Source organism: Colletotrichum abscissum (genome assembly GCF_030869225.1).
Source record: "Colletotrichum abscissum strain IMI 504890 chromosome Unknown Scaffold_11.1, whole genome shotgun sequence".
In the NCBI taxonomy this organism is placed as follows: domain Eukaryota; kingdom Fungi; phylum Ascomycota; class Sordariomycetes; order Glomerellales; family Glomerellaceae; genus Colletotrichum; species Colletotrichum abscissum.
Window position 1 is genome coordinate 1 of NW_026849999.1, and position 493,568 is coordinate 493,568.

At 47.6% G+C, this 493,568-nt stretch overlaps 136 protein-coding genes across 136 annotated transcripts, besides 1 other annotated feature; 68 read left to right on the plus strand and 68 right to left on the minus strand.

Annotated features, from left to right (window-relative positions):
• Nucleotides 1-1,581: 1,581 nt before the first annotated feature.
• On the plus strand, nt 1,582-2,710 carry CABS01_05357 (uncharacterized protein; the record flags this gene model as incomplete). The annotated part of the gene is made up of 3 exons (XM_060538727.1): nt 1,582-2,317; nt 2,369-2,466; nt 2,528-2,710. 3 exons carry the CDS (start codon nt 1,582-1,584, stop codon nt 2,708-2,710), a joined length of 1,017 nt encoding a protein of 338 aa, XP_060404989.1.
• Nucleotides 2,711-2,964: 254 nt separating this feature from the next.
• On the minus strand, nt 2,965-4,560 carry CABS01_05358 (uncharacterized protein; the record flags this gene model as incomplete). The annotated part of the gene is made up of 7 exons (XM_060538728.1): nt 2,965-3,436; nt 3,503-3,766; nt 3,829-3,925; nt 3,984-4,074; nt 4,140-4,207; nt 4,259-4,295; nt 4,372-4,560. 7 exons carry the CDS (start codon nt 4,558-4,560, stop codon nt 2,965-2,967), a joined length of 1,218 nt encoding a protein of 405 aa, XP_060404990.1.
• Nucleotides 4,561-7,299: 2,739 nt separating this feature from the next.
• On the plus strand, nt 7,300-8,815 carry CABS01_05359 (uncharacterized protein; the record flags this gene model as incomplete). The annotated part of the gene is made up of 7 exons (XM_060538729.1): nt 7,300-7,590; nt 7,667-7,680; nt 7,744-7,982; nt 8,039-8,089; nt 8,155-8,366; nt 8,441-8,531; nt 8,622-8,815. 7 exons carry the CDS (start codon nt 7,300-7,302, stop codon nt 8,813-8,815), a joined length of 1,092 nt encoding a protein of 363 aa, XP_060404991.1.
• Nucleotides 8,816-10,451: 1,636 nt separating this feature from the next.
• Nucleotides 10,452-12,271, plus strand: CABS01_05360 (cofactor FMO1 FAD enzyme; the record flags this gene model as incomplete). Its single annotated transcript, XM_060538730.1, has 2 exons — nt 10,452-11,386; nt 11,449-12,271. The coding sequence occupies 2 exons, from the start codon at nt 10,452-10,454 to the stop codon at nt 12,269-12,271; spliced, it is 1,758 nt and encodes a 585-aa protein (XP_060404992.1).
• A 1,027-nt stretch (nt 12,272-13,298) lies between these two features.
• Nucleotides 13,299-13,535, plus strand: CABS01_05361 (uncharacterized protein; the record flags this gene model as incomplete). Its single annotated transcript, XM_060538731.1, has 1 exon — nt 13,299-13,535. The coding sequence occupies one exon, from the start codon at nt 13,299-13,301 to the stop codon at nt 13,533-13,535; it is 237 nt and encodes a 78-aa protein (XP_060404993.1).
• Nucleotides 13,536-13,673: 138 nt separating this feature from the next.
• CABS01_05362 (uncharacterized protein) lies at nt 13,674-14,100 on the plus strand (the record flags this gene model as incomplete). The annotated part of the gene is made up of 2 exons (XM_060538732.1): nt 13,674-13,816; nt 13,872-14,100. Coding segments are annotated over 2 exons (372 nt in total), but the record flags the coding sequence as incomplete, so codon positions are not given.
• Nucleotides 14,101-14,297: 197 nt separating this feature from the next.
• CABS01_05363 (uncharacterized protein) lies at nt 14,298-15,980 on the minus strand (the record flags this gene model as incomplete). The annotated part of the gene is made up of 3 exons (XM_060538733.1): nt 14,298-14,461; nt 14,538-15,431; nt 15,497-15,980. 3 exons carry the CDS (start codon nt 15,978-15,980, stop codon nt 14,298-14,300), a joined length of 1,542 nt encoding a protein of 513 aa, XP_060404995.1.
• A 2,078-nt stretch (nt 15,981-18,058) lies between these two features.
• CABS01_05364 (uncharacterized protein) lies at nt 18,059-20,272 on the plus strand (the record flags this gene model as incomplete). The annotated part of the gene is made up of 1 exon (XM_060538734.1): nt 18,059-20,272. One exon carries the CDS (start codon nt 18,059-18,061, stop codon nt 20,270-20,272), a length of 2,214 nt encoding a protein of 737 aa, XP_060404996.1.
• Nucleotides 20,273-21,181: 909 nt separating this feature from the next.
• On the plus strand, nt 21,182-22,041 carry CABS01_05365 (uncharacterized protein; the record flags this gene model as incomplete). The annotated part of the gene is made up of 2 exons (XM_060538735.1): nt 21,182-21,633; nt 21,969-22,041. 2 exons carry the CDS (start codon nt 21,182-21,184, stop codon nt 22,039-22,041), a joined length of 525 nt encoding a protein of 174 aa, XP_060404997.1.
• A 79-nt stretch (nt 22,042-22,120) lies between these two features.
• Nucleotides 22,121-22,543, plus strand: CABS01_05366 (uncharacterized protein; the record flags this gene model as incomplete). Its single annotated transcript, XM_060538736.1, has 1 exon — nt 22,121-22,543. One exon carries the CDS (start codon nt 22,121-22,123, stop codon nt 22,541-22,543), a length of 423 nt encoding a protein of 140 aa, XP_060404998.1.
• Nucleotides 22,544-23,413: 870 nt separating this feature from the next.
• CABS01_05367 (uncharacterized protein) lies at nt 23,414-25,426 on the plus strand (the record flags this gene model as incomplete). Its single annotated transcript, XM_060538737.1, has 2 exons — nt 23,414-24,368; nt 24,753-25,426. The coding sequence occupies 2 exons, from the start codon at nt 23,414-23,416 to the stop codon at nt 25,424-25,426; spliced, it is 1,629 nt and encodes a 542-aa protein (XP_060404999.1).
• Nucleotides 25,427-25,663: 237 nt separating this feature from the next.
• Nucleotides 25,664-26,305, minus strand: CABS01_05368 (uncharacterized protein; the record flags this gene model as incomplete). The annotated part of the gene is made up of 1 exon (XM_060538738.1): nt 25,664-26,305. The coding sequence occupies one exon, from the start codon at nt 26,303-26,305 to the stop codon at nt 25,664-25,666; it is 642 nt and encodes a 213-aa protein (XP_060405000.1).
• A 441-nt stretch (nt 26,306-26,746) lies between these two features.
• On the minus strand, nt 26,747-27,955 carry CABS01_05369 (uncharacterized protein; the record flags this gene model as incomplete). The annotated part of the gene is made up of 2 exons (XM_060538739.1): nt 26,747-27,635; nt 27,705-27,955. The coding sequence occupies 2 exons, from the start codon at nt 27,953-27,955 to the stop codon at nt 26,747-26,749; spliced, it is 1,140 nt and encodes a 379-aa protein (XP_060405001.1).
• A 594-nt stretch (nt 27,956-28,549) lies between these two features.
• On the minus strand, nt 28,550-29,266 carry CABS01_05370 (uncharacterized protein; the record flags this gene model as incomplete). Its single annotated transcript, XM_060538740.1, has 1 exon — nt 28,550-29,266. One exon carries the CDS (start codon nt 29,264-29,266, stop codon nt 28,550-28,552), a length of 717 nt encoding a protein of 238 aa, XP_060405002.1.
• Nucleotides 29,267-29,389: 123 nt separating this feature from the next.
• On the plus strand, nt 29,390-30,492 carry CABS01_05371 (uncharacterized protein; the record flags this gene model as incomplete). Its single annotated transcript, XM_060538741.1, has 3 exons — nt 29,390-30,055; nt 30,111-30,186; nt 30,254-30,492. The coding sequence occupies 3 exons, from the start codon at nt 29,390-29,392 to the stop codon at nt 30,490-30,492; spliced, it is 981 nt and encodes a 326-aa protein (XP_060405003.1).
• Nucleotides 30,493-32,946: 2,454 nt separating this feature from the next.
• CABS01_05372 (uncharacterized protein) lies at nt 32,947-33,354 on the minus strand (the record flags this gene model as incomplete). Its single annotated transcript, XM_060538742.1, has 1 exon — nt 32,947-33,354. The coding sequence occupies one exon, from the start codon at nt 33,352-33,354 to the stop codon at nt 32,947-32,949; it is 408 nt and encodes a 135-aa protein (XP_060405004.1).
• Nucleotides 33,355-34,289: 935 nt separating this feature from the next.
• Nucleotides 34,290-36,134, plus strand: CABS01_05373 (isoamyl alcohol oxidase; the record flags this gene model as incomplete). The annotated part of the gene is made up of 3 exons (XM_060538743.1): nt 34,290-34,839; nt 34,892-35,757; nt 35,808-36,134. The coding sequence occupies 3 exons, from the start codon at nt 34,290-34,292 to the stop codon at nt 36,132-36,134; spliced, it is 1,743 nt and encodes a 580-aa protein (XP_060405005.1).
• Nucleotides 36,135-37,187: 1,053 nt separating this feature from the next.
• Nucleotides 37,188-39,383, minus strand: CABS01_05374 (endoglucanase B; the record flags this gene model as incomplete). Its single annotated transcript, XM_060538744.1, has 5 exons — nt 37,188-37,343; nt 37,429-38,603; nt 38,657-38,788; nt 38,844-39,185; nt 39,236-39,383. The coding sequence occupies 5 exons, from the start codon at nt 39,381-39,383 to the stop codon at nt 37,188-37,190; spliced, it is 1,953 nt and encodes a 650-aa protein (XP_060405006.1).
• Nucleotides 39,384-40,778: 1,395 nt separating this feature from the next.
• CABS01_05375 (uncharacterized protein) lies at nt 40,779-41,193 on the minus strand (the record flags this gene model as incomplete). Its single annotated transcript, XM_060538745.1, has 3 exons — nt 40,779-40,882; nt 40,952-41,063; nt 41,128-41,193. 3 exons carry the CDS (start codon nt 41,191-41,193, stop codon nt 40,779-40,781), a joined length of 282 nt encoding a protein of 93 aa, XP_060405007.1.
• Nucleotides 41,194-42,312: 1,119 nt separating this feature from the next.
• Nucleotides 42,313-44,485, minus strand: CABS01_05376 (fungal specific transcription factor; the record flags this gene model as incomplete). The annotated part of the gene is made up of 4 exons (XM_060538746.1): nt 42,313-43,019; nt 43,079-44,166; nt 44,230-44,312; nt 44,378-44,485. 4 exons carry the CDS (start codon nt 44,483-44,485, stop codon nt 42,313-42,315), a joined length of 1,986 nt encoding a protein of 661 aa, XP_060405008.1.
• Nucleotides 44,486-45,047: 562 nt separating this feature from the next.
• Nucleotides 45,048-46,092, minus strand: CABS01_05377 (uncharacterized protein; the record flags this gene model as incomplete). Its single annotated transcript, XM_060538747.1, has 3 exons — nt 45,048-45,581; nt 45,652-45,887; nt 45,942-46,092. The coding sequence occupies 3 exons, from the start codon at nt 46,090-46,092 to the stop codon at nt 45,048-45,050; spliced, it is 921 nt and encodes a 306-aa protein (XP_060405009.1).
• Nucleotides 46,093-46,613: 521 nt separating this feature from the next.
• CABS01_05378 (RecF/RecN/SMC N terminal domain-containing protein) lies at nt 46,614-51,355 on the plus strand (the record flags this gene model as incomplete). The annotated part of the gene is made up of 3 exons (XM_060538748.1): nt 46,614-47,642; nt 47,691-51,056; nt 51,119-51,355. 3 exons carry the CDS (start codon nt 46,614-46,616, stop codon nt 51,353-51,355), a joined length of 4,632 nt encoding a protein of 1,543 aa, XP_060405010.1.
• A 1,236-nt stretch (nt 51,356-52,591) lies between these two features.
• On the plus strand, nt 52,592-58,245 carry CABS01_05379 (uncharacterized protein; the record flags this gene model as incomplete). The annotated part of the gene is made up of 4 exons (XM_060538749.1): nt 52,592-52,785; nt 52,885-56,214; nt 57,135-57,519; nt 57,580-58,245. The coding sequence occupies 4 exons, from the start codon at nt 52,592-52,594 to the stop codon at nt 58,243-58,245; spliced, it is 4,575 nt and encodes a 1,524-aa protein (XP_060405011.1).
• A 268-nt stretch (nt 58,246-58,513) lies between these two features.
• Nucleotides 58,514-67,935, minus strand: CABS01_05380 (uncharacterized protein; the record flags this gene model as incomplete). Its single annotated transcript, XM_060538750.1, has 3 exons — nt 58,514-59,742; nt 59,796-67,595; nt 67,653-67,935. The coding sequence occupies 3 exons, from the start codon at nt 67,933-67,935 to the stop codon at nt 58,514-58,516; spliced, it is 9,312 nt and encodes a 3,103-aa protein (XP_060405012.1).
• A 1,733-nt stretch (nt 67,936-69,668) lies between these two features.
• On the plus strand, nt 69,669-70,145 carry CABS01_05381 (uncharacterized protein; the record flags this gene model as incomplete). Its single annotated transcript, XM_060538751.1, has 1 exon — nt 69,669-70,145. One exon carries the CDS (start codon nt 69,669-69,671, stop codon nt 70,143-70,145), a length of 477 nt encoding a protein of 158 aa, XP_060405013.1.
• Nucleotides 70,146-71,651: 1,506 nt separating this feature from the next.
• Nucleotides 71,652-72,789, plus strand: CABS01_05382 (uncharacterized protein; the record flags this gene model as incomplete). The annotated part of the gene is made up of 4 exons (XM_060538752.1): nt 71,652-71,717; nt 71,775-72,380; nt 72,436-72,504; nt 72,562-72,789. 4 exons carry the CDS (start codon nt 71,652-71,654, stop codon nt 72,787-72,789), a joined length of 969 nt encoding a protein of 322 aa, XP_060405014.1.
• An 8,714-nt stretch (nt 72,790-81,503) lies between these two features.
• Nucleotides 81,504-82,188, plus strand: CABS01_05383 (uncharacterized protein; the record flags this gene model as incomplete). The annotated part of the gene is made up of 3 exons (XM_060538753.1): nt 81,504-81,515; nt 81,580-81,756; nt 81,814-82,188. 3 exons carry the CDS (start codon nt 81,504-81,506, stop codon nt 82,186-82,188), a joined length of 564 nt encoding a protein of 187 aa, XP_060405015.1.
• Nucleotides 82,189-82,941: 753 nt separating this feature from the next.
• CABS01_05384 (polysaccharide deacetylase) lies at nt 82,942-83,760 on the minus strand (the record flags this gene model as incomplete). Its single annotated transcript, XM_060538754.1, has 2 exons — nt 82,942-83,015; nt 83,070-83,760. The coding sequence occupies 2 exons, from the start codon at nt 83,758-83,760 to the stop codon at nt 82,942-82,944; spliced, it is 765 nt and encodes a 254-aa protein (XP_060405016.1).
• Nucleotides 83,761-85,094: 1,334 nt separating this feature from the next.
• CABS01_05385 (glutathione-dependent formaldehyde-activating enzyme) lies at nt 85,095-85,562 on the plus strand (the record flags this gene model as incomplete). The annotated part of the gene is made up of 1 exon (XM_060538755.1): nt 85,095-85,562. One exon carries the CDS (start codon nt 85,095-85,097, stop codon nt 85,560-85,562), a length of 468 nt encoding a protein of 155 aa, XP_060405017.1.
• A 910-nt stretch (nt 85,563-86,472) lies between these two features.
• Nucleotides 86,473-88,802, minus strand: CABS01_05386 (uncharacterized protein; the record flags this gene model as incomplete). Its single annotated transcript, XM_060538756.1, has 2 exons — nt 86,473-87,755; nt 87,824-88,802. 2 exons carry the CDS (start codon nt 88,800-88,802, stop codon nt 86,473-86,475), a joined length of 2,262 nt encoding a protein of 753 aa, XP_060405018.1.
• Nucleotides 87,104-87,334, plus strand: CABS01_05387 (uncharacterized protein; the record flags this gene model as incomplete). Its single annotated transcript, XM_060538757.1, has 1 exon — nt 87,104-87,334. The coding sequence occupies one exon, from the start codon at nt 87,104-87,106 to the stop codon at nt 87,332-87,334; it is 231 nt and encodes a 76-aa protein (XP_060405019.1).
• Nucleotides 88,803-89,457: 655 nt separating the features above from the next.
• Nucleotides 89,458-90,361, plus strand: CABS01_05388 (uncharacterized protein; the record flags this gene model as incomplete). The annotated part of the gene is made up of 2 exons (XM_060538758.1): nt 89,458-90,193; nt 90,270-90,361. The coding sequence occupies 2 exons, from the start codon at nt 89,458-89,460 to the stop codon at nt 90,359-90,361; spliced, it is 828 nt and encodes a 275-aa protein (XP_060405020.1).
• A 776-nt stretch (nt 90,362-91,137) lies between these two features.
• On the minus strand, nt 91,138-92,252 carry CABS01_05389 (uncharacterized protein; the record flags this gene model as incomplete). The annotated part of the gene is made up of 3 exons (XM_060538759.1): nt 91,138-91,242; nt 91,299-91,927; nt 92,015-92,252. The coding sequence occupies 3 exons, from the start codon at nt 92,250-92,252 to the stop codon at nt 91,138-91,140; spliced, it is 972 nt and encodes a 323-aa protein (XP_060405021.1).
• A 1,876-nt stretch (nt 92,253-94,128) lies between these two features.
• CABS01_05390 (uncharacterized protein) lies at nt 94,129-99,200 on the minus strand (the record flags this gene model as incomplete). The annotated part of the gene is made up of 5 exons (XM_060538760.1): nt 94,129-94,925; nt 96,878-97,056; nt 97,123-97,899; nt 97,965-98,051; nt 98,107-99,200. 5 exons carry the CDS (start codon nt 99,198-99,200, stop codon nt 94,129-94,131), a joined length of 2,934 nt encoding a protein of 977 aa, XP_060405022.1.
• Nucleotides 99,201-99,794: 594 nt separating this feature from the next.
• CABS01_05391 (murein transglycosylase) lies at nt 99,795-101,610 on the minus strand (the record flags this gene model as incomplete). The annotated part of the gene is made up of 5 exons (XM_060538761.1): nt 99,795-100,387; nt 100,444-100,560; nt 100,613-101,117; nt 101,175-101,462; nt 101,536-101,610. The coding sequence occupies 5 exons, from the start codon at nt 101,608-101,610 to the stop codon at nt 99,795-99,797; spliced, it is 1,578 nt and encodes a 525-aa protein (XP_060405023.1).
• A 1,234-nt stretch (nt 101,611-102,844) lies between these two features.
• Nucleotides 102,845-104,715, plus strand: CABS01_05392 (lactose permease; the record flags this gene model as incomplete). Its single annotated transcript, XM_060538762.1, has 5 exons — nt 102,845-103,428; nt 103,501-103,781; nt 103,834-103,905; nt 103,968-104,015; nt 104,081-104,715. The coding sequence occupies 5 exons, from the start codon at nt 102,845-102,847 to the stop codon at nt 104,713-104,715; spliced, it is 1,620 nt and encodes a 539-aa protein (XP_060405024.1).
• Nucleotides 104,716-105,248: 533 nt separating this feature from the next.
• CABS01_05393 (uncharacterized protein) lies at nt 105,249-105,610 on the minus strand (the record flags this gene model as incomplete). The annotated part of the gene is made up of 2 exons (XM_060538763.1): nt 105,249-105,501; nt 105,579-105,610. The coding sequence occupies 2 exons, from the start codon at nt 105,608-105,610 to the stop codon at nt 105,249-105,251; spliced, it is 285 nt and encodes a 94-aa protein (XP_060405025.1).
• Nucleotides 105,611-105,694: 84 nt separating this feature from the next.
• Nucleotides 105,695-107,386, minus strand: CABS01_05394 (uncharacterized protein; the record flags this gene model as incomplete). Its single annotated transcript, XM_060538764.1, has 1 exon — nt 105,695-107,386. The coding sequence occupies one exon, from the start codon at nt 107,384-107,386 to the stop codon at nt 105,695-105,697; it is 1,692 nt and encodes a 563-aa protein (XP_060405026.1).
• Nucleotides 107,387-116,251: 8,865 nt separating this feature from the next.
• Nucleotides 116,252-116,549, minus strand: CABS01_05395 (uncharacterized protein; the record flags this gene model as incomplete). Its single annotated transcript, XM_060538765.1, has 2 exons — nt 116,252-116,393; nt 116,482-116,549. The coding sequence occupies 2 exons, from the start codon at nt 116,547-116,549 to the stop codon at nt 116,252-116,254; spliced, it is 210 nt and encodes a 69-aa protein (XP_060405027.1).
• A 272-nt stretch (nt 116,550-116,821) lies between these two features.
• Nucleotides 116,822-117,796, minus strand: CABS01_05396 (pectate lyase; the record flags this gene model as incomplete). The annotated part of the gene is made up of 3 exons (XM_060538766.1): nt 116,822-116,994; nt 117,078-117,212; nt 117,283-117,796. The coding sequence occupies 3 exons, from the start codon at nt 117,794-117,796 to the stop codon at nt 116,822-116,824; spliced, it is 822 nt and encodes a 273-aa protein (XP_060405028.1).
• Nucleotides 117,797-118,392: 596 nt separating this feature from the next.
• Nucleotides 118,393-121,165, minus strand: CABS01_05397 (uncharacterized protein; the record flags this gene model as incomplete). The annotated part of the gene is made up of 9 exons (XM_060538767.1): nt 118,393-118,852; nt 118,907-119,075; nt 119,133-119,382; nt 119,445-119,523; nt 119,576-119,596; nt 119,648-119,781; nt 119,849-120,791; nt 120,843-120,885; nt 120,940-121,165. The coding sequence occupies 9 exons, from the start codon at nt 121,163-121,165 to the stop codon at nt 118,393-118,395; spliced, it is 2,325 nt and encodes a 774-aa protein (XP_060405029.1).
• A 493-nt stretch (nt 121,166-121,658) lies between these two features.
• CABS01_05398 (FAD binding domain-containing protein) lies at nt 121,659-123,979 on the plus strand (the record flags this gene model as incomplete). Its single annotated transcript, XM_060538768.1, has 8 exons — nt 121,659-121,839; nt 121,915-122,156; nt 122,227-122,337; nt 122,405-122,549; nt 122,603-122,757; nt 122,823-122,980; nt 123,041-123,389; nt 123,452-123,979. The coding sequence occupies 8 exons, from the start codon at nt 121,659-121,661 to the stop codon at nt 123,977-123,979; spliced, it is 1,869 nt and encodes a 622-aa protein (XP_060405030.1).
• Nucleotides 123,980-124,317: 338 nt separating this feature from the next.
• On the minus strand, nt 124,318-124,587 carry CABS01_05399 (uncharacterized protein; the record flags this gene model as incomplete). Its single annotated transcript, XM_060538769.1, has 1 exon — nt 124,318-124,587. One exon carries the CDS (start codon nt 124,585-124,587, stop codon nt 124,318-124,320), a length of 270 nt encoding a protein of 89 aa, XP_060405031.1.
• A 1,240-nt stretch (nt 124,588-125,827) lies between these two features.
• CABS01_05400 (uncharacterized protein) lies at nt 125,828-126,355 on the plus strand (the record flags this gene model as incomplete). Its single annotated transcript, XM_060538770.1, has 1 exon — nt 125,828-126,355. One exon carries the CDS (start codon nt 125,828-125,830, stop codon nt 126,353-126,355), a length of 528 nt encoding a protein of 175 aa, XP_060405032.1.
• Nucleotides 126,356-128,993: 2,638 nt separating this feature from the next.
• CABS01_05401 (major facilitator superfamily transporter) lies at nt 128,994-130,572 on the plus strand (the record flags this gene model as incomplete). The annotated part of the gene is made up of 2 exons (XM_060538771.1): nt 128,994-129,189; nt 129,260-130,572. 2 exons carry the CDS (start codon nt 128,994-128,996, stop codon nt 130,570-130,572), a joined length of 1,509 nt encoding a protein of 502 aa, XP_060405033.1.
• Nucleotides 130,573-133,989: 3,417 nt separating this feature from the next.
• Nucleotides 133,990-134,387, plus strand: CABS01_05402 (uncharacterized protein; the record flags this gene model as incomplete). Its single annotated transcript, XM_060538772.1, has 2 exons — nt 133,990-134,130; nt 134,199-134,387. The coding sequence occupies 2 exons, from the start codon at nt 133,990-133,992 to the stop codon at nt 134,385-134,387; spliced, it is 330 nt and encodes a 109-aa protein (XP_060405034.1).
• A 516-nt stretch (nt 134,388-134,903) lies between these two features.
• CABS01_05403 (uncharacterized protein) lies at nt 134,904-135,372 on the minus strand (the record flags this gene model as incomplete). Its single annotated transcript, XM_060538773.1, has 4 exons — nt 134,904-135,020; nt 135,080-135,106; nt 135,183-135,197; nt 135,259-135,372. The coding sequence occupies 4 exons, from the start codon at nt 135,370-135,372 to the stop codon at nt 134,904-134,906; spliced, it is 273 nt and encodes a 90-aa protein (XP_060405035.1).
• A 2,693-nt stretch (nt 135,373-138,065) lies between these two features.
• On the minus strand, nt 138,066-139,964 carry CABS01_05404 (major facilitator superfamily transporter; the record flags this gene model as incomplete). Its single annotated transcript, XM_060538774.1, has 5 exons — nt 138,066-138,319; nt 138,384-138,625; nt 138,680-139,112; nt 139,174-139,654; nt 139,788-139,964. The coding sequence occupies 5 exons, from the start codon at nt 139,962-139,964 to the stop codon at nt 138,066-138,068; spliced, it is 1,587 nt and encodes a 528-aa protein (XP_060405036.1).
• Nucleotides 139,965-145,770: 5,806 nt separating this feature from the next.
• CABS01_05405 (uncharacterized protein) lies at nt 145,771-147,840 on the plus strand (the record flags this gene model as incomplete). Its single annotated transcript, XM_060538775.1, has 6 exons — nt 145,771-146,108; nt 146,240-146,398; nt 146,472-146,621; nt 146,683-146,794; nt 146,856-147,045; nt 147,293-147,840. 6 exons carry the CDS (start codon nt 145,771-145,773, stop codon nt 147,838-147,840), a joined length of 1,497 nt encoding a protein of 498 aa, XP_060405037.1.
• A 185-nt stretch (nt 147,841-148,025) lies between these two features.
• On the minus strand, nt 148,026-149,678 carry CABS01_05406 (FAD binding domain-containing protein; the record flags this gene model as incomplete). Its single annotated transcript, XM_060538776.1, has 1 exon — nt 148,026-149,678. One exon carries the CDS (start codon nt 149,676-149,678, stop codon nt 148,026-148,028), a length of 1,653 nt encoding a protein of 550 aa, XP_060405038.1.
• A 1,460-nt stretch (nt 149,679-151,138) lies between these two features.
• CABS01_05407 (ATPase) lies at nt 151,139-156,080 on the plus strand (the record flags this gene model as incomplete). Its single annotated transcript, XM_060538777.1, has 2 exons — nt 151,139-154,375; nt 154,434-156,080. 2 exons carry the CDS (start codon nt 151,139-151,141, stop codon nt 156,078-156,080), a joined length of 4,884 nt encoding a protein of 1,627 aa, XP_060405039.1.
• Nucleotides 156,081-156,498: 418 nt separating this feature from the next.
• Nucleotides 156,499-157,897, minus strand: CABS01_05408 (O-methyltransferase; the record flags this gene model as incomplete). The annotated part of the gene is made up of 2 exons (XM_060538778.1): nt 156,499-157,709; nt 157,783-157,897. The coding sequence occupies 2 exons, from the start codon at nt 157,895-157,897 to the stop codon at nt 156,499-156,501; spliced, it is 1,326 nt and encodes a 441-aa protein (XP_060405040.1).
• A 1,421-nt stretch (nt 157,898-159,318) lies between these two features.
• Nucleotides 159,319-160,701, plus strand: CABS01_05409 (aromatic prenyltransferase; the record flags this gene model as incomplete). Its single annotated transcript, XM_060538779.1, has 2 exons — nt 159,319-160,511; nt 160,599-160,701. 2 exons carry the CDS (start codon nt 159,319-159,321, stop codon nt 160,699-160,701), a joined length of 1,296 nt encoding a protein of 431 aa, XP_060405041.1.
• A 301-nt stretch (nt 160,702-161,002) lies between these two features.
• CABS01_05410 (cytochrome P450) lies at nt 161,003-162,676 on the minus strand (the record flags this gene model as incomplete). Its single annotated transcript, XM_060538780.1, has 2 exons — nt 161,003-161,171; nt 161,250-162,676. 2 exons carry the CDS (start codon nt 162,674-162,676, stop codon nt 161,003-161,005), a joined length of 1,596 nt encoding a protein of 531 aa, XP_060405042.1.
• A 1,446-nt stretch (nt 162,677-164,122) lies between these two features.
• CABS01_05411 (cytochrome b5-like Heme/Steroid binding domain-containing protein) lies at nt 164,123-167,747 on the plus strand (the record flags this gene model as incomplete). Its single annotated transcript, XM_060538781.1, has 2 exons — nt 164,123-164,944; nt 164,997-167,747. 2 exons carry the CDS (start codon nt 164,123-164,125, stop codon nt 167,745-167,747), a joined length of 3,573 nt encoding a protein of 1,190 aa, XP_060405043.1.
• A 485-nt stretch (nt 167,748-168,232) lies between these two features.
• On the minus strand, nt 168,233-169,396 carry CABS01_05412 (uncharacterized protein; the record flags this gene model as incomplete). The annotated part of the gene is made up of 1 exon (XM_060538782.1): nt 168,233-169,396. One exon carries the CDS (start codon nt 169,394-169,396, stop codon nt 168,233-168,235), a length of 1,164 nt encoding a protein of 387 aa, XP_060405044.1.
• A 766-nt stretch (nt 169,397-170,162) lies between these two features.
• CABS01_05413 (L-serine ammonia-lyase) lies at nt 170,163-172,352 on the plus strand (the record flags this gene model as incomplete). The annotated part of the gene is made up of 1 exon (XM_060538783.1): nt 170,163-172,352. The coding sequence occupies one exon, from the start codon at nt 170,163-170,165 to the stop codon at nt 172,350-172,352; it is 2,190 nt and encodes a 729-aa protein (XP_060405045.1).
• A 2,144-nt stretch (nt 172,353-174,496) lies between these two features.
• On the plus strand, nt 174,497-176,482 carry CABS01_05414 (D-lactonohydrolase; the record flags this gene model as incomplete). Its single annotated transcript, XM_060538784.1, has 7 exons — nt 174,497-174,778; nt 174,862-175,016; nt 175,214-175,407; nt 175,492-175,599; nt 175,682-175,891; nt 175,974-176,070; nt 176,194-176,482. 7 exons carry the CDS (start codon nt 174,497-174,499, stop codon nt 176,480-176,482), a joined length of 1,335 nt encoding a protein of 444 aa, XP_060405046.1.
• A 300-nt stretch (nt 176,483-176,782) lies between these two features.
• CABS01_05415 (fungal specific transcription factor domain-containing protein) lies at nt 176,783-179,533 on the minus strand (the record flags this gene model as incomplete). The annotated part of the gene is made up of 9 exons (XM_060538785.1): nt 176,783-176,872; nt 176,928-177,085; nt 177,146-177,964; nt 178,012-178,207; nt 178,266-178,544; nt 178,598-178,629; nt 178,688-178,916; nt 178,973-179,369; nt 179,436-179,533. 9 exons carry the CDS (start codon nt 179,531-179,533, stop codon nt 176,783-176,785), a joined length of 2,298 nt encoding a protein of 765 aa, XP_060405047.1.
• A 1,614-nt stretch (nt 179,534-181,147) lies between these two features.
• CABS01_05416 (uncharacterized protein) lies at nt 181,148-182,102 on the plus strand (the record flags this gene model as incomplete). The annotated part of the gene is made up of 2 exons (XM_060538786.1): nt 181,148-181,525; nt 181,599-182,102. 2 exons carry the CDS (start codon nt 181,148-181,150, stop codon nt 182,100-182,102), a joined length of 882 nt encoding a protein of 293 aa, XP_060405048.1.
• A 1,109-nt stretch (nt 182,103-183,211) lies between these two features.
• Nucleotides 183,212-186,649, plus strand: CABS01_05417 (uncharacterized protein; the record flags this gene model as incomplete). Its single annotated transcript, XM_060538787.1, has 3 exons — nt 183,212-183,246; nt 183,305-185,942; nt 186,005-186,649. 3 exons carry the CDS (start codon nt 183,212-183,214, stop codon nt 186,647-186,649), a joined length of 3,318 nt encoding a protein of 1,105 aa, XP_060405049.1.
• A 630-nt stretch (nt 186,650-187,279) lies between these two features.
• Nucleotides 187,280-193,415, minus strand: CABS01_05418 (uncharacterized protein; the record flags this gene model as incomplete). The annotated part of the gene is made up of 4 exons (XM_060538788.1): nt 187,280-188,709; nt 188,759-188,829; nt 189,302-193,238; nt 193,409-193,415. The coding sequence occupies 4 exons, from the start codon at nt 193,413-193,415 to the stop codon at nt 187,280-187,282; spliced, it is 5,445 nt and encodes a 1,814-aa protein (XP_060405050.1).
• A 1,298-nt stretch (nt 193,416-194,713) lies between these two features.
• Nucleotides 194,714-194,896, minus strand: CABS01_05419 (uncharacterized protein; the record flags this gene model as incomplete). The annotated part of the gene is made up of 1 exon (XM_060538789.1): nt 194,714-194,896. The coding sequence occupies one exon, from the start codon at nt 194,894-194,896 to the stop codon at nt 194,714-194,716; it is 183 nt and encodes a 60-aa protein (XP_060405051.1).
• A 2,333-nt stretch (nt 194,897-197,229) lies between these two features.
• Nucleotides 197,230-197,806, minus strand: CABS01_05420 (uncharacterized protein; the record flags this gene model as incomplete). The annotated part of the gene is made up of 3 exons (XM_060538790.1): nt 197,230-197,351; nt 197,405-197,553; nt 197,796-197,806. 3 exons carry the CDS (start codon nt 197,804-197,806, stop codon nt 197,230-197,232), a joined length of 282 nt encoding a protein of 93 aa, XP_060405052.1.
• A 178-nt stretch (nt 197,807-197,984) lies between these two features.
• On the plus strand, nt 197,985-198,281 carry CABS01_05421 (uncharacterized protein; the record flags this gene model as incomplete). Its single annotated transcript, XM_060538791.1, has 1 exon — nt 197,985-198,281. One exon carries the CDS (start codon nt 197,985-197,987, stop codon nt 198,279-198,281), a length of 297 nt encoding a protein of 98 aa, XP_060405053.1.
• A 757-nt stretch (nt 198,282-199,038) lies between these two features.
• Nucleotides 199,039-200,709, plus strand: CABS01_05422 (major facilitator superfamily transporter; the record flags this gene model as incomplete). The annotated part of the gene is made up of 4 exons (XM_060538792.1): nt 199,039-199,360; nt 199,413-199,446; nt 199,496-200,078; nt 200,152-200,709. 4 exons carry the CDS (start codon nt 199,039-199,041, stop codon nt 200,707-200,709), a joined length of 1,497 nt encoding a protein of 498 aa, XP_060405054.1.
• Nucleotides 200,710-201,947: 1,238 nt separating this feature from the next.
• Nucleotides 201,948-203,354, minus strand: CABS01_05423 (mannosyl-3-phosphoglycerate synthase; the record flags this gene model as incomplete). Its single annotated transcript, XM_060538793.1, has 1 exon — nt 201,948-203,354. One exon carries the CDS (start codon nt 203,352-203,354, stop codon nt 201,948-201,950), a length of 1,407 nt encoding a protein of 468 aa, XP_060405055.1.
• Nucleotides 203,355-205,352: 1,998 nt separating this feature from the next.
• On the minus strand, nt 205,353-207,683 carry CABS01_05424 (uncharacterized protein; the record flags this gene model as incomplete). Its single annotated transcript, XM_060538794.1, has 1 exon — nt 205,353-207,683. The coding sequence occupies one exon, from the start codon at nt 207,681-207,683 to the stop codon at nt 205,353-205,355; it is 2,331 nt and encodes a 776-aa protein (XP_060405056.1).
• Nucleotides 207,684-209,639: 1,956 nt separating this feature from the next.
• CABS01_05425 (aldehyde reductase II) lies at nt 209,640-211,151 on the plus strand (the record flags this gene model as incomplete). Its single annotated transcript, XM_060538795.1, has 4 exons — nt 209,640-209,895; nt 210,070-210,465; nt 210,603-210,731; nt 210,832-211,151. 4 exons carry the CDS (start codon nt 209,640-209,642, stop codon nt 211,149-211,151), a joined length of 1,101 nt encoding a protein of 366 aa, XP_060405057.1.
• Nucleotides 211,152-211,376: 225 nt separating this feature from the next.
• On the minus strand, nt 211,377-215,937 carry CABS01_05426 (uncharacterized protein; the record flags this gene model as incomplete). The annotated part of the gene is made up of 4 exons (XM_060538796.1): nt 211,377-214,050; nt 214,213-214,327; nt 214,716-214,794; nt 215,767-215,937. 4 exons carry the CDS (start codon nt 215,935-215,937, stop codon nt 211,377-211,379), a joined length of 3,039 nt encoding a protein of 1,012 aa, XP_060405058.1.
• Nucleotides 215,938-219,393: 3,456 nt separating this feature from the next.
• On the minus strand, nt 219,394-219,804 carry CABS01_05427 (uncharacterized protein; the record flags this gene model as incomplete). Its single annotated transcript, XM_060538797.1, has 1 exon — nt 219,394-219,804. One exon carries the CDS (start codon nt 219,802-219,804, stop codon nt 219,394-219,396), a length of 411 nt encoding a protein of 136 aa, XP_060405059.1.
• Nucleotides 219,805-222,265: 2,461 nt separating this feature from the next.
• On the plus strand, nt 222,266-223,684 carry CABS01_05428 (glutathionylspermidine synthase; the record flags this gene model as incomplete). Its single annotated transcript, XM_060538798.1, has 1 exon — nt 222,266-223,684. One exon carries the CDS (start codon nt 222,266-222,268, stop codon nt 223,682-223,684), a length of 1,419 nt encoding a protein of 472 aa, XP_060405060.1.
• A 353-nt stretch (nt 223,685-224,037) lies between these two features.
• Nucleotides 224,038-224,370, minus strand: CABS01_05429 (uncharacterized protein; the record flags this gene model as incomplete). The annotated part of the gene is made up of 1 exon (XM_060538799.1): nt 224,038-224,370. One exon carries the CDS (start codon nt 224,368-224,370, stop codon nt 224,038-224,040), a length of 333 nt encoding a protein of 110 aa, XP_060405061.1.
• Nucleotides 224,371-224,773: 403 nt separating this feature from the next.
• Nucleotides 224,774-225,709, plus strand: CABS01_05430 (GANP/Nin1/mts3/eIF-3 p25 family protein; the record flags this gene model as incomplete). The annotated part of the gene is made up of 2 exons (XM_060538800.1): nt 224,774-225,325; nt 225,428-225,709. The coding sequence occupies 2 exons, from the start codon at nt 224,774-224,776 to the stop codon at nt 225,707-225,709; spliced, it is 834 nt and encodes a 277-aa protein (XP_060405062.1).
• Nucleotides 225,710-226,163: 454 nt separating this feature from the next.
• CABS01_05431 (coatomer WD associated region) lies at nt 226,164-230,109 on the minus strand (the record flags this gene model as incomplete). Its single annotated transcript, XM_060538801.1, has 6 exons — nt 226,164-226,406; nt 226,458-227,560; nt 227,613-229,511; nt 229,571-229,890; nt 229,951-230,000; nt 230,080-230,109. The coding sequence occupies 6 exons, from the start codon at nt 230,107-230,109 to the stop codon at nt 226,164-226,166; spliced, it is 3,645 nt and encodes a 1,214-aa protein (XP_060405063.1).
• A 1,038-nt stretch (nt 230,110-231,147) lies between these two features.
• CABS01_05432 (UDP-glucose:Glycoprotein Glucosyltransferase) lies at nt 231,148-235,742 on the plus strand (the record flags this gene model as incomplete). The annotated part of the gene is made up of 3 exons (XM_060538802.1): nt 231,148-231,281; nt 231,352-232,525; nt 232,575-235,742. 3 exons carry the CDS (start codon nt 231,148-231,150, stop codon nt 235,740-235,742), a joined length of 4,476 nt encoding a protein of 1,491 aa, XP_060405064.1.
• A 353-nt stretch (nt 235,743-236,095) lies between these two features.
• CABS01_05433 (DNA repair protein rhp54) lies at nt 236,096-238,919 on the minus strand (the record flags this gene model as incomplete). Its single annotated transcript, XM_060538803.1, has 3 exons — nt 236,096-238,502; nt 238,563-238,593; nt 238,889-238,919. 3 exons carry the CDS (start codon nt 238,917-238,919, stop codon nt 236,096-236,098), a joined length of 2,469 nt encoding a protein of 822 aa, XP_060405065.1.
• A 370-nt stretch (nt 238,920-239,289) lies between these two features.
• CABS01_05434 (heterokaryon incompatibility protein) lies at nt 239,290-241,371 on the plus strand (the record flags this gene model as incomplete). Its single annotated transcript, XM_060538804.1, has 1 exon — nt 239,290-241,371. One exon carries the CDS (start codon nt 239,290-239,292, stop codon nt 241,369-241,371), a length of 2,082 nt encoding a protein of 693 aa, XP_060405066.1.
• Nucleotides 241,372-242,113: 742 nt separating this feature from the next.
• On the plus strand, nt 242,114-243,558 carry CABS01_05435 (uncharacterized protein; the record flags this gene model as incomplete). Its single annotated transcript, XM_060538805.1, has 2 exons — nt 242,114-242,386; nt 242,461-243,558. The coding sequence occupies 2 exons, from the start codon at nt 242,114-242,116 to the stop codon at nt 243,556-243,558; spliced, it is 1,371 nt and encodes a 456-aa protein (XP_060405067.1).
• A 334-nt stretch (nt 243,559-243,892) lies between these two features.
• CABS01_05436 (methyltransferase domain-containing protein) lies at nt 243,893-244,876 on the plus strand (the record flags this gene model as incomplete). Its single annotated transcript, XM_060538806.1, has 3 exons — nt 243,893-243,951; nt 244,028-244,202; nt 244,283-244,876. 3 exons carry the CDS (start codon nt 243,893-243,895, stop codon nt 244,874-244,876), a joined length of 828 nt encoding a protein of 275 aa, XP_060405068.1.
• Nucleotides 244,877-246,303: 1,427 nt separating this feature from the next.
• On the plus strand, nt 246,304-247,311 carry CABS01_05437 (uncharacterized protein; the record flags this gene model as incomplete). The annotated part of the gene is made up of 1 exon (XM_060538807.1): nt 246,304-247,311. One exon carries the CDS (start codon nt 246,304-246,306, stop codon nt 247,309-247,311), a length of 1,008 nt encoding a protein of 335 aa, XP_060405069.1.
• A 4,734-nt stretch (nt 247,312-252,045) lies between these two features.
• CABS01_05438 (uncharacterized protein) lies at nt 252,046-253,164 on the minus strand (the record flags this gene model as incomplete). The annotated part of the gene is made up of 1 exon (XM_060538808.1): nt 252,046-253,164. One exon carries the CDS (start codon nt 253,162-253,164, stop codon nt 252,046-252,048), a length of 1,119 nt encoding a protein of 372 aa, XP_060405070.1.
• Nucleotides 253,165-258,939: 5,775 nt separating this feature from the next.
• Nucleotides 258,940-259,773, minus strand: CABS01_05439 (uncharacterized protein; the record flags this gene model as incomplete). Its single annotated transcript, XM_060538809.1, has 1 exon — nt 258,940-259,773. One exon carries the CDS (start codon nt 259,771-259,773, stop codon nt 258,940-258,942), a length of 834 nt encoding a protein of 277 aa, XP_060405071.1.
• Nucleotides 259,774-261,881: 2,108 nt separating this feature from the next.
• On the minus strand, nt 261,882-263,417 carry CABS01_05440 (uncharacterized protein; the record flags this gene model as incomplete). Its single annotated transcript, XM_060538810.1, has 1 exon — nt 261,882-263,417. The coding sequence occupies one exon, from the start codon at nt 263,415-263,417 to the stop codon at nt 261,882-261,884; it is 1,536 nt and encodes a 511-aa protein (XP_060405072.1).
• Nucleotides 263,418-266,349: 2,932 nt separating this feature from the next.
• Nucleotides 266,350-270,329, minus strand: CABS01_05441 (uncharacterized protein; the record flags this gene model as incomplete). The annotated part of the gene is made up of 7 exons (XM_060538811.1): nt 266,350-267,003; nt 267,403-267,642; nt 267,923-268,093; nt 268,204-268,787; nt 268,853-269,699; nt 269,758-269,860; nt 269,920-270,329. The coding sequence occupies 7 exons, from the start codon at nt 270,327-270,329 to the stop codon at nt 266,350-266,352; spliced, it is 3,009 nt and encodes a 1,002-aa protein (XP_060405073.1).
• Nucleotides 270,330-272,027: 1,698 nt separating this feature from the next.
• CABS01_05442 (OTU-like cysteine protease) lies at nt 272,028-273,265 on the plus strand (the record flags this gene model as incomplete). Its single annotated transcript, XM_060538812.1, has 2 exons — nt 272,028-272,394; nt 272,463-273,265. The coding sequence occupies 2 exons, from the start codon at nt 272,028-272,030 to the stop codon at nt 273,263-273,265; spliced, it is 1,170 nt and encodes a 389-aa protein (XP_060405074.1).
• Nucleotides 273,266-273,668: 403 nt separating this feature from the next.
• On the minus strand, nt 273,669-275,676 carry CABS01_05443 (acetamidase/Formamidase; the record flags this gene model as incomplete). The annotated part of the gene is made up of 8 exons (XM_060538813.1): nt 273,669-273,964; nt 274,091-274,333; nt 274,447-274,535; nt 274,657-274,959; nt 275,105-275,335; nt 275,401-275,458; nt 275,521-275,539; nt 275,602-275,676. 8 exons carry the CDS (start codon nt 275,674-275,676, stop codon nt 273,669-273,671), a joined length of 1,314 nt encoding a protein of 437 aa, XP_060405075.1.
• A 694-nt stretch (nt 275,677-276,370) lies between these two features.
• Nucleotides 276,371-277,790, minus strand: CABS01_05444 (transmembrane protein UsgS; the record flags this gene model as incomplete). Its single annotated transcript, XM_060538814.1, has 4 exons — nt 276,371-277,112; nt 277,166-277,338; nt 277,431-277,537; nt 277,625-277,790. The coding sequence occupies 4 exons, from the start codon at nt 277,788-277,790 to the stop codon at nt 276,371-276,373; spliced, it is 1,188 nt and encodes a 395-aa protein (XP_060405076.1).
• A 2,707-nt stretch (nt 277,791-280,497) lies between these two features.
• CABS01_05445 (uncharacterized protein) lies at nt 280,498-283,190 on the plus strand (the record flags this gene model as incomplete). Its single annotated transcript, XM_060538815.1, has 2 exons — nt 280,498-280,750; nt 280,813-283,190. The coding sequence occupies 2 exons, from the start codon at nt 280,498-280,500 to the stop codon at nt 283,188-283,190; spliced, it is 2,631 nt and encodes an 876-aa protein (XP_060405077.1).
• Nucleotides 283,191-284,489: 1,299 nt separating this feature from the next.
• CABS01_05446 (RTA1 domain-containing protein) lies at nt 284,490-285,795 on the plus strand (the record flags this gene model as incomplete). Its single annotated transcript, XM_060538816.1, has 4 exons — nt 284,490-284,508; nt 284,566-284,665; nt 284,780-284,926; nt 285,024-285,795. The coding sequence occupies 4 exons, from the start codon at nt 284,490-284,492 to the stop codon at nt 285,793-285,795; spliced, it is 1,038 nt and encodes a 345-aa protein (XP_060405078.1).
• A 1,362-nt stretch (nt 285,796-287,157) lies between these two features.
• CABS01_05447 (GATA zinc finger) lies at nt 287,158-291,300 on the minus strand (the record flags this gene model as incomplete). Its single annotated transcript, XM_060538817.1, has 4 exons — nt 287,158-287,334; nt 287,473-290,583; nt 290,676-290,829; nt 291,239-291,300. 4 exons carry the CDS (start codon nt 291,298-291,300, stop codon nt 287,158-287,160), a joined length of 3,504 nt encoding a protein of 1,167 aa, XP_060405079.1.
• An 858-nt stretch (nt 291,301-292,158) lies between these two features.
• On the minus strand, nt 292,159-292,419 carry CABS01_05448 (uncharacterized protein; the record flags this gene model as incomplete). The annotated part of the gene is made up of 1 exon (XM_060538818.1): nt 292,159-292,419. One exon carries the CDS (start codon nt 292,417-292,419, stop codon nt 292,159-292,161), a length of 261 nt encoding a protein of 86 aa, XP_060405080.1.
• Nucleotides 292,420-295,156: 2,737 nt separating this feature from the next.
• Nucleotides 295,157-295,309, minus strand: CABS01_05449 (uncharacterized protein; the record flags this gene model as incomplete). The annotated part of the gene is made up of 1 exon (XM_060538819.1): nt 295,157-295,309. One exon carries the CDS (start codon nt 295,307-295,309, stop codon nt 295,157-295,159), a length of 153 nt encoding a protein of 50 aa, XP_060405081.1.
• Nucleotides 295,310-296,947: 1,638 nt separating this feature from the next.
• On the minus strand, nt 296,948-300,596 carry CABS01_05450 (uncharacterized protein; the record flags this gene model as incomplete). Its single annotated transcript, XM_060538820.1, has 6 exons — nt 296,948-297,155; nt 297,216-299,287; nt 299,348-299,779; nt 299,836-300,011; nt 300,077-300,296; nt 300,351-300,596. 6 exons carry the CDS (start codon nt 300,594-300,596, stop codon nt 296,948-296,950), a joined length of 3,354 nt encoding a protein of 1,117 aa, XP_060405082.1.
• Nucleotides 300,597-302,139: 1,543 nt separating this feature from the next.
• Nucleotides 302,140-302,504, minus strand: CABS01_05451 (uncharacterized protein; the record flags this gene model as incomplete). The annotated part of the gene is made up of 2 exons (XM_060538821.1): nt 302,140-302,210; nt 302,345-302,504. The coding sequence occupies 2 exons, from the start codon at nt 302,502-302,504 to the stop codon at nt 302,140-302,142; spliced, it is 231 nt and encodes a 76-aa protein (XP_060405083.1).
• A 1,154-nt stretch (nt 302,505-303,658) lies between these two features.
• Nucleotides 303,659-305,241, plus strand: CABS01_05452 (uncharacterized protein; the record flags this gene model as incomplete). Its single annotated transcript, XM_060538822.1, has 3 exons — nt 303,659-304,018; nt 304,078-304,544; nt 304,596-305,241. The coding sequence occupies 3 exons, from the start codon at nt 303,659-303,661 to the stop codon at nt 305,239-305,241; spliced, it is 1,473 nt and encodes a 490-aa protein (XP_060405084.1).
• A 1,271-nt stretch (nt 305,242-306,512) lies between these two features.
• CABS01_05453 (CFEM domain-containing protein) lies at nt 306,513-307,086 on the minus strand (the record flags this gene model as incomplete). The annotated part of the gene is made up of 4 exons (XM_060538823.1): nt 306,513-306,570; nt 306,673-306,735; nt 306,805-306,941; nt 307,006-307,086. 4 exons carry the CDS (start codon nt 307,084-307,086, stop codon nt 306,513-306,515), a joined length of 339 nt encoding a protein of 112 aa, XP_060405085.1.
• A 2,557-nt stretch (nt 307,087-309,643) lies between these two features.
• On the plus strand, nt 309,644-309,973 carry CABS01_05454 (uncharacterized protein; the record flags this gene model as incomplete). The annotated part of the gene is made up of 1 exon (XM_060538824.1): nt 309,644-309,973. One exon carries the CDS (start codon nt 309,644-309,646, stop codon nt 309,971-309,973), a length of 330 nt encoding a protein of 109 aa, XP_060405086.1.
• An 845-nt stretch (nt 309,974-310,818) lies between these two features.
• Nucleotides 310,819-312,903, minus strand: CABS01_05455 (uncharacterized protein; the record flags this gene model as incomplete). The annotated part of the gene is made up of 6 exons (XM_060538825.1): nt 310,819-310,989; nt 311,046-311,432; nt 311,490-311,681; nt 311,743-311,856; nt 311,909-312,594; nt 312,651-312,903. The coding sequence occupies 6 exons, from the start codon at nt 312,901-312,903 to the stop codon at nt 310,819-310,821; spliced, it is 1,803 nt and encodes a 600-aa protein (XP_060405087.1).
• A 2,993-nt stretch (nt 312,904-315,896) lies between these two features.
• CABS01_05456 (uncharacterized protein) lies at nt 315,897-316,250 on the minus strand (the record flags this gene model as incomplete). Its single annotated transcript, XM_060538826.1, has 1 exon — nt 315,897-316,250. The coding sequence occupies one exon, from the start codon at nt 316,248-316,250 to the stop codon at nt 315,897-315,899; it is 354 nt and encodes a 117-aa protein (XP_060405088.1).
• A 1,035-nt stretch (nt 316,251-317,285) lies between these two features.
• On the minus strand, nt 317,286-318,143 carry CABS01_05457 (metallo-beta-lactamase superfamily protein; the record flags this gene model as incomplete). The annotated part of the gene is made up of 1 exon (XM_060538827.1): nt 317,286-318,143. One exon carries the CDS (start codon nt 318,141-318,143, stop codon nt 317,286-317,288), a length of 858 nt encoding a protein of 285 aa, XP_060405089.1.
• A 672-nt stretch (nt 318,144-318,815) lies between these two features.
• On the plus strand, nt 318,816-319,373 carry CABS01_05458 (uncharacterized protein; the record flags this gene model as incomplete). The annotated part of the gene is made up of 2 exons (XM_060538828.1): nt 318,816-319,071; nt 319,165-319,373. 2 exons carry the CDS (start codon nt 318,816-318,818, stop codon nt 319,371-319,373), a joined length of 465 nt encoding a protein of 154 aa, XP_060405090.1.
• A 28-nt stretch (nt 319,374-319,401) lies between these two features.
• Nucleotides 319,402-321,306, plus strand: CABS01_05459 (ubiquitin carboxyl-terminal hydrolase; the record flags this gene model as incomplete). The annotated part of the gene is made up of 6 exons (XM_060538829.1): nt 319,402-319,486; nt 319,560-319,796; nt 319,847-319,957; nt 320,076-320,863; nt 320,920-321,115; nt 321,170-321,306. The coding sequence occupies 6 exons, from the start codon at nt 319,402-319,404 to the stop codon at nt 321,304-321,306; spliced, it is 1,554 nt and encodes a 517-aa protein (XP_060405091.1).
• Nucleotides 321,307-321,747: 441 nt separating this feature from the next.
• On the minus strand, nt 321,748-324,787 carry CABS01_05460 (NADH-ubiquinone oxidoreductase 40 kDa subunit; the record flags this gene model as incomplete). Its single annotated transcript, XM_060538830.1, has 13 exons — nt 321,748-321,977; nt 322,056-322,245; nt 322,310-322,426; nt 322,539-322,707; nt 322,806-322,842; nt 322,993-323,015; nt 323,277-323,368; nt 323,424-323,741; nt 323,810-324,110; nt 324,165-324,256; nt 324,318-324,412; nt 324,587-324,600; nt 324,660-324,787. 13 exons carry the CDS (start codon nt 324,785-324,787, stop codon nt 321,748-321,750), a joined length of 1,806 nt encoding a protein of 601 aa, XP_060405092.1.
• Nucleotides 324,788-325,334: 547 nt separating this feature from the next.
• CABS01_05461 (PCI domain-containing protein) lies at nt 325,335-326,604 on the plus strand (the record flags this gene model as incomplete). Its single annotated transcript, XM_060538831.1, has 3 exons — nt 325,335-325,602; nt 325,661-325,896; nt 325,963-326,604. The coding sequence occupies 3 exons, from the start codon at nt 325,335-325,337 to the stop codon at nt 326,602-326,604; spliced, it is 1,146 nt and encodes a 381-aa protein (XP_060405093.1).
• Nucleotides 326,605-327,015: 411 nt separating this feature from the next.
• CABS01_05462 (uncharacterized protein) lies at nt 327,016-329,086 on the minus strand (the record flags this gene model as incomplete). The annotated part of the gene is made up of 4 exons (XM_060538832.1): nt 327,016-327,495; nt 327,559-328,672; nt 328,741-328,990; nt 329,071-329,086. The coding sequence occupies 4 exons, from the start codon at nt 329,084-329,086 to the stop codon at nt 327,016-327,018; spliced, it is 1,860 nt and encodes a 619-aa protein (XP_060405094.1).
• Nucleotides 329,087-329,568: 482 nt separating this feature from the next.
• CABS01_05463 (zinc finger protein) lies at nt 329,569-330,097 on the plus strand (the record flags this gene model as incomplete). Its single annotated transcript, XM_060538833.1, has 3 exons — nt 329,569-329,618; nt 329,693-329,872; nt 329,962-330,097. 3 exons carry the CDS (start codon nt 329,569-329,571, stop codon nt 330,095-330,097), a joined length of 366 nt encoding a protein of 121 aa, XP_060405095.1.
• A 238-nt stretch (nt 330,098-330,335) lies between these two features.
• CABS01_05464 (DASH complex subunit Dam1) lies at nt 330,336-331,209 on the minus strand (the record flags this gene model as incomplete). The annotated part of the gene is made up of 4 exons (XM_060538834.1): nt 330,336-330,552; nt 330,618-330,675; nt 330,739-330,805; nt 330,877-331,209. The coding sequence occupies 4 exons, from the start codon at nt 331,207-331,209 to the stop codon at nt 330,336-330,338; spliced, it is 675 nt and encodes a 224-aa protein (XP_060405096.1).
• Nucleotides 331,210-333,051: 1,842 nt separating this feature from the next.
• Nucleotides 333,052-335,148, plus strand: CABS01_05465 (CRAL/TRIO domain-containing protein; the record flags this gene model as incomplete). The annotated part of the gene is made up of 4 exons (XM_060538835.1): nt 333,052-333,063; nt 333,352-334,293; nt 334,441-334,540; nt 334,592-335,148. The coding sequence occupies 4 exons, from the start codon at nt 333,052-333,054 to the stop codon at nt 335,146-335,148; spliced, it is 1,611 nt and encodes a 536-aa protein (XP_060405097.1).
• A 169-nt stretch (nt 335,149-335,317) lies between these two features.
• Nucleotides 335,318-336,061, minus strand: CABS01_05466 (HIT domain-containing protein; the record flags this gene model as incomplete). Its single annotated transcript, XM_060538836.1, has 6 exons — nt 335,318-335,431; nt 335,476-335,490; nt 335,548-335,640; nt 335,708-335,776; nt 335,837-335,919; nt 336,016-336,061. 6 exons carry the CDS (start codon nt 336,059-336,061, stop codon nt 335,318-335,320), a joined length of 420 nt encoding a protein of 139 aa, XP_060405098.1.
• Nucleotides 336,062-337,178: 1,117 nt separating this feature from the next.
• Nucleotides 337,179-337,921, plus strand: CABS01_05467 (ran-interacting Mog1 protein; the record flags this gene model as incomplete). The annotated part of the gene is made up of 2 exons (XM_060538837.1): nt 337,179-337,255; nt 337,399-337,921. The coding sequence occupies 2 exons, from the start codon at nt 337,179-337,181 to the stop codon at nt 337,919-337,921; spliced, it is 600 nt and encodes a 199-aa protein (XP_060405099.1).
• Nucleotides 337,922-339,703: 1,782 nt separating this feature from the next.
• CABS01_05468 (uncharacterized protein) lies at nt 339,704-341,666 on the minus strand (the record flags this gene model as incomplete). Its single annotated transcript, XM_060538838.1, has 2 exons — nt 339,704-340,787; nt 340,840-341,666. The coding sequence occupies 2 exons, from the start codon at nt 341,664-341,666 to the stop codon at nt 339,704-339,706; spliced, it is 1,911 nt and encodes a 636-aa protein (XP_060405100.1).
• Nucleotides 341,667-349,372: 7,706 nt separating this feature from the next.
• Nucleotides 349,373-355,337, plus strand: CABS01_05469 (1,3-beta-glucan synthase component FKS1; the record flags this gene model as incomplete). Its single annotated transcript, XM_060538839.1, has 3 exons — nt 349,373-349,584; nt 349,643-354,931; nt 354,995-355,337. The coding sequence occupies 3 exons, from the start codon at nt 349,373-349,375 to the stop codon at nt 355,335-355,337; spliced, it is 5,844 nt and encodes a 1,947-aa protein (XP_060405101.1).
• A 1,303-nt stretch (nt 355,338-356,640) lies between these two features.
• Nucleotides 356,641-358,470, plus strand: CABS01_05470 (aminotransferase class I and II; the record flags this gene model as incomplete). The annotated part of the gene is made up of 4 exons (XM_060538840.1): nt 356,641-356,871; nt 356,947-357,047; nt 357,116-357,626; nt 357,700-358,470. 4 exons carry the CDS (start codon nt 356,641-356,643, stop codon nt 358,468-358,470), a joined length of 1,614 nt encoding a protein of 537 aa, XP_060405102.1.
• Nucleotides 358,471-360,767: 2,297 nt separating this feature from the next.
• On the plus strand, nt 360,768-362,083 carry CABS01_05471 (cell wall glucanase; the record flags this gene model as incomplete). Its single annotated transcript, XM_060538841.1, has 2 exons — nt 360,768-360,840; nt 360,900-362,083. The coding sequence occupies 2 exons, from the start codon at nt 360,768-360,770 to the stop codon at nt 362,081-362,083; spliced, it is 1,257 nt and encodes a 418-aa protein (XP_060405103.1).
• Nucleotides 362,084-363,738: 1,655 nt separating this feature from the next.
• CABS01_05472 (fatty acid desaturase) lies at nt 363,739-365,608 on the plus strand (the record flags this gene model as incomplete). The annotated part of the gene is made up of 2 exons (XM_060538842.1): nt 363,739-363,962; nt 364,090-365,608. The coding sequence occupies 2 exons, from the start codon at nt 363,739-363,741 to the stop codon at nt 365,606-365,608; spliced, it is 1,743 nt and encodes a 580-aa protein (XP_060405104.1).
• A 2,459-nt stretch (nt 365,609-368,067) lies between these two features.
• On the plus strand, nt 368,068-368,354 carry CABS01_05473 (uncharacterized protein; the record flags this gene model as incomplete). The annotated part of the gene is made up of 2 exons (XM_060538843.1): nt 368,068-368,205; nt 368,262-368,354. 2 exons carry the CDS (start codon nt 368,068-368,070, stop codon nt 368,352-368,354), a joined length of 231 nt encoding a protein of 76 aa, XP_060405105.1.
• Nucleotides 368,355-370,294: 1,940 nt separating this feature from the next.
• Nucleotides 370,295-373,565, plus strand: CABS01_05474 (uncharacterized protein; the record flags this gene model as incomplete). Its single annotated transcript, XM_060538844.1, has 9 exons — nt 370,295-370,362; nt 370,475-370,637; nt 370,723-370,890; nt 370,974-371,631; nt 371,699-372,513; nt 372,648-372,766; nt 372,828-372,907; nt 372,955-373,114; nt 373,202-373,565. 9 exons carry the CDS (start codon nt 370,295-370,297, stop codon nt 373,563-373,565), a joined length of 2,595 nt encoding a protein of 864 aa, XP_060405106.1.
• Nucleotides 373,566-373,672: 107 nt separating this feature from the next.
• On the minus strand, nt 373,673-374,593 carry CABS01_05475 (uncharacterized protein; the record flags this gene model as incomplete). Its single annotated transcript, XM_060538845.1, has 1 exon — nt 373,673-374,593. One exon carries the CDS (start codon nt 374,591-374,593, stop codon nt 373,673-373,675), a length of 921 nt encoding a protein of 306 aa, XP_060405107.1.
• Nucleotides 374,594-375,518: 925 nt separating this feature from the next.
• Nucleotides 375,519-377,150, plus strand: CABS01_05476 (DnaJ domain-containing protein; the record flags this gene model as incomplete). Its single annotated transcript, XM_060538846.1, has 2 exons — nt 375,519-376,502; nt 376,560-377,150. The coding sequence occupies 2 exons, from the start codon at nt 375,519-375,521 to the stop codon at nt 377,148-377,150; spliced, it is 1,575 nt and encodes a 524-aa protein (XP_060405108.1).
• A 960-nt stretch (nt 377,151-378,110) lies between these two features.
• On the minus strand, nt 378,111-379,541 carry CABS01_05477 (uncharacterized protein; the record flags this gene model as incomplete). The annotated part of the gene is made up of 7 exons (XM_060538847.1): nt 378,111-378,150; nt 378,209-378,680; nt 378,751-378,900; nt 378,967-379,099; nt 379,169-379,204; nt 379,307-379,376; nt 379,504-379,541. 7 exons carry the CDS (start codon nt 379,539-379,541, stop codon nt 378,111-378,113), a joined length of 939 nt encoding a protein of 312 aa, XP_060405109.1.
• Nucleotides 379,542-383,197: 3,656 nt separating this feature from the next.
• Nucleotides 383,198-386,111, minus strand: CABS01_05478 (autophagy protein Apg9; the record flags this gene model as incomplete). The annotated part of the gene is made up of 3 exons (XM_060538848.1): nt 383,198-384,547; nt 384,612-385,332; nt 385,402-386,111. 3 exons carry the CDS (start codon nt 386,109-386,111, stop codon nt 383,198-383,200), a joined length of 2,781 nt encoding a protein of 926 aa, XP_060405110.1.
• Nucleotides 386,112-387,485: 1,374 nt separating this feature from the next.
• Nucleotides 387,486-389,663, plus strand: CABS01_05479 (uncharacterized protein; the record flags this gene model as incomplete). The annotated part of the gene is made up of 2 exons (XM_060538849.1): nt 387,486-387,797; nt 387,849-389,663. 2 exons carry the CDS (start codon nt 387,486-387,488, stop codon nt 389,661-389,663), a joined length of 2,127 nt encoding a protein of 708 aa, XP_060405111.1.
• An 888-nt stretch (nt 389,664-390,551) lies between these two features.
• Nucleotides 390,552-393,123, plus strand: CABS01_05480 (ATPase; the record flags this gene model as incomplete). The annotated part of the gene is made up of 3 exons (XM_060538850.1): nt 390,552-390,641; nt 390,729-392,838; nt 392,903-393,123. The coding sequence occupies 3 exons, from the start codon at nt 390,552-390,554 to the stop codon at nt 393,121-393,123; spliced, it is 2,421 nt and encodes an 806-aa protein (XP_060405112.1).
• Nucleotides 393,124-393,550: 427 nt separating this feature from the next.
• CABS01_05481 (ribosomal protein S17) lies at nt 393,551-394,057 on the minus strand (the record flags this gene model as incomplete). Its single annotated transcript, XM_060538851.1, has 2 exons — nt 393,551-393,838; nt 393,923-394,057. The coding sequence occupies 2 exons, from the start codon at nt 394,055-394,057 to the stop codon at nt 393,551-393,553; spliced, it is 423 nt and encodes a 140-aa protein (XP_060405113.1).
• A 2,313-nt stretch (nt 394,058-396,370) lies between these two features.
• Nucleotides 396,371-397,660, plus strand: CABS01_05482 (essential for mitotic growth 1; the record flags this gene model as incomplete). Its single annotated transcript, XM_060538852.1, has 3 exons — nt 396,371-396,410; nt 396,787-397,055; nt 397,184-397,660. 3 exons carry the CDS (start codon nt 396,371-396,373, stop codon nt 397,658-397,660), a joined length of 786 nt encoding a protein of 261 aa, XP_060405114.1.
• Nucleotides 397,661-403,749: 6,089 nt separating this feature from the next.
• On the plus strand, nt 403,750-406,059 carry CABS01_05483 (uncharacterized protein; the record flags this gene model as incomplete). Its single annotated transcript, XM_060538853.1, has 2 exons — nt 403,750-405,634; nt 405,989-406,059. The coding sequence occupies 2 exons, from the start codon at nt 403,750-403,752 to the stop codon at nt 406,057-406,059; spliced, it is 1,956 nt and encodes a 651-aa protein (XP_060405115.1).
• A 1,103-nt stretch (nt 406,060-407,162) lies between these two features.
• Nucleotides 407,163-409,097, plus strand: CABS01_05484 (cystathionine gamma-synthase; the record flags this gene model as incomplete). The annotated part of the gene is made up of 3 exons (XM_060538854.1): nt 407,163-407,210; nt 407,290-407,384; nt 407,459-409,097. The coding sequence occupies 3 exons, from the start codon at nt 407,163-407,165 to the stop codon at nt 409,095-409,097; spliced, it is 1,782 nt and encodes a 593-aa protein (XP_060405116.1).
• Nucleotides 409,098-409,335: 238 nt separating this feature from the next.
• CABS01_05485 (uncharacterized protein) lies at nt 409,336-411,108 on the minus strand (the record flags this gene model as incomplete). Its single annotated transcript, XM_060538855.1, has 5 exons — nt 409,336-409,478; nt 409,537-409,836; nt 409,909-410,652; nt 410,747-410,914; nt 411,066-411,108. 5 exons carry the CDS (start codon nt 411,106-411,108, stop codon nt 409,336-409,338), a joined length of 1,398 nt encoding a protein of 465 aa, XP_060405117.1.
• A 1,654-nt stretch (nt 411,109-412,762) lies between these two features.
• On the plus strand, nt 412,763-414,398 carry CABS01_05486 (DnaJ domain-containing protein; the record flags this gene model as incomplete). Its single annotated transcript, XM_060538856.1, has 2 exons — nt 412,763-412,872; nt 412,949-414,398. 2 exons carry the CDS (start codon nt 412,763-412,765, stop codon nt 414,396-414,398), a joined length of 1,560 nt encoding a protein of 519 aa, XP_060405118.1.
• A 451-nt stretch (nt 414,399-414,849) lies between these two features.
• CABS01_05487 (peptidase family C54) lies at nt 414,850-416,369 on the minus strand (the record flags this gene model as incomplete). The annotated part of the gene is made up of 4 exons (XM_060538857.1): nt 414,850-415,237; nt 415,291-415,518; nt 415,575-415,743; nt 415,811-416,369. 4 exons carry the CDS (start codon nt 416,367-416,369, stop codon nt 414,850-414,852), a joined length of 1,344 nt encoding a protein of 447 aa, XP_060405119.1.
• A 3,539-nt stretch (nt 416,370-419,908) lies between these two features.
• On the plus strand, nt 419,909-422,128 carry CABS01_05488 (G-patch domain-containing protein; the record flags this gene model as incomplete). Its single annotated transcript, XM_060538858.1, has 3 exons — nt 419,909-420,033; nt 420,192-421,552; nt 421,614-422,128. The coding sequence occupies 3 exons, from the start codon at nt 419,909-419,911 to the stop codon at nt 422,126-422,128; spliced, it is 2,001 nt and encodes a 666-aa protein (XP_060405120.1).
• Nucleotides 422,129-422,535: 407 nt separating this feature from the next.
• Nucleotides 422,536-423,143, minus strand: CABS01_05489 (histone H2B; the record flags this gene model as incomplete). Its single annotated transcript, XM_060538859.1, has 4 exons — nt 422,536-422,626; nt 422,677-422,764; nt 422,820-422,891; nt 422,981-423,143. The coding sequence occupies 4 exons, from the start codon at nt 423,141-423,143 to the stop codon at nt 422,536-422,538; spliced, it is 414 nt and encodes a 137-aa protein (XP_060405121.1).
• Nucleotides 423,144-424,968: 1,825 nt separating this feature from the next.
• On the minus strand, nt 424,969-425,601 carry CABS01_05490 (uncharacterized protein; the record flags this gene model as incomplete). Its single annotated transcript, XM_060538860.1, has 1 exon — nt 424,969-425,601. The coding sequence occupies one exon, from the start codon at nt 425,599-425,601 to the stop codon at nt 424,969-424,971; it is 633 nt and encodes a 210-aa protein (XP_060405122.1).
• A 417-nt stretch (nt 425,602-426,018) lies between these two features.
• CABS01_05491 (histone H2A) lies at nt 426,019-426,597 on the plus strand (the record flags this gene model as incomplete). Its single annotated transcript, XM_060538861.1, has 3 exons — nt 426,019-426,074; nt 426,186-426,478; nt 426,542-426,597. The coding sequence occupies 3 exons, from the start codon at nt 426,019-426,021 to the stop codon at nt 426,595-426,597; spliced, it is 405 nt and encodes a 134-aa protein (XP_060405123.1).
• A 751-nt stretch (nt 426,598-427,348) lies between these two features.
• On the minus strand, nt 427,349-427,921 carry CABS01_05492 (complex 1 protein; the record flags this gene model as incomplete). Its single annotated transcript, XM_060538862.1, has 5 exons — nt 427,349-427,371; nt 427,425-427,466; nt 427,541-427,619; nt 427,687-427,819; nt 427,899-427,921. 5 exons carry the CDS (start codon nt 427,919-427,921, stop codon nt 427,349-427,351), a joined length of 300 nt encoding a protein of 99 aa, XP_060405124.1.
• A 32,715-nt stretch (nt 427,922-460,636) lies between these two features.
• Nucleotides 460,637-460,714: a sequence feature (Short protein (CABS01_05493, KAK1520988.1) was converted to a misc_feature.).
• Nucleotides 460,715-493,568: the final 32,854 nt, after the last annotated feature.

The window sequence follows — 493,568 nt, forward strand, 5'->3', positions numbered from 1 at the left end:
GCTGCGGATTAACGTCCGGAGCGCGTCGGCTGTTGGCCAAACCCCGCTATCCGGGCATAGCTGCTGACTAAAGCGGCCAAAACCGAGTAGGAATCAATCAAATCAAATCAAATCCTGTGTGTGATATTGGCAGCAGATGATGATGTTTTGATCCAAAGGGCAACTCGCGACTGTGGTCTTCTCTGCGAGCGTTGGTGCGATATGCTTGATTTGTTCACCGTCAGTTTCGTGCAGTCTGTCACATACGACCATACCCATTGGAAAACTCGGGATCCCGTTCGCTCTCCCATAGATAAGCCAATGAGGGCCGGATTAGTAGTTGGGTCGGTGACGACCAGCGAATACCTGGTGTTGTATGTTTTTGACATTGTCTGAATTTTTTTGAAGTTTCACCGACATTACACGAGCAGGCGAACTTTGCTGTCTTCGACTAGGTTGACAAGTTAAGTAACTAACATATGACTAATGCAACCTAAGTCTTAGTGGGCATGCACGGACAGCACCGCCTCACCAGCAAGACAAGCCCTCCGCCACATATCCAATCTCGGCTCACCCGGGGCCTTCGTGGAAGACTTCCCGAACCTCATGACTGCGCATATATAACGGCATGGCCGGCCTAATGGTTAACTTCGGCTAGCAACTAATGTAGTTTTCGTCTAGGCAAGCTTTCTCGCTGGAGAATTCTGAAGCTAGTTGTGTTGATTCCACTCGAGAAGCAACTTGTATTGACCGTAGCCAGTTAGCACCATGTCCGCACGAACTCGGTGCAAAGTAAGGTAGTTGAGACAGAGGTTCTAAATTTCTTCAGGTCGCCGCAAGAAATCCCCCCATACTAGTCTGTACTCAAGCTTTGGTACGTGTGCCATTCAAAATGCCTTTTAAACGCGTTTAATTCCTAGGTACCTTAGCATGGTCATCGGCTTCCCAGGACAGAGATTTAACGTGGGGCCCCATGGGCTATTAATACGACATTAGTATGGAGTAGCTCCATCCGCCTCATCCTAGTCACAATCTTATCCCGTTTATGCTTCCACACCCTAGTGGGTTCTCAACAGGGAGAAGAACGGCGGAACACGAATCGACCAAGTTTTCGGGTCAAGAAACCGAAGCCAGTCCCATCGGTTAGTCTCCTTGCAGGCGAACACGAACATGCCAAGGCATCAGAAAGGGGTTGGCTGATTCTAGCGCGGGGAAATAGAGGAACATCCCGGACGTCTACTTTGGTTGACGAGCCGCATTTTGAACACGAACATGCCAAGAGCGTAGAACGGGCCGCCGTGTGACATCAGAGCCGGACCGCATGGGTCAACACCGAAGTTAGAGCAACGGCATCCATATTATCCACTACGTAGGGACCAAGACTAGGCGGAGGGACCCGCCTCAAAGCAGGGCATCTCGTAGGACAGCAGACATAAGAGGTGGTCATGGCCACGATGCGGGCTTCTCCTCCACCTTCTGACCAGTTGTCAAACGTATTCGCTTTATCGCCATCCTCACATCTCCTATCGGCTCGTGGCTTGGGCCGTCCTTCGTTACAAATCAACCCATCCGTCACTCGTTCAACCATCCCTTCACTCCACGATGCTGTCCAGCTCGCTCCTCGCCCTCTTCTCCCTCGCAGCAACGGCCGCCGCAACCGCAATCCCTCGCGCAGACACCACCTGCACAAACCCAGAGGTCCGCAAAGAATGGCGTGAACTCACCACAGCCGAGAAAGCAGAGTATATCCGCGCCGCCGTGTGCCTCCGCAACCTCCCCAAAGCCAAATACGCCGCCATCGACGCCGTCACAACGCGCATGGACGACCTTGTCTACACCCACTTCGCTCTCAACACCGACATCCACTTTGTCGCAAACTTCCTGCCCTGGCACCGCTGGTACGTCAAGCTACACGAGGATCTCCTCCGGTCCGAGTGCGGCTTCAAGGGAACGCAGCCCTACTGGGACTGGAGCATCGACGCCGACGCGCTCGATACGCAGCACTCCCCCGTCTTCGATCCCGTCACTGGCTTCGGTGGCGATGGCAAGCGCACAAGTAGCGACGTGCCGGGCTTTCAGCGGTGCGTCGTCGACGGTCCGTTTGCCAACACGAATTTGACATTGGCTATGGGGTGGCCTGATATGAACACGCCCGGAAACCGACTGCACTGCTTCACGCGCGAGTTCAACGGCGGCGAGGGTAATGACGCGAATGGCGATCCTATTATTGGTGATATGCAGGCGGGAGCATACAACTCGAGGACCATGAGCACCATCTACGGTTTCGACAGGTTCCCCGATATGGTCTCCATGCTCGAGGGACTGCCGCATGCGCAGAGTATGTCATCTCTTTTCTTACTTAACTTCGGTCATGCTGACAGACTTGCAGTTCACAGCATCATCTTTGGCGACATGGGTCCCGCCACCTCGCCCAACGAGCCTCTCTTTTTCCTCCACCACGGCAATGTTGACCGTGCCTGGGCCAAGGTAAGTCCCGCACACAGCTGAGCGGAATTACACAAGATGCAGTATCTAATTTCCTTCGCAGTGGCAAGGCCGTAACGCTACCCGCCTCGCCGATTACGCAGGCTTCAACAACGCGGACAAGACCATCTCCGCCTCCATCACAGATACCATGCCCGTTTTGGAACTCGTCGACGTCGAACCCGTTGTCAAGGATTACATGGACACCCTGAGTGGCCCTCTCTGTTACACCTATTCATCTATGTAAGAATTGTGTGAAACTCTGGCTTGGATCCATTTACTACGATTCAGAAGTCAGCAGAGGTATGTAAGTGGCTTCAGATTGACAGGCAGCCATGAGAGGTGCGCCGCGCCTGAGTTACACATGTGATCTTGGAAGTTTGGCCGGTTCAGAGAACATCCGCAGTTTAAATATACCCATTTGAATGCAATAGTTTTTACACGATTTGTTACTCCATGAATCGGCAGGCTTTGCGTGATAGCATTGACATGATCTCTCTCTTATGTCGCCGTTGAGATCCAACTCTTGGAACCCTGTCCAGATGTGTAAGTCGGCCGTTCGCTCCGAGCCAACGCCTTGTCCACTCTGACTTCAACCTCAACTTGTTTCTGGATCCTTGATACCTTACCATCCGTCGCATTTATGATGCCCATCTCTGTGCCGTCGTTCCCCTTGTAATGTGGTACAAGACCCCGTTCGCTGTGATTATCAGCGGCGTCGGAGCCACTACCATTGCGAATGTAACCGGCCTTGCTCCTGGGCACACTCAACCATGGCCCTGTCTTGGAACGCATACCACCACCGCCAGTCCCAGATGGCCCCTCTCCTCCGTAACTTTGTAGCTTGCTGCGGAAGCCCAGCTTGAAAGACATGATGCGGATGAGCGGCTGGAGTGCTGGGAAGGACGCGACCCATAGGCCGACATGCCCCTCAAGGTTGGTCCAGATACCAATCGTGGACATGTTAAACGTCCTAGCGACTGTTCTTAGCTGTGTATCTCGGTGTTCCTAGCAGAGTGGCCTGCAAGGCCAGACTTACGGGTCAGAGAGAAATTGACTCTTCTTCATCATTGCCAGACGAACGCAGCCAGTAGCCACGACAAAGATGCCGACGCTGAAGACACATATCACCTGGAATGCCCTCTTCGACCAGAGCATCTTGGTGTAGATCACCCAGATAGGTAAGCCCATGAGGCAGAAGTCCAGGACCAAGCCGACGATCTGGTGCACCACCATCATAGTGTTTTGGTATTCGGACGGGACACAGTTCTTTCCAGGAAAGAAGGGCGGCTTCCACAAATGCCTATCGAAGAACAACTGTCAGAGATTGGTGGCCTTATGACAGGTGACTCAGGAGAGACGTACGAGAGAGGGCTGCACTGGGTCAAGCGATAGATGACACATCCCAGTGTCTGCGCTATGACGAAGAATCCCGTCGTGTAGGATAGAATAATGAAGGTTCCTGTGCATGATATTAGGTTTTAAGTGATACTGGTAGTGAGATCGTATTGGATGCATACTGTCTTGGCTCAAGCGTGGCAGGAAGGCAACGATTGAGAGTCTCATTAGGCCAGTACCGATGAGGTAGAGCAGACCATTCGTGACAATTCCCTACAATCAAAAGACTTATGAGCATCTTTGGAGGGATGAAAGAAGACTTGTCAGTTCAGACTCACCTCGAACCATGTTGTGAAGTCAGCCTTCGGGATATACTTGAGATGCGCGCCACTTCCATATTGCACCACTGAGATGGCATTAGTTATGAATCGTCTTTTTTGATATTACATGAACTCACGCCAGATATCCATTGCAGACTCTGAAGTCAGTACTGCCTAGATGTGCGCAAATCTCAGTCAGAGACCCAAGTAACTCGTCTTCATCCAGTCAAACGGTGAGGTGGCGACTAACCCATGCGAGGAATGCCAGGACGTCGTCCAAACCCAAGGCTTTCGCGATGAAAGCGCGGACATATTGTCTCAATCCCACTATTATAGAAGTGCAAACTATGAGCGCAATATTCAGTTGCAAGATCTTGGGCCCAGCATATCCTGGAGATTCCGTGAAGTGAAGCGGTGAGGTTGCTGCTGTCGCTGCCATCTTGCTGATATTGCAGCCGCGGGCAAACTCGAAAAGCGAGAGAAGACAAACGCCAGAAGAAAGGCAAGGGACAGAAGAGAAGGAGAAATGGAATTCAAACAGCGAGTACCATGTCTGGACTCCAGAATAACAAAGGAAGAATTCGCAATCGAGCAGATGCGTAGACTGCAGGCCGCCCAAGTACCAGGGTATGGGATTTTTCTAATGCATAAGTACCAAGCTAAGGAGTCTCTTCATCACCGCCGTGCCGCACACATACATCGCGAAATGTGACTTGGTTGTGTCTACCATAGGATTTACCGAGGAATGCACTTCGGACATGGATCTCCGTGTACCCGACTCATCCGGTGTATGCGTACCTGCGTCGGTAAATTATGAAATGCGCTTCGAGTCACTACTGGCATGTATCTGAATGTGAAATTGCCTTTGCATCTAGCGCAATATATCATGACCTGAGCTGGTGCGAACGAGGCGCTCTGCTTCTTCTGCTAATCTTCTTCTCCACAGATCCTCTCGGAATCGCATCTACGTTACTTGCCTGTACCAGAGCTTTGAAAGCAATTAGTGGCATTACTAGAGGATTGCCGCAGTACATGTAGACGCTACCCTGCCCTCGAATTCCGCACTATTTAACCTTAACCCTTTTCTTACCTATCCTTTCCTCTATTCTACCCTCTCCCTCGTTAAGGGATCGCTAGAATCGTAGTTTTAATAGCTTATTAATAAGCTAGTATTATATACGGCCCTATCCGTCTTATTAATATTAATAATACCCTTTTTAGTATAGGATATATTAATAATACTCTATAGTTACGTTATAATACTTTATAAATTATACCTAACGTTAGTAAGGTTTTTAGTATTATTTATTAAGTTTTTTATTAATATTATTATTACGGGGTTAGTTTAATTATTAATATCTTAATAAGTATTTTAACTTAACTTAGAGGCTCTTATAGTTCTTAAAAAGAGGTTTTTAAAAAACTTATAATTAGACTTTTTATTTATTATAAATAAAGTTATTATAATTAAAACTATAATATTACTTACGGATTTTAATAATAAATAGTTAATAATATAATTATTTTTTTTTATAATAAGCTTAAAAAAGTATTTTAATTTAAGTACTAAATAGGTATTATATTATTTTATTAAAACTATATTCTTATATTTATAACTTAGAAAGAATTAACTTTCTTTAATAATAAGGTACTTAGAAAGTAATTAGTGAGGACGACCCAGGTCTGAATTGCAGTATCATCGAGATTATGATCAAAACCAACAGCTCATCAATACAGGCACTGATTCCGGGTTTGTGGGATTAGCCAAGAATTTTCAGTGGCACCAAATCAATATTAACATGTCCATGAACCATCGAACATTGGCATAAAGATCTCAATTCATAGGAGATTCTTCCCAGACCGTGCCTATTTCTCCCACATTCCGAAGGGCCAACTAGAACGCAGTCGGTTTCAACATGGAGGCGTATCTGCCAAGTGATGGTCAGAAATCATTCCAATCGGCCAGCTTATCCGGTTACCTTGCGTTCGGCTCCAAAGAAAACGAGCGGAGATGATGACCGAACTTGGAAGGCCAATCTAGAAACCCTTGCCAACGACAACCAACAGTCAACAACCAACAAACGGCAGACATTTTCTTGCTCTTTTGGTGTACATCTTACGATTACCTACATGTTGTGGTTGTGATAGGGTCGCTTATACTGTCCCTACGGGATGGCTCCACCAACGCCACGAACCAACACAGCTACTCCAGATTTGATGCCACGACTGCAAGTTTGCATTCTGAAAACCTAACTTCTGCCATGAAGCCTCTCTAATTCACTTGAGAAGCTTTATGGCATTGTGGAAGTCGCCATGTATTTGAGACTTTGGGGTCAACTCAGCATCAGGCACGAGAGCCCCGTCAAAGTGGCATTTCTAGCTATTAGCAACGCGGAGTTGGTTGGAGAGAGCTTCGTGACCCGGGGCTCGTACGATTGGACAGGGAACCAGCTACGAACGTTCACGGAGACCTTGGCAGGGATAGTGTACCAACCTTCTTTCGACGCCGCACACTAACGCAAGCATCCTGCAGGTTCCTTTCCTTTGCCTGCAGATTGCAAGGATGTTCGTCTTTTCCAGCATTCGGCGCTGTCCTCCCCCGAGGAGCGGCCGACATACCGACGAATCATCTTAGCCCCTTTAGCAAAACCATTTCATTCTTCTCTGTTGAAGATTTGCGATTCGAAACCTTTTCTTCAAATTCATGTGACGAGAAGCTGAGTCAAGTTTGCGATCCAGCACAGAGGAAGGGCCCATGGATTGCGGCACAGCCCGAGCGATCCTTCGAGTATCATATTTCTGATAAACATTGATGGTGGGTCGGCCGACTAAGTTGCAAGCTGCAACTCAACCGCTTCCCGAAAGCTCCGTCGCCACATCCACTACTTAGTTGATGGCAAGGTTACATCCCACAACCCGGTGTCCTGCAACCAGGGTCGCGATCCATGGCCCGACATGGACCGACAAGACCAGTATCTCTCGGGGTGAAAGTTGATATCCGGTTCCTCTCGACCTAGCGCTTTGCTACCAAAAGGCTGCGTATGCCCATCTCAGAAGCTCGCTCGAAGTCCATCCCCAATTGATCGGACGAGTCCTATGATTGGTCGCGCGTGAAGATAGCCTCACATTCAACGACTCTCTCGCAACGGCCTCTATCGCCTTCATCTAGACTTCCACCATGTGGTCTCTCTCGTCACTTATCTTGGCTGCCGCGTCTTTTGCGGGCTTCCAACTGCAGGGAATCGCTGCCGCTCCTACGAATGGAACTCACTCAGGATGTTGCCGCAACCCTCTCGTCAGACATGAGTGGCGGCAGCTGTCCCTGGACCAACGTCTGGATTACATTCGCTCCGTCAAGTGCCTAATGGCTCTGCCGTCAGAGGGAAACGATCTTTGGCCTGGGGCAAAGTCTCGCTTCGATGATTTCCAGGGTATGCATATCTACATGACGCAGAAGGTGCATTTTAACGTAAGTTCTACCCTCTATGCTTTAGCCAAAGTAAGGCTATATTAGAATTGGAAAGTCTAACGGTTGATCGTGACAGGGTCCATTTCTCCCGTGAGTAGAAGATGTGCAATGCTCGGATCAAGTTTGACGTCCGTTGCAACTGACAGTGCTCAGATGGCATCGTTGGATGCTTTACCTGTACGAGTCTGAGTTACGCAACAAATGCTCATATGACGGCGCACTTCCGTACTGGGATGTCAGCCTAGACAATACTGCGGAAACTTTCGTCAACTCGCCTGTATTTGACAACGTTTACGGCGTCGGAGGCAACGGACCATACATCGAAGACGTGAGCGATAAAGATGAGTTCCCGGTTCAGAAGCCGATTACAATCCCGGGCAGAAGCGGCGGCGGTAACTTCTTCACTCCAGAGCTTGGCACAGTGGCATCTGGCTAACAGAGTGGATAGGCTGTATTGTGGAAGGACCATTTGCAAACCACACCGTCCCCATGGGCCTTGGTAAGTTGCGTTGTCTAGCCTCAGACGACGATTGGGTTTAAAACTCGCCATGCTGACGGGCTAAGGATTATCTGTCACCTCAACACCCCACTGCCTGCGCCGCGATTTCAGTCTACCCATCATCACGAGTGCCCTTAGTGACGAGGTCATCGACAAGACTCTCGCAGCGGCCACATTTTCCGAATTCAACCTGGCCATTCAGGGGTATAGCATGCAGGTTAGCGGCATGACTTTGCATGCGGGCTTGCACATTGGCATTGGCGGTGCGGTTGGCGATGTAAGCAGCCGTGATTACCTGCTAGACTGATGGTTTCTGGTTGACAACTTGGCTGACCCGTGATCACCCGTTAGTGTGCTGACATGTACTCCTCTCCCGGAGACCCCGTCTTCTACTTCATCCATGGCGCTTTGGATAAGGTTTGGAATGACTGGCAGCGTAGAGGTACGTCTACTTCTTTTTCGGTCTGACTGGATAGTCGCATTTTTGTTTATGACTAATTGCAAGTACTAATAAACCCTTGCAATGTTGCAGACTGGCCTGCGCGCAAGACGGATATCGGCGGCCCGGATGTGATATTTGGCTATCCGTTCAATTACACCACGAATCCCGCCTACGAGAATATCACTCTGCAGTATCCCTTGTCTTACCCTAATTTCGGCAAGGATATGATTGTTGCTGATATGATGGATATTCACGGGGGTCCTTTCTGCTACGAGTACAAATGAGGGCGCCCGGGGACGGCCTGCAGGCGATGAAAATACTAATGCTGTAGCGAGGGCATCGATCAGACGCCTCGCTAACATCAAGTACTGAAAGTACCTGGAGTAATAACATAATGTAACATTTGACATTTGACTCTCGTTCTTGAGGAAGTGGAAACATCTTGTCGTCACGTTCACTGCTAGATGGGATTCACTGACACGTTGAGAACCTATTATCCCATCCCGATGGAGCAAGACTGCCACCAGCAGGCAGTTATGACCTTGGTAGCGTGCTTCGTTGACTCGTTCACACATCCATTAGGCTGACCAAGAATCTAGATCTAGATCTTTGTGATTTTCAGGCTAAACAGCGTTGACGGACCATAACCCTTGGCGATTTGCTCCCGGGGTTTAGGAAGCCCCCACCAGCGGCGGGATATCCGAAAGCTAACGTCGGAACTCCATACGACACGTGCAAGTGATCAGCCTCCTTTCTTCTCTCCTTTTCTAAAAGATGATTTCTTTTTTAGCTCAGGTTCGGCGAACGGCGTAACGTTTTGGCTTGCGTCTGTCCAGACCCGACTTCGGCTCGAGGAGAGCCAGGAATGAAAGGCCACGTACCTTAGGGCCAGTCTCGGCTACTCGTAGGATCCCAAAGGCAGTCACTTAAAGTCATGGTAGCTTCTAAGATCGAAACACTACAGGCTGAAGTTCACGATCCAACCGCCGCCAGCCATATCAAATGAGGAGGAACGTGTAAGTTTCACCGGCTGGGGACAAATGCCGTCCCACCACCTCAGCTCAACGTGCATGAACCCCCTCATCCCATCCGCCACACTGAGACAACACACCAAGCTTTTCCTTGTAGATGAGGTTGGCGTGCGCTAGGCGCCCCAAGCTCCAAGCTGGGAACGCCACGCTCATATCCTCTTCTACGGTCTCACCTCAGCCGCAGAGGCCCAGCCCCACGGCACCCTCACCTAGCGTGACCACTACCTGGAGCCTGGAACGCAGCGTGTAAGCACTGTCATGCCGCAGGAACATCTGCCGCTTCACCCTCTAGAATGCTCTTGCCTGTTAATGTCGTGTCCCCATTCCCCTTGCTGGGTCGCGTGGCTGATCCAGCATGGTGGTTCGCTTACCTAGTGTGGGAGCCCAGCGGCAGCTCTAGTGCCGAAGATGGCGCAGATTAAGGAAGCTTGAATCTCCGTATCCATACGAGATCCCCCTCTGGATTCGACCAACCGCTTGGAATTAGGCTTGTCAGCTTATAGCTTTGGTCCACAGACGTAGGTATCCCAACTGTGATGTTAGCTTCAGACAACCACTTTCAGCCCTCGCCGCGCCGTTGGTGCCGCTAAACCCCAAGTCCTCATTTTTGCCGGGCAGGGCTGACTGTCTAAACTCAGTTGGGCCTGTTTGGAAAACAATCTCCATGGTAGAGTTCAGGAGATCAGCGATGCCCAAACTCTGCCGACTGGTCGGGGGATACGCCGCTCCCGCCGTGTTCCCCTTTGGAGATTATCTGGTGGCGTGTGGCACGCTGCAATCACCCTAGTGGTCGTAACTTAAATGGCAATCATCTCCCTTCCCCTCAATTCTTTTGTCGATCTTCATGATTCCTATATTTTCCAAGTCGTGGATCGCATCGCCAGATATCATGGCGCCCACAATCGATACCCTCATCATCGGCGCAGGTCCCAGCGGACTCTGCGCTGCAAAGACACTCCTTCAGCATGACCCAGCCGCCGAGATACTCATCCTTGATGGCCGCGCCTCGGTCGGTGGTGTCTGGTCGAGAGAGCAGATCTACCCGAACCTGAAGACGAACAACCTTGTCTCGGCGATCGATTTCTCAGACTTCCCTATGGACCCCAAGCGCTTCGGGGTCAAGATCGGCGAACATGTTCCTGGCAAGGTCATGCATGAGTACCTCGTCGCATACGCAAAGCACTTTGGCGTCTGGGACAAGATCCAGTTGAACACAAAGGTCGTACGGGTGACTCGCCCAGAAGATGAGGGGCAATGGAATGTCGACGTTGAGGAGAACGGCGAAGCAAAGACCGTGACCTGCACACGGCTCATCGTCGCGACTGGCGTTCTCACCGTACCGCACATGCCCGACATCACCGGCTCCGAAGACTTCAACGCTCCCATCATCCACTCTTCCGATCTTGGTCCCAAAGCAGAACTGTTCTCTTCTCCCGAAATCACGACCGTTGCAGTCCTAGGCGGGAGCAAGTCTGCCTACGACGCCGTCCACTTGGCTGCATCTACAGGCCACAAGGTCCGGTGGCTTATTCGTCGTTCCGGCCGCGGACCTGTGTGGGTTGCACCGGCGTTCACGCAGCTCGGGCCGTTCAAGGTCTGGCGTGAAAGGCTTGTGACTAGGAGAATCTGCGCGTTCATGTCGCCGTGCGTGTTTCCTGACTTCTCAGGTCTCGCATGGGTGAGACGGTTTCTGCATGAAAGCGCCGTGGGCCGCGTGTTGAGCAAGACTTTTTGGAAGTTGATCCGTCACGACACGATCAATGATTGCGGCTACCAGACGGACGAGAAGACGAAGGTGCTGCAGCCGGAGCAGAACATGTTCTGGTAAGCTTAGCTTCTCATTATGGTTGTCAATAGCCTGGTAACTAATCCCATTCCTTCCACAGGTACGGCACTGCTTCTGGTATCCTCAGCTTCGACGACGATTTCTTCGAGTATGTCCGCAACGGCACGGTCCAAATCTACCGCGAAGACATCGATCACCTATCCGACCATAATATCCACTTCACCGACGGCTCAAGCATCTCCGCCGACCTCTTGGTCACATCAACCGGCTTCTCAGCAAAGCCAACCATCAACTTCGAACCTGCATCTCTCCATTCCGATCTCGGCATCCCCTCCACATCTCTAGGACTCAAACAAGAAGCATTCTGGAACGACGCAAACGCAAAGGCAGACGCCGCCATCGGCGCGCGCTTCCCACGCCTCCTAGACGGCCCTTTCCAAAGCCCCACATCCTCAAAGACAAAGTCCTTCAACCCCGGTGCGTCAGCAGAGGTTTCCTACACCCCCTGGCGCCTCTACCGCGGCATCGCTCCCCCAGGCCTCGCCGCTCGCGACGACCGCTCTCTCGTCTTCCTCGGCGCCTTCAGCAACCTCGCCAACATCATGCGCCTCGAGGTGCAGTGCCTCTGGATGCTGGCGTACTTCGAAAACGGGATCCCCAACTTTGACGTCGACCGCCGCGCGGGCCGCGTCTTTGAGGAGACGGCGTTGTTCCAGCGGTGGGCGCAGCACAGGGCGCCGTACGGGCACGGTCGGTGTTATCCGGATCTGGTTTTCGATCAATTGCCGTATTGGGATATGTTGCTCGGCGATGTCGGGGTGGAGACGGCGCGGAAGGACGGCATGTGGGCCGAGTTGTTTGAGAGCTACACGCCGATGGACTACCGGGGCATGGTGCAGGATTGGATTGACCAGAACCGATAGACGTCTACCTGACCCTGTGACGATGATGATACCCGTAGGGCAATGATCAATGAACATGCATTAGTAAGAGACATGATATGTGGTTTAGTCTTTGTGTCCTGAAGCCCGCTGGAGATGTCCGCCTTGTTTTCATCTACCAAATTGCTTGCATGTTATGATGTAAGCCAAGTCCGACTTCAATCTATAGATCATCAACATAACTGCTAAGAGGAAATATGGCAATGATTCTTGCGCCCGATTTGGGCTTGGCGTAAGCGAAATGCCATTTCCGACTCAGCCGCTCTGTTCTAGCAACATGCGTCAATATTCCAGAACAGGTCTCTGTCCTCAATGTTGGTGATATTCTTCGTTTCTGAAAGTCAGTACGGGGCTGCCGGAAATCGATCCGCTAGCATTTAGACTTTGACCATGTGATGAACCTTGGCCTGAACGTCGGCACTCCTTATCTCTGTCACATGTAATACACAGTAGCATTGCTCATACTAGTCCTAGCCTACCCAAAGTACTGTTGCAAATGAAACTCCCGTGAACGTCATGACTTCTGCTACTTTGAAGTACCGAAAGGTAGTTCAGCCAATTGGAGCAGGAAGTCTGCAGCCTACTGGGAGACTTCAATTAACACAATGCGTCTCGGAAGTATGGGATACGCCGGGAATCCTATTGGCACAATCCTACAATAGCAGCCTTTGCTGATTGCTCGTCAAATTTACGTTTAACATTATCCCCTCTTTACCTCAACAGAAGAAAGGCTCAATCTCATGTTTATAGGCAAGCTTTCTCATGTTAAATCCAGCTTCAGAGACGTGATATGGGCTGCAGCAGTCGGTATAAGAACGCCTTAGATGTATAGCGCAAATAGCCACCTCCAGCACTCGGCAAGGTGGAAGGAGTTGAAGTTGTGGAAAGTGATTGGAGAAGTTTGCGATGATGAATTACTTTGAAGACGGGAAAGACCAAGGTTACATGCACTACGCCCCAGAACTCGTCTACAAGAACGATTTACTGATATTTGCCAGTCCTTGATGAGATGGCCTTTGACGAAGGCCAGGAATTTGAGTTCCTCACTGCTCTCTCCGAAGACGACTATCCCAAGCAGGAGACCATATCTGGCTTTCAGCCCGAGCCCGCTCAGCACGTGAACTTCAATGCTGATGCGCTCTCTGCCGACCAAGTCTACTGTCAGATGTCCTCAGAATTGCCCGCGGGCGGTTCGGTCGGTCCACAGGCGGGCTGCGGTACTCCCAGTGCATCCAATGCTCTTTAGGGCGGAAGCTCGGGACACAGCCAGTACCCCCTGTTTGGAACTGAATCGGATCGTTCGAGAGTGATTGACGATCAAAACGTATCAACACATTCGTTCATTGGCTTGGTATGCCCAAAGGACGCGGTTGACTTTCCCATCGTCGAGGAAGGGAAAGAGACCACGCAGACGGAGTTTGAAGAGGAGGATATACCCCTAGGGAACGATGAAAACTCCTGGTACGGAGTCTACTTCTGTACTCGGCCTGGATGTGACACATTATTTTCCACACCTGGCGCTAGGAGGTGAGCTCTTCCAAAAATTACAAATACTACTCAGCTCGACTAATGATCTGGTCAGGAAGCATTTCAGGACCCATTGCACACCTGTGATCTGTCCGGTGTGCCCGAAGCGAATGGCCTGGCAGAGAGATATGAGGAAACACTACGATACTCATTTCAAGCGGCCGCGTTATAAGTGCCGGTGTGGAAAGGATTACTCCAAAATGGATAATCTGAACAAGCACATCAAGTCCAAGACGACACCACAGCAGATGGTACAGACGAAACCCATGCGACCGAAGCTTTAAGCATGCACTTTATTTTCTACAGGCTCCTTGTGCTGCAAGACGTTTTCTTTTTGATTTGAAGCTGGAAAAACAAAAAAGAACAAGAAAAAACTTGAAAATTCAAACATGTAAAAAAATCAACAGACAATAAGTGCGGAAGGGAGATAGCCGGAATATAAACACACTCGTTTGGCGTCAAATTCCTAGTCCCTGCTACATCAAAGCTGAGCACCGCCGCCATCATCATCTTCGCCTTCATTATCTTGGAGCGTATTGCCGTTGTCGAGATTTCCAATGTCCCCAGATCCATGTTCCATCTGAACCGCCCCTTGAGACTCGGTTGAAAGATCCAGTAGTTCGATAGCGCTGTCCAAGCTGAAAACTATTGAGGAAGCAACGTATCATGTCAGCCGATCGGACTCTTGCTTTGCGTCGCATAGAATACCCAAGGCGCTTACCTTCACTAGATGGACCGGCGTCACTATCATCTGCTCCCTCCGTCTCCGACCCATATTCACTCTCATCAACCAAAGACGCAGTAATCTCCGTAAACGAGTCTGGACGTTGCATCGTCGTCGCATGTAGCTCGCCCAGCCGATCAATCACCATAGCCTTCAAGTCCCCGATAACATCGTTGATAATCTTCCGCTGATTGATCCAGCCAGGGTCCTGCTTTCCGCCCACCAAATTCACGATTCCCCAATTTGGGTATACCTTCTGATGGGCGTCAAGCAGAGTGACCCTAGCGGGATGGTGACGAGCATAAGACTCACAGCCAACGCACGCCGGCTTGCTGCAGGCGACGTAGCGGTCATTCGAAAAGTACCTCCTTCCGCTGTCATAGAAATGATGGAGCATCTGGACCTCTGCGTGGACGCATGGCTGGAGTGCGCCCTCTTTGAACTTGTCCTGGATTTGGTCTTCAATTTTGACTTGGGTTTCCAGTCGCTGAAGGACGTCCAGGCACGATCCATGCTGGACATCTGTCTCGGGTAGAATGCGGTTCAGGATACGTGGCAACGTCGTGTGCGCATCCGATTCTGGCACTGGCGCGCTAATGGGACGTTGGACTGCCGCAACTTGGTAGGCTTTGAGAAGTACTTCCATACGGTTACAGTCATCGAGGAGCTGGTTGATACTGCGGATACGGGCAGCTAGACGGCCGATCATGTGTCTGACTGTACGAAACGCCTCGACAAGCTTTTCCGGACGCAGGTCGTTTTCGGTATCTTGGCCGAGCTGCTCGATGCGCCGCATCTCCTCGTCGTTTCGCGAGCGGTATGCTGTCCGACACAGAGTAGCATGGGAAGACATACTCTCAAATTGTCGGAGCCACTTGACAACCCGGGCATCTAGAATTCGTAAAACCTTAGTCTCCGTAGGTATTATTGCCTGCGAGGAATAATTGATGACTGACCGATCTCCTCGTCGCTATCTTCCAGAGAAAGACGGCACTTTCTAGCAGAATTACGAAGAATTCTGGCTTCCTGTCGGAGTCGATCAGAGGCAAACGCAGTACATCGAACCACCAATGCCACCTCCGCTGTGGCGCGATCCAGTTCGTTGATCGGTTCACGAAACATGCGCAAGGTCTTGAGTACATCTTCAAGGAAATCCACTACTTTATCTCCAGCGCCCTCGTTTGAAGCAACCCAGAAGACGTAGCAGTCATAACGGTTCTCGACGGCGATGGCAGTTGCAGTTCTTCCTCCCTTTCTGTAGTCGCAGAGAAATGCCAAGTTTTTGAAGAAACGTCTTTGAACATCCTGCGTGGTGTAAGTTCCGAGCTGGGAGACGACATGTGGGCCGACGATGGGACGGATGATGAAAAGAAGGAGGAGAGCTTCGTAGAGACGGTAACGGAGGCGGGCGTAGGGTTCCATTCGGGGTGTGAGAGCCATTTTTGCGATTTCTCTTCTTGACTTGACAATTGTGATCCGGAAAATGGAGTCGTGGAGTGTGGTACGATCAATATCATTGCAATGATGAAGCCTTTGGAGAATCAGCCGAGGATAGTTCAAATCTTTGCACACACATAATGGCGAAAGCCTGGGAGGACGAAAGGAAGCTGGCCCACGAATGAGGGTCCTCACCAATGAAGATCCCCAAGAATGAAGGCCTCCACGACTGAGCATTCCCGTCCGTGGGCCAACTTCCCTTCGTCCCCTGAGGTTTCCGGAGACTCAGATGTGGTGTGTAGTGATGAGAAATGCTTTGCTGATAATGCAGGAGGCCCTCCAGCGTCGATAGTTTAAATCAAATGCCGGATCTGAATTGCCTTTGAGTCTCCAGAAGAGGTGTGTCACAGAGTTTTGGTCGGGATCCTGCTACAGCAAACTTTCTTCTACTATTCGACGTCATTATTCGATAAGAAGCCGAGCCTGCAGTACCTGGCTGAATCACATGATGGTATGAGATAAGGCCTGGAGTTTAGAGTTGCAGACACCCGATTCGAGATTGGATAGTTGCTTAATGTTGCATTGACAGCGCCGCAGGGGCCACCTACGGTCGATAGATACATCAAATCGTTGGCACACACTCAACCCTTTCTCTATGCCTTCCGCGACATCAACACACCGCCGGTTCATTTGCACTTCGTCACCACCAAAATCGCTGGCCTTGACCCACCTATTTTGATATGAATACTAACACTAAGCATGAAATCCACCACTTTGCCCCAGATACCTCAAGAGTACCCCAGGGCTAGTAAGCCCGCCATATGTTCATAGGGAAAAAGTTATTGACACCTCCAGGACATTATCGAGCAAGAGACAAAAAAAATGGACGATCTGGGAATCGAACCCAGGACCTACCGCATGCTAAGCGGTCATTATACCACTAAACCAATCGCCCATGGCATGATCTAGCCCGGACTTGAACCGGAGACCTTCAGTGTGGCAGACGGGAGGATGAACCTCTCGAACTGTTAGACTGACGTGATAACCAACTACACCACCAGACCTTGTTGAAGCAGCGGCCATAATTTGCAAATATGCATGCAGCAGCAGAAAATTGTGTGCGTGGGAGGTGGGATGTGAGTGTGGTGGAGATTTGTGAAGCGAAAGTAGATGCAGAGGGCGGGCCGAGATGCAGGGTGGCATCCAATGGTCGACTGCCGTTGATTTGGCGTGGACATGGGTCCAAGAGTGGGAATGGGGACTGCAGGGGGATAAGGGAACCGAGAAAACAACATTCGCGTCTTGTTGCAAGATGCTTTTCTGGAGCTACCTTTGCTATCGCTGTGAGTATCAAGGAACACGATAGTTAGGATCGCGAAGCTCGCCATGGCAACAAGCTAGTGATCCAGTATTCTCAGGCAGATGCCATTCTCAAATCTTGAAGAACGTTGTCATGAGTGAGTGTATAACTGTCTAACAGCAATAATAACAGGCCCTAGCTGTAAGCTCTGACCAATGATCGCGTCCGAAAGAACCCAATCGCGACCTCACGAGCCCAGGGGCATTATCAACCGCGTCAGTCGCGACTCGAGAGTGGCAGAAAGGGATGCGAACAAATACAATAAGGAACGCCGCCAAACACGCGAGACGGTCGCAGACCTGGCCGAGAATTGTTTGGGACGACCGCGGCTGGGACGGGAACGATTGGCTGAACGCGCGGGTGCGGAGCGCGGGGCGGGCGGGGCCGGTAAAGGTGGGTCCAATGCCGGGGGTGAGCTTCAGCCGCTAGTCTTAAATAGGAAGTGTGTAAACAATAGCTCCATCCGGGCATCAACAACATGCTCATCGATTATCAGGTATGAAAGGAAGGGAGTGGATTGGCATACGAGACACACGATACAGAGTTCAACGATACCTTGATCTTATTGAAGGAAGTGTTCATTCGTAATTATCCCCAGGTCTTGTTCTGGCACAGGAACATCGCGACTTTGCCTGCTTCCATGCGCATTCACCCCCTCCTCTAAACCCGTATCATCAGAGTACTCTGTGCTCAACCACCGAGGACGTCTAGCTACTTTACCATGACCAACGACGACCTGCCCATCGCGTTACGGCGCACACGCCGGAGTATGATCGCACCCGCTCATGAGCCTTCACCAGCTCCAGCACAATCCCAAACACCACGCAAAGCATCAAAACGCCGAGTCCGCTTCTCAGACCCAGGGCCATCAGGATCAACAACACCACGAACAACCCGCACCCTCTCAACAGGTCTCACTCCAATGATCAACCGCACATCTCTATCCCGCGGAGGCGTACCCACTCCATCATCATCCTCCTCACGCCGCCGTCACTCCATGCCAAACCCACCCTCCGGCGCGGCAACAGACCTGCCCCCAAGCGGCGAAGTTCACTTCCTCCCCCTCCGCCAAGTACTCTCGGGCCGCGTCCAGCGCCGTATCCGCCGCAACGGCCTCAGCGAGGAGATGAACACCATCACAGCCGAGAAGCGCGCCAGCGCAAAGCAAGCAAAAGAACAGCTCCAGACTCTCCGCGACCAACTCCGTCAAAAGGACGCGGAGATCTACGAGCTGCAGAATGCTACCATCATTCTCGACACAGAACGTATCTGGGCTCTTGAAAAGGAGGTTGATGACCTCAGGAGCCAGCTAGCGGACAGATCTTCGGCGTCAGTGAGGCAGAAGAGCTGCTTTGACTGGACGCTCGCGGCGCGGGACCCGTTCGCCGACGACTTTATGGAGACGGATACCGTCGAGGCGGAGTCGGTGTGCGGGGAGAGGGTGCAGTATGCCGATGAGACGGTGTTTGGGGAGGCGACGATGGCGGAGATGGAGTGTAGTACGCCCACGCGGGTGAGATCTTCGTTCTTGACCCCGCCGCTGACGAGCCCTGTTGCGGCTGGGCCTGCTACGCCTTCTTCGCTTCGGGGGAAGCAGAGAGTGGTGGTTTCAGCGCCGTCGGACACTGGTGTGCAAGCGAACCTCCCTGATCCTGAAAAGCAGCGGCTCGAAGAGGAGTTGGCTTCTTTGAGACTAGAGATGTCGAAGCTCACCGGCACGTTGGAGTCGTACTCTGCTCTCACCGAGCGACTATCCCAGAAGCTTTCCGCCGTTCCGCCGGAAGACACAGCGTCGGATTACTCCATCGCTACAATCGAGACGCAAATCACAAGCCTCCTACGCACGATTTCTGACCGCACCGCCGCGCTGCAGGACCTCAACGGATCTCTCTGCGCCCTAGGCTTCCCTGGCTCCGACGGCGCCGAGATCGTGACTTCCCTCTCCGCCGCGTTGCGTACCGCCCGCCTGGAGCTTGAGTACCTCACCCCAGGCGAAATAACCCTCCCCCTCTCCTCCCGCGGCGCAGAGGTCCTTGACCTTCTCCTCACGCGCCTACGCGACCTCGCGAAACGCGCAAAGGAGGACGAGGCGTCGATAGACGAGTACCACGAGCTAGAGCTCTCTCTCCGCCAACAACTCGGTGCGCGGGTCGCCGTGATGGGTGAACTCGAAAGCGAGCTCAAACGAGCGAGGGAGGGACTTGAAGAAAAGGAGGGCCGCGTGAGCGAGCTTGAAGTCAGCGTCGAGAGGCTCAAGGGCGCGGTGGCTGGCTACGTGCGTGACATCAGCGAGTTGGAAGGCGTCGTAGGCAAGACGGAGAGCGAGAACCGCGACGCCATGGCGACCAAGGACGCGCAGGTTGAGGTCGGGAGACGGGTCCTGCGCGCCAAGGAAGACGTCATAGCGAAGCTGGAGACGAAGCTTGCGGACGCGGTGGCGCAGGGCCGGTCGTTGCGGAAGAGGCTTACTGAGGCGGAGGAAGCGAGGACGAAGGAGGTTGCGGAGGTGACGAGGCGAGGTGGTGCGGCGCTGGCGGTGCGGGATGCGAGGGTCAGGGAGTTGAGGGAAGAGTTGGAGAGGGTGAATGCTGGGTTGAGGGCTGCGCACGAGGGGATCAAAGATTTGAGGGTTGAGAAGAGGGGGTTGGAGGGTGAGATGGTGAGAGAGAGGGAGGCGGCGAAGGGGGTTATTGAGGGGATGAGGGGAGAGCTGGAGAGGGTTGTTGGGATGAGCCGGGAGTTTCTGGGACCCGGGGCGGAGGATGAGGCCGGAGCGGAGGGTGCGGGGCCGGATAATGGAACTATCGGCGGGTCCGAGTCCGGGGCGAAGAGGGGCCTGCTTGCGGGAGATTTGGCGCGGCGGTCATCGGGGAGAAAGAGGAGAAAGTATGACAGCGGGCTGGGATTCTTGGAAGAGGATGAGGTTGATGCATGAAGTTAGCTGTGCGAGCTATGGATTGAGGCATCGCATGCGTGTATGGCGCTTGAGAACCACTCACACAAGATTTAGAGGAGGGCGTTTTGGCGCATGTTCCAGTCGTTTGCCGGTAGTCGCGGCGGTATTTCTTTTGTCGGTTGTAGATTTATCTTTGCTTTCGCCAGGTTTGGGTAGACAAACGGGCGGGGCGTTGGAATGTAACGGGATTCAATTTCATCTCTTAGCTCGATGCATGCGCATACACGTGGGCCACTTTCGCTGAACACAGCTTTAAGCTTGCTTTAGCCTGGCAACAATTCAAGCTGACTCGAATGGAATAATTGTTACTGAATGTTAAGGGGTGCCGTTACGCTTCTTTATCGACTTTAGGTCATATCACGTTGCTCAATTGAGGGCATATAGTCATAGATGTCTTATCGTCTACTAAGGTACTAGGCATCTCTTCATTATCACCTTGATTACCTTACTTCAGAAGATCTATTACTCCGATGAACGCTTTAAATGCAGCTAAGAGTGACTGACGTGATTCAATATCTTTGCTATCCGCATTCATTCTCATGAACAGGCCGCATCCGCATCATTCCACAGTCAACACCAAAACCCCCCACCAACTGCCGCACCCACCCGCAACAACATCGCATTATCACATCTTCACGAGAGGTCACACAAAAACGGCCGCATGCGTGCAACACCAGCCCGCAACCCGCCAACATGTCCTACACGAATATCAAAAAACAGGCCCTCCCAGCCCCTTTTTCTTCTCGCAATCCGTACCAGTTTCCATTTCTATCAAAAGATCTAATTTCCCGACAAAATTCCTGAAATCTTTCCACGTCTTCCTCACCAGCGTACCAAAGCCATCCTCCTACCGATCGTCCAAACGCAAACCAACTCAATACCGCAGAAATGTTACCCCCCAAAGCAAAGTTCGTCCGCGAACTCGAGCGCGACAACAGCCTCACACGCAAATCCACATCCACATCCACAACCCCATCCTCCAAAATCTTCACCCACAACCTAAACTACACCTTCGCGGCCCCCTCAGTCCCGGACATGACCTACTTCGCCCGCATCCTGCACTACCAACGCTACGGCCACGACGGCCTCGCCTGCTCCGGCGTATGCTCGAGTAATTTCACGCTGCCCGTGTACGAGAAGCAGGGGTACATGTCGCCTTACCAAGTACGATACACGGAGCGCCCCGGCTCGCGGGGCTCGCTGAAGAGTGATCAGTCCTTTGATGTCGCGGGATACCGGCGGGAGCTGGCGGCTGCGGGGGTGAGGAAGAGAAAGTGGAACACGTTTTGGGCTGTTATTCTTGCGATATTGATTATTTTCTTTGGGGCGGGTGTTTTGGCGTTTGTTCTATTGTCGATTCATTTGGGATGACTGAAGCTGCGTATTAGTTTCGCGACGCAAAAATTTGGGTTTGAGGCGAGCATCTGTTATGTTTTTAGTTGAAGGTTCTCAAAAGTTTTACTCGGTGTATAGCAAGCGCTGCGTGTCTCTCTCAACAAACAGAAACTCCGATGAGTTCCCGGTCTATTAATTAGGGAGTTGGAGTTTCTGGCAGGCTTGCTTAATTGTATTAATCGATTGATTTTGCGTACGCTTGTTTTTGACATCTTTAGTGGCTCTTTGTTTGACATCTTTCAAGCCCCTACGCCCTTGCTGACTAAAAGTTTGTCGATAGTCCCTCCACCCCGCTTTTCCAAACCATCACGGCCAAGACTTCGACATCGCTCTGCGAAGGGTTCTCAGTCTAAGTGCCTATAAAGCCCAATCATTCGCTCACCTTACCTTGGATACATCAAAGCCAATCAAACCATAACATAAGACTTCAAAATGACGACCTCTGTCGGCGAAACCTCCCTTCAGACCCTCCTCTCAACCCTTACCACCGTCCTTCACCCGGAAACCTACGTCTTCGTCACCCTTCCTGCGGAAGCCCCACTACCGCCCCTCTCTGAGATTCAACTACTGTTTAGAGAGTCCGAAGGCGTCACCCTCATCACCACTCTCGATACCGCGACAGCCCATAAGTGGGATTATGCGTTCCCCTCAAAGATGATTACCCTCAACGTGCACTCGAGCCTCGAGGCTGTGGGGTTCATGGCTGTTATTGCGACGAGGTTGGCCACTAAGGGGATGGGCGTAAACCCTGTGAGCGGGTATTATCATGATCACTTATTTGTCCCTGTTGGCAGGGAGGAGGAAGCTGTGGCAGAGTTGAGGGAGCTCGCGTTAGAGTCTGGAAAGGAGATCTAGTAGCTACAAATCAAAATAATCGTTGTCGTGGTCGGCAAGAGGTCTTCGCTTCAACGCGAACACGGGCAAGCAGCGCACCCCAGCGATGTCTCTGAGTAGCTTATGTCTGAGAGAAACCTCAATGAACGCTGCAGTTAATTGTATCGGGAATACGCCTGCGACCCCTTCGTCGACAATTTAGACATCAAAGGTCTGCCACATTTTGGGGTACATACCTCAAGTCAAACGATGAACGAAGCTAAGGCTTCCAAGACAGGGGTCACAACAAGCTAATTGACAGGGTGCCAGCGCTTCAGTACGAAGTATCCTCGTTCAGCAGCTCCAGCTCTCGACACCATATTCCACTTTACCTGCGTGATCTCCTGCCGACAGTTGAAGAAACGTCTTGCAGTCTCTTGTGTCGCTCTAAGGTGACCTTTACACTGGCTGACCCCACGCTGCGGGACGACGCGCCAAGGAAACAGAGATAGGCAGCAAGGCAGTATCGGTATTGGTCCAGGCTAGGCTGTCCGAGAGAAGATTAGCTTGAACATGGGGTACTGCAGGTCTAACTCCAGAGGCGGACTATCAGCGTATCAATCCGCTCACTCTTGCCGCCGCCTTTCAGCTTGCCGCGATCATGCAGGATTCAGAAAACACGCGGGAAGATTAACCAAAGACATGCAACCTAGCAAGTCAACTAAATCATATGATAACATTGATCAAGTGCACTGGCTCCCCCACAGCTCCCGAGCAGCCAGACTTAGCTTCACTACCTAGCTCACCACCTTCTTCTCTTGATCCCGACTCTGGATCTCCTTCACTTCTGAGACCTTTCTCTTGGACATCTTATGACGATCAGCGAGATTTCGCTTTCCATACTGATCCCACATGGAGCGATCGGAGCCTAGGCTTCCAAAGTCTCGGACCAAGCAGTCTAACTCCAAACCTGCGCCATTTACAAACTTTTACACGCCTGAGAACTCAGACTTCTACGCCAAGTTCAAGTATCGACCTTTGGACAAGAAATATGAAGAAGTTCGACTTCTCGATGTTGATCTCACTGGGGGCAACAAGCACCGCATGATCCATTCGATTTCTTTAGCAAAAGCTGGGAAATATTGCGCCATCTCGTATTACTCGGGCAACCCCAAGGACACAGTGCCGGTCTGGATCGAGGGCATAAAGATGAACATATTCTCCAATCTCGCCAAAGGAATCGAGAACGCTGCCAGCTTCTGGAAGAAAGGATCACCGAACCAGCCCCTGCGACTCTGGGTCGACCAGATTTGCATCAATCAGAGCGATTTACCAGAAAAGTCGCACCAAGTCAACTTTATGCGCGAGATCTACCGGAACGCTACACATGTATACGTGTCAATGCCGGTGAAAAAGAACCTTCGTCCCGTTTTCGAATGGCTGACGGGTCTTGCGGCGGCGAGGACGACGAAGGGGTACGAGCCATCATCAAACATGCTTTACGAGAACCCGCCACCAGAGCTAAACCTCTCAGGAAGATGGAGAGATAGGGGAAATCCAGAATGGCCAGCAGATTCCTGGGAAGACATTTACCGTGTGATCAATCATTCTTGGTGGAGCCGCTCGTGGGTTTATCAGGAATTCATTGTCGCCTCGGATGTCTTCTTCCTATTCTCTGACGAGGTATCCATGTCATGGAACCAGCTCCATCCCATCCTGTCTCTTTTCATGGAACTGGACACCGTCAATGCATGCAAGGAGTCGCTGCAAAAACGGGATCAGGCTGATGACACCATGCATCGGTACAAAATCTTTGCCAGCATCAAGCCCATGAAAGACCATCTTCGCAAAGTCTTCAAGGCAGCCTGTGAGTGCTGTCCTATCTGCTTCTATGATGATCGATTCTCCCGTAAACCCTGGAACGTGTTCCGCTGTTACATCTCCTCATGCGTTTGCACAGCCCATGTACTAAAAGCTGCGGCGTACGCTGTACCTTGGACCCTCGGCTGTTGCTTTTTTCGCTACCCTTGCTGTCCCGGGTACGAGGCAAGGACGGCGCAAAAGTTGAGAAGTAGAACAAGTTTAGTAGGAATGGAACACCATGTCCAGCGACTAAGGACAACGAACGCTAGTCGAGTACTCGTCAACAGGGTAATCGAGGGTAGAGAGCTATGGGAAAGGCAAAAGCATCAGATCAACCTGTCTTATCTGCTTCAGCACGCACGAAACACCGAGACCTCACAGCCAAAAGACAAATTCTATGCCTTTGTCGGACTGGCCAACCTCGAGAACGAAGTGCCAATCCGGTACGAGCCAAGTTACAGCATCCAGGCAGTGCTCATTGACGTGGCTCGTGCGATTGTGGTGCACGAGGACGCGGGCCTCGATATCTTGGCACAAGCAGGCACGGCGGCACACCGTCGAGACCTTCCCGAAGGCAAAGATTCACTCCCGTCATGGGTTCCAGACTGGGATAAGCGGGAGGATATCGAGAGGCAAAAGTTCATCGACGCCTTGGAGCTACCGTCCGCATGCAGCGCAGGCACAAGTCAGAGCTCCAAAGCCACTCTCGACTTTTTGGAAGACAGACACGGGAATGAGATGAGAGTGCTCGTCGCTGCGGGAACCCAGGTTGATATTCTCGGAAGCGCCATCGACAGAGGCCATGACGGATTCCTACCTTGGAAGTCCTTTTCAAGCTCGGACGGCCAAAGAGTGATTACGACGACGAGTATTGCGCACTTTGGGGATGAGGTCTGGGTTCTTGACGGCATGAGCTGGCCGGTCGTTTTACGAAGAAGTTCGGCTGACAATTCCACTACGCTCCTTGCCATCGCTATGGTGCGTGAAAACGGCCAGCCTCATCAGATCATGTTCGGAGACAAGAATCTTTCAGGAGAGGCGGCTGAAGTGGTAATAGTCTAAGCACAGGGTTTCACCTCAGTCGAAAGTCGCGCAAACAAAGAAGAGGTGCATAGAGCTTAAACAACAAGGGAATTCCAACCTGACTTCATTTCCTACTATATATTTTGACATAACTCGTTGTTGTACAACTTGAGCCATGATCTCAACGACTAGCAACGAGTCTTTTTTCCCTATTGACTGCAACCCGCGTGTCAACCGCTACCCTGCTGCTAAGCTGCAAGCTTACCATCTCTCGCTTCAAGCGTGTTGAGACTCGGCCGAATTCGAGGTGTCCTCTCCGTGACTCGCCAATTCAATTCCGGTATGGCCCGCTTCTTCGGGTAACAGATATCCCAAATCTAAGAAGTACGGCGTGGGTAGCAACGAGAAATCATGTTCTTCTTGATAACCGAGACACGCCGATGGAGTTAGGGACTGCATTGACAAGCCTCCACTAGATGTTGGCAGCTCTGATGAGAGGTTGTTCGCGATGTTCGAGCCACTCATGGGCGCTTCATCAGGGTTGAAAAGACCAAGCCAGCCGGGGTCCAAGAAGTTGGTTCTTGAAGAAGAGATGTATTCGAATGTAGCCTCATAGCCTGAGCCCGTCGATGGTGGAGGACAGGGAATGATGCTTTCATTTGCCCTTGTCGTTGATGTATCTGGTTCATCGGGTTCCGTACGAGCATCAAAAGTCAAGTCCGAAGGCTTGGAACCCTCGACAGACGTATACTCGATCTTCTTCCACTCCCCGTTAACTTTGAACCAGTTTGAGGACATATACCGTTCGAAAAGAGAACGCTGGGCTTCCCTGACAATGTCCACAATTTGGCTCGTTGTTCTGTCTTTCACCAGTCCGGGATCGGAATCATCAAGTAGGCTTCGAAGACGTCGAGGCATTTCTCTATCCAAGTACTCCGTGTATCCCTCAACTGCAGAAGCCTTTACGCTCCCATAGAATTCTGGCTGTTCATGATCTGCGTCGTATGAGTTACCGTGGTGGACATTCTTGGTTGGGACGACTCACAAGGATTTGGTGTTTCCTCCGCGTCGGGGAAGAGTATCAAGTATATTTCTCTCCACTTGCCAACTTCGTCTGTCACTCTGGATCTTGTTCTAAGACGCCTCTCTTGATCTTCACTGATTAATAAATTTCGGAGAGGCGCTTCTGTAGGGTTGCACCTGTTGTCTGCTCTCAAATGTTCAATTTGATCCGTCCTGGAACCAAATGACTTGTAGCATCGAGGGCAGGTCAGCCGCGATTCTGTATGAGACCTGAAAATGTGTTGCCTTGATAAACCGTCAGCGAGATACAATACTTGTAATTTGGCCTATGCGGACTTACTTCAGGCGATGAACCGAGGTCCATCCACCTCCAGAGCATGTCCGCCATCTCGATGAGCTGATAATTTGAGGAAACGCCTTGTAATAGGGACATGCAAGTCTGAGTTCTTCGTTGTTGGAAGTCTTATGAGCATCAATCCCCAACGTTGTTGAGTCTTTGTTTGCGTTCCATGGGCTGAGCAGCATTCCATGCGCTTCATCGACTGTGAGTGCACTCGACCGCTCTGGGATTAGTTCGAAGTGGGGCTGTCCAAAGACCTGCTCGTCGATGTAAGGCGAAATAGGGTGGGGAACGTCAGGAAATGTTATATCCCATATTTCAAACCACTGGTCTTCTCTAGTTGAACCTCTTCTGGCTGACCAACAACGCAGTGCCATTTTCTGGTCTTCAGTGATTCCTGTAGGTCTATGTTCTGAAGAGAGACGGATCACGCATGTCCCCTGCCTCACGTGATGATCACGATCCCCGTAGTTGTCAAACAATTCCATGCAGCATGGACAGTAAAATGGCTGCACGTGACGTCGTAGTAAATGCTGCTTGACGTATCTGATCTCCGAGAGTTTGGCGCTATAACACGGTCGATGGTTGTTCGGATCAAGTCTCCAGAAGGGACAGGCAAAGTGGCACTGCGTGCTCTCTCCCTTCGTCCTCTTCCCCATTGAAGCTTTGGGGTCTTCATTGTCACGGCCAGAGTCATCGTCGCTGCTCTTTAACCTCTTTCTTGGCCTTGCACTGACGGATTGAAAGGGTCTGGAACCGCTCGAGGTGACGGCTGGAGAAGGTTTCTCGGAGTTTGTTGAGACATGGCCTATGACGTGTGACTTCTGGAGAAAAACGCCAAAGTCCTTAAGACATGACAGTCCGAAGCATTGTCTTGGAAGAAATCTGCCAAGCTGTCAACACCTTGCTCAAAGTCTGCAAAGAACCGATATTGCGGGCTCGGGTTGTAACTACCTGACAAGATTTCCGAGGCTAGCAAGTCGAGCCGAGAAGTCATGTGACAAGTCCCACGCGCTTTGCTGGACGTTTCTTCCTACGTCCCTAACAAGTGTATCCACAGCCATTTGGCTGTTGTACTGGGGGTCGCCGAGCTGATAAGGTTGAGGCCGTATGTGTTGGACTTTGAATCCGCAGCTTTTACTCTGCTGCAGTCCTTGGTGTGTAGCCCTTTCAGTGATCGTGTCGGTTAGATACGTACCAGCCATATAAGATCAGATGCAGCACACAGCTGTGATGAATCAGCCAGCCTGATAGCTATGTAGGGCAATGGCTATGCTAGCAGGTTGGTCAAGGTGGAAGACTGCAATGCCCACGAGAGAGCAGACTCAGCCTCGGGAAAAGCAGGACTTTTTTGTGATCTAGAGGGGAGAAATTACGTATAGCACTTTGACGATGGGTCATCGAACAATGATCTTCGACCAAACGAAGCGTTCAAATGTTTGGAATAGTCACAACCCGATGATGACGAAAAGAGGGGAAGGAGAAGTATTGCGGAAAAAGGGCAACCATGAGAAATCAGGGACAGCCTCGGTTGGGTGCCTAATAGCGGATGATGACTGGGTGAAAAAACCGCAAACCCCAGCCAATCACAAGATTATCATTGCCTCTGCCGCATGGCTTGGCTGTAGTTTTACACTCAGCAGATGTAGAGAGATACAAGTAAGCTAGGACTGAAACATGCTACTGCTGCATGTCGTATACCAGCGAATGACAGCTCAGGAAACCATCCTACCTTCTTTACTCATACGACCATCATGTCCGTCAAACCAATAGTACCGTACCACGTATAGTCGCCCGGCTCAGTTACTCCTCGCTCCGAAGTCCTGAAAAGGGGGCGCCAGAGCTGGTGGCCTCCCTGAGAACGAATCGTCGATGATGGCGCCGGAAGGGGCTTGATGTACTTCCGCCCCAGTCCTTGATTTGTGCAGCGATGTGGTCATCTCCAATGTTTGGTCAATCGCTAACCTGAGAGAGGGGTGAAGTTGTCGGTGAGTTGGTAGGCAGCCCGTCCACAATGGTGCTAAGAGGGCAATGACGAGAGAGAAGGGGGAAGTGCAACGGAACGCCCCAGCGGGGTGACCTCGACGGGACTCAAGTGCTGTGTGCTGGGTTCGAAGTCTGGGTGTCTTTGGCTGTCCCATCTCCAACAGCTTGGTGTATGTTCCCTCGTCGTTCTCTCTTCTTCGTGTCCAGTGTTCCACGCTCCCCATATTCCATTCATCACGAAAAACAGCCAGGACGACAAAACCTGAACACATCTCCAGACGTGAACGCAAAATCGTCAGATTGTCCAAAATCAAAGATTCTAGGTGAATATTGCGTTCTCTTCTCTTCCTTGATGAAAATTCAATGCAGTGGACCGAAGCAAGAGGCAACCGAGTGGTGCCGACAGAGCGGGCTAAAGGTGTGATCCCGTAAACGCACCAGGCCACCATGCAGGATGTGAGTTGGGCAAATCCCAGACACTTAAGGCCATCGCTAGATGATAGAGATGCATCAGTAGCGCATCTCGACATAGCTATGAGGATGACGGCACGATATAGCAATGACGAAGCTGATGGTGATACACTAGTACCGTACAGCTATCAGTTCCATCGACTCGATCGCCAATAACTTTATCAAGAGGATCACTTAACACAATGTTCATCGACATCCTCAGAGACGCCAGCGCCAACTTCGCCGCATACTTCAAAGAAGTAAGAAGATGCTTCCAGCGCATATACCGTCGTGCCTATGGGCAAGATGAATCTTCGCAACAAGACGAAGAAATCCAGCAGAGGGGTCGCGCCGCCAATTCACTCATCATTCTCATTGTGGGAATTTTCACGACCAACTTCTCGATGTCTGGATCCACGGTTGCTCAGCTCGTCTTTGGCATCGTATACGGCATCGCAGTCAGTGCCCTTTACCTGCCGATGAACCGTCGAACTCGCTTGAGAACGGGCCTCGCACTTGCGGGTGTCTTGCCTGGGGCAGTATACATCTTCTCTGATGGCCTGACACTTCATATTGTATCCATGATCATCATCTCCGCTGCGGCGGGAATTGAGACCCAACGCCATTTTCGTATTCGGAGTAACGGCGGGATCGACGACTCGGTCCTACGGCCTCAGAGCTCGGTAGAATGTCTCTTGGTGACTTGGCTGGTTGTCGTTTGTGGCAACGCCAAAGAAGTCAGCCACTTTATCCAAGCTGGTGTGGTGCTTTGCTTGGACGTCCTCTCTTCGACGACCGCCACCCAGGTCTTGATGAGATTCTTCCTCCGAGTGATCTTGGTGACGATGGCTATAGCCTGCTTGGTACAGGTGAGGTTACCCCGTACGTTGGAGGCGACAGGAGTCTGACTGACCGATCCCTAAGCAATTCCTGCCTTTGTCTAGATCCATGATTCTGGATCGCCGAAGTGAGGTCGCAGATGTATCTCAAAGACAGAACGGTATGTCTACTACCGTGGCTATGTTCCTACATGCCTCTTCATTCCATGATTCTGACCGTTGAGATAGTTTGGCCCCGGGCTGAAGTCCTGACGGTGGTTGGCTTCTTTGTGACGCCGGGTATGGCTCTTTTGTACAAGGAAGTTCGGGAAGAGTTGTGCCCTAGACTGTACCGCTGGCTACTGGGTAGAGGTAGACCTCGTGAGAACGAGGAAAGGGTGTTTCCTGAGAATGACGATCTTCCAACATGGAGTGATCTTGAAGAAGCACGAGAGCTTCGAGCCGGGGTCGAGCAGTGGATGAACTGACATCGGGATGGGCGAATGGGTCCTGATAGTGGGTATGAGCGGCCACAGCCAAGGTTCGATGAGGAGTTCGGGTATACTTTACGGAAATGGCATCGTCTCGGCATTGCTGGAAAGATATCTTTTGGGATGAGTGTTCAATGGAAAAGAGTTCATAAAAGCATACTAGAAAGAGGCCGTGGAATAAGAGCAAAAGCTGGAATGGACATTTGAGAAAACATGATATGGAGCGTGGCAGATTTGTGTAAGCCATAAGAGGGCCAGTTACGCTGAGGAATTTTGAGTGTGTACTGAGAAAGATGAAGTGGAAAAGAGGGATAATAAAATTGTCAGCGTTCTGAAAATGATTAGAAACAGTTCATTAGTTCCTTATCACGCAGTCAATCGACCCACGTACAGCCAGGCATGCCATCACTTACATGGAGTCTCCTTGGAGGCCAAATGCAAAAAGATCAGACGCGGCATCGTCGAGAAGTGCGCAAACGCACAGTTGTACGCAAAGTCGCCTTGTGATTGGTTGGTCGGGGGTTATGGAACTGATGGAAGACAATGGCGTCGCGCGCTATTGCGCAAGCGCACAGTTGTGCGCCTGTAGAAAAGCGCTTCACTATTGGCGTATCGAGAGGACCTTGAGAGTGATATTACCTTAGGTAAGGCGGTCTAATAAAATGGAAGGCTGGGATCAATAGGACGATCAGGGATTACCTAGTACACTGAGGAGTATGTCTTTATGCAATTCGCGACATGTGAAATACATTTTGCGTCCAACTCGTCCGCTATCGGGTACCAAACCCAGCAGGCCTTGTCCTTATCTCCCCGTATTCAGAGGTATTCCAAAGATGATACCCTCACCTGCTGAATCACGCCAACGCCAGACGCTGTGGATTATGTAATGGTGAGGTGTAAAGGCCACCGCACCGATGGAAATGCGTATGGTGCCCCCCGAGATAAGCTGCAATGGGGTCCGAGAGCTTCTAGGTTTGGCCGGATGCCTCGTTCGGGGACTCGCGAAGCCGAAGGAACGTTCAGCGGCGAGACGAGGCCTGACCCCGAGCCGAAAATGTGGGGCAATGCCGGTCAAGACCCGGCAACGACTATTTTTGTCACGGTATGAGCCTAACCTCAGAGCTGACTGTATCGTTAGTGACTTTCAATTTTCCCAAATGCGAGATCGTGCTACTAACGACTCTGAAAGACTGATTTGGCTGCGATGATTTGTGGCATCAATACCTAGCGCATTCTCGGTCATCTGCACTAATGTCGATTGTGCTATGCGTGTGAATTCCTCATTTTGAGCTCGGTTTTAAAAGATTATACTGCATCTGAGCAGCAGAGACCTCGTGAAGAAAATGCTCCTTCGAATCCAAGTGCGGCACAACAGAACCATAATACGTGTACGGGCCATCCGGTAGCCGTATTACCGACTTTCGCAGGTCATCCCTCGCATGCATCCTCGCCGTAGCCTCCCAAGCTTTTATAATATCGTCATGAACGACAACATCGTCCTAAGTACTCTTTCAAGTAATCTCAGCAAGCCCACTGTCGACCTTGCAGCGGAATACTGACCTGCCTGTCCCGACCATTCCAAATCTCCATGAGCTCAAGCTTCGGCATTCGGCAAGCCGCCAACGCAGCCAAAACAAAGCAGCGTCTTGATCTTTGTTCGCCTCTCAATGGCTTCATCGCTGTCGCCGCTCTCTCCAAGAAATATCTCGGCAGTTAGAGTGAGCGTCTTCAGTTTCGGGAAGTTAGGTGCGTTGTTCAGGAAATCATCGGCATCAACGATAAAGCAGAGCGCCAAGTGTTCCACAAGAAGACAACTTGCACCATGGGGCTTACTAATTCTTCTACTTCAACACCTCTATAGAAGACACGCGCAAAGTAGGGGGTGCTGGATCCTCCGTGTAAGATTGCAAACTTCTTTAGCGAAGGTGGAAGGCCGTGCCGGCACATGCCACTGAGGCCTAGATGTAATCATAAACCATTAATCATCCCATGAAAACAAAAGAAGAGAGTGGCGGAGATGGCATTCGTAGAGAAGACCTCCTACCTTAAGCCAGCGTCTCTCACCTCCTACACTGCAAAGCCGCCATCTCTCAAAATGAATCTCCATTAAGCGAGAAAGACTCTTGATGATTTGATCCAAAGAATCCGGTCACTGGTTGCGTGTATTTGCCCTCCGCAGAAGAAACTTGGTAACGACTTGCACGAACGGTAACCGTACGCGACTAAGCTTGACATCGTACGAATAAAGGGCCTTGATAGCTCTGGAATGCATCGAGATACTTTGACCTTGACCCATATGGGCAATCCAGAGTAGGCTCGTGTGACTAAAGGGTTTAGTCTCATCATGCGACGCAAGAGACCCGGTCTCAAGATACTCGAATAGTGATCGACGTCGTCCTTTAGCGTATAATTGTTATATCTGATGAGCCCCGCCAGTGTATGGGGGCTTATCTAGAGCGTTAATCCTTCTCCGGCCTGGTCAACTTCCCATGACGCCAGAGTATTCCATAGATACAGCGCAGCTGTAGCAAATGGGCTCCATGATTGATTCCACGGTGAAGCCGGGCCATCCTCTTCGAGCTGAGGCTCCTCAAGGCGAAGCCAGATGTGCCGGACATAGCCGCGCCTCCTGGGGCTTTGTATGTGCTCCCTGAATGGAATGAGGTCTTGCAGCCGCAGAATGAAGTTCTTGTATATTAGACTCTCGAAGTGATCTTGCCAATCATTGGATACGCTGGCGTAGCCTGCTATGCCGCGACTGGGCGTGATCGGTGAGCCGTGGGCATTTGCGACATGCTTTAAGATCTGAAAATGCAACTCTCGCGGTAAAGACGCCCGACATGGCTTCGCGCCGTTCATGTTTACCTTACATTGTGGGATAGGGCCCGGTGAGAGCGTGAGATGCTGTGTTTGGAACGGAATTGCTGGATAAGGAGAAGTTGGTAATGTTGCGAGTCCGCACTGTAGCCGCCGCAAGCCTGTGGGGCATCCCCGGCCTTGGCTATGCATGTTCGGTCGTAATATGCTGTTAGCATCCATCGACTCGTAGTAATTACTTTCCAGTTCTTACCTACTTTGGAGTTAAAGCGACAATCGCAGCGCCTAGACCGCTAATCATCGGCTGACGTTGATTTTAACCTGCCAGCCGACGCAAGGAATAATTGTCAGGGATCCATTTCGAACCGCCTGTATGGCGAAAGCGAATACGATACGGGATAACGAACACGAAATACGAGGTATAGTTTAGCGAAGTGGATTCAAGTGGCTGATGTCCTAAAAGATGAGGGACTTGCATGGGTATTATTCTTACGGTCTAGGGTTGGGAGTTAGACCATAGTATTGTCCGGAGTCGAGACACCGCGCGCGGCGTCTATAGCGCGCGGAAAACTATTCGGAAGCCTAACAATATACGCATAAATTTTGTACCAACGCTTTCATAGCCAAGCTACCCGTATGATACCCAGATATGTCTTTGCTAATGTGGATAAACTGGCGTTCTAGTCCTAGGGCTCGCTATTTTGTACATACAAGCCGAGTGTAGAGGTAGATCCCTGTTCAGCGATGCACGCTGCTAATGTGTCGAGAATCCCAATCGTTATAATTCATGGGAGACATAGCCATGGAATTCCTTGGCAAAGTTCAAAGTGTTGTAAATACTGCGTTAGATGTTTCGAGGCTTTGCCGGTAACTTCGGGATTGTCTCTACAGTTGAGTAGATAAGGAACGTTGATTTCCCGCTTTTAGCATTCATTATCACTTATCGACATTTGAGTCTCATTTGGATTTCCCTCATCATGAAGGCAAAACTTCTTCCTTGCTTCGTTACTTACCTATCGGTACTTGTTTTTGGTGCTGTCTCCTCGACTGTGGCCCCAATAGGATGCCGGAAGCTGAGTACAGATCACGACTGGCCTGCTCCCGAGGTTTGGGAAGCCGCCATTCCAGGCGTCATCCAGCAGAATGGGAGTGACGCCCATGGCAGGCTTCCTGACTACCGTGTGCGAGCTGAGAACGCATCTATTGTCCAGGCAGCAGTACGATTCGCTTCGAAGCATAACATTCGCCTTTCGGTCATCACCACCGGTCACGATCAGTTAGGCCGGAGCGATGCTGGATCTGGCCTTATTATTGACCTATCCCTCATGAACAAGGTCAACGTTCTCGACTCGTTTACTCCAACTATGGATGGTGCTGCCAGTCCTGAGTACTCTATCGACGCGCCGAATGTGATCAGTCCCCAGCAGGGCGTGCAAGCTGCTGTCACATTTCAGCCTGGTGTTACCGGACTGGCTCTCAACTACGCAGTGTATCCCTCAGGACTCTTCACAGTCAGTGGTGCAGCCGGTAAGAAAGTTTCCCGTGGACAATGTTTTCTTGAGAACTGAGGCAATTGCAGCTGGGGTGGCTGTCTCCGGGGGATGGGGACAGAACGGCGGCTACGGCCCATTAACTGCGCAGTATGGTCTCGGGGTTGACCAGTGGCTTGAAGCAAAGATTGTGACTCCAGATGGGGAGCTCAGGATCGCAAACAGAGTGTGTAATCAGGACCTTTTCTGGGCCATTCGTGGAGGTGGCGGAGGGACCTTTGGTGTAGTTGTCGAAGCCACCTGGAAGGCACACGCTGATATTCCCATGACTGGGTACAATTGGTACATCAACTCGACGATCACAGGTTTGGATGTGTTCGACTCGGAGACCGGAAGTACGCCAGTCAGCGACGCCATGCAATATCTATTCGGAGAGTTGCCCAGACTACAAGAAAAGGGCATCAGCGCTTTCATTTACGTCGATGTTAGCTCCGTCAGGTGCTACGCCGTCCATCCCGGGAATGCCTCCGGAATCGCCAACGCTAATGCCGTCTGGGGACCAATCCTTTCCAAAATGCAATCATATCCCGACATGACGCCATTCCAAACCAAGCCTTACAACTTCGACAACTATAGGGACTTCTTCGATACGACATACGGACCTCTCATCCTCGAAACGGGTCCGAAACCCCAGCCAAGAAATCACGGAATATACCCATACGACAGCCGCCTCCTAGCCCCTGAGCATCTTCGAGATTCAAGCATTATAAACGCGTTGAAGGGGGGCCTTGGGACTTATGGAGTACTCATGACTGCACCGGGTTCATCGCAAGGCTCTGGCGAAGATACCTCGGCGAATCCGGGGTGGAGGAGAGCGGTGGTTCACCTCGTTGATGGACCAAGCGCCAGCGGACTGCGAACCCTTGCTCCAGACATGGGTGCCTACATCAACGAGGTATGCCAATTTTGACAACAAAGTAACTATAACTGACTTTCCTTGTGCAGGCAAGCGTCGCGGAGAAGAATTGGACCCAATCCTTTTGGGGTGCCAACTACGCCAGGCTGTCAGTGATCAAGTCGAAATATGATCCGAACATGGTGTTCTGGCAAACTCCTGGGATAAATGCTCACTACATGCAGTCCATCGATGGACGAGCATGCTTAGTTCTCCCCCCACCTTTGACGCCATCTGAATTTCCCCCTCCGAGTGATCGAGTTGTTCCTGCAGATCCTGTAGCAGACGCGCAGTTCCTCTTTGGCTCGTTGGAGTTGATTGGTGTCAACTACCCGGCTCCAGGTACCCAAATTGGCTTGCAAACTGAGTCATCCTAATGTGGCGCCGAAGATAGGCAGGCTGTTTGGCCAATGATGGGTTCCTGAAAGAGGGACATGGGGTTGGCTTCTCGCCGCCAGAGGTCACTCGCTTCGTTTCGTAAAGTTCGGTGTTTGGATAGAGGCGGATTGGAGACATTAGTTGATGATCATTAAGGATTGAGTAAGTAGGATTTTAGAGCAGCAACTCGTTCTTCTTCACGTATCGACCAAGTTCAAAGTGGTGTGGAAATCCAAAACTCGCCGTTCGCCGTCGACATAATGCACTGATAAAAGCTTCACAGCGACTAGATGCCTATTCTATGCTACCTAAGCATCACGTTGCTTTCTAGTCGTCCCACCAGAGTGCTTCGAGGCACCCGTTGCCACATCCTTCCTCCCTAGCTGCTGGATGAACACTGTGCCAAGACTGAAACCTCTTGGGCATCGGATCATGATATTCCGCCGACACGGCTGTGTTCAGTCGCGAGGCACATCATCTCCCCCTTGGTTGAGTCATCTGTGCCCCAGAAGTTAGGGGAGGGAACGTGTTAGCTCAGCAAACGTACAGCAGCAACGAGAAGGAACACTTCAAGCACGGAGGTGAACCTCTCTAGTGCACAAATACGTAGACGACAATCTTACCGATCTCGCTTCGCACTGTTATGCATGTCATAGAACACTCACCTAGCTTTATATGTCCGAATTCTGGAGAAATAAGACAATGACCTGGCTGCATAGCCCGGGCTCTGGAGTTGACGAAACCTATGGCCTTAGATAACGGCAGACTGCCAATGCAGTAGAATATCGCTATATACAGAACCACCTACAGACGGGATGAGTAGTAGTGATATAATACTTACCCGTATTACAACTGATCAAATACACCCTTGCCCTTTACGTATGTACTCTTGAGCTTGAAAATATGTCAACTACCTATTTACAGAGAATGTATTAAGCTACAGAACATTTACGAAGAAGACGGAACCACACTTGACAAGCCCGAGCTTTTCATGAATACTGATTTGCTCGAAGCTCATAGCCTAGAAAGCCGCTTCGCTTCAGAACAGCTACTCATGGGTTCAAAGTATAAGTGATGTTGTTCCCAGGAACCCTCGGGTAAAACTCAAAAGTAAACGTTGTCGCCTTCCCAGCGGAAATAACGGCCTGAACCGTAGCAGAAGGTAGGATGATGTTGCCGCCGTCAAAGTTCCACTGCCCGTTGAAAGTCTATTATCAATGTCAGTACGTGCTCTTCTACAGCCGACCCAAAGGAACCATGGTTTCCAGGATCCGTTTGGAAAGGATGACTTACAATATGAGCCTGCTGCAACGGTCCAAGATACTGCGTCCAGTCATCAAACAAGTAAACCCCATCACTCCGCAAAGCCTTGACAGCAGCAACCGTCTTGAGTCCCTTGTAGGTGACGGGGATCTTCAAGTCGGCTCCCGCAACGGCCGTGGAGCTCGTCGCACTCGCCACCGGGACATCCCACTGCACAATTTCGACCTGCGACGTCGCTCCCGCGGAGAACGCCAAGGTCAGGTTCGCCTTGCTCCCTGGCGCAGCAGTGGCACTCAAATACTTTGACAAAAAGGCGGCCTTGAAGGTTATTGAGGATGCCGATGCGGTGTAATCCGTATTCGCGGCCAACGTGGTTCCAGTGTTGGTCTTCACCGATTGCAACGTGTTGCCGTTGAACAACCAGGGGAGAGTCGGATCCGCCGGCGCAGTGCCAACCTTGTTCCAGATGTATGCGGATGATGACTGCGTCGTGGCTGATGCATCTGTAGTGCTATCCGGCAAGGAATTCTTCACCCCCTTGACGGCGGTATTCAGAATGGCGAGCGAAGTCGGGTCTCGCCAGGCATGGGCACTGCGATCAAGGTGATCCAACCCATTATCCCAAATCACAACAGCAGTATTCAACTCCGCCGCCGTCCTCACAAACTGATCCGTCCACTTCCACCTTGCAGCAGGCTCAGTATTCAGCGGACTCGCGTCAAACTCCCCAATCACCAGCGGCACATCCGAGAAATTCCCCCTCACAATCGCCATCTCGTTTCTCATGGCAGCCTCATCCGCGTCCGAGCCCCAAATCGTCTTGCCCCACGCGGAGAAAATGAAGTCGTACGGGCTGTAGACGTGGTAATGCAGCACCCATGGGTTCTTGATGCTCGCGGGCGCCTTGAACCACTGCGTCGTCTTGGTGGCGTCCATGCCGCCGCCGACGAGGTTGACGACGCGGCGCGTGTTGAAGCCGCCGCTGTCGGCGAGGGCTTTGAGGAAGAGGTCGTTGAGGGTGTTTATGCGGGCGCCGTGGTCGGCTGTTGTGGCGGGGGGTTCGTTGATGGATTCGAAAGAGACGAGGTTGGGCTTGCAGGCGAGCTTGCGGCCGATTTGGAGCCAGAGATTGTAGAATTTGTCATTCAGGGCTTGAATGTCTGCATCTGAGGTCGCTTTTGTCACGTCGGCCCAGTTCCAGGAGTCTATTCATGGCGCGTCAGTTTGTTGATAGATGGATAGAAATGGGTGTTCTTACCGTGATGGACGTTTGTGAGAACGTAAAGGCCTCGGGCAGTGGCCATGTCAACTACATCCGAAACACGTTGCAACCATGCCGCGTCAACGGTGTAGTTGGGCGCTGCGCTGGTGAAGTGATCATTGTAGGTGACTGCCGTACCGTCAATATCGATGGTGACACATATTAGATATGGATATAGACTCACCCGGGATACGAACGCTCTTGAAACCGGCAGCCTTAACATCATCGAACGTCTGTTCGACAACAGGTGGGTTGTTCCAAGATCCCTCGTTAGGGATAGCATCAAGAGTGTTGCCCAGGTTCCACCCCGGGGTCATAGCCTTGACATAATCCGCCCCAGAGATGTCGCTAAAAGAACCAGAACAAGCCGTGGGCGCTGCGCTGGCAGACGAAGATCTAATAGAGCTTGTTAAATGAGATGAGCTTGTCGCGCGTGAAGTTGTCGTTGTTCCAGCAGGGGGCCTCGAAGTTGACGTAAGAAGAGTGGTTGGCGAGGAGCCAGATCCCTCGAGACACTGTGAGTACCCTGGCACTGGAATTAGATGTTGTTCATGAGGGACCTGTGCAGAGACTTACACTCGTTTGCCTTTTCACAGTGCCATCCGGCTGTACATGTCGTCGGTCCCGTCCAGCCGCTGCCACCGCATTGGCCGTACGGCGTTTGTTGGGCGGAGGTTATCTGGGCCAATGCCACTAGCACGGTGAGGCTGATGTCTGATCTCATCGCGAGAGATGAAGATATGGGGTTGTCACGCTCACAGAATTTCGAAAAATGCACCCTCAGGATTGTCTCGAGGGAGCCTGGCTAGTTTTACACGAAATGCTAGAGCACTTGCCTCGCGTTCGCATTTAAACATACAAGAAAACCACTCATCATCACGGACCGAAATTGACTTACAAGGCCAGGCCAGCTGCCAAAACACGCATCACTGCGCTTGGTGGAAAATCCCACGCGATCATGATCGCGATCTTAACGAATGCAATGAGCTGAAAGCTGCAATGGTGGCGGCGAAGAGAGCGGAAGTTGCTCCGAAACAAGAAGATGGAAGGTACGTGAGATGCAGAAAGGGCCCGTTTCCAGCATATGGGAGAAGACCATTCTCTTTTGAGGGCGGAGTGTCGCTCTCAGAGTGCCCGAAGAGGAAATATCACGACACCAAGGAGGGTTGTATCACGTAGACTACCGCTGGCCGAAAGAGGCAACTTTGCTTGCTTGCCTCCGTTCCCCGACTTACCCCTCAATCAGAGGCCAGGGGCAGGGCTACGCAGATGGCAGTCGCCGGTTGGAGTCAATTTACGCTTGTTTCGAAGCGGGCGGGTATTGAGATGCTTAATTGGTTTGACGTGTTCAACCCTTGACCGTTGTCGCCTACTTACTTGATTCACAATATGGGGTCGGAGAGATTGAAGGGGCCCCGGATCTGGAAAGCTTGTTTCCTTTCTTCGGATCATCATGCTATTCGCTACTACGTATCTCCAAAAGGTAACTATTCGCCTAGGAGGGGAGGGGATATCTGCGAGCTGCTCGGTTTCTTCCGAGTCATGGAGTGCAGTTCGTCAACATCAGACGAATGCGCTCTGCGGGTCATGTTTTGTACACGGCTCCCGGCACGCTGATCGACCCGACTTGCCGGCCCCGCACCGAAAGCGCCGAGCCGTTGTGATCTGAGCACACAGCGGGCAGCTGTTCTCCTACCCTTTCTTCGGCCCTCATGAGCTGGCGCGATGGATACCTTATAGTCTGCCAACCTCAAGCCATCATGTTGACCCACGTCTTTGGGTAGGATCTGACGGCGCCTCGCGGGCTCGGCGTGATGCTCTCCCAGTAATCCCAAAAGATGGGTGTCCCAATATCGCTGGCAATCCTAAGGCCAGTGTATCGTAATAGGTGGTTGCTGAGTAGAGTTCCGGGCCGCCTCTATGGCCCAACTAATGAAACGCATAGGCATCGCTGTATCCTTCGCTTCGGAGACTTCGTCTGGGAGCTTTTTGATAACGTGATGCCGGCACTAATTTGGCCTGAACGCGGACGCCAAACCAGACCAGACTACAGTATGCACTTCTGTCTCGGAAGATATTTCCAACTCGCGGCAGTGTATGCTCTCTGAAATGGATTCATTCATCGCTTCGGCGGCCCTGGCGGGGGCGGATTCGTCGTTCCCCGGAACTGATTTTTCAGCTCCTCGATAAAATATTGCAAGAAGCCTCGGTCTTCAGGATTCGCTATAACTCAGCACGTCAGCTACCCTCTCTTCAACCAAGTCCCAGCGTGACTCTCAAGTTCGAACGTACCAGTCGCCTGTCCTTGGCGCAGCGGCTCATGCGGCATAGGCCCATTCCGCTTCTCGTCGACGTATCGGTGGATTCGACCGACGCCGCGGTGGAAGCCAGGACTTCGAAGGATCTGTAGATTGACATTCGAGGTTAGCTTGCTGCGTAGGGCCGGGAGGATGCAGGGAGTCGCATACTTGGCGGATAATCACATCCTCGAAGGCCACGAGGGCGCGGATTAGCAAGTTCAAAGGCGGAGCCATATTCAACGCGAGATTCAATACGAGAGGCTCATGGACGAGGTTGCGAGAGGGACTCGCTCTTTGTGCGACAGATGGCCGATTGATAATCCTCGTGGAGCTTTGAAGCTTTCCCGGTGGTCAGGAAAGGGTGGCGACCGGACCATCGGCAAAATAAAGTGGAGATCTCAAAAGATTAGTCATCGACATGGAAGCATCATGCATTTGGCCGCTCATTGGTCGAAGCGCGTCTGCGTTTTCCTGCTGGAGTACGTACCTTCATGGAAATATTCATAACATTTTCGCAAACCTCCCGCCGCGAGCATACTCAGGCAGCACAATTGCGAGAAAAGGCATGAGCAGCGTTCGAAGTGTCCATGACCTAGTGGCGGAATGGTAAAGCGTGATTGGTCCCGAAAGGGTTGCGAGTTCGAGTACAAGTGTACCCACAAAGATTGGTGGTCCTACATAATGCCACAGACAGTTCATCTTTGTTTCTTTCGAATCACGATCTAGTTCTCTTGCTGTCATTAACTATGACGCAAAGAAAATTTGATTCGATGGAGCCTCACGATGCAAATCGTTTGGTGGATGTGGCTTTTACGATTTAACCACACTTAATATGCAAGGGCAGATATCGTATGGTATTGAATTCTACGGAGCAACATTGATATTCTATTTTGCCATCCGCATTGTCCTTGGTATATGAGACTGTTCCCACATTCAAAGGACTGAAGTTCTTGACGGTTGCATAGACTTCGTGTCTTGAACACATGTAAACCACATCGATGCTTCCGGGGCAACTCGAGTCTATTTGGCGGTATTAGTGCGCCAACCTCTTGAGGAGGATATCAGTAGCCATGCATATCCTGCAAAACCCCTAGACCTTTGGTTTGCTGTGATATAGCTACGCAGTGTTCAAGTCGGTAGAGTGAGCTTGTAACGCGGTCCACGGACGCGTGAGTTAATGGGTATAAGATGTCATTGGGTAGGTAATCACCACAACATGCCGTGACTGATGGTCTGGCGATAGCCTGGTTTTTTCAGCCAAACGTTGTGCCATCAATGCATCTGAGGCGTGGGGAATCCTGAATCTTGGTGTGGTAGAAGGAATCATTCGAATCGGTACGTGGAGAGGAATCTTCAACCAGCAAATTGATCCCACTCACCCCAGTTGAGGGGCAGCCCTATATCGAGGTTAGCCTCCAAAGCGTTATCGACTGCCGATAGGTTGAAGCTCGGATCGAAGTGGCCAAAGACATCTAGATGCGGCATCGCATCGACAATCGAAAAGTCAATCGCTTCCAGCGCCGGGAGCTCGGCGGTTGACGTAGGAGCTAAGGGAGCCGATGGCGGCTCGGCCGGTGCCCCGTCAACCACCAAAGGCTCGTCAATTTTACCATTCACAGGTACGTCGACAACAGCAGCAGCCGATGGCAAAGCCGCACCCCCTTCTTGAGCAATGGAGTTTGCGGCTCGCTCCATTTCTCGCAGGATACGCTCGCCCAGTCCCGCGACGACTCGTGCGCTCCAAAAGACGTCGCCGAACCGCTTCATGAGCTCCGAGTTGGACTTGAATGCGCTGCGGGCGCGGGCGCGGAACATGGGGAGGGCACTGTGTCGCATTTTGCGGTACTCGACGCTGAGGGCTAGAGAGAGGGCATATGGGACGAGAGGGACCGGGCTGAGGTGATCGCGGCGGATGGCGGAGGATATTCGCTCGGCTGCGAGAGAGCGTCGTGCGTTTGCTGAGGGCGGTGGTACTGATGATGCGTATTGTGCTGGGGGTCCTGGTCTGGATAAGCGGCATGAGAGGATGATTACGGCGTGGTAGAAGACCTCTATTGTGGCTTTTGAGGGTTAGTATCGCATACTGACATGGGGTGAGAGAAGAGCTTCTTGAACATACCAAGAAGCGGCGTGGGAACCTGCAACGCATTGGCTTCGAGGATCATAGGCTCGAGGACTGGTAAATCGATAAAGGGCTTTGCTTCCAGCGACTGAGCAATAACACCCGGACGATAGAGCTCAATCACCTTATCCAGCCACTGCACGACCGATAGGAAAAGTTGGAAGCAGGGCGCTTGTCTGCGGAAACAGTCGTCTAGCCCGGGACCGATGTCACCCTCGTGCAGGACGCAAGGTCTTCCGTAGGTCGCCGCGTTGATACGATCTAGTGCCCAAACAGCGCAGAAAAGGGTATCAAGAGAGTCGTTGCTGGAGTGAAAGAGGTGCAGCCCGAGGGTCTGCGAATGGTGCGCGGCCCTGGCGCCAAGTTGAGCAGGCAAATCTGCTTCATCAGCACCTGAAGGCTGGGCATACAGTGATAGCATGCACAAGGCACGTATGTGTATCGTCCGGTCCGAGATCAAGCTCGTATCCAGGATGGCCCGGATAGAGCTAGACAACGTCTGGGAGAAGTCTTGGTACGAGAGCCTCTTGTTTCCTTGCGTAGCGAGGCGCAGATGGCTTTTCATGTCAGGGTCAGTGGCAGCGGCGAGGCATACCACTTGTCGCATGACAATAGCTGCTGGGGAATCGCCATCATCCAAAGCCTCGTCTGGGATAAGGCCGAAAATAGGATGGATTTTGTCTCGGTACACCTTGTGGAGATGTTTGTAGTCCTTCTCCGGCGGGACACAGGTGAGACAATTCTGCTTCACATAAGGCAGCAAGACCTTGTCGATAATAGCCGACGGACGCGAGACAACGGAGGTGGTCGACTGTGCCGAAGCGGCGTTGAGTGACGGAAGCCAGACACCCACCTCGGCCTTCTGCGTAGGGTTAGCGGCCGGATCTGAGTCGGCGGCCTCGGCGAACATGCCCTCCGGGTTAAGATCGCCAACGAAGCGCGTCTGTGGAGTCTGCGCTGGCTCCGAATGGCCCGCCGTGGCAGATTCACGGCGAACAGGGGTCGTGGACAGCACGGCATCAGCGGTCACGGACGCCGAGTGACGATGTTTGCTTGGCGAACCAGTGCCGGCGATGACATGTTGTCTGGGAAGAAAGGGTTCAGTCAGCCAAAGGTGATCATCAAAGTTGCCTGATTAGGAAACCAACCCAGCGTTGTCCGGCGGCGAAGAACCCGCACACCCGTCATGGGCCGGCTCCAACGGCGGAGGTTCCCCGTGGATGCAGCGTTTCTATAATTGTCATGTAAGAAGAAATGCGTCTTAGTCGAGTGGAATCGTTTTTGGTTTGAGCGGACCTTCTTTCTGCGACATGATTCGCAGGCCTGCAGAACCTGCTTCCGCTTCAAGGGAAGCCCCGAAGAGTCGGAGCCGACAAATTTGACGCCTTTAGCGGGGTTGCTCATCGTCCCGACGCAATGGTGACTCCGAACGGAACAAGAGATGGAGAGGTGTTAAGCGAGCGAAGCATCATCACCGCAGATCGCCGTCACGAGGGGGGAATCAAAAGTGAGTTGTAACGCGCGAGATGAGAGACGGTGAAGGACGGGTGATTTGGTGTAAGGCGGCGGAAGCAGTTGACGCAGCTAAAGTGACTGGACTCCATGGTGTGGGCGGTGCGGGCGGCCGGGGGGTGACCTGCAAGGTGTGACTCGACGCGGAGCTTAGTCAGACGCGGGATTTCTCGGTGTAATCTCGGTGGAACCATCACACCTTGGCGTCACCGAGGTGAACAGTCACAATTCAACAAATGCATGGTAGGACGCCGACGCGGGAGTAACTCGCTTTGTCAAGTCATTAGGTTTTGAACTGTGAACTTTATGAAGACCAGTCCTTTGTTCAGTCTCACTCGATATTCCAGGTATAATTTGAGGGCATTGCCCGAACGCCATCGCTATGCTGAAATCAACCACTCGTCCCCGTCGTGGGATAGAACACCCGTCAATATCTCAGAAGTTAGAAAAGTAATCACTCTGCTCGGCCTCCTAGGCCGCTCTTAACACCTTCCAGTACCACCCCCCAGCCACCTCCATGATTCTTGTCCTGCACAGCTTCACTTAGCCTACCCGTCACCAGCTTTCTCACGAGGAGTGTGTCTCGCGCTCTCTTCAGCTTCTTTCCGTCTTCACGAGAAAGGAAGTCCTCGAACCAGGCCTCCTCTGCCGCATCAAAGGGCAACCCAATAAGCTCAGTTGACCTTGCGGCTGTCTCTTCGTTCGCAGGAGCGCCAATCACGTTGGAGACAAGCTGGCGGAACAGCTGTGCCCTGACAGCATCGGCGTGGGTTCTGGAAAAGTAGAGGGCTTCGGTGACGCTAGTTCTTGACATGGCGTCGAAGAGAAGCTCGAGAGCCTCGGATGTCTTGAGAATTGGCTGGACAGTGTGGAAGTATGAGAGAGGCAGGGTGTAGTCGCCGTCGGGAGCATTGCGCACAAGCGCTGTCATGATCTCATCGGCAAAGTCGGTAGTTAGGGAAGGGTGCGCAATATACTCGAGTGCTTTCTGTTGGTAGTTCGAGTAATTAGTAAGTGAAGTGTTGCCCAGTAACAATAGTTTGGTCAGAGGCGCGTACCTCGAATTGTTGATGATCCAGAAGCCAAAGACCCTTCATGAAGATCTGATAGTTCTTGGGAACACCGGACGTGACGGCGAACTTTGACGATGCCTGGGATCTAGTCTGGCTCGTGTCAAAGTCGAGCAGGATGTAGTAGAAGATCGAGAGTCGGTGGTGCGTTGACATGGTGGCTTCGCATAGTTGCTGGTGTAGTGTGCGCAGAGCATTCTCGGTTTTGGGAGGGTATGTCTTGGCTGATTTCCAACGTCAGTCATAGAGGATCTCGAGGCGACTGGGAGGAAGCATACACTTGGTGAGACCCAAGGCTTTCAGGACCCGGTCGATGAAGAGGGCGCCATCGAGGCTCTTGCGGTAGGTGTCGATTTCCTGAACGGACTTGCGATCGTAAGGGAACTGCTCCGCCCCAAAGACGTGATCGAAGTTGGTGTAGTCGAACATCTTGAGGTATGGTGGATCAGCGATGCCTCTGTAGGATACTGGAGACCACAAGCTTGCTGTCAATTTAGGCGGAGTGTTTTGGTCGTCTTTTTTTGGGTTGGCGGGATGAAATGCGACGGCTTTGCGCCGGGCAAAGATCGATGTAGAGCTTCAGCCACACTTCGGAAGATACCTAGGAAGCACCAGCCACAGTCGCGACTTGACGTGTCTCCGCAGCCTTGTGGCGGGTGTGGGCGGGCGGTGTGGGCTGTTTGTTTACAATCGACCTAATCGGTGAGCGATTCAAACAAATCAAAGTGGGGGAAAGTGTGGGAGCAAACAACACAATTGCGTTTTCCCTTTTCCCTTTTCGCATCCGACATCACCAGATTCTATTACCGCAGCACCACTTTGCGCCTGCTGCGTTTTCTTTTTCATTCTTGCTTGGCTTCTTGTCACCTTGATTGAGATACCCCACGCACTTTTGCCTTTGCGTTCATTCGCTTCACACACGACTAACCTACAACCTTACCACAAGCATAATGTCGGCCCGCCCACGCCGTGCGACGCGCCGCCAGGCCATCGTCGACTCATCCGACGACGATGAGATCGCAAACACCACCGTCAAGAGAGAGGAAGAGAGCGAGGAAGAGTTCGCCCCCGAGCCATCAAAAAGCCCAGTGCGCCGACCAACACGCGCCCGCAAGAGCGCTGCCCCCTCATCTACGCCTGCTCCAACAGCGCCTCGCCGCCGCGGCAGACCTAAGAAGAATGCCGACACTACCGTGGCCGAGGAGGCCACGAAGCTTGAGGAGGAGGCTTCGGTTGCAGATGTAACGTCCATCGCAGAGGCGCCTTCAGCAGTGGAGGAACCATCGATGGCGGACGAGACATCCATTGCCGAAGACCCCTCGGCGCATGACATTGCTCCCTCAATAGAGCCTAGCGAAATCTTCGACCCCGACCAAACTATTAGCAAGAAAGAGCCGCCATCCTCAGCAAGAAAGCCGTCTCCCAGAAAGCCCAGGATGAGCGCTGCGCCTAGAGCTTCCACCAAGTCTGCGACACCAGCATCCATACGCAAGCCATCCGCTACTCCCGAGCCCTCCCGGGTCCATGCAGAGCCTCTCGCCGACATCACAGCTTCTTCAGTCAACGAGCAGAGACCGGTTGCAGACGAGACGCAGGCCACCTTCAAGCCTGTACGCGCGATGGACACCGTCATGGAGAAGCCGATGGACATTGTCTTGAAGTCGCGCACCCTGACCGTGCCGGTGGTCGAGGACACAACTCCCAAGCCTCGCCTGGTCATCTCCTACCTGATTCTTACCAACTTCAAGAGTTATGCTGGTCGTCAGGAAGTCGGTCCTTTCCATGGATCATTCTCCTCCGTTGTTGGCCCTAACGGTTCTGGAAAGTCCAACGTTATTGACTCCCTCTTGTTCGTCTTTGGCTTCCGTGCAAGCAAGATGCGTCAGGGCAAGCTTTCTGCCTTGATTCACAACTCAGCCCAGCACCCGAATTTGGACCATTGCGAGGTCTCTGTGCACTTCAGAGAAGTCATGGATCAGGTTAGTTGCGTCGAATGTTTCGCGCGAATAGTCGCTAACCATACGTAGCCCGGTGGTGGACATGAAGTCATTCCCGATTCCGATCTCATCATTTCCCGCAAAGCCTTCAAGAACAACTCTAGCACATACTACATCAACGGCAAAGCCTCCAACTTCACCACAGTCACCACCCTCCTTCGCGACCGCGGCATCGACCTTGACCACAAACGTTTCCTGATTCTGCAGGGTGAGGTCGAGTCCATCGCCCAGATGAAGCCGAAGGCTGCCAACGAACATGACGACGGTCTTCTCGAATATCTGGAGGATATCATCGGCACTTCAAAGTACAAGACGCCTATTGAGGAATCCGCCACCGAGGTTGAGACTCTCAATGAAATCTGCATGGAGAAGAGTGGTCGCGTTCAACACGTTGAGAAGGAGAAGAACGGCCTCGAAGACAAGAAGAACAAGGCTATTGCATACATCCGCGACGAGAACGAGCTCACAACAAAGAAGTCTGCGCTGTACCAACTCTACATTGGCGAGTGCAACGACAACGTTGCTGTTACTGAGGAAGCAATCAGTCAGATGCAGGCGCAGCTCGATGATGAGTTGGAGAAGCATCATGGCGGCGAAAAGGTCATCAAGGAGCTCCAAAAGTCATACTCTCGTGGAAGCAAGGAGTTTGAGGCGCAAGCGAAAGAAACCGAGGCTCTTGTTAAGGAGATGGCCAAGTTCGAGCAAGAGCGCGTCAAGTTTGACGAGAAGAAGAAGTTCCTCAACGACAAGCAGAAGAAGCTGGACAAGACCATCGCCAACGCCGAAAAGTCCGCTACTGAAGCAGACGAGACCATCGCCCAATGCGCGGAGGAGATTGAGACCCGCGCACAAGAAATCGCATCACTCGAAATCAGAGTGCAAGAAGAGGAGGCGGAGCTCGCGACTATTCGTGAGGGCCTCAAGGGCAAGACTCAAAAGTTCTCCGACCAGATTGCAGTCAAGCAAAAGTCATTGGAGCCCTGGAAGGAGAAGATCAACCAGAAGCAATCAGCCATCGCTGTTGCAGAGAGCGAGATGAACATCCTCGAGGAGAAGGCCAACGCTGGTGCTGTGGCTATTTCTGAAACGGAGGCAAAGATTGCTGCCATTGAGGATGCTCGCGCTGCCAAGACTGAGGAGCTCAAAGAGTGCCAGGCCGAGAAGGCCAAGCTGGAGGAAGAGAGAAAGGAGGCTGAGCACGAGTTGACACGATTCAATGCCCACGAACCCAAGATTCGCGCAAAGGTGTCTAACGCCAGACAGAAGGCGGACGAGGCTCGCTCAAGTTTGTCTAAGACGCAGACTCAGGGCAACGTTCTCACCGCTCTGATGCGCATGCGCGAGTCCGGTCGTATCGACGGGTTCCACGGAAGACTCGGCAACCTCGGCGCAATTGACCAAAAGTACGATGTGGCCATTTCCACGGCCTGCGGTGCCCTCGACAACTTTGTCACCGACACCGTCGAAGCTGGTCAGCAATGCATTGAGTACCTTCGCAAGACCAACTTGGGTCGTGGTAACTTTATGTGTTTGGACAAACTGAGAGTTCGAGACATGAATGCCATCCAAACCCCCGAAAATGCGCCTCGCCTCTTTGACCTAGTCAACCCCAAGGAGGAGAGGTTCCGCCCAGCATTCTACCACGCCCTTCAAGATACCCTTGTGGCCAACGACCTGGCTCAGGCCAACAGAATCGCTTACGGTGCCAGGAGATGGCGCGTGGTTACCTTGGCCGGCGAGCTGATTGACAAGTCTGGTACCATGTCTGGTGGTGGTACAACTGTCAAGCGAGGTCTGATGTCTTCGAAGCTTGTTGCCGAGACTTCCAAGGAACAGGTCTCGAAGCTTGAGGAAGATCGCGATGTTCTCGAGGAGAAGTTTCAAGACTTCCAGGAGCAGCAGCGCGAGCTTGAGACAAGAGTCCGCGAACTCAATGATCAGATCCCTATGCTCGACACCAAGATGCAGAAGATCACTCTTGAGATCGACAGCGCGGCTAGGAACTTGGCCGATGCCCATCGTCGCATCAAGGAGTTGAGCAAGGAGCACCAACCCTCCGCCTCGGATAATAACCGCATTGCGGCTCTTCGCAAGGAAATTGCTAAGCTCAACAAGGAGGTTGAGAAGCTCCACGACGAGACATCTGGAGTTGAGGAAGAGATCAAGGCTTTGCAAGACAAGATCATGCAGGTTGGTGGTGAGAAGCTTCGCCTGCAAAAAGCCAACGTCGACTCTTTGAAAGAGGAGATTGTCTCTCAAAACGAGGAGACATCCAACGCCGAAGTTCGCAAGGTCAAGGCCGAGAAGCAAAAGACGAAGCTCGAGAGAGACCACGCCAAGGCCACCAAGGACATTGAGGTGGCTATTCGCGACCTTGAGAAGCTCGAGCATGAGATAGAAAACCAAGGCGAGAAGGCCGAGTCTCTTCGAGGCCAAGTCGACGAGGCCGAGGAGGGTTTGGCAGCTAAGAAACAAGAGCTGACATCCGTCAAGGCCGAGCTCGATGAGAAGACCGCCGAGTTGAATGCTACTCGGGCCAGCGAGATCGAGATGCGGAACAAGCTTGAGGAGAACCAAAAGGTCCTGACTGAAAACCAAAAGAGACTCATGTACTGGAACGACAAGCTGTCTAAGCTGGTGCTTCAGAACGTGGACGACCTGACCGGAACCTCTAACCCTGCACCCAAGGTCACCCCTGCCCCGACAGCTGCTGAAGGAGATGATGACGCAGAAGTGGATGGTGACAAGACAGTGACCCAGGACGCTGTCACTGGCGAGGACTCCCAGCCATCCGCCGAAGCCGAGGATGAGGACGATGAGGAAGAGTCTGACGAGTCTCAGCTGCCATCTCAACCAAGCAGTCAAGCACTCGAGCTGCCCGTTTACACTCCTGATGAGCTTGCGGACATGAGCAAGGAGAAACTGAAGGGAGAAATCGCCGCTCTCGAGGAGAAGACACAAAACGTCAACGTCGATCTCGGTGTTCTCGCCGAGTACCGTCGCCGTGTCGAGGAGCACGCCGCCCGCTCATCCGACCTTCAGACCGCCGTCGACCAACGCGACGCAGCCAAGAAGCGCTGCGACGAACTCCGTCGCCTGCGTTTGGAGGGCTTCATGGAAGGCTTCAGCACCATCTCTCTCCGCCTCAAGGAGATGTACCAAATGATTACAATGGGTGGTAACGCCGAGCTTGAGTTGGTCGACTCCCTGGACCCCTTCAGCGAAGGTATCCTCTTCAGTGTCATGCCCCCGAAGAAGTCGTGGAAGAACATCAGCAACTTGTCTGGTGGTGAGAAGACACTGAGCAGTTTGGCGCTTGTCTTTGCTCTGCACCACTACAAGCCAACGCCACTATACGTCATGGACGAGATTGACGCTGCCTTGGACTTCAGAAACGTAGGTTCTTACCCTTGCCATCAGTTGTTGCGATTCATCCTTGCTAACATGGTCACTTTCAGGTCTCAATCGTTGCCAACTACATCAAAGAGCGCACGAAGAACGCCCAGTTCATTGTCATTTCGCTCCGAAACAACATGTTCGAGCTGGCTGCCCGTCTCGTTGGTGTCTACAAGGTGAACCACATGACGAAGAGCGTGACGATCGAGAACCAGGACTATATCGTGCGGACACGGGTGCAGGGCCATGGTCAAGGCCAGATTCAGCAAGCCACGCAACAGACGACGATGGCGCGATGATGGAATATGGGAAGTGAGAGAAGGGGAGAGTCTTACGAATCATGGGTTCATTGCTATTTTGCGCGCGTTTTGAGTTGATCATGCCTGTTAATATTGTCGGCCCCTTGGGGTGGCCATGGGTCGGTTCTTTGTGTGTCATCGGTATAATGACTGTACGAGGGGAGGCGCATCATGGATGTAATGATTGAAAAGAAAATTGGAGGCTTTTCTGGCTTTGTTCTACACATCTTGTCTGACTTGAGTGAGTTCTCATCTTTCGCCTCGGCGCGTGATTGCTGTGAGTGAACCCCTCAACCTTTAATTTGTGTCGCCTTTCGCTTCTTGGTTTGGTCTTGTTGAACCTCAAGTGCGTGATCTTGTCCCCCTCATTTACTCTTCTCTGTCTCATTCTGGGAGATAACACAAGGTTTTGGTCGAATTTCCGCTTGATATAGAGATGTGAGTCAGCAATATTCGCTTGGCGAACGGCACTCATGCCGAGAGTGTTTCTTGAACTCTCACGAGATGAAATCGCGGCCTTGACGGTGAGAGTGGCTGAAACGATAGTAGTCTCTATCAGCCCAATCCAAGGAGCGATTGAATGGAGCATCGTGGGCACGAATCAAAATCTATGGAAGACAAAAACTTCATAGGATACGGTGATTGAACACGAGCCGTAGTGCAGCTCAGGGATGTCAGTTTGGTACCTGCATGATCTTGACGGCGTACCGCGTCGGTCTCGGACGCGCATGCAGCTGAACAGCACGAGGTCACCATGGTGCGCCGCGGAGGAGCTGGGCCCGGGGTGGGACGACACCTAGTCAGTGGTACCGTGATGCTTTGATCGTTGATGTCTGGAAGCGATTGCGTCACAGCGATAGTGCTTCGTGTTGTTGCTATTGCTGTTTCCTAGTCTCCCACCGAAGCACTGGGCCGGGGTCCAAATGGTGAGGAGTCCAATGCTAGCATTTGTCTCGGCATTGTGGTCTATTCTCGGAATCGCGGCATGATAGAACCAGTTTGCGATAAGTGAAGGTATCGTGAGCCGAGCTCATTACGCTCTGTATAAAGGTCTCGGGGGAGCTGAGATACTGAAGGTAAGGGCGACGAGAAAGCCCAACGGGACCAGAGGCCGACGAAGCTCGACAGCCTCCGCCCTCAACACTCGCTCAATTACTCTCTCTTTTCTTTTCTAATCTGACCGCTCTTGCCGCCTTCTCTACTTTCTTAGCCTGAAGCCCAAGATCATTCGTTATCATGTTTGTCTCATCTCTCATTCTTCTCGCAGGAGGCGCGGCAATGGCTGTGGCAGATGGATGCCACGGCGACAACCTCCTCCGGGCTATGGAGCGGCACAACGGGACGATGTACTGCTCCATGCTCCTGAACTCTGGCGACGCCACTGGGACGCTGAGTTTACCGGATCCTATGCCGACGAGCTATCCCGCCCTGTCCGTAACATCAGCGGCAAGTTGCACTCTACCCATGCCAAGCCTTGTTGATTGTGAAGAATTGAGGACTAATATGCCACAGTGCTCTTGTCTTCTCAGTCTCGACCCAACACCTCGGGCACCTTGCCACGCAAATGCGACGGCAACGCCGGCAGCTGATTACTCTACTGAAGTCGATGATCCCGGAGCAACTAACGCAGCATCAGCCACGGCAGCCTCGGATTCCCATACCATTCCAACAGCCCACGCAACTTTCGAAGGGGGTTACTCTTATTCCTTCCCCGGCCCACCTATCCCATCCGAGACAGCGTCGACGTGTGGTTGGGGCGAGGTGACCGCCACAGTTCAAGTCACAGAAACGCAAGTCAGCACGATCTATATCTACAGCTCCGAGATCCCAAACCCAAGCAGCGCGCAGAGTCTTTCATCCGTGAGTGACGGCGACAGCGGTGGTCGGCCTGTCCCGCTTTCCACGACGAAGACTATCACCGGCGACGCTAGTGGGACTGCATCTGGGTTCGTGTCGACTATAACGTTGATCGGAGACTCTACCGTTAGTTTGCCCACGCAACCTGGGACGACGGTTGAATCGACGGCAGCAGTGCCAAGAGTGATTACGATTACCAACGGGAACTACACGACAGTCAAGACAATTTTTGGGAGCGCCTCTGAGCCGAGTTCTACAAAGTCCATGGTGGGAATCACTTCGGTTATCAACGGGGTTACGACGACCATCACTGGAGCTCCTGGATCGTCTTCTTGGAGTCTGTCTTGGCTTTCTGGCACTACTGGTGCTCCGAGCCAACAAACAACAGTCGGTACGCCCAATGTTCCACCTGCAGTCACCACAATCACGAGTGATGTCGGCGGGGTGGCATCGACTTGGGTCGTTACGCTCGGCAGAAGCACCAGCAGCGGTCCTTTCGCCAACAGCAGCACACCGACTCAACTCCCGACCCCCTCAGAAACCACCCCGGGTGCCTTCACTGTCTTCACGAGCATCATCAATGGGGATGCTTCGACGTGGACCGTGATAGGTGGCTCAACTCTTGTCGGTTCTCCCAACTCGACCTCGCCCACGTCCACGCCAAGCCCCTCTCAAGCTGCTGAGGTTAGCATCATCACGAGCGTCAATGGAGGGGTTGCTTCTACCTGGACGGTGATTGGAGGCACAACTGTTGGGATTCCGTCAAATGGGAGCGCAGTTCCAACGCCTACTCTGACTCCATCTGCAAAAGAGACTGGCGCATTCAGCGTAATCACAAGCGTGGTTGGTGGTGTTGGCTCAACTTGGACGGTCATCGGAGGTTCAACCCTCGCTAGATCTCCAACTCTTAGTGCTACCCCCTCTATCATCACAAGCATCATTGACGGTGTTGCTTCATCGTGGACTGTCATCGGGGGCTCTACCATCTCCGTGAACCCCAGTGAGATATCACCGAGTCCGACGGTAACTGGGGCAGCCACGGTAATCACGAGTGTGATAGGAGGGGTCGGGTCAACCTGGATTGTTATTGGAGGCTCGACTATCGCGAACCCAACAAATGCCACGGGATCGATTCCTACACCGGCAACAACTGGCGATGTAGTTGTTGTCACGAGCATAATCGGAGGTGTCGCCTCTTCATGGACGGTCATTGGAGGCTCAACAGTCAGTCCAGTGCCAAGCGCTACGACTGCTCCATCTGATCTGCCACCTGGTGCGAGCGTTGTTACCAGCGTCATCGGGGGAGTTGCTTCTTCATGGACGGTGATCGGTGGCTCTACCATCAGTCCGATTGCAAGCCCACCTTCTGCTTCGGGCGAACTACCACCCGGCGCAACTGTCATCACGAGCGTTATTGGGGGCATCGCCTCGTCTTGGACAGTAATCGGAGGCTCAACCATCTTCGCTTCGTCCGACGCCACAGCAGGGTCTCCCACGGCAACCGCTACTCCGACAGTCATTACTAGTGTCATTGATGGTGTGGCTTCAACGTGGACAGTCGTCGACGGTTCCACCATTTTTGGTACCCTGACGCCAGGCTCTTTGAGTCTGATAACACCGACAGCTGTCAGCCTGACCGGAGGCGCCACGTTCGTGAGCACTGTCAATGATACAGCCCCGACAGCGGGTAGCTCATCATCCACGACTGGGTTTTCATCTGCGCCGGCGAGTACCTCGGCGACCTCAACCTCAATTTATGACTCCGCTTTCACGGGTATCTCGGTCATTGTAGCGCAGAATGCGACATCGTGCTACGCCCTTCCAACACCTACAGCATCGCTACACGAGTCTCTCCTGAACGTCACTAACCGTACTCCTCCGTACATCGACGCGTTCTACCTCAATGAGACTACGCACTCCGTTCAGTACCTCCGCCTGATAGACAATGCCACCAACCCAGTTCTCGTCGACGTCTCCGACCCATCAAGACTTGGAATCCTTGACAAAGCCGGCAATGTGCTCTCCATCGACAGCGAGGGCTTGCACTTTGCCTCGGCAAATTGCTCACCCAAGATTGACGTCTTCATCTCTGGTTTCTTCCAGCAACTGAACACTCTGACAAATTCGACCTGTACAAACACTACTGATATCCCAGTAAACGGCACAGATCCTCGCCGTCTTCCCGTTTTCAAAGGGACGTTGGCCGAGATGGCACAAGACGCATTCGACATCACTCTCCATCTCAAAGACCAGTGCGGTAATCCTGCCCGTGCTGATCTGCCAGTATCAGTCGCGCTAGGTGATACCCAATGCATTGTTCTCCCAGATGCCACGGGAGACTTTGTTGCGAATTGCGCATTCCCGGGAAGCGGGAGCGATTCCATGGAGTGTGAGACGTCTGTTCAACAGACTCTGGATCATTTGACGCAGGGATCTCTGGTGGGGAGTTGTCCACCTCTCACGTCGGTGTGGAGTCTGCTCTTTCAGCAACTCGGCAGTGTTATCAACGTCGACGAGCTTCTGCAGCCCTTCATCGATGCTGGATTACAACTTGGCTCTGATGCCGGCAAGGGAATCCTGGCTGTTATTGACAGCTTTATGAACCTTTACGATTTCTCGGCCGCAACGTTCAAGAACTCGACTTCGGGCTCTGGATCGGGTCTAGGTGATATTGTTGAGGGATACGGTGTCACAACTATCAAGACGGAAGTCTGCCGTTCTCTCATCTCGACTGAGACGTTGAACCTCACTTTCACGGCTGGAACCTCCACTACACCCATCTCACTCGCAAACATAACGGCCCTACCCTCAACAGGCTCAGAGTACGAGCGCAACATCACGGACCCGACAGCACTTGCATGCTGCCCGAATGCAAACGCTTGCATCGTGCAAGCTGGAGAACGGTTCTACCCACCCGAAGCCTCCATCCTTGACTCTGACTGCCTCTGCGGCAAGACTCTAGAGGGCGGGGGTATTGGATTCCGGACGGGTAGATGCGTTGGGTATGATCAGTGTAACGCGACATCGCCCTGTGCTGGAGGTGGTGTTTGTCTGGTTGACAATTGTTGTGGCTTCAATGTTTGTGTGAATGGGACGGAGTGTTCTGCTCCAAAGGCTGCTGGGATCCGAGTGAATCTGTTCGGGGCGGAGACTTCTGGAGGGCTTTTCTGATTGTTTAGTCATATTTCTACATTTCATGTCGTCTCATTGATTTTGCAAATGACATGCCCAGCTGCTAGATCCTTTCAAGCGAGGACAAGAAGAATTGTTCCTCACCCAGTCCTATCCCGCCTGTGTTAATTCATCGACTTTTCATGATGTCGTTGCACGTGAGAGCTGTCATGGCTAGCGCCAACCCGTTGTACTTATAATCCCAAAAGAAAGATACCTGCATGCACGTCGATTTAAGCTACCCTTTTGGCACTGAACCGATACCCTATTCGAGCGATCGGGTTAGCCCGCAGCTACATGGTCTGCATGCGGTAAGACTGATATAACCCATGCAGCTGACGAATCCAAACACCCTGGAATGGCACATTGGCGGGCAGCGTCATTCTCATGATGTTTCTAGCCAATAGAATAACAGCATTGGGTGCGGATTTCTAAGCTGATAGGAAGCCTGCAGAACCGCGCTTTTGTCCGTTTGCCCGGCACGCGAGACCTATCGTTTCACTACACTAGGCCAGGGGTAGCATCCTTTCGTTTGCAACCACCACGAGATAGAATTGATGAGCAATCATTTAGAAGTCCGGCGATTGAGCTGTCGCGAGAAGCGAAGAGGCGAAGTTGAATATGCATTTGGTTTATTTCGAGGATGAACACTGGCTCTCATGCCTGGTGGTTTTAAAGATATAAAGCAGCTGATATCTCCTTGCTCTTCCATTTCTTTTAAAGGATTATCAACAACTCTAACATCATCTAGTATCAAGTTCTACAGGTCTACCACTACTATCACATACCGAAAATACATGCAAGTATTCTTATCAAGTCTCGACAAGCAGAACCCATACATTATCTCTCCAATCATGTCTAGTGATTCGCAATTCACTAGGGCGATCCTCGTTACTGGTGCAACCGGCAAACAAGGTGGCGCCGTGATTGATGCACTTCTAGAGTCAGAAACCGGAAGCACCTACAAAATCATCGCCGTTACCCGCAATGTCGCTTCTTCTAAGGCCAAAAGCTTAGCATCTCGTGGGGTCATTGTCATTCAGGGCGATCTCAACGACGTTCCCGCCATCTTCTCTGACGCCAAAGCAGTATTGAGCTCTTCTAATACTGAGCTTTGGGGCTTATTCAGTGTACAAGTGAGTTTCTCGGGAAACCTCAGTTGTAGTAATCATTTTGTGTTGCTAATGAACAAATAGACGGCCATTGGCAAAGGAGCATCGGCAGAACTCGAAGAAGCCCAAGGCAAAGCGCTAGTTGATGCAGCTCTATCCAACAACGTCCAGTTCTTCACATACAGCTCCATAGACAGAGGCGGAGGAGGTTCATACGACAACTACGTCCCAAGTGTATCTCACTTCGTCAGCAAATATCGCATCGAGCATCACCTGGTTGAGAAAGCGCGCGGCAAGATGGATTGGACTATTCTTCGACCTGTTGCATTTATGGAAAATATGGAGCCGGGAATGGGTATCAAGATCATGGCTACATCGTGGCGCGTCGCGGTCAAGGATAAGCCTCTGCAGCTGGTTTCTGTCAAAGATGTAGGACGAGCCGCCGCGAAGGCATTCCTTCATCCCCAAGAATTCGCCGGCAGGCAGATTCCTTTGGCTGGTGACGAGCTTACGCTGGAAGCTGCTAGTGCTATCTTCAAGTCTAAGAAGGGGACGGAAATCCCAGAGACGTTCCAGTTTCTGGTTAGATTCCTGCATTGGATGATCCCCGAGTTCGGCGCCATGTACAGATGGTTCTACACTGATGGCTTTGGGGTCGATATCGCGGCTGTGAAGCGAGAGAACTCCGGGATGCTGGACTTTGGTTCTTGGGTGGAGAAAGAATACGATCAGGATGGAAAGCGAGTTTGATCTAGGGCTGGGGAGAGGTTCCCTCAAGTGAGATGGTCGAGCAAAGAAAGAAAGAGGAGATTCTCTTGTATAAAGCAAGAAGAATTATGATCATTCTGCATGGACATCAATGAGATTATGTATCGGGATACATATAGGTTGATTGATAGAGTGGAGGAAATGTAATGTTGAGGTAACTTGTACCTTCTACCTTAGTGAAAGACCAAGGTTCTGAATGCTTTCTTTGATAGGAAAGACTATCTATCATCCCAAATGAGCACTTTTGCATCTAGGTGCCATCCTCGAAATCCGAAGCATCCAAAGTCCTCTGCTCCAATACTCGGCCCACATGAGTCTTGTCAATTGACTCACAGTTTCTCCGTATCTTCATCAAAACGACTTTGATGAATTGCACGAGGTACCCCTGATCGATTAATTGTGGTAGTTCAATCTCATGATCGACCCTTGAGTCATCCGATTCCAACGTGAGGAAGCGCCGTAGGTCCCGGTACTGATCCATTGACTTGACATAAAGTTGACCCGAAAATAGGTTCAGCTCAGTGACAAGTCGAATAGGGAAGTTCTGAGGAAGTCTTTGGTGCGGGATGGTGAAGAGATTCAGATCATCCAAAGGACGGAACCCGAGGTTAGGTCGTGGGGCATAAAGATGCAGCGAAACAAAGCTGGAGTTCTGTATCTCTGCTAGGAGTTCTTGAGCCTCAAACGGGCTGATGATGATCACAGTGTCAGTCCCACGAGCCCTCGTGAGAACCCACTGCACAGGTCTCTGGAAAAGATCGGAGACATAACCTGAACTTTTTCCCATGGGAATGATTGTTCGAGCAAAGTCCGTTGTTACCAAGAGTCCCTGAGGAAACTTATTCACATCGTAGCGTTGAGCGGCGCTGGTTTCTGACAGAGACTGAAAGGCAGAGATGAATGCCCCCGAGTGCAAATTGAGCGTCCCGCCAGTAATGAATGCGCGGAGGTCTGAGTGTAGGTGATGTTTCGCAGGCGAAGCAGGAGGGGCTTTTTGCACTTCTCTCTCCTGCTCGACTTCTGGCGATAGCTCCCGCTCTTGTTCTTCTCGAAATGTCGCAGATTCTGCATTGTGACGGCCAAACTGCAGCAGCCTATCGGTGATGGCATCGCCAGTACCTTCATCGCCCATCAAACCGGCTGGTAATTGGTAACCTGGTCGATATCGAGTCTCGAGAGTCTGTGCCTCTTCTTCAAGGAACTGATCTGCGTGATCTTCAGTCAGGTTCGTGGATCCCTCTATCATGCAGTTGTCCCACAGGACTCGATGTTGCTGGTACCGACGACCTTGGTTTGCCCACAGCCAAATGCCTCGCTCCATATCCATGAGCGTCTCATAGATGGACCACTCCAGGACATGAGTCACCTCAATTGAGGCCTCGCTAATTTCTGACTGGGCAGCAATCTTATGCTTGATTTCGTCGGACATACAGAAAACAACCGACTGGCCTTTCCCAAGCTTTCTCATTCGCATGCAGGCTAGGACAAACTATTAGTGATAATCCTAGCTCATGCAAGCCATATGAACTCACCTTGAACCAATCTGTCTTTGGTCAAGTTTGCCCCCAAAGTTACTGCTGCACGATATTCTGCCGGAAGTTTCAAATCGGTCCCTCGAGTGTGAGCCTCGTCAAGGAAGACAAGACAGACGTCCGTCTGAGTGGCGAACGGTGAAGTCTGGAAGCTTTCGACACGGCCCCTGCGATCCACAGCACAAATAGTATCGTGCTCATCGCAAAAGATAACAGCCTGTGTCATCTCGTTGTCTTCCGTCATCTCGAGCCACTTTTTCGCAACCCCGAGATTATCTAGTTCTAAGATTTGAGCGCCGACGTCGAGAATCACTCGAGCGGGGGGTTTCAGCCCAACAACCATGTCCAAGAGAGTCTCGGCGTCTGACTTCAATCTGTTCTTGTCTGCTGCCGGAATCATTGCCACGGAGTTCTCATCCTGAAGTAGATACTCGAGTACCAAAGCGTTGGTGTGCTTCTGATCCAGTAAGTCCAGCTGCTTGACGCTCAACGGCAAAAAGGCTCTCGAGTCGTTTGTCCCGCTGAATCCAGTCGTCGCATTTGCTGTCCTCTCTCCTATATCCCACCCTGAGGCAGAGAGCTTGTGCGGGAATTCCTTCATTTCCTTGGGAAATACCAGATGATGAAGAAAATAGTCGATAACACCCTTGGAATGTCTTAGACATGGGAATACCTGTTCGATGCACTGTGGACGATCTTCTAAATTGATGCCAGGGAGTTGATGGAATGCGAGAGGTAGTTGATGGCTGTCCTCTACCCAGAAGCGGTATTCCATGTCGGCCATGTCCGAACGAACGAGATGCTCGAAACTCAAGAAAAGATCGGAGTCAGTCAAGCCGCCATAGTAATAACTCAGCGATGTTAGAATAATAACGACATCCGGATGACTGAATTCGGAGCGGGCGCTGGGATTGTCTTTTGCTCGATATGGCACTGCAAGTTGTGTAGGTGGCCGCCTATTATGATCGAGGCCGAAATCGACCCTCCATCGCTTTTGACAGAAGACGAAACTGAGAATCTGGCCGGCAATGAGCCCTCGTAGTAGTAGGATGCTGTTTTGCGTAGCTGGCAACCAGATATCTGACATTTCGACCGCATCGACTTCAGACTCTATGAGGCTCGTCTTGGAGATGTAGGTGTAAACCGCCTGTTGAATGGAGGCAGACTGGGTTCCCATCGGAAGTCCAGTCAATCCAGATTCGCTGAGATGACGAGCCATATGATTGAGCAAGGTAGCCTTCGCGTCGTCGCGCAAGATTCGCGTTCTAGGAAGGCAGCCACGATTTCTTCCAGCAACCTCCAAGGAGCCATGGTATCTCTTGTGGATGTCAGGCAGCAACCTCCTCATGACTTCAAGGACCTGATGTATGCATACCCATCGCTCCGGGCTATGTTCCACAGGCCGCTGAGTACCCATGGTGTACACCAGCTCGAACTTGACGCTAAAGTTTTCATCGCTTTCGTCCACAATGTCGCGAGCAACTCTGTCGAGAAAGTCCTTGGAACTGACGAGCATTCGACTAACGCTCACACTCCCAGAAATGGCTGTCTCAATCGCCATAAGCTGGAACGAGAGAATATGCTCTGGTTGAACTAACAGGATCCCTCCAGAATCCATGCACTCTTCAAAAATGTGTTGAATAGCCATCGCCTCTGAGGGCCCGACTTTGACGGCCCTAGAAAAGGGCATATGGAAAATGCGTCTTTGAAGTAGGCCCCCAAGCTTCGAGTCGAGCATTTCAAGCATCTGCTTTGACTGAGGCCTTGCCACAATAACCCGAACAAGTCGTGTTCCGTCCGCAAGAAAGGCTGCCACAATCGGCACAATGACCGACGACTTGCCTTCGCCCATGTTTAATTGCATGACAGCATTCTCATCGTCGGGTGGACTTCTCATGCTTTCCGCGATTTCTTCCTGCACCTCCCTGACTATCAAGCCGCTCTCAATCTCTAGCAGCAGAGTGTCTGGGTACTTCAAAGGGGACCAGTTCGTGTGGCCAGGATTGCGCAACTCATTCGCCAATGCAGCTGGGTCTTCTAAGCAACCCAGCATCCGCTTCGCTCGTTGAAACTGGGTGAGTGCGATGGCAAATTGCGTCAATGCCAGCTTCCAAAGAGTTGGTGTTGAGTCACGATGTAGATGATTTAGTCTGCGAAGAAGGGTGGATGTTGAGAGTCTCGGATACTGGTAGAAGTCAGGTAATAAGGTGGGTACTCTTGAATAACCTGTTTCTTCGCAGCTCAGAAGGCGGCGTACGATGAGTTCGTACGTCTCCTGAACAATCGCTTGCCAGCGATACAGGTAAGAAACCACCAGTTCCGCTATCTCTTCTGGCGATGTGCGGTAATGATCTTCCGACAACTGACGACGTTCTAAAGCCTCCATGCTTGAAGCCAGGGCCTCCACGTAATGTCTCTCGTACTGACCGAGCTTGCGGTGACGAACACGAAGCCGGGAAAGCAGCGCGGGTAATCTATACCCTCTCTTGGAACGCTTGCTAAATGAATCGTGATCCAAAGTCCAAACCTCCTCGCTCAGTGAAGGTGGCGGAGAATTCATGAACAAAGAGTTTTCGGTCAGAAACCGAGGCTGGTCATATGTGGGCCAGTCTGTTGTTGCCAGCAGAGGCACCGCCAATTCTAGTGGGCTGACTGCAGTCGGCAAGAAGCAAGCTACCTCTCGAAGGTATTTCTCAAATTGAAGGTTGTCGTACCAGGTTTGGAAAAGGGCCCTGATGCTTGCCATCGCACTACCCACGTCTATATATTGATTCCAACTGTTCGTCTTTTTGTAGCCGGCGGGCAGGTTCGGAACGCGACAAGACCACTGAGACTCTATCATGTTGAGAAAGGTTTCCAGAGCAATGTTTCTGTTGCTGAGGAATTCGCTCTCTCGCCTTTTCATGAATGAATGGTCGTCTTCGTAGGCCATTTGCTGCATACACATTTCGGGACAGGAATCGAAGGGCTTGAAATTTTTCATGACCTCATGCCTCACTGTTGAATCCATGAAGCTCTTGCCATTCGAGAGATCAAAGCCATCTGACACAGGTGCATAGAGTGCGTGGATAGTGCTGCTTGTCTTGAATGAAGCCAAGGTTTGGATCACCGCGAAGTCTGCATTCTCTGCAAAGGCTATCGTTGCCAGCCAGATCATCAGCTTATACTTGTTGATGCTCTTCAACTTGGACTGTAGCGCAATCCAATTTTCCGCGATGAATTGATAGGAATTCGACAGTAATTCGGCATTGTATGTGATGTCGTCCACCGACAAAGGTGAATGTGGGCCCAGTATAGTAATTCCTTTGGAAAGGAAGTTCCATAGATAGGTTTCCATGGACCTTGACACTGGCATTGACAGGATCGGCTCATCGAAAAAGACGAGTTTGGACGCCGAATATGCTCGAAATCCTCGAGGGGAGCAGGACCGATCCCGTGGTTCGTAGACAACGTCTTGATCAATAGTATAACACTCAGCGCCAAACCCCGATACCCGAAACATTGCCGTTCGGATATTGTCCCGTGCTAGAAGTCGGGAACTCATGGGTTTCAACTCGGGTGACCCGACATCCTGTAGTGGATAAAGGAACTTTGATTGGTTGTTTTGCGTGAAGATGGCCTCGACATATTCCCGGTATAGACCGTGTTGGGATAAGGAGCCAAGTTGCGAGTTCCAGTCAACTTGTTGCATGACACTTTCGTTGACTGGATAGTAACGCCGGCATGGAGTCAGACGAGAAATCTCAGTCAAAAGTCTGGCGTTCTCAGGTGTCAGCACATCAAAAGAGCTGACTGATGCAGAGCTGAGAATCGACAAAGCCTCTTCGGTACCCGTTCTGTGCGTAAGAGGATCCGGAATGACAAAAGATGTCAAGGAGTGTAGGTAACAGAGAAACAGCTTGCTCTGTCGACTGCCATTGCTCACGAGCCTATTCAGTGTATCGTCCACGTCGTAGGCATGAACCCTTGATGCAAAACCCTTGCTAACAGTGACTTCGACATGGCCATCCTTTTTCAAGAACGAAAGATTTCCTTCGAGCACTATGATCTTGCGCCCGACAGGGAGAGCGGGATGTGGGAGTTGGTCGACTTTGAGAACCAACTTGTCTTTCAGACCGATCAGAGTTCCGACTGCCTGATTTGGGTCCACCGACATGCCACGATATTGTCTCGACATTATGGAGGCCTCCCCTTCCTTGAGGCTGAACTCTAGCATAGCGCGAGGTAGCTCTATAGAAACCATCGAACTCTCTGTGTGATAGTTGATGTGGATCGAAAAGGGGTCTTCTAACGGCTTGAGAATCTTCGAGATAAGCCTTGCAGAGCGACTGTTGACGTTGACCAGACACGATTCATTACGCCTAAGCACCCAGGTCCCGGTTAATCTGTCTTTCAGAAGCTTCCAATTGGACGTTGAATGAGTCCATGGCTTTTCGAGGCCGCAAAACTCGATGCAACCATCCTCGTAATTGTACCAATGAACAAAGTCGCTGGCAAATTTCGTAGGGAACAGCCCTTCAAAACAACTCTTTGGGACAAGATCGAATTCCCATTGACCCTGCATTGCTTTTACGAAGAGATTACCCTCGTTGTCAAGGCCTAGGTTGACAGCATGGCCAGCGTAGTGTCGTTTCGAGGAAAACGTCATCCCAGGTTTTGCCGTGGGCAGAATCTCAAGGGAAAGCCGCCCAAAAAGATTCTGATATGTCAGGTGGCTGAGATAGTTCTGAGGCAAATGGTCGAGAGGAAGGCCATTGACGAGGAGCTCGCCAGTCACGAGGTTAAACTGTACAGCGAGATGACTGGTTGTAGACGCAGTAACACTGGTCAACCACGAGCTATGCGTCTCAGAGAGTGCCTTCCACTGGTAGCTAGGCTCGTAGCTAGACCAATTGGCACTGATGGCATCATCAAGTCCAGCACTACTGCCTGACAAGATTTGCTTCGCTAGATAGGTGTGGTGAATGTAGGAGGCTCGTTGCCATCGACTATGAAGATGGCGGACAAACGCATCCACAGATCCAAGTAGTATTTGGCCTTCTTGGATAGCGATGCAGCACTGGAAGAAAGTCGAGACGGCGAAGGGTTCGAAGAAAATGTCGTGCTGAAATTGGTCATCCACGTTAAAGGTATCTGCACAAATCAACACAACTTCGAGTGCCCGGCGTTGGAAATCCAGTTTGTCATCGTCGTCGTCAGAATCCTGAGCCTTTCCCCTCAGGCTCTGGCTCCAACAAAACGTTATACGCCTTGCTTGAGAGAGTATTTTGAAGCATCTTTTCTGAACACTCACCGATGAAGCAAGGCTCAGAATACGTCGAGTGATGGCTGTGAAAGTGGCAAAGGCAGATGAGGACTGCCAATTCTCCTCATAACGAGTGATAGCTTCGGCCAATCCGTCAAGTAGCGTATTCGCAAATCTTCCGTCTTGACAAATTGCATGCGCTCTTCTGTACTCCGAATCACCACCCGGTCCTGCTTGAGAGATGCATTGAAGAATGACCAGGGCAGTCTCCCGCTTCTTCAAATCAACCGAAGGAGCGAAAAGTTGCAACAGAATGTTTTCCCATTGCAAATTGTATCCCAAAGGAATTGAAGCTAGGGCCTTGTACTCCTCGAGTGACATGTCATGAGGACACTTGTGAAGTGTGGCGATGACGGTGTTGGGCATTGGGCCACTTGGGCATGTTGACGGCCGGAAAAGAAACTTTTGTAACGTCGTCGACGCCGCGGGTAATTGGTAAGTGCATTCCTTGGGGACGATATCAGATCCTCCAAATGATTCCATGAAGCAATGCCTGCGATGATCGAAGTAGGCGTAATGTAGTCCATTGCTCAGATAGACCTGATCTTCGGTGGCAGTTGCTACATGCACCTTCTTCCGGTGGGTTGCCATGTGCGGCTTGGCCTCTGAAAGCAAGCTGATGAAGTGTGGCGTGGATTGTCCTCGAAAGAACTGGCAGAGACCATTGTAGTCTTTCAAGGAGTAAGAAGACTCTCGTATCTGACTACCCATTCGCGGCGTAACTTTCAGAACCTCAAACAGGAAGAACACGGTAGCCTCCCGCCATTCTCCGAATGATTCTGGTACTAAAAGCTCGAATACGACTGATTCTGCATCGAGCTCTCGTGATGGCAGCGGCCATTCATGAATATCGATTTGCAAGCTGTTGGCCTGATTGTGGTACGAACAGCGGGCGCAGCCACCGCTGTGGCTTCTGTAGTACCTCCCCGTTTTCCGGTTGTACCCATCATGATACTCACAGTTGCTGGTACGATATTTGACCATGAGATCTGTGTACTTCTTTTTCTTTCTGTTTAGTTCTTCCACTTTCTTTTCCCTGTCTCGTTGCGCTCTTGCCTCGATCTCCTGTTTCAGGCGCTGGTGTTCCCTAGACTGCTGAAAATGACGAACAGGGAAACAATGTGGAGAGCCGTAGGTGTTGTAGATGCTAGGAGCGGATGCTGCAGTCTTGCAACTGCGGTTTCGATCGAGTAGATACTTTTCTGCGCTGTGAAGTCTCTTTATCTGGCTTTTGAGCGGAAGAAGCAAATTCTGTAGAACGCCGTTCGGAATTTCGGGGTTGTAGTCTCTCAGCATCGGGAACAGATGTACAGCAGCTTTGTCGCAAGCAACCCATAGTTCAAGAATTGTCAGCAGCATGACGGAAAGTGACTCGGGGTTTCCAGCGTAAAGGCCGCTGGCGGTAGCGTGATACCCCTCAATGACGTTTCGTATCTTGGTACATGATCCATTGTAGCCTTGGCTGGACTCGCCTATCAGCCAATCCTGTAGATGACATTCAACCCGTGTTTCAAACACAACTAGATGCAAATGCAAATGTTCCCTGTCTGGTTGCAGCACGGCCGAAGGGAAGATTTTCGGGTCATACTTGATCAAAGTCCACGACGGAATAAACTCGAAACCTTCCGAGTGACATCTCCGACTGTCGATAGAAGCTAGGAAACTGTCAAGAGCTGGCAGATGCAGGTGTGAGTCTTCATCGAAGTTCAAGGTTTTGAGTTCGGCCAGTTCTCTGCCGAAACCAGGCGAGGTCCGTTGTTGAATGCGATTCCAACGATCGGCGAGAACTTGGTTAGCTCGCAACATTGTTCGATGTACGAGGTCAACGATAGAGTGGATCCGGCCATTTGAGATTTTGCCCATGCGTCTGGATATTTTCGAGACCATGACGAGTATAAGATCTGATGGGAGTTCCATGTCCGTGTCGATGCTGTGACCAAGCACTTTGGCCATGAAAAAGGCCATAAATGTCTTGTAAAGACTGCAACTTGTATCGTCGATATTGCGATCAAATGCTAGCTGCAGACTGACTCTAATCAGCAGCCAAGTAGGGGAACGACGCCACGGAAGAAGGGCATCGCTCCAGTTGACTTCTTCCCGGGTATTCTTCCAGATTCTTGTGCCGTCAAGAGGTTTCCCTATAGCTTGGATAGTCGAGATGAAGAGCTCGGTGACCATTTTCGGACTTGTGGTATCGCGGTGCTCTTGATGGAGCTGCCCAGCTTTCTTGGCTAATGGTTGGGTTCCTGGGGCAGGCTGTGAGCTCATTGTCGACAAAGCGTCAGCGAGTGTCTCTTGACAGCCCGGCTGGCTGAACTCCTCTAGATGTATGGAGATTCCGGTCCCGGGGAAAGTCCGCCGAAGACGACCCAAGGTTGACATGACTGCCTGATTGATTGGAGACAGCTCGAACGCCTCCACGTGTATTGCGTCGTGGGCCTTGGTGATGAGTACACCTGCATTCTGAGCCCGGACGTTGAGCGAAATGATTTCTCCTTCGATAATGTTAGCTTTATGAGCTTATCGCAAGCAGGTACTACTAAAGGTCATACCATCTGCCAGATTCTGCAAACTTTCGAATAGGCCGTCCTGCTCAATTGCAAGCGTCTTCCCCAAAGGTTTATGAATGCGTATCATGGCATCCATCAGGCCAATGGCAATCCTTACGGAGGCCTTTTGACTATTGGAAACATGTTCGATAAACTCGGTGGCCGAATCTTTGACCACTCGAAGCAAGGCACTCTCGTTCTCCGGGCTGAAGTCATCGGCGTGAGGCAACTTGGGCGGCAGGAAAACATGCTGAATGATGAAATGAAGATCAGTTTGATTAGCCATTTTACGTTGGTCGAAGAGGAATGAGTAATTGGCAAGAACGTTTTGACGAAGTCGTACAGTATGAAATTGAAAGATGATAGTTGTGGGGAGCTTTAAAAAGCTCAAGTAAGTGATGTCCAGGGACGTCAAATATAAGAATTCCCTCGGAACCCATTCAAATCAACCATTCTCAGAAGTTCATCAGCCACCTCCGACATGACAGGGGTTCCTGGCATTGTCGTCAAATAGCCCTCTGCCTGGAAATTCTCTCTCAGGAGATGTACATCATAAGACGAGGCAGAGCTTGTGAAATAAGCTCGTAGCTAGGCCAAACATGTTTTGGCGTGCTGAGATAAGTAGGTCTCAGTCTTTCACAGACCGTAATGTAATATTAGGCGAAGAACGATTCCCGGCAGGCTCAAATGGCGGTCTTGAGCAAACCGGCCTTATCCAATCTGATAAGGTTGTTTGAAACATGCAGAACTCAACGCGGGAGGCCGTCTTGTGCAACCGTCAATCAGGTATTAACGTATGCGGAGGTTGATTGGTCGCACAGCGAAGTTAGTCCAAACCTAGTGCTCCTCATCCACATACCCAGCAGAGCCATCTAGGTATCTGCCGAAAGATGCGAAGTCCGAGACACGCCGAATATCATTGTAGGCCTCAACTATGTTACTCGGAAACACGCGGGATGTCCGCATCTCGCGTCATCATTTTCTTGAAGCCGGCGACATTGACCGTGGAATTACAGCTTCAGTCGGCCTCCTACTTCTCCTGAAAGACAATTTTTCTTTTCTCAAGATAAGGTACCCAACGCGTACATCTTGATGTTGGATCGTAGATCGTTCTCGCAGGCACCATCGAGCCTTGGTCCATGGCTCTGCGCGTCTAGCGGGGGATCCAGGGAGAGCCCGGTCGTCACACTTGCTTTCTCTCAGCATCCTGAGTAGATATCATCAGGTCACCTGACCTTAGTGGTATCGAATAACTTCGTGACAAAAATGGGATCAGAGCGTCTGGTGGTGGTTGATATGGCAGCGAAGATAACGGTGGAGTCACGAATGAAATGAGAGACTAGGGATAAGGCGAGGGCGGGCAGGTGATATTGCTGAAGTTGCAAATTTCAGAAAGGAAAAGGATAGGAGTTCGAGACTCGTGTTGATGCTGGCGGGGTCGACTGACATGTTGTCCATGCCAAACGCCTCATACCTTTTTCACGATGGTCGCAATTGTCTGCTATCTTGTTCACAAGGCCTATTATTAACCTCTTTCGGTTTCGTACAGCAGTTCGCCTATGGCACGATTGGTGTCGGCGTTGAGCTTGACTTACTGAAGGAAAGCAACTTGGATGCGCCTTCACTTTTCTTCATCTCACAAGTTCCCTTTCGCCTTCCGCTGCCTTTCTTTCACCTTCCGTGTTCTCTTACCTTTCATCCCCCCTTCCCTCACCTTCTCTCACCTTCCCTAGTTTCCTCTCACCTCTCTTCTCATTTTTTCTTCGCTTTATCCACGCCTGATCCTCAAGTCCTTTTCTTTCCATTCCATCAAAACTTTCAACTCCCACTACACCCAAATCGCCGCCGGTGTAATTTTCGGCTTTTGCATCGTTCGAAATATTTCAGCAGTAGTAGCTTGTCACCAGCCAGTCGATACTCGACACGATTACTCAACGCCCTCTTCACAATTTTAAGCACCTTATCCTCTTATCTTTGAGTCACGACGCTTTCCGCAGAACCCCACACGACAATCCCACCATGCCGCCAGATACTCCCTCATCCTCCACCCCTCCTGCAACTTCCGAGAACGCCATTCATCCACTATATCCGATCATCTCCCTGTCCGATGAACGATCCAAGGTCGGGTCGTCATTGCAATGCTATGATGATCTGACAGCGACGGAGAAAACTATCCCCGACATCTGGATGGAAAGACACCACGAGTGTTCTCGTTTGTGGAGGCTTAATACGGCGGAAGAGAAAGAGGCTGCAAGAGCCAAGATTTGGGAGTTGGCGTTCACAAACTGGGACACCAATACACGAGTTCCTCAACCCGCTCTTACTATTGCTAGGAAGACCAAGGATAGCATAGTCAAGATTGGAGTCTTGACAGAAGATGCCAAGCCTTCCGAGAAGCTTCATGTGGACGATACCAGTATTGCCGCGTCTGATCCACCTCCTCGTCGGCCGCACTATCGTGGAGATGACGTCTTCCTGAAGGTCGAAGTTGATTAGGAGCTCGAGTCTCAGAGATTCAGGGCTTGCGACGCAAGAGGTTCAGACTTCTCCTTCGGCACCAAATATGAGCAGACGCTTGGCTATCCGATATTCACTGCCAAGGAAGACTGCATTGCTAGCTGGGACCGTGACGAGCTCCGCCGGTTGGGTCGGGCCAATACTCGACTCATGATCTACTGGACAAGGAACGCGCTGCTCCTCTCCCTCAAAGACGGGTTGAGAAACCGTGGGAACACGTACCAAACAACATTGACGATCGACGAGACGCCACCCAACCTTGAGAAATTGACTCGCGTAAAGCTTGTCAGCGATGTTTGGGCAAAAGCCATCGATGCTTGGCTTCTATCGCCACTGTCTGGGACACTATGAACACCTGATCTCCGTAAGTTTACGATCTTGGCCTCCTATCTACCTAATCTAAACCACTGACTGACGTTGCCACAGATTCCTACCCTCTTGATCACCGGTGCCGCCTGTGCGCAGCAAGGATAAAGACCGTTGGTCCTTTTAGGCATTGCTGTTGCAAATGAAAGATCGTTCGCCTTTTGCTGTTGTCACACCAAGAGAATTCCGGTTCTCTTCCAATAAGTTGACATTCGGGTTGTAAATTACAGTTGTGGCGGAGGCTCGGTAGGGTCCGAAGCCCTCTCTTGAGACAGAACCGATCCTCATGTCGCTTTTCGTATGGATCCAATCCGTAATGACAATACCTTTCATCAACATAAAGACGCTGTTGATACCGAAGCTTAGTTCATTGTGGTGGCATCATCTACCCACTCTTGGCCTCGCCGCCTCGACCGTGATTAGGCCTATAAATGACACTCGCTGAGGCCTCCTTTTTCAAGATAGCCTCCTTGATTAGGAAGAAATCCGGCGGTTGATTTATCGCAATCACTTTGACAAACCACTAGCTGAGAAATTTCGCGGAATATTCTGCACGCCGGTAGTCGTGAGGAGCATTATCAATATCGAATCCTTCCGCATCCTTCGGGGACCTCCCATGTGGGGCGCCGGGCCGGATCCGGTGGTCTCGGATTTACAGGGCCATTTCTTTTGTCATAATCCCGAACCGGGTCGGCTTTGGCCTGCACCCGATTTCGAAACTTCGCTGGATTCTGCCCGCTGTCGGACCAAGCCAAGACGTTGGCCCGATCGCCCGCCCAGAGCATTTCTGTGGCTTCAGGCACCGTTGATTATTGCGCGGTCATGATGTTCCTGAAGGCGGGGGCTGTGTTTTCGTAGACACCAACATAGCTTACGAAAAAGCACTAAACAGAAAAACCACGACACGTGTGCCGTGCTGTGTAGAGATTGGGGGAACCTGATGATGATATAGATTCTATCTTCCGGAGTTCGTGAGGTAGGTTTGATATATTCTAACATCAGAGAACTGGGAGTTTTGAGTACTTCGGGGTTTTGTTTCTACCTCCCGCATTGTTTGAGTCACCACGTCTGACCCAGACCCTATCACTACATCCGCAATTCATGATGTTGAATCGCAATATGAACCAGCTTTTCCCACCCAAACCCTCTTTCACAGAACAGAATCTGCCAAACCAAGCAGGCAGAGTGCGTGTCGCTTTACCAATTACACTCACATTTAGTAACGAAATTAACAACACACAGGTATTCATCATCACTGGCGGAGCATCTGGCATTGGACTGGAACTCTGCAAGATTCTTTATGCAGCCAACGCGACGATATACATCGCGACCCGCTCAAGTGAGAAGATAGCCGAAGCAATCAAGACCATCAAAGCCCTTCATCCATTGAGCAATGGCAAGCTCGAGCCGCTCGTTCTCGATCTCGCAGATCTGACAACAGTCAAACCAGCCGTCGAATCCTTCCTGGCAAAAGAGTCGAGGTTAGATGTTCTGATACACAACGCCGGCGTCATGATGCCGCCTCAGGGTAGCACAAGCGCTCAAGGTCATGAGCTCCAGATTGGCACCAACGCCCTCGGCCCGTATCTTCTCACGCGATGTCTGGAGGAGAGATTACGGGCTACGGCTCGACTAGAAGGAATTCCAAATGGGAGCGTAAGAGTGGTCTGGATCGCGAGTATGATTTCGCTTGGGGCTCCTAAGGGTGGTCTGATCTGGGATGACACCAAGGGCTCGCCGAAGCTCTCTGGGGATTCTATGAGCGATTACATGCAAGGGAAAGTCGGCTGCGTCTTTCTTGCCGATGAGTTTGCGAAGCGAGTGAAGGACGATGGCATCGTCTCTGTGGTAAGCCTGGTTTCCCCGCTTCGTCACATACAACGGATGCTGACGTGAAGGACAGAGTGTGAACCCCGGACTAGTCAAAACAGAGTTGCAGAGGCACGCTCCAGCAGCAATGAGCGTAATAATGGTATGTCCAAAAGTCCTTGACATGGTGGCTCCCGCCATAAAGCTAATCGAGTCTCAGGGCGTCGTGTTCAAAGGACGCAGACACGGCGCATATAGTGAGCTATTCGCGGCTTGTTCCCCAGACGTTTCGGTGGAGAAGTCTGGTTCGTACATTATTCCGTGGGGAAGATTTGGATGCATTCCGGGAGACATCGCTGAGGGAATGAAGCCGCCATCAAGCGGGGAGAAGCCTCTAGGAGTCAAGTTCTGGAACTGGTGTGAGAGGGAGACCTTGTGTTATCAATGAACAAAGCAAACTAGTAGTCTAAAATTACACCAGGAATCGGGATTCAACTTCTTCATTCTTCATTAGAGATGATGAAGGTCCCAAGAAACAAATGACTAGCTTGGATATATAGATGTATATAGCGCAGAGCGTACGCAGCGAATAAAGGGCATATATCAGCATTTCATCTTTTTGACCCTTACAGCAGTCAGCATCTATGAGCCTCCACCCTATGATGAATGCCTAATCGACAGAAGTAGGAAAGTGGGCCTTTTACAATGACAATGTGACATGAGGTAGGAAAACAAAGGCAAGCAGGCCAGACGTGGCATGGTATAATTATGTAGAAGGGGTAGGAGGTACTCTGGTTTAAGACACATGCGCCTTCTACATTTGGTCTCTAAAATAGAATGTTCAGAGTAAAACATCCATTAACGAGCTCATATTTTACTCTATATATTCTATCAATGACCTCGAGGCTAAGGAAAAGTCCTCTTAAAGCGACGTAATTTCTTGTTTCCTTCCTTTCTCTTTTTCTTCTTTCCTCCTCCGTCCACAAGCCGAGATTCGCGATACTTCAACCATATTTAAGTATCCCCACAGAGAAGGATTCTGTCACGAGTTATGGCACATAGCAATGGGTATACGGAGTGTAGTAAAAGTAGCTTAATTATTAAAGTAGAAATAGATAAAAGGAAAAGGTCTATATATATAATATTTAAGATAAATACGTAATTTAGTACGTAACGGGTACTTCGTAAGGTATAATTACTATCCTTATTACGTAATATACCCCCTAATTACTATTACTAAGGAGTTATTATACTTAAAATAGAATTTCTAAATGCCCTTATAAAGGCCTAATTTAGTTAAATATAAATAAAGGAAAAATAAGTATAAGGGATATACGTTTTTTAAACTACGTTTATTATAAATATATCCCTTTATTTAAAGTAAATAAAATCTTAATTTAGAATAGTACGTATTATACTATTTTTAATATATAAATTATTAAGGGTAAGGTTATTTAGCCGCTTTACGTATATTTAAATTCTTATAGCGTTACTTAGTTATTATTTTTTTTTTTTAACCTCTCGTAATTATTATAAATACCCCCGTTTATTACGCGCGCGTACTTATATTATTAAATCCTTTATTAATTTTATTTTAAATATAAATATTTAATATATTTAAAAATAATAATAAGTTTTATATAATTTTTATAATACCTCTTATATATATATTATATAGTTTATTAAGAGTTTAAATAGGTAATAATATTAATAAGCCCCTTTAAGTTATTTCTTTTTTTTACGACTTTTTATTTACTTATTAGGGCCCGGCTATTAAGCTCTCCCTCCTTAGTTAAGAAAATATTAAGGCTATTAATAAAAATACTAAGGATTTTATTAAGTTCGAAGCTCTTTTTAATAACTATAATAAGGGTAATAATAAAGTAAATAATAATAATAAGAACTCTAACGGGCTTTTATTTATCCCCCCTTTAGAGTTTAAAAATAAAGATAAAACTAGTTTAGATAATAAGCTTTTTAAAAAAGGTATATTATATACTTATTATTTTAAAAATTTATATTTAATATTATTTTAGGGTTTAAAAAACGTAAAACTAGCTCTTTTTAAAAAAGTAATAAGAAATAAAAGAGAATACTAAGAAATAAAAATACCCTCTATAATAAGTATAGTTCTTTTTATTATTCTAAGTTTATTTAATATATATTTAGTCCTTAAGAAGTTTAAGAGAGAGGTTTTTAAAAAACGGGAGATTTAATACTTCCCCTATTTTAAAATAGCCCTTTAATATACCGATTTTAAAGATAATAGTCGTTATTTTATAAAAAGTAATAGCTAGTATATATACTATTTTAACGGCTATTTAGTTAAAAAGTATATTAATATACTAGTTATTTTATAGCTAATAGCCTAGGCGTTTACTAAGGTTATTATAAATAGCGCTCCCTTTTTTATAAGTATATTATCTTTTTTTATTATTAAGAAGCGTATTTTTAATTATAGTTTTAGTTAGATATTATTAAGCTTTGCGGTATTATTTATTAAATAGATAAAAATTAAAAGATATATAAAAACTATATTAGTTTTTATATAAAGGACTTTTTTAACTCGTACCCCCGGTCCTTTTTTATACTTATTATAGTTATTTATAACTAACTTCTTATTATACTACCCGCTTTTATATTTTAAGTTATTAACTTAATAGTTATTCTAGCTCTTATACCCCCCGCTATCCCCGTTATTCTTAGCTTTATAAATTTTAAAATACGTAAAATACGTTTTTTAGTACGCATATTAACCCTCTTTTTTAATAATACTATACTCCTAGTAATTACGTACTTTATAAACTAAGAGTTTAAATAATAAATATAAACCCGGGTCTTATTTTTATATACGTATACCCTACGGAATAAAGTTATTTTAGGAGTTTAGGCCTTTAAGCTATAAAAAGTTTTATTTTATTTATTTTAAACCTCTAGGCCGTACTCTTTATTCTATTTATTATCTACTTTTAGGTATTAAGTTTTTTTAAGCGTAGCCTAAATTAATTATTTTTAACTATTTTAGTTATTTATAATAGCTCTTTACGTATTATAAAAGTTAAAAAGTATATAGAAATGTTCGAACTTAGCTCGTAAAAGGTTTTTAATAAGTTTATTTATTAATATATTTTTTATTATTATATAAGTAACTTCGAAGTTATTTTTAGTATGTTTTTATTTTAGTTATATATTTTATATATCGATATAGCGAAGTTAAGTAGTTATTCTTTTTCTTTTCTTTATAATGAGTTAAATCGTTTACTAATTATCGTAGTTAACTAACTATACTTTTCTTAAGTTAAGGGTAATATTTTTAAAAAAGCGCTTTAGAACTATAATCTCTTTTATAGTTTTTTTAAAATAAAGAAGCTTAGCTTCGGTAGTTAACATTATAATCGTTACTTAGCGTACTAATTTTTATTAAATTAGGTTATTAAAAAGGAATATTATATATTCTTAAGATAATTATCGTATTACTTTATTATTTACGAAGCTAGTATTTTTAGCTAAAAATAATAATTACGTACTTAGTATACTATTATAATAGAGTATAAGATATTTTATTATATAGAGATATTAAATATAGTAATTAATTATTTTAATATAAGTTATACTTAGGTTAGTTAGGAATTATAATAATTATGAGTAAGTAAAAGTAACGTCTAGTTTAATTATAATAGCTATATAAAGTATATTCCTAACTTTGTTTTAGTAGCTCTTTATTTCCTTTTTTATTACTTACCCCTCGTTTAATTTAAACTCTTCTTAAAGAAGAGGGGTAGCTAAATATAGTAAATTTATAAGGTTAAAGCGCTTAATAACTCGCTCAATATATATATTGTAAATAAAATAAACCTTATAAGTAGTACGGTTTTATAAAATCTATACTCTAAAAAAGTAATTAATTAATCTATTTTTTTTAAAGTTAATATATTTTTTTATACCGTTAACGATCCCCTAAGCCGCTTTTTAGTCGTTTTAATAATATAGAATAATAAAATCATTAACGTAAAATATTAATATTATTTTCCTATTTATAATTTAGTAAATATAGATCTCTTCGTAACTATATATTATATTTATATTACAAAATATAAAAATAAAAGTTTAAAACTAAAGAATTAGTAAGTTTTAGAAGTTATATAGAGCGTATTAAAGCTTATTTATTTTATTAATAATTTTATATCTCTCTAAGAATTTAATAATTACTAACTTCTTATTTTTAAGAAGCGCGTTAAAAAATACGTTAATAATATTATATTAGTCTATCTTAAGGTCGAATTAAGTAGCTATTATTATTATAAGCCTAAAGGCCTTTATAATAAGTATTAAAGCGTACGTATTTTATAAGAGGTTAAGTAGTTATATATCCCCCCTTATATATATACGTACTTTTACTTCGCTAACCTCGTTATTAACGTCGTATTTATAAATATATACTTATTTTAATAAAAGTAGGATCCCTTATTTAAAATTACGGTTAACCTCTTTTTATATACTAATATTCTTTAGTTTTTTTATTTTTATATTTATAATATCCCTAAGTAATTTTTATAGTTATAGTAAGAAATATTTAATATTATTAAACTTCTTTAGTAAGTTCTAAAAGTTAATTTTAATAAGTCGTAGTTTTTAAACTCCTTTAGAGCGCTCTAAGTAGGTCCTATAAACTACTTTTTTTATTATTTAATAAAGTATTATATATCCTATACTACTTTTTTTTATAGCTTTTTACTAATTAAGTATAAAAATAAAAAAAAAGTAGTCTTAAAAACGGTTATAGTAATCGCCGTCCCTTATATTTAAATATAAGAGTATTATAAAGATATTATTATTAAAGCGTTATAGAGGTCTACGGGCTTAGTTTAAATATTTAAAACCTAACAGAGCTTTACTTAGTACTTAATAAGGCGGTTTTTATAAGCTCTATTTTTATATAATAATAGAGGTTTATTATAAGAGTTCTTTACTAACGTTAATTTTAATATTAAGAATTACTTTTTTATAATTAGTATTTCGTTTATTACGTACTTTAGCGTTTTATTAAGAGCTATTAAAAATTAAAAGCTTAAGAACTTTTATAATATATATAAGTACTTATAAAGAGGATTATAAATTATATAGAGCTATTTATAACCTAGTTATTATATCCCCTTTTTTACCCCTACCCCCGAGCTTATATAAGGGGGTTATTTTAGGAGTTAATAATAATAATAAGACTATATTAACTTTTTTAACCTTATTAACCGTACCTTAAAATACGTTTATTAATTACTTAGTATCTTAAATAATTAAAAATCTAATAATAATATTATCCTTAATTATAAAGTTATTTTAAGTATTAGTATTTCCGAAATTTAGATTTATTTTCCCGAGTACTCGAACTAGCTTATTATTAATATTAAAAAGTTTTTATATTTCTTAAATTACTAAATTTACTTACTTACTTACGATAGCTTACTCCTTATATACGGGATTATAAAAGACTTTTTTATTAAACTTAATATTTTTTATAATAAATACTTACTCGAGCGCGGGTACTTAGACTTTATATAGGTTATATATTTTTAATATATATTTAACTAGGTATCCTATATACCCGTAGGGAAGTATTTTAAACTCTTTTTAACATATACCTTTCTTACGATTTTTATAAAAAGGGTATACTTAGTAACTATATATATAAAAATTACTAAGATACGGGGTAACTAGTTTAGAATCCTATACTTAGTAACCCGTTTACTACTAGCGTTAATACTACTTTTACTAATTAATTTCTATTATAATAAGCAAATCTCCTTTATTAGCCTCTTATAAAGTAATATTATAAATAAAGATTACTATTAGTACTATTTTATCCTATAAATTTATAGAAAGGTTTATAAAAAAGCGCATTTTACGAGCTTTAGTAATTACGAGTTAACTTACTTTTTTAGTATTACTTACGGGTTTTTTTATATATAAAAGTAGAAGTTCTATTCTAATTCTTAGCTTATTATACTACGTTTTATATATACGTTTAACGTTTATAATTAAAAGGGCGGTTTTATTATTATTTTTAAAAAAGTAAATTAGGGTCCTTTTTTAATAATAAATTACTACCTCGAGGCTCTATAATACGAAAAGCACTTCCTCCTCTATTTTAATCCTTAAAAAGAACCCCCTAAGCTACTTATTATATTCGTTAAAAACTATAAATATATATTATTATTTACTAAAAAATAGTTCGAAATAAAAGAGATCTTAGTATATACGGTACTATAGCCGTAAAGCTCTTCTTAAGGGTAGCCCTTTTAAAATTATTATTTTAGCTTTGGATAATATATATATTTTATACTTAATTTATAATAGAGGTTTAATATATATACTTCGAGTTTTATATAGTAATTAATAAAGAGTATTAGGTCCTAAATAACTTATTTTAAAGTACTAAAGGAGCGCGCTATTAAACCTCTTATAAGTACGTTAATATAAGTAATAGAATTTTTTATAATTAACTAGTAATATAATACTAACTAGGCTCTATAAAATATACTTAAAGTTTATAAAAAAAGGATAGGATTAGAGGAGCTTATATTTAAAGAAGATTAGATTATTTTTTTAAATAAGCTACTTTTTAATAGTATTTTTATAAAGCGTTCCCTATTATAAAGTATAATCTAGACTATAATATTAAAATATACTTTTATTTAGTAAAGTCTCTAAGACTATATTAATATAAAATCCTTTAATATAAGTAACGTTCTAGAGCTTTAAATCGTAAGTTCTTTTTTTTTTAAATCCGTTTAAAACGCCCTTTATAATACGAGTACTACGTATAATAATAAGTAGTATAATAGTTCTTAATTTAACGTAGTTATTATTACTTAATAATATATAATTCTCGGGTTTAAATAGGCTCTTATTATTAATTAAATATATTATTTTATAACTATTTATTATTATACTCTAAAAAAGGGGGTAAGTACTATTTATAGGGGTACTAAAAATTACGTTTATTTTTAAGTCCTAATTCTTTATAAGTATAGTAATTACGTAACCCTCGTCCTAGTCTATTAATAAGCTTATTATAGGTTAGTTAGAAGATCCTTTCGGAAGTCTAAGTTTTTTAGGGGTTCTATTGTTCTTTAGTTAATTAGCTTTTTTAAGCTTATTATAAAGTAATTTCTATTTACTTAATTTAATAGTAATAAGGACTTTTTTTATATAGCTCCTTAATATTCGTATTAATAACTTATTAGCGTTTTAGTTTATAAATACTTATTTTAATTTTTAATATATTATAAAGCGCTATAAGTATGCGTAATTATAAGAGTATATAACGTTACTTTTATTATTTACGTTATTAATTAAGTTAGAGCGTTTAGTAAAAGTAGAATAAGCCCCTTTTTAACTTAAAAATTATTTAGTATATACGTCCTAGGTTATTAAGTTAAATATATACGTAATCTTTTCGAGGGTCCTTATATACGTTCTAAAGGCTATTAATTTACTAAAGGTCTTATATATACATTAGCCTTATATAAGGTTAAGTCTAGACTTAATTATAACTAGGAAATTAAGTATAGCGATCTTTTTACTAATTTCTAAAATATTATACGTTTTAGTTTAGAAATAAATAGACTATTACTCCTTATATTAGCATTAGAAGTTAATTCTAGTCCTCGCTTTATTAAGGACTTATTAATATTCCTCTCGAACTACATTTTTTATTACTAATTCGGGGGGCGTAAATTCTTATTTTAAATATTTAATAATTCGCTATATACTAAACTTAGCGCCGTTTTTAATAGCTTTTTAAAATATATATTCGTATAATATAACGTTAACTAATTTTACTAATTACTAAGTAAGGACTTTAATATATATATTAATAATATTATATTTATAAGTTATAAATTACTTATATTTAGTATTAAGCTCTTATTATTTTTAAATACTCTCGAGTATATAGATCTTTTTTATAAGTATAGTATAAGGATAGATTTATTTATATAAAGTAGGTAGTATAACTAGCTTTATAAAAAAAAACCTAGTTTAGTTTTATAAGTTACTTATATTTAAAAAAGTTAAAAAGTTCGTATTAGGAGTTATATTTAGAAACTATTAATAGAGGATTTTTTAATTTTTTTAGTCGTTTTTAAACGCTTTATAATAGGCTTAGTAAGTTCGTAGTTCTTTTTTATTATAAGTTATAACTAATTATCCGAATTTAGAAAGTAAAATAAGTATTATAAAAGGGTCGAGGAATGCGTCGGAGTTTAAAGCGTTTAAATTAATATATTTTTAAATCCTAACGCTCTTATTTATAGTATAAAGTACGTTAAACTATTTAATTTAACTATTATAATTAATTAATTTAACTTAAACTAAAGTAAGTATAAGTAAGTTAATTATTTTAAAAAAATCGTAAGAATTATATTAATAAGTATATTATTATAGTATAGGGTCTTAACTAAGAACTAAGTTTATAATTATTACGAGTTATAGTATATAATAATAAGTATACGGAGTATAATAAAAGTAGCTTAATTATTAAAATAGAAATAGATAAAAAGAAAAGGTCTATATATACGATATCTAAGATAGACACGTGATTTAGCACGTAACGGGTACTTCGTAAGGTGCGATTACTATCCCTATTACGTAACAGATTTAGATAAGTCTCATCGCATACACTTTCGACATTTCGTAAATAACCCCCGTCCGCAAGCTCTATATTTCCCAATTGAAGTGCATACTTTAGTCGTGCGAAAAGAAATTTTGCCCGCCGCAGATACCCGTTCATTCACCCAATTCCGGGCCAACGATGCCGCCTCCTCCCAACCCCCCCCCCCCCCCCCCCCCCCCCCCCCCCCCCCCCCCCCCCCCCCCCCCCCCCCCCCCCCCCCGCCACCCACACAGCCCACCGCCTCAGTACTTCCAACAGGCCCTCACACAACACTCCTCCACCCCGACGCCCCCCCCCCCCCCCCCCCCCCCGCCGTCCCAGATTCCGCAGCTGCGTTACCCGCATCGCAGAAGAGAAGCGTATATCTCGCTCGACGAGATGATTCGACAAGCACTGTCGATCATTGCATCTGGCAGGGCCAGATCCGGTTCCCTGCCCACTCTCTCGAAGTACGACGATTTGAGTGCCGCCCACAAAGCGATCCCTGAACCATGGATGGAGGTGTACTTGGATGTTACCAGATTCCGAGAGGTGGCTAGCTGACAGGCCCTCGATAACCGCATCAAGGAGCTCTGGGACCTCGTCTTCACAAGCTGGGATACCAGCATGGTGGTCATGCCCCCAGTGCCTGCGGCCAAGCGACATGCGGCCCAAACGGCCATGTACGTCGGCACCCTCACAGAGGACGCCAGCGTGTCCACGGCGAGTAACGCTCGCGCGAAGAAGAGCCACGCGGTGCCCAAGGTTCCTGCCTGGCGACAACGGGGAGCTGCGGTCTTTATAAAGATCAATATCAATTAGGCGGACAACGACCTCACATTCCCTTTTGTGGATGTCAAGGGATCGACATTCCAGTCGTCTATCAGATACGACATGGCCGAGAACATGACAATCGACCATGCCAAGGGGCACCTGACCACCCAGTGGGATATGGCAGAGCTCTGCCGTCTCGCAAAGGCCAACACATCTCTGATGGTCTATTGGTGCCGGAATGCCCTTCTAAAGGATCTCCGCAGTGCCGGCCACCCAGGAGTGGCAACCGACGAGTATTATCCTGATCTATCGGAATTGGTACACATTGAACTATGCAGAGACGTCTGGAGGGCGAAACTGCGATCAACCATGGTATCTATGGAGGTGTATGAGCGGAGCGCTTGCGAGGGGGAGGTTGCGTGATGGTCACGGATTGCTGCAAATTACTGTCCACGGCGGAGCACATCGGAGCATGAGAGAATACCCCGCTGCGTGATAAACCCAATCCTTTGTTTACCTTATACTGGTGTTACTTCTTAGAACTATCTTCCAACCAACTGTGTTTTTACTCTTATCGGTATTATTACTATTCCTATCCGGTTCTCTTCGTATACACTGCTGAGAGTACACGTAAAGCATCGCGGCGAAGCGCCAATAGCAATAGAAATTGTAGGCGTGACATAGGAAATAGGGTTCAGAGTATCATGACCGATGAGAGATTGTATCATTCACCAGATTGCTAGGTTTAGGAATTGCAGATGCATTTTTCTACTCCTACGTCATGACTTTGAGGGCAACGCTTGCCCACTGAGGGGCGTTTACCCACTGGAAGTTTCACGAAAGCAAGACCTTGCCTCCACTCAGTAAAGATGGTCTGAAACCTGGAAGAGTCTTGCACGGAGTGCCCTTTGATGTAAGGTGAGCTTGGAAACTCGTCAATATGGGGCATGTCCGGGCGACATTGAAGCACATACAGGCGTATCACTTTGGTGTCCAGAGTACCTGTCTTTGCCGAGTGTGGGTGGCCGTATATCTATAGCAAGAAATCGATGCTTTTCCAATTTTCAATATGCGCTAGGCATCAAAGATATGTACGGGATAATATGTTCACGAAATTTCCTGATAACTATTGCCACCCTAATAAAGGATGTCAAAGTTCCACCATAACTTTTCCCTCTAGCAAGTTGTCGCGCCGTTGCCAGTGAAAGAGCCAGACTGATACGCGCCGCTGGCATCATCGAGACATTCAGCTGATACACAAGTTAGTTACCGGCTACATGAGTCTATTCGCACACTTCACTTACCAACAGTAACCAGCTTGAGGTTGTTCTGCTTCGCCCAGTTGATCAACCACGGGGTCAAAGTCTGCACCGTGGTTGCGTAGGTCTCGTGCATGAGAGGGATATGTCCGTTGCCGCTCGCGCCAGCAGCAGTGAACTTGGCCTCGCTCTGCGCCGGCGTCTGCCCGTTCCAATCGCCAGAGTCTACATCATCAGTGATGACCTTGTATCCCAGCGTCTTCATCGTCGAGAGCACGGATCCGCCGGTAGCGAGGTACGGCGGGCGCATGTAGGCAGGCTTCTTGCCGATGATGTTGACCATCGCCTGTTCGAGCTTCTGCATCTCGGTCGTGAGCTGCGCCGTGGTCAAGCTACCAAAGGTGGACGGGTGGGTCCAGGTGTGCGAGGCAATCTGGTGGCCAGAGTCGAAGGCCTTCTTGACGGCGGTGCGCTGGTTGTAGATGCACCCGTAGAGGGTTCCCGTCATGAAGAAAGTGGCCTTGGCGCCGCCGTTGTTCAGGATGTCGACGAGCTGGGAAGTGTACTGGTACGGGCCATCGTCGTAGGCGAGGGCGAAGACGCCGGGCTTGGCGCACTTTTGGATCACGACGCCAGCGCTCGGGGCGCGCTTGATGAGCTCCATGGGGCTCTCGATAGGGATGGCGGCCGCGCTGGCGGCCATCAGGAGACCGGTGACAATGGTATCGAGAAGCATGATGGGCGAATCGATGTTTCTGTCGAAGAATTTTGAGTAGCAAGGGGACTAACGATGGTTGTGGACATCAAGCTTTCAAAAACAGGAATGACCTGGCTGGGCAGCCGTCTATATATGCTTATTCAACAGGTGCGCTCAACAGGCGATGATGAGCCCACACGAAGCACTTCAATCTCGTCACGACTAGAGAACGAAAAGGACGGGAACACCTCCTTTGTGGGGTTATTGGACATGGGGTGAACGGCCGGGTGCGACCTCTTCGGGAGTTCGCTTCGTGGCTCAAGACGAACCTTGCTTCTCCCAGGGGCAAGATTCAAGAGTACCACGGCGCGAGGCCGGCAGTGAGGGGCCTCTAGGGGGCTCGATTCGACTACATTGGGTCAATAGCAATCTAGATGAGTGTGCGGGAGGGAAGCGGGTGACAGCATTGATTGAGCAGTCTCATTTAGGCTCTTTTCCTGGTCGCGGGGTGCTTAATCTGGAACGGAGGGTCACGGTCAAAAGGGAGAATTTTTTGGCGGGGGTCTGATGGGCCACCCCGGCCGAGTTGACTAGGGTATATCAGGGCGGCTGCTATTCCGACGACGATGGTTTCTCCGCAAATTGAACAGAACCAGATTTTCCAGCTCTTTGGGTGCCGGGGAAAGTCGTCCACGTGCTTCTTAACAGCGGCTGAATCGGCATAGCGGCACCGGGCGTCGCCAAGGGTAAGATCTCCCGGAACCTGGGGAAGATATCATTCTTAACCAGATGAAGTTGGTGATGTTGCAATACGACTGTTAGTCCCGGCTAAATAAGAAAGCTTGAACGCCAGCGATCACTGACGCGCTGAAGTTGGCACTAGTTCAGACTACACATGGCCGGGGAAAGGGAGCGCTCAGGGGCATGAGATCATGTCTGGGCGCTGACTCATCTCATATTCACAACTAACTCACATCAGTCGCGTCTCACTGATTTCACAAAAGCTCAAACTAACTTCACGGACCCAATGGGTGAGTGAGGCGCATCCTCGCGAACATTCATACACCTTAGGCAATCTCAGTAATCAAGAAGTTGAGCTGAAGGTAGTGAGCGCTCACGCGCCTGCAAGAAGCCAGCCAATCAACGATGATGACTCAAGTGAAGCGAGACCAGCTGATCACTGGCGCCCTTCGCGTGTCAAACCTGAACAACCATCACAACATCCTTCAAAGTTGATGTTGAATCTGACTAGCTTTGATTTCCATGGGTTAAAAACTATCTTACTCACACCCGAGACCATATTATCAGGAAATCGGCAACGCAACAGTTCCAACATCATCCAGTCAGACATCATCAAGCATCTTCTGCTCAAAATGGACGTGGAATGTCAATGTGGCACAGTTACATTCAAGACTCCAGCACCTGAACCCCTTGATATCTACTGCTGCCACTGCTCGCAATGCCGCAAGCAATCTGCTTCAGCATTTGGTACATCGGCAATCTTCCCCGCTGATGGCCTCTTTCCGCTCACAGATGATCTCGAGTCGAAACTCCAGGTCTGGACTCGTCCCACAAAGAGCGGCGGGCACATGGACTGCTTTTTCTGCCGGCTATGCGGGACTCGGGTTTTTCATCGCACATACGATGAGAATGGAGTACCCAAATCAACAGTCAGCATCAAAGGGGGACTGATCTTGGGACTTAAGATGGATAGGGGAAAGCATATCTGGACGAGCAGCGCGGTCGTGAGAATTCCTGACGATGCAGAGAGGTACAACGAATCACCGCCTGCGACGCCCGACAGTGGCAAGGATTGGAAGGCTCTGAAGGCCTCAAAGTGAGCAAATACATCTGCAATCCTCGTTTGGCTGTTGAATAAACTCATCTCTTCGGGTAGGGTATGTTTGCATCCCGAATCTAGGTGCGCATGCTCCGACCTGCTACCTTAGTGTCATCGTCTTGTCGGCTGGAGTAAATTGGATGTAACACCGACTAGATGGTGTGTAATATTGACATTTCACGGTCCTACTAGGTAGTTTGATGCTTATCTAAATTTTCTTCGATGGACATCTGGGTCTTCCCTTCATTGCGACCTCCAGAGCACCTTAGCAATTCGATGGCAAGCCAAAAGGCAATGTGATACTTCTGACCATGGGTCATCGTCTTTTAACAAACTATCTTTTTAACTACAAATAGATGTCATTTCACAGATACACGGTTTGATCATAGACAACAACGGATTATATCAAACCGATATTGCTCTCCAACCAAATCTCGGGGCAAAACTTCGAAGGGGCGCAAAGATTGAGAGTAACGTACTGACGCAATCTAACAGTTGCGGAAACGACTTCCTTTGGCGACGGTTAAAGGCCTTTCTAGCCGCACACTAGGGCGATATCAGCGCAATAGACATACGAAATTGCTTGCAAAGCACCGTAGGCAGAAGTGAACGAAGTTTAAATCTTTATTTTTAGTACAATTAACAGCTTGACTAATAGGCAACCAAATGACTAACGCTACCACAAGCGGGAAGCGGACAACTGCCACTCCAGCCGCATCCGTGGCCAGAGACCGAAGCAACATCAATGAAGATAGCTATGCCATGTCGCCTATCGGGGTAAGAATGCAGACGAAGGCTTCCTGGCAGCGAGAGGGTAATGACAGAGTGCAGAAACCGGAGATTCTGAGAAAGATATACTCCCCTTGGCCACGCAGGATGAGGCGACGAGATGATGGATAGTATAGTGCTGATTACGGAGTCCACTTCTCCGTTTCCCACTGAGGGAAAGCGGGAGTAGCAGGCGTGTCGGAACAACCCGATACGAATTGTACGCCGGGCGGCAGTGGCATGTTGAGGCTACCGGGACCGCCAGAGTTGAGGAACAATGCGCGAAAAGGCACGTATATCTCAGAGTCACGTACAAGGACGTTTGCAGCAGTCACCCTGGCTCGACGGGAGTAGTCTGCCGTGATCTGACCGGCACTGGCACCGTAAGCTCCGGGCACAGTTGACGAGAATGTACCATAGAACCAAACAAACCCGAAATCATCAGGCACATCGATTGTCAGATACCAGATCTTTGCTTCGTTGAACTTTAGGTAGCCTCGGTGTTGAATCAAATCACACGAATTGCTCCACGTCGTGTTCGCCGGGCCACGTACTCCATAGATGTTTGTGGGACCTGTTTCGTCACTCGGGCTCGTCCTCCATGAGACGAGCGGAGTAAAGCCTGTGCCAAGAGGAGTTCTGCCTTGCATAACTGTAGTCAAGTTCAGATCTCTTGCGCTTTTGGTCGAATCTGAGTACACGCGCAGGAGCTCTTGACAAGGCTCGGAAGTTCGAGGAAAGACGTAGGCGGCGAACTCGACGCCAGGTGTACATATGGGCGTAGCAGATGTGCTTGAGCTGCTCAGCGAAGAACTTGAGCTGGAGGTAGCTGACGAGATTGGAGTTATGATGGATGAGCTGGAGGACAGACTGGTTGTGAGCGAGGACGAGATGCTTGAAGAAGCGTCGGAAATGCTCGCCGAGAATGTCGATGGCTCAACACTAGTCGAATTTGAGAAGCGTGCCGAGGTGGAAGATGTTGATTCTGTCCTTGTGGAAGTCTGAGTGGAGAAGGTTGTGGTTGATGGCGGTGGGGGCGATAACGAGGGCGATAATGAGGCCGCTGGAGACGGCGAAGACAACATGGATGACGAGAATGATGGAGATAACGAAGGCGATGACAATGTTAGAGGAATCGGTGATGGAAGGATAAGAGTTTCAGGATCGCGTGTCGGTAATGTTATAAATGATAAGATACTTGGACCAGAATTCGATGATATGAGCGACTCGGAGACGCCAGAAACTGTCGACATGGTGCGGGAAAATATAGAAGTATCTTGCAATAAGCCGCTTGTAACACTTGCGGTAGAACGACTTGTGGTGCTGGTCAAGACTTCCAACGAAGTTGCACTTGCTGTAGTCGATGTCGAGGTACTCTGACTAGGCAAGCCGGGAAGTTGTATTTGGCCGTTTTGACACAAGTCGACTATCCCATGTGAATATCAGCTTCGGCATCGTTAGGGTAGACAAGCTAAAGTTATTGATGAATCTTACCTCCATATGCTAAGAGAGAAACTGGATCGCAATCAGGCGGTCGGGACGTAAAGGTGACATGGACCTGTCCAGTAGCATCCTGACAGAAGCTTGCCTGGCTACCAGGGAGAGATGGATGGTAGAATCGAAGAACCCCATCAAAGACGTCGAATGTTGTTGTAATGGCGTTGTTCGGTCGCGTCCCCATAGCATTGAGAGGTTTATGGCTATCACCTGGAGAGTAATACACTGGTACGCCGCCATCTAGTAATTCGCCAGCGACCAAGGAAAACACTGTTGCGGTGTTGCATAGCTGACGATCTGCGTTGGTGTTGTGGTTCACGAAACCACCCATCACCCTCTTCTTCAGATTTCGTCTCACAGTCAAAGTTGAGCCTGGAGCAACGAAGAAGATCACAGTTTCAGCAGCTTGCGCGGATATCGACGTAGATGAGCCGGAGCTAGTAGCAGTGGGTGAGGCTAGTCTGCTGGAGGTCAGAGTGGCGGACGAAGTTGTGGTGAGCAAAGTTAACGAAGTATCAGATGCAGCAACCGAAAACGAAGACAGTTGTAGAGACGAAGTGGGTATTGTCAACGGGGTCGTTGCCGGCGCACCAATCTGTTCCGTAGCCGGGAGGGAGGTGCCGAGAGAAAAGCTCAGCGTTGCGGAAGCCCCAAGTGTAGGATTTGTGGAAAGCCCAATGGTTGTTTTCGTTGACAAAGGTGCGTTAGCGATGGAAGTTGAGTTCAGTGCCGTCTCCAGTCCTGTTGAGCCAGCAGCTATACTCGTAGGCTCCAGGTAAGTCGATAAGTAAGTGAAGCACCATGTTGCTGGCAAGCCATTCTCATGCTCAAAGGATGGTTCAGACGCTGAGATGGTTTGCGAAAGGAAAAGCAAGCTGAGTATAGACCGAGGCTTCATGATGGCGATTGAGATAATGTTAATGACTAACTCGCATGACAGTAAGAGCTCCTCGATATAGCAGAAAATAGACGACATGATTCCCAGATACATATATGTCAAGGTTCAGCGCCGGGGAGCAAAAGGTCGCTCGTAATTGAAGCAATCAACACCAAGAGAAAATACTCCACAATATTACAATGAGACATCAAATCTCATTTTCGCGGGACGGAAAACTCTTATTTCAACGAGACATCAAGCCTCAGTGTTAGACAATGAACTAATTGTAATTGGTAAAAGCATGAGTCGGAACGCTGTGAAACATGAGGTGCGATTTAGGTATGTAGCTAGACCGAGAATAGTCTCACACAACGCCGCAATACCAGGCCTGGGCGGCCGGCGTCCCGACATCACGGTTGAGTCTGATATGTCCATTGAAACAAAATTCCATACTTCAGCTAGCCACTGGGCGGCTCCCACATTGTTACAGCTCAAAAGCTGTCAGAACCTCCGCATGTGTACTCAGTGATATTAAATAGTAAGACACACACACTTGTTCCTAAGCTCGCTTCTAAATGCTTCTTCCAACCAAGTCTGGCAAGTCTGTTGGCCACATACCCTCCTACTACAGCCATAAACATAAAACGTTCTTATTTCTCGATATAAACTGTACTCGAATACATTCATTCACCAACCAAGGACGAATCGCTCCGTTACGTTCTTCACCGTTATTACTATCATCAACATCACGGTAATGGAAGTCTCTTCCCAATCGACTCTCCTTGCGTGTCGTACTGCGACCATTGTCCAGTGCTTCACCAAGCAGCCATTCGCTCCGTTATGCGGCAGCTGCATGGCGACTCCCATTGTCCGCTTGCCAGCCGTCACGGGACAGCCCATCACCGTTCAACTACAGGCCCCAAACTGCAACAAATGCGGATGCGATACTTGCGTGCACACAATCTCCTACACTACCGAATACGATACTTTCTGTTCCACGGGCCTCGCTAAGCAGGTGTATGCTGTCACAGAGACATATCGTGGGATGCCCTCGAAACCTACGGTGACGTCTGCGGATGTCCCCTTCGGTTTTACTGCAGAAGTTCAGACCTGCGCAACGTGTGGTCCAACCCCCGTCGTGGCAACAATCACACGCCCAGTGTCGGAGGTGGTGCAGGATGTCAGGGCGTCCGCGGTTATCACCATACCTGCTGGCATAGATCCTCAATACTCCCTGTTCAGCATGACCGACTTCCCGAGCGCAGCATCACCATCCGAACCTACACGAGTCACTGCTGCCCAAGACCCTCAAGGATTGGTTTTGCAATCCGGCTCGGCTCCCGGCGAGACTCTGCCTCTGAGAAAAGACACGTCACTAACGGCGAGCCTTCACGGCACAGTGACGGCGCACGAATCGAACCCAGAACAGATCCCGACTCTGGGATCGCTCAATTCGGGTGTAGTTCTTCCGCTGCCAACTACTGCTTCACGTGAGTATTCATTTTGCTGTCAATCTTTGGTCAAGAAACTAACAGGCAGCTTCACTAGTTCCCATTACCAATACAGTGAGCGGCTCTGCCAGGCAGTACGGCCCAGCCGCCAGTTATAAGTGTGTGGTAGCTGCTGGGCTGGTCCTCATGACGGCTTTAATGGGATGAGGCATATACATCTTCTGAACACAGTCTGAGTCTTTGACAAGTCTCTAGTTCTGGGTGAGCGATATTGTTCCAAAGAGGTGATCCAAGCAGAGAGACAGCCTGTATGTACGTGGAGGTCTAGATGTAGAATCAGTAAACTCTGCTATGATCATCACGCTGTCAGCCTATTGTGCATCGACAGCTCTGAACCATACTCTGTGATTGAATGCTCATATCCCTGGGAAAAATCAAAAGCTACCGCAAATTCCATCGCTTCCTGTTCAGCATACTCAAAGGCGCTGCGCCAACAAATTGGCTCTTGCCAGCTGATGACCTGGAACGCAAAGTTTTCCGACTAACCCCTTGCAGTGATCAGCTCACAGAGTTCGTTCCGTGCTGTAAGACAAGCTTTCATATGTGCAATGATGAGGCTGAGACCACGGGTACTTTTCCCGATCGTTCCACCGTAAATTGAACGTTGCACATCCCTTAGGTTTTGGCGAGGTATGGATGCTATCAACGAATGTCACCATCGCAGAAATGCTTTGCTGTTGTTCTTCCAGCGTTGTGGAGTATTACTTCCAAGTGTGTCGATACAGTGAAGACCTCTGGTTGTCATTCAATCTGCACCTGAAGTTTGTAACTTATAAATACATGAAAGCTTAACATTGTACAGGAGAATGACAATGACTTTGTACAGTTCATGACCCCCCAAATGATGGCCACTGGTATTCCCAGGGGATCTCACTTGGTGACTCATGTTAGTCTGCCTACGAGGAAGGTCTAGGTATACCTCTTTAGGCGCGACGAGACTGCGAGCGCTGACCAATGCTGCCCTTGGCGCTCATCATCTTGACACTCTCATCGTAATCGGATGTGCCATTGTTGGGATCGGCGTCCCTCTGTATTGGTATTAGCCCTGCTCTCTTTCCATCATTGGGTCAAGAGAATTACTTACCGCGTTCTCGGCGCCGCACTTGGAACCAGCATTGTACTTTCCATCAGGCCCATCGACACCCGCAAAGTCTCTCTTGCTGTTCGCCTTGAGCATATTGGTAGCAGCCTCGGGCAACCACCCGTTGATAAAGTCGCCGTGCGAGCAGAACGAGTTACCGCACGCAAGCTCGAAAGGCGGCGTGCCGTTCCATCCGTCTGGAAGCACCTTGCGCAGATCGTAGCGGATCGAGAACCGAAGCTGCGGCTGGCGCTTCATGCCTTCCGGGCACCGGTTGGCGGGCTTGAAGCCGTCCTTCCAGTTCTGGGTGCCCGAGTAGGCCGACTCGAGAGTCTGCTCGTTGACGCAGTCGTGGAAGAGGAGGAGAGTCTGTAGGTGCGTGGAGCACGTCTTTGTGGGCCACGCCGCGACCTCTTTGCCCTCTTCGGTGGGATCGCTCTCACAGAACCATTGGATGCCGGCGAGGTCCTCGACGTCGGCTTGTGTGGTTCCTTTGGAGTTTCCGGCAACGGTTTTGTAGTTTTGGGGGATGGCGACCTCAGCGCTTTCGATGGCGACGTAGTAGGCGCTGAAGCGAGAGAAGGGGACTGGGGTCATGCCGGTGTCATTCTTGACGTACAGAGTTGGGACCCCTTTAGAGTTTAAGTCAGCAAGAGACCTTCTTGAAATTGGGGAAATGGCTGTGGTTCAAGAGAACCTAGGATTGGGCTTCAGCTTACAGTAGGAAGAGTAGTCATTGGGGTTCTCGGCAGTTGAGCAACCTGCTTGGAGCTCGGCAGAGGTGTTCGTGTTTAGGGTGACGGCGTCGGAACCAAAGAAGGTGTGCATGTGGCTCTTGTACTGGCCCGGGATGACGACGGGATCGATGTTTTTGCGCATGAAGGGCTCGGCCACGGCAATGGTGTATGCATTGGCGATGCCAGCACCGGCAAGCAAAAGTGAAGTAGTAGGAAGCATCTTGAAGTGGTTTACAGGGAGTGCGAAGAGAAGTGGAATGAAACGAACGAATATCACCAAACCTGTCAAGGAGAGAGACTCGGGATTGGGACTGGATGAGGGAAGGACAAGCTCACACTGACAGACCTAATAAGCCTTCCCTCCAAGAAGGCCATCGGCGTTTCTTTAGTATCTACAACCTTTCCTCCCCTGAGCCGCCCGATCTCGACGTTTGTTCGTCCCATCACTGCCGCCCCCGCCGCCCCAGCAGGTCCGCCGTGCATCCCGTGAGCTGTCAATCTCCAGCAAGCTGTATCCTTGCAAGGATTAAGATGCACCTATTCTGCGGGCCTGGGCAGCTGAAACGCCGTGACCGGCTGGGCGGCGCACTTCCAAAGCCCTCAGCGAATTGAAGTGCCACCTGAATGCGGTAGCGCGCTTGGGATGGGAACGGTACAGGCGCCGCACGCCCATGACTTTAATTTCGATTCGAAACGTGCTTGACAAGGTGACAGGGACGCAGATTTTGTCCCAGGCCTTGTTACCTAGTACCCATTAGGGCCAACGATAGAGGCCTGCGGATTGCACGGAGCTATCCACCAGACTGGTTTGCATCAACGGACAAAGTAGAGCGGCCTGTCGGACATTCTACGCCTTATCAAGTCTGTTAAATGGTGAATGCGAAATGTGTGTACAGAGTACAGCTCAAGTATGGCAGGTAACCTTGCTTCTACTATCGACCACTTTGATTTCTAGACTCCAACCGATGCAATTTACTGCTGACACCGGCACCTGTCAAATTGGTCGGACCTCGTTCGTGCCCCTGACCTCGAAACCAGAGTGACTGGCTCTATAAGGCTCTATAGAGTTCATAAGGTAAGGTAGAGAAGGCTTAGGACGGAAGACAACGTTGAGTACTGGCATTTGTTTCCACGGCGCACAACTATCAACCTTTGTCTCTGAAGGAACTCATGATCCATGAAGCGAAATGCATGAAGTACTTCGCAGTTCGCTCTCGCTCTCTTAAAGGAGCCGGCAATCTTAAAATTGGCAGCCACAAGGCAAGGGAGTCCCCCCTGTACGCGGAGGGAAGCCGTGTTAACCCCTCCATCCATCCCCTGTAATCTCCACTGTATGGGTGCACGGAGAACTGCATCGCACATTCTAAAGCTGCGACGTTCTGCCCGCTAGTTTTTTTCGTGATCTTAACAGGAATTGATATACGCTAGGTCATATTCTAGCCTTCATTGGCACACGAAATATGTTACATTTTTACACAGTCTTCTCATGGTATAGCCGCCAAGCTGTCTGATGTAAGTGAGAAAGTCCTTAGTTCACGAAAAATACTCAGCACCCGTATTTCTTCCCAGAATTCCAAGTTGGGCCGTCCCAATCTGGCTGAGAAGACCACAGAACCCTACATGTAGTACGTTCGGGCAAGACTATGTGCGAAGCGAATGCCGCCCATAGTATCATCCAATCACTTACCGCTCAATGGCAACTACTAGGGTAGTCGATTGCATACTACGTAGATGCCAGATGGACAAGAATTCCTCTCTTGCCCTCTTTTGTGGGAGATCCAGGAATCGGCCAATCTGTCTGAAGTTTGACAGGTCTCCATCCACGTCAATCCAACGCAAGGTCAACCTAGTCGGTGTACTGCATGACGTAGATCTCGATTCAAAAGCGTGATTTCCGAACCTACTTCGACATCGTTAAGTCCTCCACGAGCAGAGTTCAATAAATCTGGTTCCCGGGGACCATCTCCAGCTACTACCAGAATGCTTGCCAAATCACTTCCGATCCTACAAAACTACCAAGAACACATGGCCACTTTCAAGTAAATAGATACACAAGACGATGCCGAAATTTATTAGGATTTAATACAGCGTCTTATCTATCCACACTGGTAAACAGGCGTTTCTGTGTTCCAGTACGCGTACAAGTTCTTGTTCCCCTTCCGATCAATCTTACCCTGCCGGCGCCGTTCCTCCTTCTGCACCTTTTCCTCATTCCTGTACTGCACCGCCAGCAGCGATCGCTGCTCCGATGCAGATAAGTGCATCAGTGCACTTCGATCATTCGCCCTCATGTTTGCTAGCTGATGCGCGATCACCGCCTTCTCTCGCTTTTCTCTTTTAGACAGTGCTTGTGTCCGACCAGGATGCAGCGGGTCCTCGCTGGACCCCTCTTCTTCAGATTCTACCTGGACATATTCTAGTCGTGAAGGTGGGGTCCGCATTCGGCGCCTTAGGTGATTGATAGACGGTCCCGCCTGGTCCGAGGACCGCTTGGATATGATCTTGCCTGATGGCAACCGAAGAGAGTCTTCATCGACCTGTAACGGCTGACTTGGGCTTGCCGGCTCGTTCTGCACATCACACTCGTCTTTGTCGCTCTCAAAGTCACCTCCTTCGTTGCCTTCGGTCTCGGAGAAAGTGAAGTCGTAAAAGTCGGCAAATTCGGAGTCTTGGTCTTCTGGGTCAAACCTGCAGTGACCTTTGCCGACCATGTGTTGCTGTACAGCTTGTACCGTTGTCCTCTTTGTCCCGCAATGTAGACATTCCCGATAATCGAATATGACTAGGTGCAGGTACTTGAAGAGAGTTTCTAGGTCGACGAGTAGATTTTGCTGATGTGAAATAAACAGGCCGTGTGACTTTTGCATGTGGGCAACACTGGCAGGGAAGTCTGCTGAGAGATTGGAGCAGAATAGGCATTGCCCAGGAATGAATGGTTGCATGCCCGCGCTGTGAGAGTCAATTGACTCTTCCGGGGAAAGTGGTATGTTGTTGTTGTTCTGATTCGAGAGCGAGTCCATCGAATTCCGAAGTAGCGCAGTTGTTGCTGTGTTCGTTGCTGTTGTTGTTGCACCCGGCATTGATAAGTGGTCGTTTGAGTGGAATTAGCTTCTGGCTGGTCTTAGTTGGAAGAGGGGGCGGAACTGGATCCCGATGTTGTATCTAAAATTGAAGTTGTCTTTTCGATTGAATTGATGGAATGGAATAAGCTCCATTCGGATGATTCCCATATCTATATAATTACTTGCATTCACATAAACAAACTAGGCGGCGTTCCGAACATCCACGGGTTTTCAACACCGTGGTCGATGGCCCAGAAGTCCGAGCCGCAGGACTAAGCCCCTTCAGACCAAGGATGTACGCCATGATTGAGACGGTCCACTATAACTGGAAGAGTCCGCCAATAAACTCTTAGTATCACGGTGACGAGGTATGATTCATAATGAACGATGCAGCCACTTTCGGTGTTCTACCAATGAGCTGCTAGGTGACTCACCACAATAATGAGACAGGCAAGAATGTCAAAGACCCTGAAACGGCTCTTTCTCTTTTCTATTATTCTGACTTAGATCTCGACTGAGCAATATCATCAGGAGATCGGCTCATTAAGAGCCGCGATTGGCCGAGAATAGCCGAGAGTCTTATCTAGCAAAAGCCACGCATAAACACCAGTACAGTCACAGGTTCAGAGGTGCGGCTCAAGGAATCAGTGTATGTGGCACTAAATACATGCATTTTCTCTATTTGTTTGTCTCTTTGATGTAATTGAAACAGCAGAGTGGTCTAATCATCGGCCACATTGGCCAGCGACAATCTGGCTGGACAACTCATTGGGCGGGATTTCCAACCCACATCGACCGTCTGCAGAGCAAGTTCCCTTGAATGTCCCGTCAGTGCAGGCCTGGCCTGCAACGCCACCACCCTTCTTCTGGGGAGCTGTCAATATCTATATTAGCACGCAAGTGCAGATGGACGTCTTGGCGCCGGAAGCTTTAAGAAGTACGCACTCGCATGGACAGACGCTGTAAGCCCCAAGATCAAGAGAGCGGCGTTTACGGAGAACTTCATATTCGATAGGAATTATTCAAGTCAATGACGAGAATTCTGCTTTGCTTCGAAATTGAATCGATGATTGAACAGTAGATTAGTGAAGTTGTGAGGAGTAGAACGAATGAGGAAAGAGATAGGAATTTTGAGCAAGAAGATGCGAAACCAACGCGAACGACTTGCGTGATAAGTCAGAATGGTTAAAGAGTTGTTGTTCTAGATAGCTTGAATCCTCAGGATGTTCGTCGCTATTTAAGCATGAGGTAAATTTACCAACAAGATCATCACTTGCTTTATTTGACTCTGTAGGGAAGATTTCCTTTTCGTCTTCGAGATCTTCATTTGCCCATTCGCTTTCGGTTCCCATGGATTTGGCTTCGCTTACAGCGACTTGCAACGTCACAAGTTTGGATGACATCCTCGTTGACACCGCTCTATCTTTCGGATGAAACTTTACTCACGTCTATTGAGTCAGCCATCTCAAATAATCGACTCTTGAATGGACCCGTCTAACCAGGGAATTGGAACCAACCGCGTCTGATCGACATTTGAGAAGCGAAACAGTACAGCGATAGAAGCTGAGTATTGAGGTTTCTAGAAGACTTCGAATGAGGTAATTTCCACCGCGATTCCTCATGAAGAATTCTATGGAGTTTTCACGCTTGATTCTCCTAGAACGACAGATTGTGAGACTTTTCTTGACAGTGGTATCCACCGAGCATGTCGTTTTGAGTTCCCGCGTTCGAAAATGCGGCAGCGATGTGTCTTCCGCAACCTAAGCACTCATTCTATTCTTACAAGACGCCGCAAGTCTTTCCAATACGCTCAAGTGCCACTCAAACTCCCTCACGCTAATGCTGAATCGCCGCAAGTTCCGCGTTCCTACAAACATCGCACCCTCAATATCTTCCGGCAGGATTTCTTTGAAGACGGGGCACATTGTCGCCACTCGGAGGATGGTAACCATGGTGAAGGTCCTAAGGAGATGTCAGAAACGAGCCTCTACAGTAGTGGTGCTCTGTAGCCTAAGGCTTCGCACTTACACCATTCCGGCAGCAAATAGGCCAGTAATGCTGTTGGCAGGATCAATGTCGAAAACATTGATGAAACCCTTGCAACCCTCAAGGCACATTCGGCACCGCTCCAATATCGCCTCCCGGCACGGATGCGTCTCGAAGTGCGCCATGTTCAACATCACGTATTCGATGAAAGGGCGATGAATGATGTACTGCCCCGCATAGTACCGCCCCTTGAGCCTCAGCACATTCCACGGATTGTTGCCCAACTCCTCAACTCGAATGATACCGGGTGTCATAGGAGAACTCGCAATTTCCGGCTGTTGCCCAGGTGTCCTTCTAGGCTGGCTCGTGAGCAGGAAATCGGGGAGATTGCGGTAAAGCGCACCGTGATAGGACCAAAGATCCTCGGTGATCCGCAGTAGCCAGTTGGCGTAGTTGGTGCGCGTCATGCGGAACTGGTCTTTGCTATCAAAGACGACGCTGTTAACCCGGTTGAGAAACCGCCTGATTGCCGCGTTGGTACTGATTTGGAAGGCGACAAGTTCCTCGGTCCTGTAGAAAGACGTCGATGACGGACTCGTCACCTCGGCTTCCGGGGTCGCCTGGTTGGTGGTGAAGTCTTTGTGCTGCTTGGGTGTTTCGGGGGCCGGGTAGGGTACGACTTCTTCGTATCTCGCTATACCTGAGGGTAATGTGATTGAGATCTCGGACACAAAGTCACCTTCGTAAATAAGTGCGACCCAAAAGAGTCTACGGAAGGCGTCCGAGAATCCATCATTGCCTTCTGCGCCTGTGGCATCTCTGTTTCTTGTTTTAGTAACCGAGTTGCTTGCAGGCGGGACTTGCGAGCTTCTCAAGATAAGTACCTTTTCGCGAGCGCTTCACACTTGACGGCGGTTGCATGCGCCCAGTGGAAAGAATCTGCTACTTTTCCGTTCGCATTCATGTATAAGCTGCAAGCCGTCAGTTCAGGTAGAACAATGCTAAGTATACAAGCATGAGTCTGACCTCGCCAACATCGTGCATTGTGCTGCTTCAAGGCTGATTTCAGATGAAATGAAGCCCAGCAAAAGTCGCGCTTTTCGCCACAGCTGCTCATCGATGCCCGGGAAGTCTCCAATGATGCTCGAACTTATGGGTCTTTGGCGTTGACCTCCATCTCGGCCTGCTCTTTCATCCAATGAGATGCGATAGTCCCCAGTGTAGACGAAGGATCCTATGCAGAGGACCAACAGCAATAAACAATACCGGGCCGGCGCAGTGAGGGGCGAGACCACACCTGCAGTCTTTTCAGACGCTATTACTTCATTTAAAGTGTTGATGATGTCCTCTGGGGAGAGGAGAGGAAAGAAGATGTTCACTTCGGCAAAGTACTCATGGATCACCTCCCGATACCGATCAGCGGCATGGATGGATACTGGCAGACTCCGGTCTTGGAATAATCTCCAAGACTCTGGAGGGCACTTCGAAGAATCTGTACCTGTATCTTTGCGGAAAAAGATGTCAGTTGCTTCCGCTGAGCGCAGCCCTCCCGGAAAAGCTGGCCGCGGCGGTTGTGACTCCGAGTCCGTTTCTGCTAGCAGCTGCTTTACTATCGGCCACTCAAAGACATGGTTCGCATTCGCTGTATGGGATAAAGGGATTGGAATTTGAGCATCTGCATCAGCATTCCTTGTCTGAACCGCGTCTGTTTGGTTCCTCGTTGACGTTGAGTCAGGACCTGCCTCGGGCTGTGTATGGTGTGCCGATCGCGGAGTTGTAGCATGCCGTGTAGCTTGTGGTGATGGCGTATCTAAAGACGGCTGGGAAGCTTGCTGGCTCTGCGATTGCTGTTGTCCAGAAAATACCGGTGAAGAAAGCAAGCGATCTTCCAACATCTGGATGCGCTCCAACAAGATCCTGGTATTCTGCTCGATGCGCGGCTGGTTCGAGTCGCGGTAGACGCACTCCACGTTCTGCGTCACGCAGAGACTGCACTTTGGCTTGGCAGCGTCGCATCGCGTCTTGCGGGCCCGGCAGTTGGTGCATGCCTGCCATACACGGCGTCGTGCCGGAAAGTAATGGGCCGCAGAGAAGGAGGAAGACGGCGCGGAGTCATCCATGATCGGCCGCCCATCGGCATCGGGAGCACAAGGGTACGGGAGTGAGTTGTGCGATTTGCGGAGATGGAACTGGAAAATCCACTGGAGAAAAGGGGAATTCTTTGGCGGATTTGACTGGCTGAGGCCCACGCTTCAAGTTACTTCAGGGGACATTACGTGGGGAACTTCCCCGCTACTCCCCGGCCGTCCTAGCGCCGCGCGGCGCCGGGATCTTGCCGGTCTGTCCGTGATGTTCGGCCTGAGGGCCGAGAGCTCGTGGCTTGTTCAGATTCATCCAGCCAATATAGACTGCGGGATTGCTCAGGAAACATAAGTTTGTGGAAAGCCCAGATGACGTATGGCGGACTACCTTAAATAAGGACTATTCCCATATAGCAAGGATCTCGCCTGAGAAGCTGTAGAATCCGATCAATGCCAAGCATAGCGAAGATTATGGCGGTCAATTCTTCCTTGACTCAAATCGGTGTAGTACATATTGCAAGTGAATCGAAAAGAGTTGAACCCGTAGTCATTGTTCTACGAAACCCAAATAACGCCAGTGTATGCAACCCAGTCAGCCTCATCATGATGTCGAGGCTAATGAAAGTTTCGAAGCTATGAAACAACAGCAACTGGGGTTAGACTGGCCTGAGCAAGATGCTTCTTCTTTTCATCAGGTGCCAGCTCAAATACGCCAACACCAGATACAGTTTCTTTAGGCTTTCCTTGTTCCTTCTCAACCTCTGAGGGAATCACCTTGCCCTCCAACCTCTTGTCCCCAGGCGTCATCGGCGCATAGAGGCTCAACAACTCATTCAGCCTCTCTCGCTGAATGCAATTTTCGTACTTCCAGCTGGCAGCAAGCTCATCCAGCTCTTCAAACGTCTTGTCCCTGAAGTAATCGGCCCATTCGGGGATCATGTACTCCGTCATGGTGATGCCGCGGATGCCGCGGAACACGTGCATGTGCATGCGCCACTGCCACGGGTACTTCTTGTTGTATTGTGCGGGAACGTTGTCTTCGAACCACTTGTGGAGGGGGCCAAAGAGATTGGGCTGGAGGTGTGCGTCGTCGTAGGCCCAGCTGTCGACGGCAAGGTCGCGCTTCTTGCGGATCATGGGGCCGAGGAGCTTTAGCCAGGCGGAGTCGGGGGAGAGGTAGGTCATGCCCATGACGTTTACGTCTTTGTAGGCCCAGATACTCCATGCTGCGGATGGAGCTGTTAGCGAATGTTCAAAGGTCTCGTGTCGCAAGTCGTCTCACCAATGCCCTCGTCGGTATAAATTGCCATTTGCTTGTCGAGCATCTTGTATCGTTCCTCGTTGTGCTCTTCGAAGTCTGGGTTGTACTCCTTTCGTTCGTAAATTGGACCGAATTCGCCTGCGCCTCGACGGTTAGCGATTTGTCTATTCATACCTAAAGGTGTTCATACCATTCCAGATTGGCACGTTGTGCTCTTTCATGAAAGCAACCTTGCGGTCGTACATCTGGCGGATATAGGCATCCTGATCTGCCAGACCTTGGTATCTACCAATGCGGTTGGGAAAGCCGAATCCACAGTAATCGTGCACCGCATAGACAGAGTTATCGAACACCCTTGTGAAGCCGGAAAAGTCCATGCTAAACGTGTTGCCCTCGAGCCAGAGAATGTGTTCGGGATCAATGTCGCGAATGGCGGGGACGATGCGATCGTAGAAGGCGAGAAGGCGAGTCCACTCGACGTCGGCGGGTTCGTTGAGAGGGTTGTATCCTGCGATCCACGGGTTTCCCTTGTATCGCTTCGCTATCACCTGCCAAAGGTTGATAACTCTGTCTTGGAAATGCTTGTGGTCCCAGAACGCGGCGTATCCGGTCGGGTTATCTGAGTGCCAATCTTGGTTCTGGCCACCAGGAGCGGAGTGGAGGTCGAGAATTGTGTAGATCTTGTACTTGGCGCACTACAAGAAGAAACATTAGTCGAGAAGAAGACTCTGAGAAACGTTGGAGGAACCTACGATTTCAATTGCGCGATCAAGATGCTTGAAGCCTTCCTCTTTGATCACAAAGGGGTTCATGTCATCTTCGAAGTGGTGGTAGTTGAAAGACAGGCGGATGCAGTTGAAGCCAATTGAGGCGAGGAATTCGGCGTCTTTTTCGGTGAAGAAGTATTCGAGGAACTTGTCGAAGAAGAAATCGCACTTCTCCTTGCCGAGCACCTTCAGCAGTGCTGCACGAATCTGGTGCTCACGACCGGGGAAGCCGTTCATGAAGTTCTCCATCAGCATCCAGCCACCGAGGGCCGTCTGTATCGCGATAGGCAGTCAGCAATGGGCCTTCGGACAGTTGCATTCTGGATATAAAGTGGTAGACACTTACGCCGCGGAGAAGGACAGGCTTGCCCTCAGCATCGACAATGCTGGAGCCGGACGTTCTGAGGATTCCGTTTGACATTGCTGCAATCAGATTGAATCAAAATGAGCGAGGATGGCAGAATCAAGGGACAGGGACCAACCGACCCCAACGGCAAGTCCAGCTCCTAAATAGGACCCTTCGCATACGCGCAACGGTTCCAAGCCAGAGCTTCGTACGATCCGTCACTCTCATTGCGGAGTCTTTGCATTAGGTCCACACAACAGGCCCCATGACGTCCCATTATCTCTGAGTAAAGCATAGGCTGACCGAACTCGTACATACGCGCCGCCGAAGGCCAACACGCGACTTAGAGTCCCCCGCGTTGGACCTTCGGGGCAGACTTCGACGCTTCCCCGACCCCACGTTCCCACGTTCCCCAACTCGGGGGAATCATTTGGATGCCCCGCATAGCTTAGACGACGGACGACATCAGCCGCAGGAGTCAAAGGACGCTAGGGGGAAGGTTTTGGATGCCCCGATGGCGCCCAGACCAGACCGGGGGAAGCATCTAGTTCCCCCGAAGGTTCATGATTCGCCAATCTTGTGGAAAAGAGGAGCCAGGGATCTCATACGTACTCCACACTATCGTCGGCCGACGCTACACAACTGGTGTTGTTCTCACTAGTTTACACGGGTTTGCTGCCCTTCGTTCTACGGAAACAATCGGACGAGTCAGGCGAGCTTGACTTCATCCGCAACTTCTAATGGTTCGTTTCCCCATGGAGACTCGTCCAGACAACTTCATCTCGTGATGCCCCGGATGTGGGGACCAAGTTTGCTTTTACCCCAGCCCCCGGATCTTCTCCGCATCCCATCATCCGACTTGCCAAACCCCTGTCTTTGTACCGATAGTTCCCAAGTCCTCTTCGGCAGGCAGAGCCTTTGCGTCCCAAGCGTACGGTTCTGCTAACATTGTCGTGTGTGAGTGTGAAGGGCTAGCTTTCCGCGCCAATGGTAATATCGCTCGATCGGAATACTTCTCCTCCTAAGCCCATCTGCCGACTTCGTAACGCCGTCACCTAGCAAGACTGCTTGAGACCAATCCAACCAGCAAAACCTGGCAAAGTCTCGAAGCGTTCCAGAAGAGTTGTTGACATCGTCCCACCTCGACAGGACAACTTGGTCACGGGCATATAAGGACACGAAGATCCCGGCTATCTGGTCTCGGTTCTCAACTCATAAGTTCATCTCCACTACTGAGCCAACCTTGCCTCCTTTCTCCCGGCTTAGTTCTTGTCAACTTCTCTGTTCTTCTACGATACTACTTGCCACAATGAACTTCCTCCGCCAACGCCTCCCTGCCCCGAGGCAAGACCAGCAAGCCCGACGAGCTCGCCAGCAAGGCGGACCGGCGGCCGCGAGCGAGAGCTACCAACCCTCTCGCATCGCCCAACTCGCCCAGGAGTCTCCCACATGGTACAAATCCGCCGCCCGCCGAAAGCTCTACTTCCTCCTCTTCCCCGCCGCCGTCGTCTCGTACGCCACGAGCGGATACGATGGCTCGATGATGAACTCCCTCCAGACCGTTTCCTACTTTGACGACTTCTTCGACAACCCGCGCGGGGCGGTCCTCGGCTTGATGAGTGCCATCATGGCTTTGGGGAGCATCTGCTCGACACCCATCGCTCCGTGGGTCGCTGATAAGTTTGGAAGACGATGGGGTATCACGACGGGAAGTTGTATCATGATTATTGGTGCAATCTTGCAGTGCGAGAGTACCGCGTTTGCCATGTTTGTCGTGAGCAGATTCATCCTCGGATTCGGTCTTTCTTTTGCGACGACTTCGGCGCCGAGCTTGGTCAGCGAGCTGTCGCACCCCAAGGATCGCGTCACCATCACGGCTATCTGCAATACCTGGTATGTACTATCATCTTAAGCAATCAATTGGAGAAAATTAAGAACCAAGGGCTGACGACGTGGACTTGGCAGTTGGTATGTCGGTAGTATCGCGGCGGCATGGATCACGTTTGGTACTCGAAATATCCCTAGCACCTGGTCTTGGCGAATTCCGTCTCTTCTTCAGATGGCACCTAGTGTGGTGCAGCTCGCAGCCATCTGGTTTGTTCCCGAGTCTCCACGTTGGCTCATCTCACACGATCGTGGGGACGAGGCCATGGAGGCCTTGAAGCAATACCACGGCGAAGGCGAAGAGACGGAGCTGGTCAGATTGGAGTTTGAAGAGATCAGAGCTGCTATCGACAATGAGAAGAGTAAGTTTGGAGATTCCATGAAGTCTTGACGCATTTGCTAATCGCATTGAAGGACTTGGAAGTACAACTTGGGCATCAATGGTTAAGACGAAAGGCAACCGATACCGCATGTTCCTTGTCGTCTGTAAGAATCTCGTCCAAGCATACAAGAATCTAGTTCCATTTCCATACTGACGCTAACAATAGGCATGGGATTCTTCTCCCAATGGTCTGGTAACGGCCTGATTGCTTATTGTAAGTAGAAGACGAAACTTCCCCATTACTTCAGTGAGATTTGGACGTTGACTGATGCGGACTAGACCTCTCGAGAATCATGGACACCGTCGGTATCACGAACAAGAACACACAAGCTCTAGTCAATGGCTTACTCAACATCTGGAACTTCGGCCTTGCCCTGACTACTGCATTCTTCGTGGAACGCATCGGCCGCCGTCCCCTCTTCCGCATCTCGACCTGCGGTATGCTCGTAGTCTTTATCGGTTGGACCATCGCCTCAGCTCGATTCGCCGAAACCAGTGCCAGCTCCGCCGGTATCGCCGTCATGGCGCTGATTTTCATCTACCAAGTCTTCTACTGCATCGCCTTCTCGCCCTTGCCGGTCGCTTATTCTGTGGAGGTCCTACCGTACTCCATCCGCGCCAAGGGCATGGCAACATACGTCTTCTCGACCAAAGCTGCCGTCTTTGTCAACCAATACGTAAACCCGATCGGCATCCAGAACATTGGGTGGCGCTTCTATATAGTCTATGTTGCTATCTTAGCTGTGGAGGCTTGCATCGCTTATGGGTGGTTCTTGGAGACTAAGGGCAAGGCTTTGGAAGAGATTGCCGTCATCTTTGATGGTGAAGAAGCGAACGTTCGGATTGCGGAAAATGGGAAGGGAGATGGTCCTATTGACGTGGTAGAAACGGAGCACGCCACTTCAAAGGTCTAGTTTGAGTGGATTTTGTCTACCTAATCAGGTACGTGATAAATCTCACATGAGGACGGACTTGAACATGAGGGCATGACAGCAAAGAGGCCAGAGTAAGCAGATCACAAGATTACACAAGAGACAAATTTCTTGAAAAACTGGGTTTTTGAAATTTGATTCATGAGATACCAACTTGAGCAATTTAAGTATGAGGTTGATGATTTACGTTGGTGCATTAAAGGTCTTAATCATGTCAGAGCAGACCCGATGAGGGCATGAACTTAGATTTTCCAGCCTAGAGCCAGTTGCTACTGAAGGGGAAACGAGCCAACTGGAACAATGGTCAATAAACCATTCAAGTACATCACTCATAGTGGGGTACTTACTAGCACTTTCCCTCCGAAATTGCCTTAGGGCTAGTAAGCTCGAGATCGAAGTATAGGGAGAGGGTTGGGGTAAGCTATATAGCCACCTCCTCAGCAATGGTCCCAGTCACGGACGTCTGGGGATCGGACTTTGGCCATCTTCATCTGACTGATATCTACGCTAATGAGTTAGCAGAACCTTTGAACTCGATGCTTGCGAGACCTACTTCGACCAAGGCACACTCGAGTTCGGGATCCAAAGGCAAAGAAGAAATGTTCTATGAAGAGTTTGGTCGAATATTGGAGACAGAACTCGTCAGGGAAACTTACGCATGTCGCCATTGTCCCCTTTGCGCCACCTCTAAGGCCGAAACGCGTAAACATCTCGGCCATACTCTTCCTTGCTACGATGAACAACCCAAGGGTTGAAGCCGACGACAGACTAAGAAAAACAAAAGCTATTAGCAGGTTTAAAAGTGCGTGATGGCCTCGGGCTGTGGTGATCAAGGGGATGCTTACCCCAGCTGGCATGTGGTAGCCACCAATGTCATAGCCACCCTGGGGCACTACACGAGGAAAAGTCATGCCGGAATAACTATAAAGAAATAAACCTCCAATTGAATGTACATTCTAGCTTAGTCTAACTCTATCTTAATGTGTCCACTTCCACGACTAACGCAGCTGAGCATGTTGCGTTTCTTCTCTTCAGGGTAGAGAGCCGTTCCTTTGTGATCAACCTTGCCGTCACAAACAGTGACTTTACAAGCACCGCAGCCGCCCATTTCGCAGAAGAAGGTCATATCAAAGCCTGCCTCCCGTAATACCGTTAGCAGCGTTTTGTCGGGGGGCACGTCCAATGTCTTCTTCCGGTGTGACTCGAGCTCATTCACTTCAACGGTGAAAGGCTTGCCCCTCGTTGATGCGGAATCCACTCCGAAGCTTTCGAAATGCAGCATGTGATCTGGATATCCCATCTCCCTAGCTCGTCTCTGAGCGGCTTTCATCAATCCTTCTGGGCCGCAACAGTAAATTCTCGTAGTGTGTTTTCCATCCTTATCAGAGCCCGGAATCAGGACATCCAAGTCTAGGCGTCTGCCTTCGTTCTTAGCATATAGCGTCATGTTCTCGCCAGGGAAGCGGTTCAGGAATGCAGCCTCTTCGCGGTTTCGCGCTGCGTAATGTACTTCGTAGTCGATGTCCTCCTTCTTCCACTGGGCAATCTTTGGGAGGAATGCTGTCACGCCGATACCTCCGATTATGACAAGTCGTCTGTCCACCAGTCCTTCCTCCACGCATTTCTGTTCGTCTTCTACAGCCTTTGGGACCCCGCCAGGGGCCATGGTGATTATATCGCCTATTTGGAGCTTCATGTGTAGATACCTCGATCCTCCCCTGGAATGATCGTCGTGGGCCACGCCAAGGGAAAACCGGTTCAGGTCGCCTGATACAATCGAGTATGACCGCGAATACCTCTCATCATCCGTTCCGAATTCAATCTGCGCAAACGCGAACTCTTTGAAGGTGGGTTCGTTGATCGTGAAAGGTTCTCGGAGTTGAAAGGTGAATTGTTTGACTCGCGAAGTAACGGGTGTGATATCCACGACTGCGTATCTTTTCGGCGTCGACTGCAAGCGGTTCAGCGCAAATTCCCGGACCATGCTCGTCACCACGCTCAGGTTGCACAGCTCCGCCACCAAAGGCAGCGCAACGTCCTTCCCCTGGATCACGCGCTTGATATTGAGAATCGACCATCGCGGATGAGGACGCTCCATGAGCTCCATCACGTCACCCGCGCATATATACCCCGCCGTTCTAACTCTCATATTCCACCCCGTTCGCGCCGTGCGATTGACGCGCTTTAGAGCTCTGCCCCATTCGAAGCGCAAATTTAGCTTGTAACACGGGCTGCGAGGTTCGCTCACTTCAACCACGACATCCCTGCCGATGCGGTAGACGTCGCCGACGCAAACATTTTCTTCGCTCATGTTGGTGCCAACTATGTTCTCCCCAAAGGCGCCGTAATCGAAGAGCTCCGGTTTGGGACAGCCGTCCTCGCACCGCCAGGACTCATAGTGCTCCGAGGCGTACTGGTGCAGAGCACGCTCGGTACTCCAGTGTATGGGGTAGACGTGCTTGTCATTGCCGATGCCGTGCTCGTTGATGAAGATACGCCCTTGCTGGACTTGTTTGAAGATGCCGGACGGTTCGGTGACGAGAGTTTTGACTTTTCCGGATCTGATTTGGAGGACTTTGCCTGGAAGCGGTGTTGGCGCATCGGAGAGACTGCTTATGGTCTCTTTTGAGATATTTCTCGTGCTTTTTGGCATTTTGGAAAAAAAAAAAAAACAATACGAGAGCTTTAGCTTTGGATTAGCTTTCGATGGTATGTTTGACGGTATTGCCCACAAATTATAGCTAAGTAGCTGCGCAATGCAAGTGCAGATATTGCCGAGAGTCTGAGAGTTGTAATAGTCTTTGCTGATGATGAGAGACGGCCATAATGGATCAAAGCGACGAAAGTATTCCTCAAGACAAAGAGCGATTTCCCCGATTTCTCAGATTAATTCGTGGATCAAAGCCCATGACGGAGCTCCGCGGTGCCGAGGGCGCGAAGGCGCGGCGACTTTCTGCTTTGATGACATCACAATTGCTCGGCCCTCTCGGTGCCTCACGGCGACAACAAAAGACGCGAACATACAGAATAATTAGTACGTATCCAATTTTGAGCTTCGTGGTCGGATCTGCAACACAAGCTTTCATCACGTGCAGGCTAACCAGTATCATCACTACGAGCAGATTATGTATGATCCTTCCTTAGGCTAGTGGTGAGTAAGCAAAACGTACTGACCGATATTCCCTACATAAATTCCAAACTAGGTTATAGTGCTGACCGGCCAGACCGGTAGTGGCACCATAGCAGAAACCTCAATGTTTCCGCAGGCTTGCAGTTATTAACGCTCTCTGTCCAGCAGCGCGCCAGACCTCGTCAAGATCCCCATTTCCGTTACCAGGTTACTGTCTCAATACCGAGGAATCACGCACAGTAGCGTGAGCTTTGGCTGGAACCTAGTATGCATAGCTTATTAGCTTATGGGGCGCGAGAACCTCTTATTAGAAGTGGCCATCGGTCTCTGTTGTCGCCCCTGGGGTTATTCCTGTTAGGAATTCGCCCTGAAATTCCTCATCCGGTCGGCAAACCTTCTGTCGTAATTCCGTCCTGGTGGTCGATGTCCCGGTGAAAGTCGGTATACCGGGTCGTAATAGTCCGTAGGTTCGCGCAAGTAGATGACCTTCCGGGCCAACTCATCAGAGATGGCATTCTCCAGCAGTGGGATTATACCGTCGTCCGCATACCCGATCCCTGCTGCGCAACGAGCAATATCGACATAGAAGTGATTCAAAGTCCTTCTTCCCATACGTAGGCTACCTTACGTAAGTAAATGATTGCTCGGTTCCTCTTATCCGTCGCTATACACTTGTTCAAGGGCCTCTAGAAATTCCTCGCTTGCTAAGAAGCTGCGAGGTTGTTCCGTTTGACATTGGTATCGTATTTTATATTAGGCCGGCCCGTCTATTAGGCTGCGGATAAATGCGATTCGGTGAGGCTCGATTAAATATAAAGAGGAGCTATTGTTAGTATCCCTATTATAGGGTAGTTAGTTCGAACCGTAGTTAACGAAGAGATTAATTAAATTATATAAATATTTACGTAGTAAGTATAAAAAAGAGGTTCTAATTATAAGTTAAGCTAGTTATAATAATTATAAATAAGGCCCTTAATTAGCCCCTATATAGTCGGTTATATACTATAATTAAATTAAATTTTTAATTTAATACTAACTTTTTTTTTTTTTATTAATTTAATTATTATAGTTAGAGACATAATTCGACCTTAGGCCCGTTTATTAAGTTATCTCTTTTTTCCCTTTTTTTTTATTTTTTTTATATAACTTATTTTTCTATTTATATAATAACTTTTTTATTACTTATAAATTACTCTAATCCCTTATTTAATATTATTTTTATAAAAGCGTTTATAAAATTATTTTTATTATTAATTTAATAAATCTCGAGTATTTTACGCTTTTTATATAATTACTTAAGGGCTATAATATTAATTATAAGCCTCTTTTCCTTTATTATCCCTAATTTAATAAAGTATTTATATAGCGAGTATAAATTAATATAAATAACTATTAAAATAGGTAAAAAACTAAGTTAATTAGTAATTTTCTTTAGTATTATTAAAATTACATAAGAGAAGTTAACCTCGTTAACTATATTATAAACTTTTAATACTAATATACTTCTTATTACTCGCTTATTTTTAATTAATAAGTAATAAATTATATTTCTATATATAGTAAATTCGCTCTTACTTATACTCTCGTTAATTAGGATAATAATATACTTTAATTATAAAATAAACTTATTATTATTTATAAATAACTTATTAATAAAAATATAAAGCTTATTAATTATAAAGTTAATTAGGTAATAAATAAAGCCTCGATTAAGATTTATTTATTATTACTTAAGCTATTTATTCAATACCTTAACGTTTTATTTAGTTAAATTTATAATTTATATTATTTTAATATAATTAAAAATTACCTCGGGCTAATAAATACTTATAATATATACCCCTTATATAAGCTTAGTTTTATATTATTTTTTAATATTAATTATATTTAAATTAATAAAGTTAATTTTCTCGCCCTACCCCTTTTATTAAAAAACGACGGTTTCCTTTTTAATTATAAAAATCCTATTATTAAAAACTAAGGGGGTATTTATTATAAAGACCTTTTTTAGCTTTATTATAAAGCCCGCTTTTTAAAGCTCCTTATCCTCTTTTTTTATAAAATTAATATTAAATAAGCTTAATATATTATTAATTTATATTTTAATAATCCTAAATTAATTACCTTCGTATTTAAAAATTAATAAGTACGGGTCGTACGTAAAGGTAATTATTAATAATTAATTAATATAAAAATCGTAATAAGTAGCTTATTAATAAGTACTCGATTTTACGAGCTTATATAGTAGCTTAAGTATTTTAATAATCGTACTTTCTAAGTACTTATTAACTATTTTTTTTAATAAATAAGCTAGGATTTTTTTTATAAGCCCTATAGCTAATTAGGTATAAGCTTAGGTAATATTATAATTCTAAATTTTATATCCCTTTTTTTATAATAATACTATTAATATTATTATTAATTATTAGCTATAGCGCTATATAGTAAGTAATTATATAAGTAGCGTTACTTTTTTAATATTATTATATCCTTAAATTACGTATTTAAACTTCTTATATAGCTAGGGTATTCTTTTTTTTTAATCTTATAAACTATTCGTAATTTAAATATATAGAGGTTTATATACTTCTTTAAGTTATAAAAAATAAATCGATAGACCCCTTAATTATAAAAAGTATTTATTTTAATAAGATCTAATCCTTTATACGGCTTTTTAATAATTATAATTACGCCTTTTTTACGTAATTTAATTATTAACTTAAAATCGGCTTTTTTCTTTATTATATAAAAAGTATTAATTACCTCGTTACTAATAATAAATTATTATATTAAAGCTTATTATTATAATTTTGTATAACGTCTTATTAATAATATTAATACTTTTTTAATAATTTCCTTTTTTTTATTGTTTATTAATACTATTATAACGATTTTATTAAAAAAAAAATTTTATACTTTTATTATAAGTTATATAGTTCTCTCTAGCTCTTTTTCTTTTATAAATTAAAAATTGCTTTATTAAGATTTATATAATACGGTTTAATTATTATAATTAATATTTTAAATAACTAGTTACGATCTTTTATAATTATATAAGAGCGCTTATTAATAAAAATTAATTTATATAGCTTAGCTTATTATTAAGTAATTTTATGCTATACTTATATATCCGAATTTAATAATATATTTAAATTACCCTTTATATTAGGCCTATTATATATAATAATTACTTTATTAACTTACTTTTTACGCTTATTTTATATAATATTTATATTACTTTTTTAATTACTTAGGCTTATTAGCTTATATTTAATAATAATAGCGAAACTAAGGTCGTTTTTAAATATACTTTAAATATTAATAGTATTAATATAAGGCCGTTAAGCCCTATAATATTATTATAGTATTTAAGTACTATTTAAAAGTATTTGTTATTAATAAAATCCGGATTTTTTTTTTAATAATTCTAAACGCCCTTTTTAATTACTAATATACCCTTTTTACTTTTTTAATATTATAATACGCCTTAATAAGTACGACTTTTAGTTATATATTATATACCGTTATATTTTTTTTAAATTTTACTAATTTAAAGCTAGTACTAACGTTAGTTCTAATACTATTTAGTAGTCTTTAATATATATCGATCTATTCCTTTCGTAAGGCTACTTATACTATTTTTATTTATAAATCCTAAAAAAATTACCCTATTTAAAAAGATATAGCTACGTTAATTATATATAGGACTAGCTAATTACTTAAGTAGAAAATATTAATAACGATTTTTTAATTAAAGTTAAGCTTATTATATAATTTAAATTTAAATTTACGTAGGCTCTACGTATTTATTTAGTATTAATAATATATTTTTATTAACTACTTTAGCGCCCCTATTTTAATATTATTATTACTTAATTATTTTAAGAGGTTATATAGCCTCGTAACTAACGAGTACTTAAATCTCTAGTATAGTTATCTAAGCTTATTTTCCGTTAAGTAATTAATTAACTTCGTATTATTAATAAGCTTTATAAATATATACCCCTATTATTATTTAACTATCTTAAAATACTTATTACTAAAAATTCTATTTTTTATATTATTAAATATAATACTTAGTTAATTTATATTTTTTAAATATAAGAGAAATAGAGTATTAATAAGTAAAATATAAAAAGTTATTATTCTAAAATACGTCTCTATTTTTACTATACTTAGGGTAATAATTTCTTTACTTAGGCTAAAGCTAATTTTCGTAATACTTATTATTAATATATTAAGTATTATTAATATAATCTTTTATAATACTTAAAATTACTTTTTTCCTCTTATTAACTATTACGATATTTTAGTATTTAAAATAATCCTTTAGAAATTATTTAGGCCGTACTTTTTACTTATATAAAATACTTATATGAGCTTAGTATTTAAATAATTTAAGTAATATAAAAAAGGCCCCTCTAATTACCTTTAGATTTACTTAGTATTTTATTTCTTTTTTTTAAATATTAAAAAAAATAGTATCTTCTCTTTAAGTATTAAAAAAATAAGCTTTAGCCCTATTAAATTCGCTTTTTTAACTACTTTTATATCCGTTATTTAAAGAACCTTTTTTTATTATTTATAAAAAAAAGCTTATTTATTAAAAGCTTTTATTATTTTTTATTTATTTAGCCTCGTATATCCTTTAAAAGCTAATAGAGTAAAAAAAGAGTAGTTAATATTATTAATTTTATTATAATTTAATTTGTTAGTATAGGGGGTAAAATCTTCCTTATTTTCTAAATCTTTTATAAGGGGCGGATACTTTAAGCCGCTACTTTAGCTACTATTACTAAGTTTTATATTCTTAAATCTACTTTTATATATAATAAAGAATTAGTTAAATTAATAAGGGCTAGTTTTACTATTTACTATTCTTAACTTTTTATATTATTTATACGATTTAATACGCTTTTTTTTAAAGTAATTACTTAACTAATATCTATCCTTTTTATAAATATAATATTACTTTTTTTATTACTCTATTTATAAGTTAAATCTTAGCCTATTTAATAAATCTAAGCCTCCCTATTAATAATTACTATATCTAGCCTCTTTTTTTTTTTATTATATATTTAATTAACTTAATATTATTAATAAGGGCCGTTATATACCTAAAAATAGGTTTAGTATAATATTTTTATTTTAATATTAAAACTAGATCTTAACTTTAAATAAAGCGTTTCGTAATTTAAAATACTTAATATAAGGTTATTTTTATTTTTAATATATACTAAATTATAATATAAAAATATTTAACTTTTTATTTATTAATTCCCTTATTTAGCTAAGTTTTTACTAGCTTATTAAGTTAATTAATAAGCTCTTTAAAGATCTCTATTTATAATTTACTTTTTATTATCCTAATTATAAATATAAAAAAAATTACTCGTAGTTTAAATAAGAACTCTAAGTTCTTATTATAAATCTCGAAGCGGCTTTAAATTATATTAATAATATTAAAAAAGTCGTTTTAATCGAAATTACGTACTACTTTATAATAATAATTAAAAGCTTTATTTATAAGTACGATATTAATTACTAAATAGTACTAATATTCCCTAATCTTAACTTTTTTATAATAATTATAAAATATTATAAAAGTTTTTTATAAAACCTTATACTTTTCTTTAAAATATAGTTTCTTTTTTAAAAAGATCTTTTTAAAGTCTATAAATTACTTCGTATTTATTATTATATTTTTAATATTTATATACGATCCCTACGTCGCTACGTATTATTAATAATTTTAGGTCGTTTACTTCTTTTTTTATTAACTAATTAGTACCAAATTTCGTATTAATAATAATAACGAGCTATAGATTAAAATAAGTAAAATTATTAATTATTATATTTTTAGTACTATATTTTATTTTCATATATCCTTTCGTAGTAATAAATTACTATTAATAATTATAAAAAAGAAATTTATATTATTAACCCTTTTTTTAAATTTATTAAAGTAATTATATACTTTATTAACTTATACTTAGTTTTATAATACGAATTCTTCTTTTATAATCGTTATTATTAGAATTTCGTACGGTTCTTATAACTATAATTATATTAATAATACCCCTCGCTTATAAAAGAATTTATTAATTATTTTTACGATTCTTAAGCTTATACTTACGAACTATTTATTTAGTTAGTAACTAAGATCGTTTATAATTTTATAAAATAGAGGTTATTCTTATAGCCCCTTTTTTTTATAAACTTTAATTAAATAGATTAATACTACGTTAATTTACTTATTATTAAGCTAATTTACGATTTTATATATCTACGTTTTTTAATAATCCGAGTTAATATTTATTTATTTATAAAAGATTAGGATTTTATTTAAAATTAAGTTTCGTCCTCTTTTTTTTTACCTTAACTTATTAAAAGTTATATTCTAGTTTATACTTATATTAATAATTACTAATATATTTAATTTTAATAAGGATATATTTAATTTATATACTAGTTATAATAAATCTATACTTTTACTACTTAACGAATTTATTAAAGTTTAAAAAATTCTTACTTCTTTTTATTATTTTACTATTATTTTTATTTTTATTATTTTTAGTAATTATTATTACTTTTTTTAATTATTAGCTATTATACTTATTAAGATCCTCTTTTTTATTTAATATAAAAGGGTAAGTTTTAATATTTCTTTTTTTTAATAATAATAATAAACGTTTATATTATTATAGGACGATATAATAATTAGTCTTAGGATTTTTATTAGTTACTAATTTTCGCTATTTTATATACTTTTAGCTTTTTAAGCCTCGTACTTTTTATAATTTTTAAATAACCTCTTTTTTTAACTTATTTCTTTTAAAATAGTATTTTATAAAAATAGTTAAAAATAAATACTAAGCGGCTTATAAAAGAGCTATATAAGTTATTAAGAACTATATAAGTTATTAAGTATAATTAACGAAGTTAAGCCCTCTTTTTTATAAAATTATAAACTTTAAAAACTTATTAAAAATACCTATTTATTATTTATATATAATAAAGTTAAATACTTTAGAAATATCGTTTTTTATAGCCTCTTAGTACCCTATTTTATATTTTTTAAATAGTCTTTTTCGTAACTTAATTATAATTAGGTAATTATTACTTATTAACGATTTTTTTTATTACTTAGTTAATTTTTTAAAATTAATAATCTTATACTAGGAGCTAATATAAAAAGAAGCCCTTTAATAACTTTTTAAAAAATTCCTTTTTTTTCCCCTTAAATCTTCGTTTTTTTAACTTTTTTTTAAGCTAATAATAACTTTATTAAAAAGTCGTAAAACTATTTTAAAGTAGCTACTTTCTTTTTAAGTTAATCTTCGAGATTTATAATATTTTTAACTTAATATTATTAAAATTTCTAAATCTCCTCTTTTTTTATTAAACCGTTTTTTATACTATATTCTTAAGTAATATTTAAAAAATAATTAAGGGAGTTATAAAAAAGTTATTTAAATTACGGGCTTAAAGTTGTACTTATAAAATCCTCGTAATAATAGACTTTTTTATATACTATAGATTTTTTAGTTTAATAACTCCTATACGCTTTTTATTACGCTAATTAAGAATATTTATATTTAAAAATCCCTTTTTTTAATTATATAATACTTTTTTATATTATATTATTAAGCTTATTTATTATACTAATAAATTAAATAAGTAGTTACTACGTAAGTATTTTTTTTTATTAATTTAACTAATTAATTTTTAATTATGGGCCGGTTATAAAAAAGTTATTTAATAAAAAAGCTATTTAAAATAATAATAAAAGTTTAATTACTTAAGTAGTTCCGTTAATTAATATAGTTTAATATAATAAACGTTAACTTCTTATAAATAATAAAGGGCTACGATTACTTAATTTTATATAATATTTAAAAATTACTTCTTTTTTTATTTACTTTTATAAAGTTAATTAATACGAATTTCCTATTTTATATAGTATTAAGACGTTGTTTTTTCTATATAATAAGATACCTTACTAATTTATAATAATAAAATTTAATTACTAATTAGTATTAGTATTCTTATTATAAAGTAGTTAGTTTAAACTATAATTAATAAAAAGATTAATTAAATTATATAAATATTTACGTAATAAGTATAAAAAAGAGGTTCTAATTATAAGTTAAGCTAGTTATAATAATTATAAATAGGGCCCCTAATTAGCCCCTGCGCAGTTGGCCGTATGCCGCGGTCGAATTAGACTTCTAATCCGATAGCTACTAATTAGCTTATCGCAGAGATTTTCCTTCTAGCTGTCGAAGGCATTGCCATTGCCGGAGAAAACAGGTGCGTCAGGGAACTCAGGGTTGTCATAGAACTCCACTACGGTCGATTCAAATCTAGACATTGTTCTATTCGAAATCACTCCGGATGCACCCATACCGCCTTGAAGAGCGCGAGAACCTTCTTGCTCAGGCGGTCGTACCACTGTAGTCCTCCGTTGGGACTTGAGATGGGCGATAATCTTTCGATCCCGTTCATGATCTTCTTGTAGTAGTTACAGCTCCTCAGATAGGTCCGTCACTCTAGCTTCTGCGAGATCTCGCTCTAGCAGTGCCTTTTCGTTCTCCTGATATAGTTTCCGGGCTTACTATACCAGCCGCATGACTTCGTCTTTGGCGGTTTCGTCGCCTGATAATAGCTGGTTCATCTTTGCCATCTTTGTTTCGGTGAAGAGGACCAAGCCAACGAGGGTTGACCGAGATCATCGCGGCACATTGCCCCGGTAAGCTGAGCACCGGCCCCACTCCGTCCGGTCCTGCTCCCTTTTCGGTCGTGCCGGGCTCAACTCCTCGGTTGAATCTTTTCAAGGGAGCGGCAGGATAAGTATAGTTTCAGTGTGTTCATGTTTCATTTCAGATGCATGGGACGCAGTATCCTGGTTGGACAGTTACGTCCATGACAACAACATACTTGAACATTGAAGTACTATCACGACCAATCCTGACCGTTGACGACACAGTATGGTGCCAGAGCTCCCTCGCCAATTTCCCCAGCTTCACACGGCTTGACGCAACCTTCGTAGCGTGTGCAGATGACTCCAATCTTTGCGAGACAGTAATTGGATAGAATAGCAGTATCGCCATAGTTTTGATTTACCCCCACTAATAGTGGTTAGCACGGAAGAACTTCCAAGGATTAAAACCGCGCAGCTCTTGGCTGGAGACTAATCCTTCCTGTAACTTACTGACTACTCCTTGTATTCCAACAAAATTGGTGATGTTGACATGCCGCTGGAACTGCTGGCTGCAATTGCCGCATGACCGGTAGAACTTCCCAAATTTGTTGGCATAGAAGCCGTCGATGTGTAGCCATCCCTCACCTGCGAGTCAACGATGTTAGAATTTTGTGCTCAGATCAAGTTCCACAGCGTCTCAGCTCTTAGTACTCACCGTTATGTTGAAAGACCTTATCACTGGCCTCTTTCGCCCCTCCGCCTCTGACGTATCTCGGTCCAGTACCTTTGAATGTGGCCGCGTCCTCACATACGTCTTCCCACCAAACGTTCTCAATGGTACAGGGACCGCGGCAATGTACGCCCTCAGCTTGAGCAGGGCCAATGATGGCATTCTTCAGCGTCGCCCCGCTGTCCAAGATGAAGACGGCAGCAGCCTCATCTTGCTCAGCTTGTCCTTTGCAGTCGCCGGAGCTACCTTTGCGATCAAACAGAGCCATCTTGCCATCAAATACTGCATTGGCTGGAATCAAGGAGGCAGTGGGGAAAGAGGTGCTTCCAGTGGCTGTTGGCCATTTCGTGTTGACCGATGGGTGTGGGCAAGATACGCCTCCGGAGGCTTGCCATTTTATGGTGCTTGTTGAGGTTGTTCGGGTCGAGGTGGTTTTGGTCGACTGAGCGGAAACAAGGCTAATGGCCACCACTAGCCCTGGAATAGTGATAGAACGCATTATAGGTGTAATTCTAGAACGAGGACTCAAGCATAGAGGGATGCGGAGAGACGCGAATTTAAATTTGGTTTTATACATGTGAGGTATCTGTTGACTGACTTGGTCGATCTAACAAAAGAGCTATTGCGTGCGACCATGTTGCATTGCTCTGAGTCGAAACTGGTGGCAATATCTGGCGTTATTCGATGAATACTAGTCGTGGTAAATTCATCATGAGTTTGTCCGCCAAGACCTGCGGACGCCCTCAAACTCCAAGAGTCCAACTCTGACATTCTGGTGAATCGAGGACTGCCAAGACTTGATGCAGCACCTAGCTGATCTCCCACCTTCTGACGGCCTTGCTTGTTCCACCAATCCCACCCAAATCAGGAAGCTGAGGGATGCTCCAACGTAACACTGAGACGATGTCATGCATACAATGCGTATGCAGCCAAAAGGCTTATCTAGGTTCACTGGGAAACAGACAAGGTTGTTTCGGTCTCTAGAAGACTGGTTGGGCTCCTTGCTCATCTAAGTATTTCCACAGAGCCTTGCTCTACACGCCATAATTGTATGCTATCTGCAACATACCTGATTTCATGCTGTTGGTACAATGTTCACCTGAAAGCTGCATCAGACCATGCATTCCAATGCTCAAAATTCAAAAAGTTCCAGACAACATTCGGATCCACCAAGTTCGCATCAAAGTCCCCGGGGATCATGGCGTCTCCAAGCTCGGTGTCCCCAGGATGGAGGCCGATTCCATCTGACATGAATGCAGGAGAAGTCTGGATCATCTGGCTAAGGTCATCATGCATCCTAAGCGCGGGTTCGTCTTCTGTAGCCACGCTCGTCTGACGTTGCTGTACTGAATGTGTTTTCGCGGCGACATTGAGCAGTTCTTTGACAATATCGGCGCATCGTCTGGCTACTGCGAGCATTTTCATTGCCTTGAAGATGTCGAGGCTCAGCTCGATGTTTTCCATAACCTCTTCGGCGGGGAAGGGACAGATGTTTGAAATTAGGACGTGGAGCAGGACCATGCAGGCGTCTAGAAGGTACATGCAGTTGTACCACCTACTCCGAGTTAGCTTCTTCGGGTGCAAGGCCTTATGGGTGTAAGGACGTTACCATGTCCTGAAGTAAGGTCGGTGAAGGTAGCTTGTGTGCATGAACTTGATGGTCTCGGTGGCAGCTTTGACGCACGAGGTGACATGTCGCGCGACGGTGTTACGGTCCGCTTCTTGCGTCTTTGAGATGATGAACTGTCGGTGAAGGAGTATCCTGGCGTTCAGGAATCCTGTTCGTGTACATCAGTAATGCTAGCGCATCGGCATGACATGCGAGTGAAGCATACGTAGCTTGAGGACAGTCTTTTGCTTCATGGCGAATTCGCTGTCTTCCAGTGATGATGTGTCAAATCGGAGCTGTCTTGGTAAACCAGACTTCCAGTCATCCAACTCCCTGTCCAGGTTGAGCGCAGTCTGTGACAGCCTTTGGAAGGATGTGTGACTACTGTGCAGACCCAGGTTGTCCGTCATCCACATGAGGATCTTGGCCAAGTCAACCATAGGATTGATCAAACAATACGCCGAGTTGGGAAAATGCTTTAGCATCGTCTTAGCAACATGCACTTGATCTTTTCGTTCGGGTTCGGGCTCAGACTCACCGAGGTTTTCGGGAACGGTATTGAGTAAGAGCTCGGAGCACGTAGTCCCGATTGACGCCCGGCAGAAAAGCACATTTCGCTGAATGGTTAGCGTTCCAAATTAACAAAACTGAGTACGGTGCGCAACTTACATCTCGTGTGAGTAAAGAGACCTGGATACATTAGCACTGCATACAACTACGAGCGTGTTCGCGATTGCCTACCACCAAAGCAAGCTTTCCGGGCTTGTCTCGGAACGGGTATTAGTTGGGATACCCATGGCCGACGCAGTCCTTATCGCCATGCCGCTATACATGTAGCAGCTATGTGGCTTCAACGCATTTTGACCGAATACCGACTGCAGCTTCCAAGTCAGCCAACTAGCTCTGAATACCTCCGCGTTGAACATTTTGCCTGGAACTGACCATGAGGAATAGTGTCTGCGCAGTTTCAAGCGAACTCGACTCGCAAATGTCTTCAAGGTGAATCCTTGACCTTTCGAAGAATCTTCTTGCCAAGCGGATAGGTGGGTAGAGTGCTTCTTCGTCGCTGGTTTGCCCAGTCCGGTCCAAGAACTCTTTGGTGTGGTCTTCCATGAGTAAGGACGTCTCTCCCGCGGTAATAGCGCCGATAGCAATGACAACATTGTACAGTGCCAGAAACCTCGCCTCCCGACGCATTTGTGCAGAGATTATCATATCTGGCCTCGAAAGCCTCGACCATATTTCTTCCTCACATCTTTTGAGAAAGGTCATCTGTTCGAGGATCGGGTGGATGTTGTGCAAGTTTTGGAAGTACAGGCGGACACATTCCCGCTCAAGCTCAGTCGCAAACGCGGCATCCACCGCGGTAAGAACGACATCGGCAACAACGCCTTGCTGATACGACTCCCTCCTGCCGCCATTGCTCTGCGGACTTGCCTTTGCAAACTGGTTCTGACCGAGAATCCGAGAGTCCGGAGGCGTCGAGTAATCCGAACTGTGCAGGAGATTTACAATGGAGCTTTGCTTACGGTGCGTGCCAGCTTCCGGTTGCTTCTGTGTGTTCGCCCGAGAGCGAAGCCGGGCGAGGAAGTAAAATGTCCCAGTGGGTCCGTAAAACTCGGCACCCTCAGTGTGCTCATTGACCTGACCGAGGCCGTCTACTTCTTGTTCCGAAGATGTTGATGAGCCCCTATCCATGCGGCTTGGCTCTTGTGGGTTCAGCTGGATCGGGTTCTCCTGCTTAATTGGTTCATCTAGGCTAACTGGTGATGGGTGAAGATGCTCAGGCAATGATGGCTGTGGCTGAGGTATCAGCTGAGGTTGAGGCTGCAAACGTTGTTGCAGGCGGCCGGTGGGATTATACGAGGATGACCTCTTACTCGGTCTGTGGGATGAGTTAGCCCCAACCAGAACTCATCGTGTTCCTCTCACATACGGGTCTTCCTGTCCTTCTTTGTACGAGCACGAGAATTCGTGTCCTTTGGGAGGTCATGTCAGTCATCAAAAGTAACTACCTGGGGAAGACAACACACTCACGAACACAATTGGAGCATGGCGAACTTCCATCACACTGAAGGGGATGTGGTCAACATGTCTGTTCGTTAAAGGCATCATCAGAGCTTGACCGACCTTGACTTTACGAGCCCGGCATGTACCACAAGCTATCGGCGCACGAGGCCTTCGCTTCCTCTTGAGATTGTTACCAGAGTTCGGGTTGTCCGATGATCCAAAGGCTGCAGTGGGGATCTCCGTCTCCATTTTGATAAGATCGCAAAAGCGCAGAGGTTTTGGAACTTTTGGTAAACGTTGAAAGAGGAAAGCACAAAAAAAGAAACGCGAACCATGAGCGGGGCTTCGGGGCTATGAGGCTACAGCTCACTAGTACGGCGGGCTGAGCGGAACGATCATCTGGGGCATGGCATGCAGGGGGTTCGCCCTTGAGGGGTGTTTGTGAGACAAGGAAGCTTCGGTCAAAGTTTCTGAGCAGTGAGAGGATCACAAAGCGTCATGAACGTCGATGTCGCTCAGACGTTTACCCCAGAAAATTGGACGAATCGGAATGACTCGTTCGGGACCAGCGCTTCCAGCGAATAGGAGGCCGTCCGTCGGAAAACGTTGCGCCTCGGGATGAAGCCTCCCAGCATATCCCATCGGCGGTCTTCCGCAATAAAGACGACCGTATTGTCGTCTTCCCCAGTTTCTTCAGCAGAGGTAGTTCTGTCTTTTATAATAAACAGTTTGGCCGGCGGGAATGATGCTTGAAATCGCCCAGCCATCACGCCCAGAGGGCGCTTACAAGGTTGACTTCTCATCTTGTAATTCGAAACCAGACAATGTTCAAGTGGGAGATGTTTCAGTGGAGGTACCTGTTCTCATCGCAGGCGGTGGTCCGACTGGTCTGTTCACAGCATACATGTTGTCTAAACATGGTGGTAAGTACTGGCACGTAGGCCTGTGCAATTGTGGGCTCTCCCAGTTCGATGGGGTAGAACGCTAACAGCTTACAGTGAAATCGCTTCTCATTGAGAAGTATCCTGAACGGCTGGCTGCACCTAAAGCGCATGCATTGAGCCCGAGAACCCTTGAAATATGTAGACAATATGGACTTGACACAAGAGCGATACGTCAATTAGGGTCACCTCGTAATGATGCCTACTGGGTCAATTTCTTGACGAACCTCACGGGCGAGAAGATTGGTGTCCTTCCGTATGAGCGGATGGACGCTGGTGTCCTAGAGAGTACACCTGAGGTATGGAAGTAATTGGATTTTCGTCACCCATCGACCTCAAAGTCAATTACTAACATGTGTATTACTGAAGATGATCCACAACATCCCGCAACCCGATTTTGAGAAATTTGTTGCAAAACATCTAGAAAACGACCCAAATGTTGAGATTCGAAAAGGGGTTGGTTTCATTTCGTGTGAGCAGGTAAGTAGAGAAAGCTTCGGGAACTTTTAGAAACCCCAAAGGCGAGATACTGACGACTGCCGTACAGCGAGGCGATAAAGTGCTGACCGTCGTTGAAGAGCGTTCCACGAAGCGTCGTTGGACAGTTACCTCCAGGCACGTTGTTGGCTGCGATGGAGCAAAAAGCCAAGTCCGACGTTTTTTAGGGATTGAGACTGAGGGGGAAGATGGATGTAAGTTTTCTTGTTGTTCGCGACATGCAGTTCAGCTTACAAAGAGGATATAGACGAGACAATGATGACCATTCACTTTAATGCGAATCTCCGGCCAATCGTAAAGAATGGTGTTGGCATGCTGCATTGGATCGCCGACCCTGCTTGCTCTGGTTTTATCATTGCATATGATATAGATGGAAACCAGGTTTTGATCAGCAATTTTGATGTATGTTGGAGAAATCTTTCATTCCGAAGGCTAGCCTCTTCGTTTACTGACGTTGGCTGGACTAGTCAAAAAGACATCCGGTGGAAACATGGACAGAAGGACTCGCGCATGCCACCGTGTCTGCTGCGATAGGACAAAAGATACCGATCCAGATCAAGAGTTTTAGACCATGGGTATTAAGCCGCAAGGTGGCAAAGGAATACCGTCGTGGAAACGTGTTCTTGTGCGTGTCATCTCTGAATTTTCCTGCACGATGACAATGCGCTGACACTTACCGTTACAGAGTTGGCGATGCCGCACATTCATTCCCTCCTACTGGTGGCCTGGGACTCAACTCTGGCCTGGCCGACGCGCACAACCTTGCCTACAAGGTCGCCGCCGTACACCAGGGTTGGGCGAATCCACGAATTCTCGACACTTATGAGACTGATAGACGACCAATTGCCGTCATCGCGGCAGCTCAGAGTGTCAAAAATGGGAAGTCTATCTTTTCTTTCCTCAAGGCCATCGGGACGGCAGATGTTGAAGACCTTGACGAAGCCCGGAAACGGATGTATGAAGCCATCCACGACCCGGCCAAGCAGGACTTGATTGCCGAGAAGGTCGAGGGACAACGTGAACATTTTGACAACGTAAGTGCATCTCCACCAGATTGGATTTTAAAAAAAATAGGCATTGACATGATCCCCTTCAGCTTGAAATTCACATTGGGTACGTGTACGGTGACACGAAGCCACCTGCGAATGCGTCGGACTTTACGCCAAAGTTCCAGGTTGGCGCCAGGTTGCCACATGCTTGGATCAAATTCACCGAGCCGAATGATGAAAGTGAAGTTTCGTATCAGCCCATCGACACGTCGTATGTGAAAGAGCTATCGAATGAGCAAATCGAAGCTCAACGCTATTCTACACTTGACCTGGCGAGTGCAGGTACAATCTCTCTCATTGTACCATGTCGAGGAGCTTGGAAACAACGGTTTGAGGACTGCGAAGAGGTCCTTGGGAACAAAATGAGTTCTCGCCTTATCCTTTGGGGTGCGGACGTCGATTTCCAGTTTACTTCTGACAGCCACCAAAAACTGTACGATACGAAAGGTGGTTTTTCTGAGGGAGGTGCAATTCTGGTCAGACCAGATCAGCATATCCTAGGTTGCATCAGCCCAGATGCTTCCGCGACCGACATCGTCGCCCTCATTGCTGACCATGTCGATATACAGCATTAGAAGTATATATAACTTACGTTGAAGAGTTTAGGTACATTCACTGAACGAACTAGAACTGAATGACACCAAGACTGTTGCAAGAGGGGTTAGAGACAATTGTTTCCAATACAGGATTACGTGGATGAGAATCTGGGGCAAGTGGTGATACGATACTTCAATGGAAGTAAATATTTAAATAACAACGTGGAGGCTTTGAATGTGGCAATTCCTACCTGGCAGTCCTTGGTACCCAACAAGATTGAGTTCTGCCATGGCCAAGCTAGCCACCGTATCTACTACCTGCAGCTCTCGCGACAATCCAACAGCTACTTTTACATATTGAATCATGACAATCCAAGTCAAATCCGATTTGCAGTTGACCATCGGACAGCCGGTGCTGTCAGGTAATTTTCGACCTCTACGACAGGCATATTGCCAAGCGTCGATGAGCTTGCCTGTGAGTCGAAAGAGCGTCGATTATTTGACCGCTGAGAAAGAACTCGCTTTGCTGCCTTGGAAGCAGGAGAAAGAGAGAAAGAAAAGCGTCTGCTCGAGCTGTGACTTTCTTTTATCAGTGCAAGTCTTATCAATGAAACTAGGTAATTAGGTGAAACGAACTTTGGGGCCATTGTTCTTAGTAGTAGGTTCTTCGATTCGACTAAGTCGTTTGATGATATTGGACTTGAGGGGTTGTTCCCGTCTGATATCAGAGGAATTTGATTCGGTGATGTGCGAGGTTTTCAACAGAAATCTAGAGGGTTTATATGCTCCTCGAAGACTGAGGATTCTGAGTCCGTGAAGGCCGCCACTGCTCGTGTGATGGAACAGACGAAAGCACAACGTTATCTACCTCATCTCAGGTTCCCGGAAGCAATGATCATGAACATCATTTCCCCTGCTAAATGTTTTGCCTGGTCCCGTATTGTCCCTGGCCGAGGATCAAGTCACCCAACGTCGTCACGCCTCATCACTTTCGCAACCAAAGATGACCACCTCAGGCCATGACTTGTCATGAGAGTCGCTCAAAGTAGCTTGCGCCACTTTGGATGACGCGGGGTGAGCGTTTGTCGGGCGGTAATGGTGGGAAGTTTCTAAAACTCATGTTCACACGGTACGGCACAGTCCAATCATACACTTCGCGATCGGCCTGATCGTCAAACCCCAGACTTTTCAGCACCCTTTTGGCATCATTCTGCCGATCACTACACACCCAACTTCTCAGTGAGATAGCATTCCCGCTATTCTCATATTCAAGAAAGGTTCATGGTGGATGGTGAGAAAACTTCGTCAAGCGGGCAACAAGGCTAAATTCTACGAGACCCTTGAAAGTGCTACGTGATGATTCTCACCTTGTTTCATTGCTGCTTCTCTTACGGCAAATCACCAAAGTCTTGAATCTTCCGTAGGGATTTATTGAAATTACCGTGTTAGTACGCAGAACTCAACAAGGGAAAGCAGCAGTAACCTCTGTTGAATGCTTCATGTTCCCCTTTAGGGTCGCCTAGACTCGGAAAGGCGGAGTCCGAAGAATGTTCCGACGAGAGCACTTTAAGACAATCACAGACTTAGCGACATCTGAAAACCTGATGTCTTATTTGATTCGTTTATTCGTAGGATGCATGTACGACCATGAACGATACAATTGCACCGCCGGCCTTCCTAGACCCGCATCGGACCGCCTCCGGTATTCTTCGGCACCGGTGAACCCCACATGTTCTCCGCACATCAAATTAGTCATCCCTGAAAACTTTGCAGGCGCTCCCAGTCGCTGCCTCGTTTCTTAGACCGGCCAACGGCTAACACACTACAACACAGTCAGTACCTTGCAGCACGGCACTTTTGCACAGGAATAGCTTCAAAACTGGCGCCATGGATCCAAAGGCATCTTCCTCGGCTCCTGCCGCACCTGCGCTGCCGCCCAACGTCACAATCTTCTCCCCATCCAAACCCAGCACAGCAAAAGCCCTCCTCAACGGCAGCATCTTTACACGGCTCACAGCCAATGCCCAGACCGAACCATCAAAGCTAGAGGCTGCTCTCAGAGACGTCACTCGACCCGAGGTCAACGACACCTTCTGCTTCAGCCACCGCAATGTGGTCTTGATTTTTGACGGCGAGAAGAACGGAGACGATGCTACGGATCAGCACCACGAGCACTTCCGACTCGTCTGCTTGGCGCTTAAGGACGCTGACATCAGCCTCGATGTTGCCGGTTGCATTTTTGATGCCCCGGAGGTCTTGCAGGCTGGCTTCCAGTTAGACACGCTTAGCTCGGGTTCTGTTCTGGTTATCGACTTGATGGGCGGGGATGACGATGATGATGATTCGGACGAGGATGATGAGGCAGCCGCTGAAAGGTTGCTTATGAGTGGCGATTCAGGCGCAACGATATCCTGAGCTGAAAGTCACTGAATTGCGGAAGACGAGCTTCATGATTCGGGAGCTGCCAGAATGACACTGAGAAGAGCATTGGGTCTAGCTCCTAGCGGAATCACGAAAGCAGGAACACGCGAAGTTCAAAAGGAAAGTGTTATTATTAAGCTTGGCTTCCGGGAGCAACGCCGAAAGTACGGCCCTTGTGCCGATAGCACCAAGAGGCACCAGAAGCAGGCATCATCAAATCAAGCATCCCGGGCACACAGCGAAACTGGCAAGCCCCAACGAAAATGGGAGGTCTTGGGAGGAGCTGGGAACGGCATAGACAGCCTTTCTGATGCAGCCTTGAGCTTTCGACCCATAGAGATGAATGGGCCCAAGTTGGAGTCTTTTCAGCGCGTCTATGAGCGGATGGACTTTGCTAGGTAACTTAAACCGAGACTATGTCGAATTCCAGCCCCAGTAATTACCTATTGGCCAGGGCTTTGGACATGCCCTTGATATTGAGCCAGTCTCTCCATCTTAGACAGACTATTTAGAGCTACAAAGACAGATCTGCACTCAATTCAGATGGCACATACTTGGTACTCTATCTGGGTGCAGCATTTCATCTTTGAGGGCTGAGTCTAATGCCTCATGGAAGCTAATGAACAACTCTCTTGCAGGTGACTATTAGTGAACGGATGCAACGGACATTTTTTATCGCATCAAGAGTACGACAGATGCTATTCGGAGTTCTGGTCGGACTAGAGGCATTGTGCCCGGCGCGTTGAATCAAGGTTCCTTGTCTAGGCTGATGCGGGTTTTCAAGCCACCAACCAGATACAGAGCGAGCAGCAGAAACATAAAGAAGGGGGCCGACACAACCAGTAGGCTTGCAGCCTCGAACAAGCCTACCCAAGCATCTACGGATACTTCTTGTTCGGAGAAGCGGAAAAGATTTATAATCGAGGAGACAAATTCGTGATGAGTTCGCGTTCGGGCCAAGGACGCCAAGCTCGGCGAACGGCTTTCAAGACATTCTTTACGGATATACTGGGGAAAGGAAGAAACTTCAATCTTGACAAAGCGCCACCCTCGTCCCAAGTCTCTGGGCGACATCTTCTTTTGACGTGCATGGGGAATACTTAGGCTACCCCAGGCGCCCAGGCCAGCCTTCAGCGTTGCGACGAGGATCTCGACCAAGTCCTCGGTCGGGAACCACGTTTTGTGGTGTCAGAGGAAATGGCACTGAAACGTCATCCTCAGGAATGCAGACCAGATTTGCGGCCACGTGAGCTGGTAATTGCTTGGTTTCCTACTCTTCTACCCTGGTGTCTTGCCTGGGTGTCGAAGTCTTAACAGCATCTGGGCAGCAAACCTCGGAAAAGGCAGGAGATTTCGAACATTTCGAAACGGGCTCGCTCACGTCACTATTGTTTAAACTCCGCAAGACTCCGCGCCCCATCGTTGGTCGAACGCAACCCTTGCCGGCCACATATCCCGGAATAGGAGTAGAGCGCCGACAATCTTGACCGTAATAAGACAGGTCGTGCTCAGTCGGTGAGGACTCCATTGGACGAGTTCATTCGGACCTTTCCCCACGCTGCCCACTTTGTATCTCTCATCCTCCCCCAATCCCCGTCCCACCACGCGCGGAGAAAGATGCTTGACACGCTTGAGTCTTTTCCAACGCCAGCCAGACGCAAGGCGATGGATCTCAACCGGCACTTGTCGCGAATTGGTGGCTAGCTAGCGGGACCATCCGGTGGAAACTTCGGTCCTACCTTGAATCAGAGACATTTGACCCCCAAACTCGCGCGACTTTTGGTCTTCTCCCACTTTCAACTAAAGCCAAGAGCCAAGAGAAGAAAACTGTGGGATTCCCCCTTGGGGTGAAGCTGGGGACTGGAGTACAGGCAAGAAAAAGTTGGGGGAGCGCTATTATCCCAAAGATTCCACTTCGGGGCCCTCCAGAACTCCAGCTGACCGTCAAATCCCGAGCCATTGGGGGCAACGGGGCAATTGGAAGCTGGTTCGACGGGTTCGTTGCCCCCGGGATGCAAGGTGACGTTCCCCGCGGATGGAGGCGAGAACGAGCTCCGTGTAACGCGCGCGCTCTCTCTATTCGGGGTTTTCGAGTTGTCAACCTCAACCACTCCAAGAGTCCAAGTCACTCACTTCGCCGTTAACCCCGACCTGAACTTCCCCACGGATGGTCTTATCCCTCCCCACGTCATCCTGGTGCGGCCGAAGAAGCTCCATGTCCAATGCAGCAGCTATCGCGTTCATTCCAAGCGGCCGCATGCCGCGACGCTGGGCCGAGAATCTGGACTGCAACCAGACCGAACTGGGGATTGGGGACTCGTACCAGATCCCGGCCCATTTTCCGAAATTCTTACCTCTTACGCGCGTGTACTTTTGCTGTGATGGGTGAAGCAGGTTTCACCCCACATAAAAACGTTGTTGAGGGGCAGTGGTTAAGTGTTTCCCCGCGACGATCGGGACTTGCCCGAAGCCTGCCGCCGCTTTATAACTAATAGCTTTCCCATCGTCCTCCTTCCCGAGTCAATCTCGAGTCAATCCAGACGACCTCTTGATTCCTTGTTCTGTCTCCCATCCTCTTTCCTCAACGCACTCTCCCCTAGTTGTGTAGAGATCCGACAGGACAGTCGCAAAGATGGACTCGACTCAGAACGACAAGATCACCCAAGGCGCCGACTTCAAGGGCGCCGATGTCGATAATGTCGAGAACAACTACACCGACCCCAACGCGCCCCGGGCTATGAGTCCCGAGCGTCGCGCGGCAGTCGAGAAGAGCATGAAGCGCAAGCTTGACATGCGATGCTCTCTGTTTGTGCTCATCTACATCATGAGTATGTTTCACTAACCGAGACCTCATCTCACTTGATCGCGGACTTGTAAACTAACGTGGCATACCCTCAGACTACCTCGACAGAAACAACATCGCCGCTGCCCGTCTCCGCGGTCTGCAAGATGACCTGCAGCTGGACAACAACGAATACGCCACCTGCCTGAGTATTCTGTACGTCGGCTACATTCTCATGCAGATCCCCTCCAACATGGTCATCAACAAGATCTCCCGCCCGTCCTGGTACATCGCCGCCGCCATGTTGATTTGGGGCATGATCTCAACCCTCTCCGGCGTCACCACAAACTTTGGAGGCATGGTCGCCACCCGTTTCTGCTTGGGCTTCATCGAGGCCGCCTTCCTGCCCGGTGCCCTCATGATCCTGTCAAAGTGGTACACCCGCCGCGAGCTCACCACCCGCAACGCCATCCTTTTCTGCGGCAACCTCATCTCCAACGCCTTCTCCGCCCTCATCGGCGCTGGTGTCCTTTCCAACATGCAGGGCGTCCTCGGCCACGCTGCCTGGCGCTGGCTCTTCTGGATCGAGGGTGCCGTCACCATGGGTGTCGCCATCTCCGCCGCCTTCATCCTTCCCGACTTGCCCACCAACTCCCGCGGCTTCACCGAGGAGGAGCTCTACGTCGCCCAGCTGCGTATGACTGAGGATGTCGGTGAGGCTGACGCCGACTCGGATGACATGGGCCCTCTTGACGGTCTCATCATGGCCGTCAAGGACGTCAAGATCTACATCATGATGCTGACCTTTACCGCCTACGTCGTCGGTCTCTCCTTCAACGCCTTCTTCCCTACCCTTACCCAGACCTTGGGCTTCGGCTACGTTCCCACCCTGCTTATGAGCTCCCCTCCCTGGGCCTTCTCCTGCCTTATCTCCCTCATCAACGCCTGGCACGCCGATCGCACTCAGGAGCGCTTCTGGCACATTGTCGGCCCTATCTGCGTCGGTCTCATCGGTTTCGTCATCTCCATGTCGACCCTCAACGTCGCCGCGCGCTACGTCGCTCTCTTCCTTCAGGCCAGCTCGTACGCCGGCTTCATCGTCTTCTACTCCTGGATTTCATCCTCATTCCCGCGTCCCCCTGCCAAGCGTGCCGTTGCCATCGCCATGATCAACGCCTTCTCCCAGCTTGGTAACGTCGCCGGATCGTACGTCTGGAACCTCAAGGAGAATGGCTTCCGCAAGAGCTACGGTATCGTTACTGCCATGTTCGGTGTCACCATTGTTGGTTGCTACATCTTCAAGGTCATTCTTGACAAGCTGAACAAGGAGCTTGAGCAGAGCGAGGCGGCTGATACCGCCAACAACACCAGCGCGGAGGAGGCTGAGGCTTCGCACAGGCTGGGCAAGGGTTTCAGATACCTTGTCTAAGCGCTGCGAGTTATTATGTGAAGTTGAAACCATACGGTTTGATACCCCAAAGAGCGTATTGTACATTAAAACCACAATCTTGCCATGCTTTTCGAGGCTCGTGTCAATCACGGTATATGGCAAGACTTATGTCGATAGAATGGATTAATGCCATAATGAATTGAAACGCATCGAGCGAATCAAGCAAATTTACCACTGAACACACAACCATCTTGTCCACTATTGTGAAGTCTGAGTGAAGTCCGCACTAAGAGATTGAGCATTCCAGCCACGGGGCACGCCGCAAGACTCAAGCTGCAAAAAGGGGGCAGAATTGGAGTAATTCCCCAAATCACAGGAAGAAGAATCTGCAAAAGTGAGTGGAGAAGAGAAAAGTTCAACTCTGCCAAGTATCGTATGGCCAACTTCCTCCGTGTCAGCATTAACGCCGACCACATTTTACTTCCGACAATATGAAAGCCAATCTCGCGATTCCCACTCCTCACCCGGCCAATCCCCGGGTTTTCCCAGATCCCGCACTTTTTCTTGACTAAGATACGGATACCTGGGGGAAGATTCCGGAGTCGGCCTTCACTCGGCCCTCCACGCCCTCCACACCGCCCCGCGTCTAGGATTCGGACTGTGACCGAGCACGAAAACCGGACGGTTGTCTCGAAGCAAGGATTTTACTCCATGAACTAAACTGATGGGTCTTTCGCGACCCCGCCATCTCCTCTTCTCCAAATTTCCACTCTCGTGGTCCCACTTGGGTTTACAGTTCGGGTGAGAATCCTTGGTTAACCGCGGGACTCGGGAGACTGGGGCCTTGTCGACCTTCCGCCCACACCACGACCCCAGACGGGAGTTCTCATAGCCGGACAGGCCCGTTTGAGCGAGAGGCTTCACGTCAGCAAAGCTCCCAGCAGGCACGGCACGTCGACTCAATTGGTTCTGAAATACTCGTTTGTAGTCATTTCGTGTTTCCTTTGAAATTGCCCAAAAACACTTGATGCCGCAACTGAATTCTCCTCACTAGAATTTCATCCCGGAATAGAGCCACAAACCCAAACTTGAGATAAGATGAGTCAGAATAGATCGCCAACTTGAACCAGGCACAGTTGCGAGAACAAGTTTCAACGGGGTGTTTGTTATAAATATCTACTCACCAGTGCGTATCTACTTAGGAAACTTCTAGAGCCGCTTCTTACATCCCACTACCTTAACGTTATATGTACTAGCGATGTCTAAGGCTAAGCTTTTTGACACTTCAAGGGGCAGTGACCCAACTCCAAGGCACCGGAATGACAGCCAAGCCACGCGAATGCACTTTGAGATGCTCCATTCGATCAACGCTATTTCAAACTCGGGGTGTCGTCGAGAGGTACAGGGCCATGACTTGCATGCTGCAAGACCATCCCGCCGGCATTGGCTGACGTAGATCACCGAGAAAGGCCCCTTAGATTGATAGCCGACGGAACCTAGGATGTTTTACCCCTCTTTGCTACATGACCGGGAGTATCCGTCGACAGCCTTGATAGATGATCGATCCTGCGGCTCACCTTCCTTCTTAAACCCGGAAGCCACATGGTACGGTTCACATGCAGACAAGCATGATGTGATTCTGAGTAACGCGCGCCTTGGCTGATTCAGCCTCATGTCTTGACTAACATTAGCTTATTGGCTAGCTTATATGGCCAAACATGGCATTGTTTCTGTCGATAGGGGTTGTTTCGATTGTCCGATGGCAACTCATCTCAACTGACTGACCATACACGACTGGAAGATGGAGTTGAACAGGGCTTGCTAGTGTTAAGCAGTTAATTCAAAAAAAGAAAAGAGAAGGGCAATGTCTCCTTCAATTTGAACGAGGAGTATCGTCTTCATGTTGCAAAGCATACTTATCGAGTGACTTTCGTAGGTTGTCCGAAATTATTAGCCTCCACGGGCTTTCATAATTGCGGAAACCTCTTTGATATGCCATTGATCTTACTGCTAGGCCAAGTGCAAGGTCCAGTCCTCAAGGAATTCGAAATCTTGGTCAATTATGCATTTAGGAAATTTGTGACTGATATGGGATCAGAACTTAGCCGGTCCTATGAATCAAAAGGCACATGTTCATCCTCGGTCAAGAATAACCCGAAGACTTATCCGCTCTCTTGCTTTTCAACTGGGGCTCTGTGTTTGTTAGATCAGGGGTTCACCCCACTTCACGATGGCATCTGGGTTCAGTTTCCTGCCAGGGATTCTGTGGCGGCATACCTGCCTGTAAGGGCGTAGCGGTCTTTTGCATCTTTCCTTGCAATATGCCCTGATGCATCGTAGCTGTGCGTCATGCCATAGAGTTCTGCAAATTACCTGCAACGGATGTTCTGCTCAATCATTCATTTCTCGAAGCGTTGTGGAACTAGGATGAGCAGGCTTTCGCTCTGAAACGGTGTGAGGCGTAATAGTGAAGAATCGTGGGATCACGATTGTACGTCTGTACTTATTTCTCTAACTCTCGTTTACAGGCTGATCATCAAAAGCCGTGACACCTCCTCGTTGCATACCCAGGCATTTCCAAAGCCCAAGGTCTGCCATTTCTTCCTTGTCTCGGTTGCCGACCACCTCATGACAGTGGCTTAGGGTCTCAGCGACAAGATTTCGGCTGATATGCGCGTCACCCGAACTTTTGATCGCCGACGGGGGATCACTAGCAGCAGCGAGCGTGCATGATGCTTCTGAGCCTACCAGCTTGCATGCAGCGACACTTTCGCCGTCGTCTTACCAAACTAGGTTTATCAATCGGCAATCATGTTTTCATAACAGATGCTTAGCTCGGTGTTGCCACTGGCTCGAAGTTGTTTAGTCATGGTTCATCACAAGATGCATACACCTCTTCCTTACACCTCTTCCTCATGGAGCTACGTCGGTGCATCAGTGAAGCCTTTGGTGGCAGACTTTTAGTAGTAGCAATTGTACGTCTGGAAATCATACGCCTTTAGTCATCTAGGGCAGGTTTCTCTAGCGTCGAGTACGTGCCTAGTCGTGCTGTTCCCACTCCATATGCCTAGATCGGGGAGACGTGTCTGATGGTCCCCGACAACCACAGCGTCAATGCTCATACAACGGCCAATCGGCCATAATTCTGAACTTCAATTCTAACGGCAATACATCACTGCACTGTTGATAAGTGATGGGCTGCAACAGAGTAGTTCGGATGACGCACGCTGTGACCAGAAGCAAGACTTCGTTGTACACGCTCGAGGCTTGAGCGCGTCGCCATATAACTTCAGGTCCCACTGGATCACTGAATGTCTTATGTACTCAGAGAGGACTTGCATTACTACAAATAATCAGTCTCACGGAATTGCTCTAGATATATGTACTGTTTATCATTGGAACAAGAACTTAACGACTTGCTGCTATCGGCTCATCTCGAATTCCCCACCTAGAGAAATGAAGGCGCTCTCAACTCTTCTTATTGTTGCGGCAACAATCACCCATGTATCTGCTGCACCAACAGCGGACCCGAAAAACCTCGTATCAAAATTGAGTCTCGAAGCGGAATATCACACATCCTGGTTAGAAGATCCGACTGTAGGGAACCCACCCCCTGACTCAAGATTACACGAAATTAAACGTCGCAGTTGGCTAACACATGATAGCAACCATGGCTTCGAAAAAGAGCGAGAGGACAAGGGGACCGTTGTGATCCTGGCAGAGGCGATTGTGTGACAGGCCTTGGGTGTTACGGATGCGGGGGACACTCGCCAGTGTGTCAACGTGGGCCAGGGTCAAATTTGTGTTGTCATCGAGATAGCCAGGCTTCCGTGGCTATATGCGATAGAACGTAAGAGTAAGGTGGTGACCGAGTGTTCCGATAGGTGTTGGTTGTGATCTGTTCATGTCGATAATTGCGTCTAATACATGCAGTGATGGTGACATAGGTAGCCCACGAGTGTAGAAACAAGAGATCCAGATATCCTACATATATGCACATAGTTTTGGTTATTATGAGAGTTTCTTCGTGAGGTGTGCTGGGCTTTCATTCTATCGAGGTACTTTACTTACCTGTCAAGAGGGGCCGCATCGATGCCGTTCTTAGCCATACCTACACCAACATTCTCAACTTTGATGAAGAACGCTCTCTTCAATTTCTTTCTCAAGCATATATACACAAAATCCACCTTGTATCAATCACTTCGTGGCGTCAAAGCTCCCCAATTCTCTCTCTCCACCCACCCCATGATAGCAGCATGTCCACCAAGACCATTGACTAGTGACGTTCATTGAGACCAGCCCGAATCATACTGCGTTAGCTACCAGTGAGGCCTACTCAGAAGCATGATACTTGTGCGTGCCCATCTCCTTTATTTTGGGGGACGTCTGGGCTTTCCATTGCGGCCGGGCCTCCGGTTATTATTGTTATTGTTATTGTTGGGGCGGCGAGGTGGCTTGCCACGGGCCTCGATGGTATCGCCGAGTCCCTGTGATGGTGAAGTCAGCCAGTGCTCTAACATAGTATGTGCTTTGCGTCAGAACATACAGCGACGGCGTCAAAGTCAGGTTGTTCCTGTGGTTAACCTAGTCAGTTGCGAGCACCAATAAAGGGCTTGAGCTGGGTACATTCCAGGTCAGGGAGAACTCACAAGAGCCTCGTTCCTCTAGTTGCCCAGACCCGTTAGCATCCGACTTTGTTACAACTCATAGATTCCATCAACTTACCTCGGATAATTCTTGAACATCAGCCCCCATCTGCACGTTGGGAGCCGCCAGCGCAGCGGTGGCATAGAATGCAACACTAAGGGTAACGATGGTTTTGAGGGAAGAGACGAGCATGTTGAATATTCCTAGCCAAGTCTTGTTCGATATCCTGAAAGTTGTGTTTGTATGATCTGTCAATCACGGCAGCACTCAGACCTAGGAGCGGCTCTGCATCCAATACTTATAGGCATCAGCCACGTTAATTTCATAGAAGACAGGAGTTAGAGTATGTTGCTTTCAGTACCGTTCAATGCATGTGAACGTTCGACGCTCGTGGCCCATCACTAAGACAGCCTCTTGCTTCGATCAGAACGGCATATACTTTCACTTTCAAGTTTCAACAAGAAGTCTCAAAGGCCAAGGCTGCACGGCGATGGAGACATCGAAGAGGGGTTCGGCGTGGGACCAATTTGCGATCCCCCGAGAACGAGTCACGGCATCCCTATCAACTGAGTATGCTAACAGCACAGCCAACCATACTTACATGTAGGAACTATACGCGAACTTGGAGATCTTAGTGTCAAGATTTCATATGCGACGAAGTCTGTTCTGGTGGTGCTGCTTGCGGCACAACTGAGAGGCTAAGAATAGTCCCGCGGACCTCCCACCCATCTCATCTTTGACGAAACATCTGCCTTGATCGAGACAGGGGGCAGGGGTTCCTTCTCAGAGGCTCGGCAAATGTCGACTTGTCTTGGTAGTTGGGGATCGTTGAGCCACATGTTCCGTTTCGTTCGGCGCGATGACACGGCCATGATCGCCGGTGTCAAGAACTGCTCTTATGTGGATCAATATGATTTCCGTTAATGATACTCTCTAGTACTACGTGGGTTAGACTTATTTCCATATTTCCATCAAAGTAGATCGCTGGCCACCATAGAATAAGTTTCCTCTTGATGGCTGACAGGTTTAACCCCGCATTTGTCTTGACTTCCCGCTTTATATACAGAACCAAAACTAGTTGGGACTCTATCCCGCCTCTCCCGCAAAGAGCCTCTTTTGACCCAAACTCAACAGTCTGCCCATCCTGTGACAGCTCATGTTCAAAATACAAAGCTTAAATTGTTTGACAAGAAGTGTTTTGTTTGTCAGATTTTATTCAGACGGACCTCGGCTCCAAAGTCCATTATCTTCGCCGATCCAAAAGTCTGAAAAGGGCTAGCCTTTCAATCGGCACGAGCAAGTTGACACGGCGTCGCAATGCAACAATCCGTGGAACGAATCACCTGGATGGGAAATACAGAATCCAATACCGCCAAGAGTGTCTGGACTGATGGTGAATAATGAGGCTGGCATTGGACCCTGATTAAAGTTGACGAGAACGATCACGTTGAGAGGGGGCATAGGAGGGGCCATAAACATTTCATCAATGCATTGTAAGGCTGGTGGGAGCGTGAACCGCGCGCGGAGAGCTGAGGCCAAGTCTGGCGCCGAGCTTCGATCTCCCGGCCCGCCAAACCGCCTAAAACTGCTTCCAACGGCTGGAGTTTCTGGTCTGGATTAGGAAGTTAGATGAGCCCCGGGGCGATCTGCCCAAGGTTTGGACGACTAGCTGGAGTGCCAAGAAGGACATGGGCGGTATGTGGTGGTCAGTAAAGTACGCTGCCCGCTGGCGGCCATCGCTCTCCCGCTAGCAGCCGATGAACACGTGCAAGTTGAGCAGGATGTTGCGCGACTGGTTTCGAGGCTTCAGTCCGATCTGAAAGTAAACTTAGCAAGGAGACACTTCGAGGCGAGCCCAGGTCTAACGGGATCGGCAGAATTATCCCCCTACGGAAAGTTATGGTCAGTTGCCCCGCAAATCCATTGACTTGCCATGTTTCCGATGTCTGAGTAATAAGCAAGTGGCACGAGTAAAGTTCCCTGACCACACTACAAGTGGTGACGATGGAATGGGGTTGGCGGCTACTATCGTGAGCAGTCGCTTATGCTGCCGTAATCTTGAGATCTTAGCTTTGGGTTCTGCGATCGGTATGTCTAACGAGGCATAAGGACGCATACTTCTTCCATGTTCCTGTAAATTCATCTGCTTTCATACAAGATTCAAGAGTAGCCGATGTTTGATCTTGCACGTATATTGCTCCACTTCCTGCGACACCGAGAGCCTCGAGCTCTGCGGAAGGCCGAGCCGAAGGTGTGGTATTCCAAGGTGAACGGTGGCGAGCATCAGTCACCTCTCGTAAGGCACTGAGATGATTCTTTGTCATCTGTTACTCATAGATGTTGAGGCTGAATATTTGATCATCTGTCGTTGGCGCAACTCCATCTGCAAGCATATCTATATAGGTAGTTGTCAACCGCCGAAGTACCTTACCAGCTAAGATACACGTAGGCAAAGTAGAGATAGGAAATAGATGGACTTGATCGGGGGTATCTTAATTTGTAATGGAGCAATCGAACTTTCTAATACCTCGACTATCAATAACACGTCCAGCCGCACAATAACGTTCTTCCGCAATACGAGTCGTGCCTCTTGTGTGTACTGTTCGAGATTCTCTCTAGAATCGCAATAATGAGTGTTGAAACCGAGGAATCCGTCGAGGCTAGGTGTCAAGTCCCTCAACCCCTCGATGCGGCGTTCTTTTGCAAGATGCGAATGGGGTACCAGAATTAGAGGAATACTTTCCCTCTTCACTCCTCCCCGTATCGCTGTTACGAGGACATACCCAATAGACAGGTAAAGTCGAGGTAATTCAAATGCCAGGAGGCTATGTTTTTCTCGACGCGACACTGCCAGCCAGACGTGAAAATCAAATCTTCTGGCCAGTCTAGGAGCTTCTCTTTCCATATGGCTCAAAGGGAAACAGGGCGGATACGCCGGCCATGACTCCGAATAGTGCCGCGCAGACATACAAAGGAACCGACGTGGCGGTGTTGCCGCTGCTCGCCACGAAAGCAGACACGATACCCATGAGACGGTTGAAGGCGACGGCGATACCGTTACCCGTGGCGCGATGGGCTGAGGGGAAAACCTCGACGGTGTAGGCGTAGAGTGTACCGTAGTAGATATTGATTGCACAGGCTAAATCCGGATGTTAGCTGGAAATGCTTTCAAGTTTGAGAAGGCTTGGAATCGAATTACTCACCAATCGCGCAACTGAGACCGATGTTCTGGTCAGCGGTCGACACTGCTGTGTAACCGAAGAAGAACGCCATTGAGAGCAAAGCGCCGATGGCCATTGTGTACTTGCGGCCGATGCGAGGAAGATTGGCAAGGTAACCAGCGATGATCGGACCGGGAATGCCAGAAATATTGGTCAACGTGTAGTTTCGCCACGTCTCGAATGGTGTCTCGGTGCTGTCCGGCACTCTCGAGGCAAGATATGATCTATCACTCTCGGTCAACCTCTATCGCACTCTTCAAAGTCTCTTGCGAACTTACGGCAGGAAGACGTAGAACAGGGGATAAGCCAGACCGATCAGCGTCCATGACAGCCAAACCAATACAGTGCTAAGCGTCATTCTTTTGGTGTAAAAGAGACCCTTGACGTGAGCGCCCAACTCGCGAAGCACAAACTTGAAGTTGTTTCTGCTCTGGCCGGCGTTCTTGATCTGGCCGCACGCCGTCAACTTCTCCAGCGTGAGCGAACAGGGTCGGTTGTACTTTTGCGCCATCTTTTGATAGTTGCGCACCAGGTCTTCATCGCGGCCGACGCTGAGGAGGTACTTTGGCGTCTCCTGCAGGCGCATGACGGTCACTCGCGCAACAGACGCGACGAAGACGAAGGCACCCGAAGTGAAGGAGACGTAGCGCCAGCCGGGGTTGTTGGACCAGTTACAGTCCATACCCTCGGTGCAATTCCATCGCTCCTGGGCTAGGAAGCAGTCAGCATCTTACTGATCAGTTGCAAAGCCGAGAGACCCATCGCATCTTACTCAAGAATCCCCACGCAATGAAGCCCACCAAAGCCTGTCCGAAACCCCACCACAATGCAAGCGCCGTGACTGTCCACTGCTTATTACTCGGCAGGAATTCAAGAAAGACCGTCGGATCGAGCACCAGGTTACCGCCAGCTCCGAACGCCGATAGCGCGGTGAAGAAGCCCCACGATTCGATATTGGGGCTCGCACCCGAGACGATTGTCGCGAGCGACGTGATGAGCAGCGTAACGTTGAACGCGATCCTCCGTCCAATGATATCCGCGCCGAAGCCCCAGAAAATCGCTCCGATGAGCAGGCCCACGTAGAGCGAGACGGTGCCGGCGTTCGAGTAGGTGGACGGCTTGCCGAGTTCGAGCATCGCACCGGCGTTGGTGACGGACTGGACCAAGGCGATGAGCGAGTCGACGGCGTAGCCGAAGCCATTGAGGACGAAGAGCTTCCAGTGGAAGTTTGTCCAGCCAATTTCATCGTTTGCCTGGTTTGGTTAGTTTCTATAGTTAAGCGGTTTGGCAGCATTGAGAGCTGTGTTGGCGGCGGACGTGTCTGGGTGAGAGACTCGTGAGCCCAGACTCTGGAAGCTTTTGGTTTTTTTTTTGGTTGGTTCATACGTCATTGACGAGGTGCATTTTCATTGCGAGCACGGGGTCCTCGCCCTCATTTTCCAGAATGTCTTTTGCCGAGCTGACGGAGGTGTCTTCGATGTCAGAGGCCGGAGCCCCGGAGTCGACCGTCTTCTTCTGCGTCGCCGGATCGAACATCTTTGCGTCCGGTTCGTGATGCATCATGAAGTTGGATGCTGGGTGGTTCGGAGGGAGAGGGATGAGGCGAGGACGAGGAGAAGCGGAGCGACAGAATGAGAGAGGGAACTAGGCGTAATGAAAGCAGGAAAATGAAAAAAAGGCAAAATTCAGACGAGTTAAAAAAGGTCCAAGTTGTCTTTACTGCGGGGTGATTTTGTGAGAGAGGAACGAGCCTCAACCAATGTTACACGACCAAGGGAAATTGGCATAGGGCGAAAGTGTTCCACTATTGTACTTTTGATTTTGAGATCATGTCGTTGAAGCTATCCTGTTCGTCGTCTGCCGGCCCGCTTCCTATCTTATTCGCTTGGCCCATCTCATAGCGCGATTAAGCTGCATGCTGGAAATGGCATGGTTCTCTTGCGGTTACCATGCTCAAACGCAGCAGGTATTTCCCCGAGTACAGCAGAAAGCAAGACACCACCACACAGAGAGCTTAGAAGACAGTGGAGACCTGAGCGAGCTATCTGATCCACCATAGGTTAGACGGCGTAAAGCCGGGGGCTTCTCCGCCTTCGAAGACGAACTTAACGAGGTTACGAGACTCTAGCAAACGATATGAACGATGTCTTATTGGACACAGCACTTGTCGAAGCATCGCTGACACCACTCTTGATGAAACGTTTCCGTTAGTGGTGCTTTGGCGGGAGAGCCATTCGCCAATGACGTGCACGAACATCACCCCACGTGCGAGGCGAAATTGGAGCTCCCGTCGAGGTTGGGAGCGGATCAGCGGGTAGGACACTTTGGCGAAGACACAGGCACACAGGAGAGCACCGCGTTGGCCGCCGCCATCCACGGCATCCTTGCGGGTCGGGATGAGCCTGTCTTCGATAAGAGAGAGGAGGTTCGCGGGCCGCCCAGGTACCGAGTGTAAACTGTCATCTTCGATGCTTAAAGGTAGGTGAAGTCATGTGACTTCTCCTGTTATTCCCGTACTTGAGGAGGGGAAATCAAGTATCGGGGAAGATTAGTGAGCTCGAGCTCAAGATAGGCCGTCTCTGTGCCCCCTCCCCGTTCCGTCCCCATAATTCCCTTGCTCCATCCTCGGCCGTTCCCCACCCGGTCCCTTCCGGGCTTCTCCGGGTTATTCCGGGGCCTATCACCCGGAGGAGCGGTCCGCTTCCGTCATTCCAGCATAAAAGTCGCTGGTGTAAGACGGATCAATCCGGTAGGTGGTTTTGCAAGTGATGCCCCCCTGCTGTTGATTTGCCTCTCATTGCTGTTCGGCAGTTGTTAACCTTTGCTGAGATAAAGAGATTGACGCAAGCCCGAGATAACAACCCATGTTCGAGATATCTGTCGACAACGAGCTGAAGATATGTGTTGATGGGATCGTGGTGTATGATGAAGTTCGTTATTTCGCATGGTATGGCGAATGCTAGGCTGAGATATCTTCCTCAACGTGGTCAGCTTCGCCCATTACACGAGTTCCCTGCCTTGGGTATAGCAAGCAGAAGCTACAGCGAGGATCCTGACAATAGATATCACGGGTGGATCGCCATCTGAGTCTGGTATTCCAACAGAGATCAGCCCAACGACAGGAATATTCAAATGACTTTCCGAGCCAGTGGGAGATGAAACTTAAAGGTCAAATAGTTCCTTGTTGGCATCCGAGTATATATCCCACCCCACGCATCGGCCGCCTAACGTGATGAAAAGAGCCATTTCCTGGAATCTAGAGTCCCTGTCGGAACCCATGTCATAGAGATAACGACTGCGTCATACGATCATGAGGGCGATGATGAATCAATTTATTCGTGCCACTTACTACACGTAAAAGGTAAAGTACGTGAAGGAGAATTATTTTGAGCCCTCACGCGACTCCCCATAGCATAGCTGACATATTGCCCTTGAGTGACTCTTACGGCTACTTCGCTTGGGGATCGAACTGGACTTCTAGCCCTACTGTTTTCGATGTTTCCATCGCTGATCAAGAACTACAACGCGTGGAGCATACGGGAACTCACGTGGAAATGCAGATGAGCTCCACAAACACAGGACCACGCTACCGCAATATTGACCAAATCGACTTACAAACCACTCTCGCAAAGCAGTGCTTGAAGAGCCTCAATGTGATGTTTTCGAGAACATAGAAGCAGACAAGTTTGGATATTCGTTGCCCGGCAACGCTCAGGATCCACCTTCTTCCTGGGTCGTATCGAACATGCATGTGGAAAAAGCAAGTTTGTACGGAGTAGTGTGAACAACAAGCTGCTGGAGCTGTCGCGACTGGCAAGTAACACTTATCGCGTCATCGGCCCGAGAATCTGGTTTGCCTTGCGATAGAACTGTTAAGGATTTTGATTACTTTCACGGATATGCTCAGAAGATCGCCGGACCGAGCATTTGGAACGCACTCCCATACGGATAGATGACGTATTTGACACATCGCCGAATACAATGCTTGCCCAGATTGCTGTCCAGTGGCAGTCGCGTGGGCGCTACCTTAGTGAACAATACCTAGGGACCAGCGCGACGGTACACAAACGCGGAATTGAACGTACACAACGGGAAGTTCCCAATTTCCGAGGCGGCGACTGGGCGATGCTGTACTCAAAGGGGCTCTTGGAACATGAGCAACATCAAAAACAGAAGCTATCCTCTGGCATCCCGTACAGCAAAGTTTGAGGTTTCAAAAGGCAAGTAGGGGTATGTTGTGAGTAGTGTAAAACCTTGCGCTTAAAGCTTCATTTTTCTTCCAAGAGACCTTTTTGCTAGTCGCTATCGGTAGTAAACTCCCGTTCGCAAGTAAGGTTTGTGATACATGCGACTAAGGGGTCCCGCTTTCTCACCGAGGTTTCTCCCCATCTCCAAAGTTTGGCCTATCCTTAAAGTGAAACCCTTGGGTCCTTCTTCGGAGCTAGATCCTATGGAAAGTATCGTGTTCTCGTCAACTCTTCAGGCTTCAATTCCTTCACTAATAGGATTCACGACTTCCTTTTGCGGGGCCTTTGCGGGTTCAACCAAACTGAACCAGACACAAACGGCAGACAATTCCCGGTGGGCGCGACACTTGACTGTCCACGGGTGTAGCCGGGGCTCGGAGGCGCAGGCACGAGATTGGGGGCACAAAGAACGACCTTCGGGCGCTGTGATTCCCGAAAATTGTGGCTGAGAACAATACCTATTACGCTTCGATCTGACATTAGGCCACCTCCAATGGAGATATGTGTATCCGTATTGCACGAAAAGCCTGATGCGATTTTATCGACGGTTGCAATGAAGACGCGATGCCGAGAAGAGCCGTATGGATGAGCAGGACCGAAAGGATAGACACCTCGAGTAAGAGTAAGCACCTGCGCCGCTGCACGGCAGGCAACGAGTGTCGATCATTGAACGAGCCTACGCGGGGGCCAGGGACTTTTTCAAAGGGGCCAAAAGGATGAATTCAGACATGATCAACCAATTTAGGCTCTATTCAACAGTCCCAAAAACGAGCACAGAGCCTGCAGGGAAGATCACGACCAGCATGGACAGCATTGGGCAGCCTGCTGTCAGGCTGACATTGCGCTCACTGGGCTCACTGCACGTAATTTTGCGAAACGCAGATCATCCCGTCTCGCCCGTCCGTCCGCCTAGTCACGAGGGCATGAGACATCACTCTAATAGTGTTCTGGCTGTCTGACAGACGCGCTGCAGGTTTACGGCAGCCCACAGGAGCTGGAAGCGATGCTACCACAGCCCTGATTACATCGACTTTCTGGCCCATTTGTGTTCCCAACGCGGTCTAGGTGGAAGACTCTTTTAAAGAACTTTGGTGACTGATCAGTGAACGAATGCTCGTGCGCACCCAGCTCTCCATCGCCCCATCGCCGGGGACTGGCGGCGTGCGGAGCTCTCAAGACGGACGGAGCTTCGACCCAAGTGCCCCGACAGAAATCCAATCTGTCAATAACCCTGCCATCGATGGGCTGGGCAGCAAGCTGACTGGGACCTCGTCGGCCAGCTTGGCAGCTTTGTTAGACTGTTGTGGATATACCTAGACGGTGGACATTATCTGCCAAGTTCTGGACCGATTCTGCCATCCGATGGTGCGGACTGCATCGAGAGCGAAACGCTAGGACTCGATGAAGACCTGAGCCCGATTTTTGGGTTCGAGACGGGTTCGACAAGCGGCCAAGCGCCCATGCCAACCTCCCGAAGTCGGGCTTTAGACTGAACTCAAAGAGACGCCGAGGGGAGGAATGGCGGTTAATTACGAGGTTAGTATCCTTGCCCTCACCGATCAGAAAGAGAGAGGCAGGGACGCCGTTGTGCGCCGTTGGGCAGACGTATTTTTATCACGGTTCGTGTGAAGGTTCACAAATCAAAGTCCCCTGAATCGGCAAATCGAAGAGTCTCTCACAGGACCCTAGAAAGTCTCACGCAGAGGACGAGACGTTTGCTTTCTTCGTGCCGTCCTGTCCGCCACCCGAGACTCGAGAGAGGGCGAGAAAAGTCTTCATTTCGACATCCGGTTCCCCGTTACGAAAGCGAATCACCAACGGCGCTTGGCTACATGGGTATCCCCATGCATCTCCATGCGGGGAAATTGGAACCATCGACCTGTTTAGTAGCTTAGGGCCCCGACAACCCGAGCAAAAGGGCAGCAGAAGCGGTGCAGAAAGTGTGCCAGTGTGCCAGTATCCCAGGAGCTGAGCAGCTCGTCGTCACAATGGCGCACACCAAGTTCTTCGTACTAGCCATGAGCAGTTACCGACAGACAGACAGACAAGCGTGACAGGGCCCCTTGGTCTTGACCGTCACGACGAGTGGTCTGTCTTGTCGTCCGTTCGTTCCATGTTTACCCTTGCAAAAGCAATGCTGGCGACCCTTTACCGTTCCCCCGGGCCATCGCGCGAATCACACCTCGTGGACCGCAGTCTCGGATCATCATCAATGACCTTTTTGCTAAAGTTTAGCTGCATGCAAACTCGGCAACCAGTGTGTCTTTCCTCAAAATACCCAACTCTCCCACCCCCTTCTCCTACGGCTTTCTTTCCTCCATTTTGTCCCTTTTGCGCTTCCTTCTCCTCCTTCGGCCTCTTCTGGGCCTCTCTAGTGCAGACATATCTAGCGCACCCCGTCTCCGGCCTCCTCCTGTGCCTCCCTTGCGTCCCTCCCGCGCCTTTCCCAGATCGAATGAACACGAACCCCGCGCGGTAATCCAACAGAAGCTAGAATAAAGACGGCTTGGCATTGGGCTGGGGTGGGTGGTAGTAGCTGACTCAGAATCCACGTCCTACCTACTTTCGCGAATCCCACTCCGTCCTCCCTTTTCCAATCCATTCCTCGGCGGCTCTTCTTTCAGCGACGGCCTTGCTGTGGTCGTTTCTTGCTCCGCCCCCGTCCTCCTCTTTAAACATCTGGCTGTGCTCTTTCAGGCCTTGTCAAGTTCGTCCCATCTGCGTTTCCCTTTTCCCCACACTTTGGACGTCAAAACGTTTCCTAAAAAAGAGCAACCACTATCAGAATCCATCCCTTATTCAGCACACTGGGGATCCCGAGACCTTGGTACCATCGGCCGCTTTCAGTCAAGGGGCAACTGCGCAGTTCGAATCTCATCAAAGAGAGAGAGCCCATCAAGATCACATCGAGTTACGGATATAGCAACCTGCAAAAGAGAAGAAAGGCCAGAACAACAGGAAACTCACTCGAGGAAGAAAAAGAGGCGTTGCGACAAGACGTACAAGAACACAACAATGTCAGCACCAGCATAACGGCCCTCGTTGCCGCCGCGCCCCAGCAGCCAGCCATCAACTTTACACTGGAACCCCGAACCCGACGACAAAACATCACCAACACAGAAATGTCGGCAGATGTGACCCTTGACATCGTCACGGCCAGCATCTGCGCCCTCCTCATCATCGTCCGCTGCGGCTACCGCATCCTCCTACGATGTAAAGTCCACGATACCTGCCACCGGATGTGGCACGTCGACGACGCCTACATGGCCTTTGCGCTCCTCCCGCTCATCGGCCGCACGACTTGCATCTCGCTCTCCTTCTACCTCAACCCGACGCACACATATGATGCCGCCACCGAAGAGGCGGCCGCGGCGCGGAATCTCAGCGTTGAGAAATTGGCAGAGTATTACGTCATCTCACACAAGCTGCTTATACCGGCTCGCATATTCTATGCATTATTGTATGTCGCTTACACCTACTTGCCTGAGTCTATTCCGCCTCGCCCTCACTGTTGCGACGGTGGTGGACTGCAATTCAAGGCGGTGTGTCTAATATTCGTCCACTGCTGACCTATGCCGTGTTCTTGTATAGCTTGTGGTCTTTGAAGCTCTGCCTGCTCAACTTTTACTCGCGCTTCGTGGACATTTTTGGATGGGGCAAAGCTGTCACGAATGCTCTTTGGTGGTTTATTGTTATTACGTTTTTTGTTATCTTGATACCCACTCTTGCGGAATGCCGGCCACTTTACTTGTAAGTTGTTGCCTACCTTTGTCAATCCGGCAAACGAAAGAGACGTCAAATGGTCTAACATTGTCATCAATAGCATGTGGTCCCCTGATCCTACTGGCGCAAATACCTGCCATCGCGCCCTCGGAAACCTCATCACAATGGCCGTCTTCAACATCGTTACCGATATTGCGCTTATCATCTTCCCGTTTCCTATCTTTCGTCATGTTAAACTCGACAGCAAAGTGTTCGTACCCACCCATTGAATCCCTCATTGCTTGATTTCCTGAGGACTAACACCCCTGTAGTAAGGTGCAGCTCGTGCTCTTATTCAGCATCGCTGGCGTTGTTGTCGTCATCACCATCATGCGACTACCCATGATACTGAACCAGGCAGTATCACAAAGATCTCGTTCCATGGTAGGTTTTCGGCCAGTGTATGTGATGCCGTAACGATCGCCCACTAACGAGTTCTGTCCAGTGGGCATCCATAGAGATACTTTGCGCCTGTATCGTCGCAAATACAGCATTCTTTTACGCCTTATTGAAAGACTACCAGCGAGGCCACGACTCTCGCGGGGGCAACTCAAGCTACGTGCAGCAGCCCGATTATTACATGCAAGCGATTCCTTCGCCAGAGTTGCGGAGGGGATCCTCGGCGCGCTCTGATGGTTTAGAAGTGCCGGACCATTGGTCAAGGGAGAGCAGATCAAGTAGATCTAGTAACATTCCTATTATAGCATGAATGACGAGATGATGGCGCCCGTATTGCACGTGTCTACCATCCGTGCGATGTCTCTAAGTAGGTTGCGACAAGGGACTCTAGTCTTTCTGCTAGCCTTGGAAGACATGTGAATGTTTGATGATCCCATGAGGACTAGTGCTGACTCTGATGTATTGACGTAAGGGGTAAATCAGCCAACTCGGAATGTCACTGCAACAAACTGCCATCTTCATTACCAGCTTCATCATCAAATCTCCAAATAACCAGGCTCTACCCCGCCAAGCAACTGCCCTCATCAATCCGCTCCTTTAATCAAGATCTATCGAGACCAGACAGGATGACTGACACCTCTACGCTCTCAAACCTCGCATCCTACACCTTCGGCGGGCTCTGCATCCTCTCCGCCCTCCCATTCGTCGGCATCCCGTTTCCCAACCGCCGCGCGGCAGACTACTACGCCGGTAAAAGCGAGTGGATGTCGCAAATCTTTCGCCGGCGTCTCACCCCCAGACAAGCCGGATACTTTGGTGCAGCGTTGCGCATCGCAGTCGGCGCCGCCGTCATAGTCCCCGAAATGAGGGAGCCCGCGCTGCTCTTCAACGGGGCTGTGGTCACGTATGGGACCATCAGGGCCTATGTAGATGGGCGACCTATGCTCCCGCAGTGGGGAATGTTAGCCGTGATTGCGGTTTGTCTTGGTCTTGGACGTTTATCGCAAGCTGCTTTGGTTGAAGAGCCGTAGCTCGCGAAAGAACGGGGGCTTTCGAGTTGTAATAAGCTTGGTGTGACTTCTAGAATGGTCAAGGTTGCACTGCTGTGTCATATGGTAAACGAGTTCCATGACGATCATGTCCATCAATATCGCATGACAAAACTGAACATCCTGATATTGAAGTTTTCGAGACACGGAGCATATTATCGGCTTTCTTACACTTTCCCATGATTCAGATACTCTTTCACCGCAACGTCCGCTTGCCCCGGACTATCTACATGCGCTAGCACTCGGTGATCCGGTCTCACAACGATCCCTTTACCGCCCTTGATTTCCCGGACCACACCATACCAACTCTCCGGTAAACCAAGGCCTGACACGTCAACAGCCCAGTCGCAAGACGCGAATGCAGGGTTTGCGCAGTGCAGCACGGTAAATCGATCGTAGGGCACGAGGTCCAACAGAGACAGCCCCTCTCTCGTGTTTCCGTGCGGCAGCCTTGCCCCGGGACACGCTTGCGGCACATAGACCGTCGGGTCATCAAGCAAGGCTTTCGTAGCGGACGGGTCATCGTAGATGAATCCGAGCTGGAGTGCAAGCGAGTCAAAGTGTCTACTCGCCTCCTTGACAGCTTCGCCCGCTGCAGCGGAAACGGCGCGGCGTTGGAGGAACGCATCCATGGCGAGGTCCAATCCCGGAGCTTCTTGTGCCTTGGCTTCTTGGAACTGAATAGAAAGGCCAACGAGAGAGGTACTGACGGAGTAGAACGCTGCCTCGCTAGCCTTCGAGTACTCGAGATTCGCTAGTGCGACGGGCCTACGCTCGCGCGTGAAGCTGGCGAGAAGGTCTTGGCTGCCTTTCCCGTATATGACGGAAGACAGCTTCCACACCAGGTTATGTGCGTCCGCGATGCCCGTGTTGAGGCCCAGGCCGCCCTGAGGCGGCAAGCTGTGCGCGGCATCACCCACAAGAAAGACGTGGTGCTTGGCGTCGCTGTACGATGATGCCACGCGCGGTGCCGTCTCCCAGGTGGTACGGAGGACCTCCGAGTACTGCAGACCCGGGAGACAGGCCTCGATTGGCGGTGCCTCCGACGACGGACCCATGACAGGGGTGACGTGGACAAAGGAGTCGTCGAGGTTGTGTGCGATGAACTCGCTGGGGTGCTCTGGGTGGAAGCAAAAGTAGAGCATGGCCTCGCGACCCGGCGGAAGCGCGGCGCGAAGACTGCCTTTGCAGACGATGGACTGATAGACGTGGCCTGGTCCCATGGATTGGAAGTCGATGCCGGCTGTCTTTGCTCGCACGGTCGAGTTGACGCCGTCGGCTCCGATAATGAAATCAGCCTGGATGCTGTGTCTCTCGGTGCTGATGTCGTTTCCTCGTCCAGTGGAAGTGCTGCATGAGACGATACAGCCAGCTTCCTCTGTATCGGTGATATCGACGGAGTCGACCTGCCACCCTCTTCTGATTTCAGCGAGGCCCGTCTCGAGTACGGCCTTCTCAAGCAGCCGCTCTAGCTGCGGCTGCGGCCAGTTGACCAAAGGCTCAGCCGTCAAGTTGCGCATCTCGTCGTCCTGGCGTTCGTAGGGGAAGCAGCCAATCTCAGTATCGGCCAGGCCGTAGACAAGCCGAACATGTCCGGCATCTTTTGGGTTGGCTGCCTGTCGTCGAATGTAGGCTACATCCAAGCCAGCCTGGCGAAAGATTTCGAGTGTCGACGGGTTGATGGTGTGGGCTTTCGGGTGCTCTGATATGCTGTGACGTCTCTCCAAGATGATGCACTTAATCTTTTGACGGGCGAGGAGATAGGCTGTGAACAAGCCTACCGGTCCTGCACCTGCGATGACGACGCGTGTCTGTTCCATTTCCTGATTGTTGTCTTAGTGCCAAAAAAATATATACATAAGGTCACTTTTGCTATCACAGTCGTTTGGTAACAATCACCTACTTACACGTATGGCTATAGATGAACATGAAGAGGATATGATTCTCATTCTTTTAGCATCACAATGATGTGGTGTGGGATAACCCAATTCCTCTTTAAGAGGTTGAGCGTCTGATCTCTTTTTGACTACCTTGGCTGCAGCTGACAGGTCTATGCTTTCTTGTCCCCTTGTCCTTCCACCAAAATCAAAGTGCGAACTTTACTGTACCGAAGGGTAAATACTGTTGCATAAATCATTCTTACTAGAGTTATATCCCGTGATATTGCCAGGATTCTTGCGAGAAATCTCCCAAGTGGCATTGGTCAGGGTTGCATGGGCCACAGGTTAGTTCAAGTTCTTGATTGCACGACACGGTTGACACCAAACAGCCTAGTTCTTCTGTGATAGTTAGTCTTATCGATTTCACTGGAGACTTTCACCCGGCAGACAACAGTTCAAGGGAGATATCGGTCAGTATTGCTGTTATGAGTCTGACGCATAACATAGTTTACGCTGTCATCATGAACCTTGGCGGCCGGTTTTGCGTTTCTCGGGAGTGTAAAGTAGGCCGATTGCCGTTAACTGCGTCAGTGCTCAAAGAGTTCAATCAGTTTCCGAGTCGACGGATTCCCATGACGCCAAGACAGCCTTTCGCTCCCGTATCCGTAAACCCCCTTCTTGATCGGCGTTTAAACTCAAGATCAAGGTCAAACAAGGTTTGTTGCGCGTTGACCGCGAGCGCCAAAGCTCCATGCAGCTCACACTGGGTTGCTTGCTTTCATGTGCCGGGCCATCCGTTCCAACGGACGGGCGGGAAATTCTATTTGAATACTCCGTACTCGCCAAGCTCGCATCCATTTCCTCCAAGCTGCTTACACATTCCCAACTTTATACTTAGATACCCAAACTATGGCCAGGTACTTTTCTTTCCGTTTTAGGTTCTTTAAACTTTCGTTCCAGTCGGAGTCACTCCCGACGCTACACAGCAGGGACCGGGCTTAGATGCGAAATCCCGTCCCTTCGTGCTGTCTGCAGCCGTTGTAGTTTGCTGCCACACCTCAGTCATCCATCCCATCTAAACAGTCCCGTCTGGGCAGTCAATCCGGCATGGTCCATAATAGCACTCGAGATACTTAATGATAGATATTAGTAGGCACTTAGCGCGTGGCACATGTGGCTTCAGAACCGTATGATCATGGTCACTGCATGTTCAGTAATATAATTCCTTCAAGACAATTCAACTGATCCAAGGTTGACATCGCAACTCACTTGAAGCTTCACTTTTGATTATCGTTGAAACATTCAGAGAGTTGAGGTTAAATCAAGTGAACTTCGATAACACCGCCTTGCCAGACCGGCTTTTGCAGCTTGACACGTCTACATCTCGGTCAACTACAGGCATGTCTACCGCACCCTCCACCGACGAAAAAGCAGACAACGAGCGGCCAATTTTGCGATCTTCGCGTCCATCTCGGCATCGCGCCTCTCTTCTAAGTTTTCCAGGCGCTCCGCCTCCCAGTGACAATCGGCCGAGATCTGTACACATATCTGCGGACGAATACAAGGCCATTACAGATCTCGTAGACCTAGCAAAGTCTTTCCTCGAAAAACAGCAACAAAATGGCGAAGTCTCGTTATCTTCGACCCAAAGCGACTCTGTGCTAGACGTCTCAAAGGCTCCTAAACAAGACGGACCCCTCGATCCCTTTGGCAACAACTTTGACGCCCGGGAATGGGCCAAAGCATTCTATCGCCTCCGCTCCGACAGCTGCGAAGTGCGTAAGGCCGGTGTCGCCTATCGCAAGCTCAATGTCTCAGGCTACGGGTCCGACACAGCCTTTCAAACAACGGTTGGCAACGCGTGGTGGCTCAAAGCCGCAGGGGCTATGCGTGGCTTATTGCGTATAAAGCGTCAACAGGTGCGCATCCTGCATGACCTCGAGGGAGTCGTCAACGATGGCGAGATGCTTTGCGTGCTGGGTCCGCCAGGTAGTGGCTGCTCGACGTTTTTGCGTACCATGGCGGGAGATACGCAAGGTACGCAGGTGGCAGAGGATTCTCACCTCAACTACCGCGGTGTGAGTGCCGATGAGATGAAGCGCTACTTCAAAGGCGACGCTATCTACACCGCCGAAGAGGACGTTCACTTCCCGGCGCTCTCGGTAGCGGACACACTCTTCTTCGCCGCGAGAGCGAGAGCGCCCAGAACCCGGCCCGCTGGGCTATCAGCGGACGAGTATGCGACATGGGTGCGTGACGTGACCATGGCCATGCTGGGAATTCAGCACACGATGCAGACACCAGTTGGTGGGACAGATGGCGACACAGTACGCGGCGTATCTGGCGGCGAGCGCAAGCGTGTGAGCATTGCTGAGGCGGCGCTGAGTTTCGCGCCGATCCAGTGCTGGGACAACAGCACGCGTGGGCTCGACAGCGCTGCGACTGTGGATCTCTGCAAAAACTTGCGCGTTCAGAGCGATATCATGGGCATGGTGAGCATGGTCGCCATTTATCAAGCACCCGAAGAGGCCTACGAATTGTTCGACAAAGTACTGGTTCTCTACGAAGGGCGACAGATCTACTTTGGGAAGACGACGGAAGCCAAACGCTACTTCCAGCGGCTGGGCTTCGTTTGTCCCAAGATACAGACGACACCGGACTTCCTGACATCCATGACCAGCCCAGCTGAGCGCGAGGGCATCGTCAAGCCTGGCTACGAGCAAAAGGTCCCGCGTACTCCGGACGAGTTCGCCGAGGCATGGCGGACGAGTAGTCTCCGCCGCAAGCTTGGCGATGAACTAGACTCCTACGACGCATCCTTTTCTCTGAGCAGTAGTGGCCCGCGCAACTCACGCACACACTTTGCCGAGTTCCTGGAGAGCAAGAAGAGTGATCAGTCTTGGATGCAACGATGGAAGTCTCCCTACACCCTTTCGTACCCACGCCAGGTTCTCCTATGTCTATGGCGCGCACTCGCGCTCCTCAAGGCCTCGCCGCAGATGACGGTGATGATGCTCGTCCTCAACCTCTTCCAGACTCTCATCGTTGCTAGTGTCTTCTTTCGTCTGCCCAATACGGCCGAGTCCATCAAGTCGCGCAGCACGTTTCTGTTCACGGCCGCTCTGGTTAACGCCTTTGGATGCGTGCTTGAGGTGCCAGCTTTGTACGCCAAGCGCTCCATCGTTGAGAAGCATGTCCGGTACGCCTTATATCATGCATCAGCTGAGGCCGTCGCCGACTTGGTCATGAGCTTGCCATATAAGCTGCTCAACGCGATCACGGTCAACACAATATTCTACTGGATGTGTAATATGCGCAATGAAGCTGGATCCTTTGTGTTCTTCGTGCTGGTACAGTTCGCCATGACTCTAGCCGTGAGCTTGCTCTTCCGGCTCGTTGCTTCCGTCACCAAGAGTCACACGGCGGCTCAAGCGCCTTCAACCATTGTGTTGCTCACGCTGGCGCTCTACACTGGGTTCGCTGTCCCGCCCATGTATATCAAGCCGTACGCCAAATGGATCGCCACACTCAGCCCCGTGTCTTACGGATTCGAGGCTCTCATGATCAACGAGCTCGGCGACAATCGCAAGTTCCCTTGCAAGACCTTTGTTCCGTTCGGTCCGAACTACGAGATGGACGCTGCGAGTATGACCATGATGGCGCGGACACGCGTGTGTGCCGCGCAAGGAGGCGTGCCGGGCGAGACATTCATCAACGGGACCAAGTACATCAACGGTGCCTTTCGTTATATGGATAGTCATCGATGGCGCAACGTCGGTGTTGTCTTTGCATTTGCGGTCGCCTACCTCGTTTTGCACCTCATCGCCACAGAGATTGTGAGTAGCGCGAAGAGCAAAGGGGAGATGCTTGTTTTCCCTAGGGGCAAAGTCCCAACAAGGCGGACTGGAGAGCCGACTCGAGACGTAGAGGACCAAATCACCAAGGGGAAGACAGAAGCCCCAAGCGGCCATGATGCTGACGACAATGGCGACTTGACCATTGACCGTCAAACGGCCATATTCCACTGGAGTAATGTCTGCTACGAAGTCAAGCTTAAGAAGAAGGAGACGAAACGCATCCTGGATGGCGTAGACGGATGGTGCAAGCCGGGAACGCTCACTGCCCTCATGGGCGTTTCTGGCGCCGGCAAGACTACCCTCCTCGACGCTCTAGCCTCGCGTCTATCTGTTGGTGTGGTAACAGGCGAGATGCTCGTCGACGGTGCCCCGCGCGACGACTCCTTTCAGCAGAAGACGGGCTACGTCAAGCAGCAGGACCAGCACCTTCTCACGTCCACAGTGCGTGAGGCCCTAACTTTCAGCGCCGTCCTCCGACAGCCGGCCCGGTTTTCACACAAGCAAAAGATTGCATACGTCGACAAGGTGATTGAGATCCTGGGCATGGAAGAGTATGCGGATGCGGTCGTTGGCGTCCCCGGAGAGGGTCTCAATGTTGAGCAGCGGAAGAAGCTTACCATCGGTGTTGAGTTGGCTGCTCGTCCTGCACTTCTGTTGTTCTTGGATGAGCCTACCTCGGGCTTAGATTCTCAGACAAGCTTATCGATCTGCACTTTGCTTGAGACGTTGAGACAGAACGGGCAGGCTATCTTGTGCACAATCCACCAGCCTTCAGCGACTGTAAGTCCTCTTCTGTTCCCCTTTTCCAGTGGCTAGTACACTACTAACATGATGACAGCTCTTTGAGAGGTTCGACAGACTTCTTCTTCTTGCTCGAGGCGGAAGGACTGTCTACTTTGGCCAAATCGGGCGCAACGCCAAGGTCCTCGTTGACTACTTCGTCCGCAATGGCGGACCGCGACCCAAGAAGGGGAAGAATCCGGCCGAGTACATCCTTGAACAAGTCAAAGCCAGCGGAAGCGGGAAAAGCGACATAAACTGGCCCGAAGTATGGCGAAAAAGCACTGAGTATGAAGAGGTCAAGGCTCATCTGGCAAAACTCAAAGAAACACAACACCAAGACGCAGCACATCAACAGCAGCTGCATAACGATCCCCCCTTCGCCGCTCCTGTAATCACGCAGTTCTTCGAGGTGACCAGGCGTTTGGCCAAGCACTATTGGCGCACCCCAAGTTACGTGTACGCAAAGTTACTCTTGACCTTTGGCTCGGCTCTTTTCATCGGTCTCTCTCTGCTCAACCTACCCAACACGCAGACGGGCGTCACCATCCAAACCATAGCCATCTTCATGTTCCTCACAACGCACCTCAACTTGACACAACAAATTGTTCCCATATTTGTGTCACAGCGTACACTCTATGAGGGCCGTGAGCAGCCTTCACGCACATACTCGTGGGTCGCCTTCATGGGCGCGCAAATGGTGGTTGAGATGGCCTACAACGCGCTCATGGCCCCACCAGCATTTGTGGCCTGGTACTATCTCGTCGGGCTACAGCGTAACGCGGCAGAGACAAACGATACCGCAGCTCGTGGCGGACTATCGGTCTTGTTCATGCTCGTCTTCTTCCTGCAGGCTAGCACATTCGCCTACATGATTGGGGCCGCCTTCGACCTCGCCGACCAGGCTGCAGGCGTTGGCAATCTCTTGTTTGTCATGATGTTCATCTTTAACGGCATCCTCGGGACGCCGCCCAAGTTTTGGGTGTGGGTGTACCGCGTCAATCCCTTCACCTACCTCGTTGAGGGATTGCTCGGCACAGGGCTTGCGAACGCCAAGATCCAATGCGCCGATAACGAGTTCTTGCTCGTGAATCCGCCTCTTGGACAGACGTGCGGCGAGTACTTGCAGCCTTTCATTGCCCAGGCGGGCGGATATCTCGCTGATACGACTGTCTTGGACAACTGCAAGTATTGCACAACGAACAATACAAATCAGGTCTTGGCAGGGGTGCATGTCGAGTTCAGCAACCGCTGGCGCGACTTGGGCATCTTGTTTGCGTACGTCTTCTTCAACGCTATTGCTGCTTTCGGGTTATACTACATCCGTGTGCCCAAGCCTAAGAAAGATAAAGGCAAGACATCGCCATCAACACTTCCGTCACCTCAAGACGGCAGCAATACAGACCCTCCGCCCAAATTTCCTATGGAGGAGTCTGAAAAGCAAGCAGAAAGGTCGTCGCAGGCCATGCGGGCCGGCAAGGTTCTTGGATCGCTTCGGTCGTCTATTCACGGCGGCTTGCAAGGGCTTGGAAATGGTGGAAAGAAATATTGGGATGATGATTTGGAGAATGCGGACGATGCTCAAATAATTGGCAAGGAGGCAGATTTGGGGTACTTGAGTGAAGGCGAAGAGGGGAACCGGGATGTTGATATTCGTGATTTCAGCATGCAAAGGTCGCCTGTGACTCCCCAATATTGGATTTAGTGGGATCAGGTTAGTCAACGTGCTTGATTGGAGTGATAATAAGTTATTAATTCTCAATCATCTTGAATGGCAAGTCCTGACATGGCGATTCACACTTGGGTTCGACTAGAATCGATGCAAATTGCGTACACCTACTTACACCTACTTGATACAATTTCACCACTTGTCCACTCATCGTCAGGATACATAGCTCAACATTGAATCTCATTAGGCAACGGTATTCGGACTTTGAGAGCAAAAGAGATGCCAGATAGAACATTACCGCACGCCGCATCCATGCTCAATGCAGGGAGATGTTCGCACGTTTGACGTCGAAGGTAACTACTTATGAAGAGCTCGTCGCTGAACATGTTTCCAAAACGAAAAAGTAATTAAATTCATTCAACAGACCTGGTACCAAAATGCCTAATATACCTTACTAGTGACTGCCATTGGTGCCAGTTGCACGATCCTCCTTCAACCGACATTCAATCACATTACCCAAACCACGGCAGATCCACACCTTGACAATCTTCAATCCAGCCGCCTTGACAACACGATCCAAGTCTTGGAAAGTCCTCTGTCGACCATTGGGGCTAGCAGTCAGAACGAACCCTCCGATGAGCCCCATGGACTGGAAAGCCCCGTAATTCTTCAACAACGGGGCAGGCGCATCAGGGAGCAGAGCGTCGCCGCACGTCGGGTGTGGTATGTACTCGCCAATAAGCAGACGCGACTTCCCAGGAGCCATAGCATTCCTGATGTGCGTGAACATGGTGGTCAAGTCCTTATCCTGCCAGTCGACAATGACGGACCGGAACCAGTACACGTCGGCTCCCTTAACCGGGTTCTCATTGAAGAAGTCATGGGGGGTGAGCTTGACCACGCCCGAGGTCAACGCCTGCGGATCTGTCTTATTCCAATGTGCTGTGGCGTGCGCGATCATGCCGGGCTGGTCCTGGACGATGCCGACAAAGTCGTTCTTGTGATGGGGGAAATTTGTACGCAAGGATTGGATCGAGCTACCGAGTCCGCCACCAACGTCGACGATGACGGCGCCGTTCCGGAGGGTGGTTTCCCAGGGGTACCCGCGCACATCGGTCAGGCCGTGGAGGTACTCGCCCAGCGAAGCGAGCCAAAAGTCGAAACAGTCGCGCCACTCGGGGTGCGCGTTGAGATACTCGAACTGTCCCATGCCCTTACCGATGCTCTTGGCAAAAGCTGAGTCTCGCGGCTCGTAGCTGGCGCAGAGGACGGGATCCTTGAGCAGTCCAGGAAGCACATCGGCTGTTGGAAAGAGAAAGGAGGCGAAGCGGACAGAGTTGGCGAGGCGTTCATCTGTAGCGAGGGCTGTCGATGCTTCGTCATTGGCAAAGACATCATGGGAGGTCTCGGCAAAGATGTGGTGGGCGCAGAGAGTCCGCATAACGAAGCCCAGCTTACTCGCATCGGCGATGCCCGTCTTGGAAGCGAGAGCGTCAAGCGTCATAGGGCCATTAGCGGCCAGGAGCTGGGGTATCTCCCACTCCACGACCATGTGAAGCGCGCGAGAAATGTAATAGCTGTGGGCCAGATGGCCGAGACGCCACTGGGGCGTCAAGATTGCCGCCTCGAGCGATGTCGTGGCAGCGATGACGCGTTTACGGGCCTCTTCAGCCTTGGGGGGTTTTCGGGATTCGAACATCAGGGTTTGTCTTTGCTCCGTTGCTGACTGTAGCCTTACCGGCCGAAGAGGAAGACAGCTCGGCGATGAGGTCATTGGTTGAGGTGGTTAAGATGGCTAGAACCGAGCGGAGGTATGTGATTTGTTCATTTTGCTCAGCGATGCCGATGGCCATGTTGACTAAGAGTGACGAACGTCTTTTACCCCTGGTACTTGTTGACGTATTGGTATTGCGTCTCACTTTTCTGTGGGCTTTTTCACCTGAATCCCTCTTAAAGCCGGGATACTACTTGCAATTGGCTTTGTAAGTTGAGGTGATATAGCTCAGGGATGGTAATGATAGGAAGTCCAACGGATTTCGGGCTCGGTATTGCTTGTGTTGTGATCAATGTAAATGACGTTTTTTTTATAGGAATATGAGTAATAGTCCCGGGCATCAGTGATTTCATTGCAGGGGGCTCTGGACTATGAGTATTATAGCGAGCGAAAATGGCTATCCTGAGAGTGAGGTACCACTTTGAGTCAGTCTGTAAAGCTTCGTATTCGTGCCCGGTCGGCTATCGTAAGAGCTCGGCTACCATGCGAGATTAGAGATGACGGCGGTGGTTGCCATATGGTCCGATTGTCCGAACGTAAAGTCTATTAGACTTACTGTTTCTACACGGTGTTCACACGAATAAGGCATTGCAGTGTTCTAGTCTTCATCATTACGCCTTGGCCTTGTCAAGATTATTGTTTCTACATTTCAAAGGTAGATGAAAACAGCATATTGCTTCAAAGCTTCTATGCTTCATGTCAAGTTGTTGATAGAGCCGCGCGGGGCAGATTTTCTCTTTCAGTCCGCGCCGGCGGCCAAGGCGTTCTAGAGAACGGACTCCGACGCCGTCGGGGCCGATTGTTCAAGGCATACTTGTAAGCGGCGTACTATACGGGGAGATCCCCGCCTTGCATGAGGAAGGCGTTCTCACATGCATCAAGGTTAGGGCCCGTGGACCCGTCACGCCCGTCAACCTCACAAACCAGATACATCCTAAACTATAATTAAGTGAACATCCCACCAGTTCGTCGAGATGGCCCGCCCGCCCGAACAAGAATCTTACCTTCCGCGTGTTCCGCATGAAACATGTAATTTAAACTTCAAGTCCAGCCCTGTCACAAATCACGTCATATCGAGATGCCCATCATCCAGTTCTGAATTCCATGTCTAGACCAGGCCCTTGCCCCTTAACCTCAGGGACCCAAACACACCTTGATCAGTAATGAGTTTGGCCGTACCCTTATACCGTACGCTTTCGCATTCGCTTTCCGAAATTGACTTAGCTTCAGTAGAGCGTTGGTTTATCTCAACTGTAACGACCGATTGAGATTCCTAAAAAGGCAACCTATTGTCAACTTAAGCATTCGACACATACAGGCCCAACAAACAGTGACTCAAGTAAACTCCAACGTAGGAGCTTTGGTGACTCGAGGCAGCCAAAAGACAGAAATAACCATCAAAGCGGAAAAAGTCAACGTGATTACGAATAAACGCCAAAACACAGTGAGGATATCAATTTTTGACCTCAATAGCCTCAAGAGGAAAAATATCACACAAAGATGGCCTATCAAGCTATTGGTACTGCCAAGCGAAACATCTACAACGAATTTGACGCTCCCTCCTCCAGTTATACTTCCATTTCGAAAGGAGGTCCTCTTGTCTCCTCATGGCTCCCCACCCTCTACAATACCCTTTCCTCGCTCCTAAGCTGGACGGGCTCCTACCCAGCCCACATCCAAGACGCCCATCTCGCCTTTGTGCGCGAAGCCGTGGACCCCCGCCTGAAGCAGCCGCCTGCTTCTCCTGACAAAGCGAACTACATTCTTACTCACAATCAGTCTCCTTATGAAGCAAGCGTCGCGTTCTCATCTCACAGAGAGGCCAAGGTACGGTTCACGGTGCAGCCGCTCGTGGATCCAAGCCCTGGGGCCGCGGGCGATGACCCCCTAGGGCAGAGAGGACTGCGTCAGAAGCTGGAGGGTCTGGCATCTGCTTGCAACGCCGATCGCACGTGGTTGGATGCCTTCCTTGATTCTGTCTTTCTTACTACGGAGGAGGAGGCGGGCTTGATCAGAATGAAGCCTGGTGGTGCGCTGCCCCGACAAATTTGTTATGCTGGATTCGACCTCGAGTCTGAGGAGAACACGACCATCAGCATGAAAGCGTACCTTTTCCCGCAACTCAAAGTCCTCGCAACGAACCGGTCGCTGGTGGACATCACCGAGTCCGTCGCGACACGCCTTGCCGCGGGTGATGAAGCGATGTTGGCTGCGTGGGAATTACTCAAAACGTTCCTCGTCTCGCAAGGCGAGGACAATATCAACATCTACTTTCTCGCCATCGACTGCGTGGCGCTCTTCAAGAAGCCTCGCTTTAAGGTCTACGTACACACATACGCCAACTCACTTGCCTCAGCCCGTGACGTCTTCACACTAGGCGGCCGCCTTCCTGCTTCCTCGGCCGACTTCCTCCCACAAGTTTGGCCTTTACTTATGGAAATGGAAGGCATTGCCCCAGCCGAGATGGAAAGTCTGGAAAAGCCGCTCAGTGATCCGAATAGCAAGTACTGCGGGCTCTGCTTCGCCTTTGAAATTGTGCCAGGCAAGGCGGTCCCGCAGGTCAAGATGTATGTGCCGATCTGGCAGTACTCCCGTGACGAGGCCGGAATCGTTGAGCGCTACGAGCGAATCCTTCAGACGCAGGGGATGATGTCGGGGAAGTACGACTTTGGAGCTGCTGTTCGAGACGCCTTGTAAGTGTCATCCCTTGTCCCTTCATCGACGCGCTTAATGAGCGTATGAGCTTAGTACTGACTCATGTTTCTCTTCAACCTAAATAGCGGCAAGAATAGAGAGACTGGCCTGCATACCATGGCTTCGATTTCCTCTTCTGGCAAGGGCGTGGGGTTCAGCGCCTATTTTGGGCCAAGGTTTTGGGATTGAGCTTCATTAGACGACTTTGTAGAGGAATCTAGTCAACCTTTATCGTACAATGATGGCATAGTTCCTTTCTAAAGCCATTTGATTTGACCCCAAGATCCGGAGAATGTTAAATAGAACAGCATTCAAACACGTGTGGTAGACTAAATAGTGGAGCATGCGAGTTAGTCACAACACAATATGTGTCCAGAATAGAAAGCAAATGAACAGTTTATTTCATATCACAGACTAGGTAGTTCAAGTACAGGGTTAAGATGATTTAGAGCATTCAATAATAATACCGTCTCATAGATGAAATTGAATCTTACAAGGCCTGTTCATGTTTGCGCGGCACCAACTTGACCCAGAGAGGGTGCTTATCCCAAATGCCATAGCTCTTTTGGTCTAACCAGTCAAAATTAGGGTCAGCCAGTTCAAGGTCAAATCTGTACAGTAGACTAGCAATAATAAGCCTCATCTCGGGGTACGCAAGGCTGTGCGCAAGATTAGTCAACGGCTTCAATCTGGAAACCGGGATGAGGAAAGAAATCAGAGAAGAGGATGGAACTCACTTCTTGCCAATACAGTCTCGCGGCCCCGCTGAAAATACCTTGACACAATCCCTCCGATCACCAGCATATTTCGCCGGCCGGTCGCTGCCCTCCAACCATCGCTCAGGCACGAACTCCTCAGGATCAACAAAGTTGTCCGGATGATGCGCAATCGCATATAGTGGGATGTCCACGCGCGTACCCGCTGGAACATGGCGGCCGAAGACGATACGGCCTCCGGGAGGGACCATCCGCGGCATCGGCGTCGGCGCCGGCGGGTACACCCGCATGGCCTCCTCGATACACGCGTTGAGGTAGGGCAGCTTCCGCAATCGAGTAAAAGTCAAGTCCTCCTGCGGATCATCAATGACGGCATCAAGCTCCGCGCGCAACGTGGCCATCTTAGACGGGTGTGTGAGAAGCAGATAAGTCAGGGCCGAGGTGGCGGCTGTGGTGGTCTCAGTGCCGCCAATCATGAAAGTCGCAGCGTTGGAGTACATCTCAGCGCGCGAGATGCCTGGCTTCTTGTCGCTGCCGCTGTTCTGCATAATCATGGACCAGATGTCGCTGCCAGAGTCGTCACCGCGGTCCAGGCGCTTGTCGACACGGTCCGTTGAGAAGCGGTTGTGTCGGGCGCGGCGCTCGCCGCTACCGCCCCAGATGAGCTTCAGGAGCAAGGGCCCTAGAGGTGAGTGCCAGCCCATCATAGTCATGCCGAGCGTGACTGTCTTGATGGTTGAGTACGTGTCGCGAACCCACTGGCGCGCCGACTGGTCACTCTCGAGCATGCCAAGCGGCTCGCCGTACATGAGGTCGCCCATAATGTCAAAGGCGAGGTAGCTCAACCATGTCATGAGGTCGACACGGCCATCAGCATGGGCAGAAGAAGCAGAAGCTAAAGCAGGCTCCGCGTTCTCATCGGCCAGCTTGCCCATCAAGTTGCGCACATGGTCCTGTACGAGACTCTCCTGCTTGAGCACGGCACGATCGGAAAAGGCGTGCGAGAATAGACGTCGCTGCCGCTGATGGTCGGCATCGTTCTCGGCCCGCACGATGCCCTTCTCGGGCGCCGCCATGTCCGGCCCCAGTCCGACATAGTCCTTTGGCATATCGCCACCTCCGCCCGCCTTGGCGTAGATGTCGTGCCAGGCATCAGGATGGCTGTAGCTCAGCTCATTCGGGCCGATGCGCACAACGTGGCCGTACTGTTTGTGGAGGAGCAGAGGCCAGCTGTGGTTGGTACCGTTGGCGCGGTGCCAGAGCCATGGGATGGTAGTGATGCGCGCGAGTAAGGGGCCCGGGTATCCCGCCAGGGGATGAAGAGTCAGGTAGTAGATGGTGCGTAGGACGAAAAGTCCGAGAATGGCCGGGCCGAAAGTCCAGAGGAGTCTCTGGAGGAATGGCAGGTTGATCAGGTGAGCGGTGAAGGGGATGATGTCGAGGAACATGATGAGCTCGAGTTGTTAGTGAGCGGGGAGTTCGAGACCGAAGTTCCGAGGGACGTGCTGGATCAACCTCTTTTTTTTTTTTTTTTTGCTTTTTGACTATCCTGCGTTCCGGATCGTACAAGTAGTAGTAGGGTTTCTCCGAATCTCCGGAATAGAGGTCCGATCTGAGGAGAAATGATCAAGACTCAAGAGAGGTTGTCGTCACTGTCCGAGTCCAGACTCTTCAACAATGAGGGGTGAGAATGACAACTGAAGCTGATATGGCTTGGGTTGTTACTAAGACCACAGCAAGGTGGAAAGCGAGTATCCCAAAAAGGATTTCCCCAACGGGCAACTCATATAATCGACAGATTCAACCCCGAAGCCGAAAGTGTACTGGGTGTCGTTATTTTCGCATTCGCAACGTCCGAGGGACCCGAAGCAAGGGGCAGGGCAGGGCAGAGGCGTTTTGACGTAGCCGTGTGCCTGAAGGGCCGACAGCTTGTATCTCAGAGCTGGACGGGGAGGTTCGGTATGAGTTCCGCTGGCAAGTAGCTAGGTTCTTCTGAACTTCTGAAGTCGATCAAGAGAGCAGGGAGAGCTTTGAACGGCTGGAAGGTTTCTCGCATAATTTCCCATATGACGGAATCGGACATTATCACAGGAGAATAACTTTCCTAGGTTCAAACTCTATCATCTTTAATGTTGGCGAAAAGGTTGCGCCAAAGCCCAAGATGCCCCGTCATCCTGCGCTTGGACGAGCGTGTATTCGTATTTCTAGAGAACCATATTTGACCTAATCAGGCACCGAATGCCCGGTCGTGCACGGTGTGTAATCGTCCTTGCTACCCAAAATGGCTAGTATAGCTGGCATGATCGGACGGTTGTCAACCACACCGTCGGGGCACTGCCGAACAACAAAATGTTCTGCTTTGCACTGCCGATCCATCATGCCGTATGTCTGCCTTGCTTGGGTCTGGGTCATTACTACGAAATGCCGTCTCTTGGATAAACGCCGGTTCGGTATGGGGAGGCGGAGGGAGATGTCATCTGAATACGAAATACTTTCGGAATTAGAGCCAGGTTGTGAAGATACCTTCGAGGTTATTTCCGAGTTGAGGCCATGGATTGTATGCTACAAGCTTCCAAGCGCTGTTGCCCGGAATAGGCAATACGTAACAAGATCGAGGGAGAATCTCTCTCTCTCTCTTTCTATCTATTGCGGTGCCGTCGGCATGTATTTACATATATTTACTCACTTGCCTATTCTGATCATTCAGGAGGATCGACAGAACCAACAACTTTGAATTATATGCTTAATGAATCACGAAGTCCACGTATTTTGCCTCACACTTGGTGATCACTGATCTGGAACCAGTGAATTCGCCTTTCTCTTCATCTTTGTTGTAATAACACTACTTACCTATTATTTTGTTCATTAATACTTCTTTCATCAAGTCATTTGACATGTCTGTCTATCAAAGACCTTCAACGCCACTCTCGGCTCCCACTTCACCTTTACAAATTTCTTTTCAGAACAAATCACAACAAGATGTTATCAAGTACAAAAATTCTTCAATCTCTCTCAACGTACCCCAAGCATTCTCAGCTGGAGGCATCATCACGCCGCCGGAAACTCCGGCCAAAAAACAACAACACGCCACAAGCGGCTCGTACGCAACATTAATCGACTGTCCCATCTCCAAGGCCAGCTTCCTCCTCGCCCAGGCCTCCCTGGCAACGGCGCTGGCCGGGCGTACGTCATCGTCGACAGAATTCAAGTTCCGGGACCCCGAGGCCTTCGGAGCGGAGGCGGGAACGGAGACACGAACACGAACACTCCGTTTCGGCACGGGCCTCGATGGATGCTTCACCAGCACCAGGGGCTTCCTTGGATGTCAAGCAATGCCCCCAACCAACGTCATCAACCCTAGTATTCGTAATTCTCCAAGGAGCTTGGGCCAGGTCCAACGCTTGCCTGCGTCCTTGAAGGCGTGGGAGGTGGTTCATGGAAACTTGCCGCGCTTACTTCGAGCACGACGAGTGCGTCATGCTGTTGACGCTCTACGCGAGCGCGCAACTGGAGATGGTAGAGACGCGTGGGATACCTTGGAACAGCGTCATTTGGCGCGAGCGGCACTAGTTTTGAGCGCGCTGGCCCACGCTTACATGTTTGGCGAGGAGCAGGGTAAGAGCAAGGAGTGTGAAGGACGATTACAAGTGCCGCGCCATGTTCTCGATCCATGGGGGAGAGTTTGCACGGCATTGGGGAGGAAGCTGACAGGACGGGTAAGTTCACGAAGTGATATCTTTAAGAACTAGAGGAGCTAACTTGCCACAGGTGCCCGCCGACGACGTCCTCAACAACGCCATGGGGAACGCTGCTTTCAACCTAAGCAGCGCCTACTTTGGTCTCCCAGAGGAGCGTTTGTCCTCAGGTCTCCAAGGCACAATGGAGGGCATCTTCGCACCCGCCCTCTCAGCCATGGCCTTCGCGCAGAGCGGTGTGCTAGCCGACCAGCCAAACCAAGTCACGCACTGCCTCGAAAGCCTGGCGGCTACCATTGTTCAATGCGCTAACGTCTTCGAGGCCATGACCCTCCGTGACGCGGCAACCTTTGACCCTGTCGTCTGGATCAAGACGTACCCAGCAATGGGCCGTGCCGTGACGCCCGGCGAACTGGGCAACAGCGGTGCTGACACGCCGCTCTTCCACGCGCTCGACGTCTTCATCGGCCGCCAGGACGTCAAGGGAGACTTGACCAAGATGCAGAGCGACCGCAAGGCCACACTACCGGCCAATATCCGCGCCTTTCTGGATGCGCTTGGCGACAGAGCCGCGAGCGTGAGAGACTACGTCGCTGCGTGTACTGCTCGTGCTCCGCAGGGTGTGTCTTCAGAAGAGCAGTCGCAATACCGCCATCTCGAGGCGGCGTGGGACGGACTTCTGCAGATGTACGTCTGGTTCCTCGAGCGGCACCGCGTCAAGGCCATTGGCGTCACGGGCGTGTCGCTGAATACGGGGCGTCACTCGACGAGCAGTGGCGTCAAGAGCACCGACCAGTGCAAGCACGCCGGCTCGTCGTCAGCAGAGAAAGGAAAAGGAAAGCCAAATATGCGGCCGGAGGCTATGCTCAGCATGCAGATGAAGGCTGGCATGGCATCGCGACTTGGCGGCCGGCCTCTGTGGCAGGATGCGCGCATTCAGTCGCAGACGGTGTACGAGGGCAGCACGGTGGTGGAAGTGAAGCTGGATGCCAAGTTGCCGCTCGAGGCAGGCGATCGAGTTCAGGTCTGGCCGCCGAGGAAGAGGAGAAAGCTCAATCGGACTTCTGCGTATCAGCGACGGTTGAGGGCTTCTACCCCTCCAGAAGATCATGACGTGCCATCAGATGAGAGCGTCGAAGATAGTGATGACGATGAAGCTGAGCCGAGGTTCTACTCTATCGCTCGTGTGGCGGAAGATTCTACTGGGAAGGGAGGCATGACCATCACTCTGACAGTTAGTCAACACTCACCCGAGGGCCTCGTCTCCTCATTCTTGAGCAACGCCGCAGAAGGCACACATTTGCGTCTTCGCCCGTGGCCCAGTCTGCGTTTTCGCCAGCCACAGGACCTTTCCGTGCCTTTGGTTCTGGTTGGTCAAGGCAGCGGTATCGGTCCCTTAGTAGGCTTCCTTCACGAACGGGCGGCATGGGCTCAGCAGCGTCGGGATAGCACCGGCGACGTTGGCGAGCTGCTCCTCGTAATCGCAGCTAAAACACGCCGCCATGTCCCCTGCTCACTCGACAGCCTGGAACATCTCACCAGGATCTTGCCGTTGACTATCACCCTGGCCCTCAGTCAAGAGACACACCACTTCAGAATCCGCGGTGGGATTCGGACTCAGCTTCCTGAAGGAGAACGACGCTTGACGCATCATTTGGTAGAGCACCGGGATTCCATTTACCATCTCGTCAAGGATGAGGGCGGCCACGTCTTCGTCTGTGGCAGCTCCGACTTTGGAGCCACGGTGACAAGCAGTCTCGAGCTAGGCCAACCGCAGCAAGAAGACCAAGGTGTAAACTGTTTCGACGCCAACAACTACACAGATATTCCATCACCTCCCGCGCACTGGGACAGAATCCACCAGGATCTCTTTACCGCCGTGAAGAAGCCATCCAAGCCACATGCACCATCTTCTTCCACTACCACCACCACCTCCTCCCTACCCATCATCACCCCCTCCCAGCTTGCAGCCCACAACTCAATCACCTCAAGCTGGGCCGCCATCGACGGCACAGTCTACGACCTGACGCACTTCCTCACCATTCATCCAGGCGGGCCAAAGACTCTCCTCGAGTCAGCGGGTACCATCGCAGATGTGCGCTTCGCCGAGACGCACGGCGGGCCACACGCTCAGGAAATCAGGGGCTATCTGCAGCAGTACGCCATTGGGCGTCTACCTCCGGCCAAATGTCCCAGAGACCTCAGCACGCTTCAGATCACGGCCGCGAAACTGACGGATGCGCTGGTGAGGATGCAAAACGCCCTCACCAACAACACGGCCTTTGACGCGAGCCGCGGATCTGTGCCCGTTTATGTGTACGAGGATGCCTTGCTCGTATTCGCCGATGGTCTGGACGGCGTGATGGCCATCCTATCAGATGTTGTTGCAAGTGACGCGACCGGAGACGCCTCAGAGTTGAAGGAAACCGTAGCCAAGACGCAAACGCTATTGAGAAGGGCCTTTTCCGACCTAAAAGACGGTTGCAAACGCTATATGCAAGCCGCTGGCGCCAATGGCTCTGATTCTTTGCTTGATGAGAGCGAGAGTCTGATCCAGAGGCTACACCAGGAGCCCATCAACAAGATCCATGAGGTTGTCAACGCTTGCAAGAAGGGTCTCGGCGAGATTGAGTCGTGTGGTAGTGTCGAAATTTGGGATGTCTTGGAGGAGTTCACCACTACTCTCACAAGTCTTGCCCAGAATCTGCTTCGTGTCATGGCTCTGGCCGAGGAAACTGGTACCGGGGACGTTGAGCAACGAACTACCTGTCGGGAGGAGAACATTTACGCAACGCACTCTGCGATGCCGAGCGTTGATCTTTGAGCATATAATAAGCCTTGTTGTTTTTAGCGGTTTTCTTTTGAGCGTTTCTTGTTACATGTAGATACTCAAAGTCATCATAGCCTGTTCTTATTCTATTAGATCTGCGTTCCGAATGCATGTTGACCATGCTTCTCTTGGACATTATAGTGAATGTTGCCACCATCCACGCATACGCATGGCTTACTGCTTTCTGCCATATTGGAGATCAAGCTTTAATACTGGACGGGTTAATTTCGCGATGCATCTTTCCACACAGGTTGACCGTCACGATGTCTGAATACGCTGAGTGACTTCGATCAAACAACCCTCTTTGAGTCCCTTTAAGCAAGCTCCAAGTCAGATCTGGAAGAACGCACGAAAGGTGTTACTTGCCCTGCTACCAGTGTGTTTCTCAAATGAAAAACATGAATATGACATCTCGAGAGCCATAATTTCAGAAAACTGGCTATGCTGCGTTAAAAACTCAAAGCATATCCCCAAGATTCCTACAAAGCCCTCCCGACATACCTCCTCTTCCTCTGCCTCCTCGTAACCGGCACCCGCGGCTCATCTGGGCCCAACTCAATCAACCTCCGCCAGTGAAAATGCAGTGGATTCTCCTGACACGGCGGCACCATCTCATACCCGAACGGCGCCGCCTCCAAAAAGTCCAACGGTCCCGTATCCATCTCCGGCAGACTATTCTGGAACCAGCGCAACGAGACATGGAACCGCGACGGCGGCATCTTGAGCCGCCCAAACAGGTGCAGCGGCTCGAACCACTCCTCAAAGGGGGTGGGGTAGCGCGCGTAGTACGGATACGCCCAGATCCGGAGCTCCTGGAGGCGCGGGAGTTTGTCGGCGGCGGCTGTCCACGTGTCGACCCATTTGATTCTCTCGGCGAGGACTTCGTCTGCTTCCCGGTCCATGTATGTCTCGATCGGGGCTCGCCATGTGAAATGGAGTCTTTTGATGCGGGCTAGGGAGGCGGTGGGTGTGGTGTCGAGGAAGCGTGTGAGGGCTTCTGTGTTGATGAAGGAGAAGGTTGTATCGTTGTAGATGGAGTCGATGGCTTCTTCGCGCATACGTTTGCAGGTGAGAAGAGTTGCAAGGAACGGGCTGAACTCCTTCACTAGAATCTGACGGCGTTTATCCTTGGAGGTCTCACCCGTCTTCTCCCCCTCATCACCGTCTCCGAGTGAGAGTTGCTGGAGTTCCCGGAGAATAGGCGGCTCCTCCTCACACTTCCAGTGATTACACCACGACGAAACAATACGGAAACGCCAATTTTGAATCGCCTCGCGTTCTTCCTCGGAGCCGGGTCCCACGCCATCTTGCAAAGTCGCTGGGTCCGCAGCCGGCGTGTTGAGTACGCGGGAGAGCTCGTCTTCACGGACATCTTCGGCGTCCAGGTCGGCGATGCACGGGCAGTGAGATAAGGGCGCTAGAGCGGATGCACTGGATTTATACACATGCTGGATTGATCCGGCGGCTTGCCATAAGTGGCTGTAAATGTTTTGGCGAATCTCGAGGGGGAGAGATGAGAAGAAGGCTGATTGTGGTTGTGGGTGAGGTGCGGATTTGGTGGCGGCCGTTTGAGACTCATGCACGTCTGTAGTCTCAATCTCGGGTAAGTGAGAATCCCCGCTATCATTTTCCGGTTCAGCCATTGTATGCGATTGCAGAATGAGACGATTTATGAGGCTGAAATACTCAGGAATAAGATGCAGTGAGTAATATCGCACCAAGGTGAAACTACCCGAATCTGAGGTGAGATGTTGCGTGGCATCAAGAGCGTTGACCACCACCACCACCAACACCCCTCCTCCGATCCTTTGGTGAGGGACCTCCCCGAACAGGCTTAACGTGGCTTACGACATTGCACTCATCCAATAACGATATGGCTGGTCCTGAATACGGGTGCTTATTGCATGAAGTTTCCTCTCATTCAACCAACAACTCCTTGAGAATACCTACCTACCGATGCAGCCATCTCACTTGTGCGCATCTTGCGATGAACGACAATGTCGGCAGTTTCAGCGAGAGAGACAACAAGGTTTTCCACGAGCAGACAAGAACATCACCAAACCATTACGTTACCCTGATGCCCCTCGGTGGAGTTTACAAATCTACGGCGAATGATTGGTCAATGCGACCATCTGTTTGTGTGTCTTACCCCAGACCATCGGGATCCGGCTGCCAGGGATGATGAGCGGCAGCACCGCCAGCACCGCCAGCATTCTTTTGTATCTGTGCTCTGGGCTCTTATCTCTTTCTCAGGGCAACCCCTAGACCGCCTTGTCAAACGCAAAGTTTACAAATTACCCATCATCAAAAGTTGAAAACTTCTTCTCCTACTACCCAGTCGACGTTCCGAAAGTTCAGCACTCACATAGTCATTCAACTGACCGGCGTTGCTCCGTTCCAGCAACAGCCATGAGCAGCCGTCCTATCCAGCGGCTCGCCCAGCTGCGTGGGGCATCGTCATCGGCTCGACGCGCTTCAACGCGGCTCGCCGGCCCCAACTACACCACTCTCTCGGCCAACAACCCGACAACTCGGCACCAGATCCGACACACTGGGAGAGGCCCAGCAGCAGCAACAGTATTCACAGGTCTTCAGTCAACGAGGCTATTCGGAACTACAGCCCAGCGCCGCAATGAATCCGCATCCGGATCTGCAGCGGAAGATGAGGAAGATGCGGGAAGCTACAGCGAGGCGGACCACGAGCACGCCGTGATCTCGACGTTTGATCTGTTCTCCATTGGCATCGGCCCTTCGTCGTCTCATACCGTAGGCCCCATGCGCGCCGGCAACATCTTCGTCGCCGACCTAGCAGAAGCGAACCTCCTGCACAAGGTCAACAAGATCCGCGTCTCCATCTACGGCAGTCTGGCGCTCACGGGCGAAGGCCACATGACGCCCTCGGCCCTGCTTCTCGGCCTTGAGAGCGCCGATGTGGAGACCGTCGACACGGCGTACGTGCCGGAGCGCTTCACCGAGATCAAGGCGAGCAAGAAGCTCTTCTTGGGCCAAGGTCTCTCGGATGGCAAGGGCAAGGAGGTCGCGTTTGACTATGAGCGGGATTTCGTCTGGGAATGGGGTCGTAAGTTGCCCATGCACAGCAACGGCATGCGGTTTACGGTATTTGATGAGGAGGGCTACGTCTTGGCGACCAACGACATGTTTAGCGTCGGCGGAGGGTTCGTCGTCAACGGTGCGCTGTCTATCAACCCGGACGCATCGCCGGCATCGTCCTCGTCCATGACGCAGGTAGAAAGTCCGGACGGCGAGACTGCCGGGAGACATCCGGCCGATTTGGCGGAAAACATGTTTTACAAGGAGATTCGCCGCTCCGATGCCGCGGGAGACCGTCGGACGGGTGCCGAGGTCAAGCCCCTGGACGAAGCAAAGGAAGACCCGATGCTGCTCGAGGGCGCTCAAGGAGACGTACTCTCCCCCGTCGCTTCGACGTCCGGAAACGGCGTCGATGAACATGAAGGATCCGAGAGCTCTACCGGCGAGCCGTCTGGCCCCCGGTACCCCTTCCGCGACGCAACCAGCTTGCTCGCGCTCTGCCGTAAGCACAACCTCACCATCGCCCAGCTCGTGTACGAGAACGAAAAGAGCCACGGGTACACGGACGAGGAGATCTACCACAAGCTCTTCAAGATCTGGCAGGTCATGGACACGAGCATCCTCGAGAGCGTCCAGGCACCGCTCGACACCAAGCTCCCCGGCTCCCTCAAACTCCATCGCCGCGCGCCCGCCCTCTACCGGAGGCTAACCCGAGGCCTCTACTCCACCGCCGGCCACACCTCCCCCAACCCCTTGGACAAGGCCACCGGCGAGAAGGCCTCCCTCCCCGGCTTCTCCTCCGCGTCCACCCCGGCAACAATCAACAAATCCAACGTCCCCGGCTTCAGCGTAGGCCGCCGCCAACCGCCGCGGATCCTGGGCTCCCTAGACCACCCCATCACCCCCTCTCCCTCCCGCCGCACAACCTTTCCCACCATGGACTACCTCACAGTCTACGCCATCGCCGTCAACGAAACAAACGCAGCCGGCGGCCGCATCGTCACGGCCCCCACAAACGGCGCAGCGGGCATCATCCCCGCCGTCCTCAAATACACCATCGAATTCATCTCCGACGACCCGGAGCGCGACATCCCAACCTTCCTCCTCACCGCCGCAGCCATCGGCATGCTCTACAAGCGCGGCGCCACGATCTCCGCCGCCGAGGGCGGGTGCATGGCCGAAGTGGGCGTCGCGTGCTCCATGGCGGCGGGAGCCTTTGCCGCGTGCATGGGCGCCAGCCCCGAGGCCATCGAGCAGGCGGCCGAGATCGGCATCGAGCATAACCTCGGTCTGACGTGCGACCCCATCGGCGGACTGGTGCAGGCGCCGTGTATCGAGCGGAATGCGCTGGGCGCGATCAAGGCGATTTCGAGCGCGAATTTGGCGTTGAGCAGTGAGACGGGGACGCAGAAGGTCAGGCTTGACGATGCGATTCGGGCGATGAGGTTGACGGCCAAGGGCATGCGGAATGAGTTCAAGGAGACGAGTTTGAGTGGTTTGGCGACGAGCGTGCCGTTTAATATCCCTGTTAGTGTGCCTGACTGCTAGACTTGGGGATTCGAGACCTGAAGGATTTGCTCTTATGAATCTCAAGATGGGCTGTCTTTGATTTGTTTGATATGATGATAGACTTGGGAATAGATTTACGGCCTTTCGGTGGAAGAGAAGCATCAAACGGGGTTCAGGCTTGAACCACTACCATGCCTTGATTTGCGGGCTTGTGTCTTCATTAGGGAAACAGGAGTCGTCCAGTTCAAGAAAACAGGAATAGAGGAGTCGCGGTCAATCAAAATGCGGTGGTACCTGACACCGGCATGCTGAGTCTGGGCATGAGCTGCGAATACCTTCTAGAATATTTGGGAGCTACTTTCCGAAGAAGCTATCCGAGTCACAGAGACCCACACATGGGTCAGACCAAAGACTTGCAAATGCTGCAGATTTCAACCAACCCCGGCAAGAAACATCCAGCCAAGAACCCAAGATCCTGAATAATGAACTACGATCAGAGAGATGAGAACTGACAAAAGACATTCCCATCATGCTGGTACCACGGCCAAGCTTTCATCACGACGGAAAAACGCTGACGATCCCCCCGCAGACGGGCCTTGAGGTCTCTGGCGTAGCCGACCGTCAGACGAATCACACGGCAACTTGGCCGAGCGGTCTAAGGCGCCAGACTCAAGTTGCCCAACAAATGGTAGCTTCCCTGTAAGCGGGGCGCATTCTGGTCTCGAAAGAGGCGTGAGTTCGAATCTCACAGTTGTCACTCGTTGCTTTTTGGTATTGGGCTTCATGGCTCTCGTCACGATAACTCCCTTTTGCCTCTTTCTTTTCTCACGTCTGTGGCGTATGTCATGCAACCGGAAGAGTTTTGGGTGTAGCCAGCGAACTTAACGTGGTATGGCACCGTGTTATTTCCTCTCATCAACTACCCGGCATTGCTTCTTGAGCATCGGGAGTTAGTTGACTCAAGTATCTTTCCAACCATCCACACCCATGGTTCGTGAAAAGAACTTCCTCCAGAGGATTCAACCTTCTTTCTGCATGCTTCATGGAATAATGATTGACAAGTATCCCTCCCGTTCTACCCGCTTTTCCGGTCTTCTCCCCGCGCGACGGACACACATCGCAACGACGTAAACTCTTTTCCGACTCATGGGTTCGTTCCATCATGCAAACAGGGGTCTCCGGCCACACCCACCCACCCCCCAGAGCCCCCCAAAACCAAACTCAATGGGGGACAAGGAAACAAACTTGGGGCTACCGCCAGGCTGCTCAAAGTGTAGTCTCCGATTGATTGCGCTCTAGGAAACATCGTGAGCTGTAGCCATTTTAAGCTTAAACAGTCGTCCTTAATCACCTACTTAGATCCAAATAGACTACTGATCACGACTGCCGGTGAGTCAATTAATGGTTATTAGGAACCGAACCGGCCTCCGAGCCGGAGCTCGGGGATGGCCTCTCGCCCGGACCTTCGTGCCTACGGATATCCCCTCCCCTCCCCTGCCAAGTCTCGAATCCATCGTCAACGACTGGAGCTCTGGCGTCATCTCCGCCCTTTGAAGTACCGGATCATGGATGGCATGGTAGTAATATCGAAGAGCAGTAGATCATCGAAGCCAGGCCAGCCCAGGTCCGTTTCCCGCCCTGCGTTTGTAGCTTCTGGCTTTTGCTGTCTCTTCCCCGCACCCCGCATCGCACCCCGGGTTCTTTACCGTGCAGTGGTTGCATCCTTCACCTCGACGTTTTGTTTCTCATCTGCCATCTTACTCAGGAATCCGTGTGCCATCCCAGGATAGCATGCATCCTGCGGTCTTTGAGCCGGGGGGGTCAGATATGGACAGATGCTTCAAGTACGACTCAGGCATCGCAAGGTGGACAATGTGGAGGAGGAGGAGGACAACTGCCGTTAATTCCCTCGGACAACCCGGGTAATCTCCGCCGAACAGGACAGTCCGCCCTCTCGGTGTCCACCGCGGCCACTGCCCAGACTTTTCTTGGAGTCTAGTCTAGTCTTCCTGGGATCAACATGAACAAGGGCCCAAAGATGCAAGCAAGCTAACCACGTCCTTTACCCCTCATACTACTACCTTGCTTTGCGCTTTACGTACATCTCATATCGGTATCCGTACCTTGCGCGCCAGTATCCGTACCATCGGTGAAGACTAGAGTCAAGGACGGAGAAGAGAACCATGGACTTGGCGCCGGGGTATAAATCAATCCTCGCCTGCAATACCATCCCACCCTTAACCACCTGGTCGTCGTCGCTCCAGAATACCTCCGTCATGGCCTCCTCCTTCTCCATCGCCGCCAGCTTCGCCGGCGCAGCGAGTCTTCTCCTCTCCTCTTCGGGAGTGCATGCCCAGGTTGCTGCGGCCCAGAGGGCGCTCCCCGCGAAAGCCCAGATTATCGACCAAAAGAGCTTCAATGTCTTGGAGGTCGTCCCGCCTCCGTTAGAATTCAATGCTTCTTCGGTATGTCACCCGGAAGTCGCTTTGCTATGCGTGATGAAATACAATGAGTGAGGATCGAGACATTGACATGATGTTTGTGTTAGGAATTCCTCTGGCCGGGCGTCACGCATGAATCTCTCACTGAGAAGCCATTCCACATTTACGACCCGGAATTCTACGACATCATCGGTAGCGACCCGTCGCTGACTCTCATTGCGACCTCAGAGACGGATCCCATCTTTCACGAGGCAGTCGTATGGTATGCCGAATCCCCTCCGTCATATCACTCACTCATACGCACCCTCACTCACTCACTCGCTCGCTCACTCACTCCCTCACTCACTCCCTCACTCACTCCCTCACTCACTCCCTCACTCACTCCCTCACTCACTCCCTCACTCACTCCCTGCCTTAACCTCACTTATGAGTAGTAATCAGCTAACAAAATCACCAAAGGTACCCCCCAACAGAAGAAGTCTTCTTCGTCCAAAACGCCGGACCCCCAGCAGCAGGAACCGGCCTAAACAAGTCCTCCATCGTCCAAAAGATCCGCCTCGCCGACGCAGAGGCTCTCCGTAACGGGTCCCTGGGTACCAAGGAGGTCACCGTCACCACCGTCCCCTCGAACCCGCAGGTCATTAACCCCAATGGTAAGGACGACCATGCTCGCATCCACCGTCTATATCCCCCTATCTATCCCGACCTTATCAAATGACCCAACTAACATGGAACAGGTGGAACAAACTACAAAGGCCAAATCATCTTCGCCGGCGAAGGTCAAGGCGACCGCGTACCCTCGTCGCTGTACCTCATGAATCCGGTGGAACCCTACAACACCACAAGTTCGTCCAAACCTCCCCTACTTTCCCTCCAACTCTTTTCCCTCCGAAATCTCAAAAAGCTAACCATCCACCCAACCTCAAGTCCTCGTAAACAACTACTTTGGCCGCCAATTCAACTCCCTCAACGACGTCGTCGTCTCCCGCCGCAACGGCGACATCTACTTCACAGACACCCAGTACGGCTACTGGCAAAACTTCCGTCCCGCCCCGGGCCTCCCGAACCAGGTGTACCGCCTCAATCCCACCACCGGAGCCTTGACCGTTGTCACCGACGAGTTCGTGTCGCCTAACGGTACGTTTCCGGTTTTCCTGCCGGAGTTTCTCGGCCTAGATGAAATGTTGAGTTGCGAAAAGGCTGACTTGTGATACGCCAGGCATCACCCTCTCTCCGGACGGCACCTACGCCTACGTAACAGACACGGGTATTTCCCAAGGCCAGTTCGGCACAAACTTTACAAAGCCAGCCACAGTGTACGCCCACATCTTTTCAGGTTTTCCCTCTCTCTCTTCTTCCGCTCCTCACCTCCTCTCTTCTCGAACCCTCACCACACCCCCCCTTCCCAAGCATTAAACGCCATCTAACACCCACCACAGCTACCGCTTCGAAGTAAAAGAAGACGGCACATTCGAAAACCGCAAAATCTTCGCCCACACGTCCGCCCGCCTCCCGGACGGCGTCCACTGCGACTCCAAAGGCAACGTCTACGCAGGCTGCAACGACGGCGTCCACGTCTGGAACCCGTCCGGCAAGCTCATCGGCAAGATCTACACCGGCACCACGGCGGCAAATTTCCAATTCGCCGGCGACGGGAGGATGGTGATCACGGGACAGACGAAGCTGTTTTATGCCACGTTTGCGGCGTCGGGTGTTGCGTTGACGTGAGGTGGGCGGTGGTGATGATGGATGGTCGGGATGAGAGTGGTAGTGATACCTTGAATATGATCAGGTATTAATGCATACAGCTAATTGGATACAAACCTTCGATCTGAACAACCTAAGACCTAGTAACCCGACGAAATCTCGAATCAAATTTCTGCGTTAAATTCATTTCTCGTACATCGTCTAATATATATTACGCAGCGTCCCCTGTGTCGGGTTTGGGGTTGGCGATAACACCATAGCGGTGGCACAATCACCCATTCAACCTGGTTGAGCAGGATCCCACCTTACCTCGTGTACTTCCTACCCGTTGAGAGAGTCTGTGAAGCTCTTCAGCCAGGGCAAATCGATTGTGTCGACGTTTGGATCTTGGACCTTGGTATCCCAGACACTCTGCAAGAATTGTTAGCACCATTCACGTACGTCGTCTTCCACAAATTGAACGAACCCAGTCCAAGGTCATGGCCGTGTCCACTCCCGTCATAGGAATGGGGATGGACTCTGACGAACTCGCGGTGGGCATGAATCCCCACCGAGCAGGTCCGTCTTGTTCCATCCATGCAGGTTCCACGGGTTGCTGAGGCATGTACCCAGGTATAACGGGATCTATGCGGGTTCAGGGTTAGCTGAGGGGTACGTGAAGACGATGTCCATGGGGGCACCCACTGCATGCGAGTTGATAAGACGGGCGCAGTCCCATGTCGGAACCAAGCACTCCGTCCGAGCTAACGGTCTCTGGAGTGCTCTCGTAATGGTCTCCAGTCGACAAGCTAAGCATACGAGACAAGATCTTGAAAGCCCTAACGGCTTCACTGGAATCTTTCCGGTTGGACTTCCAAATATCTCTAGACGCCTGAAGAATGGAAAGGAGAGGCTCCTTGTCAATGTGTATCCCAGTCGTGTTGCGACCTTCGGGGCGTAGAAGGTGAGACAACTCCAGGCAGAGCATCATATCCGCAAGGAGAAAGTCGTGAGTGCTCAGGCTGGAGACGAACCAGCGCTCGCGTGATAGACGACCTCCAGGCTTATACTCCTCGTTGACGTTGAACTGAATTTCCAAAATTTTGGTAGCCGCATTGATGCAGGCGAATCTGGAGTGCGCGAATCGGATATCCTTGCGTCCAAGCGTGAAGTACCGGCGGTGGAGGACGATGCGGGCTTTCAGGTACATGAGCTCTATCCAGAGTCGTTGCATGATCAAATCGACAGTGTCTTCGACGGAGAGAGTGAATGATCGATCTCGCAAGACGGGAGGGATTTCTTCATGGGCCCTTTCCAGCCGCTCATCCAGCCGTAGGACTTCTCCGTAGTCGGGACTGCTGCGACTTGCCATGCGCGAGACAATATCGCTAAATACCACCACAAGTCTGGATTTCACAATCGTGTACATCACTGGCGTCCGCTCGACCTCGGTCATCGGACGCTCAGGGGGTAGCTTGACTGTAGTCTCGTCGAAATCCCTATCGTGGAGGTTGCGAGGTAGACCTACGTACATTAGATTTCAGAAACCACATAGGGAAGAAAAATCAAACCTGTGTCGAAGTATTGAGACTGCACGTTAGAGGGAAGTCCGAATTGGAAGGCTATGAGCACGTCGATTTCGATTACGATTGTCCAGAGGCGCTTGCGCATCTCGCCTTCAAAGACCGACATGCCCTTGAAATGGCTTGGGTCTCTATGCATTCCTGAATGCATTGCCAAGCGAACGATGATGGACATGAGGATTGCCTATTTCGCGTCAGTTCTGCGGGAATTCGTCCTTTGAGCGGAGACCTTCATGGCATACCGTGCTCTGCTGTGCATCGGCTAGTCGGAGATACTCTGATCCAAAGTACAGCATCATCGTTTCGACCTTGTACTTCCCAGGGGTCGTGTAGTTGTCTAGGGCTAGACACCGCGCACAGTGACTGCGGAAAATGTCGGCAACGTAAGTTGCAGGCCCCAAGTCGCCAGGGACTGCTTCGTCTGCCCTCAGACAGAAGAAGGCAGCATGGTTGATCATGGCGAATAAGAGTGCAAGCCAAGTTAAGGAGAATCGACTTTGGTCTTCCCAAAATTCATGAAACTAGAATACGTGAGCGTCTACGCAATAGTTGAGTGTGATCGGTCAACCCTTACCTCTTTCCAGAAAGTAGGCACATGGAACATACCTATGCGGGGGATGCCGAGTCAGTAAAATACGTATACAGTTGAACTCTGAAGACATACACCAAGCAGGTTCTTTTCCCTCAAAAAATCGTTCAATCAACCTAGTCGTGATATTCCTTGGCGGCAGCAGTGCCATGAGAGTAGTCATGTTGGCCGTTGGGAATGCCCCTGAAAGAAGAAACGGCACGGTAGGTTTCGAGGCAGCACTGCTGGCGGGTATGTCTTCAGGCTCTTCGGCGTCACATACTACATATTTCTTGGTTTTGAAATGCGTAGTGAGCCTGGTGATCTTGGGAGAAATCAGTACAATCATGGCTTAGCTCCTCAATGCTTTTCTAAACTCACGTCGTCGAGAATAGCTTCCCAGTTGGCAGCATCCACATACCGCACCCTGTCCACCATCGGGCCCGCAGTCGTCGGCTCCGTGATTCCCATCAGGCTGGGGGTTTCAGTCCCGCTGGAAGATTGTTTGGCGCTGACGCTAGACGCGCTAGATTCCGAGATCGGGTTTCGAGACATCTCGACCTCTCGACTCCGCATTTGGCCCAGCTCCTCGGTCAGACGGTGCAGCTTGGCTTGCAAAGCCGCCATTTCGGCAGACTGCGGTGTCTGATGGCGGAGGGCGGCATGTTCAGAGCTCGCACCAGGCCCTCCTCTGATCAGATATGGCACGATCACGCAGGAGCTCGCAAGGCCCCGCTTCTCGCACTGGTCGCAAGGATCTCCGCGGTTGCACTTGCGCCTGAGAAACACGCGAGGCTGTCAGATGCAGTCCAAGGCTGTTCAGGCCGCCCATGGGCAAACTCACTTCTTCTCGCGACATATGGTGCAAGAGTACCTGACACGGCTGCGCTTCTTGGAACCCTCGTAATCGGTCGGGTCAGCGCCCGTCGCCTCGGTAGCCATTGGAGGGTATCCGTAAATTGGATCCTTTCGACATCCGAGCTTGGTGTAGCTGACTCGTTTTCCTGTGGCTTACGACTGCGAAAGTGGAATTCGGCATCAAATCTTCCAAAAACCAAACTCGGCTGGGCGTAAGGCGGAAAAAGTCGACTGGTTCATTGACGAAAGTGATCTTTTGATCAATCACGTTTCCAGGCGATTGCCGCCAACGACGACTCCCCAATGGACATGCACGCTGGGGTCCTGTCATGTTAACGTAAGCAGGCCTGGCCATACGGCGTTCGCTGTCAGGCTCGATGGAGACGATGCAAAGGCCCAGAAGCAACTAACATTTAATTAGCGACAAATCCATCTGCCATGCATAATGGATACAAACACAAGCCCTGGTCTGTCGACGACTTGCCAAATCATGGCGAAAGAGGCCACAATAGGCCTTGGCAAAATTGCCGTTCCATCCTCCAGATCGCAAGCACAACTTGAGGCTTGCTATTCCTCAAATTTTCGAGGAGCAAACAACGTCGCTAAAGCCACCTTGAAAATTGGAAATAGCAGACAGAAACCTAGGTACTGCACATCATGTTGAAACAAGCTGGTTCTGGTCGATATCAAGTTTATGGAACCAAGTCAAGGTCGCCAGAATATCTGGATCGTGGAGGGGGGGCGGATGGTCTTTATATAACGATGTCCCGGGTGAACTCGAGGGTCACACGTCTATTTAAACTGTGTAGGTATCCCATTCCCTCGGGACCGGAACATTTCCAGAAGAAGGTGAACCGTCTGACGGCATGCACGTCTGGTGTAACCACGTTGGCGTATACGCGAGCGTGTTGACTGGTCAAGGGGCGAAATCCGGAGTTAGAAGGCCGGAGTTGTGGTTTCTGGCACAAGATGATGGCAGATTAAGCCGGTCGGCCAGCTCGACAAGGGTCCTTGGCATGCAAGCGGTGGCATTCTCATACTGTTGGAGCTAACTTCCAACAACATCAGTCTGTGACCACGCACTGCTAATTGGATGGTTTGGATGGACTGACCCGCCTGTTGGCTGGTTTGTCGAATATGTGAGCCTTGATGCTGCAAGGGAGGACATGGATTCTTTGAAACATATGGAGAAAATTTTGCTTGGTATTTAACCTCGTTGGCGCACTGCGTTTGCTGTGATCCAATTGATATTCTCGTTCAAGAGCACGCCGCCACGGTGAGAGCGACTCAACTCGCTGTATGGCGCACGTACCACCCTCGGTGAAGGTGCCTGCCGGCCACCTGCCTAGCATTTCAAGCTTTCGTAGCTCTTTCCGCGGGGTAGGTACGGATACCTACGGAATATTATGTATTAGGCAGGAAGATCCGACTCTAACCCCACTTCCCTGCACAGCGAGGTACCCGCTTCTACGTGGATACTCAGTTTGATTCGTCCAATAAGACGCTGTCACTCAAAATGACGTACAGAGGAAGGAGGCAACCACCAACGCAATCCTCCGCCAAAAGTCACCGTTATCGTCGCATCGCGGGCACACCATTCTCAACTCAAAACCGACGACCGTGACGACTTCCACTCTGACTGCCGTTGTCTCCCATCTTCGCAAGCACGACGGGCAGCGAAGACCGTATATCGCACAAATGTCCGAGTCGCAGCGCTCCGCGTGGTCATCCCGCGCCGACCTTCTCCTACGCCCTGTCGAGCGTCCGGTGGGGTACCTGAAGCGTGCCAGCATCGCGGCCTGGTTTCCCATCCGCGGCATCTGGTACTTTTTGCGGAACAAGGAATTCTACCCGCTATTCCTTAGCCGCCTCCTACCACTATCCATCATATCATTTCTCGTTTACTTCATCCTCTTTACATTTGCCTTCCTCCCACAGTTTGCACTTCTGGCCATCTTCCACGGATGGGGCGCCTGGGTCAATGCGGTAGTCCTTGTGCTCGGAGAGGGTCTCGTGGTGATCCAGGGTCTCTTTGAGGGATTCTTCGTCGATGAGTGTCGAGTAGATGTCTTTGATGTGAGTTGAATCTGTCGTAGTCTTTGATCTTTGGTGTTTTCTTCGGTTTTATGGTACTAATCGTTCCCCCAAGGCCACCCTGATCAAAGAGTCGCAAACAGACCTCGTGGCTCCCCACCGGATCCTCTTCCCCGATGCTCCCACCGCGGTCAAGATGCTCGGCAAGCCGACGACCCCTGCCGCCTTCACCCCATGGTCTATAATCCAGATCATCGAGCTGATAGTCTTCTTGCCCCTCAACTTTGTCCCGGTTGTTGGCACCCCTGCTTTCATCATCATCACGGGTACGAGACTGGGCAAGCTGGCGCACTACAGATGGTTTCACTTGCGAGGGTTGAGCAAGAAGGAAGCCAAGAACGAAATTCGGGCGAGGACGTGGGAATACGTATGGTTTGGCACGGTCGCCATGATTTTGGAGCTGATCCCTGTACTGTCTTTCTTCTTTTTGTTGACTACTTCGGCTGGGGCTGGACTCTGGGCGGCACGGATTGAAGATGAGAAGAAGAAGCGAGCCGTGGACGCTCTCATCGGAGAGCCCCTGCCGCCCCCGCCCCCCTACGAGGATGATCCGGTCTAGGAACATGGTTAGAAGGATTTGGAGCACCAGAATATATTTTGGGATCGATCGAGCAAGTAAGCAGGTCGGCAAGTGAATACGTTAATTCGCTTAAAAAGTCCTCGGATCTATTATCGTACCGGCATGCCTCCATCACGCCAGACATGAGCACCACCATTAGCTCGTACACTCTTTCTTTATGCCCTGGGAAGTAATTTCTTGAGCCCTTTCTGCTTACATTTTGCACCCAACGTACCTTCCCTTGGCCCCAGCTTGCCGTGAAATGATGGCGTGATCATCTGCCACCCATACTTCCCGTCTCGTGGCCTGACGTGGAAGGTGCTCTCTCGCCCAAGTTGCTGTACCGCAAGATACCGCGTCGAAGGAAGGTAGGCAGCCGAACGGCCTCGTGCTCCTGCCTCCTACCCACCTAACCTCCTTCTTTTCTCCCTTCTAGAATCTCATGGCAACATGTCATATGGGTGACCGAGTACGTACTGGACTTCAAGGTACAATGCCTAAGTCCCGGGAAGAACATCAGGAAGGAGCCAGCCCAGTGCCTCGGAACTGGGAGCACTCGAAGGTGCGCATACCAGAGCAACGGTTGGGTCCACGAGGACTTATGCTGGGCTACATTTTCTCGTATACTCTTTGAATATATGATAGGAGAGCAAGCGGTTGTTTGGAGAGCACGTTTTGATGTTGACCGCATGAAACCGGGGCTTTCTCAGTGAAGCAAGACAAGTATTACTCTTCGCGATGCTACCGACACCTTCCTTCCTCTGTTGCAAAGTACATCGTACGTTGGGTTGCGTCATCGGCCACAGCTGGTTCCAGGACCTTAAAAGGAGGAAAGAGAGGACGATGACTTCCTTCCCACGATCCAGCTCTACAGAATTCTCTCCTGTTCTTCCCCGTCCTACTTAATCCCCCAAAGACCCCCCATTTCTGCTCTCTTCTTCCTCTCCTCTTCATCCTCTCTCTCATCTCTTTCGCCCCAATCCTTTTCCCTCTGCGTTGTCATTGTCTGTCTTGTTTGCGTCGTTCTTTGCGTATTCAATCCAATCAGCGTACCCTACGTATTCTACGTGTTCTCCTACACCTAGATCCGGCACGTCCGATTGCCCAAGATGCGGGCTTCCCTCTTTGCCATGGCGGCCATGGTGTAAGTTTTTTCTTGCTCTCCAGTCCCATTCGAGTTTGAAGCTGACAATACATCTCAGTGCTGGCACTTATGCCCAGCCAACATGTCCCGCGGCGGCGACCACCACGGTCTTCATCACGGTTGACTCCAACAACGACCCTGGTCCCTCGATTGCCGTTCAGACTGTCACTGCAACCGTTCCGTTCCCTGCCCCTTCCCCTTGGTCTCCTGCCCAGTCTGGTTCCCCCGGTCTTCCGGCCACTCTCACTGTCACCATTGACAGCTACGATCCCCCTCCTGGAGGATCTCAGTTCACCGGGCCCAAGCCTTGGGAGTCTTCCCCTGCTACAGGCGCTCCTGTCACTGTTGTCACTGCCACTGTCTACTCCCCGGGTTCTGGCGACCCCAATGGTGGTTCCCCTGGTTTCCCTGGTTCTCCCGCATCCCCTGGTAACTCCGGCCCCGGTGGCCAAGGAACGACAACCGTTACGCTTCCTGGCCCTCCTGGCTTTCCTTGGAACCCTTCTCAATCTGCCACTACCGACTGCCCGTTTGCTACTGGTGACCCCAATGGCTCTGGCAGCAACACCGCGGGTGTCACTGTGATCACCACGACGCTGTACAGGACAGACACCAATCCAGGTCAAGCTACACCCGCCGCGGACTCGGTTGTTGCAACCTTCACAGTCACATTCCCACAGCCTGCCGAAACTGGGTCGGTTCCTGGCTCTGCTGTAACGGACGGTGCTGTCGATCCTGCGTCTGGCGAGCTGTTCACTTACACCCTGACTGCACCGGCTGCCACTGGGCCTGCCGTCACCAACACTCCTTCTGGCCCCGACAACGGCAATGGGGGCTCTGTCACAGACTTCACTACCACCCTCTACCGGACTCGTCCTGACTCTGGTCAAGGAACGCCTGTCGTCGACACACTTGTCACCTGCTTCACTGTCACTTTCCCTTCTGCAATCGGCACTGGACCAGTCCCTGGAGTCCCTGCAGCTTCAACCCCCGCTCCTGGAAGCCCTGGCAGCGGCGGCTCTGTTGGTACCACGACTCGCTACGTTCCCACCATGGTTCCTGGTCCAGATGGTTCCTTGAGCTACTCCATCCAAACCGTTGTATCGACTTACACAGTTCCCACTCCCGGTTCTCCCTCAACAGGAGGCTCAGGTGTCACAACTGTCTATGTTCCTGCTAGCCCAGCTGGCGCCACCACTGTGGTTGTCCCTGCCAATCCTGCGGGCGGTTCAGCCGGAGGACCTTCCACTGTTGTCACCACAACTCTGTACGCTTCTCAGCCAACCATTGGCAATGGAAACCAACCTACTGATTCTTCGGACCCGGGCAACATTGTCGTGTTCACCTTGACAGTTCCTCAGTCTCCTGCCGGGGGTGCCTCAACTTACACCACGATTCTTCCAAGCATCCCGGGAGATGATGGTTCTACTGGCCCCAGCTCTGTCTCTGTTTCCACTGCTACGATTGTCCTGACGTTGCCAACGCCTCCTACAACCCCCGGAGATACCACTCCTCCTACAATCCCCGGCGGCTACAGTGACCCTGTAATCCCTGGTGCACCTGGAAATCCTTCGACTAGTGTTCCCGGCTCAGGCACTCCCGGCTCAGGCACTCCTGGCTCCGGCACTCCTGGCTCCGGCACTCCTGGCTCTGGCACTCCTGGCTCTGGTGTTCCTGGCTCCGGGACTCCTGGCGCTGGTGCTCCTGGCTCTGGTGCTCCTGGCTCTGGTGCTCCTGGCATTCCAGTCACAATCACAGTTCCCGCAGGTGGTGTTAGCCCTACGGACACCAACGGTCTTCCTGGTGGTGGGATCCCCATTACACTCACGATTCCCGCAGGCGGTGTTTTCCCGACAGATACGAATGGCCTTCCCGGCGGCTACACTGATCCGGCTGAGACTGGCGTCCCCCCCTTTGGCGGTCTGCCTGGACCACAGATCACTGTCACTGTTGCTCAAGGAGCTCCTAATGGAGGCGTCCCAACCACTGTTGCTGGCGCGCCAACTTCAGTCATTGGTAGCTACTCTGTCCCTGTCGACCCTGCAACTGCTGCTGTCGGCTCCCAGAACTCGCCTACTGTCATCACTCTCTGGCCGGCGCCATCGACGGTTGACAATGCTCTTCCTGGCGCTGCAACCTCGACTTCATGCACCAGCTCCGAGTCCACCACGTCCACGACTGTGCTCACTACCAGTTTCATCAACGTCGTCGCCGATGAGACCACCACGTACACGTTCCCTTACGAGTCTCTTGTCACAAAGGTCGATACAATTGTCGCATCTGCCTCGGACGTAGCTGTCACTGGCGGCGCTGTCACTGGTGGCGTTGTCACTGGCGGTGCTACTGGCTCTCCCGTTGTCTCTACCATCATTGGCGTTTCCACCATTCTTGGAGTCTCTACCATTGCTGGTGTCTCCACGGTCGGTGGCCCTGCCGTAACCGCATCCACGGCCGAAGCCCCCGCTGTCACCGTCTCTCCTGCCGTCATTCCTTCAGTGTCTACTTGGCAGAGTGTCGTCGTTCAGAGCTCTGTGGTACAAGTTTTCACCACTGGAGTCTTCACCTCTCTTGTTCAGCCTGGCGGGGTTCAGAGGCGTTATGTCAACACAACTGCAACATCCAGCACACCCACACTGACACCTGTTGCGACACCCATCTGTACCGGCACCACAGAGGTTGGCAATCAGGTTCTCGATGTAAGTCGCTCCGCTACCGCTGACTCAAAATCTCACTCATCTGCTGATTCTTACCCGCGCAGTTTGATGACGTCTCGTCTGGCCCGCTTTTCAACCCTTACCACCGGTTCTGGTTCTCCAAGGGCTTCCTTGTTGGTCCTCCTCCGCTGATGCCCTTCCTGCCCTCCTCTGGCGGTCGTCTCGTGGAGTTTGTGCCCCCAATTCTGTCAAACACCTCTTCAGATGACGTCTCCGGCGACACTGCGCAGATCGGCATGGGAAAGCTGGCGTCTTCTCCTTGCTTCCAATTTGACTTCTTCGGCATGAACCTAGGTTGCCACTCCGACTCTGCGGTTCCCAACCAGCTTTGTGTCTTCACTTTCACTGGATACAGATGGGATGCGACCAACGCCACCGAGACAGAAGCTGTCAGCCAGAAAGCTTGGGTCAACGCTTGCGACCAGCCTTCCGGCTGCCCACTTACGCCTTTCTCAGCTGTCGATTTCACCGATCTCAGCTCCATCCTGATCACTCTGCAAGTCGATGGTAAGCCTCAGGTTTGGTGGTCTGATGACATCCGCGTCGGCTGGAGCAAGAATGATTGCGCGACCGCCAATTGCCGACAGCAGTTCCAGCCTGAAAACATCCAGCTCCACGCAGGTCCTTTCTTCTACTGGACCAGCTCAGGCCTGAGGGTCCTGTCTTCGTCCAGAATCAACCGGGGTTGAGTTTATAGGGACACATGATGATTACAAGAATGATTGCAACAATGGTGGATTGAGAACTATTGTGTTGCCACACGATTTGATCCGAATTTCTTGGGCGGCTCATTGCGAGTCGGGATGTGTGCTGAGATGACCATGGGAGAAAGGACCACCTACACCTATGTATGCTATTGCTAGTATTCTACATGAATGATTTTTGGAGGTCTCAACCATTGTTACAGTCTCATCTCGCTTTTCTTGTATTGGCTAATATGCAGCGAAGACTGCCTGCATGCTACAACGTGTGAACTTGGAGTGGTGATGTGCAACGTGACGGAGCACTTGCAACGCCATTCCCGTAATTGATAGGGCGACGTCACTGTAGGTTCTCACAAACGACAAAGTCTAAGGATGTCTTGAGGCTGTGCTTAGAGGCAAGTAAGGCAGCGATTGAATATTTATTCATAGAAAATGAGGACTAAGAATGCACAACAGATCCGGAAACTAAAGTGTAGGCTGACGGACAACACAGCAAGATCACCAGTGTGACAGTCTATTGTAAGAAGGACCATCATCACGGGCGTCCATGGAGCAAGACAATCAGCAAGTGAAAGCCTTTACACAGGACACTTTTTTCCATGAATTTACTTTACTTCAGAATCCCATTGTTCCGATGCCGCGCGCAAGTGCGTCAATCTCCACCGCATGCCTCACGCCTTCCGCCGAAGAGTGATCCCGGCCGCCGATCGGAGCGTTGCACTCCGGGCACACCGTCTGCTGCATCGCCATACCACACTCTCCAATAGTGAAGGGGTGTCCGTTGCGGCATGTGTACCAGTGCCCTGTTCCCGAGAACTCCTTGCTCATGGCTGCGTAGACGGCTCGCATTTCGTCAGTGGAAACTTCGCTGTAGAAGACTCCGTCGTGGAGCATGCGCCTCGCGGTCTCGACTTCGGAGGCCATCGTGGCTGCGGACGGATTTGCTTTGATGATCTTCTCAGCTTTCAAAAGGTGGTCCTCGCCGAGCTTGATCATACTTTCTTTCGTGGATGAGTTTTCTGCTTTAGGTGCCTCTGGTGCGTCAGTCGTCGGCTTAGCATCGTCAGGCGGTGCAAAGTAACAAAACATGGCGAGGCAGATGTGGCCTTCAACTTGCAGCCGGGAATAATTTCTCATTCGTGCAGTCTCAATCAGTCGCTGGCAGTCCTTGATGTATGGCATGGGATCAATGCTGGCGGACTTGGCACCGTCGCTGTCGTTGTCGGTCATGTTGCGGCATAGACTGATATAGTCAGAGACCAGGAGAAGATCACACCGTAGCGAGAGCGTCATGGCGTCCAGCATTCCACCCATTTGGATTGCCGACTCGTCAAATGAGTAGTCGCTGGTTTGCCGCCGCTTGTTTACGTGCCAGACCAAGTGTGCCACGCGCTGATACGGCTGCTCTTCTTTCCTTACTGACCCGAGAAAATTGGCGATCTGATTTCGGAGCGTCTTGAGTACCGCGTGCCTGGTATTTCCAGTGAGCTTGAAGAGATGGGTCATTTGTTGCTGCCGAGATCCTCTGAGAGCAAATGCCGACTGGGGCATGGGAAACCCCAACTGCGTGCTAGGAAAGCTGAATTTATTCTTCTCCATCTTCTGCAGGTTGTCTTGTGCAGCGAAAAACGCGTCTGTCAACTTCTGCTTGACGCTGTGGGCCCAGCTGATGAACTTCCTCGTCGACTCATCAAGAAGACCACGTCGAACGATTCTCCCATATCTGGATATGTTTCTTAGAGACCCTCGGCAGTCGGGGCACACTTTGATGTTAGTCACCGAGAATGGGTGGGACCCCGATTTGACGGCCGTCGGCACTCCTTCAGGCGAGACCTCGTAAAGATCCCGGAGACCCATCTGTCCGTCCATGGTCGTGTAAGTGTAGAAGTGGCCGCAGTCTGGGAAGATGCAGGGCTCCTCGTCCAGGTCCACTGAACCGTAGTCATCCATGAGGATGAGATCGACCACCCTATTCTTGATGTCATCCGCGGCGCATGTCTGGCAATACTTCTCGACTGGACAACGTTCACCGCAGACAGAGGGGCCTTGGCACTGTCAACACGTTCTCACTTGACCAGAAGAAAAATAACTTACATTGATGTCCGCACTTCAATACCTCGGTACACCGCTTGGTGCAGGGAATCCAATCGCAAGGAGCGGCGCAACTATCATCGCAAGTCAGCAAACATTGAAAAGTTCCATAATCACAACGTGGCATGTACTCACGGCATAGTGCACTTTGAATGTGGGCACGAGGATGGACACGCCTCCTCTGCGCATGGCGCGCAAGGCTCGTGGCATTTCTTGCCACACTTTGAGTGCGCGCATTGGTTTTGGCATGGAGATGGACACGGAGGGCAAACCTCATCGCTATGGCAAGCTGCTCGACAAGAGTGGCTGCAGGATGTGTAGGATCTACCACAGGTCTGTCGACAAGCTTTGTGATCCTCCTCGACCACCTTACCATCTTTTCTAACGCGACATGCCGAGCATAGCGACTTACATGCGTGACCGCAAGGCCGCCGAAAGCCACACTCGCTCCTGCAAGGATAGCTGTCCCTGGTAACGTTTACATGGCAGGACACCTTGACAGCGTGAGCACATCCCGGCACTACTTTGTCGACTTGCACGACACACTGGATTAAAGACGGGTCTTGAGCTTTCCAGCAAGCGACCGTGTCAAGAGTGTGACCGCAAGGGAGCTTCAGGCCGACGCCGCGCAGCACCTCTGTGCAAAGCTTGTCGCAAGGCTCTCCGCAGCGTCGGCGGCATGGGTGGTCGCAATTCACCTGCGGCCTGGCACAGTCCTCGAGACATTTGATGGCGTTGTGGAGGTGGTCGGAGTGGCAAGGGCCAGTACAGGCGTGGCCGCATGCGAGCCGACGGTCACACCGGAGTTTGCACCCACCATCCGGAGAAAATCGAAGGAAATCTTCGGGCTGTGACACAAAGCTCTTGTTCTGAAGGTGTCGCGGGCATTGTAGTTCCAACCTGTTGCCGAAGTTGCCACCGTTCTGAAGGATTTCCGTGACTTGCGCCCACATCGGGACATGGCTCGAGGTATGTGAATTGCCAATGATGTACATGCCGTGCTTAGCCCGAGACAGCAGAACATTGATGCGATTGGAAGTACTGAGGAATCCACACCTGTTGTCGTTGTTGCTGCGGACAAGTGAGATAATGACAACGTTGGCCTCCTCGCCTTGAAAATTGTCGACCGTTGCGGCTCGAACACCGCTCAGAGCATTTGTTTTCGCGGCTTGTCCCACGTTCGTGAAGCTGCCTTGGGCAGCAGAAGCAGGTTCCATCTCAGCAAGATCGTCCATATCCCGGTCGTTGATGACGATCTGCATGACGGAGCTGAGCTTCTGTCGTAGCTTGTTCAGTTGTCCTAGATAAGGTGTCAAGACGGCAATTTCCCCAGATTTGTATACACCCTGCCTTAACAGATGGGATACAAGCGCCGAGACAAGCTCAATCTCAAAATTGTTGGAGTATGACGTCTCAACAGAGTCCTGATCAGACTTTCCCCCCGATTCTGGGCTTTCGTGGTGAAGCCAGAACAGCCTCCGAGCCAGGCCTGGGATCTCGGGGTAGTCTTGCACGTTTTCAGAGTCTGACAAAGATGGGTACAATGTTGATCGTACTAGTTCCGCTATCGATGGGTGCATCCGACGTTGCGTATCGAGGACACTGAACGGGATGCTCGGTACGTTTGGAGGTGGTTGGACAAGTCTCTCGAAGAGCGATACATCTAGGGAGTATTTGACGCCAGCCGGGTTTGCCCGCTGGAGTCTCCAGTCTTGTATCTGAGGGCGTAGCTGAAGATGGTCCCCGATCAGAATGGCGTGCTCAACAGTCGGCAGGAGCGCGGTCAAAAGATGGGCTTCCAAAACTTCGCCCGCTTCCTCGCACACAAGAACCTTGCCGTGCACCCGTCGAAGAAGGTCAAGATTGGTGGCGAGACCGGTGGTTGTAACACCAATGATGTTCGCTTCTTGAAGACAACGCAGATCAATGGAGCTCCTGATTTTGTTGTTGTTCTCTTTGTGTTCCTGGTAAACCTTGTGCATGTTCGACAGCGAATCAATCTCTCCTCTCAACACTTCATCAAGCCATTCTTGGTAGAGCAGGATACGTTCCTGATGGTAGAGGTCGGCTAGCTTCAATTGGCGCAAGCGCCGAAGTGGGCGCGTCGTATTGGTAGGCGCGCCGCCAGCGAGCCACTTCTTGAATACATTGCCGCGTGAGTAGTCTACAGTCTGCCATCTCTCTTTTTCATCATCAAAGTTGGGCAAGGTTGGCCCCATCAGCTCTTCGTGTTGGGCAGGATAGTGTTGGGCAAGGTGAAGACGAATCTTTTCGTTGTCTCTGCTGAAGATGAAATCCGAAAGCGTACCGCGAATCTGTTCTGTGTCGCCGTCCACAGTCTCGACAGATTTGTAAAGAGCCCGACTTTCGGCAGCCGTGCGGGTCATGTCTCGAGCCACCGCTCTCAAATTTACAGGAGCCAACCTGTCGGACTTTGATCGGGAGCCAATGCGAATAATATTCTGGACACCACCATCCAAAAGATGCTCCAACAACTGGTCCAAAGCATGGTTGGTGTAGCAAACGCACATGATGGGCCCCAGCTTTGCCTTCGATTTGTTGGCAAGCAAGACTTTGATGAGCGCTTCTCCGGTATAGCTCTTCCCTGTACCCGGGGGACCTTGAATCAGGGCGAAGGATCTTCTGAGTGAATTGAGAATGGCCTCGGATTGAGTCTTATCAAGACTGGAGTGCCTGCTTAGACGCGATGGATTGATCGCATCGCCGGGAGTGTATGAAAGTTCCCTGCCATCAGTCGACAGGCAGCTGAGATTGAAAGAGAAATCAGGTCGCCTGGAGTAGAGTGGGGGAGGATTATCCGCTGTTCGACTCCCAGCACGAAGCGTTAGGAGGTCTTGGAAAGGGAGATCCAGGGTCTTTGACATGTTTTGCAATGCCTTCAACGGAGGGGTGAAAGAAGCCAGTAGGATAGACGGGAATTCGAGAAGACGACGATGCTGGCGGACGATCTGCATGGTCTTGAACCACCTGAGAGATCTCTTGATTTCGTCGATTCCTGTGTCGACGACATGTAGATGTACGTATGCGTGGTTTTCATCGTCTAGCAGACTGTAGCGCGGTGCATCGCTCTTATCCTCCCCTTGGTTGTTTCCTTGACCCTGCTGGGTCTCATCTTTGGGAGTTCTGATGGTCGACTTTGAGACCTGGAAGAAGAAAATACCACCCACTTCATCAACAATACAAACAAGAGCTCCATCCATGAGTTTCTTTCCTGCCCACCAAGTGCCGCGTTGCAATTTGTCTAAACCTCTTGTCGGTCGGGGTTGGTCAATCTGGATAATGAACTCAAGACCTGACCATCTGTCGAAGGTCATGTCAACAGCAAAGGCGTTGTCGTAGGCAACAACTCGTGTCCGAACATCTCGCACCTTGGCATTTGACTCCACGGTTGTGCGAATGGCGCTTCGTAAATCATGGAGTGTATCCTCGCGCAACAGGCGGAAATGCCGATCTAGCAAACCTCGCAGGCCTTGCAAGTGGTGCTGTGCAGGGTTGGCGACCGGCAAGTATTCATCTCGAGAAGACATGATTTCTTGGTGGGTAGGCATGAGCTTGATATCCGAAATATCCTGGTGGTCATTGTCGTGGCGCTCGCGGCGTTTGGAAAGTTTTCCAGGCAAATCCTGGCTGAGAGTGAATTCGGCCACGGCACCAGAAGAAGCCGAGATATGGACAGTGTCGACCAGAGTTTGGCCGATACCCAGGCGACGGTAAACATAGTCGAGATGCCTTGTTGCTTGCAGGGTATGGAAGTCGCTATCTTTGTTGCCGAAAACATCTAATCGCAGCTTGATTCCTTCGACAATGGGGTGAAAGAGGGCATTGACAATATTCAAGGTGCTGGTGTTGATAACCTTGGCCAAGACGCCGCACGATAGAGCAAGTGCTTCCATGGCAGAAACAGGCGTGTCTTCGAAAGGCAACTCGTACCAATGATCAACGACATCGAAGACAAAGTTGAAGAGGGTTTTCAGGCGTGTGGCGTCAACTCCCAAGAGCAATCGATAGAGCACAGCCGTTTCCTGTTCGAGAACCACCGAGTCTACGACAGTCGGGTGGAGCAAGACTCGGAACAGGGGCGAAATACGCGATTCCCAGAGAAGAGCTTTGGCCTCGGGCGTTCTAGCTGAAGCGGCTCCCTCAATGACATCTCTGACGAGCGGCAGCCGACCATCAGCGGCCATCTCCTTGACGACCTCTTGCGCCAGGCTCACATCTTGTTCCACCAGACTGATAGCAGTACGGAAGAAGTTCGACGTAGTATCGTCCCAGAGAAGCGACACCTGTCTCGGCTGAGGTCGAAGTCGTTTCCACTGGAACAGCCGCTCACGCTCCGGGTTACGGGCTCGGCTCGGGGCATTGGCGATCCGGCCATCAAGTCGTCCGACATTCGCTGGTGAGTCGTCGGGTGACGGATTGCTAATTCGCCACTGACCTTGTTCTCCACGGCCGGGCTCGTTGCCTGTATCATGAGAGAATCTGCACCTTGGGCCATAGCCACAGGTTCCAGTCCTCAGGTAATAGGAGCATGGGCCGTTTGTAGACGAAGCCGGTCCTGGGCGATTCCTAGCGCACGATGGACGTTAGCTTCGAGACGACGAGTAATAGATCGAGGCGATTGCCATGACTCACCTGCCATTTTTCCACATCTTTAGGCGCTTGGTAGAGTGATTACCGTCGAGATATTTGGCTATGATTGGTGTCGAGCATTCGCTCCAGAGTGTCCAAGGGCTGAAGTGATCCAGAAGGACAGGTCGGCAGAAGGGGCATTATCGGGTGCGAGAGAAGCCTCGTTTTTATGAGGGACCGACTCTAGGACATGGTTCAGCTAGCTTCTGCGTAGTCTCATTCATCAATTAGACAAAGCCGTGGATGGCATTTCCAGCAGAAGGAAGGACCATGCAGCAGTTTCAAGAAGGCTCTCTGCGTAAGGGCCCAGGCACCAACCGAACAGAGGCTAGAAAATTGATTGGCCATGTCGGACGTATGATGCTGGGGGTTTCGTGGTTCTTGTCCGTCGCAGGGCTTACGAGTCGTCGTTGGACGAGCTTTGCATCGCGTGTTGATAGGAGAGTGGTAATGGTGTTGTGGGCACCCTGCAGCGAAGAAGCGGGAGGCCGTCAACGCCAAAGTATGCGGCTGCTCCCGCGACGAATAGGAGAGCGATGCGGGCTGGGGTCCCAAGACAACCGTCAAAGGTAAACGGCATGCCAAGGAGAAGTCAGCCCAACGGCCTCTTGATTGGCCTCGTCTGCCTGGCAGATGCTGGGGCTGAGGTGGTCGGGAAATCGGCCTCCAGGTGACCGGAATGACGGGATGTGGAATGAAAAAGTTGAAAAATACTGTGACAGAACCTTTCGGTGGATTGAGTGAAAGTCTCGCGATACAAGTCGGGCTTGTAGTCGTTCAAGGTAAGGTGAAGTTAGGTGAGGTGAGGTGAAGTGAGGTGAGGTTGGAGTTGCACCGGCGTGCCGTGCGGGGCGTGACAAATGCTTACCACTGCGAGTGCTTTCCAAATTCAACGACAGCCAGGTACCCTAGAAGACCACCTGCCGTGTTTGGTTCCACCTGAACCACGATTATGTCAACAGAGTCTCCAGGGCAAAAAGAACAAAAAAAGGTCAACATTCAGATCAGACAAGCTTGAACACGCACCAGATACCACAATTGTCTTGCATTATCCCTCAGGGCGAGTGTAGGGCTCGGGGCACAAAGTCGCAGGATGTCCCTCGTCAGCCCAATGCTTGAGGTTTTTGCATGTGCAAACAACATACGTCCACTCGGGGTTGCGACCTTTGTCCAGGATCGGCATCTCAAACTCAAACAAGTCTCCGTCCTTCGCCTTAGCCTTACCGCCTCTCGCATCGCCAAGTATGCAGCGGCTGTAAAGTTAAACCGAGAAACTGAGAAAACAGCTAGCTATCAGCCTCTGCGAACTCAAACCAGTACGAGGTCTGCCATCGGGAGGAATCTGAATGACGCCGACTTACACACGTGTATGTCACCCACAACAGGGCCCTGCTGCCGGTACGCCAAGTAGGCCATCTGAATTCCCTTCCAGCCATCGATAGAAAGCCAGATGTACGTGAGACTGGAGTTGTCAGCGGACTCATGATCCATCTTGTTCCCCTGCTCACCCGCGAGGCGAGGCGCGTCGGCTGCTTCAGGGGCCAGAGAGGACAGCAACTCCTTGCGAGTCCAGTATACCACTAAACCCACGTTCGCGCGTCCAACACGTCGGAGCTTGGCGATATCCCACTGGCTGGTAACTTCCTGCTTGGCGTCGACGAGGTTGCGGTCGGGAAGCCCGTCAAATTTGATCTGGTAGTTGCCCCCCGGGAAGTCGGATCCTTTAGATGACGGAAATTAGAACAGGGCGCCTTCCATTTCTTCTCCTCTATAACTAGTTCAAAAGGGACTCGAGGATATAGTTAGCATAAAGCCTGCCTTTTATCTTCAGTCTTCGGCCAGACGAGCTTTTGCATGTCCTGAAAGGGAGTCTATACCTAGGTTACGCTCAAGGCCGCAAGATCAACCTTAGGGAAACCTAGAAACAACGAGACCCAAAAAGAGTTCACCCCCCGGTGCTGAACTGGGGGCTACATCTCTTGGTGCTCATGCTGGGATTCGAACTCGGGTACTCGTATGCGCTAAACCTGTCGTCGAGTAGGCTGGTTGGCGTTGATAATTATGTCGGACCATCAACCACTCCACCACCCAGCCAGTTTGACCTGACCCATCGACCTAGACGGGCGCCTGCTGGCTGGTGACGGGAACAATGTTGAGAGTGTATATAAGGGCTTCGTTGGTGGCAGCCTTGTGGAGACGTGAGGTGAGGTGTGGAAGGTGCGGCAAGGCTACAGCCACCACCTCGCATCTCCCTCACTGTGCAGTCACGTGGAGGAATCATCCGCTCACATGGCACTCCTGGGATGAACACAGGGATTGCCTGGGAAAGCCCCGGGGGACCCCTTAAGGGGTCGATAGGAACTGGATGTTTGGGTATACACGTCCCGCCACCGTCACATGGGTATGAAGGCACATTGATACTTGCGAAAGTCATTCTGTTCTATCTACTCTATCCATTTCTAACACATCCAGAATGAACTTAGTTACCTCTGCGGTGAGTTTCTTCATGGCCGTCGAACGAGATGCGCGTCATTACTTTGTTAGTTTCAAGGCCGCTAGAACAATCTAGCGAGTGACAGATTAGGAGTAACATATTAGGAGTCAAGTAGTCTTAAAAGCCTCTCTTATATTATAATATCAACTTATTTAACGCGGTAGTTTATTATAAATGCCTTTAAATCTTTAGGTAGTACCGTGAGTTATAGAGTACTTGCAATTAATAAGAGAGTTAGATAATAAATTAACATAGGATTTATTAATATTATTTTAATATCCTCTGTTTTCTTTTACGTAAGGATATTCGCTAACGGATATACAAAAAACGAAGCACAACAGGAGGGGTAAAAATAATAAATATAGTAAGACTAGGGTTAATAATAGAAAGAGTTACAATAGAGCTAGAGCATAAAGCGGCGAAGGACTAAATTACCTACTTAAGAGAAGATGGGCTAAAGACTTTAGAATCAGATTTCAAAACTGGCTCCTGGTCATATTATCAAACCTATATAACGGTATAATTGAAACCCACCCCAGAACATAGCTAACGGACCTCATTAGACAGCGTTTTAATCATGGCCTACTGTCGCTATACCTAGCTAGTAAAGTCGGTAAAAGCCTTGGCTAGATCGTCTCGGAGAAGGCGGATGGCGTTATCCTGGTCATGGCCCGTGGTAAATGTGGTGGGGTTGTTCATGCTGCCGTCCCTGGTTGATTTTGTAATCTTGATTGAGAATGCTTGCAGAGAAAGAAACGCCAAGGCGATGGTAGTGAGGTGGTTGGAGAGGAAGAGGAAAAGGGGACGAGATAGGGGAAAGATGGGGTTTATGCAAGGCTATCAGAGGCCGTTCGTGCCGGCTCCACGGTCTTCCAAAGGATAATCCAACTCAGGGCTAAAGGTTCTCTCTGATCTTCATAATACTCTCCAGATTTATCGTGATGACTATCGGAATCGAATGCGCAAGCATACAAGTCGTGGCGCAGTTATATCTTCAAGCATACTAAATTCTTATTGGTGCCAAAAGCCCACGACTCTGTTCGGCTAAAAAACTGAAAAAGACCAAAAAGAAACGCTCGTTCATTCCTTTGCCCGCGCACAATATATAATTGTTTAGGGGCCGGGGGGGGGGGGGGGGGGGGGTGGCCGGCCGCCGGGGGGGGGGGGGGGGGGTGTGGCTCAGGTTTCTGAAAGGGGCGCCGCCACCCCCCAAACACCGTGGGGGGGGGGTTGGGGGGTGGGTGGGGCGGGGGAGGGTGGGTGGGGGGGGGGGGGGGGGGGGGGGGGGGGGGGGGGGGGTTACTCGACCGCCAGGAGCGGGAGTTGTCGTCTATGTCATGACTTCAGTAAGGAGCCCGGCAATCCGCTCAAACGCTTGGTGCATGAGCTTGGGGTATGCGACCTTGTCCGACTCCATTCCAAGGTTCGTGGCGAGCTGGCGAATGTCGCGTTCTGTATAGTATTAGTACCGAGCACTAGGCATCTGAGTCAAACATGTTACATACCGTCCATCGACCAAAAGTCGCCCAGAGTGGCTGGAAACCCCTCTACGTCAAGGAGATTGTCGGGGTCGATCTGTGGGAGGAACCGTGTGTTATCGCTAGTGATTTCGGCTCTCTTGGCGTTCTTAAGGCGTCGAGTTGCGTTCACGACCCTGGTGTGAGTCAGCGAAATGGGTTAGAAGCGTGTACCTTGAGTAACTTATAGAACGGTATGTTCTAACCCTGACCTATTCTTCAACGTCCGAGCCTTTGTGTATATTCTGTCAGAAATACATAGAGGATGAACTACCAAGGATAAGGAAGATTAGAAGAGGAATGGCAGTAGAAGTGGAGGCAGTGGTGAAAGTATAGGTAAAGATGCTATAGTGTTAAGCGCGAGCTCGTTTTTACTAACAGTGTCTGCATCTTCATTGAACCGGGGTTGTGGTCAAGAAGAGGCGGTCGATTGGGGAGAAATGTCGAAGGTCCTGACGTCAGATCTGGGCGATATGAAGTTAGACTCTCTTATTTTCCCAGATCGGGGGGTGAATGTTGTGGTGAGTTGTAAGTTCTCCGTGTGAAGCCGTAGAGTCGAAGTCGCCAAATGTGGCTGGGCACCGGATTTTGTCCGCGTGTACACCGGGCTGTGGCTGATGCCAACGGCACACCTTCACCTCCACCTCCAGGACAGGGCAGGCCAGGAAGCTTCTCTCTTCCATCCACGCACTCTATCAACTATTTCGCCAACAGAGCAGCCCTGTTCCCTGCTGCCTCTCACATCAAGAATCTCGATAAATCATTATCCATCACGTTTCGTTTGGGGCCCATCTCCGAAGTTGAAGATGCCTCAGAGCGGTCCAGCTCCGATCAGCAAGCAGCCAGAGCCGGAACCGGCCGGTAACAAGCGTTGATCTCGATGGGGCCACCAAAGCAGCCAGGCCGTTTCGCCGATTTTATCCCACCTTACCCACACTAGCGGGCGGATTGACGTCCCGATGTCTTTATTCGATATGTTCAGCAGCTCGCCTACGCCTCCCCGAGCCCCCCGGGCAATGATTTCCAGTCGCAGTCGCATTCACAATCGCAAACAAGTGCAAACCGCATACCCATACGTACGGACAATAGGGAGTGATACTCGACAATTCTCTTTGACAGCTGCAAAAGGGGCTTGTCAACTCGTCTCCACCCACTTTACCGCCCCCCGGATTGCGTGTGTTTCAAAGTGGATTGCTTTCCTTGTTCTCCAACACCCGGCCAGAATGCAGCTTGCCCGCGGCCGGGGTCGGCGCCGGGGGTGGGTAGTCATTTAGGTGTGATCGATAGTGTCGCTTCAGCGCCGCCATGACTCGAGCAAACAGCGTCGCTTTCCAAGTATTAAGGGCCTAGGGTGGGCGCGCTTGAGGCTTTGGCGCCGTTGAAACAGTTTTGCTTCTGCGACGACACCCCTACTGATCTCTTCATTCTTCATGTTTCTTGAGCACTTCTGTTTGCGTCGGCTATTGATTGCTTAGCAGGACTTCTATGGATTCGGCAACTGAAGCATGACGACATTGCGAAAGCTTGTACAAGAAGCCGCTTAAGTTATCGAGATCGGAGCGATACCCGTGTCTCGGCATTGCGATTGGCGCGCTTCTCCGGAATAGGGCAAAAGGGAAATCATGAGCTCTTCCCCTCCTCACATCGCCTATGATGTCGAAAAGTCAGGGCCACAGCAGACGATGGAGTCGCGCCCTCATGACGACGATAATGCTCGCATGAAGGAAGCCGTACACAGCGACGAAAAGGCGCTGCCGTCGTCTTCATCGGACGACGACCCGCCGGGAATCGTGGCGCAGGACACGGACCCGGACACGGATGCTGGGCACGGGGCCGGCGCCGAGGCCAGCGGGATCGTGGGCCGGGTGCTCAGTCGGGCCACGTCCAGGTCCAGTATTGTACAAGGCCCGCCTCCTGACGGGGGCGTCACCGCATGGATGGCGAGTGAGTTGCTGCGTGCCATGAACCCTAAGCTCACGAGGCTAACTTCCACCAGTCTTCAGCGCCCATCTGGTCATTATGAATACCTGGTGAGTCCGCCATAAGCTGTGTACATCCAGCCAAACTAACAAATCGCAGGGGCATCGTCAACTCATTCGGCGTCTTCCAATCCTACTACACCACTCTTCTCGGCCGCCCGCCGTCAGACATAGCCTGGATCGGCTCTTTCGAGGTTTTCCTCCTCTTCTTCATCAGCACCTTCAGCGGCCGCCTCACAGACGCAGGCTACTTTCGCCACCTGTTCATCGCCGGTTTCCTCTTCGTGTTCCTCGGCATGTTCGCAACCTCCTTCTGCTCGCAGTACTGGCAATTATTCCTCTCGCAGGGTATCTGCCTAGGCCTCGGCAACGGCTTGCTCTTCTGTCCCGCCCTGTCGACGGCGTCCACCTATTTCGACAAGAAGAGGGCACTCGCGCTGGGGTTCGTGTCGATTGGCAGCTCGACGGGCGGGTTGATCTATCCTAGCATGGTGAGGCAGCTGCTTCCAAGTATTGGGTTCGGGTGGACCATCCGTGCTATCGCGTTCGTGCAGGCCGGCACGCTGATCATCAGCTTCATCTTCCTGAAGCCGAGAGTCAAGCCCAGGAAAGCCGGGAGCATCGTCGAGTGGGCTGCTTTCAAAGAGTTGGAGTACACTTTCTACGCCATTGGGTCCTTCCTAGTAAGCTGTCTCGAATAACCTCCCCTTCAACTCGGTATCAGTCTCCCAGGGCCCCATACTCACCCTTTCACAGAATTACTTAGGCGTCTTCTTCACATTCTACTACCTAGCCTCCTACACCCGCGACATCATAGGCCTCTCCTACAACGCCTCCCTCAACCTCCTCCTCGTCCTCAACGGCGTCGGCGTACCAGGCCGCATCCTCCCCGGCTACATCGCCGACCGCGTCGGCTCCATAAACACCCTCATCCCCATGTCCCTCGCCTCCGGCATCCTCATGTACTGCTGGGTAGCCGTCTCCTCGACAGCAGGTCTCTACGTCTGGACCCCATTTTACGGCCTCGTCGCCAGCGCGATCCAGAGCCTGTTCCCTTCGGCACTGAGCCAGCTGACGAGCGATCCGAGGAAGCAGGGGACGCGGATGGGTATGACGTTTACGATTGTGAGTTTTGCAGTGTTGACGGGTCCGCCGATTGCTGGGGCGATTATTCAGGCTGAGGGGGGGAGGTATGTGGGTGCGCAGGTGTATGCGGGGTCTTGTTTGCTTGCTGGTATGTGTTTTTGGTGTGCGGCGAAGATGGTGAAGACGAGGAGGGCCGGGATGGGGTTGAAGATTTGGGTCAAGGTTTGATGAAGTGATGCTCGTCTGCGGCTGGTTGGGAGCCTTTTCATGTGTTTTCCTAAACGTTCTCTTTCGTGTTACAAAGGTTGGATGTACAGAGTATGGTGTGAGGTTGATGATACGACTAGAACCGTCCTAGTCATTTAATGTAATCATTCAAAAATGCCTTGCAGTGATCAAGATAAGTTGCCGTGTTCTATTAATCCTGACAAACCCAAGCTGGTCCCTATTAACATCCTCGCCAGATCCTCACAACGCATCGCCATCGCTACTGTTCCTCTCCGAACCAGATTAAACGCCCTTTCCCAACGGTAGCTGCCGTCATCAATATCTCGGTTTCTCTTTCTCTCTCTCGGCAAAGGTGCAGCAAGACAGCTGGTCAACGGCCCCCTATCAAACCCAGAAGTCGACCCCAAGTAATCCTCGCAGCAAGATGTCGGACAAGAGTCAAACTAAAGCCAAAACAAGACAAAGCCAAGACAAGGCAAAGTGAGACACTTCATCCGCACTCCTCACTCCTCACCAATAGGACGCCGTACCAAACAACCCCAAGTCATACAAACCCGCATTGCATATCCCGGAAACCAACCCTCCCCCTTCCCCGGCGCGGCCGTTGTCGAACAGTAACGGCGCGCGAAACTACCACCATGCAGATTCTCGGATTTCGTGCATAATCGAGTGCGAGGGCAGCTGTGCTACCCGGCCGTAAGGTACCGGAGGAGCTGCGCCGCATTGCATATCCCATCAATCGTCAATCATCAATTATCATTCCCGCATTGCGGCCGGCCCCCACGTTTCCTCCGCAGTTGCCAGGAAAGGATAATGCAGGAAGAATATAGCGTGTCCCGGATTTAAACGAGTTTTCCTGAGTTTCTCGACACACTGAAACCCGGAGCGCATCCGTCAGAAGGCAGGTGACCCGATGCAAGTTACCGACCCCCCTCTTCTAGAAGCACGGCTACGGCCGTTTGACAGTCCTTGACTTCCGTCAGAGTTCTACTGTCTTGTCGTCATTACTCGTGAAAGTTGTAGACAATAACACATTGGAGACAAAGAAACAAGACGAAATGGTATCTCTTGTTCATTGGTGATATCTATCTAATGCTAAAAACCCAAGCTACAACAAAACCAAACCCCACAACGCTATGTCTATCTCAACGGAGAATCTAAGTATCTATAAGAGTAAAGACAAAGGAAATAAAAGAGAACTACAAGAAAAGAAAGGCACAATACAACAAATGGAATGGTCAAGGAAACCCCCCAACCATCCTCCTAACGCTCTCCCCGCCCAGCAACCCCGCCAGCCTCGCCATATCAAGCTCCCCGAGCGCAGGATACACCCGCTCCCGCGGCACCTCCTCCCCAACCGCCAACACCCCCTCGTCCTCCATCCACTTGCGCAGCGCCGCCTTCATCGGCGCCGGCGTCATGGACGAGTGGTACAGCATGTGCAGCGCCTGCGCGCGCATGTCGCTGACGTGCTCGTCGCCCTTGTTGTCGTGCAGGTGCGGGTTCCGCGTCTCGATTTGGTGGATCTGCACCGAGGCGTGTTGCTGCCGCGAGCCGTTGCTGCGGTTGCGGTTGCGGCCGAGGCTGCTGTTTCTGCTGCTGCTCCGGCTGCTGCTGCTGCCGCCGCCAAGGCTGACGGGCGAGGCGGGAGGCGACAGGAGCTGCGACATTGACGACGGAGATATCGGGCTGCTTGCGTCTGAGAGCGTGTCGCTGTTATTGTCGTCGTCGAGTCTTTGGTGGTTGATGTGGTTCTGGTGATGATGATGATGGTCCAAGTCGCCCATCTGCTCTAGGAGGTAGAGGTACTCGTACGGCTCGACGGCAAATCCGCTGGCCATCCTCAGCTTCAGCGCAAGACTCATCGTCATGGCGTGCTCCCCCGCGTTCCCCGTCGTAATGCAATCCGTCCCGTAGCCAGAGAACTCTTGCAGGAGATTATTCAACCACTCGTTGACCACCCTTGAACTCCGTCCCCTCCGATCAAACATCAACCGCCCGTTCCGCTCCTTGGGCTTGGAGCTCCACGACACCCGGACCATGGCATATTCCGCCGTCGCCCTCGAGAGATGGAACCCGGCAGCGTAACTCTTGCAGTACTCGTTGATGGAGCCGGGGATATAGTTATCGGCATCCACGAAGCCGACGTACTCCCTCTCCATCAGCGCCGCGACAGCCATGCCGACGAGCATCCCCTCCCCTTTACCACTGTGCACCAGCCCGTCGTCGTCGCTCACCAGCTCAGGAGCCCCCGCCGCCGCAAACGCATCAGCGACGCCAGGGTCCTTTTGGTGCACCGCGATGGCGAAGCGATCCGCCTCGCGGCAGAAGTTTTGTAGGATATTGACCTCCGTCTCGTACCGGTCGTTGTAGCCGCCCTGCGCCCTGTTGCTGTTGGAGACGAGGACAATGAGGCAGTCGTGCGGGATGCCCGAGAAGACGGACTCGATCGTGCGGAACTCTTCGTTCATGCAGAGCACGACGATGGCCATGCGCGACTCGATGGCGAGAAAATCATCCCGCGAGACGGTGAGGCTGGAGGAGGTGCTGCGTCCTGAGCCGGCGTCGAGCTCGATGACGCGCTGGAGCTCGTTGATTTGTATTGAGCCGAGGCGCTCGAAGCGGGAAGGCCGTGTAAGTCTCATTGTGTGGAGGGTGAGGGTGAGAGAGTCAGGAGACGGCTTGAGCCGAGGGAAGGTAGGGTAAAGATAACTGAGAGATGAGGTTCGAGTTTGATTTGCTCTGCTGAAGAAGAAGGGTGTACTGGACTCAAACAAAGATCGGTATGGTTAAATAGGTGTTTGTACTTGACTGGAGCAGACTTCAGAGCAGTTGAGCTTGGTGACTCTTACCTTCTTCTTCCATGATATCCAAGCAAGACCCCTTCGTAGGCCATCCTTATATGTATTAACATTTGTCCCTGTGATCCAACGGCCCGGTTCGTTGTCCACACCCAAGCAAAAGCACCAACAGCAGCAAGAGCGTAAAGAGAATGGGTAGACAGACAGTCAGTCAGTCAGTCAGACAGACTACGGTTGGGCGTTCCAACGGCCGTAATCCGGCTACCCAGGTAGGTAGGCCAGATATCGAGACCTCATTCGCAAAACCACAAAAAGGCCCCCAACGGCAACGGGTAGACTGTCGTCCATCACGTCCGCTGTACCACCACATTGGTCAGGTCCCGGCAGGTTGTCCTGTTGTCCGCATTTGCCTAAAGGGTCGTTGCAGGCCCACGTTTGCTGCGTCTCCCGCTGGAGAAGGGGACCCAACGTTATTCGTCAACTTTGCATTGTATGGAGAAAGTGTTCCGTTGACAGGGGTTGGAAAGGAAAGGGGAGAGAGCAAGAAGCGAAGAAAAAAAGGAAGCAACCGGGATTGTCAGAAAATCATGTAGAATCGAAAGTGTGCTGCACTGCATTCAACCTACGTCAAGTCCGAGTGACCAACAAGCGACCTCCAACACCGGCCATATCTCGACAGGGGTCTTTACACGCTGCGCCTCTCTCCTGCTGAAAAAGTGTAAGTGGGTAGAACAGACGAAGCCATTTACAACAAAGAATGTTGTCCGAATAATTTCCACCGGCGAGAAGCGAAAGAAGAGTAATTATGAGCAACTGAGTATCAGTCAACTATTCAGATTACAAATCGCAGCTCTTCAAAAGCGAAATTGTACGCATCAAAAGTGCCGAAGTGAAGCAAGACGGGCACAGCCGCTGTCAAAGACACCATCACATTGGTTGCCACCAAACTCAGAACTTAATTGATCCTAGCAATCTAGGCGCATTCCGAAAATCTCACGTGCGTTGGTTTCCCATGCCATGGGTTTGACTCAAGTTCGAAAAAGTGCGAGAGAGCCTTGTACTGGGGGAACTGGGGGTGGCTCTTCTCACGGGCCAGTTGGGCGCGGTTGTGGCTCTCTCCTTTTCACCAACACAACACACACACACAGCCACGCACCGCGGCTGTTGGTTTCGTCTTACCACATTCAAAAAGTGCCTGAATGGTTCCAACTTCCGCTTCGCCTTGGGGAACCAATGATCTCATTGCTGTGCTGAGTAATTTCCGCCGCACAGTCGTTGGGTCTAGATGATAGGCCCAGGGGTGGCTTGACACTCGAGTTGGCCTCGTTGAGCTCCTTCAGTCTTTTGGCAAATTACATCGTCCCATATCACCCCCTCACTCGGTGTGATAGAACGTCAGAGTAACGAGCAACTGGGTTTTCTTGTCTTTCTCTCTCCTAATTGCCCATCATAGACTATCTTACAATTGTGCTAGGACCGAGGGTTACGTTCCATTGTTTTCCCTACAGCCAATCAAACCAACATCCAACGCCAACGTTCACAATTCCCAGTGATGGCCAGTCCCTGTTCCTTCGATATGCCAATTCATCCATCCCCAGCCAAATCTCTCACCCCTTCTCCAAGGACAAAGGAGTCGTTGCTCAGGTCGGGGTTGTACTGGTATTCGTCTTGCCAAGCCTCGCTGCTAGTGATATTGTCGTCATCTCAATCGTACTCTCACATCATTCGTCAAGTCGTCGGTGCCCTTAATTTCCTCGTGTTATGCCACATCTCGTGACTTTGTCTGAGTCGGTGCAGTGACTGTAGGCTACGAGGATAGACAAGCAAAGTTCGAGTACTGACTCACTTCTTTCGAGTGGACGAGCCCTTCTTCGGCGTGGGAGCGTAGGGAGCGCAAGTGATGGAATCGGTACTCTTGCCGTCCTCAGAGAACTGAGAGCTGGAGACGGTCTTCTCGCGCAACTCGTTCATCGCAGCCGCCTGAGACTTTTCGTGAGCATCCTGCTTCTCCTTAATGCTTCGAATGTCGTCCATGATTGTTTTCATGTCGTCTCGAATGTTCTGCTGATCCTCTTCCAAGGCCTCCTGCTTGAACTGGCCGACGCGAATATCGCCTTTGAGATTTTTGATGGCTTCCTTGTTGTCGGCTCTTTTAGCTGCCAAAGCCTTCTCGAGAGAGGATACCTGACGCTTGGTAATCTCCATGTCCATCTTGACTTGCATCAATCGGACCTCCACGGCTTGAACACGGACGTCATCTTCAAGACTTTTCTTCTGAATCTCGCGAATGGCGTCATCTACTGCCTCCAAGTGGCTCCGCATCTTCGCAACGGAGCTCTCGATAGCCGGCAGCATCTCGTCAAGTCTCTCGTCGCGTTTGGCGTGAATCAAATTGCCGACACTGGCAAGCACCTTCTTCTCGGAAGCCTCCAGGTCTGCGGCGGTGACAGCCTGCGAGTTGTTAGGCTGGCCTGCCGCAGTCAGTAATTTGGTGGACTCCAACATCCCGCGGATGATTCGCTCAACATCAGCCTCGGTCATTGGCTTGCTCGCATTCGAATCCGCCATGGTCATGGTAGCTGCGTCCGCGGTTGGAGGAGCTGCCTTGGTGGGAGTTGCTGGAATTGGAGCAGTCGTAGTGGGAGTCGTGGTGATGTGAGCTGCGGCACCGGTGGAAGCGGAAGCTGCGATATTCTCTGCCGAAGTGTTTCGAGCTGAGGAAAGTTGGGTTGCAGAAGCTCGAGCGGAAGGGATTCTAGCTGAAGGAATTCTAGCTGAGATCAGAGTAGAAGAGATTGACGATGAAGAGGTTGGCAGAGAAGGTTTTAAACCACCGGGCTGACCTCGAGAGGTGGCTCCATGGAGGCTGCCGGAACTTCCTGCCTCAGTTCCATAGGCAGTCTTCTTCTTTTGCTGGCTCGACTGTTGATTGTCCGTGGTAGGTCGAGTCTCTTCACGAGGGCGGCCCCGCTGCCGGGAACGAGAGAGAGACCGAGGCTCAAAGAGCTCCTCTGGGCTCCGATCCCGATTGGTGAGTGACGTTCTGGCACCCGCCTGTCCCTGATAGTTGTTGCCTTTTTCATTGTCAGTGATTTGAGTCTTTGTCCAACTTGTCTTTGTGGTGTTCTTACCGCTCTGCCTGGTGTTGTTGGCAGGATACTGAACTCCGCCAGCCATGGTCACAACGATCTCTCTCGCGATCAACTCCTCAAAGGGAATGATGTGGCATCTTCCATGCATATGCAGCCATTTGCTATAACCACTATAGTCAGAGTGAGCGCTCTTGGCCCTGCGTAAGGCGGCAAACTCGTGTGCAAAGCATGTGCTAATTTCGGAGTTCTTGTTGGCACGATCGTGGATCATCGTGGCGAGGTAGCTCGTCTCAATGCAAGGGTCGTCTTGAAGAAGACACCAGGCTATCCAGACTTGAACAATAAGCGGTTGAGTCTCCTTGAGGTTTGGATCCTCATCGGCTCGCACCATGATGGCAACGGCACTTTGGATGATGGGATGTTCAGGTCCAGGAACCCAGACAGAGCGGCGCATGATTTTTCTGGCTTCCACGAAATACACGTCGGCAAGCTGGGTGTTGGAGTTTATGAGCGGCTTTCTGATCTTTCTGAACAAGAAAGGAATGCTGCTCATGTTGGCCTTCTGATTGGCAGCCCAGTATTTGTTCCTGAACTTCTTTTCCAGACGAGCGTCGTGCACCATGTTGAACCAATCCGCCAAGGGCTTTGCACGCCAGTTGTCAAGGCGAATGAAGATTTCGGCTTTGAGATAGCGCATGAGGTCAACAATCTCTGATTGACCCTTGTTCTTCAAGACCGACTTGGTGGTTGAATGGTACGTGTTTGCACTCAACAGAAGGCCTTCTGTTTGCCGAGTGGTAGTGACCGTGTGCATGATGTTGTTGTACATGTCGCTGAGGTCAGGGGTGTGGATGATCTCCTTTCTCATGGCTTGGTGGGCTGCCTGTTCAGAGTATCTGATGGTTGTCACCATGTGTCTAGTCGGCGCCTTTGCTGGAGCTTGCTCCCGCCTTTTGAAGGCGTTGGTGGAGCGCTGGCCCGCTTCATAGTCATCCTCGCTCTCATCCAGGACAGCAGTAGGTCGCTTCCGAGAGTGATAAGCCATGCTCAGCGTGCCCTGTCCCGGGTTCTGTCGGTTCATCGCTTTCTTTTTCAGTATTCCTGTAGAAATATGTATCAAAGGATGGGAATGAGGTAGGGAAGAGGAGCGTGAGGGATGTTATAGAGAAGTAAAGGCAAATTGTAGAAGAAGCGCAAGTGAAGAAAGTTGCGATGGGGAGGTGTGGATGGGGGGAGGTAAACATACCGATGAGAAGGCGAGAAATGTCCTTTTGCGCGGTTAGTGGTGTAGTGAGAGAGGGCACAGAAAATTCAGAAAGGAATTTCTTGCGCTGAGGAGAGGGATGAAGGGGATGAAGTCAAAGTTGAGAGAGGGAGCTCCTGTCCGGATGAGAAAGAGTCGCGTCACGCGTTCGGGTTGTTGTGGGAGAAAGTTTCGCGAGGTGAGGGCTCGAGGTTGAAGAGTAGTTGGAGCCTTGAGGTCGAGGCAAACACAGAGGAAGGTGAATACCAAGATGAAGGTGAAGGTGAGTATGAGGATGAGTATGAAGGCGAAGGAAGTGAGACTGAAGCGCCTCCCGCCTGCTTGCTCTACGACAGTTGCTCCAGGCACCGAATATTTGCAGTGAAGCACGTTGTCAAATCAGGTCAAATAATGGAGGATGAAGAATTGATGAGAAACCATCGACCTTCGGTGAACTACTATTTACAAGAAGCCATATCTCACGATCATACGCCGAAGAAAGGGCACGCTCCCGGGTCTTGCAGCTTAAGTGAGATTCATCCACTACATTATACTGTATCTGTTCTATACATTGCTTTACTACACAACCATCTGTTACACTCAATTGTGAGGTACTCGTTTCTTGTTAGAAGTTCCAAAGATACATATAAAGTAGTCGTCAACTCCATAGATTAATTCTGCGCTAGTGATATGGTAATACTAGAAAAATGAAGTCTGCTGTCGTTTTTGACACGCGTGACATGACTTCAGCACCTCTCCGGTTTCCGTACTTCCCATTCATCGGACTTTCACTTCGTACCGCGGATCAATACTCCCAAGCTTCGAGATGTTGGAGCGTCACAGCAGACATCACATAGGAGAAAGTGATTGGATGGAGCCAGTTGGATCCAGCCACAGCCGGTTGCTACCAACAGACCAATCTCAGCATCGAATACAGAAATGTTGGAATGTGGGATTGTACAGTCACTTAGTAGTCACCAATCGTTCCATTCTTTAGACGTTTCTGCAAGAGATTTACATGTGATCAATCTTTGATGATCTAGGACTGCTGCAACCCCTGGCATCGGCTCTCTAGAACAAAGATCTGGCTATCCAGATCAAAGTGTAAAAAGGGAGTGTAGGTAATTGGATCCGGGCGTGCATCAAGCCAAGTAGGAACTCGTAGTACCTCAGTCTACTACGAAGATACGATGACGGCGCCTGGTGCATCAGACTCACTCACATCAATCACATCACCAACACCATCTCAAGAATTCACGAAAGCACCCAAACCATCGTCGTCGTAGCACTTCAAACCCCCACAACCCTATACCTTTCCTCAGATACCTGACTAAGGTTCCTTGCCAACCCGATGCACCAAAACCCATCCCGGCTCCCGTCTACCGCCCAATGCTCACATAATCCTCCCCCCCACTCCCCACCTCCCCTCGGCCCGGCCCCGCGAACGGCTCCGGTGGGATGAACTACACCCATCACCCATCCCGTCTTCCACACAAACCACCAAGCCTCTCCCCTACTCGCAACCAACCAAACATTCCCAATCTCTTCCATGACGACAAAAAGCTGAGAAATCACAGCTCTCCTCCATCTTCCAAGACGGAGAATTCTCCCCCCTCAAAAGTCCGACCTCTATACACCACTTCCTTTCTACGGAGCCATCGTCAGACATATAACTTCAAGCTCCCCCATCACGATCATCATGAACCCCCAAGCTCACCACCACCTCACCTCTCCTCACCCTCCTTGATTTTCCCCAAGAAACCACCACAGCCCAATAACCAACACCCAAACAAAATGTCGCTCAACATCCCCAACCCGGCATTGCCAACCCCCTCCACAATCGTCCTCACAGGCGCAAACGGCTACATCGCAAGCCACATCGCAAACCAACTCCTCCTCCAAGGCCACCACGTCCGCGGCACCGTCCGCTCCCCGTCAAAAACAGCATGGCTAGCCGCCCACTTCGAAAAGACCTACGGGCCCGGAAGATTCACCCTCCACGAGGTCGCCGACGTCGAGAAGGACGGGGCGTTTGATAGCGTCGTCGATGGTGCGTTCGTCTATTCCCGTTCACATATACCTACCTAGTCACGCATACACGCGTGATATTCTGACTTGATCTTCAGGTCAAGTATGTCGAAAGAATTCGGCTCTCACTCAACCTCAAATCCCATCTCACCACAAACCATGGCTCTGAACAGATCACACTAACAACCCCAACCAGGCGCCGACGCAGTAATCCACACCCTAGCAATAATGAACTTCTCCCCCAACGGCCCGACCCCCGAGGAAACAATAACCTCAAACGTAAACGCAACCCTCTCCATCCTCCGCTCCGCAGCCCGCTTCGCCTCTCCCTCGGACTCCCCAGACAAGCCCGGCGTGAAACGCTTCATCTACACCTCCTCCTCGGGCGCAGCCGCCATGCCACGCCCGGGAGAACCCTACACCGTCGACGCGACCTCGTACAACCACCAGGCCGTCGCCATCGCCCTCTCCGGAAAGGGGCCCAAGGGCATGGCGGGCGGGTACATCACCTACTCCGCCGCAAAGACCAGGGCCGAGCTGGAGTTGTGGAAGTGGTATGAGGAGGAGAAGCCTCAGTTCGTCTTGAATTCGAGTATGTTCATTGATATATTCTCTTTTCTTTCTGTATCCAATTCCCATCTTTCTACTATTCATATCTCCTTGTCCTCCTCTTTCTGTTCCGGTGTCCTCCTCTTTCACCTCCCCGGGCCTAACGTGTATAATCGATAGTCGTGCCCAATGCCGCCCTGGGCAAGGTCCTCCTCCCGGAACACCAAGGCTTCCCCACTGCCGTTGGCGCAATGCGACCTCTTTGGCAGGGAAACGTCACGCCCGAGTTCGTCGCAATGTTCCCAGCTCGTAAGTACACGATCCCCTCCTGCTGCTCTGACCTGCCTCACTCGAAATACTTAAACAACCATAAACCCCACCCTCCGCATCCCATATTAACCCCTCCCAGAATGGTACTGCGATGTCATCGATATAGCTCGAATCCACATTGCAGCACTCCTCCTCCCAGACATCCAATCCGAACGCCTCATTGCCTACGCGGGCAAGTTCAACATCAACGACCTCCTCGCCGCCTTCCGTCAAATCCAACCAGACCGGACCTTCCCTGACGACCTTCCCGATCTCCCCTCCGATAAGGGCACTATTGCCAACGAAAGAGCCACTCAGCTGATGGAACGTCTTCAGGGTGGCAAGGGCTGGACGAGTTTGAAAGATTGCCTGGCGCCGTTGGCTGAGCAGTATGCAGCGGCTGAGGCGGAATCAAAGTGATGTCGAAACGAAGTCAAAGGCGAATGGACACATGGACGAGCTTCACCGGGTCGTATCTTGGAGAACTCAAAAGCCTTTCAATTGTCCTTGGGCTACTGTCGGACTGCCGCTTGGCTGTCTCATCAGCCCAATGAAATGTTGTATATCTACAAGTCGCGCTGAAGCCAACCCCCGATGCTAGGCTTGGAAAGTTGAAAAGCATCGTGTCGTAAAGTGAAATTGGTATCAGAGAGAGAAATTTACATCACGATCTATCGGCAAAGTTAGCAGTGCACTCATCAACAACAGTGCGGCTTCACTTACGCAGTCAGACTCATCCTTCCCCTTAGGAATGCCCATCGCCTCGAAGGTGGCAGGTCCCTGGCCTGTCGCTTGCTTCTTGGGAGGGGGCATAGTCTGAGCACTAGGAGCAGGGCTGGGTTGCTGCTGTGGGCGCGGCTGAGATGAGGGCGGCGCACTGCCCGTTCGACCCGGCTGATCGGCGAGGTCTGGTCGGTTGGGGAAAGGCCGGGGCTGACCCGCCGGTCCAGGACCGGGACGCGGTTGGCCTGAAGGGCTAAGCGGCATCGAGTCAATCCGCTGAGGTGCCGCTCCTCTTCCGTATCCATACTGAGCATCAGGGGGGATGGATGATGTTCGCTGGCCAAAGTTACCAGCTTGCGCAGGCGGCGGCGTAGGCTGACCGTAGTCGCTCGGGCCATAGCTTCCCTGCTGCGGAGGGTACGGGCTTTGCTTGGGCGGCCTGTTCGCGGCTGGGTTAGGAGGAAGGCCACCTGCCGCTGGGTATGGTTGGCCGGGTGGCCGCGCGGCGGGACCAGGGCTCGGCTGGCGATATCCTGCAGGTCCTCCGACAGGCACACGACCGCGCGGGTCCGAACCGGCCGGCGGAATCATGTTGCCCATTGACTGTGAAGCGCGGACGTTGCCTGCAGGTCCCGGAGGACCACCGGGGCCGGTACGAATGCCAAATGCACTACCGGGGCGATCGGAGTGCGGGCCAGAGACGGGACGACCACCACCGTAGTGAGGGGAGAGCTGAGGTCCAGCGCCCCTGCCACCGCCGCCGCCGCCGTGGTGCATTTCATCCTCGGGATACGGTGCCGTTGATTTCGGTCTGTTCAGGTTGAGCGGAGCAGGGCGGTCGTCTTCTGGGTATGGAGCAGCCGACTTGGGCCGGATTGCAAGGTTGGAGTCGAGATTAACGGTGAATGCGGCTGGCCTGTTGCCCATGCTGTTGGGTCGTGACGGGTCAGGGTAGTCAACGGTGTCGTGCGGCGCCGAACTAGGGTGCACTCTGGGCGACGGGTGAGGAGATGTCTTGGCAGACGTAGACGGGTAGCCGGGGTGGGCATCGGTCGGGGTGACCGGCGTGCTCTCGGAAACAGTCGGCATGGTATTCGGCTGCTTGAAGCGATCAGGCCTCTTGCCCCGCTGCGAGCCATGCTGCGACTTGATTCTCGTCAGCGTCGTAGTTTCGTGGTCGGCCTTGGTCAGACTCTTCTCGTGATCCAAGGCATCGATTCGGCCTCTGGCGTCCTTGTTGCCATGGTCAGCGGCCGCTTCGTACCAGAATCTGGCTTGGCGGAGATCCTTGGGCACATGAACGCCAATCTCGTAGTAGTATCCCATGGCAAATTCTCCAGTCGGCAGCTTGGCGTTGGCAGCATCTTGAGCGTACTTGAAGGCCAGCTGTTCATTCTTATTGAAAATGCCCTCGTATCCGAACAGGAACCATCTGCTCACACCGAGCGACGCCTCGGGCTGTCCTTGCTGTGCGGCCAGTCCGTAGTAATGCAGCGAGTACGCTGGGTTAAAGTCGCATCCGAGCTGGCATAGCTCGTAGGCCTGACCAATCTTCAACTGAGCCTTGGCGAAGCCAAGGTACGCGGCTTTCTCGATATACATCTTGGCCTGGTGCAGGTCCGTCTGAAGCAGAGCCTCCGGAATATCAATGTCAGGAAGGTCCCTGGCGAGGAGCATCCCATAGACATATGACCCTTGCGGCGCATCCTCGTCCGAAAGGTCAGCGGCCTCCCTAATAAGGTCTAGACCTCGCTGGTAGTCTTTCTGGTGGTTGTGCTGGCCGAGCAGACTCATCATGCCCAAGCGGTACATAGCGGCCGAGTCTTTGAGTCGCAGACCGAGGTAGTAGTGCTCGACGGCTTTGCTGTAGTCGTTCGAGTTCTCAAACAGCATGCCCAGACGATACTCCGCACGCGCGTAGCCAAGCTCTGCCGCGCGCTGGTACTTTGTGTACGCATCTCTCTTGTCAGGTCTGCAGCCAAACTTTCCAAACTCGAGCCACTTTGCTTTCATAAAGAGTGCCTCGGGATGTTCCTGGCCCACCAAATAGTTGACAATGTTGATTGCGTCGACGCGCAGCTCGTGCTCGACGTTTGGTGTCTGGCGGCCACTCTCTGGGTCTCGGCTTCTGGCATCCATAACAATCTCAGCCCAAGCTAAGGTGTCGCGAGCCCATGACAGCTGCATAGAAACATTATTCGAGTGCAGGACATGCTCGCGGGCGTTCCACAAAATCGTTTCCTTTTCCTCGTCCGTCGGGGGGACGTTGTCCCCTGTGAGCTTTGGGAAAGGAGAGAACGAGGGCGCCGCGCTGGGCCGCATCTTATGAGGGTTGTCGCTCGCGCTGTTCTCGTGGAAGGGTCTGTAGGAGTCGGTCGGGGGTGCGCCGGCTTGGGCGTCGGATCCTCCTTTCGGCGGCAGCGAGGGCGCACCAGAATCGGTTGGCTTGAGGACAGAGGACAGGGACGGCTCACGACCGTGTCGGTTGGTAACGTTGTTGCTGGAGACGGCTGCTCGGTTCGGGGAGACTTCGCGGGCTTCAAGTTCCATGCGCTGAAGGTCGTTTTGCATGTTCTGGGGGACCTGAGGCGTTACACTGGAGGAGAGGTGCGGTCAGCATAAGGCTATCGGGTTAGGAAAAGGGACGGAACAAAGACAAGGAGCGGCGCCAAAAACGGCCCCATCTCCAGTTCCAGCCAGCGGGAAAGGAGGGACCCATGGTCGATCCGCCAAGATTAAAATGAGGGAATACGCGTACCGTTGAGGAGCAGGTGCAATGACCTCGGGCATGTAGTAGTCATCGAACCCTCCAGGAACGAAGGTTGCGCCGAATTGTGGCATCTCGTCGGTTGTGTTTTTGGGCTGAGGTGCACCTGCATAAATAGGAGGATATCAGTCAGCGGGGGTTGAGTCGAATGACGTTTAGGTTGGAGCCACCGCCAGCTTTTTTCTGTGTGGTGGTCTCTTTGCTGACAGTTGGGCCGGTCGCCTTCTGGAGCCCCCGGAAAAAGGAGCTGCTGCTGCTGCTGCTGCTGCTGGCTGTTGCTTTTCGTCGGGCTGATCTGCTTCTCAAGTACGCCCGGCAAGGGTGCGGGAGGGGAAAGTAATCCTGAGTGGGGTGGGATTTGGCGAAGAAAAAAGTAGGTAATCAAAAACGATCAATAAAAGCTGAGCTGATGTCGGAATGGGCTTGAGAGAATATCCAAGTCCTTGGGTCCTCTTATGAACTGTGTCTGCCTTCACTTGCTCTCTGTCTCGAACCGCAGGGCGAGGATGTCCGGAAGCGGGGTGGAGAGTCCAGGTCGAAGCTCAAAGCATCTGGGATTCTCGACGGCGGGCCCTTTCTTTTTAGCGTGCAGAAAGAGCTGAGTGTCCCCTTTTCTCTTGTGTGCGCGAGCCGGCTAGTGAAACATGGGAGCAGCTTCGGATAGGCGTGCCAGGTGCCAATGTTGCATTTCTCTCTCGGGCCAGGAGTGAGGGGGGAACTCCCTTCTGTTTGTCCCATCGCCCAGAAAGCGGGACTGACCAGGGAAGTTATACCAGGAGGAGGGTCATTGGTCTCGTCGCAAGTCGTCGAGTGTGCCCATGGTACTCCACCGCCCAAGCCGCAGCACGGGCGCTAGCTCGCTGTGGCAGCAGAGGGAACGGATGAGCTGAAGAGCAACAAGCCTTTGTCTTTTTTAGTGCTCGTGGTCATGGCCCTGCTGATGTCGGTATGTCGCTGTGCAGCTCCTTGCTGCGGCTTCGAGAATCGACTGGTACTGTACTTCGTCTGTACTTTCCGGGTTGACAGTGGGCGGAGCAGGGGGGTGGGCTGGTCTCGAGGATCAGGTACCGAAAGGTAATCGAGGGGGGCCGCTCCAGGATGAGGCATGTAAGACGTTCAATAAGCGTTGGAGACCTCTCTCGTCGTTTTGACGGCCGTCCATTCCGTCAGTGACTAGGATATGTCATCTGACCAGCATGAACAGACGGCGTGGCAGTGGCAGCCCGTGGCCATCCGAAGACAGAGAGCAAGTGTGGTTGAATGCAGAGGAGTGATATGGAATTCTTTGGAATTCTGACATGTGCACATGGCACCCAGGAAGCGCAAAGATGTCAAGTCCTTGCGCGCTGGACTGTACGCATTTCGTTTGGCTATGGCAGACGCATGGAACCGTGGTGTTGGTAGGCAGAGAAGAGTAGGTACTCCGTAGAGGAGCAGCAGCAGCAGATTTCCGGTTCGGGGGTCATTCGGGCTCCCGGCTTGATAAATGAGGCGGTCTCCACGAAAGGGAGATGGAAGAGGGCAAAGGAGGGAGATGAAACTTACCAAGGGCTTTTCCCAGATGAAATCCAACTTGTCCATGTCCTCCTCCTTGTGAAAGCTGTACCTGACCCTCGGAGATGGAATGTGGTCCAGACACAGCGGCTGTTCCACCGCGACTGGCGCTTCTAGTGCCGCGGCCGTTGTAGGGTGGGCCTCGCAGGGCACCCGGCGCATGTCCCTGGCCAAGCCGCGCGTACATCGCCCATCGGGCTTTGCACCTTTCGAGGGGTGTCATACCCTTTGAGTACGGATACCACATATTTTGTTCTCGAATGACAGCAAGGGTTTTCGTTTGGTAAGGTAATGAGAGTTCGGCCGAATCAAGCTAGAACAAAGATAAGAAAAACCCGCGAAATCGAGTGGCGCATACCGGGACGGGTGGACGAATGTCGAAACACTGTTGGCGATGGAGGCTCGTGAATCTGGGTATCGATGCTCCGGAATGCGAGATGGATAGGTCGGTCGATAAAGCAAGGTAGGAAGAAGCGCTTGACGAGAACGTCAAGCGATAAAATCTGGATGAGGTGGGCGGAAAAATAATATCAGGTGTGAGGTTGACGAAGAAGTCTGATGTGGTGAGGTTGAAGGCTTCCATTGAGAAGATATTATTTTTCTTGAAGCAGAAGCAGAAAGAGCAGGAGCTTCACCATCGCGCTTTCCTGCCTCCTGCCGTTTTTTCTTTTCTGTCTATTTTACCAAATTACGGGAAGGAAGGCCCAAAGAGTCGGTCGGTCCTGCCTCACATGGCCTCGCTTGCTACCCGTCCCGTTCTACAACTCGATAGAAACTTGGAAGGCGCGCTGGATGTTTCCTGGCTCCTTCCCAAGGCACCTTAATTAGATGCGACGCGGCAACATGCACGGAGAGCAACAAAACGGGACGATGCATCTGGCCGGGACGAAGCAGCCAATGATTCTCACCATCTCAGTAATTCAAGGTTCAGATTGGCATTAGAAGACGTGATGTCGCGACACAGACAAGGCGGCAGCGTTGCGCTGCAGTCAATCCCTCCAAATCCACCACCTCATCAGGTACGTTACTGCATAAGGGCCTTTGGTGGCTGCTTGCTGGTGCAGAACACCCCGCCCCCATGTCCTGCCCCTGTAAGGGAGAAGAAACCCATGAAGGAATTCCAGTAAGGCATTGGATGGGTCGCTGGAGCCTACGCCACTGTCCGACCGTTGACCCCAGAGGCCCCTCTCAATCTCACAATCGAAGGCACCTGTTTTCATCCATTGCATTCCATTGTGCCCCATTATCCGTACTCAATACGGTCATTTCATTTTTCATGCTTCTTCTTATGAGATTCCGTGTAAACTGCACTGACCACCATCATGATCTCAGTCACTCCATCCCCCTCTCGTCTTACTATGAAAAGATGAGAATGATCCTGTAAATTCCCATGAGAAACTCACTCCCCCAGCCTAACCAATCACTTGCGGTCCAGGTGTTGGTTGGCAATGAATGACATTCACACCACAAAGTCCCAAAACTCAATCAAAGGTCGTCCACTCGGGTATCTCGCGTTTCCCTGCGCAGCCCGCTTTGCTCAGCCACAATGTCAAATTCGAGATTGTCTTTTTTGCTCAGTTTCCAAACATAGAAACAGACCCTTGCTGCTTGCATTTCTCGAGTGACCAACGAGTGACTTTGCACACCTTACCGCAGCTGCCCGTCCCGTCCTTTGGGGGCCAAGTCCCCGATCGCAATCGGAATCGCTTGTCTCGTTATCGTTCATTCCACTGCTTGGCGGCAGCTTCATGAGCGATATGAATCTGCATCGATTTGTGCGAGTCTGAACGACTAAGATTGAAATGAAAAGGGATGTAAGACAAAACTCATTCGAACTCATAGCCTTCAAAATCATGACACTATTCCGACGTGTATTCGGGTACATTTGAAAGCAATACAGGTCACCTGACAACATCAACCGTCACCAGAATTAATTACTATGGAAGGAAATGCAAAGACAAGGGGGAAAAAAAACAAGCTATCCATGACATTATGTAGGACCGTGAGCCAACATACGCTTCCAACATCAAGGCTGGAATCGTACCGCTCAGCCATCGACTACAACGGACGGTGCTTGTTGAGAATACTCGCATCTTTGCTCAGTATATACCTATCAGCGCTCACGATGTGAAGGTCGGTTATTGATAAGAGGGCTCAAACTCCGTATTCATAGTCTTCCAGTCTACCATAAAATCGCATCCTCAATCCGTTAATATCTAAATGCGTGTAGATGCACTCCAGTCAGGATCATCGCAGTACCAACTCAATCCCCCTCAACCCCCCTTCTTCCATGCCGGCAGCGACTCCTCATGATTTATTCCATGAATTCCTGCTTGGCGCTCCGAATTTCCCCAAACCCACGTCATAGATGCCACAACGGCCATCATCCGATCCAACCCGTCCCATCTTTCCACCCAAAAGTAACCATCCTTTACCAGGCCATGCCCTGTTCACCAAGCCTTTGAGTGTAACCTTGCCCAAGTAGATTCCAGAGCCGACGCTCAACAGCATACTTCTTCGCCGGCGCTATTCGGCGAGACGAGACGAGACGAACGATCTCTAGCTGCAATGTGGAAGCATCGCGCTAACAAGAAATCTCCAATATTTCTAAACTCCATCTGCCCACCCATCGACACGTGTTTATTCTGCACTTTGCTTCTCCGGAACTATGTTTCTTTTTTTCTGCTGCTGCTGCCCGTTGGAAACGATTTAGCCGCGCGTATACCTAGCGCCATCGACTTCAAAGGCTCATGTGTCACTAGCGCCTAGGATTCGGCTCCCGACGGGCGGTTTGCGGCAGATCGACACTTCAAACCAATCTTAACCCACACATGCTTACTATTTCCATCTTCTATCCGCCTATCACTTATCATAGTCACCTTCCACCGCTGACCACGCGTTCTTCATGCATCCAGGGGCCGAAAGATTATTGTCCCCGGCATTACTCAGCGCGAAGTCTTAAAACGGGGTTGCTGTGATGTTATTTTCAACATCGCGTAAGCGTCTTCCTTTGCAGTACACGGCTTCACCTGTTGGATCGGTACCATGCCGGCATAAACACTCGACAAGGACGGGCAAGAGGCTCTCATTACATTGCGTGTCACAACAACTCAGACAAGCAAGGGGGGGCCGCAACTCCCGTACCAGCATTTAGAGTTATTATATTAGAGGCAATTAACCAGAGGTGTCGTCCTATTGGTCGCCGACGACACTCTTCTTCTTCCAATCTCCCTTGCCTATGATGACCATCTCACGAAGCTACGTACTAGTCGCCATCACAAACGAATTATCCAGGCCGAAGACATCCAAAAAATTACAACGAGGTGTACTGCTAGATATCTCTTTCACTTATTCTCTCAAGTCTTGGATAAGGCCATTCGAATTGAAGAAGAAACCAATTTATTGTCTTGACTGCAAATCTCAAGTGAGAGATTCGATTCCTCCATGGTCTTTCTTTGAATACGGTTGAAGGTAATAGTCTATCCCAGGACCAGACCCTGGATCTATTTCCCTGCTGCTAGTCCAGCCCTTCTCAAACTTGCAGTCCATAGTAGTAGAACCCCCACAGCCTATTCAAACGTCCGCCCAGAGACTACCAAAGACCAAAAGAATGCTCCTCTAAGAACCGTTGGAACCACCACCATTGTTACCACCCTTCCCAACACCACTAACAACGCAGTGTCCAAGAGACGGATCGCACTGCCTCTGCGGCGACCTGCGCCCGAACCCGCCGCTAACCCGCTCGGCCTCGTCCTCGGCCTCGACCTCGAGCGCATCGAGGTCGCGGGCGGCAACGGCGGAGTGCGAGGCGTCGACTTTGTCCTCGGCGATGACGTCCCCGAGCTGGAGGTCGTCGCCCTCGTGCTCGGCGAGGAAGAAAGTGTTTGCGGGCTGGGCGCCGTCGCAGCTGGCTTGGGCGACGACTTTTCCCCCCGTGTCGGTGCAGTAGACTTTTGCTTCGGCTGAGGCGGCGAAGAAGGCGGCCGCCGCGATTTGGATGGTGGGGAGGGTGATGTGTTGGGTCTTCATTGTGGATGGGTTTTTTTGAAGTTGTTTGTTTTTGGGGTAGGTGGAAAGGGGTTGCAGTTGTTGGACTTGGAGAAAGCGAAGATGGTTTGGAAGATTGTTTGTTATCAGAGAGATGGTTGTTAAAAGAGTTGAGTGCGTGATGATGATAAAAAGAAGGCATCCATTACAGGATCAAGGCCTCCTATTTATGTCATTCGAACGGACGCCCGTGATGGATGGTATGGTGAGAGCCTTCTCATTACCCATACGGGTAACAGGTTGCGGCGCAAAGGATCGGCCACGCCGTAGGCAGACTTGCCATTCTCATGATTCCCCGATTGTGCCTCACCGTCTTCTGACTCAATCATTTCCGAGATCAAGAACTTTGAACGGCAAGATTTCTATCTTGCTTTGCCCATGTCGTGAAACAGTTTGCCAAGGTTCCCTTCACGAACGAGCCCGACAATCGCCATCATCGTGGCTCTACCGGATACAAGGTAAGCTTGAGAATGACTTAATTTGGGTAAACGGGCGTATCTCTTTCACGCCGACGAAGTTGTCAGGGTTGTTTCTTTGAATTCCGGCAGCGTTCGGCCATCTCGAGACGCCGAGTTCTCAAGGATGTTTCCAGACCTATCTACTCTGGGGAATTTCTTTCAAAATGTCGCCGTAAGAACAAGGAGGCCTTGGTTCTGTCGTGTATTCAAAATCAAGAAACAACGTTATGCCAGTCATAATTGATACTGCCTTACGAATCCACCCGGTTTCTCGGTTCGCCTTACAAGCTCACTTACACAAGGCCACCCTGATAGCAAGGTACCAGTCTCCTCCCACAATGTCTACCACGTGTTTCAATAAGTCGTAGTAATGCCTCAATGATTAGTCTGAGTAGGGACCATGATCGCCGAGTTGAGAGCTGTTGTCCGGAGTAACCCGTGTTTCAAAGGGTTGTAGATCGTGTTGGCTCGGCTTGAACCGATGATACTCCGACGCTTCAACGGAAGACATGTTCACCACTGCCTACTCGCCTTAGAGACTTATCATCTTTCGCTCTCGCCCCACTCAACTTAAGTCATTCACCAAGTTAGCAAGTCATTATCATGACAATCCAAAGTCGGCGATTGATTCAGAGCCATGAAAGTAGGAATTCCCGAGTTTTGAGAAGTTGCCGTGTTTCATTGACTGTAGAGTCCAGACCATTAAGACACTGGGCATCATACTGTAACAAAACAAGCTTCCGCTAAACTTTTGATAGCCGCCGGGGGTCCTACCTACATTCTTGTCTCTTGCGGCAAACATTTCCGGTATCCCCACGTAAATGTAGATCTTAGCGGGGTTTCTGTAGAGTCATCCTGTACGATGCTCTTTGCATGCAACGACTCAAGTATCGCGAAACGCATTTCCGAAGAGGTCAATGTGATTGGCTCAAAACTGCCAATAAACTCAATTGCTCAGAAATCTTCGGTTTGACAAACAGAGTAGGTAATGAAAATGTTGAAAATGCGAGAGCCAAACTTTGCGGCAGGTGTTCCCGGGCCATCATGCGGTGATTCGATTGCTAGAGACTCAATGGCTTCTTGCTTTTGAAGCCCTCAACCAACACCAGATTATGGGCGTCAAATAACTCCATCCATTAACTGCAAGCCATACGACTACAAGCAACCGCCATCGCGGTGAAGCCGAGGTGGGCACGTGGTTGTCAACCAAGATCGCCACTGGGTTGTGCGCAACGCCAAGACCAAAAAGGTTTGCAGTATCAATAGCAATTCTCACCAAATCTATTCAAATACGGCAGGCGAGCAGATCAATTTGCTTTTCCTGACTCGCCGACCCAAGGTGCCGGTAGCCCACATGGGTTGCGTTACTCATGAATCGTTTGAATAATACAGCGAACCAACGTGCGTGTCGCGACTTACACGGCTTATATTGCGCATATAGACAGAAAAGGCTAGAGATTAGCGCGCAGTGTCCGTGAGTTGCGGTTTCATCTTCTTGTTAGTGTGCAACCCTTATTGTAATACGGTTAAGCGGCAACGTGTCTTTGGGGGCAGAAAGAAAGAGAGAGGGAGTAGATCATAATAGGATCCTGAGGAGACGTCAAAGCTTCTAGAAAGCCTCGTTTGAATTAGACTTCTTCTAGCGGCAAACTTAACTGGAGACATTTCCCATCCATCCATCAAACCCCAACTCAAAATAAGTGTCCGCAGGATCGGGACAATCAGAAAGGTGTCCGTATCAGAATTCAGGGTGTTGTAGATTAGGGGTGATCCCCGCCTCATCCGAACCTTGAGTAGGCCTGGCGACTGCCCGAGGGCAGACCTGCTGGTGAATAAGTATGTGAGACTGCCCTTTGGGGCAGCGGCCAAGCATCGTCGTGTCTGTCTTTTGAGTTCCTTGTTCTATCCCACTCTTGCTGGCTTTCTAACGCCCATACTCCACCGCCTTCCTTCTTAACTCATTCTGAACCAAAAGAACAACAAAGATGCGCCGTGTTCCAGTACAAAAGAGGCCAAATGCCACCCGCCTGGTCCAAAGCCAAGGCCTCGTCTTCGCCGACCTCGTGGCCCCCGGCGCCTCAGAGCCGTACTGGCCAGACGACCGCTACTACTCCTTCACCGAAAAGGAGATGAACCTCCTCGAGGAAGCTGCCAGAGACGTGTTCGCAATGTGCTGCGAAGCAGCAGACTACCTCGTAGAGCACCCGGACATCATCACCAAGAAAATGGCCGTCCCCGCCTTCGCCCTAAAACAGATAAAGGCCTCGTGGGACCGCGAACCGGCATGGGGCAGCATCTACGGCCGCTTCGACATCTGCTTCGGCGGTCTCGAGCACCCGGACCCGCGGCTGCGCGTGCCCAAATTCTACGAGTTCAACGCCGACACGCCGACGTCGCTGCTCGAGGCGGCGTCGATTCAGTGGCTGTGGATGGAGCAGACGGGCCACGGTAATGACCAGTTCAACAGCATCACGGAGAAGCTCATTGAGGGGTGGAAGCGCAACATGACGCTCGTCGAGAAGGAGCTGGGACATAAGCCAACCGTCCACTTCGCCGTCGGCGAGGGCGAGGCTACGGGGGAGGATGCGATGAACACCATGCTCCTGATGGAGACGTGCCAGCAGGCCGGGTGGACGACCAAGGCGCTGACGATGGAGGAGATTGCAAAGTCCAAAACGGACGGGCGGTTCTACGATGCGCAGGGGGAGCATATCGACGTCATCTTCAAGCTCTACCCGTGGGAGTACATGGTCGACCAGCAGTTTGGCGAGGCGTGTTTCGAGGACATGGAGAACATTGGCAAGTGCGACGAGGAAGGGAACTACATCGGAGGAACAGTCTGGATCGAGCCGCCGTACAAGCTCCTCTGGAGCAACAAGGCTGTCTTTGCCGTTCTCTGGGACATGTTCAAGGACGACCCGCGGGGCAAGTGGCTTCTCCCCACGTACTTTGACAACGAGGCGCCGGCGTCCATGACGAGTTTTGCGCGCAAGCCCATCTTTGCGCGCGAGGGCGCCGACGTGGTTCTCAAGAAGGACGGCGAGATTCTCCAGGACGCGTCGACGGGAGACTACGGCGCGGAAGGGTACGTTGTGCAGGAGCTTGCTGTGCTGCCCGAGTTCAAGGACGCCAAGGGCAGCTCGTGGTATCCCGTGCTGGGTATGTGGTTCGTCGACGGCGATCCGGTGGGCATGGGAATCCGGGAGGACGGCACGCCCATCACCACCAACGCGTCCGTGTTCATCCCGCATTCAATTGAGGATGGACCCGTCAACTACATGAGGCAGAAGATTCCCGACCAGGAGGAGATTGAGAACCTATTACGGGTCGAGCCGTTCTTTGATTCATTTGATAAGGAGGAGAATGAGATGATGAGCTATATCAAGAAGATTGTAATTTCGTAGCGGGTTTACTCTGGGGGCGAGTGTCCTTTCGGCGTGTTGTTTTTGGGAGGAGCTCGATATCTACTTTAGCGGGAATGGAATCGAGAAAACGCAGTTCCTAAAGACTTTGATAATCGCCTTCTGATGATTAAGGATATGCATGAGAGTGTAGCATGGCACTTGGATCTCCCATTTCAATGAGCATGCCGGAACTCAGAAGTTGCGAACCAAAGTCCCGCGAGTGCAGTCATTGCCCCAGAGAGAGTTCGCCACGAGTGCCGAGACAAGTCAAGCCCGGAATCCATGCGAATACCTTCCGCTTGCGAGTTCGGAGTAGAGTTGTCGCGCTGCTCGGTATTCAGAAGCAGCACGTATCAGAGACTAGACGCGCGATGCGCAAGATGCCTGGCCTCGGTGAGACTGGACAGATGACCTCGGTTTCGCTTGCGTCCTCGTCCACAGAAGTAGATCCTGACCAGGTACGCTGGTTCGCCATGTGAGAAAGAAGCTTCCGCCAACTGCCCGAATGCCATACGCGTCCGCGATGCCGACTTGCCGGATGGGAGGTGCGGGTAGACAAGCAGGACCCTCCCAGATGCTGCCGGAACCCGGCACGGCGGGGTGCCGGAAGTTGGAGAGTCTGAAGCGGAACAAGGGACCGGGCCCGGCGATACCGTCGGACTTTGCATCACGTGAACCAGATGCATTACCTCAGCACAGCACTTGACGCTTCCGTTGATGACCAGCAGCTCCAAAATTGCCTAAACTTAGGAAGGTTAGCGCGCAGGACCCCTGCACGGACCTGGCCAGCTTGACGGCACCTTTCGTCAGCCTCTCAGCCTGCTGAGCCAAACACCCAAAGCGTCGAACCTACCTTACCTTACCTTAGCATCTGGACACTCCAACCTTTGACACGGTCAACAACACCGCAAACCCACGTCTCTCCATTTCCTCTCCACGAAACCACAACAAGGCAGACCTGTCATTCGACCTCCCATAACAGCAACTATCTGCCGACGTTCCACGACCGTTGCCGACATCAGTCCCCGACAACCGGAACACCACCAGCCCAATCCACCCCGCAGCACACATACACAACCACCACCGAAAATGGCGGACCGCAACCTCCAACAGGTCCTCACCCAGCTCAAGACCAAGGGCTCCTCCCTCCCCTACACCGAATCCTCCGCCCTCCTCTCCAAAGCAAAACTCCACCTCCTCCAGCTCAACGCCCTCACCCCCTCGAACCCCAAAACCTCCCCCCAGCTCCTCGCCCTCGCCCGCGAGACCTACGAGCTCGGCGCCCTCGCCTCCATCCGCGCAAAGAACCCAGACGCCTTCACCCGCTACGTCCAGCAGCTCCAGCCCTTCTACGAGCTCCCCTCCAACGTCCTCCCGCCCAACGTCCCCGAGCGCAACAAGGTCACCGGCCTCTACCTGCTCCTCCTGCTCACCCAGGGCCGCTACGCCGAATTCCACTCGGAGCTCGAGAGCCTGGCCAACCGCGAGGGCGGCGGCGATAGCAGCGCCGTCGAGGGCGACAAGTACCTGGGCTACCCCATCCGTCTCGAGAGGTGGTTGATGGAGGGCAGCTACGACCGCGTGTGGAACGCCCTCAAGAGCCGTGAGGTGCCTAGCGAGGAGTACGGTGTCTTCTCAGAGGTAATACCCCCCAGTCATTCATTCTCCTTGGCCCTGTGATGATCTACACAAGATATGCATATAGCAAAGGACCGTTGATGCTAACACTCTCATCTTCAAAAGATCCTCACCTTCCAAATCCGCTCCGAAATCGCCTCAAGCAGTGAGCGCGCATACCCAAGCCTGCCCATCAGCTCCGCAAAATCCCTCCTCTTCCTCGACTCCGAGGGCGACGTCATCTCCTTCGCCCAGGCGCGCGGTTGGATCCTGAAGGAGGGCCACATCTTCTTCCCCGACACCGCCGAGGGCGTCGCCGCCGAGGACGGCACCACCGAGAAGGAGATGAGCCAGATGGTGATAGAGAACGCGTTGGGATACGCCAGGGAATTGGAGACCATTGTGTAGACGTGGTTTGCAGAGAGGAAAGGGGCGTATGTTTTTGATGTATTAATATTCATGCGACTAGACAGACCATGAAAGAAGGAAAGCTCGGATACAGGAATCCAAGCCGGGCGTTAACGATCTGATCAAGTCTGCATCCCAAATAGCGTGACTTGTATCCAATCTCGGCACTTCAGGTGAACGGCGACCTCTGGTAATGCACTGAGCACGCGGGGACATCGAACGTTCAATCACGCTAGCACATCAGAGGTCATGGATCAAATGATGACATATATTCGTCTCCCACAAAACTATTGCTAACAATCAAAAGCCCGGGGTTTTCATCAGACACTCCAGTCTGTCTACTGTAAACTTTTCCCAAGACCAATTCCCCCATCGGCCGAGGGTTACTGCACTAAATCATGCAGTCTTCACCCCATCATGGGTCGGCGACATCTATTATACTAGCTAGCTCTCTCTACGCGAAGAGCTTCAGGCCACTGCCGTGCTTGCCGACCTCGCACACCCCGCAGACCTTGCAAACGGTGCCCTTGTACTTGCTGTGGTACTTGGAGCCGTCAAAGGCGCACTCCTCGTAGGAAGTGCCGCTGTAAATGGGTGAGTGGCTGGCTGCGCAGATATCAAACTCGGCAAACTGGTCAAATTCGATCTCAATAGCGTCTGAGGGGTTACGCTCGCATTGGGCCTTGGCTTTCTTGGCCTGCAAAAGGTGTCAGTCTGGAAATATTTGGAATAAAAGGCTGATACTCACGTTTTCAGTCAGCTTGCTGGAGCCGCCATTGGCAATAATGCGGTTGGCAAAGCTCAGTGCTGAACCGTAGTTCTTGTTTCTTATCGCCAATTGCATCGCGTTGTGCAGGGCCAGCTGGCGATGAGGAACCTCAATCTTGGGGATGGTAAAGTAGGCTGACAACTCGAGGTTGCGCTTGAGCTGCTCGCCAGTGGTGCCGAGCTTGCGGCGGCTGAGCTCAATCTCCATGGCCACGGCATATTCGCTGGCGGATGTGATGAGCTTCTTCGCCTCGGCGACCTCGCTTTCGCTTGAAACGGCGTTGATAAGGATGGCGTGGAGGATACCCTTGAAGATCTGAAGACCGTCCTCGAGCTTGTTGGTCTTCATCGAGTTGTAACCCTGTTGCAGATCGTTGGTCGCCAGGAACTCGAGATCCCTGGGCACGATCGGCAACACCTTTCGAGGGTCCGTCTCCTCAATCGTACGTCGGACGTAGTTGACCAACGGAGGAAGGTTTGCAGAGGCTGGAAGATACGTTTTTGATGCCTGGTAAACTTCGAGGAAGCGGGGCTTCAGTGGCGCAAAGTTGACTGCTCCCACTTGTCTGTTGAGGAGTTGCATTGCTGACTCGAATGAGCCACCGGCAACATGATCCACGGCCAGAGGAGAGTTGCGAGCCCAAAGGTCGGCCTCACTGCTTCCAGCACCACCAGCGTCCGCACTGTCAACGTTTACGAAGTCGCCCTCGATCTCGGGAACGACATCATCACCCAGATCCCAGCCTGCCGCATCCTCATCATCGTCGACGTCGATGAGGTTGCCATTCTTCTTCGCAGCGACATCCTCCTCGACGTCGTCGTCGAAGCCGTTGGCAGCTGCGGGAGTATCCTCCAGAGACAGTCCTTCAACCTGGCCAAGCAGGGCCTTCTCGAAGACAGACTGGGAAGTGGCCTTGGTGGGCCAGTTTGCCTTGAATGTGGGGACGACAGGCTTAGGGGGCGTCAGAGCCTCCCCAATCGTAGGCGTCTCCAATTGGTCCTCGGTGAGACCAGTGGCCTCGAGAATAGCCTGGCACTCCTCCTCCAAGCCGTGGGACTTGGCGGTCATGTATGCCAACGGGTCTGTGTCTTGTTAGTCAAGATCTTACTAATGCTTACATTGTAACAAACTTACACAGGTCGATTTCCTTGAACATCTGGATCCTGTCCTCAACCTCACCGAGGTAGAGGGCGTTCTGGAAACGTGCAGTAAAGTCACCTCTGTGCTCGGCAATCTTGGCCATACGTGCCAGCTTAGAGTGGTCACCGGTGGACAAATACAGGAATGAAAGCTTGTCGAACTGCTTGAGCTTTTGGTAAGCCATCTCAACGACCTGGTGGTTTCCGTGAGCCAAGGCCTCGGCGCTCAACCTCTGCCAAAGCTTAGGACGATCAAGCTCCTTGGCAGTCTCGACAGCAACGTCCAGGTTTCCGCACTCGATTGCGAGCTCGAAGCGGGTTGCGGGGTCCTGCACGAATTGCAGAGCAATCTCGGGGTATCCCTTCTTCTGAAGGTAGGAGATGATGGATTGACCAACAAGACTGGAGTTCTGGATGATGTGGAGCATTTCCTCGTAGTTACGCTTGACGAGGGCCAACTTGAATCGGTATTCGGTGGGATCGACGTGGAGAACCTTGGGCTTGGCCGCTCTGTCAAGGCAGTAGACGTTACGGCCCTTGACACGGACCAGATAGACGGTCTGGTCAAGGGTGCGGACAATACCGTTGTCTCCATTCAGGAGCGTGTACTTGATGTGGTTGAGGGTCGAGTACAACAGAACACCAGCATCATCCCAGGTTGCGCTCTTGATTCGGATAGTCTCGTGCAATGTGCTGACCTGCTCGAGGGTCTTCGTCACGATAGTGACGTTGTGCTTGCTCAAAAGGGCCGCGTACAGCCCATCATTCGACCACACAACGTACTTGACACCGTTGACAGCCAACTCGGCGACACTCTTCTTCTGCCCGATGTCGTAAAGATGCACAGCGGTGGGCGTAATGATGAGGAGGTTGCCGGTACCACCGAAGTAGATGTCGCTGGTTCCGACAGGAGGCTTGAAGGAACGGGTCGTGTTGTTGGAAAGATCCTTGATGTCGATTGTCTGGCTAGACGTGTTCAGGACAGCGAAACGGTTGCGGGCGACGAAGATGGCCGAGTTGCCCTGGCCGCGCTTCGACTCGGTGGGCTCAATGGCACCGGATCCATCGCGAGGAAGGTTGATCAGCTCGTAAGATCCGCTGTCGGAGGGAGAGGTGACTAGAACGGAGCGTTCGGCCGGGTTGTACGACAAGGTTCGCGGCGGGGTCCAAGGGCTTCCAAGCTTCTTGAGAGAGAGTAAAGTCGGGCTTTCGGTACTCTTCTGGAAGTCGTAGGATCTGACGTGCTTCTCCTTGGTGATGTAGAAGAGGTTGTTCTGGTATACTGACGATGCCGGTCTCTCTCTCTCCAGCTTGAAGACCATGACACCGTTATCGTGGCCAGCAGCGAACAAATTGATCTCGGGGTGGGCGGCAATGACCCAGAATCGGTCGTTCTCGCGCTTGAAGGACTGCACCGCGGTGCGCTTGTTGAGGTCCCAGACGCGGATGGTCTTGTCCTCGCCGACAGACAGGATCAAGTCTTGGTGGGGGTGGAATAAGCAGCCAGAGGCGTTCTGGAAGTGTCCTCTGCAGGTGTCGACCTCCCAGGCCTTCGTTTCGCTCATGCGCCAGAGCTTGACGAGTCGGTCATCGCCAGCAGACACAATCAGCGGCATGGTCGGGTGGAACGCAACCCAATTGACACCGCGGTCGTGGCCTTCCAGGACAAATTTGACAACAGCATCGGTGTTACCAAACATGTCGGTCTGGTTCTGGTTCGCGCGCGCGACCTGGTCTTCGAAGGTCATCGATGTCGGGGCCGAGTGCTTCTTGCGCAAGCCGGAAATGTCCCAAACTCGGACAGACTGGTCGAGGGAGGCAGAGACAACGAGGTCTTCCTTCGGGTGGAATTGGGCGCACATTGCGTAGTGGTTGTGTCCGGTCATGGTGCAGACTGCGAATCAAGGTTAGTTACCTTCACAGCCATCACGGGATCCTAGGGATTGTGCGCACTTAGAGACCGGTTCTGCCAGTTCCATATCCTGATTGTCTGATCGTCGGATGCCGACAGAATCCATGGCAATTCATGATGGAAGAAGACAGTGCGAACGTAGTCGAGATGGCCGTTCAAGGTGAAGAGGCATCGGCGAGTCTGGTAGGACCAGACCTTGATCTTGTAGTCGTCACCTCCAGAAACGAAGAGGGGTTGTGTCTTGTGGAAGTCAATTCCTCGAACCGGGCCATCGTGCTCTTCGAATCGATCGATCAATGTTCCCATGCGGTAATCCCAAAGCTGAATCGTGGAGGAGTGAAGTGCGACGAGGATCCATGGTCTGGTAGCTGTTCGTCAGCAAGGGGGCAGACTCGAGGGAAGCTATGGGTTGAAAGCTCACCTCTTGGGGTGGAAGGCGATGCCCTTTGCGCGGGAGGACTTGGACTCGAACTGTAGACTAGGTGAGCAATGGACTCGAAAAGAAGATGGGATCTCGTCAGAGACCCAATGCGCCGAGGGCGGAGCGTACCTTGGTCAACATGCCCGAGGAGGCCTGCATTTTGGCGGGGAGGTGAAGCCGGAGCTTCTGGCAACCAGCAGGGGGGGAAATCAGGCGGCACCTCTGGAGAAAACGGGATTCAAGTGCAAGCCAGCTTACCGACCGAGAAAGGCTGCAGCTGGAGTGGAAGGGGATGGTGACATTCACGGGTCACGAAAAGAGGACGCGGTGAAGGGGTTGGATGCGTAGAAGTATCCGTAGTGAGGCAGAGAGATACGTAAAGGCCACTTCCTCGTCTCAGAGCCCCTAGTAACAATTCCGCTTCGTGGCCATCTGTAAAGTGTGGGTTATTTCTGTGGGTCCAGCCTAATGGGTGCCGATTGACAGGAGCTGCCCGCATCAGAGTTCCGCCGACAACCGTGTCCTCACCGCCCGTCCCTTACATACGTACCTTAGACGCTTAGGTAAGGTTTGCCAGGTACCTGGGTACATTGATTCTCCCTTTCAATGAGGTGCCACGCTGCCAGATGCTTAGGCCTGGACTGGGCGAAGCTGAGGTAAGCAATTGCCCCTCCAATAGGCCCGTTTTTCTGCCGTTTCTCCCCGTGGACCTAACACCCCTGGCAGAGGAGACGCTAGTCTTCTTTGGTACAGCTCTTTTGTCAATGTGTTCAGAAGGCGCGCTCACTTACACCAGTCCCCCAGACCGAGCACCTCCTAGTATTATCTACCTAGCGATACCTGACGTTTGACCCGCCTACATACCTTACGGAATTCGCCTTTGGAAGCCCCTCCAAGCATTCTTGCACCAGCCATGCGACAGAGGCGATAAATAAATCACCTTCCGCGGTGTCCCTGTTTTTTTTCCTCTCCAAGTTCAAGATATTTCCTTTCAGAAGTTGTCTGTCTTAATATTCACCCACCCTTGCCCTCCTTTTCGGCTGGGAGGAACAAGTCGTCGAGAATCCCTTCTACCCATTCTCGACCCCGAAGAAAGTCGACACTCTTTCTCTCAATCTCCTCAGCCAACAACTATCTGCAAACACCCACAACTCCGAAGAACAGCCTTGCGCCGGCCGTCGCGCTCCCTCCTTCACCATGGTGCGGTTGTCGCAATTGCCAATGGGCGTTGGCCTGTCACTTTTGGCAGCTGTCAATGTCGCCGCAGTCCCCTCTGTAACTGTGGACATGAAGGCTGCCTTTCCTTCTGGCCCCTATCTCCTAGAGCTGCTGTAAGTGAACCTGCCCTGCCCTGCCCTTTTTCCTTCTCTGTTTCACTGCCGGCTAACACCTTCGTTCTAGTGAGACAGCTGCTGGTGAAAACGCAACTGCCTACTTCCCTCTCCTCGACCGCATTGCTAGTGGGCACTTCAGCGAAGCCAAGACTGACAAAGAAGTCTACGACAAGTTCCTCCTCACTCTGAATGAGGATGGGCACATTACTACACCGGACGCCCTGTCCACTTTCAAGCTGGCCCTTTCCCTACGAACCGCCGCTCCTCGCATTGAAGCCCACTATCAATACTACCGAACTGCCGTAGAGCCCAAAGTCGATACCGATACTCAAGATAGCTGCGATGTCTGGGCTGAGCAAGGAGGGAAACAGTACTGCACTCCGTCCCTGGATGCTGCAAAGGATTCTGCATTGGATGGCGCAAAGGTGCTGCCCTTCGACCGAGTCCTAGGATCTGGTAAGGAGGCCATCTTATACGCAGATCCAACTTCGCCTTCTTTCGGGTCTTTCCACATCGCTCTGGCTCAGAAGGCTCGTAATGGAGAGCTTGAGTACCGCCTGCGTTACACGAAGCCGGCTGGCAAGTACGAGGAACCTCTGCCCGTCAGCGGATACGGAGTTGAGTTGGCCCTGAAGAGGACCGACTACATCGTCATTGATGACCGAGAAGCGCACCAGGACGACGCACAGAAGACCGTCAAGACTGAGGAGGTCTTGGACGCTGCCGAGGAGGTCGCTGATCTAAAGCCGCTATCAAAGTCTGAGGTACAGGAACTTGGTCTGAAGGCTGCCTCCTTCGTCATGCAGAGCCAGAACCCCTTTGAGACGCTTCTCAAGTTGTCGCAAGACTTCCCCAAGTTCTCAACTTCCATTGCTGCCCACAATGTGTCTGCTGAGTTCCTCGCCGAGCACCAAGTCAATCGCCAGCAATTGGTTCCAAGCGGCATGAACGTACTTTGGATGAACGGAGTGCAGCTCATTGAGCGCCAGATTGAGGCATTCACTATCATTGATCTTCTCCGCCGTGAGCGCAAGCTTATCGACGGCGTTCGCGATCTTGGTTTCACCGGCGGTCAAGCTGTGTCTCTTCTCGGTCACCCCAAGGTTGCCGAGTCCAAGTCGGACGAAGAGCCCCCGCGATTCGACTGGACGGATGACCTTGAGGAAGAGCAGGTCATCATGTTCCTTAACGACCTTGAGAAGGATGAGCGATACCAGGATTTCCCTGACCAATTGACTTCGGTGAGTCTAACCCTCTTTTGCTTGAGATTAAAATACTAACTCCCAACAGCTCCTTCAGCGTGTCTACCCTGGCCAGCTCCCACCCATAAAGCGCGATATCTTCAATCTCATCATTCCCGTTGATTTCTCCAAGATGGAAGATCTCAGCGTCGTCGCTCAGATGAACTCCTTCGTCCAGCGGAAGCTTCCCATTCGTTTCGGTCTAGTTCCTCTGACGCCCACTGAGGATGCATTCCAAATCAGCAAGATTCTCTACTATCTCCTCGACAACTACGGCTTGGATGGCTTCATTGAGTATCTCGATGCTGCTATGCAGGCCTCCAAGACTGAGAAGCCGGACCAAGGCTCGTTTGACCAAGCCATCAAGGACCGTGAGCCTCTTCCAGACTCGAAAATCCTTTCTTTTGCCGAGGTGGTGCAGTCAGACGAACTTGATGGCATCGTCAAGCTGGCCAAGAACTGGGCAAAGAGACTCAACGCAAACACGCCCGTTCCGCCTGTCTTCATCAACGGTATTCCGGTTCCTCGCGAGGGCAACTGGCTTCAGGCCATGAGTATGAAGGCTTCCAGTGACTTGCAGGCGATTCAGCGCGCCGTTTACCTCGGCATGGTCGATGAGAAGGCCTGGATCCCGGATTTCTTCCTCGAGAAGGCCGTCAAACGTCGCAACACCTATATTTACCCAGAAGATGAAAAGTCTCTGCAGGTCCTTGATGTCAACAAAATCTACACCGAGTTTGACGGTCTGTTCAGCAAGGTCCCGGTGATTGAGGCTTATGCAGACTCGACGAAAGAAAACTGGGCTGTTCTGACGGTAGTTGGAGATTTTGCCTCAGACGAGGGAGCAAACCTTCTTCTGTCGGCTTTGGCTTTCCGTCGCAACAACCCTGGCGTGCGTCTGGACGCTGTGCACAACCCTTCAGTATCTGCCTCAGCTTCTAGTGTAAACACGGCGTTGAAGAACGGCGGCGACAAACTTGCTGAAGCTGAGACTCTTTCCGATATCAAGGACATTCTCCGTGCCGCTACTGGTGATTCGGATGCAATCTTCACCGCAGTCTTCAACGAGTTTCTCTCCTTCGCCGCGATCAAGCCAGGTTCCAACCTGCTTATCCTCAACGGCCGTGTCGTTGGGCCTTTCACCGAAGAAGACCCCTTCCAAGGCGACGACTTCCAGTTCCTCTTAGAGTTTGAGCAGAAGGCCCGCATTCTCCCCGTCTATGCAGCAGTGGACGAGCTTGGATTGACAGACAAGATCGCCGGTCCCCTGGCAGCTGCCAAGATCACGTCAGTCACGGCGCTGTCGACCATCTCTGACCTCCCTGCTGGCATTTTCGAGTCTGCGCCATCGTTGCGCGTCAGTGCCCACGATGCTTGGAACTCAACCTACACTGCCATTGAGATCGGAAACCCCGAGACATCAAGCATCCATTTGGTTGGTGTTCTCAACCCTGCCAGTGAGCAGGCACAGCGGTGGGCGCCTATCCTCAAGGTTGTCTCTGAGCTAGAGGGCGTATATCTGAAGCTCTTCCTTAACCCCAAGGACAAAATTGACGAACTGCCTGTCAAGAGATTCTTCCGATACGTGCTGGAGTCAGAGCCGACGTTTGATGAAGCCGGCAAGGTTCGCGCACTTGAGGCATCCTTTAAGAGCTTGCCCTCTGAAGCTCTTCTTAATGCTGGCATGGACGTTCCACCATCGTGGCTCGTTGCGCCCAAAGTCTCGCCCTTCGACCCGGACAACATCAAGCTCAGCTCCATCAAGTCAAACGTGCACGCCTCCTACGAGCTCGAGAGCATCCTTATCGAGGGGCACTCTCGTGAGGGTGGACAGTCGCAGCCTCCCCGCGGTGCGCAGGTCGTTTTGGGCACTGAGAAGGAGCCTCATTTCGCCGATACCCTGATTATGGCCAATCTTGGATACTTCCAATTCAAGGCGAACCCGGGATTTTACAATATTAAACTCAAGGAGGGCAGGAGCACCGATATTTACACCATCGATAGTATAGGTGCAAAGGGATGGGCTCCCGTGCCGGGCGATGAGGGCACCGAGGTGGTGCTGATGGATTTCCAAGGCACGACTCTGTACCCCCGCCTGTCACGCAAGCCAGGCCATGAAGAGTCCGACGTGCTGGCCGAACCCGAGGACAACAGCATCGTCGGCCGTGGCCTCAAGTTCGCCGGAGGCATCCTGGGCAAGAAGAAGTCCGCGTCCGACGAGGAGCACGCCGAGATCAACATCTTCTCCGTCGCCAGCGGCCATCTCTACGAGCGCATGCTCAACATCATGATGGTCAGCGTCATGAAGAACACCAAGCACACTGTCAAGTTCTGGTTCATTGAACAGTTCCTCTCCCCCTCCTTCAAGGATTTCATCCCGCACATGGCCAAGGAATACGGATTCAAGTACGAGATGGTGACCTTCAAGTGGCCTCACTGGCTGCGTCAGCAAAAGGAGAAGCAGCGCGAGATCTGGGGCTACAAGATCCTCTTCCTCGACGTGCTCTTCCCCCTCTCCCTCGACAAGGTCATCTTCGTCGACGCCGACCAGATCGTCCGCACCGACATGATGTCCCTCGTCAACCACGACCTCGAGGGCAAGCCCTACGGCTTCACGCCCATGTGCGACTCCCGCACCGAGATGGAAGGCTTCCGCTTCTGGAAACAGGGCTACTGGGCAAACTACCTCCGCGGCCAGCCCTACCACATCTCGGCCCTCTACGTCGTCGACCTCCGCCGCTTCCGCGAGCTCGCCGCGGGCGACCGCCTCCGCCAGACCTACCACTCCCTCAGCGCCGACCCCAACTCCCTCGCCAACCTCGACCAGGACCTGCCCAACCACATGCAGTTCCAGATCCCCATCCACAGCCTGCCGCAGGAGTGGTTGTGGTGCGAGACGTGGTGCTCCGACGAGAGCCAGCGCGTCGCCAAGACGATTGACCTCTGCAACAACCCGCAGACAAAGGAGCCCAAGCTCGATCGCGCGAGGCGCCAGGTGCCCGAGTGGACCGTCTACGACGACGAGATTGCCGCCCTCGACCGCAAGCGCAAGGGTCTGCCTGCCGAGGCGCCCAAGAAGGAGGAGAAGACGGAGGTCGTTATCGATGATGGATCGGAACAGAAGCCTGTTGTCGTGGAGGAGGTGGAGAAGAACACAAAGAGCCGCAACTGGGAGGAGCCTCCCTCGGAACAGACGCATGTTAGAGACGAGCTATAGACACACATCGCGAATTTGTAGGTCAGAGAACCTTACGATTCCAGTGTAGAGTTGCGCACAGCATTGAGTATTACATAGAAAGATAGGAAAGAAACGAACAATCGCATTCCATAAAATTTTCCTCATCTTTTTTCACGTCTTTTTCTAACGTGAGTATATCTAGCTCATGTAGAATGTTTATACGGACCTCTCATAAAGTCCAGTATCAAGCAAAGCCCCCGCCAAAACGCCATCCCCATCCCAAATTCGTACGACTCCGGAACACCTCTCTATTGACTTCTTCAAAAAGAGAAAAAAGCCACGAGTTCATAATGCATGCATGCCCATAACCATCCGCCGGAAACGACGACGCTCTAATGCGAAATATACTGGAACACGGCAGACACTTCCGGCTCCCCACACTCCTGTCTCAGCAACAGATCCTGAATCGGTTTCAACCCCTCGTTGACAAAGTGGTTCCACGTGCTCGTGTCGCCGTACAGCATGGCAGGCGACTTCATATACTGCCTGCCATCGGGCTTGCACCGCTTACACTTGAACGTGTCGTGCGTGTCGGATTTGGTGCCGGGCCGGTACTGGAACAGCTCGCGCAGACTGTCGAGCGAAAAGTGCCGCTCAACATCCTCGGCGGAGTCGACGACGCAACTCGACAGCGATTGCTTGTGGGACTGGCGCTGGAAAATCTTTTCCTCAATGGTTCCCGTGGCGATGAAGCGGTAGACGAAGCAGTCCTTCTTCTGACCGTCACGCCAGACACGAGCGAGGGCCTGTTGGTCTGCGGCGGGGTTCCAGTCGGGGTCGAAGAGGACCAAGCGGTTGGCGCCGATGAGGTTGAGACCGCAGCCACCAGCCTTGGAACTGAGGAGGAACACAAACTCATCTCCGTCCGGGTTGTTGAACTTGTCAACGAGCTTTTGGCGCTTGTTGACGTTCATGGTGCCATCAAGGCGCAGGCAGCCGTAAGCACGATTACGGCAGAGCTTCTCGAACAGGTCAAGCGTCTGTGTGTAATTGCTGATGAGTACAATCTTGTCGTTTGTGTCCTGGCGGATACGGGCGAGCATGCGGTCGAGGACTTGCATCTTGCCTGAGTACCAAGGCTTGATATCTCTATCTCTGCCACGCGCCTCTTTCGGGACATAATCATCGGGGAAGCAGTTCTCCGAACCAGGCAAATCGTCCGAAATGTTGAGCAGATCCGGGTGGTTGCAGAGCTTCTTGAGGATGTTGATGGCTTTGAGGGGTTGACTGCCCTTGCCACGGAGAAGCGCCTGAATGTCCGGACTGGTGATGAAGTAGTTGTAAAGGTCGAGCTGAAAGGGTGCAAGATTGCAGAACACGACATGCTCGTACTTGACGGGCAAGTACTTGGACAAGATGTCGTTGGTGCGGCGAATGATGAACTTATTGACAATGCCCAAGAGCTCGGACAGACACTCGTCGCCCTTCTTCCTTTCAGACTCGAGGGCGTCGGCGTCACGCCCGCGAAGAATCGGAAGCTCGAATCTCTTGCGGAACTCGAGCCGAGTACCCAGGAGATCCGGGTTAGCGAAGCTGATCAAGGAGAAGTACTCGGACAAGTCGTTCTGAATGGGCGTTCCGGACAGAATGACTCGTCTTGTGACATTCAAATTGTTGAGTGCGCTGAAAGTCTGACTGTCTCCGTTCTTGAGACGATGGCCTTCATCGCAAAGCATAAGGCCGATCTTGGTGTGCTTCAGCTCCTCAACGTTCAGCCGAAGAGTCTCGTAAGATACGATGATGACTGGTCTTGTGACTGATCTGCCGCTCGCAATAGCCCACTGTCGCAGCTGTCGCGTGAGCTCTTCCTTGGACGCCTTTCCGTCAATTGCAAAAGGTGTGACGGCATCGGCACCGAGCCACTTGACCAATTCGTTGGCCCAGTTGCGCACCAAACTGGAAGGGCACGCAACAATTGCTTTCTGGATTGTGCTCTTTCCAGCATCCGGGGATTGCTTCAGAAGGGTCCAAAGTAAAGTGATGCATTGCAAGGTCTTTCCGAGACCCATCTCGTCGGCCATGATGCAGCCATTGGCCTTCTCCTCAATCATGCCAGTGACGCATCTGTACATGAACTTGACACCCTCGACCTGATGTGGTCTGAGAACCTTGGCCAACCGTGGGTCGATTACAACAGGAACTCGGGGGTGCTCCCCTTCGACCTTCTTCTTGATTCCGAGAATCTCAGCCAGACTCTTGTGGACGAGAGGCGCGTCAATCTTAGTCTCGGCCTCGGCTTCCTTCTTGTCTTCCTTCTTTTCGGGCTCTTTGGGCTTATCGTCGATGGTCGGATCGTACAGCACAATGGCAAACTCGCCACTGGGGTCGTGCAACGGCTTGGCAATGAATTGTGCTCCCGTGCGCAGGCCAAGGGTTGGCGGAGGTCGATTCGGATTATAGGCACTGGTATTCTTGTTGATCAGAGGCACCGAGAATGCTTTGCGAAATACTGTTGACTTGTCCTTGGCCTGGAAAACGGGGAATCTGTTTGCATCTCGGTTCGCTAAAGCCAGGCGATCGGCATTTGTGTAGGGCTTGTCGGCGTCAGTCTCGCCATCAGCGCCCTTGTAATCGACCCTTCTCTTCTTGCGCGCCGGTCTGTCGGTTGCGACTGTTCTCGTTGCTGAACCAGGGCATTTGAACGGTCTTGACAACTTATCGACCGACTGGGGAGTCGGCCATCGCTTAGACGGCACGTTCTCCTTGTTCGCGATCGGGGTGGCGGTGACGTCGACAGTCCTATGGAGGGGTTAATACAGTGCTGTGTTAGTTGGAGAAGCATTGACTAGAGTTGCGTACATTGTGAACCGCGGTTTGTGGTGTAGCAATGCTGCAGGTGCAGTGTATGCGCACAATCCCGGGGGTAAGGCTTCGCAGAGAGCAGCAGAGAAGTGGCGGATGAAGATGGAGGGAAGAGAATAAGAGCAATGTTCCTGGTCGGAGGGCCCGGTGTTGATTTGGGGCTAAGCGCGACTCGACCCGCGTCGCCACTCAAACACGCTTTCACGTGCACCAGGCACCAGGGCCCATCTATCTAATCTGCTTACCTCACCACTCCTGCTTATCTAAGGATTTCTTTTGTGGGGTCCATCCACTAAGGTTCTAGATTGTCTGTGTTCACTTACACTCAGCTTCCTCCTCCTCCACCCCCAACATGTCGATGTTGAAGGGTATAACTTCACGGGACACTCAACGACAACTTGGCGTGTCAATCTTCTTCCCGGTCCTTCGTCAGAATCACAATGTCAAGTGGCATCTTTCGCTGCCAAAATGTCCCCAATGATTGGCCAATAGTTCGGCGCGGTGAAGCCGTGCGTGAGAACCAAAGTTGGCGTCGTTTTAGTCTTGGTCCTAACGATGCAGCTGACGATTCTACCATGATCATACGTGGCTAACTAAGCCATGATGCTTGGCTTCCGCTCAATTTGTTGACTTCAAAAGCTTGTGAGTTCTCCTATAACCCTTTCTATCTGGCGAAGATGATGAGAAAGCACATACTGCATCGGATGCTTCCCAATCTTCAGTCATGTCGTCCGCAATAGCAAAATTCGAATACAGTCACCGTATCGGCAAGGAGACCATCCGTCTTGTGCGCATCCTAGGTTGCGGAGCAACTGACGATGGACCGTTGCAGCTTTCACTGGAGGAACACGCCCTTGATAACCTGCCAGCTTACCGTGGCCTCTCTTACACATGGGGATCCCCCCTCGCAGAAAAGGAGCCCTCTGAGCAAATCGGACATCAGCTCGTAACAATCTCAGTGATGCTCAACGGCCAAAGCTTTGACATCTTCCCGAACCTACACGATGCACTGTGCTGGATCAGAGCGCACAACTCCTGCGAGCTGTACTGGATCGACGCCATCAGCATCAACCAGGCCGACGATACCGAGAGGAGCATGCAAGTCGGCATCATGGATCGCATCTACAAAAAGGCTACCCGCGTCGACATATGGCTAGGCTCCGTCACTGATGAGCACCACCCAGCCGAGGTATCTCGTTTGGTTCGCACAATGGCAGAAAATACTCAGCGGAACTTCAGCTTCGACCAAGAGAACTCCTTCTTTGACGACGATGCTCTGAGCAGATATGGCTTGCTGCATGTACCCGATGACGTATGGTACGCATTCGTCGCCTTTTTCGAACGCAAGTGGTTTAATCGTGTTTGGGTCGTCCAAGAGGTCGCCTTGTCAAGTGACGCGTGTATTCTCTGGGGCAACGATGTTATTCCGTGGGAGACGGTGGCGTATTGCTCCGACTTTTTGTACGAAAGTCGTCTGTACGAGCAATTGTCAGAAGTCTTGTACGATAACAACCCTACAATCAAGGACGTCAAGATCGGCAGCAACTCGTCGGGCATTGTCGCAATCCAGAGGTGTAGACACGACATACTCGATATGTGGGACAGCACCACGCTGGACCACATAGTCGGTCCTTTCGCCTGCACGGGTGGAAGCAGCAGAACCAAGACAGCCGGTGCGCTGTTGTTTTTGATGCTACGCCTGACGGTCGGGGTGGAAGCCACCGACCCAAGAGACCAAGTCTTTGGTCTACTGGGCATTCTCAACCTCCTCTTGGATCTTAGTGGTCGCACAAGGACGGAGCTGGAGGCCAACTACCGCAAACACTGCACGCCCGTCAGCATCTACACCGACACGGCGATCTTCATTATGGAAGAATGCAAGAATCTGGCTCTGCTCACGGCGGTTCCCGACGACTCGGTCAAGAACATCCGGGCTCTGCCGTCCTGGGTGCCCGATTTCTCTGCAAACGGACCATCTGCCTTTCTGGCGATGAGGTGGCCCGCTGAGATCCCTTACTTTGATGCCTGTCGTTCCATGCCGACGAAGTACCGTGTCGTCGATGATAGGCAACTCCACGTCAAGGCTTTGTGCGTTGGCACAGTGTCGTTGGTAGGCGAGGTATACTCGGAACTAGCTACGAACGGAAGCTTCACGCAATGGGCCGACTTCCTCTTGCAGTGCGACCCCGTCTATAAGCCGACAGGGCAGTGCCGAGTAGAGGCATTCTGGAGGACGTTAATCGGTGACCGAGATGGGTTCACGCACCCCGCACCCGGCAGCCTCCAAAAGGCGTTCCATTCGTGGATTGCGGACCACGTTGTGTGGGAGGTGTACTGCGCCATGAAGAAAGGCGCCGACATTGAAGGACCCATCAGCCGTTTAGACAGCATCAAGAGACTTGCGGCGTCGGATGTCAGCAAGACGGTGCCCTCGTGTGATGTGATTATGGGATATCTGAAGCAGCTCAAGGAGTGCGAGGAGCAGGAGCAAGTTGAAGGCCTGTTCGATCGCTTCAAGCACACTTGTCAGGTGTACGTGAATCTCGCTTTTGAGACGCTCTGGGAGAGGCGGCCATTCCTAACGGACAGTAGCCATATGGGACTTGGAGGCCAATCCGTGCAAGAGGGGGATGGGATTTGGGTGGTGGCCGGCTGTCCGTCACCTCTTGTGCTTCGAGAGCTGCCGGTTTCTTCTATATCCAGGCCATTCAGCTATCGGTTGATTGGGGAAGCTTATGTGCACGGCATCATGCACGGGGAGGCTGTTGGTGAGGATATGCTGTGGGAAGATGTCTGCATCCAGTGACAGCTTTGCTAGGTAGGATTTATGGTGATTTTCATATATTGCAATCCATCTTCGCTCCTCGATGTGTGCGAATAAAGAAAGAGCTACTATGCAACGAATCAAGAACTGAGCAATGTTGAATCTACAGGTACTTCGGTGAGTGTTATACCGAGGCTTACCGAGGTTCCCCCGAACCGGTGAGTAACAAGGTGAACCCCCACAATACAATGGGAGCGTTCTAGGGTACCTGTGCACAGCCAAAATCAGGTGAGACATTGGGCCAGACGGCAGGAGGCCTGTCGCACGCGTCCACCTCAACTTCTGCGGCCCCCAACTCGAAATCTTCAACGCGACACCCCTCAGCGCAAGCCGCACATTCCAACGTTTCTTTGCGCCAGGCACATTCTTGTCTCAAGGTACGCAGACTGTTTGCAGCATCAATTGGATTGTTATAAAACTCAATTGACTTCAGAGCTGCATATCGAGTCATCGACATTGATTGCCCCCACGCCTAACAACAGCTCCATCTTCACATGCTCCGCAACAAACACCACCACCGCGGCCACACCTAACACCTATTCGTAGTTCGTACGGAGACGCTCGCCCGCAACGTCTCTAGTCTGGGTGGATCCCAAGACCCCCGGTCCCCCGGCACCTCTCCGCTTTCTCTCACCAAGCTTCCCTCGGTCCCTCGTCTCAAACGAAACAAAGCACGGCTCTCCCTCACTCTCGCTCTATCTATCTATCATCCTAGTACTCCACAATGGCCGACCCCTCCCCCTCCCCGTTCTCTTCCTCCCCCGGGACCACCCCGCTCCGTCCACCTTCTGCCCGCATCTTCTGGATCGTCGACAACTGGCCCTCCATCCTCGGCGGCACCGTCCTCACCCACTACGCACACTACCAGTACCTCTCCCGCGTCCGCAGCCCGCACCCGAACCCCGTCAAGAATGCCCGCTTCTGGGCTCTAGCCTCTGGCGGATGGATGCTCACCTACCTCGGCATATGCACCGGAATCGCCGTCGCCCAAGCCAAAGTCAATCACTACCTCGACCCTGATAACCGCCTTCAGTACCGCGATTCCTAACGTACTCCAACACCTTCTACTAGCTACAATCACTACTTGACTACCGCCTCGCAACAGAACGATCCTATCCCAGCCAGCTGCCCACCATGTCCGCCGACTTCTGGGCAGGCTACATAAGCGGCGCCGTAGGCATCATCATCGGCAACCCCCTCGACCTCCTCAAAGTCCGCCTCCAAGCTCGCCCGGCCTCCGCCCCCTCGACACCCCTCCCCTCCGCCTCCTCCCCGCTCCCGCTCCCGCTCCCAAGCCCCACCGCGGCCGCAGCGGCATCCTACCTCCGCCACTTCGAATCCCCCGCCTCCCTCGTCACCGGCTCCGCCGCCCCGATCCTAGGCTACGGCGCCCTCAACGCCCTCCTCTTCGTCTCCTACAACCGCACAGAGGCCGCCCTCAACCGCGCCCTCGACGTCAAGTCCAGTCTCTGGACCACCTGGCTCGCCGGCGCCGTCGGCGGCCTCGCCACCTGGGTCGTGAGCACCCCGACAGAGCTGATCAAGTGCCGCGCCCAGCTCTCCTCCCCGCCCGCCTCGAGCTGGGCCATCACCAAGGACGTCTGGCGCGCCGAGGGGATCAGGGGTCTCTACTTTGGCGGCGTGGTGACTGCGCTGCGGGATAGCGTCGGGTACGGGTTTTACTTTTGGTCGTACGAAATCACCACGCGATGGATGGGCGTCGGGGGCGACGGCGTGAAGGAGACGAATCTGAAAGAGGAGGCCGCCAAGGTGTTGCTCTGCGGTGGTCTCGCGGGCATTGTGACGTGGGTGAGCATCTTCCCGCTCGACGTCATCAAGACCCGCGTCCAGACGCAGGCTTTCCAGGCTCAGGCACAGGCACAGTCACCCGAGAGGTCACCTTTGCTTGCGGCACAAGGGCTATCGCAGCAGCAGCAGCAGCAGCAGCAACAGCAGCCGGCGAAGCGTGCAGGCGCAATGCAGGTCGCGAGAGAAGCCTACCGCGAGGGCGGGATGCGAGTCTTCTTCCGTGGGCTCACGGTCTGCAGCGTGCGCGCCTTCGTCGTCAACGCGGTTCAGTGGGCAGTGTACGAGTGGGCGATGTATGAGATGGGCGAGGGCCGAAGGCGGCCTGCTGCTGCCATTGAGCCTGTGGGACAAGTCATGTGAGGAACCACGACTTTGGCGATACAAGGCGAGATGAGAAAAAGGGCCGTTTCCATAGTTTTGGGAAACGTCTCGCGGTGGTCAGCTTGGTGGTTTCGAGATGTCACCGCAATGTTGCCGCTTGTGCGTGCACCTTGATGGAAAAGTTGCCGAATACTCTCCGGCATCACAGACAACCACACAACCACACAACACAACCACAGGATGACGAACTGGGCGAGCCGAAATGGTGTCCACTATATAAAGACGCCCAAAATCGCTCAAGCGACTACTATAGATCCTTTAAGCACCAAGAATAGACTACATAAAAAGCCATCAAACAACTACAGCTGCAATCATGACCACGACCGAGTCCAAGACAGCCTCTCTAGCCGAACTCAACCGCGTCTTCTGGGAGTTTGTCCGCCCCGATTTCCTCCAAACCTGAATCCCTTCTCTCAAGATATGAAGCTAACATTAACATGACTCTCAGTGCAAACGCAGACACCTTCCTAGAACAGGACTGGATCAAGGTCTTCTCCGAACAACTCACCCGCTTCCTCCGCGCCCAGGCCCCGAACCTCGGTCTCCGGCCCCGCGATGCAAACCCGTCGTCGAACCCCGTCCGACTTTTAGACTACGCTTGCGCCTCTGGCGGTGCTTCATGGGTAAGTATCTTGTACTCCTGGGTCCTACATATCCCTCCCCCAGCTACGGTACCCTCTGGCAGGATAACGCGTGGTTTTAGGCCCTCAGCCCCTTCGTCGACTCGATCCTCGGCATCGACATCGCACCCGCCATCGTACGGCGCTACAACGACTGCGCGGCGCGGCTAGGATACTCTCCAGAGCAGGTCCACGCCGTCGTGGGCGATTTGGCTGTGGATGGAGAGCTGGCTGCAGAGGGGGGATTTGATGTGGTCATCATATCCATGGCGCTTCATCACCTTGATGATCCGCGGGGGATGTTGGACCTGCTTGCGAAGAGAGTGAGGCCCGGTGGGGTGGTGATTGCTGTCGAGGGGGTTGATTATAAAGCTATGAGGTCGGAGAGTAAGATGCTCGAGAAGGGAGATGAGAAGGGAGGGAAAGGATCTGGACGGCATGGAGGTAAAGCTCATGAGCATGAGATCCACCAACACGATGTTCTCAAGACTACGAATCGGCATCTGGTCTTCAGCGAGGAGCTTTTCAGGGGATGGTTCCGAGACGCTGGGTGTGACGAGGGGAAGTTTGCGTATGTTGAGAATGAAGAGGTCAGTCATATTCCGGAGGAGGCTTCTGGGAAGGTTGGGGGATTGGATAGGAAGATGGTCATCGCTTCCTCAGTGAGGAAAGAGTAAGAATGGACTTGTGATGCTTTGCTAGGAATGGACCATGTTCGTTAGCAATTGATATGTCAAGCGAAGCAAGTTGGGCCCCCCTTTCTCCTGATCAAGTTCGCGGTCACAATCGAACCATTTAACAGCCCGGGAGAAATCAACGAGCACCCACAAAACGAATCCTCACTACTTTCTGGAGCAGATTTCATTTCCCTTAATACCGAAACTCATGCCGCCGCGACGCCATCTCGAACCAAAACCAAGCCAGCCCCCAACTCTATCCTCACGAACAGCCGCACTTTCACCCATCAACTCCCTCAACCCATCAAGGTCACAACCATCCGTCAAACGAGGGCCAGCCTTTATTACCAACCTACCCTCTCCCCTCTATCAGGCAAACGGGGGTTCAACTCCCCTGGGCGCTGTGGCCCAGCGGTGGAACACTCAGCTGGGGACGGGGGATTTCCACATATCTCCCAGGAGATGGACCTCGACCCCATGAGTTCGACTCCCCGCTCTGGCTGCTCTCTTTTGCACTTTTTGCACTTTCATCTTAGCCAAAGAGTTTCCCACTCATACGACTGTGGTATAAGCTGTGTTTTTCTTTCGTTTCCGCTGTTGTGGGTTCGATGTTGTGTTCTTCTCAAACTATAGACAGCAGCTTGTGAAATCCACTATCGAGTTGATGATAGAAGCTCGTCCTTCCCTGTCTAAATTTTTGTTTTTTCACATTGGCTTCTTACGCAAGAGCTCATAGTATCTCTATCTTCATTTCGAAGGGGGGTGATCATGAGAGTGGTGCTTACGAGACATGCCACGGGACCGAACCTCATTCCGTTCCTCACTACCTACTAAACAATCGCGTAAAATTCAAGTCATGAATCTTGCTGATCGTAATAATCAGATTTCGAGCGAAAAACTGAGTGGAGGGGATTGTTTGCTGTCTCTCCTCCGCGGCGCTAGTTCTATCACCACCGGCCGACGACACGACGACAGACACGTCATGGGACCCCATCTTTTGGCGACTGATTTCAGGAACAGCAAGAATCCATGTGCAACATGTAATTATTGTCCTCGATAATGAGTCACGCCAAGCTCCTGGCTCTGAAACTTGCTCGCTCGTCACTCGGCGCCTTTTCTCGGAGACATTTCTCTTGCCCGGCTAGGCCGCCCCACTTCGGATCCGATCTTCTCGGCAACATTTTACGGCCTCGGAAACATCCCGCAAGGCCGCGCCTCACGCCGACACGCCCGTTCTTCACTGGGGAGAGCATATAAGACGACAAGAGAGCCTCAACCATTGCCTGGATATCGCAACCCCATCAAACACACGAACCCCATTTTCCAAGCTTACACCACAACACAACCAGAATACAACTTACATGAACAACCTCTACAAAACCCTCATCAAAGCACTCCCGCTAACAACAAACATCGCCACGTCCAACATGTCCACTCCAGCCCTCCACGACGTCCTCATCATAGGCGCAGGCCCAGCAGGCCTCGCCACAGCAACAGCCCTCTCCCGCCAGCTCTACACCACAGTCCTCTTCGACTCAAACCTCTACCGCAACGCCCGCGCGAGCAACATGCACAACGTCCTCGGCTTCGACCACGTCCCTCCCCCAATCTTCCGCGCCAAGGCCCGCGAGGACCTCAAAGCCCGCTACGCCGAGACCGTGACTTTCGCCGACGGCGTCGAGGTCGTCAAGACGACCAAAGTCAGGGACGGGCTCTTTAGGGCCGAGGATAAGCATGGCAAGGCGTGGTTTGGACGGCGCTTAGTCCTGGCTACCGGTGTCACGGATATTTCTCCAGACATCGCAGGCTACGCGGACTGTTGGGGCTACGGCATCTTTCACTGCCTCTTTTGCCACGGCTTCGAGGAGCGCGGGGCGGAGAGGGTGGGCGTCCTCGCGTTCGGGTTGACGGGAAGCGTCAAGATGGCGACGCATATCGCGTACATGGCTCGGCCCCTGGGCAAGAAGGTGACGATTTACACGCACGGCAACGAGACTCTCGCTTCAGAGATTGGTGCCATGGCCAATAACCCCTTTACCATTGACACACGGAAAATCACATCGATGCGCATGGCCACGAGCAGCGGGGAGCACAGCACCAGCGTGACACTCACACTTAGTGGGCGGCAAGACGGAGGAGAAGAAGAAGTCACGGAGGGCTTCCTCGCTCACGCGCCGTTCACAAGGCCCAACGGTCCCTTTGTGGAGCAGCTTGGGTTGGAGACGGCGGAGAACGGGGATATCAAGACGGCTGCCCCTTTTGGGGAGACGAGCGTTCCCGGGGTCTACGCCGTGGGAGACTGCGGGAATATGGTCAAGGCCGTTGCGACGGCAGCGGCGAGCGGTGCGCTGGCTGCGGGTGGCATGGTCGTCCCGATGCAGATGGAGCCGAGGGTTGAGATGGATGTTGAGGCTATGCAGAAGGTTATTGGATGAAGGGGGTGTAGACGATAGAGGTTACAACAGAACATGTCTTTTTCGGGTAAGAATAGATAGTTTGACTCCGGGGATCCATAAAGCCGGCGTAGCGAGGTTATAATGAATAGAAGAAATGCCCTAGATGAGAATTGCCGTCCCCCAAGCCCCCTTCGGAGGTGAAGTCCGTTGTAGACCTCAACGACGTTCCCGCAGAATAGTTGGAGCCTACCTCTGGGACAAATTGTTGTAAAATCTAAAGAGTATTTTGGGTAGCCCAAATGAGACCCATCACCGCTTCCTTCCCGCATCTTCGCAGGATCATCAACCTTGCTCAAGCACATGTCCGAACCATCGTCGGCACCAAGAACCAACCAAACAAGCAAAACCCTTTCCCTCAAAGCCACGAAACCGAATTACTTTTACCGTAGGATCAGTAACCCGTCTTGAATGCAGTAGATCTCAGAAGAAGGTCCGACTATCGTTCGACATGCACTAGCGTCCACCACGTCGTCCCCAATCCCCGGCGCGGCATATCCGTCCGTCCTCCAGGCAGCAGAATTAATTCTCCTGCAGCTTTCCCCTCCACCCTCCACTCCCCGACCCGCGACTACCAAAACCACCCAACCCCCCTTTTCTTTGCTGAGACTTTCATGTATCGTCAAATCATTACTTGTCTGGATATCAGCTGAACGCCACATGTAAGAGGCGGTGTGGGGGGATAGGGTTCTCTACATCGAAGCCTGATCCCGCCGGCAAACCGGGCTGAGAGTCTGTGGAGATGAAACCGGACTGATCATTCTCTCCGTGAAGGCTCTACTCGGCAATCAAGGCCAGGCATTGAAACCATGATTCTGTGGTTACATGCCTCCGACATTGTCGCAAAGAGGTTGCGCCGGCCGGCGTCTGGAGAAACATGACTTGCATTAGGGATGCAAGTCGGGCAAAGACTGACTGAGTGGCTATAACGGCTTCCACTCAAATATTTTCCCTTAGTACTTGCGCTGAAACTGCTGAATACAGAAAGCATGGTTCTGATTCTCAAGGTAAGGCGTATGCTCAATTATTGAAGTTATTCAGTGGCTTTGTCGCTGAGTAATAACCACTTCTTTCACTGGGGTGTATGACGCGTCAGGTTGCCTTACTTTCCTCACTCCAATCTTCCAACTTTAAGTGTCATATAGCTTGGACTTCATGATACTGACGAGGGCATGATCTCGCCGCAGCCTCTGGTACCCAACTCATTGGAGCTGCTTGGTCTTACTGGAGCTACCCGACCGCGTTGATCTTCCACCCCTCTGCAACTTGGCACAAAGTCCGCCCCCGAAAGCTTGAGTCCTAGACCGGGCCTTCAAGCCTCGAAAAGACATGTAGTACAGGCCCATCATGGAGGCCCTATAACTCCGCCCCATAATCGTTGAATTCATGTCTCTCTAGGAAAACTAGGCTGCCCTCGAAAGCTTTGAGATGTCGATGCGGGTTTCACGGGGGCCACCAGGCCTTTACCCGATGTTTACGACATACATACGTCGGAAAGGGGGCTTGTTTTCCAAGAATAACTCAACGGTTCTCAAATCACATACATGATAAGAAGCTGATGTGACATCCTTGACCTTGATTCATCTTCTTTGGCCGCTTGACGTTGTACTGCCTGACTCCGTACGTCACTTGTCACCATCCATTTCCGACGTCCTTCAATGCTGTAGCCTGATTGAACGCCTCTCGCTTGATATGGCTAGCCCGTCAATGGTGGATATGGTCAATATAGAAGGGTAAGGTAGGAGATACAAGCTTCTTTCCAGGCATGTTGCCCTCATTCTTCAAGCACAAATGCCAGGTAGGTGACATGGCAATCAAAGTCAAGAGGTGTAAATAAAGCCCTCTGAGAAATTTCAAAGGCGTTTGGAAGAGCATTACCCAATGCGGCAGTGTACGCTTGTAGCCGAGGAATCCTCTACCATCGGCCCCGGCAAAGGCGCTCTGCCGTTGATTCAACGGGTCTAATTCTCTTTTGAGTGAACCCTTCACAGCACTACTCCTCGACCCAACCCCACAGCGTAAGTTGAGTACTCTAGAACACACGACTCTGAAGTAGCATGAAAGGTTAAGAACACAAATGTTGGCCTAGATCATGAATAACTTGAGAGGCTCCAATGCTCGCCCACCCCATCACGGCAGAGACCGACCGGACACACAAGGAAATCGTCATCACAAGAGATGGTGTCATACGTAGCCCTCATTTCTCTTCCTATCCTAGTACTGGGTTTTTCTCTCGGGGCCTTTGAACAGCCCAAACCTGTGCCATTCATAATACCACCTAACCCTGTCATTGCAGCCTTCCGTGTAAGTAATCTCATGTTCAGTAACAACCCACACCGTTCCTATGTGGAGACTCGACGAAAGGATTGGTATTGCCGCCGGGACGGGGATGGAACGGAACTCCTCGCCACCAAGATGAAAGTAGAACGAAACATCTTTTCTTAGCACGAACCGCGGATGCCGCCAGAGGCTATCCGCGGGCACTTCACGCCATCCACATAATGCAAAGCAGGCCGGCTCAGATGAGGGCGCTTGCATGTGAAGAGAAACACATGGTATATGGTCAAACCTTGCCATGAAATGACTGATGAGGCGCTACCTCGTCGTGATATGCTTCTCTAGTGACTCTGTCAAGATCGTGCCTAGGCGAGGTACCCGTAGGAGGATGGGGTGTTATGGTTCAAGTCCCACAGCCAGCCATAATTCCAGCATAGAGGTCCCTTCGAAGCGCACCAAGAGAGACTGAGACATTTCTAAAGCCAAGTCAGGTGTCAACAGCCACCAACCAGACTTACGCATCCCCGCAAGAAAACATCGCAGATGGTTCATATCATGCTACAATCCAAGTGAAACGTTACATACCAAGAATCGTGGCATTAAAGGGCCTGGAATAGTCGTCTCTCCCCCAAAAAGACACCGCTCACTCAAAGAGAATCTGGTCGTCAGTCTCCAGTACATTGCCAACAATGCCGCGGGGTTCATAGTATGGAGCCCATCTATCTGGACCATTCCCTTCATCAACGAACCGCGCTCTGGAAGACTGGTCCAATATGGACGGTGCCCTAAGAATAGAACCCTGAGAGGCATCTCAGGCAGCATTGCAGGTCAGGAAATCTTGCCCTCCGTCCAAGGTGACAGAAAGACATGGACCACTGAGGCAGACAGGTGGGCGTGAATCCCAAAAGCCACCGCTTTTCCGCACGCTATATTCTTCACGTGGAAAGTCTTCTGCCTTAAGGTGGATGGTGGATAGAACCTCACCAAGTAGCAGCAGCTAGAAGCACCGTCTTATCCAGTCATGGCGGGAGATAGTGAGCATCAAAATGAGGGCATCAAGAGGAAATACTTCACGGCTTGTGCCTGTCGCAGCACACTCAGGACAAACACTCGCCCTTCGTCATCGCCAACCATCTCCTGTAAGATGTAGTGAAGCATCAACCCCTTGTTAGCCGTCCCCCCTAGAGGGCCAGTGTTCCCCGATACAACTCCCCGGCGGGCACTTACCAAACAGTACATGAGGTAGCCAGCAACTCGCAAAAATAGCAAGCATAAAAGTGGGAAGAAAAATAGGCCACTTGCCCGCAGGTTGATAACTTCTGAACGGTGTCATCCCAACACCTACCATAACCTCTCCCCACTCAATCGCGCGCGCATCAACGGGATGAAACCTCGACGTCCCTCTCGCGTGCCGTTTCCCGCTTCTGACTCGGATCTCCCCCTCTCAAAAAACCCAATCTTGTCCATATTAAACATTGAACTCGGTAATACCAATTAATACCCTGCCTCTTGCGTCTATGTCTAATTTGGAAGGAATGTTCCCGGGAAAAGAAACGTGTCTGAAGTACTTGACACAGCCGACGGGCTGGAGATCATGCGGCGCCCACCGCGGAACCCCGCCGTCAAGGGCGTTGATATGTGTCTTGCCCTGAACACAATTGCGTAAAACATCTCAAAAGGCAACAAAGACCATGTTCCTGTTTTTAGTAAGCTCATATGGGAGGGACCCCGGTGCGGAAACCCGCAAGTTGGAAAAAATGAAAACCATGCCCATGGATGGAAAGGGACTGCTGTTTCTTCTTGGTGTGACGTGAACACACCCACCCATGCGTTCTCGAGTCTAGACTACGAGTCCGACTACCCCGGCATGCTGTATACTCCATTGGCCAAGGCACAAATTTCGTTTTCTTGTTTTATTCTTTTCTCACCAGGGGCCTTCATGCCTAAAAATAAGTATTGCTTTGTGCGTTGAATTGCCTTTGATCTCTCTTGGCAGTTTGTGCTCCCGTGTTCAAGTTTGTGACAAAGAGTCTCAGAATGGGGGTTGTTCCGGTCGTTCTTAGTTGGAGAACATGATCATAGGGGCAAGGTAAATTAAATGTGCCCATGGAACCGCGAATTGGGGTTAACAATATTAATTTTTTCGATCGAGAGAGAAAGAAAGCCCAGGCTTCTGCTCTCCCTCTCAAGTCAAGGCCCCCCTTCTTGTCCTCAAGAAATTGGGCAAATATCGGATATATCCTCCATGAGAAAGCTCCAACTAAAAAGGAAAACTCCGTATTCAACCAGGATAAATCTAGTCTCTCCAGACTAAATCACGGCGAATCCCAATTGTACCCCTAGATCTCCGGCGATCCAAGAAAAAAAAACACCACCATTAATATGATGAACCTGTACGCCATGCTTTAAAACATTTCATGCTCGAATGAATCATCCTTTTTAGCTGCAAAAGAAGAGCTCCTCAGACCTCGTAGTCATCGACCGGTGAAGGCGGGGGCTCGCGTACTCCGACATGGGTGATACCAAGACACTCGGGTTGTAAATCGTAGCACTCATCATGCTCGCGTGGGAATCCCCGCCCTGGGCAGTTACCCACCCCATCGATTCCCTCGTGTCATAGCTTCCGAGCTGCTGGTGGTACACAGGGGTCTGAGGAGGAGGCACCACCGCCTCAGCAGTCGCCGTCGTGTTCGCCAGCGCCGCCGCCGCGGTGGTCGCCGTCGTCGTGTGTAAGTCGCCAGCCACCACCCCCGGTGCATTGATCTGCTGTCGCTCGCCCTGGTACCACCACTGGTTCTCGAAGCCGTTGTCGACGGTGACCATTGCCGCGGAGAGCGCCTCCAGGTCATGTCTCCGCCCGTCGTCCCCTCTCTCGTGGGCCACCGGGGTGGCGTTGGTGAGGGAGACGTCGCGGAACTTCATGGACAGCTCGGAAGAGTAGTCATTCACCTCGGACTCGTCGGGCATGCCGAACTCGCCTGGCCAGGATGAGGCTGACCACGGCATCTCGTCCTCGCCAAGTCGGAAACGTGACGGGACTTCGGGCAACGCTTTCCAGTAATCGGGGGTGTTCTGGGGCCGTGGTCGTTGGCGTGGGAGCGCTGAGCTTCCTAGAGCATCTGGTTCGGCATCCCAGGGGCTATCGTTCCACGGCGGCGGGGCTGAGCTACCTCGTTCATGTGAGGAGCTCGATCGACTCTCTTGACGAGATTGTCTGCTGACTTCGTAGTGTGGCGGCATTGATGGTTGCGCTTGGGGTGCGTAGTATTCCTGGATGGGTGGTGAAGATCGTGTGGGTTGATGTTGTTGTTGATGGACTGAGTGTGAGGGCTCTGCTAGATAATTTGTATTTGTTGGTGGAACTTGTCTGGGAAATTGAGCGCGATCACGGAAACCACGAGTGGCGTATGTGACGGAGTGTTGGTTGGGTGCATGTCTAGGTGAGAATGAGACCCCAAATTCGAAGTGGACAAAGATCTGGGGCTTCCGGCTTGAACTCGACGCCATATCGTCAAACAGATGAGGTGGTAAAGGTTCTGTTCTCCAAATGGTGCCCATGATGAAAGGGGGGGACGTCCGTGGTTGATATGAGGGACGGGAGGCGGACTCGAGAGTGGATGCCCTAGACTCGACGGCGGTCTGGGCTAGGGTGAAAGTAGGACAAAGCGGAGATAGAGTCGGATGAATGCTGAGGTATGGCAGTATGATGCGGTGCCAGTATCCGTATGTACGGGGCCGAGCTTGGGCTCGGACGCTAGTGTCAAAGGGATGTGTGTGGATGTATGTGTGTGTGAGTGTGTGTGTGTGATGTTCTGCAGTAACGGGCAAAGAATGAGGTGGTGTGGATTTGGATGAGACCAGAAGATTTTGTGTTGGTGTGAGATGGATGGATGGACGGATGGATGGACAATGAGAGATGTATGTAGTCAGATCAGATGCTGCGGTTCATCCCTCCGATGTAAGCGGATGTTTACTTTAGTCTTGTTCTAAGCGTATGGCGTATAGCGTCTAGAAAGCGAGGTAAGATACAGGAACAGGGCCGCTTAGAATGGAAGTCTGTGTGTGATGTTAAGGCGAGGCATTTGAAAGGCGAACGCGGGCGAGAAGTGGCTCCCCAAGGGATTGGAAGGAGGAGGGGAGGTTTGTGGCGGAACACAAGCAAGACACCGCCCGGTACAGGCCCGCCGTGGAGGAGGAACCTAGGACCTAAGCTGCTAAGCACCTAAGCAAGCAGCAGAGCCAGCCAGCGCAGGGTGTCCGAGGGATGGGGCAAGGAGGCTAAGGTAGAGGGGCCCGGGGGGGTGAGGGTTGGCTGCCACCTGCATCGGGTCTTGGTGTAAGGTGATGTGAACAGTGAGTGATGGGCAAAGGGGCTGCGTGAGTGTGAGTGTGAGTGTGAGTGTGAGACTTGAGAGCGCGGGATGAGGAGAGGCGTGCAGTGTGAGGCGTGAGGCGCGAGGTGTGAGGCGAGGCCGAGACTGTGGAGGGCGGCTGAGGCAGCAGAATTAAACCCAGTTACGCCAGTGTGAGAGCGACCCGTATCTGTGGGTAAGTATCTTAGACTAGCAGTACGGAGAATGGCATTGGCAGCTCATCGTTTAATGCGCAGCACGGCCCCGAATGCCGGGGACCTTGCCGTATGGATGTAGGTACGGAGTATTCTTCTTTGAGCGTGAGGGATCACTTGAGGTAAGGTACGGATAGATAGGCTATGTAATGTGCACCAGTTCACCGACCGTCTGGGAGCAGAGCAATGAGCAGAGCAGTATCTGTGAACAACCAGAAGTGAGAACGGACTGAGAAGCATGGTACAGCCCCTCGGCGCCTCGCTTCCATGTCTGGCAGCAGCAGGTACCCGCTTCGGACGAAATGCCGCGAGCGAAGGAAGCAAATGTAATTTGACGACGCAAGCCAAAGTTCCTCTTCCTCTTTGGCGTCTTGGAGGAGTTGAGAGGAAATGACGATGCTTTCTGGCGCGATGGGAAATTGAAATTCCAAGACGCGGGATGGAGACCCCGATGCGGCCATGTAAGGATGCCGAGAACGAGGGCGAAGGCCAGCCAGCCAGCCAGCTACCTAGGAAGCTGAACTTCGGCTTCGCGAACAGTGAGATGAAAGAGCGGAAAGCGGACAGCAGTAGTGCAGCAGCTTAGCTGGTTGGGAAGAAAAAGGGCGGAATGGAATGGGGTGAGGGATGAGGGAGGCTTGGCTCAGCTTGGGATGCTCGAAGGATGAGAAACCCTGGCGGGACGACGTCGAGGATGGAGTGACGGAGTCTGTGGACCATGGACCGTGGGCTGTGGTCACTGGTCGCTGCCCAGGTGGTGAAAGTCGTGGGGGAGATCAAGGTTCAGGGTACAAGATCCGCGTGTACAGGGATGCTCCAAGATACGTACCGACACCGTCTTTCTCGAATCCGAATCTGAGAATCCAAACTTTGAACTTGACATCAACAACTTACTTTAGCTGTGTGACTTGTTTGCGTGCCGACTTCCATGTCAGACTTTGGCACGCCTTTATGGGTAAGGTACCCTAACCAAGACAGGCTGCCAGATCTCGTGAGATGCGTCCACCATGACCTACAGATCATGGAATTCCTTGACGGACTAGTGGACTTCCATTGCGGCTTTTGCTCACGCTGACTGAGAGGTGATGTTGGATATCATACTTATCCAATGCCTAGAGCCCCCGTCCTCAAGGGCATCCAAGGCACCGTCGGAACATTGAGGGCATGCGGGAGAGTCTAGACAGGGTACAGGCCCTTAAAACACCCTATAAGCTCATGGTAGAGGTACGTACGTACGTATTTGGGAATCCCAGGCCCACTGCGTTTTGATCATTTCTTCTGCGGCCTCGGGGTACATGCAAGTGCAACTCCACGATACTATCATCTTGGCCTCAATGCTATCAACATCTCTCTTTGAATAATGCGAGTTTTACAGCTCGCTGCCTGGCCAAGATTGCCGTACATCATGCCTGCATGCACAGCATGTTGCCTCTTTCATTTGGTGTTCGTGTTCACTTTTGTTGCCACCACTGGGCCGCCTCAAACCAACGTAAAATAAGACCAAGAGACCCCTTTTTACACAATCTTCAAACTTCAGTTCAGCTAAAAGCTGCCGGCTGAGATGATTGACAGTCGATCTTCGCCCCCATCCCCCCCCATGCGTGCCCTCACGGCCTCCCTCCGTGTCACATCAGATCTGTGATCCGCGGCTTTGACAAGCACGCGCTGTGTCTGAACAACACCCAATGTCCACCAAAAAGCGCAAGACAACGAAGCGAACCAGTCACAAATGCAAACCACTGATAAGTTACACAAAGTGAGAATACTTGAATCAGAAGGGTTGTGTCCGGCCGTGTGGCCCGACTAGTTCGGGCGTCCCGATGGTGACATTCGCCCCCCGTCCCGTCTCCATACATACTGCTGCCCATGCTTCTTGCCAAGGGTCTCCATTTTGAGTCCGCCGATCAGCCCCCTCCACCGACAGCTGCCAATCATCGCTTTTGCATCTCGGGTATCCAACTCCCCGCCATGACCTTGTCGACGGATATGATTGGGCCTTGGAGGGAATTGACTCTTTGTGGTCCAAGGTACCTAAACCAGACTCCCCATCTGTTCCACTGGTCGCGTGGAACCGCATCTCGTTCATCAATCAGGCAGCCATATAAAAATTTCCCGGTACCGCTCAACCGCCATCAAGGAAAGCGTTTCGACTGAACTTTTTTGAAGATGAGGGGGACACGGGGAGATGAAGATCCCTTGCCTTTCGTGGTGTGAAATTGCCTCAACAGCTGCAGCCCAACGTGTTTTGCAATGTGCCGAATCACCGAACGTCCCTCGATCAGCGTCTTTTTGCCCATCCCCTTCGTGATGGGAAAAGGGCAATTGCCAGGTCGCACGGAAGCTGTCAGTCGAACAAGGCTTGGAAGGCAGGCAAGGCAGGCAAGGCAGGCATTGAGGTGACACATGATGGAATCTTCGAATCTGACTTCCACGAGTGGAACCCGGTCAGCACCCAAAAGATCCAATGTACATAATCATCAATCTACGGGTACGCATGACCGGAAATATCGCACAGCATTCGTAGCTTACCTTAGCACTGCCTGGAAGGTTTATTCCAAAGTTCAAACAAGTAGGAACGAGCTTGGAAAAAACGAGTACGAACAAGCCAATTGGAAAGCTGGTGACCAAACGGAGCAGCTAGAGGAACCGCGGGCCCGGGAATACGGAGTAATCATACTGACGGCATGCCTGATTTCAACTCGGGGAATTATTACTTGTTTCCCGGGCAGCTGCCCTGATCTGCCGAATTGTCCGAGTGGTTCGTCAGTCATCACCGAGGTACGGGCATCCATAATCCATCTGCCATTCACTCATTCCAATGCTGATGTGTTCGTTACTTCGTATGCCACGAATGCTCGCTTTGACGGAGTAGTGCTAGTATTATGTAAGCCGTGCATGAGCCACACCTCTATCCCCAAGCCACGTGCTTCATTTCGCCACGTCCCACTCGGGAAGCGCCGCAAGGTGTGGCTTGGACTGCTATTTTTATTTCCCCATCCCAGAAACCCAATTTGATGGCAATGTTATGTAAGCGCACTCTCCACCAATAACGCACCCCCTCCGTCTCTGTCCCGATCCTCAACCTTAACCCCCGAGTCCGACCCCGACATCAAGCGGCCTTCTGCCTTCGAGGCTTGACTTTGTCGGCAGCCTGAACAGGATCACTTCAATCCAGGCAGAGTCCCTTCGACCCGGTTGTCGGTCTATCTTCAAGCAAGGCGAAGCGCGATGAAAGCGCGCACCGGCGGAGGAATAGACGCTGCAAGCGCGATCCTCCATCCAAGCTGGGGGCCCCCCTTTCATCCATGCACGAAGGAAGCATTGCTTCCTGAGCTCCGCCTCTCCGTCCATATATTTCAAGGTGCTACCGCGACTCAAGCTTTTTGATTTGATTTCTCTAGGAATAATCATTTGTCTTCGAGGCTCTGAATTTGGCGTGCCATACTTAATGTTGAGGAGCCGTGTTTCGCCGTTATCGTTCGCTCCGAGGACTGTGGACAGTGACTTACCTTCGTTTTCAATATGGTGCGGATGCTAGAAATACATCAAATAGTGTGACTATCTCGAAACTATGTTTCTAGATCTGAACCCCCATAAGATCAAAACAGTTATACGAGATGCGTGCGGCACAGCAGATTAAAAACAATTTCTCAAATTTACATTGGGCTTGCTCCCATATCATCACACACTGCCGTGTTAAGCCCTTTTCCGAGCCCCGACGCACTGAGACTCCTATGGAGGCTCAAGTTATGAATTTCAAGGCGTCCTTTCATCCGCCACTGTTCTTTCAAATACCGATCTTTCCCGATTCTACACATTGAGCCTGTAGTATGGTTTGAGAAGGAGACAACATTTCACCATCGACGCTCGCTCTGTACGTGCCTACGAATAACACATAAAGCATCTCGAGTTCCAAAAGGTGAAAAGTTCAAATAAGAAAAAGAGTTCACCACCGGTGTGGCTACATCTCTTGGTGTACTTGCTGGGAATCGAACTCGAACTCGTAGTCTGTCGTCGAGTAGGCTGTGGGCGTAATTTGATTGTTGACCTTCAGCCACTCCACCACCCAGCCAGTTTGAGCTGACCCGTAGACCCTGACGGACGCCTGCTGTCTGGTCACAGGAACGGAGTTGGAGGGCTTTATATTGGGCATATAGTAGGCAGTAACGGAATCTTCTAACATCTGGCTGTACCTGCCTTCGCTCCCGGCACGAGGCAAACAGGTCCAGCCAACCGATCTTCTGTCCTTATCTCATCTGCTGTTATTCGTCTCTACCTTAGTCAAGACCCAGCCGCATTCGAATCATCGTCCTTCGCTACAGTATAGGAGTTGCAAACACATATGTCATCACGCCACTTTCCCCCATGCTGAGAGGGCAAGTCCTCATTTCGAATTGATATTGCCATCAATCCGCATCCAAATAGCTAGCTATTCGAAACGCCTGTGCCCCCTAGTCAAACAAAAACCACCAATGATTTATAGCGTTAAGCCAGAACACAGATAGCCCGGGCCTTGCGATGCCATACTATATAGCCTCGACTTCTAGCCAACCTTCAACACCCGGCTCGTCTTACTCCCGCGTGAGAAATAAGAAGGTCAAAAGACCTAGGTTGCTGTCCAAGGGCCGGCCCCCGTGAGAGGCCATTACAAATGTCGCTCATTGGTTTCATGAGAAGATTTACTTCCTCTATGCGATCCTTTCTACAAGGGGTTTCCATCGAAATCAGAGCAGTGTCGTGGTCTGAATACCTTCCCAACAAACCATTTACCCGAGGGCAGCCATTACAAGACGATTGCCTCCGTTGGCACTAACAGCACCCCCGTTGACCCAGCGCCCCTCCTCGCTAGCAAGAAACCCAACAACGTACGCGATATCCTCGGGGACCCCGATCCGGTCCGCCGCCGTCGTGTCTCGGATCTGCTCGTCGAGATACCCCGCAGGCAACAAATCCTGACTATTCTTGATCGCGTCCGTCGCCGTCAGACCGACAACGACGCTGTTGAACGTCGCCTTGGTGGTCTTGCCATACGCCTCGGCGAGAGAGCGCGTGTAGCTCTGCAGGGCGGCCTTGCTGGCCCCGTACGTCATGGTGGGGTCCGAGTTGGCTTGGTACGCCAGCACGCTCGAGATGGCAATGACGCGTCCGCCGCCCTGGGAGGGCAAGTGAGGTATTACGGCGGTCGTCAGGGAGACGGGGGCGAAGACGTTGGCCTGCATGACTTGAAGGAAGACGGGGAGCGTTGTGTCCTTGATGGGCTGCACTTTGGAGTAGTCGCTCAGGACCGCGTTGTTGACGAGGATGTCGATGGAGGCGGTGGAAAGCTGCTGGAGCGTTTGGGAGACGATTTTGGGACCAAAGGTAGGGTCGAGAGCGTCTGCTTGGATGGCGATGGCGGTTTCTACCCCGAGTTCGCGACACTTGTCTAGAGTCTTTTGTGCCGCGTCAGAGTTGCTGGCGTACGTGATTGCCAACTTGGAGAGGCCTTTGCGGGCTAAGTGGAAGGCAATGGCTTGTCCGATGCCGCGAGACGCTCCGGTGACGATGGCTGTCTTGCCGGCGAGCGACCAAGGTTCTTGCGTAGCGGGAGTTGAAGACATGTTGGGCGATCTTGGAATCTTTGGTTGATGTAGTCTTGAGAATTACGAGTATGATGAATGTTAGAAAGTGATTGGTGAAACTTGAGAGAAGAGCTGTGGCATACCGGTGACGTTTATAAGAATTGCTCTTCTGGGTTCATCTTGAGGCAGCTGAAAGAGCTCGCCGTCCTGCCGTCTCCTGTGGTACACATCTTCAAACTCCGCTGTACTCGTTGCATGGCATATCATCGGAGAGAAGGTCGCCGCAGCGGAAGTTGATGTGGAGCATGCGGAGCGGCACTTGGGCATCACAAACGGCGTCGAGAAAGGAAATATCGGCCGGGGGGGCCGGGGGGCGGAAAGGGGGTCCGGGGATAAGAGGTATTAGTCGCCGAAACTCAAAAACTTTGCATACGTGCAGCACGAACCACCGGCGTAACTACTGACCGGACGAACCTCACGAACCGATGGAAAAGTCTCCGAAGTAAGGCACTTGCTTAAATAATTGCAACGACGGGGCCTCGGGTTGTTGACCGTGTCCGTCTGGGCTAGACTGAATTATACGCAAGTCTGGGAGGGGGTTGTGACCAAACTTGAATAGCGGAAACAGTGGTCAATCACTGGAGAAATCAAGATTACCTACCTGATGGACTTGGTCATCTCTCGTCCTGCCATACTTAGCAAGTTTCGCCTGTGACACGAACAAAAAGGAATTTTGGTGCTATATATGAGCGAAGACGATTCTACATTTGCGAACACCATGACTTCAACCAAAACGACAGCGGCTGATAATCCTCCGAAAACCTAAACTCCGAACAACGCTGTGGTTTATGTGCCCACCGAGGAGCTTTATTCAAGATACTGTCACAGTGCTTCATCTTTTCCTGGATTCATCTTGGTTCGTATAATAGCAAACCTCAATCGAGGGCTTATGGATGTTGAAACCCATTAAGGGCTAGCAGACTCTACCAACTAGCGTTGCCCAAACGAATCACGTTTACAAAGGGAAACAAAGACTCATAAATCGATCCAAAAAACACCTATCTGGTAACAGCCTCAATACGGGCCTCTTTTTTGGACGGAATAGATGATGGCCCCGTGGTACTGTCGCGGACAATCTCCACGAACTTTGATATGAGGGTATTATGCTGATTCGCAGGTTGGTCTGAGCTGAAGTCTGAGCTTTGGGGCCGCTCCTATCGCTGTCAACCTTCGCCTCGCCCTTGTTGGCATAAGAGGTATGCTTTCCTGGCTATACGGATGTTGTCTTGAGTTCGCCTTCGTTGTCGACGGCGTGCTAATGTCACGAGACGTTTCAGCACTCGGCGTTGGTCTAGTAGGATTAGAGAGTCCTCTCTGAGACGGTACAAGACTTTGATACAAATCCAAGGGACATGTGATGTAGGGAGAGCATAGTCAAGCCCAAGAAGTCTACCTTGATTCAACCTCGAGACAACAGAAGCATTTAATGTCACGCTTCGTATATCAAATGATCTGGCAAACAGGCAATCACGGAGAAACACGGAACACAAAAGTATCAACGAACAAAATGTATTTACGAAACAAAGCTCAAAGAAAGGCATCTTATGCCCGCCAGCGCATTTTATGCTCACCAGCACCGGGAGAAAAACGTCATACTCAAAAAAAGTATCGCGTTCAAAAAAACTCCCACCTACCCACTTTCCCCTCCCCAAATCCACGGGGAACAGGCGCCATATTTCAGGCACCTGTCCCCCTCTCATATACCAATCCCATGAATCCCCGGGGCCAGGCCGTCTTTCAGACCTGCTACCCCTCCCATATACCTAAGTTAAGTTGCCCGAAGGCCTGCCCGAAGGCCAAAAGAATGTGCCCGAAGGCGACCCAAAGAATCCTCGGGGCCAGAACCGTCTTTCAGGCCTGCGTACCCCTCCCGTATACCATCCCAAATATCCACGGGGCCAGAGCCGTCTTTCAGGCCTGCGAACCCCTCCCATATACCGGTCTTGCCCTTCCCCTTTCCCTAAGCTGTGAAATCTATCTGGTTGCTGCCTTTCGGCTGAGCAAGCGCAGAGCAAAGACGACAGAGAAGGGGTCCGAAGAAGGGAAGAGAAGAGAAGAGGATTTAAAAAAAGGCTGGTCGCATTGACTCAGCCGGTGTACCCGTAGTAGCCCACCTGGTTCCCCCAGACCCCGTTGTACTGGTACTGGCCCAAGGCCGCCGTGTAGGAGGTGGCTTGGGGGTACTGGAGGGGGTAGGTCTGGGGGAAGGCGGAGAGGGCGGGCGGAGAGGGGACCTGGGCTCCGAAGTAGCCCATCGCACCGCCGGCGAAGCCACTAACGTCCCCGCATGATGCGGAAGGAATACGCGCGGGAGCAGGGGCGGAAGCATGAGTAGCAGGAGGAGTGGCCGAGGCGGCGCGGAGGAGGGAGGCGGCGATGACGGGTATCAACTCCGGCTTCAGCTTGCCCACCAACTCGGCTATCTGTCCGGCCTGGGCCATCTCCCCTGGAGTCGCGGGTGCCATCTCCAAGGGGGGACTTGGCGGGGGAGTGACTGCTGCCGCTGCTGCCGCTGCCGGAGGGAGAGAGACGGGGGCTGCCTTCTGAGTAGGTGGCAGGGTCCAAGACGGCACGTAAGCCGGCCGGCTCTCGCGTCTGGTGCTCTTGGCTGTGCGAGGCACCTCAGCTCCGAGCGGAGTGACCGGCTGTTGCTTGGCATCCATGTCAAAGACGAAGTCGTCGAGCGCGTGACATGTGAGGCGGCCGTCCCATTCCGGGTTGTGGAGGAACCGCGGATCGCGCCAGGTGGAGTGGGCGGACTCGGCGAAGTGGTAGACCTCGACGACCCAGCCGTTGGCGAGGGCGGACTGCACGGCGGCGGGGAAGCCTCCCTCCATGTCGCCGTCGAGGTTGCCGTCGCCCGTAGCGAGGATCATGACGCCGGGGGCACCGAGGTTGTCGAGGACGGCCTTGCGCATGTGGTGCTGGACCGTCTCGTCGACCCCCTGCTCCTTCATCGCGAAGGAGCCCGCAGACGAGGAGTTGTCTGCGGGTACCCGCTGGAGGACCTTGGCGGTGTAATCACACGCCTCGGCCTCCTGCAGGTACAGGGGGACGGAGGAAGGGGAGGAGGAGGACCTGTTGTTGCCGGCCTTGTTATTACGGGAGCCGACGATCACGCCCTCCTTGACCTCTCTGCCTCGTTCGAGTATTCCCCTGAATGCGTGGAAGGAGAAGGCGGAGGTTGAGAGGCGCTGGTCCCTGGACATGCCCATGCGCTTCTTCAGGTCGTTGAAGAAGGACACGGAGATGTTGGAGCCGTCGGCGTAGATGTAGAGACCGCGGGCGCATTGCTCCGGGTAAGCCAGGGCCAAGGACTCGTCGCGAGCGCCGAAGCGCTGCTGCAGACGGGCGGCCAAGGGGAGCTGGGAGCTGGGAGGAGGTCTCTTGGCGGTCTGCTTGTTGAAGAGCCTTTCTCCCGCGTTGTCGTTGTCGGCGGCGGCGGCGGCGGACGAGTCGGAATGGTAGCCCGAGTCTGAAGAGGCCCGAGCTACCATTCCGACAGCGATGGCGGCGGCAGCGGCAGCGACGGCAGGCTTCTTGTCCTTGGGCTCGACCTTTGGCCTTTTGACCTCGGCCAAGTCCAAGGACTGGTAGTTCCGCTTGGTGCCAGTTCTGGCCATTTCTTCTGTGGTGAATATGAGAGGGAGGAGAAGAAGTGGCTGAGACTGTTTGCTTGAGGGACTCTCTGACTTGCAAAGAGGCTCAAAGCAATGTAAAGAAGAAGAGTAGACTCTGTCTGGCGAAGAGAGAATACGTGTAGATGAGGTAGAAGTCTCGTGAACTCGCAGATTCTCAAACAGCTTGCTAAAATCTCCTAGGGAAGTAGGTGGTTGTGTAGGAGATGAAGAAGATGAGTGAGATGTTCCTGCTAGGTCCGAGGACTGCAGAGAAGGGATTGGGGAGTCCATCTTATAGTGCTAGAGATGAAGACGACGACGGGAACCCTTGTGGTGTCTCTGAGCAAGTTATCTGTATCCGAATGATACTCGAAGTATGTTCGTGATAGTCAAGGTGCCGGGAACCTTCTTGGAAGCCCTTGGTGATAGTCAAGGTACCGGGAACCCTCTAGGAATCCCAAAAAGAGGATCAAGGTTGGATGTTATGACCAAGCTCCTGGGCCGTGACGGGAGGCAATTGGGTTTGGCGAGTGCGGAATCAACCGTGAAAACCGTGACACTCATCGGAGATAGCAAACTCTGCCCTGAACGACCACCTTAAGCTGGCGGTAAGTGTTGATCGAGAACCAGACCGGGTTCTCTCTAACCACAGCTCACGATAAGAGCCTCAGGTATCTGGCTCAACCTTGGCTTCAGAGTTTCGAGGAGCCGTATATGTTGACCGAACAGGTTGAGGAGAGAAGGACGGAGAATAGTTTCGATCTGATGATAGGTATGTGGCGACCCAGTTGTCGACTTAGTCTTTGGTACTGGCCTGGCTGGCCCGAGTACACTCTTGATTTCGAGGTTTGGAGGCTGCCGCAGATCTTGGGCGGCCGGGTTGCTATGGTTCCCAGGTTGCTGAAATTGCAGAGAGAAAATAAGCCGGTCGTTGTGTCGAATAGTAACGATGCTTTGTTGTCGATAGCCTCGAGTCGATTTCGGCTTGGACCCTTCAACTGACACCCAATGAAGAACCCGACGTGACCAGGTACCCCAACCAGAAGAGTAACCGAAAGCGAGGTTCAGGGGAAACAGCCAACACAGCCGTGGATGTATCGGAGCCGTCAAGTCGTAAAAGTCCTCCTACTATTCGCACGGAACGCCGACGCCACCCAAGAAGAACAAGGACGGGGCTATGCAGAATAAACACCGGGAAATTCGCGGATGGCTCGAACTAAGATGACAGAGTACAAGCACAACAAGGTAAAAAGAAAGAGAAAGCAAAGAGTTTGTGAAAACGAAATTCAAAAGGTCCTCGGTCCGACGACAAGAACGGTTCAAGACTTGATGGATGAACTCGCCACAAACGGAATGCTTTAATCAGCTAAACCCGGATAGACGAACGGTAAAGAGGAAAGTGGGTTGGGCGGATGAGCAATACGGCGAATCGGATGCGGGCGTGTGTGTCGGTTTCCTCGGGGTTTAGAGGGTGATGAAGTTTGTGAACTCGCGGTTTGAGAGAGAAATGAGAGGTGAGAGGTGAAGTCGAAAGTAAGAAGGCGCAAAGGCGGTTATGAGTAAGAGTAAGGAGAGGTGAGAGAGATGTAGTCGGAACTAAGAATCGAGAACGTCAGCGAATCATTCAATCCTAGCCGCCTTTGGGCAGAGCGAGGCTCAATTAGCGTGCTGCGCTGCATTTGCCCCTCACCACGCGAATCGGTTCGCCCAAAGGAAAGGGTCCGATCTCTGGTGGCTCAGGGTGTAAAGTGGGCGGCACACGGGCACAAACGTCCGCTCGGGTTGGATGGGCGGGACTGGGTACTTTATCCATTACTAACAGTCGAGACTCATATATCGAGGAGCAGAGTCTCAATTTCACGTCTTTTCTGAGTTTTAAAACATTATGAGAGTATTGACAATACTACAGAGATTAATGCCTCTCATTTAGTCTGATTGATGAGTTTTCATACTGAGATATCATCAGAAATAGAACATCTAAATGCTAAGCAAGTCGCTCAAGATTCAGCGGTAGAGTCACACAACCCGGCACATGACTTTGGGGGGGCGAATCAGATCTACGCTAGTACCCCCTGGTCGGGTCCAGCTCTGGCCAGTCGGGTTCGATGCACTGGAGAGCTTGCGTCTCATTGCGTGTGATTGGTGCAAAGACGTGTTTAATATGGGGCAAGGGTTCTGAGGCAAAAAACTGCCAAAGAAGCGTAGAAGGTTTCCATCCTGCCGTGACTGCGTACAGTAAGTAGCCGGAGGAACTCGGCCGGGCCGCTGTCTCGACGGCGCAGGTACAGCCCGCCAGCCATTCACAGAGCTTGGTCTACCAGATCAGCCTTTGTCTTGTTCATTTTAAGATGTCTTACTCCCTTCAAAGGCTTCGGGGTTGGAGGGTGCATGGTGATGAAGATTACCAAAATGTGTGGTTCGGCGTATCGCTGATGGATTCAGTATGATTTGGTATCAGCTACCTAGGTACTCGGATTGAATCATGGCAGAACGCACTTGGATCACTACTCATAAATAGACAACAAGTCATCATGGAATGAGACCATTCATCAACAGTTCCTGTGTAGGCATGAAATCCATCAAGGGGAATGATGGTGAAACACACCTGAAAACAACGGGATCTCTGAATACTGTTCATCTCAATTGTGCAAATTAGGTACTTGAACAGGCATCATGAATATCGTCTCATGATGCCCTGACGATGATAATCTTTTTGATACAGTGAGCCATTTCGTTTTCCCCTCAAAACTCCAAAAAGCCAATAGGTATCACAGCAGTCCGACCCGCCGAAAAAAACTCCGCTCCCTTTCTACCCAGGAGATCGAATCCTCCCTGCCTTACCCAAGGCCCGTCAATTACAAGCTTGCATCCAAGGGACAGAGAGAAGCAGGGATGGTGTCGACTAGAATACACATTGAATTGCTTGATGCTTCGATCAGTGAGCAGGCTTGGGCGTGCGCAGACTGGAGTGGACAAAGTAAATGTCCTCGAGGTAATTGGCACGCTTCGCCTCGTCGGCTCGCTCCTCCTCCTCTTCCAGCTCCTTTCTCGTCTTCTTGCGGCGCGCGGCGCGCTGCTCCTTCATGAGGCGGTCGTGGCCGTCCAGATCGCCCTCTTCGCGCATGCGCGACGTCTCCTGGGCGTGCGCCTCGACGTAGCGGACCAGGGAGTCGGCGGCCCAGTCGCGAAGCTCGTCACCCGTCTTGCCCTTGGCGGGTTCGGTGACCTTGTCGAGGGCCATCTTGACCTTCAACTCCTTCTGCTTGGCGACGGCAAAGGGCTTTGCGCGGGAGGCGCGTTCGGCCAGCCATTGCGGGTTGCTCTTAGCAAGGTAGGCGAGGCTGTGGCCCGAGTTGGCATTGTCTGGGGCGAGGCCGTGTTCGGGGCGGGCGATGGGCGGTGTGGAGTAGAAAAAGATTCTGCCGTTCTCGTCCCTGTTGTACTGGCTGCGCACCTCTTCGGGGATCTGGTCGTTGAGGGATTCGGCCAGGGTAAAAACCTCGGGAGGCCTAGGAGGGTTGTAGGCATTGGCGGGCTGCATGGCATTGGGCGTGTTGGCCATGGGGGTGCGGGCTGCAGCGGGATGAGGCTGCATTTGATGATGGTTGTAGGTCGGGCCGCCCATGGGATTTGCTGGCATCATTTGTGGATGCAATTGGTGGTGGCCGTGCTGTTGCTGGTGGTGGTGCTGCTGTGGGACCGGCGGCGCTTGGGCCTGATGGTGCTGGTGCTGTTGCTGTTGGTGCGGCGGGAGGTGGTGCTGCTGGAACTGAGGTGCTGGAGGGGGCGGGCCTTGGTGGTGGTGCTGCTGCTGAGGGTGCATGTGCTGTGGTGCGTGGTGGGGATGGTGCTGTTGCTGCTGCTGATGGTGCTGTGGGTGCTGCTGATGCTGGAACGGGCTTGGCGCAAATCCCTGCTGCTGGTACATGGGGCGGATGGGCTGCTGCGGAGAGTGAGACGCCTGGTGAGGAAGTTGGGGTAGAGGCACCGGCGTTTGATGGTTCACCGCGACTGGCGATGCCGAAGCATGCTGAGGCGTGTACTGCTGAGCATACATTGCTGGCGACGGAGACGGCGCAGCTCCCATTCCGTGCCCATAAGGCGTGGGAGGATTACCCATCGACATGTCGCTCGGCGTCTGGCGCATCGCCTGGAGAACTGAAGGCCGTCGCGCAGGCTCTTGGCTCATGGGCGGCGGAGAAGGCGTGGGCTCAGGTGGAGGAGACTCCTGTTCGATCAAAGTCAATTTTGTCAGTAACGGAGAAAACCAAATGATGACCAAGTGAAAGCCCGAAAGACAGGTTGTGAGAGATGGAAAAATAAACTAACGCGCAATAAAAAGAGTGAAAGTGAGGCTGAGTTTGAAATTTGCAGAGCAAAGGTGAAGGGTGAGGGTGAGAATGAGAATGAGAATGAGAATGAGAATGAGAATGAGAATGAGAATGAGATCAAGAGTGAGGGCAGGAGTGAAGTAAGAGGTGAAGGCACAAATTTCTGCTGCGAGGTACGTCTGATACGGGATGCAGGGTGTTGTTATCCCACCCACACGCGTCGCTCCCTTTATCAGCCTGCACTGCATAACCGAGAGGGACGACGAGAGGGTGTACTGGTGCTGGTGCTGGTGTGTTGGAGGGTTGGCAATTGTCCACCTCCTTCATCCAGGAGGCGGCACGGTAAGGCTGTATGTGTGGTATTCGTGCAGGTCGTGTGTACCGTATTCCTGCACCACACCCGTCCGGCCCAGGGCCGCTCTAATAGACCAAACGAAAGGAATAACAGCAGGGAAAACAGAATGAATCACATCCAGACTCACGTTTGATTCTCGAGGGCGCCGATGCACGGCACCAATAATGGGCGGTGCGTTTGCTGCCCCCCAGGTCGGTTTCGGGAGCTCATCCGTTTCCTTCGCATCCGCCTGCAAGAGGTGTTTGATCGGGCTGGGCACCTTCTTGAGCCGTCGCGGCTGATCAAACAGCTTCATCTCGTAATCCTTCTCCCGGACTTCGTCAGGCACGCAGCTCGTCCACGTCTTGATCTTGTTGAATTTACAAGTCGCCTCGTTGTACCGAGACTCGCACACGTACACCTCCTTATCCGCCGGCAGAGTACGCGGCCGTCCTTTATTGAACCGCGTAACGAACATGACGAAGCATCGGTCGAGCACCTCTTCGATCTGGTGGTCGCGATACTGGCCCGTCTTTGCCACCTCGTTCTCGAAAAAGTGCTTCTCGAACCTGTGCACCGTCTGCTCGGGACGGTAGTACCAGCAAGCGTTGATCCATCGCTGTCCAGCTCGGTCTTGCCAAGTTCGGAATATTTGCGCGACAATGGGTTTGGCCATGTCGTTGACATTACGAATATGCACCCAGTCGCCTACACAATATTAGCACCCCGACTCATCCTCTTCGAATAGCCTAGGGACCGGGAACAGAACTTACCCACTCGCCATGCTTGGCCGTTGTGCTGAATTTCCGACAGTGGCAGTTTGCCATCCTCGTCACGGAATTCATCGTCTGGCCTCGACTTTTCCTGCGCGACCAGCTCACGTGCTTGCCTCTGCAGCTCGACAGCGGCTTCGTAAATGTCACTGGCCTCCTCGTTGTACTCCTTTGCGTTGTTGAACATGAGGTCGATATCCTTGAGCGCATCGTCGACAGTCGAGTATTTCTTCCTCTTGGCATTTCTCTTGATGTTGTCGAGCGCAATAGGGTTGGTGATGACTTGGTAATAGTCCGGGTTCGCAAGCTTATCGGGCAGCTTCTCAAAGGGACCAATGAGCAAGTCACCGTCGTCTGACTGGAACTTGCGCAGGCCCTTGATGACGTTGTGAATACGCGCCTCGAGCGGTGTCAAGACTTTGGGAGGGCGGCCGCGCTTCTTATGTTCGTCTTCCTCCCGGGCCTCCTCAAGCTGGCGCTTGGTGAGCGAAGTTCGGCCACGCCTCCTGCTTCGTCGGCGTTTTCCGTCATCGTCGGACTCGTCGTCTTCCTCCTCTTCCTCTTCCTCCTCCTCCTCTTCTCCTTCGTCCTCTTCGGATTCGGCCTCTGGCGACGAGTCTTCTGCGGGCGGGAGCTCGCCCAAATCGGGAAGCTCTGCCTCTTCAGACTTGATCGTGCCTTTGGCAACGAGTTTCTGCAACTCCTTCTTGAAAAGATCTCGGATGACGGTGGCACTCTTAAAGATGGCCGAGGAAGGCCGATTATACACCTGCGCATTGTGACAAATCTGTGCAAGATCGCGAACAAACTCGGGGAAATCGGTGTACAGCTTCTTTTGGATCTTGTGCTACTCGGGGTCAGTTCTGTGTCGTGCCAACAAGGCTCTACGAATGGGCGGGACATACGCGAATGGTGCTGAAGGCGATGGGGTTCTCGATAATCTCGAAGTAATCTGGCAGTTGACGTTTGTTCGGGATGCGCTGGAAACTAGCCGCCCACCATTCACCGCTGCGATGACAACGAATTAGCAGCAAGATAGGCAAAGGGTGCGCCTGATCCGAACGTACTCTTCATCCTTGTAGTTGCTCACGGTTGAGCTGATGGTTTGGATGACATCCAAAAGGTCGCCAGGCTCGGATTCCACGGGGGATGCGACACCATCATCTGGATCTCCATCTGCATCAGCGTCTGCGTCAACTTCACCGTCCGCGTCTGCGTCTGCGTCTGCATCTACGTCAATGTCGCCATCTGCATCCGCTTCACCGTCCGCGTCTGCGTCGGCATCGGCGTCGGCGTCGGCATTCGCACCAGCGTCAATGTCCATTTTTTCGGATTCAGCCGGTTTCGCAGAGACAGTCGATTCGGGTTGCTTGGCTTCGGCGGTGCTGGCGTCGGGTGCGTCGGTCATTTCGACATCTTTGGTGACCTTGGCCTCGATAGACTCGCGCACTTCGGGCGCGTCGCTGCGCGTCGCCATAGTTTCGTCCAACCTCTTTGGGGAATCGCAGAACGAGGGCAGCTTAAGGAATCCTTTTCTCTCTGGTGACAATTGAAGACACAAGGATTCAAGCGAGACTCTGGACCCTCTTGATTGGCAAGGTCGAGTAGGAGAGGGGGTCGAGGGCTTCCGTCGCAAAGGTGGGATTCTACAAGTTACTACGTTTCTTTGGGGGGAGCTGAGGAATTGAAGGTTTGCGAAAGCAGTGAGGCGGGAGCTGGCCGGGGTCTTACGGGTACAAGCGGTGCTGTGAGGGGATGTTAGCAAGGAACCAGCCCGGGGCAGGCCGTGGCATCTTCCGGCTCCACCTCGGCTAACTGGAACATTGGCGGCGGGCAATTGGATGAGACTTAGATCAATGGCTTCCTTTGTACCTCAAGATGTACCTTGAGCTTCTCAACGGGTGAGAAGGAACTTGATGGTGCCATCTTTTGTACCTTCCTCTCGTCTCTTTGAATAGCTTCTTCTTTTCTCAGAGTGAGTTGAGAGAGAACTAAAGGAAAGAGTCATTGGTAAGTTGACCAAGGCTTTTCCTTGAGCTCTTATTCCTCAAAGCCTCAGAAACAGTGTTATGAGTTCGTTCCCTAAATGGGCCTCTCTGTCTCTGATCTGGCACCATGATATCCTATATCTCCGTTCTCTGCGGGACACCTAATGCCTGTCCCATGGTTTTGGAGACAGCTATCTCCAGCTCTACATCCACGCTCCTCATAGCTCGCAACATGTTGACAACGCTGCTTAGCTACCAACTCTATAAGCACTCGGTGGAGGAAAGACAAAGTGGGCGATTGCAACGTGGAACCATGAAGTCATTGTCGCTGCAGCAGCGTTTATTGGAGTAGTTCTCCACTCGGAAACAATCAAAGACAAGCACAAACCTCCAATCCCAGCACCCGGAACCGTGGACGCCGTCATCCTCTAAGTTCTCGAGTCGGACAAAGCCGCTGCCCTACCAGAGTGGTCCAGAGGCTCGGTCTGACCTAGCCCATCTTGGGTGCTTAGGTTGAAATAGCTACGCTCCAGCTGTCAAAACGCTCAGTCTCGGTTTTCCACGTCTTCCCACGGTCCAAACATCACACGACCTGTTCAAAGCAGCTTTCTAGAGCTACTTCATAAGCGGAGAAGCTTCTAGTGCATCCGAACCCTCGACAGTAGCTGTTCTACCCATACCTTACCTTAACCTTGCGGTGCCACCTCTGCAAGTCAACTCCATCGTTTTGGATCCGGCATAGCTGCAGAAGCATCCTTCCCGCCTCCTTCACCGAGGAATCTCGCCCTAGTGTCTCTCACGCCAGAAGACTCTACGAAGCTAGTCAGGATCGAAACTTGAGTCCAAGCGACCCAACTCAACGCGCATCCTTATTATCTACGTCTCACGTCCAGATTCCTTGGCACTCGGGTCTCCAGAGTGAGAACCCGCCGTTGGTACTCTGCGATAAGATAAACCCCTCCGTTCGAACCCCGCCATCAAGAGCTTGGTTACCATCGGTTGCCCGTCCGGATCCGTCCCCGGCCAAGATCGTCTACCGTCAGTCGCTACTCCATCTCATTCTGAAGCCTGTGCGTCATTGCACCATCAAACACCTATCTCAGCTTGCTATCTTGACTTTGGCCCGCATACTCATCATCCTACAGATCCCTTCAGCAAAGCAAAGCACGTCCGCATCGATACTCACAATGAGAGCCAGGTACAAGGGCCCGGGAGGCACAGGCGTCGTCTCCCTCGAGGACACAGCAACAGTCGGAGACCTATTCAACGAGATCAAGGACAAGACGGGCATCGCCGAGTTCACCCTCAAGTACGGCTGGCCCCTTCAGACCCTGACCCTCGAGCACAAGGACGTCAACGCCAAAGACCTCGGCCTCAACGGCCAGTCCTTCAGCATCGAGCCGGCCCACCATCGCGCAATCTCACCTCCGCCCGCCGCCGCCGCCCCTGCATCTCGAGGCCTGGAGACGTCCAAGAAGCCCCGCCTCGATCCCGATGCCGACCCGTCCCCTTCGGACATCAGCATCCCGTGGCCGGAGCGTGAGTCGACATTACGTGAGTACCAAGCTGCCCCTTTCACCCCCAATCCCCAAACTCCTTCCCATCTGACACCATATCCCAAGTCCTTCGCGTGATGCCCGACGACAACAGCTGCCTCTTCACCGCCTTTGGCGGCGCCATCCCAGGCAAACAAATGGAAGCCAAAGAGCTCCGCAAAATGGTAGCAGACTACATCCGCCAACACCCAGACGACTACCCCGAGGCCGTCCTCGACATGCCCGTCGAAAAGTACATCCGCACAATCCAGGACCCGGAGCGCTGGGGCGGCGCCATCGAGCTCGGCATCTTCTCGGACCTCTTCGACCTCGAGGTCGTCGCGTTCGACGTCAAATCCCAGAACCCGCTGCGCTTCGGCGAGAACAAGGAATCGCGCTGCATCCTCGTCTACTCGGGCATCCACTACGACCGCATCGCCTGCAGCCCCTCGGAGCCGCCGCATTACGCGCACTCGGACCTGCCTCCGGAACTCGACAGGACCAACTGGAGCACCGCCGACGACGAGGTTCTCGACCGCACGCGCGCGCTGATTCGAAAGTTGCACGAGATGCACTACTTTACGGATACCACCGAGTTCTTGCTGCGGTGTACCGTGGCCGGGTGCGACTGGCTTGGCAACGGGCAGAGGGAGGCCAACAAGCACGCCAAGGCGACGGGGCATATGGGCTTCAGCGAGATCAAGGACGAACCTGCGGGCGGCGGTGGTGGTGCTGGTGCTTCTGCTGGTGCTGGCGGTGCCTTTGGCGATAATGCGCTGCGCAAGTGCGATGCTCCTGGATGTGAGTGGTTGGGCAGCGGCACGGCCGAGGCTAGGATTCATACGGGCGCGACGGGACACACTGCGATGACTGAGATTCCGGACTTTTGACGAATAGAGACAAGAGAGCCTATTGATAAATGCATGGCGGGGCGGAGTTGTTAGGTATGGATCACATGAGGAACGGGAATCGATGACTCGGGGAGTTTGGCTTGTTTCTCAAATCGAGAGATTCTCATTGGGAAGTGAAGTCTCACGGCTTTATGATGAGTTTGGCATTTCATAAGTGAAATTCACATAAAGATTCGACGACTACAATATCTCGTGACTACGCTTACCCAGCCTCATTCGACTTCAATCAAACTTGACCTCGCAACTCTGATCCAATCGCTCGCGATGACACGGGGCAAGACAAAAGTGAAGGGAAAGGGGGAAACTCCGCACAAAACTTCCATCTCAAAGGAGACCTCTCATCTCACACTCAGCAAACCTTCCACAAACCGAGTCTCATTCTTCACTCCTTATACGTCAACCCACCACCATAGCTATGCTGACTATTCGCCCCGCCCTTGGTAACAGTTCCCTCCTTCACACCCGTCGCGAAAGCGCAGCTGCCCAGGTCCCGCTTCTCGACTTTACCCGCGCCCGGCGAGATGTCAAAGTCGAAAATGTCCATCGGCAGGCCAATGGTCGTGCACGCGTTGGGTATGTCGACAATGCCCGCGACGTGACCCTGGATGGGCGCGCACGACATGAGGAGGTAGACTTGGTAGTCGCTGTAGCCGAAACGGCGGAGGTATTCGATGACGCCTTTATGTTGTTTGCGTTAGCAAACATCGTAGTCATCAATTGTCCATTCGCAACATTCAAGGAAGCAGCGAAGAAAACATGCAGGAGAAGGAAAAGAACAGAAGAGAGAGGGAGGAGGAAACGTACGAAGACACGTCTGACGATAGGCGACGGTAACATCCATGTAATGCTGCTTCCCGTGCTGGTCGACCGAGAACCCCTCAAAGTAAATGTGCCGCCCGGGACCAAACTGCGGCTCGACGGGGCCGGGAATGTAAATGGGCGACTTGAGGTCCAGGTCGGCGACGCCGTTCTTGATGACTTTGAAGTTTATCGTGATGACGCCCGCCATCTCGATGGCGCCGCAAAAGGAGATTTCTCCGTCGCCCTCTGGGAAATGGTTAGTAAGCTACCTGATGATACTGATACATGGTCATATGTGTGTGTGTGAGAGAGAGAGAGAGCGAGAGAGGGAAGCACAGTTGGTTTAGTTGGAAACTTACGAGAGAAGTGTAGGTCGCCGACGCTGAATTTGGCGCCGGGGACGTGGACGGGTAGGTAGACTTTACTTCCTCTGCTCAGGTTCTTGATACTATTCCCCTCAACGTCAGTGACTCTCGTTTCCCATCATCCCAGAGTCTATCACCCTCCAGATTTCCTCGTCGAAATCTCCTAAGGGCAGAAAGAAGTAAAGAGGATGCTCAAAAACTCACTCGCAGTTCCCGCCATGCTCAGGCCGCCCAGGAATCGTCCTGGCCCCCTCCTTACCAACCTTCTCCTTGAGCTCCGCGTTCGCCGCGCCGGCGTGCACGTTGATCGGCTCCGGCGGCTTCGCGACGTCGCGGTCGAGCTTGTTGGCCGCGATGAGCTCGCCCTCGCGCGCGTTCCAGGTGTCGAGGACCTCGGCGGACGGGGCGCACCCCAAGATGCCCGGGTGGATGAGCCCGGCGAATTTTACTCCCGGGATGTGTCTCGAGGTACAGTAGATTCCTTCAAAGTCCCAGATTGCCTTTGCCCTGTTTGCGTTCACAGTGTTAATATGGGTTGTTTTTCGGTGAGAGAGGATGAGAAGGGTGAGGATTGCGTTCATTTTGCATGATACATAAGTGTTGTCGGTGAGAGTGAGAGTGAGTGACGTGATGTGACAATGAAACAACTTACGCCGTAGGATACAATTCATCCAAAAACCCACCGCCGTTATTCTTATCAAATACACCCGTAAAGCCCCAAGGCTGGTCCTCGAACGGCTGAACGTCCATAATCTCCACCAGGAGCAGGTCCCCCGGCTGAGCGTCCTCGACCTCGAACGGACCGCTGAGGTAGTGGATCTTGGTCAGGTCGACGTTGAGCATGTCGTCCGCCGAGTCGTTGTTGCCAATCTGGCCGCCGGTCCTGGCATTCTTGCGTGAGTTTGTTGAACACTAGCAGACGCAGGTGAAAGAAACAAGGGCGATTACCAGTCTACGCATTCAATCTTGACTGTCTCGCCATTCTTGATAGTGCCGGAGAAGGGGACTTTGGGAGGAGGCTGGTTAGAGGGTACTGTGGCATGATCTCCTTCCAGTTAAAGCACTCACTATCTGGATGCCATCTGTTCTGGTGTTGATGTCAACAAACTTGATGCTCGAGGCGTACATCGACAGCACTTGAGCACTTACATGCAGGCCAGGCTGCTCAGAAGCTGGCTTATCGAAGCTGACCTTGTTGGCCGTACGAATACCAGTCTTGCCCATGGTGGAATGGTTAAATTCAAAGTTGATTGTATCAGGCAAGTGATTCTAAGACAACAGAGTGAGATGAAATGTTCACTTGTCGTTATGAGATTGAGTGCCAGAACAGGTCGCTCTGCTTCCTAGCGTGGTAGATATACATGCAACCAAGCCAACGTCTCCAAACTACCCCGCCCTGAGCTCCTCGGAACTGTCTGACCCAGCGAATGAGACGCCTTTCTCTCCTGCCTCGTCTGGCTATCTATCCCGAGTATGGGATTATCCCCAACCGTCCTCTATGAGACGGGAGTGGTGGTGGCTGCTGGGAGTTGCAAGTGCGGAGCTGGGTGCGGGCTGATAAGAGCTTTTGCCCGATACCGTAAGAGGCTTGTGTCTGGCAACCCCCGCATTGGCTCCGCCCGTCGGCCAGTCTCCAAAAACCAATCGATAAGACGGCGTAGTGATCTCATGTCGCATGACTGCTCCTATCATAAACGTAATTGATTGGAATCCGGGGGTTGGCTATCTCGGCATCTGTCGTTTACGCCTTGTCGGTCCCCTTCACCCGTACTGTTGCAGAAAAGAGCATTGCAAATGTCCGCAGAATGTCACCCTATCCCGGCATGTCTGGATTCACGCGATTTAGGTAAGCCTACGGATAGCGACCCCCGAAAAGTGATAGACGAACAGACACCCTCGCCGTTCCCTTGCCATTTGCCTACTCGTGCTTTTGAGCATCACCTGTCGGGTTGGCCGGCCGCGACTTGAGGTGAATGGCATCAATATCGCCGAGGGAGAGGTTGAGGAATTCGTGCTTGTTCGTCCATTCCTGCTGGCTCGCGGCGAAAGCAGCCTTCTCGGCGGGAGGCGGGGGAGGATCGGTAATCTTGGTAATCAGGTACGCCGTTGAGGCCTCTGCGATACCATAGATCAAGACACCAACAAGGGGGATCTTAATCAATGTATAGAACCCGATGGCGAAGCCGAACAGCAGTCCCTCGCGGTTCCGGAACCAGTTCCTCTTCTGCTCCTTGGTAAAGTGCACACGAGAGAAATACGGCTCCAGCAGCTCTCTCATCAAACTCCTCGACGAAAAGTAACTCTGCAGGAAGATGACAATGTACCGCTTGGGCAAGAAGATGCCTGTTCCAAAGATGACAGACGCAGGACCCAATCCAACGGCATTGTTGAATGTGTAGAAACTGGCCGCGGGCAGCACGAATCTACCGACGATGGGTAGGTACGACAAGGCGAATACGGCGAGGGAGATGGCACCCTTCCGAGCGAAGCGGTACAGGAACATGCTGATGGCTTCGGCCGTGCTAGTCGTGTGGGTGCTGCCGTCGCTGACCTTGTACATCTTGAGGTTGGGATAGTACATATCTCGAAGCTTGGTCGGGTCTTCGTGCTTGTGTTTTTGGACATACGTCTTATCAACCCAGTTCAGCGAGTCCATAAACCTGCCTCCGCGTTAGCATAAGACCCAAGGACTGGGGGTAAGATGCGGACTTACATGTTGTCGAGCGTCGGGGTGACGTAGCGCATCAGCGCCATGAGGAAAAAGGGGACCTGCAAAACATATTCCTCGATGAAGTTGAGGCCCCCAACAAGCTGGTCGTCCCAAGTGACATGGTCCAGGCTCAAAAAGAAGGACAGAATCCAGAGAAAGACTCTGACGCCAATGATCTATTGCGCTGTGTCAATACCTGCTGTGAGGAAGACAGGAGTATCTCGGTGGTTTTTCGTGCTCCTGGCGCAGGGGTTTAAGGTATACATACGGGAATGGAGATGACGAGACGGATGGCAAGGCCACTCAAGACGGCAATGCCGGCTTGTCGGTAGTGGTCCGATGTGAACAAGGCAGGGTTTTGAAGGGCTCGTTGAGCTTGTTGGCAGTTAGCATTTTGAGCTGTGTCAATAAACTCCGAAGGAATGGAATCTGGACGCCATGTGCATGGCTCCATCAACTGACCTCCAACCAGCGTCAACTGGATGCCCCGCAGGATTTGGTTCAGGTCGAAGTGGGAGAGGTCGAACTCCCGCTTGAGCCTCTCCTTGTCAATGGGAAGCTTGTCGAGCTGCTTGTCAATCTGGCCTTCAAGCTTGTCGCGCCTTTGACCCTTTTCAGAGGTCGCCATGTTTTCTCGAGGGTGTGGAAGTGACGATGCCGATCACCACGAACGTTGCTGGGTGTTGAGGTTCAAAATGTCGAGAGTCTTGGAGGGGCACGCGAGCTGTTGCGACCTTGTCAGCGCAGGGCTGGTTGCTTGGCCGGGAGCTAAACTTGCTGGGAGCTGGAGCTGAGTGTGGCGGGCAGACGATGACGACACACATACCGGGGGTTTAGTGGCTGAGAGACCTAGGTAGCACCTCACAACGCTGCCCTGCAACCGGTACGTCCGGAAGGTCGGATGGTCCGAGCTTCACCGAGTGCCGGGAAGCCCCCGTATTCCTTATCTTATCGATATCAGAGATAAGACCAACTAAGTGAGTCTAGGTACCTTAGGTAGGAGCTTGAAGTGCCTTGAGGTAAGGTACGTGGGTACCTAGCCCGGTAGGTACTTTTGGTACTGAACCACGTGAACCTACCAAACCACACAATTGAGGCGCCTCAGAAGCAGAATCATTCGCTTGTATGAGGGCGAGCTGCATGGCGATGCACCATCGCAGAACCAGTCAGCTCCGATGATCGGGTGCAAGTGGATTAAACATTGGGAGATGTGGTACCGGTTCATGTCGAGTTGCCGCGGCTGCGGCTGCATTGCGCACGCGTCGAACTTGCATCCCAGAACGCGTCCCTGTGCAAAGAGCTGGAACCCCTGCATGCATTGCTCAAAGCTCGACAGCCCGAAGCTTTGAAGCTCAGAGCTTTCAATGGACCAATGGCAGGTCCCTGAATTGTTAACCCCCAGGCACTGCTGAGGCTCTTCAGGGTAGGTATAAACCCCAGGCGTTATATCTGCAATTGAATAAGGCGGCTGTTGTCATGGGGGACCCGAGGCTCTTGAAGCTTTTTTGGAAACCTCGGAAGCTAGTTTCTGGTTGAGAATGCGGTGAGGGCTGAAATGACAAGGCAACACGAGCTCTCTAAGCCTCAATTTTCCAAAGGCGAGGATTGCAAGTGCGGAGCTGAAAAGGTATCCGTAACCAAATATGAAGACTGCTGAAAATGCCAGGTTTCCACTGGATTTATGTTGAGGTTGCCCCGTCTCATCTTTGCCGTTTTCTTCTAAGCGAACATTACAACGCCTGGGCTCCCCCATATCGATCCCCATACTTATACGTAGTACGGATAGTCATGAAAAAAGTTAAGGGTATATTTTGGCTGGGATACGTCGGCTGTCCCCGGTGTGACCCCCCTAATGGATTGTGGACGCGGCACCTTATTCGCGAAGCGACTACGACGTGCAATCTCCAGGTTGGCTCCAGATGGGGCCGGGCACATCACGAGGGCGCGCGCTTCAGTGAGCCTAGTCATCCTAGCTTGTTCTCCAGATCTATCTAGGTGGTCTCCGTGCATAAGAAGACGGGGCAAGTGAGAGATCAAAGCAAATTGGATCACAACAAGATGGGTGATGAGAATCTACCATAGCAGACTCAGATCAGGTATGAGAGACGGTGAGTGAGGGGGCGAGTGAGTGAGAGAAAGAGAGAGAGGCATGTGAAAGCCAATCAGGATATGCTCGAGTGAGTGAGAGGGTTCGTTTTGTCTCAAACTCCCGCAACACTGGAATTGAGGGTCTCTCCTATAATTACCAGGTGGCAATGCATGTTCAGCATCTCTCTCCTGTGTACAGGGTATGAGTCTGCCAGTGTGTTTGAGCGTTAGCAATCAACCCGAACGAGGTAAAGTGAGATGATGAGGTACGTCAGGCAAGGAATGATCCAGGAGAAAGGGAGTGAGAGAGAAAGTCTCATCGTACGGCCACAGGGTCGAGTGGTTAAGGACGGTGCCCAGGTGGGTGCGGGGCGCGGGGGGCCCATCGCTATCAAACGGGCGACGCGATGGTTCAGGAAACCGGCAGCGTCAGAACCCCCCCGTCGGGCGCGTGTTTCCTCCAAAGCCTCGAACGAGTCCCCAAGAAGCCGTGACATCGTTAACCCCTGGTCGAACCATGAGCAAATCCCAGATCCGTCCAAGCTTCATCATCTTTTGTCCATCCATCCATTCATCCATCACCCACGTCCGCCGCGCCCATCCCCCCCCCCCTTCCCTGTCGCCCTGCCTCAATCTCAATTATCAAAAACCTTTTTTCTTCCCTTCCTCTTACTTCCCTCCGCTCTCCGCCTTCCGGTCCCTCCTCCTCTCCTCATTCGCTTCTCCAGGGACACTCTACACACCCATCTTCTTCTTCCCTTCCATTCGCTACCTATCGTGTGGTGGCACAAGTGTTTCTTCTTCATCTGAAGGGTACTGAGACCGGAGCAAGACATTTTATTTTCTACCTAGGTTGCCGATTCTCGCTCGGCTCAAAAGGGGGTCCACGTCCATCCGCGCCGCTGCATCAAGCCCGTTTGTTTGCCCGTTTCTCGGATCCCTCAAAATTTACCCCCTTGCTACGGCCAGCATATCAGTCTTTCGCTTCCGATTTGCACCACCCTATTCTCTCGACCAAGGCCGGCGCGCTAAACCTACGCGACGCAAATCGATAACGCCCAACGAACGTCACCACCGACGACAACTTCCTCCTCTCAAGGCCTGTCATGTACTCGGTGTCAGTTCCGACATGACCCAGGTCCGACTCGTAGCACTCGCCCGTCAGCTGATAGTTCCCGCACGTACTTGACGACACTGCTCTCCTCTGGCCGAGCTGCCACACTCTCCCTTTCCCTAGGAATACCGCGATGGAATCTCTACGCCCTGCCTATCCGGCTCCTCGCCGCGTCGCAACTGCCCCGATACCAGCACACATGTCACGCCCGCCACCGTCCACATCGGCCGGTGGCCTAGTCGAGACACTATACAACCACCCAAATGTCAAGATCGTAGCATTCGCTGCTGCATCCAGAGGCCGAGCTCGGAGTCCAGGTCGCGGCCCTTCAGATGAGCCCGGCTCTTTGTCTGCCCACTCGCAGCTTGAGAGGACGATTGCCATTGGTAAGTTGCGCAAGTCCATCAACGTTCTCATGGCCATTGCTGATTGGGGGCCATCCCAATAGGGCCGTTCCGAATATACCGTACAGGATCCGTCGCCTTCTTGAACTGCGGCTCTGCTCTGCAGCCAATGTTACCCAAAAGCCAATGCTGGGCCCTCGCCGAAGACTCGAGCAAATTCGTCCTACAAATTCGCCGACCCAATTACTGGAGGATTGAGATTCCCGTCACCAACGCCGATGAACAGGAACTGGCTGCGGCGCTGAAGGGTGTCTGGGATCAAATATTGCAATTCGAGAAGACGGAATGCCCTTTCAAACGGTCCTTCACGGTCATCCTCCCCGAGAAACCAAAGACACCCGTGAAAAAGCGACCATGGACACCCCCGGTCAAACGAGCCCTACCCGTCCTTTCGACCCCAGCCCACGAAGTCGAGGTATCACCGACGCCAAAAGCTTTGACGCCAAATACTGGCAGGAGAGCTTCGACATCTTCCCTCCGCGGCCGAAGCGAGCAACGCCGGCTCTCCACTATCAGCAATGACTTTCACTCAAGCTCAAGATCCCGTGATCCGAGTGCCGAGATATCGAAAGCGGCAGAGCCTGCGGATGCCGCGCTGACTCCCACGGCCGAGAGACCAGCCGTTGCGACAGAATTGAAGATTCCGAAGCGCGGAGCGGAGGTAACCCGCAATATCGCTAGCAACAATATGGCTCAAGAGGTGACCGATGAGGAAGGCCCTACGTGTGACGTGGTCAAGATGGAAAAGACGGAGCCAAAGGGGAGTCACGAAGAAGCCACATTCGAGGACTCAATCGCCGAGGAAGTGGAGCCCGAAGATGAGGTTTGCCGACAAGATCTGACGATTCCCGCCGAGGAGCCATCAGCAAAGTCACCAGGAGTTCAAGTTACGAATGGTGACATTGGCGGCATTGATGCACAAAGCAACGCTGGCGAAGAGGTGACTGCCGCCGCGGTCTCACCAGCATTGCATGCCGCACCGCTACAAGCACCTGTGACAGTACCTTCGACGGAGATGGTCGATCGCGAAGAGGACACCCAGGGCCCTGAGGTTTCCCAAGTTTCCATCAAAGTCGACGACTCATTGACCCAGCCAAAGGAAAGCAAGACAAACACCCAGGTGGAGACTCTGGTGACTGTTGAGCGGCCAGTGACTGGTCATAGGCTGCCAAACGACATCAAGGAACAGCTCGTCACTGTGGAGGCATTGCCCAAAACATCTCTGTCGGCTGAGGCAAGCACGCCGACGCCCACTAATATTTATGACGTGATCCGGAACTACGAGATCAAGATGGCCGCTGCAGTTCCCGAGTCTACGCCGGCCACTAAACCTGTCGCTGAGCCCGAGGCTGTTTGCGAGAAGTCAGCGATAGAGACGAGGAATACCAGCGGGAATGGGTCCAGCAGCGAATCACAGTCCGCGACAGACGAAGAGACAGTTCTCGAAGGCAGTGGGGTTGTGGGTAGCAGAAGAAAGAAGCTTCGCGGATTCAGAGCCGGCAGGGCTCTGGTTCCCCCACAATTGACCCTTGTTACCTCGCCACCGTCAAAGTCGGCCATGAGATCGACTCCGATTCTGGATGAAGCAACTTCACCAACTGGATCTACAGATTCGTTCCACAGCTCAAAGTCATGGCACTCGCCCGCTCAGTCGCCAATTACGCCTGTCCCAAGATCTCCTGCCTCAGACGTGTCCCCAACGAGGTTCCCATACCCTCACGACAATATTCTTATTCCTAAGAAGCCTTGGCACTACCGCGACATTTCCGATCTGACTGTGACACCGGAGACTCGGCGAACTTGGGATGCGACTTCGTCTCTGACCGACGACAGCTCGTTGGAGAGCGCTGCTACTGCGCCAGACATGGTGTCTGAGGTGGTTGAGCAGCCTGACAAGGTTGCTCTTTCCGAGGACGAAGCAGCAACTACAGCTGTCGTGCGTCGCCCGTACATTCGACACAGATCAACCACCAGCAGCATCTCCGTCGGCCGCAGAGCGCTCTCCCCTCTGCCGACGGCGGCCAACCTTTTTGCGCCCACGAGTACCCAGGCCAGGTACCACCCCCTGAGAAGCCGCCTGGAACTCGTCCGCAGACTTCCCATGGCCATCGTATCCAAGACCTGCGAGGTTCTTCTGGGTCCGCCGAGTCACCTCATTGCGCTGATGCTCCAGGTGGCTGCTAAGATCGCCGCCGGGCAGTGGCGCGGTATGATGTTCGGGTTCGGCGAGGGCGGCGAGACGATCCCCGTGCAGTGGGACTACTCTGACGACGAGTACGATAGCTGGGGCGAGAACGACGATTATTATCTCAGCCAAGTCGAGTCATCGCGTGCGAATAGCGTGATTGGCACCGACGACGGCGAGAATGACGAGGCCACCGACAACGCGAACGGAACGGGTCGCGGGTGGGAGGTTGACTGATGAGACCCCAGGAGGCATCAGTCTGTAATGATTTCATGTATGACTACTGTATGTTTTTAATCGCCAGGAACTGCATCTAGGATGGAAACCTTTTTGGGCGTTTTCTTTTTGGAGAGAGTAAAGGAAGCAAGCTACACGAAACGGGTCTCGGATCCTGGAGAGGTTTCCACGCGTGCAGATATCCCGGCAATGTGTGGCGTCACATCCACGTTGGGTCCTGGTTCTTTCTCTGATGTATAAACACTTTTGGGAACGGTGGAAAGGGATATGAGGGCACTTGAAGGGTTTTTGGCCACTTTTTGATTGGCATTACGAGGCATTTAGTCCAGTACGCTGGCCCCGCCAGGTACTATTCAGGGATGAATTCATTTCACGATTTCAAGAGCTTGTTACAGTGCCCTGCGTGCATTGCTCATGAGTGTAAGCAGCCACACTTGGTCCTCGGAACGTTAACCTATGAGAAGAATGGACTCGAGAGGCTTAGGCAGTCTCGTGGGGTCATCTTTGCAGAGCAATGCGGCACGCAGCGCTCATAGAATCCCCAACGAGCCGGTTAGTCACCGTCGAGCCGACAGCATCGGGTACATCTTCCGGATTATCGACCAGACTGTACCAAAAGACTGGAAAAAGCCAAGAAACCCAATGAAGATCAAACACACGAGATATACGACGGGATGACAGCTGACAAAGGCCTACCTACCGGGCATGCACTTGGCTCTTAGGCTGGGCTGTGTCTTGGGCTGATCCAGGCACTTCGAATCTTTGGAGATTCGAAAAACGCCCCCCACCGTTGTCGAAGAATCAAGAACGAGACTGCGACATTGTTGAAGCTTAGCTCTTTCGTGGGGCGTTCGAGGTGTTGTCAGTCGGGTCATCTTTCTGCACGCGTCGTATTTGAGGGATGGATGCGATTGGTTGATGGCGACGCCTCGTGAGGCTGATCTTGGGTAGGCTTGGCGAGCGTATTCGTCGGGTTACGGTTTCGAGGTATTCAGGATACCGAAGCAGTGGGCAATTGGAAGATCACCGAATGTAGAAGTGCATATTTTTCTGCTGACGGACGAAACGGTCTGTTTGTACAAGTGTGTGTGATGCCTGGTGTTGATAAATGTATAAATGAACGCGGGACGGAAGTCCTCTTCAACAGGTTATATCCTCTGGGACTCTAACACTACAACCCGGTTTCTAAGTGCTATGTAAAGTCTCAACTCCTCGGAATTTACTTACAACTGGTTCTCTATCAACTGAAGAACGAGAAACTCCTAGAAACTGGTCAGGCTGGGGAACAGTGGAACAAACATGGAGGACGGCAAATATGGTAAGAATGAGTAACCCCCCCTGGCAGGCCCCCTTTTACTTACAAGAAATCCAAAAGTCGACGGGAGCTACTACTTCTACGCCCCAAACAAAGCAGCACCCATCTTCTTCGCCGTAGCGTTTGCCGCCTCTGGAACACTGCACTTTTGGCAGAGCTAGTGAGTCTATTCCGATACCGTGTGCCCGGTCCAATCCTAAAAGCAAACGAACCCAACTCCAATCTGAAGGGAAGAGCGGCATTTTCCCTGACTGACAGCTGATGTGGGATCCAGTCACTACAGGTTCTTCAAAGTCACCGCCCTGTTCTCCTTCTGCTGCCTCCTCTTCGCAGCCGGCTTCGCCGTCCGCACCTACGGCGCGTGGCACTACGACGACCTCGACATCTTCATCGCGAGCGTGTGCCTCATCTACGCAGCTCCGTAAGTAACCACCGTTCTTCTCAAATCCACAAATCCCACAATGAGCGAAAAGGAAAACGAAAAGAGGAACCCTCTACTCACCCCCCCTTCTCCCAAGACCCCTCCTCGAACTAGCAAACTACAACATCCTAGGCCGCATCCTCTACTACGCCCCCTACGCCTCCCCCCTCCACCCAGGCCGCGTCCTCACAACCTTCGCCTTCTTCTCCAGCATCGTCGAAGCCCTGAACGGGTGGGGCGCGTCCTACTCCGCAAACCAATCCCTCACCCAGCGCGAGCTAGAAACAGGCCACGCCCTCATCAAGACAAGCCTGCTCCTCCAAATCTTCGTCCTCGCCTCCTTCACAGCCCTCGCCGTCGTCTTCCGCCGGCGGTGCGTCGCCGCCGGCGTAGCGTCCGCACGCGGCGTAAAGGGCCCGATGGTGACGCTCTACGTCAGCGTCGTGCTCGTCTCCGCGAGGACGTTGTTCCGCGTCGCAGAATACTTCAGCCTCGCTCGGGTCCGGTTCGACGCGCAGACGAAGGAGGGCGACGTGCCCCCCGCGATACGCTACGAGTGGTTATTTTACGTCTTCGAGGCGAGCCTGATGCTGGCCAACGTCTGCATGTTTAATGTCAGGCATCCGAGGCGGTATTTGCCGGAGCGGTATACGGTGTACCTTGCCCCGGACGGGGTCACCGAGGTGGAAGGGCCGGGTTGGAAGGATCCGAGGGCGTTTTGGGTGACTGTTGTTGATCCGTTTGATGTGAGGGGGTTGGTGAAGGGGAGGGATCGCGGGATGGAGAGGTTTTGGGAGAGGGGTGATGGTGGGAGGCATGGAGGGATCGAGGGGGGTAGAGAGGGGGATCAGGGGAAGGACGGTGTTTGATGAGTTTTGTAAGTGTGGTGAGCGAGGGTCACCGTGATTGTTTGGTGTTGTGTTCGGCTTGCATTTTCCTGTTTCCATTTCTTGCTTTCCTTTTGTTAAGTGTGATCAAGCCTGTAATTGTAGTCGGCCGGTCGTGGTTGAATATATCGAGACATTTCTGTCAACGTTCGTCTCCAAGTAGTCTGGCATGGCATCTAAGAAAGCAGAATCGAAAATGAGAATGTTTCACCTTAGTGTGAAGCATTCTCGACGATACAGATCAAGCTTTTTGTTCATACACCCAAAGACCGTTTCGTGGGTAACGCCCCATGGCAAGTAATGGATCGGGCCCAACAATATAACCATTTCATCTTACACGCGTTAGTTGGTGCAAGGTAAACGACTGGTCATCACTTACTTCATGTTTTGAGGTCGATACGACGCAGCAAAACTGAACCATCGTCAGCGCCTTGAACAGGCGGGTAGAAAGCATCATATCAGTAATTAGACTGAGAATTGGGGCAATGTTCTTCATACTGAAGTAGGGAGCTCACTTTCGGTAATCAAATCATCACGTCCACGACAGACAAACACAAGTCTTCATACAAACAAAATCCATGGGGTATGTCTCATTCAGCTACATTCCGTTTCATATAAAATGGCTAACACCAAGGCCGATGGCCAACGATTAGCATCTCTCACCCGTCTCTCACCTGCCTCAATCACCCACCACCCATGGTATCAAGCGGGTTCATCCCGACAAGTACTTCATACGTAGAAGGGAAGGTGTGAAAGAATACAGACAAAAGACGAGGAAGGCTTTCAACCATTCCGGCCTTTCATAAATGCTTGATCGCTTCTTTTCTAAGTCCATTCCGCTCCGCAAAAATCATCCTTAGCCAGCACCTCCTATATAGAAAGATCTCAGACCAGATAACCGACCACCGGGGTACAGGAAGGGCTGCTTTTCTTTTGCTATCCTTTCCCACCTCCAAGAGGTAGAAACTTATGATGCCAATCTACTCAAAATGATGTAGGTGTGGTATCGCAAGCTGGTCAGTTCCGGCAGTAACAGCGAGTAACTAATCATCACCCGAATAAAATAGATTTGCGTTCTGACCCCCGAGCCATGACGCCTCGTGTACCTTACGTAGAGAAAATGTCAAAGTTCCTAGAAATGTCCAAGAAAAAATCGCCGGGGTGATATCAACCATCTTTGTTGGTGCCGCATCTGGGCACTAGGTATTACCAGGCCATCGCCACAAGACTTTGGGAAACGAAAGTATAATGGTATCTCGACAGAAAGGGCGTGCGCTTGGACCGATAATATATGAGTTGCGCGTAAGATAGATAGATGGATGAGTGACCATTGTCGCTCTCTCGTTATTCTCGTATGGATGTCATTCCGCCACCACTACCGCCTTCGAGAAGAGGCTGACTCGGTGGAGGCATGCCTTGGTGACTTTTGGAGACGGAAACAGACGTGGCAGGTGTGCCATTCCCTGAACTGTCGCTAGGTCTTGCTGGCGTGCTGCTGCTGGCCTTGACTTCGTTTTGGAGCTGAGACGAGTGTATGGGCGAGTTCGACTTCTTACTGAGTGCGTCTGCGTTGGTGTTTGCGCCTCCTCGAGACGAATTGCGTGGTGAAACCCGTCCAACCTAATCCTGATTAATATCGTCGTCCTCCACTCGGCTTACTACAGAGGGCTCGGCGCTTCTCACCTGCTTTGCCCAGCGTAAACCGCAGCTGTTGCAGAGGTCTCTTTGACCACTAGGACCTCGTCGCCACTCGGGCGTATTGCGCGTATGGCAGTTGGCGCAGTCGCGGACGACATTGCCTACTCCCTTTCTCCTCTTTCTCTTCTTCTTATTCGATAATAGGCCACCCAGCTCTTCAGCAAGGATCCGATTCACCTTCTCCATCTGGCGGAGCTCGAATTGCCAGCTGGAGCACTTTGTCGTTCGCAACTCGTCGAAAATGTTGTCGTCCGAGGCTAGAGCAGCATCCTGCGAGCCGTGCATCGCTTGCCCGCCCGGTAGTGACATCGGCCCGGCCTTTGCAAGCTCGGTGCTCTGTGTTGCGAGTTGCACGTTCTGGTTGACCTGAGAGGTTGATTTGACGCTTCCTGGGGGTGTAGCCGCCGGTGCGATGCTCCTCGACGATGCTTTGAGAAGTTTGGTCTGCGCCAATAAGAACGTGGGCTTCTGACCATCTGAGGCATCTCCAGGATACAAAATGGTTTGTGCCTGAAGTACCTGTCCTCTCCTATTGTGAACCTCATGTTTGCATGTCACTATTTTGCCTCTCCTTGCCTTTTCGATCGCTCGCCCAAATTCGGCACGACTCTCTCTGCGCATGAGCTCCTGCATGCTGGTGCCTATCAGGGTGTCTGGCTGCAAGTCGAGCAAAGACCGAATGTTAGAAGACACGAAGAGAAACATGCCGGATACCGAAATCTTGGTCCATAATTCGCTGTCGCCAATGCCTCCGTGCGCTTCGAGGTCTCGTCGGCTCAATGCGAAGACGGGTCGTTTTCTCCCTACCAGAATAATACATTTTCTACCTTTTCCGTGCTCGAAGAATAATGAGCCGTGGCTTTCGAACCACGTGTAGCCACTTTGTTTCCGCCTTATGCGGAAGACAATGTTGACCGAATTGCCCGCCGTCGCGTCTTTGAGTTCACGGGTAACGGGCACAATGTCGGACGGGTGACATACGGTCGAAAGGGAATTGCCCACCAGCTCTGTCGCGTCGTACTCCAAGACCCTCTTGCAAGAAGGTGATAGGTAGAGGAACAGCCCTTTAAGTGAAAGAACGTGGACAACGTCGTCGGTGTTTTCGAGAAGCATCTTATCCCAAGACTGCTTGTGCCAGTCAGACACCACACCCTTGGGGTTGAATTGCTGTAGCAGGGTAGACACGTCGTCGACACCCAGCGTCTGTCCATTTTCGGCCTCGACAGTGTTTTGATTCGGGGGTGTCCAAATGTACTGGCCAATGTCGCTATGTTTGTAGTTGACCTTGACACCGCCTGCGTCCTGGCCCTGAGAGATGGCATCTGGGCATTCGACGAGATCGATTTGAAAGCCAACGAAGAACCGCACCTCGTTGGGGTCGTCCCACGGGATCGGGATCATTGTCAAAAGATTCAGGAAAGGCTTGCCGCCCTTGCGATAGTTGATCAAACTTTGCTGAACCTCGCGGCCTTCTGCAATCTTCTTTTTGAGATTGTAGACTGACGCATCGTCCACGAATTCACGCTTCGAGCCAGCTTCGACCTTGGCATCGGGAGCTTGCAGGAATCGACAATTTTGGCCGACAATTTCATGGCGGCTGTAACCCGTCAAGTTCTGGAAGTTATCGGAAACGTAGATAATCGGGCAGTCATTCAGTGAGACGTCACAGACCACAAATGCGCAGGACATGTCAACGGCGCCAAGGTGAATCTCGGGGTCCTTTCTTGTAGCGACGTACCATAACGCCCGCATCATATCGAAGCCGCTCTTTGAGTAGACGTTCTTCTCTTTGGACTCTGCACGAGGTGTTTGAGGTCCCATGGCGGGAGTGGTCTCTGCGGTTGCGGCAGGTGCAGCAGAGGCTGCTGTCTGGCTCGTTGCCATGGATGATGATTGGTTATTGGGGGACTGCGAAGAAGTCTGACCAGAGTTGGTTGACACCTCGCGGGATAATGTTGACGGCGTTGTCTGAGGACCGCTTGAAACAGAGCCGAATTTGGGCACTTGGGCAATTGGTCTGTTCGAGTTGTCTGCCGGCGTTCGGTATTGCTGGCCCATACTCAAAGCCTCGTTGTCGGCGTTGTCGATATCTAGTGGCGTGTCGAGGGCAGACTGTGGTGCTGTTCCGGGTGTTTCATCGGCTCCCAGATCCATGGTCATGTCGTTGGCGGTCGTGTTGAGAGGGCTCGGAAAAGCGTTGGCCATGGATGTCTGGCCGTACATATTCATACTTGACGTAGTCGGCATACCCATGTTGGCGTACGCCGGAGGCATCATTGAACTCATCATATCGGGAGAAAAGGTGGTGAATGCATTTGTCGGCGACATCTGCAGTCCGTCTTGGGCAGCGTACGCCTCCATGCCTCCAGGTATGGAAATATTGCCGGGAACACTGTTGCCCATCCCTCCGTTATTCGTCATGCCGCCGTCCATGCCGCCATTCATGCCGTTGCCCATTTGGCCGGCCATATTAGAGAATTCGCCGTTCATGGTCGGGTTTTGGAAGGGATAGTTGAGCATCTGGTTGTCATCAGCGCCGAACTCCATCATGGACATCCTCCTGTCGGCGCCGGCGTTTTGGTTGTTTTGGTTTGAGGGCATGTATGGTTGGTGTATGCTGCGGCGCCGTTGCAGTTCGTGGTTGTTACTGTTGATAATGTCGTCGAGCGAGTCGCCGTTGCCACCCATCATTGACATGCCATGACCTTGGTTCATTTGGTGGTAGCCGTGGCCGCCTCCTTGGCCTTGGCTCTGCATCTGGCGTTGCTGAGACTGTTGCGACATCTGTCGCTGCAGCTCTTGGGGAGTGAGCTGCGGGTAGAAGGCCTCCATGGCGATCGCATCGGCGTCCCAAGGACCTTGTCGTTGATGGTGGACCAGTCGTCGTGTCGTCTCGTATCGGTCGATAGTGGTGGTGGGGTGCAAGAAGTCGTCGAGTGTTGTCGAGTCGCAACCAGTGGGTGGTTCGTTCAGCCGTCCAACTTGTACTTTTCTCTCCCGAGGCGCCGGCTTAAATAGTGCCACCGGTGCATACGGTCGGGGGTGCGATATCGCGTCACAATCCTCGTCCTCCTGTCATGGACCAGTACACGTATTGTAGGAGTTGTGAGGGGGAGGCCGTCGTGTGCTGCGGGAAAAGCAGGTTAGGGTGCCGGCAATTGAACGTCGGCCAGATGAGTATCGGTGGCCGGGTTTTCGGGGTTGGTGAAGAGCGGGATAATGGCGTCGAGCGCGGTGGTCACTTGGTTTTGGCGAGGCAGAACTGCGGTATGCTGCGCGTTGGCGGAGAATGTCGTCGTGGGGTTGTTGATGTCGAGTCTTGTTGTGTCGAAGAATTGGGCGTCGGTGGATTCGGAGGCCGAAGGTGGTGGGAGCAGACGTGAGAAACAGTCGTGGGAAGACCCAGATTGGCTTTGTTGCGGGGAGGGAAGATGGAGTTTGATGGACGTTCTCGGTGGTTGATTCCAGTGTGCCCAGTCACCCACCGGGCAGTTTACAGAACGCAGTACGCAGTAAGTAACTATGTAACTATGTACTCCGTACCTTACGTAGTGGTGGGCGGACAGGCGAAGGGGGGAAGCGACGTGATTGGGGGCGGCATGGCATCAGGGCCCACGGCTCGGCGGCTGATGTATAGACATGTTCCTCTTGGAGCGAAGGAAGCTTGATCGGTACCTAATTACGTCCGAGAGATACTTGGCTTCACCTTGCCATCCACTTACCTTACCTTGGACGTGGGCGGGCAGCATTAAGGGCGAAAGAGCGGACAGTCACGGTCGCTTCCATCATTTGAGAGCCCGGTGCGCTGGAGTGGACCGGGGATGCTGGGTGCCACTGCCTATTTCCTTGCGGGTACTTCCCAGGTTGGGTTTACATTGGAAAGACTCGGCGCGTTTGGGTAGCGACGGACTGGGACTGGGACTGGGACTGGGACGGGGACGGGGAGGAAACGAGACGAGAGGTCCCTGGCACCTGGGAGTCGTCTACCTTACCACCCTTTCTTCAATAGTGCCCGTGCTGATCCGGCATGTTTTGGCGGCGGGAGGTTGCCTGCCCTGCGCCATACATAGTACACACAGTAAGTGCCTACTATGTTGTATGCCTATTCCTGAATCCTCTGTGAGTCTGTGTCTGTGACTGAGGTGTCGCCCACCGCCGGGGGAAGACCACCGAGACAGGGCATGCCGGCCTTGGGATCTTCGGCATGGCACATCGTTTCTACTGTAAGGTTGTGCAACTCCAGGCCCCGTTCTCTGTCCTCCTCCTCGGTTCTTGGCCTTCACCGTATCCGTACTAAGGTACCACCTTGGTTTCACCGGGCACGTGATGGCGATGGGCCATCATGCTCCAAACAGGCTCGACAGGGTGAAAATGATCCGGTTGATTCTATACCATTGCAATAGTTTAAGCAGCCTTTCATGCGAGAAATCAATCAACACGGCATGAGGTGAATGGCTATTACGGAGAACTGCCCTGCCCGGAAGTTTGGAGCCAACAGAAGCCAGAGGAGAAGAAGAAGGCCCAGATAATCCCATAACAGGAATGATGTGCCGAGCGATATGCCCTATGTGAGTGAGTCCGGAACAGAGCCGGTGGGAGAGATTTAACATGCATGGATTGCGCATGGCAGCACCATGCTGAGTGAAGTCAGAGACTGTCCAAAGATGCAAGACTGCGGTTAGCTGAGGTGGGTGGTGAAGACGAATTGAATGGAAATAGGCCGGTCAAGAAGCTGCGATCCGCCGTGGATCTGTGGTGTTCCGATTTCTCGGCCGTGGCAGAGTCGGGTGGAATGTTGAAGATGCTGCCCGTGGCTGACGGGACGCGGGTAGGTGTCCGTGCCTTAGTTTTGGTGCATGGCATGCAGCATCTCGTGGGAACAGGGCATCCATCCCCCACCTGGGTCATTGGGCTTGCTGAGTGAGTGAGTGAGTGAGTGAGTGAGTGAGTGAGTGAGTGAGTGAGTGAGTGAGTGAGTGAGTGAGTGAGTGAGTGAGTGAGGTCCAGTAATGCGCAAGGCTTGGTTTTTCCTCTTTCTTGCCTACGGGAATGCGCCGACTATAAGCCCCCGTAGCCCCCAAGGCCTCTCCCAAGAGTCCCCAACACTCAAGAGGTGCGTCTGAAGAATGCCAGCAGCAAATGGAATGGTAAGTAAGGTATGCGCCCGCCATGCCACAGGATAACGCCAATCGTGCTCGAGAGAAACCTCTTTCGTCATCATATGGGGGGTGCTGGGTGTCACTACACGCAAGATACATCATCTTATATCCAGGTATGGACCAAAGTGTAGGTTGTCTGGAGGTATCTCTCAGGTGGAGAGCGATGACCCCACCCTTGCATCCAGGCTGAACGCTGAATGGAGGGAGATGCGGCAGAAGGAGGATACGTACTGTGTACCTGTCTTGATTCCATGTTCCTCCAACCAATCAACGGGCCGCCACACTTTCCCATGTTTTCCATGATTCCGACAGATGAGAATTACTTGTCCCATCCAACCTTGCCAACTTGCATCTACTGCGTACACAGCATATCGGCTTGTTGAATCCCTACGTTACTTTGTTACTTCTATCCCTCAAGTACCTTACAACCACATGTTCTCTGACCCAACTTCAACAGGTGCCTAGGCCACCATCTTCCGGATACCGAAAACGGCACTCACGTACGCAGCAGCATAGGAACAGGGATGGGCCTGCGAGCGAGACAAGCACGGACAGAGTTGACTTTTCCCCAGCAGAAATCCATTTCGTCATTTCTCCTGGGGCCTTGCCGCCTTGGACAGCCTTACATTGTACCGACACTCACATAGGTACACACACTCACACACACATACACACACGCATACCCGGGATACCAGACCAACCCAAACAGCTGCGGCACCAACTCCCACTGAAAGTCTCCCCCCCCCCCCTTGACACCCTTGACTCCTGACGTGCTCACAACCAACACTTCCGCACCGCATTCCTACACTGCCTATTTACGGTATCACAAAAGTGATAAACATCAATTGCGCCCAAGCTCGAGCAGCAAAACGAACCGTTGGTCCCCATCCCATCTTTCTCTTCCGCCAACTGCGGCACCACTTGCTGCAGTAGGTAGCACAGCAGGAAACCCATCATGTGAGGAGAGAACTTGAGCAAAGAGCATTCCCCATTTCATCTCCCCTAGCGTAGGTAGAGACTGCACACCTAGGCACCACGGCACCTAGGGTTTCTCCCATTCTCCCATTTCCAAATATGCATCGACACCGTCTCCCATCCATCCACTTTCGATTTCCCATGTCATCGGCGATCGACCCTCTCTGGCACTCTGCCACGCGCCCTCGATCTCTCCCTATCCATATTCGTACTCCATACACGGCTTTTTTTTTAAAAAAAAAAAATCCTTTCGCTGAGACTGGAAAGAAATCCTGGCATAGCCTGGCAAGCCTTGGGGCAGCGGCCCGAACCTGGGTTAACCACAAACATCCTGCACCCAATGCCACCACCCGCCCGCTCGTCTCACACAAAAAAACAAAAACCTTCGTGATGCTTATTTCACGATCTACCCGTCGTGCCCTCCGCCGTGAAGATCGCTGACAAGGCCCCTGACTCGGCGGCAGCCACTTTGGCCAGCCAGCCAGCCAGTCCCCTCGGCAGCAGCCTCGTTCTAACCCCAAAGCTGAGATAGATGCCCCAAGCTCTCTGTCTACCTACCTAACCTTACGCCCTTACGCAGTACCTAGGTAGTTCTGCCTCTTTCCTGACTGAACCTGTCCTGCCGTGCCTGCCCGCGTCTCGGCGCCACATGAGACCTCAGCCGACCGCCACAAGCACCACACTCAACAGCGCACCTGTGGTCTGCCATGTGACTCTCGCCCACCAGATACCCCCAAAAGCAGTAAAGATCAGCAAAAGAATGGCATACCTCAGTGATTTACTTTGTATCCGTATGTTGCGAGTTCTGTTGGAAGTGACATCCGCCAATCTGAAGCGCTTCTCGTCATCCAGATGAGCTTCTCAACACCTTTCATATAACCATGTTCCGTCGCGTGAACCAAGCCATGCTGCGCCCACGAGCTTGAACCCTCTCCCGGGTATTGAAGGAGTAGACGGAGCAATCACCTTCCAGGCAGCCCAAGCCCGACGTCGTAAACGGATGCGAATCCGACAGTTCCTTCTCCTTGCAGCGAGCTGAGGCACGCGCACTTAAAGATAACGTAACGGGCATGCATCACTAGCATCTCCCCTCGCTCCGTCTTTGAACACCAACCGTAAACCTGACGTGCTCCCTACCTATGCCCTCTGGTTAGCAGACCACAGCTTGAAACCAAAGTGCGCTTTCCGACGGGGGTTGACGAGAAGCTCGGGAAACCACAATGCAAGAGAACCGTTGACGAGCAACACGAGAGCACCTCGCACAACAGTGAATCATTAGTAGAGACCCGCAGGCCGGGTATGATCCGAATATACCTAGTCATCGTTAGAAATCGAAAGCTCGGCGGCGTGCGTGATGCGTGTCTTTGTGTCTCTGTACGACGACGACGACGACGACGACGACGAAGGAAGCAAGCAATCTCCCGAGTAACGGTGCCACTCAGATCCCCGTACCCAGCATGGCATTCTCACAATCGATGCAGAAGAGAAGAAAGAACGCGGTAACACCAGAATTACGCTTTCCCCCTTCGTGTGCCCCTCCTCCGCCTCCCCGCCATCCCCAACGATGGGAGTACGAAGAGGAAGAAGAAGAAAAGCAACGACCTTATCCGACTCCCGGTCCGACTTGACCTTGAACTTCCGAGAGAGCAAGACCTGTCAAACATCTCACTAACGAACCGGGCCAACCGAGCTAATACGTAGCCAAGTAAGAAGAGGAGTCTTCCCGGTGGCTTTCTCTACCACCCATGTGTATCTAAAGTGTATGCCAAGTGAGGTCCAGGGTGTAAGTCTGAACCACCACCCACCCCGCCATATCCGATTTCCCATGCCATTCGGTCCAGTAAGGAGGGGTGGCGAACAGACATGGCAATCCCATTTGCCCATGTGCAATTTTCCATTACCTGCCTTTTTTCTCCTTCTTTCTCGCTGAAGGATGTCATCAGGTATCCAATCAGCTTTGTCAGTCCTGTGGCTCTTCAAGCAAACATCGTAACCCACCAGTAAACCTGCCACTGAACAAAAACGTCAAAAAATAAAAACATACAACACCAGGTATTCGCTGATCGTCACCGACTCAACTACTAATCTGGCCCTCATCGGCTTGTCTATGGGAGAGCGGACGGGATCCCGAATTCTCCGATGGGTGTGGTCGTATGTGCTTGTTTCCAGGTAGAATTTCTATTATATCGGACGTGAACGAGGGGAAGGGGGGGGCGGGGGGGCGTACCTTTGACCCCGGGACAGGATAATGATCAGAATACCGAGGAAGAGTTGAATAGAAAGACAAGTCTAAAAGGCTGGCAACGCAGAGCAGAGTGACTCACTCAAGCTTCGTCCGTAAAGTCCCCAAAAATGGTTCGATACGCCCCCCATCTCAGCTACCCCAAGCCCAGCACGTAAAAGACGCCATTCATTCCATAGCCACGTTCCAACTTGAGCTTCCTAGCTCCAGCTTTCGGCTCCAGCCTCAAAAGAATATGGCCGAGATGGTAGGAGTAAGACCGTTCAGTATCGTATACAGACTACTGACCTGCCTAGACTAAGAAGCTGAAGCTGAGACCCCTCCAAACCAAGTACGCCACCCAAGGCGTTTGGGCGTCAGGCGTTGCCGCTACTTTTCTTTCGAGATTGCCAGTTCCGGTGCTCAGCTCGTTCAGCCTACTTCGGACTTTTCTTTACCAACGCCAGTGTACTGGGTCTGACAGGCATGGTTGGGAAGGCGAACAGATCACGGGTGTCAAGGAGGGACATCTCGTTCGTCGAACCCCATCGTCTTTCGTTTCTAACGTCACTCCGCCATTCCTTCCCGGTGATACCTCACGATAAAGTAAACACTAACACCTGCTCGTTCAGGTTGACGCGTGTTCGTCCTTTTCGAGGCATGTTTCCAGTCATTGGGCATATCTCATCTGCGTGAATTTCTATTCGTAAAACAACCACTCCTCTCTATATCATCGTATTGCCATCACTTATGGCGCCGCTGAAGAGGGGATTGCTTAATGATAAAACGAGGGTTCAGTAGAACTAAACCCCCTGACAATAATGTCCGCCCCTCGCTGTTTCCTCTGTTGTTGCCACCGATATCGCCCTACGCCGGAACTTGGCTCCGAGTCTGCTTCAGCAGCTATCCAAGCCCAGCGCTGTTTCTCGTGCCTCATAGACCCTCCCTTAACCGTTCGGTGCTTGTGGTATCATCAACTGCTTCTCTTCTAGTACAGCGGCCCGCGGCGTCCTCAGCGCGTCTTCTTCGTTACGGGTGTGTGCAACACGTCATCCCAGAATTTCCTGCGCAAACTCATCTCCTAAGAAAAGTACGAGGTGATCGCTCTTTGAGATTCGGGCGAGAATTGCTGAAGCAGCGGCGTGGGGTCCACACCTGCCTGGGACAGAAGAGACTTGATGGCGGATACTACGCGGCTTGCAGTCTGTCCCGCCAGAGAGTCTGCCTCCAGAGCCTGTGCAGTGAGCACAAAAATCTTGCCAGCCTGGCCAACGACAGCCGGATGTTGCCTGAATTCACAAATTAGTATCAGTCATAGTTGACTACTCACGTCTTGGAGATTTACTCACTTGTCAATCAATTCTGCCAGGTAGGCGTAGGCGTAGGGTGCGGCCTCCTCGTCATTTGTGACGGGAAGAGTCTCGATCCACTGAGCCACAATGTTGTTGGGGTCCTGAACTGAGCCGGCGTTGAAGTGAAGAATCTTGGCAATGGCAGCACAAGCATTCTCCGTTGCGTAGACGTTGTCCTCACTCCGCGCCTCGGGAACCTGCGTCACTTGGAACAGGAAAGGCAGGGCGCCTCCCAGGAATTGAGCCCAAGGAAGACCGCCGCGGTGGGCTGCCACACCAATGCCGTAGGCCGCGGCCTGGCGGATGGCGGGCGATGAGTCCCTGCAACCATCAACCAGGGGCTGGGTGATGAGGTTGGCGTACTTTTGGCTTTCGGTGCCGCAGTACTCCAGCACATCGTCCATGATGCAGAGACCCCATTGGCGCTGGGTAGGGTCTTCCGACTTGAGGAAGCCCTCGTACGTGGGAAGCAGGCGCTCCCATGATGGGAGGAAGGCGGCACCGTGGTTCTTGAAGATGGCGTGGAAGGCCTTGTTCATATCAGACAAGAGGGTCTGGTCATCTTCGATGGCCAACAAAACGTCCTCGGCTTCGTCTTCTGCATCCTCAGCCGGGAGGCCCTCCTTGTCCTCAAGACGCTGGGCAACACGGTCCTTGTAGTCTTCGATGGCAGAGTGGACTGAGTCAATGAAGCGAGATAGGTGATCGGCGGTGAGGCACTCCTTGCCAACGACTTCGACAGACTCGTAGAAGCACTGATACATCTCGGCAAGAGTATCAATCGCAGGTTCCGCGGTCAACACCTCGAGAAGCTTATCCACAGTCGCAGCCCAGAGCCCGGCGAGCTCATTTGATGGGCTACCGTACGTCTTCTTGTAGGAGCTCAGAAGCTGAGGCACCAACTTGGCCGAGATGAATCTGACGGGGTCGTGGAAGAAGAAGGCCAGACCAGGCAGGGCAATCTTCTCCATGATCTCGGCCACGTAAGGGGCGAAGCTTCCCTCGAGTACCTGAGCGTACACAACAAGCAGCTCAATGGCCATGTTCTTGTCCTCCATCGTGCTAGTCCGGATTCCAATCATCTTGCCCTTGAGGGGGACGAGTTCCCAACCATCCTCCTGCTGAATCTGCTCGACCTGGTCGTCGTCATCCAGGAGCTGAATGTCGGCCTTGGCGCTGGCGAGCTCGAGAAGAGGTGGCATGACGTTGGGCAGGAAGGGAAGGAACTCCTGGCCGAGGACTCTGCACATGCGGCCCCAGCAGTGCATCAGGTACTGCGCTTGAGGGTCATCAGGATCGGTGATGTTTTGCTGGATGGAGGCAAGGAGCTGGACGAGAGTCATAGCATCTTGGCCAAGTCTTTCCTTGCCGACAGCCAGGGCGATCAGTGTAGCGCACTCCATAGCCTTGGCGCGGAGAAGGCGGAACTCCTTGTCGTTCTCTCTCTGCAAAACGCTGACCAACAGAGGCATAAGGGTATCGTAGTACTTAGAGAAAGCAGCCTCAGCAGCGTCGGCGATGGTGGCGATGGTCGACAGAGCCTGCTCCTGGACGTAGCGCTTCTCGTTCTGGAGCAACTGGAAGAGGTGAGACAGGAGCTCGTCGAGGTAAGGCTCCAGAATGGACTTCTCGGCCTCCTCGCAGAAGTTGACGAGGGCAGCAGCGGCGTGCGACTTGACACGAGCCTCGGGAGAGTCAAGGACCGGGATGATGGCCTTGAGAACACGGTCGTAGTAGTCGGTCTGCATCTTGGGCGCGAAATCAGTGCTCATCTGGCCAAGAGCGTTACAACCAGCCCAGCGCACACGGGGGTGCGGGTCCTTGAGCGCAGGAACAACCAAGTCGAGAACCTGGCTGAGCTCACCGATCATCAGCTCCCGGCAGCCTTCAGAGATGGCGGAGATGGCCATCAGAGCCGCATGTCTATCTCTCCAGGCCATAGAGGTCATCATGCGGGGAAGCCAGTTGAAGGTCGGTGCCAGGATGGTCTGGCCACCAAGCTTGTTGGCGAGTCTGTCCATGCACTGCTCTCCAGCGACGTGGTTCTGGTCGCTTTCCTCTTGATCCAGCTAGAGAAGTGTTAGTACTCCAATGATGCAAATTCTGGATAGACCAAAAGTATCACTCACATCGTCAGATGACAGCCAATCAGCCGCATCATCATCGTCCTCGCCAAGGTCAGTCATGAGACTGAGGCACTGTGTGATCATATCGTTTGTGTAGGTCTCGTCCTTGCGGCACAGTGACGGTGCGTAGTCGGCAAAAGTGGCCATCAACTCAAGAGCGTTTTGGCGGCAAAGGTTATCGAGCTCCTTGTCCTGGATAACGGAGATACTGAACTTGACCAAGTTGCCGAAGAGAGGCTTAAACATCTTGGGCGCGGTCTCGGCCATGTCAATAAGAGCGACAAGGGCGCTGCTAAGGTCCTCAGAGTCATGGCTTTCCTTGATAGGCGGCATGATGTTGAGAACATCGGTAATAAGAGGGTAGTACTTGGGCTGCGCCTTCTTTCCCAAGCTCCTGAAGAAGGCCGCAAACGCCTCCATGGCGGCCAGACGCACCTTGATGAAAGTCAGCCGGCTTGATATCGATGGCGAATGGATGGGAGTTCTCCTACCTGAACGGAATCGTCCTTGAAACCCTTCTGGAAGGCCTGGATAACCGTGTCCTCGTGCTGCTTCTCAATAATACCCGGAGTCGTGGCAAAGACGCGGAACGCCGTCTCTCTCTTCTCGGCGTCGGGCGCTATGCTAAGCTGGAAGAGACCGCCCAGCAGCTCGGGCCAGGAATCATCTGCCATGGTGTTAGGCTCGGAACGTCCCAAAGCATGAAGAAACAGAATGTGGGTGTCGACGTACTGTTTTCGGTGTATTGCCTCGCGACTTCAGCGACAGCGTCACTGATCTTGTTTCTCACGGCACGCTGGAAGTCACCACCGAGGCTCTCGAGAAGCTTCTGGCGGATGACGGCAGCCTGGTCCTGAGACAAGGACAAAAACATATCAACCAACTCGCCGCGGTCATTCTTGCGGCTCTTGGAGGCGATTCTTCGGAAAATAACGGCGGCAAAGGAGCGTATCTGGTGAGCAAAGTGGCGCGGTTAGCTGGAGGCTAGAAGAGCGTGCGTGTTTACATGCGCAGGAATGGCGAGGGTAGGTAGAGGCGGAGGCATGAGGTGCAGGGTGGAAGAGCGTACCGAAGCATCAGATCCGACTTGGATCTGCTCAGCAAGACCCATCAACAAAACCTCGGGTCGGGTGGCTGTCCAGTTATTTTGAAGGTGGTCTTCGGCCTGCGATCGAACCGAGTTGTCTGGAGATTGGAGAGCTTGCAGCAGCTGCGAGAGCTCTGCGTGGACGTCTGGGGGGAGAACAGACATATTTGCGACTGAGACGGGGAGGAGATGGTGGTGGTTTGTTGTCGAGTCGTCTGCTGGATTTTTGCAGATTAATTAATTACCAGCCCCAAGACAGCGCAGCCGGGGCGGTGTGAGGTTGTCGAGGGCGCAAAGCTTGTCGAAAAAGAGGTAGGGTATACGCGGGGGAGAGGCGGATAAGAGTCGGCGTCGGGTTATGTTTTGTTCTGAGGGGTACTTTTTTACCCTTTTCGGTGGCCCAATGTCTCTGGACCTTAATTTTTTCCCAGTCTTGGTGCGCCAAAGTAAGCGAACGCGTGTCGGACGAGGATATGGAGGAGGGCGGGTATATGCAGTCGTTTTCTGGAAGAAGGGACTGATCGCAATGAGTTTTCTTGTGCTTCAAGAGGCACGGTTCGGGTGGTGGAGGGAGGTTTTTTTTTTTGGGTCGAAAGGGAAGGGAAAAAAAAAAAACAAAGAAACATGCGGGAGTCAAAAAAGTGAGGCAGCAAGCCCGCGATGGTGAGGGACCAGGACTGGGGGTCTTCTTCGGGTCTTCCTGTCGTGGAGGGGAAACCTGCAAAAAATGACAATAATTTTGGCAGGTTTTTGGCGGGGCTGTTGCTAAAGGGTGGGCTCCACCTGTACGTCCCTCCCGTCCGGCGTCAGGCCGTCCGTGGTCACTTTACCTACCTTACATAGTAGGTACCTACCTTGTTGAGGTGGTGTCGCTGCGAGGTTTGTACCCGTGGTGCCGCGGTGGTACGTACGGGGCGGCATTATCAGCAACTCAAGGCACGAAAAGGCGCTGTCCTGGGCTGTCGGTGGTCTGCCCGCCCTGGCCCCGGCTTGAGGAGGGGGAGGAGGGGTGACGGATGGGAGGGGTTCTGCGGTGTAAGTGCCAACGGTACCTTACGGGCTCAGTACATTGTCACGTCCCGTCGTGTGTACGTATAAAATAATTTGTTAGTAAATTGGGCTTTTGACTGGCTGTGGTTACATGTGAAGATTGGTCTCCACCGACAGGGTCAACGTTTGATCAAGGTACCTGGCCCTCCAGTGCACAGGCACGCAGACGCGCAGAGAGAGCAACACTCATCGACTTCTTTCCAAGCCGTTTGTTACCAAGTAAACCGTTGGCTGGTATGCCCCAAAATGCCAAACTCTACCCAAGAGACATGGGACGATACAATTTCAAAGAGCAATGTCTATGATTTATCATCTGACTACTAAGGTAGCATCACGTTGATTAGGTTGACTGATAGCTATCCCACTCCATTGGTGTTCAATTCACATCAACCCACCTACCAATTGCCAAACACAATCAGTAAGTATCAAAGCATCTTGGCCAAACACTAAGATGGAACCTGTCCACTGTAGTAGAACGCGAACAAATGATGAGAAGCCATGAAAATTCTCTGCCGAGGAAATAACACAAAGAAAGAAAAGCCCGCTGGCAAGCTTCACCATGTCAAGATATGTTGCATGAAGCCGAGAAGCTCTCTACAAGCAAGGAGCTTCCTATCTTGAGGCACTCACGTTTTCGTCCAAGCTTCCGGCTGCCCTATCATGAAAGACGAGTAAAAATGGCTGTACATGCCGTATTGCGGACAAGGCCCTTTGTTTCTACCATTGTGCCTGCCAACCAGCGTCCCTGAGGTTAGTAGGCTTGGACACATTTCCCTAGTCACAGATGAGGGGCGATGCATCAAGGGACGGCCCTTTCTCTGGCTGAAAGTCAAGACGGTACGGCGAGATATCCGGCCACATACAATATACGAAGCCCGTCTGAATACAAATATCATGGCCCAGGCACAAATCAAAAAGTAAGCGACTGCTTACAATGGTGCTGGAGTTACATAAGGTGGCTGCAGGTGGCTGCCGACAAGAAAGAGACGAAACAGCAAATGGATCTTGCATAGAATCCTTCATCTATGATTAACATTAGTCGCGACCGAGTCCCAACTTTCCTATATCTGATATAGGTATGTACCGGTCCGACATGATTAGAATGCATCTAGATATTTCAGGTATGTATTTGAGCGAAGTATGCGGAAGGGGAGGTTATCTGGCTTATGGGGTATGGGAAGAAGACATAGCCAATGAGAACCCGGTCTGCCAACATACCTGTCCAAGGAGGGGTAGCGGACAGATTCCTTGCCTACACTTGTACATACCTTAGTGTAGACAACCTCAGTCCATTCTAACGTTCAGCACCCAAAAACTCCCCGCCGGCGCTGTCTACATACATCCTTGGGGTTACGTCTCCGGGGTACGTAACCCCGTTGTGTAGTGGCTAAGTTTTGCCAACGTCCTCCGTAGCGCCTGTCATGATGCTTCACTCGCCTTAGGTGAAGGTAACTACCTTAGGGAGGTACCTAGCTAAGGTACCTAAGGTAAGGTCCAGTAGCTGCAACCCCTCATCTTGCTTCTTTTCTTTTTTCTTTCCCCGCCTCAGTCTGGTCGTCGTCGAGTTGTTGGTTGTTGCCGGAACAGAACTCTCTTGAGACCTTTTACACATAGTTCAAACCACACTGCCATCTCGCTGCTCCATCATCCCAGCATCGCGACGTTCGAAGACTTCAGCGTCTTCTGCACGAGTCAAATCACATTTCAACCAATAGAATACCATATCCAGGAGAGCCGTGGAACACCCCGTTGAAAGCGCATGTCAAGTTCGCCTCCCCTGCCACCTTGGGATCCGTCAGATCACTGCAGCCCCTCAATTGCGATCCATAGCTCTACGTAAGGCGGTGCAACTTCCCCGGCCCCAGGCTGGGCAACCGTCGCTCTCGGGCGCAATCAGCCGACCATTGACTTCTTCATCTCTCGGCGCCTCGTCAACAATCCCCTCAGCCACCACAAAAGAAGCGGCTTTGCAAAGTGAAAAGGCATCGCTCATTGAGGAAGACTCAGGCTTAGCCAACATCACGAGCTTCTAGACAGCAAGACACTAAACTGCAGCAACAACATAGCAAGTCGCCAACCACCATCGAAACCCCGCCCTCGATCGTTCTGCTCATACAACATCCCGAGTAGACCGTCCCATACTAGGTTGCACCAACATCTCCCGATTGAATTAAGTCATGGACGCAACACCGACGTCCGGGGCACACAATGACGAAGCCATCATAACCTCACCTCCTGCTGTCCCTCAGCGAACTCCCTCCCAGACGAGCCTGCACAAGACCACCCACGTCCACACCCATCGTCAGAGCTTCGCCGAAAATCTGAGAAATGCGCCTGGCTCGCCTCGCGCCCAGCGACATCCCTCTTTCACCCAAGCTGCTGTACAGGATCTCCTCAACCATCCACCTGCCGCCAACAAGCACTCGAACCCGCGCTTTGCAGGCCGCGACTGGCGCGATATCTCGGTCAACGAGCTCGTTGCCCAAGATGACTTCAGATGGGTTACTCTGGACACCAGTGTTGAGGAGGCCTCGATGGTGCGTTCTCCCTCCCATTTTGTTCAAGTGCTTTGTATCTTTTACTAACGCTGTGGTAGACTCTTGTCAAACACAGCCCGTCCAACGTCGTTCTGATCCGAGAAGATGCATCGTCCAAAACTGCTGTTTCAACATTTGACTACAATGACCTAAACACATATCTTCTTGTAGTTGTAGGACTCGCCAGGCCCGACGAGGAGCAGGTACCCCTGTACGACGAAATCGTGAACAAGGCCCAGACAGGAGCCCGTATAGCCCTACGAGATATCCAGCCGCTTTGCCGCAAGGAGTCACTCATCACCTTGCCCTTTGATGAGACACTGGAACGGGCCATCGAAGTGTTTGGCAGCGGCATCCACCGCGTTCTGGTCACAAACCCCTCGGGCGACGTAATTGGAATCCTCACTCAGCTCAAGGTCATTGAGTTCTTCTGGAACGAAGGCATCAATTTTCCCGCCATCGACAGATTATACCCTGTCCTGTTGCGCGATCTTGGCATCGGCACGCAGCAAATCGTCTCCGTCAAGTAAGAACACTCTCCTCTTGCTAGCTTGCGACATGAACTAATGCTTTGTAGCTCCGACAGCATTCTAGGAGACGCCCTGGCGCTTATGAACGCCGAGGGTCTGACGAGTGTGGCTGTTATTGACAATGGCCACAATGTTGTTGGAAACATCTCAACCGTAGACGTCAAGCATCTGACGAATGCCGCCGACGCGCCATTGCTCAAGCAATCCTGCATGCACTTCATCTCTGTCATCCTAGGCGAGCGCGGCGTCGAGCATGGCCGCGACTCTTTCCCGGTCTTTTACGTGAACCCGTACTCGACGCTGGCGCACACTGTAGCAAAGCTGGTGGCCACCCAGTCTCATCGCATGTGGGTTGTTGAATCGGCGTCTCCGTCTCCGTCCGCACCGGCTACTCCCTTGTTGGCGCCCACAACGTCGTCAGTGCTGGTGCCGGGCATTGGTTCCGCACCTCAGTCGCCTCTCCCGACTCAGGTTTCGCACGTTGTACCTGCCGCGGCCATGCCAGGCGCCCATCTTTCCGGCCGTCTGACCGGTGTCATCTCGTTGACCGACATCTTGAACATGTTTGCAAAGTCGTCGGGACTGCGGCCGTCGGACCCGGGCGAGCAACGAGCGCGCCGTCGCAGGAGCTCCAGCAGCTCCATGCGGCCAAGTCTCGACTCGTCGAGACCGAGCCTTGACTCACGTCGATGAGCAAGATTTGGTCTTTGGCAAATATGGAGCAACAATGAAATCCTAGAAAGCTTTACATCAGCTTTTAACGACTGGCGTTTACGGGTTCGTCACATGGGGCTTCTGCTTTCGCTAGAGCATGCTTGTGCTCACTTTTATGCTTTTTTTTTCTGTCTCCATTAGACGGCCGAAGCTTCAGACGAGATATTCTAGATCACTGTCGATAACAGGCGCTTCCCGCACTAAATGTGATCTGAATATTTCCCCACTTTATGCTGCTCGTCCGTGATACATGGGGTGAATCTCTGTCATATTCTGGGCTCCGTATCTGTATGGCCTCTGTCGTCTTCGAGGCAAGTGTCCAGATCTTACCAACGACATCGCCAAGAGGGCAATGATTCACACTTATCTAGACCGAGAGCCGTTTCTCCCCACTTGTAGAGATTGACAACTTCGCGTATAACCAAGCAGAGCAGACCGACCAATCTCCTTTGATCGTGACGTGTTGAAAGACCAAGCACGTGCTCAACGGTGCTGTCATCAGCGTGCCGGCCTTCTGGATTCCAGATCCAAGCATGATGATATACCTCTCCTCACCTCAGGACCCGATGAGCTGCCATAGGTTACTACATCATCTCATGAATAAACATGGTCCTTAGCAAATCTCACAATTTTCAAGGAAGTCAAAAAAAAAAAAAGTCCCGAGAACGCCGTCTCTCTTTCACAACAATTTTCCAAATAAGTTGGCCGGATGAAACTCAATAGCGTGTGACATTGAGAAGGGTGGTGAGTGTATGGGTTTAGATACATGACGGTGAATACGAGGTAATATACACAATGAACGAAAATAAAAAAGGACCAAAAAAACAAGCGACCCAAGGCATTATGTAGGACCGTGAGCCAACGTACAACCCCTAGCTAACGAAAGCCAGAATCATACCGCTCGGCCATCGACTACAACGGACGATGCTTGTTGAAAAGCAATCCCCCTTTGCGTGCCTATGAAGGCATTCCCCCTGCCAATCCCAACCCTCGATACACCAGCCATTCAGATCCAGCTTTTCATGCCTCACAATCAATGAAACGGATATTTGCTAACAATGGTTTTTTCTCATTCTGCGTCGCATATATGTACCAAGTTGGAGTTGTGGTCCACACACTGAATATGTACACTTCACAACAAAAACTTCTCCCCTGCCTCCCCCATCTCCCTTCCACTCATGACCTCCTCCAAGTCGGATTTGAAGCCGTGGCTAGCTTCAGAGAGTGGGAGTTCGTTCGATTTCCACACTCTAGATGGGAACGCCAGCAGCGGCGCAGGTGGCCTGAGCCCAGGAAGAGGCAGCAAGACTAGGAGCCCAAGAGTCAGTATTCGGAAATGCTTGATCCCTGCCTCCATTCGGGAAGATAGGGACGTAGAGAGGCAGAGAGAGGAATGGAATGTCCACTTACGCGTCGGTAAGCTCGCAGGCACCTAGGACGCAGGTGGTCACGGCGCTGTTGTACGCGGAGGAACTAGATGGTATCCAGCACATATTAGTGAATGGGCTCGTGAGGGGGTTCCAAACAGGGGCAAGAACTCACGCGCAGATGCAGGCGAAGTCGGTCTGGTCAGTGCAGCCGGAGATGGGGAAGTTGTCGACGAAGCAGGGACGCTGGATATCATAGGTTCTTCTCGTTAGCCACATGGTTCGAACTTGGAAACACCAAGAGTCGTCTGTCTATAAATCTGTCTTGAGGTAGACAAAACGAAGGGGGCACTGGAGGAGATGAGGTGTCTCATACCGCGCAGTCGGGGAGGGTGGAAAGGTCCTGGGCAGCGACGAGGCTGGCGAAGAAGGCGACGGCGACGGTGGTGAACTGCATGTTGACTGATTGGTCGTTTTGAGACGGGTGAATATGGGCTTGGTAGTGTAAGTGATCTGAGCTGGTGATGTTGTGCAATTGGAAGGGTTGATCACGACATCTGGGGATGACGATGGGTTTATATAGATCGTTTTCCGTCCCTTCTCTTGTCTGATTACCCTTTACTCTTTCAACCTACATTGCATCGATACCTTGCCAACGTCAGGAGCCCATCATGGTCCTCTACCCCGCAAACTACTACCCGCATTCTTCCTTTCCCATATTTTTCGATGTCTCTCCTCTTGCTTACCGTTAGAAGTGCATCTCCAAATTTCACATGATGCCGAAGAAAAACAACGAGGGTGGACGAAGCTCCAAGCGGGGTTGGCCGTTGAGGGCAAGCGAGGAGGCTTTCGCCAAGATGGTTCATCGCGGCATTGGAAAGCAACCCCAGACGGATGTCACGTCCCCCAAAGGGAACTGGTCAACATCGGCGACTTTGCCGGATGGAGAACCCACGGGGGAGTAGACGTTTGGAGGTCGGGAAACTTGATTCAGATGATGTGGCTGTACGTATGTCTGTTTACCTCAGCAAGGGGGTTGAAGAGTGATGGAGGGCATCATGCTGACTTGAACCACATCAGACCAAGGATGAACCCCCCTCGAAGTTGGGCTTAGAGACGTCCAACTAGACGTTTCTTCATGGGACCAAAGCATGAGACGAACCTCTGGGTGGTAGCAGACAACCTCCGCTAGCATTTCCTTGGGCCATTGACCGGCTCCGATATACGCTTCCGCCTAGAGTAGTCACTCGTAACGGCGGACAGCTCCTCAGCCCATACCATATCACGCCAAGACCTAGTCGATTAACACGAGCACATATAATGCCAAACCCTCCCCAAGTTCCTCCCTCCGCTCTGGCCCGCAAAATTTCGGCCGATCACAAGGCCAACTCGGACATGGAGGCATCTCGACCGATGTGACATTGGCTTAAAGTTGCGGGGAAGCTTGTAAGTAGACAGGCCTATCCGTCACTTCCCAGCCGCATGGCCAGCAAGCGATGAGCGGACGAGAGCGGTTCATCTCACGTAATTGTCTGTTCCGTCTTAAGACAACTGCAGAACACCCACGTCACTGTCTCGAGATCCCCCTCCAAGATTCGGCCAGGCACGGTACGGCGCAGCGGTCGCTAGGTGATCGGCTCTGCTAGGAACTTGGATAGGGAGGTGGTCTCTCCCCAAACCCCGCTTGTGGACTGCTGCAAATCCGGGGATTGCGGGGGCGGGCGGGGAGGGAAAAGGGGTGGTATTCAGTCCAAGTTATTCCGGGGGTGTTGCGAGGTTGCACTCGGAGGTCAGTCAGGGTGTGGCCAAGGACGAGTTCCTGCATCGGGGGAAGCATCGGGGGAGGGGAGGAGTTCGGGGCGCCGCCGCCGCCTGCGCCTCTGTGGTGAGTTGATAATTCAAGTGAAAGTGGCTTGCCGAGGCGAGGCGTTCTAAGAGGAGGCGGATTGAAAATAGCTTCTGATAATGTGACTTTAGACCATGGGACCGACTGGCTGCTCGCTATACAATTTTCGAATAAGCTGAGATGAGTCGTCTGTAGAGGATAAACAAGGGGCGAAGAAAGCTGTTTAGAGCTCGGAGGAATGTCGAATTCATCACTAGTTGGACAGGGCTTCCCCGCGCCGGCACTTCAATGCCGCCTTTGGCATCTGAGATTGCGATTGCAAGGGCTGGGGGGGCAAATGACGGCTTGAACTGTCTGCAAGTGAATGAATGACATCTTGTTTTTAATGAGATTAAGCTGATGCGCCCTCTCAGAAAGTCCGGACAGCGCGAAAATAATACTTTGACGCTAGAATGGTTGTCATATACACACGTATAACTTGGTTCCAGCATGGCAGACACAATGAGGCCGAAAACATGAAGTCATGAGCAATGAATAGGTCAAAACCAGACCGTGATGTTAGATATAAGAATGTAAATCGTGCTAATCGGGGGGAGGGGGGGGCAAAAAGTTCCGAAACCGAGAATCGAACTCGGGGCTATGCCTAACCTCTCACTGAGATGAGAGGGCATCATGTTGGCCACTACACCATATCGGATGTGGATACCTAAATTCTCCAAAAGACTGTTTAGGTAGAGACCTCATCCGGCGGTGCGTGAAAAGTGCAGAAACGAATTCGCAAATTGGATGTCTTTGACGTGGGATGGTCTATTCTTGTATCGTTCTGCTTTTATCATTCAAACTCATAAGAGATAAAAATATAAGACACTGCATGAACTAAACCAAAAGTCTAGCTCGAATTGACTTTCAGAAAGGTTCGTATGCGCCTAGGTGGGTGTTATCTCAGCCGGACACTGTGCCCTAACACTGTCTTTCAAAACTTTCAAACTTCCAATATCTCACAGGTCATCTCATCTCAGAATTCACTTACAGCAACCCCATCCCAACTGAAAACTCACAACAAAAATCATTACACACGCGCACATACGCACATTTTCTTTCTCTTCCTGCAAGCAAAAGCAAAACGGAACAAGCCCAGCATCACGTATCCCTATAACCATATCTCATCATGGCGACCACAACATCCCAAGACTTCACAACCTACTACCTCCAACGCACAACCCAGGAATTCGCAGAAGATCTCGACAAAGTCCGCGCCGCCGACGACTTCAAGGCCGAGTCGCTGCCCTTTCTGATTCACGCCCTGCAGCAGGGCACCGCGCTCTACTCCGCCCGGGACCAGGAGCGCGTCGTCAAGCCTGCTTCAGCTGCTGCTGCTGTAGATGAGGATGTAGAGATGGTGGAGGCAGCCGAGGAGGACGCTGCCCCAAAAAAGGAAAAGAAGGAGAGAAAGGACAAAAAGGAAAAATCCAAGAAGAGGAAGTCGACTTCTGGTTGAAGAGGGGGGTCACCGCGGTTAGTTCCTTGATGTGAAGGAATTGGAAGGCGGAAAACGTCCTTCGCATGGCAACAAGGGCGCGACTTTTCGACGACACGCTCATTCATTAGCCCGCCAAGGAGTGTTCTCATTCCTCAGGGTGTTCTACCGAGCCTCGCGACTGAGCCGCCATCGAGGAATACGCTATTCGTTACGCAGTATCGAGGCCCGACCTCAAGTTCTGTAGTAACACGAGAGCGAGCGAAACGGGCAACGCGGCAGGAGGGCAATCAAGGAATTTCGGGACAAAAGAGCATTTTCATCCCAAATAGCCTTCATTGAAGCTGCACTGGTAGCTTGATAGATACTCATCCTCCGGGGGTTGAGGAAACTTCGGGTCACACGGATTTTGGGGATAAGGCTCGCTGGAGCTCAAAGGGGAGTATGAGGAACCCAGAGTCAAAAGGTAGATATCCTCAAGGCATTCGAGAAGGAAAGTCTGGTACAGGCACAGAAGATAGATAACGGTAATGAGCTACGGGGCCGTAGCAAGGCCAATACAAAGGAGTCTCACGCCCAACATATCCCATTGCTACTGTGTCTCAAATCACTGGGGTTTATAATTCGTTACGATAATCAAGTAATCATTCGACTCTCCAGGCTGCCATAAGGGTATCTCTAGGATTAAAGATGAAAAAAAGAAGAAGAAAACGCCTTCAGCCATGCTTCACACGTGCCATCGCTGTCTAATGCCCTTGTCGACCGCATATTCATTACTGCGTCATTGCCGTCGTCGTTCCGCACCAGCACTTCTGACTACTCAATGCGGTTCACAAGCAACCGAAGTCTAATCATTCGTCGATAAATCAGGGCAGCCGATACGACCGGCGGCCGGCCTCCTTGCGCACAGCCCAGCCTTTGATGGCCAACACAATGATGACCCAGGCCATCAAGACGCCTACAAGACCCATGGTCACGGTGTACATGAACATGGCATCCAAATTGTAGTGCTCCATGCCTTCGACTGTGTCGCTAGCCTGGGGAATTGTAAGCTATTACTCGTTCGGAGAACAGTAGGTGAAAGAGGACTTACGCTCGCCATGAAGATGATCCCACCAGAAAGCAGGCCAAATGAGGCAAGGAGCTCCGTGGGTGGTCGAGACGGGAGAATGGACTTTGGGGGCTTCAGGTACATGATGACATACGAGAACCCACGAGCAAAAGAGGCGCCGGTGAGGAGGTTACCCCACTGCTTGTGAATCATGCTCGAAACCATAGAGTGCTGCGTGTGCGAGCTCATCATGATGCCCAGGAGAAGGATGACGAGTGCTGGGATGGGGTTAATGGAGAACTCATATTGCTTCGGCGGTTGCAGATCCTTCTTCTGCTCTTCCTCGTCGTGGTAGTGCTCAGAAGCAGCGTTGATGACTGATGTGTTCAAGAGCTCTCGAACCCGACTAGACTCGATAAGCATGCCAACCTGTTTTCAATTGTCAGTCAAATGAGCGACTCGCGATGCTGGCGAGAAGGGGCTTACCAGTCCACCACCAATGAAGAGAACAGTGATTGAGATGTGCTCCAAATCCTGCGCGCTGTATTCTCCTCCCCAATTTCCAAGATGCTCGAGGAAAATGTTGGTCGATCCGTAGACGAAAATGAGGGCGCTCTCGACAAACTCGGCCGAGGGCCGCCACTTGCTGTCGGCACGCTTCGGTCGAACATTCCACGCCTGCCGGAGCAAAGTCAGCAAACTGATTCCGAACACGGCCGGCAAAGCACCGGTGACTTACCCATCCGAGTTCACCAAAGCTGCCGGTCCATCGACCAAGGGTCAACAAGCCAAGCCAAAAGAAAATGCCGCCCTTGACCCAATGCGCCAAACCGCTGAAGATGCCGTTGCCCTCCTGTGCATGGTTAGCTTTATAACTCGAGTAAGCTCGTTCGTGTATTGCTTACAAAGAACCGCCCGTAGGTCACAATACCTAGGCACAAGGTGAGAAACCCCAGCGGCAAGATAAGTCTATCGATTGAGTTGTAGAAAAAGACCAAGCCCTTCAACACGCGCGAAGGAATCTTCCCCGCTACTCTTGCAATCGTCGACCTGGGGTTGGCAGTGGTGTTCTCGTCCCTGTTACTCGGCATGGGCATGGGAAGGCCATCTTCAATATCGTCCTCTTCTTCGGCGTACTCCTTTAGGTAGGCGTCGGAGTTGCGCGGGGACACCTCATTGGACGATGAGGAGCGGGAATGACTCCGGAGCGATTCGGTACAAGGCTCGGTGCCCTGCCCGCTGTCGTTGGACAGGCGATACTCGCTAGCATATCGAGAGCTGTTAACGCGGTGGTGCTCTGCCATAGCAGCCGCAGTTACTGGAATGAATGACTGGTATTGGTTACTGTCGGATGTTCCGCGCCTGTCGTGCCTCAAAGCGCCAGCAACTCTTCCAACAAGGCCGATCAGGACCTGCGCCAAGAGAACCCAAGTCACCAGCCAGCCCAGTTTGTGGTGCGCATTTTTGGGGTAGAGATCAGGCGTGCTGGCATTGTAGATTGTTCCCAGGAGAACTCCAAGCGCATTGACGGCCATGAAAACAAATTGCAGCGCAAGTGTATATCTAGAGCGAGCAATGGAAAGCATCACAGCTGCGAATCGCGTGTAAGTCAGCGTAGGATTACTGGCCAGAGCTCGTCAAACTTACCAATTGGCAGAACAAATACCCAGGCAAGCACCATGAGTCCAATGTGTGCGTACATTATTCCGGCATGGTCGACGAGCGCAAAGTATGTTGGAGGATAGCTTTTGGATTCGGCTTTCGACTCGTCTGCGCCTTGTGCCATGCCCATGTCCATCTCCATGGCGTCGGCGCCGGCTTCGTGAGCGCCATGGGCAACAGCCAAGGGCGCAATGCCCAGTACCACGACCGTGGTGATTTGGCTAGCTGACAATTTCATCAAGGGCCCTTTTGCGACTAAGCTATCCGTTGTCGTAAGAGAAGAAGAGGAAGATTCGGCTATGTCGCAAAGAGGAACTCGACCTCTCCCCGGGTCTATTCAGACAAGGTACGGTAGAGTCGGTAAGAGGTCTATCTGGCGCCTCTTCGCAGCTTCGTACGCAAGGACAGAGAGCAGGAGGGTAAGCTTCCAAATTATTGAGGAGACTCTATGAGCGAGAGCGAGGTCGGGCCGCCTTTATTAAACAACAAGCAGAGTGGGGTCTAGCGAAGAGAGAAGTAGAGACGTCGCACCGGCGCCAGCACCGTAGCGGAGACCGAGAGAAGTCCTTTTGCGACAAGATTCTTGTCTAGAGGTGTAAGTGAGGTACAAAGCCACGGTGAAGGATAGCCCAACGATAGCTTCTTGGAGCTGGCGTCGGTACACGGCGATGACATGGCCGGGCTTTGAGTACCTTGAGACCGGGCAGCCAGAAGTCAGGTCATACCCATGCACATTCCCCATCTCCATCATTCCTTATGGGATGGTGCAAGAAAGTACCGATGATGTATCGCACATGTTGTCCAGGCAGGTTTCCTGGAAGTCATCCTGCCCACCCCATGTAAGGTAAGGCGGCGGCCGCCGCGAGAAAGAAGTCACCGACCGTGGTAAACGCGAGGCGAGTGGCAGCAAGTATGCTCGGCAGCGTGTGTGTAAGTGGTGACAAGGTCAAAAAATGTGCAAAGACCGACTCCGAAGGTTCCGAAGGCATCCACGAGCGAGGGTCCGGCCAAGTTCAGCATCATCCAGTGACCGGAGGGAGGAGTTAAGCCAAGAGCTGTGCGGGATGGGAACGGTACCTTAGGTAGTGACATGTCACCCACCTTGCCTTGCTGGCGGAGGTACTCCAGAAATGTACCCGCCCACCGACCCGAAGCTACGGGAGCTGGCCGGTGTGAACACGTTGAACAATGGATGGAGGTGAGAGGAAGGGAGTACACAGTAGGTAGTGTAAGCAGCTTGAAGGGGTGACATGTGGACGACATGGAAGGCGCGAGAGCTTCATTCCCTGAGATTCTACCTTGCCTATTTCCTCTGCACCGTTAGTGATGCCGGTGGGGCAAGCACTACGCATCCTGGGAATCTAGCGGGGGTGCGGGGAGCTTTCCTGCACCAGCTTACCAGACTAGCTGCCTTACTCCAGCGGATTTCGCGGCAGTGACGCCATGAGACCCTGCCAGAATTTTTCATAACCACCTCATTGGAGAGAAGAAGGTTGCGATGAGTGCAGTAGCGTGCAGACCTAGACGGCCAGACAAGGTAAGTAAGGACCGTAAGGTGAGGTAAGTACACACCTTACCTGCCTTGAGAAAGAGAGGGTATTCCTGGGAGCAGTTGGAATCCGTACTCTCACTCATCCGTTGGCTCACTCACACTACTTACACGCTTAGTCATTCAAGCTCATCCATCAAACGTCCCCAATCGTGACATCAAAGTGAGACTCTCGTTCCTGGTGAGTGAGTGGCTGGATCTCATCAAGATACATAATGCACCACTGACTTAACATGTCAGCCTCATAAGGAAGAGAAGAGAGGGCAACTTCCAGCATCGAGATGTACTCCCTTGAACATGGAATCCGTGACCATGCAGCTATGTGTAACTCTCCCGGGATCAACGGGGACTAGGGAACCAGGGGGGTGAGTGGGTAAGGTAGCGACTACGGAGCAACAGACCAACACCAAACAAAACAACCTTATCGCCAAGATCGCGGTAGCCGAGTGCCGTTCTCTGTCGTTAGTGTAAATCACCGATGACTTGCCTTTTCTCTCCTTACCTCAGGCCTCAAACGCCCTGCGAGATGGTATCTGACCACCAAGCCGTCAATAACACACGCGTCGATTCGTGGTGCTCGCCGCAGCCACTCAAGCGTCGTCGTCAGATGTGCGAGGCTGTCTTTGCTGTCCACCCGTGGTACTAAAGAAGGGCTCATTGAATTTGTAAGTCAACTTTGCTACGGACCAACATTGCTAGTGGTGTGTGTCCCACCATGTCAGATTCTTACATGAACGTGGCGCCCTTCAGAGACCCGAAGACCTGTGAACACTTCCGTCTAGGCATGGGAGTTGAGTCACACGGGGGAGACGGGCGAGCTACCTATCGCCATCACATAACTCCGTCGCATCACCTACCTATCCCTGTCCTGCCTTGCCTGCGTCGATCTGTAGTGTAACTTCCGTGGAGGTTGTGGTGTGGTGTGGTGTGCGTCGTTCCCACTCCACCGATGGGTGCGGTAAGCAGAGACTGAGAAGGGGCCCGGCCGCGAGCTAAAATCTCATAGGGCAGAGAAAATGTTTTGTTAATAAGCAGAACGAAGACGTGCAGGACCCCCAGTGCCGGCCGATGCGGGAAGCGCGAAGTACCGACATGAAATGTCTAGGTAATCCAGAACGTAAGAACAAAAGAACGAAACCAAAGTGTTGGCCGCGCTTCCGAACCTCCGTCCGTTGGGAATAAGCCCTGCGTCAAATCCTTCTGACGCCCAGCTCTGCTATCACTGCAACATCATCTTGAGGCCTGAAGGCTGTGTATTTTTTCTCACCCCGAGTTGGAAGTTGAACGACGCCCGGCGGGCGGCCGAGCCTTTGCCAACGCGGCGCCAAGACGAGTAAAATTTGCGGACACGGAGGATACACGAAAGCTCCGTACGAACAGGCCATGTACGGAGTACGTTACGGCGTGTCTCACGTCCCGTAACCCCCGTAGACCGCCCGGCCATGGGGTTGTGAAACTTCTGAACTTCTGATTTCCTATATTGATGATGTTGAGCTTGTTTCCCTGTAACTTCTATTCTGCTGCCTGCTTGCATTCTGCAATGAGACTTTGCTCTGCTCCTCTCAATGGTCTAACCCCAAGGGAGCCAATGACTTCTCCTGCTTCTCTCTGCGCCATGCCCTTGGCCTGAGTATGTTCAACCTGAGCGGTTGACCGAAACCTGCAATGAGCCATACCCCACGTCAACAGACGCCGGCCCAGATGATACACTGTGATTCATCACGTACAGAAACCTGGGGGGAACAACATCGCGGTACGCCATATAGTGACCGTATTACAAATGGGATGGCACCTAGAAGCCAACAAGTAGAGGATAAGTCAGCAAAAGGAAAAATTAAAGCAGCCTCATGAACAACTAGTTCGCCCAACTCCACCAAGAAGAGAGCAAAAATCCACATGGATGGATGCAAGCAGGAAATCCACAACCCATCCGCCCACCACCTGGCCAAACCCACATAAGAAATCCGTACGTGCGCATCCTTGCCTTCGATCCGCCCGTCAAACCCACGATCCCGCTCTCCTTCTTGGCTCCACATGACAGACTGGCGGGTACGTTGTACCTTTGATGTACCTACCTGGAGTACCTTGGGTACCTCTCATGGCCGACCGGACCTGATTGTTGAAGCACTGCGAGACATCATAAGCGAACGCCCCTCTTTTCCCGCGGCTTGCGGTCGGTGGCTCCGGAGTCAAGTCGGAGTCCGACCCGCATCGATCACGGGGCATCGCAAAATTCGTAGGAAGTTTTTGAGGCTACTCTGCTTGATATGGATGATGACGCTGTTTCTCGATAATATCGAAGGAACATCAGCTTCTATGCAATTGTAAAATAATATTGATCGAGTCACATCTGCAGTCGAAGGGCGGATATCTCGGTCACCCTTCCGACTACAACACCCAGTATAACAGCTTGAGGTGAGCTGGACATACAAAGACATACCGCCGCACCAGTTTTCTCTGACATTCTAACATTCGATAAGGTGAGATTGTGACATATCACCCGCAATGCTCTAGTCTATTCCATGTCAACTACTGCACCACACCGCCCTCAACCTCTGCTGCGTTGAGCTTGCGTCACAAGATATCGGAACAGCGCATCCGTTTCGATGCTACCAAGAAGAAGAGAATCCTTGGAGAGATGCAGACCGCGACCGCTGTTTCTAGCCTTCCAGGTGGCGCCCCACTTTCATCGTACGTCCCGCGCCGTCACGAGATTCGACTTGTCCGAACCTTCCGGCGGTCTCATTGCGCTGTGTAACCTTGCCGCAGAGCCATCGCGATGCACATGGCCCATCTAAGCTACGCGATTCTTCCAATCGCCGGCTGACTATGGCAAACTCGAAGCTATTGTAGACGTATAGTGTATTGCATTATACGCTCAGCACATTCATACCCTCATTGCGGGATCGTCTGGTTTCTATGATATGCGTAGTCCTCAAAGCCATGAGGTCCATCCCCACTTTCCTCCTACTTAAGTATGACATATCACGGCGTCAAATCTGCCGTCTTCGGATCCGAGGCTCCGACCAAGGTCCGCCAACACCTCTGCCCCGTTTCATCATCTGGACGAATTATAACGCAGATCGATCTTTCAACTTCCATCTCTCATCACTCTGGACCACCTTGTTTTCCTTTTCGAGCTTTCCCAAGATCTGTATGACCCCACCGCTCGCCGGGATATGCAGCTCCTCAGGAACGTCAGCGTAAATGACTTTGACAAGCTCCATGACCGTCCAGGCATAGGGATCGCCCTCGATATTAGAGCCTTGCCTCGCCGTCCTTAGCGTACGAATGACCTGCTCCTCTCGAGCCATCCGGTGGTTGATGTAGTCTTGAATCTTGGACGGGCCGTTGTCAATCACGGGCCCGTGACCCGGATACGCCCTTCCCTTGAACAGGCTCTGCATTCTCTCGAGACTGTTGAGGTAGACGGTCAAGTCCTCGAATACTGCGGTACCCTGGCCCAAGACGTTATCCGCCGTGAACATGGCGTCCTCCTCCTCCAAGACGAAGGCCATGTGGTCGACGGTATGCCCCGGGGTGAAGACAGCAGTAAGGCTGACACCGTCGACAACAAACTTTTGGCCGTCCGAAATGTCTGACTGGCCCTCCTCGGGATGGTTCTTGAAGACCTCTGAGCTCGGAGACAGCTCTAGCAGCTGCTGGATGCCGCCCGTGTGATCATGGTGCCAGTGAGTGATCAGTACCTTCTCCACCGTCGCCTTTTCCTGCTCGAGGGTTGACTTGACCGCGGCGATCCACGATGGCTTGCCCTCGCCTGTGTCGATGAGTATACGGCGGCTGCCTGTGCCGACGAGATACGTGTTGGTGCCCTGCAGCGTAAACTTTCCAGGGTTGCCTCCCAGAATGCGAATACAGGCTGGGCTGAGGCGCTCGACCTCGGGTAGCGATACTAGTTGTGAAGCCATTGTGTTGTTGTTCTTGGTACGATTCAGACGGGCAATATGTCTAGTCCCGGTTGTAGTTGAGTAAATTGGCCGTCTTAGTCACAAACCAGCGTTGCGATTACATGGGGAAAGCACGCTGAACACAAGACCCCGCATGTTCCTTCAGGTATACGACAGAGAGTTAGCCGCGACGTGACGCTGGGCATTCAATCTGGCGAATAGAGGATAAGTTGGTGCTCCATGTACGTGAAGACGCAATGGAGGGGCAGTGAAGATACCGAGGTTGAACCAAATGCACCGACAGGCACTTTGATGATGGCTCTTGTAAGCGGCTTACCTCAGCAATGTCTTCATATAGAATTTCACCAGTGACAGTGACCTCACTGTTGTCGCGTTGCGACGGGAGGGTCCTTCTCTGGACCCACCGAAAAGTGCCCCCGAGGTCCTGTGGGAATTCAGGGGCATAGGGGGACTTTCGGCAGGCGGATAAGCAAAAGCTGTTATCGATAAGAAACCGCCCGATCAGGTGCCGATAAGACCTGGATTTACTGCCTGTTGGCCGCTGGCGCCACGGAATCTACCCGTCTGTGCACCCAGTGCCAGCTCCAACATTTGCAACTTCCAGGGATTGTTTGTAAGGCCTTTTGGGAACTGTGCCCTCCCGACGATCCTGAATCACTTTGCTCTTTGCGCATGAAATCTGTCGCAGTCTGGAGCCTTTGGTTCTGTCTTCCTTCTGCACCACCAAATTCGGCCTCGTCCACAGCTGCGACTGGGACTGGAAGCGACAGCCCGCGGGGACCTTCTCTATCTTCGGCTTGCGCCATCCACCAAAGCTCGCCCACCCGCCCACTCTCTGGGGAGCTTCACCACGGCGCGAAATCGCTCCTTCCGACAATCCAAACATCCTCTACTTTTCTCAGCATCACGAGCTCGGCTTTTCTAGCCGGTAAATCCTACTCTCACTTTATGTTTCCGTCTCTTGTCTTACCAATTGACCCATTGTATTGCGACGAACTCGCGGCTAACGGTGGATTTCCAGTAGTATTGTTGCGCTGGCCCGACTCCGGCCGTTACCAATCCACGACGCCTTCCTTGCCCATCGTCGGAATCACGAACTTATCTTTTCGGTTTTGGATCACTTTTTGCCTCGGCTTTTTTTGCGCAATAGGAAAATCCCAAGTATTTTGCTTTCCAGGTGCTTCAAGGCAAGAGCAATTAGGCGAAAGAGCAGGACGACCGACCGATTAATTAAACAACACCATCCACAACATCCAAAATGTCTGCTCGACCAACAACGCCGATGTCCCCAAAGACCGCCAAGGTCAAATCGCCCCTCCCTGGCACACCAGTCTTTGGCTGCGGTCAGTAGACCCCGATTGTGACTTGCTGCGGCGGCAGGAATGGGCCAGAGTCAGGCTGACAGGATACAAACAGAACACATCCAGCGGCTGTTCACCCAGTCCACAGAGGGTATTACCCAATGTGTCCACCACTACAAGATGATCCTCAAGAACATCTTTGAGCATACGCCTGTTGTGCCGCAAACATTCAAGAACTCTGACGGCCAGGTCATGACGTCTCTCACATCCAACTACCTCTGTCTACAATGCTCCGCCATTGTCAATGAGGATGATCGTCTCAAGCACGGCACAAAGAAGCAGCATCGCTTCTGTACGTGGCCCGTCACCGAAAGCAAATGTGAATTTCCTAACAAAGTTTAGATGTCGACTCAAGGAGTGGTGCCCTCTACTGCCAGATCTGTGATGACCTAGTTTGGGACCCCACTCTCGAGGAGCTTCGAGTTCGTAAGATGGGAACAGGAACTTTTTCCAGTAAGTTGTCTCGACTCATGAGAGTTGTCCCCCTCGTACCTCAAACTACAACCTGCGTTGTTGTATCGCCCAGCTTTGGCTCCTAGCTGCCTGACCAACATGCTAATTGATCTTCTAGACCGCAAGAGAAAGCACGATGAGATGTTCTCAGATGGCGTAAAGGACAGTTCTGCAAGCAACCCAGGCTTCATATCCAACAACACCACCACTGCCTCTTGCAAGGCCAATGGTCTGCGCGGAATCTACAATGCCGGAGCAACATGCTACCAGAATGTGGTGCTGCAGAGCTTCCTCCACAACCCCCTCCTGCGCAACTTTTATCTCAGCGACGGCCATCAGAGCACCGATTGCCAGCTGACAAACTGCCTCAGCTGTGCCATGGACGACATGTTCCAGGACTTCTATGCTGTTGAGAATACTAATGGATTCACGGCGGCTAGTATTCTGTCTGGATTCTGGATCTCGGAGAAGAAGGCGTTTGAGAACCTCGTTACCACCAAGGAGCAGGATGCCCATGAGTTCTTTCAATTCCTCGCCGAGGAGCTGCATGAGCGCAATGGAGATGGCAAGCGTCCTGAGACTGGAAGCGAGCATACATGTAATTGCATCATCCACCAGACATTCTACGGCAAGCTCCAGACTGGCACTACTTGCCAGAACTGCGGAGGCGTCACCAACGCTGTTCAATCCTTCCTGGACCTCAGTCTCGGACTGGAGAACCTCTCTCACAGGAGAAAGAAGGGAGGCCAGAAGGTGCCCAGCCTGACTCTGCAGGAGTGCTTGGATGAGGAATACGTCAAGTCAGACAAGTGCGAGTATCGGTGCCACAACTGCAGCTCTATGCAGCAGGCCAAAAGAGCCACCAGCATTAAGCGGCTGCCAAATGTGCTCGCGATACAGCTCAAGGTATGTCTAGCCGCATGATTATGGTGCCCTTGTCGCCAGCTAACAATCATTACTAGCGATTTGAGTACAAGCAGGGCCGCCATGACCGCGCATCAAAAATCGAGACGGTGGTTAACTTCCCCCTTCAGCTCAACATGCTGCCATATACTACCAGAGGTAGAGGCGCGGACTCCAAGGATGCCTTTGACCTCGGAAGATCTTGCACGTACGACCTCCTTAGTGTGGTGGTCCACGTGGGCGAGATCGACACGGGTCAGTTGACACATGACGAACCAATTTGAACGCCGTTACTGACTGAGTACCTAGGCCATTATGTATCCTACTGCCGAGTAGGCGACCAGTGGTTCAAGTTCAACGACCACAAGGTTGAAATGGCGTCAAAGTCAGACGTCATGAGTGCTCAACCCTATCTGCTCTTCTACATTATTCGTTCGCTCTCGTAACCTCATACCTCGAGAGAGAACGAAACGTATCACGCCTAGCAGTGTAAAACAGTAATGCCACCAGGTCAAACGAGGTCAAGACGGTGGCCCGCCGAAAGTATGGGGAAAAGGGGCGCTTTGGAATGGCGAAGGCGGGGGGCGACGGAGGATCAAGCATCTTGTCGGCGTTGGAAATAAACGTGGGTAATGCATCATCTTGGGCCCTTTGGCAAAGGCGAATAACAAAATCCGCATTTTGGATGGCAATCCTAAGGAGCCATCATTGTATAGAACAGCGATCAAGCGTATGTACTTTCTATTGAAATCTCGCAAACCAGAAATATGTGCCAAATCGGGCCGCGTCAGGGCAAGAGGGCAGGCCTATCATCATGAGCTCGCCACCCCATGTGAGGAGGGTCGCGTTGCCTCGGTCTACTTTCTAAGGATCTGTTCCCCCTTTTTTCAACTCGAAGCCGCCTCCCGCCACGTCCAGTCTTTGCACTCAAAGTTTGCGTAACACCAAAACTCGTTGCTGAGCCCTCGCTCGTGGCTCGGCTCATATGTGACGGTTCTGACACCGAGGGGCTTGTATACCCTGTTCACCAACTCAGCCATGCGCTCGCCAGTGCTGACGATGACGCGGCCCTTTTCGGCGACATCCGGCTTCATCATCCACCGGACCGACATGGCGGCTGGAGATCAAAGAACTTTATCAGCATGGAGGCTTTCTTTCTTCTACTTGAATCCCGGGAGGAGGGGGTTAAGCTTACTCTTGGTCTGGCAGTCCTCACTGAGGAATGGCGGGTCGATGACGAAGCGGTCTACGACACCCTTGAGCTCACCCGGGAGCTTGAAGGGCTGCGCAAAGTCGTAAAAGACGAACTCAGGGAAGACGTTGAAGCGGTTGTCGTGTTCCAGCAAAAAGACCTTTGGCCGGGCCTCGCTCTCGTCTCGCGCAGTCTGCAGAGCAGTCAATATATCGTCCAAAGACATGGCGAATCGCCCCTTATAGCGGTGCTCTTACCAGGATATTATGCAGAGCAACAAACACACTGGGCGCAGACACAATCGCAATCGTGGTATCCGCATCAGCGCCCTCGAGGAGTTGCCTCGCCAAGAAACCCGCCGTCTCGTCAGAATACTAAGGGAACAGAAACAAAATTTCAAGTCAGAATTTTGTGCTTCCTCTTTTCCAGAAACCCTTGGAAAAAAGCGCATTGCTTTTCTGCGTGCTGATGAAGGTTCCTCCTTACCCAAAATTGCGACTTATTCCAGTCCTCCATGAACGCCGCCATGGATATCGGCGCCTTCTTGGCCGCATTCGCCTCCGCTAGTTCCTGGAGCCTCTCAAACTCTTTCAGACGGGCATCCTCCTCGGCCTTGAATTCGGCCAGCGCCGCCAACGCGTGCGAAGAGAGAGCACTGTCGGCGCAAAGAAGAAGTGTTAGGTCAGTACTGTGCCACTTGTCCGGTGGAGACGGGGATAGTTCGAATTTTTCGGTTCTTTGGAGCTGGCTTACAGAGGCTCGTCCTCGCTGTCTGAGATGCTCATCTTGACTGTGTTTTGACGAAAAGTTTTAGTGAGTTTGGTGAGCAAAGGGAAAAGAGAAAGCCTGCATGTGAGCCAGCCGCGAACGAACAAAGTTTTATGATAACGACTGCAGTGACCAAGAGGGTTAAAATGTAAGAGGAAAACTGAGTCGCAACGTGAGGTGAAAGGACTGCTAAGTCTGTGTCAAGGACCCAGTTTGAACTGTCAGAAACTACACTGTATCAACGAATCAGCTTTGACATTGCAGACATACCAACTGATGCCAACACCACGGAGCAAAAACCACATTGTAGAAAGTCCGCACATTTGAGAGATGCTGTTCAAACTGTACATGGATTCCTCGACTTTTGCAACTCTGTCTAGCTGACTACTTATATACACTCTAAACGACTTGCTTGCCCAGAATCAAATCCCTCCAACAAATGAAACCCAGGCTTACTCGTCAAGAACGTGCAGGTACTTGCGCTCCTCCTTCTTCTCCTTCTCTGTTGCAGGGGGCAGGTCGTAGAAGTTGGCACTGCGGAAACCTTGCTATAAGGAAGTCAATAAAGGTTACTCTGATAGAGAAAATCACGGGCGTCCTTACCAGGTAATGGTATGTGAACTTGCTAATGTCACCGGGCTCGATGCCGAGGTCCTTGAATGTCTTGGCGGTCTCGTCAATCTCCTGGTCAATGAATTCACGCTCAACTTCGTCGGCAGACATGGTGTGCCACCAGAGGTACTTGTTCAGGAGACCGGCGATAGGCTTGAGGACAGCCTTGGGGAGGTTGATGTGGCGGCGCTTCTTGAAAATCTCACGGTCGGCAAACTCGGCAATCTCGGCCATCGAGTATTCCTTGGGGCCGTAAAGCTCGTAGGTCTGACCTGCTGTGCTGTCGTCGTAGAGCATGACCTCGAGAGCCTGGCCAACGTCGATGGACTGCAATTGTTAGGTCTTACGCAAGGTAGGCATCATTACGGAGAGCTTACGTGGACGGGCCTGAATCTCTCTTGCATGTTGTTGGCAGTGAAGAGGTTCATGACGTTAGCGAGCTTCAGAAGGAGGTTGTCTTCGAAACCGAAGACGGGCGCCGGCCGCACAATGGTGGTCTCGGGGTAGATGCTGCGAGCGACTTGCTCGCCACGGGCCTTGGTGCGGAAGAACTCGGATGTTGACTCGAGGTTGGCGTTGTAACTGGAGACGTGGATAAAGCGATCGACATCGTACTTGGCAACAGCCTCAGCTATCCGCTCAGTTCCCTCGACATGGACATCCTCGAGGGAGTAGTTCCTAGGCGTTTTCTTAGCCATCGATCTTCAAATGCCCCTCGCTTCATAGACCTACTTGGTGGGGTAGTCACGGCCGACCAGGTTGTAGACAACATCGGAATGTCTAACGCTCTCTTCGATCGATTGGGTGTTGTAGAGGTCGTACTCCTATAGCCATTTCATTAGTCTTCCTAGACTTCAGTCCGCCGCATCGGAAGGGAGACCGTACAAGGAAGACGACTCGGCCAAGGTCACCAGAGACCTTCAAGTGGCGCTTGGCCATCTCCTCACGGAAAGGGACGATAACGGTGCATCCTTGGCGAGCTATTGGAATCGATCAGTATTGCAGTAAAAGTTCGTCGTATGTGTATCGTCGTACCGAGCCTGTTCACGATGTATCGTCCAACCTGTCCCGTTGCGCCGAAAACCGTCGCAGTGTGTCCTGTAATTCAACCTTAGACAAACGTGCCGTGATCAATTCGTTCGATCGGTTCATACCACCAAGAGAGTGTCTGTATTCAGAATCGAGTCAGCAACGTCCTATAGAAACGCAATTGATTGGCATGCCTACCTTCCGCCCTGGGTTCGCAGGATGGGTTTGCCTGTACGGGTGATGGCAATATCGGAGATGGGCCTGCTTCTCAAGGCATTGTGCGCGACCTTCTGGGTCGACCGCACGGCGGTTTGAAAGGAGGCCATTTTCGGATATCGAGGCTGCAACAAATAAGTGCGGTGGCCCCTCAATTGACTCGCAACTGAACGCTTCTTGACCGGCCGAAAGCTCCAAAGTCGCGAGCTTCATCCAGAATCCCGGACGGAAGGTGAGCGGGTCACGTGGAAGCAGGTGCACGGCCCATTTCATGGTCATAGGATCGGAAAAACAACCATTGGTCATCCTATCCGGAAGTGGGTTCTGTCCAGAAGCATCCGAATCGGTGCTGCGCTACGTACCTCTGTACCTTAGCTGACTGACCAGGCTGCTAGCTAGCCGCGTTATGTGCATCGCCCCTCCGGAGCTGCTACTAGCAACTGCTGCTGCTTGCATTCATCAACACCATTCACACAACTACCAGACGAACTCCCCGGCATTTTCCACGACGAAAGTCCGCCCCTGAGCCTCAAACCCTCTGCCCCTGAAGCTGTAATCTGAGGAACGAACTGTCATCTGGTCTTTCTCCAACGATTCTGTCGTCATCCTCAACCCCTCCGAAGCTCACACACCCACCGACCGAGACCTCCCACCAAGATGAGCGCCGACGCAATTCCCGACTTCCTGGCGGAGCAGCGCGACGAGGCCCCCGAGGAACTTCAGCACCTCGTTCTGGAGTTCGAAAACTACTGGGAGAGGAAACTCTGGCACCAGCTCACCGATGCCCTCGGCCAGTTCTTCAGTCACCCGGGCAGCAAGCCCCAGCGACTCTCCTTCTACAAGGTCTTCATTCTCAAGTTTGCGGATAAGATCAACCAGCTTAAGCTTGTCGACTTGGCATTGAAGGCTGCCACCGAATGCTCTGGTAAGGCTTAGCCACACAGGAGTTAGGAGAGGGCATGAAACTGACGGGGTCGTTATAGATGATGAGGAGCGCCTCACATTCCTCCAAGGAGTCGCGAAGAAGGTAGACAACGAGAACTCACAGGATGCTTTGGTATACGCTTCCGTCGCTGTTGCCAGAGTAAAGCTGGATCTGGAGGATATGGATGGCGCCCGCAAGGACCTCGACACAGCCGAGAGAATACTGGACAGCTTCGACTCCGTCGAGACGATTGTCCACGCAGCGTTCTATGATGCGAATGCCAACTACTACCAGGTCAGCACTTCGCCCACCTTCCCCAAGCAAGTACAGGACATTTGCTGATGTAGTTTTCAAATTCAGCGCAAGATGGAATTCGCAGCCTACTACCGCAACGCCCTTCTCTACCTCGCCTGCATCGACATCAACTCCCTCACACCCCAGGAGCGACACAGGAGAGCGCTGCACCTCAGCATCGCCGCATTAGTCTCCGACACCATCTACAACTTTGGTGAGCTGCTGTTGCACCCCGTCCTCGACGCCCTCAAAGGCACGCAGGACGAGTGGTTCCGCGACCTCCTCTTCGCCTTCAACCGCGGCGACCTACAGGGCTTCGAGGCTCTCTCGGCCCGCATGCGGGCCAAGCCTTTGCTCGCCGAGAACGCCGGCCACCTCCGCCAGAAGATCTACCTCGCGTCCCTCACCGAGGCCGTCTTCCGCCGGCCGCCCCACGACCGTGCCATGTCCTTCGCCGATATCGCTCAGGAGACTAAGGTTCGTCCCAACGAGATCGAGCACCTCATCATGAAGGCCCTCAGCCTGGGTCTGCTGCGCGGCAACATTGACCAGGTCGACGAGGTGGCGCACATCACTTGGGTCCAGCCCAAGGTGCTTGATATGAAGCAAATTGGCAACATGCGCCAGCGGCTGCTCGACTGGGACTCGCAAGTCAACCAGCTTGGTAACTGGATCGAGACCGCCGGCGGCGACGTGTGGGCAGCTTAGTGGACAGCAGAGGATACCAGGGTTATGGGCGGAAAGGAAAAACTATGCCTGTAATAAAGGTCTACGGTGGCGGACGGGGAGACCAGTGTACACCACTAGACTTAGAAGAGGAATGGAATTCGGCCTCCAAAAAAGGGCCGTAATGATTTTGATGACAATGCTATTGCCCCTTTTCCCGATGCGATAATTCTAAAAGCTCAAAACGTTTTTGGTAATTGTCGTTCCTTAAGCTCCGCCAGGAATTATGCTGTCATACAGACTACGTGACCAACACTATTAGTATCTTATTTGTCTTTATATTCTACCTTTGCTGGCTGCTCGGGCGGTTCTCAATATCGTTTACATGGTATTAATACACAGTATCAGTGGATACTCTCACTGTCTCAATAGACTATCTATTAGTATCTTATATCATGCACTCTTTGACTTGGCTGTAGGTTGTCCCAGCACAATGACGGATCCCATGAGCCATGCAGGCCACCACACGCCCCAGATAATGACAGGTGTATACATGCCCCAGACATCCCAACCGAAAGCCGCTTCCTTGAGGACCTCGCCGATACTGATACCAAAGTACGACGAGACAGAGTACAGCGCCGCCGTCGGGGAGGCGAATTGGAGAAAAGCTGCGCAGGCCCAGCGAACGGCCGCGTGGTTTGGCCACGGCCGCATGAAGGACAGCGGGCTGGCCATGACACCAACAAGGAAGGCGAGAGAGAAGTTGAGGGTCGCCAGAGCTGAGAGAAACATGCCGAGCAGGAGGAGGGAGAAGGACTTGATCAGCTGGTATTGCTGGACCGTAGGGTTGTACGTGGATTTCAGGAGCGAGGAGATGAAGAAGGGCAGGGCACAGTTGGCGAGGGCGAATGCTGTGTATGCGCTAGCGAGCATCTGTGGGATTGTAAAGTGAGCATTTGAATCTTGGTTGAGCCGAGAATGGGAAGGAGAGCTTACGTTTGCAGGCATATGATTGAAGATGTACAATGGCACGACACCGAGAAATTGACAGACGGCAACGAGACCCAGAGGAAGAAACAGATCGCGTTCAACGGCAGGAACAGAAGGTGACGACGTGTTCGTTTCCTTTGCGGTTTCGAGTACCTCCATAGACGCAGTGCCCTCCTTCTCGGATTTTACCACCGAGTTGGGCGCAGCTGACGGCTGATCCTGGTGGCCACTCTTCACCCAGAGGGAGATCGCAGTTATGGTGAAGCTGGCGGCTAGGATCATGGCACTTGGCAGGTACGTGCCAATGCTCACAAACCTCTCCTTCTGCATGAGTAGGTAGAAGAAGAAGCTCTGGTGGAGGTGCTCAAGCAGGTTGTTCAAGCTCCGGAAAGTTCCTTCGACAAGGCGGCCCATTCCCATTTCATCATGCCACCCTTCACCGAATGGTTGCAAAGTTACGGCATCCACGTGGTAAGGGATGAAGCTGCTATGCGGACCAGAGGCGTGGCCGAGCCCCTGGTTCAGCATGCCACGAAGCATCGTGAGGAGTCGGTCCCGGTACTTGTCGGAGTGCGACCACATCTCCTGAATGGCAGTGCCCATGCCCATCTGTCCACCTGCGATATTAACGACGGAGTTGATAAGATCCAGGTTGGGGAGCTGGCCGTTGATGCCGTCGTAGATGATATGGATGGACTCGAAACGGTCTTCCTGCGGATAGTCGATGGCGATGGCGCCCTGCAAAGCGCCAGACTTGAGTGGAAGCGAGTTCACCCTGGAAGAGTCGTGCGAGTCGTGGTATGCGTCGACCCATGCCTGAGTGCCCGTTCTACTGTCAGGAGGAATGACGAGGATGATATCCTTGGACCATAGTGACCACCGCTTGAAGTACCTCGCCAGTGTCAGCGCCAGTGGCAGACCGTTCTGGTTGAACTTGTCGTCGACTGTTTTCCAGGCTGCGATGAGCACAATAGCCTCCGTGGCATCGCCGCGAGGAGCTTGAAGAATGGCGTAGATATTCTCTCCGGTGTATACGTCGCCGGCGGATTCATATGTGTAGTTTTGGCGGCCGACCTTCAAACCAACGCTCTTGAGGATGCCCTCGAGCTTATCATTGATTCTATCATGTTTCAGTGGTTAGCCCAAATCGTAAAGCAGCCGTAAGGATGCAATTGCGGTGCACCATACTCGTAATTTGACTTGTCCCTGACCGAGTTGACCTCATGCTTATACGCCCTCAGCACATGCTGATCACTTCCACCGAAATAAGTGTGCACTTGACCCGGAAGCAGCGCATTCTCGGAAATGTAGGTTCGTCGTGAATAGTCGTTTAAAGGCAAGAGAAATAGCCATGCGATCCCACCAAGAATGCATGCGAGCGAGATGTAGGGTGGGAGCTTGAGGATGCGCGGATCGCGACGCAACGACAGTGCCGAAGCTGGACAGATGCGATGTCAAGTCAGCTATAACCGGGGTAAGAGTAGAGGGGGATCAAGGGGTTCTCTTGTTTGTTCTTACAGATGAGTCGCGACATAACGGAGGCTGTTGTTCTGCAGCTCCCGAGAGCTGCGCAATCGCACAATTAGTTCGTCTTTGCTGTGCGGTGACTTTCCGAAAGGACAACCGTCATCTTTAAAGATGGGTTGTAAGGGCGTCCCGGGGATGGAGGCGGAGCTGTGTTGGAGGTACAAGTGACAGGAGTGCCCATATATTCATTTATCCGGGCGCGTCCCCTCGCGTTCCATCCCCGAGTTTAGCTCAAGCTTCGGGCGACTCTGCCCGCCAAGTGCTACCTGGACTTTTTAGTGGATTCGGTACCACGGAGGCACTAATCCCCGTCTTTTGTGAGCGGTGAAGCAACTTTTTTGCGGCTCACCACCAGAATTCTGCCCCGCCATCGCCATCTCGAGTCTCAATTTTGGGATTCTGCCACCCTCTCCAATCGATTCCTGACGCAACTGCGACACCTTACGGTCCATAAGCGCTTTCTCTCGTCGTACTCGGCGAACCAGAAAAATGGGCGTCACCAACAAGAAAACTTTGACCAAGACACGAAGGAAGACAAGGTAAGGGATTTTACAGGAGCAGACCGAAGAAAAACTATAAGTCGTCTTTCGGTTCCTAACAAAGCATACTATAGGGATGTCGACCAGATCAAGGCCGATCTGCGCTCGCCGCGCCATCTCCAACGTTTCACGGGATCAAAAGCAAAGGAGGATCTTCCAGGACTGGGTCAGCATTATTGCATCGAATGCGCCAAGTGGTTCGAGACCGAAGTCAGCCTCGTAGGCCACCGTAAGGGAAAGCCTCACAAGCGCAGGTTCGTCGTCTCCTACTACACTTTCATGCCTCCGCTTGGCCTATATGTGCTCTCGTCTGTTGCGGCCCCGCTAACCTAGTCATTTCCAGGGTCAAGCAGTTGAAAGAGGAACCGTATACCCAGAAAGAGGCAGAGGCCGTCGTCGGCATTCGAACAGACGACAAAGGTCCCAACAAGGGAGGACCCGAGAAGGCCCTCGACCAGGAGATTGAGATGGAGACCTGAGATGCGCTTGCCTCCTGCCCACAAGTCTACCGTGGCTCAAGAGTAGACGCTAGATGATACCCTTTCACGACATAATGTACTGGAATTGCCATCCCCCCTTTCTCTTTACTGTGCCCTGAAGGGCCGTGGTCGGGAAGTTGAGATCCAGCTTGCGATGGCTCGGGGCTCAAGGCAAGCAAGCGGCGGCGGCGATGATGCCACCAATGAGGTTCTACAGCGGGCATCTGTTGTAGCACTTTCACCGGATGCCACGGCCGCGTGGTCTGACGATCCCGGTACCCCGGCCTCTCGTTGTCTCGGAGCCTCCGCGGCCTCCCGCGCGACCACGCGTTGTGCCTCCACGTGTAGAAGGTGCCGGCACACGGGAACCTCTAGTAGCTGTGCTGGGGGTCTTGTATTTCGGGGTTGGCTTGGAGGAGGCGGGCGGGTTTTCAACGAACGAAACGTCAGTGGTCCTGTAAGTGATTAGCAGGATGCTTGCGAAGCCTCCAACGGAGGAATCTAGGGTATGCATCAGTACATAAAAGTCGTCTCGCCATCAAAATCAGTGCTAGGCTTTTCAAACGCGCGAGGAATGCCTGTGAATGTGCATGTTAGAAATACCGCCAAGGTTATACCAGAGATTGTGTTGGGGCTCGTACCTGATCCTGCGGCTGCGTTCATCTCTTCCTGCAGCTTCGCCCTCTTGAAGGACTCGGGAACAGGGCCCTAGAGAGGTTAAACGAGGTAAGATCAGCATTGGCTAGTGCGTCAAAAGATAGCTGATGGAACAATCGCACCTCTTGGAAATCGACGCAAAAGGCATTCATGTTCAGGCCGTACATGAAACTCGCAAAAGATTCGCTGAAGCGCGCCAGACTCTCGTGCATCAGCTGGAAGTGCATCATATTGGCCTCAAGGTCGGCCATGGCATCCGAGAGCTCAGCAAAGGCGGGCTCAAAGGTGTTGAGGGGAAACGACTCGCCGCCGCCGTGAACACTATCTCTGGCGGATTCGCGAAAGGAGGATCGCGAAGAAGGGCGCAGAGGCGTAGTCGGGCGCATGGGGGTTGTCGGACGGGAGTTGCGCGTGCGCGAGCCGGATCGCTTCTCGTGGGCGTTGTAATCTGCCATGATGGGCAGTGGAAGTGGAATCGAGATGTACTGCGTGCAATACTTTGCGTTGGGAACTCGGCGGGAGAGACGTCGTCAGATTCTTTGGTGTCGATGGCAGCTGTCGGTGTAACGCGGGGTGTCGAAGTACCGTAGTTGTGGGGTAAGCTCTGGTTGCTGGTTGATGGAAGTTCAAGTGAAAGTCAACATCAACAAACCCGACGGCTTTGGTGGCCCGACGTCAAGTACAAGGCACCTCAAGGCTGGATTTCCGGACTGCGTATCGTTTTTTTTTTCCTGGCGGGGTTCAATCTTCCCAGGGCAAGGCCCCACACTCGGCGCAAACCAAAACTGCATTTCAGCACGTGTAGGGGCTTCAAGAAATCGCCCGTCATCTCTAAAAGACCCCGGCAGACAGCTGGTCATCAGGCGGGATGACGCAAATTTGGGTTTCCTCAGGCCCATCCCAGGTACTCCTTATTGAAGCTTGGGCAGGCTTTTGTCCTGGAGTCAAGCTACCTACGTTCCACGTTCACCCAAGGTATCGAGCGCGTCTCGCGTGACTCGGCCCCGAAGTTCCATTAAGGTAAGGTACCGCCCACGGGGCACCTCACCTCGCGTTCGCTCAACCAGGGAGGGGACACGCACAGGTAAGGTAGGTAGGTAGGAGGTACCTGGCGTCCCTGCCTCATCGCGTCCGACGGGAGGTCGCGTGGCCATTTCTGATGATTTTGGTGGACCTGTTGTAATGAGGAAGGTACGGATACAGATACCAATACTCGCACTCGCACTTCCCCTGCGACCCTGAGGCATCTTACGGATTCGAATACGGCGTATTTTATTGTGCTCGTTTACGGTTTACGATTTACGGTTACCACACTTCAGCGTCCATGTTCACCATTTTGCAAACCTGAACAACCAGAATCGATCACCACGTTCCATTTCACCATCTCACTGCACTGCAAAAGATTGCACGCATCAAGCCCCCCGCTCCCAACGACATCCCACCTCAACCTACCCATACCTTACCCCTCCTGGTCGGTGTCGGTCTCCTTGCTGGGTCCGCAAAGCTGTTCCTCTCCCACCACACCACAGCACCACAATAGCTCGCCAACTCCAAGGTACATTGGGCAAATCCACAGCTGACACCCAAGTACTACAACAAAAGAGACCAACTAAGGCACCTAAGGTCCAACGGTACTCTTGGAATCTGTGCCAGTCCGGATCGCTCGGAAATTGAGCTACATCTGCGTCCACCAGTGACCAAGCTACCAACTCCGTGAAGTTTGAACAGCCTCCTAAGGGGTACCAAGTACAGCGCTCGACCCTCGCAACATTGCGCTTACCTATTGTCGCTGAGGTGTCGTCCTCCTCCTCCTCCTCCTCCTTGTCCGCCGCGTCTAAGCCTCCCTCAATCCCCGTCGCCCCCGACTTTCCTCTTTGCTCAAAGCTCCGTCCGCAACGCTGCCCCTCCGTCGCACATTCACTGCCCACGTAATAGACCCGGTCTCACTGCGTTATCCATCAACCTCTCTGTACCCGTACCTGGCTTCGACAGTCCTCTCGACTTTGCTCTTCTCGTCTTTCTGCATTGTTACTCCTTGGCCGCCAACCGCATAGACGCCAGTCCCTGAACTCTCCATCAGCCGCGTAACCAAAGTAGGTACCTACCCTAGTCTTTCCCCAATCCTCACAACCCCTCCATACCTTAACTCCCCTCCGGCGCATGTCAGCCACCCAGTCTGTCCCTCCCTCCCGTCACTTCAACCTCCGGCGCAAGCCATATTCCGGCCATCCGCGCATCACTCGGCTTGATTCTTTTTACCTTGCCAAATTTCCTCTCCAACCCGCCGCCATTTGCCAATGCACTACACTGTGGGATGACCCTGCTGACCCCGTCTCAGCACCACCAATATAGTCCGAAGCATTGACTGACGTCGTCGACTGATGCCGGTCTGTTTGAAACCACAAACCTCGGCTTTGCCTCGAATTTTCACGTTTTCGCAAAGCTCCCTCCAGTACGCTTCGGGGACTCGCCTTGCACAATTGCCATTGACTTCGCGGTTTGGACGGCAGCTCCTAGTCAGACCCTGTGTTCGGAAATACAACTGCCCCTCCAAGCCCTCAAATTACAGACGATTCCAACCACTCGGATCACCACAGTCACCGGGCCTCCCCAACCTCAAGAAACCCCGTGTTCTCCTCGAGTCACGGGTTGACATCGTCCTCTGCTCCATCGCCGTTGCTCTTGCGTGCGCATACGGCCTGTTTTATCAGCAAATCCCCGGTTCCAAACCTGACCCTCAACCAGACAACGAATTCGCAGAATCTCATCCATTAGAAGTCATGGCGACGGACATTCCCGCTGGGAGACCGGGTAACCTCACGCCGGAGCAGGAGGAAAAGTTGCGCCAGCTGTGGCATCTCATTCTGTCCTTGGGCGAGGAGACCAGCACCGCCGCTGCAGACAGCGCATCTGCTAGCATAGCCCCAAGCGAAACGTCGGCTGCCGGAAAAGGCGACAAGCCCAAGAAGAAGCGCACTTCATTGTTTAGCCGCAAGGATAAGAAAGAGGGCGCCGCGACATCGACAGCCATTCCAGCTGGTATCAAGGAGGATGGCGAGGACAAATACGGTCAAACGCAACAGTTCAAGGAGGCTTTGGCCAACCAGAGTCCCGAAGCTTTGCGCGCCACGATATGGTCCATGGTCAAGCATGACCATCCCGATGCCCTTGCCCTGCGATTCCTGAGGGCGCGAAAGTGGGACGTTGAGAAGGCTTTCGTTATGATGATCTCCACGATGCACTGGAGATTGACGGAGATGAAGGTTGACGATGAAATCATGAAGAGTGGTGAGGCTGGTGCGCTCGAAGCTGCGCAAAATTCCGATCCCAAGATTAAGCAGTTGGGAGAGGACTTTATGGCCCAGGCTCGTTCAGGCAAGACTTTCATCCATGGCCTTGATAAGGGAGGACGCCCGATCTGCCAGGTCAGAGTGCGCATGCATAGACAGGGGGAGCAATGCGAGGAGAGTCTTGAGAAGTATACTGTCTTCTTGATTGAGACAGCTCGTATGGTTCTGGCTCCTCCCGTCGATACTGCTGTAAGTTAATCCGTGTTTTGGCGGCCTGACTTGTGCTAATCGGACAAAGACAATCGTTTTCGATATGACCGGCTTTTCACTGGCAAACATGGTTAGTCACCCCCATACAGCGCGACTTGATGGGATATTTCCTGACCCTTGCTCTAGGATTACACCCCTGTGAAGTTCATGATCAAATGCTTCGAGGCAAACTACCCCGAATCTCTCGGTGCTGTTCTGGTGCACAAGGCCCCGTGGGTCTTCCAAGGTTTGTTTCCCCCATGATCGGTCTTAAGTAACACAACTAAACGATGATCAGGTATCTGGAAGATTATCAAGGGTTGGCTGGACCCGGTCGTAGCTGCCAAGGTCCACTTCACCAACAATGTCAAGGAAATGTCAGAGTTCATTGAGCCAAGCCACATTCTCAAAGAGCTCGACGGCCAGGAAGACTGGGACTACAAGTACGTGGAGCCAGTCGCTGGAGAGAATGATAAGATGAAGGATACGGCAACAAGAGACGCGCTGCTTTCTGGAAGGGAAGAACTGGTCCACGAGTACGAGGAGACAACCCTCCAGTGGATCAAAGAGGCCGGGACAGACAAGGAGGCAGCCATCAAGGCACAGCGGGAGGAACTTGCCCGCAAACTCAGGGATGACTACTGGAAGCTCGATCCTTACCTCCGAGCAAAGTGCGTCCTGGATCGGACTGGCGTTATCCAGGATGGTGGCAAGATCGACATGTACTCCAAGGGGGCACCTGCTCCCGCCACTCCCGCTCCCGCTACAGCAGCTCCTACGCCGGCTTCCGCACCCGCACCCGCGCCGACTAACGGAGCTCCCGCGGTCGAGACATCGGCCGATGATGTAGACTAGAGACCGGCACAGCCGGCATTAGATTCACGAAGGACGTACACGCAGGTTATGAGAATTGGTCGGGGGGATAAAAGAGGTTGAAAGAGCCAGGGACGTTGAATTACGGGGAATTGATATCCCTGCTATTGAGTTGAGGGCGGGGGTGTTGATAATACCAAAACTGGCTTCTCTACATCTTGGACTTGATATCCTCAAAGAGGGCCTTGAGCTTGTCCATATCGGTCGCCTGCTGGGGCCAACCCACGCCGAGACCCTCAGTCTCATTTGGCTTGGGAATCTCCAACTGGTGTCAGTACGAGAATTGCAGGCGGTGGTGAGAAGTGTTACCATGTGGAAGTGAACCTATGATAATTAGCTATGATGAATGGCAAGGTGGATGGATAAAGGGGGAACACTCACGTGGTCGACCATTTGGTGAGCGATGCGGCCGTTGTTCTGGAGGATGTTGTAATCGGTGGCACCGGTCGCGGCGACAAGCTTCTTCACAACAGGCTGCAATAACGCAAGGGGTCAGAATGAACACACAAGGGGGCGCGAGAGAGGCTGGTGGAAGGCCTACGAGGAGTTCGCTGAGCTGATCGTCGGGGATATCAGCCAACTTGGCGCCGTGGTGCTTGGGGATGACAAGCTGCGGAGACAATGTAAGTGGATATTTCACAGGATGATTATTACATGGGTGAGTTCTTACAGCATGGCCGCGGCTGAGGGGGTTGATGTCGAGGAACGCGAGTGTCTTTTCGCTCTCAAAGAGCTTAAAGCAGGGAATTTCGCCTGAAGGGGGGCGAAATGTCAGTTGATTCTGCGATAGCGGGGGTTCGGAGATGTCTTGGGGTTGGAATCAGATGAGGAGCGGGAATGGGGACGAACCCTTGATGATCTTGCAGAAGATGCACGAAGCCAGGCTGGACGTCATGATGAGGGGATGTTGAGTCTTGCTTTCGTATTCGAGAATTGAAATGGTCTAGACAAAGTTGAGAAATCACCGTATGAATTGCGAGAGGGAAAGGTGAGTGAGGATGATGAAGTTGAGCAAAGGAAAGGACGGGATTGAAGAGATGCGGAGGGCATATGCAGTGAGGTGGGCGGGGATACGGAAGCTGAGGAAGCTTGTGTGGGGTGGTTCGGGGATTGCTACGACCGGGAGATAGTGTGAAAGGTACTTGGAGAGCAAATTACCTCCAAAAAGTAGGAGTGGGACCTCCTATCGAACTCACCTCTTGCCTTTTACCAGATGTGACCGTTGGATGGCCCAACAGACTCCATTCCACCAATCTTTGGCACACCCTCATCTGGAGTACCCAGGTTCGAATTTTTGTTTTTTGAGTTCTGAATGTCTTGCTCGACAGGATCCAGTCGTCGCTTTTTCTCTGCGACGGATATTGCAGCTTGCAGTGCCTTTTTTGTCATGCTACAATTGGATTGCGCATCAGCCTGTTAAGCCGCGCGCGAGGTCTTGAGGGTTAGAAGACAGCGCCCGACCAACACAGCGAGCGCAGCGCACGGCGTGGAGTTGCTGAAGGAGCTGCTGGGCTACTGCCGGGCTGCTGCACGGGTGACCTACCTGGCGCATCTGGAGACCTGATCCCTGGCACCATCGTCGTCATACCCCTCCTTCTGCTGCGCAAACGCCAGGTCCTTTTTTTCTACCCAAGCCGACGTAACCCCACCTTGGAGTGACTGAACAGCCCTGGCCGAGTCTTTTGCTCGGCACCTGGAAGCAAGGCAGCCAGCCAACATAAGGCGGGCAGTCAGACCAGAACGCCGTTGCTCTTCCTGGAGTGACATTCTTGTTGCAGTAACCTTCTTGTGATACCCAGCCCGTCCCGCGTCCTCATTGATTCCCGCCTTACAAGCTTCGTCAGGCTACCTTACAGACTACACCTTGAGCACATCGATCGCACCTGTTGCGCCAGCCCGTGTATCTCTATTACAACAGCACCTACGAAGGAAGCCCCGTTTTACGAGAAGAGGGCAGGTCATTCTATCGAAGCAACCATCTGCAAACGCACCCATCACCTGAAGCAAACACCATGACCCGATACAAAAGCACCCCTCTCTACGGCGGCGCTCTAGTCAGCGACTTGCCCGACAAGTTCGCCGACGTCAGGTTGGTCCCCTCCCTATCTCACGTCCCTCGTCTTCCTCTTGTCACTCTCTTTCAAGCTCCCAGTCACCCGCCATATCCTATATATATATATATATATATATATATATGCAGTAGACTAACAACCCCTTCCCAAAAAACCACAGCAAACTCCGCGAGGTACCCGACAACCAAGAAGTCTGGATCGACTCGGACGGTTTCACGAGCATCATCTTCGACATCACGGAGCGCGTCGGCCCCGCGGGCTCGAGTCCCGAGATCGACGGCCGCGCCCTGACGACGCACCTCGAGGATCTCGTCGGCGAGGACGTCGACACCGTCAAGGTCTGGAACACGACCGAGACCTCCTTCTCGCGCCTCAGCTCCGACATTCCCGCCTACACCCTCATCGCGACGCAGACCCCGCACGCGAGCAAGTCGTCCCGTTCGTCGTCGTCGTCGGCGCCCGATTTCACGGCCATCATTCTTACCCTCGTACGCCTTGAGAAGGAGTCGACGGATATCTTGGTCACGATTAACGTGCCGCATATCAAGGGCGAGTACGACGAGGCCGATGTCGATTTGGAGCTCGGCAAGCAGGGAAAGCTGATTGGCGACGCTGTTGAGTATGCTGCGCGTATTTGGGAGACGTTCAAGGTGAAGGACTGGTCTTTGTTCCAGGAGGTTTGAGAGGCAGAAAGAGAGAAGGAGTGAAAAGGGATTCGATGAGATAAAACGGAAGACGGAATATGGATATCCCCAAAGTGGAAGACGGATCGAAGATGTGAATGGCGAGGAGGTGCACACCGCATGAAAAAGCAGTTGACAGATTTGGGTAGTTTCCTTCCACCGTCGGGTTACGTGAACACGGCGGGAATGACAGGCGGCGAAACTTGACGATGAAACGAAATGAAAGCCACGCCATCTCTTGGGTTCTTTGGGTGTAACTAGTTGAGTTGTTCTATGCTGAGAATTATGATATCAACCAAACAACATCAGATTTGTGAATGTGTATATTTAAGAACTCTCCCTATGTTATGATCTTTTGGGCCACTGCCTCTGTGGATGTAAACAAATGTTGGATAACGAGAGAATTATTTTTTGATGACTTGTTGCTAAGCTACGTGTACACATATTGCGACAGCTAGGTCGACGAGCTACAACTATCGTACTGGTCCCTGGTATATCGACGGAGCTACACGAGCATAAGAAGTCAAACAGTGATCACCATTTCGTGCAAGATTGCCTCCACCATACTAGATGATAGTTGTCACCTTCGTTTCGGATAATTCAGTCCGCCTTGCGTTGACAAAGACGTTCGAACCCCAGCATTTAAGTTGTGTCTTGTTCAGCAAGGGGGAAAATAACGGCGTCGTCTTATAGACCTTGGCAACGATTATCTTGCCCATGATGAAGCCGGTGCGTGATACCAGAAATGTGGAAAGTTCTTGGAGAACTACCGAAAATCGCCGTAGATGGAAGTTCAACTTGAAAACCTGTAGCCTTACTTGACTGGCAAAATTGACGTAACCTGAGCTTTGGAAAAACAAACCCGTTGATTAGAAATCACCTTGCGGTTGGGACTTCGCCAAAGTCGATCGTGATAAGTCCATCATGATTAATGACACCATTGACGTTGCGCAAATATCGTCGTGGCGCTCTTGTGTATATAGATAGAGCAACACGAGAAGTGATGGTCTAGTTTGAAACCTCTTACATTCGACAATGTGTAGAACACTACGTGATCATCCGCTTTACGGTCATCCTCCCCTCTATGGTCGTCTACTTCCCGGCCACATGCACTGCTTAAGAACTTTTCTCGGCCGCTCTTTGAGGCTCTCTCCAATCTTCTTGCAAATAGGGCATTTGGCCAGTGGGAGTATATATACTCTATTGGATTGAAGTCTAGTTCATAGATTCTTCCCTCCTCGGCAGTTATGTGGTCACCAGCGACCGCAAGTTGGTGCTGAACTTGTGGGTGCCAGCTGCGTAGGTCATCTGCTCAATGTGAGGTCATCCCAAGGTAAGTAGCCTTGTCACGCTCCACCTGGGCGGTCTCGTACTTCGTCTATGCTAGCTACTACGCCCAAAGTATGTTCCTTGTACTATACCTAGAGAGTATTTGCCATCGGCGAAAGAAGAACATTGACGGGAGTTGCGGCAGAGATAACGAAAAGGAAGGTGTCGAGCGGGGAATTCGTATATCAAGCCGCTTGAGCAACTGTGTAGCATATCAGATACGCATCAGTAAGCTGGCCCTAAACAGTAACCATGTGCTTGCTTCCCTGTCACTCGATGAACTCAGACGGGTTCCCCTTATTGACGATGACATTGTCAACGCTTATGATGATGGTGTTTTGCGCCACTGGATAAGAATTGGAAAGACCATAAGATTTGGTGATCAATCATGAAGCAATGGGCGATAAACTCTGTCGACTCTGCCTGATTCCAACGCCAATTCCTCATGTCCTCCTACAACGTCAAATCTACCAGCTGAGAGCCAACCTTGTTCACATCCGCCTCCGAATCGGGGGTTGCCCGGGCACTGCCACCTCGCTTTGCCCACCGTTCTGCAATGATCTTCATTACCTCCTTCTGCTGGCTACCAGGGTGCTCCTTCTTCACCACTTTCATCTGCTCCTTGAAGAACTGCTGATACTCGGACGGCTTCCCGGCGGCTCTTGGTGTCGGTTTCGTCTGCTTCAGCTGCGCCTTGCAGGAGCCACACCGATGGCGTTCGGGGTTGATGCTCTTAGAGTGGCGCTTGTACTCGAGCCCGCATTCGGTGCATTCCCACATGTACTTGAAATCGATCTCGTACGAGTGCTTCGTCGTCACCTCGATGCCACGATCCCCGAATCGCTGTGAGCACTTCACCGCCCAGATCTTGAATTCTTTGCCGTGCGGGTTACCAGTGATGCCGTTGACCATGAAGTTGGCCAGATGGCAAAACTCGTGTGCGACGACGTTGAGGAGACGATTTTCGTCATCAATCACCTTCTCCGCGAGCTCAATGGAAGCATGATGCTTGTGCGTGACCGATTTCTCTGACCCGTCGGCGTTCTTGGTACGGACGGTTTCGCGCCTCCAGTTCGCTCTTCCCGCTGTGGTGTTGAGTTTGGCCGACCACTGGATCTTGACTCCTCCTGTAGACTCGGCTAGGGACTGCAGTTTGCCCTGGGTGATGGTATCGTCAAGTTCTTGGAGGAATGTCTGGGCGATGTCGTGTTTTCTCTGCTCGAACGCCTTCTTGCTTTCTTTCCGGTTGGCCGTATTTGTCTTCTGTTCTTTCGCTTTTTTGGGACTTTTCACCGGACTCCTTTGGGCCGGAGGCAATATTAGTTTCTTGGGCGAGTGCTCCTCGTTCCACTCATCCACGAACTCCTGACTCCAGAACATATCCATACCAGGCCCATGGGGTGTCTTTGGAATACCTGGGAGCTTCTTAGGGGATACCAGTGATTTGGTGGATGGCCTTGGCGGTGTCAATGGCGGAGTTTTTGGCGGAGCATCATCTTTTCTAGCCCTGCCTTGCTTCTTTGGTGGCTCGGCTGTGCTGCATTTTCATGTTAGCAAGGCAACAATGCCACTTACGAGGTGGCTCTTACATATCTAGCCGACGAAGAGCATCTGCCATATCGTCAGTGAGGTCAACGATCGCTGATTGTGGCCGTGTCGTTTTCCTCCCGGGCACACTTCCGGTGCTTCGTTCCTTCGCTTTGGTGGTCTTTTGAGGTCTGCTGGGCCTGGAGTCTGGGAAGTCGATTTCTGGTGGAGGTTTTGTGACTGGCTGACGCTCCTTCTGTCTCGGCGCGGTTGTCTCCTGACTGCGACCCGATACTGGACCACGAGCTCTCGAAGCCGTAGAGTCGTGCCCAAAGAGTATCGGAGTCCCATCGTCCTCGAACTCTGACGCAGAATCACCAAAGAATTCAGAAATGTCGGCCTCGGTAATTTCAGTTTGCTCGTTGGTGCTGCCGTCTGATTCATCGTCTGACTTTGATGATAGGTTCCCCGTCGGCGTCACGTCTCGGCTTCTGACGCGCAGCTCCCTCACTCCTACACGAGGCACCTCCTTGGATTTGATAGGAATATCGAATAGATTCTGTCCCTCATTTCTCGAAAAAGTTCCGAATGGCCTCAATAAGGCGTTGTCTACCCTTGCACCAAGCTTCCGGCGTCGCACAGTCGGCGGCGCAGCCTTGACCGTTGATTTCCCGGCATCCAAATCTTTCGAGCTTGATGCATTCCACTGAAGAGCTTCTTCTTCGAGCTGTCTCGAGGGTGAAGCATCGTCGTCGCTATCAATACTATTGGTCGTTGTTTGAGCAGGTGCTTTGGTAGGTCGGCGGAATTGTTTACTCCTTTGCAGGACGGCATCTAGGTCGGGGAATTCGTCCTCACTAGACGAGGCAAAGTCGACATATCCAGTCATGGTGTCGGTACGATTGCCGATTGTAGCTGTAAGTCAGATCCTCTCTCCAATTCCGGTACTTTGAGCTTGGGTGTGGCTTGACATTGCACGAAAGTGTTGCAGAGCCGTCTTGTAAGGTAGATCGGTGCATGTCTCTTCGTTGCGAGGGGCAACCGCCTGCTGGAAGTGGAATGGTCATTCTGGAAGATTGCCCAATCAGGCTGGTGGAAGGCTACACAGCACGTGACTTGCAAGCGATGGCATAGAGACACGTGATAGCACTGCATAATGAGTACTGTTTAAATACCTATCGGGTATAAGGTATGGCAAAGCATGAGTCGGGATTCGAGTAAGCTTTGGCTGGGAATTAAGAATCACTGACACTGAAGCTGTGCCTCGAATTTCACGTCTTCCGAAGGTCTCCAAGCGCAAAGCCTCCCGTTCAACTGTCAGGACTCTAAAGTCTGGAGAAGCAAGGAGCTTTCAGATCACGGTTCGGACCAAGAATGGCGGCCGTTCGAGAGGCTAGTCCTGGGAGTGGCAGGCCCCAGGTACCCCTGCAAAGCTGAAGCTCTAATGCATTCAAGAATCCGACTGCACAGCCCTGCACGGAACAACAGAAGACGTTACAGAGATGTCCATCAGGGACCATTACCAAGAAAGGAGAGAGACCTTGAGTACACCGACCTTTGCTAGCCATTGTCACGAGAGAGGCGCGTCTCACAGGTCGGTGGCCATGAGGTAGATCTACGTTCTACCAAGGACAGTGATAAGATGCGACCGCCGATAGGATGTCCTGTAATGCAGTGGCCGATCAGGGACGGGGAATGCTGTGTGTCAAAACACCGGACCGCATCTGAGCAGGCAATCGGCACGCACGGAAATTTGATCCCTCTGCCCCAAAAGACAAAGTACCAATTATTACTGTGTGGTACGGAGGGGACCCAGCCATATGGAAGCGCGCATTGTTCAGGAAAACAAGATGAGACCCGCTCCCGTCAATGGAGAGTCGCCAGCGTCCCGAGACTATCATACTCTTGCCGAAAGGCCTACGCATGGTCTTCAGGAGTCTAGATGCCACGCCGTCATAAGGTCTCCGTAGACAAGGAGAGAAAGGAAATGGGGAGAGATATGCTGCCCGTGGAGAAGAAGGCCGCGCGGTACGGAGTACGGAGCATGGCACAAAGAGAACAGACTCGAGCCCAAAGTTCTGCCCTTGCTAACTTACAGAGTAATTGTTAAACAATCTGATTTCCAATTGCCGCATCAAGACTCTGCAAGAACAAAAACAAATCGTCCATACGGTAAGGTGTCCCAACGCCAGCTATATGCTGACGGTCGCAACAACGGCACTGTACCAGCATCGCGAGACAAAGAACAAGAAACAGACGGATTGTGTGGACTTGGTGTCTTATCTGGCCCCTGTTCGCGGCGGCGGAACATTTCGACAAAGAAAGGAACCCCTGGAAGCCCGTTGCTGAAAAGAAATTCTGGCTTTTTTATTTTTATTTTTTTTACTGGGAGAGCACCGATACTCATATCCGTATATGCGTATGCATAGGTACTTTGGGCGAATAATTGTGTATACGAATCGGAGAAGAGACATTCAGGCAAGAAAGGAGGGGCGGGCAAGAGGCAGTTGCGCGAGCCCGGCGCCAAGAACAGCACTGCGCCTTCCACATTGTTTGAATCTTCTTTGCTTGGTGAGTTGTTCAATGGAAGCGTGCCTTAGTGCCCACTGCCCATTGCCATGGTGGTATCTTTCCAAGTCTCTGATTGACTCGTTACAAAGCCGGTACCTGCATCCGAACAACACATCCACATCGCGCCCGCGTCCAATTCAGGTTGGATTTCCCACCCATTCGTTATCGCTAGGCGCTTTAGCGTGGGTGCATCTTTTTTTTCTATCCATGAATCCAACCTTAGAGGTGTGCACGCTGCAGGCCTCCTTTTCGGCTTTGATTAGCACCCCCGCCAGCCTCTTTCCCACGTACCTTTTGCCCCCACTCTCCCGCCTCCGCCCTCGCGGCCCCCCTCCAGGTTTCTTGTTCCAAAACCCAGGCATAACCAGGTGCCAGGCTCAAATCTTCCGGATGGCTCCAATCTCAATGGATGCATGCACGGATGGTGAGAGCATTGTGCTCTTCACCGTTATAATCTCCTTCGTGATTTCGTGCTATCGCGTTGGCCTCTGAGGGTTTTCGAGGCTGTGATTTATACAGAAAACTCCCTTGCGTCCATTCCGCTGCCATTCAAAGGAGGCAGAACCATGCACAAAGATCCATGAAGTGAGGGAGGAACCCATTCAGCTTACTAGTACTTCACACAGCACATATGCGAATACATCTGGATTCTTGACAGAGGAGGCCGTTCTTGAAATCAATAGTGGACCACCAAGCGCAAGCTATGGGTCTTGATTCTCGACTTTGTGCATCCAAATCGACAAATCGTTCATCGCCTTTCCCCTGGGGCAAATTTCGCACTCGGCACAACTGTCGTCATTCCACTGCACCACCATGCCACCATGTGCCTGTAAGGTAGCATTATACCATCTTATATACCTCAAGCACAGGGCATGTACTCTACTCAAGTCGCGTTCCTTCTGGGGTGACCGTGAAGCAGGTTTTGAGTAGTTCGTGTGACGGAGTACAGATACGGGTGCCATGCGCAACTGGCAATTGCCACGGGCCATAGCGCCCGAGTCGAGGGATTTCGACCATTGATCGTCCCGAGTTTAACATGGCATTGTTGTTATCCAATTCAGCCATTTGCTGTTGACGGTTGTTGATCTTTTCCTAGCGGTGCTGATCTGCTGTCGGGGGCCGCCTGCTAAAGTGTAGGTCACTAAACCGACGCGTTTCCACGGCCTGAGAATCAGCCAACACGACAATCTTCTCTACTGTGTACGTTGAGACAGTGCGAAGAGTGAGCATCCCAAGATAGATCAATGTGGGTTCACACTAAGGCAGGATGCAGGCAATGTGTTGGCCGCAGGTACTCGGGATTCGTACGTCTGTCTGCGTATTGGTATGCTTCCAGTTCGATGGTGCAGCGGTGGCAAACCCAATGCATCCTTTGTCGGCGTGAGGCCACTTGGCAGCCAACAGACACGAAGTGCAGCCGGCATTATTACGAGCTATCGACTCTGGAGGGTTGACAAGGCTCGTGTACCAGTAGAGACACAACGCTTCTCGTGTTGTTCACGATATAGCGCAGATACATAGCGGCAACTGAGATGTATGTTTGGTACCAGTCGCTTTGGGCAAACTGCCGCAGTCAACTCACGTCACCAAACTTTGTCTGTACTTGCTGTCGAGCGGCATATCCGATACCTCACAGACTATAAGTCCAACCTGCGATCAATCCGATCTCTACTGCAAGAGGTCAGAGTGTGCTGAAGTCCACCTCTGTCTCTGCTTGCGAGCTGCAGCTGACAGCTCGCTCAGTCCGAAGGTCAAAGCGAGCGGCCTAATCAACTCTATCCGTATGCGAGAGAAGAAACCCAGATGTTCTTCTTGCTTCCTAGAGCTGGTCCGCGGATGGTGTTGCAGTACCGAAGTACCCAGCAGGACAAGCCCACCGAGGCGCAGCTGCAGTTACTGAGACGGCGATCTCGGCTGCCCACCCACAACCATCTGCAAAAGTCTGTGTGTGTATTCGTACCTATTGCTCAACTTGCTTGTCCTTCAGCCTTCCAGAGCCTTGGCTGAGGCCGGCTGACGGGGACAACCGTTGTGGCTCGGAAAACGCATGAGGGTTGCAGATAATGCGGCAGCTGCACATCTGTGACAGAAGTAATGGCAGATGAGTTGACGGTCGAAGGGAAAGTCCGCAAGGCCCATGGGCTGAAGTGGATATCTTGTCGGAGAAGTTGAGAACCATGCTTCCACTGCTTTGGTCTGGCTTGAACCAATCTTGGGAAAGATGATCTGAGGTCGGGTTCATGGGGAGAATGATATGGTGCGGAGCGAGACGAGTTTGACCGTTGACGGGATCTCGGGAACAAGATGCTCTGGGCGGTCGATAATGCCCTAGGATTGCCACCTATTCCTTATTATCCTCGCTAGCTCATGGACGATGTACGCGTCCAACTCGTATCGAGCATTTCGAGATGTATACGGCGTTAACGGCAACCGCGACGGGCCGAGAGGGAGGCAGAACGTCCAGTCCACCAGTCTGACAGCGGACTTGACGAGCAGCATTTTGCTGAGCTGGAAAAACCAATTCCCTTTTTGGCGAGGCGGCGGTGCGAGAACTGAAGGAATACAGGTTTGAGAGGTCAGACGTAGCTGCGACGAGATGAACACTCACCCAATCCCCATGGATCTCGGTTGTGATCTGGACAGGACAGGACCTTGACACACTTGAGTCGACCCCTGCCCTGGCTGTTAATTACCTAGCAGCAAGTACCGGAACGCCCGGCCTTGCTCTGGAAGGCAGGCCAAAGATCCAGGTACGCAGCATGCAGTAGCGCCCCCTGTTGCGCGGATCGGTTGCCCCTTTCCCGTGAGAGACCCAGCCCGTTCTCCCTCGTTGAGACATTTGTCCACAACCAATCGAAAGGGAAAGACAAGATTCAATCAAAAAAGTATTGAGGGAAAGAGATGGATTGATAATCCGATGGAGACGTGTTTGATGGAGTGCCTCATGGAGTCAGCATCCAGCTGCCAAGGAACGGAACGGTCGACAGATAACGATCCTGCGTAGGTAGTACTATTATGGATAAGGAGGTGCGGTTCTTTCAGGCTTCCAGAATCCAGATTGCCATATTTGCTAGGATTGAAAGTGAAAGTACCAACCCATGGCGACGCGTGAAGTGACCTACAACTTTCGTTTTGAAAGTGGCTGGGTGTTCTATGACATATGGATACAATGCGACTCCAGAGCCGATTACTTTGTAGAGAGGCCTGGCATCTGAACAAAATGGCTCCTCGCTGGACGAGTGAAGTAATCTCTAAGGTACTGTGTAGGTCGGGGATACCAAAGTGAGGGCCGAATGAACACACAGTAGATAGAAATGAAGAGACACTCATACCTGGGCTATGAATAGTAGCAGCACCTGTATCTGTACGCGTAGCTTCAGGGTAAGGAGTGAGACTGCGAGTGAAGTGAAGAGTGCACAGTGAAGTGAGTGAGTGAATGAGTGGGCGAGTGAGGGCGGTGTTTGACGTTCCTCTACGCAGTATGGTGGAGCCGTGCCCCCCAAAAGGCAATTCGCATCCAATGACATTGGACGTTCATCACCCCCCTTCCTTGGCCTGCCAATTCGACATAGCCCCTGTAGGGTGCAGGTGGCAGGTCGGAGGTCTGAGCCTTGAAGTTGGAGTGGAAGGTGACGGGAGTTTTCTCGCCTTGAATCTGGCCGTCTGGCACAGAAGTCTGGCACTGTCACTGCCAGTCAAAACTCAATGACGGCGGGCTGCAGGCCTGCCCTTGAACCTCACCCTTCTGCCGGGACCAGCCCCCTGTCCGTCGTAATTCCCCACCCTCTCGAGGAACGTACCTTTTTTCACAGTGTGACACTGAGGGCAGAGTGGGCAGGTACTTTCTCGTTCCTGCCCGCCTTTCCAGCCCGCGGACAGAGCTTGACTGGCCAGGACATCCCACTCTTTCCGCCCACAGACACGACACGCCGTTTTGCCCTGCTCCTTGCCCACCTGGACTTCAAGTTGTCTGTTCTTTTCATCTGACCAGTCAACGTGCAGGAATGCAGTCGCACAGCCACGCCTTCCTGCCGGAAAACTCAGAAGAATCTATGCAGTACGGTGAGAAAGAGACGACAACTTTGAAGATCGAGACAGCAGAGACGTCTTGCGATTTGTGACTGAAGAGAAAGGGCAAGGAAGGAAAGAAGAAAAGGCGAGAACAGTTGCCCACTCCTCAACGCGTTCCAACTTTCAAGATGCCGCTGCCGCCTGCATGAGGCAAGGCAGGTTTCTGTGGTATCGTTATGTGCCTGGATGAGGTACTTCCTTGGACGAGGTCAATCCTGGACAATGGGTGGGCCACCTTCATCATCACCAAGCCCTGTCTACGGAGTACCGCACTATGAACTCTCCTGTCCTTCAACCGGCGGCATGTCTGAATCTCGTCCAGGTCCTGAAGGCGCTTCCAAAACAAAAATTACTGCTCCTGCCTGTGAGTGTAGTGTATCCGTACGGAAATTTAGTTGGTCTTCCCATTCGTATTATTCTGACCCGTGCCTGCCTTGCTGGTGCAGATTGCAGTTCTCTTGATTCTGGTTCTATCCTGTGTAAATAGAAGGCTCCCTGTGTGGACCCGCCCCCTGTTCTAATTTTTTCCTGTTTGCTGCAGCCCGTTCAGGACGGGCCGTCTGGGATTCTGAAGGGGGTGTCTCTCCTCCTTTCCCTTTTCCATATTTTTTGGTCCTGTTTTTGGTGCATACCTACGCAGTACGTAGCTACCGGCGCGACTTGCTGTGCACTGTATGAATAAGGTAGGTACAGAGAGAAGGGAGCAGAGCAGGAAAGGAAAGGAGACCGGACAGGTCCTGCCTGATTCTTGAATGGTCCCTCTCCTTTTCGTCCAGTTGTGCATCTAAATGTGCCTAAGTATCCGTACTAGGTAGCAGCATCCCGTCCCTCTCCTGTCCGCCGTTCGTTAGAGAACAACCATTACACTGTACTGTACAGGCCTGTTGCGGTTTCCCTCCCATCATCTGAGGATCTCAAGTGCCTGTCAACTTCAAGGTTGTGTGCTTGTATCATCTCTCACTGTGCAGCACCCCCAGTCTTATCCCTTAACCGCCCATCCATCCACCTATTATCCGTCCATCTGCCTCCCCCCTTTTTGAAGCATTGTGGCGTGGGCTGTTACTTGTGTATGTATTCGTAAAGGTACCGTCCCCTTAGCCTGTCGTCTCTTACCTTAGCACCAACAGGCCCGGTGTCACTTCCATCCACTCCCTCTATCCGTACCTTACCTACCTCCTGCTCCTCCACCCAACCTCTTCTCTCCCGCTGCCTCACCTCGAACCTCGCCTTTTTACCTCCTTCCACACCACAACAGGTTCGCACCTTCCATACTTCGCGTTCCGTCCACCCCTTTTCTTCCCTCCTTCCACCTGCGCTTTTTCTACCCTTAATTCATCACGCTCGTTTGTGAGACGGCCTCCCTGGGCAGTCGCGGATTTCAAAACAACAACAAAAAAAAAGTATTACCCATCACCAGTCAATCGCTTCGTCGTCTTCTCCAAAGCCGGCCAAGCTTTTGGGTCTACTGCAAGAGGTCGTGCTTTGCCCTCCTCTCCTGAGCAGTCCAACGCATCGTGTATCCGGCGCCAACCTTGCCCAACCTCTTTGGTTCACGGTTTACCACCTCCAAAGGAACAATCACCAAGCCAACTACGCCAGTCGGCCTTGCCGTGCTCCCGCAGCTCCCTTCCTCCACCTCACGCCGCCGAGCCACTAGACGGTTTACGACTTTGCAATCCAAATCACTGTCGCTATCTACTCTTGTTGTGCCGGCCACATCAGTTTGGGCTCACCATCGTCAGCCCTCCCACTGATCCCACCACACTTATTTCGAGAATCCTCCCTGATGACTTTTGGACGGTCAGTAACCCAGCCTCTCCTCTACTCCCCTAAAGGCGCTTCTACTTTCTCCCCCCTCTCTCCGCAACCCCCGCTTGCCAATGGATGTGGCTTGAAATATTGTCGATCCGTTCGTACTGACTCTGATGCTCTGCTAGATAATCGCTTTTCAGAATGTCGGGATACCCAGCCGGTGGTGCTGGTGGCGGTGGCCACCAGGGCTACGATGACGGCTACGACCAACAGGGTCGCGGCCATGGAGGAAACGGAACTCAGCAGACCGATTCCTATTACCAGGACGACCAGCAGTACTATGATCAGCATGGTGCCTACGACGCCCACGGTGGTCACCCCCAGCAAGGTGGTGATGGCTACTACGATGAGTCGTATGTTCTTCGTTTTTGCCGACTCTAGTTGAAGGATTGTGCTAACGATACTCTCCAGGGGCTACTACAATGCCGACCCGAACAATGCCTACCACCAGGATGGCGGATACTACGACAACAACGAGCAGTACCAGGACGGCTACTATGACAACAACCACCCCAATGGCTACTACGACCAGGACTACAACCAGGGGCATGCCGGTGGACAACGCCATCAGGGCTCCGAGGAAGACTCTGAGACCTTCAGCGACTTCACCATGAGATCCGACATGGCTCGAGCTGCCGATATGGATTACTACGGCCGCGGCGACGAACGTTACAACAGCTATGATCAGGGCGGTGCTCGTGGATTCAGACCCCCTTCCTCCCAGATCTCCTATGGCGGAAACCGCTCTTCTGGGGCTTCGACTCCTAATTACGGCATGGACTACGCCAACATGATGTCGGCTGCTTCTCGCGAGCCGTACCCTGCCTGGAGCGCCGATGCTCAGATTCCCCTTTCCAAGGAAGAGATTGAGGACATTTTCCTCGATCTTTGTGCCAAGTTTGGATTCCAGCGGGACAGCATGCGCAACATGTACGACCACTTCATGATTCTTTTGGACTCGAGAGCTTCCCGCATGACCCCTAATCAGGCGCTGCTGTCTCTCCACGCCGATTACATTGGTGGAGACAACGCCAACTACCGCAAGTGGTACTTCGCCGCTCACCTGGATTTGGATGACGCTGTCGGCTTCGCCAATATGAAGGGCAAGGGTCTGCGTCGCAAGGCCAAGAACAAGAAGAAGAAGAAGGGTGAAGCTGAGAACGAGGCCGAGGCTCTGGACGACCTTGAGGGTGATAACTCTCTCGAAGCTGCCGAGTACCGCTGGAAGACGCGTATGAACCGCATGTCTCAGCATGACCGCGTTCGCCAGCTTGCTCTGTACCTGCTCTGCTGGGGTGAAGCCAACCAGGTTCGCTTCATGCCCGAGTGCTTGTGCTTCATCTTCAAGTGTGCCGACGATTACCTCAACACTCCCGCATGCCAGAACTTGGTGGAGCCTGTGGAGGAGTTCACCTTCCTCAACAACGTCATTACACCACTCTACCAGTTCTGCAGAGACCAGGGCTACGAAATTTCGGATGGCGTCTACGTGCGACGCGAGCGTGATCACGACAAGGTCATCGGATACGACGACTGCAACCAGCTCTTCTGGTACCCCGAAGGAATCGAGAAGATTGTCCTCGAGGACAAGTCCAAGTTGGTCGACATTCCCCCTGCCGAGCGATACCTCAAGTTTAAGGACATCAACTGGAAGAAGTGCTTCTTCAAGACATACAAGGAGACTCGGTCATGGTTCCATTTGCTTGTTAACTTCAACCGTATCTGGATCATTCACTTGACCATGTTCTGGTTCTACACTGCACACAACTCTCCTAGTTTGGTCGTCGGTCCTTCGTACGAGCAACAAGCCAACCAGCAGCCGACGACGGCCCAGAACTTCTCTATCGTTGGATTCGGTGGTACGATCGCCGCGCTCATTCAGGTTTTGGCTACTCTGGCTGAGTGGGCATACGTGCCGCGCAAATGGGCTGGCGCGCAGCACTTGACCAAGCGTCTGCTGTTCCTGATCTTCATTCTCATCATCAACGTTGCGCCCTTCGTCTACGTCTTCGTGCTCCCGAACCCCAATGAGCAGATTGCTAAGATCCTCGCCATTGTGCAGTTCATCATTGCGCTCCTCACCTTCATCTTCTTCTCGGTCATGCCGCTCGGCGGTCTCTTCGGCAGCTACTTGACCAAGAACTCGCGCAAGTACGTTGCCAGCCAGACATTCACGGCAAGCTACCCGCGCTTGAAGGGCAATGACATGGCCATGTCCTACGGTCTCTGGGTTGCTGTCTTCGGTGCCAAGTTCGGAGAATCCTACGTCTACCTGACTTTGTCCTTCAGAGATCCCATCCGTTACCTCACCATCATGAACATCGAGTGTCTCGGCGACAAGATCATTGGCGATGTTCTGTGCAAGAAGCAGCCGTACGTTCTTCTGGCTCTGATGGCCTTCACCGATTTGATCTTTTTCTTCCTCGACACGTACCTGTGGTATGTCTTGGTCAATGCGATTTTCTCCATTGCCCGATCCTTCTATATCGGTTCTTCCATCTGGACACCTTGGAGAAACATTTTCTCTCGCTTGCCCAAGCGCATCTACTCCAAGATTCTCGCTACTGGCGACATGGAGATCAAGTACAAGCCAAAGGTTCTCATCTCCCAAGTGTGGAACGCCATCGTCATCTCCATGTACAGAGAGCACTTGTTGGCCATTGACCACGTGCAGAAGCTTCTCTACCACCAGGTTCCTTCCGAGCAGGAGGGTAAGAGAACATTGAGAGCGCCTACTTTCTTCGTTTCTCAGGAAGATCACTCGTTCAAGACTGAGTTCTTCCCTACCGACAGCGAAGCCGAGAGACGTCTTTCCTTCTTCGCTCAATCGCTGTCGACTCCTATCCCGGAGCCTGTGCCAGTCGATAATATGCCGACCTTCACCGTCCTCATTCCTCATTACAGCGAAAAGATTCTGCTTTCTCTCCGTGAGATTATTCGCGAGGATGAGCCCTACTCTCGCGTGACTTTGCTTGAGTACCTCAAGCAGCTTCACCCGCATGAATGGGACTGCTTCGTCAAGGACACAAAGATCCTGGCCGATGAAACCTCCCAGTTCAACGGCGACGGCAACACCAACGAGAAGAACGAAAAGGACACCGCCAAGAGCAAGATCGACGACTTGCCCTTCTACTGTATTGGTTTCAAATCTTCTGCCCCCGAGTACACCCTCAGAACCCGTATTTGGGCATCTCTTCGCTTCCAGACCTTGTATCGCACGATTTCTGGCTTCATGAATTATAGTAGAGCTATCAAGCTTTTGTATCGCGTGGAAAACCCAGAGGTTGTCCAAATGTTCGGTGGCAACTCCGACAAGCTCGAGCGTGAGCTCGAGCGCATGGCTCGTCGCAAGTTCAAGCTCTGTGTTTCCATGCAGCGTTACGCCAAGTTCAAGAAGGAAGAGATGGAGAACGCCGAGTTCCTCCTTCGTGCCTACCCCGATCTTCAGATCGCCTACCTCGACGAAGAGCCCCCTCTGGCTGAGGGCGAGGAGCCTCGTCTGTACTCTGCTCTCATCGACGGTCACTCAGAGATTATGGAGAACGGCATGCGCAAGCCCAAGTTCCGCATTCAGCTTTCCGGCAACCCCATCTTGGGAGACGGCAAATCCGACAACCAGAACCACTCGCTCATCTTCTACCGCGGTGAATACATCCAGCTTATCGACGCCAACCAGGACAACTACCTCGAGGAGTGCCTCAAGATCCGATCCGTCCTTGCCGAATTCGAGGAGATGAAGACTGATAATGTCAGCCCCTACACTCCTGGTGTCAAGAGCAAGATGACCAACCCTGTCGCTATTCTTGGTGCTCGCGAGTACATTTTCTCGGAGAACATTGGTATCCTCGGTGACGTTGCTGCTGGAAAGGAACAGACATTCGGTACTCTCTTCGCCCGTACTCTTGCTCAGATTGGAGGCAAGCTTCATTACGGTCACCCGGATTTCCTCAACGGTATCTTCATGACGACCCGCGGTGGTGTTTCCAAAGCCCAAAAGGGTCTGCATCTCAACGAGGATATCTACGCCGGCATGAACGCCATCTTGCGCGGTGGCAGGATCAAGCACTGCGAGTACTACCAGTGTGGTAAGGGTCGTGATTTGGGTTTCGGCTCAATTCTTAACTTCACCACCAAGATTGGAACTGGTATGGGTGAGCAGATGCTGTCTCGCGAGTACTACTACCTCGGAACTCAACTGCCTCTGGACCGCTTCCTCTCTTTCTACTACGCCCATCCTGGTTTCCATCTCAACAACATGTTCATTATGTTGTCCGTCCAGATGTTCATGATCTGCTTGCTCAGCTTGGGCGCCCTCCGGAAAGAAACAAAGGCGTGCGACTACAACCGCGACGTTCCCATCACCGATCCTCTCTTCCCTACTGGTTGCCAGAATACCGATGCTCTCATGGATTGGGTGTACCGCTGCATTCTCTCCATTATCTTCGTGTTGCTTTTGGCTTTCGTGCCGCTGGTCGTCCAAGAGTTGACTGAGAGAGGTTTCTGGCGTGCCGCCAAGCGTCTTGGCAAGCAATTCTCTTCCCTCTCGCCGTTCTTCGAGGTCTTCGTTTGCCAGATTTACGCAAATTCGGTACAGCAGGATCTCTCGTTTGGCGGTGCCCGGTACATTGGTACTGGTCGTGGCTTTGCGACTGCTCGCATTCCCTTCGGTGTCTTGTACTCTCGTTTTGCCGGCCCTTCGATTTACTTCGGATCTCGTCTACTAATGATGCTTCTCTTCGCCACCGTCACCATCTGGCAAGCCGCACTCGTCTACTTCTGGATCTCCCTTCTCGCCCTGGTTATCTCGCCCTTCCTGTACAACCCGCACCAGTTCGCTTGGAGCGACTTCTTCATCGACTACCGCGACTTCTTGAGGTGGCTGTCCCGTGGTAACTCTCGCTCTCACGCATCCTCCTGGATCGCCTTCTGCCGTCTGTCTCGTACCCGTATTACAGGTTATAAGCGCAAGGCTCTCGGTGACCCGTCTGCCAAGATGTCGTCTGACGTACCCCGTGCGGCTATCACCAACATGTTCTGGGGCGAGATTCTTACTCCTCTGCTCCTCGTGGCCGTCACTGTCATTCCGTACCTGTACATCAACGCCCAGACCGGCGTCTCTGCTTCCAACAACCCCGATGCCTCATCTTCGGCGATCAAGCGCACCAACTCTTTGATCAGAGTCGGAGTTGTCGCACTGGCCCCTATTGCAGTCAACGCCGGCGCGTTGTTGATGTTCTTCTTCATGGCCTGTTTCATGGGTCCCCTCCTGAGCATGTGCTGCAAGAAGTTCGGTAGTGTCCTTGCGGCGATTGCCCACGGCATTGCCGTGATCATGTTGCTGGTCTTCTTCGAGGTCATGTTCCTGCTCGAGTCTTTCGATTTCGCCCGAACTCTGCTTGGCATGATCGCCGTGGTCGCCATCCAACGTTTCGTCTTCAAGCTGATTATCTCGCTCACTTTGACGCGTGAGATCAAGACGGACGCGGCGAACATTGCATTCTGGACCGGCAAGTGGTATTCTATGGGATGGCACTCAGTTTCCCAGCCCGCCCGTGAATTCCTCTGCAAGATTACGGAGCTGAGCATGTTCGCGGCCGACTTTGTCTTGGGCCACTTCCTTCTCTTCATCATGCTTCCGGTCATCCTTGTGCCCAAGATTGACATGTTGCACTCGATGATGCTCTTCTGGCTTCGTCCTGGGTACGTATCACCATCACTCGTCCACAATCCGTTCCCGCAGCATTGCTAACAAACCCCTCACAGTCGCCAAATCCGCCCGCCAATCTACTCAATGAAGCAGTCCAAGTTGAGACGCAAGCGTGTCTTCCGCTATGCCATTCTCTACTTCACCATGTTCATTCTCTTCATGGCTCTCATGATCGGCCCTGCCGTCGTTGGTGACAAAATCCCTATGAGCATCTTCAAGTCTCTAGACACGACGGACCTGGCCCTGATCCAACCTACCAGCCTTAACAACGACAACACGCGTGGGGAGACTGAGACTGGAACTGGAGCGGCAGACTACTCGGGAGCCTACCTTACGATGACTTCATCGTCGGCAAAGGCGTCCAAGACTAGCAACTCGCAGAGAGTGCGCCTTTTCTAATTGTACGAGCTGTATCATAGACGCATTTGGGGGTGGTAGAGAGAGTCGTCGTTCCACAAGCGGTTTAGGGACGTTCCGAGGAAGGACGAACAACCTAGACTTCGGCGGCAGGTTTTTAATGTCCATTATCAGGCGTGTATTGTGTCTTTCCGACTGCTACCTATTCATTTCTCTTTTTGTACGGGCAGGAAAACATGGCTGGCATGGAATCACGGCTGTGAAGGCCTGCAGACTACGTATATCACCAAAGGCCAAGAGTGAGACTACCTTAGACGGGTGTATAATCAAGTCCCATTTTGTTCACTTACAAGCCCTACCTACTAAGTCGTAACTTGCCAGCATTTGATGTGACCCACTGCGATTCGTCGTCCGCGACGCGGGATGTACGTAGCTACCTGTGTTGGGTTCAGGTGCCGAGTTGAAGGCGCCTGCTCTGTGCATATCTGCAGGAGACCAGACTGACTGACCAGTCCCTTCGCTTAGGTGGGCTGAGAGAGAGGGAGTTGCGAAAGATACGAGTCATGCCTCCCATTATTAGAGTCAGTTTTAGGAGTGAGAAGAAGGACCGTATTTGCCCTCGGAGAACTAGGTAAGGTGAATGGCAATAAGTGAGGTATCCGTATCCTGACCACAAGTGTATTATGCGTGGAAATGCAATAATAAGCATTGCATCCTTAAGGGGTATAGATGGATTATGCGAAGACGCAGGGCTGTCCAGGAACTCAGGGGCAGAGAACCTTGTGGGCCAATCAGAAGTTTGTTGAAAGGACATGAAAGGATCGACCGCCAGGGGGCGCGCTCGGGGAAAAAAAACCGCGTCGGAGGTGCTGTCACTTTGGCGCATTTTCAAGACCTGAGCGCACTTGTGACTTGGTCGATTTGTCGATTTCTTGCCTCGGATTCCCTTACCAACCTAGGCACCTTGCCAACCCGTTGCTACTTCAGATATTCTACACGAGCGTCCCGAAAGGAAAGTCTACATCATTGTGTGTCTTGCGCTCCTTTGACTGTAGCACCGAGGTTCCGTACCTATCACTCCAGGGCTCCATACATCAAAGTACCTTAGCAGACGCAAAGCACCTATCGCACCAGGATTGGCTGACGGTCCAACGCACCATCCCGTCATCCTCATTTCCTTCACAAAGGTACCACGTCCGGATTCTTCGGCCGCGACTACTCACAACTTGAACCATTCTACAACACATCAAGTTGTCGACCCGCCTCCCGCATTCCTTCGTCTCTTTCAGTCAACTCGTGCGATCGAACTACATTATCCCACCTCTGCCATCTCGTCAAAGCCATCATGGACGCTGGCGAGGCCCAAACGAAGCTGATCGCCTGGCTGCACGAGGCCTCCGAGGCCTTTCAAAAAGTCCCTGGATCAGCCGTTCTAATTCGCTACATCCAATCGAGCTACCAGAACGATCCCATCCGCTCCGGCATCGAGCTAGTTCTCTTCATATTCTTCGTCCGCTATCTCTTGTCGCCCTCCTATTCAACCCAGAAGCAGAATTTCATCAAACTCCGCGATGATGTGCGTTGAATTCGACATCCTATCCCGGCCCCTTGGCTCTGATACTCCGAGCCTTTTACTGACACTGGTGGCTAGGAAATCGACGAGTTGGTAGAAGACTGGACCCCGGAGCCGCTTGTGGCTCCTCAAACAGCTCTTGAGGAGATCGAGGCCGAGAGGTTGCCTGTGATTGTTGGGTACGACCGACCTCCCCTTTCCTGTTGATGATCCTTTGCCAGGAGACCTCTTGGCTGACATCTTCCAGACCGACCGGCCCCAAGACCAAGCTCGCAAACGGACGCACCGTCACGAACCTCGCTTCATACAACTTCTATAACTTCAATGCCAACGAACAGATCAAGGACAAGGCCATCCAGACGCTACGCACCTACGGCGTGGGCCCATGCGGTCCTCCCCAATTCTACGGCACTCAGGACGTGCACATGAAGACCGAAGCAGACATCGCCGCCTATCTTGGTACTGAAGCCTGCATTGTTTATGCCCAAGCCTTTTCTACTATCTCGAGTGTCATCCCCGCCTTCTGCAAGCGCGGAGATATCATTGTCGCTGACCGCGCTGTCAACTACTCCATTCGCAAGGGTATGGAGGCGTCCCGAAGCACCATCAAGTGGTACAACCATGGTGATATGGACGACCTTGAACGTGTCATCCGGAAAGTGGTTAAGGACCAGAAGGGCAAGAAGTTGACGAGAAGGTTCATTGTCTCTGAAGGCCTATTTGAGATCACGGGAGACAGCGCGGACCTGCCCAGACTCGTGAGTGATTCGTCTTGAGCGCTACTTTCGCCACCACAGAAAAGAGACCATTATTGGCTGACAAGGCATGCAGGTTGAACTGAAGCACAAGTACAAATTCCGCATCATCCTCGATGAGACTTGGTCTTTTGGCGTCCTCGGCCGAACTGGCCGGGGCCTTACGGAAGCGCAAAACGTCGACCCCTCCCAGGTAGACATGATTGCTGGCTCTCTCGCCGGCCCTCTCTGCGCTGGAGGCGGCTTCTGCGCCGGTGCCAAGGATGTTGTTGAGCACCAACGTCTCACGGCAGCTTCTTACACCTTCTCAGCTGCTTTGCCAGCCATGCTTGCGGTCACCGCCAGCGAGACTCTCAGCGTTTTGCAATCTAACCCGGACATCCTTACGCAGTGCCGTGAGAACACCAAGGCCATGAGGGCACAGCTGGATCCTCGCAGTGACTGGGTCGTCTGCACCAGCTCGCCCGAGAATCCCATCATGCTGCTGGTGCTTAAGGCCGAGGTCGTCGCTGCGCGCAAGCTTACACGAGAGGACCAAGAAAGGCTACTACAAGACTGTGTTGATGAGGTAAGCAAGCCATTGACATATGAGATTCCAGAAGAAGACGGTGCTAACCGTGGTTTGCCCATCAAGGCCCTTGCAAACGGGGTTCTCATTACGCGCCTCAAGAGCATGCCCATTGCCAACGACCTGAACCCGAAGGATGACAGCTGGCAGATCCAGCCAGCGCTCAAGGTTTGCTTGACCACCGGCTTGCCCAGGAAGGACATTGAGAAAGCAGGTGTCACGATCCGACACGCTATCACAAAGGTCATGACCCGGAAGTCGAGCTCCAAGTCATCATAGCGCACTTGACTCATACTCTGCTTGGAATGACTTTACGGCATGCACTAGAGTGGATGACTTTATGCGGGTGTCGTTTTCACATGCGTACTGGGACTTGTGTCGAACATAGATAATGCCGGAATCGAGATCACGGCGGCTGGGGACTCGGATACCCTAGAGAGTTCGCGGGCTCACTTGTAATGACATACATATACATACTAATTAATCACAGAGGCTGGAACAGCAGTCAAATATTTACATCTCGGACGTCTCCTGTCGCACAGGAATTTGAAACAATCGGGGTGCGGAGCTATGCAAGAGAGAGCTCGGAACGCTAGACAAAGACTGGAGAAAATTTGCCAAAGGGGACATGAGTGATGGCAGCAAACACAAAGGCCGTACTGCCAGCCACCACCCACTTCCCGCTGTCAGCTCGGCTCCGGATCCGGCATCGGGCGGACGGTCAACTGGCCCCAACAACTCGGCATTATGCCGCCCTCCACCTTTGTCGACGGACTCCGTAGGTCCAGACCTTTCGGAAAGTTTCCTCTCTTTCCCCTTCTTCATCCGGCCAAACCGCAGCTTCGGGTCCTGCAAGTGTTCTAGACCAGCGATACATCTCTTAGACATGCTCTACCATCCGCGTTTTGCCCTCTTCCGATGGCTTTTAAGGGTTTTTCGAGACTAAGCCCCAGAAGTCGGGGGAGTGACGAGTCTTCTTCGAACACGCGTCAAGGTCTTTTTGACTAGGTACAAATTCGTAAATCCATTGCGCTACTAGGCACTTGGATCGGGTACCTGTATGAAATTGGCGTTCAAAGACCGGCCGCCTCTTGAAGACCGGGCACCGCCTTTGATTACCTACACGGCGCCGATGAGGGTTTCAAGCGAGAAGCCTTGACAGTACCTACCTCAGGCAGGTTGTGTCGTCTTCCTCCTCGGAGGCTTAAAGAGGTAGAATGCAGGAGGCTCTAAACCATGTGTGTGGAGCTGGGTCCAGGTTATAGAGTATTTTGATCATACGGTGACCTCTATAAGATGCCTCGATGTCGTTCCTTTTTCATCTCATGAGCTCTCGAGATCCTCACACATTCATTGAACCGTCTGAGACGACCATCTCTATTGCCTCCCTTCACTTTCCTTATGCTTCTTGAGTAGAAACAACATTCCTTCAGTTGCAGAACCCAATCCTACCTAGCATACAAGTGCAACGCTTCCCATACATTGATCTACTGTAAGTTGGCGCTTGCCTCACAAAGCGTGTGTCGATCACAGGTAGAAATTCCACGTCAAATGCTGACCTACATTACAAGATTAAGGCCCTTCAAGCATCGCGTTCCTTGGCTGTACTTACTCGGAGCAATCGAACCTACATTGGTCGAACTCAGAAGACGACATTGAGGACCAGAAACTCATTCACACCAACGGCTCGACATTTGTTTATCTTTATCTCCAGATACTGAGAACAAAGTGTGACCAACACTCTGCAAATCATCAACAACAACAACAACAACAACAACAACAACCTAAGCTACGAAACCTGTTTTCGGAAGTGAGTTAAGAAGTCTACATCAATTCCTTGGTGATTCTGAATTCCTCGGGAGAGGTTCCTTGGCCCCCTAGGATAAGTGTTGGCTCTTTCCACAAGTGCAATGTGTTGCTTGTTACAAGTGGGAACCAACATTCCTGCCTCTGGCTGGGCTGTCTCTCCCTCCGCTCGTTACTCCCTTCCCGTCTCATCTCCTAATTCAATTGTCTCCCGTACCTCATTTTATCCCGTTCCTGCAGTTCTTGGAACAAGACATCAAGCCCCTGCCGAGCAACTTTGTTGCATGATTGGGCCGCGAGAAGTCACAGCCAGGTACCAAGGACGCCCCCGTGGGGGTGGAGGACTGACGCTACTTGAATACACCATGCCCGCCATCTCTGCCTCTTTTGGTGTTTCTCGGCTTTTCCATCTTCTCGTCTTCTTTCCCTCGTCCTATACTATTGCTCGTCGCCGTTGGCTTCGTGTAGTGCAAAGCTGTATCGACAGCGATTCGTTCCTTTCCTGCTGATGTTGTTGCTTTCGTTGTAGTCACTCATTTTCTGACCCTACCATTCTTCTCTCTCGTTCAATCCTGATTCCAAACCTGTTTAACTCACGATTCTATCGCTACATAGCCTGACTTTGAACAATCGTGTTCCAGCGAAATCCAACTTCCACCGAAGCCTAGAACCACGGGCGTCCACACCACCATATTCTCTGGTATTTTTACTTTGCCTGAATCGGGCCCAATCACCACGCGTCACTACGCTATAAAAGTCGCAAATCGGACATGAAGTCTACCGGTATCTCGTCAACACTGGCGCTCGCTGCCTTGTTTGGGCTCTCGGCTGCTCATCCCAAAGGTGAGCCGGACTTGTTCGTTGCCATGGAGTTCAAGAGCATATCTGACACAATTGTGTAGGCACTAGAGATGTCAAAGGAGCAATTGTTGGGCCTGAGAAGATCCTCGTGACTGATTCTTCACTCAACGAGGCGACCGAGGCCCCTCAAGTAGTTGTCTACGTCGACGAAGAGGGTACTCCTTTGGAAACGACCGTCGAAACGGTCCGCTTCGTGCCGCCATCGCAATCAGCCCAACGCCCCTCGAAGCCTGTAGATCTCAAATCCCGATCTGAGGAACTAGCCACTCGCGTTACCTCGTCACGAGACCTTACTAGTGACCTCCTAGGCTCTTCTTCTCCGTTGGTCGCCTCGACGACCGCTTCACTCTCCGTTTCTTCAACATCATCCTCTACGCCAACACCTTCCTCCCTCACTTCGAACTCCACTCTCACTTCAAACTCGACCCTGAACGGAATTGCGTATGCCCCTTACACAGCAGCGGGACTGTGCAAGACAGCCGCTGAGATCGACGCCGACTTCACAGAGCTCAAGGGAAAGTACTCGGTAGTGCGCACCTACGGTACCGACTGCAATCAGATCGCGAACGCCCTTCCCGCGGCTAAGAAGGCCGGTCTCAAGCTCTTCTTGGGCATTTTCGACATCAGCTCAATCTCTGAACAGGTCGCAGCCATTAGTACGGCAGCCAACGGCGACTGGTCTCTGATCGATACTGTCAGTGTCGGCAATGAATTGGTCAACAATGGCAAGGCCACAGCGCAGCAAATCGTAACAGCTGTCGGGGAGACACGCCAGCTCCTCCGCGCCAAAGGTTACACCGGCCCTGTCGTAACTGTTGATACCTTTGTGGCGGTTCTTGCCAACCCTTCACTTTGTGATGCTTCCGACTACTGCGCGATGAACATTCACCCCTTCTTCGACAGCAACACGGCGGCGAAGGACGCTGGCTCGTTCATCACCAACACGGTTGCGCAGGTCCAGGCCAAGCTCACTGACCGAAGCAAGCGTATCGTCTGCACGGAGACGGGCTGGCCATGGAAGGGAAATTCTAACGGTGCCGCTGTGCCAGGTCTTTCTGAGCAAAAGTTGGCCGTCGACTCAATCAAGAATGCATACGCAAGCCATCCGAATGATGTGATTCTCTTCTCTGCTTTCAACGACCTCTGGAAGCACGCCGAGGCAGCGACCTTCAATGCGGAGCAGTACTGGGGCATTGGAGCTCTGTACTCGGCATCTGGAAAATAAGTAGAAGGGCTGCTAGAGGAGGAAGCGAGATGGTCGTTTGTTTCTGCTAGGCTGCGGGCAAGCCAAGGACGAGGCGGATACGTATGATTTTCTAGGTTGAAATGACGGGTATCAAAACTTTCGTGTAACATGTATTACAAACCAAGTTCTTTTTTTGGGAATGAACGTCTGTTCAACTGCATCTTCCTTCGTGGCCTAAGCCATGCGTGCATTTTTATGTCTTCAGAGATTCTTGTCTCATGATCTACTAAAGTCCACTAGGCTGACGCAGTCTGGGTTGTGAAGAGACCGGCGCAGCATCTTTATGGTCCCCAAATTCATTCTAACGGGACGGACCTCTGCAAGGCTACAAGTGAAACTCGTAGCTTTAGGTCAGGCAAGGTAAGTAGGTAGAACTGTCATTGTCTAATCCGATGGTCCTCCGTGGCTCAAGCACTGGTCAACCGGGCCGTCCGGACCCACACGTCTGACAGTACCTGATGAAGCCTGTTCGATGTGGCCTTTCGATGGGAGTGACCCCGGGGAAAGAAGACGAGAAAAGGTATACATGTGATCGCGACGGGAATAAGTGAGGGCAGCTCAGGAAAAGAAAAAAAAAAAAGGAGTGAAAATTGTTTGCTGGATTTACCCAGTTAACCTAAGTTCAAATGATCATCTGTACACGTGTATCTACTCTCGAGTGAGGAATGGGGTAATGAAAGCGCACTCGCAGGCAGATGTGAGCTGAGACAACTGGAAACACGCTATGGTGGGACTGATCAGTGATGTTTCTCGAACGATTTATCTTGGGAGGAAAGTGACTGTGGCTGTATATTTGCAACGGTCAGCGGACTCGAGCGGCCCCCGATCACCCGATTCGTTATTTGGCTGAGATGAGGCGGTACCTGGCTAGCTGGGTAGCTACGGCACGGTACTCCGTAAAGTACCTAGGTAGACACCTATTCAAGGGCAAGCATGGATGCGCAGCGCCCTAGGCCTAAGATAGTAGAGGTATTACAGAGCGGGATGGGTTTTCGCCGCGGATCCCGGCGCAGAGGCCGCGCAGAGCCCCTCCAAGGTGTCAACCTCGCTCCCTGTCTCTCCCACTTACACTCGAACTCAAGTGCCGGTATACGTTGTCTGTACCGCGTAGGAAAACACTCTTGACACACTAGAAGCATCTCAAACTTTCGATAGCTGAGGTACCTTAATTAGGATGCCACTTTTCCTGAGAGCGACGGGGACCACTCTTGGCCTCATTGACAGCTACCTTTAGGAACGTGCCTAGTTACTGGACATAAGGTACCGTCCATACCTTGATGTACGGTCCAAAGTACCTTGGACGGCCGGATCAACATGGAAGATGCGGTGAGCTTCGGCGAACCAAAGCTGCAGCATCCCTTACCACGTTCCGATTAGGTGTTTTTCCCTTGCCTCCAACCACCCCTCCAATGCACCACCTCTAACTTCTCCCATTCTTTTATTCCCGGAAGCTGCCTTTCTTTCGCAAGAACTCAAATTCGTTCGTTCGTTCGTTCCGTTGGTATTTCAGCACCTGCTCCAGCCATTCCTCGTCCCAAGCTCCTTTCTGAGCTTTGCCGCCTTGCACATCCGACAGTCAAAACCCAATTGCAACGTCACAAGACGGTCGTGCCGGAGCCGCGAGCGCAAGCGCAATGGCTACCTCCGTGGGGACAGCTTCGGGTGGGAAGCCAAAGAGGACGAGGGAGTACCCGCTCATGTCGCGCCGCCAGATTGAAGATTTGATCGCACAGGGCAGAGTTGTCACAATAGTTGACGATTTCGTCGTCAAGTTGGACGGGTGGCTAGCATACCACCCGGGCGGCGACAAGGCTATCCAGCACATGGTCGGTCGAGATGCCACCGACGAGGTCACCGTGTAAGCGCACCCCTGCTCCTCTCCCGATTCCCACCAGATCCTTTCCCGTCGCAGGCTGGGAAGAGGGAGAGGAAGAGAAACAGTAACCGAAATCACAATGGCTTATTATTGTCTTGCATCCCGGCAGACTGCATTCTCCAGAAGCCAAGGCGCAAATGGCTCGGTATCGAATCGGAAGAATCGAGGGCCACTGGAGGAACTTTGTCCCACCCATTCAGGGAGGCAAGTTCAGGACGACTGAGCAGGGCGGTCCCGAGTTCGACCATGCCGAGGACGACGACGCACTGCGCTTCTTTGGCGCCTCGTCTCCCAGCGACGTCAGCTCACGAGAAGCCTCGCCCGTATTCGACACCACCGAGAACCACGTCCGTCACAGAAACGGCGCTGTGGCGAGCCCGAACTCAGGCTCTGGCTCTTCGGCCACGTCAGTCATCGACGATGGTCACGACGACAAGGAGATGGACGGCACTGCTTTCCTCGACTCGGAGACACGGAAACAGATCCGTCTCGACCTCGACAAGTACCCTGCCCTGGACGACGAGACGCAGTCAGACATTGTGCGAAAGTACAGGCTCCTCGACAAGCGCATCAAGGCCGAAGGGCTTTATGACTGCGACTATCGTGCCTACGCCATTGAAGTATCACGGTATACGCTTCTCTTCGTCGGTATGCTGACGTTTCTGCGATGGGGCTGGTACTTCCCAAGTGCAGCTTGTCTGGGCTGCTTCTGGCACCAGCTCGTCTTCACCGCCCACGACGCCGGGCATATGGGCATCACTCACAACTTTCACGTTGACACGTGTATTGGCATCTTCATCGCTGACTTCATGGGCGGTTTGTCCATTGGATGGTGGAAGCGGAACCACAACGTCCACCACATCGTCACGAATTCTCCCGAGCATGACCCTGATATCGAGCACTTGCCCTTCTTCGCCATCTCCCACCGCTTCCTTGGTAACTTGACGTCGACCTACTACGAGCGTGTGATGGAATACGATTTTGCGGCCAAGCTGTTCATGAAGGCGCAGTCGTATCTCTACTACCCCATCATGCTCTTTGGCCGCTTCAACCTGTACAGACTCTCGTGGGACCACCTGATCATGGGCCGCGGTCCCAAGAAGGGCATCGCCTGGTGGCACCGCTGGCTCGAGGTGGCTGGCCAGGTTTTCTTCTGGGCCTGGTTCGGCTACGGTATCGTGTACAAGTCCATTCCCACCAATTGGGACCGCTTTGTCTTCGTGATCATCAGCCACATGTTCCAGGCCCCGTTGCACGTCCAGATCACGCTCTCCCACTTCGCCATGAGCACCGCAGACTTGGGACCCCACGAGTCGTTCCCGCAAAAGATGCTGCGGACGACCATGGACGTCGACTGCCCGACCTGGCTCGATTTCTTCCACGGCGGCTTGCAGTTCCAGGTCGTCCACCACATGTACCCGCGCATCCCACGCCACAATCTGCGCAAGACCCAGCGGCTCGTGCAGGACTTTTGCAACGACGTGGGTATTCCCTACGCCCTCTACGGTTTTGTGGACGGTAACAAGGACGTGATCGGTCGGCTGGCCGAGGTGTCCCGGCAGGCTGCCATCTTGGCAAAATGCCAAAAGGTCGCGGCTGATCACATCCAGAGCGGCCATGGTCACTAATGGCATCCTGTTGGCTGTTTCGGTCTTGTTTCTAAATCTCACAAAAAGAGTTGGTCTCATTTTCGTCATCTGGCTGCATAATGTACTTCTCCATATAGATACCCCTCTCGCCGCGGGGAGAGGAAGACAATGACCCTGTTCGCGACTAGGGGTGGTAAGGAGAATGATGTGAGAAGAGGAGACATGCATACCAACCATGTGGTATGTGGCGCTCAAGCCAAGATTAGCTATAGTATCTGGAAGAATCGATCTGATATGACATGGAAATCTGTGTTCGAACGAAGGCGCATGCACACGGTGTGACAAACTTATGCAGCAGACCGCATGATCGGGTTGCCCGATCTGTACTTCTTCGCCCGACCTTCCTTGAGCCGCTCCTCCATCATCTCTGGAGACTATGTGACTACTTCCGAGGTTTTGGCTGTGCCACATCCAACCACCGCCCTCTGTCATGGTTTGTACCGTTTCTTATTCCACCTTGTGCGCGAGGAAAGGACGGGTGAGAAAAGGGGAGAGAAGAGAGGGGGGAGAGACAAGGGGGACTTGTTACCAGCAACTTACTACCATCCCAAGACCTTCAACCGGCGTGGGATTCTCTCCTCGCTCCCCGGTTTCCCCAACGGCCAATGAACGTTGAGACAGAACGGTGAAACGACAGGCATGGAGACAACCCACATGTCGGAATACGGAGTAACGAAACGATCTAGAAGCGCGATCGCAGGGTCTCAACGAGCCATGCTACGAGACACAAGGGAAAGAGATGTTGATTTCCTCTCATACTTGCTGGCTTTTCCCACAAGTATATGGCATGCATGGCATGCGCCCCAGCAGTACCTCGATGGGAGCTTTGGGCCTTTTCTTGACCACCACCCGTCTCGTGCATACCTCTCCACCCAGCCGTGGCACACATGGAAACGCTTCTTATCCCGATCCATGGTTCACGTTCCCGATCGGATGTTCTGACCCGGGAGTTATGCACGATCTGGGAATCGATGAGGCTGCTGGCCGTGAGACCCCAAACCATATCGGAACGTAACCCGGTTCAAGCCACTTAAGCTAGGTTTCAACAACTCCTTGAGAGAAAAGGGGGAGGAGGTAAGTTAGAGAAGATGGAAGGGTCCCGGGGGAAAACATGAAAGCTGGGGTGTCCAAATCCAAAAGCACAGAAACACCACGTAACATTGGAATAAGCAATAACGCCAAGCGGCGGGCACCCCTCTAGTTCTACGCCGACCCGGACGGACGGGGAACTCCCTGGGTTCAACCTCCGTTTCCTTTTGACGAGGTTCCAGCGCCATGGCAAGTGAACGCGCTAAACCTCTCAGACCGTGGGGATACGAACGCCTTATTTGGACTGTCGTCCCTCTATCAGCGAGCAAACCGCGGTCTCTTCCTTTGGCGCTGTTCTCCTCAAAACAGATCCGCAACCACGGAACAAGAATGGGCAGAACGGGGCCTAGTTCGAGATACTAGAAGAGTCTTCATAGCAAGTCGATGAGGGGGTTGATAGAAAAAGCAAAAAAGTAGCATGTGCCACAAGTGATGATAGCAGAATAGTAAACAGTGATGGAGAGGGGAGGGAGGATCGAGACGCCGGGCCTGCCCAGGTTGCAGCGCAGACATGAACGTAAGGCTTCGGGGTGACACGGGACGGTCAACTTCGGAGGCCAGTCCGGCTCCCCGTGCTCCCGTCCCGTTGGTACTTGAAGGAAAAAGACGTAGTCGTAACATCAGATATGTTTTTGTAACAGCCGTTAGCCAAGTATTCACAACAGTCGATGGGGCTGTACGACCCATGTACTTACTTCCCGCGTGGTCGTATTGTAAAGTAGCCATTCTCACCAATTACGACTGTCTTTGGAATCATTGGTGCCTCATTAAGACCTCCTTCGAGACAGGAGCATGGGCGTCGTTCTGGATTGGTGAAGGGATGGTCTGGATCTGATAGTCCGATAGACTCCCGTCGCCACGTTTCTGGGCACGACTGTAGGGGGGTTGACTGAACAACGCATGAACAGCAACTCCTGGACAGGTCCTCAACAGCTTACCGAACATGGCCAGGGTGCCAAAGGCGGTGGGCAGCTACTGGGTGAAGATCCCGGGCGTGTTAGTGTGCAGTTCCTCGAATGCTTTGTTGACGAACAATCAAGGCGCAGGTCGAGAAGTGTATATAAGGTACTGCATATGCCCTGCCAGATGACTCGAGATCTTCGGCAGTCTCTCCAGCAGCGCCTTTATTAGCATCTCCAGAGCTCACAGTCCCTTGCCTCTACAAATTCTGTAGGTGTCCTACCACAATCTGCCCGTAATTCCCGGTCATTATCCAGCTTTGAGCAATATCCGAGTCCGTTACCCAAACGACTAGTCGAAGAAGAGTTGGCTAAGCCGACGAGCAATTCGAACGGTGAAATCAACAGCTGCCGAGCTCTCTTTCCACACCGCTCCCAAACCTTTCAACCATGCCACAGGGCAAGAAGAAGAAGGCCTCAAGGGCACCGAGGCCCCCGAGTGCTCCAAAGGGGCCCAAACCCAAGCATCTCCAGGAAGAAATGACCGAGGAAGCATACGAGCGAATCCTGCTTCGCTATGGAGAGGACGTAAGTGTTTGAAATGATAGCTACCCTCACAAAGACTTACCGCTCACACAAAGCAGCACGAGTTTGTGCAGCGAGCTAGGATTACTCTCGACAAGAAGAAGAATCAAGGCTCGTCGAGTAAGGATCCGCAAGGGGGCCAGTCAAGTTAAGGATAATAAGTGAGGAGCTTGGTAGTGTCTTCAGTGTGCAGACAGATCGATGAAGTTTCGTGTCGTTAGACACGTTCAATAATATCGAAGTACTTGGCACGACGTTTCGGAGGCCAGTCCACTGGATTCCGTTATCGACTACTTACCTTTTGTATGTGATAATGCCGTGCCAACTTGTGATTTGGAGCCGAGTCATGATGATGATGGCAATGATTAAAAAACTGCCTGGATCAACTATGATAGTTGAGAGTGAGAGGAGATCGATGGAGGGAGAAGCAGAATCCAGCAGGATGTCGGAGTAGGGCAAGGATAGATGGAAGTTGGTCAGGCCGACCCAAATTACTGAAATCTCGGGGTGAGAATGATACACTGTAACTGGTTGAGATCAACGCCTTCATCTTGGCTTTGGATACCAGGATTAGCAGGTTGGTGTAGGATGTCATTGGTTCACGGGTCCTCTCATGTCTCTCTCGGAATCTCCTCTCCTCATAAGATACTGGGGTGCCAGAAGCATGTTGAACAATTGCCTTTGTCGCGACGTGTCACCGCCGAGGTTTGGTACCCGCGAATTGGCGATGAAAGCTCGGTAGCATTGGGTGAATTTGCTGGGACTTCAGGAGCGGGGCAAAGATGAGAGAAGCGAAGAGAAAGTTGAAGAAGAAAAGAGCGTATATAGATGCTCGTCTCTGGGAGATGTACCAAGAGACGCCATACTTGGTATTTTACGGTGGCTGAGGATACACTCTCTATTGAACATAATATGGCGGGGGTTGGGAAAATGCTGTCTCCAAGTTTGTAAAGATTCCTGTCCGGAGATAAAGGAGTTGCATCGACGCATTAATGGCAGTTCAATGCAATGATCAACGTCGTCGATGTTTGCCTCCCTTACTTGAATGTTTACTCCCAGTAATTACCCCGCTAACCAAGGTGAGTGTTTGTCTCATGTCAACTAAGTTATCAGGATGACAATAGGTTCGCACGGCTGCAGAGTCCCAGAAATAGCCACCATACTCTACCCAATACCTGGGGAGGGACCTCTTCACTTGATACTATATTACCTTGGCTGTCCCACTGTATTGAGCCATGCCAAAGCACCTTCCCTCGCACTTTCAGTCGCTGGAGATTGCAGTTCCCCCCCAGGTGCCTTGGGCTGCTGTGGCTTCCTGTAATTCATGTATCCGCATCTAGGTGACTCGTCTTGAGGTGCAGAACTCGAAAGCGAGATGTCTGGTACCTATTGTGAGTAACTTGGCTTCCCAAAGACGCGGAAAGAAGATCTGGAGCTGCCTTTCGCAAGTACCTTGGCACCTTGCTCAAGGTGCGGGTGCTCAGGAGGAAACGGAAAAAGGTACATCCCATGAGCAAGGTACTTTGGGTGCTTGAGTGTACCTAGGTATGGAAGGGTGCCAGTGGTTGGTTCTTCGCCAGTGACGCCACACCACCTCCGACTGCCGCCTGCACCCGCCTCTTTTTGACGTCCCACGGTCCCAAAGCCTGCTTCCTTCTTGTCTCGCCTGCTCCTAACCCGGCTGCAGCCTCACTTCCGCGCGCCTATCGCGACATCACACTTCAACGCGGCACCTCTAAACATTTCGTCATTCCCTCCATCTGCAACTCCTAACTTGTTTAGTTTTCTTCAGTGACGGCTTCCAAGTCCCCAAGTCCCCGACACTTCCCACTAAACACACGGATACTGCCACTGTGACCCGGGAGTGACCCCAGCTCAGGTCACCTAGCTCAGCTCAGTTTAGTTCTCCATTGGCTCCTGTCATCTTATCCGTATCCTTCTCCACCATTTTGACCCAACGCGGACTACTGATATTCGTGCCTACCTTAACCTCACCTGGACTTGGACTGCACCCGACTCGTCTCATACAAGGTCCTACGCCAACGTTCCGGGACATGATCCCGTCGTTGCTGTCTCGACCTCGCCATCAACCATGGAAGTCAGCATCCAGAGAGCTTTGAACGATAAGCTCTATGACAAGCGCAAGGTCGGCGCACTTGAGTACGTCTTCCCATTCCCAACTGCCATTCTCACTCACTCCATCTCACTTCGTCTCATACTCACCTCATGCTCTTCACTCGTGGCTGACTCTTTCGTTTCCCACTTACCCTAGGCTCGAACGGGTCATCCGAGAATTAGTAGTTACTAGAGACTATCCAAGAGTCCAAGCAATCCTCGAGCAACTCTGCAATGAGTTCGCCTACGCCGTCCATCAACCACATGCCCGAAATGGAGGCTTGATAGGCCTGGCAGCAGCTGCCATCGCCCTCGGTCACGTATGTGCCAACATGCATCTTTCATGAACTGACTGTTACCAATATTATCGGCCCGGACCTTTGTGGCTGATTATCAACATCATAGGAGCTACCCCGCTATCTCGAGAAGATCGTTCCGCCAGTGCTAGCATGCTTCACCGATCAAGATGCGAGAGTCAGATACTATGCCTGCGAGGCCATGTACAATATTGCCAAGGTCGCCAAGGGGGAGATCTTGATATACTTTAACGACATCTTCGATGCACTCTGCAAGGTTAGTACAATCGACGTCAAAGTCAAGAAAAAGGACCCCTCAATGTCTCCTTATGCCCGCATTTCTGACCTGACCACACACAGCTGGGAGCTGACTCTGAGTTATCCGTTAAAAACGGTGCCGAGCTGCTCGACCGACTCATCAAAGACATTGTCTCTGAATCCGCTGCGTCGTACGTATCCGTCCTTGAGGGAGAGTTGGACCAGCAGGAGCTTAGCGACAAAGACGAGCTTGAAGAACGCGCTGCCCCTCCCACCGCCTTTTCCTTACGCCGGTTCATCCCACTCCTCCAAGAGCGCATCTGGGTCATCAACCCCTTTACCCGCCAATTCCTAGTTGGCTGGATCACATTGCTCGACTCTATTCCCGACTTGGAACTTGTCACATTTCTCCCTGACTTCCTCGGTGGTTTGCTCAGGTTTCTGAGTGACCCAAATAGAGATGTTCACGTTGCAACTAGAGCCTGCCTCGACAAGTTTCTTAGCGAAATTAAAAGGATATCTAGGATCAAGAAGGGCATCGCCGAGAGCAAGAAGTCGCGTGAAGGCGGAAAGCGGAAACGCGAGGAGTCTGTAGATTCGGGGAGTCTCCAAATCGGTCCGGAGGAGGGCGATGAGGTTGATTCGCAATCCGATGACGATGATAGTAGCGGCGAGGAAGACTGGGTACCAGGACAAGATGTCCAAATCAACTACCGAAAAATTCTCGAGATATTGACCGCCACTCTGGACTCGCCCCTTGGTAAGGCTTGCATTTCACACCGCCACGGAGCTTCAGCCTGAATCATAGCTGACTCTTTGTGTGATAGAGGAGGACTCTCTCTTGGAGTCGCTACGATGGATAGTTGAGTTTTTGGACATTTGCCCCGAAGAGGTGCTACCATTCACTCCTAAGGTCCTGGCTCACATGCTACCTGCTATGGCCAGTGGTGTTGAATCCATACGCCAAGCTGCCGCACGCGTCAATGCAGGCCTAATGGATTACGTCGTCTCCCTCTCTGATGAGCCTGAAATCGGCGGCAACTCACAGTCCATGTCACGCATTCCAGTATCCGGTGAACGGCAAGAGGGGCCATCTAGTGCACGAGCTTCTCTTTCTAGTTCACGGGACCTCGAAATGCGGAGCCCAACCCCAGCCCAGGGACACAATCGTTCTCTCTCGACACCTGTTGCGCCGCTAGCAAATAACCATCCCCAGGTAGATCTGGACTATGCCGCAGCCGTGAACGCCTTGACGCTCTTGTTCCTCAATGACCATGAAGCAACTCGCGTTGCGGCCTTGACGTGGTTGATAATGCTTCACAGGAAGGCTCCTCGGAAAGTTCTCGCGTTCAACGACGGAACCTTCCCTGCCTTGCTTAAGACGCTCTCGGATCCAGCCGAAACTGTCGTCACGAAAGATCTACAGCTACTGTCACAGATTTCTCGCAACAGCGAAGACGACTACTTTTCAAACTTCATGGTCAACTTGTTGCAGCTGTTTGCTACTGACAGAAAACTGCTGGAGACACGAGGGAACCTGATCATCCGTCAGCTTTGCGTTAGCTTGAGCGCGGAGAGGATATACCGTACACTCGCAGACTGTATCGAAAAGGAGGAAGATGTCGAATTTGCTAGCATAATGGTGCAGAATCTGAACAACAACCTCATCACTGCTCCAGAGCTGTCGGAGCTGCGCAAGAGACTTCGGAATCTAGAGTCGAAGGCAAGATTACCGATTTTCCTACTTCGACTACTTTGCTTACGAACAATTCACAGGACGGACAAACTTTCTTTGTCGCGCTGTTCCGCTCGTGGTGCCACAACGCCGTCGCAACCTTTTCCCTCTGCCTGTTGGCGCAGGCTTACGAGCAGGCTTATAATCTTCTGCAAATTTTGTGAGTCTTGAGCTTGTTGCGATTTTCTTACGACCACTGTGGGCTAATGGGGCGGTCACAGCGCCGAGCTGGAGATGACGGTGAATATTCTCATCCAGATTGATAAGTTGGTGCAGTTGATAGAATCTCCTGTATTCACTTGTGAGTTCCCAACAGCCCATGATCTCACTCCAGCTAACGATCAAAAGACCTCCGACTGCAGCTGCTTGAGCCTGAGAAATTTCCTCACTTGTACAAATGTCTGTACGGCCTTTTGATGCTCCTCCCCCAGTCCTCGGCCTTTGCCGCCCTGAAGAATCGCTTGAACGCTGTCAGTTCAATCGGTTACCTCCACATTGCCCCCAAGGTGTAAGTGCTACTGGGCCGTACCTGTCCCTAGGACATTGGCAACCTCAACATGTAATTACATGACAATTGCTGACCCTGACTTCATAGGAATCCACCGTCCACTGCAAGCTCAAGTTACGACAGGCCGAATAGGCTTAAGAGTAGAGAGGATAGCATCATTCGATGGAATGAGCTACTAGAGAAGTTCCGCGCCGTCCAGGAAAGGGCTCGCCGAGCTCAGAGACACTCTGGCGATGTTGAGGAAGGCCGCGGCAACCTCGGTGTGGCGGATCTGCGGCTCGGAGAAAGCCTCGACTCCAAGGGACCAAAAGAGGCACGCAACACAAGCGGGCCACCTGTTCCAATCAAAGATCCTCCTCCACCTGCACCACCGGCAGCCAAGAGATCAGGTTTGGGAATGCGGCAGATTAGGAACCTGGGAGGCGCAGTCAGGGGAAAGCGGCCTGGCTAAGGGTCGATGCAGACTGGTAGCCTTTAGCGAATCATTGTTCAAATACCCCCAACACACGCAAGCGTACGCTTGTAAGTGTCTGTATTGTAAACGAAGTAGAATAATCATCAACGGCCTTTGCGGGGACTTTCGCGTTCAACGAGTCCTTCGAATACTGCATCGCGGTGCTGCGCAACGGCCCGTACTTCTGCGCGAAGGTGTTCTAACTCGGCACGGGCTGTTGCGACATCATCGGGGAGAGCGGAGAACTGGCCGACTTCGGCATCCAGACCCTTCTTTTGGGCAAGGAGGTCAAGAAAGCCGGCCTCGTCTTGAGCAACCTTTTCGATGGTAGGATGAGAGACAGCTGGGGATTGGTTGAGGGTAGCCATGCGGTCCTTGATTTCGGGGATGCGCGCGGCCATCGTCTTAATCCTCCTCTGCATGTCCAAATTCTGCCGGGCCAGGTCAGCGACGGGTTTGTAGTCGTCGCTTCTCAAGGTGCGCAGCATCTCGCGGGCCATGGCAGCCTCTCGCTCAATATGGCTCTGGAGGATGTGCACCCGAACGCGCATCTGCTCTAGCTCTGAGGCTTCGGCGTGCAGAGCAATCATGGAACGGCCAAGACTCTCAGCATCCGGGTGGGCTACGGAGAGCTGACATGCCAGGGTGGCCAGAGAATTCAGCGCGGTGCGTCCTTCACGGGTAAGGTGATCCTGTACGGTGCCGAGAATCCTCTCCCGGACGGTGGCCGAGGTCGGGAGGTCTGATTGGGGTTCCGAGCGGTCTTGGGCGATGCTGAGCTCCTGGAGGGCGGCGGCCTCGGCTCGAGCGACTAGTTCACGCTCCTCATCTGCGGCTTCGTTGATGTTGGCAAGGGCCAGGAGGGCTTTGAGGGTCTCGGGACTGCGCTCGAAGGGCGGGATGGAACGGCCCTGGTATTTTGAAGCGAGCCAGCTATCAACATAGCTCCAGTCCTTGGCGGTGGAGGCGGCGATGCGGGCTATCGAGGGTGAGAAGATGGCTGTTGAAGGTGGAAGATGAGCCATGTTGAGATGCGGTGAGGTTCAGCTGTCTCTTTTCCTGTATAGAAACTCAAGTAGAGGCACCCCTCTTTGGTATGAGCAGTAGAGTTACCGGCAGCTATCGTTGTCGTCGTTGCCTGTTATTTTGTCAAGGAATTTGGGGTGCATTGGCTGCCTTGTCTCGCGACTGATTGGCGGCGGGAGGTTCTGAAAAGCAATGCAAGTGAAATGCAGGGTACGAACGGCAAGGTACGTAGTTCTCTGTAAGGTACAGAGCTCTACCTAATTAGGCAGAGTGTGAATGAGACCCCTGCAAAGAAGCGCTAAGTGGACCCGATCTCCGTTGTGTCTACTGAAATCTGGACACTTCAGCGCGTCTCCCAAGTAAGCGTCCCCGTCGCATTCATTGACGGAATATTGAGTTTGCGACTCGATCCTCCAGGGGTGGTAACTTCAAGGTAATGGGCTATCCAGCTTGCCGGGTTGCCATGCATTATTTACCAAGGAACCTCACGGAAAAGGAGATTCGTGTTCATTTCTATGACTTGGTATTGCCTTGCCATGGTAGGCCAGTTGCTCGAGGCAATTATGGCTATTAAAAGAGCCGATTGGTGTTTGTGTACTCCTAAACAACGTACAGCATCTCCGGGAGAAGGACACAAAGGAGGCTTGTCACTGTCAGCCCGTTAAGGACTACTTGCCCCACAACCTTAGCTTTATATGGTCATATGTAGCTTTCATCCTATCCGTATTACTTGGCTTCTTTTGAGGACAACTTTTCCAATTTCCTCACTCTCTTTATACCCGCCCCAATCCCCCCCCTCTCTTCTTAAGCCTGGGTCCTGTCTTCTTTCTCCTTCGAAACCTGTCCACATACTCCCGCCCTCATATCCGGCTCTGAGCAACAGATTCCTCTACACTCGTTATTCGCAATCACCTGGCGCCAGCCATGTACGTCCGCCTTTGCGCCCTGGCTTTCGCAGCCAGTCTGCTCTCGACGCCCACTCTCGCCATATCCGCCGACCAGATACCCTCCGATACCCCCGTGTCTTCCCTCCTTACCACCGCCCAAGCTCACCTTTCGAAGGGCCAGACGTCCGATGCCCTTGTGTACTACGATGCCGCCGTCGCCCGCGATCCTTCTAACTACTTGACGCTCTTCAAGCGCGCGACAACGTATCTCTCCCTCGGCCGTACGAACCAGGCAACCGAAGACTTTAACAAGGTTCTGTCACTCAAGCCGGGCTTCGAGGGTGCCCATGTGCAATTAGCCAAGATCAAGTCCAAGATTGCAGACTGGGACGGCGCAAGGGAGCAGTACAAACTGGCCAAGAAGGACCCCGCTTCAGCTGAGCTCGCTGCTCTCGACGAGGCTCAGGGCGCTGCCCATCTCGCTGAGGCAGCTGAGAAGAGCGGCGACTGGGAAGCCTGCGTGGGACATGCCGGTCAGGCCATCATGACCGCCAACCGAGCCATTTCCCTGCGTGAGATGAGATCGCGCTGCCGTTTCCAGCGGGGGGAGGTCGAGGAGGGCATGAGCGATCTGCACCACGTATTGCAGATGAGGCCGGGAGACACGACGCCGCACATCAAGATCGCCGCCATCACCTTCTACGGACTCGGCGATCTCCAGAACGGCATGGCCCAGACGCGGAAGTGCCTGCACTCCGATCCCGATTCGAAGCCTTGTAGGAAGCTTCTGAAGCAACAAAAGGCCATTGAAAAGACCCTGAACAGGGTTAACAAAGCTTTCGAGAAGAACCAGCCCATGACTGGTGTCAAGCTCCTGATCGACTCTGCCGACGACACTGGATTGATCACAGACATAAAGACCCAAGTCGAGGAATTGCGCGCTGACGGCACAATCCCCTCCAATGCTCAGTCATCGCTGTACATTCAAGTGGCAGAAATGGCCTGCCAAGGTTACTACGACGTAAGTACTGCACTCAACGGAAGAAGCTGCACATGATTTGACTAACAACCGCCATAGATGAACGGCAAGAAGGCCAAGCAATACTGCGAAGAGGCCTTCGCTCTCAACGAGCAATCCTTCTATGGTTTGCTATACCGCGCCAAGGTCATGATGGACGGAGAAGAGTTCGAGGCGGCCATCAGGTCTTTCGAGGAGGCTAGCAAAATCCGCCCGGACAAGAACGACGTTGTCCAGCCCCTCATGCAAAAGGCCCAGATTGCATTGAAGCGGAGCAAGACGAAGGACTACTACAAGGTACTCGGCGTCTCTCACGACGCCGACGAGCGACAGATCAAGCAGGCGTACCGCAAGCTCTCCAAGATCCACCACCCCGACAAGGCCGCCAAGCAGGGACTCACAAAGGAGGCGGCGGAGAAGAAGATGGCATCCATCAATGAGGCGTACGAGGTCCTCAGCAACCCTGAGCTCCGCGAACGTTTCGACCGCGGCGACGACCCGAACAACCAGGAGCAGCAAGGCAGCCCGTTCCAGGGTAACCCCTTTGGCGGCGGCCATCCGTTCATGTTCCAGCAGGGCGGCGGCGGTGGAGGCCAGCAATTCCACTTCAAGTTTGGCGGAGGAGGCGGTGGTGGCGGCTTCCCCTTCTAATGAAGACGGGGTTGTGACAGCATTGAGAAAGACTCTGAGAGAGCGCAGCATGGAATCAAGGAGTTTTATAGGTCAAAGCCTGGAGTTTCACGGGGCCTCACTCAACGGCCGGCATTACTTTTTATCGTCATTCGTAGTTTGAGACGGGGAAACGGCTCTAGGCCATGAGGCAAGAAGCCAGTCAAGTGCACACTTCCCCAGATATCTGGGGTCGATTCCATTGTCTAAGCTGTCAGAAATATGCACAATGTGCCAATACATCTTTCCATCATGGCTTTCGGTTTGAAGCGTTGAAATGTCACCAAGTCTCGTCGTCAAGACAATTGCGCTTGCCGTCAGAGTGACGGTGTTCGGAAGGAGACGAAGACGACCATACAGATCATGTTATCGACAGAGGACAAGCCTCGCATGCTGGAGGCTTTTAATAGTTTAACTCAGCGTGAATCCCGCGCGCCGAGATCACCTGAATGCTTGACAAATTCCGAAACGGTAGTTCAGTGATGTTTACCTGTTGCTGTCACAGGCCTGTGGAGGCAGAACATGCCAATGGCAGATCATGGCGAATGTAGAGGAGAGTGAGGGACGGCATATCAGATTAGTTTCTATAAATCCGTCCGTGAGCATACCAACTCCAGGCAAGTCCGTCATTTCCTGACGCCAACATGTTGAGTATCCTTTCAAACGTTGCGTTTTGCCAAACCACCAGCTCCCCGGCACCAGATAGACCCGCTTGGAAGACGGCGTGTGTCATTCCTCGCGCCACTACCTAGCAGAGGAAGAGTAATGCTCGCCGGGAATGCTGGTATCGTGCTTATTGTACCCCCAAGTATAAAAAGACCAATTCGGTGGTCCGAGTTCCTCATGGGCCTCGACCCTGATTTCTAAATTTACAAGACCGCTCTAATCGGTGATCGAATCGTCAATGACATTCTTTTCTATATGCGCAGCGGCGGACCGCCTTCAAGGGTTCGGGTTGTCGTTCTTGGAGATGAAGTAGGCCCTGCAAGGTTGTTGTATTAGAACAGTGCTTTGCTGATGAGTGATTAAGGGCAACATACTTGCAAGCCTCGTAGGCAGACCAGCAAATGGCAGTGCTGGGCATGGTGGTCACCACGCGGGGGCGCACACCCTTGAAAAATCCGCGGAAACCCTCACGCTCGTACAGTAACCGGCACCCAGCCATGAATCCGTTCACGTTCCTCAATGCTGGGTCGGTGGCAGTTCCTCGGGTCTGAAGCATCGTCTTGATGACATCCATAGGTGTAGTCAAAGCGGCAGCGAAACCACCGGCGACACCACCAGCCAAGCAATGCGTTGTGGGATCGTATCCCTTGTTGGGGTTCATGGCCGTCGATATGGACTCGTACGCCAAGAATTGGAGGGCAGTGAAGGGCACCGTCATGGAGAGCGTGGTCGGGTAAGAGACGTAGAAAGCCGCCAACCCCTCAGTCTTGTAGACATACTTGGCGCAATCGGTCATGGTACGGTACATCTTGGCCGACCCCTGAATCTGCATGCGCTGCTTGATGACTGAAATGAACTCGACGTCAGCTACTGGGAATACCGAGTGGAGGAATAAGATGACGTTAAGACCACGCACCATCGAAAGGGTTCATCAGCGCATCGCTGGCGATCGTAGCGCAAGCACCACTGGTCGCAGCAGCCAGAGGATGGTGGACACCAGCTTGGTTGCCACCCATTACATGCTTGACAGCTTCGTATGTAGCGAAGTAAACAGCATGAGCGGGACCTAGAATAGTGAGTAAAAGGGAGTCATTGAGCATAATAGCGGTCGTGCTGGTAGGGAATCACTCACCGGCACCGGCAACAACACTGGACATGCCTCTCCACAAGCTCAGGACGCCCTCGCGACTAGCTATGCGGTATGTACCTTGAATCACACCATTGTAGACGGCCGAGGGATTGGGGTTCAGGACCTGCATGCGAGTCTGCAAAGCTCGGGGTTAGCGGATGATCGTCTGCGATATCTATAGTTATGGAAGGGAGCCGCATCGTACCTTGATGGCGTCAATCGGATACATGACGGTATGCTCCTGCAAATGTAATGATCAGCATCCGGGATTTTGTGGAATATCAAACTTGAAGGCGGGCCAGCTCATTCGGGGCCGAGACCGCAGGTGAAGGGTATGCCGTACCGCTATGCCCGCAAATGCCCCAGCAGCCATGTTCTGCACGAGGGAAAAGTTGGGCGGTAGAGATTCATAGCTGGTAGAGCAAAGAGTCAGCAGGAGGGTACTGGTATGGTGTGCGTCATCGTCAAGAGGAGTCGAGGGCGAAGGGTGGCGGCAGAAGATGTGGGCGTGATGAATGTGTAGATGGGGGCATTGCGCACTCGTATTCCTCGGCGGGCTCTGCATTGGGCTGGGCCATTGCGGCCACAGCAGATGCTTCGCCGTAGGGCTTGGGCTGAAGAGCCGCCAGATTGACAGCTGGAGGGGGATCGAGGGGGTCGGCGATGGCGACCACGGATGTGGCGGGAGGAGCTCTCGTTGAGGGAGAGACGGAAAATATCGCGTTGGCCGTCTGTGCCGATGGCTTCTCTGGTTTTTTTTATCTTTCCTTTTCACTCGCGATCTGCTCTCGTAGGCCTAGGGAAACTTATGGCTCTGGGCATACAATCGGATAGGCCCGTCGATGATGGATTCGGCCGGGAAAAGTCGACAAGTGTCGGGCAACGGCGTGCAATGACGAGGGCGAGTGCAATGGGAGCTATTAGGAAGAAGCGAGCGACCTTGAAGCTCACGGCGCCGTGCGTTGGGAGTTGCGATGCACGGTTGGTATGCAGGTGGCAGTTGCGAGACTTGAGGTTGTAGGAACGGCGGAGGTAAGGAAGGCCAAACCACGTCGTAACTAGCAGGAGAGGGAAAAAAAAAAAAAAGGCCAATTGGAGCTAGCAGAGTCAGGTAAAGCACAGGCAGTGGAGGCCGGGGCTAACGTGAAGGTACATTTACTGTGGATTGGATGTCGGGGCCGAGAAAGAGAGGGGAGCTAAGGTATTGGCACCTGGGTACGGAGTACTGCGTACTTCGTACCCAGAGAATGGGGAGAAATCACATACCTCACATTACCTGGCCCAAGACTCCAGGTAAACAATTATTACTTGGTCGGTGAGACATGCTCTGTGTTGCAGTTTCCGCACATCTCTTGACTACCTTACCTAACGTAGCTATCTTGTTGAGTGGTAGATGCATCAAGGCAAGGCAAGGTAAGGTACATTGGTGGCAGTTGGAAGATACTTGGTTGGGTCATAGAAGTCATAGAAGTTTCTCCTCCCAGCGGGTTTAAGGCGAGCTGAGGTGGTTTTCCAGGGACTCCCGGGCGAACTACAGCCCGGCCTACCAAAGGTATCTTCCAACGCCAACGGACTTTTGGCCATAAGGCACGGGCTTCGATTGATATATCAGGCACCTTTGCCCTTGGAACATTGAGTATATGTCTCTAGATATGCGTTGGCATGTCCACATTGCTAAGATGCAAACAGGCATATCACCCTTGGAGTTCCTCATAACAAGTACCGAGTGTTTACTGAATTTTGATAAATGGCAGAGCATGGCGACACAGTGAGCCAACATTTATTTACCTGGAAAACGAGAGGAGAATGTATTGTTGTCCCAATATTTCCGTAGACATCAGAATAGCAAGACCGGGAATAGGTCAAGAAGAAGGGGAGAAAACCCAGAAACGAAAGAGCGGTACCAGACAGTGTCCTCAAAAGTGTTCCAGCTCAACACTCAAATGGACAGTCCAGATTCCAGAGTCCAACCTCGGGTCTCGTCTGTTGCGGCCTCGGAGATCAGCGGCCCGCTTTTCCCCAAGACCCGGCTTGCCAGCAGCCAGTAGGCACTTGACCTCTTTTTTCCAGCTTTTCCATCCTGTTTTGTCAAAACCTTTCCCCCAGTCCCAGTCTCTCCCTATCGAGGCTATCATTGCATCTGGTATTTTGAAAATCTGGTCAGTGGCAGGCAGAGTGGGTCATCCTAGTAAGATCTGTGTGGATTTCTTCCCCTGACTTTTTGTTATCAATCTCATCTCTGTCTGCTGACCCTTCGCCACGTCTCTCCGCCCACATGTATCCGTAGGATCAACCACACTTCTATGTCCGTGAAGCAATCGAACGCCGCGGTCGCGGTAAGCCGCAGCGTGGCCAGTGTATGTATCGTTGCGTTGTTGGCAGTATCATTTCTACGTTTTCCTCCCTGACCGTGCAGATGCCAGAAAGACACTTCATGACGCTGACTTTACATCCGATGTGACCACATCCACCCCAATAGTCGCCCCCAACACATCAGACTTTGTATCGATGTATCATTCAACCTTTTCCCTCCATTTGAGGACGCCAGATTTAGCTCGAGATGAGACCAGGGGATGGCTGGACCTCCGGCTCCCATCATCAGTGCTCAAAACGAGTATCGGCAACCCCCAAGATGAGGATTACTGTGTTCATTCTTTTTTTTTTCTTCGGTTTACCCGTACCTTTCTTCACTCGCTTAGCTAAGTCCGTCAAGGGTTCGGCCGACCCCCCGGATCCAGCCCGTGCTTTCAATGGATCCGCCTGGCCGGTGTCTCCAGTGTTCCGACTCTCCCTATAAGCGCCCTCCGGCAAGTGGCTAGGAAGACAAAGTGACTTTGAAGCTACCCGGTTAATGGCTGAGGTGGTGATGGGTCCCTGAGCTGGGTCTCAATAGAGAGTGAGCACCTCCACTGCAAACAATATGTCAAATCCAGTCAAGTGGTAATGCCCTCATAGCCTCACAAGCACGCCCCTGCCCGGCACTCACTCTCCTGTCTCATCGTCTTTCTAGAAGGACAGAAGAAGCATCTGACCCTTGAGAAAGCTGGATTTGACAAAAGGCTCTGGGGGACAGTGACCCATTTGTTTGCGTCCTCGCTTCAATACTTCTTCGTAAAATCATGGAACCTCCGGCCTCGGTTCTGGAATTATCGCACCCCTTTGGCGGGTCATGTCATCTACCCCTGTCACTGATTTAGGTGATACTGCTGCGTGGTCGGCGCACACGGTACGGATGCGAACACAGCCAACGAAGACAAGGGCACTCTCCTTCCTCTCTCTCGTTCTGCTGTCTCTTCCCCAGACATGGCATATGGTAGGATTCAACACGATGGGCTCACGGGTTCGATACTTGCAGACCTGCGGCTGATAGGGGAAAGGAGACAACACGGAAGAGAGCGCCAAAGTCGTCTTGTCTCACTGCAATCGCAATGGTGCAATGCAAGATACGATCAAGGCTTTCATATTCGTTCATCTCGGTTGTCAGTAGCCTTGGCCCTTTCACCCTTTACTGACACGGCACTCGGGCCTCCATTGCTTGCATCTAATCTCATCTTATCAATCTCCAGCCCTAGGCCGCCCATCCACCTCGTCATGCGTCCGACAGAAAACTCTTTGCCGTTTCCACTGTCCCGAGAACCCGTACTGCTTCGTGGGCTATTACTTGGTTAGTACTCACGATGTACACAGCCTACATAGAACCTACCGCCCATAGCCACTCGAATGCTCGAACCTACGCCCACTGACTTAGCTCGACTCTCTTGCAACCCCCCTATTTATTGCGAATTTAGGCTTGCGCGGCGCGCCTTTTTTGCATCCCGATCCTCTTCTGTGAACCGCCTCGCCCAGAGGCGCTCACACGGTGCTCTGGAGCACGTGTGCGGGCTTCTCGGAGATACGACATCTCCCTTCCCGGTCCGGTCCGGCGTCCGCCCCGTCGGCGAAAGCAAGAGAACGTCACGTCCCCGTGCTAGTGGTTGAGATTTTCAATTTTTTCTTCAAATGGTCATTGCCGTCTATTTCATTTCTATAACAATACTACCTGTGTGTATACGACTGGGCTTCTTGAGCCGGGTATCCTCCTTCGCATTCCTTTGCCAACCGTGGCAGACCTACGGCAAGGACTGAAAGTGTGGAAACCCATTGGATCCATGGCCCCCTGGACCGTTTACTCAAGTTTCATTCTCGTCTACTAAGTAGTTAACGAACCCATAACATTATCTATGGTGTTACCGCATTAGAGCCCTCCTCCACCTTGGGGGTTGCTACGGTGGGCCTGCTGGAATTGGTAAATCAGCCCCAGTACCCCGGCGTCTTGCTCGCCTGCATCAGCCATGCTGTTTTCTCGACTCAACCCTTTGGGCGGCGATGTCTCCCATACAGACTCGCCTAAAGGTCCTGAGCCCCCATACATCTCGTCTTCAAATGGTCCTTGAGAATGCAGTCGGGCGTCTGTGGCGAGCCCGTCTTCAGTTGACTCTTCAATTATACCTTCACCTTGGTATCCCCCCCGACCGGGTCGGCTCCGATGCGTACTTCGGGCGCCGAACCCTGTTGCGGCCGGTTGGTGGTGTGGATCGAGTAGCATTGATGCCATCGGCGACGGAGCCGTCATCGAGGGCCCGAACCTCGGCGTTCGAGTTTGTTGTCCAACTCCACCACCAGGAGGAGCTCGACTTCGCGATAGGTCATGCCGACCCAGTCTGGAACTTTGCATATCGGCCGCCAGCGTTGGCGAGTTCAGCCCCGGGAACGCTGGTGGAGGATGGAAAGGATGACGACTCCCTGGCGGTAAATGGCCCGGGATGCCCGTTTTCGGGTTGATCACATAGTTGTCCAAGAAGCCATAGTAAGATGCTGCCATCTTGTTATGTTTCGTGGAATAATAGTCTTCTCGAACGTCGCCAGGGCCGGACTGTTGCTTGGCCTTGCCCACGCCCTTCTTGAAATCGAACTCGGCGAACGAGCAGATATAGCCAACTCCATCCACGTGGATTGTGAATTCCCGGAAGAAATCGATGATCTGATCGCTGCATTTCGGTGCCGAGAAGATCAGTACCAGCGAGGCCGTAAGTATACCAATGATCTCCTCGATCAGAATCACCAGCTTGAGCTTGTAAAGCTCCGAGAATTCACGCTTTACGTCGGCTGTATGAAGACGGTCCTTCCAGTGGTCTGGCATATAGCGCGTGTACTCAATGACATAGAGCAAGGCGTGCTCTGGATTGAACACAGTTGTCTCCTCAGAGATCATGCCTCTTGCAGCCGCCCATATGGCGGCGAACACGCCGATATAGAACAGTGCTGATCGCTCAGACGTGATCTCGAACCCGAGAAACAGCTGCGGATCGAGGAATGAGGCGACGGCAAGAACTGAAGTAATGGCTCCTGCGACGAAGGTTACCGTTCTAGCAAATTGTTCCGTCATTTTTTTCGGGAACTGGTCAATGTATCGACTCGCAAACGGATAAGACATGTTAATACGCTCCTGGAAGAGATGCGGAACCTCGTTGAACTCGCGAAACTTCCACTCTGCAAGAGGCGTGTACCTTCTATGGCTGAAAGTTGAAGGGTCTTTCTGGTACTCCTGTTGCCCAATATATTAGCTTCTCTGATGTGATCTTCGTAACGTCACAGTGGAAAGGACTTACATTGTAGTACGTGAATGCATGCACCACAATGAGATAAGCGACCACGAATGGCCCAATCAATAAGTTGATGATCCCAGCAAAGACCAGCCTCGACTTCAACTTGATGCTTAAGAGGCCTCGGCGATCAGCCTTGAGAAACTCTTGGTGGACCTGGTTGTTGGAGTCGAAGACATAAGTCAGGATTGCGAAATGCAAGTTCCATTCCAAACTTCGGGAAAAGAACTGGTGTTGTCGCAAGAAGGGTATCGGCAGCGTAAGGTCGAGAATATCCTTATTCATCATGGCTATCAAGTAGTTCTCTCTCCTCATGAGACGGTTGGCAATGTCTGCAGCATCTAGCCTCTCCTTGGACTGATTGCGCATCCACTCTCGCGCAGATGGGCGCACGTTGATGGCTGTTTTGGGGTTCGCGTCCCGCAAGGCCATAACGCGGGCAACGATGTCTTGCCAGGAAACGGTCTGCATATCCTCCTCCGGTATCTCTAGTAGATAAACGTAGAAGTTGCGCATATGGTTCAGACGCCGAAGATCCATGGTGAACTGTACCGTCTTCCATATAAAGTAGAAGACGTACAGCCACAAGCCTGTGTTCCACATGAATGACATCTTTCTGGTGCACTGAGGAATCGTAACTTCTTTCAACGAGTTGCTGTTAGGGATTTTTGTGTACTCGACACATTGAGTGAGAAAGGTCAAAAATACGGCGAAGAAGGCAGATTCTCTGAAAGTATTTGGTCAGCATCTTTCACGTGTACTGTCAATATCCAGCAGACTCAAAGTCTCGACTTACACCAGGTGCAACGCCCGCGCGCACACGATACACCAGAAACCGCTCCCTCGATAGTAGTAGTAGACATCCTGAACGAAGAAGTCGAGGTTCGAGACATTAACCCATCTCCAAAGAGCCTTTTCTTTCTCGTTGTTCGACGCAAGGCCTCTGGGATATCGCTTCGCCTGGGGCCGGATTGGTTTGACGAGATCTGCTGGATGAAGCCTTTGCTGCGCTTGTGTGGCCTCCCATTGAGCATGGGTTCGTCGACTAGAGGGACCAGGTATTGCGTTCTGCCTCGACGGAGTAGCAGCTGGCTTCCTCCGCCCAGATCCTTTGGACTGCGCTACCACTTCGTGTGGCTCAACCAGCAAAGAAGCCGGGACGTCGTTATCTCCATCATCATCCTGTCCCAGCCATCGTGGACTCGACTCTTGTCGGATTCCGCCGCGATGAGTCCCGCGAGCAGTCGGCCCCGGTGTGGCTCCTACAGGTGTTTTGAGCAGGTTGGCATTGCTGTCGAGAGTCGCGTGGCTGTCTTCTGCTGTGAGGCCTGGCATGTGGTCCAGGTCATAGTCTTGAAACTGCTCTTGCAGGTTCTCCTCGTCCACATCCAGACCTGCGTGTTCTTCGATATCCAGGTCGCCGTCAGTATCTCCTCTGAGTTCCTTGTAAAACGACCTCGACCCTCGAGACAGTGGGCCGAGTTGAGGGAAGATATTGGAAGCCATGTCGAAGAGAGACAAATCGGGTTTCGCGAAGGAGTAATCGGTCGTCAGGGCTTATGGCCGTCGCTCATGGCGCTCGGTCGGGGTCTGATTTGGAGGAGGATCGAACGAATGCAGCTTGCGCGACGAGAGGCAGTCGGATTTGGAGGCAAAGGTCGGTTTGTTATCGCATTCCTGAACGGTCTTTAGGTCAGCTCGGGAGAGTGGTGAGGTGTAAACTGCAAAACGGTTTGAAGGTAGCTCTGTTGTTGTCACTTGATATGTGATTTAGCGGTCATGTGGCTATCTCGGGTGGTTGCAGGTGACAGAAGCCATGGGAAGTGTTGGGGTGAAGGACTTCAGACTCACAAGCCTATGCGGAGTGACGCCTGGTCAGCTCAGGTAGGTAAGTTGACAACGCAGTGAGACAAGGAAAGCTAGCTACTGCACAGGGAATCTTTCAGTCCGATGTCAGGAGAGTACCTAGAAAGGCGATTACAGTGCGTATGGCAAGGCAGGTAGGAAGAAGAGGAAGACGGCAGCGCTGTTTAAGGTAGGCAGAGATAGATAGATGCTTTGCCTGCATATGTCTGTTATGTCAACCACGCGTGCCACGTCAAGGTCGCCAGGAACGGACGGTTTTCACCTAAGCGGCAGACAGAGGAAATGCCCAAAGGAAACCGAAGATGTAGTCAGGTAGGTAGTAGTGTCTCTCAAAGTTCAGAACGGGTCGTGGAGGGGCCAGCACCTTTTGCTTTGGCTTCCCATGTCAGTCTCCCAGGTCCCTCCGGCAAGTAGGTAGGCAGCTAGGTAGGTACCATAGCTGGTGGTCCGCACACATCCAGGTGACGGCATGGCTCAGGCGGCACCATGAGTGGGGAAGGTGGACACAGGCAGCAGGCGGTCAAGTCATTTTTGCCGTCAATCCCCCCAGCTATTAAGGTATTCTCGACCGCCTTCCCTAGGTTCTTTGGCCCAAGGGTTTGGACGTCATGGTACCTTAAGGTGTCTTATCAACGTGTTTACTTATCTCTTATCTTACCTTGAGGAGGTAACTTATCTAAGGCACCTAAGGTAGGTACCCTTCCTCAAGACCAATGAAGTACCCTTAGGTGCCCATGGAACTACCTTAGACCTGTGAGGCACATAACTCAGCTTGGTTTGGAAGTACAGAGTATCTTACGTAACTCAAGGTAGGGATGGAGAAGAAGGTAGCCCTCTATCCTTCATGTCTTAGTCCCTAGTTACAGGTGTCAGTCCAACCAAGAAGGGCATATCGACTCCCCCGTAGGCAACTAGTAGCTGCAACCCGGTATCCTGATCCCTTCCAATCTTGATCATCAGCCACTCTTACGAGCGCGTTGATGATCTCCGCTGGCTCACTTACCGTTCCTCACCATGGTCTCTGCTCCGCCGCCTTCCTTGAGACCACTGCCCAGCAGAGATGTGTCCAGTTCTAGTATCGGCAATATGCCCCAGTCGCCCTCAACCACATCATCGGCGAGGGCGTTGAACCCTATTTCATCCAAGGTGACTACTGTTCTTTCAACATCGTATGCCGATTCCGAATTTCGGGATGCCTTGCAATTGCTCGACAGTCGCAACCTCAAGAATACGCCCGAGACACGCCGTCAGTTACGGTTAGGCCTACAGAAGGAGGTGATTGACAGCAATGGGGAGATTGTCTCCCAGTTTGGCCGAGTCGCCGATGTGAGTCCCTTGGCCCAAAATCACCAATTCGTTGACTAACATCCCCTTTAGCAACTGCGTCGCATAGGGGCTACTCTGGACAAGTTAAATCACAACTATCAAGATGTGAGGGGTCGGATTACTGCAGCTCAGCAGGAGACGGGGCCTATTCTGGAAGAGGCTTCATCGTTGATGAATCAGAGAGCAGACGTGGAATCTAAACAGCAACTTCTCAAGACATTGCGCAGTCACTTTATCCTTTCTGATGACGAGGTCGCCTCTCTGACATCAACCGCCGAGCCTGTTGACGACAATTTCTTCGCTGCTCTTTACAAGGCAAAACGAGTCAGCCAGGACTGCGAGATTCTACTCGGATTTGAGAAGCAGACGCTGGGCCTGCAACTTATGGAGCAGACATCCAAGAATCTCGGTCTTGCCTTCCAAAAGTTGTATAAATGGGTCCAGCGGGAATTCAGAACACTGAACCTCGAGAACCCCCAGATGAACTCATCAATTCGTCGCGCCATTAGAGTTCTTGCAGAGCGGCCATCGCTCTTCCAGAATTGCCTAGACTTCTTTGCGGAGGCTAGAGAACGCATACTGTCCGACGCTTTTCACGTCGCCTTGACAGGTAGAACGGCCGCCGGTCTCGAAGATCACTCGGTTAAGCCTATCGAGATGGCTGCCCACGATCCGCTTCGTTATGTGGGCGACATGCTCGCCTGGATACACTCGGCCACTGTCAGTGAGAGAGAGGCTCTGGAAATCCTTTTCGTCTCGGAAGGCGACGAAATCGCCAAGGGACTCCAGACGGGCCGGGCAAATGAGCTCTGGCAGCTTCTGGGCGAAGGTGACGCTGAGACAGCACCCGACTTTGATGCTCTCAAGGCGCTGAACGACCTTGTGGACCGAGATGTCTCAGGGGCAACGAGAATGCTGAGGCAGAGAGTCGAGCAGGTCATTCAGTCCAACGAAGAGACTATTCTCGCCTACAAGTTGGCCAACATTCTTGGCTTCTATCGATACACCTTTGCCAAACTTTTAGGCAGCGAGTGTGCGCTGTTAGAGCTTATGACGGGACTTGAGTCGGGCGCATTAAGGCAGTTCCGATCGCTCATGAGGGATCACATCGCAACTCTACAAGGCGATTTCCAGCAGACGCCTTCTGACCTTGTGCCTCCAGACTTTTTACTCGAAGCACTGAAGCAGCTTACTGCGGTCATGAAAACGTACGAGATTTCGCTGGCGTCGTCATCGGACCGCGAGGCCGACTTTCAGCCAATTCTTGCAGAGGCCTTTGAGCCTTTCTTGGCAGGTTGCGAAAATATGGCCAAAGGTGTGAGGCAACCGGCTGGTGCCATCTTCATAACAAACTGCTTGCTTGCAGCAAAGCATGCCCTCGAGCCTTTCGACTTTACTCAAAGAAGAACACAGCGGCTGCAGGAGAGGGTTGTAGAGGAGAGCAAGAAGCTCACGGAAGAGCAATACCAGTTCTTCCGCCGTGGTTCTGGTCTGGCGCAGATTCTTGAATCCTTAAGCAATTTTACGACGGACGCCAGCGATGTGAAGAAGGTAGCGTCGCTTGACGAGGTACAGCCGCCAGCTCTGAGTCGAGCCAGCCAGGCTCTGGACGACTTCTTACCATCGGCGCTGATGGACGCCATGGAGAATGTTAAGCGCCTACAAGATTCAAGTCTGGCGCGAGAACTCACCGAAAAGGCTGCGGAAAGATTCTGCGACGAGTTTGAGCACGTCGAGCAGATGTTGCTCTTAGCGGACGAGCTGTCAGCCGGTGACGGTGCGTCAGCTGATGAGGGTGACGAGCCTCAGTTGCTGCGAGACCTATTCCCTCGGACCACAGGGGAGATCAAGGTCCTCTTGTCTTAGGGGGGCGTGACGGAGAAGCCGAGGGTGCCTGGCCGAGGATATGGCCTCAGAGTGAGGTTAAGGCTTTGGCGTGGACTGTGTGACAGGTAGACTAATAGGTAGCACAAAGGCTTTCTACACCTTCAATACCCAGTCGTCCCCGCGTGTTGCTATCGCCTAGTGCCGTGTGCAGACCATGTGCTTCAAAAGGATGCTTTGTGACTTATCGTTCACCTGAGGTACAATTTCCAGGTTTGCTATGAGGTGCTTGGGAGTCTTGGTATTTTGACCTACCCATACTACATTAAGTACCTTACCTACTTATGTGTGCGACTGGTGTTGTAGGAGCATCAACAGATACCCCGAGGTAAGATATAGTTATGTATTGGCAGAATAGGCACCTGACCGACGGGATCTCACGTTCATTACCTCTCCTATTATAAAGGCACTTAGGATACTGGGTAGTGGTGTTCCCCTGGTAGGTAACTTACCTTGCCTTTGGTAGGTAGGTAAGGTAGGTATGTCAAAGGGAGAGAGCTAGCCACTAACGCGTGCAGCACTACCTAAGGTACAGATGACCTACGCTGGAAGTTGCCGTCTGCCTTTTTATTGCTTTACCCCCACTCAGCCACCAAGACCGACGTCACTGCGGCCCGCTAGCCTTCAGTTGCCCCCCGCCATCATTCGCCGGCAATCCCTCTGCGGGAGAAACAAAGGCACCGCATCCTGACCTTGAACTCTACCTGACCTCAACCTCAGCTCCAGTTCGCTCAACTCCATCCTCCGCTGTGGAAAGCTCATCCCGACTGTTTCGACGTTCCGGATCGTGACGAATTTTCTGCCCCAACGTCAGAACCATCTCGCGTCTCTACTCAGACTTGGACATACTATGGTCTGGCTTCCAGTACCATGTCACGCTCTCGGGGCCTTGCCATCCTCCAGAAGACATACGACGACAGCTACTTGAAATGCTCCACTGCTGTTTACTATGAAAGCCAGGTATATCTTTGCTTGCTCCGAAATTCAATGGCGTGGCATACCAAAGGATGATTTGTCTGTGCTAATTCAGGTTTTCCCATGTTCTAGGGTGATGAGACCGAGGCGATGCGATGCTGGAGGAATGCCCTAGATCAGCTCAACGACCAACGCATCACCAAGCTACTACCCAATTACGTTGCTGGAACCGAAACAGAAGACGCCTTGATAGATTCTTTGCGCAAGCTCGAACTGCAGTGCAAGGAGCGCATTGACCTGCTTGAAGCGTTACGAATATCCCGACAAGACGCCTTGACTCCTCAACCCAATAACCCACCCACCCCGAACCGCTCTATCTCCCCCGACCCATACACCATGTCTACTCCTGAACGAGGCTACATTGGCCAAGGCACAATTCCAGCTATAAGATATCCCGATCTCTCGCGGCCCGCGTTGCCCAAAAGACCGTCGTTGCCCTACAGAACATCATCTGAGCAGGCTGTAGTCGGTCGCGACCAAAGTCCCGTGACGTCTCCCTTTGCCGGCCCTTCAAACTCTCCCCGAGTAACGTCTAGGAAGGAGCCGACTATGAGGTCTCCGAGCCCTGAGAAATACACCATGCGGACCACCCTGCGGAGCGGGAGGCCAGGCGACAAATCTGCAAAGTCAAGTCGAAAATTGTCCAAGACCGAAGGACCTGGTGCCAGCAAAGCTGCAACTCTTGCATGGACTGCCCTGAGTTCTAGAGAAAGACTCTCCAGAGCGTCGCCAGCAGTACCAGAGGTCTCATCGTCTGCGCCTGTCACGCCTGCAGAGCAGTCCCGCAAGCCGCCGCCCTCGTCTGGCATGCAATGGGACGTACATACCCGTCGGCTCGTGACGCCCAGAGAAGCTCATCCGTCTTTCTCAGATGCGACTGGTAGTGCAAGAACATCTGAGGATTCATCGCAAGTGCGACCATCAGCCTTGTCCGTGAGTGCGGCATCGAGTGCCTTGAACGCCATGTCCTATCAAGATGCTCCAGGGGTCGAGCATGGCACCCCAAGACAAGAGCGGACCTCGCGTTCAAGGGACCCAACGTCCTCAGTCTCACGATCCAGAGCATCGCCTCATGAACGGCCTCCGTCATCTGACGCTGACGAGTCAGAGTTACGACGCAAGACTACGCCGGACGTGGCCAGAATACGGAGGAAGCCAGTCGGGGACATACCTACCCGGCCCAATAATAATCTCACGAGCGGATCAGAACAGGATAAAGCCGATAGATCTCATCGTAACGTGCAATTGTCGCGGGGCCGTTCATCTTCGAGTTGCTCGGACAACGCAGAAACAAGTCCGAAGGTACCTGGCAAGAAGAGGAAGGGAAAGAGGAAAGAAAACGCAATCGCAGCTGATGCTGAAGGCCCTTCTTCCGAAGCATCTGCCGACGATGAAAAAGAGGGCTCTTCGCTCAAGACAGCCTGGAAGGAAACGAAAAAGAAGATTATGAAAAACCTTCCAACCGGCGTGGACGAGGCAGCCGCAAAGCAAATTCTCAATGAGATCATTGTACAGGGCGATGAGGTCCGATGGAGCGATGTTGCCGGCCTAGAGATAGCCAAGAACGCACTCAGGGAGAACGTGGTTTACCCGTTCCTGCGACCTGACTTGTTCATGGGACTTCGGGAGCCTGCAAGAGGAATGCTGCTTTTTGGTCCGCCAGGCACGGGCAAGACCATGCTGGCGCGTGCTGTAGCAACAGAATCACGGTCGACATTCTTCTCGATATCAGCAAGCAGCTTGACGAGTAAATACTTGGGCGAGTCCGAGAAGCTCGTCCGAGCATTATTCTCTCTGGCGAAGACTCTGGCACCAAGCATCATCTTCGTTGACGAAATTGACTCGTTACTTTCTCAGAGGTCCGGGTCGGGAGAGCACGAGGCGACAAGGAGGATCAAGACTGAGTTTCTCATTCAGTGGAGTGATTTACAGCGAGCTGCGGCGGGTCGGGCCGTGGATGAAAAGGACAAGACCAGAGGAGATGCGAACCGAGTGCTTGTCTTGGCGGCAACCAATCTGCCCTGGGCTATTGATGAAGCCGCACGCCGCAGGTTTGTGAGGCGTCAATACATACCACTGCCTGAGTCCGAGACTCGCTCTACGCAGTTTCGAACACTTCTGGGGCAGCAAAAGCATGTCCTGTCCGACGCGGACATTGAGAAGCTCGTTCTCCTTACAGATGGTAAGTATTCGTCGTCATTTTAGAGGCGAAACGGCCATCAGAACTGATACTGATATGGGCACAGGATTCTCGGGCTCCGATGTAACGGCACTGGCTAAAGATGCGGCCATGGGTCCGCTCCGCTCTTTGGGCGAAGCTCTCTTGCACATGACCATGGACGAAATCCGACCGATTTCATTGGCAGACTTTGAGGCGAGTCTGACAACTATCAGACCGAGTGTGAGCAAAACGGGCTTGAAGGAATATGAGGATTGGGCCAAGGAGTTTGGCGAGCGAGGTGGATGATGCAGGGCAGCAGGCATGCGATTCGCGAGGTGTTTTTGTTTCTCTTTGTTTCTGCGTGACATGGCGATTGGTCGATTGGCTAGGGGAGCGCACGTGGAAGTGATACCCTCCAGAGGCGCTTGATTATCGGTAAAGGAACAAGAGATATCAAGTTTTACGAAATATTCTGCGTAGATGGCTAAGACAAGAGACTACTGCAATAGTGTTGGTATTTGTACAATGATTCACCAGTGACCTCGGATGTTCGTCTACACGTTTCCAGCCACAAATCAGGCCAAGGATATCGTCAACTGAAGTGAATACGATGCCCAGTGCTCTGTGTCAACTCCCTTTCCTTCCTCCTTTGTGTTATACAGCGTTGTGTTGTAATCCTTACTATACCTTTTCCTGGTTCTCTGTTCAGTTTTTCTTCCGCCAATCTCAGGCCTTAGTCGACCTCGGGCTCAGGAGTCGATTTTGAAGACTTCTCCTGCCGCCGCGTCTCTCGTCTAGCAACCTTGGCTTCTCTCTTTTGCACCTTGGCTGCGATTCTCTCCTCCTCGGTCGGTACCGGTGGGCGCGCTGAGATGGGTGTACCGTGGGGCGCGATGATGCTCTTTACGACGTGGCGCTTGTGAGGTGATGTCCTCCATCCGGGAACAATGGAAACGACATCTCCTGTGCGAAGGGATGAGTTGGGGTCGTGGACGAGGTAGTGCGTTGGTTTCGTGAACATCTAGGAAGCCGAGGCTGGTTAGTCTCCTCAAAGATAAGAGTCATGGACCAAGAGCTGATAACTCCTGGGTTCTATGTATCTCACCTTTTGGACCTTTTGCTTCCATTGCTGGCCACCCACGCGCACTTTGACCGTCTTCTGCATGAGCCCTGCGCTCACGACGACGCCGTTGAGCTCGCGGACGACTGCGCGGGCTTGCGCCATGGTCTGGGCTGACATGGTGGGCGGTTGGTGATATACAATGGCAGCGAACTCGGTCTGTCGAAAAGATCCCAAGAGGGAACCAGGTCGTGAGCTTGGAAGTGCTGAGGGTGTCGCGTGGTATTTCAAATAGATCGCTGGCTGTGATGGTGACCTCGATACGGTATGCTCAAGCCTCCTGGAGAGAGTGGAAAATTAAAGAATGGATCATGATTCCTCGCTTCTCATTGGTCAAGCGGGCCATGTTTTTACCGACACCAAGACCATTTTCTGGCCTACTCGATTGGAGTCCGACAGAGTGGAAAGATCAGACGCTAAGATAACCTTAAATTCAACAAGGTGGCTTGGCTTGGCCTGTGGCTTTTGGTGACAGCTGGTTCCTGGGTTCCGGGGCCACGGGGGTTACCTCAGATACCTTACCTAGGTGTACAATGTCAAGGTCTATCTCGGCTCATCAGCCTACTTTGTCTCTTTCTCTTGTCACAGTCAATACCAAGGCTTGGTTCGCTCTGTTGGTTCTACGAGCTGAAACATGAGCTTGCTTCACTTATTTTGGCTTAAAAACATCCCCGATGAGCTGGAGCGATCGGTACCAAGCAAGGCGTAAGCGTACCCGCCTTCGAATTGGGATCGAATATGTACTGCCTTGGTGTTTTGTCTGTCAGGTGTCATGCGTTCCGAGCAGATCAGCTATCCACCAGGATGCAAGCCATGTAAAGGCCGCAGTCATACTCAAGTACTTCCCTCAGAACCAGACTGTTGTGTTCTATCTATAGACAATTTAACTCATCACTGCCTACCTCAAGGCAAAACGCGCTCTCCTGGAACAGGATTGGCGTTTCCCTCGCAATTTGATCGCTGTGAGCACCCTCTGTAGGGGCATCAGACTGACATGATACAATTTTCCATGACCCATTCAAGGCCATTCCGACGTATCCATGTGGCCCCAGAGGGCCGACGCGTATACCATATAAGTGACCAGGGGTTTTACTCATGTGAAGACACGTCTGCTATGGAGATGACCGAGGCTTTCTTCTGTATTACCTTCTTCCTATCGCGGTTAACTTTTCCGCTGTCTGGGCAACTTTGAGTTCAAGTGTCTCTTCAGTACTCCTATCGCTCAAAAAAGCATGGCCCACACGTCCACTGCATATCTACCGGGGCATCATTAGCCACAAGTGTTTAAAGGCACCGACTTCTCACACTGGTATAAAAACCACTAAGGACAATAGCCAGTGGCAGCATCGGCAGACGGACGCCTAGATTCCCCGATCTCGGTAGGTCTCAATGCACCGAGACGGAGCCTGCCCCTTGGGGTTGCTGAGAGAAGGCAAGCCTTCACGTACAAAACAGACTGACCTGACAAGTTTGACCAAGTAATATGGTAGAGGACGCGGAACCCAAGAAGCGTTAGTTTTCTCTGTTACGGGTAAACGCACCTGATGGTTCGGCAAACATTCGCCGTAGCGGCTAAAAGTCGAGTGGCTGAGACCCGAGCCGAGCAGAAACTTGTGTGCCGTGACTCTGACCGTGTAAAAAATCGCAAAGAAGACAAACCTACGGATACCTAGGTAAGGTACCTTGAGCAAGGTGGGCCTGAGTTTGCTGAAATCCACTCAAAGGGACGATTCAGAAGTGCCTCCCTCTGATCGGCGCTTCTCGCACTGTAGAGAACTGTGCTTTCGGGGCAATGCTTCGGTGATAAGATGAGCTCAACACTGTGTACTAAATGTACCTATCCGAGTTCCGTTTCCATCACACTCACCCCGCATCTAAGGTCCCAAGGTCCCAAGGGCCCCAGCAGCAGTCAAGAGTGAGGTGAGTATCCATAGGTACGCAGTACCTAGGTTCGAAGAGGCGACGGTACCTTTGCTCAAGTGTTTGGTCACTTTGGTGTCCCTCATAAGGTAAGCCACCCACCCACCACCACCTTGGACTAAGCCAACCAAGGTAGTCTGTCTTCTTCCCTCGCAACTCGGCCTGAATCATCTTCCCTCAGATTTGGTCCCTCGCTCGTCGGAAAATTCAAAACCAACATTCCTCCCTCTCGACTCGCGCTCACTACTTTACCATTTACTTCACCCTCACGCAGTCCCTCTCCTCACCTCTGTGACCAGATCTATTCCATATCTGTTCACTCAACTATTCTTCATTTTTTTTCTCTCACTACTTTCTCATTTCATTGTTTGCTGTGTGCAACAACGCGCCTGCTGTACGCACCTTCCTGTCTGTGTAACGAGACAAGAAGAGAAAACAGAAGAAGAAGCCGGGAAAAACCTGCACCGAATCTCACCACCCCATCGTCGAATTTCCCCCTCCAAAAAAATCAACATGTCTTCTCCAGAGGCCCGTGCTGGCGTCAAGCGACCTCGTAAGTTCCCAATGTGCGTCCCTTGCGCGACTCACGTTTTCCCTTGCATCAAGTGAAAACCCCGAATCCAGGGCTCCTCCCTATTGCAATTGTCTGCCGCTGTCATTCCGGGAACCTCCTTCTTCACGGACAGCCTCTGCGCCAGCCATCCTACTTCCAATTGCGCGCAGCATTTCGTGGTTATAAGCCGTAGCTACCCCGCCGCCCTGCACACTTCACCTCGTCCCCTACCCCAAACACCACATATCGAGTGTCCAGCACAACGCAGGCAATCGCGACACGATGGAAGACATGGCAGACAGTTCGCACAAGGGCAAGCCCACACAGCTGGCTCTGCTCCATTGACATAGGTTTGCTAACCTGCGTATCCCAACAGGCACCCAGTCTCTTCCCCCTCCTGCTCTCCCTCAGCTGGTCGCTGAGCAGCACACCGCCATCCCTCCTACCGACAAGGATTCTCAGCGCCTCATTGTCGTTCTCTCCAACGCCAGTCTCGAGACCTACAAGGCTTCACATGGCGGCACCGGCCGCAACGGCGTCCAACGTGAGGAGAAGTACTCGCTACTCAACAGCGACGAGCATATTGGAGTTATGCGCAAGATGAACCGCGACATTAGTGACGCGCGCCCGGATATTACACATCAGGTTGGATACTACCAGCGAACTGCTTTTGCTTTTGCTCTTGCTCTTGCCCTTGCTTGTGCTACTGCTTTTGCGCCTCAACGCGCCTAGCCCGCCGTGTCTGCATCCAACATGCTGACCATACTGACTAGTGCCTCCTGACCCTGCTCGACTCCCCCATCAACAAGGCCGGCAAGCTTCAGATCTACATTCATACCGCCAAGGGTGTCTTGATCGAGGTCTCGCCGTCTGTTCGCATCCCGCGTACATTCAAGCGCTTTGCCGGTCTGATGGTTCAACTGCTGCATCGCCTGTCCATCCGCTCGACCAACTCGCAGGAGAAGCTGCTTCGTGTAATCCAGAATCCCATCACCGATCACCTTCCGCCCAACTGCCGCAAGGTTACGCTCAGTTTCGAGGCCCCTCTGGTACACGTCAGAGACTACATCGACACGCTCGCCCCCAAGGAGAGTGTTTGCGTCTTCGTCGGTGCCATGGCAAAGGGTGCCGATACCTTTGCTGATGGCCTCGTCGACGAGAAGATTTCCATCAGCAACTACAGCTTGTCCGCCAGCGTTGCTTGCAGCAAGTTTTGCCACGCTGCTGAGGATTCCTGGGACATTCAGTAGTCGAAACCCGACATCTACGCAGTCGTTCACGTTGCGGGGACACGAATCCAGGCAGCAGCGATGGCGAATCAGAGCGGCAATGTAAGTGGTGGCCCCCAGGCGCTTGGAGGTGCGAAATGCGCCCCAGAGCGGCAAATTGAAAGTCGAGGGGTTGCGCCTACGGAATCACGATACAACATCATGGTGTCCGCGCGCGATCTTGGAAACTTGGGTTACCTGTGCCATCGCTGTCGCTGTTTTTGCAACCAAAACCGGGGCGTTCGACAACGGGTCCAAGGCGCTTTCTCCGCCTTGACAGTTCAACTTCAACCTAAGTTGTCGTTTCTTTTTGTTTGCCCCTTACTCAGGATCTATAGGGGTGGCGGCCTTGGCTATTGTTAGAGTGATATCTTCGTGCTCTCGGCAAGTGCCGTGACAAAATGGGCCACCCTTTGATTTGCACATGAAAAAGGGTACATTGCGACCAAACGCTCAGCGGTGTCGCTGGGGAGCATACCAAAAAAAAATAAGGAAAAGGAAAAGGAAAAGGAAAAGGAAAACAAGGACGACGTTTCAAGGACTAATGGTGTATAGCTGGATACTAGCGGCTACGCGGATAGGTGTTGCAAGGCCTCATACTTGGAGGCCAGTTAGAAAGACAATGTATCTACCGTGTTTGTTGGGTTAAGAAATCAAGATGCCGTGTACTATGAATCTGATCCAAATGCGTGTGTGCCTGTGAATGTACTGCGGTACGAAGCCGCGTGTTTCCGTCTAACTTCCTTAATTAGGTGTTGAAGGCATCCTAGACGAAAAGGAAAGACGAAAGACTGCCGCATAGACTCATGGATTGCCAAGAAGGTGCTGGACTGATGAGCATAGATAGGTGCGGTTGAACGAAAGATGGGAAAAAACAGTGTCGGGCAACGGTTGAGTTTGTGATTTGGCTTGTCATTGATGCCTGAGTGGACTACGGCATGGAAGGCAAAATGAAGTGTTTGTTGGTCACCTCAGTCTGCTCAGGGACGAAGAGGGACGCGACAATAGTGAGGCTCGTTCGCCTTACCATGCATGGAACTGCCCCGCGTGTGCATGTGAGGGAGTCAGACTGGGCTGGTGTGTACACCGCATTACCACTTGACGGTTCGAATGTGATAGAATCGACGGGCAAAGTTGACAAAAGCAGGGGGTATGTTGGGGGCGCGTGGAACAGGGCGGCGCGGACCGATGTGCCCGACTGGGTGGGAGGAGATATGTATGCGTCCATACGGATGGATATGCGCATTTGTCCTGAATCCTCCGTACTGAGCTCACAAAACATGTCGGGGACCCGGGGACTCAAGCTGGTGGGAGGTTGGGCAGCAGGCAAGGTGGACGCATAGTTGCATTAGTGCCCTTCTGGTATGGGGGTTGAGACTTGAACATGCTGAAATCCGACAATGGGCGGCATGGCCAGCTCACAATCTCGTGACAAGTTGATGGATCTGGAAGCACGCGAGCTAGAAAGTGCGAGGCTGGGTGCACCATGCTGGCAGCTATGGTGCCCAGGCAAAGTGGAGAGGATATCTGTATTCGGAGATGGAACGGCGCAAACCACCACCTCATTGTAGGATTTGATATCCATACGAAAGATGGAGACTCATAGAGAATACAGCACGTCAGGGCAAGTCGGTCAAGGAAGGCAAAGCCGCGAAAAAGCCTGGCAAGCTGCGACGTGGTGGAAGGGGGGTGGATGCGGTGAGTTACAGACAGATGCGAAATTGGAAAGTACATTTGCAGAGCACAGAGACTTTCCCAAGAGATGGTAGGTACCGTGCCTGCTAGGTAGGTGAGGCAATACCTTAGGTCAAGGGACATTTGGTATCGAGGAAATCCAGGTCAAGCAACTTGGGACAGTGAGGTGGGAGACAGGAAACGTGGAGCGGATAATGAGGTAGCTTCTATTAATTTATCATACAAGAGATACCTTAATGTGCCTTAGTTTGCACTTTGATGTGTGGATGGATACCTGAGGTACTTTACCACGCTCACTTCGTCTTCCAGAGTATGGCAGCTGCTTCTCATTTGGACCGCGCGCAACGAGCGGCTTTTTCATACCCAAGGACCAAGGTACCTACCTACCTAAGGTACCTTACGTACTGAGGTGCTGCTTCCAGCGGACCACTTGGAAGCCGCAAACGCTTCCGACGGGACTCCCGCGCACTCGTGCGTCCAGTCTGTCCAATGACAGTAGTTATAGACGCGACTTTTATACCAAGTGATTTCTGACGACCGCCTTTCGTTCCCCAGGGTTGGATAATCTGCAGTGCGGTATTTCTCGGCCGGTTTAGCTTACTTATTACCCGAAAGACAGTCTTGGATATTTCCAATACCAAATGGAACCCTTTGTGGCATGGGTCGCTAATAGCATTCGAGGAGGCTTCCTTTTCTCCCTTCTCTCTTCATGTTTTTCCTCTCCCACAAGTGCTCCCACCGCCTCTAGCTTTCGTCTGGACCAAGGATTCTACGGATACCTGCAATCTTGATCCATCTCTCTAGCGGTCCCGAGAGGGTGGCTACTCTCATCCTGGTTTAACTCAGGGCACGACAAATGAGTCTGCAGCAACAAAGGCCAAGGCGGGGCTTGAAGAGACGAATAGTAGCCGGACACGACGAAACGATCAAACGCTCCAGTGCCACTATCCGCAAGAATACTCCGGACTGAGACTGAGATTAGGACCCGTATCAACATCATACAGACCACACATTGACGACCATGCTCCCGACACGATCCAGATCGTGAGATGCGGCAGCCGTTGCTGCTTGCAGGATGATCTACCCACCTGAAGCACCACTTGACTTCTCGTTCCTCGGTTCTGCCAGGTATTCGTACACGTAGCCCGGCTCTAGCCCCAGCCCCAGCTCCAGCTCCCGATACCAAGCGGCGCTTGCCTGTGGCCGGTTGTATGTACATCGTTGGGCGGCTGGGCCTGACCACGGTCCCAATGACACCAGTCAGTCGCCCTTCAGAATGAGGGAATGAATGCTGGTATCTGAAGGATGGGGCAAATTACACGTAGTTGGCATCCGTACACCTGTACTCTGTACAGGCTATGCTAAACTGGCTGGCGCGGCGTTAGGATAGCCTCATCTTTCATAGGCGCCGAAAAAGATCAAGTGGTCCGCCCTATGCTTCCGTGGCCCGTCTGAGGTCTCCGGCTGGATGTCCCGGCGCAATGTGGACATGCCACCTGCATCACCGGCCACTAGCTGCAGTTCACCACACACCATCGCAGCTGGACTGGGCTCGTCCGGAACGGGCTGGCTGCATATTGGATTTGGCCAGAAGGCACTGGACGAAAAGTGCGACTCCTTACCGACTTGTGAGTGGGGTTTCCGTTAAGCTGCCTCAAGGTAAGGTAGGTAGGTTGGGCTCAGCAGCAGGGACAAGCTGTCAGTTTATGGCGGCCCCGTGCTACTGGAGTGATGGATGTGCCGCTGATGATACCCTACCTAGGCACGCCGTACCTTGAAGACAAAGTACTGGCTTCCGTATGGCTGCCAATATTCACCTCCCAGATAAAGTAGGTCTTGTACATAGTTGCAGGTGGGTGGGTTGCCAGAGACGTTGCAAGGTATCTAGGTAGGTAGCTACCGACGGGAGTAGGTACGGAGGTGCGTCTCAATAGTCCTTGCAGTTGCTGCCAAGACCTAGACCCACAATTATAACTAATTTCGACCAATCGGAGGCCACGGATTATTTTTAACCTACTTTAATTACTTTCTACCCTAGTACTACCTATAGTAACTACTTTAACTTATATACTACTATTACGATTATTACGAGGTTTACGAGAATATTAAAACTATTAAACCCGCTAAATTACTACTTTTAGAGCCCTTTTTTTCCCCTTAGTATAGATCCTAAGATACTAATAAAGAAGAAGCTAGATCTAGGCGTTAAGGTAGTAATTTTAGTTTTATAAAGTTATATAATTAAGTAGATTATTAAATAGATATTTTAGGCTCTAAGAATTCTAATCCGTACCGTCTTTAACGTTCTTATCTATATAAAAAAGAACGGATTTGACCTAGCTACTCTTACTTTTTTAATTTAACTTATTTATTACGAAAATACCCCCCGAAATAGCTACTTAACTAAGTAAACTAAAGAGGTTAACGACGCTATTATTTATAAGGTTTACTACGACTAGTATAGCTATAAAAAGAACTATATTAATATTACTAAAGACTTTATAAGAGACGACGGTGTTAATATATTAATAATAACTATTTAGTAAATCCTTTATTACTACGGCTTTTATAAAACTAAACTAACTTATAAGCTAGGCTTAACGAAAAAGATATAGTAAGAGCGACTTAAGTAGTACCTTAATTACTAGTACTAAACCCTCGACGACTAGAAGCGGGTTATATAGTTAAATAAGACCGTAGTTACCCTTAATTACTACCGTAATAGCTATAAGCTCTAGCACTACTTAGATAAGGCCTATACTAAATAGTATATATAAAAGAGGTAGAAGGGTTATTTTAAATTTATATTTTAGGGCTCTTTTATATATAAAAAAAAAGGGCCGTATTATTATTAAATTCCCGAGACTATTACTAAGAAGAAGGCTACCGAAGTAGAGATTACTTAGCTTAATATTAAACTCGAGCCCGTTCGACGTTAATAATAAGAGCTTAAGAGTAGTATAGAGCGAATAAGCTTATAGAATTTACCGGGCCGTAAGCCCTAATTTAATTAAAATACGAAATTAGATAAGTTAGTATAAAATAGTAAGGGCAGGATTAACTAATATAGATATTATAAAAAGATCCTATTACCTAAATTATTCCCTTAGGTTAAAGGATTACTTAGTAATCTAATTATATAAGAGGATAAGGTGCTTACCTATAACTATTATTTTACTTACTATATGTATAGCCTTTTTAAGATTACGAAGCTTTTTTAGCTAGGTAATTCGCCCGACCTTAATTTTATTAAACCTTATTAGCCGTAAATAAAGAGATAGATTACTAAAAAGGGGGCGCTTAGGTCCCGGGTAGAAGTAATACGTCGTTAATAAGAGTATTAGTACGTATTATTACTAAAGGAAATTTAGAAATAAATAAAAAGGATACTTTATTATATTAAGTAAATAATTATACTAGAGGGCGGTAATAAATATAAAGAGGGTTAACGGGCTAGATTATACCGTTAAATAGCTACTAATTAACCTTAATTAACGCTTTTTTATTACAAAATCGACGATAATTAACGATAATTATAGTGGCCGAATTCTGCCGCTTATATACACCCTAGCCAGCCCCTTGTCGACTCCCCTGTCTGTGGCAGGGGTTGGTCTTGGCAGCAACTGCAAGGACTATTGAGACGCACCTCCGTACATAAGACACATATGTGCGGGCAGACTTGCTTGAGTCTTGACCCTCTCACAGCTTGGTTTATGTCGGTTGCGCGTGCCCTCTCCCCCCCCCCCCCCTCGTCAGACTAAGAAGTATCTCTTTTAAGCATTTCCTTTCACGCAGGAGTCGGGACCTGGCATGCTTGAGGTTGATTCCCCTTTCTTGTTGTCATTAGCATTCTGGTATCTGTCTCGGTGCTACGCTGCCTGCCTGTCAATACCTTACCAAATCACCCACTAGCACTACCACCATCACCAGTGCACCACCATAAACCTACACACCATCATCAATAGGTTGCCCTGGATAGTTTCACTCCGAATTTTCTTTGCAACCACCTCGAAGAACGCACAAATCAACGAGGCTGCCACTAAGCCTACTTAGCTTGAGTCGCCTGTCTGCGCCTCTGCCCCCCCCCCCCCCCCCCCCCCCCCCCCCCCCCCCCCCCCGCCCCCCCCCCCCCCCACACCCTCCTCCCCCCACGCCCCCCTCCCCCAAAACCCCCACCACCGGGCGCCCCCTCCCTCTCTTGGCCCCCTTCTCCGCCCCCCCCCCCCCCCCCCCCCCTCGCGTCCGCGGAAGCGCAACGGCACTTACACGAAACTATTCTCGACCTGCTACCTAGCTCTTCGCTTCGCTTCACTCTCACCTCAAACAGCCGCCCTATCTAGTCATCAGGACCGGCCCTTTACTACCAACCGCCCCAAATGACTCCCTACTTTGACGTCTCCCACCTCCCCTCCTCAACTTCCTTCTACTCCGCCATTTTTCAATCTCTGGGCATCCACTATATATCTACGGATTCCCAGACCGCTCCCCCGGACGCCAACGCCAGCGCCAACGAAGGCGCCGACACCGACTCCAAGACGGCCATCACCACTTCAGGTCCTGGCAGACTTCCCAGCACCGTCACATACGGTATACTGTCCCCGCTCACCCCCATTTTCCAGATCCGCGAGGCCCGCAATTCCAGCGAGCCCCTGAAGCTCTCTCGCGCCGTCTTTTCTGCTCCCTCCCCCACCGCTGTCACCGACTTCCACGCCTTTGCCGTCCGGGCCAATCCGAACCTGCTGTCCAGCGTCCCGGCTGATCACTTCACTCGTCCCGCTTTAATCACTCAAAGTGGCGATATCCACCGGGCTACTGTGACCGACTTGGACGGTAACACCATGGAAGTTGTATATCAACCCCCTCCCAACTATCCTCCCTCCTACGCTGGCTCTACTGTTCGAAAGACACAGTCTACCACGGAGGAGGCTGGCCGTATTCTGGATTGGAATTACGACGTTGCAGCATCCGAGCCCCCCCCGCCGCCTTCTGTTTCCGGTTCCGCTACTGCCGGGACCTTTTCATCAGTCTTCGCCATGGCCGCTCGCTCTGGGTCATTTCCCGGTAACGAACCTCCTTACACAATGCTTCGTCGAAGCGTCACCACCTCGGTCATCGAATCGCCAACCAAAAGAGACGAAATCCCATCTCAGCCCTCTCCATCCAGCGGTGGCATCGCTACAAACACCCTTGTCGGAAGTCTTTTAGGTGCAGCTGTTGGTGCCGCCGCCGGCGCTGCCGTCACCTACGGAATGATGCGCAAGGAACGTGCACGAGCTCCGCGCCAGGAGTTTGATGGCTCCGGAGCCGCCCCTCCGTTTCAACGCCGTTCCACCTTCCCCGATCAATATACCGATCCGCAGGCCGGACGTTATGTCGAAGTCGAGAGGACCGTCGAGAAGATCCGGTACCCAGAGGCTTACCCGGCACTATCGGACAACCGAGCACCTCCCCAGTACATGGCCAAGTACAGCCAGGTCGGCGCTCGAAGCCGTGCCGCAGATGACCTGTACGACGACACCCGCAGCCGGCACTCGTCTCGCTATCAGCTCGAAAGAGGCAGCAGTGTTCGTTCTCGCAGCCAAGCCGCCGTTCCCCGAACCGCCCCCCTTATGCTCACTGATTACGAGCACCAAAGTAACGCAGGCTCAAGACACAGCATGGCCAGCAGGTCGGCCGTGCCCCGCACCATCGTTGACGATGCCGGAACCTACGTCTCAGCCCGAAGCGGGAGGTCTCAGTCCACCATCCGTCCGCCCCCGCCCACTGTTGAGACGATATTGGGCGGGCGGAGTCAAGCACCTAGCCGTGCACCCAGTCGCGCGCCGACTATGGCCCCCAGCCTCGTCCCGAGCCGCGCACCCACCAAGGCGCCGAGCATGGCGCCGAGCAGGGCGCCGAGCAGGGCGCCTAGCAGGCCTCCGACTGTTGTGCGTAGCAGAGCTCCTACTGTGGCACCTAGCCGAGCCCCGAGCATGGCACCCACTCAGGCGGCGCCGGCTACTGTTGTCCCTAGCAAGGCACCCAGCAGAGCACCGAGCAGAGCTCCAACCAGAGCTCCAAGTAGAGCTCCAACGGCGGTTCGAAACACTCAACCCGTCTTCGCCTACCCCCCTGCCACGCGAGCACCGACCTATGTGTCGGCACGCGGCCCTCCTCCGCCAAAGAGCCGCATTGACAGTGGTCGTAGTGCCTGGGAAGATGACGCCATCAGCGTAGCACCAAGTGATAGTATCAGCTGTATCGGCAGCAAGACCAGCAGGCGTCAGTATCATTAACGAGATGGAGATATGCAGTGGGTTGTCTTCCACCGGAACGTTTTGATACAGCTATCGGGGCTGGCAAGACCTCCAATGTCGAGCGACTCAAAATTATCAACAGATTACTCGGCCGCACAGAACGAGTGCCGATGTTATTGCAACATATTTTTCTTATTTAAAGGCTGGCTTTTACGATTTAGGCACGGATACGGATGCATGGCATGGCAGTTGTTCTATTTACAAAGGATGATGACGACCAGATGAGGCTGAAGCCGGGGCAATACGGAAATGATTGTGACATATGGGAGTCATGTTGAGATACTTTTGCTTGCTTGGGGACTGCTCAACGCTGAGATAGATACTAGAAAAGCTCTTCACAAGGCTGATCTCGCTGACATGGGCTTCCACGGAGGTCTACCAAGTTCTTGAATGCGTGTAGGTGTTTTCGTGTCTTGGGCCAAGTTTGTGGAAATGCTAGACCGGTGTCGACTAGTGTTCCTCAGCTCTTGATTAATGGATAGTCTGGTTAGATGATAGGCTGGACCAAAGCTATGGACTGTTTGGTTATCACCGTCACCAATAGTATTATCCGATATCTTAACGCTGTCTGTTTGGGGCTTGGGGCTTGAGGCTTGAGGTGAGGGCTCGAGGGAAACCAATTCTGTTTTTGGGTCTGCTATGATACATTTCGCTTGATAGATATCACGTCGTAGATGCCCAAATTCACTTACCTTACTTTCAAGAAGTTCAAATATTTGGGCTTTGGGTCTGAGGTCCTAGGTATGTTAGAAAGGTACTATATGTAGGTATCCGTATTGCGTAAGGTAGAGAGACAGCAGGTAGAGTCGAATAAAATGCCCCTCGCGGGGCATCACTCCGATCCTCGGCGCCCCGCATGCCACGGCACAGACCAACAATTACCAGTCACAAACTCTCAATCCCACGTCGCTCCACTAAAAGTTATCCTTTGGGGATTTGGCAGATTTCTACGGATACTGACTTCTAATCACCCACATCGAGTCAAGTGCCGGCAAACCGGGGACATGGACACTGGAGGTAAATCTGATGAGATTCGCAATTGACAGCATATTTTCATCGACAACTACTGGGCAGGGCCACCATTTTCAATACCTTGTACCCATTTTAGACTACTTGAAATCTCAGTCGATCCCACACATGGAAAGAGGGAGAGTCAGAGATAAACAATACTAGTGAGTGCGGGAGGGAGAAGGAGAGAGAGAGAGAAAGAAAGAAAGAAAGAGAACTGTACGAGTGGAGGGCTCTTGCGTGATACCTTACCTACCTTAGCCACCTCTGCACCGGCCTTGACCCACATCTTGTCCAATTCAAACTCCAGCCTACTTGACTCATCTCATTCTCATACAGGTCAACGACGCATAAAAGCCCACACCACATCACCTCGGTGAAATACAGAGCAAGTCGATCACTGGTCATAACACACACGCTTTTAAATGAGGTCTAACACATTGTACAGTTCACGTAGATAAAAAGCACAAGTCAAGATTGTCACAATGCCCGCTCTGGAATTGGGACAGTCCATCCCGCCAGACACTGCTCATGTACGCCGAAGCCACTTCCATGTGGTTCCCTTTCCTTGTTCAGAGCCATGTGTGACGTCGTTGCTAACAGCCCGCGTAGGCAGTGAGCGTTCAGCTTCCTACGTGGAAGGCAAATGTCGGCTATGAAGAGGGAGAATCATGGGTCGTCGATAAGATGACCACCGGTTATCCCAGGTAAGCCTCTTCTTCCTTGTCAACTCTTTGTTCCCGGCTGAGACTATTTTTCTGTCAAGATTCTTCATTCATAGGAGCATTGTAGCCTTGGCTGAAGATCTGATTGCCCAACATGGCCCTTCGGGTCAGAAAGCCATGTTGTTTCCCACCCCTCATATTGCGAGAAGGTGCCTGGCCTTTGTAAAGAAACATGCAGATGCCTCAATTTCTGCCGGTGCCACCGTCATTGATTTCGGGCTCGACATGACCAAGGATATCTCACCGCTCCTGCGCTCCCTGTCACCCACTGTCTCTGCCGTGGTGTATGCCCCCGAGGTATTCCCCTTTGCCAAGCAGTACTGGCAGCATACAGGAGACGGAATCTCAAGCCGAAGAGCGGAATTCTGTCATGGTCTATTGAAGGAGGGCCTCTTCGTTCCCGTGGCAAGGCCCAACTCCCCAGTGGGAAAAGCCCACAGAGGTCCGAAGAGATACCATCGCCCATCTTCCATCGACGACACCAAGACGGCTCACCACCCAGCAGCCAAGGTGAACCCCCAGAGTGCGTTTGAAACGCAAGAAAGCCTACGCTTTCTCGAGGAACGCTTTGGCCGTAACCTCGACCTGTCCCTCGTCGAGCGCGCCAGGTCGGCCATTAAGCGTAGAATTGCGGGCGCCATGGCTGCCGACATGGAGGCCAGCATCAGCTCACTGCCTCCCATGGGAGAAAACGCGAGAAACCAAAAGGACCTGCAAGAAAGCGACGTATACTTGTTTCCATGTGGCATGAATGCCATCTACAACGCCCACCGGGCCATGCTGCGCGCTAGGGGCGACCTCCAATCTGTCAACTTTGGCTTCCCCTACGTCGATACGCTCAAGATCCTACAAAAGTTTGGTCCCGGCTGTCTCTTCTATGGGCGCGCTTCAGAGGATGATCTTGACGATCTCGAAAAGCGCCTAGAGAGTGGCGAGCGCTTCCTGGCGCTCTTTTGTGAATTTCCCGGCAATCCTCTCCTAACTTGCCCCAACTTGGCGCGGATCCGTACCCTCGCAGACAAGTACGATTTCGGCGTCGTTGTGGACGAGACCATCGGCAGCTTCATCAACATTGACGTGCTACAATACGCAGACATAGTCGTAAGCAGTCTGACCAAGATATTCTCGGGCGACTGCAACGTCATGGGCGGCAGTGCCATCCTTAATCCAAGCGGCAAGTACTATCAGGCCCTGAAGGGTGCTTGGATCGAGGATCTGGAAGATACGTACTGGCCAGAGGACGTCGTTTTCATGGAGCGTAACAGCCGCGACTTTGCATCGCGTATTGAGCGCATCAACGAGAGTTCCGAGACAATTTGCGACATCCTCTCGGCCCATCCGCTGGTAAAATGTGTTTACTACCCGAGAGTAAATCCGACGAGAACCAACTACGATCTCTGCAAATTGCCTGGTGGGGGTTATGGCGGGCTTCTGTCGGTCACGTTTCACAAGACGGCCCACGCCATTGCCTTTTTCGACGCCATTGAGACGGCTAAGGGCCCAAGTCTGGGTACGAACTTTACTCTGACATCGCCTTATGTACTGCTGGCCCATTACCAAGAGCTCGACTGGGCCGCTGGTCTGGGTGTTGATCCGGACCTCATCCGCGTCAGTGTCGGCCTGGAGGAGAAGGATGAGCTGCAAAAAATTTTCACCAGTGCTCTTCGAGCAGTCGAAAAGTCACAAGATGATTGAGTTGCACAATAAACTTAGTAGGACTGGAGCATTAATGGGTAGCTGGATGCGGAGGCACACGGAAGCCAAAAGATGACAAGAATCTGGAGAGTAACGAAGAGGTGCTCGCCAGCAACGACCACAAGAATCTCCCACATTCAAGTCTCGTTGCAACCGAAAGCTCAACCTACAACCGGCAAGGGTATCTCTAAGAAATCTATAGGAAAGCAAAGAAGAAGAAAATAAAACACGACAGCATCTACATAACAGAGCATTCAGAGTGCACGTACTCAGGACCATAGTCCTCAATGCCTCGTTCAATCTCGTTGGCTCGCTGCTTCTCCTTGGCCTCCTTGGGGAAGTACTTGCGCATGTATCTCTCTAGTTGGATATCCAGATTATCTGCAATCATTAGTGTGAGTCAGTGTGCACTTTGCATCAGCAAACTAGGTCTACTCACCCGCGGACGCCCTCATGACGGTGTCTGCTCTACACAAAGGGCAGTGCTTCTCGTTCCGCCTTTGGATCTTGACAATGCACCGGATGCAAAATATATGTTGGCAGGCTAGCCGGACAGGCCTATAGGCAATAGCGAAGCAGATTGGACACAAATAATCACTAATCTGCGGTACGACTGACACTAAATCGGTGGACATTTGGGCGCAAATGTCTTTCGCCACGGAGTCGGCCAGCAGCTTGTCGGAGTGGACTTGAATTGGAAAGGATTTCGAAACACCTAGGCAGGTACGTTTGTCGAATTCTGCCGTGAATCAGCTTCGCTTGTACAAATCCAACTAGATTGAAAACGATATTGATAAGGGGCGAGGCTCACTCTTAAGAATTTTGTAGATGGCAACCTGGTTGATTTCCTGGAACTGCAAGTTTTTGAGGAGAACGGCGTTAAGACTTAAGAAGCGAACCAAGGCTTCGCGACTCTCGGCAATCTTGAAGGATTTGACGAGATTCCTCTTTGTGATTTCCTCTTGGAACCACTGGAGCTGCTTCGCAGCCGTCTGACTGGTTCTGGACCCGTGGTCTTGCTCGTTGGTTGAGAAGAAGACCTGGGCGTCGAGGTACAGCTCGAAAATGGCTCGCCACCTCGCAAGGTCGCTCTTGGAGAGGCGACTGGGTTTCGTCAGATGTGAAATCTCCTGTCTCAAGGCAACGATCTCCGTCACCATGGCCTTTTCTTCCTTTGCCTGAAGTGCATCCAGGTTGTTGACATCGCTCTGCAGAATGTCAAAGAACTCACTATCAAAGACAAGTGGAACTTCGATACGCTCATAGTGCTCTGTTGGCGATGACTGGCCTTCGACCTGTAGACATCTCTGGGTGTCTGACAACTCAGTCTCAGCATTAGCAAGAGACTCAGCAGACGAGGCTGGCGACTTGGTTGGTACGTTGTCTTCGGGAGCTGCAGCCGGGATCGGTTGAGCTGGATCGTGGGACTGCAAGGCGGCGATGCGTTCCATGAGGGAACGGGATGCAGGCGTTAGTGATGCATCAACGGCATTACCGTCGCGCATGTGCACCAAAACAGTCAGCTTTGGTCTCAGTAACTTTGAGTTCCCGGCAGCTGTGTGCGAATTAGCCCTTATGCTTGTGGTAGGGGCGTACGGGGTGGCGGTAATGCGAACACCGTTACATGGGAGAGGGCAGAGAGAGTTTACCATTGAGGCGGTATTTGGCGGCCAGTGGCGAATCATTAGCCGGGTCGAGAAGTTGGCGTAGAGTCTCGGGATCAAGCCCCAGATCGTTGAGTTCCCTGGCGACGCGTTTGAGAACCTTCTTTAGCTGGCCATAAGGGATGGCCTGATCAATCCAGTGGGGCGGAAAGTCTGAAATTGAGCAGCGTCAGACAATGTATCGTCATTTTTTAGTTGTTTGAGGGGAAAATCGCATTCAGTCTCACAGAGTGTCTGAGATGAGACGAACAGGAAGGATATGAGAGGGAAATATCCGTAGAATAGTGACATGTGGTACACTAACCTTGGCGCCTAAGCGTTTCCTTGAAGTCGTGTGCAAACTTCATGGCGTATTCAAATTGGTTGGAACTGCAGTGCAACAATACTCGATACTCGGACTGGTGTCTTGGCAGGGCGTAAAGACATGGCTTTCTCTGCGAGGGGTGGATAGGATAGCCCTGGATTCATAGACGAATGATCAAGAAAGAGGGTTGGGGGGCTTGTGACGGGAGGGTAGGTAAAGGGTCAGCAGCGTACTTGCACTATATAAAATTTCAATCGCAGACAGGCAAAAGTACGTAACTCGATTGGTTTCCTGTCACCGGCCTCGACGACGTGCTGAGGGCTAGGCTGGGCTGGACCATGCTGTCGAACAACGGGCCAGGACAGGGAGGGAAAGGCGGGGGGTAGAACAAGGCATGGATGGGCGGGCGGGCACACCGGACGCCATCCCATCCCATCCACATCCCCATCCGTAGCCGTCAGCCCGTCACTAACTCTCCTCGAGGTTCGGATATATGCATACATACCTTGCTTCGCATGACACCAAGTACCTTAGGTACAATACGGTATGGTAGGGAACTGGGAACACTTGGTACTTTAGGTAGGGCAATCGTAGGTGCCATAATATGCCTTACGGCAGTCGTTCGACTACACCTGAGCAGACTTTCCGTACACGGACTCAGTCATTGAAGATACTTCACTCAATGTTGTCCTCAGAAAAGGGTGGGATTGGGCCCGCTGCTCCTGTCACCAAGCCGAAAAGTAGCTCCTCTCGATCGATGCTCATTACCTTCAACCCAGTCACCAACTTCGGAGTCGGCACGTTGCCATGCCAGGTGGGACCACGCAAGAGTCATTGTCAGTCTTTTCCGAGTAATGAGATAGTCGTACTAATATAGAGTATTACTGTATCCGTGCAATGACGGACAATTACCTCGCTCGCTCATCAAATGTCCTGGCGTGCACCTGCACTGCCAACTGCCTACCTGTCGACTTGCGTAGGTTTTCGATCAGACATCTATTGTCGGTCTTTATCTAGCGTCAACCATGTGGTTCAATGAAGTACCTTAGGCAAAGGCATTCGTATGGGCAGTAGGTATCAGTGTGATGGTGACCATTCTCCAAGATCAGATATTGAATGAGTAGGTAGATAGAAGAGATAGGTACACAGTACTTTAGCTACCGCGGCGCCTACCTCAAGGAACCTTACCTTCAACTTCAACAACCCTTAATTTCTTATCTTATCAACAATGGCTGGCAATGAGGGGTTGCGGGGTATGTCTTCCTTCCCTTACCTGAAGGCGTGGAGGGGCACCTACCAAAAAAAAAACAAAAAAAAAGGAATGAAATTCGGTTCAAGATTTATGGATTACCTTAGTACCTAAAGTCTACCTACCTAGGCACCACAACGAAGTTCCATCCTTACTTTACTTGGAAATATCTTATCGTCTTTACCTAGCTGACGTGCCTGCCCAAGTCCTTCATCTGTTGTGAATTTTTGGTTACCTTGACCTGGTGAATATCTTGATCACTGGTTTTCTTCACTTTTCTGTGCCGCGTGTCGGGCTTCTTGGACTGGTCGGTCGCCAGCTTTCACCAAACACGCGCCGGCTCCAACACGCGATCCTGTGGCAGCTCTCGCATGTCAAGGTATTCGGCGGACAGCAACAAATAACCCCACCCAATTCGCTTTACACCACATAGCGTCTCCGGTGTGTCATGGGTGCTCAGCAATCCTCCGGTCGAGACCAGAGCGAAGGCTCCTCTGAACCGGTCAAGACATGTTACTACGAGCTCCTTGGAGTTGGGCGCGACGCTTCTGACGATGAGTACGCACTGGTTCTTCACCTCCCAATGCTCTTAGGACTTTGCTTGGGTCTATGCTTATTGATCTCGGGCCTACAGAATCAAAAAAGCTTACAGAAAACGAGCCCTTGAGCTTCACCCGGACCGAAACTTCCATGATGTCCAGAATGCGACCCGTCGCTTCGCCGAAATCCAGGCCGCATACGAGGTACTTGCCGATCCCCAGGAGAGAGCTTGGTACGACTCCCATCGCGAAGCCATCTTACGTGGGGCCGATCCGACCGATTCAGGCACCAGCCCCGAGTACAATAACGTGAAGCTCACGTCCACCGAAGACATATTCTCCCTCATTCGCCGTTTTGACTCCACTGTTCCTTTCACAGATGGCGCTTCAGGGTTCTTTGGCATTGCCAAGGCGACATTCGATCAACTTGTTGATGAAGAAATCGCTGCTGGCGCGTATGAAGTGGGAGACACTCCGGATTATCCTACATTTGGCTCCTCTACCGACAGCTATGAGCACACTGTCAAAGCCTTCTACAGTGCCTGGGCCAGCTTCTCGACTTGCAAGACTTTTGCGTGGAAGGACAAATACCGGCTCGTGGACGCCCCGGATCGCCGTATCAGACGTGCTATGGAGAGAGAAAACAAGAAGATTCGTGAAGAAGCCGTACGAGAATTCAATGACGCAGTCAGATTCCTCGTCACTTTTGTACGAAAACGTGATCCGCGTTACCTTCCAAACACACAGACAGCTGCCGAACGCCAGGAGTCTTTACGTTCCGCCGCTGCCGCTCAAGCTGCACGCTCACGTGCCGCCAATAAAGAGAAGCTATCCGAGGCATCCGTTCCTGACTGGGCTCAGGCGAGGGATGAAGGCGATACGACCGGCCACTTCTCGAGCAGCGAGGAGGAGGAATCAGAGGTAGAGGAGATCGAATGCGTTGTATGCAACAAGACCTTCAAGAGCGAGAAGTCATTTGAAGCACATGAGAGAAGTAAGAAACACGTTAAGGCAGTGCAATATTTGAGGCGCCAAATGAAGAACGAAGATATGGATCTAGGTCTACGTGACGTTCCTATCGCGCCCAAGATGGCGACACCGAGCGACGAGTCTGAGGGGGGGTTTGGTACTCGGGACCGCGGTGAATTGGACGCCGCAAAGGGCACGGATGACACATCAGCAGGACCAATTCCTCATATCGATGAGATGGAGCTCACTGATACGTCGTCAGATAGTCTCGCGGATGACGAGTATGCTTCGCGTGCCGAGGTTGAGCAAAGGCTATTCGCAAACGACAACACCGTTACCGGGGCGAGCGAAGACGATGGCACAGAAGCCGCTGCTCAGATTGTGTCAGCCGGTCTAGAAAAATTGTCACTTGAAGATGACAATGAAAGTGGCCATGGGGCACAGCCAAAGAAGTTAGGGAAGGCCAAGGCGAAGCGTGAAAAAAAGGCAGCACGCCAAGCAGTGGAGGAGGCCGAAACTAACAGTGTGAGTACCGGTCTGGATATATCCAAAGTCAACTCTGCTTTTGATCACTGACACCTGATCCATAGAATACATGCATTGTGTGTAATGCATCGTTTCCGTCCAAAAGCCAGCTCTTCAGTCATATTCGTGATCTCAATCATGCCCGGGCACCCCCAAATGCAAAGGCACCAGCAGGCGCTAAGAAAAAGAGACGCTGAGTCAATCTGTATCTAAGACTGAGCTGTCTCAGGCAATCATCCAACGATTGAAGAGCGAACTCGCACCTTAAAGGAAACCAATGTTCATACCTAACCAATCCTGTGTTATCCAGCCTCGTGATTAAAGTGAGCATCCTTTACGCCAATAATGCGACTGTCCCCGAACCGGATATGTAGCCTATCCCAAACCCAGCAGCTTCAGGCGAAGAAACCCTGTATCGGGCAATGTGCATCCATGCGTTTCCAACGCCCATATATTCGATCTCGGATCCTGGCGGAAGGATCATAGCAAACGACGGAGAATCTCAAGCGTCCAAGATGGTGTCACCATCATCATCACTAATTGTTTCAACTTCATCAATGGCACTATTCCTCTCTCCTCCGCCACCTCTGGACACAGGATCGTAGTCCGCGACATGGATCACGGCTTTTCCTTGGACGTGCTTTACGTTACGCCTCCACTCGATCCAGTCGTCCTCGTCCTGTATCAAGAAACCAATGAGCATGCTGGGGTCCAGCTCCCGAACATGGAGCCGACGTAAGCGTCGAGTATGAGCGGTATCAACATCTGCTTTACTATAGCGAGAAGGATCCGTATGAAATGGGAGTGCAGGTCGGGCATGGTGCGGATCAAGGTAGAACAAGTAGGAACCTTGTGTGCCGATGAAATAGTGAGAAGAGGAAGGTCTGCCACTGTAATGATCGTGAGTGAGTACGCGATATCTGATTTTGATGGAGGCGCCTACCCTGCAATGCCCACTGACTGTGGCATTTGTAGTGCGGCTATGAGAGCCTCCCAGTAGACCGGTGTAATCTTGTCAATTCCGAGCCTCGTACCAACCAATATGAGTGTAGGGTGGAACTGAGAACCTTCAGGTTTGGCTATCTTCATGAAGTTCTCCTCGTAGACATCCGGTCCGTCTCCAGTGGAATACACTCGGAGAGGCTGGTGTTCTTGGGCATTGGCCAAGGCTCTGGTTTAGGAAATTAGCCTGTATGACTGCATCTAGGAACAATATCGCAGGCCTACTGAATGCAGCGAGCGGTGGCCGAGGGGCCAAACCATTCCCCAGGGTATTTCCCACATGCCACTGCGCCATGTTGAACGAATTGATGGATGGAATAAGGCGCTCTTGGATCGTCCGCAAATAAAGAAATCAGCTTTCTCTCCTCTTCAGTTTTATCACCCCGTCGCCATCCTACTACCGATGTCAGCGAAAGGGACTTGCAGCGATAGTAATCGTCAAACTATCCCAGGCAACTCACCGCGCCCTAAGTTGATGACTGCCATCGCATTTGCGAGTAAGCTTTGACCTGATCGGATCATGCATCCCCAGCCACTGTCAGACGAGAAGCCGTTTTGATCCACTAGTTGACTTTTGATACGCATCGAGAAAGATAACGCAGACGAGGCTCGTGGATCTGTAGATTTTGCTATAGCCTGGAACTCTGATCTGTAAGTCATCCAAAACTTGGATTCAAAGTCGTCAAGAAATGCCGAAGGCCAGCCACCGTCCTGCTCCAGGTAGTCCTCATCATAAGCAAGCGAAGACGAAAAGCTACTGGACACAGAATCCGGGGGGGTTTCCGGGGCTTTGGCTGTAGCTAACACCTGTGAGGCTTTTGGCTTGGTATCGGTAGACTCGGTCGACGGAGGGATTTGGCTTCGATTGTCTGTATCCTGATCTTTAGTAGCCTTGGTATTCAGCTTGTAGGAGCGACCCAAGCACCAAACTGGAAGATCACTCTGATGGTCGTTGGTAGGTTGGGGATCCCAAAACATCTGGACGATGCGACGGTATCGGCCGAGGTCCACCGCAGCCATGGCGGATCCGTTCGACTACGAAGCCTGTCCACAAAGACCTGCGATATGGAACAACTCGTCCTGAAGAAAGATGATCTCGTATGCGCAGGCGACAACGAAGGGAATCTAGTCGCTCTTCCTTCTGAAAGCTGTCGGTGCGACTTTGGGAGTTGTCAAAAGCAAACAGAGGTAAGTTTTGCAGATGACAGTGCAAGCTTAGACAATTAGGCAATTACACTCGAGGCAATATCGATGCGAGGCCGCAGGGGTGATAGATGGTCAAGTTGGTGAGATGGGAAGTCGGTCAGTCGGGGGATGGTGAATGAGCAATGAAGATAGCAATGCCGTATCTACCAAGAAGGCATGCGACGAGGAGGTAGGTAGAGGTGGACAAGCTAGCACAGCCAGACGACCTTACGTGATAGGAAGGAACCCCCCGTAACAGCGTAAAGACCACTTGCAGCCCAAGTCTTCAGCTATCTGAGCCGATGACAGGCGGACTGTCCCTGTGACGCATCAGCCGAACACAGCGGGGCTCTTGGTGTGGCTGTCAGGTAGCACTGCTGCACGGTAATGTACCTAGGCAGCCTGTATCTGTAGGTAGATTTCTGCCCCACGTTACGTGGTGAGGGGACAGCAGCCCAGGTCCTCTTTTGATCGGCAACTAGTGCTGGAAGGATAGAATACCTGAGGTGCGAAGCGGGCATTAGTGCAAGGCTTCGGATTTTAGCTAGGTACCGTAGAAACTCGAGCACTTCAAACTTGCGTTAGCCCGTGCTAACCCTACTAGCTTCCCATACTAAACCTTTTCGGGCGGTTAATTATATTTAATTATATAATCGACTATACCGTATATAGAAGGCGGTAAGTGATTATTTTCCATTTTTTACTCTTATCTAACTACCTACTTCGACCTACCTCTACTTACCTCTAGCTCTTACCTAGGCTAGTAGCTTAGCGATTAACTTAGCTACTTATTACGGCCTATTACTATTTATACTTCTACTAATTATATTACTAATTTAATTACTAATTATATTATTAATTATATTTTTAATTATACCTTTATTACAGGCCTTATTAAATACTTATAATACCCTTACGACGGGCCCTTATTAAAAAGAGTACGAATATAATAAAAAAGCTAATTATACCTTTAATAACTAAGTACCGCGGGCCTATTCTTACCCTTATTAAAAATTAAAAATATATATTACGAAGTTATTTAATTAAGCGGCGCCCTTATTATTATATTTATTAAATTAAAATTAACCTCTTTATATTTTTTAAGTATTATCGTATTAAGAAAACTAACGAGGAGGTAATTTACTTATTATAACTATGCTAGGGCGAGACTAAGCTATTAGGGATATATAAACGTCCTATATATTAAAAAGCTATAAATTAGTTTAAAGTTTTTTAAAGTATAGTTATTATTTAGTATTAAAATTATAAGTTAATTATTAATTAGTCCTTTAATTACGCTTACTACTTATAATAATTAAAGCTCGAGATAGCGCTTTATAACGCTTTTTATTAATAATAAAGTAAAGAAAAGCTCGTTAATACTAGTTAGTTTAAAAAGAACGCTAAGCGGATTTTTATTAAGCAAAATCTAAATAATAAACATTTTTTTACTTTTTTTTCTAATTAGTTTTATAGTTTTTAGAATCGTATATAAATTACTTAATATTAACTTACTAAATAGGTAACTAAGTTATTTACTAAGTATTTTAAAGTTATTAATAGCTTTTTTTTTTATTTAACGAGTTAACTAAATAGCCTTAGTAATAGTAAAGCAGTCTAACTTTAGAAATATATTTAGGAGTTTAGTTTATTAATTTCTTAACTTACGAATTCTTAACCTCGACGAGACCTTAGTTCTTTTTAAATACTTAGATAGTTATATATATAACGACGTTAGAGCTAAAATCGTAGTTAATAAGAATAACCGTAGCGGTTAGGGTAAGTAATAAGCTATATTAATACTTTATATTTTTATTAATAATATATAATAAATTAAACTAAAAATAATATTTTATAATAAGCCCGTAGAAGAAGGGGGTTAATTATAAAAAAAAGAGGCCTTATTATATATAAAAAGAGTAATAGTTAAGTTTAATAAAACGGCTTATAATAATAAGTATTTATTTAAAAAATAAATTAAAGAGGAATTAGTAGTACTAACTAAGGGAAATAAGTACTTATTAATTATAAATATTACTTTTTTTTATAAAATAGATTCTATTCTAGTACTATTATGTTAATATTATATTACGCCCTATTTTATATTACTAAGGACTACTTCTCTTTTCTAACCTCTCGATACCGTAGTTAATAAGCCCTTTAAATAGTAGCTTTTAAAAATAACTAACGCTTATATACTTAATAAGGAAAAGAAAGCGCTAAATAAGTAAGAGGAGCTTAAATAAGAGATAGGTATAAAGAAAATAATAGTTATTAAAATAGTTAAGATAGTAGTTACTAAATTAGCTTATAAAAAGGGCTTAATAATTAACTAGGCCTTCTTATAATATAAAATATTTATTTAGCTTAATAATAACTAAGTTAATAAAATCCGGATTAAAGACGTACCCGCTAAGGCTATTAATTATATTAAATAGGAGCTTTTTAATATAAAAGCTTATATTAAGTAAAAGATATTATAAAAAAAGATTTTAAACTTTACTATTCTAAATAATAGGTTAGAATATATTTTTATAATAAAAAAAGTCTATAATAGTATTAATAAGTAATACGTCGACCTAATAGTCTAACTATTATATAAATAAGGGCCCGTTAGTAATAATAAGCTAGGGAATAGTTAGAGGCTTTCGGTTACTTACGTATAATAGCTTCTAATTAATACTTTTATTATTTTTATTAATTTAATAAAAAAAGCTTAAAACCGATAAAAAAGCTAAAATAATTATTAAATTAGATTAATTATAAATTTAGCCTTAATAGCGAGCTCTTATTAGCTAGATCGATCGGAATATTAGCGTATATTAAAAATAAGTAGCGGCTATATTTAACTACTTTAGGTAGTATTACGGTTCTGCTAGAGCGCTAGCAGGGTTAGCACGGGCTAACGCAAGTTTAAAGTGCTCGAGTTTCTATAGTATCCGAGTCGATATAATATCCACAGTACTTCTGTGAATAAGGTACCTTACCTTTCATGATCTGTGCCCCGCCTGAGCGTTTCTTATCGATAACAGATGCGACAAGATCCAGTAACTGCCTAAGGTAACCAACAAACCTAAGGTATCAATCATGGCTCTTCCCTAAGTATGCATAGGTAAGCATCTAAGCTAAGATACCTCGCCCCCGGTGCCTACTCCGCATTGCGCTTTCGTAGGGACAGAATATGGAGTAGAGGTACGCATAATAGAAGGGATTTTTTTGGGCCGGCTTGCCACATTCTGAGTATATTTCTGACCTCAGCGGAAGTTGTCAGAGCTCCTACAACCACACATCCAGTTGACAGAAACTACTCCTTGACTACCCAGACAAGACATAGACGGCACTTCCATTGAACATTCTTCATCGCGTGGGCAGCGATGCCGCGCGGTGGGAAAAAAGGTGGCGCACGAGCGCCACCACGCAATGCCCCTCGCCTTCGCCCTCCCGGTGGTATAGAGCGGCATGCAGCCAGTTTCGTTCCTGCGATTAGCCCAGCCGGTCAGTATATGCCATTCTGATCGGGACTCGTCTTGGGCAGCACCTCCCATTGATGGCATGCAAGTTAACCGGGCTCGCAGCAGGGTTTACATTGCAAGACGAAGCCCGCAGCACCGCTCATCGCTCCTCACCCTGGAGCAGTGATTCCAAACTACGCCACAGGCCGGTTGCCTTCATCAATACTGGAGCTGCAGAGCCTCTCAAACAACTAGAGAGCATCTTGCAGATTGACGAGGGGAATTCTACAAGCAGACCTCAAGCGGAAATCGAAGGACAAACCATCACCGATGGCCAAGCTGCTGCCGACACACCTTCCCACGAATCTCAACCTGCTGTTTCGCTTGTCGAAGCTCACGTCCACGAGGCCATGCCGGTCGATATTGCCGCCGAAATGACGGATGTCTCTCTAGACCCACGCGAGGTAGAGAAGGCTACGATCTCCGGAGCGGAAGACATCACTGGCGCTGAGGCTCCCATCGCACCTCTTCCCTTCTTCTTCGACGTCGTGGGAGAGACTCAACGGCTTGACGCATTTGTCGATCAAAACCCAACTCGTTCTCCATCGCCTACGTCGTCCAACTCTAGCGAAGATGTCATTCTGTTCAGAGGTCGCAACAAGGTTCCCAGAGACAAGCAAGGTTCGAAGTCCAAGGCCAAATCGAAGCTGAATACTTTCAACCTGGGCGGCATCTCTACCGAGATCAACGTCCTGGAGAAGACCGTGAAATCAAACAAAGACAGCAGCAGGGATATGCCTATGAAGACTGTCGGAAACTCTACACAGGAATCTCGTCGAAATGCCGCCAAAGACTTGAAGCGACAGGAGGACGATGAACTGATTGCTGACTATATTGCCAACATGAGGGAGTATGGTGAAGACGAAGCCCTGATGCCTGCCAAAGCCTATTCTCGCCGTGACATAGGCGGCTCTTTGAGCGAGTCTGAAGGCATCGATGACTCGTTCCAGACCGTCGTAGCCACGAGCAAGACCGAGGAGTTATCAGGCGTCAACAGTGAATCGGAACATGCGACTGCAGGGGTTGGAAAAGCGCCTAAGGAAAGCGACGAGAAACCTGTCCATAATGCACAGAGGCGATCCGAAAGGCGCAAAGTCATACAAGATGATCATGCACTAAGGGGAATTTTTGAGACGGACGTTTCCTACCTGGCATCACTCGAACAATCTCTTGCTGAAGACGCATCGCCGCCTTCTGACTCAAGCGACCAAGACGACGACGATATCTTCAGATCAGCAGCAGATAGATTTGCGAATGAGATCGACGATTTCGACTTCATGGACTGGAGCCGCCCGGCGTTGAAGCCTAAGAGGAGCAAGGGTGCCAGGGGCAAGGTTCCCGTGTTTGACATTTCGGACTCAGAGCTAGAGGGCAAGATGCAAGCTGCGTGGAAGAACGATCGCTTGAAAAAGGCTGAGAGGAAGAAAGAACGCCAAGCCATGCGTAGTATGGGATTGTTGGGTAAACATGCAAACCCGGAAGATCTCAGAGTCAAATATCCCCACGGTATGGGGCTTGAACAAATCGCCGATGAGCTAAGAACATTCCTCTTAGGCACTCAACCTAGGCAAGTTTCATACACTTCGAGTGCACTCAAGGTATTGGAGGCTGACTTATTACCACAGTCTCACACTACCGCCCATGGACAACCATGCTCGCAAGGTGATTCACGAACTAGCCAGCAAATTCAACATCAAGTCCAAGTCCACAGGTTCGGGTGACCAAAGGCGACCCATGCTCCACCGCACTTTCAGGACCGCCAAATTTGCCGATGAGATCTTCGATGTAGCAATTGCTCGGGTCGGCCGCAAATACTTCCCTCGCAACGATACGGCAGTGCGGGCTGCCGTACAGAGGCAATCGGCTCGTAGGGGAGGTGGTGGTGGACACGCGGGAGTTGCCTATCGGGATGGCGAGGTCGTCGGGGGTTCCGCGCCTGAGTTGAGCCAGGAAAACAAAGGTCGTGCAATGCTCGAGAAAATGGGCTGGAGTAGCGGTACGGCGCTGGGCGCGATTAACAACAAGGGCATTTTGCAGCCTGTCGCCCATGTTGTCAAGCGTAGCAAGGCCGGGCTGGGATAACACGCATGGGCGGTCATCGCGGTGTCGCTGACTTTGCGGAACAGCGCGTTCAATGTCGTGCCCAAGATGGGTCGCTGTGGGCTGCTTTGCTAAAGGTGCTCCTGGGGCGCCGGGGAGCCCGCGTTCATACTTTAGTATATGTGTGCACCGAGCACGTTTGCAACGAAGTAGACTTGTGTTGTTGATGTTCATGTGTACGATTTCATTCGTCCGAAAACCCTATTCTCAAGGTGTATTGTACAACCCGCGAACCCCGTTTGACCGTGAAGACATTGCCCCCAAAAAAGCAAACCATCCGTAACGCATTAAGAGACCCCAAGGATATTGGTAACCTTGGCAGGTCTCATCATGACACCCAAATGCCAAGTAAAATCCAATGCCCGAAAAGAAAAGCAGTACAAGCACCCTTATTTCGTGGAAGAAGAGTACTTGGTAACGGCCTTGGTGCCTTCCGAGACAGCGTGCTTGGCCAGCTCACCGGGCAGGATGAGACGAACACTGTTGGGGCGGTTAGCTGATTCGGTTTCGGACCTGGAAAGATGACATACGAGGTCTGGATCTCGCGAGAGGAGATAGTGGACTTCTTGTTGTAAGCAGCAAGCTTAGAGGCCTCGGAGGCGACGCGCTCGAAGATGTCTGTGTGACGCGTTAGAAACGGTGCGTGCAAGTATTTGGAGCGATGTGTGCTTACCGTTGACGAAGGAGTTAAGGATAGACATGGCGCGGTTGGAGATACCAGTGTCGGGGTGGACCTGCTTCAGGACTGGAAATACTGTGTCAGAACGTGTCGGATACATAGTGTCGCGTGATGCGACGCGCCAACAAAGAACGCGAAGTGCCAATGTCACTTACCCTTGTAGATGTAGGAGGAGTAGGTCTCCTTGCGAGACTTGGTGCGCTTCTTCTTGTCGCCAGAGGCGGCGGTCTTCTTGCCGGCATCCTTCTTCTCGGGGGCCTTGGAGGCAGTGGCAGGGGCCTTGGAGGCGGGCTTCTTGTCGGCGGCCTTGGGGGGCATTTTTGCGGTTTGGATTAGTGAAGGTGGAAAATGAGTACGTGAGTAAGTTGGTTGAAATGGATTGCGACTGGCGACCGTGGATGAAGCTGGATGATGGAGTGAGGAAGAGTTGATGTGGCAGGAAGAAGTTTGGGGGGGTGGGCTGGGTTTTTGTAGCTGGACGCGACGGGATTCTGCGGCGTTACTGATTTGATGCGAGGACAGAGTGATTTTGGGGAGGGGTGGCCCAGGTGGGTGGTCAGTATCAGTGGCACACCGGGGCCTTAGGACTGGTGTCAGGGGCGTGCGCTGGTGTGGCCTTGCCTGGTAAAATGGGAATCGGCTGTCTTGGTTGGCTGAGAACTGAGTAGGTGGGTCTAGAGATGGAGGATCCGTAACCACCGCCCACGAGAGCGGCTACCGAACTGGGGTACTCACGCGTTCGCGCTAAAAAAACAAATACGTGACGCTCAATGTATCTTCTTTTTTTTTTTTTTAATTCGCGTATCACGGAGCTGGCAGGCAGGGGACATTCGAGACTGCCAGAACAGGCTCCAACCAATAGCAGCGTCCCATCACAGGCCAACCAACAGTCTCCCGGTCAGGCAAAGCTAACAGGTTACGTATTTACTCACTTGTACCGCCCAAGACGACTGGCGATTCGTAGAAGCTAGAGAAAAGTCCACAAGCCAGATCAGAGATGCTTGCAAAGCTACAACATCACATGCGTATCGTTCTTGCAGCGTGGCTACCGGCTACGGCGTCTGCCGCCTCAAGACCGCCGGTGCGGAAAGAAGTGATAGCTGAGAATCAATACACGTCTCATAGCATCTCTACAACACTCATATCCATAGTAAGTCGAGAGCAGAAGGCTTGTAGCAGTTCGCAGAGAATGTTCGGGTCGCCATGCCAATGAGCCGCCGAGCCACCTCATCTGGACATTTTAATATGTGCCTACCTGGTCCACGTTGCCCGAGGTTGCTAAAGACTCTAGACGAAGGCAGTATGACTTTTTACACGCTGCGCGCTGCAACTGCTTCTCGCTTGTATCCAGTGGAACGTGTGACACTGAGAGCAGTCTTTGGATTTGAGGAAATATGCGCCCTCTTCGACGCGTTGATTGCAGCTTGCGTCTTGCGATGGTGGGTGCGGCTAAGGTAGCCAGTGCCTGGACTTTTTGTCTCTATTAGGCCTAGGCCCGCATGGCTCTTTCGGAATTGACGGGGGGCTCAGTGACATTCTCTGCTCATTGCGATCCATACACATCTGTGATCTCAGGTAGAACGACCCCTAGATGAAGGAAGCATGCCCGTGAGCTCGCGGTCTTGGACGTGGAGTACCTGGCCTGCAGGATGTTGCATCTAGCAGGAGAAACACTGTCCGCTATTCAGCGGCAGCCAGTGGAAACGCGATCGAAGGTAACGCGGTGGGCTCTGCAGTACATATCGGGACCCCTCCACTCTATGTCATTACAAGGCTGGGCCCGTTTGCCGTAGAAACACCACGAGTGGCATGCAGGGGTCGCTGTATCAGGCACTCCATGAGGCTCTGTCCACGATTACGACGGGGTCAAACAGAACGCGGGGCAGTCGATTTGAAGATTTCTCCGGACCCGATATGGGATGGAGCCGAACGATGGACCATGTGAGGCCCAGGTTCCTGGGTCTCATTAGGCTTCTTCACATGAGCTCACACCACATGTATCGGACTCTGTTCGTGCTATACAGCGGGTTCCGGTAGATCTGAGATCCATTCGGATGCAAGTCATATGGGGTCGAAATGTCACTGGATAGCGAAGCATACAAATGGCATAAAGTGGTTGAGATGCAACCCATTTGTCCTTCATTTACAAATAGACAACGAAGTTCGTCAAAGTTCGAATATGCATGGCAAATGCGCCTCGGGGTGACCTCTGCTGAATGTTAAACACGTGAAAGCCGATTCTCTCCGAGAGATCACTTTTCGAATTGAAATTCAGGATCCTTTTGTTCTGGGAATGAGAATACCGGTTGGAGCTATACGTGGGGGACGAGAGGGGGGAATGTGGAATATTGTCGTGCGTTAAGACAACACACGGCATCATCAAGAATATGAGTAAAGATAAAAACAAAGTCAGTTGCATCAGTCCAGTAAGTTGGAAGGTACCCAGCTGATTTCGTCGTGGCGGTTCGTCCAAGAAACAAGGCCGAGGGGGAAGGTGGATGATACGTAAGAGAAGGTGATCAAGACGCGGCTGGATGACCGCTTCTCCTAGCCAGTAAGATAATTCGAAAACCAAAATCCTGCGCGGAAGGGGGGAAATGTAGAAAGTGGAAATGGTTTTTTGGGAAGGAAAAAAAAAGTTGTTAAGAAGGGGGCGTGGGCAGATCCCGGCACTGTTTGTGGAAAGAGGAGCGGCACCGCGGGGGGTTTTATTTCCTTGCATTGATCGCATCTGGACGCAATCGCTCGCTACCTTGCTCCTGTGAGTCTTTGTCATGGAATGGAAGTCGCGTCTGGCAGGCTGGCAGCCCACCTTAAGGCTTATCTATAGCTCGCGTCCACCAAAGAAGCGGTACTGCTGTGGGCGGCAGCAGAACCGATAAGAGGTACGTACCCGTCTTCTAGCCCGGGCCCAGAAAAATGATGCACCGCACCTGCCTGCACCAGTCTACCACAACATCGAATTTCTGGTTTAGGCTTAGCGCTAAATCGCGCGTTGGTGATCCGTGATCGAGCTCCTCTAACGCGAAAACTACTTAACTTCTTCACTCCCCACCATCAACGCCCTTTCTTCCATCTTCATCTCACTTTTCCATCACCAACTCAAAGCCAGCCTTCAGCCAAGTCGCTTTTTACGCGTCTACCTCAATACCCAACTTTTTCACGTAACTCAACCCCAAATCCCAAATTCACAATGACTGGAGGCGGCAAGTCCGGCGGAAAGGCCAGCGGTTCCAAGAACGCGCAATCGTAAGTTGCTCCCTCTCACTTGAAGCTTTCCAAGAAAGGCCGCATTTACACTATTATGCGATGTTCTTCGATCCAAGCCCAAGCTTCATCCACTGACCTTATATCCCACAGTCGTTCCTCCAAGGCCGGTCTCGCATTCCCCGTTGGTCGTGTTCACCGTCTGCTCCGCAAGGGCAACTACGCTCAGCGTGTCGGTGCCGGTGCCCCCGTCTACCTCGCCGCAGTTCTTGAGTACCTCGCCGCTGAGATTCTCGAGCTGGCTGGCAACGCCGCTCGCGACAACAAGAAGACCCGTATCATTCCCCGTCATCTTCAGCTCGCCATCCGCAACGATGAGGAGTTGAACAAGCTTCTCGGTCACGTCACGATCGCCCAGGGTGGTGTTCTGCCCAACATTCACCAGAGTAAGTTGACCTTCCATCTTCGGTCCCTTTTTTTTCTATTTCAATTGCTAATGAGACTTCAAGACCTGCTGCCCAAGAAGACTGGCAAGACTGGCAAGAACCAGAGCCAAGAGTTGTAAACGGGTGTCGGTTTTGGGTTTTTTTCGTGCTGGTCGGCTGCTTTGGGTTGTCATGACATCGGGGTCACGGTTCAGGGTTCACGGTTGATTTTCACGTTTGGGTTGTACAATAATACCACGGCAGGAAGCTATGGTTACGAATGAGAATACCTTTTGAAGATCATGTTTCGCACATTGGGTTGATTGCGATGCTGTTTGTGTACTGACTCATGGCTGGTCGGTTTGCGCATTGCGTTGTTTCCTCTTTTGTCGACTGTCTGGGAAGTCTGCGTTGGACAGAAATACGTATATATGATATGCAGCATGTCCATGTTGCTACTTTTCTCTAGGCTGGTGAATAAGGCACATTCCTCGAACTTTTAGGATGTTGCCTCTTGTGTGATAGCAAACGGGAACTCGGTCGGTGGCACCATTGGATTCGTCATACCACTCACGCGACTCGTTGCGACAAGACGACTTGGAGCTATTCAAATCGGGTGATGTTGTATTATACAGACTTGTAGAGAGACCGGGGGGAAGCTATGCTTGTGAGCTGAACGGCGTGCGCGTAAGCCTTCGCTTGGCTTGGATCAGCCAGCTCGGGCTTGTATATTACGGTTGTACGTTAGTGTCCCGGTCCATAGTCCCCGACACGGTGTTGTCGAAAAGGCATTCTGAAGCTTCCACATGGTTGCATGTCTATACTGAGCAGTCCAAACGTCGCGTACGCTGTAATCCCAGTCTTTCTCCATTCCACGCCTTTGCTTGCTGCTTAGAATTTCAGTGGGGGTGGCGCTATGATTTTGTCAGCATGTATCGATGCAATGTCCGCCACATTGGGGACTCACGGTCAAGGATAGGTGCTCGGAGGTTGCGCTCGAATTTGGAACCTGTGCAATCGTTATTAGCATCGTCTGCGCCTGCGTGGAGTGGTGTCATTTGTCGGGGAGGAACTACGACATACCGCCGGGTGCTGTCGGATGCACGTAGGGCTCTGGGTGCTTCCATTTCGACAATAATTTCTCTGTCTGAGCCAAAAGTTCCTGCAAAGGCTGAGGTCAGCGGTCGTAGTTCGTTTGATTTGCGACTTCTGCCGAGCGCATTACTCACTCTCTTCTGTCTAGAGTCCGTCACAGATCGGTTGGCCTCGAACAACGAGCGGATGTACAAAGCTTGGCCTCTCCAGAGGTGGCGATGAACAGCCCAGTCGAGAGCCAACTTCAGCGAACGCCGGTACAGCGACCTGTCGTGATGACTATCAGCATAACGGCTCCGCCCAATCTGGGTCGTCCAACTTCGACAGCTTCGGGGCTGGTGCTCACAGTGCCGCTTGACGGGTCGACATGGCGATGAATCCAAATCAATTCGATTGCTTCTGGGCCGGAGAAAGAATCGCGATTGGGATTGGAATGAGTGTATGGCCGTAAAGGTCGTGAAATAGAATAGGTATGGACTGCCAATGGCGCGTCGATGATTACGAAGTTACCGAATGAGGCACATGGTAATAGTTCTAAGTGTAGGCCGGGGCGTAGTGTCGCCGGTTGTCGCCTGAGGCATCAGTTTTGGCAGAGCCGCATTGGGGAACATCCAACCTCCTCTTAGAGCTTTCACGTTTATTGAGGCGTCTTATTTAGCATTTAAATATATCTAGGGCTTTGAGTATTGTATTATAAGGTTTAAGTAATAAAAGTTATATTATTTAAATTCAATTTTAATAATAAAGAGTATAATAAGTTATTAAATTATAATATAAAAAATAGTAAAAATAATAGTATTATATTATGTAAGTAGGCATTAGGGCCCTATAGGCCCTATGGCTTAGCCTTAGGCTACGAGACTAAGCTCTTAATAATTATATAACGAGCTAGAGTACTAGACCTAAAGGGCTAGCTCGCTAGTTTCTACTTATTATTCTATTTTTTTTCTTTTTTATATTAAGTCTTTAGTTTATTAAGTTAATAAAATAATATTTTAACCTATTTTAATTTCTTTTTATAATGCTATTTAATTCCCCTAATAGAGCAATCTACCGGGGCCGTATTATATATTACGTATTAAGAAAAACTAAATATATTTCGCTCTATACTTAATTACTACTTAAAATTAACCGTGTTAATTATTATCTCTTTTTATATTAATAGCTCTCGACTTTTTTATAAACCATTAGGCTATAAGTGCTTAACTAGTAAGGCTATAATATAAATATAAATATATTATAAAACTAAAGCTTATAAAGTCTTTTATATAAGTTCTATTTTATAAAAAGTTCTTTTATAATATAATTTATATATTAATTACTAAGTTATTAATATCTTATTACTAAGTATATTTTAAACTTATTATAATTACTCTCTTTTTATATAAATTTAGTTCTTAAAATTATTATATAATATTTTTTTTTAATATTTATAATAAAATTATTAACGTCGTTATTTATAATAACTTTTTTAAAGCGTGAATAATATCTTTACTTATTAAGAAATAAGGTATTATTCTAATTTTATTATTTAATATATACTTTACTATTATTATTTAGTAATAATATACTAACTAATTATTAAGTTAATAATACGTATTTATAATAAAGTATTTTAATTATTATAATATATAAAAGCCTACTTAACCTCGTAGTTATTATTATTACTAAGTTATTAAATAAAACAAAAGATTCTTTTCTTATTATTAGTTACGTATTTTTTTTTTTTTTAATAACGGTTTTATAAATTCTTTTTTATATAATTATACCTTTTTTTTATAATATTCTAATTTTTATTTATTTATTTTTTATTTCTACCTTTACTAGCTACTCGGGCGATTCTCAATATAAGCTACACAATATTAACACATAGTATTAATAAATACTCCCACTATCTTATTAAACTATTTTTTTTTTTTTTAGATTTTTTACTTTTTTAAACTTTCCCTCTTATAAAGTTTATAATTATAAATTAATAATAATATTAAGCATAATACTACTACTTTATAAGCCGTTTACTTAGCTAAGTTTATAGCCCTTTAAGTAATAATAGCTTATAATAATAATATTAGAGATATTATTATTATTATTGTTAAGAATAGCTAGCGCTAACCTTATATTTACCTTATTTTAATTTTACTTACGTATATATATATATTTATTACCTCGTTTCTTTTATTAAAATTAAAAAACACTTCTTTTACTATTTATTATTAAAAATTAATATACTAGCGTTATAAATTAATATACTAACGTCGCTCTTATATTAGCGTTACTATTCTATTTTTTAATTAGTTTAAAAAAATAGTACCTCCTTATAAAAGTAATAAGGGTAATTATATTAATATAGCTATTCTTACTATTCTCTCTAACCTAAGCTCTAATTTAAAATTTTTAAAAATAAAAATACTATTATAACTTACGTACTCGTTTAGAACTATTATATTATTTATTTAAAATTTATAAATTTTAAATTAGTTAGTAATATAAGCTTTTATAAATTTTAAATAAGTAAGGCTTTTTTTATTATATATTTAAAATATATAAAAAATAAATTATAGTAATATTTACTTAATTACCTTTTTTAACATAATTATAATAATTTATTATTATTATAAACTACTTTTTATTAGCTCCGTTTTTTTTAAATACTAAGCTATATTAGCTATTTATTTATATAATTCCCTATTATCCTCCCCTTATTAAAAACACTAAACTAGCTCTTTATTTATTACTAAAATAAGCTTAATATTTAGTTTTAACTTAGTTAACTTATTTTTTTTATAAGCTTAGTTAGTATTAACTTATTTTTATTCCTAAGTAAGTAGCCTCGTTTTTTATTATTTATACCTTAGTTATTATAAGTAATACGGGCTTAACTAGCTAACTAGCTTTTTTTAAGTAAAGCTAGTTATAATAAAATAAATTATACTATATTCTTTAGCTTATTATAAAAAGATATAGTAATTTTAAAATTAAAGATCTAGTAGTATAAATTTAAAAAAAACGTTTCTTAAAAACGTTACTAAGGATATACTTTTTATTTATTAAAAATAGCTAAATTTAATATTTTAAAATAGATTTTATAATAATATAAAATACTTAGCTTAATTAAAATAGTATAATTTAAATTATAAAATCCGAAGGAGTTTAAAAATATCCTCTTATTAAATAATATTACTTTTTTTATAAACCGGCCTTATATTTTAATTAAAGTAAGATATTTTAAAAAAAGTATTATTTAAAGTTTATTTAAGTACTTAAAGCGAGTACTTATATACTCTTAGTTTATAAATACTTTATTTTTTATATAAGCTTAGTAAAAGCGTAGCTCTTAATTACTAATTATATTTTATATAACGTTAATAAGCTAATATAAGTAACTAAGATTATTTAAAAAATAATCCTTAATATTATTATTACTTAACTTAGTATTAGAAATAATATAAGTACTAAAGTTTTAGTATTTTTAAATAAAATAACGGGCCTATTATACTTTTAAAAATAAGTATATTATATAAAAGTATTAGAGGATTAGGTATTAGTTATTAAACTCTTTATAGAGCTTAGTCTAGGCTTTTTTAAAAATATACTTAGTTTTAATAAAAATAATAAGTTTTTATATTATAAAAACCTTATAATATATATAAAAGGGGGGCTTATTAATAAGTATATTAATATAAGCCTTATTCTTATTACTTAGTATAGCTATTACTTATATTAATAATTAATATCCCTTATTATTAAACCTATTATTATTATTATTATAACTATAGTCCTTAACTTACTTTTACTTAGCCCTAAGTATAATATTAAAATTAATATAATAAATATAGAGTTATTATTAAATATTTAAGAATTACTTATTTAGTATAGCTTTTATTTATTTATTATAGTTTATAATAATAATAATAAGGTAACGAACTAAGTATTAATTTATAAGTTAGTAAATACTTACTGAGAAAAACTAAAAACCCTCTAATTTCTTATTATTAATAAGGCTAAACGTAGCGTTATAAATAGATCTAAGGCAGGTCTATTTAATAACTTAGAAAAGAAGGAGCTTAAAATAATTAATATTATAAGTATTATTAAACCTAATTACCTTAGGGAATCGCTTTTATATTTAAAAATAATAAAAAAAGGTCTAAATAAGGTTAATAAGGTAGTTTAGCTCGTTATTTACTTATTTTACTATATATAAAATATCTTATTTATTAAACAGCTTAATTAATACTATAATTAATAAGTATTTAGCTAGTTTTTCTTAGTTTATATAAGCCCTAGCGTTATAAATATCTTACTAAATAAATAAGGACTCTAAAAACTACTTTTAAATAATAATACGTATATTATAAACCCGAATCCTAACTCATTAGTTTATAATTTTAATAATATCCTTAATTACTTTAATAAGCTTATAATATAAAAAGTATATAAAGGCTTTAAAACTAGGGCTATAATTATACTAATTATACTAAGGGTCTAAATAATAATATAATAACTACTTATCCTCTTTTTAAACTTTAATAATAATTTATTATTTATAACTATATTTATAAAACTTATATTATTAAATACTAGCGCTTTATATAGGCCTAGGCTTACTAAAACGATTATATTAAAAAGTATATTAAATAATTCAGCCTCGAGTTTTATACTTATTTTACTTTATAATACTAAATTTATTAATTTTTATAAAATTATTAACTTAATTAAAGAGGGTATTATAAGTTTATTTTAAATTACTAAGAATTAGTAAGTTTAGGATTTTAGTTATAAAAAAAAAATTAGTTATTTAAAATATAATAAAAGGCTATAGTTTAAAAAAACGCTTTATTTTGAATAAAAAATAGCTATAGGAGTAAATAAAGTAATAAGTTAACTTAAGGACCCTATATTTATTACTATTAATAAATATATTTTTATTATTAAAATAATATTATTATTAACTATTAATTAGTCTTAATAACTTATTTAATAAGCTAAAGAGTATTATTAAATTATTTTATTATAAAATAAAAAGGTTATTAGGACTATTTATTAAGGGGAGAGGGGTTATATTTTAAAAAAAGTTATAAAAGGGTAATCCGCTAGGTTTTCGTTATTTTTTTAGGGAAATAGTAAATAAGGTATAATATAAGCTTTATATTAAAGTAATTATTTATAAGAGGTTGCGTTTTTTATAATATATTAATTAAGAACTTAGTAATAAAGTTACGCTACTTTTTAAGATTACTAACTTTATAAAATTAATTAATACTAAGGTAACTACTTTGTAAAAAGGGAAATAATAATAGTTAGCTAAGTAATAATAAGAGGCCGTAATTAATTAATAGTCGCTCTTATAAAGGGGGAAGTCTTTTAATAAGGGTATTATTTTAAAATTAGCCCTAAGGAACGTCTTTAATTCTAATTATAAAAACTATTATAAATAAATATTATAAGTTAGATTTTAAAGCTTAATAATATAACTTAAGTATAAAAGGAGTAAAAGAATAAAGGCTTAGGATACTTTATAAGTATTTAATAAAATTTAATTATATTAATAATTTTTTTTTAAACTAATTAAAAAATAGAATAGTAATACCGGTATAAGAGCGACGTTAGTATATTAATTTATAACGCCGGTATATTAATTCCCTTATTATTATCGTATTATTACTATTATTATTACTATTACTATTACTATTACTATTATTATTAAATCGTCTATTTTAAATATATATTATTAAAATACTAAAATATTAATAACTCATTAACTTATAGGGATACCTTAAGGGATATACTTAGTAATTCGATCTTATTAATATTATATTAAAAATCCCCGAATTATAATAAAGTTATTTTAAAGAATACGGATTAGATATTATTAACTTAAAGATCCGAAATATATATATTAATATAAGTATTATTCTTATTAATACTTAACTAATATAATATAGCCTTAATAAAATACTTAATTAATTATAGAATATAATTAATACCTTAATCTATGGTTATAAACTTTATAAGAGGGAAAGTTAAAAAGTTAGAAAATTTAAAAAAATAGTCTAGCGAAATGGTATAAGTATCTACTAATACCGTATATTAATACTATATAACTGATATTAAGAATTGCCCGAGTAGCTAGTAAAAGTAGAATACTAAAATAAATAATTAATACCTTAGTATTATAATAATAAAATAAGAAGTTTAAAGAGAATAAAAAGGATATTTTAAAATTATTAAATAAGTTAGAAAATAGGAGGTAAGTTTTAGCTATTTAGAGGGTAATTAATATATTATAATAGGATTATTAGTATTTAATAATAATTACGGCCGGCTATAATTAGTTCTAAAGTTTTATTAAAGTACGTAATAAAACCTCGATATTAACCCTAATAAACTAGCTTATTTATAAAGGCGAAGATAGCCCCTAATAAGGCGGACTGGACCCTAAAGGGGTTCTAATTTTTATATCCTTTTTTAATCGTAATTTTTTACTATATAATTACTTAGTATTTAGTAGAATATTTACTATTTTATATATTTAAAATATATTTAATATTAAGTACGATCCTAAGAAAGGCTTTTATAATCTATATAATAATACTCTTTATATACGCTACTTATTTAATATATATTATAATATTAATAAGCTAGTTTATATTACTAATATTTACGTCGCTAAGTATATTATTTATTAAGTTAATAAAAAAAAGTATTTTATTATGACTTATTAAGTCCTCGCTAATTTATTACTAAAATATTAAGTGAACAATATTATTTTAAGTTTTTAAAGAGCTATATAATAGTTTTTTTTCGACTTTATAAGCGTAAAGATTAACCTTAACGGGATTACGTTTTAAAAAAAATTTATATAATATAGTATACTTTTTAATTATATAATATACGCAATATACACTAAGTATATACTTAACGTAATATAATAATTTCGATATAAAAACTATTATATAATTTAAGATAAGTAAGCTGCCCTCTTTATTATATAGTAGTACTAATTAAAAAGGTTAATAATAAAAGTTAGCCGTAATAGTTAGTTATAATGATTAGCCGTAATAATTAGAAGCAGCCTTTTTTAACTATAGAAGTTCTAAATTTTAATAGCGATATAGAGGTTTTTTAAAAAAGGGCTAAATAGGCTAATATTTACTACTCTTTAGAGCTTATAAAAATTCTTTTTATCCTTATTATTTTTAATATTACCTAAAGCTCTATTTAAATTAAATAAATTTACTAAATAAATTTACTAAATAAACTTATTAATATATAAACTATTACCTCGATAGGAACTAATTTTAAAAATGCCCGTTAATAAATCTACCCCTCTCGGGCTAGGTACCCTCTTTGGCTAGCTTAATACTATAATTATTATAGCTAATATAAATATACTTAAGGATTAGCTAAGTAATAGTATAAACGTCGTAAATAGCTAGGCTAATACGGACGTTAAAATTTAATATATCGATATTAATTTAAAAATTATATTTTATAAAGCTAAAAATGTTTTTAATATAGGCTATAATATAAATATCAAAGAATATATAAGGGGCCCCTTAACTTTTAATAAAAAAAAGTATTTATTTATATATTCTGCCTTTACTAGCTACTCGGGCAGTTCTTAATATCGTTTATATAGTATTAATATACGGTATTAATAAATAATCATACTATCTTACTAAACTATTTTTTAAATTTTCTAACTTTTTAACTTTCCTTTTTATAAAGTTTATAACTACGGATTATTAACGGCGATTAAAAAAGAGTATATAATATAGGATTTAATTACTTATATAAGTTAGTACTAAGAGGTCTTATATATATTAAAATAGGTATAGCTCGCTCTTTAAATAGCTAGAACTTAGAGGACTATAGGGGAAGGTTAAGAGTTCTAATTAGTAATTAAGTATAGAGCGTAATATATTTAGTTTTTTTTAATACGTAATATATAGTACGGCCCCGGCGGATTGCTCTATTAGGGGGTTTTAAAGAGCTATATAGCGCTACTTAGCTTATTTAAAATGCTTTTATAAAGTTTTATTATATTAAGGAGTAAAGTAGCCTTAACTTTTATAAATATTACCGCGTTTTTTATACTTTTAACTATATTATTAATATATAAAAAAAGGTTTATTTTAAATAAGCTACTTTTTAAGAGCTCGTTACTAATTACGAATATTTAAACTTTTTAATTTTAATTATAATAAGTTATTAATAATTATTTAGTTATTATTTCTTTTTACTAACTTATATTTCTCTTTTTAAATTAGTATTTTTAATATTAATAATAAAGTTGAAATTATCTCTTATTTTAGTTATTTTTAACTAGCTTATTTCTATAATAATAACTATATAACTATTTTATAAAATGACTTTAATATTTTATTTTAATATTATAAAAAGACTCTTTTAGGCGTTATTATTATATATATTTTAAAGTCTTTTTTCTTTAGAGTCCGGTCCGCCTTATTAGGGGCTATCTTCGCCTTTATAAATAAGCTAGTTTATTAAACTTAATATTAAGTATCTTTATTATATACTTTAATAAAACTTTATAACTAACTATAGCCGGCCGTAGCTATTATTAATTATTAATATTAACTAAACTTAAAATATTAACGACCCTACTTTTATAGTATATTAATCGCCCTCTAAATAGCTAAAAATTACTTCTTACTTTTTACTTTTTTTAATAATATTAGATTTTTTTTAATCCTTTTAATTTACTCTTACGTAGCGATTTTAAAATATTAATAATATTTAGGAGTTAGTTAGGTATTTTAAAGTTATTATATTATATAAGCTAGGTACTAATTATAATATTAATTACGTTAATATTTCCGATTTTTAAGTTAATAATATCTAATTCGTATTCTTTAAGACGATTATACTGTAGTTCGGGGTCTTTTAGTATAATACTTATAAGATCGAACTTCTAGCCCTTAGGATATCCCTATAAATCGATAAGTTAGCGTTTTAATATTTTAATAGTATATATTTAAGAGTAGGTAGATAATTTAATAATAATAGTAATAGTAATAGTAATAGTAATAGTGATAATAATAGCGATAGTAATAATATAATAACGATAAATAGTAAGGGAAGTAGCGTTTTTTAATTTTAATAAAAGAAATAAAGTAATAAATATATATATATATATATAAGTTAAAGTTAAAAGCGTAGTAAATATTAATAATAAGAAGGTTAGTATTATATTTAATAATAATAACGAGGGTATTTTTAATATTATATTATTATAAGCTATATCCGTGGTTGTGAACTTTGTAGGAGGGAAAGATAAAAAAGAGGAAGGAAATTTAAAAAAAAAAATAGTCTAGCGAGACAGTGTGAGTATCTACTGATACCGTATATTAATACCGTGTAACCGATATCGAGAATCGCCCGAGCAGCCAGCAAAGGCAGAATACCAAAACAAATACTTAGTTTTTTTTAATACGTAATATATAGTACGGCCCCGGCGGATTACTCTGTCGGGGGGGTTATAGACTTTATAAGAGGGAAAGTTAAAAAAAAAGAAATTTTAAAAAATAATTTATTAAAATAGTAAGAATATTTACTAATACCGTATATTAATACTATAAAAATGTTATGAAGAACCGCCCGAGTAGCTAGTAAAAGTAAAATATAAAAGTAAATAATATAAGAATTAATTATTTATTTATTTTGATATTCTGCCTTTGCTAGCTGCTCGGGCGATTCTCGATATCGATTATACGGTATTAATACATAGTATTAATAGATACTCTTACTATTTTAATAAACTTTAAGAGGTTTTATATATATTAAAATAAGTATAGCTCGCCCTCTAAATAAATAGGAAAAGGTTAGGAGTTTTAATTAGTAATTAAGTATAGACCGTAATATACTTAGTTTTCTTTAATACGTAATATATAATACGGCCCCGGTAGATTACTCCGTTAGGGGGGGATATATTTTGTTATTTATTTTTTATTTCTATTTTTACTTACTACTCGGGCAGTTCTTAATATTAATTATATAATATTAATATACGGTATTAATAAATACTTATACTATTTTGATAACTATTTTTTTTAAAGTTTTTATTTTTTTAACTTTCCCTCTTATGAAGTTTATAATTATAAATTATTAATAGCAATATTACGTACTTAATATTATTACTTTATAAGTTTATATACTTAGCTAAGTTAGCTACTTTTTTAAGTAATAATAGCTTATAATAATATAATATTAGAAATACCTTCGTTATTATTAATAAAAATAATACTAGAGTTTTGCTATCCGGGCAGTACTATTTAGCTATCCGGGTAGTAATCCACTTTTTAAACTAATTAGAGCCTGCTATTTAAACTTTAAACTTATTTTATTTTATTATACTTACTTATAAGCTATTTAGCGTATTTATATTATAATTACGTAAAGTAGCCGTAAGTACGTATAGTTATAATTACCTATAGTTATAATTACTTATAGTAGTAATTACCTACTTAATTACCTACTTAATTACCTACTTAATTATCTATTTCTATAGGTAGCTATAACCGTGGGTAATTGTAACTGTGGGTAATTGCGACCGAACGTGCCTACGGTTACTTTACGTAACTACGCCGGGTAGCCCGTGGGTAGGTGCAGCGGGTACGTATATGGGGTCATAGCCCGAGCTCTATAGCTATAAGCTCTTATTAGTTTAAAAAGTGGATTACTGCCCAAATAGCTAAAGAGTATTGCCCGGATAGTAAAACTCTAATACTAACCTTACGATATTTACTTAATATTTTTAACTTTAACTCGTATATATATATATATATTTATTACTTCCTTTTTTTTATTAAAATTAAAAAACGCTACTTAAGTATACTTTATTAAAATACTAAGACATTATTAATAACTCGTCGACCCTTAGGGCTTCTTTAATAATAAGAAGTTCGATTCTATAAGTATTATACTAAATAACCCTAAGCTATAAACAAACCGCCTTAATAAATACTATATCTATAATATTAACTTATAAAAAATAAATAAATATTTTATTATATATATTACTCTTATTAATACTTTTTGAATATAATAAAGTAGTATAAATAAGCCTAGACTTAATAATATAATTTAAAGTTTAAAAAGAGCGTAGTTAAGCGTATTAAATAAGAATTCTAAAGAGAGGTTATTATTAAATAAAATAAAAAGAGAAAATAAGGGGTAGTATTTAGCTTTTAAGAAGGTAATTAATATATTATAGCGGCGGGGTTATTAATATTTTGATTTTAGTTAGTATTAATAATTACTTAGTAATAGCTACGGCTAGCTATAGTTAGTTATAAAGTTTTATTAAAGTACGTAATAGAAACTCGATATTAACCTTAATAGACTAGCTTATTTATAAAAGTAAAGATGGCCCTTAATAAGGCAGACCGGACCCTAAAGGGTATATTCCTTTATATTTATAATATAACCTATATTAAAAAGATTTCTAATTTTATAAAATATAATTTTTAAACTAATATTAATATATTAAATTTTAATATTTATATTAGCCCGGCTATTTACGGCGTTCGTATTATTATTTAATTAGATTTTATATTATTAAAAAGTATTATATTATTTCTTAAATATACTTACGTTAATTATAATAGCTAGAGTATTAAGGGGGCTTAAAAGTTTATCAAGCCTTAGAAGGGGGACCTATTAAGTGGTATTTTAAGAGTCCTAGCCGGCTAATTATTAACTATATACTAAGAATAAACCCTTTAGGGTCCGGTCCGCCTCATTAGGGGCTATCTTTACCTTTACGGGCAAGCTAGTCTATTAGGGTTAATATTAAGTATCTTTATTACGTACTTTAACAAAACTTTTAACTAACTGTAGCCGGCCGTAGCTATTACTAACTATTAATACTAACTAAACTTAAAATACTAACGATCTTATTATAATATATTAATTACCCTCTGAGTAACTAAAACCAACTTCCTATTTTCTAACTTATTTAATAATTTTAAAATATCCTTTTTAATCTCTCTAAACCTCTTATTTTACTACTACGATATTAAAGTATTAATTATACTTTATAATTAATTAAGTATTTTATTAAGGCTATATTATATTAATTAGGTATTAATAAAAGTAATAGTTATATTAATATATATATTTCGGATTTTTAAGTTTATAATATCTAATTTATATTCCTTAAGACGACCTTATTATAGTTCGGCGTCTTTTAGTATAATACTTATAGGATTAAACTTCTAGCCCTTAAGGTATCCCTATAAATTAATAAGTTAACGTCTTAGTATTTTAATAATATATATTTAAAATAACCCCCTAATAGAGTAATCCGCCGGGGCTATACTATATATTATATATTAAGGACAACTAAGTATATTACGCTCTATACTTAATTACTAATTAAAATTCTTAACTTTTTACTATTTATTTAGAGAGTAAGTTATACTTATTTTACTATATATAAAACCTCTTAGTATTAACCCGTATAAATAACTAAATTTTATATTATATACTCTTTTTTATTAAAGATTAAGGGACCTCTTATATATTTCTCTATATTTATAATATAACTTATATTAAAAGGATTTCTAACTTTATAGAATATAATTTCTAAATTAGTATTAATATATTAAATCTTAATATTTATATTAGCTTAGCTATTTATAATATTTATATTATTACTTAATTAAATTCCGTATTATTAAAAAGTACTATACTACTTTTTAAATATATTTACGTTAGCTACGATAGCTAGGGCGTCGAGGGGGCCTAAGATCTATTAAGCCCTAAAGGGGGGGACTTATTAAAGGGTATTTTTAGTCCTAGCCCGCTAGTTACTAACTATATACTAAGAGTAAAGTAAGTTCCTAACGAAGTAGTAATTTAACTAGCTAATCTCTTAACTAGTTATTTAACTAGTTATTTAAGTAGTAGTTTATATATTAATAAGTTCGTTTAATAGGTTTATTTAGTAAATCTATTTAGTTTTAATAGAGCTTTAAATAATATTAAAAATAATAAGAATAAAAAGAATCTTTATAAGCTCTAGTATAAAAAGTAACTAAATATTAACCCTTTTAGCCCTTTTTTTAAAAGTCTTTATATTATTATTAAAGTTTAGAACCTTTATAGTTAAGGGCTACTTCTAACTTTTATAACTTACTTTTATTATTAACCTTTTTAGCTAGCGCCGCTATAGGGTAGCTTACTTATCCCGAATTATATAGTAGTTTTTATATTAAAATTACTATATTACGTTAAGTACGTACTTAAAGTATACTATACGTATTATATAGTTAAAAAATATACCGTATTATATAATTTTTTTTAAAAGCGTACTCCCGTTAAGGTCGATCTTTTGCGCCTATAAAGCTAGAAAAAACTACTATATAAAATAGTAGCGTTAGGTACTTAATATTACTATTAATAATACGTAGTTATAAACTTTATAAAAAGGGAAGTTAAAAAATTAAAAAATATAAAAGAAATAGTTTATTAAGATAATAAGAGTATTTATTAATATTATATATTAATACTATAAAAATAGCATTAAGAACCGCCCGAGTAGCTAGTAAAGGCAAAATATTAAAATAAATAAAAAGTACTACCCCTTTGGGGTCCGGTCCGCCTCATTAGGGGCTATCTTCGCCCTTATAAGTACGCTAGTTTATTAAGGTTAATATTAAGTATTTTTATTACGTACTTTAATAAAACTTTATAACTAACTATAGCCGGCTATAGCCGTTATTAAATATACTAATATAGCTTAAATAAACCGTTATTAATAACGTAATATATTAATTACCTTCTTAATAACTAGATATTACCCCTTACTTTCTCCCTTTATCTTATTTAATAATAACCTCTCTTTAATATTCTTATTTAATATACTTACCTACGCTCTTTCTAAGCTCTTAATTATATTATTAAATCTAAGCTTATTTATACTCTATTATATTAAAAAAGTATTAATAAAAGTAATACTTATAATAATATATTTATTTATTTTTTATAAGGTAATATTATAAATATAGTATTTATTAATCCGGTCTTTTTATAGCTCGGGGTCGTTTAGTATAATATTTATAAAATCGAACTTCTAATTATTAAAAAAACCCTAAGGGTTAATAAGTATTAGGTATCTTAGTATTTTAATAAAATATATTTAAAATAAATAGTTAAATAGTAATTATAATAATAATAGCGTTATAGTAATAAATAATAAGGAAAGTAGCGTCTTTAACTTTAATAAAAAAAATAAGGTAATAAATATTTATTTTTTTATTTTTTTATTTTTACTTTTACTAGCTGCTCGGGTAATTCTTAATATTAGCTACATAGTATTAATACATAGTATTAATAAATACTCTTACTATCTTATTAAACTATTTTTTTTAAAACTTTCTACTTTTTTAAACTTTCCCTCTTATAAAGTTTATAATTATAAATTAATAGCGATATTAAGTATAATACTACTACTTTATAAGCCTACGTTTACTTAGCTAAGTTTACGGCCCTCTAAGTAATAGTAGCTTATAATAATAATATTAAAAATACTATCGTCGCTATTATTAAAAATAGCTAGCGCTAACTTTATATTTACCCTATTTTAACTTTACTTATATATATATATATATATATATATATATATATATTTATTACCTCGTTTTTTTTATTAAAATTAAAAAACGCTTCCCTCGCTATTTATTATTATCGCACTATTACTATCGCTATTATTATTAAATTATTTACTTATTTTTAAATATATATTATTAAAATACTAAGACGTTAATAACTTATCGATTTATAAGGATACCTTAGGGTATATACTAAGTAATTCGATCTTATTAATATTATACTAAAAGACCCCGAACTATAATAAGGTTATTTTAAGGAATATAAATTAAATATTCCCTTTAGGGTCCGGTCCGCCTCATTAGGGGCCATCTTCGCCTTTACGGGCAAGCTAGTTTATTAAGGTTAATATTAAGTATTTTTATTATATAATAAACTTTATAACTAATAATAGCTAGCTATAGCCGTTACTAAATATTAATAATCCTACTATAATATATTAATTACCCTCTAAATAGCTAAAAACTACCCCCTATTTTTTACTTTATTTAATAACTCTAAAATATCCTTTTTAGTCTTTCCTAACCTACTCCTATACTACGTTTTTAAAATATTAATAATACTTTAAAGTTAGTTAGGTATTTTAAAATTATTATATTATATAAGCTAGGTATTTATTAAGATAATAGTTATATTAATATATATCTTTTTAATTTTTAAGTTAATAGTATTTAATCCGTATTTTTTAAAATAGCTATATTATAATCTAAGGTCCTCTAGTATAATATTTATAAAATCGAACTTCTAATTATTAAAGAAGCCCTAGGGGTCGATAATAATTATACGTTTTAGTATTTTAATAGTATATATTTAAAAATAAGTAAACGATTTAATAGTAATAGTAATAGTAATAATAATAGGGTAATAGTAATAGGGTAATAATAATAAGGCGATAGTAATAAACAATAAGAGAAGCGTTTTTCGACTTTAATAAAAGAAATAAAGTAATAAATATATATATATACGAATAAAGTTAAAAGTACTAGGGTAGATATTATACTTATAGAGGTTAGTATTATTTTTAATAATAGTAACGAAGGCATCTCTAATACTACCGTTATAAGTTACTATTACTTAGAAGGGTAGCTAACTTAGCTAGGTGCGCAGGCTTATAAAATAATAGTGCCTATTATTACCGTTAATAATTTATAGTTATAAACTTTATAAGAGGGAAAGTTAAAAAGTTAAAAAATTTAAAAAAATAGGTTAGTAAGATAGTATAAGTATTTATTAATACCGTATATTAATACTATATAAATAATATTAAGAATTACCTAAGTAGTTAGTAAAAGTAGAAATAAAAAACAAATAAATTAAATATTATTAACTTAAAAATTTAAAATATATATATTAATATAAGTATTACCCTTATAAGTACTTAACTAATATAATATAGTTTTAATAAAATACTTAATTAACTATAAAGTATAATTAATACTTTAATATTATAATAATAAAATAAGAGGTTTAGAAAGATTAAAAAGGATATTTTAAAGTTATTAAATAAGTCGGAACATAGGAGGTAGGTTTTAGTTATTTAGAGGGCGATTAATATATTATAATAGGATTATTAATATCTACTTAGTAATAGCTACGGCTAGCTATAGTTAGTTCTAAAGTCTTATTAAACTATATAATAAAAACTTAATATTAACTTTAATAAACTAGCTTATTTATAAAGGTAAAAATAGCCCCTAATAAGGCGGACCGGACCCTAAAGGGGAGGTAATAAATATATATATATATATATAAGTTAAAGTTAAAAGTATTAAAGTAAATATTATAAAGTTAATATTATTTAATAATAATAACGAGGGCATCTCTAATACTACTGTTATAAGCTAATATTACTTAGCGGGCTGTAAACTTAGCTAAGTAGGTATAGGCTTATAAAGTAGTAGCGTCGGGCGCTTAATATTACTTTTAATAATCTATAATTATAAACTTTATTAGAGGGAAAGTTAAAAAAGTAGAAAGTTTTTTAAAAAAAATAGTTTATTAAGATAATAGGAGTATTTATTAATATTATATATTAATGTTATATAAATAATATTAAGAACTGCCCGAGTAGCTAATAAAAGTAGAATATTAAAATAAGTAAAAAGTACTACGCTACTTTTTAAGCATACTTACGTTAGCTATAATAACTAGGGCGTCAAGGGGGCTTAACAATCTATTAAGCCTTAGAGGGGGGGACTTATTAAGGAGTATTTTTAATAAAATAAGTTCTTAATAAAGTAATAGTTTATATATTAATAAGTTCGTTTAATAAGTTTATTTAGTAAATTTATTTAGTTTAAATAGAACTTTAAGTAATATTAAAAATAATAAAAATAATAAAAATCTTTATAAGCTTTAAAAAGTAGCTAAATATTAGCCCTTTTAGCCCTTTTTTTAAAAAACCTTTATATTATTATTATAGTTTAGAACCTCTATAGTTAAAGAAGGCCGTTTTTAACCTTTATAACTAACCTCTACTATTAACCTTTCTAACTAATACTACCATAGGGTAACTTACTTATCTTAAATTATATAATAGTTTTTATATTAAAATTACTATATTATATTAAGCGCGTACTTAGGATATATTATATATATTATATAGTTAAAAAATATACTATATTATATAATTTCTTTTAAAAACGTAATCTTAGTAAGGTCTATTTTTTATACTTACAAAGCTAGAAAAGAACCGCTATATACTCCTTTTTATTAAGGTTTAGGGGACCCCTTATATATTCCCTTATATTTATAATATAGCCTATATTAAAGGGATTTTTAGCTCTATAAAATATAATTTCTAAGTTAATATTAATATATTAAATCTTAATATCTATATTAGCCTAGCTATTTATAATATTCGTATTATTACTTAGTTAAATTTCGTATTATTAAAAAATATTATACTACTTCTTAAGTATATTTATATTAGTTATAATAGTTAGGGCATCGAGGGGGCCTAAGAATTTATTTAGCCCTCGAGGGGGGGCCCTATTAAGGGGCACTTTTAGAGAGTATTAGCCCGCTAATTACTAAGTATATACTAATTTTTAATAAAGTAATACTTTATATATTAATAAGTTCGTTAAATAAGTTTATATAATAAATTTATTTAGTTTAAATAGAACTTTAGGTAATATTAAAAATATTAAAAATAAAAAGAATCTTTATAAACTTTTATATAAGTAGCTAAATATTAGCCTTTTTAATATAAGAAATTAGGCTATAAGTACTTAATTAGCGAGGTTATAATATAGGTATAGGTATATTATAAAACTAAAGCTTATAAAGTCTATAATATAGGCTCTGCTTTTTAAAAAGGTTTTTTATAATACGATCCGTATATTAGTTTCTAAGTTATCGGCGTCCTATTACCAGCCGCATCCCGAATCCATTATATTTAGCCCTTTTTTAAAAAACCTTTATATCGCTATTAAAGTTTAGAACCTCTATAGTTAAGGGCCGCTTTTAACTTTTATAACCGACCTTTATTCTTAACTTTTTTAACTAGTACTATTACCTAAAAAGTAGCTTACTTATCTCGAATTATATAATAGTTTTCGTATTAAAATTATTATTTATTTTTATATTCTACCTTTACCCCCCTAATAGAGTAATCCGCCGGGGCCGTACCGTATATTACGTATTAAGGAAAACTAGGTATAATACGCTCTATACCTAATTACTAACTAAAATAGTTAACTAACTCGACTATTATCTCCTTTTTATTAATAGCTCCTAACTTTCTATTACTTTTAGCCGCTTATAGAGCGAGCTTTACTTACTTTAATACGTATAAAACCTCTTAATACTAGCCTATATATAATCGTTTTTTTCCGGCTTTATAGGTATAAAAGATCGACCTTAACGGGATTACGCTTTTAAAAGAAATTATATAATATAATATATTTTTTAACTATATAATATATATAATATATCCTAAGTATATTATATATATTATATAGTGATTTTAATACGAAAACTATTATTTAATTCGGGATAAGTAAGCTACCCTCTTTATTATGCGGCAGCGCTAGCTAGAAAGGTCGACGGTAGAGGTCGGCCGTAATAGTTAGCCATAATAGTCGGCTGCGAATACTAGCCTATATAAATAGCTAGGTCTAGTATAATCTATTTTTTTTATATAAGTATTATTATTACCTAGGGGTTTTTATAAGAGCTATTTAAAGTACCGGCTTATTATTTTAACTTTATATAATTCTAACCTATTTATTATAATTATTATAACTAAGCTAGTATTAATATATTAGATTTTAATATTTATATTAGCCTAGCTATTTATAATACTTATAATATTACTTAGCTAAATTCCGTATTATTAAAATGTACTTTATTACTCCTTGGGCGTACTTATATTAACTACGATAGCTATAGCGTTAAGCTAGCTAAAGAGGGCGCCCAGCCCGAGAGGGGTAGACTTATTAATAAATATCTTTAGTTATAGCCTATAAATTACTAACTATATACTAAGAATAGAATTTATTTAGTAAATTTGTTTAGTAAACTTATTTAGTAAATTTATTTAGTTTAAATAAAGAGTAGCTTTAAGTAATTTTAAAAATAATAAGGATAAAAAAAGTCTTTATAAGCTCTAAAGAATAATAAATATTAACCTATTTAGCCCTTTTTTTAAAAACCTCTATGTTACTATTAAAGTTTAAAATCTCTATAGTTAAGGGCCGCCTCTAACTATTATAGCTAACTATTATAGCTAACTTTTCCCCCCGATAGAGCAATCTACCGGGGCCGTACTATATATTACGTATTAAGGAAAACTAGGTATATTGCGCTCTATACCTAACTACTAATTAAAATAATTAACTAACTCGACCGTTATCTTCTTTTTATTAATAACTCTTAACCTTCCCCCGTAGTCCTCTAAGTTCTAGCTATTTAAAGAGCAAGCTATACTTATTTTAATATATATAAAACCTCTTAATACTAGTTTATATAAGTAGCTAAATCTTATATTATATACTCCTTTTTATTAAGGGTTAAAGAGCCCCTTATATATTTTTTTATATTTATAATATAACCCGTATTAAAGGGATTTTTAACTTTATAAAATATAATTTCTAAACTAACGTTAATATACTAAATCTTAATATTTATATTAACCTAGCTATTTATAATATTCGTATTATTACTTAGCTAAATTCCGTATTATTAAAAAGTACTTTACTAATTTTTAGGCGTATTTATATTAGCTACGATAGCTATAATATTAAGCTAGCTAAAGAGGGTACTTAGCCTAAGAGGGGTAAACTTATTAACGAGTATCTTTAGGTAAGAGTAAGTTCTTATTAAAGTAATATTTTAATTAACTAACCTCTTAACTAGTTATTTAACTAGCTATCTAAGTAGTAGTTTATATATTAATAGGTTTATTTAGTAAATTTATTTAGTTTAAATAAAGAGTAGTTTTAAGTAATATTAAAAGTAATAAGGATAAAAAAAATCTTTATAAGCTCTAATATAGTAAAAGAGTAGTAAATATTAGCCTATTTAACCCTTTTTTTAAAAACCTCTACGTCGTTCTTAAAATTTAAAACCTCTATAGTTAAGGGCCGTTTTTAACTATTATAACTAACTATTATAGCTAATTATTATAACCAACCTCTATTATTAACCTTTTTAACTAGTACCACTGCGTAAAGGGTAGCTTACTTATCCTAAATTATATAATAGTTTTCGTATTAAAATTACTATATTATATTAAGTGCGTACTTAAGGTATATTATACGTATTATTTGTTTTAGTATTCTGCTTTTGCTAGCTACTCGGGCGATTTTCGATATTAGTTATATAATATTAATATACGGTATTAGTAAATACTTATACTATCTCGCTAAACTATTTTTTTAGATTTTCTAACTTATTTCCCTCTTATAAAGTTTATAACTACGGATTATAGATAGTAATAGGTACCTAACGCTACTACTTTATAAGCCCGCGTACCTAGCTAAGTTAGCTACTTTTTTAAGTAATAATAGCTTATAATAGTAATATCAGAGATACCCTCGTTACCGTTATTAAATAATATCGACCTTTTTATTACTAATATTTACTATATATATATATATATATATTTATTACCTCGTTTTTTTTATTAAAATCGAAAACGCTTCTCTTGCTATTATTATTATTATTACTATTTAACCGTTTATTTTAAGTATATTTTATTAAAATACTAAGACGTTAATAACTTATTAACCCTTAGGGTTTCCTTAATAACTAGAAGTTCGATCCTATAAGTATTATATTAAATAACCCCGAGCTATAAAAAGACCGCTTTAATAAATATTATATTAATAATATCGACTTATAAAAGATAAATAGATATATTATAATAAGCGTCGCCCTTATTAGTACCTTTTTAATATAATAAAGTAATATAAATAAGCCTAGACTTAATAGTATAATTAGGAGCTTAAAAAGAGTATAAATAAGCGTATTAAATAAGAATAATAAAGAGAGGTTATTATTAAATAAAATAAAGAGAGAAAGTAAGGGGTAGTATTCGGCTATTTAGAGGGCGATTAATATATTACGGCGGGATCGTTAGTATTTAGTAACGGCTATAGCCGGCTATAGTTAGTTATAAAGTTTTATTAAAGTACGTAATAAAAACACTTAATATTAACCCTAATAAACTAGCTTACCCATAAAGGCGAAGATAGCCCCTAATAAAGCAGACCGGACCCTAAAGGGATTATGCATATTATATAATTAAAAAGTATACCGTATTATATAATTTCCTTTAAAAGCGTAATCTTATTAAGGTCGATTTTTTATACCTATAAAGGTAGAAAAAAACTACTATATAGCTAACTTTTATTATTAACTCTTTTAACTAGTACCGTTATATAATAAAGAGAGTAACTTACTTATCCCCAATTAAATAGCGGTTTTTATATTAAAATTACTATATTATATTAAACGTATCCCCCCAACGGAGCAATCCGCCGGGGCCGTACTATATATTACGTATTAAGGAAAACTAAGTATATTGCGCTCTATACCTAACTACTAATTAAAATAGTAGTTAACTAACTTAATTATTATCTTCTTTTTATTAATAACTCCCAACCTTCTCTTACCCATTTAGAGGGCGAGCTATACTTATTTTAATATATATAAGACCTCTTAATACTAGCCCATATAAGTAGCTATATCTTATATTATATACTCTTTTTTATTAAGGGTTAGGGGGCCCCTTATATATTCCTTTATATTTATAATATAGCCCGTATTAAAGGGATTTCTAGTTTTATAAAATATAATTTCTAAATTAATATTAATATATTAGATCTTAATATCTATATTAGCCCGGCTATTTATAATATTTATATTATTACTTAGCCGGATTTTATATTATTAAAAAGTACTATACTACTCTTTAAGCGTACTTATATTAGCTACGATAGCTAGGGCGTCGAGGGGGCCTAATTTATTAAGCCCTAGAGGGGGGGACCTATCGAGGGGCATTTTTAGTAAAATAAGTTCTTAATAAGTAATAGTTTATATATTAATAAGTTCGTTCAATAAGTTTATTTAATAAGTTATTTAGTAAATTTATTTAGTTTAAATAAAGAGTAGCTTTAAGTAATATTAGAAATAATAAGAATAAAAAGAATTTTTATAAGCTTTAAAAAGTAGCTAAATATTAGCCCTTTTAGCCCTTTTTTTAAAAACCTCTACGTTACTATTAAAGTTTAGAACCTCTATAATTAAGGGCTATTTTTAACTTTTATAACCGACCTTTATTATCGACTTTTTTAACTAATACTACTATAAAGTAGCTTACTTATTCTGAATTATATAACGGTTTTTATATCGAAATTACTATATTACGTTAAGTATATACTTAAAGTATATTACGTATATTATATAATTAAAAAGTATACCGTATTATACAATTTTTTTAAAAAACGTAATCCCGTTAAGGTCGATCTTTTGTACTTATAAAGCTAGAAAAAAACCACTATATAAAAAAGCTAAATAAAAAAGATAATCGGGGTAAATTACCCTTATAGGCTAGTTACTTTATTAATACCCTAAGGATCTTATTTATTATAAACGGGGCGTTTATTAATAATTAATTACTAAATATATAAGGTCTAAGTATATATAATAGTATAAGTAATACTAAAATAGCTAGTTTAATAGACTTTATAAGCTTAATAATAATCTATTTTTATAAAATAATAAAAATAATAGTTAAAGATTAAAACTAAGAACGGTATTAATATAAAGAGCTTATTTAATAGCTTACTAAGTAGCTAGTAACATATCTAAGTTAATGAGAATATAAAAAGCCTCTTTTTTATAATTATAAACTAATTATAAAAGAGTTTATTAATACCTAAGTAATAAACTAGATTCCTATTATAAGAATAAGTAATAATCTTTATATAAAGAGTCCTATAGAGTAGTATATTATATAGGCCCTATTTAAAATATCCTTATTATTATAAATATAATAATATAATTATAAAAAGAGCTTTTAAAATCCCCTCTCTTAGGATAACTTTTTAATATTTATTTATTAATAATACGTAAACTTTAAGACTTAAAAATAGAAATATTATAAAAAACTAAAGATAAAATAGCTAAAAAATAGCTAGACCCTTACTTAGTTCCTCGCTAAGTAGTTAATAATTTATTATAACTTAAGTATAAAAAACATAGAGAATTTAAAAATAGAGGTATATTAGTTCTTTTTTAAATTATTATTTTTATTATAAAACGACTTAATTTATTATAAGGTCTTAATTAAGAAAGTACGTAATATAGCTTATAAAGCTAACTAATTATAATTACTAAATTAGTAAAAGGATAGTAACTAGTTATAAAAGGATAATAAAAAGAGGTTATATCCGTTATTAAAATAATTATATTAAATATCCCCTTTTTATAAAAAAAAGAGTAGAGAGAGTTTTAAAAAGCTAAGCTTTAAAGACTTATCAAGAATAATATTATAAAAGCTATATAATAAAAATACCTGCGCCGAGCTATTATAAAAGCGTTATAATAATAATATTAAGTATTTTATATATAATAAAATACCCCCGACAGAGCAATCCGCCGGGGCCGTACCGTATATTACGTATTAGGGAAAACTGGGTATATTGCGCTCTATACCTAACTACTAACTAAAACCGTAGTAGTAATTAACCGACTCGACTATTATTTCCCTTTATATTAATAGCTCCTAACCTTTTACTACCTACTTATAGAGCGAGCTTTACTTACTTTAATATATATAAAACCTCTTAATATAAACTTCTATAAGTAACTAGGTTTAGTATAATCTATTCTTTTATATAAGTATTATTATTACTTAGGAGGTCTTATAAGAGCTATTTAAAATACTAGCTTATTATTTTAACCTTATATACTTTTAATTTATTTATTATAACTATTATAATTAAGCTAGTATTAATATACTAAATCTTAGTATTTATATTAGCCCGGTTATTTATAATACTTATAATATTACTTAACTAAATTCCGTATTATTAAAAAGTACTTTATTAATCCTCGGGCGTACTTATATTAGTTATAATAGCTATAGTATCGAGCTAGCTAAGAGTACCTAGCCCGAGAGGGGTAAACTTATTAACGGGTATCTTTAGCCTACTAATTACTAACTATATACTAAGAGTAGAGTAGTAGTTTATATATTAATAAGTTTATTTAGTAGATTTGTTTAGTGGATTTATTTAGTAACTTTATTTTATAAATTTATTTAGTTTAAATAGAGAGTAGCTTTAGGTAGTATTAAAAGTAATAAAAATAAAAGAAATCTTTATAAGCTTTAGTACGTAAATATAAGCTTATTTAGCCCTTTTTTTTTAAAGACCTTTATATTATTATTAAAGTTTAGAACCTCTATAGTTAAAGACTGCCTTTAACTATTATAACTAGCTATTATAACTAATTATTATAGCCGACTTTTACTATTAACCTTTCTAGCCCGTACTACTACGTAATAAAGAGGGCAGCTTACTTATCCTAAATTTAATAGCGGTTTTTATATTAAAATTATTATATTACGTTAAGTATATATTTAAGATATATTACGTATATTATATAATTAAAAAGTGTATTATATTATATAATTTCTTTTAAAAACGTAATCCCGTTAAGGTCGATCTTTTATACTTATAAAGCCGGAAAAAAAACCACTATATATATAATAAAACGGGCTATATATTTAATAAATATTAAAGAAATACGTTAAGAAGTAGGGGTAATAATATACTAACGTACTCCTAATTAAAGCTAACGTTAGTAACTATTTAAAAAGTTATTACTAAGCTAAGAATTATAAAAGTTAACTTATTAAAAAACGAATAAGTATAAGTAATATACTTAATATATTTATATTAAATATTAAAAAGGTATTAATAAGAATAATTATAAAAAGTAAAATAATAGTTTTATAAGAGGTTATTAAAAATCTAATAAAAGTTAATATAAATATATATTTTAAAATAAATATTATTAATACTAGGCTCGTAACCTACTTAGGATTAACCCTAGTTACTACTATAGCTCCTTTATTAAAGGACTTTTAAACTAAAGCTATAAGCTAAGGGAAGGCTTATTAATTAACGCTTTTCTTTATTAACTATTATAAGTAGTTAAAGAAGATTTAGTAATTATTTATTATAATTAATAAGGATAAATAAATAATAAACCTCCTATTATTATAATTATTAATGAGCTAGGAGGGTATTTATATTAATATTATAATAAATATATAGTCGTATAAGCCTATTTTTATTACTAAACTAAAAATAATAGCTCGTAATATTATTAAAAATTATAAAAAGGCTTATATATTATATATTCTTATTATAAAAAGTATTATAAGGATAATAAGGACCGAACTATAAAAGGGTTTATTACTAGAACTTTAATTTAAAATAAAGACGTTTAATAAGTAATTAATAATAAGACCGTAGTTATATAACGGGGTAAAATACTTAATTAACTTAATTCTAAATACTAAACCGTTATATAGCCCTATTTATCTATTAAATAAGAAATAACTTAATAAGCTTTACGTATTTATTATTAAGAACTTAGTAAACGGTTATATTATATTTTAAGTTAATAAGGCTAGAGTACTAATCCTTTTTATATTAAAAAAATATAGTACGCTATACCCCCCCGACGGAGCAATCCGCCGGGGCCGTACCGTATATTATGTATTAAGAAAAACTGGGTATATTACGCTCTATACCTAACTACTAATTAAAACTCCCGACTTTCTACCGCTTTTAGCTATTTAAAAAGCGAGCTATACCTACTCTAACGTATATAAAACCTCTTAGTACTAGCCTATATAAGTAGTTAAATCTTATATTATATACTCCTTTTTATTAAAAATTAGGGGGCCCCTTATATATTCCTATATATTTATAATATAACCTATATTAAAAAGATTTCTAATTTTATAAAATATAATTTCTAAGTTAGTATTAATATATTAAATCTTAATATTTATATTAGCCCGGCTATTTATAATATTCGTACTATTACTTAGCTAAATTCCGTATTACTAAAAAGTACTTTACTAATCCTTAAGTATATTTATATTAACTATAATAGCTATAGTATCGAACTAGCCGAGGGCGCTTAGCCCGAGAGGGGCAGACTTATTAACGGGCATCTTTAGAGTTCTAGCTTACTAATTACTAATTATATACTAAGAGAGTAGGTTCTCGTCGAGGTAGTAGTTTATATATTAATAGGTTTATTTAGTAAATTTATTTAATAAATTTATTTAGTTTAAATAGAGAGTAGCTTTAGGTAATATTAGAAATGAGGATAAAAAAAATCTTTATAAGCTCTAGTATAATAAAAGAGTAGTAGATATTAACCTATTTAGCCCTTTTTTTAAAAACCTCTATATTACTATTAAAGTTTAGAACCTTTATAGTTAAAAAAGCTACTTTTAACTATTATAGCCGATTATTATGGCTAATTATTATAACTAATCTTTATTATTAACCTTTTTAGCTAGCGCTACTATATAAAAAGTAGCTTACTTATCTTAAATTATATAGTAGTTTTTATATCGAAATTATTATATTATATTAAGGGCGTACTTAGGGTATATTACGTATATTATATAGTTAAAAAGTATACTATATTATATAATTTTTTTTAAAAGCGTAATCCCGTTAAGGTCGATCTTTTATACTTATAAAGCTAGAAAAAAACCACTATATAATACGCTATAATTTTATATAAATTACTATGGGCTAAATAAGATAATTATAAAAAGTAAATATTTATTATTACTTATTAATAAGCTCCTAAATATGCTTCGTAAAGCGAAATAGATCTAAAAAATAAATATTAAGGATATTTATTATTATATTTAAATTAAAAAAAAAGACTAATAAAAATAGCGTTTTAGAATTAATACGGTTATTTTAAGTATAGTATTATATTTTTTAGGCTAATAAACGTACCCGTAACGTTCTAAGTATATATTTACTAAACGCTCGTTAACTTATTAAATTCTTATTATATAATATATATAAATAATTTAATAATTTACTTAATAATAAAGGAGTAGTATATAGAGGATATTTAAAAGGTCCTCTAATATTTATAGTTATATAAGCTCTTTACTAAACTATTAAAATACTCTTTTTATTAAAAAAAGGGCTAAATTCTTAAGTTATATTATTATTTTAAAAAGAATTAAGATTAACCCGTTATAAGTATAAATAAGTACTAACTAAAAAGCGCTAGAGTTGATTAGGGATATCTAAGTATTTTTAATGTTTTATAATTTTTATTAGAAATTTATTACTAATTACTTAGGTATTATTATATTAATAATAATATTATTAAAAATAAAAAAGGGGTAAATAAAGGAATTTTAATAAACTAAGGAAATAAATAAGGTATTTAATTAGCTAAAAGTCGCTTTTATCTCAGTAACCGTACTTATATATTAAATTTTATAACGTATTATAAAAATAAAAACTAATACTTTAGTTAAAGCTATTATAATAATCTTATTATAATAAGCTAATAAAAAATAGTAACCTATTACTTATTAATTATAAAAGCTTTTAAATATAAAATAGTAATAAGCTATAGGATAATAAGAACTACTTATTATAATAAAAAAGCTAGAATACTAAGCTTATTATTTCTAAAGCTTTTTATAAAAGTTTATAATTTTAATAAATTACTAAGTACTTAAGAGAGTAATTAGTATATTAATATAGGACTTTTAAAAAAGGCTTATAAAGTAAGTATATAAGTCATTAATATTTAACTTTAACTTAGAATACTAGCTAAGGAAAATGAACTTAGTAAACGATCTATTTAAAAAACTAGACTATATAAAAATGGAAGTACTTTATAAAAACGTCCTCTTTATACTAGCTTAGAAGCTACGTTTTATTAACAAACTACTACCTAACGTTTAATAAAGGATAATTAGCTTAAAAAAATACTACTACTAAGGTATATATTTAAATAGTTAAGGCCTCCCTTTATAATCTTAGCTAAATATTAGCTAGGTTTAAGGATAGGGAATCCTCTTTTATATATTAATAGCGTATTATAAGGCGTACTAATAGCATCGCGCCTAACATTACCGTTAATCCGTAATTATAAACTTTAAAAGTAGTCTATCGAGAGAGTAGGAGTATCTATTAATACTATATATTAATACTATATAATCGATATCGAGAACCGCCCGAGTAGCTAGTAAAAGCAAAAATAAAAACAAAACAAAACAAACACTTAAAAAGTAGCGTAGTACTTTTTAATAATATAAAATTTAGCTAAGTAATAATATAAACGCTATAAATAGCTAGACTAATATAAATTTTAAGATTTAGTATATTTATACTATTTTAGAAATTATATTTTATAAAACTAAAAGCTTTTTTAATATAAATTATATTATAAATATAAAGGAATATATAAGGGGTCCTCTAACTTTTAATAAAAAGTAGTATATAATATAGGATCTAGCTATTTATATAGTGGTTTTTTTTCCGGCTTTATAAGTATAAAAGATCGACCTTAACGGGATTACGCTTTTAAAAGAAATTATATAATATAATATACTTTTTAACTATATAATATATATAATATATTTTAAGTACGTACTTAATATAATATAGTAATTCTATTATAAAAACTATTATTTAATTTAAGATAAATAAGCTACTCTTTTTAATAGTAGCGCTAGTTAAAAAGGTTAATAATAAAGGTTAGTTATAATAATTAGTTATAATAATCGGCCGTAATAATTAAAAGCGGCCTTCCTTAACTATAGAGGTTCTAAACTTTAATAATAACATAAAGGTTTTTAAAAAAAGGGCTAAATAGGCTAATATTTACTACTCTTTTATTATACTAAAGCTCGTAAAAATTCTTCTTATCCTTATTACTTCTAATATTACCTAAAGCTACTCTCTATTTAAACTAAATAAATTTACTAAATAAATCTACTAAATAAATTTACTAAATAAACTTATTAATATATAAACTATTACTCTCTTAGTATATAGTTAGTAATTAGTAGGCTAGAACTAAAAATACTTATTAATAAGTCTACCCCTCTCGGGCTAGGTACCCTTAGCTAGCTTAATACTATAGCTATCGTAGCTAACGTAAGTACGCCCGAGGATTAATAAAGTACTTTTTAATAATATAGAATTTAGTTAAGTAATAGTACGAACGTTATAAATAGCTAGGCTAATATAGATATTAAGATTTAATATATTAATACTAACTTAGTTATAATAATTATAATAAATAAGTTAGAAATATATAAAGTTAGAATAATAAGTTAGTATTTTAAATAACTTTTATAAAACCCCCTAAGTAATAATAATACTTATATAAAAGAATATATTATACTAGACCTAGTTATTTATTTTTTATTTCTACTTTTACTAGCTACTCGGGCGATTCTCAATATTATTTATACAGTATTAATATATAGTATTAATAGATACTTATACTATCTTGCTAGACTATTTTTTTAGATTTTTTAACTTTTTAACTTTCCCTCTTATAAAGTTTATAACTATAGATTATTAATAGTAATAATAAGTGCTACTACTTTATAAGCCTACTACGTACTTAACTAAGTTAGCTACCTTTTTAAATAATAATAGCTCATAATAGTAGTATTAAAAATACCCTCGTTACTATTATTAAGAATAATACCGACCTAATATCTACCCTAGCACTTTTAACTTCACTCGTATATATATATATTTATTACTTTATTTCCTTTATTAAAGTTAAAAAACGCTACTTCCCTCGCTATTTATTGCTATTACCCTATTGCTATTACCCTATTACTATTACCCTATTATTATTACCCTATTATTATTATTATTATTATCGCTATTAAATTATCTATTTTAAATATATACTATTAAAATACCGAGATACGTAGTTATTATCGACCCCTAGGGCTTTTTTAATAACTAGAAGTTCGATTTTATAAGTATTATACTAGAGGACCCTAGATTATAGTATAGCCGTTTTAAAAAATATAAATTAAATATTATTAATTTAAAAATTAAAAAAATATATATTAATATAGCTATTATTTTAATAAGTACTTAGCTTATATAATATAATAACCTCGGAATACCTAACTAACTTTAAAATATTATTAATACTTTAAAAATATAGCGTAGGAGTAGGTTAAAAAAGATTAAAAAGGATATTTTAAAGTTTTTAAATAAGGTAGAAAGTAGGGAGTAGTTTTTAGTTATTTAAAGGGCGATTAATATATTATAATAGGATTATCAGTATTTAATAACGACTACGGCCGGCTATTATTAGTTATAAAGTTTATTACATAATAAAAATACTTAATATTAACCCTAATAAACTAGCTTACCCGTAAAGGCGAAGATGGCCCCTAATGAGGCGGACCGGACCCCAAAGGGCTAGACCTAGTTATTTATATAAGCTAGTATTAAGAGGTTTTATATATATTAAAATAAAGAAAGCTTGCCCTATAGGCGGGTAGTAGAAGGTTAGGAGCTATTAATAAAAGGGAGATAATAGTCGAGTTAGTTAATTATTTTAGTTAGTAATTAGGTATAGAGCGTATTATACTTAGTTTTCCTTAATACGTAATATATAGTACGGCCCCAGCGGATTGCTCTATCGGGGGGCTAGCTATTTATATAAGCTAATACTAAGAGGTCTTATATATATTAAAGTAGGTATAGCTCGCCCTTTAGATAGTTAGAACTTAGAGGACTTTATATAATAGAAGGTTAGGAGCTATTTTAATTAGTAATTAAGTATAGAGCGTAATATACTTAGTGTTCTCTAATACGGAATATATAATATAGCCCCGGCGGATTACTCCGTCGGGGGGTTAAGATTTAGTATATTAATATTAGCTTAGTTATAATAGCTATAATAAACAGGCCGGAGGTATATAAAGTTAGAGTAATAAGCTAGTATTTTAAATAGCTCTTATAAGACCCCCTAAGTAATAAGAATACTTATATAAAAAAAGAGATTATATTAGACCTAGCTACTTATATAAGCTAATATTAAAAGGTTTTATATATATTAAAATAAATAAAGCTCGCCCTATAAGTAGGTAGTAAAAGGTTAAGAGCTATTAATAAAAGGGAGATAATAGTCGAGTTAGTTAATTACTTTTTTAGTTAGTAATTAAGTATAGAGCGTAATATACTTAGTTTATTTTTATATATAATATATAGTACGGCCCCGGCAAATTGCTCCGTCGGGGGGGTAACTATACTTATAAAAATTAAAATTACCCTACTTCTTAGTATAATAGAACTTTATAAAAGTATTCTAAATAAACTAAGTAGTGCTATATAGCTCTTAAAAATCTAAAACGATATTATTAATTTAATATTTCAATTAGAAATAAGTAAGGATTTAATAACTTATTATAAAATACTTCTTTTTATTAACTTAATAAATATTATACTTAGTAATATCCCTTTGGGGTCCGGTCCGCCTTATTAGGGGCCATCTTTACTTTTATAAACAAGCTAGTCTATTAAGGTTAATATTAAGTTTTTATTATATAATAAGCTTCATAACTAATAATAGCTAGTTATAGCTATTAATACTAACTAAACTTAAAATACTAATAACCCTATTACTATAGTATATTAATTACTTTCTTAATAACTAAATACTACCCCTTACTTTCTCCCTTTATCTTATTTAATAATAACCTCTATTTATTAATATTCTTATTTAATATACTTACTTATACTCTTTCTAAGCTCTTAATTATATTATTAAATCTAGGCTTATTTATACTACTTTATTATATTAAAAAAGTATTAATAAGGGCGATATTTATTATAATATATTTATTTATTTTTTATAAGTTAATATTACTAATATAGTATTTAGTGGTAGTTTCTTTATAGCCCGGGGTCGTTTAATATAATATTTATAAGATCGAACTTCTAGCTTTTAAAAAAGCCCTAAGGGTTAATAAGGTATTAATATCTTAGTATTTTAATAAAGTATACTTAAAGTAGATAATTAGATAGTAATAATAATAGTAATAATAACGGCGAGGGAAGTAGCGTTTTTAACTTTAATAAAAAAAACGAAGTAACGAATATATATATATATATATATTAGGGTAAATATCGTAAGGTCGGTATTATTCTTAATAATAGCGACGAGGGTATTTCTAATACTACTATTATAAACTACTATTACTTAAAAGAGTAGCTAGCTTTATTAAGTACGCAGGCTTATAAAGTAGTAGTACTTATTATTATTATTAATAATCCGTAATTATAAACTTTATAAAAAGGAAAGTTAAAAAGTTAGATAATTTAAAAAAAATAGTCTAGCGAGATAGTATAAGTATTTACTAATACTGTGTATTAATATTATATAACCGATATTAAGAATCGCCCGAGTAGCTAATAAAAGCAGAATACTAAAATAAATACTTAGTAATATAAGCCTTGATAATATAAACAAGCCTTTTAATATTATAATATATATTAAATAAGTAGCGTATATAAAGAGTACTACTACGGAGATTATAAAAGCCCTTTTTAAGATTATACTTAATATTAAATATTTTGGTAAATGCTTAGTAATAATATAATAAGAGAATTATAATTAAAATATAATATAGAAATTAGAATATTATAAAAAGAAATAGTATAGTTATTTGTTTTTTATTTCTACCTTTACTAACTACTCGGGCGATTCTTAATATTAGCTATATAATATTAATATATAATATTAGTAAATACTCCTACTATCTTATTAAAAAAAACTTTTTAGACTTTTTACTTTTTTAAACTTTCCCTCTTATAAAGTTTATAATTACGAATTAATAATAATATTAAGTATAATATTACTACTTTATAAGCCGTTTACTTAGCTAAGTTTATAGCCCTCTAGGTAATAGTAGTTTATAATAGTAGTATAGTCTATCGAGATAGTAGGAGTATCCATTGATACTATGTATTAATACTGTGTAATCGATATTGAGAACCGCCCGAGCAACTAGCAAAGGCAGAATAAAAAAACAAATAATAGTAGTATTAGAGATGTTATTATTACTATCGTTAAGAATAGCTAGCGCCGACCTTACGTCTACCCTATTTTAACTTTACTTATATATATATATATATATATATATATATATATATTACCTCGTTCTTTTTATTAAAATTAAAAAACGCTACTTCTTTAACTATTTATTATTATTATACTATTATTATTATTATTACTATCGCTATTACTATTGAATTATTTATTTTAAATATATATTATTAAAATACTAAGGCGCTAATAACTCGTCGACTTATAGGAATACCTTAGGGGACATACTTAGTAGTTCGATCTTATTAATATTATATTAAAAACCCCTAAATTATAATAAGATCGTCTTAAGGAATACGAATTAAATATTATTAATTTAAAAGTCTAAAATACGTATATTAATATAAGTATTAACCTTATTAGTACTTAGTTAATATAATATAGCTTTAATAAAATACTTAATTAATTATAGAATATAATTAATACTTTCCCTTTGGGGTCCGGTCTGCCTTATTAGGGGCCATCTTTGCTTTCATAGGTAAGCTAGTCTATTAGGGTTAATATTAAGTATTTTTATTACGTACTTTAATAAAACTTTATAACTAACTATAGCCGGCCGTAGCTATTAATACTAATTAAACCTAAGATATTAATAACCCTACTACTATAATATATTAATTACTTTTTTAATAACTAAATACTACCCCTTACTTTCTCCCTTTATCTTATTTAATAATAACCTCTCCTTATCAATATTCTTATTTAATATACTTATTTATACTCTTTTTAAGCTCCTAATTATATTATTAAATCTAGGCTTATTTATATTATTTTATTATATTAAAAAAGCGTTAATAAGAGTAACGCTTATTATAATATATTTATTTATTTTTTATAAATTAATATTATAAATATAATATTTATTAAAATAGTCTTTTTATAACTCGGGGTTATTTAGTATAATACTTATAAGATTAAACTTCTAGTTATTAAAAAAGCCCTAAGGGTTAATAAGTTATTAATAATATCTCGGCATTTTAATAAAGTATACTTAAGGTAAATAGTTAGATAGTAATAGTAATAATAATAATAATAATAATAAAAAAAGTAGCGTTTTTTAACTTTAATAAAGGAAACGAGGTAACGAATATATATATATATATATAAGTTAAAATTAAAAGTATTAGGGTAAATATTATAAAGTTAGTATTATTCTTAACAGTAGTAACGAGGGTATCTTTAATATTATATTATTATAAGCTATTATTACTTAGAAAGGTAATTAACTTAGCTAGGTACGTAGGCTTATAAAATAGTAGTATTAAGTACTTAGTATTATTATTTATTAATAATCCGTAGTTATAAACTTTATAAGAGGGAAAGTTAAAAAGTTAGAAAATTTTAAAAAATAGTTTATTAAAATAGTAAGAGTATTTATTAATACTATATATTAATACTATATAAACGATATTAATAATTGCCTAAGTAGTTAGTAAAAGTAGAATATTAAAAAAAATACAAAAAAAATAATTAATACTTTAGTATTATAGTAGTATAATAAGAGGTTTAAAAAGATTAAAAAGGATATTCTAAAGTTAATAAATAAATTAAAAAATAAGAGGTAAGTTTTAGTTTTTTAGAGGGTAATTAATATAAAGTTTTGCTATCCGGGTAGTACTATTTAGCTATCCGGGCAGTAACCCACTTTTTAAACCAATAAGGGCTCACGGCTATAGAGCTCGGGCAATGGCCCCATACCCGTACCCACTATACTTACCTACGGGCTACCTAGCATAGTTACGTAAAGTAGCCGTAGGCACGTTCGGTTATAATTACCTACGGTCGCAATTACCTATAAAAATAAATAATTAAGTAAGTAATTAAGTAGGTAATTAAGTAGGTAATTAAGTAGGCAATTACTACTATAAGTAATTACGACTATAAGTAATTATAACCGTAAGTAATTACGACCGTAGGTAATTACGACCGTGGGTAATTGCGGCTACCTTACGTAATTACGGTATATATATACTAAGTAGCCCGTAGGTAGGTATAGCGGGGTAAAAAAGTTTAGAGTTTAGATAGCAGGCTCTAATTAGTTTACAAAGTAGATTACTACCCGGATAGCTAAATAATACTACCCGGATAGCAAAACTCTTAAAATATTATAATAGGATTATTAATATTTAATAACGGCTACGGCCGGCTATAGTTAGTTATAAAGTTTTATTACGTAATAAAAACACTTAATATTAACCCTAATAAACTAGCTTACTTATAAAAGCGAAAATAGCCCCTAATGAGGCGGACCGGAACCTAAAGGAATACTATAGTTATATAAAAAAGAATTTATAAAACGGTTACTAAATAAAAAAGGAAAAGAAAAATCAATATATAATTAGTAATAAAAAAGAATCTTTTACTTTACTTAATAACTTAGTAATAATAATAATTACGAGGTTAAGTAGGCTCTTATATATTATAATAATTAAAATGTTTTACTATAAATACGTATTATTAACTTAATAACCGGTCGGTATACTATTACTAAATAATAATAATAAAATATTCGTTAAATAATAAAATAGAAATAATACGTTATATTTAAGTAAAAAAGGATATTATTAACGCTTTAAAGAAGTTATTATAAATAACGACGTTAATAACTTTATTATTAACGTTAAAAAAGATATTATATAATAACTTTAAGGATTAAAATTACGTAAGGGGGGAGTAATTATAATAAATTCGGGATATACTTAGTAATAAAACGCTAATAACTTAGTAATTAATATATAAGTCGTATTATAAAGGAACTTCTTAAAACGTAAAGCCTGTATAAAGGACTTTATAAGCTTTAGTTTTATAATAAGAATTAATATACGGGCGTCGTAAATTAATATACGGGCGTCGCTCTTATATAGGCATTACTATTCTACTTTTTAATTAGTCTAAAAAAAATTATTAATATAATTAAATTCTACTAAATACTTATAAAATATCCTAAGCTTTTATTCTTTTACTCCCTTTATACTTAGGTTATATTATTAAGCCTTAAAATCTAACTTAGTGTATTTATTTATAATAGCTTTTATAAATAAAGTTAGAGATATTCCCTAAGGCTAATTTTAAAATAATACCCCTATTTAAAGACTTTCCCTTTTATAAAAGCGATTATTAATTAATTATAACCTCTTATTATTATTTAGCTAACTATTATTATCTCCCTTTTTAAAAAGTAATTACCCTAGTATTAAGTAATTTTATAGAGTTAATAATCTTAAAAAACAATATAACTTTATTATTAAGTATCTAATTAGTATATTATAAAATATATAACCTCTTATAACCCTTTAGGGTCCGGTCCGCCTCATTAGGGGCCATCTTCGCCTTTATAAATAAGCTAGTTTATTAAAGTTAATATCGAGTTTTTATTACGTACTTTAATAAGACTTTATAACTAACTATAGCTAGCCGTAGTTATTATTAATTATTAATACTAACTAAACTTAAGATATTAATAGCCCTATTATTATAATATATTAATTACTTTCTTAATAGCTAAATACTACCCCTTATTTTCTATTTTATTTTATTTAATAATAACCTCTTTTTACTAATATTCTTATTTAATATACTCGCTTATACTCTTTTTAAGCTCCTAATTATATTACTAAGTCTAGGCTTATTTATATTACTTTATTATATTAAAAAGCTATTAATAAGGGTAACGCTTATTATAATATATTTATCTATTTTTTATAAATTAAGATTAGAAATATAGTATTTATTAAAATAATCTCTCTTTAGCTCGGGGTTATTTAATATAATATTTATAAAATTAAATAATTTTAAATTATTAAGGAAGCCCTAAGGGTTAATAAGTTATTAATAACGTCTCCGTATTTTAATGAAGTATATTTATAATAAATAGTTAAATAATAATAATAATAATAATAGTATATAGTAGTTTTTTTCTAGCTTTATAGGCATAAAAAATCGACCTTAACGGGATTACGTTTTTAAAGAAAATTATATAATACGGTATATTTTTTAATTATATAATATATGTAATATACCCTAAGTATATACTTAACGTAATATAGTAATTTCGATACGAAAACTATTATATAATTCGGGATAAGTAAGCTACTTTACGGTAGTACTAATTAAAAAGGTCGATAATAAAAGTTAGTTATAGAAGTTAGAAGCGGCCCTTAACTATAGAGGTTCTAAACTTTAATAGTAACGTAGAGGTTTTTAAAAAAAGGGCTAAAAAGGCTAATATTTAGTTACTTAGAGCTCATAAAGATTCTTTTTATTTTTATTATTTCTAATATTACTTAAAGCTATTCTCTATTTAAACTAAATAAATTTACTAAATAACTTATTAAACGAACTTATTAAATAAACTTATTAATATATAAACTACTACCTTATTAAGAACCTCTTAGTATATAATTAATAACTAGCGGGCTAAAAATACCCCTTAATAGGTCCCCCCCTCTAAAGCTTAATAAATTCTTAGGCCCCCTTAATACCTTAGTTATTATAACTAATATAAGTATATTTAAAAAGTAGCGTAGTACCTTTTAATAATATAGAATTTAGCTAAGTAATAATATAAATACTATAAATAACTAAGCTAATATAAATATTAAAATTTAGTATATTAACGCTAGCTTAGAAATTATATTTTATAAAGTTAAAAATCCCTTTAATACGGGCTATATTATAAATATAAAGGAATATATAAGGGGCCCCTTAATTTCTAATAAAAAGGAGTATATAATACGAGATCTAACTATTTATATAAGCTAGTACTAAGAGGTCTTATATATATTAACATAAGTATAGCTTACCCTCTAAATAAGTAGTAGAAGGTTAGGAGTTAATAAAAGGAAGATAATAGTTAAGTTAGTTAATTATTTTTACGGTTTTAATTAGTAATTAGGTATAGAGCGTAATATACTTAGTTTTCCCTAATACGTAATACACGGTACGGCCCCGGCGGATTGCTCCGTCGGGGGGAGTCTAATTAGTATAATTATAGCCCTAGTTTTAAAGCCTTTACGTACTTATTATATTATAAGCTTATTAAGGTAATTAAGGATATTATTAAAACTATAAATTAATAAGTTAAGATTTAGGCTCGTAATATACGTATTATTACTTAAAAATAGTTCTTAAAGTCCTTATTTACTTAGTAAGATATTTATAATACTAAGGCTCGTATAAATTAAAAAAAAAAAACTAATTCAATACTTATTAATTATAGTATTTATTAAGCTATTCAATAAGTAAAGTATTTTATACGTAGTAAAATAAGTAGATAACGAGCTAAACTACCTTATTAGCCTTATTTAGACTTTTCTTTTACTATTTTTAGATATAAAAGCGATTCCCTAAGGTAATTAGCTTTAATAATATTAATAATATTAATCGCTTTAAGCTCCCTCTTTTTTTAAGTTATTAAGTAGACTTATTTCCAATCTATTTATAACGCTACGCTCCCCTTTAGGGTCCGGTCCGCCTTATTAGGGGCTATTTTTACTTTTATAAGTAAGCTAGTTTATTAAGGTTAATATTAAATATCTTTATTATATATTATAATAAAACTTTATAACTAATAATAGCTAGCTATAGCCGTTACTAAATACTAATAATCTTATTATTTGTTTTTTATTTTTACTTTTACTAGCTACTCGGGCGATTCTCGATATCGTTTATATAGTATTAATATACGGTATTAATAAATACTTATACTATCTTACTAAACTATTTTTTTTAAATTTTCTAACTTTTTAACTTTCCCTCTTATAAAGTTTATAACTACGGATTATTAATAGTAATAATAAGTACTACTACTTTATAAGCTTATTACATACTTAGCTAAATTAGCTACCCTTTTAAATAATAGTAGCTTATAACGGTAATATTAGAGATACCCTCGTTACCGTTATTAAGAATAATACTAACTTTATAATATCTACCCTATTTTAATTTTACTTATATATATATATATATTTATTATTTTATTTCCTTTATTAAAGTTAAAAAACGCTTCCCTCGCTATTTATTATTATTACCTTATTACTATTATCCTATTATTATTACCCTATTACTATTATTATTATTATTATTATTAAATCGTTTACTTTAAATATATACTATTAAAATACTAAGATGCGTAGTTATTATTAACCCCTAGGGCTTTTTTAATAACTAAAAGTTCGATCCTATAAGTATTATACTAAAGGACCCCGGACTATAATACGGCCGTTTTAAAGAATATAAATTAGATATTATTAACTTAAAAATTAAAAAGATATATAATAATATAACTATTACCTTAATAAATACCTAGCTTATATAATATAGTAATTTTAAAATACCTAATTAACTTTAAAGTATTATTAATATTTTAAAAACGTAGTATAGGAGTAGGTTAGGAAAGATTAAAAGGGATATTCTAGAGTTATTAAATAAAATAAAAAGTAGGGGGTAGTTTTTAACTATTCAGAGGGTAATTAATATATTACAGCGGGATTATTAATATTTACTTAGTAATAGCTATAGCTAGTTATTATTAGTTATAAAGTTTATTACGTAATAAAGACACTCGATATTGACCCTAATAGACTAGCTTACCCATAAAGGCGAAGATGGCCCCCAATGAGGCGGACCGGACCCCAAAGGGAATAATCTTATTATAATATATTAATTACCCTCTAAATAGCTAAAAACTACCCTCTACTTTTTGCCTTATTTAATACCTTTAAAATATTCTTCTTAGTCTTTTCTAACTTACTCCTATATAGTGGTTTTTTTCCCGCTTTATAGGCGCAAAAGATTAACCTTAATAAGATTACGCTTTTAAAGGAAATTATATAATATAGTATACTTTTTAATTATATAATATATATAATATACCCTAAGTATATACTTAACGTAATATAATAATTTTCATACGAAAACTACTATATAATTTAAAATAGGTAAGCTACCCTTTTTATTATATAGCGGCGCTAGTTAAAAACGTTAATAATAGAGGTTAGCTATAATAATTAGCTATAATAGTCGGCTATAATAGTTAAAAGCGGCCCTTAACTATAGAAGTTCTAAACTTTAATAATAACATAGAGGTTTTTTTAAAAAAAAGGGCTAAATAAGCTAATATTTCCTACTCTTTTACTATACTAAAGCTCGTAAAGATTTTTTTTATTTTTATTATTTTTAATATTATTTAAAATTACTTTTTATTTAAACTAAATAAATTTATTAATATATAAACTACTACTCTATTTTTAGTATATAATTAGTAATTAATAAGCTAAAATACTTATTAATAAGTCTACTTTTCTTAAGCTAAGCGCCCTCTTTAGCTAGCTCAACGCTATAGTTATTATAACTAATATAAGTATACTTAAGGATTAGTAAAGTACTTTTTAATAATATAAAATTTAGCTAAGTAATAATATAAATATTATAAATAGCCGGGTTAATATAGATATTAAGATTTAATATATTAATATTAATTTAGAAATTATATTTTATAAAATTAGAAATCCTTTTAATATAGGCTTTATTATAAATATAAAAGAATATATAAAGGGCCCTTTAACTTTTAATAAGAAGGAGTATATAATATAAGATTTAGCTACTTATATAGGCTAGTACTAAGAGGTCTTATATATATTAAAATAAGTATAGCTTACTTTCTAAACGGCTACAACTTAAAGGACTTTATATAGGGGAAGGTCGGGAGTTTTAATTAGTAATTAGGTATAGAGCGTAATATACTTAGTTTTCTTTAATACGTAATATATAGTACGGCCCCGGCGGATTGCTCTATTGGGGGGCTAACCTACTCCTATACTACGTTTTTAAAATAATAATAATACTCTAAAATTAATTAAGTTCTTTAAGCCCGTATTATATAAGCTAAGTACTTATTAAAATAATAACTATATTAATATATATTTTTCTAATTTTTAAGTTAATAATATTTAATCCGTATTTTTTAAAACGGCCGTACTATAGTTCGGGGTCCTTTAGTATAATATTTATAAGATCGAACTTCTAGTTATTAAGGAAGCCCTAGGGGTTAATAATAACTACGTATCTTAGTATTTTAATAATATATATTTAAAATAAGTAATTTAATAACGATAGTAATAACGATAGTAATAGGGTAATAGTAATAAAGTAATAGTAATAAGGTAATAGTAATAGGGTAATAATAATAAAGTAATAGTAATAGACGGTAAGGGAGGTAGCGTTTTTTAATTTTAATAAAAGAAACGAGGTAATAAATATATATATATATATAAGTAAAGTTAAAAGTATTAAGGTAGACGTACTTATAAAGGTCGGCACTAGCTATTCTTAATAATAGCGACGATAGTATCTCTAATACTACCGTTATAAGCTACTATTACTTAGAGGGCCGTAAACTTAGCTAAGTAGACGGTTTATAAGGTAGTAATATTATACTTAATATTACTATTAATCCGTAATTATAAACTTTATAAAAAGGAAAGCTTAAAAAAGTAAAAAATTTAAAAAAAAAATAGTTTAACGAGATGGTGGGAGTATTTACTAATACTATGTGTTAATACTATGTAACTAATATTAAAAATCGCCCGAGTAGCTAGTAAAAGTATAAATAAAAAAAATAAAAATATTAATATATATCCGCTATAAAACTAAGCTAATAATACTATTACTTAATTATTTTAATTATTTTATTATATTTTAAGTACGCTAAGAGCTTTTATTTATATATTTTATAAATAACTATAATACATAAATTATCCTCCTTAAGTATAATAAGCTTATTATTTATTATAAATAATTTATTATTTTAAATCTTTTAGTACTCGCGGCCCTTAGTTATTAATACTTATATTAAAATAAGTAATATTATTATTAAGTTATAGTTAAGTTATAGTACTTTTTTAATTAGTAAGTACCCCTAAAGCTCGTCCTCTAGTATAAAGGACTTAATTACGAGCTCGGGCTACTATACTACGTTTTTTAATAACGCTTATAGCTCGGTAATAATATTTAGTAATAATAACTCTAATAATAATAAAACTTAAGTTTAGTTAGCCTCTTTTAGTACTTATTAAGTCCTAATATCCTTATTCTTTTTTAATAAAGCGTTAATAAGTATATTTTTTTACTTTAAGTAATATTAGATTTAAAAATTAAAATTAGCTAGGGTACTAACTTAACGGGCTTATTATAAGTTAAGGAGACGTTTTATTATAAAAATAGGAATAATTAGTAATTTATAATAATATCGAACTTTTAATAATAGTTAACTAGTTTTACGTACTACTCCTCTAAGTAAATTATTATTATTAGTATTTTTTTATTATATATAATATAATTAAGCTCTGTGCTATTTATAGTTTTTAAATAAAACGTTACGGGGTATTATAAGTTATTATTTATTTATTATTAAATTAAGGCTCTAATATATACTAAGTTTAACGTATTAATCTCTAGGTATATAAGTAGCTCGGGCCTAAAGTAACGGAGTATAAATACCGTTATAAGGGCTAGCTTTAGTACTTTAAACGTAGTATTATTTGTTTTAGTATTCTGCCTTTGCTAGCTGCTCGGGCGATTCTCGATATCCTTTACACGGTATTAATACACGGTATCAGTGGATACTCACACTGTCTCGGTAGACTATTGAAACGTAGTATTATAATTAGTCTTAAATTAAAAAAAGTACGCCTTTACTAGTTAGTTTTATTAGTAATCTAGCTAAGTACCCGTAGTCCTTTATAAACTTTTTATAAAAATTATAAAAACTAAGGAATAATTAGATACCCTTAAGTAATATAAGCGGCTTTTAGTTTTTTATAATAGAGACCTTATTTTTATTAAGTTATATACTATTAATACTAATAACAAAACCTAAGTACTTCGTAATAATAATACTAAATTTATACTTCTTAATATCGGCCTATAATTTAACTTTTTATAAATAATTTAATACTTTCGTAACATACTTATAGTACTATAGGGGGTCGTTTAAAAAGATTAAAATATTATTTATATATATAATATAGAAATTATTTAAATACTTTATTAATACGTTATTTATATATTATTAGTACGTTACTAGCTTATTATAGAGGTTAAAGAGTAGTATTTTATATTTATATACCTCGTAATAAATATAAAAAGTTATAAAGGTTTTTAAAATAGGGTTAAGGTAGATATAGTAAAAAGCTTATTTAATATCGAGTTTAATAAATACCTTAGCTTAGCTTAGTTACGTTAATATTTCGTTAATTAAAAATAAAAAGTACTAATCTTTTTTTATAATCTTACTTAGCTTTTTAAAGTTAATATAAAATCGTAAATTATTATTATACTTTTTAATAAATAATATAAGTAACGTAAAGGGCGCGTTACTAAGCTTAATAAATCCTTTATAAAAGTACTTTAAAAAAAATAAGCTCTAGTTATTTCTAGCTTAAGTACTAATTATTTATAAAAGGGGTAATAAGTAAGCTTTTCTTAACCTCCCTTTATAAGCTTTATTTTATAATTATAATTATAGTATAATACTAATATATTACTTATTATTTTATTAAAAACGTCGGTTTAAAGCTTTAGTATTTTTAAAAACTTTATAATAATAAGGTCTCAGGTCTCTTAATTATTACTTTTTAGGGGGTCCTCCTATTTTACTTACTTATCCTTAATTATATAGTTTAGCTCGTATAATAATATAAAGCCTAGCTCGACGTCCTTATGCTTTAAGTTAGTTTTAAATACTAAGGTATTAATAAAGGTAATATTAAAAGTAGTATTAGCTCTTTTATACTAAATAAAGGTCTATATAGGTTTAGTTTTTTTTAAAGGGGTTAATAATATATTAATAAGCGCGCAATTTATTTTCTAAGTATTTTTAGTATTATTAAACTACTATATATATTGGTTTTATAAGCCCTATAGTTAATAAAGTATTTTAGTAAGTTTAGGTAGTACCCGCTTTTTTTATAGTTATTTATTATACCGTATTATATTTATTTTAAATATTTTTTACTATTTCTCAGTATTAATTTAGTATTATATATTAATAACTTTAAGAATATATAGGTCTTTTATATCCTTAATAATAATAGAGGGGGTATTTTATAATAATAAATCCTCGGGCTATATTAAGTACTTATAGCGTATATTTAAGTTAATTTTATAATACTCGAACTATTTTTATCTTAGGATTAGGTTATAGTGCCTTATATTAAGTTAAAATAGGGGTATTTTTAAGAGGACTTAGTATTTAATATATAAATTAATAATTTATATTATATTAGCGTTTTTTGATTACTTACTATTTAATTTAATAATAAGAATAGAGCGTAGTAATTTATTAAATAAGGCTATATAGAATTCTTATAATAATAAGGTTATATAATTATTTATAAATCCGTACTTATTAGCTCCCGTATTAAATAAAGCTTTTAAATAAATTCTATATTTATTAAATACTATTATAAGCTCGATCTTAAGAGGCTACCCCCTTATAAAATTTTATAAATTTACTAAATAAATTAATAATCTTCTATTTTTATACTTATCCCTTAACTAAGAGGTTACTTATACTAAGGGGCTTAGTTTTCTAAGTCCGAGACGTACTACTTATTAATAGTATTTATAATTATTATAATAGTATTTAGCTTCTTAAGATAGTCCTAGGAGACGTAACTAAGCTTATTATAAATAAAATAAATATTACTATCTTTAAGTTTTTAATATAAAGCCTTAGGGATAGTCTTATGGTCTATAGTTTAGTTATAAGTACTCTATTTAAAAATACTATTATTTCTATTTTTAGTAAGGGTAGTATAAGTAAGTATAGTACTCTTAGGGGCCTTATTACTAATTAATAGGGGCTATATTATATTAATAAGCTAAGTAACGTACTTACTATATTTTTAAAAAGTCGCGTTTTTATTTAAATATTTTAAAATAGCTTAGTTCTAAAACTAAATTAGGAACTTATTATGTAGTAGTTTTTTTCCAGCTTTATAGGCGCAAAAGATCGACCTTAACGGGATCACGTTTTTAAAAGAAATTATATAATACGGTATACTTTTTAAGTATATAATATATATAATATACCCTAAGTACGCGCTTAACGTAATATAGTAATTTCAATACGAAAATCGCTATATAATTTAGGATAAGTAAGCTACCCTACTACTTATTAATAATAGGCTAAGTAATATACTTACGTAATAGTACTAGCTAAAAAAGTTAACGGTAGAGGTCGGTTATAATAATTAGCTATAATAATTAGCTATAATAATTAGAGACGGCCCTTAACTATAAAGGTTCTAAACTTTAATAATAATATAGAGGTTTTTTAAAAAAAGGGCTAAATAAGTTAATATTTACTACTCTTTTATTATATTAAAGCTCGTAAAAATTCTTTTTATTTTTATTATTTTTAATATTACTTAAAGCTACTCTTTATTTAAACTAAATAAATTTACTAAATAAATATACTAAATAAACTTATTAATATATAAACTACTACTTTATTCTTAGTATATAATTAGTAATTAGTAAGCTAGAACTTTTTAAAAATACTTATTAATAAGTCCACCCCTCTCGGGCTAAGTACCCTCTTTAGTTAGCTTAATACTATAGTTATTATAACTAACATAAGTATGCCTAAGGATTAATAAAATACTTTTTAATAATACGGAATTTAGCTAAGTAATAATATAAACGCTATAAATAGTTAGGTTAATATAAATATTCAAATTTAGTATATTAATATTAATTTAGAAATTATATTTTATAAAGCTAAAAATCCTTTTAATATAAGTTATATTATAAATATAAGGAAATATATAAGGGGCCCCTTAATTTTTAATAGAAAAGAAAATATAATATAAAATTCAGCTACTTATATAAGTTAGTATTAGGAGGTCTTATATACGTTAAAGTAAGTATAAGGTAGATAAATTTTATTATAGTATTACTAACCTTATTAATAACATACTCTAAGTAGTATTTATTAGTACTAAAGTTCGCATTCTTAAAGTACTTTATAATATACTAAAGTTAATAAAGGAACTTTAGCCCCTTATTATTATTATTATTTATAAAAATAGGGATATTAAGTATTTTAGATTTATAAGAGGGTTAGTATACCGAGGCTAGTATATTCTTATAGCTATTTTATATCTCGAGTTTAATAAGGCGCTATTTTAGTATATAATAAGTATTATTATTATATTTATTATTATTAATACTAGTTATAAAGCCGTTTTTTAGTTACTAAACGCGCTTACTAAGCGTAGTATTAGTATAAAAGGCGCGGTCTAATTACTTTTTAGTATTCTAAAGCTTTATAATAGTAATACGTATAATTTTAATATTTTTTTTAGTTATTTTATAAAGCTACTTAGTACTATTACTTAGCTAGCTAATTATAAAAATAAGTGCCTATTTAAAATAATACTAAGTAATACGTATTTTTAACTAGCTCTCGACCTAGGCTTAGAAAGTAGTGCCCTTATTTTAATTATATAGGTCCTAGATAAACTTAAAGTTAGTATTATTTGTTTTTTATTTCTACCTTTACTAGCTACTCGGGCGATTCTTAATATTAATTACATAGTATTAATATATAGTATTAATAAATACTCCTACTATTTTAATAAACTATTTTTTTAGATTTTCTACCTTTTTAACTTTCTTTTTTATAAAGTTTATAACTATGGATTATTAATAGTAATATTAGGCGCCTAACGCTACTACCCTATGAGCCTGCGCACCTAGCTAGGTTAGTTACCCTTTTAAGTATAATAGTTTATAATAGTAGTATTAGAAATACCCTCGTTGCCGGCGTTAAGAATAATACTAACCTCACGATATCTATTTACCCTAGTATTTTTAACTTTACTCGTATATATATATATTTATTACCTCATTTTTTTATTTAAGTTAGAAAACGCTTCCCTTACTATTTATTATTATTGTATTATTATTATTATTATTACTATTTAACTATCTACCTTAAGTATACTTTATTAAAATACTAAGACGCTAATAGCTCGTAGACCCTTAGGGCTTTTTTAATAGCTAAAAGTTATTTGATTTTATAAGTATTATACTAAACGACCCCGAGCTATAAAGAGACGACTTTAATAAATACTATATTTATAATATTAATTTATAAAAAATAAATAAATATATTATAATAAATATCGCCCTTATTAACGCTTTTTTAATATAATAAAATAATATAAATAAGCTTAGATTTAATAATAGAATTAAGAGCTTAAAAAGAGTATAAATAAGTATACTAAATAGGAATATTAGGGAGAGGTTATTATTAAAAAAGATAAAAGGAGAAAGTAAGGGGTAGTATTTAGCTATTTAGAGGGTAATTAATATATTATAATAGGATCGTTAGTATTTAGTAACGGCTATAGCTAGCTATAGTTAGTTATAAAGTTTTATTACGTAATAAAGACACTCGATATTAGCCCTAATAGACTAGCTTGCCCGTAAAGGTAAAGATGGCCCCTAATAAGGCGGACCGGACCCCAAAGGGTTAATACGCTTATTAATATGCCTTTTTTTTAAATATATAATAAGGTCTTTATAATATAAAGGCTTATTATTTTTATTAAAATTAAGTATACTTTTAAAAAAGCCTAAACTAAGCTTTATAAAGAGTTTAATAATTAATACCTAATCCTTTAATACTTTTATATAATATATCTACTTTTAAAAATATAATCCCCCCCGATAGAGTAATCCGCCGGGGCCGTACCGTATATTACGTATTAAAGAAAACTAAGTATAATACGCTCTATACCTAACTACTAACTAAAATAGCTCTTAACCTTCCGCTACTAACCTATAGAATAAGCTTTACTTATTTTAATATATATAGGACCTCTTAATACTAGCCTATATAAGTAACTAAGTTTAATATAATTTATTCTTTTATATAAGTATTATTATTACTTAGGAGGTCTTATAAAAGCTATTTAAAGGACTAACTTATTATTCTAATTTTATATACCTTTAGCTTATTTATTATAATTATTATAACTAAGCTAGTGTTAATATATTAAATCTTAATATCCGTATTAACCTAGCTATTTATAGTACCTATAATATTACTTAGCTAAATTTTATATTATTAAAAAGTACTTTACTACTCCTCGGGCGTACTTATATTAACTATAATAGCTAGAGTTTTACTATCTAGGTAGTACTATTTAGCTATCCGGGTAGTAATCTACTTTTTAAACTAATAAGAGCTTATAGCTATAGAGCTCGGGCTATGACCCTATATATGTACCCGCTATACTTACTTATAGGCTACCCGGCGTAGTTATATAAAGTAGCCGTAAGTACGTTCGGTTATAATTACTTATAATCGTAACTACTTATAGTCGTAATTACTTATAGTTATAGCTACTTATAGAAATAGATAATTAAGTAAGTAATTAAGTAGGGAATTAAGTAAGTAATTATTACTATAAGTAATTATAACTATAAGTAATTACGACTATATATACTTATAGCTATTTTATATAATTATAATATAAATACGCTAAGTAGCCTATAGGTAAGTATAGCGGGGTAAAATAAGTTTAGAGTTTAAATAGTAGGCTCTAATTAGTTTAAAAAGTAGATTACTGCCCGGATAGCTAAATAGTACTATTTGGATAGTAAAACTTAATAGCTATAGTATTAAGCTAGCTAAAGAGGGTACCTAGCCCGAGAGGGGTAGACTTATTAACGGGCATCTTTAGAGTTCTAGCCTACTAATTACTAACTATTTATTTATATATTCTGCTTTTACTAGCTACTCGGGCAGTTCTTAATATTATTTATATAGTATTAATACACAATATTAATAAATACTTATATTATCTTATTAAACTATTTTTTTAAATTTTCTAACTTTTTAACTTTCCCTCTTATAAAGTTTATAACTACGGATTATTAATAATAATAGGTACCCGATGCTATTACTTTATAAGCCCGCGCACCTAGCTAAGTTAACTACCTTTCTAAGTAATAATAGCTTATAATAGTATAGAATTAGAAATACCCTCGTTACTATTATTAAATAATATTAACCTTATAATATTTACTATATTTTAACTTTATTTATATATATATATATTCGTTACCTCGTTTCTTTTATTAAAATTAAAAAACGCTACTTCCCTCGCTATTTATTACTATTATACTATTATTATTATTATTACTATCTAACCGTTTATTTTAAGTATTTATTTTAATATTCTACCTTTACTAGTTACTCGGGCGATTCTTAGTATCGTTTATACGGTATTAATATATAGTATTAATAAATACTCCTACTATCTTAATAAACTATTTTTTTAGATTTTTTAATTTTTTAACTTTCCCTCTTATAAAGTTCATAACTACGGATTATTAATGGACGGTAATATTAAGCGCCCAACGCTACTACTTTATAAGCCCGCATACTTAGCTAAGTTAGCTACCTTTCTAAATAATAGTAGCTTATAATAATATAGAATCGGAGATACCCTCGTTACCGTTATTAAATAATATTAACCTCACGATATCTACCCTAGTACTTTTAACTTCACTTATATATATATATACATTCGTTACCTCGTTTCCTTTATTAAAATTAAAAAACGCTACTTCCCTCGCCGTTATTATTACTATCACTATTTAACCGTTTACCTTAAGCATATTTTATTAAAATACTAAGACGCTAACTCGTCGACCCTTAGGGCTTCCTTAATAATTAGAAGTTATTTAATCCTACGAGTATTATACTAAACGACCCCGAGCTATAGAGAGACCGCCTTAATAAATACTATATTAATAATATTAACTTATGAAAAACGAATAGATATATTATAATAAGCGTTGCCCTTATTAGTGCTTTTTTAATATAATAGAGTATAAATAAGCTTAAACTTAATAATATAATTAAGAGCTTAAAAAGAGCGTAAATAAGCGTATTAAATAAAAATATTAATAAGGAGAGGTTATTATTAAATAAAATAAAAGGAGAAATTAAGGGGTAGTATTTGGCTATTAAGAAGGTAATTAATATATTATAGTAGCGGGGTTATTAGTATCTTAAGTTTAGTTAGTATTAATAGCTACGGCTGGCTATTATTAATTATAAAGCTTATTATATAATAAAAACTCGATATTAACCCTAATAAACTAGCTTACCCGTAAAGGCGAAAATGGCCCCTAATAAGGCAGACCGGACCCCAAAGGGTTATTTTAAGTATACTTTATAAAAATACTAAGACGTTATTAATAACTCGTTAACCCTTAGGGCTTTTTTAATAACTAGAAGTTATTTAATCTTATAAATGTTATACTAAATAACCCCGAACTATAGAGAGATTATCTTAATAAATACTATATTAATAATATTAACTTATAAAAAACGGATTAATATATTATAATAAGTATTACCTATATTAATACTTTTTTAATATAATAAAATAATATAAATAAGCTTAGACTTAATAATATAATTAGGAGCTTAAAAAGAGCGTAAGTAACCGTATTAAATAAAAATATTAATAAGGAGAGGTTATTATTAAATAAGATAAAAAGAAAAAGTAAAAAGTAGTATTTAGCTATTAAAAAGGCGATTAATATATTACGGTAGGGTCGTTAGTATTTTAAGTTTAGTTATTATTAATAGCTATAACTGGTTATTATAAGTTATAAAGTTTATTACGTAATAAAAACTTAGTATTAACCCTAATAGACTAGCTTACTTATGAGGGCAAAGTTAGCCCCTAATGAGGCGGACCGGACCCTAAAGGGAATTACTAACTATATACTAAGAGTAGAATAGTAGTTTATATATTAATAAGTTTATTTAGTAAATTTATTTAATAAATTTATTTAGTAGATTTATTTAAGAAATTTATTTAGTTTTAATAGAGAGTAGCTTTAAATAATAATAAAAATAAAAAAAATAAAAAAAATCTTTACGAGCTCTAATATAAGTAATAAATATTAACCTATTTAGCCCTTTTTTTAAAAACCTCTACGTTACTATTAAAGTTTAGAACTTCTATAGTTAAGGGCTACTTCTAATTATTATAGCTAATTATTATAGCTAATTATTATAACTAATTATTATAGCTAACCTCTATTATTAACCTTTTTAACTAGCGCTACTAAATAAAAAGTAGCTTACTTATTTTAAATTAAATAGTAATTTTCGTATTAAAATTACTATATTACGTTAAGCGCATACTTAGGATATATTATATATATTATATAATTAAAAATTATATTATATTATATAATTTCTTTTAAAAGCGTAATCCCGTTAAACTTGATCTTTTATATTTATAAAGCTAGAAAAAAACCACTATATAATATACTTACCCCTTTAGGGTCCGGTCCGCCTCATTAGGGGCCATCTTCGCCTTTATAAATAAGCTAGTCTATTAGGGTTAATATTAAGTATTTTTATTACGTATTTTAATAAAACTTTATAACTAACTATAGCCGGCTATAGCCGTTACTAAGTAGATACTAATAATCCCGTTATAATATATTAATCGCCCTCTAAATAGCTAAATACTACCCCTTATTTTCTCCTTTTATCTTATTTAATAATAACCTCTCCTTATTATTTTTATTTAATATGCTTACTTATACTCTTTTTAAGCTCTTAATTATATTATTAAATCTAGGCTTATTTATATTACTTTATTATATTAAAAAGGTATTAATAAGGGTAATACTTATTATAATATATCTATTTATCTTCCGTAAGTTAATATTATTAATATAATATTTATTAAAATAGTCTATTTATAGCTCGGGGTTATTTAATATAATATTCGTAGGATCGAACTTCTAGTTATTAAAGAAGCCCTAAGGGTTAATAAGTTAGTATTTCGGTATTTTAATAAAATATATTTAAATAAATAGATAGCTAATAAGTAATAATAATAGTATAATAGTAATAAATAGTAAAAGAAGTAGCGTTTTTAACTTTAATAAAAGAAACGAGGTAATAAATATATATATATATACGAGTTAAAGTTAAAAGTACTAGGGTATATATCGTAAGGTCAATATTATTTAACGACGGTAACAAGGGTATTTTTAATAATATACTATTATAAATTACTATTACTTAGAAGGGTAGCTAACTTAACTAAGTACGTAATAAGCTTATAAAGTAATAGCGCCTACTATTGCTATTAATAATCCGTAGTTATAAACTTTATAAAAAGGAAAGTTAAAGAAAATCTAAAAAAAAATAGTTTAGCGAGATAGTATGAGTATTTATTAATACTATATATTAATACTATATAAACGATATTGAGAATCGCCCGAGTAGCTAATAAAGGCAAAATATAAAAAATAAATAATATACTTACTTTTAAAAATATAATAAGCCTATTACTTTATTTAAAAATATTAGAACTTTAGTACTTATATTACCTCTAATACTAAGTTAAGTAATAATAATATTAAGGGTTATTTTTTAAATAATCTTAGTTATTTATATTAGCTTATTAGTATTATATAACATATAATTAATAATTAAGGGCTATATTTTTACTAAGCTTATATAGAGGACGAGGTATTTATAAGCCGGGAGTATATAAGTACTCGATTTAAGTACTTAAATAAACTTTAAATAATACTTTTTTCTAAAATATCTTATTTTAAGAGTTTTATTATTAGGGTAGTACCGTTTAGCTATTAGGGCAATAATCCACTTCTTTAGCTAATTAGAGCGTCTAGATTATTAGAGTTTTTTTTATTAGCCTGCGCGTTTTATATTAGCTATTTGTTTTTATTTCTACCTTTGTTAGCTGCTCGGGCGATTCTCAATATCAGCTACACAGTATTAACACACAGTATCAGTGGTTACTCCCACTGTCTCGTTAGACTTTTATATTAGCTATAATTAATATAATTACTCTATATTCTACTTAGGTACTTAGATTACTTTTACTTATTTACGTAAAGTAATATAATTCAAAAATTATTTTAGTTTTTATTATAGTAATTAAGAAATCTTATTAAATTTCAATTTTTTTTAAAATTATCAAAACTATCCTTAATTACGGCTTCCTATTAGTTAATTAACTAAATTAGAGATTTCTTAGTATTATAAATACTAGCGGCTACTTAGTATAACGTTTACTACGTCTTATTAACGTCGAGACGTTTTTTTTAATTATAATATATTTTTATATAATTCTTTATAATAGCTCGGTTACTAATTCGTTTTTTATATTATTTATTTTATTTATTTTAATATTCTACCTTTGCTAGCTACTCGGGCGATTCTTAATATTGTTTATATAATATTAATATATAATATCAATAGATACTCCCACTATCTCGATAAACTATTTTTTAGATTTTCTAACTTTTTAACTTTCCCTCCTATAAAGTTCACAACCACGGAGTTTTTTATATTATATTTAAATATTAAACGGTTATACTAAATATTTACTTTTATTAGCTACGGGGCTAGGTTTATAGCTTTACGAGGCTATTTAAAATCTTTATTTCATAAGGATAAGTTATTTAATAAGAGGCTACTTAGTAATAAGATACTACTTATAAATATGAATATTAAACTTAGAACTTTTTAGTTACGTAGCTATTTATATAAACTAGTTATATAGTGGTTTTTTTCTAGCTTTATAAGTATAAAAAATCGACCTTAACGGGATTACGCTTTTAAAAAAAATTATATATAGTGGTTTTTTTCCGGCTTTATAAGCATAAAAAATCGACCTTAATAGGATTACGCTTTTAAAAGAAATTATATAATACGGTATATTTTTTAACTATATAATATATATAATATACCCTAAGTACGCGCTTAACGTAATATAGTAATTTCGATATAAAAACTACTATATAATTTAGAATAAATAAGCTACCCTTTATATAGTAGCGCTAGTTAGAAAGGTTAATAGTAGAGGTTAGCCGTAATAGTTAGCCATAATAGTCGGCCGTAATAGTTAGAAGCGGCCTTTAATTATAGAGGTTCTAAACTTTAATAATAACGTAGAGGTTTTTAAAGAAAGGGCTAAATAAGCTAATATTTATTACTCTTTATACTAGAGCTCGTAAAGATTCTTTTTATTCTTATTGTTTTTAATATTACCTAAAGCTACTCTTTATTTAAACTAAATAAATTTACTAAATAAATTTACTAAATAAATTTACTAAATAAATTTACTAAATAAATTTACTAAATAAATTTACTAAATAAACTTATTAATATATAAACTATTATTTATTAAGAACCTACTCTACTCTTAGTATATAGTTAGTAATTAGCGGGCTAAAAATACTCCTTAATAAGTCCCCCCCTCTAGGGCTTAATAAATTCTTAGGCCCCCTTAATACCCTAGCTATCGTAATTAATATAAATATACTTAAGGAGTTGTATAATACTTTTTAATAATATAGAATCTAGCTAAGTAATAATATAAATATTATAAATAACCGGGCTAATACGGACGTTAAAATCTAATATATTAATATTAACTTAGAAATTATACTTTATAAAGCTAGAAATCTTTTTAATATAAACTATATTATAAATATAAGGGAATATATAAAGGGTCTTTTAACCCTTAATAAAAAAGAATATATAATATAAAATCTAGCTACTTATATAAGCTAGTACTAAGAGGTCTTATATATATTAGAGTAGGTATAGTTTATTCTTTAGATAGGTAGTAAAAAGTTAGGAGTTTTAATTAGTAATTAGGTATAGAGCGTAATATACTTAGTTTTTCTTAATACGTAGTATACGATACGGCCCCGGTAGATTACTCCGTTAGAGAGAAAAAAAATTATATAATATAGTATACTTTTTAATTATATAATATATATAATATATCCTAAGTACGTACTTAACGTAATATAATAATTTCAATACGAAAACTACTATTTAATTTAGGATAGGTAAGCTACCCTATAGTAGTACTAGTTAGAAAGATTAATAATAGAGGTTAGTTATAATAGTTAATTATAATAATTAGCCGTAATAGTTAGCTATAATAGTTAGAGGCGGCCCTTAATTATAAAGGTTCAGAACTTTAATAACGACGTAGGGGTTTTTAAAAGAAAAAGGGCTAAATAGGCTAATATTTACTACTTATACTAGAGCTTATCCCTTTGGGGTCCGGTCCGCCTTATTAGGGGCTATTTTCGCCTTTATAAGTAAGCTAGTCTATTAGGGTTAATATTAAGTATTTTTATTATATAATAAACTTTATAATTAATAATAGCTAGCTATAGCCGTTATTAAATATTAATAATCCTACTATAATATATTAATCGCCCTCTAGATAGCTAAAAACTACCCCCTATTTTTTATTTTATTTAATAACTTTAAAATATCCTTTTTAATCTTTTTTTAACTTACTTTTATACTACGTTTTTAAAGTATTAATAATATTCTAAAGTTAGTTAAGTATTTCGAGACTACTATATTATATAAACTAAGTACTTATTAAAGTAATAATTATATTAATATATATCTTTTTAATCTTTAAATTAATAATATTTAATTTATATTTTTTAAAATAGCCGTATTATAAATCGGGGTCCTTTAGTATAATACTTATAGGATTGAACTTTTAGTTATTAAAGAAGCCCTAGGGGTCGATAATAACTACGCGTTTTAGTATTTTAATAGTATATATTTAAAGTAGACGATTTAATAGTAATAATAATAATAATAATAATAGGGCAATAGTAATAAAGTAATAGTAATAAGGTAATAGTAATAAATAGCGAGGGAAGTAGCGTTTTTCGATTTTAATAAAAAAAACGAAGTAACGAATATATATATATATATATATATATATAAGTCGAAGTTAAAAGCGTATATTAATAAGGTTAGTATTATTCTTAACGACGGTAATAAGGGTATCTTTAATACTATACTATTATAAGCTATTATTACTTAGAGCGCCGCAAACTTAGTTAAATAGACGTAAGTTTATAAAGTAGTAGTATTATACTTAATATCGCTATTAATCCGTAATTATAAACTTTATAAGAGGGATAGTTTAAAAAAGTAGAAAATTTAAAAAAAAAATAGTCTAACGAAATAGTAGGAGTATTTACTAATACTATGTATTAATACTATATAGCTAATATTAAGAATCGCCCGAGTAGCTAGTAAAAGTAGAAATAAAAAAAAATACTAAAGCTTATAAAGCTACTTTTTATTTAAACTAAATAAATTTATTAAATAAATTTACTAAATAAATTTACTAAATAAACTTATTAATATATAAACTATTATCTAGATAACTAGTTAAATAATTAGTTAAGAAGTTAGCTAGTTAAAATACTACCTTAATAAGAACTTATTTTATTTTTAGTATATAGTTAGTAATTAATAAGCTAAAAATATTTATTAATAAGTCTACTTCTCTTAAGCTAAGTACCCTCTTTAACTAGCTCGATATTATAATTATCGTAACTAACGTAAGTACGCTTAAGGATTAGTAAAATACCTTTTAATAATATAAAATTTACTTAGGTAATATTATAAGTATTATAAATAGCTAAGCTAATACGGATATTAAGATTTAATATATTAATACTAGCTTAGTTATAATAACTATAATAAACGGGCTAGAAGTATATAGGGTTAGGGTAATAAACTAATATTTTAAATAGCTTTTATAAGACCCCCTAGGTAATTATAATACTTATATAAAAAAATAGATTATACTAGACTTAACTATTTATATAAGCTAGTATTAGGAGGTTTTATATATATTAAAATAAGTAAAGCTTATTTTATAGGTAGGTAGTAGAAGGTTAGGAGCTATTAATAAAAAAGAAATAATAGTCGAGTTAGTTAATTACTTTAGTTAGTAGTTAGGTATAGAGCGCATTATACGTAGTTTTCCTAGATCCTAATGCGTAATATATAGTACGGCCCCGGCGGATTGCTCCGTTAGGGGGATATAAACTAGTTATAATACGGGGATTCTTAATTTATATTAAGGTATTATTAAGATTTTAAAAAGGTTAATATATATTTTATAAATAGGATAGATCGATATACTAAGGGCTACTTAAGCTATTAATATAAGTAAATATTATATTTCGTTACTTAACCTCTAGACGTTTTTAGGATCTTAAGGATTTTATAGTTATAAAGTAGTTTATATTAGTTTATAAAGCGCTTATAATAAGGTTAAAGACTAAATAAGTTCTTATTAATAAGTAATAATATTATAATAAGGGTAATTTAGTACTAATAAGCTATAAAATTTAGACCTTTATATCTTACTTATTTAGTTATATTACTAAGCTATAGCTAGTAGAGATACTTATAATAAGTATAAGATTTTATAATAATAATAGCCTTAATATACCCCCCCCCCCCTTTTTTTTTTCTTAATAGAGTAATCCGCCGGGGCCGTACCGTATATTACGTAATAAGGAAAACTAGGTATATTACGCTCTATGCCTAATTACTAATTAAAATAGTAGTTAACTAACTCGACTATTATCTCCCTTTTATTAAAAGTATCTCCTAACCTTTTATTATAATCCTCTAAGTTCTAGCTATTTAAAGAGCGAGCTATACTTATTCTAATATATATAAAACTTCTTAATACTAACCTATATAAATAATTAAATCCCATATTATATACTCTTTTTTATTAAGGATTAGAGGACCCCTTATATATTCCTTTATATTTATAATATAGCCTATATTAAAAAGACTTTTAGTTTTATAAAATATAATTTCTAAATTAGTTTTAATATATTAAATCTTAACGTCTATATTAACCTAGCTATTTATAATATTCGTACTATTACTTAGCTAGATTTTATATTATTAAGAAATACTATACTACTTTTTAAATATACTTATATTAATTATAATAGCTAGGGCGTCGAGGGGGCCTAAGAATCTATTAAGCCCTAGAGGGGGGGACTTATTAAGGGGCATTTTTAAAGTAGTAGTTTATATATTAATAAGTTCGTTTAATAAGTTTGTTTAAAAAATTTATTTAGTTTAAATAGAGAGTAGCTTTAGGTAATATTAAAAATAATAAATATAAAAAGAATTTTTATAAGCTTTAGTACGAAGAGTAACTAGATATTAGCCCTTTTAGCCCTTTTTTAAAAACCTTTTATATTATTATTAAAGTTCAGAACTTTTATAATTAAGGGCTACTTTTAACTTTTATAACCGACTTTTATTATTAATATTTTTAACCGGCGCTACCGTAAGGTAGCTTACTTATTTTAAATTATATAACGGTTTTTATATTAAAATTATTATATTATATTAAGTATATACTTAGAGTATATTATTTATTTTAATATTCTACCTTTACTAGCTACTTGGGCAATTCTTAATATTATTTATATAATATTAATATATAGTATTAATAAATACTCTTATTATTTTAATAAACTATTTTTTAAAATTTTTTAATTTTTTAACTTTCCCTCTTATAAAGTTTATAACTACGGATTATTAACGAATAGTAATATTAAGTACTTAACGCTACGACTTTATAAGCCCGCGTACTTAGCTAAGTTAGCTACTTTTTTAAGTATAGTAGCTTATAATAGTAGTATTAGAAATACCCTCGTCGCTATTATTAAGAATAATACCGACTTTCTTATTATTAATATTTACTATATCCCTTTAGGGTCCGGTCCGCCTTATTAGGGGCTATTTTCGCCTTTATAAATAAGCTAGTTTATTAAAGTTAATATTAAGTATCTTTATTACGTAATAAACTTTATAACTAATAATAGCCGGCTATAGCCGTTACTAAATACTAACGATCCTACTATAATATATTAATCGCCCTCTAAATAACTAAAAACTACCCCCTACTTTTTACTTTATTTAATAATTTTAAAATATCCCTTTTAGTCTTTTTTAACCTACTCCTACGCTACGTTTTTAAAATATTAATAATATTTTAAAGTTAGTTAAGTATTTTAAAACTATTATATTATATAAACTAAGTACTTATTAAAATAATAGTTATATTAATATATATTTTTTTAATTTTTAAGTTAATAATATCTAATCTATATTCCTTAAGACGGCCGTATTATAATCCGGGGTCCTTTAATATAATATTTATAAAATCGAACTTCTAATTATTAAAGAAGCCCTAGGGGTCGATAATAACTACGTATCTTAGTATTTTAATAATATATATTTAAAAATAGGTAGACGATTCGATAGTAATAGCGACAGGGTAATAGTAATAGGGTAATAGCAATAGACAGCGAGGGAAGTAGCGTTTTTTAACTTCGATAAAAGAAATAAAGTAACGAATATATATATATATATAAGTAAAGTTAAAAGTACGGTAGATATCCTTATAGAGGTCGGTATTATTCTTAATAATAATAACGAGGGTATCTCTAATATTATTATTATAAGCTATTATTATTTAAAAAAGTAGTTAACTTAGCTAGGTATGCGGGCTTATAAAGTAATAGTACTTATTATTGCCGTTAATAATCCGTAGTTATAAACTTTATAAGAGGGAAAGTTAAAAAGTTAAAAAATTTAAAAAAAATAGTTTAGCAAAATAGTATAAGTATTTATTAATACTATATATTAATACTATATAAACGATATTAAGAATTGCCCGAGTAGCTAATAAAAGTAGAAATAAAAAAACAAATATTTACTATATATATATATATATATATATTCATTACTTTATTTCTTTTATTAAAATTAAAAACGCTACTTCCCTTATTATTATTATTATTATTACTATCTAACTATTTACTTTAAGTATATTTTATTAAAATACCGAGATATTATTAATAACTCGTTAACTCTTAGGGCTTTTTTAATAATTAAAAGTTATTTAATTTTATAAGTATTATATTAAATAACCCCGAGCTATAAAAAGACTACTTTAATAAATACTATATTAATAATATTAACTTATAAAAAATAGATAAATATATTATAATAAGTATTACCCTTATTAGCGCCCTTTTAATATAATAAAATATAAATAAGCTTAGACTTAATAATATAATTAAGAGCTTAAAAAGAGCGTAAATAAGCGTATTAAATAGGAATATTAAAGAGAGGTTATTATTAAATAAAATAAAATAAAAAAGTAAGGGGTAGTATTTAGTTATTAAAAAGGTAATTAATATACTACGGTAGTAGGGTTATTAATATCTTAAGTTTAGTTAATATTAATAGCTACGGCCGGCTATTATTAGTTATAAAGCTTATTACGTAATAAAAACTCGATATTAACCCTAATAGACTAGCTTATTTATAAAGGCGAAGATAGCCCCTAATAAGGCAGACCGGACCCCAAAGGGTTACGTAGAGTATATATACTTAAAGTTAGTAAAAGCTCGTAAATATATATCTAAACTTAGTAGCTTCGAGCTACTAAGTAGTAAATACTTTATTAATACGTAAGATCTACTTAAGTACTATAGTTTATAAGTTATAGAGAAAGGTAGTAGTAATAGTAGCCTTTTACTTTTTATAGGCTAATATAAAAGCTTTAACGGATTTTTTATTTTTTATTAATATTAAACTTATTTTAAATTTTTATAATACCGTTACTTAGCTATTTATATTTCATATTAAGGTTTATATTTATATTAATATAAAAAATATAAAGTTAGAGTTAAATAGTAAGTAGGACCTTAAGTAGGGTCGAGTATAGGGTATTTTTAAAGTTAGTAATAGTTATATATAGTACCTCGGCTCTTATTTCTTATTAAATTATATTAAATAATTATATAAAGAAGTTGTGTATAGTAGTTCTTTTCTAGCTTTATAGGTATAAAAGATTAACCTTAACGGGATTACGCTTTTAAAAGAAATTATATAATATAATATACTTTTTAACTATATAATATACGCAATATACCCTAAGTACGTACTCAATATAATATAGTAATTTTAATATAAAAACCGTTATATAATTTAAGATAAGTAAGCTGCCCTATTACTTCTTAATAATAAGCTAAGTAATATATTTACGTAGTAGTACCGGTTAAAAAGGTTAATAATAGAGGTCGGTTATTAAGGTCGAAGGCGGCCCTTAACTATAGAGGTTCTAAACTTTAATAATAACGTAAAGGTTTTTAAAAAAGGGTTAAAAAGGCTAATATTTAGCTACTTAGAGCTCGTAAAAATTCTTTTTATCCTTATTATTTTTAATATTACCTAAGGCTCTATTTAAATTAAATAAATTTATTAAATAAACTTATTAAATAAACTTATTAAATAAACTTATTAAATAAACTTATTAAATAAACTTATTAAATAAACTTATTAAATAAACTTATTAAATAAACTTATTAAATAAACTTATTAAATAAACTTATTAAATAAACTTATTAATATATAAACTATTATTTTATTAAGAACCTACTCTCTTAATATATAGTTAGTAACTAGTAGGCTAGGACTCTCTAAAAATACTTCTTAATAAGTCCCCCCCTTTAGAGCTTAATAAATTCTTAGGCCCCCTCGACGTCCTAGCTATTATAATTAATATAAATATACTTAAAAAGTAGTATAATACTTTTTAATAATATAAAATTTAGCTAAGTAATAATATAAATATTATAAATAACTAGGTTAATACGGACGTTAAGATTTAATATATTAATACTAATTTAGAAATTATATTTTATAAAACTAAAAATCCCTTTAATATGGGCTATATTATAAATATAAAAGAATATATAAAAGGTCCTTTAACCCTTAATAAAAAGAAATATATAATATAAAATCTAATTATTTACGTAGGTTAGTATTAAGAGGTCTTATATATATTAAAATAAGTATAGCTCGCCCTCTAAATAAGTAATAAAAAGTTAGGAGTTTTAATTAGTAATTAAATATAGAGCGTAATATACCTAGTTTTTCTTAATACGTAGTATATAGTACGGCCCTAGCGGATTGCTCCGTCGGGGGGATTTAAGATTTATAAAAGCTTAGATTACTAACTTATTTAAAATTTATAAATCTTAAATAAGTAATATAATAATTCTAAACGAGTATATAAGTTATAATAGTATTCTTATTTTTAAAAATCTTAAACTAGAGCTTAAGTTAGAGAGGATAATAAGAATAGCTATATTAATATAATTACTTTTACTACTTTTATAAAGAGGTACTATTTTTTTAAACTAATTAAAAAGTAGAATAATAACGCTTATATAAGAGCGATGCCTATATATTAATTTATAATACCCGTATATTAAATCTTTTTATAATATATTTATATTTATATTATAACTTCGCTAGTTAAGTACTTATAACCTAATTTTTTATATATTACTTATTAAGAACTTATTTTATTAAAAAATACTCCTTAATAAGTCCCCCTATTTAGGGCTCGATATATTAGGCCCCCTAAATACCCTAGTTATTATAATTAATATAAATTTACTTAAAAAGTAGTATAATACTTTTTAATAATATAAAATCCGGCTAAGTAATAATACGAATATTATAAATAACTAAGCTAATATAAATATTAAAATTTAATATATTAATATTAACTTAGAAGTTATATTTTATAAAGCTAAAAATCCCTTTAATATAGGCCATGTTATAAATATAAAAGAATATATAAGGGGTTTTTTAATTTTTAATAAAAAAGAGTATATAATACGGGATTTAGTTACTTATTTATTTTTATTTCTACCTTTACTAGCTACTTAGGCAATTCTCAATATTAGCTATATAATATTAATATATAGTATTAGTAAATACTCCTACTATTTTATTAAACTATTTATTTTTAGATTTTCTACCTTTTTAAACTTTTCCTCTTATAAAGTTTATAATTATAAATTAATAATAATATTTGTTTTTTATTTCTATCTTTACTAGCTACTCGGATAATTCTTAATATTAATTATACGGTATTAATATAGAAAATTAATAAATACTCCCACTATCTTAATAAACTATTTTTTTAGAACTTTTACTTTTTTAACTTTTTATTTTATAAGAGTTCTGCTAGGGGGGCTATGTTAGTTAGCTAGGCGGGCTATGTCCTACTTTTTCTAATCAATAGGATAATCGCAATTTTCTTAGCTAATTACGGTAAGTAATAGATTTTAACTTTTTAGCCTCGTATAGAACCGGCTTATATTTATTTTTTTATTCTACCTTTACTAGTTACTCGGGCGGTTCTTAATATTAATTACATAGTATTAATATATAGTATTAATAAATACTCCTACTATTTCCATAGACTAAACTAGCTTATATAAACTTATATAATTAGAAAATTATTTTAGCTTTTATTATAGTAATTAAGAGATCTTAATAAATCTCGATTTTTATTAATTTTAATTAAAACTTCCTTAACTACGGCCTTTAATTAACTAATTAAGTTACGATAGCTTTACTTTTTATAAATAGTAACGGCGAGGTTAAAGTATATAAGTAGAAATAGGTAATTAGTAGTAATAGAAATCGGTCAGAATAATCCCTAGCCTCTTATTAGTCGAACTAGTTTAGGAAAAGTAGGATATAGCCCGCCTAGCTAACTAACACAGCCCCCCTAGTAGAACTTTTTTATAAAGTTTATAACTACGGATTATTAATAGTAATATTAAGTACCTAACGCTACTACTTTATAAGCCTACTGCGCACCTAGCTAAGTTAGCTACCCTTCTAAATATAGTAGCTTATAATAGTAATATTAAAAATACCCTCGTTACTATCGTTAAGAATAATACCGACCTTATAATATTTACTTTAATACTTTTAACTTTAACTTATATATATATATATTCGTTATTTTTAAATATATATATATATATACGAATTAAAATTAAAAGCGTAGTAAATATTAATAATAAGAAGGTCGGTATTATACTTAATAATAGTAACGAGGGCATCTCCGATACTATATTATTATAAGCTATTATTACCTAGAGGGTAGTAAACTTAGCTAAGTAAGTAGCTTATAAAGTAGTAATATTAGGTACTTAATATTATTATTAATTTATAATTATAAACTTTATAAGAGGGAAAGTTTAAAAAGGTAGAAAATTTAAAAAAAATAATTTAACGAGATAATATAAGTATTTACTAATATTATATATTAATATTATATAATTAATATTAAGAATCGCCCGAGTAGTTAATAAAAATAAAAATAAAAAATAAATACTCGTTACCTCGTTTCTTTTATTAAAGTTAAAGACGCTTTCTTTACTATCATTATTACTATTACTATTACTATTTAACTATTTACTTTAAGTATATTTTATTAAAATACTAAAATATTAATAGCTCATTAACCCTTAGGGCTTTTTTAAAAGCTAGAAGTTCGATTTTATAAGTATTATACTAAACGACCCTAAGCTATAGAGAGACTATTTTAATAATTATTATATTTATAATATTAATTTATAAAAAATAAATAGATATATTATTATAAATATTACTCTTATTAGCGCCTTTTTAATATAATAGAGTATAAATAAGCTTAGATTTAATAATATAATAAAGAACTTAAAAAGAGTATAAGCGAGCGTATTAAAAAAGAATATTAAGGAGAGGTTATTATTAAATAAAATAAAAAGCGAAAGTAAGGGGTAGTATTTAGCTATTTAGAAAGTAATTAATATATTATAATAGGATTATTAGTATTTTAAGTTTAGTTAGTATTAATAGTTACGGCCGGCTATTATTAGTTATAAAGTCTTATTAAAGTACATAATAAAAACTTAATATTAACCTTAATAAACTAGCTTATTTATAAAAGTAAAGATGGCCCCTAATCAGGCGGACCGGACCCTAAAGGGATTAATAATAATATTAAGTACGATACTACTACTTTATAAGCTTATATTTATTTAATTAAGTTTACGGCCCTCTAAGTAATAATAGCTTATAATAGTAGTATTAAAAATACTATTATTACCGTTATTAAGAATAATTAGCGCCGACCTTTATAAGTATATCTACCCTATTTTAATTTTACTTACGTATATATATATATATTTATTACCTTGTTTCCTTTATTAAAATTAAAAAACGCTACTTCCCTCGCTATTTATTATTATTACGCTATTCTTATTACTATTATTATTAAATTATTTACTTATTTTTAAATATATACTATTAAAATACTAAGACGTTAATAACTCGTCGACTTATAAAAATACTTTAGGGAATATACTTAGTAATTTGATCTTATTAATATTATATTAAAAAACCCCGAACTATAGTAAAGTCGTTTTAAAAGATATAAATTAAATATTATAAACTTAAAGATCTAAAATACGTATATTAATATAAGTATTATTTTTATTAATACCTAACTAATATAATATAGCCTTAATAAAATACTTAATTAATTATAAAATATAATTAATACCTTAGTATTATAATAATAGAATAAGAAGTTTAAAAAACTAAAAAAGATATTTTAAAATTATTAAATAAGTTAGAAAATAAGAAGTAAGTTTTAGCTATTTAGAGGGCGATTAATATATTATAATAGGATTATTAGTATTTAGTAATAATTACGGCTAGCTATAGTTAGTTATAAAATCTTATTAAAGTACGTAATAAAGACTTAATATTAACCCTAATAAACTAGCTTATTTATAAAGATAAAGATGGCCCCTAATGAGGCGGACCGGACCCTAAAGGGGTTTAGTTACTTATATAAGCTAGTATTAC